The sequence below is a fragment of the Ochotona princeps genome, chromosome 2, assembly GCF_030435755.1.
Source record: "Ochotona princeps isolate mOchPri1 chromosome 2, mOchPri1.hap1, whole genome shotgun sequence".
NCBI lineage: Eukaryota > Metazoa > Chordata > Mammalia > Lagomorpha > Ochotonidae > Ochotona > Ochotona princeps.
In genome coordinates, this window is record NC_080833.1 from 163,734,203 (window position 1) to 164,310,918 (window position 576,716).

The 576,716-nt window shown below is 45.7% G+C and overlaps 5 protein-coding genes and 2 pseudogenes across 14 annotated transcripts in view; 4 read left to right on the top strand and 3 right to left on the bottom strand.

Moving 5' to 3' along the window:
- The window catches only part of LOC101530652 (quinone oxidoreductase-like protein 2), a 22,893-nt gene extending 8,012 nt beyond the window's left edge, over positions 1-14,881 (bottom strand). Inside the window, exons 1-9 of one of the 5 annotated variants that reach the window (XM_058660713.1) lie at positions 14,791-14,881; positions 14,587-14,695; positions 12,570-12,666; positions 11,259-11,317; positions 10,701-10,766; positions 9,915-10,024; positions 9,377-9,458; positions 4,510-4,691; positions 1,598-1,826 (exon numbers count right to left, since the gene is read on the bottom strand). In XM_058660713.1, coding sequence (XP_058516696.1) covers positions 1,598-1,826; positions 4,510-4,691; positions 9,377-9,458; positions 9,915-10,024; positions 10,701-10,766; positions 11,259-11,317; positions 12,570-12,666; positions 14,587-14,695; positions 14,791-14,840 — 984 coding nt within the window. In that variant the 5' untranslated portion in view covers positions 14,841-14,881. Of the gene's footprint in view, positions 1-1,597; positions 1,827-4,509; positions 4,692-9,376; positions 9,459-9,914; positions 10,025-10,700; positions 10,767-11,258; positions 11,318-12,569; positions 12,667-14,586 lie in introns of those variants that run through there. The other 4 variants (XM_058660712.1, XM_058660716.1, XM_058660714.1 and 1 more) reach the window with 4 other exon arrangements.
- A 44,862-nt stretch (positions 14,882-59,743) lies between these two features.
- RASAL2 (RAS protein activator like 2) lies at positions 59,744-404,611 on the top strand. Of its 4 annotated transcripts, none has more exons than XM_058660706.1 (18): positions 59,744-59,977; positions 222,680-222,807; positions 246,407-246,533; positions 321,034-321,140; positions 349,352-349,461; positions 365,468-365,621; positions 367,403-367,501; positions 367,944-368,498; positions 371,246-371,390; positions 377,193-377,337; positions 377,958-378,194; positions 381,806-382,007; positions 384,003-384,202; positions 384,663-385,521; positions 394,022-394,156; positions 395,992-396,194; positions 398,505-398,592; positions 403,676-404,611. In XM_058660706.1, exons 1-18 carry the CDS (start codon positions 59,776-59,778, stop codon positions 403,838-403,840), a joined length of 3,861 nt encoding a protein of 1,286 aa, XP_058516689.1. In that variant the 5' UTR covers positions 59,744-59,775; the 3' UTR covers positions 403,841-404,611. The 4 variants fall into 4 exon arrangements, with proteins under 4 accessions (XP_058516689.1, XP_058516690.1, XP_058516687.1 ...); XM_058660707.1 differs by having other exon boundaries at positions 384,024-384,202; positions 403,676-404,130; XM_058660704.1 differs by lacking the exon at positions 59,744-59,977 and adding an exon at positions 177,851-178,687.
- On the bottom strand, positions 221,994-222,452 carry LOC101523964 (small ribosomal subunit protein eS12-like; annotated as a pseudogene).
- LOC105942399 (E2F-associated phosphoprotein-like) lies at positions 385,569-388,792 on the top strand (annotated as a pseudogene).
- Positions 404,612-410,107: 5,496 nt separating the features above from the next.
- Positions 410,108-422,523, bottom strand: CLEC20A (C-type lectin domain containing 20A). The gene is made up of 4 exons (XM_058657116.1): positions 422,394-422,523; positions 419,324-419,674; positions 413,493-413,578; positions 410,108-410,188 (listed from the first exon to the last, which is right to left on the bottom strand). Exons 1-4 carry the CDS (start codon positions 422,521-422,523, stop codon positions 410,108-410,110), a joined length of 648 nt encoding a protein of 215 aa, XP_058513099.1.
- A 7,951-nt stretch (positions 422,524-430,474) lies between these two features.
- TEX35 (testis expressed 35) lies at positions 430,475-440,667 on the top strand. 3 transcript variants are annotated; one of them, XM_058660990.1, is made up of 9 exons: positions 430,475-430,633; positions 430,922-431,080; positions 431,517-431,585; positions 433,507-433,563; positions 434,116-434,175; positions 439,400-439,461; positions 439,668-439,857; positions 440,207-440,250; positions 440,517-440,667. In XM_058660990.1, the coding sequence occupies exons 1-9, from the start codon at positions 430,595-430,597 to the stop codon at positions 440,575-440,577; spliced, it is 741 nt and encodes a 246-aa protein (XP_058516973.1). In that variant the 5' UTR covers positions 430,475-430,594; the 3' UTR covers positions 440,578-440,667. The 3 variants fall into 3 exon arrangements, with proteins under 3 accessions (XP_058516973.1, XP_058516972.1, XP_058516974.1); XM_058660989.1 differs by lacking the exon at positions 440,207-440,250; XM_058660991.1 differs by lacking the exon at positions 440,207-440,250 and having other exon boundaries at positions 439,677-439,857.
- Positions 440,668-465,989: 25,322 nt separating this feature from the next.
- Positions 465,990-467,442, top strand: LOC131478345 (cytoskeleton-associated protein 2-like). Its single transcript, XM_058657124.1, has 2 exons — positions 465,990-466,048; positions 466,143-467,442. Exons 1-2 carry the CDS (start codon positions 465,990-465,992, stop codon positions 467,440-467,442), a joined length of 1,359 nt encoding a protein of 452 aa, XP_058513107.1.
- Positions 467,443-576,716: the final 109,274 nt, after the last annotated feature.

Consider the following 576,716-nt stretch of genomic DNA (forward strand, 5'->3'; position numbering starts at 1 on the left):
TGCCTCTCCTTCTGTCTGTAAATCTGCCTTTCCAGAAAAATAAAAATAAAGAAATCTTTAGAAAAGAATCCTCTCTAAAAGGATGCCAAGAGGTTAGAATCACAGTTGATCGGTGTCAAAGAGGAGAGGGGCGGGCGGCGTCAGATCCCTGCCTGGGACACCACACCACCTCTCCGAGGTCTGGCTGAGTTTCCACTATCCCACTGCCAGTGCAACTTCCTGCTCACGCATACTTGGAAGGCAGCGGGCACTGATTCATGCTCCCCATGTGTGAGAGCCGATGGAGTCCGGGGATCTGAGCCTGGCCCAGAGCCTGTTACTGCAGGCAACCAGGGAGTGAATCAGCAGGGGGAAGATCTCCATCTCTCCACTTCTCTATCTTTGAAATAAAGTTAAAATAACTTCAAATTTTTATTTTAAAAAATAACTTCAATGAGGACAACTGGGGAGTGAACCAGTGAATGGAAAATTGTTCTCTCTGTAAACCTGCCTTTCCAATAAAAATAAATGAATAAAAATAAATTTTTAAAAATAAGTCAAATAATAATAAATAAAAGCATGAAACAAATCTTCAAGAAGAAAAGGAGATACATGAACCAGAAGACTAAACACCATGCAGCCCCCGAGGCCAGAGGAGAAGCAAGGTTGCAGAGTGTCTCCTTGGCCCCGAGCAGAGCATGGCTCCTGGGCACATGTGACAGCCGCCACCGGTCCTAGCCCTTCACTGCAGACGCGTGGGAAGAGACGGCAGAGAGCTGGGGTGGCTTCTGAGAAAGCCAGCTTGGGACCAGCCAGCTCCTCCTGCCCACAGATCACCGTCCTGGGAACTCACAGGCCACAAGGCAGAGGAGCAAAGCAAACTGCGCTGGGACAAAACGCGCCTCATCACAGGAGGAAAACACACACAACCGGACAGCACGAGCGGCGTGGGCCCTCTGATCTGCACACACGCCAAAGCGCCGCCCTCCACAGCTGACTCGAGCTTTTGAACACTAAAACAACTAAAGCCAGAAGAAAAAGAAAATCTTCACAGTGACTGCTTAGCAGATTCACATTGACAATGATACTACATATGCATGCAGGCGATTACTCTGTGGAGGAAGTTGAAGCCACATTAATGAGACTGTGGGGGAGTGAATGGCCAACAAAATTAACTACAGTGACTAATGGATGAATGGCAGACCCAGGACGCCGGGCGGGCGTGATCTAGTGTTCCGCTCACAGAACTCCAGCTTAGATCATCCGGCTACGCTTGCAAGTGTCTGTACGTAAGAGCAAAGCTCAAGCCGAGCGCGTCCTTCTCAGGCTCGCGTGGCTCGTGGCAGCACATGTCACTTATTGTCTGCAGAAGCACACCTGCTCGTGACACAAGAGACGTGAGGCCTCCAGACCCCACTTCACAGATCCCATGTCACACCCAGAAGATGGGCAGAAAACGCCCTGCACCCCTCAGGGTGTGAAATGTCACCATTTTCTGTGGCCTATTCACCCACTCACCCCCCCAAAAGCAGGATGTGTCCAGAGACAAACCATCCTGCAGTCACCCACTTGTGATTCCCTGGCGTGTTCCACTCACCACCCCTCACGCACGTCTCACCTCCTCCAGCTTAAACACTCTCCCGACGTGCGGGTGCAGGCAGCCTTGCTGGCAATACTGCAGAGCCGAGCTCAGTCTTTCATAGAGGAGGGGAATGTTGCGGTCTCTGTACAGGTCCAAGGTCATGCCCATGGCTGAGACGTTCTTCAGGAGCAGAAGGTTGGTTGGCAACGAAGCAATGTTTCCTCCAGCAAATCCCAGCACCACGATCCTACCCTCCCAGGCCAGGCTGAGAGGAAAGCAGCGGAAGAAAAGAAGCGATTCAAAGTGGCGTACATGTACACACATCAGAGAGAGAGAGAGAGAGACAGAACGAGAGAGAGATCTCCGACTACTGATTCACTCCCCAAATGCCCACGGCAGCTGGGATGTGTGCAGACCAAGCCAGGAGCCAGGAACTTCACCTGGTCCTCCGGGGGAGCAGCAGGAACCCAGTACTTGGACCAGACTCTGCGGTCACTCAGGCGCACTAGCAAGAAGCTCAATCGGAAGCTGAGGGGGTGCAGCCTCAGGCACTCCAATGGGAAATGCAGGGTCCCACATTTAACCCATTGTGTCCAATGCCCACCCCAAAGGCAGAGACCTAAAAAGGTGTTTGCACAACCACATTATCATATTCACAGCAGACAAGAAGTAGAAGCAATTCAAGTGTCCGGCAATACTCAGACAAACAGCATGTGAATTATACATAGAATGGGATACTACGCAGCCTGAGGAAGGATGGAAAATCTGTCCTATACAATAATGTAGACAAAGTTTGAGGACATATATTCTGCCAAGTGAAAGAAACCAGTCATAAAAAGACAAATACTTAAGACAAAAATAATTCACTTACATGAAGCATCTAAAGTAGTCAAACGCGTGGAAAAGAACTATAGAAAGTTGGAGCAAGGAAACAGGGTTGATGGAGATGAAAGACAAACTATCTCTGGTGATCTTTGCACAACCACTGAAGTGCACACTTAAAATGGAGAAGACGGTAAATTTCATATGATGTGCCTTTAACCACAATTTTAGAAGCAGATTTTTTTCAAAAAGCCCCTCATACAGTGCAGCGCAGCGCAGGGGCCAGCAGGGCCAGAGGAGTGAGGCCATCACTGCCCGCAGGGTACGGAGCTGCTCTCAGAGATGACCACACAGCATCAGGAGCTCGTGTGACAGCTCTGGCTCGTACACGCACGCGCGGGTTAAGCATGCTCACAGCAGCTTGTCAAAAGAAACGTACAGTAACCCCACAGCTGCGAACTGAGTTTGCTATCACAAACTGTCCTTAAGAAACACACAAGGTATCGGGGAGTCCAAGGAACTGGCCAACGTGTTAACAGGGGACCCCCTGAGAACCAAGACTACTGAACGGCCTTAACCACTTTGCAGAAGGAAACTGGGTGTGAACACATAGCATTCCATACGCAGTATTTCCCAACTCACAGTTGGAAGGTTTTGAACTTGAGAAGCAGAAAGAACCAGACAGACGCGTGCATTAAGGAAGGATCATCTGCTTGAGACAGAGACTTGCTTTAGAATTCCTGTAAGTCGTTGTACATCCTTCAAGAATTCTGAATCGTCATCTACAAAACTCACAAAATGTCTGATGCCCTTTCTAAGGAACACAACACAGGCCATGCTGAGCAATGAGTTATAAGAATAACTTGATAAATATATTTGATAGAAAATACCTGTACGTGTGGCTGGGGTTTTTTTTGTTGTTGTTGTTGTTGTTTTTGTTGTTTGTTTTCTTTTACTTCATGCCTTTTTTGTTTAGAATACAAATGAGAGATGGCTGTTTTCCAAACACAATTATCAGGAAGGCAAGAGCAGGGTGAAGTCCAACACCCCTCTGGCCTGGCTGCCCGCTTGCCCCGCATCTCCCAGGCACAATGCAGCGGTGGCCAAACATCAACACCGCCTGCTGTCAGTTCAGGGTCCCTGAATGCCAAGCCCTTCTGTGGGTCAGCTGCTCTGTGCAGTGGGGCATAACCCACCAGATACCGCTAGCCAGGATACAGGGGAAATGGGCCCAGTGAAGTCAGAACATCCCAGAATCCCTGCTTAAAACACAGACTGAGCAGCGTGGGGGTTGGCCCCAGTAAGTCACACCTTGAGCTGTCTGCATGTCACTTTGGAGTGCACGGCTCATGTCCCGGCTCCTTGGTCTGACTCGGCTTCCTGCTACAGCACAGCCTGGGAAGCAGCACCCAGCACAGCTCAAGCGCGTGTGTCCCCGAGACTCGCCCCATGGGAGACCCAGAGCTCCTGACTCCCGATTTCAGCCTGGCCCAGCCCTGACTATTCAGGGTCCTGGGGGAATGAGCCAGCAGGTGACCCCTCTCTCTCGCTCCATCTCCATCTGTCTACCTTTCAAATAGAAGGAAAATAAATAGTAATTTTTTAAAAAAGCAAAATGAGGATCAGTGTGATGCAAGCGTCCCAGTAAATCACCAGTTATTTCTGTTTCAATAAGACAAATCAAGGAAGCAGCCACACAGCTGACTGCCTGAGAAGGCGGCAGATCAGAGGAGCCAGTGCCTGAGAACAGAACTGGGGAGAGGGGAACTGCCCCCCGCAATCCTGACAGCTGAACAATGATCTCCTCGTGAGGCCCCCACATCCATGTATATAAAGTAGTCACGGGGGCCGGTAGAGCCGAATTTAACACATGCATTTGACATTGCCAGCTAAAGCCGGCAGTCATTTTTTGGACATTTTCCAGTTGGGTATTTTGTTTTTGCTATATTTAAGCATTTCCTGATTTTCTCTGCTGCTGTTCCTTTTCACCCACCCACTCAGCTGTTCCCGTTGATGCTGATGCCGACAGGAGAAGTGAACAGCAGAGAAGAGAATGGAGCCAGGCCCGGGAGGCAGGCAGGCAGAGCCCCAACCACCAACCCACGCTGACCAACCACTGCACGCACCTGCGGAGGGCCTGCAGGAAGACCTCTCCCCCCACCATGTCGATGGCCGCGTGCACCCTGCGGTCCCCCACAAGTTTTTTCACTGCCTCTCTCAGGCTGCCCTCAGTGTAGTTCACACTGAACTGGGCACCTCTCTGCATCGCCAGCTTGCACTTCTCGTCACTTCCGGCTGCAGCAATGACCTGCAAAAAACACACAAGGCTTCCAAATATCTGTGTCCTGTCCCCAGAGGGCATCTCCCTGCCTTCCAGCCTGCAACCAATAGGTGTGCCTCAAAGCAACCACGTGACCTTGCTGGCTTGGTGTCAGCCCATTCCCCACACCCATTCTCTCCACGCCTCATGGGCCATGAGGCCCACCTGGACAGGACTACCAGAATCCCTAGCAGATCTAGCTAGGATGTGGTTGAAAAGGCACACAGAAAGCTTCCTCCAAATGCAACTGGAAACCAGCATCTCTCCTGCGCCTACTCCGAGTTCAACAGCGAGGACACAAGCCAGCTGGGAAGCTAAAGGTCAAGACGGCAAGATGGAACAGCATGATGGAATGAGCAAAGAGGGCTCCCGGGGCGCCAGTCCAGATGGAGAGTGCAGAACAGGCTCCCCAAAGGGAAAGCATGAGCCCGTGGCAAGAGTGTGCAGTTGGACAGGTGAGCTCACACCCTGGCTCTGTCGCTTCCTAGCTGTGTTGCCTTAGGCAGACTACTGGGTAAGAACTGGTACTTTCTAGCACTGCTTGTCGGATCCCATCCTAAATACCCAGGGTATATGAAAATCCCATGTCATCACAGCAGCCCAGTGACATACAGAGATCTGAAACACAAAATGATGGAGAAGTGGAGTGAGAGGAAGAGAGAGAAACATCACCCACCTGCTGCTTCGCTTCCCGAATCCCTACAACAGCCCAGGTTGAGCCAAGCCAAAGCCAGGGGCCAGCAACTCCTCCTGCACTCTTGTGTGGGTGGCAGGGATCCAAGAACTGGGGCCGGCACCTTCTGCTTCCCAGGTGTGCTGGCAAGCAGCTGGACTGGAAGAAGAGCTTCCAGGATTCAAACCCACACTCTGGATAGTAGGCAGGCACCCCAAATGGTGGCCTAACCCGCTGTGCCAAAGCACACTATCAACATGTACATATTATTGATAAAGAAACCAAGGCCAATCGGTCACTGCAGCCATTTGGGGAGTGAATCAGCAGATGGAAGATCGATCTGTCTCTCTCTTTCTCTCTCTTTCTGCCTGTCTCTTTCTTTGTAATTCTGCCTTTTAAATAAATAAAATAACCATTTTTAAAAGAAAGGAGAAAAAACAAGGCAGACGAAGTTAAATATCTTTCCCAAAGAAGGCCAAATAGCTAACAGGGGGCACCAGTGGCATTCAAATCCAAATAACCTACTTCCAGAGTGCACACTTCCAACAGTAGCTGCCTACTTCTCAAAGTCTCAGTCATCTCATTGGAAAAGGAAATCATTATATTTCAGAACATAAATGGAGAAGCATCACTGTGGCACAACATGTTAACTCATCAGCCGCAACACCGGCGGCACCATCCGGGCACCAGTTCATGATCCTGGCTGCTCCACTTCCGATCCAGCTTCCTGTTAACGCACCCGGGAAAGCAGCAGAGGCTAGGCCGAGAGCATGGGCCCTTGCACACACGTGGGAGACCCAGATGAAGCTCCTGGCTTCAGCCTGGCCCCGCCCTGCCTGTTGCAGCCATTTGGGGAAATGAGGCAGCAAGTGGAAGACCTCTCTACCCCACCTTTTTCCTCTGTTACTCTACCATATGTGTATGTGTGTGTGTGTGTGTATATATATATATATATAAATGTGTATATATATATATTTTGTTTGCCATATGTATATATATATAAAGTTCTTCCTGCAACCTTGGGACATTCCCTTAAGTCACAGCACTCAGAAGGAAAAATAAATAAATAAATATGCTGAAACCAGAAGAACACTGCAGAGCAGATATCCTTGTTTCCATTCTACAGGTGGACATAGACTCACAGGCCAAGTCTTCGGCCAGGGTCATCCAGAGGGTAGCTGGTAGGACAGCTATGCCAACCTCACGCTTCCTCTTTCCAAAGCCTGCTCTTTTCTGCCCCATCATCACTGCAGAAGAAAGCCATCTCTAAGACTCCACACAAATGGCCTACCTGTGGGGAAATGTGGGGTTTGGAAGGCTCAAAACCAGGTGCTGACAGCCCAGTGCCAGCTCACCACTGGGCACCCACCAGCTCCAACACTGTGGCACAAGGTGACGCTCAGAACTTCCACTCAAGTACCCCTAAGAACATCAGTGCTCTTAAAGGATTCCTCACTCACTTACAGCACTGGAAACGGAGCCACCCTCTTATGCTGCTGGGTGGACCCCTCGGTCAGCTGCAGGTTGGGGAGGACCACTCCCACATAGCACTATGGGACACCGGGCTGGGGCCAGGCCCGTGACTTCACTCCCCACACTAGGTCACAGCGCCTCGCCTTCCTAACCAGGAACTAGGGATAATAAGCACCTGTGCCCTCCATCTCCCAGGAGCAAGGGTGAAATAACTGCTGTGGGAGCACTTGGGAAAACAATAACAAATGTTATCAAAATGTCTTAAACGCCAAGTAGGTGGCATGGTAACGACACTATTTTTGTTTTTTCTCTCTCATGTTTCCATTACTGCTGCTAAAGAAAACACAACTTTTCTTTTTTTTTTAAGAGCAAGAAAGAGAGTTCTCATCCTGCTGGCTCTGCACCCCAGTGCCTACAAGGAGAAACCAGGAGCCAGGGAATCAATCCAGAGGTGGGAGGAACGCAGGAACACAGGAACCCCGAACCTGCCCCCTCTCGGAGCCTGTGCGGGAGGCTGAGGTCAGCGGCCAGAGGCTCGGACCACCGTGCGCTCCACAGCGGAATTCAGGAGTGCCGCCTGCCCTCTCCCACACTGAAATAGCCTCCACCTTCTTTCTTCCTTAATGTAACAGCCCCCAGTCCTGAACGCCCCCACTCCAGCTCAGATGACTTTATGGGAAGTGAATTATTGTCTTTAACCTCTTCTACCCATTTACAGCACATACTGTAACTATCTCCCTGGAAATGTTGGGCATTCAGTGGCTGAGGAAATGAGCCTGATTAGTTCTCACCCCCTGAGAAAAGCCCCAAGACCTCTTTTTTCACATGAAATGTGTTAGTATTCCACACGGAGCCTCCATGCCAAGAACACTGCTTTCAGAACTCACACAGCCTTCCCCGGAGGAACCTAACGTATGAACACAGCGATGCCTCCTGAAGGGGTTCCAGACTGACCCAATTATCTCCAGTAGCCTTCTCAGGGCCCCGCCACAGGTTCCCCAGAGGCTTCTGCCAGCCTGTCCTCACCTTCTCGGTGCCCCCTGCCCCCAGCAGCACCCCCAGCCTGTCCTCACCTTCTCGGTGCCCCCTGCCCCCAGCAACACCCCCAGCCTGTCCTCACCTTCCCAGGGCCCCCTGCCCCCAGCGGACCCCACCCAGCCTGTCCAGAATTGAACTCGGGGCATTTCCCCTGTGTTCCCATCATGACCAGCAACAAACAACTCCACAAGATAACCCAGTTTCCTCCTTCCTACTCCGTGTCTAATAATAACGGAATTCGTTTGTGCAGAGCTCCTCACTGACACGCCACACCCTCCAAGAGGCCCAGCTCACGTGCAGTGTCAGTATGCCCCAGCAGCTGCGGGAAGACGGCGCTCATTCGGAAATGAGAAACCCAGTGCCCTCAGGGGCACAGTCCACTCTGCAGAGTGCTGGCTGGTCACTAAGTTCCTCATTTGGGGAGTGTTTTTCACTTTTTTCCTTCATCACCTGCACTGCCTTGGCTTCCAGCCCCGTCACCCCTGGCTTGAGCCTGCCCTGCAGCCTCCAAACTTCCCCCTCCCCCTGACCCGGCCCTCCCCCTCACCCCTACAGCTACCTGGGAAGGTGTGGAAACACAAAGATGATCAGTCTCCTCCCAAACTGGAATTCTCCGCCCCCCTGTCAGCCCCAGGAGATGTCCGTGCCTTCCGCACTCGCTCTCACCTCCCTAGATTCACCTCCGGCTGTGCTGTCACAGAGATGCTGTCTGCAGCTCCAAGCTAAACACCACGCTGTCCTTACTTCTCCGCCTCCTAACCCCGTCTCCAACCTCTAGCACAGCCTTTGCACCTCCTCCTCAGTTCAGCCGCTACCAGCCTTCCCAAAGTTGCCGGAAGTGTCTACCTTCTCTAGGAAGTCAACCTTCTTCAAGAAGGCCCCCTTCTGTCACCCCCATAGCCTCAGGGTGAGAATCCTAATTCATTATCTGTTAATTCATGCAGTAGTTCTTCAGTGTCCACTATAATGGGCAACCTATATATAATGAGAACTCCTCAATGCCCGCCTTCTTGGGACATGTACCTGCCTGCATGGGGCTTCCAGGTCAGGAAGCAGAGGCACATTGACACAGGCAAAGCAGGAGCCACACACGCAGCGGTGCGGTGCAAACAGGCAGTGTGGGACTCCCTGAGATCACGCATAGGTAAAGGGAGAGAGGACTGACCTAGCCTGAAGGGTAGATGATACTTCTGAAAAAAAAAAATACCATTGGAGTTTAAACGTCAAATGCAGAGGGAAAAAATATCAAAGACAGACAGCAGCTGCTGTGGCACTGGAGTGGGCCAGACCTGTCAAACCCCGGTTGTGGAGAGCTCAAGCAAGCCACGTGCAGGTCTGCTTGCTGCTGCAAGCGCACAAAGCAAGGCTCCATCATCCACCTCGCAGCCGCAGCGCCATGCGCGTGACTGTTTCAATGACTAAATGACTGTTCTGATGTTTGAAAACCGCAGCAATGAGGTTTGAGGTAGAGACTCCCACATGCAAGTACCTTGGCCTGCAGAACATTCGTCGCCACATCGATCACCGCCAGGCCTGTGGCCCCAGCCGCCGCTGTCACCAGGACAGTCTCCCTGTGAGAAAGAGGAGAGCTGTTCCCGAAACCTCGGATCTCACCGACTCGGGACGTCAGAGGAGGAAGAGCGTCGGCCATGCAGCCTTGAGGGGTGGGCTGGCGAGGGGCTCCTCCACCAGTCCCAACAGGGTCCAGTTCATTTGTGTCGGTAGCTTGTCCTCAAGTCAGCAGCAACGGCTCCTTTCCGCCGCCAACCCACTTTAAGCTCAGAAGTTGTAATGTCATGTTCAGGCTTAGACACGGACCCGCTGTAACAGGTGACCAAGTGAGGACCCCTGGTCAGCTACACTCACAGGCTGGGCTCTCGAACGCTCAGTTCTAGGAGGGAGCAACAGGCAGCAAGGGTGGCTTGGCCCTTGCCTCGGCCAAAGTGAACATGAACTGAAGGAAATTGAGCGGTCCCTGTCAGGGAAGGAGCCGGGTCACCCCTCCTGTCCACACAGTGCTTACTGACCCAGGCTGGATCCGGGCCCGATGTTCCAGAGCCATAATAGCAGTGCCATAAGATACAGGCAAAACAGCAGCTTCTTGTAGGGAGACCTTTTCTGGAATTTTCCACACGGTCTACAAAAAGAGATGGCAGTGACTGAGGCACCAAGCACAGGAACCTGGCCACGGAGGCCGCTGAGAGGAAGATGGGCTGAGTCGCAGATCAGGAAGGGAACACCTGTCTGCAGCCAAGCCCAGGGAAAGGCAAAGCCAAGCAGGCCACAGTGGAGCTGGGGAGTTCAAAACTCGTGGCTGCTGATTCAGCTGTATGGTAAGCATGGTAAGTGAACTTGACCCCTATATAGTTGGGGGGGGAGGTGAACTGTGGACCACGAGGGGGAACCGTTCGCATCTTCCGCATCCATGCCAGTCCCCACCCCAGCTGGCTCTATTCCCAGGGCTATCTCTTTCACTAACTGTGTGGGAGAAAAGCCCATTACGTCCAGCTCAGTGCCCCCAAACCAGTTTTTCTACCAAAAGTACTGATCTATAGGCCAACTGGAAGGCCAGCTAGTTGGTCAGCGACTGAGAACAGCAAATGTCCTTCCTCATTCAGGCACTCAACAAAGCTCTGTGCGAGGCTGTCACACCAGAAAGAGAGGACTCCCACATCCAGAAGTGCATGAATGAGAAATAAGATGCAGCCAGAAAAGCACAAACAGGGAGAGAAGGAGGGATCGGGATTTGGGGGAAAGGAAGAGGATTTAAAGAGAGAGCCGCTGCAAGCGTTAACTGTGAGAGGAAGCGATACCTTCTGATCAGTGATGCATTCTTCAGCCATTGCATTAAAGTTAATCATGCCAATAACTCGATCGCCCTGGAGGAGAAACAGCATCGAAGATGCATTTAAATGCATGGTCTTGCGTTGCCCTCTTCCCAAACTAATCAAAAAAGAAAGCAAAGACACATCTCTGTCCCACCACAAGACGGATTTGGTCTTTCTTTCCATTAGGAGTCAGTGCTCAGTAAATTAAACAGCAGGGTGCCGTGCCAATCAGAGCACAGCTGAGAGGACAAGCCAGCATACGGCCGATAGGAATTAGCACCCCAGTGTTCATTTCTTTCACAAGGTGCTCAGCCTCGAGAATTCTCTGTCTTCTTGGCAACTAGGCCAAGGTGCTGTCTTGTATTCATAATAAGTAGAATGAAGCCAGGCACTTGCACCAGACCCCTCCTCCCACCCCAGTTCAGAATTCGCTTCTTCCCCTTCCACCTGGCTTGCCCTTTGGTGTCTGCTGGCCATGGCCATGAGAGGCAAGAGCTCTGGGCTGCAGGGGAGGTGAGCCGCCTTAGATCGCAGCTCACTTACCTCCTTGACGGAGCTAACATCTGGGCCTGTCTCCAACACCGTCCCAGAAAACTCCAATCCTAAAACAGATGGTTAAAAGTCAGGCTTCCGCAAAGCCCAGCCCTGTGCAGTCAAGAAGACTGGCCAGCATGCCAGCCCATCAACCTTTTGGAACTCGGATGGTTTGAGTGCCACTCACCCCCTTGCCCCCCTAATCTCTACCTCACACACATACACACAGCTCGTCAGGAGGGCGAGGGCATGCTACCCAAAGCACAGCAGCACATCCCGCAAAGCTACCGCAGACTCATCCTCAGCAACACAGCCCCAAGAAGCCCAAGGGCCCAGGGCGCCTTTGCCGCATCACTGCGACTGGGACCCCTCTGGCACCCCAGTTCCCACATGGCCACATCTCCTCTGTAGCCCCTGAGGCCCTCTGCTGTGTTGTCGGCCCTCTCCTCTTACGCCTCCCACCCTGCTGAAGGTAGCGATCATGCATTTCCTCTACAGCTGCCAGGGGCAAGAACCGAGCTGCCTATGACAGCTTCCAGCTATCCAGCATTTCAGCAAATGCAGTCAGAAAGACATGGTTCCATCCACTGAGACACAACTAAACACCCTAAGATCAAAACACAGCAATGGTTTCACGATCATTTTGTGTGTGTGTGTGTGTGTGTGTGTGTGTGTGTGTGTATGTGTATACACACACATATATACATATACACTTATATAAAATATGCTGTATACATATTTATATGAAAGGAATGTACACACTAAGCTATATTTCTATCTCATCGAGCAAATTTTGACAGTTCAAGCTAGTCGTTAGTCCGTCTAGTTGGGAACTAAAAGTCATCAGATTGAACATGATGGAAATGAGTTCTTCTGGAATCAGGGCCTCTTGTGGAATGTGTTTAGGAGGCTGGAAGCTCTAGCTGGTAACAGATGTTTGCGATCCCTCAGTGAAAAAACAAAATTGAGACAGTATCAAGGAATGTGAGCAGGTGATCAGGGCCAGCGGTGATCGCGCTGGAGAGGATTCTGGGGCACACCCAGCTGCTCAGGTATTCATCCTGAAGACTCGCCAGGCATCTCCACATCCTGCAAGCAAGCGCCAGCTGGAGGGCTTTAGAGCTCTGCAAGGCGGGCAGAGAACAGACCTCAAAGAATTCACAGTCCAGAAATTCTAATTAAGACGAGATCAACATATCAAGTAGAAACATCACGGATGGCAAGCAAATGCCACGCGTGGTGCCTGAGAGGAAGAGCACGCTTGTGGAAACTCCCAGCTCCCCTGTTCCTGCTGCAGCTCACGGGGCATCCCGTACTCACCGGGTGTGAAGGGAACAGGGGGCTTTTCCTGATACTGCCCCCGGCAGACCAAGAGGTCAACAAAGTTAACCCCGCAGAAATGGACATCCACTCTGACCTGCAAAGAAAGCACAGCATCCCAGCCGAGCGGTCCGCATCCATGGAGACAGAGCTCATCCCACGAACCCAGAACATGTACGGAGGGAGTCTGCCCTCGCGCATGGGACAGCACGCAGACGGTAGCCAAGCACTAATGCAGAGGCATGCGTTAAGCTACGACTGCAGCACGGAGTGTCAGACAGAGCTGTGCTGCAGGGGCACACCACGGGAGCACTGGACCTCCTCTTCGGAGAATTTTAAAAAGCTAAGAACCCTGTACAACATCATGACGTTTTACCAGTCTTTGTCTTACTGGGTTTTTGTTGTTTTTTTGTTCTGCACAATGGTATCTAATGTTGACAAAAGTAAACAAAAAATGTTTTTGAAGTATACAGAGTATTATAGCTTTGGGAATCTGTAGACACATTGGAAGATCGCTATTTACAAATAAAACATTTCCCATCTAGTTAAAAAAAAAAAAAAGGAAATGTAACACTTGAACTAATAGTAATTAAAAGTTCACTGTTCAAAATAGAAAGGTAAAGGTTTATGCCAACAAAAGCGATGACAGAGGCCAGGGCCATGCAGCAGGGAGTCGAAGCACAGAGAAGGTATCAGGGAGCCTGCCTGGGGGCCACAGCACCCAGCACGTGTCACATACCCAAGACCCTGGCCTGCACACGGGCAGCAAGGCGAAGCCATCAGCGGGCATCAGAGGGGAGCAGGATGGGGGCCCTGGATCCCTGCCTCTGTGTCCCACGACCGTGCTACTACTGCTCCCCCAAAGCAGCAGGTGCACAGGATCCAATCCTACAGTCCCGGCCCACCAGGATTAGTAACACCGGGCCAACCGGCCCAGATTCAAACCAGACCTGCTGAATCACCAACTCTGGGCACAGAGCCCAGAGACCAGGGAGACCAGGCCTGGGTGACGCCAGTACATCTACAGAAACTACGGTTGTAGTGGCCCGGCAGCCCCTCCGAGTGCTGGAATCACGATGAAGAGCCATATCTGTTGCTTAGCTTGAATACAGAGATTGTGTGTCACTGGGAAGACATTTTCATCTGCACAATTCATTCCTCCAAACAATTGTTGAAGCATGTGCCACATGCCAGGCGACATCCCAACTACAGGATGTAATGTCCTCAAAAAGAAATTCACAGAGCCACAGCCTTCCGGAACTCTCTCCCTGGACGGCCATGTCTGGACAAAGCAGGAAAGACACACGGCTGTGCGTGTTCTGTGTCTGGCACAGCAGTTGGTGACAAGTGTAGGGTGCACACGAGCTCTCTAGCCACGCCACCTTGACTCGAGTCCCAGCCAAGAGGAATGTCTTTCAGCAGCTCCTCACTCCCCGCTGGAGGTAGCCGCACTGCCAAGCGCTCACCTGCCACAGAGACCGCGTCCCTGCAGTTCCCGCTTCAGGACAAGCTGGGATTCTGCCTCCCACCTGTGGCCCCCAGCACCGAGGCTCCAGCTTCAGAGGTGAGGCCAAGGTGACTTTTCGGGGTGGGGGGCTCACTGGTTGCCCCAAGCTCATCCTTTCCCATGGCTGCAGGCAGGGCACCACCTGCACTTCCCGTGGAAAGAGGGCTGTCTGGAGTCAGGTGCAGGGTCCATTTGTCTGCAGGGGTTTCTGCTGAGTCACGTGCAAATAGCAGTTCCCTGTTTCTAAGGCAACAGATCTGGAGCTTTCAGAAGGAGGCCTACAAGTGTGTATGGGCGCGGGGGGGGGGGGGCACACCCGGTATTCTTAATCTTTTTGCGAACCCTAAAGGGACACTGGCTTCCCAACCTGGACCTAACGGTACCCCAATCTTCGGGTCGCCCCCTAGCTTGAGAACTGGGAACACGATTCAGCAAGGAAGTCAGCGGGCTGCGTAGGGTGAAGCCGACTTGGAGAGAAAAGTGGGGGTGCAGGGGATACAATCACCCTACCTCGTGAGGACGGACGGGGCGAGGTGCCACCTCTTTAATAGCCAGGGGCTGGTTCAGCTCGGCGCAAACCGCGGCGCGGTAGTGCCGTCCCACAGCCTGCCCGGCTGTCCTGCAACGGGAAACAGGGGCCGGAGTCACTCGGGTTGTCCTTCCCGGCGCAGGGCAGGCTGCCTTGGGGCGCTCAGGGCAGAGTGGAAGTTGCACCTGCTTAGCCATGGCCGGGAAAGGTACCGTCTGCACACCGTCGCCGCCATGGCCCTGGGTCGCCGGGGCGCGTGGTCAGTGTGGCCGGAAAGGCTGGACAGCGCGGGTCACGCCCCGGGGAGAGCGGAAAGGCCACCGGGCCCGCGCCCGGGAGTACCTGGGAGCGACGGGTCAACTCCCCGAGCCTGGCGCAGGGCCACCCTGGCTGGGCTTGGCGCAGGGCCACCCGGGCAGGGCCACCCAGGCAGGGCCTGACGCAGGGGCGTGCACCCCCGAGGTAACTGACTCCACCCCTGAGTCCCCGGACGTGGAGTCCACTGGCCCGACAAACGCTGTATGTGCTAAATCCTAGGTGAAAGGGTTCACTCCCCAGATGGCCGCAGTGGCCAGAACTGAGCTGATCCGAAGCCTGGAGCGTCCGCAAGGTCTTCCAGGTGGGTACAAGTGCCCAAAGACTTGAGCCATCCTCCATTGCTTTCCCAGACCATAAGCAGGGAGCTGGGTCGGAGGAAGTGGAGCAGAGTTAATTTGAACCGCCACTGCCCCAGCCCATACAGAAAGCTTTAATGTCTGCATGGAGACACCTTGCCGGAGTCCAGTTCGTGTCCCAGTGACCTCACATGAACAGGATCATTTACGCTAACCCTGTGCCATCACTAGTGAGGCGATGCTGAAGTACGTCACATAAAACCCCTCCCTGGAGTCAGACCAGAACCTGCTGGTTTTCATGTTCTCAATGACCCCCGCATGCCTGGCACTCAGCAGATGACTTGGGAAATGTTGACTCAACGACCACATAAGCCCTAGATGCACACGCACGCGCTGGAACGGACAACAGTAATGTCATCTGGGAGGTATTGTAGCCGACGCCTGTTGCAACAGCATTCTAAGATGTTGCCAGCATTCTAAGAGGCGGCATGATTCAGCGGACAGGTAGCATTTAAAGACAGCGTGATGTCTGAGGTTATCTCCAGCAGGGTGCTGGTCTGCAGCTCGGGCCCAGCCCTCCCACCTATCCATGTGGCTTTGAGGTGGAGTCTTGATGGCTGTTGGCCGCCTCCTAAATGAGCACTTCCCGAAAGAGAGCCCACGGGGAGGATAACCCCAGGCTACTCAATGCCACTTCTTTGGGTAAATCTATATTTATTTACGTGACAGGCAGAGTGACAGAGAGATTCATTTTCTATCTGCTCGTTTATTTTCGAAATGACAGCAACAGCCTAATGTGGCCAATGCCAGGAGCCAGGAACTGCCCCAAAACTCCTCAGCTGCCATTAGCAAGGAGTTAACCAGCCAACATTCCAAGGGACACTTTAACCCTCTGTGCCACAACACCCTCCTCTGTTTCTATATCTAAAAATAAAATTATTCTTATTGGAAAGGCAGATCAGATTTACAGAGATAAGGAGAGACAGAAAAAAAGATTTCCATCCATTGGTTCACCCCCTAAATGACCCTAACAGCCAGAGCTGAGCCTATCTGAAGCCAGGAGCCAGTAACCTTCTCCGGGTGCCTCCAGCATGTACAGGGTTCCGAGGCTTTGGGCCGTCCGCCACTGCTTTCTCAGGGGCAGCCAGGAGATGAAGCGGTGCCCATATGGCACTTGCAAGGTAGGGAGTTAGCCATTGAGCTATCCCACTGGACCCTCTGTTCTAGGACAGAGACGATATGCCAAGCTAGCAAACGACCTGGAAGGCATGACCAGAAATGGAATAAGCTAAAATGAAGTCAGCATGAGCTCCTGACATAATGCCCTAAGTGGCCTTCAGTGGGAAAGCTGAGGACCTGCTCCCCAGGCAAGGCTTTGCAGTGAGAGCAGGAACTGTGGGGGAGCCCCAGCACCTCCATAATCAGAATGAACATTCCAGCTGCCAGACACGGGCAGCCAGAGACGTCAGGTTTGACAAGTATGAAATTAGGACTGATCTAAAAGTGAAATGAGTTATTCTATAAAATACTGAGATTCTACATGATCCAAAGGTATCAGTATGAGCAAAGTAGAAACAAAACACATCTTTAACAGTTATTTATTTGAAAGGCAGAATTTCCTGGGAAGAAGGAGAGACAGATCTGCTCATTCACTCCGCAGATACCTACAATAGCCAGGCCTGAGCCAGGCCAAAGCGGGGGCAGGAACTCCACCTGGGGTCTCCCACATGGCTGGCTCAAGCACTTGGGCCCTCTTTTGCGGCTTTCCAAAATGCACTAATGGGAGCTGAATCGGAAGTGGAGCTGCTGGGACACAGCTCCTTCCTCACAGGGGATGCAGGGTTGCTGGCGGCGGCTTAGCATGCTGCACAGGCATTCAGCTCCATGAGCAGCTTTAATTGAGCTCCGCGCAAGCAGCTGCTAGCTGTTCATCTCGGCCTTTGCAGTCTGCACCGTGCATGACACTGTCAGGCAGCTAATAGCTACTTATCTAACAAAGTGTTGAATGAGCACTCAGATATGTGGTTTCAATTCTCCAGGTAATTTGAAGCATCTTTGAAGCACTAAGTCTTTTATTGTTAATTAACTGTTTTTATGGAAATTTTTCCTGTTATGATTTTCATAATATCCTTGTCATTCTCAGGAAACGTGAAAAACAGTGAGTTTGGAGAAATCTGTCATTATGGCATCCTACATTGATGGAAATACCTGAAGAAAATACTGCAAGTCCCTTTAACAAGCCTGATGGAGGCAGTTGAAAGTATTTTAGGGAACAGGGGTGATTTAAGCACTCAAATGCAAACCAATTTTCACATTTCCAGAGAGCAAAGGTGAATGACAAGACATTTAATAGTAGTTGCTATAGCAGCAAAAGAAACTTCCAGCCTCTCCATCGAATTACTGCCACCACCTTACTTCCACTTTTGGCTATTATTTCTGGTTACTTTTTAAAATAGTTAAGGTGGGTAATTCGGGATTTTTTTTGTTTTAAATAGAGAGAGATTCCGCTGGATTCACTGGTCAAAGCCAGGCCTGGACCTAGCCAAAGCCAAGAGCACAGAACCCAGTCTAGTTCTCCAACAGGGCAGCGACCCACATACGTAAGCCACCACCTGCTGCCTCCCAGGGCGCACGTTAACAGGCAGCTAGGATCGGAAAGAAAACTGGGGCTCGAACCCAGGCACACTGTGAAGGAGTGAAGGTATATACTGAGAGGTGCCTGAAGCACTTTGCAAACTTGGCTGCCGTTGTTGCTGGCGTTACTTTATCTGGGAGTGAATTGCAAGGGGGTGGGAAGACTAACAGTTGTGTCGAAGGAGCGTAAGACCAAGAAACTCCGCATGGACAGCTCAGTCCTCCAGGGAGGAGAAGGACAGCCCATAGATGCCCTGCAAAGCAACCGGAGGCTCGTTAGGCAGTGAAAGAGTAACAGATGACTTTTCCTTCTGGTAAGGCTAGCAGGAAGAGATAATATTTAACATCCAGAAGCTGCTGGAGGGCTGAGGGTGCAGAAGCAAGCCAAATGCACCGACAGCTATGTTTTCACAGAGTCCTAGACCATCTATAAACAGTGCGAGTGCCATCCAGGACTGTGCTGAACACGTCCTCCTCCACAGGGAGAACGGGCCCGTGGAGTCGCAGGTCTGTGAGGATACAGACCACGTTCCACGGGCCTCAGGGTTTAGCAGCACATCTAGCTCCTAGGAATTACCCAGGAAACACTAGAAACCCCACCGCCAAAGTCCTCCAAGCTGCGTGGGAGAGCTGCCAGCACCAGGGAACTGCCCAAAGCCCCAAGTCCAAAACAACAGCAACCAAGTTTGAAGGATGTTTGCACCTATGCCCCTGCCTGAGTGTCAGATCTGGGCATAACCGGATCTTTGTCGGACTCTTCACTGTTACCATTATAGGCCAAGATACTGTCTTCTGCCTCCGAAATTTCTGGGGTGCATAGGAGTAATTGTCATCGCATTTCTCTAGCTGGCTGTTCCTGGTGGCTGCAGTGGGGGTCGCTTTTTTCTTTGTTGAATCAGAGACGTATTTTGGCCTTTGCTCTGCATTGATGCGTTGACCTTCCACTCTGTTCCATGAACTGTGTGAGATCTGCTATGTAAGTCCTGTTTTCTCACAGTCTTGGACTCATGGGGGACAGAGCTTCCAGATTATCTAAGCCAACTGCTTCATTTACAAATAAGGAAATGGGCTCCAAAAGAGACAGGCCCAGGTCACCGGGCTGGTGAGGGCCAGAGGTAACAAGCATTCCAATCCAGTTGCCCCTCTATCCACCATGCTGCTTGGGTCACGGTCCTCAGCAGAACACATGATAATGATACAAGCGATTCCACCTGCCCCTGCAGCGTCACAGCCTTCAAAGCTCTGTCAGCTACGCTGTGGCTGAGAGTCCCAATTATCATCATAACTAGCACTTCTGGGTACTTAGGACAAACCCAAGTGACTAAGTGCTTTTTGCCTGATTTCATCGGTCTTCACAATGCTCCTGTTATTTTCACTCTTTCATAGACCAGGAATGTAGGCTTAAAGAGGTTAGGTAATGCGCCCAAGGCCACAGCACTAGGAAATGGAGCCCTTTGGATTCATCTTAATTGCCTGGTGCCAGAGCCCCTACAGCAGTATCCGGCCGCCCACTGAGCATCCCTCGCAATGCCCTCTGGAGCAGACAAAGGAGGCATTGTACAGCCCATTTTAAAGCCAGGCTCTGCTAGCACTGTTAAGCTTAATTTTACAGAATTTTACAGTTGTTCCAGCCTAACAAATAGATTAATTCCCTGAAGGAGAGAAGGTAGAGAAAGCAGACTCCAGGGATGCCTGCAGTTTGGGGACAAGAGCAAGAAAGGAAGTTAATGCATAATTAGGAGTTATTGCCCTATTATATTCCATATCACTAGAAAGTACATTAAATTTTTTTAAAAATTTCAAGTAGTTTGTATAAGGTTAAAACTGTGGTTATGTAAAGTCATTTACACACACACACACACACACACACAAATATGATTTTAATGAAACAATGTGCTGCTTGGGTTGCCTGGTTACCAGCCATCACTTAAGCAGGGAGCAGCAGGCATTTGGGCTAAATTCCTGGTACCCAGATGAACTAATCTGAAGCAGTGAAGATCTGAGAACATTTGCTGCCAAAAGCTAATTTCCACCTTGAATTGTCATTGTGGAACCAGCTAACAAATTCCTCAGCATTGTGGCAAATTGGGGAAGCCTTTCCAGCTTCCACCTCCCCCAGAAAGAACAAATTCTTCCTCTCCATATGTTTCCCCCCAAAGAGCTTTGTACAAACCTCTATTAGCTCACTAACCTCACTGTTGAGGTGCAATTTATTCATCTGTCCCCACAGCGAAGTGTGGAAGTCTGATGGTAGGATGGTGAAGAGAGAGGGCTTGTAGCAGCATTCACTTCCTGACTTAGTTATGTTAGATATGACCTTGGGAATGTTCCTGCACTTCTGGCGCCTCCATTTCCCCTTCTGTAAAGCGGGCACAGAATCCCGCGCTCAGGTGTTGGGGATGAGAATGAAGCCAGTGTGTGGAGCATGCGCTGAAGGTGCACCAGCTCTTGTTAAGAAGACCCAAACTGTGTGCTTGAGCTTCTTCACACAGATATGTATCTAAGATGTCTGGGATGGAGGACGGTAAAGGAGGCAAAGAGACAGAGAGGAAAGGCCTCCCACCTTGCCAGAGGGCACTGTCTCAGGCAAGGCTTGCAGCAGAAGGATGAAGCCAACGGAGCCAGCCAGAGGGTTACAGCTAAGTGTCTCCCAGGCAAGGGAGAGCATGAGTAAGAACTTGGTGTTTCAGAGGAATAGCAGGTGGTTGGTTAGGGTTAAGGTTAGGGTCTGAGCTGGAGAAGGATGACGATGAGGCTGGTATGGAAAGAGGTTTTGGAGTCAGGCTAGCTTCTGGTGCTGACACTGTGGCATAGCAAGCTAATTCTCCACCTGTAGTGCCAGCATCCCATATAGGCACCTATTTGAATCCCAACTACTCCACTTCCCATCCAGCTCCCTGCCTATGGCCTGAGAAAGTAGCAGAGGATGACCTACGGACTTGGGGCCCTGTACCCAAATGGAAGACCAGGAAAAAGTTCCTGGCTTCTGGCTTCAGGCTGGTCCACCTCCAACATTGTGGTCATTTAGTGGGCCAGTGAATGGAAGACCAACCACTCCCCTCTCTCTGTGCCTTTCAAATAAATAAATATATATTTTTTTTAATTCCAGTTTCATCACTTTCCAGCCTATATATACACAACAGACTTCTTTCTGAACACCAACTTTCTTATTTGCAAAATAATTGCTATTACATTAACTAATGTATGTAAAGTGCCTGTCACACAGAGAACATGCCCTTTTAAAATGATAGCAAGTACTCTTTAAAAAAAAAAGTCTGCTTATTTGCAAAGCAGTTATAGAGAGAAGGAAGCAGATAGAGAAAAATCTTCCATGTGCCAGGTCACTGCCCAAATGGCTCCAATATCGGGCAAGGCTGGACCATATGCAAACCAGGCATCCCCTCTGCGCCCTAACACCTGGTCCAAGCACTTGGGGCCATCTTCCACCGCCTTCTTAGGTGTATCTACAGGGAGCTGGATTTGAAGTGGAGCAGCCAAGACTCAAACTGACACCCACATGGGATGCTAGCATTGCAGGCAGCAGCCACCTTACCCTCTATGCCACAAAACCGACACGTCTGTTTATCTGGGATAGGTTCAGTTGTTGGCCCACTGCTTACACTCATTTCCTATTGAGCCAGTGGCAGGACAAATGGATGAATTCATTCATATAACGCACATTTGTTAGACACCACCAAGGTGCTGGGTTCTGTCCTAGACAGTACGGATAAACAGACAAGGATCAACACCCTCCTGAGCTGAGACGGAAAGGCAAGCGCAGGTGCCTGGGAAGGGTCGTCTGCCTCTTGGTTCTCCTGGAAGCAGCTGGCACTCTGGCGAAGCAGAATGGCCAGGAGAGCCGAGTGTAGCTCTCACTCCCGTCCTCCCCTTCATCAGCTCGGCCCCCTGTTGTGATCTGGGGGAACTGGTGCTTTGTTTTGTTTGGCCGGAAGACAGGTCAAGGAAGGCTCAGGTCATTCTTGGGTTCTGAGCTCTCAAGCAGGAACAAGAGGAAATAGGAAAACCAGGCGCACAAAAGGCCACAGAGAGGGTGTTGTGCCTATCTCGCCTGATAAGGGAGCTCAGATGCAGGGGAGGTTCCTAGTGGATTGCAGGATAATGTACTTCCCGTGTGTATCTCTTTACAGGCAGGGTTCACCAAGGGCTTTCATCTAATCCTTTCCTCTAATCCTAACCCCACTTAATCCCATCTTTTGCCTTTAAATTACACCCTCCCTCTCCACTGCCTCCTGCTTGGGGTCCCAAGTTTCAGGCATAAACAAAAGCTACAAGAATCTGCCTTTGTCCGGTCCCCATTTCTAGCCAACACCCTATTGTTCTGTCCTCACACTCAAGTTCACTACATGTTCAGAATCCGTGGGCTAACCCTAACCCTAACCCTTGCCTCACTCATCCCACTGTGACCGTTCCCTAAATGCCAGTGACCTTGGTCTTGCTCACATCACCAGGAGCCTCATTTATTCAGTCCAGGGGGTGCACACCAGTCGCTCAGGCAGTTGGCCTTGGTAGCATGTGAAGCCACTCTATGCCTGGTCCCCTTTTCTCGCCCTAGGCTTCTATATCTTCTTCTCTACCATCTCTCTCTCTCTTTCTCTCTCGCTTTAAATTTTTTTTAAGATTTATTTATTTGTATTAGAAAGGCAGATTCACAGAAAGAAGGAGAGACAGAGAGAAAGATCTTCCTTCTGCTGGTTCACTCCCCAAGTGGCCCCAACAGCCAGAGCTGAGCGAAACTGAAGCCATTAGCCAGGAGCTTCTTCTGGGTCTCTCACACAGTGCAGGGTCCCAAGGCTTTGGGCCGTCCTCTACTGCTTTCCCAGGCCACAAGCAGGGAGCTGGATGGGAAGTGGAGCAGCTGGGATATAAACTCGCATCCATATAGGATCCCAGGCATGCAAGGAAGGATTTAGCCACTGAGCTATCATGCTGGGCCCTCTTCCATCTCTTTACATAATTACTCACTCTGTGTGTGTGTGAGTGTGTGTGTGTGTGTGTTCCCTTCTATCTTTTCCATCTTCTATAAAATCTTACCCAGGCTTCTGATTTGCAAACCATTCTCTAACCACTAGTCTCACCATCTCTCACCTTCTCATTTTTCCGCCACCTCAAAAACATGCACAATTGGGGTTAGGCATTGTGGCACAGCAAGTCAAGCCACTGCCTGCAGCATAAGCATCCCATATGAGCACCAGTTCAACTCCCGACTTGCCCACTTTTGACTGCTCCTGGCTGATGCACCCAGAAAGCAGAAGATGGCCCAGCACAGGACCCCGCCATGGATGTGGGAGACCAGGATAAAATCCCAAGTCCCCGACCTTTGCTTGGCCCGGCCTCTGATATGGGAGCCGTTTTGGAAGCAAACCAGAAAATGGAAGCGCTCTGTCTGTCTCCCCTTTTCCATCACCTTTCTTTCAAATAAATAAATCTTAAAAAAAAAAAATACAGAATCTGGGCCCGGCTCGGTGGCCTAGCAGCTGAAGTCCTCGCCTTGAACGCACTGGGATCCCATATGGACGCTGGTCCTAATCCCCGCAGCCCTGCTTCCCAGCCAGCTCCCTGCTGTGGCCTGGGAAAGCAGTCAAGGACGGCCTAGAGCCTTGGGACCCTGCATCTGCGTGGGAGATCCGGAAAGAAGTTCCTGGCTCCTGGCTTTGGATCGGCACAGCTCTGACCATTGCAGTCACCTGGGGAGTGAATCAATGGACGGAAGTTCTTCCTCTGTGTCTCTCCTCCTCTCTATATCTAACTTTCCAATAAAAATAAAATAAATCTTTTTTTAAAAGTGCACAATCCTCTTTCTTCTGCTGCCATGAATGAATTTCCCATAGCCTCAGTGAAGCGCTCAGCATATCAGGGTATGGCTGGCCTCTCTACCAGGTCAGGGACAAGTTCAGGGTTCTGGCTGTGATTTCCATATTTTTGCATTTTCAGGGCTTTGCTCTGCCTAGCACACGGCGGCTACTGCAAATTGAAAGAGCTTGACAAATCCCTCAAGAGTCAAATAACTAGCAAATGGCAAGGGCAGGACCTAAACCAGTCTCCTGGTTTGTTAGGATGCAGTCCTTACGCTTCAGCAAAGAAAACAGCAATGGTATGAGGATTTGCCAAGATGGTGGGGAGGATTTCCTCTCCCCACGAACGCCGCCCTGGCCACCAGGTGTAGAATTGTTTGACATGGGTAGGCTTCCTCTTACCTCTTCCAGGATAAGAGAAGAAAGGAGAAAACAAAACAAAACAAGAAGACCCACTTCCAGCCGCTTCCTCCCAGGAGACAATCACCGCCATCGCTTCCTGTAACGCCAGCAGACAGGAAGCCCACCGTGATTCACGAAGCCCCCAATTTGCTGCAGGTTTCCTCCCAGCGGACAGGGTAAGGAGTGGCCTCAGGGGCTGCCCTGTTGCTGGGCCAGGGCCAGCATGGTCTCCACCATCCTGCAGGAACCCTCGTGGTGCTGGGAGAGAACCCTGGAAGGAAGGAGATGGTGCCTTCCCTTGGGGGTGAGCAAGCTTTCCAGGGAGAGACAGTGTGTGCACTCGCCAACTACAAGCTCAAATTCCACCCAAATACACACAGGCAAAGGCCATCATTACACAGGGCCCTCCTGCCGTGTGGGCAACATTTTAGTGTGGCAGCGAAGCAAGAGAAATGTCATCAAAGCTGGGAGGAAGAGACGGAGCTGCCTCTTTGTGATCTGGTGACTCCGTTCACCTTGTCATTTGTAAGCATGCCATCTGGGAGGGCGAGAAGGAAATGGAGAGGAGGAAGAGTGGAGTGTGCTGGGCATGCAAGTTGATTCACCGTTTCAGACGGCTTTGTTAATGAGCGTCCTCATTAAGGGTCCTGGGAGCCCCAGCTTTGGGATTTTCCTGCGCGCAAATCAGAGGACGAAAATATCAGTTGGCATCAGCCCAGCTTCTCATGGCTTGTTTTCAAAGTATAGTAAAAAGGGGAGGGGGAGGAGAGGATCTGAAAAGGAAGCGTTATTTGTGGGGAAAGAGATTCATAACCCTTTTGTCCAAGAAAATTTGAAGATGCTGTGATTTTAGCAAAATCAAAATAAAAATTTTAGTGAAAATATGAATCAATACTTGGAAGATTAGAGCGTGTGTGTGTGTGTGTGTGTGTGCGTGATTGCATTTCAGCCAGTTCCCCTTGAGAGCATGCGCCCCCATCCTGGGATTTCATTTCTGCTGGGCCACTCAGCACAGGGTCTGTGAGACGTGGGATCGGGGCTCAGCCTCACCCAGTCCTCCTTTCCTTCCAGGCCCAGCACAGGGTTTGTGAGAGGTGGGGTCAGGGCTCAGCCTCACCCAGTCCTCCTTTCCTTCCAGGCCCAGCACAGGGTTTGTGAGAGGTGGGATCGGGGCTCAGCCTCACCTAGTCCTCCTTTCCTTCCAGGCCCAGCACAGGGTTTGTGAGAGGTGGGATCAGGGCTCAGCCTCATCCAGTCCTCCTTTCCTTCCAGGCCCAGCACAAGGTTTGTGAGAGGTGGGATCGGGGCTCAGCCTCACCCAGTCCTCCTTTCCTTCCAGGCCCAGCACAGTGTCCAGACACACGGCAGGCTCTGGCGACTGATTTTATCATTTTCGCTGTTTTCATTGGGTGTAATTAAGACATGAAAAAGTACCTAAAAGAATTGGAATTGAGCACTAAGCTGCGCATCAGAGCAATTTATCACCTTACAAGATTCAGCAAACATCTTAAAGCACTAGCAGCCCCCAATTAAAGCAGCTGCCTTCGGTTCAAGCTGCCAAGGGGGAGGAAGAAAAGTCCGGGTGGGGATTTGCAGAGATGTAATTCCTTCGCTCTGGACGGCATTGTCTGCTGGGTTACTGCACACAAATTGGCCCTTTTTACAATGGGATGTGGTTGTTGCCTTATTTATCTTTCCAGTGAGTTTGCTTAACAGATGGTAATTACAGACACACGAAAGTAAATTCTAACTGTTGCCAATGCTTGAACTGGTGGTCTTTAATCCTTCACTCTGCTTACATGGTGCAAAAAATGCTTTGCTTGTGAGGAATCCAGAGACACCCGGAGATGAACCAATTGAAGCATCTGACACAGCGCTGGCCAGGCAGTGTGTGCTCCCAGGAAACCCGGCTCCTTCCCACCTGCATTTCTAAGGAAGGCAGCGAAAGAGGAAAGGTTGCCCTTCGTTAGTCCTCCATGGGCTTGGAGACAGGCATCAGGAGAAGGGGACACCAACAGAATGTCTCCTGAAACACTGACCCAATGTTCTAGCTCTTTGGGGGAGCTTTCGATTATCATGTGCCCTGGATTGCGCATCATGCCACAGGGCAATCATCCTCTCTCACTCTCTGCCTCCTCACTCTCTCTTTAGTCCACACTTGAGTCATCAGGGAGCAGACAATGAGCTTGCTTGAGTGTCCTTGGATTATATACCTGGAGCTATTTTTTCTCTGATAAGTATAGTCTAGTCAGTATTTCACAAGTTGCATTCCAAAGACATGCGCCTTAGATCTCTGCAGAGGAGCCTGTCTCGGAGCCCTGTGTGTCACAGCCAGGGAAGCCACTGCTTTGGACCCCAGCATCCCGTATTGGCGTGCCAGCTATGTTTCCGATCTAGCTCCCAGCTGATGCCTCTGGGGAAGCAGCAGGGGGTGGCCCGGGTGCACTGGTCCCTGCCACCACAGGAGCGACACACACAGAGCCCCAGGCTCCTGGTTTCAGGCTGCTGCAGTCATGGCCATCACAGTCATTTGAGGAGTAAAGCAGTGGATAGAAACCGTCTGTCTCCCTCTTTCTCTTGTTCCCTATCTTTGTGCCTTTCAAATGAATGAATAAATAAGCATTTGGGAAAAGAAAAAAGGACTGATCTCCCCGCTTCTTGGTTTCCTGGGGGAAACGCTGGCACCTGTAGTTTCAGCAGGTGTCCAGTGAGAGCAAGAGCCTTGGAGCTGCCCTTGGCTCATTGGCGCACACATCCCTAGGGGGAACCCTGGAACGTTTTGCCAGGTTGCAGGCTTTCTGCACCTGCCAAGCAGGCAGAAGCATGGTGCCCACCCAATTCTGGGCTATAGCTTCCAAGCCCATCCTGGAACCACAGTTTCCTTTAAGAGCTGTAGCTCAGTTGCCATATCACCAAATACATCCTCCCTACATTTCTGCCATGGCACTGTAACAACTTCAATTTCTATAGAGTAGTTAGACTAAATCATCCTGTGTTCACTCATTAAATACTGATAGCCCATGTACCCCAGAAACAGTGAACATGGAAAGAACCGTTAAAAAGAGAACATTCTTGTTACTCAAGAAAAATGTGGGAAAAATAAGGCAAAACTGTTAAGCCCTTTAAAAATAAATATGGGCCCAGCATTGTGGCCCCACGGATTAAGCCATTGCCTGTGAGGTAGGCATCCCATGGAAGCACCAGCCTGAGTCCCAGGTTCTCCATTTCCCGTGCAGCTCCCCGATAATGCACTTGGGAGAGCAGCAGAGGACGACCGAAGTGCCTGGGCCCTGGCACTCACGTGGGAGACCCAGATACAGCTCCTGGCTCCTGGTTTGGCCTGACCCAGTCCTGGCTACTGCAGGCATTTGGGAAGTGAGCCAGCAGATGGAAGACTCCCTTTACCTGTCTCTCCCTCTCTCTACAAAATGGCCTTTCAAATACATAAATAGCTCTTTTTAAAAATAAAACGAATCATAATTTTCAAATAAATCATTTTTTAAAATGAACCAATTAGTAAATCTGATACAAATAGATGCCAGTACCTACACAAGCCAGGAGTTCTGGGAGTAGCCCTAAGAGATCTGGGGTGGGCGCAGAGCAGGACCCTGAGAGGTATCCCGGGAAAGGTGGGAGGTGAGAGGTCCCTGAAATGAAACTAAAAGGGTAAGAGAGAGCCACAGAAACCAGCCACCACATGTTTTTCTAATTCAGGGACCTTCCTCATGCCTTTGCAGCTTCTGAAGCAAAATAAAGATGTGACTACGTGCCTGGGAGGCACCCTCGGACCTCAGAGGGCGTGGCAGCCCAGTCGCCATTTCTCCAACCAATACGAGCCGAGCAATGCCATCTACTGGTCACCAGTCAAGCAAGGGGAACTCTGCTGTGGACACAACTAAGCCTTAGTGCTGCCCTTGGGTGTTTCCAATGACAAGGAATGTCAAAGCCAAGTGTGCAGAGATGGGCAGGGAGAGAGGCGTGTCCCAGGGCCTCGGAAGGCACCGTAACCCTGAGCAGGAAGGTGAAGCAGTGCCCACAGTAGATGTATCCCATGGAAACACGGAAGGATGAGTTAGGAGCAACACAGAATCAGAGCGATTTTGACATCTGGGGAAGAGGAAGCAGCAAAGCATTTTTGAGGAACTGAGAAAAATGCAAGCGAGCCGGCCCAGTGGGCACGGTGTGTATTCAGCAGGGTGGGAGGCCAGAGGGCAGGCAGAGGCCAGCTCAGAGCGGTCTTGTCGAGCCCAAGGTAGACGTCTGCCCTGGGGAGCCACTGCAGGGTTAAGAGCAGGGGTGGTGCAGGTGCCAGGCTCAGAGCTGCACTTCGGAAGCACCGTTCTGTGCCAGGGCCAGTGCTACCCTGGAATATTAATAAACAAGCCGAGCCAAGGCATCAGGCTCTCTCTTTGATTGAACCTTTCCGGTTTCCTTCCCCTGTCCTCATTCATCAGCTTCCCTTGAAACCGGTTCAAAACAGAGCTCTCTTTTAAAGGTCTGTTACCAAGAGGAGCAGAGGAGACAGAAATAACCTTGAAAAGGGACTGTCACTGGCCTCACAGCGTTGCTAACTGTACCTGCAGTGCTCACCAAAGGCGACCTCTGCCCAAGCCAGGAAGCAGGCAGGACAAGAGCAGCTGCCTCCGCTTTTCCTGGGCAGGCCACCCTTAGCGGCTGGCACTGTTTTAAAAGCAATGCAGCGGCTGTGGGTGGTGGAGGGGAGGGAGGGCTTGAGAGGACCACAGCCCGCCTCAGGGATGAGCGCCCAAAACGCACGCAGGCACAGAGAGCATCTTGCTCTGCCTGGGAAATTGCTGCTTTCTTTACTGACTCGCAACTGTCCCTGGACCACGCGTGCCCATGGAAGACTGGGGAGTCTTACCCCATCCTTACCTTATCTGTGTGGCAGCCAAGAAGCAGGTGATGGCAGTAAATTTTTTTTTTAAAGATTTATTCATTTTATTACAGCCAGATATACACAGAGGAGGAGAGACAGAGAGGAAGATCCTCCGTCCGATGATCCACTCCCCAAGTGAGCCGCAACGGGCGGTGCGCGCCAATCCGAAGCCGGGAACCAGGAACCTCCTCCGGGTCTCCCACGCGGGTGCAGGGTCCCAATGCATTGGGCCGTCCTCGACTGCTTTCCCAGGCCACAAGCAGGGAGCTGGATGGGAAGTGGAGCTGCCGGGATTAGAACGGGTGCCCATATGGGATCCCGGGGCTTTCAAGGTGAGGACTTTAGCCGCTAGGCCATGCCGCCAGGCCCAATGGCAGTAAATTTTAATGACCAGAAGACATGGCCTACACCTCTCGTAGCTGTTTAAACCTCCCCATTTAATTAACGTTGGCTTCCCTGTTGGCTGGCACGGGGCAGATAACCAGAGAAGCATTTTGCACTTGTTAGGTGTTTTTAAACCAACTCCACCCTCAGGCCTGTCCCAAAGCAGTTGGCCCCATATCCTCCTGTCCTTGAGAGGGAAGCAGTGCCCAGAGCAGACCTTGGAGTGTCCCAGCTTCCTTAATTCCGGCCACTGGACCGGCCATGGGGGGCTCACGTGCCGGGCAGTCAGGAAGAGGCTGTGCAGGAGCCGGAACCTCTGGGCACAAAAATAGAAACCTTGAGCATTTGGATTCTTCTTTCCTGACAGCGAGCTTACTCCGGAAGAGGCACTTAGACAACATTTGGTGTTGTGTGTGTGTGTTGTTTTTTTTTCCTCTGTGTTTTTCAAAAATATCTCCAATGGGGAAGGCAATGAACAGGCAGCAGAGGATTTTCAGCCCCCCTATTCTTTGGGTCCCCGACAGAAGAGGCGGTCCTGCCTCTGCGACCCCTCGGGGGTCTCTTTTGCTCGCAATTCGATCCCCACCCCCAGCAAACTTGCAGGCTGCTTTGCATGTCCCTCCCACCCCCGTGGCGTCCTAAAGGCACCACCGTGTCTTCAGTTGGGAAGTCGCAACAGAGACTTCCCACACAGGGAAATGTAGAGGCATATGATTCAAGCAGCCCCATTCCAGGAATATTATTAGTCTCAGAGAAAAAAAAAAAAAGGCCTGCTTTATGTCACCTGAAATAAACCCCCCAATTCCTTCCCTCCTGCTTCCCAGCTGATCCACGCTAAAGATTTGGTGCAGCTTGTTTTTCCACCCCGAGGTCCCTAACCCCGGCGGGGCGAGCGACCGAGGACCCAGGGACGTTGGCCACCTCGGGGCGCGTGAGGCTCCTGATGGTCACGTGGAGGCACCATGTGCCGGCCTAAACCTCTGCGACTCCCCAGAGGATCCAGGGTCTGTGTTCTGTGCAGAGCTCAGAACAGCCTGTCTGTTCCCGCCCCAGTGAGCTGTCTCCGGGAAGAGCGCTTCCTGCGAAGGGCGGAGGCTCAGGGCGGCCGGCGCCGCGGGGCGCCGTCCGGGGATCACCGGCCCCGGGAGCACCGGCCCGGGAGCACCGGCCCTGGGAGCACCGTCTCCACCCTCCGGGCCACGCAGCCCTCCCTCTGCCGCGCTAGCATCAAGGGAAAGATGGAGATCGAGAAAGTAAAAATAAGTGTGTGAAATGAAGTGGGTTTTTTTTTTTTTTTTTTTTTGCTGTATTTATTCTGCAAAGTGTTGAGTTTCTATTACTAATTTCTTTCTGAGAATAACCCTCCGACAAGTTACCTTTTAACCTACTGACCTGGCAGGATTAAAGATCAAACGTTGGATTCTTTCTTTTGTTTCATTCCCTTTCAAACCACGTAACACAGAGACGTGGCACTAACTGCTAGAGTTAGTGAAGAAGCAGTGCAGGAACTCTTGGTTTCTGATCTGAAAAACACAAGAGGAACATCTTTTATGGCATTTGTAGGATTCAGCACCGCAAAGCTCTTAAAATATCCCTCAAGCTGTGATTGTGTGTCCCTCTAGAGACAAGCCCAAGTGGGCTGCACTGTGTTGAGGCAGCACCCTCCGAGCCGTGTCACCGGGCTCACGTCCATTATCAAACACTACAGATATTCATTGAGCACGTATTATATCTTGCATAGATATAGTCACAGACGAAACAATCACAAACTCTTGCCTTTCTGGAGTTTATAGTCTACGTGGGGAACATAATACAGGAAGCACAATAAACAGATACTATATCGAAAGGCGATAACTCCTTGCTGAAGCAAAGGCAACTGGGAAAGTTGTGTCTCGTTGGGATGCGATAGAGAATTTTCCAAGAGGAAGAAGAGCCTCTGCACAGCACCTGCCATGTGAAGGTCCCTGGAGCGGGGAGGCCATGTGGCTGCAGTGAAAGGAGCAGGAGGAGAGGGCAGGGAGGCAACAAGCTTTGCACCAGCAGGGCTCTCAGTGAGGACTCAGGTTTCGACCCTGAGGGAAGGACTTTTTTTTTTTAAGGATAATTATTTATTTTGAAAGGCAGAGTTAGTGTGAGAGAGAACTTTGATGTGCTAGTTCTGTCCCCAGATGGCCTTCATGGCTGGGACGGCATGGGGGGAAGCCAGCACCTGGAACTCCATCCAAGGCCCCCTCTGCTGTCCCAGGTGTCTTAGCAGGGAGCTGCACCACAAGCTGGGCTCCTGCACCTTGAACTGATGCTCACAGGCACTGCCATCTTGGCCAGCAGCTGGCCTTGCTGTGCCACAGTGCTGACCCTCCTGGAACGTTTTAGCACAAAGGAATGAAATGATCTGAGTTTTAACAGAATCACGTGGCTGCTAGGTAGATGATCCGCTGTGACAGGGATACTAGCAAAAGCGATGGAGCTTAGACGTACATATTTTGTCCCTGATGTATTTTGAAAGTGCAACCAACAAGACCTGCTGATTAACCATGGACTATGAGAGTAAGAGTGAAGTCACGGACAACTCCAGGATCTTTTTCCTGAGAAACTGAAAGCAGGGAAAAGCATAAACAGAGAAGGGAATGGTGACAGCGGGGTCATTTGGGGTCCGGTGAATCCAGGCAACTTGATCTGAGGTTCTTTGCCAAATGTGCTTATTAGAATCACCTAGCGCACACTCGCCAACTAATCCCAGAGATGGCCTCAGTAACAGCATTTTCCATGATAGGTGTGCAACCACTGGATGGTCCAATGATATCTGGTGGGATGTCCCACTTAAAATCCTCTGTGATGGAACAGGGATTTATAGATATATACACACACAAACGTACATATGTGTGCAATTTTCTGAAAATATATTCAGGATGAACTACATAGCTTGTTAAACAGTTAAGACTGAAGTGCATAGAAACGATAAACATGATAGAACAAAGCTATGGGCTCTAGCCTTGTGGCACAGTGTGTTAGGTTGCTACTTGATATGCTGGCATTCTGATTCAGAGTGCCAGTTGAAGTCACAGCTACTCCCCTACTTGTTGGTGTGCTTGGGAAAGCAGTGGAAGATGGCCCAAGTGCTTGGGTCCCAGCCACTCAGGTGGGAAACCAGGTAAAGCCACTGGCTCTTGGCTGAAATCTGCAGGCTGATCCTGTGGGTATTTGGGAAATGAACCAGTGGATGGAAGATCTCTCTCTCTTTGCCTTTCAAGTAAATAGTTTTTCCCCTAATTTCTTGTTATTACACTCAATTAACAATGCAGTGATAAGACCAAGCTTCAAAGTGTGGCATCCAAAGCCAGGGCTGCTGGCTCACAGGGCTGGCAGCACTCGCTCATCACAATTGGCTCCTTCCAGAGTGGGAATCCTTCCCTGAAAGGGTGGCATAATGAGCCAACACTCGCTGGGGACTTTCTGTTCTGGCTGGCTCCCAACCGGAGCAGTCTTTCCTTCTGGATCATTCTCACAGGCAATTTCCTTCTGTGTGGTACTGGTGGGAACATTGATGACAAAATGGCACCTACATCCTCAATCGTGCTCCCCCCACTCGTGTGTCTGACTCACACCTGCTGACAGGAACGGACCTCTCTGCTTCCTGGTTCCCCAGGAGAGCTGGAGGTGGATTTTAGCATGCCAAGACCTCCACATCGGCCCCATCAAGACTCTCAGTTAAGTTTTGATTTCAAAACAGCAGAAAAGGGGATAGAAACAAAGCCTGGCCACAAACCTTAATTACCCAGCAGGCCCCTGGAGGCCATGCCAGAGGGGCTCTGCTTTCCAGCCTCACGTGGAGGCACCAGCCCTGGCAGCTGAAAGGCCAGCTTTTGACTTGTAAAACAGCAGCCACATTGGCCTCGGAGGCTCTTACATAAGGAGGAGTGACAAGGGCCTCCCCTTTCTGTGTTCAAGTAATATACTGAAAGTACCCCACTCCAGGTGGGTGTTGGAGGACATTTACGGAGAGGACATTTATTTGGGATCTGCAGGAAATCAAGCATTCATTTGATCTATAAAATGATGCTTGCACCCAATGAGAATGTAGGACAAATTGATGTCATGGGCCATTCTTGCTGCCAGTAGACTGCTATTGTCTTCCTCATTAATGACAATAAGCCAGGACTCCTCTTTCATTTTCCCTCCTCCTTGCCCCAGCCTCTGTACAGTCCAACTCTTTCCAAGACAGCTGTCCCAGGAGGAAGGGTTGTGTTACTATTACAAAGAGCAGAAGTGTCCACTGATCTGTGGATTGGTTTGGATCCCTGACCTCACCTGCCCGAGTGCTTGCTCTAGGACACCAACTTGAGACCCTGGGGCACAGAGGTACTGCCTGTGGGATGTCCAGATTTGGCAGCTCTTGGCAAACAACCTGTTTTGGACGCAGGACTCAAGTCATGGTCTGACGAAGTATTTGACCTTGACATTCACATTCCTTGAATGGCTAGGGATTGCACCTTCCCGCCTCTCCCAAGGTTTGCTTTGGAATATTAGGGAAGGGGACACAAAGAGGAGCAGGCTGTTCTGATTCGTATTGCATTTATAGTTCAGTCTATCAAGGTCATTTCCCCAGATGTCAGCCTTTCTTTGTGAAGACAAAAATACTGTGCCAGCATCTGTCCCTGCAGGGTGCAGGAGGCCCATTCGGAAGCCAAGCAGAAGTAAGAATGGGTGCTTATTTCAACTTTTTAAAGTGTATTCTTCCATTTAAAATGTTTGATCTATAGAGAGAAATTTCATCTGCTGTTTTGTTCTTCAAGTGCTTGGACTAACAGGGGCTGGGCCAGGTGGAAATGAAGGCTCCTGAACTCCACCTCAGTTTCCCGAATAGACTTTGGGGACCCAAGTACTTGAGCCATCACCTGCATTAGCAGGAAATTAGATTAGAAGCAGAGCAGAAACTTGAACCCAGGCACTGTGATGTGGGCTCCAGATGTTCCAAACAGTACCACAAGCCCCGGACTGAATGCATGCCCCATGTATTTAGTTCAAAATGTATAGAAGTTCATTTAAAGATACATTTTGCACCTTGGACTTATAAATATGTCTGGCCCAGCTTTATTCTTTTTAATTAGAAACTTCTGGGGTCAGCTCAGTTTCTTCTGAGATTGCATCCTCAGCAGGGAATCCACAAATGTTGGGCTACTATCTCCTGCTTCTGCATCCGCCCTGACCAGAGCTACAGATCGCTGTCATGCCTGCTAAATCAGGCAAGCTTGGGAAGCTTGAACTTGGGCCTAGCGTCTCAGCTCTTGGAAAGGAAAGCAGCCACAGAGGTTGCCTCTCCCAGGACCAGATGAGAGACATGACAGGTGCTATGCTGCCGGCACAACGGAGGACCAGGTAGTTGCGGTGACTGGAAAACAAGTTGTAACAGTTACTTTCTCTCAGTTGCTTTCTTCTCAGCCTCCTCATGTGGAGAAGACATTACCTCAGCCTCAGTCAGGACGCCTGCAGGGAACTTGAGGTGTCCTGTTGGAGTGAGACTCCTTCTCTGAGTGCCTGGGTAGAAACAGGATGACCTCATTTCTCACAAGCAACAGGTGACCAGCAATGGAGCCAGTACGATGTTTGTGGAAGGCATTTGCTGCAGCCCGTTTAATGTTCACTTACAGGGTGAGGTTCAGAATTTCAGTGTCAGGTTAAACACATAAGCACCTGTTCATCCATTCATTTTATAAGCACTGAGTGAGTAACTATATGGAAATAAGCGAAGCAGTACTGGCCTTTAAACATCATAACAAAGACAAGCAGCTGGCACAGCATTTGGCATGGCGGGATGCCTGCTTCTCATCCCGGAGAGCCAGGGTTGGAGTCTCAGGTCCCGTTTCCTGCTGCTGCGCTCTCCGGGAAGCGCCAGGGCCCCTGACACTGATGCAGGAGGCCTGGAAGCAGTTCCTCACTCCAGGCTTCAAGGTGGCCCACCCTGGGTATTGCGGGTATTTGGAAAGTGATTCGGCACTTGGGATAGCTCTGTCTCTCTGTCGTTAAAATAAATTAAAATTTTTTTAAAACAAATGTTTTAATTATTTGAATGGTAGAGTTACAGAGAGAGAGGGGTCTGCCACTCACTGGCTCATTCCCCATATGGCTGTCATGGCAGGGGGTGGGTCTTTATCAGCGAGCAGGATCAGAGGTGGAACAGTTGGAACTCAAACCGGCACCCATATAAGATGTTGGCATCACCGGCGGAGGCTTAGCCTGCTCAATATCTTCAATATTTTTTAAAGAGTTCTTCATTTGACAAGGCAGAACTTCAAAAAGAGAAAAGGAAAGGGAGAAAGAGAAAGAAAGAGGACCTCCACTTATGGGCTCACTCCCCACATGTTAACAGGCCGGGTCAGGATGGGGCTGTGCCAGGCTGAAACCAGGAGCTCGGAGGTTTTTTGTGTCCCCCACGTGGGTGCAGAGGCCCAGCCATTTGAATTGTGTGGCCCAGGTGTGTCAGCAGGGAGCCAGACCAAAGTAGAGCAGCCAGGACCCTAGCTAGTGCCCACGTGGGATGCCAGTATTGGCAGGTGGTGGTTTAACCCACTCTACCACAATGTTGGCCCCCAGGTCATTTTTAAAGTGAACAGTCGAGATGCCCTGAGCATTTGTTATGTTGCAGGCACCCTTGTAAGTACTGTACTTGGTACTTCTCACTTAGCATATGGGCTAGATATTGTTATGCTTTTCATTTTGCAGATGAGAAACCTGAGGCACGATCAACAAGGCTGAGGTCACAGACTAGAATTCTGCTGGGCATGTTTTGAACTCACGTACTCTTTGTAGCCTCAGTTCTTAACCAATTGTATTTGATTGCCACAGCCTCACAGCCAGAGAACAGGATAAATGTGTTGTGAAAAAACCAAGTACAGGGAACCAGAGGCGTATTGACCTAAGCTACCCACTGTAACACGTAGCTTTTGAGACAAATTTCCTACATTGTAAGAGACCCACATGGAAAGGTTCAGGTACGTCTCTATTTAGGCACCAATCTCAGCAGGGAGATCTAACTCTGAAGTACACTTTGGGTGCCCTTGGCAGGTAGGTGGTGGTGAAAGCCGAGACAGGAGACAGGCTCTCCCAGGAAAGTGTAGACAGTGAGAAACGCAGAACTCCCAAAGTAAGGTGTGGCCACCGAAGAGGACCTTAAGAAGGAGAAATCCTTCTTTTTTAAAAGTTTTATTTATTTTTATTTGAAAGGTGGATCTACAGAGAGGAGGAGAGACAGAGATCTTCCATCTGATGATTCACTCCCCAAGTGACTGCAATGGCCAGTACTGCGCCGATCCGAACCCAGGAGCCAGGAGCTCTCCCAGGTCTCCCACATGGGTGCAAGGTCCCAAGGCTTTGAGCCGTCCTCGACCGCTTTCCCAGGCCACAAGCAGGGAGCTGGATGGGAAGGGGGGGCTGCTGGGATTAGAACCGGTGCCCATATGGGATCCCAGTGCATGCAAGGCGAGGACTTTAACCACTACACTATCATGCTTGGCCCTAGAAGGAGAAATCTTAACCAGAGAGGCAGAAAGACAATTCAGTGAGTGTCAAAGTAAGGGAGTTAAGGACCAAACGGAGTGCGCAGTGTGGCTTGGATTCTGCAACAAGGAACTTGGTGGTGTCTGTGCTGGTAATAGATTGAGACAAGTGTCTTGGCATAGGGAGGTGTGGAGAGTGAGGTGTGAGTGGGAGGTAGCAAGCCATGGCGCTGAGCACAGATGATTCCTGACGACAGTGGCTGAGAAGCTGGAGAAGGAGCGGAAAGCGAGGAGGTCCTGCAAGGCTCTCCATTGTTGTCCTTTCAATTGTTGATAGACACTTGAATGTTTTAGACATTGATGGAAGGACCTGGGCAGAGGGGAAAAAGACAGAAGGAGCAATCAAGAGAGCGAGATTTCTGCGACGGTAGGAGGTTTTCGGATGCAAAGCACAGACCTGGCTTCAGCCCCAGAAGGAGGAGGTTTCCATTGTCTGCCGGCTTTAGGATGTGGGGAAGCAGGGGTGGATACTGGCAGGTGGCTTGTACTTCCCTTGTCTGTGGGTGTTGAGTGATTTGCTGAGAGCAAAGGGGAATTGACACACGTGGGTGGGAGGGAATGGTTGAAGATTCCCCGAGAGTGGAGAATGTCTGAGAGCGTTGCTTGGAAAAGTGGCTTGGGACATGTTTGAAAGGTCCCCACTGGGGCTGGTTCGGGTGCGGAGCCTCCCTGCTGTGGTCTGCATGCTAGCCAAACCCCCTGCTCCGTGTGACAGCCAGGAGCTCTCCTGACAAAGTACTTTATTCTGCTCCACAAGTGAAACCTGTGTAGTTACGACTGGACAGGACATAAACAAGAAGTTCTTGACATTAGCATTCATGAATGATTCGTTGGGAATGCTAAGTTTACAGTGAATATGCAGTCTATACAAATCCTATCTTCTGATAAAGAGGTGCAGTTCCGTAACAGCTAACAGCACAGAGGTTCGTCAAACTGGGCGTTCATTCTGGGATGGGCTGTCTAGCAGCTCCGAGTTCTGAAGCAAGATAGCAGGAGTGGGTGTTCAGCTTAGTGGTTGAAACGGCCACGTCCCACATTGGAGTGCTGCCCGGGTTCAATACTCCACTCTTCCTCCTGGTTCTGGCTTCCTGTCAGGGCCACCCTAAGAGACAGCCCTCAAGACCTGGGCTTCTGCCACCCGCCTGGAGGACCCGCACTGTTCCCATTCTCTTGTTAAAAATGTTTAAGATGGAGACAGAGAGACAAAGAAACTGAGGTCCGTTCACTGTTCATTCCCTAAATACCAGCAAAGTGGAGTCCAGAAGCCCTCTCAGATCAAGCAGTTATTGTATTTAAGAAAGCTGATCTCCTGACTTTGTGAAATAAACAATGGGAATGACATGAAGATGATATGAGCACTGCCTCGCAAGGTTAGGAAAGGGGATAATACATTTTATGGAACAATTTTGTTTTGTTTTTAAAGATCTATATTTTTTTATTGGAAAGTCAGACTCACATAGAAGAGAGACAGAGAGAAAGACTGACTCCCCAAGTAGCCACTGCAGCCAGAGCTGAGCCGATCTGAAGCTAGGAGCCAGGAGCTTCTTCTTCATCTCCCACACAGGTGAGGATTCCAAGGCATTGGACGTTCCTCCATTACTTTCCCAGGCCACAGACAGGGAGTTGGAAGGGAAGTAGAGCAGCTGGAATACAAACCGGTGCCCATATGGGATCCTGGATCATGCAAGGTGAGAACTTTAGCCACTAGGCTACAGCGCCAGGCTCTCAAACAATGTTGTTGATACTTTTAAGTTAATCACTAATTTTCTTCCTGGAATTGTTCCTTGTAATCTATTCCTTAAAATGGAGTGTGGTGACAGGGAGATTGAAGTAACTGGGAGTAAAACAAGGAAGAGATGGAAAGGGAATTTGGCGTAATAGTTCAAGACTCCCTTGCGTGGGATGCTGCACATACAGGGAAACCTGGCTTGATTTGTAATTTCCTGTTACTGTGCTCTCTGCGAGGCAAAAGACGATGGCTCCAGGACTTGGGTAGCTTCCTTCCGGTTTAGTCTCCAGAGCTCCACGGCAGCCTGGGCTGGACTAAGCCACAGTAGGAGCCAGGAACTCAGTCCGTGAGAGTCATGTGGATGTCAGGAACCCAGAGACTTAAACCTGTTGCCTTCTGCATATGCATTAGCTGGAAGCTGGGGTTGGAAGCAGAGCTGGGACCTACAACCAGATACTCCAGACATGGTCTTGTGGGACTCCCAAGAGGCAGCTGAACTGCCAAATGTCTGCGCAAGTACAGTCATTTTGAAAGGTAAACATTAAATTTTTATTATTATTTTCTGTTACTTCCATTAACAACTTTACTTTAGGGCCTGGAGCGGTGACCTAGTGACTAAAGTCCTTGTCTTGAACATGCCGGGATCCCACATGGGCGCCGGTTCTAATCCCGGCAGCTCCACTTCCCATGCAGATCCCTGTTTGTGGCCTGGGAAAGCAGTCAAGGGTCGTCCAAAGCCTTGGGACCCTGCACCTGCGTGGGAGACCCAGAAGAGCTCCTGGCTCCTGGCTTTGCATCGGCACAGCTCTGGCCATTGCGTCCACTTGAGGAGTGAACCATTGGATGGAAACTCTTCCTCTCTGTCTCTCCTCCTCTCTATATATATCTGATACTACAATAAAAAAAATCTTTTTTTAAAAAAAGTCATATTTTAAAATGGTACCAACTGAATTATTCAGATGTGTTTCTAGGTCAATCATGACCATGTATGTTGCTTTCTGTTAATAAAATTTAACAATTAAAGCCATGCTCTCAACGTTCATGTCCTGCCTAACTCAACAGCTGACAGTTCTTCCCTGACCTCTAACACAGCCTGTACCAGGGCCCATCTTGAGGCACCTGAAAAGAGTGTGGCTTCCTATGTTTGAATACAGCTGTGTGACCTTGGGGAAATCACTTGAATTTGCTGAACCAGTGTTTCCTTCTTTATAAATGTAGCTGCTGTATCAAATGAGATAGAATTCTTTTTTTAAAGGAGGAGGCTTGTATCCTAACACCAGAAACTCCCAGCACCTCACCAAGGGCTATCAGTATGGGCACCAAGGATTATATCCCAACTGCCAAGGAGATCACAGGAAATTGGAGTGCCCTCGTAGGCCGAGAACTCTGAGGTCAACCATTCCCTATCGGATCTCCCACACGGGATGGAAGAAGCCCAGATCCTTCCTCACAGGATCTAATGTCATTGGAACAACAGCTGGGAGCTCTGAGAGGTCCTCAGAAACAGAAGAACAGTAAACTTCCTTCGGGACTCGGGAGGGGAGCTTTCTCTGGTCCTTACTTAGTTCCAACTTTGGATCCCCACCCTCTCTTGCAGTGACCATCAGAGTTGCTCCAGAGGGCCCCCCCCCCAAAAAAAATAGGTCAGATAGACAGGGACCAATAAGGAAAGCTTAGAACAGACAAGAAAAAGTCAGATTGGACTCCCATATACCTTAATAGGTAGGACACAAAGATTAGTTACTCCTCACTAAGGTATTGAAGATTTCTCTGCACACCCCTCCTAAAATTGTTCTGCTCTTCAATTGTTAACATATGGCTTGTTAGAGTTATAAGCCTGTTTGGACTATCCTAAAATTTGTGAAGCTCAGTAAAAAAATCACGCTTGAATACTATAAGCTGCTAAATATAAAAATGAAAATAGACATGAGACAGCTGAATAGTACCCTGTAACCATTTTAAGGTTTATAGCAGCCGCTTGTATATAAACTAAAATTGAGAAGTCAAAGAAGTAGTTACAGGACGTGGTTAAGAACGTGCATTTTCTAATATATTGGTCACTCAATACCAGGTTAATTAACTACATGACGTTGTTGATTTCCATATTTCTTCCTGTTGTTGAAGCTGTGTAGTGACCTCTCATTGGAGGGGATGATATTCTGCCTGCTCTACTTTCAGACCAAGGATGGTCTCCCAATGAAACTGTTGAATTTATCTGGACAATAAGATGCTGGACTCTCTGCATGGTCCATGCCCATGAAGGAATCATGACTGGTTATGAACTGTACTACTGTAACAATATGGAGGAATTCAATATGGGGGGAGGGTTTAGGGAGAGGTTGGGATAACCCCAGAGCCTATGAAACTGTGTCATCAAATGAAATTTTAAAAAATGGTAATAATAAACAAAAGTAAAATAAATAAAGACATTTATTTATTTCTATTGGAAAGGCAGAGCAGCAAATCGAAGGAGAGACACAGAGAAAGGTCTTCCATCCACTGGTTCACTCCCCAAACGGCCGCAAAGCCAGAGCAGAGCCCATCCACAGCCAGGAGCATCTTCCAGGTTCTCCATGTAACTGCTGGGCCATCCTCCACTACTTTTCCCAGACCAGTAGCAGGAAGGTGGACCTGAAATGGAATATCTGGAGTATAAACCAGCATCCATATGGCCTGCTGGAGTTGAGGTGTGGGCTTAACTTGCTACACTATAACTCTGGTCCCTATAATATCCAATATTGATTAGTTGTTATTTAAATGCAAAAGAAAAGTTCTTAATAGTTATTTGTTGTTTTGTATTTTTTAATAGTCAAGCCTATCTCCTCCAATATATTTCTTGAGGATAGGGGTTATTCCTACTTTATGTTCACATTTTTTGTACTAACAAAGTAAAGGTATACATTAGAATTGAATATGTGCTTGCAGAGCTACATTAAAACCAGCCTATTTTGAAAGGGCTGAAACTAAAATAAAATAGAAAATCCTTGTGATGGATGAGGAAATAAGTGGGTTTTGGAAGAGTGAAAATTCATATTTCCAGGAAACCAATCATGTGCACAATGTAGATTTTCATTTTCTGTTTAATTTCATACCCTCCATGAACATTTTAAAATTTAATTAAATAGCATTTCAAGTCTTTAAAGACATAATGGTGACAGAAATAGATAGTGATTCATCTTTTTGAAAATATTTAATATTGTATATCATGAGTTTAAGCGATATGAACACCCAGTACAGAAGAAATTAAGCCATTAATCATATTAATGATTTAACTGGCTTCTCAATGTAAGAGTTGCAGCTCTATTGTTCTCCAAGGGAGAATGATTACAGAGAAAAAGTATTTACTTTAGAGGAAGTTATTTTATTGTCTTCATTCAATTGCAAGAGGCAGAGGCAACAAGATCAGTCACTTCGATGCCCGACATTATGGGTAGGTCATTAATAAGGAGCCCAAGGTGTTTTACTTTCCCTGTCTTAGTGTCCCGTCTCGATGATGAAACACCAACCCTGGAGCAACCCCAAACCCAACCATCTGGTTGCTCCCTGCTTCCTTCTCAATCGGCAGCCTGCGGTTGCTGCCTCCTGTTGGGATGTACAGTGCGGTGCGGTGGCTCTTTGAATCATTTCATTTAGCAGTACCGTCCATCCATTTAAAAAGGGCCTGGCCCAGCACCACTCTTTTCAACTCTCAAGAGAGGTTCAGGAATGGGTCGCACGGTGGAGCGCCTTGGCTCCCTGTCCTTGTAGAATGGGAGTCACCTGTCTTCTTCAACGGGGTGGTGAGTGCAGGAAGAAGCAGTTTTACCTTGATCTTCCTGCAAGCTGTGTTGCTGGTCAGGTCCACTGTCCTAGCCTCCCTCCCTCATGGTGACATCTCCCTTTCAAGGGCCACACTGTCCACCTGGGTAGTCGGGCTCTTATTGCAGAAGATTAAGGATGGACTAGGGCCCAGGTAATGTGTGAGGGCCTTTGTCAAACACATTACTTGGGACTATTTTTTCCCCCTAAGTGAAAAATTTGTTGGTTTGTTTTCAGATAGAGTCAAAATGTTCCCATATCAAAACAGCCACATCAAGGCAGCCACATCAAGATGTTCCTGGCATCCAAATGACTGTGACAAAACTGTGTGTCAGCAAATTGCCTATGACAAAATAGCTGTATGTTGCATTGGCACAGGGCTTACCACCAAGGGAATTCTTCCTAAAGTGTTGTTGCAGTTTCCAGCAATATGAAAGTGAAGAGCTGTGTTCCATCAGCACTTTGACTTTCAATTGGGAAATGAACTTATGCCCAAGGAGCTGCAGGACAGAGAGGCACCACTCTCAGTATAGAATGCCTTCTGCAAAATGAATTAGGCACAAATTAACACTGCTAATCCCCTGTTTCTACCATGAAAATTGTGCAATTTCCCACACTAATTTTATAATCGTGCCTTTACACTTTGTTCTCATCACAAATATCTTTTGGAATTATCTACTAAGAACCAGCCAACAAATTTACGCCAACACAGAGGCAGCTCAAACCCACTTGTTCACTGCCTACGACTCCGTGTCGGATCACGAGCCGGGAGAAATGATAACACAGCTAGTGTCCTAATCTGCTGCCTCTCCAGATGCCCAGGCAGATTGCAAAACCTTCCCTGGAAAGCTCGATGTTAGCAGTCTTCCTCGACCTGTATGTTCATGTTAAGATGCAGGCGGAGGAACCGCGGTAGATATAGAATAGCATAGGGTGCGTATGGCTGTGTGTCACTAACTTTATGTTGATTATTTCTCCCTTGATTTCAAAGAGCTACATTTACTTGTTTCATTCTTTCTTCTTTAAAAAAAGCATTTAGTCCATTTTTGATATTGTTGACAAAGTTGAGAGGGATGCATACACACGTGGGTGTTTGATTAGGGTGGGAAGAGAGAGTCAAGGCGTGGAGGAAGGTAGGTGGGGCAAAAGTTTTATTTTTTAATTTTTCTCTTGTGTCTGCAGAGCAGGAAGGAGAGGGGGCCACTTTTTGCTGTTATAAATGACAGTGTCAGGTGTGAATGTCAACAGATTCCTGTCAGGTGAGTTCCTTCCGTGGTCCAGCCTGGCTAGGCCCACCACCACCCCAGCTCTCCATGCAATCCCACAGGGTGAGCCTATACGTCCCCTCCAGATTCTGCCTCCAAAGGCAGTTCTCTCACCTTCTGGTAGGTGCTGTGTGCCAGCCTGATGTGGCCCACTCTCTGCCCTCACACTCAGAGGCAGGTACTGAGGCCTAGCTCCACCAGGCACTTCCCCCAGCCCTGTAGCCTTGTGTGGGTCACCCAGCCACACCTCTGCATAGGCCAGTGGGCAGCAGGAGATGCTGTTTAGCACAGCCTAGTTTCCCTCCTGGGAGAGTGCCCTGGCCTCACCCAGACTTGCCCTCCAGATTCCCTCCTCTAAACCTTCCTGTGAGTGCAGTGGCCTGGTCCTGGGCAGAACCCAGAATTCACTCCTTCCCTGTCAAACATGTCCTCAGCTGCTCCTACTCTAACACGTCCCCAGACCCCCTTCCCAGGGCAATCTGCAGCCACTCCCTCCAGGGGTGGTGGGTAGTCAGTCACAGCCCAGCATTCCTGCCTTTATCCTATATCTTAAAAAAAAAAAAAAAAAAAAAAAGGAATATGAACTATGCAGCCACATGATGTGGCTAACACAAAGTTGGCATGAAGCTGACCCAGAATGCCTGCCAGCAACTGGCTGCTTTTCTCCCAGCAGTTCAACACTTGCCTAGGTACAAGGCAGCCTAGCAAGCTGCTTAGATGTCGGCTTTCTGGGGTATTTCTTGTGCCACTGGTCTCTCCCTCTCAGTCCTCTTTTGTTTCCCATTTCTCTATCCAACCTTCAAATATCGAAGTGTCTTTATGCTCAGTCTGGGGCCCTTGTCTCCAATTAGGACTTTTATTCTACAAGGGTCCCTTCAGTTCTGCAGCTTTAAGTAGTACCTAGTTGTTGACTACTCAAAATATATACATTTCTGGTAATAAGCTCTCTCTTGCACTCCAGATTCATATATTTAATATCTCCATTTTTAATATCCAGCAGGCATCTCAAAGATCATTTAAACGGGATATAAGTTTCCCTACCCGAATCTGTCCATCCTCCAGCCTTTCCAGCTCAGTGCAAATGAACTATGTAGTCTCCCAGGCTACACGCGTAGGAGTAATCCTTGGATCCGTGTTGTAGGGCAACGGTTTAAGCTGCCGCCTGCAACACTGGCATCTGGTGTGTGTACTGGCTTGAGTCCCAGCTGCTCAGCTTCTGATCCAGCTTGTAGGAAGGCAGAGGAAGATGGCCCAAGTGCTCGGGGTCCCGCCGCCCCTGCGGGCAGCCTGGATGTAGTTCTTCCTGGCCTAGTCCCAGCCTTTGCTGCCACTTGGGGAGTGAACCAGTGGCTGACCGATTTTTCTCTTTCTCTCCCTCGTCTGTCTCTGTAACTCTACCTCTAAATAAATAAATCTTTTAAAAAAAGTGTTACCTGATTTTTTTTGTTACAAAATATAGACTATACATATAATATGCACGTGTACCAAACAAAAAGAATGTGTCAAGAATATTGGTGAAGATTTAATTCGATAAAGCTTATGATTTGATTCGATTGCCCCAACCTGAACACGGGTGTGATTATCCATCTTGACTGGGAGGACCTTGTTCAGGCACCAATCATGAGCTGTAACTCAAGGTACTCTTTTGTATAAGACTTTACAACAAATATTGAAAGGAATGATAATATGGGGTTATTTTTAAGATTTATTTATTTGAAAGGCAGAGTGAAAGAGACATCTTCCTTCTGTTCATTTACAAATGGCCACAAAAGCCAGAACCGGGCCAGGCCAGAGCCAGGAATCCAGAACTCCATGCAGGTGGCCCTTGGGCTGAGGGGGCTCCTGTGCTTTGGCCATTAGCAAAGAAGCTGGATCAGCACCGTTTCAGCTGGGGCTTTTGCCAGTCCGTACTCTGATATGGGATGCTGGTGTCCCAAGTCGCAGTTTAGCCTGCTGTGCCACAACAGAAGCCCCAAGAGCATGGATTTCAATCACCAATATTGAATTTCCTAAGTGCTTCTCTTAATTGCAACCTAAACATCTATAAACTATTGGTAGAGGAGTGTTCTACTACCATGTGAACACTGCCAGAGGAGTTGCTTTTAGGCAAGGATTTTTTCTTTGCTTAGAATAAAATTTTGAGTGACGGCTACAGGGTGACAAGTAAAGTTCTATATGGGTTGGAAAAAGCAGTGGAAAGGTCACAAAATCATTATATGTAAGACGTGATTGAAGGTCTGGTGCTGTGACACAGTCGGTTAAGCTGCTGTCTGCAGTGTCAGCATCCCGTAGAAGTGCCAGTTCTGGCTTTCCATTTTTTTTCTGTTTTTTATAATTATTTTTATTTTTTATTATTTTACATAGTTGATTGGAGTGATAAGGGTCAAGGCCTACAGGAAGGTGGGTGAGACCATTATCTTTGCACTCTCTTTTTTTTCTTCCTGTATCTGAGGGAAGGGGGCAGATAAGGGGAGAAGCTACACCAGCCTCCCAAATGCCTCTGCACCCTGGGATGGAGGACAGCCACCTGATACCACCCCAGAGTCCCCGATACTTGGATGGGAGAGCTATTCCACCTCTAATCCAGCTGCTTGCTCATGAGCCTGGGCAAGCAGCAATGGATGGCCCACGTGTTTGGGCTCCTGCACCTACATGGGAAACTCGGAGGAAGCTCCTGGTTGGGCACAGCCAGCTTTGACCATTTTTTTTGCCATTAGGGAAGTGAGCTAGCAGATGGAAGACTCTTGTTTGCTCACTTGATGTCTCTGTAAATCTGCTTTTCAAACAAATAACTATGTTTTTTAAAAGAAATTTGGGAAGAAAGATGGAAGAGAGGGGGAGAGTGCAAGAGAATGCTGAGTACGGTGCTGGGAGGCTCGTGCCTGGGGTGCTGGAGTCGGAGTTTCCAGTTTAAATTGGTCATTGACGAGTGCTGTGTGTGTGTCACCTCCCCAAATAGCAGCCGTTATCTGTGATTTCCAGGAAGCGTCCACCATACACAGCTGCCTCTCATGAATTTGTAGTGGGGAATCAAGGAGGAGGGACTGTAAGCCACCCTTGGGTTAGTGCCAAAGGAAGATAAAGAAGACAGCTGCTAGATGGAGAGGGGAGAATGAGAAATCAGCAGAAAGGGGCTGCTGAGAACGGGCAGCCGGAAGAACCGTAGAGGTGTTGCCTCGCTCATAGCACACGGCATCGGGTCTCCCAGAGAGGTCAGCCCCGACTGCATGGTGAGATTTGACTTCGCAAACGATCCAGCAGCCACTGATGGTCATTTTTGTTGATGCGCATTCGTCACGCCACACAGTGGTATTCGTGGATGCTGCACCTAGACAGGTGCAATCGCCCGGATGTTTGTGTCTCCTGCCTCTCTAGTTCATAGGCTGAAATCTTGTCCTATCATGTGAGGCCATTGGGAGGGCTTGTCTTTGGGAGGTGATGAGGTCCCTGGGGGGCCCTCCTGAGTAGCATTAGTGTGACTGGACGAGACAGTGCGAGCACACTCGGCTTCACCGCTGCTCTGGTGGGTGCGGTGAGACAGCGGTCCGCAGCCCCAAGGAGGGGCATGTCTGTCCCGAACCTGACCACGCCGGGACCTGTGTCCAGGACTTCTCGCCCGAACGACTGTGAGAAACAAGTTTCTGTGCGGATGAGCCACACGGTCCACGGCGCCTCCTTACAGCGCCTAGTCGGACGGGGATGCTGGGCAGCGTGTGTTCCAGCTGTGTTGTCTTTTGCTTGTTCTGTCTTCATCTTCAGTGTTCTATCCTGCTCTATGGGTTCTCATTGTTATGAGGCCTGTGGCTCCAGATTCCAACCTAGGCTGTGTTGGTCACACCAATAATTCACTTTGTTCTTATTACTACTATAGTTGGTTAGCCAATAAATCAATAAAGCTGAATTTTTTATTACTATACAGTGAAGGTACTTCACGTATTTCACCATACAGATTTAAGGGCACATAGTACTTCCTGTTCCTCCAGTCCCTCTTGTCTACCCTGCCTGCCCACTTGCCCGCTTCCTTGGCGCTTTTTTTTTTTTTAAAGGTTTATTCCATTTGTCTTATTGCAAAGTCAGATATACAGAGAGGAGAAGAAACAGAGAGGAAGATCCCCCACCCACCAATCCACTCCCCGAGTGGCCACAATGGCCAGAGCCGAGCCAAGCCAAAGCCAGGAGTCTAGAGCCTCTTCAGGGTCTCCCACATGGGTACAGAGTCCCAAGGTTTTGGGCCGTCCTCAACTGCCTTCCCAGGCTACAAGCAGGGAGCTGGATGGGAAGTGCAGCTGCCAGGATTAGAACCGGCGCCCATAAGGGATTCCAGTGCATGCACGGCGAGGACCTTAGCCACTAGGCTACCACACCGGGCCTGCTTTTTTTTTTTTTTTTTTTTTAACAATGCCATACTTTCGGGCTTGGCAGCGTGGCCTAGTGGCTAAGGTCCTCGCCTTGATCCCATATGGCCGCTGGTTCTAATCCCGGCAGCTCCACTTCCTCTCTATCCCTCCTCCTCTCAGTATATCTGACTTTGTAATAAAAATAAAAAAAAAATAAATCAAAAAAAAAAAAATGCCATACTTTCAGTTTACTCTGTGAATACAGACTTAATACTCCATTAGGTAAAGAATTCAACAAGTAGGAAGTAGAAAAGACAAAATCCTACTGTTCTTTAAGAATGTAGACAAAGGATGTACACAATAATGAAATCTCAAAATATTAATCTCACTAATACAGATTGCATATTTGTACTCTGTACTAGTTACTACCGTTTGGGGATAACACGATATTAATCTTTTGGGGACTGGCTTATTTCACTCTTCATACTGGTGTCCAGTTGCATCTGTTTTGTTGCATAAGATAGGATTAGTTTCTTATGGCTGAGTAGTGTTCTATAGCACGTATGTGTATATACATTTTCTTTACCTTATAAAAGTTAAACTTATAAACTATGTGGTAGAAGGCCTGAAAAAGACAAAACTCAAATAACAATACAAAAATGTTTTCTACAAATAGTATATATTTTCACTTATTCATCCGAAAGACAGACTGACATAGAGTGATTTCCCTTCTGTTGCTTTTCTCCTCAAATGTCCAAAATAGCCATGACTGGGCCAGGCTGAAAACAGGATCTGGGAACCAAGATTTCGTGCAGGATCATAACTGCCTGAGCCCACCCAGGCTACCTCCCAAGCGTGCACCCGAACCAGGAGCTGGAACCGGCGGTGGTGCCAGGACTTCCAGCTGGAGGCTCTGAAATGAGAGGCAGGCACTCCCAGTGGCTCTGAACCAATGCGCTAAACACCTGACCCACAGGGACTGTACTGGAATCAACCAAATTACTTATTTGTTGAACTCAGCAAGTACTTATGTTCCAGATACTTTGCTAGGCTCTAGGACTATGAATAACTCTTGATTACTCCCTTTGATGAGTCAACAATTCAGTGGTGATACTTAAGCGAATTGATGCCGTAAGTACAAAATACAAAAATTATCATGGCTTTTATGAGATCATTTGTAGAGAGGTACTTAGTGAAACCTTCAAATGGGGTCAGGGGGAGGATGCAGGGCTTTTGAGTGAAGAGAGCTGAAGTCGTAAGGATATCAGTAGTTAGGCAGAGATGTGGAGGGGAACTGAACTGGGGCCTAGTGACAGACGAGGGGCATGGAAGTGGGAATGAGCCTTCTAGAAGGAACAGCATAAGAAAAGGAACAGAAGGAATCAGGGGCCTGGACACAGTGACGGATTGTTGGAGGTAAGATCAGGATGTAAATACAGGTGGAGAAAACGGTAAAGAGTGGGTGGAGGCAGAAAGTGAATGTTGCTTAGAAAGAATACGTCACTTATCTGTAAAGTAGATAAGTTAGCGGTTTTAAGGCAGGAAAGTGGCCTGGTGAGGTCAGATGTTTAAGTAAGTTACTCGAGCATCTAGAAGAGAACAATTAGCAAGGGGTTATCTCATGTGGTTATACCTACATCAGAGATTGACAAAACAAGGAAAGTTGTCCAGATGAAGGATTTTAAAAGTCCTGTGCGAGGCGTGGACAGGGAAGCTGGAGGGCCAAGAGCAGGCCCAGCACTGGGGAGGCAGTTAACGGGTCAGGGCACGGCCATTGGTGAGGTTGGAGTTCTACCTTAAGGACACCACAGAATTCTCTCTTGGATAAATACAGACAAGGGAATTGTAAGCTACCATTGTGTTCACAGTAGAAGTTTGTGTAATGGAGAAGATGAATTCCACTTGGAACGTGCAAAGTCCCAGGTTCCTTTGAGATAGCCAGAGTAAGCCTGAAAAATCTAGAACTGAGGAGAAATCTAGGCTACATGTACAGAATTGAGCAGTTGGAACGCTGAGGTTACTTTAGAAAGTGTAAGGGGCATCCCAAGGAGAAGGGGGATGATTAGAGCAGGCTTCAGGCTAGATTCCAGGGAAGGAAGGCCTGATAAGATCTGTGAGAGAATGAGGAAAGGTGTGGTGTCATCACAATAGACAATACATTTTAAGAAAAAGTGCTGAATCATTAAATGTAATGCAATGGCTCAATTGGCTAATCCTCTTCCTTTAAGCGTCAGGATCCGATATGGGCGCCGATTTGTGTCCTGGCTGCTTCACTTCCCATCCACCTCCCTGCTTGTGGCTCGAGAAAGCAGTAGCAGATGGCCCAAAGCCTTGGGACCCTGCACCTGCAGGGGAGACCTAGAAGAGACTTGGGGTCTAGACCTAGAAGAGACTTGGGGTCTAGACCTAGAAGAGGCTTGGGGAGTGAACCAGCAGTTGGAAAATCTTTATCTCGTCTTTCCTTCTCTCTGTAAATCTGCCTTTCCAATAAAAATAAATAAATTTTTTAAAAATGCACTGAGATTTGGCAACAGAGAACTTAGAGGAAAACACATGTATTCACTTTGATATCCTTTTGAAGTCTGCTGCTATAAAGTAGTGAATTGCAAAGTTAAGAAAGCATCTCCCTTAGATATCCAGAGAAGCTATTCAATGTAAGAAGAGAAAATTGTAGACTGGTGAGGTGGCATAACAAACGAATGCTCTACTATGGCATCAGAATCCCTGTGGGCACCGGTTTGAATACCGGCTGTTTCACTTCTGATCCAGCTCCCTGCTTAAGGCCTGGGGAAGCAGGAGGGGATAGCTGAAGTCCTGGGGTTCCCACACCCACATGGGAGACCTGGAAGAGGCTCCTGGCTCAGATTGGCTCAGCTCAGCTCCAAGGATTGAACCAGTGGGTTGAAAACCTCTCTATTTGTCTCTCCCTCTCTCTGTAAAATCTGCCTTTCAAATAAAAATAAATAAATCTAAAAAAGAAGAGAAAATTATAGGCTACTCTAACATATAAATACAAACACTACATGAAATATATAGTTGCTATTCATTGAAACCACAACATAATCTAGGAGGATTTAACTCAAAATACTAGTACTTCATTGTTATTTTTCTAAATGTTAATTTATTGGAAGTTGATGTTACAGAGACACGGTGAGGGAGATACACAGAATGAGCGATCTCCCATGTGCTGGTTCATTCCTGGAATGGTTGCAACAGCTGTGGGGGTTTCCACGTGGATCCGGGGATCCAAGCGCTTGGGTCATCTTGTGCTGCTTTCCCAGGCACGTTAGCAGGGAACTGGAACATAGCCAGGACTCAGACCTGTGTCCATATAGGCTGCAGGTACGACAGGTGGCAGCTTTACCTTCTAAGCCACAACGATGGTCCTAACACAGGCAAATTTTCTGAATGCAAACGGGAAATTCTAGGACATGTTCCAGAAATGTCCCTCTTATTTTTTAAAAGCACAAAAATTAAATAAAAAGCAATCAAGGGGTTATTTTGTGTGAGAGATTAGATGGGGTGTAGGGGAGCTTCAGTAGCATTTATGATACTCAGGGGTGGCAGGCAGCCAACTCCAGGGGATCTCTCCCGACCAGTGTTCTCACTGTGCCATAAGTGCTCACCTTTCCTTTGTTTCCTCCTGCGTTTGCTTTTGCTTCCTGCCAGGAACTGCTCTCCTGGTCTGTCTCCTCAGTCCTCCAGAGATTTTGGCACTTCACCCAGGGTTTTCTAATCTCACCTCCTAGTATCACCCTGGGTGTTCGTGTGAGCAACTTACTCAACAACTGAGCTTTCTGCTTTTGTTACGCGTTTGTAACCCTTGTGATGTTCTCCTTCAGCCAACTTCTGTGCTCCTCTTCCCAGGCCCACATTTCATATCAAATAGCACTCCGAACTCTCAAATTCCAGCAGCCTGTGTTCTGTGTACCTGGTTTTAATTGGCCAACTGCTTGCTAGTTGTCTTGCTAAGCATGTCCTGTCTGAAATCAGTGGAAAAAGAAACACCAGAAAAGCTTTCCAGGAGGGAGGGAGTTTGTGGCTCAGTGGATTAAGCCACTTGTTGCAATGCTCAAATTTTGTTTGAGTCCCAGCTTTTCTCTTTCCAGCCCAGCAGGGGCTTATGGCTCAAACACCTGGGTTCCTGCCGCCCACGCCGGCTCAAACACCTGGGTTCCTGCCGCCCACGCCGGCTCAAACACCTGGGTTCCTGCCGCCCACGCCGGCTCAAACACCTGGGTTCCTGCCGCCCACGCCGGCTCAAACACCTGGGTTCCTGCCGCCCACGCCGGCTCAAACACCTGGGTTCCTGCCGCCCACGCCGGCTCAAACACCTGGGTTCCTGCCGCCCACGCCGGCTCAAACACCTGGGTTCCTGCCGCCCACGCCGGCTCAAACACCTGGGTTCCTGCCGCCCACGCCGGCTCAAACACCTGGGTTCCTGCCGCCCACGCCGGCTCAAACACCTGGGTTCCTGCCGCCCACGCCGGCTCAAACACCTGGGTTCCTGCCGCCCACGCCGGCTCAAACACCTGGGTTCCTGCCGCCCACGCCGGCTCAAACACCTGGGTTCCTGCCGCCCACGCCGGCTCAAACACCTGGGTTCCTGCCGCCCACGCCGAGACCTATGTGCGTGGCTCTGGCTTCAGCCTGGCTGGCCCCAGCTGCTGCAGGGAGTGGATCAGCAGATGGAAAATCTCTGCTTTCCTTTCTCACTCTTTCAAACAAATAAAATACATCCACAAGGATGTATGTTTCCCATTCTCAACATTAATAAACAATGCTGCACAATATGGGGAAATCACCTCAGGAACTGCTGTGATCACCTTCATTGACGTGCGGTTGAAGTTTACAAGGGATATTTTGATTTTTAATTTTTTTTTTTTAATAAGAGTTGCAGTAAGCTCTAGCTATTAGGACTGATGTCTTGACACCTTTATTATACAAAAACCAAAATTAAAATATACCAGTAGGACCTCGAAATACTGACCAATTACTGCAATATTGCTCTCAGGCTAATAGGAGGAAATGGGCTCATTTTCTCAAAAAAGATTTATTTATTTATTTTGATTGGAAAATCAGATATACAGAGAGAAAGAGAGACAAAGAGGAAGATCTTCCGTCCGATGATTCACTCCCCAAGTGAGCCGCAACAGCCGCTGCTGCACCGATCCGAAGCCAGGAACCAGGAACCTCTTGTGGGTCTCCCACGCAGGTGCAGGGTCCCAAAGCCTTGGGCCGTCCTCGACTGCTTTCCCAGGCAGGGAGCTGGATGGGAAGTGGAGCTGCCGGGATTAGAACCGTTGCGCACATATGAGTTCCTGGTGGATTCAAGGCAAGCTTTTACCCACTAGGCCACTGTGCTAGGCCCCAATGGGATCATTTAAAAAGAATTTCTCTTCCAGAGGCATTTGGCTCTAATTTTTTATTGCATATTTTGAGGACTTACTACAATCATAATGTTATAGAAGTGATCATTTTCTTTGACTGTGTTTCAATAACTTTGGGTTTCCATAGCTCTTAGAAGAACACAAAAATTAATTTGCTAAACTGTTTGCATTTGTTAATGGATGGTTGACTTTGCATTCCAGGCAAAACTGGGTTAATCAGTAAACAATATGTGTGAAAAGCTGGCAAGAGAGGAATTAAAAGGAAAACACAAAATGTATATAGATTTGATTTTTACTGTTTCTGAAACAAGTTCTAGTGGGCCATTGGTGAAAAACAAATCAGAACTTCATTGCTTTTCCTCTTTCATTGCAATTTTAATGACATGGGGCGGGACATATTGCTATGTTCAATGCTTAGACATCTAATGGTTGTAATTAGACCTTGATGTCAGCAGCCAGTGTGGTTCCATCTGAGGGTTTTAATTCTGCACATTCCTATAGAGGTGCGTGCTGAGGTGAGGTCATGCTTTTGGAGAAGTTTTGTCGGGAACTGACCGTGCAAGCCTGTTTGTCCCTCGTCTGCCGCATTGCTCTCTCAAAGAATGTTGCAATTGGTTGCTATCGACTGTGGCTTCTTTTTGGGTATGAGGTCAAGTATGTTAAAATAAAGGACCCTCAAGACCCAAGAAGATCCCCAAGGCTTTCTTTGGTTCCGAAGCCTACTTAAAAATTGTGCCAATTTCTGATTTATAATCCGGATGGGATGCTGCTCTGATGAGAGTCAGTGCTCCTTCAGCTCTCTACACTTATCTCAGTTTCCCCATTTAAAGTTCTCATGTCCTTTCTGTTTGACCTGTTTCCAAACTTGAGTCATGCCACAGCTTTGGTTTTGTTCCAACTGCTTTCCACCCAGTGAAATGAATGACAGTCTCCCAACCCCTTGAGGTTTGCTGTCCTATACTCTTGAACAAAGAGACCAAGAAAATAGAAAAATAGCTCTTTTCAAAGACAGCCCCCTTCCAGAGGGTAGGGACTCTATTTTCTTTCACTGCATTAGCTTCTGCTTAAGACTTAGGATGCAGGATGCTCTCCTGATGAGGGACAGAGAAGGTTGAAAAGGGGAACATACTGAGCAATGAGCAACAGCTGAGAGCTACAAAGATAGGGCTGGGCTGATGTATAAATAGAAACGCTGCTCCGCTGATGAATCAGACCAGATGTTTCTCTGATGTCTCTGTTTCGTCCTTTGGTTAGGAAAAAAAAGTATAATTTTGCTAAAATTATATGTGGTACCAGGAATGTGGCACAAATGCCTTAGGCTTAAAAGATATGGAAAAAATAAAATCCCTTTGCTGAGAAAACTTTTATCAACAAGAAAAATGCCCACTTAGAGAAGGGCAGAAAAATGCAGGCAACAGTTAAACTGTAGTTGGGGTTGATGGATTGAGAAGACTGAATTCTAATCCTTTCTCTGTTGCTGGTTGCAGAATCTTGGACAAATCAAGTTCCTTTCCTGAGTCTGGGTAAGTTTAGGTATGTTTGTTTTTAAAATGCAGAGAGGCAGGAAAGAAAACTCCGTGTGTGTGTGTGTGTGTGTGTGTGAGAGAGAGAGAGAGAGAGAGAGAGAGAGAGCGAGCAAGAGAGAGAAAGACTAAACACATTACACTACTTTTTTAGTGAGTTTGGTAGCCCTTAACATTTATGAACAAGTCTATTTCTGCTTTCCTTTAGTCTAACTGGTTTCTTGGCATCCGGATTCATTGAGGGGTTGATATGTGAAAGAGATTATGAGGGATAAATGTAAATAACAGTCTGCTCTCTAGCTGTTCCTCGCCCAACAGTAGATGTTAGCAGTCATACAAAGGGCAATTCCACAACACATATGGTGTTGGCTCCAGAAAACAGACAAGGACAAATGCTCCAGGACCTCTAATAAGGCTGAGATCCTTGCCAGCTTGGAGGTGGGAAGAGACTTGCTGAAGGAGGATGATGCCATGTGACTGGGCCCTAGAAGGTTGGCCAGGTTTTAACAGGGAGGAAAGGAAGGAAGGGGATTCCAGGAAGAGGAACCAACTAGACAATGACAAGGGACAAGAAAAGTATTTGGGAGACAGTAAACTGACTAGGATGCCAGCGCACAGGCAACGAGGGAGGTTGCAATGGAGGGGGGGGGGGTTGGACCACATTTGGGGACCTTTTCCAGTTCAGTAAAACATGCATGTAAAATGCATGGGTAAACCAGCAGATATCAGGGAGTTGGATTAGTTTATTTTTCTTTGGAGATGTAATCCGGTCTGAAACATGCTTTGGGATAACTCAGCTATAGCAACCTGCAGGAGAGACAGGAAGTGCTAAGGCATGGGGAAGGAAGACAGCTAAAACTGAATGCAGTCATCCTGGTCAAAGCTAATCAGGCCTGGGGTGGGCAGGAAGGGAAGGCGGAGTTGCAGCTATGCAAATGAAGGCAGAGGAGAGGACTCCGAGATAATTCTAGATTTAAGCAGACCTGAGGTGGAATCTTAACAGTCCCACTGACATAACAAGGGGGTGCAGGGGAGGGTGTTTGGATGAGGAGCACACAGAGGTCACGGCCCTGGCAGAAGTCTGAAGTCCAAGAAGCATCTCTTGGTGGAGGTGTCTTATGTTTACAAGCTCTTGATTGGCCCTCAGTCCTATGGAGGGAACTGGAGATGGGTATCTGAACGTGGACACTACCCGAGTGAGAGCTGACACTGGAGAAGGGGCTTGGCCGCCACGCAGCTGGGAAGGGAAGCAGGTGGAAGTTACAAGAAAATCTTAGGAGAGGTTTAAAATACTCCTCCATGATGAACTGGGCATGACCACAATTACAGAATATGATCAAGAAGAGAGCTGTATCAGCATGTCTAGGGGACGGAAATACAGCCTGGGCTGGGCTGGCGAACCGCAAGGTAGCAGTTGCGTTACCTTTCTGAGGACTGACTGCTGAGACGCAGTGGCTGTGCAGCCTGGAAGGTGTGCTCTACAGGAGAAGAGTGGACAGCATTTGTGAAGAGGAGAAAATGGACAAGTACTTGGCCCTCAGGTTGGCATAATTAAGATTCTAAAGCCTTCTGTCTCCTTAACATTGGCACTCAGATCCGAAGACGCTTTTGGAAGTTTGAGATTGCTGCCAGCCTTTGTTTTCCAGACTGGCACATAGACAACTTATTTCTTCTCCTGCTCAGGGTTCACTGGTTTTTAGTCCCCTCTGGTCCTGTACGTTGGGTTGGAATTTTGGAGTTATGAGTTCCAACGACAATAAGTTGGTAGATCACTCTGAGCATGCAGAGCTCTGGAGTCAGGAAGAGCAGGAGGGGAGGGAGGAGGAGACTTAGGCTTAGATCTGCTGCTGTTCACATGTTCACACACGAGGACTGTTTGCAAACCGTAATGTAAACTAAGCCTTTATCAGTCAAGGATTTATCTTCACTTTGAAATCTTGGATTACACCAGGGAGATACCACTGGTATAAATCCAAGTAGGATTAAATGCCTCCAGAACACAAATTGGTTTATAACTTGTAAAAATGCTATTTTTCTTAAATGATAATAACTTGGAAAAGCCAAGAAATGTTTGCTTTGGGTTCCACAAAATATCATACAACTCTGCTGGCTAAAGGAAAAAGAAAAGACTCTTAAGAACTCCTGACACATTACTGAATTCTACTTATTTTTGAAAAAGATTTACTTATTGGGCCTGGCATGGTAGCCTAGCAGCTAAAGTCCTTGCCTTGCATGCACTGGAATCCCCCTGGGAAAGCAGTCAAGGACATCCCAAAGCCTTGGGACCCTGCACTCGTGTGAGAGACCTGGTAGAAGCTCCTGGCTCCTGGATTTGGATCAGCTCAGCTCCGGCCATTGCGTTCACTTGGGGAGTGAACCAGCAGACAGAAGATCTTCCTCTCTCTATCGCCTTCTCTCTGTAGATCTGCTTTCCAATAAAAATAAGTAAATCTTAGGCCCGGCGGCGTGGCCTAGCGGCTGAAGTCCTCGCCTTGAAAGCCCCGGGATCCCATATGGGCGCCGGCTCTAATCCCGGCAGCTCCACTTCCCATCCAGCTCCCTGCTTGTGGCCTGGGAAAGCAGTCGAGGACGGCCCAATGCATTGGGACACTGCACCTGTGTGGGAGACCCGGAAGAGGTTCCAGGTTCCCGGCTTCGGATCGGCGCACATCGGCCCGTTGCGGCTCACTTGGGGAGTGAATCATTGGACGAAGATCTTCCTCTTTGTCTCTCCTCCTCTCTGTATTTCCAGCTTTCCAATAATAATAAAAAAAATCTTTAAAAAAGTAAGTAAATCTTTTAAAAAATGTTGTGTTTCATTTTTCTACCCTATTGGCTAAATGGCAATACTTGTTCTGCTCATCTTATGAAGTTCTTGCTCAGGTTGTGAAAATATTTTTAACATATTATGAACATGAGACAAATTCCAGACATACAATTACTCAGGCAATTAGATAATGACTTGCAGTTAGTCTGGGACCAGGATGCGGGGTGCGGCAAGGAGCAGTGTTTGGAGGGTCTGGATGAAGAAAATAGAATTACTGCAAGGGAGGATTACTGGGGTGTGGCCCGAGGCTTCTCCAGCTGAGGGATGGATGACACCATGCAGAGAGCAGGTTTTGACAAATTCTATGGGTGTTTCATCCACTACTCCCAGAGCTGTTTTTGAAATAATTGCTAGGTGAGTGGATTCCTTCCGTATTGATTAATAAGCTGCTGCTTGAAGTGGTGCACCTGCTGCCATTATGCACGGATTTCCCGGTTAGGCTACCGTGATTCCCACACGGTCTGGTGTCAATGGGCTCCTCCTCTGCTCAGCGCCACGCCCTGTCACCTCGTGGTTCCAGCACTTTCCTTCAGCCACAAACCCCGTGCGAGGCTGACTGACCCTTAGCAAGCGGGGCCTACATCTCGCAAATGACCACTCAAGTCAAGCACCGGCCACAGAGTCCACTAACCTGAAGGAACAGCGCTGAGGTGCCCTGTTCCACGGGGACACTGGATCCAGCCCTGTTGGCTGCTGTCTGCCACCTGCCTAATCAGGCTCAACAAGAGGCAGGGCGAGATGATCTCAAAGGTTACTTCCTGCTTGGATACAGGAATGCTTCAAATAAGTGTGTTGTGTGTGTGTGTGTGTGTGTGTGTGTGTGGATAATGACATCGCGTAAACTCATGATACTCAGCTCCCAGAACACACAAGCCCCCGAACTAAACTGTCTCCTTGTAGAGCAGACTGAACGAAAGAGAAAAGAGGGACACGAACAGTGTCTCCTCCTCCCGCCCCACCCGCCAAGAAAGGCGTCTGAAAAAGTCGCACGTGACTGTGACAACTGGAACACTGCTGCAAAGCTGCTGAGAAACGCTCCCATCACGTCTTCACTGCCGCCTTGGGCGGGCAGGGAAGTGAAGCCAAGGAGAGACAACACACACAGGGAACACAAGTCAAACACTCAGTGACACCATGAGGGGGAAGTGCCAACGAACTGGCCCCGAGATGAAAGCCAGGGAGAAACCCAGTGTTTGGTTACAACCGGGCTTCGGAGCCCTCCCCTTCGCTGGCGAGGCCCCGTCCGTCCCTCACACCACACTCCGTCCTAACCTTCGGACCCTGCGCAGGCAGCCTCCGTCCCGGCAGCCGGCCAGCCCCCCGCACCATTCTTCCCCTCCGAAGGTGTGGCCAACTGCAGCAGCCTCTTGCCTCTTCTGGTCCCAAAGGAGAAACGCTGCCTCCCAAAGACACGCATAGGAAAGAGGAGCGAAGCAAGGGCAGCGCCTCTCTCCTGGCTTTTCAAATTTCCCGCATCCCTCAACATCCCCGCCTCTCCTCAGCGGCAGGCTGAGGACCGCGCGGCGCCCCGGCGTTCGTTCCAGAAGCCGGCGGTGCCGCGGGGAGGGGGCGGGTCCGGCGGGACGAATAGCTCGGCGTCCGACTGCTGCTGTCTGTGGGGGCCGAGCCTGCTCCGCCGGGCGGCTGGCTGGCGTGCCCACGCGGCCCGCCGCTCGGCCCTCGATTGCTCCGTCCTATCTCCCTGGGATGCCGCGGCGGCAGCCGGGCCGGTGGGAGCCGGCGCGGGGTCGGAGCGCGGGGTGGGAGCGCGGGGCGGCCAGCGCGGGGCGGGCCGGCAGCTTCCGGGGGTGGGCGTCCGCCAGCGCGCGCCGGCTGCCTGGCGGGCTGAGGCGGCGGGCTGAGGGGGCGTCGCCGAGCACAGCCCTGCCCGGCCCCGCTCCATCCGCAGCCCGCGGGACCTGAGCCCGGCCGGCCGGCTGCAGGTGGGCAGCGGGCGGGCGGCGGGGCCGGAGCTGAGCCTCCCCGCGCCGCCGCCGGGCCACCATGGAGCTCTCGCCGGCCTCCGGAGGAGCCGCGGAGGCGATGTCCTGGCCGGAGATGTTCCCGGGGCTCGAGTCCGAGTCGCCGCTGCCCCCGGAGGACCTGGAGGCGCTCGGCCCCGTCGGCGGGGCTGTGGCCGGCGGCGTGTTGGACCGCATCCTTCTGGAGTCGGTGTGCCAGCAGCAGAGCTGGGTTCGGGTGTACGGTAAGGACCACCGGCCGGAGGGCTCGTGTGTGTGTGTGTGTGTGTGTGTGTGTTTGCCTGCCTGGGATGAATTCCTGAGCCCCAGTCTCCTTCCCTAGTCCTTCCCGGGTCAGTTTCGCACGTCTCTTTTTGTTCCGGCCGTGTCCAGCCTAGCACGGGGCCGGCTGGGTGGGTGGGTTAGAGATGTGAGCGCTTGTGGTCTTTGGACTTCTTCGGAAACCTGCGGGAAGTTGAAGGTGGAGTTGGACTGTTGAGGTGATTGTTTCCAGGGGAACTGGCAGCTGATCCTACGGGTGCAGCCGCGGGACTGACCCGGGTCGCATCTCTTGTGGAGGCAAGACTGGAAACTAAGACGCTTAAAAAAAAAAAGGCACCAGAACTTAGTAGAGGAGACGCTAATGAATGAAATCAGTACAAATCCCAAACGCCTTTCCGCGGTGAGAACATTGTCTGTAACCTCTTCTTCCCCACCCCGAAAGACAGACACTTATTCCAAGGCGTGTGGACTGTGTCAGATTGCGCTATTGTTTCTGGTTTTCATTGTGAAGTGACTGGCTCGGCCACTCAGCAGGTTAAAAGTGATGAACACACACAAACTTTCCCTTTCTGCGTTCCTACTAACCACCTCTTTAATTAAAACTGAATGATGAGATTCTATTAGGGTAAGCTTTGTGGCAGCATTAAAACCATGATGGTTTCAAAAACTCGTAGCCCCAGGATTTAAAGTCTGGCATTTGGGGCTGAGCTGTGGCTTTCCAAAATTTTGAAATACAAGATGTTTATCCTTCAGGTCACGTGACCAGAAAGACATCAGTGATGTGACTGCGTAGAGGATGGCCATTAGGTGGATGTGAGATCAGACTCAGGGTTGAGATGCTCGTGTGCAGTTGTGTGCCTGTGTGCTGTGGGCACCGCGTGGGCTGGGGGGCCTGCCCTGGTGCTCCTGGAGCGGGCGTGCGTGCACTGATCGGAGTGAACCAGACTGGGGGATTGTCCTGGCCGGCCCCGTCCGAAAGACCATGGACCAGAAGCTCAGCCTCTGATCCTTGCCACAAACTCGTCACTGACTGGCCATGCAGTCTGGGGGCGAGTTAGGTCACTTTTTTAACCTCTGGTTCTTCATGGGTAAAATGAGTTAAATAATCTTTAATGGCTCATTCAGTGGTAGAAATCCACCATTTCTCATAAACGGTTCTTAAGAATTTGTTACATACTACTTTGGTTTTTTTTCTGGTGTTTATGTTTCTTGATATTATTCTGTTTACCTGAAAGAATTATCGCCTAAGAGTGAGAGAAGACGCAAGGTCCCCCAGTTTCTGCTTAGCAGATTAGATGAAAAACTTGGGCGCCAGTTTTGCTGTTTGCCCACTAAGCCTGTTCAGCCGTTTGCTGTGACGCAGCCTGATGGGGATCTGAACACCAGTATGAGTTAGAATATGTCCTGGCTACAGCTTTATGTTCAGTCGTCTTACCCGTGCTGTGTGTGCGTTCTCTGTTTTATGTGACATTAGAAATAGGGCCGTGTTACTAAAAGCACAGATATGTAGTTCAGGCTGTCACAGCACAGGGCTCTGAGCTGTCTGACACTGGTAGCTGCCTTTTGCACATCACCTGTTTAAATGTATGTGCTTGTTACGGTCTGTTTTAGGGCTCAATTTGTAAAACATACACACGCCTCTCTATGTGTGTGTCTCTCTCATGTTCTGAAGAAATAGAACTGTGAACACAGTCTTACAGGGTTGAGAGCATACAGTAGAAGGTTCTTTCCTGCCATCCTCCCTCCCTCCCTCCCTCCTTTCTTCTGTTCCTCTCTTTCCTTCCCTCCTCCCTCTTTCCTTCCCTCCTCCCTCTTTCCTTCCCCCACTCATCCTCCCTCCTTCCCCTCCCTCCTTCCATCCTTCCTTTCTTGGCAGAGTCACAGAGTGAGGCAGACAGAAAGAACTGCCTTGTCCTGGTTTACTTCCCAAATATCTGACTGACTGACTGACGGCAGGAGCTGAGAACTCAATCTGAGTTTCCCAGGTGGGTGGCAAAACTCAACTCCTTGAGCCGTCACAGCTGCCTTTCCTAGCCTGCGTGGCACAGAGCTGGACTCAGGGACTGCAGCTGGGAGCTGGCAATTGAGCCCCAGTGTCCAGATGGGGAGGTGGACATCCTGACTGCTAGGTCAAATGCTTGCCCCTAGAACCTGGATTTTCACTGAGGCGTTGCTGCGGCTTGGTGGTTCATCTTTGGGTGAGCAGTCCTAATTTGCTCGATTCTAGGTGTCCGCATTCAATATGGTGTCAGGAGTAGTTGGTGTACACATACATACTGTGTATTCCTGGGCCACATTACAGACTTTATTATCTTCTTTATTGATGAATCTGAAGTTGTTTTATTGACTTCCTTCCCCAGGACAGCCCATCCTGCGTGCGGTTTTGTTGTCTGTAATATGAGAAATAGCCCACAACCTGTCTGAATGACTCTCGACTCTGCTCGTTGCTTGTTTTTAAGATGCCTGTTAGGACTCTGAAAGTCTTTGAAATAATAAGAGACTCAGTTTGGATAATACTCGTATATTCTAGTTTTTATTCTGTGTGTACAGAGCTCTGATTATCTTGGGTCATCTAGCTTCTTTTACACAATTTAAAGGCACGTTGAAGGATGTGGACTACTGTATTTTAAAGAAACCCAGCACCTGAGAACTCAGTGGTGTGCAGCCTCAGCTTGAGTGGCTGAATTTGGGTGAGTGTTTTAACCTGCGTGGGTCTAGGCTTCTGCCCAGCGTGGGGTTGGGAGTCATTGTACATGTAGTCCCATCTAGCTGTAACATTGTGTGATGGCATGCGCCCCACTTTTACCTACAGTGGCCTGCAGATTCCCTTGTGACTCTCCGGCCCAGGCATCAGACGAGCCCTTAAAGTTGGTATGTTTATATCATGATTGTCAGGGGCTTCCGGGGAGCACTTTTACCAAAAGGTCAGCGGACTGAGTTTTGAAAGAAGGAATGTCCAGGGCCGATGTGCGTTTGCTTGGAACGTTTCCACAAGTTTGGGAGGGAAAGATGGAGAGCTCACTGACGTCCAGCTCAGTCCCTTCGGATACCTGATCTAAAAGGGTCTCGTGAAGAGTCACATTAAGGGCTGCGGACTGCGGTTTACCTTCTCTGTTTGAAATCATGCTGCAGACGAACAACCCGAGTAGCTCTTCCCCTGGAGGTACCTGTGCGCCGTCTGTCTACACAAGCGGTGGATTGCCTCACGGGATTCAAAGACTGAGCGCTGTCTTGGCTCACAGTTGACAGCTTTGGGCCTGTGGTTGATCGTACTTTTACTCAGAGCTGTATATTGGAAAAGTATTTTGGGATATATTTAGAGATTTTAAATAGGTAGATCTATATTCAGAACACAGATATATATGCACGTCTTTGAAACAGAGCTAAGAGAAAACATCCCTGCTGTCCTGTCCATTTTCTTTGAGTTGTAAGCTGTGTCATTGGTTTTAGCATCATAGCGTGTTGTGCCCATGCCCAGTCAGGACTGCATGGGCTTTGACATCAGGCAGTCTGTCTTGTTTCTGTCTGTATTCCTGGCTTTGCCACCCCGTCCACTGCCTGGTGGATGGATTGGTGGCTTGCAGGAAGGCCGTGTCTGTTGAATGTGGCTCCACGTGTTCTTTGACCAGCGAGGTCTGCACCTGACTGATTGTATGGGTGATGGAGTATCTTAAACAAAGGCATGCCACAAACAGCTAAAAATGGATGCAGAATCCAAGAGCATCAAATGCAGAACAGTTTTCAGATATTTATAGCCTCAAAGCAGTCAATTGGCTGAAAAAGCTCAGCAGAAGGAAAGGGGAGGGGCAAAGCCAGCCTTGCTGTCTGTGCTTTTTGGTAAACAGTGAGAGCATTAACATTAACTACTGCGAATGGGTGGCCAGTGTAGGACCCTCGGGGAGAAGTTCAAGGTAGCAGTCCCTAGAAGTGCCTGCGGTGGAACTCTGCTGGCGGGTGCACAGGTAGGCTTGCGGAGAGCCTCGGGAAGATGCAGCTGGCACTGTAAGAGATTCAGCAAGAACTCGTGCTTTGCAATGTAAATATTATCAGCAGGATTTAGCTAAAGTGCTCAGTTAACAAAGTAACAATAGTATTTCCATAAGCTGGTATACTTCTCATTGTTTATTGATGACACAGGGACTTGATGGAAATTTTCTAATGACTGGTACTATCCCAGCAAAAAAGAAGAAAGGAAATTAGCCATTCTTCATTAAGTGCTGTATAAATCCAGAAATGTGACAGTGGGAATTTGGCCGGAGTTTTCAGCAGCTAACTGTGAGCTGGTGGGGCAGAAGATGTATCTAATCGTGTTACCTCTTCTGCATTATGGATTAAGAGAATGAGATGAGATTTCACTGCATTTCTAGACCATGTCTCTCCACTAGCTGATATGTGGCAGCCGGTAACAAGCCTAGGGAGTTGTTTCGTTTTGTTTCTGAATTAAAATGGACTCACTCTCTGGCCTTACACAGAATGTCCTCAGTGCATCACTCCTTCTCACATCTTTTGAATATGTGACCTGTTTTGTAACAATATGCACATGGATGAAATTCATCGAAGACCAAGAAGATTGTGTGTTCTGGTTAGTTGATTGCTGAAGGAAAATCAGTGAGTGTGGACCTAATATATCCCAGGCACTCCTGTTAGAGTGTCTTCATTCCCTCACGCTGTTGAGCCTTTACAAACGTGCGCACGTTATGGACACTCTTGGAATCTTACACTTAATGCTTAGGATGCAGCATGGGTTTGAATGTTGACATGTTCAATACCTGTGCTATCCAAATACATTTAATACACACGAAGAGTAGAGTCCTTCATTCAAGTCAGAACTTCCTAGCGTGCCTAATGACATGTTGTAGATTTTGAAACTCCCTTTTCCTAAAGAAAACAAAACAACCCCCCCATTATTTGTTATTTGAGAGAATAATTTATAAATCTTATTTAAATTGTGTGTTCTATTAAGGTGCATAGATGATGGATAGTATAGTGTTTAAAAAAATAATATCTTATTTTTGCCCTTTATTCGTTGATTTCTTGATATTTTAATTTAAATGATGACAATATTTTTGAAGGTTAGAATTAACATTCACATTCTTTTTTTCCAGAGCTATTTGAACCAGAGTGTGAAAATTTAAGCTGTTTTGATTTTAGAAAATGAATAAGGTGTGTGTACAGTGACAGAATTCCCCTAGTGGAATGCATAACAGCCAGAAATCTGTTATATTAATATTTTTGCAATTAAACAAATGAATATTCACGCTTAGTGGCACAGAATAAATAGCCACGTGTCAGCACAGGTCAGATTGCACTCCCAGAGAAGTTAGGAGAAGAGCTTTGGTTCTTCAGACTTTTGCAGCTCCCTCTTCTTCCCTCACTCCTGAGCCCCCCATTCAGGAGAAAAGGGAGGAAAAGGAAAATCGAAAGTGTTAGTCCCACTCAGCTTCCCCCACACCTTGACCTTCCCAACCCCACTCACTGTTCTCATGGCTGAACATTCTTGTCAACTACGTAAGCAACACCAAAAAGAAAATCAACAAAATTCTTTTAGTTATTTGTAGGAAAGGTAGTTACCCTGCAGGGGGAAGAGAGAGCTCCTCCATCTGCTGGTTCACTCCACACTTGACCCAGAGCTGGCCTGGTCCAAAGGCGGCAGCCAGAAGCTTCTTCCGAGTCTCCCAGCGCCGGTGCAGCAGCCTCGCAGCTGGGCTGTTTTCTGCTGCTTTGCTAGGCTTATTATCAGGGAACTACATCCGAGGTAGAGCCTCCCCACATTGAATGCTGGTGCAGTAGGCAGCAACGTAACTTACCATGCCACAGCATTGGCGCCTGGACCTTTTTTTTTTTTTTTTTTTAATTTGGTGCTGATACAGGATTGAGAACCTGCACAGTTTTTTTTTTTCTCAAGACTTATTTTATTTTTATTTGAAAGATAGAGTTGTTACAGAGAAAGAGGCACAGAGGTCTTCTTTTGCTGGTTTATTCCCCAAATGGATGCTTTGGAGCTGGCCTGGTTCAAAGCCAGGAGCTTTTTCCAGGTCTCCAACATGGGTGTAGGGACCCAGTGACTTGGGGCTGTTTTTTGCTGCGTTTCCAGACAAATTAGCAAGGAAGCTGGATAGGAAGTAAAACATCCGGGAATTGAACCAGCACTCATTTGGGATGCCAGCACTGCAGGCAAAGGCTTAGTATGCTATACCACAGTACTGGCCCTTAATTTTTCTAACAGGTAATACAGAGTTCTAGAATGCTATTTATACGGAGAGAATAGTTTAAAGATTGCCTTGAGATTTTTTTACATAACAAAATATAGTGCATGCTGTGTTTCTTTATTGCTTAAAAGATTTATTTATTGGAAAGGCAGAGCAATGGAAAGAGAGGTTGAGAGAGAGAGAGAGAGAGATCCTCCATCTGCTGATTGACTCCTCAAGTGGCCTCAACAGCCCAATGTGTGGCAGACTGCAGCAGCGAGCCATCTAGGTGTTTCGCTTCGGTGCTGGGGACCTGAGGATTTAGGCTGTCTCCCACTGCCTTGCCAGGAGCCTTAGTGGAAAGCTGAATCAGAAATGGAATTGCTAAGACTTGAAGGGCACAGCATGTGGCTGGGCTTTAGGGAAGTGGAGGCTTAAGCAGCTGCGACACAGTGCTAGTGCGCAGCGCGCACTTCTAAAAATGACGTACAGTTGTGTCTTGGAAAATACATTTCTGTGATTTACTAAGGAAGAGAAGAGGAATTCACAGGAAGAAGAAAGTGGGCTGTGTTGAAATTACCAGAGTGGTTTCCGATGCTTTGCCATTGGAAGGAAGAACAGGTCAGGTGAAGCAGAATCTTTATTGTAATTGTTCTTTGCAGTTGCTCTCTTCAGCAGCATGAAGTGATTTGATCACCTTTTAAGTGGGTGAACCACAAAAAAGCATTCACCAAGTGACTGAGTTAATCCAGAAAAAATGCAGCTGTTGCCCCTCCCTGTTGGAAAAGCTTGTGAGTAACTGGAGAGGTGTTTGGTCTTGTTAGCCAGAGGCGGAGTCTGGAGCGTGCGGAGGGCATTGCTGAGGCTGCTTTAGCCTGGCTGGCAGAGGGGTCACTGCTCTCTGATGTTTGTAAAAACATCTTTCTTCCCAAAGGCTATCAAGTGCTTCTCAGGGCGGGTAGGTAGTGAGCCCTTGATAAATTTCATCTGGTTTGTATCCTAGTGAGAAGGAAGGCATCAGGGAGCTACCTGAAAGCAGATAGAACCCAGCAGAGGGCTCTTAGCATGAAGGAAACAAATAAACCTTGAAGGTGTGATAAGACGGCGTTGGCTAGGATGTGGTACTGAACTTACGGCTGGCGACAGTTGGTGTCAGATTCGTGGAGACTGAATTCTGTCTTCTGTAACCAAGGGTTAGTAACATTAACTAGTTGTCTTACTTTGGTAAAATCCAATTTAGATTTTCTTCCCTCCTATATTGTCTTCAGCTTTGCTCAAGTTCTGTATAACGTGTCACTTTCAGTAGGCTGGCCATCCCTGAGTCCATGGAATCCATAAATACCGTCAGGGAGAAAATGGACTTAAAGGGGAAAATATTTAACAAAAGACAAGAAAACCACATAGAATTGGGTGAAAAATTAAAAAAAAAAAGGACAGTAGCACTAAATATTTTTCGGAACAATGCTTCAGGTTTCCTCATTAAAGAAACTAGCTCAGGGAGTTTAATTTATTTCCAAAATTGGAGACAAATTCCAGTTTGTCAGGACTGGAACTCTTAACCTCAGATTCCGTGTCTTGATTTAGCCTGTGGCTCTTGACTGCTTTCCCTTAGGGAGATGGCCTTTCAAAGCCAGAGGTCAGGGAAAGTCGACAGTGAGAAATACCAGATTGTTAATTTCACAGTCTTTAAGGGAAATGCTGGAAGTACCATTACCTAGGTAACAGGAAACAAAAACGGACAAAACATCCACAAAATAGGAGGATGACAGTAATCTCAGTGAGTCCTAAGAGGTAGACCAGATGACGTATTTTTCATATCTCTTCCTTGGTTCTTTAAATGTAATTCGTTATACTGTGATTGGAAATGTTTTTTTAAGGAAATTTGAGCATCCTTAGATTTTGTAATAGCTTTCTGCCTTCTTTAATTTCTAACGTCCTATTCTTATTAAAAAGTAATACCCTATTTCTGATTATGAATATTATCTGTGCTTAAGGTAAGGAATTTTAATTTAGTGAGGTCCAAGGAAAATTAAAGCTGCCTGTAACCCCTCTTCCAGAGATAACTGTCCTTACAATATTTTATTCCTATCTCTTCTGTATATGGATTCATATTCTTGTATGTATTGGTACTATGCTTCGTGTATTTTGTTATCTGTAAAAAGTGTTGTTCATTTGAAAGGTGGAGTTAGGGAGAGACAGAGGTAGATCTCCCACCCTCTGGCTGACTTCTTAAATGGCTGCAGTGGCAGGGCTGGGCTAGGCTGGAGCCAGGAGCTCCTCTGGGTGTCTCAGGTGGGTGCGGGGCCCAAGCACCTCAACCATGTCCTCTGCTTTCTCAAGTGCTTGAACAGGAGCTGGATCAGAAGTGGAGCATCCAGGATGGGAATTGGCACCCATGGAGGCTGTGGGCATTGCAGACGACAGCCTTACACGTTAAGCCACAGTGCTGGCCCCAGGATTTTATTTTATTTGATTGTAATGTGTTTGAAAGGCTAAGAGACTGAAGGAGAGAGACAGATAAGAGATAATCTGCTATCTGTTGATGTGCTTTCCAAATTCTTGCCTCGCTGCAGTTAGGCGAGGCCAGTGTCGGGAACAGGAGTCAGCTCAGGAACTGCCGTTGGGTGGCAGAGAGCCAGGTGCTGGGGGTGTGCAGTGGCAGGGTGCTGGAGTCCACGGTGAGACACACGACAGAGACTCCCTGTGGCACGTACATCCGGAGCGGCGCCTCACCCGTGCCAGGTGCCTGCTGCTCTAAATACTTCACAGCCTGCTTTCTTCTCTAAGCGTTCTGTTTCTTCAGGTTATCAAATATATTGATTCAAAAATATCTTGAATCTATTTTTACTATTTTGTTTTATTAGAGTTTTAAGATTTATTTTAAGCCATAGGTAATTTGGAAAAATTGAGAAAATATGCAGGGATAGCATGTAAGATCTCTGTGCCCCTCCTTGCTGCTTGTTCCCCTAGCACACGACCCACTTGCTGTCTGGTGGGCAGTTATTGGCCCTTCCTCTTACGTGTGTATTGAAGCAGGTGTATAGATCTATAGGTAGATATATGTGTTTAAAAAACTGCCAGGAGTGAGATCCAGGCCATTTAGTTTAGCAAAATGTGGGGTTATATTCTGTGAGGCTAATGAAATGATTAAACTGAGCCTCACAAGGAGGCCAGCTAGGAGTTGTGGGAGTCGGGCTGGTTGATGATTGCATTGTGTCCGAGCTGGGATTGCCATAGATCCTGACTCTTCACACACTCTCCCCGTTTCTGTACATAGGCTGACTCAGTAGGAATGATTTGGTCTGTACCTGGAGTTATTCCTTCCTCTCTCTTCACTCCATAGTCCGCAGGTTTTGCTGTAACCAGTGATATTGCAGTGAATAAACATTTGCTTCTAAGTGCAGCCTCTCTTATCCAGAATGCTTGCGGCAGGCAGTCTCTCAGGTTTTAGACTTGTCTGTTAGTTGAGCCTTCTAACCTGAAAATCCAAAATTTTGAAGTTTTGAATTCAGGGACATTTTGGATTTGGGACTCGAGATGCTCAAGCTGTATATCTATGATAGAAACACCTAGAACTGGAGGTGCTGAGGCAAGGGGTACGTGTGTGTAATTTAGAAGAATATTGCCAGATTACCTCCCTTACAGGTCATACCTATTTATGTTGCTCTAGCAATATACTAATGATGATTTTTCTAAGCTTGAGGAGTTAAGACATTTCGAATTTGATAGCCTGTGACATAGAAAATAGTGTCTTAGTTTAATTTTCAATTTAAATGCCTTTTACATTAAGTATAATAGAATGTCTTTTATGCTTAAGAGCTATTTAGGCATATTTTTTTGTGTGAACTAGATTTATTTATTTCTGCCCATTTTATTGGGTTGTTGGATATCTTTCTTAGTGATTTGTAGGAACTCTTCAGTATATTAAAGCAAAAAACCCCTTATCTGCAGTGAGTGGTAATATTCGTATTTGTCTTTTGACTTTTCTTTTTGTGTTTCCTTCAAAACCCCATAAAGACATATTTCTTAGGCAGTTAAAGGTATTAGTTTTTTCTTTATTGGTTTTTGGTTTTGTTGTCATACTTAGCATGGACTTTACTGCTCTGAGGTTAGAAAATAATTCCTCGTTGTTTGTCTCGGGATTCTTTGGTTTCACTTTTTACATTTAGATGTTTGATTTGGGTCAGGCCTTTGGTTTGGTGGCTAGGCTGCCAGTTGGAGTGCCCACACTGCATGTTAGAGTGCCAGGGTCCGAGCCCCGGTTCCCTTCCTGCTCCACTTCCCTGCCCACGCTCACCCTGGCGGCAGCAGATTGGGTTCCCACTCTGCGTGGAAGTTCTGAGCTGAGGAGTAAACCAGCTGACAATCTGTATTTGTCACTTCCTCTACCTTCAGATAGTTTTTTTAAATTAGATCTTTGAACCATTGAAAATTTATCTGGTGTAAAGCAATAGGGATCCAGTTCCAGTGTTGCAGTATCTTTCCAGTTGTCCCAGTATCATTCGGTGAATAGGGTCCCCTTTCCATCTGTTGAAGATGAGTCCTATATCCTATCTAGATTACTTTGTGTTAGTTTATTTCGAAAATTTCTATCATTTTGTTAGTCTGTTTATATTCATATGTCAGTATCATACTACTTTATTTGAGCTTTATAATATGAATATTTGTTAATGACTAATTTGGCTATCATTGTATTTTAGATGTTAGCATTTGTATGTTAGCAGTTTTGTGTGCTAGTCACTGATTGTGTACAAGTCTTTCAATTGAACTTTAATAAAAAATTTATGTATTTGTAAAAGCAGAGGAACCGAGAGAGAGAAGGTAGGGAAAAAGGAAGGGTGGAGTGGGAGCGATCGAGTGAACAGAGAGAGAGAACTTTGATCTGCCAGGAACCGGGGATTCCATCTGGTATTCCCGTAGTAATATCTGTGGCTTCCAGGTGCGTTAGCAGGAAGCTGAATCAGAAGTGGGGGAGCCAGCACTGTTCTTAGGCCCTGAGCTGTGGGATATCCCAGGCAGCAACTTGTTCCACTGTGCCACAGCACACACTCCTGTTCCTTATGCTGGATTCCTAGAGGAGAATGCTGCATTTCCGAAGGCCTGAAACTTAATGCCAAATTGGTACTACTTCCCTGGAACGCAGTTCCTGCCACTATTCTATGCAGTATGGCTCATAATTTTAAGTCCTACTCATGTTGTTACTTTCAGCATGTTGAGACTTTTTGACATAAATTTCATGGCCCGCTAAATGCTCCCCCCCCCCAGTTCTAATGCTTTTAAGACTGTCAAAAACGGAGTTGTTTTTCCAGTGGTTTTCCTTTGGTTAATGCTGCTTATGCAGCGGAATGAGTGAAGGGCTGGAGTCGCGACAAGGCAGTTGGTCTGTTAAAGGTCACGTGCTTGACTGGGGCCTTATGTGTGTGTTTTGTTACACTCTACAGTTGAAGTGATCTGACACAGACATGGAATGTTTAGGGTACTCCAAGGTGCATGTCGTTTGGTGGAAAAGTTAGAAAAACAGCAAACTTAGAAAACAATAAAGTAGTTTTAACTTTTACCAAGTGGTTGAGAGCAGTTTCAGAGTGAGATAAAAAAAAATCCTGTATCCAGTCACTGCCCTGGTGGTTTATAAGAAATTTTGTTTGAGTTAAATTTGGACAGGATGTAGTGTATAAATATCTTGCTATGTAAATAAATAATGAAGATACTAAGAGTATGATATAATGGGAAACTGTAGCAAAATATTTATATTTGGTTTTAAAATGTGTGAAATTTTTAGGCACATTTTCTTTTTTGAACTCAGTGAAATTCAGTTGTAATCCTTAAATATTTTGTTGTTCATGAAAACATGAGCTCTCTGGGCCTGTAGCGTCGTTTCTGGGGCTTGACCCGCAGCAGTCAGGGTTTGAAGGAGGTACTGACAAGCTGACAATTTTATTTGTTGTATTTATTTTTCTAGCAAAAAATTTTGATTGTCATATTTTATATGACAAATGTCCAAATAAGGTTTCTAGGGCAGTGACCGACAGCATCAAGCATGGCCGTGCTGGGCCGGGGTGTTTGTGCTCCCGAGGCTGTGCTGGAGTGCCGCACTGCACAGCTCAGGTTCCCCCGGCGTGTTCCCCTCTGGCTTGACTGTGTACAGCTTGAGGTGTGTTGCTAAAAGTCACAAAGGCTTCTTCAGTAGTGAGAGCTTTTGCTTCGCACGGCCAGTAAGTAATGCTTTCCTGTTTATCTGTGAGGATATTATGGAACATTTATTTGTTGATGAAGTTGTTTTTCTTTGTTACAGTTTCAAATACCTTGTATTTTGTTTTTCTTTCAGCATACTTATGAAATAGTGATTTATTTTTACATTTTATTCAGAAAGTAATTAATAGTGAGAATAAAGCTAAAAAGTCTTGAAAAAGTGAGATTAATCAAAGTCCCAATCCAGTAATTTTCTTTTGAAAGTTTATCTAATTGTGTAACCTGAGTTCGTAGTTAGGGCTCCAATTAAATATGCGTGTGCTGAAAGCAGCCGCAAGCTGTTTACATACATGTATGCCAGAGCCACGCCCATAAAAACACACAGGGTGTTCATTGATGAGCTGTATTAAATAGGCCAACCAGTAATTTTTATATTTATGTAAGAAATATTAATAATGCCATTTATATTATCTTATATTTATATTAAGCCTGTGCCGCTGTCCCGCAGCGATGGGCTTGGTGCACGGAGCCGATAATAACACGCTTGGACTACTGACTGAGGATCAATAGCCACAATTTATTAGGGCCAACAGACTTTATATGCTGAGGGTCATACAGGATTAGGGTAGAGATACTTAGTTCATCAACAGAACCATCAACTGTTTCTATGTCTTAGTTTGGAAGTCCTTTTGCCTTGTATATTACTTGCCATTCAACTGTTCTTATACAAATGATATCTCATCAGGTATACAAAAGGTAGCCATACAGTTGTTCTCATGCAAAGGATATCCAATCAGTCACACACAAGACATCCATTCAGTTGTTTATCATACAAATATTGTCCCATCAACTGTAATCCTGTGCTCGCTGACTACGGGTCGCTGACCTACGGTCACAATGTCCTCCTGCACCTCTCTGTACCATTCTTAACAAAAAAGGTTGTTAAATTATAAGTTAAAAACAAATTTAACTTTAAAATTTATGTTTTTCATTTGGCTGGCAGGGGGACAGATAAAGCAGAAGGCACTCCCTTCTATTGGTTGGCTCCTTAAGTGCCCTCTTCAGGGGGAGCTGGGCTGGGAGCCAGGAGCTCTAGAAGGGCCTGCGTCTGCTCTAGAAGGGCCGTCGCCTGCTGCCTCCCAGGAGCCCATTAGTAGGAAACGTGTTGGGATAGAGCTGGGATCCGAATTCAGGCAGTCATCCTCTACATTGTTTTTGAAATTTATTTTTACTTGAGGGACACAGAGACAGGTGGGCCAATAGAGCTCCCACTTGCTGATTTGTTTCCCAGAGGCGTGCTGCAGCTGGCACTTGGGCCAAGGCTGGAGCTGGCAGCTGGCAGCTCAGTTCAGGTCTTCCCTGGATGCCACTGCTGCCTCTCCGGGTCTTGGTGGGAAGAAGCTGGACTAGGGAGCTGGGGCTAGGAACTGGCTCAGGCGCTCCGAGGTGGAGTATGAGTGTCTTCATGGCTAGGGTAAACAGCAGATCCAAATTTTATAGTTAATTTGCTGCATTAGCCTGAAATGGATGGAAATAGACTTATACAATGCCTAGCACTTACATAGGGCTTTAAAACTGTTCCGAACATGTTCGTGTGTAGTCCTTCATTCCCATAACATCCCTGACAATAGATACGGTAGGCGTTGTTCTTATTTTAGAGATACATGTCATGTTTTGAAGGATGTTTAAAAAAATACATTCAGGGCCCGGCGGCGTGGCCTAGCGGCTAAAGTCCTCGCCTTGAACGCCCCGGGATCCCATATGGTCGCCGGTTCTAATCCCGGCAGCTCCACTTCCCATCCGGCTCTCTGCTTGTGGCCTGGGAAAGCAGTCGAGGACTGCCCAGAGCTTTGGGACCCTGCACCCGCGTGGGAGAACCGGAAGAGGTTCCTGGTTCCCAGCTTCGGATCGGTGCGCACCGGCCCGTTGCGGCTCACTTGGGGAGTGAATCATTGCACGGAAGATCTTCCTCTCTGTCTCTCCTCCTCTGTGTATATCTGGCTGTAATAAAATAAATAAATCTTAAAAAAAATACATTCAGTTTTATTTGTTGAGAGGCAGAATGACAGGGAGACGGGGGAGATTGCCTGCCTCTGCTGGTTTTCTCCCATTCACTCCCATATGCTCTCAGGGCCGGGCCGAGTCTAACCTAAGCCAGGAACCAGGGCTCCATTTGAAGCTCTTTTGTGATGGGAGGGACACAGGCGCTTGAGGCAACTGCTGCCTGGTGTGTGTTAGCTGGAGACCGATTCAGAGGTAGGGGTACACGTGGGACTATGTGTTAGGCATTCCGGTATGGATGGTGTGTGTGCCTTGATGCACTCTGCCACAACGCCCATCCCCGGAATGAGACTGTATTTTGTGTTCCCATGTATGTCTTATATGTATGTATATGCATATTTATATAGTCTATGTTTTGGTTTTACTTTCTCTATTGGAGTTAACTGGATGCCTTCGAATAGAAAAGTAACAGTTGATGTAAATATTATTATTTTTTTTTATGATTTGATCTGAGTAGCTTTTTGGATCAGCATCTCAGTCTGACCCAAAATATCAATTTAAGAGTTCTAACTATTCTATTGAAATATTTTATGAGGTTTTAATATTTTAGTTAAGACCTTAAATTTGTCCTCCAAGTAATTAGTAGAGTTGCATTTTGAATTAGATTTACTTACATTTAAAAAATAAAACAGAACTTGAGTAAAAGACATAATACAGTACTTTAAAAAATTTTATTTATATCTATTTATTTAGTTAGTTATTGTATGATACAGTTCTATGAGCTCTGGGATTTCCCCTCCCTCTTCCCAACCCCCCAAATGATGATTTCTTCTCTATTATTACAACAGTATACTTTATAAACAGTCATTAGTCCATCTGCTATGAAGTGTATCCTGACATTGTAGGTATGTCATAACACACAATGGCAAAGACGTAATACAGTCTTATAAGTAAAACACAGTTAGGATTTGGAATATGCTGTGGTCTGCATGTTGGTGTCCTGCCTTGAGAGGGTAGTTAAGTCAAGGTGGCAGAGCCCTCAGCTGTGGGATTTGTGACCATTTGAAGAGGTTCAGGGGTGCTGTTCCTTCAGCCATCTGAGCATGCAGCAAGAAGTACCAGAAGCTGAGAGCAAACCTTCTTTAGACACTGAATCTGTTAGCATTTTAACTTTGGACTTCGCAGCCTCCAAAAATGAGAGAAATGAATTTCCGTCATTTGTAAATTGCCTAGTCTAGGGTAGTTGTTAACAGCCCAGGTGGAGCGACCAGTAATGTGGAAGAGGATTCTTTGTTCCTTTAAGGCGCGGTAGTCAGTCAGCTCACGACTCCAGTAGTCTGTGTTGCCCACAGTTTCCATCCATCACCCGTTTGCTAGTACATTTTCAGATGCCATTGGATTTGCTGATCTGCCACTAACTGCTTTGCGAAGATCAGTGTACTAGTTTGTTTCATAAGATCACCCTTTGTTGCTTTGTACGTTCTTTCTCACCTGTTGTTCGTTTGCTTTTAATTTTGTTCACCAAGGGAGTAGGAATGAATGTTTATGTGTTACTTGGACATGCATAATATGCATTTTCTTTGATATTCCTCATAGCAATCCTGTGAAATAAAGTTACTGATGAAGAAAGCTAGGCTGAAATGCCTTGGGACTAGTTTAAAATCAAACTCTAACACAGTATTTGGTCTCCTCCGTCCTAGGAGAAGTCGAGAAGTTCTGCTTCCTGTTTGTCATTTATTGTCACTGCAGTGTTTTCCTCCAGACTCTAAGCCTCTTTCTGCTCTGTACTAGTCTGCGTATAGCTCAGGACCAAAACAAGAAAACGCAGAAATACTTCCCTTACTTTGCTGCTTTGCCTCCTGTAGTGTTTCTCACCATCTCAACTCTGAATGTTTGTAGTCTTGTAAACATTGTGTGGAAGCTTTGAGATGTTCCATTAGAGCAAAGCCTGGCTCTGGGAGTAAGTCTTTGTTAGGCTGCCTTGCTCTTCTTCCTGGTGTTCTGTACCTTCAAGACAAAGGGCACCCTGAGTCTTCTCCAAGGAGCGTGGAGTGTGGAGCTGACTCCTGCTGCTACTGCTGAATCAGTGAGTGAATGTTCCACCAGAGTCATGAGAGGCTCAGTAAAACCGCTGTGGAATGTTAGGTGAAGTGTGAAGAACATCAGTGTGTTTTATCAGCAATCTGATTTTTGTCTGGCGTAAGAAAACATGAGACAAATGTGAGATTATTCATCTGTTATAAAGCCTATGTCAGAGCTGGGAAAAACTGAGTACTTTTGAAGCATAGTAAGTCAGTAAGAAAGTGTTTCTGTCTGCCTTGACTGTGCTTCAGTGAAAAATGGAACAGGTGAAATTCACGTGGCCATTTACTTAAACATTTTCAGCTCTTTAGGGGTGAAGACTAGGCTAGAAATGTAGAAATGATTGGCTATAAAAAAGGATGTGAAAAGCCGTTTATCGGCTTACACCCCAGCACGTTGTTTTAATGTGTGTCCAAAGAAGATAAATAAACAGACTGATTGATGGAGCGTTGTGATTCTAAGAGGGAAGTATGTTTGTGGTACAAGGAAAACCTTTATTAAAGAAAACCACTTAAGGGCTGTGTGTGTGTAGTGTGTTGGTATATTTTATATGAAATTGCAGCTGTATAATTTGTGAGTGAAGGAAAGGTTAACAAATATTGAATTTTTCATTTCGTAGTCTAGCCCTTCATCATAAAATAAATGTGACATTTGTTGACCTATTTTTTTTTCTCACTCAAGCCCTATTTAATCGTTCTAATTGTATGGTATTTAAAATTTACTTTTAGATATTAGGTTAGTTGACGAAAGCTAGTGTTAATACCAAGTGCAATATGTTCTATGAATGGAGAACACTAGAATTGCTGATTACATGCTGTCACACGACAACCATATTCAGCATATTGTCCAGTGTTCTCAAAATGAGGCCTTCAGCTCATCCAAGTGAAGTCAGTGGGGATACTTACTAGACATGCAGCTTCTCTGGGCTCTTCCTTTTCATCTACAGTCAATCCAGATCTCTGGGAACTGTGCCTGGGAATTTAATTTTAACGAACACCTAGTAATTTGCACATTAAAATCAAGATCTCCAGATATGGAAGACTTAACATATTTTACATGTTACTGTCCTGTTTAAATTGGTTAAGTTAGGAGACCTTTGGAAACAGGAGAAAAGATACCTATTTTTAGTGTAAGTATTAAATAGATTTTCAGAGTTTTAAAACGAAGCTAGTGTATAATTACAGCATTAATTTCAGTTAGTTTTTCTTGAGGATGAGACTTGAATTTGAGTTTAGTAGTTCAGAGCCTGAGTATCTGTTTAAGCTGACTAGAAAGTACCATATTTCTTTGTTGAAAGCAAGGGAGAGACAGGTTGGGAGGGAGTGAATTAGAGAGAGAGAGAGAAAATATCTTCCATCTGCTGGTTCACTGCCCGGATGACTGCCAACGGCTCTGGCTGTGTCAGTTTGGAGCCAGAAGCCAGGAGCTTTATCCTGGTCGCCAACATGGACCTGAGCTATCCTCTGCTGCTCTCTCAGGCACGCTACAGGGAGCTGGATCAGAAGTGGAGCAGCTGAGACTTGAACCAGTTGCCCATAAATGATGCAGGTACTGCGTGTCTTGGCTTAACCTGTGATTCCACAATGCAGGCCAATGTATTTCTTCTAGAAAAACTACATGCAGTTCTTATTGAGCTGAGAAAATACAGATAAGCCATACATTCAAATTGCCTGCTAGTCTCCACTTTTCTATCCTTTCCTTTTGTTTTCCCAATTTCAGTTTTTTTCTTTTTTTTTTTCCATTTTTTTTTTAATCTTTGATGATCTTTACATAGTTAATTAGGACACAAAGGGTCAAGGACTACAGGAACGTGGATAAGACAATTGTTTCCATATTCTCTTTTTTTCCTTCCTGTATCTGGGGAAAGGGGAGAGACAAAGAGAGAAGCCACACCCAGCCTCCCAACCATGCCAGGGTCCCCAGTGTGGGGCTTGCTCCGAGGGCTTGAGCAGTTGTGAATTGCTGCCGATCTCGCCACTCCAAGCATGATGAAATCTCTCCAGAATTCACTGGCTGACATAGTCCACTTCAGAGTTTCCGTTTTCCCAGATTTTCACTGCCAACACCTGGCTGGGGTAGTTGATCAATGTGTTTTGTCCTGTGTAGTCTGTTATGGTACCAGGTGTCCTCTGCAGGTTCTAACATGCCATCTTCTGCATGTACAACTGGCCGTGCTGTCCACTGTTTCGTCTGAGTCACTGAGGAGGCCCAGCTCTGACACAGGCACTCCACGGTTGGACCATGGAATCTGTAATTTTCTTCATGGTTGGAGTTCTCGGTCCAGCGGTTCAGTTAGGGATCCCCAAATAAACCTCATCTGAGGTGATTCCAGTTTTTCTAAAATTAACTTTGATTTAAAAAATAAAAAGAGCAAAGGTGGGAAAAATGTGCTTTCATAGTCAGTGTTATATAAAAGTTGATAGTATGTCACTTGTATCTGATCACTGTGATTTAGAAGATAAGTTCCCAGAGAAGAATTATCTTGTGGGCCCGGCGGCACAGCCTAGCGGCTAAAGTCCTCGCCTTGAACGCCCCGGGATCCCATATGGGCGCCGGTTCTAATCCCGGCAGCTCCACTTCCCATCCAGCTCCCTGCCTGTGGCCTGGGAAAGCAGTCGAGGACGGTCCAAAGCTTTGGGACCCTGCACGCACATGGGAGACCTGGAGGAGGTTCCTGGTTCCCAGCTTCGGATCGGCACAGCACTGGCCGTTGCGGCTCACTTGGGGAGTGAATCATTGCACGGAAGATCTTCCTTTCTGTCTCTCCTCCTCTCTGTATATCTGGCTATAATAAAATAAATGAATCTTAAAAAAAAAAAAGAATTATCATGTGATAACTCCTTTTTCAACTTATTGCTCATTGTTTGCTTTGGTTTCTTTGTTAGAAAGGTTTATTTGTTCGAAATACAGAGTGGTAGGGGAGACAAACTCAAAAGAAATGGTGCCCATTGCTGGTTTTCCTTCCCTAGAGCCTGCAGCAGCCAAGCCTGGTCCAAGCCACATGCAGGAGCCAAGAACTCCATCTAGGGCTCCCGTCTGGGTCCCAGGCCCCACGTGACAGCGCCGTAACCTGCTGCCTCCCAGGCACGTTAGTAGGAAGTTGGGTTGGAAGCACAGGTCTGGCTTGATCATAGGCACTGTGATGTGGGATGAGGGTTTCCCAAGCGGAGGCTTCATGTCGTTGCCCCCCAGTGTCTGCTCCTCCTGTTGGTATTCCTGTAGCATGTGAAGTGCACTTATGAGTTAATCTCGTTGTTGGAGGCAAAGTAAAAATTAATTTGGAGTGGAAAAGTGAAAACAATTTAAGCTCTGTTCTTTGTGGTGGTATATCTAAGCAGTGGTCCTCGGTTAGCTGATAATGGAACTGGCTTGTGATATGGCACAGTGGGTTACGTCGCTGCAGTTGGAAGATCTCTCTTCTCTCTAACTATCCTTCAAGTAAATAAATCTTTAAAAAAAATTAGGTGGTCAGCTGTTGGCCTACATGATGAATATGTTGTTAAGGATATTTACTGTGGAAACAAGTGTTTAAGCTGATTCTAGTGCTTTCTGATTTTCCGCATCATAATTTACGGATGGTAAATGTTATGCTTTTTATGTGTACTGGCCTATGGGTTTTGACCAGTGTGTGGACATAATGTCTTTATTTTCCTTAGGCAAATACCTGAGTGAGTATGGGATTGCTTGTTCAAGTAGTAGAGGGTGTGTTGAAAGCTATAGAAAATGCTGAACTACTTTCCAAATATTTATATCTATGTGTGTATATGTATAAATGGACTTATAAACAAACAGAATAAATGGAATACTAAATGTATAAATAATAAATTATCTGACATTTTTCAATATACTTTATAATGTACATAGGATAGAATTTTATAACTTGAAAAACAATTTATAAATGTATATAAAATTTCAAGTTGTAAGTGGTGGCAAAATAGGCAGGACATAAAATTGCCCCTTCTGAACACGTTGTGGCTGAGTTCAGTGACAGTCCGTTGAAGCGGCTGTGCAGCTCTTACACCGTATGTCTCTTGAGTTCAGTGACAGTCCGTTGAAGCGGCTGTGCAGCTCTTACACCGTCTTTCTCTGAGTTCAGTGACAGTCCGTTGAAGCGGCTGTGCAGCTCTTACACCGTCTGTCTCTGCAAGTGTTTTGTCTTTCGAAGCCTTTATGCCCAGCTCTGGTGAAGCACCATTCTGTCTTTTGTCTGCATGAGTTTACTGCTCCACAGATCTCCTATGGATGATTAGACCTATTTGTGTGTGTACACGCATGTTGGAATTGTTTTACTAAGCATAGAGTTCTGCGTTGTTCTATGTGTGTGTGTGTCAGAATTAACATCCCTTGTGAGGCCGAATACTGCCCATGAGGAGTACCGCGTTCTGTCTGCCCATTCATCTGCTGACACACACTGAGGTCACTACCTGCTGTTGGGCTGCTGTGGACATCGGCACACATGTAGTTGCTCAAGTCTGGTTTCCTTTCTTTTGAGCATTCTTGGGAGTGAAATTACTGGATCATATATTAATTGCGAGTTTAATTTGCTGAATGAACACTGTCCTGTTTTCTATGGAAGCTGCATAATTTTACATTTTATCCACAATCCACAGGGTTTAAGATGCTTCACAAACAACTGTCATTTTTTCCTTTTGATAATGGCCATTGCAGTAGCCGTGATGTTGTTTCATTGCAGTTTTAATTTCAAAGTATTTTTTACATTATGAAAAATATCTCAAAGAGCATCTTAATTTTTGCTGTTGAAATTAGGAACTTAATTGTTAAAAGAATAGAATTTTGTGTGTTGTGATCACTCCTGAGTTCTGCCCAGTTTCACTCCTGCTTTGCTAGGATGTCCTGCCACTTAGGCTTTTGAACAGGTTCAGAGCAGGTCAGGAGTTTGTTCTGTGACTGGTTTTCCTTGTTACTATTCAAGTAGGCATATATGATTTAGAAGCAATAAAATTGTTTCAAAGAATTAAGGTTTTATAGAACAGTAAAAGTTTCGTTGTTTCTGAAGCACATGGTGGGTGATGAGAGTAATTTTGTGGCTAATACAGTTAAAGAGCTTTACAGACTGGTTGACACACTTGAACATGTAGTAAAGGATCAGGGCTTGGTATCAAATATTGTAGGAACACAGATGATTATCATAATTGATATTTCATAATACTTGTGTCAGGCAATTTTTAAGTATTCAGTTTCTTTCTTCTTCCCTCCCTTCCATCATTCTTTCTTTCCTTTTTTTTTTTTTAAATTTATTTATTTGTATTGGAAAGGCAGATCTACAGAGAGAAGGAGACAGAAAGATCTTCATCTGCTGGTTCACTGCCCAGTGGCCACAACAGCCAGAGCTGAGCCAATCTGAAGCCAGGAGCCAGGAGCTCTTCCCGGTCTCCCACGCAGGTGCAGGGTCCCAAGGCTTTGGGATGTCCTTGACTGCTTTCCCAGGCCACAAGCAGGGAGCTGGATGGGAAGTGATTTTAAAGAGTAGAAAAGCCTTGAGAGTGGGTCCAGTTTACAGCCTCACTGCCTTTGTAAGGGATTCCTGCTCCTACTACCCTTTGGAAGGTGGAAGGTGTTAGGTGTTGTCCTTATCCATGTGAGGTGATGGGGAAAGGAAGAAGGGAGAAGATAGCCATTTATGGGAAGTGAGCAAACCTATTTTTTTTTTTTACATTTTTTTAGTGTTTCAGGTGTCTGCTCAGAAACAGGATGTGTTATTTGTTGCGCAGCATGCTGTCCTGTGCACGTGACAGGGTGGAAGGCCTGGCTTCCGGCACAGGGGCAGCAAGCATCATCAGGGCGGCAGCATTATTACTGTCTTAACACTGGGCGATGGGATAAGTCTTTAATATTTCATTTTACAGCTCTTTTTTTCTTGGTGGTATTATGATCCACAAATCTGTTTCCTGTTTTATGCCAGGGAGATAATAATACAAATCTACTTGTAGGCTTGTGGAGTAAACTCAACCTATCATGCCTGATTTTTTTTTTTTTATTGATTACATTGCATTATGTGACACAGTTTTATAGGCACTGGGATTCCCCCCCCCTCTCCAAACCCTCCCCCCATGGTAGATTCCTCCACCTTGTTGCATTACCACAGTTCAAATTCAGTTGAGATTCTTTCATTGCAAGCATTTACCAAGCATTAAGTCCAGCATCTTATTGTCCGGTAAGTTCAATGGTTTCTTGGGTAGACCATCTCTGGTCTGAAGGTAGAGCCAGCAGAGTATCATCCCGATCAATTAAAAGCCCTGACATAACATCAGTAACAATTTATAACGTTATGGAATTAATTGACTTGGTATTGAGTAACCAATATGTTAAAAGAAAAAAAAAGTGCAAGTTCTGAACCACATCCTGTGACTTCTTCATTGACATTTCAATTATTAGTTTATATACAACCAGGTTCTATACACATTAAAATGGCTATAGATTACTGTTCAGCTGTCTCATGTCTATTTTAATTTTAGTATTTAGCAGTTTATAGGGTTGAAGCATGATTTTGCTGAAGCTGGCTGTTTTTCAGGTAGCCTAACTCTATAACTCTAACAAGACATATGTGAACAGTTTAGGTGAACAGTTTTAGGAGGCGTGTGCAGAGAAATCTTCAGTACCCTAGTGAGGAGTAACTAATCTTTGTGTCCCACCCAGTGAGGGATAAGTGCATTCCCACGGACCGTTTCCTGTCTGGTTTTAAGCTTTCCTTGTTGTTCTCTGTCTATTCTGGATTTTTTGTTTGCTTATTTGTTTGTTTTGACGGGTTTCAGGAGCGATCCTGATGGTCATTGCAAAAGAGGGTGGGGACCCAAAGTCGGAACCAGGCAAGGACCAGAGAAAGCTCCTCTCCCTAGTCCCGAAGGAAGTTTACTGTTCTTCTGTTTCTGTGGACGGCTCAGGGCTCCTGGTTGTTGTTCCGATGACCTTGGATCCTGCAAGGCAGGGTTTGGGCTTCATCCATCCCATGTGGTAGATCCAGATGGGGGTGGGTGACCTCAGAGTTCTCGGCCTCCGAAGGCACTTCAGTTCCCCGTATCATGCCTGATTTTAGTATTTCCAGAATGTATGGGATATGCTCTTTGTGTTATGGTTCGAAGACAGAGGCTTATGTCATCTTTAGTTGTAAAGTATTCAACAGTTGTCCAGGACTTAATTTTAATCTACTTAAATATGCTTAAGTTCAGTTTTTTTTTTTAAATTTTGAATTATTCCAGAATTTTAGTGAGATCCATAGCCTCTAGAAGATTAGATAGCAGGGAAGAGAGATGCTTCCTGCGCGGAGAGGGAAGTATTTCAAGGCGGCAGGCCGCGCTCCTCACAGTCTCCTGTTTTCCTGCCCGCCAGAACAGCAAAGCAGCATTAACCTTTCCTTGCCACTTAAAAACAGGAAGCAGTCACAATGCGCATTCCTTTGCCATTAACAGCACTTTCTCTGGGTTTTAAAAATGTCCACAGATAGATTGTTTGGAAGGAACACATCATTTTTGTTTTTAGAGAATTGTCTGGTGTAAATGGAATTCAGGTTTATAGAAGAAATAAGATGAAGTTTACATTTTATAACTTTTATTTTTTGGCAGCAAATATAACTTCTATGGCAATATTTTGATCTTTCAAAGACCATATGAATGTTGATTTTTGTCTTTGCCATACTTATTCTAGAAACTGGATTTGCCAAAGATACATTTTCCTTGTTTCCTTTAATCAGGAGATTTATATGTACCATCAGTTGCATTCTATCACTGTTATTTTATTTTTTTTCTAAAGAAGGATTTATGTATTTATCTGAAATGTTACAGAGAGGAGAGAAGGGATATCTCTGTCTGCTGGTTTTACTCCCCCAGTGGCTGCAACGGCCAAGGCTGTGGCAGGTCGCAGCCAGCAGCCAGGAGTTTCATCCCATCTGCTTCCCAAGACTTATCAGCAGGGAGCTGAATTCAAAGTGGAGCAGCCGGGACTTGAACCAGCATCCCTATGGGATGTTGGCACTGCAGGCAGTGACTTAACTCTACACAACAGCAGTGTTCCTTTATTTCTGAAGAACAGAGGTTTCCTTTCAATGACTAGTAGAGAGCGGATCGCATAGAGAGCATTTCTTCTACTTTACCTGCCAAGGCAAATGAAAAAGCAGGAGGTGACAGGTGATTGCTGCAGCTGCTAAATTGCTAAAGCTGTAGAACACTGGTGGTGAAAAATGCCCCAGTTTTCTATGAAAGACATTTCATTTTGTGGAACAAGATTGAAAGGCCTTTAGAGATACTCTGGTTCCGTTTGCTCATTTTTACAGAAGGATTATCAATCAGGACTTATGACTTAATGAAGTGTTCTTCTGACATCACTCTCCAAGTATTTATGATCTTTTTGGTACTCAAAAGAATTTTTTCCCCTTGGAAACCTCAAAATTTAGAGAATTGATTCTTATATAAAAGATTTTATGAACAAATAAGCACCTTTTATTTTTTTCTGCAAGCTGGAGTTCCAATTTTGGTCTGCAGCTTACTCGGTGAATAGCAAGTTCCTTATTGCTCTGCGTCTCTTTCTGTGATAAGGAGGTAATGCTAGAAATGTGCTAGTTAGCTGACTGTGAGGACTATTTTATCATATATTCTTTCCGTTCCACTTAAAAAATAACAGTTGTAATTTAGTATTGTTACCTTATGAATGAGAATTCATATTATTAAATTCAAGACAATTAAAGTATAACTCATTAAGTGTGAAGACCTCTTTAATGGGAAGCCTTTTGGATGGGAATATTTAAATTTATTTTCTCATTCTTTTGGGAAATACATTTCAATACTTAATTTTCTTTTACTAATTGTTGGAATGTGGTGGTGGTAGTGGGTGTTTTCTCCAGAATCTGACACTAAGTGGAGCATTTCCTGTAAGTTACTTTGTTCTTTATTGAATTAGATATATTTAAAAAAATTATAGGTTTAGAGAGCTGTTGAGCGAGGGGGAGAGAGAGAGAGAAGGAGGAGGAGTGGCCTTTCATATGCTGGTTCACGTCTCAGATGCTCTTAACAGCCAGAGCCGAGCCAGGCTTAAGGCAGGGTCCTGGAGCTCCATCTGGGTCTCTTGTGTGGGAATCAGGGTCCTAGATCCCTGAACTATGGTTGTCTGCATTCAGGGCTGTTTGAACAGGAAGCTGGGTGGAAAGCAGAGAAGCTGGTAGTCAGAGGTTAGGGGAAAGTGGGTGTGAACATTGTTTCCAGTGTTTACTTTCCTTCCTCCCTGTTTGGAGCATGCTCTGAGGGTTCTGCTCAAGTGGTTTCATTAGTTCTGAAATGCTGTCGATCTCGCAGATCCAAGGATGAGAGGACCTCCTTCCAAGGTCCGTTGGCTGACATAGTCCTCCTTAGAGTCCCTGTTCACCCAGATATCTGCTGTCGACACTTGGCTAGAATACTTGACCAATTTGTTCTGCCCTCCTTTTTCTGCTATAGTACCAGATGTCCTCTGCAGGCCCCAGGGGACTGCATATCCTCCATGCACATCTGGGCATGCCGTCCATTGCTCATGTTGTCTTTTCCACTGAGGGGACCCAGTTCTGACACATGCACTCTGTAATCAGTCCACTGGTTCTGCTGTTTTCCCCATGGTTGGAGTTCTGAGTCTAGTGGTTCTCTTGAGGGAATCCCCAAAGAGAGTTTATCTGAGATGATCTCAGACCTGACCTAGTATGTGCTTGCCAGTATGGGGTCTGGCTCAGTCTGTCACCTTCATCAGCCTACACACACACTGGTAGTTGCAATTGCTAGGTCACTTATGTCTCCAGCAACATCTCTCATGCAAACCAGTGGATGCTGTGACCAAGTCCAACCCAGTCCACTACACACTTGGCCCTCATGTACACCATCAATGACTGCAGCCTAGTCAGAGCAACCCCCAGTAACCCCCACCAGGCCCACCCTCAGCCCTAGTTCCTGTGCTGGCCAGTATGTGCAGCAGACTGGTCCAGTTTGTTCCAAATCCCATTCAGCTCTCGTACATCAGTGGGCATTGGAGTCTAGTTCAACCCAGCTGCCCCCACTATCCAGCTCACACTCATACCAGCAGGTGCTATTGTGTAGCCAGGCCCACCCCCAGTCTTGGTGCTCATGTTCACCAGTGGGAGTTGCAGCCTGTCAGAGGTGCCCACGTTTTCCCCACTGAACCCACTCCCAGCCCTGGATCTTGCACTCTCCAGGTGATTCTGCAGTCTAGCTTGACAGGACTTGCTCCCAGTCCCAGCACTTACCAGCTGATGCTGTTGCAAAACTCAGCCAGCCTGCAGTTCTGGCTCATGCATGCACCAGTGGATACAGTTGGTTAGCCCAGCCTGGCTTTCCCCCAACCCAGTTCACATGCAGGCTAACAGGTGTTGTAGCTCTGCCCATCCTCATCTGCCCACAGTCCCAGTTGTTACACTCATCTGTGGAAGCAGTGGCCCAGCAGGGGAGCCCTCCTCTGACCCCCTACCAAGCCAGCATTCCCCCTGCCCTTGCTGCAAGGTCTCACATGTACTGGTGAGTGCTGTAGCAGAGCCTGGCATAGCTCGCCTCACCTCAGCATTTCCCGGTGGGTGCTGCAGCCTGGCCCAGTTCGGTCTGTACCCTATTGCAGCTCATGCTGGTAGGCCTAGCCCAGTCCCCCATCCCAGCCCTAACGTGAACTGGCTGGTGCTGCAGTGTGAACTGGCCTGTTCTGCACCCCATCCTGGTTCTCAGATCAGCCAGTGGGTGTTACAAACTGGTGCCGCCTGGCCCTCGCTCAGACTTGAACCATACGTATGCTGGTGGGTACTATAACCTGGCCTGGTCTGGCTGCTCCCAGCCTTGGTTCTGTGCTTGGGATTGTGGTGTATTAACCTTTAGGTTAATCACCCACTCCTATTTTGAGTTTCTTTCCTTTTTTTTTTTTTTTTAATTTGTGTTTACTTCTTTTTGTTTTGCTGGGAAGACAGAGACAGAATCAAAGAGAAAGACACAGGATAGGCCCTCTGTCCTCTGGCTCACGCTGCAGTGCGTGCAGCAGCTGGATCAGGCAGGAGCCAGGAGTCTGGGACTCAGTCTGGCTGTTCCACATGTGTGGAGGGACTTAGTCACTTGAGCCATCGCCTGGTGCCTCCCAGGGTGTCCATTCACAGGAAGCTGGCATTGGGAATGGAGCTGGTACTCGAACCCAGGTACTCCAATATAGGATGAGTATATTCCAAGTAGTGACTTAACTCCTGAACGAACACCATTCCCCTGTTATGAGATTTTATAGCTGCATTTAATGATTTTTGTTTCTTATTGTCTGCCTCCCCCCCCAACCCCCCAAATTTACAACTGTCAGTGTCACATACCTGTAATTCTCCATTTTGTGGGCTTGAGCAGATCATATAAGTAATGATTTGCCATATGATCCAGCTGTCCCACTTCTGGGAATATATCTGTATGAGAAAGTGACCTGTAATTCTGTATTTACAGCAGCACAATGTACAATAGCAAAGACATGGAAACAACTCAAATGTCTGTCAAAAGAGGAGTGGATAAAGAAACTGTGGTGCATCTACTGGAAGAATACTACTGAGCCATTGAAAAGAATGAAATTCTACCATTTGCAACAAAACAATCCCAACTAGAGACTGTTATGCTCAATGAAATAAGCCAGTCCCCAAAGGACAAATGTCATATGTTTTCTGTGATATAAGGCAAGCTTCATGCAAAATACGAGATAAGTATATATATAGGTAAACATGCATGTGCGTATAGTCATCTGGAGGAACTGTATAATAGTATTGTGTTGAGATGTGCAGATACGGTGCAGTAAGCATCTCTAATTCCCAATCAAGGTTGGACTTCCAATGAAACTTAAATGTAACTTGCCAGTAGGATGCTCTGCCATTGTCCATGCCTACAATGTCAGGATACACTTAGCGGGATGATGGACTTATGGCTCTTTTTGAAGGACTGTAACATAGGGTAAATCCGTGGGGCAATGGCTTTCAGGAGGAGGAGGGGGAACCCCAGAGCTATGGGACTGTGCCGTGACATAAATTTTTTTAAAAAGTAAGCTTGTCAGTATAGTTTGTAATCTAAAAGTGAGTATGATGACAGTTACATTGATTACCAGATAATTCACTTTTAGATATATGCAAATTGCTAGCTTAATCAAGATATTATGTAGGGCACTTAGTAAGGAGGATTAAGTAGTTTATTATTATTGCATTTAATTATGTAGTTTTTAAAAATTATTTATCTGAAAGGGAAAGGCAGAGGCAGAGAGAGAAGTCTTCTTGCCCCGCTGGCTCACTCCCCAAATGGCCCCAATGACCAGGGCTGGGCCAGGCTAAAGCCAGGAGCCAGGAGCTTCCTCCGGCTCTCCCTCACGCTGCAGGGGCCCAGGCACTCAGGCCGTCCGCTGCTGCTCTCCCAGGCCTGTTAGCAGGGAGCCGCATCAGGAGTGGAGCAGCCCGGACTTACCCCAGTGCTGTAGGTTAGTTGGTTTTTTTTTTTTTTTTTTTTTGGCAGAATGACATGATTTTTTTGCATTTCTTTTAGTTTATGTGAAATATTTGCAAACTTTGTTCATTGAAATTGTTAATTTTGGGAATAAATGAGCAGCAGGTTTCTTGTCATCATTTAATCAGACCCATAAGACTTATTTCCTACTACAGTGTATGCGAGGTGATGATGGGATAAACGGATGCTGTGTCACGAGCATGGCTTGTGCCTCTAGAAGGAAGCAGCACCCACGCACGTGAAAGGCAGATAATCGCAGCTGATGACCGCGCAGGAAGCCTCCTGACATTAGCAGTGGCAGTTGGGACTAGGGTCTGGGTACGGGAATGTTTAATTTTCTGTGCTTTGACGTTTTGCTTTGGGCGTGTTTATTTTCACAATATAAATAAATGCTTCAAAAAGAAAAAGTAAAGAAGAGTAGTGACCTTCAGTAGCAAGGCCACGCTAGGTAGCAGTGGCACCCGGGGGACTACATGATGATTGTATCCTCAACTCCCATTAGTTGGTTGTGAATGATACCTGTGTGGAGTTGAGGAGAAGTCCCGCGTGTTTAACTCAGAGGCCGAATTGAACAGCAAGAAGGATTGTTCCTGGGCTTGGGGGAATGTCTGTTTTGTTCATTCATTTTATAAATCAGAAATTTAGACGATACTTTTGAAAGTGCTTGGTGCGGCTGGGAATGCATGGGCCATGCGTGAATCAGGATAGCCTGAGTGTTGAAGGGCAGAGCCCTGTCTTCTGTAATCTTCCTTCTTCTGTTGCTTCCCTGTCTTCCTCCTGTCCTTTTCTGCCCCTCAGGTTGAACCTTGTCTGAGGATTGAGCTGCACCACCTCCTCCCCTTCCGGCTCTCCTTCCCCACCCCCCTTTTCCTCCCCTGCCTCCTCTTTCTCTTTTTCTTTTCTTGTTGGGGGTAGGGTCTCAATATTACCCTGACACAGAACAAAAAGCCTGTCATCTGCGTTTTTGATCACTTTGTAACGGCTTTGTGAATAGCAGGACAGGCACTGGTGTGGCCACGGCTGTTTACGTTCTTCATCTCAAGTGTGATCAGAACACACTCGGTTCCCTGTTGGTGGACGTTTATTGAAAACAATTGTGTTTGGTGACATAAGTTGTTCTTTAACTTACTGACATACTGAAATTTGTTTCATCATATGTGATCAGGCACTTTAGGTATTGGATTTTCCCTAAAGATGTGAAAGGCTTTTCGTCACAGGATGGAGGGGTCAGCGAGGGTGCAGGTGAGTCCTGCGAGTTACCAGGGCCTAGGAGAATTGAGCTGGGCTCTTGACTGTCAGTCTCTCCTTTCTCACTGCGCTCAGCATCACTCCGGTTCAGATCAGGTAGGGTGTGACAGGGTCAGGTGGGAGAATCTTTTGTAAATAAATACTTACGTTGCTCCTTCACATTCTTAGGACTATTGGGACAGGAAAAAGATTGAGGCAGATGTTCAAAGGAAGCAATATGAGTAATTTATTGGATCTCTCTCCAATTCTTTATTGTTACATGACCAGCTACCCCCAAAATTTAGTGGCTTAAAATGACCGTGAACCTCTGACTTGTTTTATTCCCTACAGTTTTGGGGTCCAGTTCACAGGAGTCAGTTCATGGGGTGTTCTGGCCCGGGCATCCTTATATCTTGCTGGTTAAGATGTGGTCTGGGCTGTACTCATCCGAAGGCTTGTGGAGCGGGAGGATGGCTCAGTCATGACTTGTCAAGGAGGCCTGACTTCCTCGTGGACTGTTGGCAGAAAGCCTTAGTCTTTAGACACCAGGACATCTCGATTAGAGCTGTGTGAGTAATCTCGGAGCGTGCTTGCAGGTTTCCCAGAGAGTGCGGAGGAGACTACCATGCCTCTCATGACATAGTCTTAGAAATGTGATGCTCTCCATTCCGCCTCATTCACCAGGGATGGGCCAGGCTGCAGCCAACAGACCCCAGGTCCCCTTGTGGGTACAAGAGTCCAAACCGCTTGGGCCGTTCTCTGCTGCTCTTCCCAGCTCATGAGCAGGAGTTGCATGGGAAGTGAACCGGGGCGCGGGGCATTTGGCATGCCAGTGTTGCACGTGGTGGCTTTATCTGCTGCAGCCACAGCCTGGGCCTTCCAGCTGCTCCCTCTCCACACATTATCCAGGAGACCTCTGAGCAGGTAATCCTTTTAGTGCCATGCTAGTCCCCAGTCTTCTTGCCCGTTTCTAGTTATTGTACTCATCAGTTGCATGTTAAAGAAAGTTGGAGAATGACCATTTGAAGTTATTTCTCCCCGTGTTGTTTTTCTGTGGCATATTGCGAAGTTTCTGCTGTTGGCTAGCAGATTTTCTGGGCTGCCTCTAAGACACATAAACTCTGGTTCCTCTATTTTGTGTTTGTGCAAACAGAATTCTGTTGCCTGTGAATCTATCTGGATTTGTGTTGGGGGCTAATTCATTGACATCTGTTAGCTTTTAGATGACTTTTTAAAAGTTTAGAAATTAATTTCACAGAACAGTGTTGTCAGTGCTTTTATAGAGACTCAGCCTCGTATGCTGACTGATGTTTTCAGAAAATCAACATGAAAAGTTAAAGGCTTTGTGAAGTGATTTATTTGTGGCCAAAAAATCAGGATAATGACATGGGTGATTTGGATAAATATGTATAAAAAAAGTATGTTTTTTATTCAGCTAAGTAAAAATATGTGTTATATCTAAAGTAGGCATTGTTTTTGTCCACCATTTCTGCTGCATACTTGATAGATAGCTTTTCAGGGGTGGAGACTAGAGGGAAGGTACTCTGGGTTGCTGCAGCCTTTGTTGAAGCGTATGTTCTGGCTTCACTTCTGCTCAGTGCTTTCCAGAAGCATTCAGGAGTCAGCTGTAGTTTCTGCCTGCCATTGGCTATGCAGAAGGAAGAACAAGACTGCTGCTATTTAATGAGGCTTCAGTGTATTACGATATTAAGTACTTAGTGATTTCATTTAATTATATAGATATTTTAATAATACATATGACTACGTCATACTCTAGAAAGAGTATCTTGTGTGCCTGGCACAGTAGCCTAGTGGCTAAAGTCCTTATCTTGCATTCGCCAGGATCCCATATAGGTACCGGTTTGTGTGTCAGCTGCTCCACTTCCCATCCAGCTCCCTGCTTGTGGCCTGGGAAAGCAGTGGAGTCCTGGGACCCTGCACCCATGTGGAAGACCCAGAAGAAGCTCCTGGCTTCGGATCGGCTCAGATTTGGCCATTGCGGTCATTTAGGGAATGAACCAGTGGATGGAAGATCTTTCTCTCTGTCTTTCCTTCTCTCTGTGTAAATCTGCCTTTCCAATTAAAAAAGAAAACTTAAGAGTTATGTTCATTAAAAAAAAAAAGAATAGAAGAAAATGCTTTAAAAAAATAGTACTTTGCTCATAGTCACGGAGCTCTTAAATAGCACAGTGAGATTTTAAGTGAGGGTGTGGCTCAGTGGAATAAGGCGCTGCTTAAGATGCCTGGAGACGAGCCTGGGCCCTGCTCTGCCGTCGGGCTTCCTGCGGCGCGCACCCTGGGAGGCAGGAAGTGCTGCTGTGGTGCTGGTGTCGGTGATGCCCGTGTGAACCACCAGCGAGGGTCTAGGCTCTGCCGGGCTCTGGTGAGCATTTATTGAATTGCTCAGTGAATTGTCAGATGGGAGAGTGCTCCATATTTTTGTTTTTCTGCATCTTTGCCTAAAACAAAACAAAAATAAAACAGATTTGCCCTCAGGTCTGTCTGATACTGCAGCTATGTCTGTCTGTATTTTTATTTTTTCTACCCTCTTAATCCTTTTTCTTTCTGCTTCCTTTTTGTAATTTACACAGTAGCTCCTATGCTGGTTAATCTAGATTTTCTGTCACTTTATATTTCAGCAGATTTTTTATCTGAATGGTAAAGTTAAGACTAAGTTTCAATATTTTTAGATACCTAAGAATTTAGATAATTATAGTAATAGAAAAATGGTGATTGATGTCTTCATTTGACTACACAGGGATCTTTCGGTTACCTTTTATAAAAAGGATAAAACTTACTAGGAATTTGATATCAATAGTTAATTTGCCTGCTGTTCCCTGATTGTCGGATGAAGAACACCCTGCACTCTGCGTCTGTGTGTGCACACAGTATTGTTCTGTGTGTAGCCGTCGTGGTGCTTCTGTGTCTCCTCCATGGAATTATGTCAGATGGGAAAGTTGAAAACAGAATGTGTTTTCCGAATACCCTCCCGAGCTAGAGCTGATCTTAATCATGCCTGCTGCCACAGAGCAGCCTGGAGACTGTTGTTGTGGTCTGGTTTTCTAACAGAGGATGTTGGTAAGGTTAGTCCATGAGCCTTCTGAGTGTGTAAGCTCTATTTTTCTGTTCTGTCATCAGAAATGCAGCAGAATGCCCCATTTGATTGGATTCTCAGCTGCAGACCTCACACTCTGTGTGCCCTGAAATGAGGATGCCTTGCTGCCATGGCTGTATGTTAGTGCTGGCCAGATGAGAGCTGACGTGGAGTCAGAGGGAAGTCTCAGTTGATTCCTCTGGGAAGATCACTGGCATGACCGTCCTCGTAGACTGAATAGTACATATGTCCGTGGGCCCTTTAGAGAGCCAGATTAGTGTGTTTGACATACACTCATTAAGATGTACATTATTTTTTAATATCTGTACTTCATGAACTTTCTGAAATATTTTAAGAGGTGTGTGTGTGTGTTTATGTTACTTACACAGTACTTTAAGAGCAGTACTTGCCATTTAGAAAAAGTCATATATATGTTAGTAGTTTTTAGTGTATATTAGAATGGTAACAGCGTTGTTCTAACTTACACGTAATTTCAAGATTATGTAATACCTTTTCTTTGTGGAACATATCTTACCTAAGGCATTTTGGAAACATTTCTTACTCTTATAGAGGGATAGTAAACATGATGAAAAGATGTTACTGGGTAGATGAGAAACAAACGAGGATAATGAAAGTATTATTAATTGGGCTACCTGATCTGTATTTTACACAAAGCTGCAAGTTTCTCCTCTGGGTTTCTGATGCTGATGCTTGGGTGTGGGTTTAAGCATGTGTCTAGTGTGTGGGATTTTTCTAAAGATTTTTCATCTTCACTGGTACTAGATTGCTTTCCCTTTCTATTGTACCTTTTTTTCTGAGAAGGTCCAATTTTTTAAAAATAGAGCACTTCAGTCTTTGTCCTAATTGTGATTTTTAAATGACCTATACTAAATCTAATAGGATAATATAAGAGTGTAGTTGGGCATTGTCTGATCACCACTTTTATATTTTTACTGACCTGTTTGCTGGTGAATACGTGTAGGCATGTGTGGGCATGTGACATGAGGGTACCCAAAATATGCATGAAAAATGGATTCCAAATGAAGTTTATTTTGGTAAGAAGAGCTTTGAAATCCATGGCTGTTGGGACTGGCGTGTTAGTATAGTGGATTAAGGCATGCCTACAGTGTCTGCATTCCGTATGGGTGCCGATTCAAATCCCGGCTGCTCTATTGTGAAAAAGCAGAGGAAGATGGTCCAGGCCCCTGTACCTTGCACTCCCATGGGAGACTGGCCGAAGCTCCCAGCCCCTGACCTGCGTCCGGCGCGGCCCTGCGTGTTGCAGCCATCTGGGCGTGGAGCAGCAGGTGGAAGGTCTGTCTGTCTGTCTTTGTCTCTCCTTCTTTTCCTGTAACTCTGCCTTTCAAATATTAAACCTTAAAAAAGAAAAAAAAAGAAATCCATGGCTACACATGATCTTCAGAAAGTTTTATGTAAGATGCGCAGTATGAAAAAGCTGTATACATTTCAGAAACTTTCACACCAAAATAAACTGTGTTCAATTGCATTTTTATAAAAATTATGAAGTACCCTCATTTAATTATTTATAATTGTATAGTTACGAAAATTCACATACTTGTATTTACAGCATACTGCTTATAACTAAAGAATAGAAAATTCTGGAGGAATAGCAGTGTTTTTGATTTTTAAAAAACTGAGTGTATATCATTATTCTTTAATTTTTTTCTAATATATGAAGAGTACTTTAAAATCTTACCTATTTAAAAGGCAAATTGAGAACAGACAGAGAGAGAGATCTTTCACCTGCTGGTTCTTGTCCCCAAATGCCGACGGACAGATCTGAGCCAGCCTGAGACCAGTAGCTGGAAACTGTCCAGTTGTCCAGTCATTCACAGGGTGATAAAGACACAACTTCATCATCAATTTTTTAGGATTTATTTATTTTTACTTTAAAGGCAGATTTACAGAGAAAAGCGGAGACAGGGCAAGAGAGAGGTTGTGAGAGAGATAGGGAGAGAGAGCTCTTCCATGCACTTGTTCACCTCCCCAGTGAACACAATGGCCAGCTGAGCCAGTCAGCAGCCAGGAACTTCTTCTGAGTGTCCCTTTTGGACGCTGGGGCCCAAGGACTTGAGCTGTGTTCCACTGCCTTCCTAGGTCATAACCTGGAAGCTGGGTTGTAAGTGGAGCAGCTGGGACACGAACGAGCACCTAGATGGGATGCCAGCGCTGTAGGCAGAGGATTAGCTTGCTAGGCCATGGCACTGGCCCTGAGATGGTAACTTCTTGAGCCATCAAAACTAGACGACAGACTCAGGTACAGGTACTCTGTTATGGGATGTGGTACCCCGAGTGGTGTGCAATCTCTGTGTCAAATGCTCATCCCTCCCCCTTTTTTCATTCTGGTTACCAATATGGACAAAATTGTTAGAGATGAAATGTTCTTCTGTTTTTAGTGAGTAGGAATGGTGCCTTATTACCTTATATGGGAATAAAAATGTACACATTTTTTGCTGTTTATGGTTGAAAGAGTGCCTTTTATTGAACTCCTGTTTCAAAATGAGACTACTTTATATGGACACTTACCTTCACTCTGATAGCTATACATTTTTGTTCTACAGGTATCCTGTGAAAGTGGTATTCTTGCTTCAGTTTACGAAACTCAAAAGGGTTAAAGAAATTATCAATTTATCAAATCATTGCTCAGGTTTGAACTTAGTTCTGCATTATTCTATAAAACTTGAGAAGGCTGAGCAAAAGTTAAAAGCTTTCAGAGTGGACTTTCAGTACAGCAGTGAAGACCCGATTTGGAATTCCCTCATCCTGCAGTTTAGTGTTGAGATTTGAATCCTACCTCCACTTCTGATGAACTTTCCTGCGGCTGCAGCCCATGGGAGGCTGTGGTGATGCCGTCAGTATTAGGTATCTGCTACCTGTATGTGAGCCCCAGATTGAGTTAGAGCTTTGTGACTTTGCCCTGGCCCAATTTCAGCTTTTGTAGGCATCTGGGAAAATGAGAAAGTGAAGGGAGATTGCTCCCACCTACTCTCCCTGTATGTGCGTACATGTATATGAGTATGCTTATGTATGTGTATTTGTATACTTTTAAAAAGATTTATTTTTCTTTTATTGGTAAGGCGGATTTACAGAGAGAAGGAGATGCAGATAGAAAGATCTTCCATCCACTGGTTCACTCCCCCAATGGCCACGATGGCCAGAGCTAAGCCCATCCACAGCCAGGAGCCAACAGCCTCTTCTGGGACTCCCACACACATGCAGGGTCCCAAGGCTTTGGGCCGTCCTCCACTGCTTTCCCAGGCCACAAGGAGGAAGCTGGAAGGGAAGTGGAGCAGCTGGGACACAAACCTGTGCCCATATGGGATCCTGGTGCTTGCAAGACGAGGACTTTAGCTACTAGGCTACTGTGCCAGGCCCATGTATATATATTTTTTTGAAAGGAAAATGACAGCTGTTTAAGTTTCAAGCTTTAAACATATATGTGTGTATATTTTTAAAAGGTATATATACATTAAGTTTCACTGTTTCATGCATTTCTTTGCTTTTTGACAAGTGCATGTTGTGTATGTCTGCCATTATGAGGTCATACTAATAGCCTCACTGATAACTTTTTTCGAAATGTCATATGATTAGAATCATATAGTATGTAACCTTTGCAGAATGTCTTCTTTCATTTAGTAATATGCATTTTTTTAAAGATTTATTTTTATTTTTATTACAAAGTCAGATATACTGAGAGGAGAGATAGAGAGGAAGTGGAGCTGCCGGGATCAGAACCAGCGGCCATATGGGATCAAGGCGAGGACCTTAGCCACTAGGCCATGCTGCTGAGCCCAGTAATATGCATTTAAGATTCCCTCATATGTCTTTGTGGGGACAACAGTGAACTGCGCATGTGATGAGCTCGAGAGAACTCACTGAGAGCCATGGATTGCACTGGTCCTGCAGGAAAATAATACCGACTGTGGCATCGTATGGGTCAAAATAGGTCCGTGTGGCACCCAGCCCTAACATCCAACAGGTTCTGGCAAGATCATCATCACCAACAACCGAACTATATAGGACACCTCGTGTCTCCCTAATCCTGGAACCTGCTCCAACTGGAAGGGGGAGAAAGGTTGCAGAGACAACGGTGCAGCCTCAGCAAGGTATCACAGGAGGTGGAGAGTGGAATTGGGGCTGTGGAGACCACGGTGGAAATGTAACATAAGAACCCAGCCCTGGAACTCACTGGAGGGAGTGGCACAAGTGGCTGCAAGCAAAGTGTTGTGTACCAACTGCAAAAAGTAAAATTGCCTTGTAGACCTGTGGGTGACACAGCTTAGACACCTGCCCCAAGGAGAAGACTCTGCTAACCAGAAGTACAATGACCAAGAGCAAAAGAAGAGACAAAGGCACAATGAATATTACTGAAAACTCCCCTGCAAAGGAGCAAAACCCTATGCCAACCTCAGAGTTAACTGAGGAAGACATCGAGAAAATGGGGTACACAGAATCCATAAGACTTATTTTAAAGCTTCTGATCAAAAATGAGAAGCTCATGCAAGAGTTCAAAGAATTTAAGGAAGCAGTAAAGCAAATCAAGGCTGATATATCAGAAATTAAGAACACAGTAGAGCACATTGAAAGTACAATGGAGAGTCTCCAAAATAGAATGAAGCAAGCAGAAGAAAGAATCTCAGAATTGGAAGATATTTCCTGTCACCAGGGGGAAGCAAATAAAAAGCTTGAAGCAGAGCTGGATCAGGCCAAAAAAGTATTCAAGAATTGAAAGACACTATTAAGAGGCCAAATCTAAGAGTTATGGGAGTCCCAGAAGGTGCAGAAAGAGAAGTTGAGTTTGCAAATGTATTGAATGAAATAATAAAGGAAAATTTCCCTAATGCAGAGAAAGAATTGGGAAACAAGATCCAGGAGGGGCACAGAGCTCCCAACAGGCTTGATCAAAAGCGATCTTCACCCAGACACGTGATCATCAAGCTCTCTTCAATTGAACATAAGGAAAAGATCCTGAAATATGCACGTGAAAAAATCAACTGACATATAAAGGAATGCCAATTAAACTCACAGGAGACCTCTCATGGGAAACTCTGCAGGCCAGAAGAGAATGGAGTGACATATTCCATATTCTACAAGCAAAAAATTGTCAGCCTAGGATAACATATCCAGCAAAGCTTTCTTTCGTCTTTGAAAATGAAATAGAATTCTTCCACAGTAAAGAAACATTAAAAGAATTTGCCTCTTCCAAACCTTCCCTACAAATGATACTTCAAGATGTTCTCTTGACAGAAAAGAGGAATAGCACCTACCAAAACCAAAGGCAAATGGGAAGAACATCCCAGTAAAATGACAACAGAAGACTAAACCAGTGAACAATCCATTCCTAAAATGACAGGACCAAAGCACCATCCATACATATTAAACTCTGAATGTAAATGGTTTAAGCTTAATCAAACCTCATTCATTAGTAGACTGGATTAAAAAACAAAACGTATCTATTTATTGTCTAGAAGAGACACATTTCACCAACAAAAATCAACGAAAGCTATATCATGGAATTTGTTGTTTTCTGTTTCATCTCTTCAAAACACTTCTGATTAAATCATGCAGTGACTCATAGATCATACAGTAGCATCATTTTCTTCAGGAAGGATCTTGATTTTCATTTCTTCAGCTATACGTTAGTCATTGAGTAGCATGTTGTTTAACTTCATGGTGTTGTTAATTTCTTTTTTCTCCCTGATGTTGAGTTTGTTTTGTGGCTTTTCATTTAAGGGGATGTATAGTAGCTGTGTAATGGAGACTGTCATATCTAGTAATATGTCATTTAACTGCATGGCATTGTAAATTTCTATTTTCTTTCTATTGTTGATTTTGTATTACGATTTTTCATTTAAGGGGATGTACAGTAGCTGTGAAATGTACACTAACATCCAGATGTTAGGATACAATGTAGTATGCATTTGTATTTCCAGACAAAGATGGACTACCAATGAAACTGTTCACTATATCTTGACAATAGGATGCTGGACTGTCATTGTCCATGCCCGCAATGATGGACATATGACTGTGTATGAAGAACTATATGTTAGTAATGATATAGAGGAACTAAGTGGGGGGGGGGAGGGAATTGGGAGGGGACACGGGAAATGCCAGGAGCCTATGGAATTGTATTATAAAATGATAATAAGAATAAAATGAAAAAAAAGATTGATTTATTTTTATTGGAAAGTCAGAAATACAGAGAGGAGGAGAGACAGAGAGGAAGATCTTCTATCAGCTGATTCATGCTTCCAGTGGCTGCGATGTCTGATGATTTATTCCCCAAGTGAGCCGCAATGGCCGGTGCTGAGCCAATCTGAAGCCGGGAACCAGGAACCTCTTCCAGGTCTCCCACCCGGGTACAGGGTCCCAAGGCTTTGGGCCATCTTCGACTGCCTTCCCAGGCCACAAACAGGGAGCTAGATGGGAAGTGGAGCTGCTGGGATAAGAACGGGCGCCCATATGGGATCCCAGCGTTCTCAAAGCAAGGACTTTAGCCGCTGGGCTCTGTATTAAGTTTTTAAAATATACCTTTTAGGGCCCGGCGGCGTGGCCTAGCGGCTAAAGTCCTCACCTTGAAATCCCCGGGATCCCATATGGGCGCCCATTCTAATCCCGGCAGCTCCACTTCCCATCCAGCTCCCTGTTTGTGGCCTGGGAAGGCAGTCGAAGATGGCCCAATGCATTGGGACCCTGCACCCGCGTGGGAGACCCGGAAGAGGTTCCTGGTTCCCGGCTTCGGATCGGCGCGCACCGGCCCGTTGCGGCTCACTTTGGGAGTGAATCATCGGACGGAAGATCTTCCTCTCTATCTGGCTGTAATAAAATGAATAAATCTTGAAAAATATATATTTTTTTTACCTTTTAATTGTTTCCCTTTCAATTTACTTGTAAATTTTAGGAAATATTATTTCTTATCATTATATGTAACAGCAGTTTATTAGCACATGGTAGGTGACTTAGGTGTGTGAGAATCGACGAAGGAGTGATTGATGCACGGCTAGTTTAGGCATTTTCATCTCATTTTGAGATTGAGGAAATATTAAAACTGAGGAAATCAGAATTTGTAGAAGACACATCTATTAATGCAATAATCAAGTTAATGGTACCAGTTTAATGAATAAAATAATTAGTACTGGCTTTTGGTGGCGAGGCCAGCATTGTGGCCACCTGGGTCAGCTCCAGCATCACCAGTGGCCGCTGGTTCAAGTCCCAGCTGCCCACATTCCCATCCAGCGCCCTGCCAATGCACCTGGCAAAGCAGTGGAGGATGGCCCTAGTTCTTGGGCTCCTGCGTCCATGTGGGAGACCCGAAAGAAGTTCCTGGCTCCTAGGAATAGGTTGGCGCAGCGCTGGCCGGTGGCAGTCGCTTGGGAGTGAACCAGCAGATAGAAGATTCTTTCTAACTTGCCTTTCAAATAAACAAATAAATCTTAAATAGGAAAAAAGAATGAAACTCAGTTTTTTTTCCTTAAAGAAAACAACTGTGTTTTAAACTTTTTTTTCTAAAATAAATGGAATAACCCTGTAGATTTACTCGTGGTCTTAACACGCAATGACTGTACTCATGTGTCTCAAAGAAGCAGCTATCCATTGTCTTAGTATCCCAGGCAGTGCCAAACAGGAGAGAAAAGGGTTACAATCCACTTTCACTTAAGCCGACCAGAGGCAACTTGACTTGAAAGTCTCACACAACATTACACTTCTGTTTTTTTTGTTTGTTTTTGTTTTTTACTCTTAATTATGTTTTGATGATTTTTACATAGTTAAATAGGGTGGTAAGGGTCGAGGCCTACAGGAAGGTGGGTGAGACCATTATTTCCACATTCTCTTTTGCTTCCTGTTTTTGGGGAAGGGGGCAGATAAGGGGAGAAGCTACACCAGCCTCTCAAATGCCTCTGCACCCTGGGATGGAGGACAGCCACCTGACACCACCCCAGGGTCCTTGCTGTGTTGCATGTTTAGAGGTTTTGGTAATTCAACAGTTCTGAATTACTAGCTCTCCACTCCAAGCACAATGAGATCTCTCCAGAATCCACTGGCTGACACAGTCCACCTTCAAGTCTCCGTTTGCCTGGATATTCACTGCTAACATTTGGCTGGGGTCGTTGATCGGTATGTTCTGTCCTCTGTCTTGTATTGTGGTACCAGGTATCTTGGCTACAACTCAAGCATGGTTATCCCTAGCTATAAGGGATATTGGAAAATTAAGCTAGGTGTATTTGGTGCTCCAAATAAAATTGGGGTTCCATTAATGAGGGAATAAGAAAAAAAATTGGTATTGGGTATGAAAGTAGCATTGCTTATCACAAGGAAGTAGTTATTTTTGTATCTACAGAGGTAGGATAGGAAAGCTGGAGAATTTTGTTGGTTCTTGCAGATTTGAAGCAAGTTTAATTATCAGCGAAATTAAACTTAAAAATTTCTTATTGAAAAAAATACAGCTGCAATGGACTTGTATTCAGAGAACTTTGGAAGGTATGTCTGGAAATAATACAGATGTTATTTTTTCCTCATTGAAAGGGATGATTTTCATATTCTCTGAGGTCACAAGGGACTCTGATATTGTCCCTTGCAAATTGATCCAGCTATAAACTTGTATATTTTATTTTACTATATAATGATTACCAATTCTAGTCAGTTTGAAGTTCTTTATTTTCTGGTGTTAAAAACAGACACCACTTGGGATGTGTAAGGTATTCCATGAAATATTAAAAAGGATTAGTTTGGTTTTGCCTGTTGTGTTGTTTTCAAAGCATTTCTGGGATTCGTTGCAGAGACACTTAGAAAACAAGACATATTCCTGTCTCATTCTGTTATTCTTGGATGATTGAGCTGAAATGTTTGTGCAGCTTTTGTAATGGTGACTTATTGGCTGAGTATGTGTGCCTGCTGCTGTCTTTGGCATTTGAATAATGAATTAACACGTAGGTGGCCCTGCCTGGGAAGAGAATGTTATGAATGGACTTTGCCTACGCTTCTTTGGAAGTAAATTGTGTTTGCTGCGGTGCTGCTGTGCCATGCCTTTGTTTTTTTCCCACTAATATAAAGCTATTAATTTTCACAGTGATGGATGGCAGGAACCTTTCCCACAGCGATCTGGTCTCAGCATGGTGTATGTCAGGCAAACCTGGGGGTGGAGATGTCTATATGAAGACTTGATACGAATGCCAAAGTTCCTTTAATAGCATACAATGCTTCCTTTAAGGAGTAGCTTTTGGCTGTTTCCTGCTGTTTTAAGATGAATTTATTTATTTCACACAATTTGGGTGGTTTATGAAGTTGCTAATTACAACTGTGATTAAGTTTTCTTTAAATTGGTTTTGCCAGAAACAAATGCTTACGGCAAACACTGTTTTGTTTAAACAGTGTTTATGTTCAAAGGTTGCTTATTTTAATTGTCTTTGCCTTTACTTTCCATTTCACCCATCGTATCCTGAGCTAGTTTATATTAGTAGTAAACTGGCTAAATGGATATGAGCAAATCATTCAAATATATGAGCACATAGTCTTCACTTGGCAAGCACATGGAATTATAGGAGGCAGGATGTTCTCGCCTTGGTGATCTGGGCTGCCTGCACTGACGAGGCTGGGTTGTACACTTACCTGCAACAGGAAACACCTCACCTTACCGAACAACTTTATTCCTGAAGGTATGTGGATTTCCGTTTCTAGCTTTCCTAGGGAATGATTGAGGTGTTAGTTGAGCCTGTTACTATGGTAACTGGCATTCCTCCAGTGTTCACTTATTTCATTATTTTTAAAGAAGTATAAAGCTGTAAATAAAGAATCAGGAATGAAGGGAAATAAAAGGATATGCTGTAATGAATGGCCTTGACTTTTAGTCTTGACCCTTTAGGAACAAGTTTTGTATATACAACATAAATTGTTTGGAGGAAAGCCATTTTGTTACTGTCTCTTAAGTGGTGAGTTTTGAACATAATATTTAATTAAAAGCATAACCAGTAGGCTTAATGTGACTCATGTATTTAATCTTTACTGTGAATTTGGTTAGTTAAAAAATTTGGAGAGGTGTCCATGGCTGCTTAAAGCTGTTACTCTCCAATTACAAAATGCCAGTGTGTAAATATGTGGGTTTGTTTAGGTAATCTTGGAGATTACTTTGTAATTTCGTAAACTCTGCTTTTGTTTAATTCCCAGTCTTTCCTCTCATCTGGAAGTAAAGCAGACCTGCTGTGACATCTGAGTTCTTGCTCATTCTTTTTTTTCCTTGCCTTTCTTTTGCCTTTCTTCCATCCTTTCTTCTGCAAATTGAAACCTTAGTGTTTGATGATGATTAAAAGTGTCTTTAATTATTAAGGAAGATTGTGCCATATGAACAATTTAAATCAGTTTAAAAATTATCCTTATAGAGCTGTATTGTTTAGGACATTTTGATACAATAAAAAGTCATCTCCATACCACTAATTTGGTTGTTAGTGGTGTGAAAATTAAGAAGGCTTTCAGAGATTCCTCTTTGATAGATAAGATAGACTTTATATTCTTTTTTTGTTTGTTTTTTTGAGTATTTGTTTCACACAGAGATTATTCTAGGTATTTACCAGAATTCTATCCTCATTATTTTTGTTGTTTTAAGAATGCCAAGAGGCAACAGACAACTAGCACTTGTATGAGGAGCAGAAAAATGGAGGAAAGCAGAGTGTGAGAGCCGGGGTGAGGAGGGGAGAGACTAAGATCCTGTGTGCTGGGTCACTCCCCAAATGCCTGCAGTAGCCAGACCAAACCCAACGCCAGTGTCCCCGTGAAGGTGGCAGGGAGCCAGGTGCTTGGGCCATCACCTGCTGCGTCCCAGGCTGGACAAAGAACAGAAACTGAAATTCAGGGTGGAGCGGGGGCTTGAACCCCAAGCACTCCAGTATGGCAGCAGTGTGGGCGTCCTCACCAGCATGTTCACAGTGTCAGACATCTGCTCTCTGCGTTTTGTGTCTTTATTTTCCCTGGAAGACATCAGTGCCACCTGCAGTTGTGTTGATGTGTACGTTTGGGATTGAATTTGAGTATTGTGATATTTGAGTAAATAGTTGTAAACTTTGTTGCTTGTATGGACATTGTAATGCACACTTGCAGTGTATATATACCGTGATCATCATCGTTATCATCATTCTTTAAAGCCATATTTTAAGATGTTTCAGTCCTTTGGTATATTCTGTTTCTCTGAGATTTTGGGAGTGGAGAAAGAAAAAGAAAATCAAGTCTGTTAAAAATCTGAGTCAGGGAGAGAGATATTTCATTTGCTGGAAATTTCTTTGGTAATCTTTGTAGAGATGGATGTGGCAGGCAACAGCTGGCTTCAAGATTCAGTTTCAGCATTTAAATGAAATCTCTGTAGGTTGAAAATTTTTGCTGCATTATAACTTATGAGGAAGTAATTATAAAATTGTAGATTTGGAAGAATTCTCATTATGGACTATTTCCCATGTTTCAAAGAGAAGGAAATTAAGGTCCAGAGAAGAAAAATAATATGATTAAAACTTGTGTAAGAAGAGCTAGTGCAGTAATTCGTGTCTCCTGAATGTAGTTTCAGTGCTCTCCTGTTAGTAGTGTAATGAACGCTTTTTGAATGAGATCAGCATTTTGAAAGATCTTTCTGATTTATTTTAAAAATGTGTTATTACGATTTCTAACTGTGAACTTTGTAAATCTGTGCTTAGGTTGTGGTGTTATTTTGGGGGAATTTATTTTAGTGCTTTTCATTTGTTTCTTTAGCTGGTTTTCAAAGTTGTGAATACTGAATAAAATGTTACCTAGAAAATTTGTACATTTTTTGTTTTACAGGTGAATCTTAATAATTTAAATGCTACTTAGAATCCTAAACAATGCGTGCGTTTAGTGCGGTGGTCGGGATGCCACGTGCGGAGCCCACGGCCACTTTTCGTTGACCATATTATCCAGTGAAGAATAAAATGAACATTCATTCAAACAAGGTGTTTACCAAGGGTTAAAAATACCAAGCTAAGTGAATGTTAATAAGAAATAGCTAGTTTGTTCTAAAATTTCAAGGGACTGAGTACAATTTGGTGAATTTTCTCTTGTTAAACAAGGGCTTATTTCATTGACCGTCATTTTAAGCATTTTCAGGATGTTACACTTTGGAGCATTCTCCTTGGAGTTCTATTATTTAGTGAACAGACTATTTCTGAAATTTTTAAATGGGTATATTATTTGATATAATTAAAAATGAAGATATTGAACGTTCCCTTCTCCTCGCATGGCTTTGCAGTGTTTAGCTCTCCCAAGTGTTTGCAGTTCTGTACTTGGGAATTTGCCTACTTGCTAAATTTCATTAATAACTCAGAATCAGTGCTTGTGTTTCTATGACCCCTCAAAAGGCAGCAGCACAGTTGAGTCACCTGTTGTGTGATTCTGAGTTGAGGCGGAAGAAGGTAACACGGAGCCTTCTTTGTTTCACTCTCATAAAGAAGCAGTGTGCAGGAGGCTGTGTTTTCTCATGCTGCTGAGACTGTTTAAAATGGCAGCCGTTGCCATGTGCAAGTGTTCTCAGGTGGGCTCGAGTGCAAGAGGACTGTGAGGGACCTTTCAGAGGAAATGCGTGTGTTAGAGAAATTGCATTCAGGTGTGTGCGGCACTGCCCGTGGCCATGGATTCAATGTTAATGAATCAGTAATATATATTTAATAAGGTGCTTAAAGCAGAAGCCCACACAAAGCATGAATCTGTATTGTTCAGTTGTACAGTGGTACCAGAGGCTCCCAGAAACATGATCTTGCATTTCCCCAAGGAGCAGTGGTTCAGTATTCACAAGTTCAATATTAAAAGTGACTTTATAGAACATAGTTACTGCAAACAGGATTCATTGTGTGTTGAGGTAGCCAACCTCCTGGTCCTACGCGATCAGTAGAATGATGTGTGCTTTCTGAGGCCAGATCGTGAAAGGAGCTACAAATTCTGGCTTGGAACTTAGATTGCTGTCTCTGGGGAGAGCACTTCTCTGGAGTTGCTTAGACAGGGAGCAAGAGGCTGTGGCTCAGGAGTGGTGAGTATGTGTACTTGGTCTTCATCTCCTGTTGCTGTCCTCGAGCTCCTAGTACCTTTGGATTTTCGTTGGAACTACTTTTAATACTCATTCACAAGTGCTGTCTGTTTCTAAATCACCATTGTATTTCTGCTGGATGGCACAACTGATGTCTTCAGGATGAGGCCGATCACTAGAAAATCAATGGCTGGAAAGTGGAAACTTTGATTTCCACGCATCAACTAATAGGAATGTTGGGGAAGAGGGACATGGGTCCCTGACGATCCTGGAGCAGCGGGACTGGGTGAAGCTCCAGACTCAACCCATGCAAGTACTGGAACAGTCCTGGAGAGGCTTGGAAGCTCAGTGCCCTCCTCTCCACCTTCCCAATTGCATCTTTTCCAGGTGACTCTTCTGCAACTGTATTTTTTTTTTTTCTTTTTTAGAATTTGTCTGTATTTATTGGTAGGGTAGATCAGATTTACAGGGAGAAAGATCTTCCATCTGCTGGTTCACTCCCCAAGTGGCCACAAAGGCCAGAGCTGAGACAGTTTAAAGCCAGGAGCCAGGAGCTTCTTCCATGTCTCCCACATGTGTGCAGGGTCCCAAGGCTTTGGGCCACAAGCAGGGAGCTGGATGGGAAGTGGAGCAGCTGGTACAGGAGCCAGCATCCGTATGGGATCGCAGTGCTTGCAATGGGAAGATTTAGCCATTGAGTCAAAAGTGCCAGGCCCTTGAATTGTTTTCTTAGTGTCATATACTGTAGTAATCACCTACCTAACAAGATCGCAGGTTTTTTTTGAGTCTACATTTGGTTTATGTTTCATCATGTTTGAAACTCAAAAAATGTTAGAAAGGATTTTTTAGAATGCCATTTCGGTTTGTATTGTTCTCAGAAAAGAGGGTTTATTAGATCTTTACGGATATGCAAGTATACCTTATTTTGTACTTTTTCTGTTAACTCATATGTGTGTATTTACATATAAAACACTATGAATTGTTTACTTTTTTCTTCATTCAGCTTATCTGTGCAAAGTACTCAACTCTGATGGATGAAAGAAAGTACAGCAAGAGCCATTTGCCTTGTTGCAAATCCAGATTGCTGGGAAGATACTTGGGGTTTTCCCGGGGCATGAGTGACCCATGAGCCTGTTTTGCCCGGGAGAACATGACTAATAGCAGTGGCTCCTGATGCCCCATCCTAGTTCCAGAGGATGAGTCAGCCGTACGTGGTTTTTTCCCCTCTGATTACCAGTCCAGTCTAGAGTTTGTGACCCTGCCGATGCTCAGCCTGAGCGACAGAATCTTCTGTTTCTGCCCCTCCAGAAGGAGCATAAAGGAGTCACATTTATGACTTGGAAAGTGTGATACTTAAGCCTCAGTCCATGGTAATTTCTGTCCTTATCTCACTTAACTTGAAGGGCAGTGTGAAAGGATGGAAGGATGGGAGGATTATCATTTTCTAAAAGCAAAAGCTAGACTTACCTGTTTTAGATTCTCTGTTATTATCCTGAATGACTGGGGTTATTGTGAAATTTAAAATGTTTAAGCTATTGGTATCTAATTAAGGAAAAAATATGTAAGTATTGTATGATTGCTTTAGAGATTATAAATATCACTGAGACATGAGCAATCACTTATTTTTTTGAGTAGGAAAATCTAGTCTTTGATAGAATGTAAGGTTAATTCTTCATTATGTTCCTGAAAAGCAGATGTGTGATTCTGGGGGTATCTGAAAATAGTGATAAAGCCAGTGGCTCTTAAACAGCAAAGATATGGCTAGAAATTTGCCTTTTGAAAAGTGTCTAGATTTATAGGAGTTATAAAAACAGACACTTGGTGTTGATACACTCCGTCCGTCTTCCCTTACTGCTAATGCTCGGGTTTGCCCAATTTCAGTCATTTGATGGGCAGTGCCAGAGGGTGTAATAACTGTTCTTTTTGTGTCCTGTTAAAGGGCACACAGTGTCCATGTTACCTGTCACTGTTGGTGTCGACTTTCGTCATTGCTGTAGTGCTGTTAGCTGTCCCCCCGAATGGTTTACTGTTTGCTCTTTGAAAGTTTGTATTTTCTCTTGCCATGCTGTTTGCCAGAAGAGTCACTCAGGCCTAACCACATTCAGAAGGGACAGGAATGCTACATAGTGTTCAAGAAGAGGAACGTCAGAGAATTTTTGAAACACATGTTAAGTCTACCATGTAATTAATCAGTATTGGGAGAGATATTTTGAGACTATTCTGTTTATCAGGAAATACTTGGTTGAAGTCTTACTAGGTTTTAATTATTACTTGTGAGGATAAAAAAAGGAAAAGGAACTTGCTAGGTAACATCACATTGTTGAAAGAAAATAATCATTCGATTTTGTCATTGACTCAGTGTTTTTCTCCACAAAAAGCTCAGTTCTCTAAAATATACAGGAGAGTTTGGGTACATCATCTAGAAATAATAGAGAGCAAGACAATGATTCTAAACTCTTCTATTGCCCAAAAGGTCATTAGAATATATAAGCATGGGCCTGGTGCTGTAGCCTAGTGGCTAAAGTCCTTTCCTTGCTTGTGCCGGGATCCCATACGGGCACTGATCCTAATCCCGGCAGCCCTGCTTCCCATCCAGCTCCCTGCCTGTGGCCTGGAAAAGCAGTTGAGGACGGCCCAATGCCTTGGGACCCTGCACCGGTGTGGGAGACCTAGAAGAGGCTCCTGGCTCCTGGCTTTGGATCGGCTCAGCTCTGGCCTCTGCAGCTACTTGGAGAGTGACTCCATAGATGCAAGATCTTCCTCTCTGTCTCTGCTCCTCTCTGTATATCTGACTTTCCAGTAAAAATAAAATAAATCTTTTTTTAAAAGAATGTATAAGCACATATTTAATATTGTGATGTAAACTGCTTGATTTTGTGCCACATTTCTTAATTTTAATCTGTGTATATTTTTGCTAATAAATTCCTTCCTCATTTTTAAAATTTAAGACAGTTTTAGCAAGTTTTTCTCCTCTCTGAGGGATGTAACTCACACAGAAAAGAAATTTTATAGTGTGGTGGTGACATCCTGTTGTAATAATTTACACATTGCTTGTAGAAAATTAATCTGTTAGTGTTGTCCAGGGATGTTGTTTTAGTCCATTCTAAAGCAGTTTCCTCCTCCTTTTGTGACTTAGGAGATAGATCTTATATCTGTGTCATTTTGCCATCATAATTCCTTTTGTTTCTCTTGTGACTATGCTGACTGGTTTGGGGTTTGTCCTTTAGTCCCCTTACAGGCCCCGTGAATGAGTCCATCTCCAGCTGACTGTGTGTGCACTTTCAAGAACTCTGCTTGGAATATTGTACCTTGTTCTAGAACAATTGAAACAGACTCCGTCCCTTGTGTGTCTTGTTACAGAAAGTCTTAGAACTAGGGTAATCCATTCTTTGCAGTAATTAGTGACCTGCCATTTCAGTTTATCCTTTCTAGAAACATTTTATAAAATAGTGTTTTCCCCTCTCAAGATACAGTTTTCTTTTCCCATATAATGATTAGTATGTTTTTAATTGTAAAGGTTATTCTAAGTCATTCTGTTTGGATAATACTGGATAGTTGGGAGTTTGCTTCTGAGAGAATGTTGTGGCTGGAAGCTGGAAGCGGATTCCAGTGACGCAGATTTCCGTGTGGGCTCCCCGGGTGTTCACCGTGCAGGCGCAAAGCAGAGCAGCTACTTAGGAATTGTAGCAATGTAATGTAACGTTTCAGAATGTTTTCTCATTATCTGATATTAATTTTTCACATTATGAAAATTATTTCTTTTTTTTTTAAGATTTATTTATTTTTATTACAAAACCAGATATACAGAGAGGAGGAGAGACAGAGAGGAAGATCTTCCGTCCGATGATTCATTCCCCAAGAGAGCCGCAACAGCCTGTAGTGCACCGATCCGAAGCCAGGAGCCAGGAACTTCCTCCAGGTCTCCACGCGGGTGCAGGATCCCAAGGATTTGGGCCGTCCTTGACTGCTTTCCCAGGCCACAAGCAGGGAGCTGGATGGGAAGTGGAGCTGCCGGGATTAGAACCGGCGCCCATATGGGATCCCAGTGCATTCAGGGGGAGGACTTTAGCTGCTAGGCCATGCTGCCGGGCCCACATACTTATTTCTAACTAATCAATAATTATTTGATTTCCATAGTGCTTAGTCATTGTATCGGGTAATTCCAGAACAGATGTAAGTAATAAGGTGACTTAGTGATTCATTATAAAACAGTAAATTTAGAGGGTCTGGTGTGGTAGCCTAGTGGCTGAAGTTATTGCCTTGCACGTGCTGGGATGTCATATGGCACCGGTTCGTGTTCTGGCTGCTCCACTTTCCATTTACATCCCTGCTTGTGGCCTGGGGAAGCAGCTGAGGATGGCCCAAAGCCTTGGGATTCTGTGCCTTGGTGGTAGACCCTGAGAGAGCTCCTGGCTCCTGGCTTCGGATTGACTTAGCTCCGTCCAGTGTGGCCACCAGGGGGGTGGATCAGAGGAGAGAAGACCTTTTTCTCTGTAATTCTGACTTTCTAATAAAAATAAATAAATAAATAAATAAAATCAATCTTAAAAAAAAATTAGGGCCTGGCATGGTAGCCAGTGGTTAAAGTCCTCACCTTGTATGCACTGGGATCGCGTATGTGCACCTGTTCCAATCCTGGCTGCTCCACTTCCTCTCCAGCTGCCTGCTTCCTGTTTGTGGCCTGGGAAAGCAGTCGAGAACTGCCCAAAGCCTTGTGATCCTGCACCCACCTGGGAGACCCAGAAGAAGCTCCTGACTCCTGGCTTTGGGTTGACTCAGCTCTGGTCGTTGTGGCCATTTGGGGAATGAATCAACAGATGGAATATCTTTCTCTCTGTCTCTCTTTCTCTTTGAAAATCTGGCTTTCTAATAAAAATAAATCGAATGTTAAAAAAAAAACCTGGTAAGCTTAGAACATGAATTGAGTATTAATACAGCAATTTAGTGGTTATGATAGTAAATTGTGAATGAAATTAGGGGAGGTTTATATTTTCCTTTAGGATGTTAGGATGTCACATGTGCTCAGATGTGTATTTTTAAAATTTGAAAATATCCGCGAGAAGAGATACACACATGGAAGAATGGCCGGTGTCAAGGTACTGGATTTGATTAGAACCACTTCAGTGTTACAGAGTGTCGAGTGATGGAGCTTTGCATGGCTGACACTGACATACTGTGGTGAGTGGCTAGAGAAGAGAAACTGAGTAAATGGCATCAAACATTAGTAAACTTCCTCATAAATGCAATTTTAAATAAAACATAATCAAAATGATGTTAAAAACCAAAGCAGTAATGTGTAGTTGGATAATACTAATATAGAAGATATGTGAGAGGGTTGAAAGGAAGATTGTTGTATTTTTATAACTGCATCTCCGAACTATATTGAATTTGCTGAAGACTGAAAAATTAGAAATAAATAACAGCGACAAAAACCAAAACAAGATGCTTGGGAGTGCCATTTCCTGAATGCCTCCATCCGTGTGTAAGTCAGCAGTTCTGTTGAGCCTGACTGGTTACTCATTTTTGTATGTTTTTTGTTAGGATTCCTAACATCATGTAGCTCTCTTATGTGCATCAAGTGAGAGTCTCTGTTTCGTAGGCTTTGACTTTGAACATGGTGTACTGATTTCCTGAATTCCCTCCTGCCCGTGGGGCCGGGTGTGTTCCTTATCCTTGTGCAGTGTGGTAGCTCATCTTCCAGATGGCTGACACAGGCAGAGGGTCTGGGAACGCCCCACGCATTGTCACTGGGCTTCCCCTATGCTGGGACACTTGCAGAAAGCCTAGCTTGCCAGTTGTGTCTGCCCAGCTGGCTTTGCCTGTTTGTTTACAGTGGTTTCCGTCTGCAGGGCTCCCCCTTGTCCTGCCGTTCTTTTTCTGTAATCCTTTGGCCATTTTACCACCCAATTTTTACTTAGGCACTTAGGCACTTAGGTAATGGAAGGGGTTTTTCCTTCCATCAAGAATGTGAGAAGGAGAGACTATCTGTTTATTTCCAAAGCCATAGCCGTGTGGTGCCTGTTAGGGTCATCTCATTGCTCCTGGGTTGCAGTTTTGCACAAGGTGACATCCACGTAATAGTTATTTCCCTTGAAGCCTGAATTATGGGCTTGATGATGTCTTTTAGCTTTCTGAGGATGTAGCTGCCACTCAGCCATGTAAGTCTGTGGAACTGCGTGGATTCAGTCTTTGCACCTTTGGAAGGTACTATAATGTAAAAGTAAGGTGCCAGTATTGAATGCTGCTTTAAAACAGAACTCACTGTTCCCGAACAAAGCAGTTTTCAGCTACCCAAGTTTTAATATTTTATTTACTATTGATGGCTACATTCAGCTCTGTATTTTTTGTTGAAAATGACTTTTAAAAATATCTTGCCGGGATTGTTCTTCATTTGCTGTTTGCATGTGGTGAAATGTGAATCCAAATATTGACGAGTGGACATATTTTGCTTGGCTGCTTTATTTGGCTTCAACATTATATATTAAGTGGACAGAATAGATAGGTAGACATATACTTGATGTTCAAAACCACCTGTTTCCTATTTATTTAATTCACGGTGCACATTTAATTGTGATGACCCTGTTGCCATTTGAGTGTGCAGCCCTATTGTACAAAGCAGAGGACAGAGCATTATGGTATAATGAACAAAAAAGTTTTGCCATTAGACCAGGGTGACTTCAGAGCCCTTTTCTTCTTCCTGCCTTGTGTATGTCCTGGGACAAAATAATTGACCAAATCTTGCTTCATTTAAAAAATTGGAGAAAATATTTTGAGAATTAAATGAGAAAATTTATATGTAGCCTACAACACATAGTAGGTGCCCCCTAATGACAGTGGTTCTTACAGTTACAGTTACTGGAAGAACCACTAGTATCAGAGAAGTTTCCTCAAAATTTTGGAAGAATCTGTTAACTCTTATGTTTTCTCCCCTGTCAAAATTCAAATCCCTAATTTGCTGTTTGGGAAATATGTACATGGCCTTACCTCTTAGAAGAAAAATAATTGTATTTAAGTTTCCTAGTAGGTATTACTTTCATTTTGATATTTCTGAGATTACAAGACATGGGACAAGGTGCAAGTAGACTTCAGTATTGTAATGGAAATGTTTCTTACGGCACCTAGATCTTAGGGTGGATAATAATTGGTTTGCAAACTTTGCATTGAAAAAATATTGTTTTGAAAGGTTTTAATCATAGTGGAACCAAGAAAGAAGATACAACATATAAGTTGAAGTTAAGAATGTATGTAACAAAAAAGTTAACTTAAGAATCATCCTTGGAAAATAAAGTTGTTTTAAAGGATTGAATGTTCATATTTGGACTTTTTGAAACATTTCAGAATAGATTGTGCTGGTTGATTGCGAACTGAATATCCTGTGCTTTCTGTTTGAGTTTCTTACCCTTGTGCTTTTTCTTACTGTTTTTGGGTAGCTGCATGTCATTGACAAGAACCATTGCTCGGGAGATGACAACACCGCTGGTGTCCATATTGGTTTCTCTGCTGCCTATCACTCATTTACATCTTCTAAGTAGGCCAGTCACACAATACAGTAGGCTGGACTCCGTGTATCTTATTTCCTTGCAGTGCCAAGACTTTGTCTCAGCTGGCCACACAATCGGCTTACTCCCTGACGGTTTCAGATGCCCTAGAAAGTAAAATAGGCGATATAGGGAAAGTGTTTCAAAACACACCGACTTACTCTCACCTGCTCTTTTCTCAGTTGTTGGACAGTAAGGAATTTTTTCAGTTTTTACTCTTGTACGTATATTTTATGCATATCTCTTTGGATATGCATATCTGAAGCAAAGATAAAAATTATTAGGATTTTTAAATGCCAATAAGTCTGGGAAAATTGTTCTGTGGTTTTGAAAAGCACAATAGAGCCTAGTGCAAAGAAAAAAAGGAGCATGATAACTTAGTAAGACAGTAAAGTAACACAATGACCACTTTATAAAATGGCCAAGAGTATAGATTTTTTAAAGCTAAACTCATGATATGATGTTAAGATCAAATTGTTAATAAAGGAGTCCCATTTATATTAAATCTGTTGCTTAACTTTTACTAAATACACATTGGAAAGCCTGGCTTCTGGAACTTGGTTGAAGAAAAGGGACTTTGATGCTTTCAGAATCATGTGCAAGATTGACCTGCCACTAGAGAAAGAGAGGGCTGCCTGGAAACCAGATGCTGTTCGTTAAGATAGAAAGCTTTGACTGTGTTGGACTCACTTTGAGATGTTCGTCATTCAGTCAGTCCCAGGATAATGTAACACTGCTTACTGCGGTGTTTTGACACTACAAACTCCACGCTCTTTCTGATGGATTCTTGAGCATCTTTGAGGTGAAGGTTCCACAAGTGTCTGTCCCACTTTTTCTTTCTCTACTCTTCCACAAGCCATTGTTCTTTCTTTTTCACAAATGCTTTGTAAAAATTGGTATATAATTCAAATAGCTTAAAATGCACTTTCAAGATGTACAATTAAGTGACGTTTAGTACAGTGCGTATTGTGCAACTATTATTTTTAAAAAATTTTTATTTTAAATGATGCTTACATAGTCAATCAAGATGGGAAGGCTCGAGGGTCAGGGCAAAGTGGGTGTGATCATTGTTTCCAAGTTTTCTATTTCTCTTTCCTGTATTTGGAGGTAGGGTAGAGACCAAGCGAAGAGCCACACCCTGAACCTCCCAACCACCCCAGTACCTGGGGATGGGGACTGGCTGCCCAATATCAACCCAGGGCCCTGATGTGGCTTATGCTCCAAGGGTTCTGCCTAGGTGGTTTTGATAGTTCTGAAATGTGATCTTGCCAATCCAAGGATGAGCGAACACGTTCAATGTCCATTGACTGACATAGTCCACTTTAGAGTCTCCATTCACCTAGATACTAGCTATCTTTGTTGGACTGGAGTAGTTGTTCAGTCTCTACTGTTGTTCTTCCTCTGCTATGGTAACAGATGTCTTCTGAAGGCCCCAGTGGGCTGCCATATCCTCTGTGTAGATCTGGGCCTGCTCTCCACTACTCTGTCGTTTCACTGAGGAGGACTAGTTCTCTCAGGTGGACCCAAGGACCCTGGCCAGGTGACCCGGGCCCTGCTAGTCTTGCTACCACCGGGGCTTACAGCCCCGGCACCCTACCACGCATGTGGGCAAAGGGACCCAGGCCAAGTGACCTGGGCCTGACTGAAACACCCACCCCCATGCCACCTCCCGGGGCTCACAGACCAGACATCCACTGAGCAGGTGGGTCCAAGAACCCAGTCAGGTGACCTGGACCCTGCCAGGCCCCCTGCTACTAGGGCTAATGGACCCAGCACCTACCGCCCCCAACTGGCATGGCTTGCCTCACCTCGGCATTGACCAGTAAGTGCTTCCGCTGGCTCCACCCGGCTCACCCCAGTTCCAGCATTTGCTGATTGTTGCTGCAGCCTGTCTATGCCCTGCCAGCCCTCTGGCCCTGGTGTGAACTGGCTGGTTGTGGCTCAACCTGGCCCCTCCTGCATACCCTCCTGGTCCTCAGATCTGCCATTGGATGTTATGAACTGACCCAGCCTTGCCTACCTCTCCTGACCTGAGCCACCTGTATGCTGGTGGATAGTGTAGCCTGATTTGGGCTGCTCCTTGCTTTTGTACTCACATGCATGGACTGCTTCCTGACAAAGGAATTACCCAAACTCCTCTATCAGGTCACTCCCCATGGCAGATCTTGTGCACACCAGTGAGTTCTTGGCCCATGTTGACTGTCTACCTCTTGTTCTGATGGGAACAGTGTCCTTGCACAACTGGCCCATACCCAATCTGGTGCTTACTGTTGGGTGTTGCAACCCAGCCACACCTGGTCCACACCCAGACACAGCCGTCATGTGGTCCCCTAGCAGATGAGGCCCAGCGCAGCCCGTTTTACACCCACCCTGGTATGCACTAGTACCGGTGGGTGCTGCATTTAGCCCAGTCTGATGCTCCCCAGACCCAGTCCCTACCTGTGCTGGTGGAGACTGCAGCCATGTCCAGCCCAGCTTGCTATCGCCATTCTGGCTCTCAGACTCACCAGTGGAAATCCCAGCTAAGCTGGGGTGTCCCCTTAGCTCCCCAGATGGACTTATTTCCAGCCAAAAATCTTGTGTGTGTCAATGGAGATTGCTGTTCCACATGGGTGAGCCCACGCACCCCGCCACAGATACTGCCCCCCGACCTGTTTCACTCTTGTGCTGGTTAGTGGCGTAGACCAGCCTCACATTTTTTTTTTCTTTTTTTGGATAATCTTTAGTCAATTAGAACACAAAGGGTCAAGGGTTACAGGGAAGTGGGTAAGACCATTGTTTCCACACTTTTTTGTGTGTGTATCTGGGGTAAGGAGGGAGATAAAGGGAGAAGCCCCACACAACCTCCCACTCCATCCTAGGGTCCCCAACATGAAGCATGCTCTAAGGGCACTGCTCAAGTGGTTTCGATAGTTCAGCAGTCCTGAATTGCTGCCAATCTCACCATTCCAAGCATGATGAAATCTCTCCAGAATCCACTCTCTGACACAGCCCACCTTGGAGTCTCCGTTTGCCCAGATCCTCATTGCTAACACATGGCTGGGGCAGATGATTGATTTGTTCTGTCCTCTGTCCTCTGTTGTGATACCAGGTGTCCTCTGCAGGCTCTGATGGACCCCCATATCCTCCATGTGCACCTGGATATGCTGTCCACTGTTCTGTCTGAGCCTCTGAGGAGGCTCAGCTTTGACACATGCATTCCATGGTCAGACCATGGAACCTGCAATTCTCTTCATGTTTGGGGTTCTGAGATCAGCAATTCAGTTGGAGGGATTCCCAAAGAAACTTCGTCTAAGGTGATCCCAGAAATGATTTTTGTGTGTGAATGCCAGTACAGGGTCCAACACAGTCTGTCGCGCCCAGTCATCTTACACATATGCTGGTGGTTGCATTTACTGGGTCATTTCTATTTCCAGACCTGTCTTCCACATGAACCAATGGGTGTTGCGTCAAGCCTGATTCTGCCCACCACACGCTCGGCGTTCACACAAACCAGTAGGAGCTGCAGCCTGGTTGGGGCAACTCCCAATAACCCCCACCAGACCTGCCCCCTACCCTGGTTCCTGTGCTTGCCATTATGTAAAGCAAATTTGTCCAGTCTGTCCCACATCCCATTCAGCTTTTATACATGTCAGTGGGCATTAAAGCCTAGTTCAACCCAACCAGCCCTACTATCCAGCCCACACACCTACTGGTGGGTACCTTTCTGTCTAGCCACCCCAGCCCCTTTCCTGGTTTTCATGCTGTCCAGTGGGAATGGTAGCCCAAGAGGGAGGTTCCCACTTTTTCCCTACTGGGCCACTCCCACTCCCAGATCATGCTCTCTGCAGGTGGTTCTGCAGTTTCACTTGACAGAATTAGCCCCCTGTGCCAGCACCTGCCAGCTGATGCTGCAGCAATGCCCAAACAACCCTCACCCACTCTAATTTATGCTTGCACCAGTTGGAAGGGTGAGCCCAGCCTGGCTTTCCCCTGATCTAGCTCATATGAGGCCCACAGGTGTTGTAGCTCTGCCTGGTCTGGTCTACCCCCATCCCAACTCATGCTGTCTAGTGGGCGTGGCTGTCCAGCAGGGAAGCCCACATTCTCCCTACTGGCTTTGTCCCCTCCCTCCCTGGTTCTCACCTGTGCTGGTTGGGTGCTGCAGCCCAGTCTAGCATGGCCCCCCTTGCCTCAGCATTTGCCAGTGGGTGTTGTAGCTTGGTCCGGCCCACCTCCAATTCCAGCTGATGCTGGTGAGGGCTACAGCCTAGCCCATCCCAGCTGGCACCCTGACCCAGCTGTAATGTGTACTGCTATGTGTTGCGTCCAAACCTGGTCGACCCATACTCTGTTCTGGTGCTCGTATTCGCCTGTGGGTGATGTGAACTGGCTCAGCCTGGTCTTCCTCTGACCTATGCCAAATGTATAACAGTGGGTATCTTTCTCTGGTTTTGTCTGGGCTGCTCCTTATCATGGTTCTTTTGCTCACCTGCAGGGACTGTGTCCTAACAGAGGAGTTGCCCAGGCTCCTCCATCAGAACCTTTCCCAGTGATAGATCTTGTGCATACTGGTGGGTCCATGAGCCAGCTCTACTTAGTGGCCTTTCTTTACTGGCCTTTAACCCATTCCAGTACTTACTGTTGGATGTTTTGGCCCAGCCAAGTCTCATCCATACCCAGACACTGCTCACACATGGCTCAGTAGGGGCAGAGACATAGCCTAGTCCGTCTTACATCTACCGTGGTCCTCCAGAGCACCAGATGTTGCTGGAGTCTAGCCTGACTCAGAGTGCCCAGCCCCAGTCCATACTGTGCCAAGGGAGACTGCAGTCATATCCAGACCAGAGTGCAGCTCCCACTCTGGCCGCCGCACACACCAGTAGGAATCCCAGCCCAGCTAGAGTGTTCTCTTAGCTCCCCAACCAGGCCTGTTCCCAGCCATAGATCTTTCGCATGCTGTGGTTGCTCTGACCCAGTTTGGCGTAGCGCCTCACCTGTCTTGGCCTTTGCCTTCAATGCTGTGTTCTGGCATCCCTGGCTCATGCAAACCAGGCAGTATAAGAGCCTAGTTCGGCATGACCTGTGCTCCAACCTGATTTCTATTCTTCCTTGTGAGTTAAGGTTTGCTCAGCCCTGCCTGGTCCGCTTCCTTCCATAACCAGTCGTTGCCGAGCTTGTCCGACCCCCAGGCCTGGACCATGTGATCATCAGTGAGAGCTGTGACCCACGAGGGGAGTTTCCCAAGTTCCCCCAGTTGACCCACTCCCGGAACCAGATCTCATGCATGCTAGTGGGTTTTAGGCCAGTGCCCGGCATAGTCTGCCCTTCCATTTTGGCCTTGTATGAACTGGTGAATGTTGCAGCCCGGCCCATCCCACACCCTGTTTTAGGACGTACATTCAAGTGCTGATGCTTTGACCTGCCCAGACTCTTGTCGGTTCCTTTGCCCATGAGTGATAGCAGGTCCTATGGTCACACATAGCTCAACCCATCACCACCCCAACCCTTGAGCTAACCAGCGGGACTTGTATTTCCACAGGGTTTTGGCTAAACATCCCCCACAGAATCTACCCCCGGGCCTGGTTCTCTTGCCTGTTGGTTGTTGTCATGACCCTGCCTAAGGTGACCCATCCTCTGATCCAGCACTCAGACAGGTACTGGTACCTAGCAATGCCAGACAGGCCCCAGCCATAGCTGTCATGTGGACTGGCATGTGGCAGAGATGCTTTACGTTAACAGCCTGTCTGAGGACTCCCATGATGGCTGGTGAATCAGTCTGGGCAAAACAATATTTTCATAACTCTTATATTTGGCTTTTTAGTAGTGTCTTTCTCAAAAATGGATCTTATGAACTCTCCCGTCCAAGCCAACAGATCTCAGTCCTCAAGCTTGTCAGCAAGCTCCGTGATTCTGTCTCTGGGAATCATCCAGAATTCATCCCTCACCTACACTCGCACTGGCCTTATCCATGGATGTGTACCTAGGCAACCCTAGAGCTTGCTGCTGGGTGGCCAGCAGGCAGAGCGTGGCGCCAAATTGGCACACTGGCCGCCCAAAGCCTAGGACTCGCTCACCGTGTGGCTGCAGTGACCACAGGCTGAGTCCCCAGCACTGGGGTCCGGCCTCACTTAGTCACCCCCCGCAGCAGCCACGCTGTTCCTTTCGCTCTAGCCCCATGGTCAAACCCTGGCCTGACTCTTCCTGTTGCAAGATGGTGGTGGCAGGGCGGAGCCAGGAGCCTAATCCCGGAGCAGCCTAATATTATCCGATCCCTGTTCAGACTGGTAGGTTCTGTTATCAAATCCTGCAAGTACAGTGGACTTCTCCGTAGAAGACCCTCAGAAGTTGTTTCTCACTTGGACATGAACTCTCAGGTCCCTGTTTGCGCCCGTGTGTGCCATCCCCCAGACCAAATGTCAGTCCATGCCCCCAAGTCCTCAGAGCACCCTGCCAGGTGGCCCAAGGACTTCCCTGGGCTCCTGAGGCACTCAGGCCTCCCAGGACCTCTCATCCTCCAGGGGGGTCACACCTCGCTGTCTGCACCTGTGCCAGTCCCTAACCTTGTTTTCTAATTTTATCTTAGATTGTCTAAAATTCTACTTTCTTCTAGTAATTACTTTTTTAAAAAAGATGTATTTTTTATCAGGAAGGCAGATTTACAAAGAGAAGGATAAGCAGAAAGATCTGTCCCGATTCACTCCCCCAGTGGCCACAACGGCTGCAGCTGAGCTATACACAGCCAGGAGCCAGGAGGCTCTTCTGGGTCTCCCACACGGGTGCAGGGTCCGGGCCATCATCGACTGCTTTCCCAGGCCACAAGCAGGGAGCTGGATGGGAAGTGGAACAGCTGGGACATGAACTGGCACCCACATTTGATCCCGGTGCATGGAAGGTGAGGACTTTAGCCATTAGGCTACCATGCCAGGTTGATTTTATTTTTTTATAGTCTTTGGTTTTCATATAAATTTCCCATAAATAATCATACAATGTCGATTCTTCCCCCTACGTTACTGATCTCAGGGTTTATTCATGTTAGAATGTGCATCAGTGCTTCATTCTATTGTATAAGCTAAAACTTTTGATATGGATGGCTCATGTTCAGTTGAAGGACATTTGGGTTGTTTCCACATTTTAACTATTAGGAATAATACTAACATAAACACTAGTGAATCTGTTGATTGACGGCATCTGTCTCTGGTTCTGTTGCGTGTATATACCTAGGAGTGAGATGTCGGGTCATATGGTAGCTTTGTGCTGAAGATATTTAGCAGCTGTCCAGATGTACCAGTTTATGTTCTCACTAGCAGTGAACGAGGACTGGTTTTTCCACATGCTCTTTAGAATGTGGTAGTGTGTGTGGTTTATCCTGGTCATCCTCGTGAGTGTGAAGTGACACCTCCTTGTGGTTTTGATTTTTCTGTTTCCTTATTGACCAGTAGTGTTGAGTATCATTCATGTGTTTATGAGACAATGTTTATATTCTTTGGAAAAATATCTATTCGTGTCCTCTGTCATTTTTAAATTGGGCTGTTTGTCTTTTGGTAGTTTGATTTGTAAGAATTATTTACATAGTCTGAATATTAGAATTTAATCAGTGCACGCTCCCATTTGATAGTTGTGCTACTTTCTTGATTTCTGTTGGAGCACACAGAGTTTCAGTGTTGTTGGAGTCCGGTTTATTCCTTTGTGCTGTGTGTGTGTGTGTGTGTGTTCACTCATTTTTTAGGGGGGTTCATGTCTAATAAACTGTCGCCTACTCCATGATTGTGTGGAATTGTGCCTTTTCCCCCTGAAAGGGTATAGGCTTATAACATGTAAGTATATTTAGGTCTTTGATTCATGAGAAGTCATTTTTTAATACATGGTGTGAGGTATGGGCTCATGGGGATACTCTGTCAGCCCATGGGTTTTTGAAAAAGATCTGCTTTCTTAGTAGAAAGGTAAAGTGACAGAGAGGGAACTGAGAAAGAAAGAGATCCTCTTCCAATGGCTTGTTCTCCTCAGAGCTCAAAGATTCAGAGTCAGCTTTCAGGTTTTTTTTTTTTTTCAAGATTTTTTACCTTTTATTTATTTGAAAGACAGGGAGTTACAGATTGAGAGAGCAGAAGAGGCAGGCATCAGAAGCTGCTCCGTGGTCTCCTGTGTCGGAGAGCTCACCTCCCCCGTGGCATCTACTTCCGTTGAAGTGATCGATATTGTGCCAGTGAGCTGATTCTTGAATGTTTAAGTCCAACTGTTGAAAAATGTGATTCATTTCAAATGTCCCAAAATATTCAGGGGGAATGTGTTGATGTTTTAGGCAGCTAGGAAAGCTGTTTACAATAAGTAGTATTATGAATTGGCTCTTCATGTGAGAAATTTTATTTTTCTGTGTTCTAAATGGTTTCCTGAAAATGAAGATCAGTGTGGTTTTTGATGTTGTTTTCCTCTGTGGTTAGAGGATTTCATGCATTGTTTCAGGGAAGGCAGAAGCGCTTGTTTCTGCTGCAGCACTGGCGTTATCATGCTTCATGTGTTTTCTCGTTTCATGAGATAAAGGTTTCTGTCTTTCCAGATTACTTGGTCTGTTTTTTAAGCATTTGTTTATGTGTGTTTCAATGTATACGTGTGTATGCATGTGTTTTTATAGAAAGACATATATATTTATATTGTTTTATTTAGTAAACATGGTGATTAAACTTTTATTGTATAGACTTTTTGAGCCAGAACTATGTTTGCTTCCTCTTTGTGTTCCTAGAAATTAATATTCTTTGAACGGATGAATTTCAGAACTAGAAGGAGCCGTGAAATTCCGGAAGCATATTTGTATCTCCATCTTCTTCCTGTCTCCACGTTACCATGTACATACATGCACACAGCGCCCCGAGCCCAGTTGCTTCACCTATGCTGCTGTGTTCATAAGCACGCTTTCACCGTATTAAGTCTCTGATTTTGGGTTCGGCACGGTAGCTTAGCAGTTGAAGTCCTTGCCTTGAATGCACCGGGATTCCATATGGGCATCAGTTTGTGTTCCAGCTGCTCCACTTCCCATCCAGCTCCCTGCTTGTGGCCTGGGAAAGCAGTGGAGGATGCCCCGAAGCCTCGGGACCTGCACCCGCGTGGGAAAGTCACAAGAGGCTCCAGGCTCCTGGGTTCAGATTGGCTCACCTCCGGTTTTTGTGCTCACTTGGGGAGTGAATCAATGGATAGAAGATCTTCCCCTCTGTCTCTCCACCTCTCCGTGTATCTGATTTTCCAATAAAAATAAATATTTTTTTTATAAAAAGAAGTCTCTGATTTCACCAAAGCCTAATTGATATGTTTCTGGTTTTCAAAAATCGAATAAGTTCTTTCTTGGGCTAGTAACAAGGAAGATAGAAGGACTCTTTCTAATGGTTTGTGTATTTGTGATCAGTCTTAGTGTTGCATAGTGTAAAACAAATGGCTCTATGACAAAATATTAGTGTAATATTTGTGCTTTTCAGCATTCTTTTCAATGACTCTGCTTTAAGAAAATCAAGGTGTATTATCTAAATGGGAGTAATTTTTTTAAAGATTTATTCATTTTTATTGCAAAGTCAAATATACAGAGAGAGGGAGAGACAGAGAGGAAGATCTTGCTTCCGATGATTCACTCCCCAAGTGACTGCAATGGCTGGAGCTGAGCCAATCCGAAGTGACGAGCCAGGACCTTCTTCTGGGTCTCCCATGCGGGTGCAGGGTCCCAAGGCTTTGGCCTGTCCTCGACTGCTTTCCCAGGCCACAAGCAGGATGCGTTGTTCCTGAGATTAGAACTGGCACCCTAATGGGATCCCGGAGCATTCAAGGTAAGGACTTGAGTTGCTAAGCTAGCGTGCTGGGCCTGGAAGTAATTTTTAAGTCAGTTTCCTATGAAATAATGGATACCCTCATTGAACTAAAATGCAGTAGGTGTCTGATATGACGGGGATTCGGTTTAGATATGCCCCAATTAATGTGCTTATTGAAAAGCAAATGAGGGCCCGGCACAGTCCTCGCCTTGAAAGCCCCGGCATCCCATATGGTCACCGGTTCTAATCCCGGCAGCTCCACTTCTCATCCAGCTCCCTGCTTGTGGCCTGGGAAAGCAGTCAAGGACGGCCCAATGTATTGGGACCCTGCACCCACATGGGAGACCTGGAAGAGGTTCCAGGTTCCCGGCATCAGATTGGCGTGCATCGGCCCGTTGCGGCTCACTTGGGGAGTGAATCATCGGACGGAAGATCTTCCCCTCTGTCTCTCCTCCTCTCTGTATATCTGGCTGTAATAAAATGAATAAATTTAAAAAAAAGAAAAAAAGCAAAGCAAATGAAAAGGGCCTAGCACATGGAGCCAATTTTTTGCTATGCAGGTGGGGTTGCTCTGGTGCCAGGCTTCAACCTGGGCCCTTTCTAGGCTGTCACTCAGTCAGTGAGGACTTTTCCATCTCTCTCTGTGTTCTGACTCTGAAATAAATAAATACAGGAAATCAAATAATGGGATTCATTTTTAAGTTTTGTAACTTTTTAGTTATGTAGATTTTCAGAGTTTTACTATGGTTCTTTCTAAACTTTTTCTGCAGAAGATGTTGTCTACTGTTACTCAAAATGAATAAACAAAAATTCTAAACTGATGTATCCAGTAGAACTTTTTCTTCCCAATTATATCTACAAAGATGTCTTCCATTTGTTGGGATTTTGTAAAAAAAAAAAAATGTGTACTACAGTGGGCTGGAGTGTGTATTAGCTGTTAGCGGTTGGGGTTTTCTACTGTGGAAACACAGCATGTGGTGGTCTTGCACTTTTTGTTTGCTCTGAAGACTTCAAGTGTAAATGGAAAGATAAAGCAATAATAGAATAAGAGAATTAAGATTGTTCTTTTGTAGTTGGCTCCTGTGAAACAGTCATATAAATGATTTTAATGTTTTTTTTCTTGTTCCTTGATCATCTATACTATACATGATGACAGTTTAAGGTACATACTTATTTTTGAGAGAAGAAAGGACATATTCAGTTTCGTTGTAGAGACTACTATTTAGAAATCAGGGATTTGCATTTACTTGATTTTCTTTTCCGTTCTTTTTGTTTATCTGAAAGGCAGAGGGAGTTACTGAGCAAGGGAGGGCGAGAGGGAAGAAGTGACAAAGGAGGGAAAGGGACAGAGTCTTCCACCCGCTGCTTCACTTCCCAAATGGCCACGGGGCTGGGACTGGTCCCTGCGAAATGTAGGAGGAAGAATTGTATGCTGTGGCTCAGTGGCTAAAGCCTCACTTTGTAACCACCAGGGTCCCATATGGGCATTGGTTCATGTCCAGCTCACTGATTGTGGCCTGGGAGAGCAGTGCGGGATGGCCAAAGCCTTGGAACCCTGCACCCACATGGGAGACCTGGAAGAAGGTCCTGGCTCCTGGCTTCAGATCGGCTCAGCTCCAGCCATTGCAGCCATTTGGGGAGTGAACCAACAAATAGAAGATCTTCCTGTCTGTCTCTCCCTCTCTCTGTATATTTGACTTTCCAATAAAAATAAATAAATCTTAAAAATAGAACAAAACTTTTTCCTAGTCCCATATGCGTGGTTGGGTACGTCTTCTGTTCTCCCAGGTGCATGAGCGTGCTTAGATGGGATGCTGACTCCTGTGGCTGAATGCCCAGGGCCACCATGCTTGTCCTGGAGTTTTCTCTTTTAAAAAACTGGGGGAGGAATGTATAGAGTAACAGTCCACTCCTTTTAAAGGGAATGTAAGATTGTAATTTTGTCTGAGAGTATTTTTAAAAAAACAACGGTTCATTTTTAATATAGAGTGTGTTTTCAGTGTTAACTAAACAAGCAGATTTTCCTGTCAACTTTTGCAAGTGCTGAGGGTTAGCTTGATTCACGATATAACCAGATGGCATTCTCTTTCTGGCACAGTGGGCCGAAAATTCCTTACGCACCCACCTGCATATGTTCTAATCTTTGTAAACTTCTGTGCACTTTTAAATACTCTTTCCATTTTTAACATACTTCTATTAAAGTTGAGAATGGAGATAATACACAGATAACTAAGATTTAGTTTTATTTTAGATCCTGTGACAAACCCAAAAGAGAAAACTTCAAACTTGAAAATATAATGGTCTGTGACTGGCAAAGCAACCGCTCTGTATATGTAGGTCATGATATATCCCCAAGGAGAAAATTTGTCAGAGATATCGTTATTGTGAACATTTATTTCTTTTCATAGCTTCAACTCAATTTCTAGAAGTTTCTTTTCTCTGAAGTACTTTATATAGGTCCCGAGTTTGTAATATAAACGTTTTCATTGGGGTTTTCTGAAAGACCCCTTCTATTTGGGTGTGATGTTCCATCCTCACACTTTCATGTCTTCCTTTGAAATCTGGAGTTATGGTGTGTTCCTTGTTTGCCGTGGCTGCAGGGTCCCTGCAGGCACCCTGGGCGCTGTGGGCCAGGTGAGGCAGAGAGGTGCTCTGTGAGAACTAGCTCTGTGGGCCAGGTGAGGCAGAGAGGTGCTCTGTGAGAACTAGCTCTGTGGGCCAGGTGAGGCAGAGAGGTGCTCTGTGAGAACTAGCTCTAGCACAGTCGGGCTCTGTGCACCATCCCGTGAGGAGTGGTAGAATTTGCTACCTAATGTTTTAACAGCTTATTTGTGGAAACCAAAGCCTCATGTTAATATGCTTTTGAACGTTTATGATAATGTTCAAATTAGTTGTAGCTGTATAAATTTACTGAGTCTGTTAGGTGTGAAATTGCTTTCTTTTTTTAAAATTTTATTTGAGAAATGCAGACAGAGACAAGCAGAGAGAGTTCCCATCTGTTGATTCACTCCTCAGATGGCTGCAGCTGCCTGGGGCTGTGCTGGGCCCCAAGGAGGAGCTGGAGGAGCTGGGCGGGAACGCCAGTTCCCTCTCCCACAGGGGTGGTGGGTACCCAATTGCTTGATGCATCCTGTGGCCTGCTAGGGTCTGTGGTAGTGGGTGGGTGGAGTCGGGAGTCAGAGGCAGGGACTGGCATCTGAAGTGCTAGGCTAAATGCCTGTTCCCTGCAGAACACTTCTTGACTTGAAAGATGTCCAAGATAGAAAATGAAAAGCTGGTTGTTTGGCTTGATTGGTTTGTGCTGTATTTATGCCGTGAAATATTGCACTGTACTCCATAAGATTGTACAAATATTATGTTAATGAAACTTATGTGCCTGATACTGTGTGGTAGCCGGTAAGCTGCTGCTGGCTATGACAGAGTTCCATGTGGGCGCCGCTGTGAGACCTGGCTGCTCTGCCACTGGTCCTGTTCCTTGCTGGTGGCCTGGGAGAGCACAGGCCAAAAGCTTGGGTGACTGCACGCACGTGGATACCTGCAAAAATCTTGTTGTGGTCATTTGGGGAGTGAACCGGTGCATGGAAACTCTGTCTCTCCCTCTGTAACTCTACCGTTCAAATAAGTAAAATAATCTTTTTTTTTTAAAAGAAATTTAAAGCATTTTAAATAATAAAAATTCTGGAAATTGGATGAAGTTCAGTGAAGTTATTTTTATCTTTTAGTGATAGGGTAATTACTATGTATGAGAGCAAGAGATGACACCATCTTTAATTAAAATTATGTTTTATTTTGATATGTGAATTCTCCTGCTTTAAAAATGTGGTTTGTCAATTTTATGACATTTTTATGACTTCCTAGCTAGCCAGTGTATATTTAAAGAAGAAATACTCAATAAATGTGACTATTTCCAAGTCTCACTTAATTGGGATGGTCACTTTTTAGTTCTCTTATGATTGACAGATCATGTTCACACAGTTAGAAAAACCCCAAGAAAACTTAGGTGACAGCTTTTATTAGATTTTATTTTGGTGAAGTGTTCATTTGTTTTATAGCTCTTAGATAAGTTGACGTTTTAGTGGGTTCATTTATTTAATTGAGTTATTTTTAAAGGGAGTCTTGTTCATCTTTACATTTGACACTAATTGCATCCCTTTGGGTGTAAAGTGAAGATGCTAACCATGGAACAGGTCCCAGAGTTCATCTTTATTTTTTTGTCTGTCAGGAATGTACAAACCGAGGGATATGCAGAAGTCTTTTTGGTCCTATTTACGCTGCATTTAGGAGTTGAAGAACTTTTGCTGTAATTCTCCAGTTTGCGCCTTTCCTGACCATCCTGTTCCTTACCGGAATTAGCCCCTCACAGTGTGACACCATAGGCTGACTTCTGAATCTAAAGAGCACTTACCATCCTTCCTGAAACCTTTCAAACAAAGGCAGTGGTGCTTACTCTGGGACTGAACGGTTTTAGAATAGAGTTAGATGGGAGGGCCTTACCATGAAGCAACTTGTGAAAGATACTAGGATTTTTATGCTTGCCAAAGAGCTGCTTTCTTAACATTCCATTTTATATTTTAAAGAAATATGTGTCATGGAAGGTTTAAAATAGATAGACAGTTTGGCTAAGTAATTATGAATGCATTTATTTCCACTTTCTAAGTTTCTTAGTGCTTGACTTTATCCTTCCCTTTTGTCTGCATTTCTGTTTATTTGAGATTTGACTCGTTTGATTTAAATTGCTCTTCGTTTCTGAATCGGGTTATCTGAGAATAGGCAATACTCCATGTTGCTTGGTTGATAAAAAATGATTCAAGAGATCAAAAAAGGTGGAGCCTTGATTTGCATTTTATGGAAAATAAATTCTGGTATAGCAAGTAAAATCACCACCTGTAGCGCCAGCGTTGTGTATAGGTGCCCGTGCTTGTCGCAGCTGCTCCACTTCTGATCCAGCTCTCCGGGAATGGCCTGGGAAAAGCAAGCGTTGGCCCTTGCCGTACATGTGGGAGACCTTTTAGAAGCTTCTGGCTGCTGAATTAGGCTAGGTCCAGCCTTGGCCATTATGGAGAGTGAACCAATGCATGGAGGATCCTTTTTCTCTGGTGGGGTATGCATTTCTCTCTGTCTCTGTTTCTCTCTTTGACATAAAAATAGATAATTTTTTTAAAAAAGATAAATTGTTGACTGGAGAATGAAACTTTTATAGAATATAGCCTGCCTTTCTCTCTCTCTTTCTCTCCCTCTTTTTAAACACTTATAAAAGATTTGGGAAGTTGTCCTAGGAGCTCACTGAATTGAGATAGAGAAATTCTGTGATCTTTCCCTAGAGGGAGTAAGTGAAAATATAGCGTATTTATGTTTTAGTAAGAGCATGGAAGGAAGCTGCTTTTGTGGGAAGAACTATGCCGTGGTTCGTTCATTCTTTATAATCAGGAAAGGGAATGTCTAACTAAAAGAAGAACTTTCAGAAGGTTTAAAATATTTTTGATATCTATTCACACTTTTATCTGTTTAGAATTGACCGCTATGACCAGAGCTTTGTTGATCTGAGGCTGGGAGCTAGGAACTTTTTCCAAGTTTCCCACATAGATGTAGGGCCTCAAGGATTTGGGCCATTCTCTGCTGCTTTCTCAGGTCATAAGCAGAGAGCTGACTTGGAAGCAGAGCAACTGATCTGCCAGACGGCTGCCCATCTGAGGTGCTGGCACCATAGGCGGAGGATTAGCTTGCCATACAGTCAAGCCAGCCCTGGCACTGGATACTGAAATCTGTTCATTCCTGCCTCGATGAAAATTGCTGCGTCCCAGCTATTCAGCAATATGGGCCTGTAGTTTTCTTTTCTTCTGGTGTTTTTGTCTGGCGTTGGTATTAGGGTAATGAGTTTGGAAGTGTCTCTTCCTCTTCAAATTTATGGGGTAGTTTGAGAAGGAATGGTATTTGTTTCTTGTGAAGTGTTGGTAGAATTTGTAATGAAGGGGCCGACAGTGGTAACATAACATGTTAAGCCACTAACTGTAATACTGGCATCCCATATAGGATACAGGTGCTGCAGGCTGTGTGCCATGGCTCTGACCCGCTTCTCATACCTTTTGTGAGACTTGTTTCAGCTCCTATGAGTGGGGGTAGTGAATTCATTTTTGTTGAATTTCTTAGAATATGCTCTTATTTTGCATATGTCTGTGGATCTTTATGTCCTCAATGAGTTGATAATTAACTATTCCTTAATCAGTAGGAAGTAATTTACACACCACTCCCATATTAGGTGTTCCTGAGAGTGCTGAGTGTTTTTATTCACATGCTTTTTAAAAAAGTTAGTTAAAAAAATGTTTCCACACTGTGGTTCCGTAGGCACAGGGGTACAGCCCTCCAGTTTCCCCCACTGTTTTCACCCGGATTATGAGAGTATAGTCCTTCAGCAACACTCACAAATTTTGCTCCATGGTGAAAATACTCACGGTCCTTTCTTCAAGGTTTTTATTATTTATTTAAATTAAAAAAAAAAACTTAGAGAAATATGCGTTATTGTTTTTTTAATTCTTCTACTCTGCAACAGAACATCAGAACATCCTGCTGATAATCTAGCTGTGATTTTACATCCTTCAATCAACTTTGCCCACCCTGGCCTCGCTCTATACTCCCCAGTGGCTGGTAACCACATTGCACCTTCAGACTCCTTGGAGATCAGCTTTCTTTGTATCCCACACGAATGAGATCATGAATTACTAGTCTTTCTTTGCTTGACTTCTTTCATTTAAAATCATGACCTCCAGGTGTACCTATGTTGAAATGACTGAGTTTTAGTAGTATGGTTTCAAAAAACCTACTTTCTCAAAAATTCTTAGTTTAATGTTTAATCTTTATTTCCTGTGATCATAAAGAAAGAAGTAGTAAAAGTAGGGTTCCTATAATCTTAGTCTGTCTCCAGGAGTGTTACTGTGCTCCAGGGCAAGCTGCCTTTGCATAAAAACATGAAGCCCAAAAGATTTATGTATTTATTTTTCAAGGTGTCTTTTCCCAGACAGAGAGAGAGAGATTGATTGAATGACTAATTGATTTTCCATCCTTTGAAAGGCTTTGTAACTTCACCCTCTCCCCTTCCAGTTTTTCCATACACGTGGCCTAGATTACTCTTGTTGTGACACTAGCAATGATTAAACTCTGTTGATGCAGCCTCTTCCTTTTGCTTACACTTATTCCCAAAAGTTTCAAGAAGATTCATTGTCCTCTGAGAGTTTAATGTTACGGAGAAAAACTAGATTACTGTCTTTCTCCCCAGGAAAGTGTCAATGGTATTCTTAGATTGTCTCTAACTGCTTGATTTTGGTAATAAATTATCTTTTTTAGATACAGTAGTCTTTTTTTTTTTTTAAAGAAAACTCATATCCCCCCATGTTTTAATTTCCTTTTATATCCTATTTGGGAATTGTTTCAGGAGTCTTTCCTCTAGCACTGTCCATTTTTCCTTCTGCCATCCATTATTAATATTTAGTTGGTAATAGATTTTGCTATATGAGTAGTAAGTTATAACATTAAGCTTTCTTCCGTTTTTCGGTGACAAAAAGTATTCCCTTCTAGCACAATGTCAATGATGGTCTCACGATGCTTCCAAGCCAGGTCATGTGGAAGAAGAGTTAATGGGGGGGGTACCCAAGATGAAATGGCTTCTGTAGGTTAGATGAAGTGAACTGTGCTTCCTGCGCACCTTCCCTGCTTGGTCTGCTTGTGCTGGAGACCAGTTAGCGTTAGGTCAGCAGGAGGGCCAAAGCAGACACTCAGAGGTCACTGAGTGTCCTGTGTGCCTATGTGAGGAGTTCAGGCCTCAGTACTTCGGCTTTGGCATCTGCTCGCCCACGACAACTGCAGGAGCAGCCAGTTCCTCTGTGAGCGCGATTCAGCTCCTTCCTGAAATGGCTTTTGAAAACAACCATCCTTGCCAGCTCTCAGCTTCGGAGTTGCCGCTTTTGAAATGCATAACAATCACTGTCAGATTTAATGGCCGTAAATTGGTTACCTAGTCACAAGAAGCTTTTGGGTAAGTCTCAGTGTTTTGTACCAAAATCACATAGAACCGAGTGGTACATGACGCATTATTGATAGGATGCTCTGGATTCTGTCACTCAGTGAAGTACTGACTTGGGAATAATAAAATTGTCTTAAGGTTCTTAGGTCCTTTTCCTTTCATGATTTTAACATGAATATTTTTTCATTTAGTTAAGTTATGGAAATGATTAACATATTAAATGAAAGTTTTATCAACTTTTTAAAAAAGATTTATTTATTTTATTACAAAGTCAGATATACAGAGAGGAGGAGAGACAGAGAGGAAGATCTTCTGTCTGATGATTCACTCCCCAAGTGAGCCGCAACGGCCGGTGCTGTGCCGATCCGATGCTGGGAGCCAGGAACCTCTTCCAGGTCTCCCACGCGGGTGCAGGGTCCCAATACATTGGGCTTTCCTCGACTGCTTTCCCAGGCCACAAAGCAGGGAGCTGGATGGGAAGTGGAGCTGCCGGGATTAGAACCGGCGCCCATATGGGATCCCGGGGCTTTCAAGGCGAGGACTTCAGCCGCTAGGCCACTGTGCTGGGCCCTATCAACTTTTTTTGTGGTGGATAGTCATCTGTGAGCTTGGAAAACACCAACAGTTTATGGGGTGTGATGGAAGGGGAGTCTACTTCTCCCTGCAAAGCCCAGCTTTCAAGGTATCTGTTCCCAAATCTAGCGACTGTTACCACTGTGTCTATCCAGGATTATTGTGTGTATACATGGATACATAGGTGTGTAATAATTATGCCTCTTTTTATTTAGACATTTGTTTTAAATATTAGTATTTAGAGCAAGATATATGTATGGATGGTATTTGTCATGCACTAACAGTAATTAGTGCTATTTATTTTGCTACAATATTATACCCTGATTTTTGTTGGAAAGTAATTTATGGGTGATTTTTTCCTCCATTTTAAGGGGTCTATGTGGTGTATCATTTTCAAGATTTTATATTTTTAAATAGTGATAATAGTGATGAGAATTTGTATTATATATTTTACATTTGGCTCATGTTTAAGAACTTGTATCAGGGCTAGCACGATGGCTTGAAAGGTTAATTTCCCACCTGTGGTGCCAACAACCCATGTGGAAGCAGGTTTGTGCCTTTGTGGCCCTATTCTGAACCAGCTCCCTGCTTATTGCCTAGAAAAGCAGTGGAGGATGGCCCAAGTCCTTGGGACCCTGAACCCTTGTGCAAGATCCAGAACTTCCTGGCTCCTGGCTTCAAAGCAGCTCAGCTCTGGCCATTGTTGCCATTTGAGAAGTGAGCCACCAAATGGAAGATCTCTCTTTCTCTCTCTCCTTCTCTCTGTAAATATGCCTTTCAAATAAAACCAAATAATTCCTTATTAATAAAAAAGCTTGTGTCAGAACTGTCAGTTCCATTTGTGTGTGGAAAGTGAGATGATTCTATTCTAGGTGGAAACACGTAACGATGTGTAAAAGGTGCCTTAAGTCCGAAGCCTTTTTTTCTGACTTGATGTAGTTGAGGTGCTTTTCATTGTAATCCATTATCTTTCTGGACATTCAGTAATATTGTCCAGCTTTACAGTACATTGGCCTTTTACATATGGTGTTTTAGCTAACAGGTATCTTAAATCTTACATATCAAATAATGCAAATCATTATTTTAATAATTTTTTTGCTGTTGTGAATAAAATAAACCCATTCTATTTAATATGAGATATTACAGGTCAGTTTATTACACGTAAGTGGTAAGCAAAAGATAATGTTCAGATTTTTGATTTCTTAAATGAAAGCATTTATGACAACCTCAAGGCAGAGGGTTCGGAAGTAAGAATTATTGTCCAAGACAGATCATTGGGCATAGTCTTTATCTCTGCTTGCGCTGTTTATTAGGGGACAGTACATTATGCATCACAGTAATATTATATTTATTCTGCTTTCACTTTTCCAGTGAGAGAGAAAAATCTAGTGGTGTATGTCAGCATAGTGTTTGAGGCTTCTTGGTTCTACTTAATTACACTTCTCCTTTCCAGTGGAAGCAAAGGTCGTGGTTTGCCGCCAGTAGACATGCCCAGTAGACCACCTCAGACACGCTGATGTACTTACAGTTCCGCTAGCTCCCTCTCGTCCCCCCAAACCTCCGCTGGGTGTCTGAAGCTGACGAGCCCCAGCCTGCCGAGCAGCGCCTGTCCGGTCCTCCCTGAGCGCCCACCGCGCACTGACCACTCTGGCAGCTCGCGGAGTGATGATGAATGTAGCACAGATTTCTACTTCCTTGCTCACAACCGCATGGATAGAAGATTCCTTCTGTAAATCTTAGCAGCATCAGTGAATGATTTTTTTCTTTCCTTATTAATTTATGTCAAGAATTTTCACCTTTATCACTTAAAAAAACATTGTATAACTCACCCTTCTTGCCCTTTCTGCTCATTATTACGTGAAATAAGGATTACCTGAACTGCAGCACTGCTGTGCCTCCCGGCAGCTGTGGTCAGTGTGGATGTGCTCAAGAGGGAATTAACTTCTGCAGCTGGGAGAGCGCAGGGCCATGCCGAGTTCATTACAACTACGCAGGATGTCACAATTGAGACATTGTGCATTGTTTATTGCTAGAAGCTTTGATTTAGTGTTTGTAAACCATGCTTTACCACCAACACTGAAACCACTGATCAGGGCGGTCTCCTGTTCTCAGTTGCCAGTCACTAGGACTTCCCGGTCGCAGCACTTGCTCTGTGTCTGTGGCTTCCTGACGCCTCTCAGGTTACTACTGAGCGAGTTGGCATTTACGCACATTCACGGTACTGGCTGGCAGTTTTCTCTCTCCCCGCCTCTCTCGCTCCCTCTTTTTTTACATATTATTTATATATTATATATGATATTATTACATTATAGATATAATTTTACAGAGAGGAAATGAGAGAGAGGGCTTGTTTCATTCCCCAGATGGTCACAGTGGCTGGAGCTGAGCTCATCTGAAGCCAGGAGCCAGGAGCTTCTTTCCAGATCTTCTACTTTGGTGCAGGGGCCCAAGGTCTTGGACTGTTCTCCACTGGCTTGCCAAGTCATAAACAGGGATTTGGATTGGAAGTGAAGCTGCCAGGACTAGAACATGTATCCATATCAGTTGCAGGCACCACAAGTTGAGGAGTAGACTTCTGTGCCACTGCATTGGCTCCAATGGATGACAGATTTAACAGGGGAGATCCTGAAAAGGGAACCAGGTAAATAGGGAAAGCAAAAACCAAAAAGTTCATGTTAGTTGAAAGTTTTGCTATAGAATGCAGCAGTCCTAGTTTTTTTGTTTGTTATAAAGGATTTATTGTGTTTGAAAGAGTTATGGAGAGAGGGAGAGATAAAGAAAGAGAAAGACCTTGCTCCCCAGTGGTTGCCACTGCGGACTCTGGGCCAGGCTGAAGCCAGGAGCCAAGGACTTCCTCCAGTTTTCCACAAGGGTGGCAGGGGCCCAGGCACCTTTTACCTTCTGCTTTTCCCAGGCCAGTTAGCAGGGAACTGAATTGGCAGTGAAGCAGCTGGGTCTCAAACCTGTTATTCATATGGGATGCTGGTGTGGCAGGTGGTGGCCCATGCTGGCCATTGTCACTTACAAATGCAGAGGAGCCAGCAACTCTAGATTGATTGTCTTTTTCCGTCATTGATTTCCTTGCCTGTTAGAGTTTTCCTGTTTGCCTTTTATGTAACCACACTGCTCCCTACCAGATACTGTCTCTTATGTATCTGATATTTTCCTAGATGTTTTACTGATATTTATAATCCTTCCAGAATTGTTAGTCCTATTTGAGAGAAGTGAAAGCTAAAGCCGTTTATGTTTTGGTGAATAATTAGGATTTGGTTCAGTGGGTAAAATAAGTCCTTAAGAGAAGTCCTTGTAGCTTTTGCTGATTCCATGTTCTGAATCCTCACATTCTGGTTCATTTCTCCTGCCAATGGACAGGTCTGTCAAGGGGACTCGGGACGAAGTGAGCTGACCCCACTGACTGAGCCCTGCGAAGTTATATTACCGTGGTAAAGCGTCCTGTTTAGCTCAGCCTAACTCCAGAGAGTGTTGTTTGGACACCAGTCATCACTCAGAGTTCTGGGGATTGGTTCCAGAATTGCTGTGGGTGTCAGAGCCCGTGGATGCTGCAGTCCTTTTTGTAGGATGATATATCAGTTTGCACGGGGCGGTGGTAGGGACATCAGACCTATGGGACATGTACAGGCCGTGACATCGTTTTCTCTGGCCCTGTCCAGGCAGTTGCAGGCAAAACTCAGAATTTAGTGAATCAATTGCAGGCTGATTTTGAAGTTGATGATTTTGTGTGACCTATAATGGTGTTATCAGTATCCAGGTGGCCATGGCAGAGGACCTGTGCGAATCCAACCATCCCGAGAACCATGTAAATGCATGCATATAGTTATATGTATGTAGTTGTAAAAAGTCTATACATGCTTGGTATAGAGCTTTCCCTGAATGTTTTTAATTCATGGGTGGTTAAATCTGTGGCTGCAGAGGCCCATTGTACTTCTTCTCTTTACTGGGCAGTAAAATAACACAGGGCTTGTCTTGAACTGGAAGGAAGATAAAGTGTGAGAAAAGTCAGGGAAGGAAGAAGATAGGAACTGTGAGCTTGAAAACTGAGCAGTGAATTCAGATGGAGAAGAAAAACATATTAAAGTAATAACTCAAGCTTAGTCAAAATAAGGAGCAATCTACTGTGCAGTTGTCACATCAAGAAGAAGCACAGTGTGTGGAAATGTTAATATTGGCCATCACGGCTGAAGGGGAAATGTGTTGAGATGCCCTGCAACTGCTGAGCTGTTCTCACCACTCCTGTTCACACAGCTTCTGATGATGACCACATCATGGCACACAAAATAGTTTAGCAAAGTAACTCTTGTAGACAATAAACAGCAATCTTTTGCTCATTTGACACAGAAAATGATCACAATTATCTGAGGGTAAAAAGGAAAATCAAATTTGCTTTCATACATTCAGCATTTACAAAATTAATCATTCCCTGAAATTTTCAGAATTCAATTTTGAAGTATTAATTCAAATGTTCTGTTCAGCGAAATCATGTGGCTTTGAGATAAATAAAGGACCATTCTAAAAAAGCTTTCCTTTGTATATTGATAACTGATCACATTATAGTAACATATTTTACTGAAATGTCTCACACGAGTCGTATCTGGCTTCCTTTGTAAGGCCTTTAAAAGTGAAGCAATTAGGCAGAAGATGCAGGAAAGACAATGTATTTTAATACTAGAAATAATTCTTTTCCATCCTTATCAAATTTTCTGCTATCAAAAAATGATAGTGGCGAGCAGGAGATGCCTGCTGCATTAGCCACAGTTGTTAATTAGCTGCTCAGCCAGGAGTCTTTAAGATATTTATGAACAAAAATGATAAAAATCTAGAAAAGAGACTTTATATAAAAAGAAATATAATTTGTTCTTTCCTAATAACCAGAGCTCTCAACCAAAGACATCAATTGATGCTGGAAAAAAGAAACTACTGAAATTTAATCCCGCTGTCTAATTTGATATCAGGCAAAAAAAAAAAAAAAGGAAAAATGGATAAAATTGCTTCTGAGTTGTAGGACTTAATGTCCTAAACTGCTCGTAAAAGTCCTTTATCCTTTTAACTGTGTAATCTGTATATTTCTGATACAGTTTTTATCTCATTTCTTTCTATAATTAATCTGACTAGAGATTTTTCAATTTTATTTATGTTTTTAAGGAACCAGCTTTTTCTGTTACTGATATTTTTGTTACTTTGTAAAAAACAGCCTTCAGTGATAAGAAAAAATATATGGGAAAATTGCCAAGATACTCAATTTCCCTGTTTTTTTTTTAAGATTTATTTTTACTTATTTGAAAGAAAGGTCCTGTGTGTGTGTGAGAGAGAGAGAGAGAATGATCTTCTGTCTGTTGATGGACTCCTGAAATGACTGCAGTGGCTGTGGCTGAGCCAGGCTGAAGCCAGTGGCCAAGAGCTTCTTCCAGCTCTGCTACCTGGGCAGAGAGGCCCCCAGGCTTGGACTCTGCCCGACTGCTTCCCAAGCACATGCGCAGGAAGCTGCATTGGAAGTGAAGCAGCCAGTACTTCTATGGGATTCTGGTGTGACAGGCAATGGTTTTATCCCCTGTGCCTCAGTGCCAGTCCCCTGTTTCCTTATTATCAGCATCTGAATCAATATGGTACATTCATCACAAGTAATGAGCCAGTATCGATAATTATTACTAAGGCAGTTTGTTCTTTATTCAGGTTTTATTACGTATCTATTTCAGGATGACATCCAGGATACCACCTTACCTTTAATTGTCATTTCATCTTAGACTCCTATTAGCTGTGACAGTCTTTCAAACTTGTGCAGAGTCTTCGATCATGCCAGTTTGAGAATACTATTAGATGTTTGATATCATGAGTCTCGATTGGGATTTGCTGTTGTTTTCTAATATACAGACTGGAGTTTTTTCATTTGTTATTTACTTCATGTATTAACAGTGTTGGTGTTGCCCTTGTTCTTCTGGTTGTGGTCATGTTTGTCCAAGTATCTCCACTGTAAAGTTAATTTCTTCACTCTTTCCATCAGTGTAGTTACTGCAATGAAGTCTCTGTTCAAGACACTTTCAGAGTCAGTTTTGCCTCACTTGCTTAACGGTGGAGTATCTACTAAGTTTTCATTCTGTAGATGTCTCTGCTCACACCCTCATGCATGTATGTGTGTGTACTGTTAGATAGATTATGATTTCACATTCTGCACTTAGTCCTGGGGTCCCCCGGGACAACTCCACATTTTTGGGCCACCTGCAAAAAGTCATTGACAAGGGGCCTATGGGGGCTGGCAGCCCAGCAAAGTGAATTGGGCCTTATTCTCTGTTATAAGGCAGACAGGTGGAGGACAGGCTGCTGCTGGGAGCTCAGCAGGTGCTTCTCCCTTGGCATGTGGCGCTCTGATCTGCGCTGGCTCAGAGTTCTGGCTCATTCTTGTTGGCACATGTTATGTACACGTGACTGGCACTCCGTGTTCTGTGCACGTGCTTTGGTTTTGCACTCAGCGTGCTGCCGGGGTGACGTTGCTCACTGTTTCCGGCTCGGGAGTGCAGTGTGTCTGTGGCATTGTCTTATTCTGAGTGTGCATCGAGTTCTTGCCAGTTCCTGGCAGAACAGTAGGGGCTCTTTGATGCTTAGAGCCCGACAGTTAACAGAGGGGTACATATCATGTGAGGAAGGGGTTAATTTAGTGAGTTCTGTTTCTGTCCTGTGTCACACCAACTTCTAAAATGAGTTATTTTGAATCTGTATGTTTTTGGGTTCCCTTTCTGTATGGCAAAGTTGTGTTAATTGTGACATGTGTACTTTCAGAATCCATCATTACAGTATTATATAAAGTATTGTCCCCAGAGTCGCCTTTACTTGATCTATTTTATACCCTTCTGGCATTTTTGTTTTTTATTATCTCCCTAGTTTTGCCTTTTCTAGAATATCTTATAATTGAAATCATGAAGTGTGAATATTCTTAAACCAGCTTATCTAACTTAATGTTAGGCCTGTCATTTATTAATACACATTTAAGATCTTTATCTTTCTGGGGTTTGACAGCTCATTCTTTTTTCATTTTTTCCACCGAATGCTGTTTACCTATTGAAGGACATTTTGGTTCCTTTGAGAATTGGCTGCTTGTGAATAAAACTGCTGTACACCTGCTTGTGCAGGTTGTTGTGTCTGCCTAAGTTTTCAGAGTTGGGAATCCCTAGGAATATGATTCTTGCACTACGTCTAACTTTGTAGACTCCGAAACAATGCTTGTAAGTCTGTAAGTTCTGCTCTTACCAGTAATGGATAAGAGATCCTCCAGGGCCCCAGTGCAGTGGCTCAATTGGCTAATCTTTCCCTTTAAAGCACTGGGGTACCATATGGGCGTGTCCTGGCTGTTCCACTTGGCATCCAGTTCCCTGCTTGTGGCCTGGAAAAGGAGTAAAGTTTGGCCCAAAGCTTGGGACTCGGCACCCATGTGGAAGACCCAGAAGAAGTTTCTGGCTCCTGGCTTTAAATTAGCTCAGCTTTGGCTGTTGCAGCCACTTGTGGAGTGAAGCAGTGGATGGAAGATCTTTTTCTCCTCTCTGTAAATCTGCCTTCCCAGTAAAAAAAGAAGAAATAAATCTTAAAAAGTGAGTTTCTATTGTTTGTTTGTATTCTCGCTAGCAATTTGTATTATTTGCTTTTTTGTACTTTAGCCATTCTAATAGGCATGCAGTATTAAAAATTACAGACATTGTTTGACTTTATATCTCCCTGGTGACGGGGAGCATTGGTTGTGTTTTCATGCCTATGCTTGCTGGCTGCATCTTTTGGTTTGGTGAGACGTGTGTTCAGATTGTTTTAAAGCTAAGTTACCTTCTCCTCATTGTTGAGCGTTAGATGTTCTTTCTGTACTTTGACTCTGAGTTCTTTACCAGATATGTGCTTTGTGTATCATTTCTTCTAATTTACACTTTGGCTTTTCATCTTACCAGTGTATTTTTGCAAAGCAGATTTTAATCTTAGTTGAGTCTTGTTTTCCAATTATGCTTGTATGGATTGTGCTTTTAATATATCTAAAAACTTGCCACCAAACTTCAGATCCCATAACTTTTTAAAATGTCTTCTTCTAGAAGTTTTATAGTTTTACAATTTAAATTTGGATCTGTTTTCCAATTTTAGTTTTTTCTGTGAAAGATCTTGCATTTTCTAAGTTCATCACTTTACATATAGACATCCAATGTTCCAACGTAATTTCTTGAAAAACTCTGATTTTTCCATTGAATTGCTTTTTTGTCTTAATTAAAAAAATTAAATTTTATATGTGTGGATTCATTTCTAGGCTGCCTGTTGTGTTTCTTTGGTTTGTCTATTCTTTACCAATACCAAGCTTTTAAAAAAAATTTTTGTTTTTAAAAATTTTGATTCTTGGGGGGACCATCTTTAATCTAGTTAGCTGTTGACATGGCGGAAATGGTTAGAGAGAGCATTGGACTGAATTATTTTTTAACATAGAATTTTTTATTCACAATAATTGTACAGATTTAGAGGCTGTAGTATAACTTTTTTTGCAGTATAACTTTTTATATAAGGAGGACAGATTTGATGTATTTCTTAAAAACATATTTAAGAGCATAATGATACTTCCTGCTGTACTCTCCTTCCCACTCATGCTTGTATCCTCTCTCCTTCATGTCTTATTTTTTTCTCTTTTAAATATGCATTTTTAAAATTTAAGATTTATTTACTTTTATCAGAAAGTCATATCTACAGAGAGTAGGAGAAACAGAGAGGAAGATCTTCTGTCTGCTGATTCATTGCCCAAATGGATACAACAGCTATAACTGAGCTGATCCGAAGCTAGGAACCAGGAGCTTCTTCCAGGTCTCCCACACTGGTACAGGGTCCCAAGGCTTTGGGCCATTGTCGATTGCTGTCCTAGGCCACAGGCAGGGAGCTGGATGGGAAGCGGGGCTGCCCGGATTAGAACCGGCGTCCATATGGGATCCTGGCGTGTGCAAGGCGAGGACTTCAGCTGCTAGACTACTATGCCTAAATGTTGCATTTCTGTATTTTCAGTTTACTTACAATTGCAAGCTTAACCCTCCAGTAAATTAAGAATTCAAGAAGCAGTAAATAGAAAAATCGTGTTCCTCAGGACTAAAGACAGGCGCTGTAAACAATAAACAGATTTCAAAGTGTTAATTTTGCTCATCTACATTGCTTTTTTTTGTACCCTCTATATTAGTTACCACAGATTCAGGAAAACATATGCTGTTTGGCTTTTAAGACCAGTTTATCATACTGAGCGTAGTAGTGTATACTTTGCATCCAGTTAGTTGCAAAATACAGGATTTCATCCTTTTTTAAAATGGTTCATTTTATTTTGTTTATTTTGTTTATTTGAAAGGTAGAGTTACAACGAGGAGGAACAGATCTTCCATCTGTTGGTTCTGTTCCCAAATAGCTCCAGTGGTTGGAGCTGAGCCAATCCACTGCCAGGAGCTTCACATGGGTGCAGAGGTCCAAGGACTTAAGCTATCCTCTATTGCTTTCCCAGAGCATAAGTGGGGCGCTATTGCCCATATGGGATATGGGTGCCACAAGTGAGTGTTTAGCTTACTATGCTATGGTGCTGACCCCAGGATTGTATTTTTTTTTTTAATCCCTGAGTGGTATTTTATAGTATATATCTAGTCATCAGTTGGTGAACATCTGTGTTGATTCCATGTCTTAGCAATTGTGGGTCGAGCTGCTGTAATCATAGGAGTACAGATGACTCTTTCTTATGCTGATTTCATTTCCTTTGAGTAAATTTCCAGCAGTGGAATGGCTGGGTCAAGTGGTAGATCTATTTTCAGATTTCTGAGGAATCTACTTACTGTCTGTCACTATGCTCATACTAGTTTGTGTTCCCAGCAATAGAGTATTGAAGTACCATTTTCCCTACATCCTTGGCAGCATTCGTTATTTTTGGAGATTGGAATGATAGCCATACCACCCTTTTTGAGGCTTACTACTTATTTTTTAACTTTAAAAATAAGCTCAGATTTATAGGATTATTTATTTTTTATGTAGTTATATCTTTCAGGGAACTTTGAGATGATCAAATTTGTGGCCAAAGTCTGATTTGCAACATTTATTTCTCCTTATCATTTCTGTGTAGTCACTTGTGCTGATCTGTTTCACTTTTTCTGATCCTGACGCACTATTTTCTATTTTAATTTTAGTCTTCCTGGGTAGTGATTTATTGATATTATTAATCTGTTTAAAGGACCAACATCAGAACTTAATATTTTTCTTTATTGTTTTTCCTGTATTCAAGTCTATTGATTTTTACTCTCAATTACTGTCTGTTTTCTTCTGCTTGTTTTAGACATAAGCAAAATCTACTGTCAATAAATTAACAAAAATGTCTGTCTTCATTTTTGAAGGATGTTGTTTACTAAATAGAAATTTGTATCCTCTATACATTGAAAGTATTATTCTATTATCTTGTTTTTAGATTTATACTTATGATTTGGAAAGCAGAGAGAGGGAAGAGACAGAGGAGGGAAAGGAGAGAGAGGAGAGAAGAGAGGAGAGAGAGAAAAGCATCTTTTTATCCAGGTGATCCACTCTCCAAGTGGCCACAGGGGCTGGGGCCGCCTTGAACCTGGGATTCCGTCATCACCTCTCACATAGTGACAGGGTAATCACTGCTTCCCCAGACTCATTAGCTGGGAACTGGGTTGTTAGCAGAACCGGCAGGACTCTGAACAGCATTGCAATATGGAATGCCTGTGTTGGGAGCAGTGGCTTAGCCTGATTTGCCAAAATGCCAGTCCCTGTTCCATCATCTTGAATCTTGATTCTTTCTGTTGAGTCATCAGTAATCATTCTACCCTGTATCTAATTCCTACCCTCTTCCAGTTTCTGTTAATAGTTTTTAGCAATTTAATTGTTGTGTCTTTCCTGTGGTTTCTTGATTTTATATTGCTTAAAATTTGTTGAGTTTCATGGATTTTTAGTTCAGCTTTCAATTTAATTCAAATCTCAACTTTATTTCTTTAACTATTCATGCACCCCTTTCTCTCTTTTTTTCCTTCAGAAATGGACAGATGAATAAACTCCAACAGATTGTTTTCAGCACCCCACCCTTTTTGATGACTGTGTTTTTATGTTCATGAACATTTCCTTTCATGGCATGTATCTGTCGTCCTGTCCATCAGGAAACTTCTTCATTGCAGATATGGTTGCAGTCACGTCTTTCGTAAGTGTCTGAAAATGTTAATCAGAGCTGTTTCATAGCCGGTTACTCCCATCATGTTGTTTTTGGTTCTGTACTTGCTCACTCATTTTCCTTCTGCTGTGGTTTACCTTCATCTCCTCCTCCTCCTTCTCCTTATTCATTTACATTTATATGAAATGTAGAATGTGGAAGAAAATCTCTCTCATACACTTGTTTACTCTTTGAAAGCTTGCAACAGCCACAGCTATGCTAGACAGAGGTCAGGAGGCCCAGCTAAGTCTCCCACTTGGCTGGCCAGGCCTCAAGGCCTTCTTCCGTTTTTGTCTCTCGTGATGCACTTTAGCAGGAAGCTGGATCAGAAGCAGAGGTTAGATTTGAACCCAGGAACTCTTACAATGGGGTGCAGGGACAGTAGTACCCCGTCCTTGATGAGGGTACTTGATGGAGTGATTTTTGAATGTGTAATGATCATTGTTAATGTTAAAATGTTGATGATTTACTACTTTTTTTAAGATTGGATTTTCTTTAATTATGCTAGAGTTTTAATTTCCTTGATTATCAGCTTACTAGTTTTGTGGTTTGATATAGAATGAATTGAAAGTAGCCATTTGTCTAGTGATAAATAATCCTGCCATCACCATGTTGAGAATGTGTACGGAATCCCATGATAGTGTGGAAGGTTTATTTCCTCTCTGATTTGCGGGATTCCACAGATTCCAGATGTTTTCAGCTCCAGCAGTTGGAAAATTTTGAGCCTTAGCTCCTCAGGTGTTTGCCTTGCCTGTAGGCAATCACAAACCATTTAGTCTTCAGCTAGTTCTAGGGGATTAACCATAATTTCTGTATCTGTTTTCTTACTCATTTTCCCCCTTTTTCTTATATTTTACCTTGAACGTGCCAAAAGCCCCCGTCTGCTTCAACTGCTATTTCTGTCTCCTCTGATTCAGTGTTCTGCATGTATTCCTTCTTCCTGGGCTAATTTTCAGGAAATTCCTCTAGTGTAAGACCTGGGATTATAACATGGTTAATCAATTTGTTTTCATTTTCTGTGGAGTACCGGTCCTGAGCTCTTTGTTGACTAAAATCTGAAAACGATGGTTTTATAGATTTTTTTCCCCCCAATTTTTAGTTGTATATAGTAGTAGCATAAGTTCAATATCAGTTACTTCCTTATGGCAAGAAATGAATGGCTGTGGTTCCAGTTTCAACATAGTATTAATTAGGCCATCAAATATACTACTAAATTAAGATTAATTCACAGATTTTTTTTTGAAGAACATGTTCGAATAAAAACAAGAAATAATAAAATATTTCTATTTACATTCCAATTCTATGTTTAATTTTGGCATTGATTGTGTCCTACTTAGAAGGCAGGTTATGCTTTTCCGGGCTTCAGTGACGTGTGAACTGATTTGTTGTTCTAGCATGGCAGATCCCAGGAGTCACTAACTTGCCTCTGCCTAGTTTTACACATCTGAAGAAGCGTCTGAGGGCCGTTTCTCAGGTGGGATCCCTTGAGTTGGTTTACTCTTGAGCCGTAGGCAGTGATAGCAATTATAACAGAGACCCATTGGATAGTTTGAAACACTCCAGCTAAAGACAGATAATCATAGTCACTCTTGTGGTGCCCTTCAAATGTGTCTTTCCAATCTGCAGTGATTACAGATAATAACCGCATTACCAACTGGGAGATACTATATGAGAATGATTCACGGTGTTCTCCCAAACCACCATTAACTGGCTCCATCATTATGGCATAAGTAAGACACTTTCCACAATAGCCATAATTAGAGCTTTTAATGTTCCCTGGGATATGTACCACAAATATTTTTAATAAAAATTGATTGCCATATGAGGCTAGAACAACCAAATCTTGCTCTAGCAGTGGGGTCAATTTGATAATAGTGTTCTAAGAATTTATGGGGACTGTAGAATGGCAGTTCTCCTTTTTTGAATACAAGTATCATGTAGGAAAAGAAAGACAAAAATCAACCAGAGAATTGACTCTCGTTCATTGGTCTGAAGATCATACCTCCTCTTCTTTTTTTTTTAAGATTCATTTTTTATTTTTATTACAAAGTCAGATATACAGAGAGGAGGAGAGACAGAGAGGAAGAACTTCCGTCCGATGATTCACTCCCCAAGTGACCACAACGGCTGGTGCTGCGCCGATCCGAAGCCGGGAACCCCGAACCTCTTCCGGGTCTCCCACGCGGGTGCAGGGTCCCAAATCTTTGGGCCGTCCTCAGCTGCTTTCCCAGGCCACAAGCAGGGAGCTGGATGGGAAGTGGAGCTGCTTGAATTAGAACCGGCGCCCATATGGGATCCTGGGGCGTTCAAGGCGAGGACTTTAGTTGCTAGGCCACGCCGCCGGGCCCTGAAGATCATACTTCTTAATAGCACCAGTAATTTAATGAATTTTTCCAGGAAGCTATAGCATTTTAAAATAATGTGTCTGATACATTGTATGTTATAATTATTGTATCTAGTTTTAATCTGTCATTTTTAAATTGACATATAAAATTGCCTTTATTTTTGGGAATATTCTGTGATGTTTATATGTATGTCATACATTGTATGTCAAATCATCTTAAACATATTTGTCTCTTCAGATATTTAGCTTCTTTGTGTTAAAAGGATTGAGGAATCTTCTATCTATTAGAAATGTATGGTACCTTATCATCATCCAAGGCAGTCTGCTGTGCCATAAAATTCCAGGACGTATTTCTCCTGGCTGTAACCTAGTACTTCTTGTTCAGCCTTTTTTTTATGCTCTCTCCGCCTTCCTCTTCCCAGTCTGTAGTTACTGTTCTACTCTTAACTTCCTTGAGATCCACCCTTTCACATTCACGTGTGAACAAGGGCATGCAGGATTTCTGTTTCAGTGTGAACGTAGTGTCCTCCAGGTACATCCGTAGTGTTGCAAAGGGCAGGGTTTCATTTTTTGCATTGAATGTTATTCCAGTGCGTGAGTGACACCCACTTCTCAGTAGATAAGGCCCTTCGATGGTTTCTGTTTCTTAGCTGCAGTGAATAATGGTGCAGTAAACCTGCGAGTCCAGATGTCTCTTCAACAAGTTAGCTTCGTTTCCTTTTGATAGGTGCCCGGTGGGGTTGCTGGCTTATATGGTAGTTCCAGGTGTAATGCTCTGGGGGACTTTGTTCTCTTTCCCATGATGGTTATGTTGATTTACCTTATGCCAACAGTGTGTCAGGCTACTGTTTCCTCAACATCTTTGCCAGCACTGCTTATCTTTTATCTTTTTGATAATAGCCTTTCTGACTGAAGTGAAAAGGCAGCTCATTTTTGATTTGCATTTTCCTCATAATTAGTGGTGTTGAGAATTTTTTCGTATGCCTATTGTCCATTTCTTTATTTTTCTTTTTGAAATGTCTATTTAGGATTGTTGATTAGATCAGATTTTGAAGTTTCTTCTTTTTTCTATTGAATTATTTGAGTTGCTCTTCTGTTCTGATTTTAACCCATCATCAGTATATACTTTGTGAATATTTGCTACCATTCTGCAGATTGTTTCTTCACAGTACAGAAGATTTTCATTTGCTATAATTCCAATTGTCTGTTTTTGTTCTATTTCCTGTACTTTTGGGATCTAATAAAAAAAAATCTTTGCCCATTTCAGTGTCTTAAATTATTTTCCCTGTTTTCTTGTGGGAGTTTCATAGTTTTGGTTCTAACATTGAAATATTTAACTCATTTTGAATTGACTTCTTTTTTTCCATTTTTTATTATATTTTTGACAATCTTTACATAGTTAATTAGGGTAAAAAGGTTCAAGGGCTACAGGAAAATGGGTAAAGCTATTAGTTCCATATTGTTTCCTTCATGTATCTGAGGTAAAGGAGGATATTAAGAGAGAAGCTCCACCCAGTCTCCCACACACTCAAGATCCCTAATGTGGGGCATGCTCTGAGGGTCTTGCTCAAGTGGTTTTGACAGTTTAGCAGTTAAGATTTGATACCAATCTCACCACTCCAAGCACGATGAGGTTGTTGAAGAATCCACTGATTGACATAGTCCATCATAGATTCTCCATTTGCCCACTTTTTCACTGCCAACATATGGCTGAGGTGGTTGATGGACTTGTTCTGTCCTCTGTCTTTTCATGGTTAGGGTTCTGAGTCTGGCATTTCAATTGGGGAGATCCCCAAAGAAACTTTGTCTGAGGTGTTCCCAGACCAGATTCTTGTGTGCACTAGCAAGTACAGGGCCTGGCACAGTCTATCACCCTGATCAGCTGGTGGTTGCAATTGCTGGGTTGGTTCTGTTTCCAGCCCTGTCTTACACTGGAATCCATGGTTGTTTCAGTCCAGCCTGGTTCTGCCCAGCACACACTCGGCCCTCACATAGACCAGTGGGAGCTGCAGCCCAGTCAGAGCGACCCACAGGAACCCCCACCAGGCCTGCCCCCTGCCCAGGTTTGCCAGTATGCGTAGCAGACTAGTCTAGTCTGTCCCACATCCCATTTGGCTCTCATAAATGTCTTGGGTATTAAAGCCTAGTTCCATCTAACCAGCTCCACTATCCAGCCCCCATGGATGTTGTTGGGTGTCTTTCTGTCTAGCCACCCCAGCCCCTGTCCTGGTTTTTGTGCCCTTCCGTGGGAGTGGTAACCCAAGAGGGAGGAGCCCACTATTTCCCTCCCAGGCCACTCCAACTTGCGGATTATGCACTCTCCAGGTGGTTCTGTGGTTTAACTTGACAGAATTAGCCCCCAGTGCCAACTTGTGCCAGCTGATGCTGCGGCTAAGCCCAACCAACCCCCACCCACTCTAATTGTAGTTTGCACCAGTAGGATCAATCAGCCCAGCCTGACTTTTCCTTGATCTAGTTTACATGAGGCCCATAGGTGTTTAATTGACTTCTGTATATGTTACATTGTTTCAATTTCATTCTGTATATATCCAGTTTATAAGTGACATAAATATAGCATAAGCAATTCAGTGGCCTCAACATCTCCAAGGAAGTCACTGAGATAAAAAGAATCGAATCTCCTCTCTGTGAATATAATCTATACCAGTTATCTCTAAAGTGCGGTGTGCACATCCTTGAGGTGATACAAGGCAGGTATCCAAGCTTCAGGAGAAAGGCAAAGTCACATCTACTTACTGTGTTTTTCTCATTTCATTTAAATCTACATTTCCACATTCTATATTTTATATGTTAGTATAACATGTCATATATTTTGTTTATAAATATATCTGTATAAAAACATATACTCACCTGTTTTTGTTGTTTTTTATTTGATAGCATGTGTTGAGAAAACAAGTATTGTCAGCTAGTGGTTCCTGGTAGGAGCCAGCGTCTGAGACGTTCTAGGTTGTCATGACTTGAAATCAGTGTATGCCACTGGCATCTTGTGAGTCAAAGCCACGTGTGGTGTTCGCCATCTGCAGTACACGACAGCCCTCCTCTTCCCCTGTTGGTGTTTATAGGACGTGTTTTTGTTGTTGTTGATTTCACTGTAGACTACATGCTTTCTCTGTGCATCTGTCTGTATATTCTAAGTTCTCCCAAAGAGCACTGAGAAAAATTGAGGGCATTTTTGCACAGAGTTCTGTGCAATGAAAAATATGCTGAGCAATTAGAGAAAAAGAACTAGTAAAATGTGTGGGACTACACACACACACAGGGAATGTCTTAAATATTTGTGTGGTTTCCCACTTCTGAGATTACCTGTGTTTATTATAGTCTACCTGCTGTGTCACATTTCTAGCAAATCTGCTGGGATTTGTGTGAATTATATTGTTCTGACTCACTGAAATCTAGAGACTAGCTCCTGTTAAGATTGACAGGAAATAGTCCATCATCAGAGCTGGAACTCGCCGGGCACAAGAAAGAACAAGCCGTGCAGGATCTGATGATTTGGGTGAAAGATTGGACTTCTGATTTGGCTTACCTTTCATACCGGTCTTACTGCATGTTACATTTTGTGCAGTGTGAACTTTGCATTTTAGAATATATTTTTAGAGAGGGAAGTCCTAATTTTACTGGGAGTTTGTGTGTGAATCAAACTCTTACTTCAGCATGTGTTTGAATTCTTTACGCAATGGTAAAAAAAACTGCTTCACAATTAGATGATAAAGCTTAATGACTTTAAGTATTAAAAAAATTCCTCTCGTATTCTGTCACTTTGTAATGACTCATCTTTTGATAACACGAGCCAGAGTGTGACCCAACTGAAGCTTTGTCCTCTGAGAGACATAAGGCTCTTTGTCAATCGGCCTGTTGCTAGCAGGCTCTGAATGGGGCTGTGCAAGGTGCTTCCTCAGGGCAATGGAGAACTCCATCAAAGCAAGCTCTAAGAAGTTACGTCTAAGGAAGGGGTGTCATAGTCACAGGTAGATTCACTTAGCACTAACATTATATTTCTCTAAAATTTCTCAGTCTGTTGTAAGCCTGTACTTTTTCAAAAATGATAAAAATGAGTAGACAAGGGAAATATTACAAGCAGGAAGACCATGTTTTTATTAGATCTAGCAGATATAATATCATTCTTGTCGAATTGTTGTAAAGGATTCTGAAAACCCACTTTCTGTTTTTGCATTCATTTTACACAGCTTGATGTCTGAGGAGGCCTGGGAACCAAACTTTGGGCAGCACCGATTTAAAGAGAAATTATTTGGAATGTAATTCCCTTCCTATGGTTTATGCATTATTCTTTGCTGAGTACAAATTCTTTCCTGCTCTTAGATCAACTACCACCTCCTCCCTGTGGTTTCTCATGAGTTCTGCAGACTGACTTGGGGTTGTGATAATTCGTCCCCCCATGTTCTTGCTGTACCTCAGAGGGGCCTCTGATATTTCAGGTTTTAGATGACTATATTTATTTCACTCAAAAAAATATTAAATAATCTTTACAGGTTAGGAGGAGGGTAGTATAATGTCTGATGCAAAATAGACAATGAATAGATTTCCATTTAATGAATGGAGTAAAAAATGAATTAATTTCTTCAAAATTCTGTGATTTAACACACATGCACGGATAAAGCAAAACCTTATTTTGTTTTTAAAGATTTATTTATTTTTTATTGGAAAGGCTAAAATACAGAGAGGAAGATCTTCCATCTGATGGTTCACTCCCCAAGCGGCTGCAGTGGCTGGAGCTAAGCCAGTCCGAAGCCAGAAGCCAGGAGCTCTTCCAAGTCTCCCACACAGATACAGGGTCCCAAGGTTTTGGGCCATCCTCAGCTGCTTTCCCAGGCCACAAGCAGGGAGCTGGGTGGGAAGCAGGGCCCCTGGGATTAGAACTGGCGCCCATATGGGATCCCGGCACGTGCAAGGCAAGGACTTCAACCACTACACTATTGCGCCAGGCCCAGCAAAGCCTTATTTTATAGAAAGAAAACTTAAAAAAAAAAAAAGATTTATTTTTATTGGAAAGATTCATGGAGAGAAGGAGAGACAGAAAGAAAGCTCTTCCAACCACTGCTTCACTCTCCAAATGGACTCAACAGCCAGAGCTAAGTAGATTTCAAGCCATGAGTTTCTGCAGGGTCCCAAGGCTTTGGGCCATGCTCCACTGCTTTCTCAGGCCACAAGCAGGGAGCTGGAGGGGAAATGGAATGGCTGGGACATGAACCAGCGCCCATATGGGATCCCGGCACATGCAGGGCAAGGGTTTGCATCTGATCCATCCTGCTGGGCCTGCATGGTGAAAAGATAGAATTATGTGAGTCACACATAAATAATTCTTGTCAGAAAGACAAATGAACTCATGCACACATTTCATGACTGTGTTACAAAGGCTGAGTAGTGAAAAGTTTGGGGATACAAATAAAACAAATAAGCAATCGAGAGATAGCAACATGGGTTTAAATAATTCTTCTTCTTGTTTTTTTTAAAGACAGTTGCCAAAAGAATGAGAGACAAAGAGACATTTTCCATCCTCTGGTTCTCTTCCCCAAATGGCTACAATGGCCAGATGTGGAACAGCGGGGACCCACTGGCAGAAACAGCCCAAGCCAGGTGCTGGTCCCTGGTTTACATAGTTTTTAACAATTAAGGAGCAGGGAGGCAGGCTGGAGAAGGGAGCTGAAACTACTGCTCCAGGAGCTTTCTGGCCCCCTGTGGTCCTGCCTCCTTTCCTCGTCTCTCTGGCTGTATGGGTTTGTACCCCAGCGCATTGTACCAAGGTAAGTTTGATGACCGTGCACTGTGTATTCTTCTAAGCATCTTGAGGACTACATACATTTTCAGAAGTGATTATAATGGTGCAAATAAGCCAGAAATACATAGAATTGGGTCCAGTGGAGTGGCCTGGTGTCTAAATCCTTACCTTGCATACACCGGGATCCCATATGGTCACTAGTTCGTGTCCTGGCTGCTGCACTTCCCTTTCAACTCCCTGCCTGTGACCTGGGAAAGCAATGGAGGATGGCCCAAAGCCTTGGGACCCTTCAGCCTCATGGGAGACCTGGAAGAAGCTCCTGGCTCTTGGCCCAGGATTGGCTCAGATCAGCTCCAGCCATTGAGACCACTTAGGAAGTGAACAACGGATGGAAGATCTTTTTGTCTCTCCTTCTTTCTGTAAATCTGCCTTTCCAAAATAAGTAAATAAATAAATAAATAAAAGCTTTCCTTTTTTAAAAAAAGAAATACATAAAATATGTGCCTGGTGTGATGGCTCATTGGCTAAATCCTTGCCTTGCCAGTGCCAGAATCACATATGGGCACAGGTTCGCGTCTTGGCTGCTTCACTTCCCATCCCTAGCCAGAAGCCTAGGGAAGTAGCAGAGGACGGCCCAAAGCTTGGGTGCAGGCACCCACGTGGGAGACCCAGAAGCAGCTCCTGGTTCCTGGCTTTGGATTGATTCAGTTCTGGCCCTTTCATTCTTTTGAGGAATGAAGCAGTGGATGGAAAATCTTTCTGTCTGTCTATCTCTCTGTGACTTTGCCTTTCCAATAAAAATAATAAATCTTTTTTAAAAAGATATACATTAAATTAGCTAAAATACAAAATGTGTCAGTTTGATAGTGTAATAGAAACATGAAAAATAAGTTTTGAAATTCTTTTAAAATTGGAAGTTTTTATGTTGAGAAAAGCAACTTGAAGGGAATGCTGATATTAATAGTTTCCGTCAGACACACTTTGCTCTTCTTAGGCAGACTTGGTAATCCTGGTCAAATGCTTGGTCGTTGATGTGGCAATGGTTGTTTCTAAGGTGCCCGGACTTTATCTGGAGGAGTCCCCAGCCGTGACAGCTTATGGATCATTTTGATTTCTGTCAACCTATTTGTATATCTATATTTATTGTTGACTTGAAATTTGTTAAAAAGAAAACAAAATGTCTGAAGATATATTTGAATTCTACTAGTCATTTCAAAAATTAATTTTCTTGGAGAATTAATACAAAGCTTATTCGTACTATAGTGTTGTGTACCTGCTGCTTGTTTGGTGTTTTGTTTTTGGACATTTTTCCCTTTAACTTCTTTCTGATTAAAGACCTCCCAAAACTGTGTAGAAACCCCAAATGTTTGCTCTTGCACACTTCCTTAGGGTACGGAAGGCCCGGAGACTGAGTTTTAATACTAACTGACTTCTGATAATCCCAACTCATGTGAATATTAATAAATGTTTTACATTGATTTTGCTTGGTTTTTTAAAAGTGTTTTTAAAAATTAGAATGTTTTTCAAATTTTTAATGGTCTTTTGGGGGACTTTTTTAGATATGCTTGGGACAGCTATTATAGATAATTCATTTGTAGCAATGAATAGTAGGTTAGTCTTTTCTTTAAATAATAAGCCAGTACTCTGTGTGTGAGAGAGAGATACTAATTTAGCTTAACCAAGACTTTAATAAATGGGTAGATTTAGCTTCCAAAGTTAGAATAAATCTGTGAGATAATAAAATGGCAAGGGATTTAGAGGTCCCATCTTGTGCCTTTAGTGCGTGTCTGAGTAATGAGCAGGTGCTCCCTGCTCCAGCTCCCAGCGGCTGCTTCAGACAGGGCAAGGGTAAGTCTTACAGCCCTAGGATGCTGGCAGTGCCCTGGGGAGAGTTCAGCTTTGGCATCACCTCTTGGGTATGTGCACATTTCCAGTTCCCACAGAGAAGCTGAACCCTGCAGAAGGCAGATAGACACGGCAGACTGAGTCGCTACTGGGGAATCAGGGAAATTCTCTTTTAAAGGAACAAAATCCATTAGTAGGGTCACATTTCTGGAGCAAAACAGGAAGTGATGAAAAGTATATTTAACTCTGGTTCCATGTCAGTAATTTCAGGTTTCTCTGCCACAACGTGTGAGTCAGTGTACATCTGTGTGTGAATTACATATGTTGATTGTTCACCACAAGCAGAGACTGTTGGTCCTCCGCTGTGTTGGAGCCCCATCTATCAGCAGTGTCGTTCCTTTCAAACATGGGTCAGGGGTAAGGACAGGCGATGTTTGTAAACAAATGTTAAGACCTCAAGAAATATTTATTTCTTATTAATGTAATTTCCTGACCATTGGCAGAAACAAATAAACAAACAAAGCAAAAACGAAAAAAGTCTACACACAATATGATTACCTTATTGGCCTACGTAAACTTTTTTCAATAGCTGTTCATTATTTATAAGGAGAAGTTCAAGTTCTTAAGTAAGAGAACCAGCAGTCCCCCATTAATCTGGCACTCTGGAATGCTCTCCCATGACCAGGAAATAGGAGGCGATCTCTCATGGTTACAGATGGGCATAACTTGAGGGAAGTTAAGTTTATTTTAAGAGCACTAATCCCATGTTTGAGAACTTGCTCCACACGTCTTAATTCCCTTGCAAAGGTCCCACCTCTGTAATGACCCCATTGGGGATTAGGCACCAACATGGGAATTTGGGGAAGGGACATAATAGTTCATTCCAGAGCACTGAAGGGTAAACTCATCTAAACCAGACTATGTGTTTTTTATGAAACCTATAGGATTTCCAAAGTGATAGAGTGAGGGCAGGGTTGCAGAGGGACCGTGTCATCAGGCTGCTCATTTTTGATGAAATACCTGTTTTGAACCTCATGAGGAGTTCTGCTTCTTGCCATTGCCTCCAGGCTGTACATCAGTAGTATCTTATCTGGTACACAGCTGTCATCGTTTTGGTTATTTGCCTAACAATAGGTTGTACTCTAAAACAGAAATGCAGGCTTGTACATCGAGTCCTTTAACTTAGTACTGCTCGTTAAAGGCTCTGAGGGTGAGGGATTACAGCACCGTGAACCAGGATGGGCAGCAGCCCTGTGTGAGTGTTTCTAGACAGCAGGTGCTGCAGCAGAAGCTGTCCCAGCCCCTTGCAGGAGCACTGCCTGGTGCCAGGATTGGTCTGCTCAAGCCTGCCTTTCCTTCCTAGAAGCCTCATGGGAGGGGTGGCTCTCTTGGCTTCTCTGCTTCCTCGAGTCGTGCTCAATATCATGTGTCTCACTTAGATGTCTATGGCTCTGAAATATAACATTGAAGGTCTTTGGGCCCGGCAAAGTAGCCTAGTGGCCAAAGTCCTCACCTTGCATGTGCCAGGGCGCTGGTTCATGTCCTGGCGGATCCACTTCCCATCCCGCTCCCTGCTTGTGGCCTGGGAAAGCAGTTGAGGACGGCCCAAAACCTTGGGACCCTGCACCTGCGAGGGAGACCCAGAAGAAGCTCCTCGCTCCTTGCTTCAGATTGGCACAGCTCTGGCTGTTGGGGCAACTTGGGGAGTGAATCAGCAGATGGAAGATCTTTCTTTCTGTCTCTCCTCCTCTCTGTACATCTGACTTTCCAGTAATAATAAAATAAAAATAAATCTTTAAAAAAATTGAAGGTCTTTGAGGTTCATTGTTGCTCATCATATTGAAAGTAATAAAGACTTATATTTAGACTTATCATTGCATAATGAGATGATTTTCCAAGAAAGGCTGTATGTACTTTGCTGATCTTTGAAAGTATGGAGCAGTTCATCTGCAACATCATTTAGTTATACATATGCCTAAGTTGGTTTAACCACTTTGGAACACTATTTAATTATGCTCACAGCAATTAAAATATGTGCCTACTCCATGAGCAGTGATTTCTTGCTTAGGATTCTGTGTTCCTATGAGAAAGGGATGTAGATGTTCATCAAAATATTATGCAATCATTTTCATAATAACTATCATAGAAAAAACTATGCAATCAAATGTCTCTCAAGGGAAATAATTGAATTTTGATATAATGAAGTGCGCAGCAAGGTGAATCAGGTACTTTTTATATACAAGGTAGCTGTCCCGTAGGCATAGCGAGGAGCAGAATAAGCGAAGGCATATAACTGGTGCCAAGCAGGTGACCTTAGGAGCCGAGAACTTGACCTGGGTGACCCGTGTGGGTGACAGGAGCCCAGTTAATTGAGCCATCATCTGATACCTTCCAGAGTGTGCATAGCTGCCAGGTGGAGCTTAGCTGTGCGTTTCTCTTGAATCTGGGCACTTTTATGTGGGATATGGCATCTTCTTTGTTTGTTTTTATTAGAAAGCCAGATCTACAGAGAGAAGGAGAGACAGAAAAGTCTTCCATCCGCAAATGGCTGTAGTGGCTGGAGCTGAGCAGATCTGAAGCCAGGAGCAGGACTCCCATGTGGGTGCAGGGTCCCAAGGCTTTGGGGAAGTGGAGCAGCTGGGACATGAACTGGTGCCCATATGGAATCCTGGTGCTTGCAAAATGAGGATTTGGTTACTGAGTCATTGCACCTTGCACAGGGATATGGCATCGTAATTGATAGATCAGTTACCCGCTTCTCTGTATGATAGAAGTGACCGTAATAGTCTGTCGGTTTTGGGGGGCATGGAATAGCAGTAGGTTGGGACCCTTTGAGATCTTCAAAATTGCGTATTGTCAATTAGGTAGTATATTCACAGATCTGAGGGTGCATTGAGCTGCATGCTTTAGTATGTAGATTTGCATATAGATTTTCTGAGAGGTCTTTAAAAAAGATAATAGAAAATTCATATTCCAGTTAAAAAAATAATCTCCATGGATTTCAAAATTCTTCTGCACCAAGATAATCCATCTTTTGGGACAGCATCCCGTCACTGCTGGAGTGCCACCATCCCGTATCAGAGCACTGGTCTGAGTCCTGGCTGCTTCGCTTCTGACTCAGCTTCCTGCTGACGTGCTCGGGGAGCTAGGGGACGTGGCCCAGGTCCTTGGAGCACTGAGAGCCTGTGGCCAGCCTACACCTGGCTGTTGTGGTCATTTGGGGATTGAACCAGTGGGTGGAAGACCTAGCCCTTCCTGCCCCCCTTTTAAAAAGAAAACTTATTTATTTTTATTGGAAAGGCAGATCAGATTTACAGAGAGGAGAGGCAGAGAGAAAGAACCCTTCTCTTCTTTGCTAAACCTCCCACCCCACTCCTGGTGCTTACTAATTGATTGATTAATTAAGCTTTAGAAATTTTATTTTTAAATGCTGTTTCTCTGAACTTTTGTATTTTGTACCTTAGGAATAACGCTCAAACTATATTTAACCTTGAAAAGATTACATTTTCATTTAAATTCAGGGAGATAAAAAGGCTGCTATCTTGTAGTAGTAGTAGCACACAAAGTACAAATTTGATTTCTTTTGCATTTAAGTGTTTGGAAATCTCACGTAACTAGATCCTAGGAAATGCTTGAAAACTGAATATGAACCAAAAGATAAAGTCAGGCACCTTTGTAGTAACCCAAAAAGTGCCTCTGCGATCTTCCATCACAAAGGAGAAGCCACCGACAGGAACTCATACATTCTAATCCTGACGTCTCCTAAAGTGGTGTGTTTTTATTTTGCAGTTGGTCTACTAAGATGATCTCACTGCAAAGTGCGTAGCATATTACACTGAACATATTAACTATTTGGGTGTGAATTTATGGGTGTCTTTCTTGTAGTGGCCACGTATTTTATTTTAGCTGTGGAACTTCCTGTTTCAAATGCTGTGCCAAATGAATCTCAGTCTGTAACAGTTTGGAGTAAAACTGCTTAGAGCGAAGGCACTTCTGTGTTCACTTCTTTCTCATTGGACAGCAGTCTTACTACTGTATAGATGAAGAACTGAAGGGAGGAAATTGACTAACTTGCTTCAAATCGCTCCACTGGCATATAGCAAAACCAGTATTTATATTCATATTCAAGTGTGGTGAACCTAATTAGGAGCTTACTAAACTCTATACATACTTCATATATATATGAACTTACAAACGTGACGTAAAATAAAGCTTGTGATTATTTGGATTTATTTTTTTTAAAGATTTATTTATTTTATTACAAAGTCAGATATACAGAGAGGAGGAGAGACAGAGAGGAAGATCTTCCATCCGATGATTCACTCCCCAAGTGAGCCGCAACGGCCAGTGTGCGCCGATCCGAAGTTGGGAACCTGGAACCTCTTCTGGGTCTCCCATGTGCGTGCAGTGTCCCAATGCATTGGGCCATCCTCGACTGCTTTCCCAGGCCACAAGCAGGGAGCTGGATGGGAAGTGGAGCTGCCTGGAGTAGAACCGGCGCCCATATGGGATCCCAGGGCGTTCAAGGCGAGGACTTTAGCTGCTAGGCCACTGTGCTGGGCTCTGGATTTATTATTAAAAAAGTATTTGGTCCAAGCAACCAGTTATAGTAAAAGAAAAATTGAACTTACTCAGCCCTCCATAAAATTGCATTGAGGGCCCAGTGTGGTAGCCTAGCCACTAAAGTCCTGCCTTGCATGTGCTAGGATCCCATATGGGTGCTGGTTCATGTCTTGGCAGGCCTGTTTCCCATCCAGCTCCAAGCTTGTGGCCTGGAAAAGCAGTCAAGGACAGCCCAAAGCCCTGAGACCCTGTACCTGCGTGGGAGACCAGGGGGAGGCTCCTGGCTTCTGGCTTCTGGCTTCAGATAGACTCAGCTCAGGCCTTTGCGGCCGCTTGAGGAGCGAATCATTAGATGGAAGATCTTCCTCTCTGTCTCTCCTTCTCTCTATATCTGACTTCCCTATACAAATAAAATAAATCTTTGGCCCAATGCAGTAGCCTAGCAGTTAAAGTCCTCACCTTGTACACTCCAGGATCCCATATTGGCGCCAGTTCATATATCGGCTACTCCACTTCCCATCCAACTCCTTGCTTGTGGTCTGGGAAAGCAGTCGAGGATGGCCCAAAACTCACCTGCATGGGAGATCTAGAAGCAGCTCCTGGCTTCAGTTCGGCTCAGCTCTGGCCGTTGTGGCCACTCGGGGAGTGAATCAATGGACTGAAGATCTTTCTGTCTCTTCTCCTTTGTATATCTGACTTCCCAATAACAATAAATCTTTAAAAAATAAATATTTTTAAAAATCTATTCAGTGTATTCTTCGTTGCCCAATTCATGATAGCTAATGTTGATAACAGTAATACACTGTTCTGAAAAAAGATTTACTTACTTATTTGACATGCAGTGTGGCAGAGGGAGAGAGGGAGAAAGATCTTCCATCCTCCGCTTCGTTTCCCATATCACGGCAGTGGCCGGGCTGCACGGGGCCGGAGCCGGAGTCTCAACTCCATCCCAGCCTCCCACACGGGCTGACAGGGCCTGAGTGCTCTAGGCATCCTCTGTGGCTCTTTAGGCATCCCCAGTGAAGTGGCTGGAGCTTGAGCCCTGTTCCAGAATGAGGTGTTAGCATCATAAGCAATGGCTTAACTCAGCACACCGCGACACTGGTACCCAGGCATCATTTTGAATTACTCTTTCGATGAGGGAGATAATATTCAAAGCTGAAGTAAGTGTGGATGGGAACCATGAAACAGCAAGAAGAAGTGGTACTCTCAGGTTTTTAAGGATAGGCTTTCCTTCTTTTATAGAGCAGTGTTTGGCTAAAAAAGTAGACAGTAGACAGAACTTCCATGTATCCCTTCCTCCCCTGCCACACCCTCCCGCAGTGCCCGTGTCTTACACTGTTGGCACATCCTCGTCGCCTGGAGTCCTAACTCACATCAGGGTTTATTCTTGGAGTTGGTTGTTGTATGAATTTTGACAAATAAATAATAGCATGTATACAGCGTTATAGTAATATGCAGAATTATTTTACTTCTCTCAAAATCTGTCAAGCTTTGCTTATACATTCCTCTTTTCTCAGCTCCAGCAAATTTGTTAAAAATTGTATCAGTCATCTTTATACTTTGCTGTTAGATACCTACACAGCAAGGATTGTTGTGGCTTCTTGGAGAGCTGACTCTTTAGTCTGTATGGAATGCTTCTCTTTAGTCCAGTCTCCTCTGGCTCAAATTAATAGAGCAACTCTAGCATTTCTTTGATTTGTATTAGCATGGTATTTATCTTTCTTTGCTTAACTATTAATCTATATGAGTTTCTTATAGACAACATATAGTTCAGTCTTGGTTTTTAAATTTTACACAATGATATGTTTAATTCTTATTTGAGAGGCAGCGTTACAGAGGAGTGATGGAGAGAGCTTACTCCTAAATGGCCGCAGTGGCCAGCACTAGGCCACTCTGAAGCCCGCGGCCAGGAGCAGCTTCTGGGTCTGACACGCGGGAGCAGAGGCCCAAGGGCTAGCCACCATCCACTGCTTTTCCAGGATAGAGGCAGAGAGCTGGATTGGAAGAGAACAGCTGGGACTTGCACCAGTGCCCACATGGGATGCTGGTGCCTCCAGCGGAGGATTAGTTTGCTGTGCCACCATCCTGGCCCATAAATTTCTAAGAAGATTTATGTATTTATTTGAAAGGCAGAGTTAGAGAGAGGCCTGAGAGGCCTCAGTGGCCCCAGTGGCTCTGGCTGGCCTGAGTAAGCCAGGAGCCCGGAACTCCATCCTGGTTTCTCACGTGGGTGGCAGGGACTCAAGCTCTTGGAACCATCCTCCACTGGGTTCCTAGGTGCATTGGCGGGGACCTGGGTCAGAGTGGAGCAGCAGGACCACAACCAGTACTCACACACGGTATGCCAGCATTGCGCGTGGCCGTGTCGTCCGGTGCACCGCAGCACGGGCCTCCATTCTTGTGTTTTGGTCTGTGTGTTGACAACCTCTATCTTTTCATTCAGATCATTGACATATAAAGTGATTATTGATATATTTGGATTAATGTATGTTGTGTTTTTTTTCTGCCTTTTGTAGTTTTATTTGATCATCTTATTTAGTTTCAGTTTGTTTAGTTTATTAGCACATTGTATCGGTATCTTTTACAATTTCTCATGAAGTAGCACTATCAGTGAAGGAATAATGCAGGTACTTGTTAATAAGATATGAACCTTCAGGTTTGTGCGCTTGGTTATACTTACCTCCAAGTCATTTACTTGATTATCACATGTCCAGTATTGGTTGATATTTTGCACAGATTGCCGTTTACTTTACAAGCGCACATTCACTAAAGACCACATAAAATTCATTGTGAGTATATAAATGTCTTGTGTTTATGTAAAATTTGCTGTAAGTTGTAATGCTTATTCTAAAAATAATAATTATAAGAAGTCTAGGCTGTTGCAGGCATCAGAGAGTGACTTTTTGTCTCTGGCCCCACCCTCTGTTCTCGATTTACCCTGTTTCAAATAGATGGAAAATAACCATTTAAAAAATTTCACATGCTTTTATTTCTCTTTTAGCATTCTATATCCTTTTAAAAACCGAAAACTACTTGATTCATGGAAAATAATTTCCTATAATGTGCTTGACAGCTTTCCCACCTCCTTATGATTGGTATTTTGATGTAGCCTTCATGATTTCAGAGATAATGTTAAAAATCAGTTGGTCGGGCCCGGCGGCGTGGCCTAGCGGCTAAGGTCCTCGCCTTGAAAGCCCCGGGATCCTATATGGGCGCCGGTTCTAATCCCAGCAGCTCCACTTCCCATCCAGCTCCCTGCTTGTGGCCTGGGAAGGCAGTTGAGGACGGTCCAGTGCCTTGGGACACTGCACGTGTGTGGGAGACCTGGTGGAGGTTCCTGGTTCCTGGCTTCGGATTGGCGCGCACCGGCCCGTTGCGGCTCACTTGGGGAGTGAATCATCGGACGGAGGATCTTCCTCTCTGTCTCTCCTCCTCTGTGTATATCTGGCTGTAATAAAATAAATAAATCTTTACAAACAAATCAGTTGGTGGTCACTGACATCGTACTACTTGTTTGATGTTTGGTGTTTTATTTCAGTTTGTGTCGATTTCTTCCCCAAGAATTTAGCACCGGAGACAGTCTGTGTAGAGTGAGGACAGGCGTGGAAATGGCAGCCTAGAGGCCAAAACAAGCTGGACTGATAACTCACACGGAGGTACAGTTACTGGCAGCACTGTAACTTGTACCTTTTAATGGGAAGATTTGAGGTAGTCAGACAGATGTTAAAAGAAAATTTCAATTTCACAAACTTTATTTGAGCAAGAGAAAAAATCTTAAAGTTGAGCAGCATACCAGTCCAGACATGGTCCTGAATTTCTTCCCTTAAAATATGGGCATTTGTGCTCTGAGGGCTTTCTCAAAGCAGGTCACAGCACCTGCCAGCAGGTGCAGGAGCCAGAGGTCAGGGTGGGGGTGGCAGGGAGACCTAGAGGGCTTCCTGGGGACAGGCTGCTGCACCCACCAATATGCATGCAAATGAGCTGAGGCAGGACCAAGCAGGGTGTGCCTAGAGAGCAGGCGCAGTGAGCCTCCCTGGGCCAGGCTGCAGCACCTGCTGTTGGGGAAAGGCCCACCAGTGGCTTTTGGGCATCTGTACCCATGTGGCAGACATGTAAATTCCTGACAGGGGTGGGAACCAGTGAAGGGAAAAATTTTCCCTTTATTTCTCCTTTTCTGTAATTTTGCCTTTCAAATAAATGAATAGATAGACAAATCCTTTTTTTTTCTTTTTGAAGATGGAATCTTGAAGGGATGGAATAGGTAGGAACCAGGTGTATTAGGAAATTTCATCTTTTTATTTTAAAGATTGATTTACTTTTATTGGAAAGGCAGAGAGGAGAGACAGAAAGATCTTCCATCCGCTGGTCCACTCCCCAAATGGCTACAACAGCTGGAGCTAAGCTGAGTTGAGCCAAACTGAAGCCAGGAGCCAGGAGCTTCTTTCGGTTCTTCCATGCAGGTGCAGGGTCCCAAGGCTTTGGACCATCGTTTCTCAGTCTGCCAGCAGGAAGCTGGATGAGGAAGTGGAACAGCTGGGACATGGATTATTGCCCATATGGGATGCTGGTGCTTACAGGAGGACTAGCCTTGTAGCCATTGAGCTGACCTCTAGAAAATTTTATTTTAATCAAAAGAGTAGTTGAAAACTATTGAAAGGTTTTAAATATGATACAGTAAAATTTTATTCTGACTGCAGTAACGTAAGTATGCAGCTGGCTCTAGTAAATGAGTGGAAGCATCTTGCCCACATGGAGATGATGGCAGCTTATTTTATGAAATATGGGGATAGTTTACGAGAGGTGGAGAGAAACCGATGAAGTAACGCTCGGGGAGAAGCTGCGATTCCGGAATTGGAGTGGTGAGAGGAGGACGACAGGTTTCGGGCTTGCTCAGCTTGTTGAATGTAGTGCCAGCTGACAGAGTGATGAATAGTGGAATGAAAGTGGATTTTAAAAGAAAGAGCGTAAGTTAGGTGCTATACATCTGAATTTGAGAGAGGCAGAAGATGTTAAGTTGACTACATGGGTGTTCTGAGTAGATGTGGTAGCTCGCATGCTGATGTGCAGGGTGGAGGGCGTCAAGGACTCTCCTTGTGGACTAGGTGGGGCAGATGAACCTCAAGGCACGCAGGGGCAGGCTGTGGAAAACTAGAAAGTGTTGGTTGGCGCTTTTTTTTTTAAATAGAAGAAGGTGTTAATTTTGTTTTTATTTTTAAGTTTGTTGCTAGGAATCATTGGTCGCAATACCTGCCTTAAATAGTTTATGTTTCTGGTGTATCTATGCCTTTCAAATGAAAAGTGGTTGTGTACGTGTCAGGTGCGCTTTCCTATTGTAATACTTAGAAGGGAGGTCGTTTTTGCCACAGGAAGTGTTTCGTCGGGAAGCAGATGTGCTCAGTGATAGGAGATGGGAAGGGGATGTTTTGTTATTAATTACTTAGCTTTGTATAAACAAAGACTGTATTTTTGAAAGATGCCTTCTTCTGGCTAATAGACACGAATCCTATTTTTAAAACTTTATGAGTTGATCTAAGAGGTATGTAACCTCTTGTTCCAAGAACAGAATTCCAGAGCTTTCTTTGTTAGTTGTAGCATATGTCATGTCTTCTAATACAAAAGAGCCAGGGAGCATGTGGAATAGGATTTCTGGTTTGAAGAGGTGTGTCACAGGATAGGAAGTCATGGCAGACTGTTTGTAAACTGAGAAAGTTCGAGTTCTGCCTTTCCGTCTCTGCCTGACGCCTGCCATTAAACAATTGATGAGGACATTTGAACGAAGGAGCTGCCATCCTATTTTTCTTTTTCAGTTGAGATTCTTTCATTGCAAGCATATACCAAGCATAGAGTCCAGCATCTCATTGCCCAGACAAATTCAACGGTTTCTTGGGGAGACCATCTCTGGTCTGAAGGTAGAGCCGGCAGAGCACCATCCCTATCAATTAAAAGCCCCGACATAACATCAGCAACAATTTATAATGTTATGGAATTAATTCACATAGTATTGAGCAACCAACATGTTAAAAAAATGCAAGCCATCCTATTTTAAACCTGAAGTAAGTTTAGCCTTTAAACTAAATAAAGCTAGACTGAGACTTCGCTGAAACAGCTGCACACTTCAAGCCTCAGTTTCTCCAACCGCGTTCTGTGAATTCTACTTTTGAAAATGCCAGTTGAAACAGATTATGAATCCTGAGCTAGAAATTAATACATACTTTGTTCTTTTTGCTGTTAATTTAGTAGCTACAAACAGGTGCCTTCTCTCTGACTTTGTTAGATTATAACTTGAAAGGCTTACTTAAGTTGATCTGTGCTGACGCCTTCAAGTTCTCTTCAGTTTGACTCTAGGTTAATGTTAAAATTTTAATTTTAGCTGTAGGTAATTTTAGGCTTGCAGATAGACTAGAAACCCATATGCCTATTGTGGAAATTCGTCTATCATAAAAAGTAATAATGTAAGATGTAAATAATGTAATAATATGAAAATTACTATAGTTTACCTTAAAAGAAAGTAACTGTAGACTTTTCTCTCGGTGCATATTCTAGTGATCATATATATATTTTTAAGATTTATCTGGATTAGGGTAAGGACACGTTTAAATGGATGGAAAAACGTTTAATCAGGATGAATCAGAGAGGACATATTCCAGGAAATAGGAAAGGACAGAACAACAGCAGAGGGGTACCTGGAGACTGACAGACACAGGAAAGCAGAGGACACCACAATGTGGTGTTGCAGTGACTGATACTCCAGTGGCATTCAGTTAACAGCCATCTGAACTTCACCAGCAGCCGGAACTCCACCAGCAACCAGGTGGGAAGGGACTTTCACTGGGAGCTTGGGAGGTGAACCCAGACAAAGAACTGTCCGTCCTGCTGGTCCGTTTGATTTGACCAGGAGCAGAGACAGAGCAGCAGACACCAGACGGAGAGTGTGAGAACAGGGTGGATTTCACAGTCCAGTCAGCCCCCTAGAGCTGAATTGGGTGCCATTTTACGTAAGGAGGCAAAGGTAAGGGAAAGGACTGAGCATATGCTGAGCTCGGGGGTGAACTCATTTCTGACTCAGTGAACAGCATCAAAGTGGCATTCTACAGTAACACCCAAGACAGGTCTGGGTAGCCCTCAGACCTGACAGCCAGCAGATCAAGAACTCTAATACTGGTAAGTCAGGCGCCATTTTGTACACTGTGGCAGTAGCTTTAGGACTATAGGGGACAACAGTAAACTGCTCATGTGATGAGCTTGAGAGAACTCACTGAGAGCCATGGATTGCACTGGTCCCGCAGGAAAATAATGCCAACTGTGGCATAGTACAGGTTGAAATAGGTCCGTGTGGCACCCAGCCCTAACATCCAACAGGTTCTGGCAAGATCATCATCACCAACAACCGAACTATATAGGACACCTGGTGTCTCTCTAATCCTGGAACCTGCTCCAACTGGAAGGGGGAGAAAGGTTGCAGAGACAACGGTGCAGCCTCAGCAAGGTATCACAGGAGGTGGAGAGTGGAATTGGGGCTGTGGAGACCACGGTGGAAATGTAACATAAGAACCCAACCCTGGAACTCACTGGAGGGAGTGGCACAAGTGGCTGCAAGCAAAGTGTTGTGTACCAACTGCAAAAAGTAAAATTGCATTGTAGACCTGTGGGTGACACAGTTTAGAAACCTGCCCCAAGGAGAAGACTCTGCTAACCAGAAGTACAATGACCAAGAGCAAAAGAAGAGACAAAGGCACAATGAATATTACTGAACACTCCCCTGCAAAGGAGCAAAACCCTATGCCAACCTCAGAGTTAACTGAGGAAGACATCGAGAAAATGGGGGACACAGAATCCATAAGACTCATTTTAAAGCTTCTGATCAACAATGAGAAGCTCATGCAAGAGTTCAAAGAATTTAAGGAAGCAGTAAAGCAAATCAAGGCTGATATATCAGAAATTAAGAACACAGTAGAGCACATTGAAAGTACAGTGGACAGTCTCCAAAATAGAATGAAGCAAGCAGAAGAAAGAATCTCAGAATTGGAAGATATTTCCTGTCATCAGGGGGAAGCAAACAAAAAGCTTGAAGCAGAGCTGGATCAGGCCAAAAAAGTATTCAAGAATCGAAAGACACTATTAAGAGGCCAAATCTAAGAGTTATGGGAGTCCCAGAAGGTGCAGAAAGAGAAGTTGAGTTTGCAAATGTATTGAATGAAATAATAAAGGAAAATTTCCCTAATCTAGAGAAAGAATTGGGAAACAAGATCCAGGAGGGGCACAGAGCTCCCAACAGGCTTGATCAAAAGCGATCTTCACCCAGACGCATGATCATCAAGCTCTCTTCAATTGAACATAAGGAAAAGATCCTGAAATATGCACGTGAAAAAATCAACTGACACATAAAGGAATGCCAATTAAACTCACAGGAGACCTCTCACGGGAAACTCTACAGGCCAGAAGAGAATGGAGTGACATATTCCATATTCTACAAGCAAAAAATTGTCGGCCTAGGATAACATATCCAGCAAAGCTTTCTTTCGACTTTGAAAATGAAATAGAATTCTTCCACAGTAAAGAAACATTAAAAGAATTTGCCTCTTCCAAACCTTCCCTACAAATGATACTTCAAGATGTTCTCTTGACAGGGAAGAGGAATAGCACCTACCAAAACCAAAGGCAAATGGGAAGAACATCCCAGTAAAATGACAACAGAAGACTAAACCAGTGAACAACCCATTCCTAAAATGACAGGACCAAAGTACCATCCATACATATTAAACTATGAATTATAAATAGTATAATAAAATATATATATAATAAAAAAACTGAATGTAAATGGTTTAAACTTATCAATGAAGCATCACAGATTAGTAGACTGGATTAAAAAACAAAACCCATCTATTTATTGTCTAGAAGAGACACACTTCACCAACAAAAATCAGTGGAAACTATATCATATGGGATTTGTTGTTTTCTGTTAGTTTCATCTCTTTAAAACACTTTGTTCTGATTAAATCATTCAATGACTTGTAGATCATACAGTAGCATCATTTTCTTTTTCTTTTTTTTTTTTTTTTTAAAGATTTATTCATTTTTTTTACAGCCAGATATTCACAGAGGAGGAGAGACAGAGAGGAAGATCTTCCGTCCGATGATTCACTCCCCAAGTGAGCCGCAACGGGCCGATGCGCGCCAATCCGAAGCCGGGAACCAGGAACCTCTTCCGGGTCTCCCACGCGGGTACAGTGTCCCAATGCTTTGGGCCATCCTCGACTGCTTTCCCAGGCCACAAGCAGGGAGCTGGATGGGAAGTGGAGCTGCTGGGATTAGAACCGGTGCCCATATGGGATCCCGGGGCTTTCAATGCGAGGACTTTAGCCGCTAGGCCATACCGCCGGGCCCCATCATTTTCTTCAAGAAGGTTCTTAATTTTCATTTCTTCAGCTATACGTTAGTCAGAGTAGCATGTTATTTAAATTCATCGTGTTGCTAATTTCTTTTTTCTCCCTGATGTTGATTTTGTTTTGTGACTTTTCATTTAAGAGGATGTGTAGTAGCTGTGTAATGGAGACTGTCATATCTAGTACTATGTCATTTAGCTGCATTACATTGTAAATTTCTGTTTTTCTTTCTATTGTTGATTTTGTATTATGACTTTTCATTTTTTTTTAAAGATTTATTTACTTTATTACAAAGTCAGATATACGGAGAGGAGGAGAGACAGAGAGGAAGATCTTCCGTCCGATGATTCACTCCCCAAGTGAGCCGCAACGGGCCGATGCGTGCCGATCCGAAGCCGGGAACCAGGAACCTCTTCCAGGTCTCCCACGTGGGTGCAGTGTCCCAATGCATTGGGCCGTCCTCAACTGCTTTCCCAGGCCACAGCAGGGAGCTGGATGGGAAGTGGAGCTGCTGGGATTAGAACCGGTGCCCATATGGGATCCTGGGGCTTTCAAGGCGAGGACTTTAGCCACTAGGCCACGCCGCCGGGCCCTATGATTTTTCATTTAAGGGGATGTACAGTAGCTGTGAAATGGAGACTAACATCCAGATGTGAGGATACAATGTAGTATGCATTTCAACTTCCAAAGATGGACTACCAATGAAACTGTTCACTATATCTTGACAATAGGATGCTGGACTCTCTGCCATTGTCCATGACCGCAGTGATGGACATATGACTGTGTATGAAGAACCATATTTTAGTAATGATACAGAGGAACTAAGTCGGGTTGAAGGGAATTGGGGAGGGGATAAGGGAAATGCCAGGAGTCTGTGGAACTATATTATAAAATAATAATGCAGTGTAAAAACAAAGAAAGGAAAAAATCGAATTAAAAAGTGAAAAAAAAAGATTGATTTATTTTTATTGGAAAGGCAGATTTACAGAGAGAAGGAGAGACAAAGAGAAAGATATTCCATCAATTGGTTCACTCCCCATGTGGCTGTGATGATCTTAAGCTAGGAGCAAGGAGCCTCCTCCCAGTCTCCTACTTGGGTGCAGGGTCCTAAGGTTTTGGGCCATGCTCGACTGCTTTCCCAGGCTGCAAGCAAGGAGTTGGATGGGAAGTGGGGCAGCCTGGATATGAAGCTGCACCCATATGGAATCTCCGCACCTACAAGGATAGGGCTTTAGCTGCTAGGCTACTGTGCCGGGCCTTCCAGTGATCCTCTTTAACAAAAGTAGGATGCTAATCTTTTATGTCGTAACTTGCTTTTTTTATTTGTATCATTGACCTTGTTTCATACAAATTTATCTTATTTATTTATTTCCATTTTTTATTTGAAAGGAGATACAGTGAGATGTAGAAATGTTTCTTGTGTTGGTCCACTCCCTGTGTGTCCAGGTGGGTCCCCCATTTGGGTGTCGGGTACATGTGCTTGGGCATCACCTGCTGTCTCGTAGCAGCACATTAGCAGCAAGCTGGCATTGAAGTGGAGCTGAGGTGTTTATTCAGGCCTCCGTTTGGGGGTTTAGGGAATGAACACATCTCGAATAACCCCTCCTTTTAAAAATACTTGCTTCTCTAGGTTTCCTGTTTTCTTTTTCTCTTTCTTTTCCTTTTCTATTCTCTTCTGTTCTTTTCGTCATGAATGAAGCATTGTTTTAAAAAGTTGGAGAGACAGGTGTTTAGCCTGTTGGTTTAGACATGGTATCTTACATTTGAACATTGGGCTCAGTTCCCAGCCCTGGCTCTCAGATCCAGTTTCCTGCCAGAGCATCCTGTGGAGGCAGAATCGATGGCTCCAGTGATTGGACTGGAGTCAGCCATGTGGAGATCTGGATTGAGTTCCTGGCTGCTAGTCTCGGTCCTGCAGGCTCAGCCCAGGCATTTGGCTGGCGAACCCACGGATGACAGCTTCTCCAGCTGTCTTTTTCTTGTGCCTTGTAAATGAAAATAGTAGTAAATGAGCTGAACTGGTCTCAGTAGAAAGAAATATTGTCAAGGTGTAAGATGATTTCTCACGTCTAGTCTCCATTGGTCATCACTCAATAAAGTTTTTGTAGCGTGTGTAAGTACATGTTTCTTATTGTATAGATATGCTGTCATTTGTGTAGTAATTTTTCTATTGATGACCATTAATGTCAGCCTCTTTTCTTTACATTTTAAAAATACTGCAACATATTTGAGGGGGCTTCTAAAAAGGTCGTGGAAATTTTACATTATCTTTTAGTTTAATTTACCATAAACTTTTTGGAAGCCCCCTCATATAATCTTTTTAAGATTTATCTAGTTGAAAGGCAGAGTTACAGAGATAGGGAGGGACACAAAATGAGATCTCCCATCTACTGTTCCACTCTCCAAATGACTACAATAGCCAGGGCTAGGTAGGCCAGGCTGAAACCAGGATCCCAGGCCTCCATACAGGTCTCCGGTGTGTGGCAGGATCCCAGGCATTGGGGCCCTTTTTTGCTGCTTTCCCATGCGCATTAGCAGGGAGCTAAGTTACAAGTGCCGTAGCAGGACTTGAGCGGATATCAACATGCGATGCCAGTGTTGCAGGCATTGGCTTACTGTGTTGTGTCAGTGCTGCCCACCTTCTGTTCCCCTAGATTCTCACATGTGTTAGAAATGCAGTTGCAGGGGCCCGGCGGCGTGGCCTAGCGGCTAAAGTCCTCGCCTTGAAAGCCCTGGGATCCCATATGGGCACCGGTTCTAATCCCGGCTGCTCCACTTCCCATCCAGCTCCCTGCTTGTGGCCGGTGCGCGCCGATCCGATGCCGGGAACCAGGAACCTCCTCCAGGTCTCCCACACGGGTGCAGGGTCCCAAAGCTTTGGGCCGTCCTCAACTGCTTTCCCAGGCCACAAGCAGGGAGCTGGATGGGAAGTGGAGCTGCCAGGATTAGAACCGGCGCCCATATGGGATCCCAGGGCTTTCAAGGCGAGGACTTTAGCCGCTAGGCCACGCCGCCGGGCCCAATTTTCATAAACTTTTATGAAAATTTTAGAGGAGAGAAAGAAATAGATCACTCTTTCTCCTACTGATTCACTGCTCAAATGGCCATAACAGGTAGAACTGAGCCAGGCTGAGATCAGGGGCCTGGCAAGCCATCGAGGTCTCCCACGTGAGTGGCCAAGGACCAGGTATCTGGGCTGTCTTCTGCTGCTTTGGGCGGCGCGTTAGCAATGAGCAGGCTTGGCAGTGGAGCCGCTGGGAGCAGAGCTGGCACTAACAGGAGTTGCTGAAATTGCAGGCAGCAGCCCGATTCCCTTGGCCACACTGCTGGCGCTCATAAAATTTTCTGTTTTGATGAACCTGATTGAATCCTACAAAAGTCTTGTGAACTCCCTTAGTCATTTTATTTGCAAATGTGTCTGTAGCTTGTAATTCACAGTTTGTTTCCTGGACCAGTAGCACAGATGCCGTACTCGTTGAAATCTGCAGTTTAATAACTTCTCCTGGTGATTCGTTCTCATGATGTGAGAAGCTCTGGTCTGGAAGCAGATCAGTTGGTTTGCTTTAGGGATCTTTTGTGTCCACATCTTGAACTTGACCCTTTGTTTCTGATCTTTCTGTGTAAGAGAGGAGGAAGAAAACGAGCATAAAGCAGCTTGGACGAATTATCCACATTTCCAAAGGATAAGAGCCAGTCTGACCCACCTCGCTTCTACTAGAAGTGTTTTTTTAATCAGCAAGGATAGAGTCTCCACTTGACTTTGGTCTTTTTACCACACAAGCTTTATGGAAGAGAAGAGGAAAATACAGTCAATTTTTCTATCATAACTTGCTTTATAATCAGAAATTTGTTTTGCACAATTGGCATTAGAGAACAATTTGAATTAATTCTGAACTTGGTGCTGAGTGCGTGACGTTTCTCTGTGGGAAACACAAGCTGAAGGCATGAGTTGGCCTAAAGGAACAGTCCAGGTGCACGCATCTCAACCCAGCAGCTGCTTCCATCTCCCGAGCGTCGGAGCCACGCTCGTCCACCTCTGGTGCGCAGCCGTTCTTCCGCTCCAGGTAGTCCCCTTCCCCACCTCACAAAGCTGTAGCCCTTCCGTTGCCCACCTCCAGAAATGCACTGCGGAGTTAATCCTGAGGTGACATGCCATGTTTACTTTAACGTGTATGTGATTCTTAACCATTTAATCGATGTAAAATGATGCCATGACTCTTGTTAGATTCCTGTCTTTTATTTTTAAGCATCGTTGTTGAAGTTTTCGTGTTACTGCTGTAACTCCATTTTTGTCACAAGTCCCTTGGTTGTATGATGCGGTTTTGCTTACTGTGGTGTGATTTTTAAGAATGTATGTCACATTATAGCAGAATTGATTATAGAACAAAGGAGTCTCAACATAATTTAGTTACATCCATAATGCTGTAGAATTCATAAAATTCACTTAAGTTTTTCTGTAACATCTGCATGTTCCTTTTCCTGACAGAAGCTCATGCTGATAACTGAAGTTCTGTAGGAAAGTGAGCACAGCATTTGTCCTGTTGGGTTTTGTTTCTCTAGTCCATACTTAGTGCATAATACCTGGAAGGTCCTTAATAACAATATGATATGTAACTTCCTGAATTTAGTGCTTGAATATTTATTAGATACTTCAAATGTTTTTAAAATTATCCATTATGATTTTTAAAATTATCCATTATTTATTAGATATTGTTAGTATGAGCCGTCTTTTAAAAGTTGTTAGTTGTTGGGCCCAGCGGCGTGGCCTAGCGGCTAAAATCCTCACCTTGAAAGCCCCGGGATCCCATATGGGTGCCGGTTCTCATCCCGGCAGCTCCACTTCCCATCCAGCTCCCTGCTTGTGGCCTGGGATTACAGAAGGATTCCTAAGAAATGTAGGAAATCCATGATTCTGTCAGTCTTTTCTTTAAAATTCACAACGTGCCCATTTCAGTATATGTTTTTAAGAACATTCAGAACATGAAATGTGAGGTTATGGTTTTAAATTCATATTAAAGATAAAACTTGGAGATAAGTAGCATCAGTGAGTGGAGTTTCATAATAGGAGGTGATTTTTAGCATTTGTCAAACCAACCCAATTAGCTGTAAAAGAGCTCTTAAAACTATACCTACCCTGAACCCTGTCACTTCCCCATCTGTGGCTCTTCCTGCTTTCCAATTTCACTTGCTGCTCTTTTATTTCATAGTTCTAGTTCCATATTCCTCAACTAAACAGGGAACCTTATTGTGGAAAAAAAATGTTTCGGAAGAGTATAGCTGGTTTTTCCCCATTTAATATTGAATCTTTCAATTTTATGTAGTTGATTTGAGGAAATTGTAGCCTTCACTTTATTTTCCATTGGACTTTTTAATAGGGTGATCTCAAATTTTTAAAAAATATGGGAAAAGTATATGATGTTTTGTTCTGATGTAATTTTTTGCATTGTTATTTGGGAGGTATGCGCGCACACACACACGCATGCACACAAACACACACATGCGCGCGTGGCGAGAAGCGTTTCCCTACCTGCTAAGACATTCTTTATATCCCTGAAACGCCAGAATGGGCTGGCCCAAAGCAGGGAGCCTGGAACTCCATCCTCTTCTGTGTCCTGGGTGGCAGAAGTCCAAGGACTGGAGCTGTGACCACTGCCATTCAGGATCTGCTGTACACCTTACGCAGGAAGCTGACATCAGAAGATCAGCCGAGTGTTGAACCAGTACTCTGATACGGATGAGAGCCTCGTAAATGTTAGATTGAACACCTATTCCTAAACTTTCGAGCCTATAGAAAATTTGCAAAACTACAAGAAACTCTAACATCCTGCATGTGGATTCAACAATAATATAAAATCTGTTCCTTCCGATGTTGAATGTTTTATCTACCTGTAAATACTGTTTATCCTCTATCCATGGTATAAATGTAGCTTTCTTTGATTATTCAAGTTGGAAAAATCTGTCATCCTTTACGCTAAATATCTCTGTGTAACATTTTTTAAGGATTATAGTATTCTTTTACATAAACACCATAAATTACTAAAATGAGGATTTTTAGCATTTGTATACTATTTATCTGTAATTTATATTCAGATTACTTCAGTTGCTTTAATGTCTTTTATGGATATTTTTTCATCAGGTGAAGAACCCGTCCAAAGCATACATTGTTCTTGGTTGTCTGTCTGTCTGTTCTTGAAACCGAAACAGTTCCAGAGTTTTTTTGGTTGTTTGTTTCTCCTGATTTTGACATTTTTGAAACAAGTTATTGCAAAATTTGCAAGTTGTTATAAAATTTGGGATTATCTTATACTGCTCCTGATTGTGCAAGTAAAGTTGTGTCCCTCGCAGTGATCACCGCAGAAGGCACACACCAGTTTGGTCTAATATAGTTGCTCATTAACTTGTACACTCATTCATGCATTCTTTTCAATATGTTAACTTTTTTCTTTAAAGTACATAGTAACTTTGCTAGCATGTAACATTGGACAAATAGTGGAGTGCATTATTGCTGATAGGTTTTTAAAGTGAAATTTAATTATGATGAAGTGTATTCATTTTAAGGAAAAAAGTGGTTGGGTGTTTTCAAGCACACACACCGCAGAGTCCACATCCTTGGGAGGACCTCCACGGGGCGTCACCCCTGCAGCAGTCTCTTCCCTTTTCTGGTTAATACTGTCTTCTACCACTGAAAGTTGCTTTCATTATTTTTTCTTGTTCTAGATTAATTTATTCAGATTCAGAGATCATATATATGGAGTCATTAAATATGTTTAACAGTTTCACTTTCATTTATTTGAAATGCACAGTTCTGGGTGCTGTGGAGAATGGAAGTTTTTCATCCATTGGTTCACTCCCCAAATGTGCACAATAGCCACAGCTGGGCTGGGCTGGGACCAAGAATCCGTTGAGATACTCTAGGTGGGTGGCAGGAACTCAAGTGTCTGAGCTGTCATCTACTTTCTCTTAAGTTCATTAGCAGGAAGCTGAATCCTGCTGAGGAATGTGAGGACTCCCAGCCGTCACTGAATGTCTCGTATCACATCAGACACAGCAATATGCAGCCTTTCATGTCCAGTTTCTTTTGTTTGGCCTGTTTGTGAGATTCACCCAAATTTTTTTGTGAATTAGTAGTTCATTGTTTTTAAGGTCGAGTAGTGTTCCATTGTATGAAAATACCATGGTTTACTCATTCTACTGTGATGTTCCTTTGGGTTATTTCCAGTTTATGGCTATTAAAAATAAAGCCACAGTGGACACTGAGCTACTGTGATTTATAGTTGATGTACCCGAACATGCGTGGGTGGAATTTCTGGGTTAACTATTTAACAACAGTATTAAACATGTTCCATGGTAATTACACGATTTTATGCTCCCATTACCAGTTTTCAGAGCTGGCTACTCCACAGCCACACCAACATGATTTGATGAGCCTGGTTACATATCATGCGGCCTGGTAGATATGAGTGACATCTCATTATGGCTTTAATTTATATTTCCATAATAACTAATGAGGTTAAGTGCTTTCTCGTGCTTATTGTACATTAATATACTTTTCTTTCTGAAGAATTATGTAACTCTTGCCTACATAAAAATTGTGGGGTTTTTTTGTACATTCTGGTACAAGTTATTTAGGATGTATGTATTGTAAATGCTGTATTTTGTGGCTTGTGTATTGGTTTTATTAATGATATTTATTTTAAAGAAAATCTATAACTTAGTAAGTCATTTATTAATGTTTTTCTAATACATTTGCTGCTGTCCTAAATTTTTTTTTTTTTTTTGCTTACCTTGAAGTCACAAAAAACTCTTCATGGTTTCCTTTACAAGTCTTATACTTTTATAATTTTTTATTTAGGTATATTTTCCATAATAGCTTAATTTTTGTGGATATTATGAAATGGTATAGAGATTGAAGTTTACTACTTTTGTTTCTTTGTACAAATTCACATTTCTGGGTCCATTTTTTCTTTTGAATAATATTTCACATTTACAAGATTTTCTGTTTAATTTTCTAACATTTATTTATTTTACTTGGAAAGTCAGAGTTACAGAGATGGAGAGGCAAAAAGAGAAATCTTCTATTTTCTGGCTTTCTCCCTAAATGGCTGCAACAGTGAGAGCTGGGCCAGTATGAATCTGAGAGCCAGGAGCAGGTCTCCTGCATGGGTGCAGGGTCCCAAGAACTAGGGCCATTCTCCACTGCATTCCCAAGTCAGAACAGGGAGCAGGATTAGGAGTGAGGCAGCTACAAGGGATGCCAGCACAGGCAGGTGGAGGATTAGTTTATTTCGCCATCTCACTGACTCCAAGATCCTCTTTTAAAAATGTATTTTTTTCCATTTTACCTAAAAGTCAGAGATAGGGGCTGGCATGTTGACTGCACAGGCTAGTCCTCCTCCTGCAAGTGCCAGCATTCCATATGAGCACCAGTTCGTGTCCTGGCTGCTTCACTTCCTTTTCAGCTTCCTGCTTTTGACCTGGGAAAGAAGTGGAGGATGGCTCAAGTCCTTGATGTGCCCCTGTGTGGGAGACCTGGAAGTTCCTGCCTCCTAGCTTTAGATCAGCTCAGCTCTGGCCCTTGGAGCCACATAGGCTGATCTGAAGCTGAGAGCCAGGAGTTCCCCCCCCCCCCCAGCTTCCCATTTGCATGCACAAGTCCTTGGACCATCCTCCACTGCTCTTCCAGGCCATAAGCAGAGAGCTGGATTGAAAGCAGAACATCTGGAACATGACCCAACAATGATATGGGCTGCCTATGGTTGGAGGAGGAGAATGAGCTTCCCACAGAACCGTACCAGCCCCAGTGACCCAACTGCTTGAGCCTAATCTGCTGCCTCCTGGAAGGAGAAGTAACGGGAAGCTGGAATTGGAAGCAGAGCCAGGGCTGGAAGCCAGCTATTTCAGTATGGGATACAGGTATCCCACCTGTGTGTTTGGGCTAACACAATTAGATTTATTGAACACGCTGTAGGATAGCAGTGGACAGGCAGGGCAGCTGGAAGCTAACTGAAATCGCTATGTGCTGCATGAGCCGCAAGTAGGAGGCTTACTGCTCAAAGTAGTGTGTCCTAACTGCTTCCTGACACCTCACCCAAGATACTTTAATCTATGTATTACACTTCGTCAACGTTTCATTAATATAAAATGTGTCTTTAAATGAACGTACAAATTTAATTACTGTATTAAACAAATAAAATGAAGTTATTGTGTTATAATAAGGAGATGAAATAATAGTTTTCGTGTTTAAAGGTGTATCTTAAATTGATTTACTGTTCCTATGCTATGAAGAGAAAAATGATGTGAGAATATACATTGGACAATTTTTAATTTGAAATGAATGATTCTTAGTTTGCCAGGAAATCAAAATAATTTTGATTGTTCTTTTTTTTTAAAGAATATATTTTTTTTATTTGAACGGCAGAGTTACAGAGAGAGGAGAAATGGAGAGAAAAATCTTCCATCTGCTGTTTTAGTCCCAGATGCCCTAACAACTGGAGCTGGGCTGGTTAGAAGCCAGGGAGCAGGAGCTTCCTCCAGGCCTCCCTTGTGCATGCAGGACTCTCCTCTGCTGCTTTCCAGGACATTAGCAGAGAGCTGGATAGGAAGTAAAGCAGCCAGGACTCCAACCCGCGCTCATATGGGCTGTTGGCACCACAGGCCGAGGCTTAGCTTGCTAGGCCATGACTCTAGGCCCCGCCCTCCAATTGCTCTTTTATGATTCTTTTATTAGTGGTGTGAAATCCGCCAAGCTTTCTGTTAGAAACCCATATTTTGAGGAGTTTGTGAGCATACAGTTGAAAAAAAAGAACAGCTTAAAAGTTGGTATTCATGATTTTGGTTCAGTATAAGGTGTTTAACACAATTTTTGGTCAGATGCTTTTCACGATGGTTAGGAATACAAAGAGAAATAAAGAAATTTCTTGGTTAAACAGAGATGTCTGTTTGGCCAACTTATCCCAATGAGATTTACATAGGAAGCTTTCCCTTCTGTAAATTCTTGAAGTATGTGTGTTCTTAATGTTCCATGTGCCACAAGAAATTGCCTCAACATTTTCCTTTTACTTTTGCAGCAGTTTGTAACAAATGCAATCTCTGCTCTTTTTGCCTCACATTTATGCTTCTTACAATTTCTCCAGTAATTGAAATTAGAAGTTGCTCTATGTTTGGACATTTTTAGGCTCCCACCCCCGCCTTCTTGTAGTACTAGCTTGTTTGGAAGAGTATTAATTTTGAGAGCTGTTGTAGCGTGAATAATATGGATTTGTTTGAAAGTGATCGTCTGAAATATCCTTGAGAATTCTTCGATGGAGATGTTACTTGAAGAGCAGACTTTTGAATTATTGTTTTTTTTTTTTCTTCTGGAAAGTGTAGATGTCAGCTTGAACTTTCAGTCTGTTTTTAACCTACTCTCATTTGCATAGTGAGCACTTAACTACAATTGGTCCCTAAAGGTGTTTGTGGGTTTTGGTTGCTTTTATTTCACTTCTTACTTTTGAAAATCATTTCCTGAAAACTTGCTACAGAAATGTTAGTTGCTCCAGGAAGTGAGGTGATCTTTTGGAAACCTTTACTTCTTATTCTAAAGAAAATTCGTTTCATAGAAGAGGTTGTTAGGTGCTGGTGCAATTTTGGAGGTCTGGGGAATGGGGTAAGAATATGACACCGGCTCTTAAGCAGCAACATCTGCTGTGGTTCAGAGCCACACGGAGAAAGCTGCTTAAGCAGTCAGATGCTTTGGACTGCACGGACAAGTGTGGGTCGACTATGAAGACTGCAGGCTGGAAGAAACTTGAAGTTTAGAGGAGCTGTTAAACAGTGGAATCGTGGACGATGAACATCTTCAAGAAACAAACAGTACCTTGTTCTCCAAGCTATCGAAGATCTTTGTCCGAACCTGCTTATGCAGATTCAGAGTTGAGAACAAGTTTAAAGATTTATGCCTGGTGTGGTCCAGTGAAAAGCAAGAGGAAGAAAAGTGGATGTGCTGTTTCCGTCCTGGAGAAGCCACTGTGCGCTTACCGGTGGCAGAAGCATCCCAGCTTTAGGTGGAAGGGCGGCAGAGGAGACGGTAAGAGAGACCTGGAGGAAGCACAGCCAGAAATCCTGCCGGAGATGGTGGATGGTCATGAGGTGCTTGGAACATCCCCAGAGAGGCTGAACCTGCTCAGCACCCAGTCGCGTCGGTCTCCATTCAGCAGATCTATTTCAGAACCCGAGCGCTGCTGCAGTGCTGGGCCTGTTAGACCAGGGCCCACATTGGAGGGACCAGTGGAGGCTGAGCAGCAGGGCTATTTCATCCGGGGCATTTTCTCCACTCTTTCTAATGGCTTCTCCAGGATGCTGAGTCTAAAAGGAGAATCAGCCAACGAGCCAGCAAGAGAAGGTATATTGTGATGAATAAAGGGGGATAATGGGTTGATTGAGATTAATTAACATTGACATTTTAATTGTGATTTATAAGCAGTTAAACCATTTTATTTGTTCATTATAAGGTATATTTATTTAATTAGCAACGTTTGAGATTATCACTGCTTTACAAGTCTTTCAATGGGTGATAGTAAGTAATACCAAAGATGAGTGGTCTTGGCTAACTTCACAAACTTTAAGATACAACTCCTTAAAATGCGTTTTGAAGCTCGTGTGCCAGCAGTTTTTGACTCTGGCTTGTTTTCTTTTATCTGCACTTGCAAGTGAAATGTATTTTAGACAGAGAAGTAATCAAATAATTTTCTTATAACGTTGGGCAGTAAAAAACATGGTTTATACTACTTTGTAAAAATATCTTAAACTTAATAAATATCATTAGGGAGAGATATAGCTGAATCTTACTGATAGTTTTTAATAAATCAGAATTTTTAACATGCTGCATGAAAATATGTAATTTGAATATGGAAACCAGGGAAGTAGATCTTGAGTATTTCTTTGGCTAACAAAATGGAAATTTTTGCTTGATTCATTTCTTGTAATAAGATCTTCATTAAAAAAACCCCTCATTTAGGATTTGTCTAAATTGTAAGAAATATTTCACTCTATTTTATTTTGATCACAGTATTATTAACCCTCCAAACACACACCCTTCAATTTCTTAATTTTTTTTCACGTGATGGGCTTAGAAATGGTTGACATCATCTGATATACTATTTCAGTTCTGACTTGGGGCCTGTGTTGTTATTAAACCTTAACACTAGAGCCTTGCTTGTAAACTTGTCTTGTGGAGATAGTTCTTAACAAGCTTTTCAGTGAGTAAACCTCGGTGTGTCATTATTAAGGAGATGGGTACATCAGCAAGACGTTTAAGTTCCTTCTAAAATTGTGGGGCTTATTGAAGAACTTTGGGGGTGGAATTCCATTCTTTTTAAAATAAAGTTGAAAAATGCCAAAGTGACATTTCAGTGAAAACGTCAGTAATTTTCCAAATTCATGTGTGCCAAACATTCTGTTTCTCCTAAACTCTAATGTTGCTTTTCTATGGTGAATTTTTATGATACTGGTGAGAGCGATATTCTGACCTTTGATGACTAGGAAACACTCAACAGGAAAATCTCTTTTCTTGATATGCTTTCATTAACATCCCTTAGAAATTTTTGAAATAGTGTTGCATTTCTTTGCAAAGTGATCACAAAGGGATCAAAATAAGGGAATTCCAAAGAAAACTAAATTCTTTGATTCCGGATTGCTCAGTAGCTAATGCATGTGCTTTTAATGGAAGCAGCTATACACTTTAAAAAAATACATTTGTATTTGCATTGGATTCTTGAGGTTTGCTTTCTGTTTGTCATAAAAATTTCAAAATATTTGCATGCATTTGTGACCCACTTCATTAAGGAGATATAAAGTGTTATGTACTGATTACCTTCTGTCTTCTCTGCCCTCAGTATAGGATAGTCGACGCATGGGACGTATATGGAATTCATGCTTAAGGCACTATTTGAAGGCATTTCCATTCTCATAGGTAACGGACATTGCTTGGTATTCTTAGTGGTCAAATCAGTAGTGTTTCTCCAGCAGTTGTCCTGCTGTCCTAGTGCGACAGGTCATTCTTAAGGCTGAAACGCACCGGTTGATACAGTGAGCAAGCGGCTGCCCACACTGTGGTCTGTTTCTCTGACAGTCGCTCCTGCCAGCCTGGGATCTGCGGCAGTTGTGAGCTCTGTTGTGGTTGTGAGCTGCTCCTTGTTCCTTGTTTCTCACAAAGGAGAGACAGCCACCAGCCTGGGAGACTGAATTCTGCTTCAAATTCTGCCAGTTACCTCTACCGTCTGGTGGGGTAGTAATTCCTTTTTTACAGTGTGATAAATGAAATTTAAAATGCCATATAAAGTATAATGCATTTTGTGAATAGAAGGCATTCTTATTTGAGTTACTGTTACAGCAGTGTGGCAGGCATGGATTTATATTCACAATGTTTAACTGCAGGGACAGATTTGAGAAGTGTATCATTTGGCAGTTTTCTGGTTGCACAGACATCAAAGGCTTGGTCTGCAGTCTGTCCCTCACCGAGGCGTCACTGTGTAATGTGTGGCTGTTGTTGCAGTGAGTGTAAAATACATGCTTAATTATGTACCAGCTTTCCACTTCATTCCCGTCTGTTGACCAGAGTGTTGGATTGTCAGGTAATCTGTCCCAGTGAAAGCTGAAAACGCTCTACTGGATGTTTTTTTTTAAATTCATCGCAGTTTCCACGATGGCAATATTTTTTGTTATTGTTGCTTTATTTATTTTGTGGTATACCATGAATTATTTCTTAGCAATTTGAATCACTTTATGTCTCATTAATATATTATAAGGCTTGTGCTGGTAAGATAGGTTTTTTTGTATTGCCTGTAATAATGTATGGGTAAAGTCCACCCCCATCTCCCTGCTGCCGGCCTGCAGAATGAGGGACAAGAAAAGATCTCTGGAGTTTTGTAAGTGAGTGACTAAGTTAAAATTTTTACCCACGATGTTATGTCATTAAAAGTTGAAATAGTTGTCTGGGATCCGAGCCTTTGTGTTTCAGGCAGTAAGAAGGTGATTGTTATTATCTAACCAGGAAAGTGTCACTAGTAAATAAGTTGCTCAGTTCCAATTAGCAGCTTAATAAAAATATTTAAGATGCTTAGTTTAGTGGTTATAGAATGTTCTTGTTTTTATTTTTATTTATCTTTTTTACTATTGAAATGATATGTTTTTGTGTTAAATGTTTGATAGTTTCTTGGTAATCTGACTTCTTGAAGTAGAATGCCTTTTTTTTAAGAGATTTATTTATTTTTATTGGAAAGATTTATGGAGAGAAGGAAAGTCAGAAAGATTTTCCAACTATTGGTTCACTCCCCAAATGGCCACAAAGGCCGGAGTTGAGCTGATCTGAAGCCGATCCAAAGCCAGGAGCTCTTCCGGGTCTCCATGCGGTGCAGCGTCCCAAGGCTTTGGGCCGTCCTTGACTGCTTTCCCAGGCCACAGGCAGGGAGCTGGATGGGAAGCAGGGCCGCCGGGATATGAACCGGTGCCCATATGGGATGCTGTGCTTTGAGGTGGATGATTACTTAGTTGAGCCAATGCACAGGCCCTCTACAATGTCTTTTTTTTCCCCTTTTTTGTTAATGTTTACTTTCTTATCTGTACAGTGTCTTTTAATTGTTTGGATTATTTATGAAGTAGAATCTGAGAAGGTATATTGCAATATTTTATTTATTCACATTGCAGCTTTTAAAGTTCTTTACCTTTATCGCAAGAAACCTTGTTTTCAAGTAAGTTTTAAGAGCCTACCTTTGGGGTCCAGCACAGTAGCCTAGCAGCTAAAGTTCTCGCCTTGCATACGCTGGGATCCCATATGGGCCCTGGTTCTAATCCTGGCAGCTCCGCTTCCCATCCAACTCCCTGTCTGTGGCCTGGGAAGGCAGTAGAGGACGGCCCAAAGCCTTGGGACTCTGTACCAGTGTGGGAGACCTGGAAGAAGCCCCTGGCTCCTGGCTTCTATCAGCTCAGCTCCAGCCGTTGTGGCCACTTGGGAGGTGAACCATCAGATGGAAGATCTTTCTCTCTGTGTCTCCTCCTCTCTGTATATCTGACTTTCCAGTAAATATAAAGTAAATTTAAACAAACAAAGAACATGCTTTTGTTTTTCAAATGTCTTTTAAGTTGATTTGAAATTTTAAATTCAGTATCATCTATTTTTAAGATTCTTGTCTCACTGGGAGTTTGTATTTATTTGTACCTGGGTTTTCTCTCTCTCTCTCTTTTTTAAGTTATTTTTTATTTATTTGATGGTGTGAGAGGGGGTGGTTAGAGAGCTAGCCCAAGCACAGTGGCTGGAGCTGGGCTGTTGCTGGGTCAGGGCTGGGGCTGAAGCTGGGTGCCAAGACCTCAGTCTAGAGCTGGTCCATGTTGGCATTGGGTAAGACAAGGCTTGAGCCGTCATGTTTGTCTCTTAGGGTCGGGGGGAGCGGGAGGGGGGCAGGTGTTGCCTCTGGCACGCTGCTGTGAGTTGAGAACAAACTGCCTTAGCAGCTGCCATGCGACCTGCCTGCTCCTTTGTTTTTTTGTTTGTTTGTTTGTTTTGTTTTGTTTGCGGGTTGGGGGGCGGTGTTTGAGCTTATGAACATGTAGCTATAAAAAAATATGTAAGTATACAAAGAAGCTACTTATAAAGTGACAGATAAATGCCAGTATAAAAAATGTCACTTCATTTGCCTCTCGATTTTAGTTAAGATAATATAAACTTAATAATTTTTTTCAAGCTGATTGTTAGATCCAGCCAGTTAAAAATTAATTGTATATTTTTCTTTACTTTAGTCATTGATTTTGTGTCAAAGGATCCAAGGAACCAGTCCTCGAAAGTAAAATTCCCTTGCCCTTTTTTGTGTCATATTTTAACTGATCAGATCTTTCCGTGTGGTTATGTAACTTCTGAGCAATGTGACGAATAAAATGAAAAAATATGTGCATTATATGCAAAGACTTTCCTTAGCAAATAAGTGCCTTGTTTAATTTTATTATATGACAGAGTAATTAAATTTGAATTAACTGGGTCAGAAAATCAAGAAATAAATTTCTGTGAGAAAACAGATATCCCAAGGAATAAAATTCCCTAGCCAATTTCTTAATTCACCTAAAATATCTTGGTCCATTTTCTAAAGATCATTAAAATATTGTCCCACTTTTTCTTGCGGCTTTTTTTTCTACTCCTACCATTTCTTCTTCTTCTTCTTCTTCTTCTTCTTTTTTTAATGCTCATTTTTCAGAAATTTTAGTTGAAGAACCCAGGATTACAAAACTCTGAGATAACCAGAAGATACTGCCTTTGTTACGTTAGGCACCAAGAGTCTGCCCTAGTGTGATTGTGGTAATGATAACCCCAGCCATATAGTTGTTCTAGACTGCGCCCGAGCCGCTTCTGGTCTAGAATAGATTTTGTGTCTTTGTAAGTGTCCAGTGTGCTCCTCCTCCTAGTGCTGTAGTGCCGCAAAATTGTACTTGTCCTTCAGCTCCACAATTTGCTATTAACCTCAGTTTCCAAAAATGAGAATTTTTTGTTTAAGGGCATAGCTTGGCCACTAAAATCCAGTAGAATCCTCATTAACCACCAAAAAGCTTATTTCGTCCACCTAACGTGGTATTTTTAAATGTATATGGCTCACTTCTTTGCTCCTCAAACTTATAATAATTGATCATTCCTTGGTTTTCAGTAGCTCATGGTTTTCCAGTGTAGTATTAAAATGCAAAGGAAAGCAAATAACAGGGTTTAGTTTCAAATAATATGATTGTTGATCTGTTTTAGTAGTTAAAACTTTAGGTGTAACTTCTTTGTTAAAGATTTATTTGTGAGCATCCTCTGAGTCACCACGTGGGTGCAGGGACCATTCCCCACTCGTCCCTGGGTGCATTAGCAGGGAGTTGCATTGGACACGGGGTGACTGGGACTTGGACTGGTGCTTCTGTGCCCTGTGGGGATGCAGACAGCGGCTTTACCCCCATATGCCACAGCACCAGGCTCCAAGGTGCAACTTGCATAAAATGTTGACCTTCTCTGGCATTTCCTTTGGAGTGAAAATTAACCTATGAGTTTTTATGTTGGACTGCTTTTTTTATGTTAAATGCATCTTAATCTTCCATTCCTTATTGGGCTCACTTCTCTTTTCCTTGAGCAGGCCATGAGGATGATTCAGAAATGAGTGTTTACAGAAGGTGGTTAAGAACTCGCATTTACTTTTAACATATTGGTTACTCATTGCTATCTCAATTAATTCCATAATGATGTAAATTTTTGCTGATGGTATGTTGGAGCTTTTAATTGATCGGGATGAAACTCTGCTGGCTCTGTCTTCAGACCAGAGAGGGTATACCTAAGAAGCCGTTGAACTTGACTGGACAATAAGATGCTGGACTCTATGTTTGGTATATGCTTGCAATGGGGGAATCTCAACTGAACTTGAAATGTGGTTATGCAACAAGGTGGAGGAATCCACCATGGTGGGAGGGTTTGGGGAGGGGTGGGGGAGAATCCCAATATCTATGAAACTGTGTCACATAATACAATGTAATTAATGAATTAAAACTAATAAATAAATTAAAAAAAGAATACAAAAAAAAAAAAAAAAGAAATGAGTGTTTACCATCCACAGTTCAGGAGTGCGCAACATAGCAAGGAGGCAGAATGCAAGCAAGTAAATTAGTAACAGTCTCGGAGAAGCTTTGAAATAGATTTGGATTTGTCAGGGTCCATTAACTCAAGGAAAGAAGTATGGCAGGTCTTTAACGGAGAGAGCCAGGTAAGGGCTGGGTGTCCGTCGGGGGACAGTCGAGTTCGTTCACATTGAGGCTGGGATATGTAGCAGCAGATGTGGCAGAACAGGAAAATGGGGTTTGGTATTTCAAGAGTTCTGTGCTGAGAACTAAGCTATAGTTTTTGGATTTTAAAACTAACAAAGGTTTTTAAATGGAGGATAAACTTTGTTTCTTCAGAAGATAATTCTATGGATGATGAATTCTTAATGGAGAGAGATGATTGTGTTGAAGTTCAAGTGAGACATGACGAAACCCACGTTAGAGCAGTATCCCTGCTGGAGAGAAACGAGGGAGATGTTTGTGAGGCAGACTGGCAAAAGCTGAAGAATCATGCAGGAAGCAGGACAGCAAACTGTGTTAATTAGATATGAAAGTTGATAGATGGGAAATATGTTAGCACCTTTACATTTCCAGGATAAAGAAGGTGTTCAGAGATGAAGGGAGGAGAAATGTGTTTAAAAATTTCTGTATGCTTGAAGTTGCAATCTCTGTACTTTACATACTTTTATGATTAAATTTTCTGCTTAACTCTATGAGACGGTTAGTGTTACTCTCATTTTCACAGTGAGGAAGCAGCGCTTCAGAAAGCCCCATGACTCTAGCACTCATAGACGTTTGGAACTCCGGTTAGCACGTGGCGTCGGAGAGGTTTTCAGGAACCTAGGCCGGCTGGTCACACGAGTGCTGAGGAACCAAGGGGATTGGGGATCGGAGTCAGCAGCACTGGACAGCGAAGCCACAGGAGTGGCCGAGTCCTTTAGGCTGGGATTTGGTGAGGGGATAATCGGGCCGTCAAGGTGGCTTCTTGGCCTTAGGCCCTCGGCCGTGAAGTGGGCACTCAGTTTGGAGAAGACTTCCTGATCAAGCTTGTGGCTGCAGACTGGCCTGATACCGCTTGGTGGCGTGCACGTATACACACACTACTGTTTTGGCTTAACAGCTTTATTGATGTAATTCACGCATCATAGCATTTATCCATTTTAAATATACAGTTAATTTTTTAATGGTGACATACATATCAAACAATGTGCTGTTTTAGCCATCTTGTGTCAAGTGCAGTGCCTAAATGCATTCACAGTGTTGTGCACCCAGCACCATCATCTCGTCAGATGGTTACATCTTGCTAAACTCAGAGTCTGTGCCCATCAGACACTGAATTCTCAGGCTCCTTTCATCTCTGTCGTTGGTGCCACCTTCCTAGTCTCTGTTTTTATGAATGTCACTCATGTAAGTGGACTCATATACTTGTCTTGTTGTATAGTTTAGTTATTTTCAAAATACTCAGTTATGTAGTCATACCATTATTTTGTTTTATTTTCATTGGAAAGTCAGTTACACAGAGAGGAGAAGAGACGGGGGGGAAGATCTTCCATCTGCTGATTCACTCCCCAAGCAGCCTCAGCGATGGTGCTGCACCAACTTGAAGCCAGGAGCCAGGAACTTCTTCTGTATCTCCCACACGGGTGCAAGGTGCCAAGGCTTTGGGCCATCCTCAACTGCTTTCCCAGGCCTCAAGCAGGGAGCTGGATGGGAAGTGGAGCTGCCAGGATTAGAACCAGGGCCCATATGGGATCCCAGGGCGTTCAAGGCGAGGACTTTAGCCGCTAGGCCACTCCCCCGGGCCCGAAGCAGTTGTTTTTATGAGGAATTAATTTTTAGTATGTAAATGTGTGGTATTTGATTTGTTCATTTGATGGGGTTTTGGGTTCCTGCTGTTCTTTGGTTTCTTTCTACTCTGTTACAATTTTGAGTGTTACTGAGTAAGTAATTAGATGGACATATGTTTTCATTACTTGTAGTTATTTAAATTTACATTTTGCAAACAATGTATCCTGCTTACAAAATAGTGATTTTATGTTTGGCAATCCTAAGTCATGTTTAATTTTGCATTTGTTATCTATACATATATGGTGTTGCTGTTTTATTGTTTTATATCTACATACTCATTCAGTAAATATTTGTGTATGAGCATATTTAGAAGATTTTAGTTTTTAAAAAATTTTCAGTAATTAGTCTGTGCTGAAAAATATAGAGATATTGTTAGTTCATTGTGACCTGGGGTTTCCCACTGGTGGCTTGATTTTCATGGAAAGGATGAGTCGTCTATCTTTCCAGGGGGACTGTCACATTTTTTTCTGCCAGAGGCAATTTGAGTCAGTTTCTCACAGTCGGGCTGGTTTGTCTTTGTTTGGAAGCAAAGCGAAGAGTTAAGATGAGTAATGGGTCTGAATCCATGATTATGAAACCTGACCCTGGTGAGTGCGCAGGTTCTTAGTGACAGATTTAGTCACTGAACCACAGACATTTTTCCGGTTATTCTCATGTGGAACTGTAATTGAGATCATTAAAATTCTCTTAATTTTGCCTTCAGTGATAATTCCTTACTTACCTACCTTTTCAAAGTAGAAATCTTGTATACTATCTCTGTTTTTTAGATATTGTTAATAAAACGTCAAAATACTTTGAGGCCTAAAGCACATCAGTTCGATTATAACTTAGCATAGTATAAACCAGAACCTTGGTCAAAATAAGTGGTATTTTGAATGCTATGTGTGTGGTTTGTTGTTCTGGAGAGAAGTGGTATCTGGTGGTTAGAACATAGGAGTTGCTGTCAGCATTTGTGGGTTTTATTCCCAGATCCAGGCTTTTTAAAAGAGACAGAATCCATGCATGGTAGATGTGTAGCTGCTGTGAGCAACTAGTGAAGATTTAAACTGTGTACAGAAGAGTTGAAATAGATCACACACCATGAGTGTAAAGTAATGGTGAGCTTTCAGGGTTACTAGGTGTTCCGTTTGCTGAGCCTTCTCCAAGCAGGTCATCAGTAGTGCCCCGGGCAGTGACTAGTGATGGCTGTTTCAACTGTTTGTGATGGTTATGGTTTTACTCTACTCGTCCAGCTGTTGCTGGCCATCCCAGGGACTGTTAAATGGCCCTCCTCTGTTTCGCAGTACTGTATGTCAGGATTTCAGGCGAGGAACGTGCTGTAGGTTGGGTGAGGCTTCTTGTCTCTGCCTATAGTAATGTGCAAGCTTTATTTGCTTCCATCCTCCCGATGGCATTCCAAACAAGGGTCGTTAGAACTCAGCTGTCTTGTAGTATTACCAGTCTTAAGATGGATGGGGATGTTCTGCCCATAAAATAGTGTTTTTTAACGTAACTATTTTTTCTAAGTTATTTCTTAGCATTTTGGTACCTTGCTATCTCTTAATGTATAATAAAGCTTAAATGTATTTAAATCCAAACTTCTATATTTTATGTATTTTTTATTTAAATATTTATCTATTTGAGAGAGAGAAAAAGAATGAGAGAGAGAGAGAAAAAGAATGAGAGAGAGAGAGAAAATGCAGTTGCATCCACTGGCTCATTTCCCAGTTGGTCTCAAAGGCCACGACTGGGCCGGGTGGAAAGCAGGAGCCAGGAGCTTCATCTGGGTCTCCATGTGGGTGGGGGGCCTGTGTGCTTGGACCGTCTTCCACTCTTTCCCCACGCGTGTTAACAGGAAGCTGAATCGGGAATGGAGCTGCCAAGGCTGGAACTGGTGCCCATATGTGATGCTACTGCTGCAGGCTGGGGTTTTGCCCACCAGCCAAGATGCTGGCTTCCTTCATGTGTTTATATAAATGTTTATGGATTTTTTCTCCTGTGACTTCACTTTAGTACATCACTTTTTAAAAAGCTTTTTACTGTTCACTGACTGAAAGGCCGAGTAAGAGATGGGCAGAGAGACCTTCCATCCACTGCTTCATACCCCTGATGGCTACAACAGTCAGATCTTGGCACCCTCCCTGGATCTCACATCCTTGGCAGGTACACAGAGCAAGGGCTGTCATCCCAGAGTTTTCGTGGCGACAGACTGCAGGCACAGGTGCTGGGACTCTAACCAGCACTCCACGTTGACGTGGGGTCCGAGGAGGCTTAACTGGCTGTGCCTGGGCTTTGTTTCGTTGATTTTTATTTTCTGGTGTTTGTTTTAGTAGTCATATAATTTGTGCTCTGAGTTTTGTTATTTCTTTCCTACTAATCCTGAATTTGATTTGTTCTTAGTGTTCTAGTTCCTCGAAGTACAGTGTTAGTTGTTTGAGTTCTGTCCTTTGGGATGTGGCATTGATTGCTGTAATCTTTCCTGCTTTTACCACATCCTGGAGGTCTGGGGAGATTATGGTTCTCATTTTCATTTATTTAAAGAAATTTAAAAATTTCCTCCTTTATTTCTTATTTGATCCATTGGTTTGTATGAGTCAGTTTAATTTTAATTTCTATTATTTTATTTTTAAAGATTTATTCATTTTTATTGCAAAGTAAGATATACAGAGAAGAGAGACAGAGAGGAAGATCTTCCGTCCATTGATTCACTCCCCAAGTTTCTGCAATGGCAGAGCTGCACTGATCCAAAGCCAGGAGATTGGAGCTTGTTCTGGGTCTCCCACACGGGTGCAGGATCCCAAGGCCTTGGGCCGTCTTCAACTGCTTTCCCAGGCCACATGCAGGGAGCTGGGTGGGAAGCGAGGCTGCCAGAAATTAGAACTGGCGCCCAAATAGGATCCCTGCACATGCAGGGCTAGGCCTTTAGCTGCTAGGCTATCATGCTGGACCCAAATTGTTTAGTGTTTGTGTGTTTATATTGCTTCAAAGAGTTTTTGTTGTTGACTTCCAGTCTTACCGTTTAATGGACAGAAGAGATATTCAATATGATATGTTCTTTTTAGACTTGTTAGACAGAGCCAGTGTTGTGGTGCAGAGTGTTACGCTGCTGCTTGCAATGCCAGCATACTATGTAAGCAGTGGTTAGAATCCTCACTGCTTCACTTCTGACCCAGCTCCCTACTAATGTGCCTGGAAAAGCAATGTGTGGACCCTGCTACCCACGTGGCTGACCTGGAGGGAATCCCAGGCACCTTTTGCATTATCCGTCTGTGGTCTGTGCAGCTCTCTCTGAAATGAACCAACTGGGGGAAGATTTCTCTTGTTTCTTATTCTTTCTCTGCAACTCCCCCTTTCAAGTGGTACATAAGTCTTTAGAAAAATAAGTTTATTGAGGTTGTTTCGTGACCTGTTGTATCTGTTGTGGAGAATGTTCCATGTGTGGTTGGAATGTTTATTCTGCAGCTGCTGGATAGAATGTTCTGTAGATTTTTGTTAGGTTTAACTAATCTAGATTACAACTTATCTCTGTGCTGTGTTGTTGTTGCTGCTTTTTAAAAATGTGAATGATCTATTCACTTCTGCTTGCAGAGTTTTAAAATCTCCTAATATTATATTGGGGTTTATCTGTTCATTTGGGTTTATTAATATTTGCATTATGTATTTGATTATTTCAATACTAGGTGTATATCTTTTTAGATGTTTAGTTTCCTTTTGCTGGTCACTGTATAATGACCTTATCTTTTTTTGACTGCTTTTGATTAAAAAATTTAAGTTTTATTTATTGAAAGGCAGAGTTTTCCGTGTTTAGGTTTATTCTTCAAATGTCACTACAGCCAGGCCCGGGCCAGTGTGGTGTGAAAAATGTGGAAACTCAGTTTTTGTGCCCTGTGTGTCCGACAGGGAGCATCGTCTCCTGTTACGTAGAAGCGTCACCTCCTGGCAGCCAGGGGGAATGTCGGCAGGAAGCTAGCTCAGGAACAAATGGAGGAGCTGGATGTGGGCACTGCCAGATGGAGTGTCAGCCCAGGGGCCTTTACTGCCCTACCAAAGACCCACCTGCTTGGAGGTGTTGGATTCAAAATCTATTTTCTCTAGTGAAAGTATTGCTTTTCTGCTTTCTTTTGTGTCCTATTTGGATAGAATGTTCTATCCTATAGCTTCCAGTCTGTAGACGTCATTACAGCTGTCGTTTCGCATAAACTGGGTGTAGTTGGGTCTTGTTAATCCATTTAGTTATTTTGCATGTTTTGATAGGAAAGTTTAATCTGTTTACATTTAAGATAATTATTGATAGATAAAAAATCCCATTATTGCAATTTTGATACTTGTTTTCTACTTCCTTGTAGTTTCTCACAGTCTTCCCATGTGAGTAAATGTATTTTCTCTAATTGTGTATGCTTTGATTCCTTGATTATTATTTTTGATAAAACTATTAAAGATTTTTGCTTTATGGCTACCAAGAGAATTACCAGAGAGAGAGAGAGGGAGAGACAGAGAGAGACAGAAACTGAGGGAGGGAGAAGGACAAAGAAAGAGAGAAAGAGATGCTAATAAGGAAATTAACACTGGGCCTCGTGGCCTAGCAGCTGAAGTCCTCACCTTGAATGTGATGAGATCCTATATGGGTCCTGGTTGTAATCCCGGCAGCCCGGCTTCCCATCCAGCTCCCTTCTTGTGGCCTGGGAAAGCAGTCAAGGACAGCCCAAAGCCTTAGGACCCTGAACGCACTTGGGAGACTTGGAAGAAGTTCTAGGCTCCTGGTTTCGAATTGGCACAGCTCCAGCTGTTGTGGTTACTTGGGGAATGAATCATTGAACGAAAGATCTCTGTCTCTCTCCTCTCCTCTGTATATATCTGACTTTGCAATAAAAAATAAATGAATCTTTTAAAAAGAAAAAGTTAACACTTTCACTGTATTCCTACCAATAGTTTGAATTTTTGATGTTTCATTTTCCTTCTAGTTTATTTCCCTCTTAATACTTGAATGAAGTATTAGTTTTAATTTTTTTGGCCTCATACTAAACATAGAATGGCTTTATGCTTCCAATATTAGACTAGTCTAAGTTTTTATACTAACCTTCTGATATATCCTTCCTACTTATTAATGTCAATGTTTCTTGAAAGACAGATTTCAGGGTGATTAAGTTCTTGAGCTTTTTTTTTGTCTAGAAAGCCTTTATCTCTTCCTCATATCGAAAGGCTAGCTTTGTTGAGTGCAGTATTCTTGGCTTGATTTTTTTTTTCTTTCTGCACTGTGAAAATCCCACTCTCTGACCTGCGAGGTTTCTGCTGAGAAGTCCCTAGTCAGATGAATTAGGGCTCTTGTGTGTGTAATGGTGTTTTTGTTTTTTTGCTCTTGCAACTTGGAGAATTCTCCCTTTATGTTTAACCCTAGAAAACTTGCTTATGAAATGTGCTGAGAGAGACCTGACCAGTAAACTTTGTCCTCATTGTATCTTGAAAGACATTTACTCCCTAGGTTTGGGAATTTTTGTTGTCTCTTTGGATATGCTTTCTTCCACTTTGGCATTCTGAAGTTGCTCCTGAACTCTGATTACGCAGGCATTTTCTGATTTCATGCTGTCTTAATGGTCCCGTAATCTTTCCTCATGCCTGCTCATCCTTTCTTTTCTTCATCTGCCTATTTTCAAATAGCTTTTCTTTTAGCTCACTGATTCGGATGTTTGATTTAGGATACTGTTGATGACGGCCACATTTTAAATTTTGTTTAGTTTATTTTTCTGTTAAAAATCTCAATTTATTTTAGTGATTTCCATCTCTGGTTAGGACATGAAATTATTCCTCTACCTTTTCTTCATGTTCACTTAATTTCCTTAAAATAGGAATTTTGAAATTGTCATTCCAGCATTTGAAAATTTCAATTTGGAGATGACTAACTTCTGGCATCTTGTTTTATTCATTTGGTGAGATCATTGATTTCTTGAAAGTTCTCATACTTGTTGCTGTGTGATTTTGTTCATTGAAGATTAATTCTACCAATTTGGCTTTCTTTGTGGTGTGTCCTTTCAGAAATGCTGTGCGGTCTTTTCCCCAAGCGTGTGGACATTTGAGTGTGTCCTAAGCTTAGGTTTGCTGAGGTGAGCCTTGTTTTCATTGTCTCTGCCCCACACTGTTCTCCACATTGAGATTTGTTCTGAATCCAAAGTTAGAATGCTGTTTATAATGTACAGGAGGGGTTTCCTAAAAAGGAGTAGCCCAAAAGTACAGCCTTTGCCTGGGGCTGAATGTGCCCAGCTGCTTTATCTTCTGGCTGAGAATTCTGCTGCACTGAAACTTACAGCATAGAGACAAGTACAGCCTGTGGCTTGGATTGCAGGCGGCCCGTTTTGGTGTGTGGTTGCTGAGGTATACTGAGTGCCTGACACTATTCCTGTCCGCCACTGGTAATGCTGGCTTAGGCTCAAAACAGTTCCCCTGTTGCCACAGAAGTTTCCTCGGTACCAAACAGGCCCATAGGTTTGGTCTACAGGTACTGGACTGGATTTTACAACCCTAACCAAGATGATATGTATATAAATAGCCAGTCTAGTTGGAGTCTGTGGGAAAATGGTTACTTGAGTATCTTATTCAGCTAGCTCCTTCCTCTGCCTTGTTCGTTAATGTTTTCATTCTGGTTTTTTTGTGTATATAGTCTATATTTTGTTTATCTATCTTCATGATTGTTCTGCCTTCTGTTATTTGTACTATTAAACCATTTCCATCAGTTTTATTTGTTATTTAGGTATCAGTTTTATAATATCCATTAGTTTCCTTTTATTACTTCTGTTGCTTTGATGAAATTTTTTTTGTTTGTTTCAAGGGAATTTTTAGTTGATTATGAGTGTTTCTTCATGGCCACTTTAAATTCCTTTTTAGATAATTTAAACATCTGATTCTTCTCAGTTGGTTCTCTTTTCTTTTTTTTCTTTTTTTTTTTTTTAAAGATTTATTTACTTTATTACAAAGTCAGATATACAGAGAGGAGGAGAGACAGAGAGGAAGATCTTCCATCTGATGTTTCACTCCCCAAGTGAGCCGCTACGGGCTGGTGCGCGCCCATCCGAAGCCGGGAACCAGGAACCTCTTCCAGGTCTCCCACGAGGGTGCAGGGTCCCAAAGCTTTGGGCCGTCCTCGACTGCTTTCCCAGGCCACAAGCAGGGAGCTGGATGGGAAGTGCAGCTGCCAGGATTAGAACCTGCGCCCATATGGGATCCCGGGGCGTTCAAGGCGAGGACTTTAGCCACTAGGCCACGCCGCCGGGCCCGGTTCTCTTTTCTTGTTCAAGATTGTGCTGATTCTTGGCATGTTAGGTGGATATTTTATCTAATTCTGTATTTTGGTTTATGTTAGGACCCTTTGGGCATTATTTAACACGTTCACTTTAGAGACAGTCATGCATTCTATGTTAGGATGTGGCTCTTAAGCATGTGGTGTGAACTATGATTTATTTTAATAGCCATTGGTGTCTGCCTGATTTATATGGGGTTCCTAATTGTCCCTGCTGAGAAAGGTCATTTAATGCCTCTTGGCAAAAAGTGAAATCTTTGGTCAGTGGGGAAAATAGGGATTCTTGTGCTTGGCCATTGGTGGAATCCGCCAGATCCCTCCTTCTGTGGGAGATTTAGACTGCTTCCTGTGCTGAGACTTTGTTTTGGAACTCCCTCCTTCTTGGTACTTCTCAGAAGGAACTCTGCAGGGCAAGGATCGTGCTTTCCTTGACTACTTAATATCTGTAGTCACCCTTTGTCTGCTGTTGCCCGATGAGGAAGCCTATCTTGGACACTGTATGGAGTCAGGCTTCCATCGCTGCCTTCTGTTGGAAAGGAAGAGAGCTGCCGTATAATGCCCTGTCGCTGTGTGATTCTTCCAGTCCTAGGGCCGCCAGAAAGTCAGCAGCTCTCTGTTTACCGCAGTCTTCTGTGACCGTTTTTCCATTATTTCAAGATGTGATGATTGTATTTAGTGGAGTGTGCAGGCCAAACAGGTCTGCATGATCCTGTGTGGCGTCAGATTGTTTTCCTTTGTAGTAACTGGTTTGTCATCTTCCTTCTCTGTCTTGGGGGTTAAATGATACAGCTCTTCTATGTCCTCACTGATGAATGGTTTCACATAAAATCTGAGAGTTTTATCAACATTGCTATCGTCAGTTCTGTGAAATGTTTTATGCAAGATTAGCAAATTTCATGCATTTGGTACTTTGTATTCGGTAGTGATCAAAAGTTTGATGCAAATGCATTTTTTTTCATAAAAAAGGAAACCTGCATTTTATTTATCTAAAGGTAGAGAGAAAGGAGAGATAGATGGATATTCCATTCACTGGTTCATTGAGCAAATGGCCTCCATGGCCAGGGTAGGGCCAGACTAAAACCAGAAACCGGGAGCTTCTTGAGTCTCCCACGTGGGTGCAGGGGCCAGGCGCTTGGACGGTCCTCCCCTACTTTCCCAGGCACTTTACCGGGGAGCTGGATGGGAAGCGGAGCAGCCAAAACTGACTCGGATTTTTTCAAATAAGTTAGTTTACTTGTAAATATACTTGTGTGACTGAAAGAAATTTCTTTATAAAAATGTACTATTGTGACACAGTGAATTCTAATATGCAAGTAAAAACTTTCTTCGTCTCTATGTTCTTCTGGTTTGTTGTTTAGTCATATTAATCTTACAACTGAAAAAAGCCATAAATTCCCTCAACCTTTTGAAAAAAAAGATAAAAACAGATATGCCTGATGCTAAAATGGCTTTATAACTTTTAACCTAAACAAAAATACTTTTAAAAACTGGAAGTGTTGGGCCCGGCGGCGTGGTCTAGCGGCTAAAGTCCTCGCCTTGAACGCCCCGGGATCCCATATGGGCGCCGGTTCTAATCCCGGCAGCTCCACTTCCCATCCAGCTCCCTGCTTGTGGCCTGGGAAAGCAGTTGAGGACGGCCCAATGCTTTGGGACACTGCACCCGCGTGGGAGACCCGGAAGAGGTTCCAGGTTCCCGGCATCGGATTGGCGCGCATCGGCCCGTTGCGGCTCACTTGGGGAGTGAATCATCAGACGGAAGATCTTCCTCTCTGTCTCTCCTCCTCTGTGTATATCTGGCTGTAATAAAATGAATAAATCTTTAAAAAAAAAAAAAAACTGGAAGTGAGCACTATCTGTCTTACAAAATGTATCATTTAGGACGCCAGGTACAATCTAGAACATCAGATACTGACCGTAAGAGTAAGAGTGAGGCAGGACACTTGGAACTCCTGGATCCGTGGATAACTGACACAGCGTAACACTGACCACGATTCTGAGCTGTCGAATCTCATCTCTCAGGTCCAGACTTTACTTCTTGCTGACAAAGTGACTGATCACTTGGATGATCTCCATGCTTCTGTTTCGTCATGTGTAGGAGAGGAGTGGCAGCACAGGCGTCCCGGGGCTCTGAGGCTTGAATGAGGCAGGGCATGCAAGCTGTTCTACTGCTCATAGCTAGCATTTACATAGAACCACCTTTGTTGCTGCTATTACTGCTCTTGCATGCTCTTGGTGGGATTGTAAGACAACAGAAACGCTCTGGAAAAAAACGTGGAATTTCTCTACAAACCCAAACAGAAACTAAACTAACAAAAGCTAAAAAGAGAAATGACATAGTCCAGTAACGTTGCTTGAACTTTGAGAGGGATTGAAGTTAGCATATCCGACTGATGGCTGTACCTCCATGCTAATTTTGGCATCGTACACAGTAGCCAAGACACAGAAAGTGGAAGTACCCATTAGTGAGTGAGCAGAGAAAATCCATACACACAGTGGAATACTATTCAGGCAACAGAAGGGAGTTACACTTCTAGGAGACTGTAGGTCAGTTCAGAAAAGACACATAGTAGTTCTAAATTTGTCAAATTAATTTTAAAAATTATTTATTTAAAAGAAAGCATTTACAGAGAGAGGGAGAAACAGAGACAACCTTTTCTATTAATCCTTAAGATCAGAACATAGACTTTTGTCCATGAAGTCTCAGTGGGAGGAGCCTCTCCTGGGGACCAGGACTCGAGGTGTGACGACCTCACTGAGAAGAATCAGGACACAGGGGATGCGAGGGCGAGATGAACCAGTGCACACTTCATTGAGTTATACTAGGCAATTTATACCATGATTTTTGTAGGGCAGGCAGGTGGATAAAGGTTATTGGTAACTAAACAGTAGCATACAAGCTACTCTAACAATAGATCACAAGGGAATTGGAATACAATCTCCAGGTCTCAGGCAACGGGATAAGTAAACATGAGTTACAGGAACCAATACCGGTAAACAAACAGATGCAACTAGAAAAGGAACCTAACAGAACTTTGTACTCAGATGTGTTGAGGCCACAATCACTGAAAGAGGAGGAAGATGGTGAGGTGCCTCATACCTCCCCAGGCACGCTTCGCCAGCAAGGCTGCCCACAACCTCAGCAGGAAGTTTGCTTCCTGCATAATTCTAAGCCTGCCCAGAACGTCTGAAATTTGGGGCCGTCAGGTCATGTGATCTGGTTTTTGGGGGACAAGCCTTCAACACCAGAAAGCTCCAAAAGGATTCTGTAGCTATAGATTAAGGATGGTATTTAACTTAGAAAAGAAGTTGATGGCACAGTCCAAAATGAGACTTTTCCATACTGTTGGATATCCTGAAAGTCATGGAGACTCCTAACACTTCTCTTCCCTCCCTGTCACCAAGTACAGGCAATCAGTTCCTGTCCCTTTTAACACTACCTGCATTTATTTCTGCGCGTACCATGGTAGTCTGGTCTGCATCCCTCCTTTCTGATTTCCTTAATGGCCTCGCCGTTTGCTGCAGTCGCTCCCTTTTGAAGGCTCTAAGGAGCGGTCTGCTCAGGTCTCTCCTTGCTGCCGGGCATTGCTGGCAGTCTTCAGTGTTTTTGACTAATTCAGTTTCTGTCTTCATCATTACTCAATGACCATATTCTTTGCATTGTCTCTTCAGTGGCTTTACATTTTCATCTCTCTTTGTTCTTTGTCATTATATTTAGATTCCAACACTGTTGCAGTCTGAGTGTGCCTGAATTTGATTACCTCTGTATTAACCCATTTCCAAATGAGGTCACGCTAGAGATACCACGGGTTAGGCTTGTAATGTACTTTAGATCAGGGTTGGGGTTCAGCCATCCCACCTATGAATGCACCTAATCAGAGCATCCCTAGGTTAGGTGCTTCCCCTGCTACCCCTTGTCAGTTTTTCACATTGCCAGAATGAGTTTACAGAAAGATCTAATTTTCTAATTCTTCTGTTCAGAACTGTTCATTGTTGGTTTGGTGTCAGCCTTGTAAGTAGGACACTGGTTAAGACGCCTGCCTGGGCTCAGAGCCTGGCTCTGACTCCTGAATCCAGCTTCCTGCTCACGTAGAAGCTGGGAGACAACAGCGATTGCTCCAAGGATTGAGTTCCAGCTGCATATGTGGGAGTCTTAGATGGCCTTACCAGCTCCTGTCTTTGGTTTTGGTTATTTCAAGTATTTGGGGAATGTGCTCACAGATGGCAACTCTGCTTTATCTGTCTATCTGCTTCTCAAATAAAGCCTGCTCTTGGAACCAGGAATAAAATTTATAAAATGGCTAGGCCCATGCATGCCTCTCCAGTTTGAGCCATTCTTTTGCCACCTGTTCCTGCTTAGCCCTTGGCTCTGTATGTTCTATGTTCCTGCTCTAGCTCTTGGTGCTGTATGTTCTATGTCCCCGCTCTAGCTCTTGGCTCTGTAGGTTCTATGTTCCTGCTCTAGCTCTTGGCTCTGTAGGTTCTATGTTCCTGCTCTAGCTCTTGGTGCTGTATGTTCTATGTCCCCGCTCTAGCTCTTGGCTCTGTAGGTTCTATGTTCCTGCTCTAGCTCTTGGCTCTGTAGGTTCTATGTTCCTGCTGTAGCTCTTGGCACTGTATGTTCTATGTTCCTGCTGTAGCTCTTGGCTCTGTATGTTCTATGTTCCTGCTCTAGCTCTTGGCTCTGTATGTTCTATGTTCCTGCTCTAGCTCTTGGCTCTGTAGGTTCTATGTTCCTGCTCTAGCTCTTGGCGCTGTAGGTTCCATGTTCCTGCTCTAGCTCTTGGCGCTGTAGGTTCCATGTTCCTGCTCTAGCTCTTGGCACTGTAGGTTCTATGTTCCTGCTGTAGCTCTTGGCACTGTAGGTTCTATGTTCCTGCTCTAGCTCTTGGCTCTGTAGGTTCTATGTTCCCGCTCTAGCTCTTGACTCCGTAGGTTCTATGTTCCTGCTCTAGCTCTTGGCTCTGTAGGTTCTATGTCCCTGCTCTAGCTCTTGGCTCTGTAGGTTCTATGTTCCTGCTCTAGTTCATGGCGCTGTAGGTTCTCCGGTAGCACTTGATCCTCCTCTCCTCGGGGCATAGGCTGTTTCTGCTGCTGCTCTTCCTCCTCAACTTACTCTTGGGGCAGTGGTTGTCCTTCAGAGATCAACTCAGTTACAGAACTAGATTGTCCCCCCATGTTCTGCATTTTTAGCATTCTATGCATTTCATGTATAATAATTGTAGTTGTGTGCATTTCCTCTTTTGAAGTTAAGGTCTGGATCAAGTTGATATTTGGCATAACAGTCTGAGGATGCCTGCTGATAGATTTGCCAGCACAAGTGGTAAATTTATAAAGAAAAGAGTCATTTAGAGCCTTTGGAAATGGACATTAGGCATTAAGTAAATGAAGAAAAAAACCTTCAAAAAGTTAAGAAAACTTACTCAAATTTGGTAAGAAAAGCAAAAATCTGTGGTGTTTGAATTCGGATTGTTCCTCCCTTGTTTCAGCTCAGTGAGACTAGGGCAGCCGGGAACACAGGGCTCCTCTTGTGTATGGAAAATTAAGTCCAGTAATAAAATTAAATATGTGGAGTCAACTGAATTGATAACAGGTGTTGTCAATAATTGGCAACAGGTCTTGTCAGTCCATTTTCTGCTGCTATAATAGAATAGTGCAGAAAGCATGAATTATAAACATTACAAGCTTGTCCAGCTAGCAGTTCTGCAGGGTGGGAAACCCAAGAGCTGCAGCATCTGGCGAGGGCCTTCTTGCTGGAAAGTAACATGGCAGGAAGACAGGTGTGTATGTGCAAGATGGAGAGAAGGGTGCATGAAGAGACCAAACTGCTCATGAGTTTATTGTTAAGATAATTAACCTGCTGCTGTGGGTAATGGTGTGAGTTAATCCCTGAGGACATAGTCCTCAAGACCTAGTCATGTCTGGTTAGGCCACACCTGCCAACATTGTTACGGTAGAGATTTAGTTACAATGCATGCATTGTGGGGACATAGTCAGCTCACAAGATTTGGACAGAAAGATCTGTTTTTTGAGGAAGTTTTACAGTGACCACTAAGCACATAAAAAGATACCGGAAGTCCTTAGTCATCAGGGAGCTGCAGTTCAAAATCACAGAATGTACTCCAAACCCAATAGGATGGCTATTATATGTTAAAAAGCCAGATAATAATAAACACGAATATGGATGTGGAGAATTTTGAAACTTTGTATATTACTGATGTGAAATGAAATAGTTATTCTTTGAAAGACTACCTAACAGTTCCTCAAACAAATTCAGGATTATCATATGACTCAGTAATTATACTGCAAGGTATGTGAGTAATAATCAAGGGAAATGAAAACATGTATTAAAATAAAAACTTATATATGAATGTTTATATGGCAGGATTATTCATAAGTGCCAAGGGCTGGAAAAAGCTGAAATGTTTATCAACTGATGAATGCACAAATAATATGTGGTGTGTCTTTGCAATGAAAAAATAGCCCTAGAAAGAATGAATTGTTAATGCATTATACACTGTGATGAATTTTAATGTATCATACTAAATGAAAGACTATTGGGGTCTCCCGTCCCACGGAAGAAATCACCCACACTCCAGGCTCTGTTTCAAGAGGCACTTTATTCTTCCAACTAGTCAGTTTCCCAGCCGGTCGACTCAACTTCTTCCTCCCGTTTTTCTTTCTGTTTCTCTCTGCTTCATTCCCCAGTCTCCTCGTCGCCCCCCAGTCCTCTTGTGTCCGTCCGTCCCAGTCGTGCCCTGTCCTCCGTCTTCGTCCGCCCATCTATCCGTCTGTCTCTCCGTCTCTCTGTCTTCTTCTTCGTCTTCCTCCTTCTAGCCCGAACCCCCACCGCTTATGTACCATCCTAATCCAATCAGCTTAAAGGTCACCAATGCACGCTGCGGGCACACCAGTCATAACTCTGATCATGCGTAGCACACGCGCCAGGCATGCGGCTACAGGCCAGTCAGAAGGCACTTCCTGAAACCTGTTTACCGCCAAGCTCCGAGAGGAGGAATGGTCTCGACGCCATCTTAGGGCAGGGCACTCGTGCAGTGCTCCCAACAAAAGACCACATATGGTGTGGTCCCAAGGTCATGAAATCCCCAGTGTTGAGGAATGTACACACAGGAAGTAGGTTAGTGATTTCCTAGGGTTGCAGGTGGTTGAGTGGATGGAGGGCAAAGGTAAAGGGTGCTGAGATAATAAAAATGTGCTAAAATTCACTGAGGCAATTCTGGCACCTGTATATGGGTGTAGTAGAAACTATGGAAATGTACCTTATAAATGGATGAGTTGTACCCGACCTGAATTTTATCTTTATGTAGCTGTTGTTAGAAAGTGCCAGTCACTCTGACCTGTGGGGATTATGTTCCAGGACTCCCAGGGGGTGCTGGCAGCTGTGGATAGGACCAAACTGTGTGTGCACTAACTTTTTTTCATATACACAGACAAAGTTAATACCTTTTTTACACTAACTACGCACATATCGTACACTGTGGATATAACTTGTACAGCTTTAGCATGGATTTATCTGTCCTTTATAATTTTACAGATTAAAGATTTGTATTCAGCATAGATCCTAGCAATCTCAGCTAAGATTTTCTTAAGAACTTTCACCTTTTCATAAAGGAAGCACTTTATGACTTCTCATTACTAAGCAGCTTACCCTTATCCCTGCTCTTGTGCTTGATGACATCACGAAGTGCAGTAAGGGTCAGCTGACTATGAGCAGTGCGTTTCTGCGACAATGAATCTGATAACTCAAAGCAATACTAAATAGCTCAACAGCAGGTAGCATATAGAGCAGGGATACGCTGCAAATAAAGATAATTCATGTGCAGTTGTAAGTCACAGCAGGACAGTGTGAGATTTGCAGCATTTTCATGTTTTGAATTTTCCACTTAATATTTAAAGACATACTTGACCATAGGTAACTGAAGCCATGGGGAGCAAAATTGTGGATAAGGAGTGGGTGGGAAGACAGTTAGCATGCTTATTTTGATATCATAGATGTTTGATTAACTGTTTCATTTAGATTTAAAAGTGTAGAATACAATGTCACACACATACAAAAACCCTTAATTATTTGAATGCTAGGAAAGTAGTCCTCTGTTTTGGGCTATATGATTTGTAATTACTTTCAAAGTGAGTTTTGGTTTTTTTTTATAGTACCTGTTAATTTTGTTCTTTTAGAATTTTTTTTGTTTGTTTGTTTTCATTGATTTGAAAGGCAGAATAAGAGAGAGGGAGAGATGGTGAGATCTTCCTTCTGCTAGTACAGCCAGCAAATGGCTGCAACAGCTAAGGTTGGGCCAGGTCAAAGCCAGGAGAGCAGAAATACAGCCAGGCCTCCACAGGGGTGCAGACGTCCAAGCACTCGGGCCCTCTTCTGCTGTTTTCCCAGATAAGACAACCGGGGCAAGGCAGAAAGCTGGGCACTTGGGGCTTGTACTGGTGCCCATATGAGATGCCCATGTCCCCTATAGCAGAGACTTCACGTGCTGTGCCACAACACTGGCCTGTTTACTCCATTGTTATTATTATTAGTAGTGGTAGCAGTAGTATTTTTTTTAGTAAAGATGTCTGTACTCATATTTATTGCAGTATTATTCTTTTTTCCTTTTATTATTAATTAATTTATAAGAGAAGACAGAGCCAAGAGACAAAGAAAGCTCATATCTTAATTCACTAACCAAATGCCTGCAGCATCTAGAGTTGGGCCAGGCCAAACTGAGTTGGGAGCTCATTGCATGCCTGCTAAGTAAGCGATAGAAACCCGAGAACTTGAACTGTCGCCACTACTTCCCGGAGGCTGTGTTCTCAGGATCTGGAGTCAAGCCAGAAGCAGGTACAAGCCTAGGTACTCTTACATGCGAGGTGCATGTCTTAACTGCCAGGCAGGACCATTTCTTAAACATTAAAATGAGAACTTGAAGTGAAGAAATAGTAGCAAACAGAATTTAAATGCCTGTCTTTGCTCAAGGATGTGAGCAGGTGCTAAGGATGAGCATTTTCATTTTCTGCATTGGAGAATTTAAGTTTGTACATATAGTTCTGAAGGGCTATTTGGCCAAATGTTTATGGCAACAGTCTAGGAAAATGGTAGCTTTTGTTCTAGTAATTACATTTGTTGAAATTAATTCTAAGAAACAAACAGAAATGTTTATAAACTTTGGATGTGACACTTCTTCAGTTATTTATAAAATTGAAATCTTGGAAACACCCTGTGTCTTCAATATCAAAGGATTCATGCGATGTATTTTGATACATCTGTGTGGTACAGTTGTTTGTTAAAAAAGCATTGTCGGGCCCGGCGGTGTGGCCTAGCGGCTAAAGTCCTGGCCTTGAAAGCCCCGGGATCCCATATGGGCCGCCGGTTCTAATCCCGGCAGCTCCACTTCCCATCCAGCTCCCTGCTTGTGGCCTGGGAAAGCAGTTGAGGACGGCCCAAAGCTTTGGGACCCTGTACCCACGTGGGAGACCCGGAAGAGGTTCCAGGTTCCCGGCTTCGGATCGGCGCGCATCGGCCCATTGCGGCTCACTTGGGGAGTGAAACATCGGATGGAAGATCTTCCTCTCTGTCTCTCCTCTTCTCTGTATATATCCGGCTTTCCAATAATAATAAAAAATCTTAAAAAACAAACAAACAAAAAAAGCATTGTCAGGGACTGATAGAGATCTTCAGGCAGTTCAAGCAGTATTTGTTAGTTTTAGCATATTCAGTTTGGCTCACTTTTCTTAATTGCTGTGGTTTTCCTGGATCCTGACTCTTCATCTTAGGTTCTGTTGTACTCGTTTCTGTGTCATGTGTGAACTATCTATGCCATTTTGTTTATCCAAGTTAGTGGAACATTGATCATTTTGTAGTAAGCCACGAGAGCTGTCTGGGCTCATGGGATGGACCGTTGTGGTCTTCCTGCGGCTGTCTCTTGGACTGGGAATGAAGGCAGTGCGATAGTGCGTCCTTAGCTTCCCGAGACTGCAGGATTCAGTCCCGTCACTGTCCTCTTTGCCTGTACTTCAGCGCACACTGCCTCTCCCTCTCACCCCGCAGTGTCGGGGTCCTACAGTTCCTCCTTGCCTCCCAGTCTTCCCTGCCACCACTCGGGGCTGATGGAAACAAGCTGTAGGAGTCACCGAGAGCTGCTTTGCTCCTCTGTACTGTTGTATTCTGCGCCTGCTTCTTCTTTCTTTCCTCCTTACTTAGTCTGATACTTGGAAAGTCGTGTCATTAGTGGCGAAGCTGGTTTGTACTTTCTGTAATTATGCACTTTTATGGAAATATGAGATCTTCCTATTTGAAGAATTCATTTAATATACACCTGTTTTAAAAATGAAATATGACTTATGAGAAACAAAATTCATGTAATGACATTTTATCCTTGTGATAGTGGTGTGTTGGATAAAGAAACATATTTGCATATACTTCGGTGTTGACTTGAGGAAGATACACATTCTGGTAGGATTCAACTTAGATGTCACAAAACCCAACATCTCGTCTTTGTTCTAAGGAATGTCATTCAGCATTGTATCTTAAGCTGTCCTTGGTTTGAAAAACGTTCATGCCTCAGTAAATTTGTTATATGGGAACAGATGCTGAACAATATATGTCTGTTTTGAGGACCGTAAAGCAGGGTAGGCGGTGGACAGCTTGAGGGCTGAATAAGGCCCTAAAACTCATTTGGCGTGACCCTGCCAGGCCATCCCTGACGGGAGAGAAGATTCAGTGAATCTCTAAGCCAGGATCACTCTTTATTGATAAGTTTGTATGATCTGCAAATGATATAAATATCCAGTGGCCCTTGATAGATACAGGGTTTCCTAACCCTCCTTAAAGGACTTTGATAAGCCTACTTGCTTTCTAAATTAAAAAAAAAAAATTCTTAAATTTATATCTCCATTACTTTTTGATGGTTTTGTACATGGGACTTTATATTCATCCCTTCCATCACTGCTGCTTGAGAGAGTTTTTAAAACTTCTGACTTCAGCTCTGTGTCGTTGTGCTGTAATGCTGGTATTGTATCAGTCTAAATGTGAGGTGCTGTGCAGAGAGCGCAGAAGCCCTGCGGTGCGGGCCGTTCTCAAAGCTCTGTTATCAGACAGCTCCTTCAGAGTCTCTGACTGTAGTCTGCACACGTCCCTTGTTCTGCTTGTCAGGTTCCAGTTTGCATTTTGACAAATGCTTGCTTAAAATGTTTATTGCTAAAAATACACATGAAAATTCCGGAGCTACTCAGAAATCTCAGCAATACTTGCAATTTTTGGAAAACACAATCCACAAATAAATTTGATGTGCCCTTAATATAATTAGGCTGACTCTGAATGAATAATAGAGAAGAATTTTTTTCTTGCAACTTAGCCCCAAATACCACCTTTTAAAAGAGACTCTTAAAAAGATGAATGAACTTTGTTTACTTTTAGCAATGTTATAGTTTATCATAGTTACAATGTCCGGTCTGTGAATTTGTATTGCAGTAGTTACTGTAGCTAGAATAAGCAAGTTAGTTCAAGGGTAGTAAAGAGAAAGGAAAACCACTTTCCTGGAAAAGCAGCATGAAAAAGCCATTATTTCCCTGTGTTACTTAGAGTACTCCGTAACACAGAGGACCGTAGGTGTGCTCAAGCCTGGGATTTTGAGAGTCTTTAGGACAGGCTGTGTGAATTCTTAATCCTCTGTTTTTAAAACCATAGTGACGTTGATGATCTGAAGAGGATTAACTGAATGAGGAATGAACTTGAGTGTATGATTGGACACATTTTTGGAGCAAACTCGCTGTCCCATCTCGGCTGAAACTAACTAAATGAAGAAAGTAGACAGGCTCCTGATACTGTTAGGAAGGTCCTGCTCTTAGGCTCTGTGTAACTGGGGTGGGGGGGATATTTAAAATTGCTGGTATCCTTGGAAACATAAACTGTTTGTGATACCAGTTGGTACTTGTGTTTCAATGATGTCATACGATTTACAGATCCACACAATGAAGCTGTTGTTTGTGTACCTACAGCGTAGTTCAGTTAATTTTGGAAAAAGCACCTGAATACCCATGGAAAATGAAGTCTTATTGTGTGTGTTTGAATGTATGCAAGTCCCACCATGAGCTTGCATTCATGCTTGATTTTTAAGGAGTGACAGTCTTATTGTTAATTCCTTAATCTTCTGAGTCTGAATTCAACTTTTTTAAAAAAGCGAAACCTAACATCCATCAGATTTTTCATTGTTTTATGTTCTTGTGACTGCATCCGAGAGCTACAAACTTTTTTATACTAATTGAAACTTGCAGAGAAATGGATGAAGACGGTTACTTACTCTTTTTGAGTTTATCCATCAGCTCTGTAGTGGGAAAGAGGTTTATAGAGCTTGAGGTATTTGAACTAATTGGTTAGATTAAAACAGTGTCATTAAAAAGATTATTTTTGAATTGAGCATTTAGCCTAGTAGTTAAAATGTCTGCATCTCACCTCGGAATGCTAAGCTTGCCTCCAGCTCGTGTGTGAGACTTGAATTGAGTTCCTGCTTTTGGCCTGGCTGGCGTGGGCAGCTGGGGAGTGGACTCTCAGTGGGTGCTCTGTCTGTCTGTCTGTCTGCATGCCTCTAAAGTAAATAAACAATTAAAATCCTCACCTTTTTTCTTTTCTTTGTCTTAAAAAAAATCTGGGAAGGAATTGGTAGATTGATTAAAATAATTAAATTGACCAGTTTAGCCTAAATAGTGTTTTTCTGCATTTTTATTTCACTTTTCCTTCTCATTTTTTCTCTAGCCACAAGGCAGCATGCTGGTTGACTCTTAGTTTGTGAAATTTACATCGAGAACGTTGTCTCTGAGCGCAGTGGGATGTTAGGATCTGTTTCATGGTGTCATATGCACGATTCTCTTCATTAGAATCAACCTATGCAGGTTTTTGGTTTTTTTTTCCCCAGAATATTTCCAAGAAAAGGTTAATTAAATTCATTGTGTAAAATACTGTAGATCATTCACCATTTGCTTTTCCTCTTACATTTTTATCACAATCTTTTTAGCACTTGAAGAGGAATAACAAATGAATCTATCACTTCATATATGTGAAACAAAGAATAAATGGCAATGTTTATTGAGGGTTTGCACTATGCTAGATATTCTTAATAGTGCTTGGCATTTTAAAACATTTTATTTTTGATGATGTTTACATGGTTGGTTAAGGTGGGAAGAATCGAGGATCAGGGGACCGTGGGTGAGAGCATTCTCTCCAGATTGTCTTTTCTGCTTCCTTTATCTGAGGGAAAGGGGGAGATTAGGGGAGAAGCCGCACCCAGCCTCCCATGCCCCTCAGTACCTGCGGATGGAGAATGGCCTCCCAGTGTCATCCCAGGGTCCCGGATGTGGAGCATGCTCCGAGGGTTCTGCTCAAGTGGTTTTGATCATTCTGAAATGCTGGCAGTCTCACAGATGCAAGGATGAGTTAATCCTTCCAGGGCCATTGACTGAGCCAGTCCAGCTAAGAGCTTCATTCGCCCAGACTTTTGCTGTCAACGCTTGGCTGGAACCAAAATTGTCTTCCTAACATAAGCTCTCTTTCTCCATTTCCTTATCCAAGAAATTCCATGAATTTTAGAATTTCACCAATGTATGAATTCATCAAGATGGCAAATAGCAGATTTAAATCCAGTCATCTGGGCAGACAAATTTGTATCTTTGTATATAAGTCAAACCTGGGTTTGTTCAAACACTGATGGAGTCATTTCCCTTTCCTTTTTGGGGCCTAGAAGTAATAATAATCAGTGCATCTTCATTGTGTGCTTATGCATGAGATACTCTATTAATCACTTGATCTCATCTGAACATAAAAATCCCTAAAAAAATAAATATTTTTATTGCCTCTATTATATTGATGCGGCAGTTGAGGCTCAATTAGGTAGAGTATTTTATACAAGGTTACACGGCCTGTAAATGTTAAAACTGAGATCTTTTTCAAGTAGATTTTTATTGGTATAATGTACAGAGAAAGGTGCACACATCCTTTAACTTGATTTGTAAATTGAATATATAAAGCAAACATGTACTGAGTAACTTAAAACCTCACTCAAGAAATGGACCATTGGGCTTGGTGCAATGGCTCAGTGCCTAAATCTTCACCTTGCAAGTGCCAGATCCCATATGGGCTGTGGTTCTAATCCCAGCTGCTCTGCTTCCCATCCAGCTCCCTGCTTGTGGCCTAGGAGGACAGTCGAAGACAGCCCAAAACCTTGGGACCATGTACCTGCATGGAAGATCTAGAAGAAGCCCCTGGCTCCTGACTTGGGATTGGCTCAGCTCTGACTGCTGCTGCCATTTGGGGAGTGACCCAGCAGATGGAAGATCTCTCTGTGTGTCTTTCTCTTTGTAAATCTGCATTTCTAATAAAAATAAATTTTAAGCTAAACCAAACCATAGCATCCCAGGTGCCCATCTTACACTGTCCCCAACACTATACATGCAAAGAGTGATTATATACTTCACTTTCCTTTAATGCTGTAGTTTTACTCAGCTCTGAGTTTATATAACCCAAATCATTAGGTTTTATGTCTTCTTTTATTCAACATTGTATTTGTAAGATTCATGTAAATTATTATGTGTAGTTATAGTTTTTCCTTATGGTTTATATGTAATATTCATCTTCTGAATTACTAGAATTCATTTATATGTTTACAATTGGTTTTCATTTTGAACTATTGCTAGTTTTAGGCTATTTTGAGTTTTGTGTTCTTATACATGCCTTTTGATGAATATATGTTTCTGTTTCTGTTGAATGTGTATGTATATATGTGTGTACATGCATATATATGTTATACGTTTGTGTGTATGTATATTCCAGTTTGGGTAAATACTATTAGAAAGTTTTCCAAAGTAATTGTAACAGTTGACACTGCCAAATCCTGATGTCCCACATTCTCACCTCTGGTTTCATATTAGCGATTTAGGGGAATATGTAGTGACATTTCACTGGAGTTTTAGTTTGCATTTCCTTGATAATTATGGAAGCTAAAAGTTTTCTATGTGTGAAGTGAACATTTGTGTATTCTTGTTTCCTGACGTGGATTTTCCTTTTCTTTATTTTTCATTTGGATTGCCTACTTTTCCATCTTCCCTCCATCCCATTTATATTTGATTGTGTTAATCTTTTCACCCCGGTCTTTTCTTTCTTAACATATTCCATTGGTTTTCCCATCCCAGTCCCCCTCTTCTGAGGCAGAAGTTTTTAAGTCTTCTAGTTTTTCATTTTGGCATTTATTAAATGTCTTCTTCACTTCCAAGTGTTTATATATGTATGTTTTATATATATATGTATTTATTCATTCATAAATTTTAGATAATTTCCTTGATTTTTCTGTTTTAATGGACAAAGATTTAGTTGTCATATAATACTATCCCAACCCCCCACCACAAATTTTTAAAAACAGCCGTTCAGTTTATATTCTTTTTTAAATTTATTAATTCTTATTGGAAAATCAGATATATATAGAGAAGGAAAGACAGAGAGGAAGATCTTCTGTCCGCTGATTCAGTTCCCAAGTGGCTGTGATGAGCGGAGCTGAGCCAGTCGGAAACCAGGAGCCTGGAGCTTCTTCTGAGTCTGCCATGCGGGTGTAGGGTCCCAAGGCTTTGATTAGTCCTCAACTGCTTTCCCATGGGAAAGCGGGGCCGCTGGGATTAGAACCAGGCCCCATCTGGGATCCTGGTGCATGCAAGGCGAGGACTTTAGCCACTAGGCTACTGTGCTGGGCCCCAGTGTTTATATTCTTATGGCTGTATTAGACATGCTTGAATATCACTACTATTTTTTCAGTTGTTTCTGGATTTAATAATTGCCTTAAAAAGATTTGGGGTTTTTTGTGTCTATTACTTTTCATACTTTCTTGTTGTACCTTTTTATTACAGATCACTAATACCCACTAACCTGTCATTTATAAATATTATTTTATTCTTCATGGAATCATTCCTCTTGGAAGCTCTCTGTTTTCTTACATTTAAACTTCCTGAATAGTCATTTTAGAATTCCTCTCACCTTCATTCTTGCAATTCTTCTCTCCTTTCTGTTACATTGGATCCTTGTATACGGGAGCTTCCTCTGTTGTGTATCTATTTCCCTGTTTTGTTCAGGCACATCCTGTAGTAGTGTCAGAAGCTGGTACAGAGGAGGGGTCTTGGCAGGACTCCCTTTGACAGTCCCAGCTCTGTCACTGCAGTGCTCCAGTCCGGAACATCTGCTTCTGCTGGGTGCTTGTCAGCTTCTTACTTCTTTCATGCAAAAACCATTGTGTTCACTTAAATCCTGCGTTAGAACATTTGGAACTTTAATGTTTTAATACTATGTGCTATTTTTTGTTTTGTTTGCCTTCTATTTTGGACCGAATGTGACTCCAAAAAGTTATTTTATGTTGATGCCTGATCTCTCTGTAATATGGCAAATATTTGGAGCTGGGCCTCTGAAGAGCTGATCAGGATAAGGTGGTAAGAGTGTTGTAGGGCCTGGCACGATGGTTCAGTGGCTAAATCCTCACCTTGCCTGTGCCAGGGCCCATATGGGCACTGGTTCATACCCTCCATGCCCGGGTGCTCCACTTCTCATTCACCTCCCCCTGCTCATGGCAGGAGAGACCTGGAAGAAGTTCCTGGCTTCAGCCTTCCAACGGCTCAGCTCAGGCCGTCATGGCCAGTTGAGGAGTGAACCAGTGGGCAGAAGATCTTTCTTCTTGTCTCTCCTTCTCTCTGTGAATCTGATCTGCCTTTCCAATTTAAAAAATAAAAAGGAAAGCGAGAAAGTGATGCAGCCGTCCAGGAGACATGATGCTCCTTAATAAATAAGAACGCAAGGTACCAGGACATTCTCTCTCCTAAGGCAGCTGCCTGCGATCCAGAGAAGAGCCCTCAGGAGGAATGAAGCTGGCATCTCATCTGGGTCTTCAGCCTTTAGAACTCTGTGAAAATCAGCGTGATTGTTTAAGCTACTCAGTTTCTGTTGTTTTATTATGGCAGTTTTAGCAGATGAATACATTCATTTTGAAGGGTGATGTTCTAAAGTGTCTTCCTGAAAAATGGTACATGGTAAGTAGCCATTTTTAGGCCTTGAGTATGAAAATAACTGTTTTCACATTTAATTAGTTTGGCTAAGTGAATAATCTAGGTTGGAAATAATTTTCTCTCAGCTGTTTAAATACGTTGTTCGATTATCTTTCAGATTCCTGTATTGCTTTCAAGAAGTCCAGATCCGTTTTGTGCTCGTTGTTGAGTGTATTACCCGGTCGTTCTCGCTGGCAGATTCTGTAAGCCCGTGCTTCCCTGAGTCCTGCTGGACACTGGCTAGGTTTCAGTTGTGACCGTCATTCCCTCTGTGTCTTCACGGATCGTGGTAGTTCTCCTCCTCTGTGAAAGTGGTCTGTGTTCTGTGTTTTCAAGCTAGAAACTTCCTTTTATTCTGTACAATTCTTGTTTGCCAGCTGAGGGGAAGAATCAGCGGTGAGAGCACTCACTGCCAGATACAAGCTTGTCCAGTGACACCTTTTCCGGTGTGTGATCTGGGTGAGCTGTTTGGGAAAAGCCTTTTGTTAACATGTTTCTTTCCCTGGACTGACCTGGTGGTCCAAGCACATTCTGATTGCCTGCCTGGATTGGGAAGTGAACTCTAGGAGAATGTCTTCTTACCATTTCTCTGAGTGCTGTCAGCCTGGAGTTTTTGGTTCACAACTGTCCTTGAGTCCTGCCTTTATTTTGTCCTTCCAAAGAGTGAATCTCTGCTGGGTTAGGAGGAACATTTGCCTGTGGGGTGGATTGGAGAGAGGATCTTTGGTCCCTTTTGGGAGAAGGGTGTATGAGTAAATAAATGTTCATCAGTTCCAATTTTTTAAAAAAATAAAGCACTGGAGAAAGCTAGCCAATCAGCGCAGCTGTTTCCGCACGAGAAAGTACTTAATTGAACTTCCATGTCTGAGAATGTATTGTTTGTGCTTTTCTACATAGGCTTCTAAAATTTACACACAGCCCATTGTTTCTTCGCTCCCATTTATGGTATAAGAATAGAGAGCCTCATTTTATTAACTTGAGAATTGAAGAAATATTATTTTCTGCCCTCTAAGATACCTTTCAACCCGACTTCCCGAAGAATGCCTTGTCTTCGTTGTAAACATTTCTTTTCCTGTTGCCCTTTATTTTTATCTTTTCTTCTTGGTGTACATACATCATTTCTTCCTTATCTTTTTGCACTTTACTTTCTGTAAAATGAATATGTCTCTCAATCCTTGCTATCCAAATATTTGCTTAAATGGCTTAAAAAATTTTAACCTGACTGTCCAAATTAAAATATCATTATCCACAAAAGTGTTCTGACAAAAATAAAGTTGTACGCAAATCTGAGTGAGAGAATAGAGCAGACTTGCCACTGTGTGTGTCAGCTGTTTTCCCATCCTGTGTTGGAGGCTGGTTAAGGCCTTGCTGCCGTGTTCTTCCAGGCCGGCTTCCTGGTAATGGGGCTGTGTGGCAGTGGATAATGGCTGCCATGCTTGGGCTCCTGCCATCCGGGCTCCTTCCGCTCAGCCTGGCCATGCTGTGTGGGCATCTGGGGGATGCGGAAATCCCTGTCTTGGACTCTGCTCTGCAAATAAACATGCAGATTGTTTTGTTTTTGTTAATGGGAGTGGGCATGCAGTTACTTGGGAAAAAAGAGATATGATAAGGCCTAATGAGAGACAAAGACATAAATTTGACTAGTGGCGTATTCCAGTGTACTGTGTGTATAATCTTCATGTGCTTGTGAAGAAAAATAAAGAATATTATGATGGTAGTGATAGTTTCAGAAAGATTCATATTTAATTTTAGTATATTTTGCATTCTGTATGTATCTTTTTACTTTTCTATTTTATTGGAAAGGCAGAGTTACAGAGAGAGGAGAGATGGAGAAAGATCTTCCATTCGCTGATTCAGTCCCCAAATGGCTGCCCTGGTTGGTGCTGAGCCACTCCAGAGCCAGAAGCCAGGAGCCTCTTCCAGGTATCCCATACAGGTACAGAGTCCCGAGGCCTTGGGCCGTCCTCAGCTGTTTTCACAATCTTTAGTAGAGAGCTGGATGGGAAGTGAAGCAGCTAGAAAATGAACCGGTGTCCATGCGGGACACTGGTGCTTACAGGTAAAGGATTAGCCTGTTGAGCCACTGTCCCTCCCCCTCACCATGTATTTTTCACCAGTTCTTTATAGTACATGCTTGCAATACAGAAGGGAATATATCATGCCTGATACCACATGTTTTGTATAAATGTATCCAGTGAGAAATAAGTGATCCTTTATTGGCATTTGTAATTTAGAATTCCTTAATGGGTTTATATAGAGATGCTTAAAATAGTTAGTAATATTTGAGGACAATAATTGGAAGTTTTGATATTTATCTCTGAAGTTTTTGTTTATATATTTGAAGAATTACAAAGAAAGAGGTAGAGGGCCCGGCGGCGTGGCCTAACGGCTAAAGTCCTCGCCTTGAAAGCCCCGGGATCCCATATGGGCGCCGGTTCTAATCCCGGCAGCTCCACTTCCCATCCAGCTCCCTGCTTGTGGCCTGGGAAAGCAGTCGAGGACGGCCCAAGACTTTGGGACCCTGCACCCGTTGTGAGACCCGGAAGAGGTTCCAGGTTCCCGGCATCGGATCGGCGCGTACCGGCCCGTTGCGGCTCACTTGGGGAGTGAAACATCGGATGGAAGATCTTCCTCTCTGTCTCTCCTCCTCTCTGTATATCCGGCTTCCCAATAAAAAAAAAAAGAAAGAAAGAGGTGGAAATCCAGAGGTCTCTTCCATATGTTAATTCCCTCTCCAAATGGCTGCAGTGGTTGGAATAGGCCGAGCGGAAGCTGGAAGCCAGGAGCTACTTCCACATCTCCTGGCTACAGGGACCCAGTTACTAGGGCCATCTACCATTGCTCTCCAGGTCCATTAGCAGGGAGCTGAATTGGAAATGGAGCAGCCCCAATACCATTTGGTGTCCATATTAGATGTCAGCATTACAGACAGTAGCATAACTTGATACGCCCCAACTGTGACCCCTAATTGGATTTTTTTGTGAGCTAAATTTTCTTTTTCCATTTAAGATCACCAGTCTGCCGTATTATTGTGCACTGTCAGGAGTGGATTAGACGTGGCTATGTGGGATGGATGGCTGTTGCGGCCATGCTGATTGTACTGCAGAGGAAAAGCTGGCTGCCCCCTTCCCTCCCTGCCTGACAGCTTCAGGGCAGAGCTGTTTGCTCCTTCCACTCACGTGAGCGCAGTGATTTTTGCCTGAAAAACAGGTTTTTCACTTCTAATGTATCAGGTCAGAATGCATTGCATAGGGTTGGAGACTTAAAGTGAGTGACTGATTGGAGCCTTTGAAGAAGTGCGTGTTCTGTCCTTGATATTTCCCTGTGCGCTCAGCATTTTGTGATTCAAATGGGTCGTGATTTAGAAAAGATGCATGTTGAGCCGTGGATTCTCTCTCATTGACATTATGGAGAGAGGTAGAGCCATTAAAGATTTGAATGCTGCCAGAATCATGACAGTTTTTATTTTTAATGCAGTCTGCCTACTTCTGGTCTGAGGTAGGCAGATAATGTCACAGTATTGGCAGTGTAACTAATTGTTAAAAGCTCAGTAACTGATCTCTCAGTAGTGGTAAACTATTTATTCTTTTTCCCCCCTCCACTAAGAATCACTTTCCTTTAAGAGCTCTGATTTTTTCCCCCCAACAGCAGCTTCCCCTAAAGGAAAGTGATGAGATACAATTCAGAGTCAAATGGAGCAATGTATTAATATCAGACAAGATACTAAATATGAAAGAAGGAATGTGCATTAAATGTTATTTGAGATCAGTTCTCTCTGTGCTTTTCTACCAGTAAGAGAAACATGAGATACGAAAATGATCTTTAAATTTGATCATTTCCTAATACAATACCAGGGTCATTTTTACAGATCAGACTGGTACAGTGCCTGCCTAAGGAAAGCATTTTTTTATTTTATAGGATTAAGTATATAAGTAAATTATTTCATTTTGAGTATATTTTTGGGGGGGTAGGAGGATTAATAATAATTATAGACGTGTCTGGAATTGGAGAACTGGCCGTAATGGACCTGGCACCTGTCATCTTGGTACTGGCATCCCCTATCACATTCCAGCCAGTCACGGAAGGCATGCAGCTGTTTAAGCTGGGCCCAGGGTGGGAGTTAGGGGACTTACTCCTGCTAACATGCCAGCTCAGAAGAGGAGGAAAACCACATGATCAGTCAGCTGCTTCCTGGCACACGTGATAAAGACCGCCCGAACCGAACTAGCTATGCAAGCAGAGCAAGGTGGAACCAACATAGCAATTCTTCCTCATCCTTGCCATTTTCTTATAATATACAGGTAGTAGCATCAAACTAAACTTCATTCTCTAAATAAAGAAGTTTGAAGTGTCAAAAATCTGATTGCCTTCCATAAATTAGTCAAAACTACCCTGTTATCACCTAACTCATTGTGTCTAGTTACGCCCTCTCTGCTCAAGTCTGGTGATGCTGTGACTGAGAGGGAACAGCAAAGGGACCTTCGCAAATAGTCAACTCCAGGAAATGACTCACCTCAAGGACGGATGTGTGCCTCCTGAGCTTTTCTTCAGAGTTACTGGCCAGGCACCAGTGGCCAGGTAGCGTGGAAGTTAAATGTCTAACTGAGCAGGGAGTGAAAATGGCTGGCTAAGATGAAATGCCACAGACAACTTCATTTTTACACATACCTGTGCTTGGATGGTGCATTTATGCCGATATAAAGAATAACATTTACATTTTCATGAAGGGAAGTATTTCTGACCTGCTTTTATGTCTTAGATGTATTGCATCTGTTATTACTCAGTATCCTTGTTTAGCAAGGAGATCACGGCCATTGATTTGCAAGAATTGTTATATATAATTTGCTATCCCAATGTGTATTGGATGGTTGTCTGTCTCAGGAAAAAGTTTGCTTATTGTTTAGGAAATGGGATGTTTGAAAGAATATGAAGGAAGAGAATATACTGAAGCGATAAAATCAGTAACATTAAACTTGATTGTCTTGACTTAAACAGGTCTACCTTTCCTTTCTGTACTTTAGTAGTGGAACAGAGTCAGCTGATGACGGGTGAACTGGAGCATTGGATTGCAGAAGGTTCTTAACAGGGGGTATTGTGGCTTAGCGCATTGAGTTGCCACCTGCAGAGCTGATATCCCAGAGGAGTGCAGTTTAGAGTCCCAGCTGCCTCTCTTGCAGTCCAGCTCCCTGACAAAGCACTTGAGAAAGCAGAAGGTGGCCCCGGTGCTTGGGCCCTTCTTAACCCAGGGGGAGACTCAGAAGCAGCTCTTGGTTCCTGGCTGCAGGCTGCTGCGTCTTTGGCCTTGGCAGCCAGTTAGGGAATGAACTTGAGGATGAAAGAACTCTTTCTCTCTCTCCCTTTGAAATAAGTTAAACGAGTCTTGTTTTTAACATTGTATTTATTTGAAAGGGAGAGTTGCAGAGAGAGGCAGGGTGTTGGATCAGAAGTGGAACACCTGGGATACAAACCAGTACCCCAGATGGTGGCTGTACCTGTTATGTCACGTGCTGGCTCCAATAAAATACATTATTTTTAAAAGCAACTTAAATAAATATCTAACGATTTGTAATATACCAAAATTGTATTTCCCTTACCAGTTGTTTTTCTTTGACATCCACCATGTTTGGGTGATCCATTTTGCTTTACCTGTGTGTTTGCTTCCGGGTAGAGTGCCCTTTGTTTGTTGTGAGTGTTTGATCTCCTTTGTTAGTGTAGAAGGTACCAGTTGTCTTACCTTCAGAGAAGAATGATCCTGATGCATCTACCTACCCATTCCCTGCCCCCTCTTCCAGATTTCACTCTGTAATGCCACTTTGGCTCTTCCCTGCGTCTCCACGTGGGAGCAACAGCACAGTATAAGTCCGTTGTTCCCTTGTCAAATAGTCATTGAACTTATACTACATCTACATGCGACCAAAATTTGGCTTTTAGAATTGCTGATAAAATAAATGATGTAGTAGTTTTTTTTTTTTTTAAGATTTATTTTTGTTGGAAAGGCATATTTATAGAGAGAAAGACTTTCATCTGCTGGTTCACTCCCCAAATGGCTACAACGACCGGAGCTGAGCCAATCTGAAGCTAGGAACCAGGAGCTTCTTCTGGGTCTCCCATGCAGATGCAGGGTCTCAAGAATTTGAGCTGTGATTGTCTGTTATTTTCCTGGCCCAGGAACTGGCACCCATATGGAATGCAGGTGCCTGTAGGTGGAGGATTGGCTAAATTGAGCCAGAGCACCAACCCCAGAGATTCAGTATTTTGAGTGTTGCAGCTAATGGATTGTACTGGATCCTTGAATTGAACTTCCCTTTTAGGTTTTCTTCCTTTTTGGGACAGTTCAATTATGTTTGGATAACCTGCTTTATGAACTTTTAAAAATATTATATTAACTCTTTTAGTCTCTTATTTCTTTGGTGCTAGTCTTCCGCTACAGACAATTAGAAAGTTCCTAAGGCAATTGATTCTTGTTTCCAATTCTGGCTCTCATAGTCAGTTTCTTAGCATTTCTGCTGTCACCAGTCTAGTGCAGACCCAAATGATCTTTCGGTGAGGTGATTCCGTTCACCTCCCATCCATTGTGCAGGCTTCTGTTTTCATCTTCTAACCTTTTGCCATACATATATATATATATATATATATATATATATTTAAAAAAAAAAACGCTTCATTAACTTCCTCTTGTCCTAAAACCCCAGGATCTTGTTAAGCTATTTTTTATAATAAGACTAAAAACTAAATGAGTTTTCAGTCTTGTTTATGTAACAGACGTTAAAGACAACCATAAATGTTTCTCACCAGAGAAAACCACTGCCAACACTCACTGCTAAGGGTGAGATTCAGGAGTAGCAAGACAAAGCCTGAGCCCCGGGTCATAGCACCAGGCCCATATTTAACTTTTAAAAAGCAAATGTTGGTTGGATTTTGGTATAGTATTAAAGAACAATGCCCATGGTTCTTTATCAATATTGAAATCCTCGTCCCTTTTCTAACTAGTGTTTGTGAATCCAGCTTTTCTCTACATGCATTGAGCAGACCAGCAGCATGGAGAATATAGACAGACGGTGGGATCCAGTCACGGTCTACTCAAAGTGGAAAGGCATTTACAAAAGTGCAAAACAATGTCACTCTATTAAGTAACTCTTTTTCTTTCAGAAAATAGATACATCTCATTATAATTGATTGATGTTAATATTGCAGTACAATTACTATGATTAAATAAATATCTGTGTTTAAAATCTATCAGTTTTAACTGACACATTTGTAAATGCTGATGTAACTCACGTAAACTCATGATTTTATTTTCTTTTAAGCTCACGATTTTAAAAAGTCTTAAAGAACTGGAGTTCAAAAAATATGAGCACTGTTGATGTGGATTAATGTCCATGGATGGAGAAGGCTTTCCAAAGAGCTCCAGTGAATTATCTTTTTTTTTTTTTTTACTGTTTCACAAATTACTCAATTTTTATAATGAGGCCAGCATTCACTGTTCTTAGTATCCTCATAGGAGTGAACAAAGCAAATCTAAATTTGTTTCCAATTTTGCTATTAAGATTCTTCTTTGTGATTCTAAGTTAGTTGTCCTTTTCTCTAGTGAATTCTGAATACTAAAAATAATTGAAACCAAGAAATTGAAGTAAGTCACTAGAGCAAAAAGCAATGATTGGTAGGATTGATACACAAAATAGGCCAGAACTCTGAGCTTATCTCGTTATAGTCACAGGTAAAAAGGCTTTGGTTATGTGCGATTGATTACCTCTTCAGTTACCATGGATAATTCAACATAACAAATCTAGATTATTTGAAAAGTTGTTTACTTATTTTAAGTAAAATGACTATAACAGAGACAATTGTTTCTTGTTTTCTTCTATGTACTTAAAATTATTATTTTTTCAAAGAATTATTTCTTTTTGAAAGGCGTATTTACAGAGAGAAAAAGAGCCAGAAGGAGAAGGCCTTCCATTTGTTGGTTCATTCCACAAATAACTCCAGGCACTGGTGCTGAGCTCACGCTAAGCCAGGAGCCTCTTCTAGGTCTCCCACATTGTGCAGGGTCTCAAGGAGTTGCTTTCCTGGGCAGTATACAGAGAGAAGGAGTGGAAGTGGAACCAGGACATATCCGGATGCCAGGACCAGCAGGTGGAGAGTCAGCCTGTTGAGCCACAGCACCGGCTGCTGATAAAATATTTTTTAATGGAATTATTGGAAAAAAATGAAACTGTAAGACCTTTAGGATGGCTAATCAATCTATTAAAGCAAACAGAATTTTTGAAAGTATAGAAAATTACTCCCTGTTTTATCTGGCTGTTAGTATTGGAGAAGGGTGCTCTTGGGTTCCAAAATGAGTATGAGCCATTACTTTATTTTCCCAATATCTAGTAAGAAACCAGAGCAAAATTTGAGTTGGACAGAATGAGATATGGATAATGAGCTTAGGAAAACCATTCAGGACCACACAGAGAAGATAATTTAAGTATTAAATTGATGCAGGTTTATATTTTTTCAGGTAGTCTGGGTTATCCTATTGATTGTAGATGGTACAGTTATTCTGCAGCAGGCAGTCTAGGTCACCCATGCTAACTTATGTAATCCAGTTAGTTACTTGAATGAAAACATGTCTAGGCCACAAACCCACCATATTTCCACATAAAGTAGGTGCATCCATTTCTTTTAAAGCCTTGAGAGCTTGCACCGATGTGGGAGACCTGGAAGAAGCTCCCTGCTCTTGGCTTTGGATTGACTCAGCTTCGGCCGTTGCAACCAGTTGGAAAGTGAATCAGAGGATGGGAGATCTTTGTCTCTTTGTCTCTGTCTAAATCTGCCTTTCCGATAAAAAATGAACATTTTAAAAAATCTATAAGGAAGTTTTTTTTTCAAATGTTTTCATGATAATTTTGAGAAAAAGATATGTTGACTTTTATCCCTTTGAGTCAATCACCCATCTGATAGTTTGTTCCCAAATGTCAGCGTCCACGAGTTCTGGGACAGGCAGGAACCAGGAGCCTGGAGTTCCCTCCAGAGCTGCCCAGTGGGTGCCAGGAGCCTGAGAGCTTGGACATCCTTGCTGGCCACCTAGGATGCATTGGCAGAAAGCTGGATCAGAAACAGTCATTAAGCCTCAACCAGCCCTGCTGTATGAGACGCAGGAGCCCCAAGAGGCTGTTTAGCCTCCTACATGTCAGTGCCCACCCAATTTTTGTGAAATCTTCAAAAACAAAAAACTTAAGATACAGTTCTTTTCTAAAGTAATTTAAATTTTATTTTTGTTTTATTTATCAGAAAGAAACAGTAGATAGTCAGGAATCTACTTGTCTCCAGCAGCTGAGATTGGGCTGAAGCAAGGAACCAGGAAATTAATACAGGTCTGTCATGTGACTTGAAAGGGCCCCAACTACTCGAGCCATCTTCTTCTGAGACAGGAGTGGAGGTGGAACTGGAAGCCAGGCCCTCAGATGGGAGTGATGTCTTTACTACTCTTCTGAACTGGTTCTGTCTTGAAGTGATTTAAGATGCTGAAAATACCGAGGGAAGGTTGCGGGCTTAGAAGGGATAGTAGGAATGGAATAGAGATGCTGTGGAGGCAGCATGTGGTCCAGCATGTGGTCCAGCATGTAGTGCAGCATGTGGTCCAGCATGTGGTCCAGCATGCGGTCCAGCATGTAGTGCAGCATGCGGTCCAGCATGCGGTCCAGCATGCGGTCCAGCATGTGGTCCAGCATATGGTCCAGCATGAGGTCCAGCATGTAGTGCAGCAGGCATAGAAACAGGAAGACAAGGAGACAAATCTAAAAACATTAGAATCAGTAACATTCCTTGCCAAGTTCCAGTAATGTTTTTTGGGGCCCTGACTTATCTTTAAGGGGTAAGTTAATAAGCTCCCTAACAGGCAAAGATGGATAAGCCTTTAAAGCATGGGAAATCAAGCCAGAAGGAATAAAGATATTATTTGCATAAATGGAATGTAAGAGAATATGCATCTGCTCTAAATAATAACTTGCTGCTTACTTTCTACAGAACTCTGGCAACAATTATGTGTATTTTGGTCATTATAATATAGGCCATCTAGGAAGTCATGGCTTTCCCTGAAGTCAGTACCAGTAATACTTATCATGCTACAAGAAGAGACACTGAGTCTTCAGGAAGTACAGATATTCAGAAGTACTCGTCTAATACCTTGGTGCTCGCTTTCTGTTTTATCTGGTCTGATTTAGTCCTTTATCCCAATAACTAGATAGTAATAAATAATGCATTTAGAATAATCACTGGAGTATATTCCTGAGAGAAATCAGTCCTTCGTGGCTAAGGAACATTTGCTATATGATGAATGTCACCAAAGTCTTTCTAAATGAATCTGATATGTTCTGATGATTTTATGCCAAGGTTTGCAACAGCATAAGTTAGAATAATATCTAACAAACACCTTTTTTTAAAGTAACAGGAGTGTTGATATTGGTATTTTGAGGAAATGAGACATTTGGGAGTTGTTGAGGCATTGTTTTTTAGTATTGTTACTCTCACCTTTAGGAAGCATGATGGTAATACATTCAGATCATTTCTTGGGCAAACTGTTTTCTATTTTTAAGATCTTACTGGCCTCTAGTGGTAACAAGATAATGTGGTGTAAGTTTTCCAGTTCTTGAGCGTTCAGAGCTACCTTGAAGACATAGTGTGCTAATAACTTGACTCTCAGTTCTGGGTCAGCAGTAACAACGTGTATATGTAACATCTATTTCTTCTGAAATACCTAATATTCTTGTCCAAGTCACCCTTTTCTTAAGAACGCCAGTGATTTAGCCCCGCAGCGGCCTGCTGTTGTTTTAGCAGGTGTTGGCTGGTGATTCCTGAGTCAAGTTAAAAGTAGAGGAATTCTAGCAGGTGTTGGCTGGTGATTAAAAGTAGAAGAATTCAGTCCCTTTGCAGATTTCTTTTTTTTTTTTATGAGCCAAACGTTTATTTATTCATTTCTTGCATTTGAAGTATTCTTCAGTGACATCTTTGGCTTGAGATTCTTTGCCATAGTCCTTAACAACTACGCAACTGCAGCCAACTACTTTACGGGGTTTCTCCTCTCGGTCAGTTTCACAGAGGCCTACCCATTCCCCAAGCTTCTTCTTGTCATCAACCTTAATGAGGTTGATCTGGTGTTCGGCACGCGGCCTCCACCAACTTGACACACATGGGCTCACCACAGTTGGATGGCAGCACACAGAGGTGGGCTTGGCGCTTGTCTAAGGCTTTGGCGGCTTCACGGATGCCACGCGCGAGGCCGTCGTGGATGAGGGTGGTCTTGAGCACCTCTTGTAGCGCAGTGTTCACGTCCATTACACCTGCAGCAGCGATGCCTCCCTCGGCCATGGCGGTGGGTTACGAGTGAGGCCGAATCGTGAGCGCACTTAGGCCTCGCTCTGTGCTGCTCGGCGGCAGGAGAGAGTGCAGATTTCTGTTGTTTATAACAGGTTTTATGTCTGAAGAGGAAATTTTCAGTTTGCCATTGAAATTTGTGTTTGGATTTAGCTCCTTATTAATCTGTTTTTGTAGAATCTTGGATTTGAAATACTGGTTTACTGAGGATGACAATTTCCCCCTTTTTCTTGTTGTGTCACACAGATGTGAAAGGGCCGCCTACCCATCGCCTGTCTTGCGGTCAGTCGCCCTACACTGAGACGACAACATGGGAGCGGAAATACTGCATCCTCACAGACAGCCAGCTGGTGCTGCTCAACAGGGAGAAAGAGGTAAGGTGCATGTTGGTGAAGAAACCTACTCTTTATAAGCAGATTTCTGAAATTATCTCATTTCTATTTTCACTTGGGTAAATTACAGTATCAAAAGAGGCTTTCTTGCGTCTTCATCAGTGGGTAGGTCTAAAGGGCTGCTGTTCTTTCCTGTTTCCCTAAAGAAATGAGTTCTAAAGCTAGGGCTGAATTTTCACTGTGGACAGTTAAGAGAGAAATCCAACTTCATTTGAGAAATTACTAGAGTAATTTGGAATAAGAATTGTTTGGATTTTATAAAAACAGCCTGCTAGTAGGATTTCAGAAGTTGTGTCCTACTCCTACCAAGTACGAATGCAGACACTCTTAGGGGATTGATTGACAAAGGTTTAATAAAGGAACAGTCTGATGAGCTATCAGTTACCAGTGTGGACCTCCGAAGCAAGGGAAAGAAGCAGTAGTTCTGGAACCTGTAGAACTGCTGTTGCATCAGGGAGCTGCGTGACTGGCTGTGGCTGCACACAGAGAACACAGCCTGTACCAGGACGCAGACGGCCCTCAGGGAGGGGGTAGACGTAATGACTCCAGCTCTCTTCTCTTGCCTGCTGATTTTGTTCAGCGGCTCCTGCTGTAGCTTGGAGGCAGGAAAGGACTGCTCTAGGGAAGTACCGGAGAGGCCAGCTGCCTGAAACGGAAAGGGAGAAGGGCAGAGGACGGCCAGCCCGAAAAGGCAAATCGAGTGTAACGAGACAGACTCAGAGTTCTAGGGACACTTTCTGTTTCTCTGAATTGGACCCAGATCAAATACTGCTTTACTCCTCAAACTTTCAAGTACACAAAATTGTCCACTTTCACATCAGTCATTTGTTGATTGATGCCTAATTACATAATTGATATTATTCTGATAGGGTGTATCTATAAATCCATGCCATTCCCAGTTTTTCACTCAGGGAGGGAAATGTGAATATAATATGGAAAAGGCAGCAAGGGCCTGACAGAGTAGCCTAGCGGCTAAACTCCTTGCCTTGCATGTGCCAAGATCCCATATGGACCCCGCTTCCCATCCAGCTTGCTGCTTGTGGCCTAAGAAGGCAGTCAAGCACGGCCCAAAGACTTGGAACCCTGCACCTGCATGGGAGACCCGGAAGAGGCTCCTGGCTCCTGGCTTCTGCTCAGCTCAGCTTCGGTCATTGCGGCTGCTTGGGGAGTGAATCAACGGATGGAAGATCTTCCTCTCTGTCTCTCCTCCATTTCTGTATATCTGACTTTCCAAGTAAAAAAAAAAAAAGAAAAAGGAAAATCAGGCAAAAAAGAGGGGGTTGGACAGGGGAGAAAAATCTGAGTAGAAAGATTAATTGCCACAATTATCTGAATAAGTAGGAAGCGATAGAATGTACAGTTAGCAGGTGTTCGCAGAAGAAGCAATGAGGACGCACAGTTCTCACCTTTGAACTTCTGCCTCCGTTTCATTCTTGCTGCTCCTCCCGTCTCTTTTCATTCATTCTCTTATTCTGTGTTTCTTTAACTTGCCGAAGACAATTGTAACACAGCATCTACAGTTTCCTCTTAGATATTAATAAATAGCACCTCCTTAAAAGGGCCCCTGTTAGTCCTTCATGAAGAACTTGTTTATTCTTGTTCTACAGCTGTTGAAAAGTAATCCTTAATTTATTATATCCCTACCCATGACCCTTTTAAAGTATTTCAAAAGTAATTTAGTTTTATTAAAATAATTTAATAAAGGTCAACCTTTTCCAGAACAGTCTCAGATGTACAACTCTATGCATTAATTAGATACCTAATAAAAACTGATAAGGGAATATTGATATGGAAGATTTAGTAATTACTCAGTTTGAATAAATATATAGCTTAAAATGCTCACTTCTAACCAAGCTACTCTGTCAACAGTCTTCTTAGTACTATCCATCAGGAGTGATAGAACCAGATGACTTGCTGTCTTTTTGCCCTTAGCTGTGTTCTGTTGGCTTTCGTACCATCAGAAATGACCTAGCCTGAGGATAGATAGCAGATAGTCAAGAGTAAGTCTTCCCAGAATCCGAACACTCCATGGAATCGTTTGCTATGACTAGTCCTGGATCCAGACAATCCATGGAATCAGTTGCCCTGGCTAGCCCAGGATTCAGCCAAGGCCTGGGTCCCCTTTTGTCTGTCTGTAGTAAATGTCTAACACACTAGCGCTACAGACCTTATCCCTCTGTGCCAGCCGTCAGCAGTTGTCTTAGGCACCTAGGAACACTCTTTGTCATCAGGGCTCTGGTTACCCTTTCTTATGACCTTGTTTTTTGCCTTCTTGAATGCGTTCTCTGATCCTGCCACAAGTCAAGTCCATCTTCAAAAAATTGGCTGTTTTTTTTTTTAACTTTTCCCATTTTTTATTATATTTTTAATAATCTTTATGTAGTTAATTAGGGTAAAAAGGTTCAAGGGCTACAGGAAAGTGGGTAAGACTATTATTTCCCTATTGTTTCCTTCATGTATCTGAGGTAAAGGGGGATATTGAGGGAGAAGCCCCACCTAGTCTCCCACCCACCCAAGATCCCTAATGTAGGGCATGCTCTGAGATTCTTGCTCAAGTGGTTTTGATAGTTTAACAGTTATGAGTTGTTACCAATCTCGCCACTCCAAGCACGATGCGGTCGTTGAAGAATCCACTGATTGACATAGTCCATCATAGAGTCTCCATTTGCCCAGTTTTTCACTGCCAACATATGGCTGAGGTGGTTGATTGACTTGTTCTGTCCTCTGTCTTTTCTTGGTTAGGGTTCTGAGTCCGGCAGTTTGATTGGGGAGATCCCCAAAGAAACTTTGAGGTGTTCCCAGACCAGAATCTTGTATGTGCTAGCAAGTACAGGGCCTGGCACAGTCCATCGCCCTGATCAGCTAGTGGTTGCAATTGCTGGGTTGGTTCTGTTTCCATCCCTGTCTTTCACTGGAACCCATGGGTGTTGCAGTCCAGCCTGGTTCTGCCCAGCACACACTCGGACCTCACATAAACCAGTGGGAACTGCAGCCTAGTCGGAGCGACCCACAGTAACCCCCACCAGGCCTGCCCCCTACCCAGGTTTGCCAGTATGTGTGGCAGACTAGTCTAGTCTGTCCCACATCCCATTCGGTTCTCATACATGTCAGTGGGTATTAAAGCCTAGTTCCATCTAACCAGCTGAACTCTCCAGCCCTCACGGATGTTGTTGGGTGTCTCTCTGTCTAGCCACCCTAGCCCCTTTCCTGGTTTTTGTGCCCTCCCGTGGGAGTGGTAACCCAAGAGGGAGAAGGCCACTATTTCCCTCCCAGGCCACTCCAACTTGCGGATTATGCACTCTCCAGGTGGTTCTGTGGTTTGACTTGACAGAATTGGCCCCCAGTGCCAGCTTGTGCCAGCTGATGCTGCGGCTAAGCCCAACCAACCCTCACCCACTCTAATTTTGTTTGCACTGGTAGGATCAATCAGCCCAACCTGACTTTTCCTTGATCTAGTCCACATGAGGCCCACAGGTGTTGTAGCCCTGCTTAGTCTGGTCTGCCCCCTTCCCAACTCATGCTCTCCAGTGTGAGTAGCTGTCCAGCAAGGGAACCCCCACCTTATTCCCCCTACCGGCTCCAACCCTCCCTTCTTGGTTCTCACGTATGCTGGTTGGGCGCTGCAGTCACATCTGGCACAGGCAACCTCACCTTGGCATTCCATATTGTGCACTGGTTTTTGTCACAACCAAACCTGGCTCGACCCACACTCTGTTCTGGTGCTCAGATTTGCAAGTGGATGACGTGAACTGATTCAGCCTTGTCTGCCCCCGACCCATGCCAAATGTATGCCAGTGGGAAACTTTCCATGGCTTGTTCTGGGCTATTTCCTATCAGACTTCTTGCGCTTACCTGCCGGGTCTGTGTCCTGCCACAGGAGTTGCCCAGGCTCCTCCATCAGAACCTCTCCCAATGCCAGAATTCGTGCATACCAGTGGGTCCATGCGCCAGCACTACTCAGTTCACCTCCTGTCCTAGCAGGAACAGTGGCTTTTGCTAACTGGCTTTCAACCCAATCTGGTTCTTGCTGTTGGATGTTTCAGCCCTGCCATGGCTTGTCCATACCCACATGCAGCTCACATATGGCTCAGTAGGGGTTGAGACCTAACCTAATCCGTCCCACATCTACCCTGGTCCTCCAGGACACCAGATGGTGTTGGAGTCAGGCCCGACTTGGTGCGTCCTGTCCCAGTCCACACTTGTGCCGAGGGAGTCTACAACCGTATCCTGACCAGAATGCAGCCCCATTCCAGCTTGTGCGCCCTTTGGTGGGAACTCAACCCAGCTAGGATGTCCCCATAGCTCCCCAACCAGTCTTGTTCCCAGCCGTAGATCACGCACATGCCAGTGGTTGCTCTGACTAAGCTTGGCATAGCCCCTCACCTGTTCTAGTCCCTGCCTTAGACACTGTAGCTTAGCGTCCCTGGCTCACTCAGACCAGTAGGGCAAGAGCCAAGCTTGGCATGACCTGTGCGCCACCCTGGTTTCTAATTTTGCTTGTGGGCTAAGGTTTGCTCAGTCCTGCCCTGTCCACCCTGTTCCATTACCAATTCACACACTGGCCAGCCATTTTAGCTACTTTGCTCAGCTTGTCCGACCCCCAGGTCTGGACCACATGTTCACCAGCGGGAGCTATGACTCACCAGCGGAGTTTCCCAAGTTCCTCCACTTGATCCACTCCCAAACCCAGTTCTCATACATGCCATCGGGTTTTAGGCCAGTGCCCAGCATAGTGTGGCCTTCCATTTGGCCTTGTATGAGCTGGTGAACGTTGCAGCCCAGCCCACTCCACACCCTATTCAGGATGCACATTCAGGTGCTGCTGCCTTGACCAGTCCAGACTGTTGTCAGTTCCTTTACCTGTGAATGATCGCAGGCTGTTTGGTCACACCTAGCTCAAGCCATCACCACCCCAACTCTTGAACTAACCCATGGGGCTAGAATTTCCACAGGGTTTGACCCACACATCCCCCACAGAAACTACCCCAGATATGGTTCTCTGAAGTGTTAGTTAATGTAATGGCCCTGCCTAATGTTACCCGTCTCCTGATCCATCGTCCTATCAGGTAATAGGATATGATCCTGCTAGACAAGCCCCGAGTCTTAGGTTTTGAATGGACTGTTGTTTGCTGGTCAGCATTGTTCAGTGATTACAAGTTCTTCAAATGAAAAGTTATTCTGTCGTTGGGAATCTTTAGGATCGATTCACATCCCAGAAGCACAGTGGGGTCAACATGGAGCTACCTAAGCAGCGATTCAAAGAACAAAAATGCCAGAGTTCACGGCCAGGTGGCAAACAAGCAGAGCCAAGTTGGCCGTCTTAGGCTGCTCTTGCTGATTGGTTTTTAAGCTAATGAGTGCAAACTTCCTGTGAGTGCTTCATGCTGCTGGGCACTCACTGTTAATTTTCCAAGTGCCATCACTCCCCCACTCTTCCGGGCTAGCACTTCTCTGAAGCATCAGTCCTCATCCCACTTCAGTGTGATCAATAAAATAAAGTGAATAATTAGGAGAAATGAGGTTTTTCTACTGACTCATTTTAGCAATTTATTTCTCATTTTACTGGAAAGACATAGGTTGGGGGGAAAAAGAAGAAGAGAGATATACAGATGGAGAGAGATCTTCTGTCTACTGGTTCACACCCTGGCTGGGTGGCAGAGCCCAGGTACGTGAGCCATGACCCACGGCCTCCTAGGATACTCTATCGTGAAGCAGAGTAAATGGAACTCGAACCAGGTAATGGCAATACAGTATACAGATGGCCCAAGCTGCAGCTTAACCACTGTAGAAAATACCCACCCCGCAAAAACAAAGTTAAAAAAAACAACTACAAGTTCGTATTTTTACTAGAGCTAACAGACATGAAATGCCAATTAAATAACCCTGCTCAGTGTCAGTCATAACGTGGAAAGGACCAGGTGGTGTGCAGTCAGACAGTTCTGATCTGACCTAGCGTGCTACTTCTCAGATTTCTATGCGACTTTGTTTTTTGTTGACTAGAAACTAGCAAAATGCAGAAAAGTGCAAGATCTTGAACCACACTGATTAGCACAGACCATGGTGATTTCTAAAATTATTTTTTTCACATCTTCTCTGGCCTCAGACCTCTAATCCCTTTTGTGTTACTGTCACTCAGCGCCGCTTGCTTTGTTTGTCACTTCGGTGAGAAACTTGAAGCACCCAGGAGAGAACTGCATAATCCTCTGCCACGTCTGTTCACCAGCAGGTGTCCTGGGATCCCAGTTCCCTCCTGTCAGCCGTGACTGCGCTGTTCCCTCTGCTGCGGGCAGCCTCACCGTTTACGCCCGCTCTTTTACTGCTTGTCTCTTCAAGCGTAGATCCCTACATGTTGACATGCCCAAGTCTCTGCTGTGTGCCAGCTTGTTCCCGCCAGCATTTTAACCCCCGCTAAGCTCCCTGTGTGCCGAGCTATCACTCTCACCCTTCTCCTTAACAGCAGCATTTCTCGCATCTTACAAATTCATTAGTTCATTCTGTCATCTCATTCTATCTTAAACCTACTGAGTCAGAATTTTGCTCACACCACATTATCAGAATTGCTCTTGTTAAGCTTGCTGAAAAACAGTACATTGTTGAATTCAGTGGTCAGTTCCCACCTTACTAAATCTGCATATCATTTAATGTGGTTGATCACTGGTTCCCTCTCTTAAGATCACGAAGATAACTAACCTTACTTTCTTCACTTGGCTTCTGTGACACCATATTCTTTTGGTTTTCCTCCTGCCTCTCGGCAGTCTCTTCTGGATCTTTCTTACAGCTATTTCTCCAACATGTTAAGATGGCCTTGTCACAGAGTTTAGTCTTTGGAAATAAATCGTCCAGTCTGGCGGCACTGAGTATCCTCTCCCACAGCAGTCCAAACAGAAGTGGAGAGGGAGGTGTTGTGCAGTTGAAAAAAGAAGAAATGGGACAGATACAAGATACAAGTTAGAAAAGCAGAATGTCCAGAGAGAAGGCCCTTCCTGGAGGAAGGAGGCCCACCCTAGAGGCTCACTGCCTGGGGAGTCCGAATTACAGGAATTTAAAAAAATTATTTATTTTTATTGGAAAGGCAGATCTTACAGAAAGAAGGAAAGACAGAGAGAAAGATCTTCCATTTTCTGGTTCACTCCCTAAGTGGCCGTAATGGCCAGATCTGAGCCAATTTGAAACTAGGAGCCAGGAAATTTTTCCAGGTCTTGCACATGGACACAGGATCCCAAGGTTTTGGGCCGCCCTTGACTACTCTCCCAAGCCACAAGCAGGGAGCTGGAAGGGAAGTAGAGCAGCTGGGATACAAATTAACGCCCATATATGATCCCTGCGCGTGCAAGGTGAGAACTTTAGCCATTAGGCTACCGTGCCGTTCTCCAAATTACAGGAATTGATGTGGCACGAGCTTTGATAGCTGTGTCCCATGTTGACATTAACAGTCAGTGCTTGATGACCAGGAAGCAGCAGTGTAGCCCAGATGCAGGTATCAGTACGGACCTGGCTGAATGGTGTCTTAAAACATGCAGTGCTCTGGCCCAGCTGCATGACCCAGCTGTGAACCTTCACCTGCAGGCCACAACTTTGGTCTCGGACTTTTACCCATTTGAGAACCATTGCTCACAGAGTTTTTGACCTAAGTCTGTGGCATCAGCAGTCTGTAAACTCAAGATTCCTGACTCCTTATCAAGTCACACTGTTATTAATAATTTTACATTGTTTCAAACTGCCTGCAGCATCCTCTGGTACTGTTGGCTCATTATCTTTTTTATCCTTAAATTCTGCACCCCTCACTTCTCTAAACTCAGACATCCACCTGCCCAAAGTGCGTCTCTACTTGGTCACGTAGGAGTCCCGTTTGTGCCCTGCACGTGGTCCTCCAGGGCTCAAATGCTCCCCCACTCCTGATCTCCATTAAAGACAGCTCCATCCTTTCAAGTTTTAGGACTAGAAACTTCCTCAGCTGACTATAATCTAGACATACTGGTTTTGTTGCTATTTCTTGGTCATGCCAGGCGTGTTTCTTTCTTGGGATCTTAGTCGTAGCCTTTCCCTCTGCTTGGAACATTCTTCATCCAGTTATTCACCTGGTGCCCTTTTCTCACCTGCCCTTGGTTTACATATCACCTGCTTGTAGGGCCAACCTCCATTATCTGTTCTAAATCGCAGCTCCTCCCTCATCTGGCTCAGTTTGGTCTTCTGTAACATTTCCTACCTTCTAACATGTAATGTAACTTATTTTGTCTCATTTGTTCATTGATGTGTGTTTCAGTACTTAAGACTAGCTCCTTAGGCATAACAGACTCAGTGGTTAGTTATTAAACAAATACTGCAAGAAAAAAGCATATATTTTGATTGCTAAATATCAGTTTCTTTCTACAAGTTTGAAAGGAGTTCGATGTTTTTTTAGGATGTTTTTCCTAAGCATGAGTATAATTCTCTATTGTTTTACATAATTAAATAATAAAAACAGGAGAAATATGGTCTACAATTTAATTTTCCATTGTTGAATATGTGAGTCCATCTTTATTCATTGAGCACCTACTATGTATATAGTATTATGGTTGCAAAGGTATAGTTCAGTGGGTGCATATTGAGTTAAGTTATAACCAAGTAGAACTACGTAGATGCGGTAATTGCTTAATCTTTTCACCATATTAAATTATTTCCTTTGTACATGTCCCAGGTCCACTTCCAGCCGCAGCTTCCTATTAAAGCATGGGGGGCAGTGCATATTGGCCCCGGGACTTGGTCCCTGTCGTGCCTGTAGGAGGCCTAGATTGAGAGCTGGGATCTGACTTCCAGCTGGTCCAATCCTGGCTGTGGCAGGGGTTTGGCAAGACTTTATCTCTGTTTCTCTCTCTGTCTCTCTGCCTTCTGGATTGATTAAATAAATGAAATAATCAGTAACTTTAAATGATTAATTATATGAATTTGCCTCAAAAAATATTTTTAATTTATGATGTAACCACAGGGGAAATGCCTGGAGCAGGTCATGATGTTGAGTGGAGAAAGCGAAAAAACAGGTTTTGTAGAGGAATTTATGATTGTTCCATGTCTTAAGGGACAACTAAGAACTCACCAAGTGGAAAAGACAGAGGGACAAGCATGCTTATATAAAGACGTAATGACCAGTAATGTGCTGCTCTGGCATGCTGGAAAGTGAGCAGAGTCCTTGACAAATAGATAGTTGGCAAGAAAGCAAAACAAAACAAAAAGCAAATGATAAAGAGCCTTGAAGACCAAGTGAGGAGTTTGAACTGTATTTGAGAAATGATTGAAACCATGGAAAAATGTTTAATCAGGCAATAAGGTCATCTTTATTGTATCCTAGAAATATTAACAGTGCTGACTATATAGAAAATTGAGTGAAAACAATTGGAAGCAAAAGATAGGAAATTATTGCATTATAAAAGGGTGCTAACAAAATAGCTCATCAACACTGTTCTATGCCCCAAATTATAACTTGGAAATAATTTCCCGATTCTACCAAATGCATCTTCACTCTGTTGATTGTTAGTACTGTGCAGAAGCGTCTAAATTTGATATCATCCTATTTGTCTAGTTTTGCTTTTGTTGCCCATACTTTTAAAAGTCTTACCTAAGAAGTTATCGCCCACACCACCGAGTTTTCCCCCATGTTTTTTTCTGGAAGTTTCATTATCTCAGGTCTTAAATACAGGCCTGAGTTGATTTTTGTCTATGGTCAGAGATCGGGATCTATTTTCCTTCTTCTTCATGTATGTTCGGTTTTCCCTGTAACAATTGTTAGAGATTGTCCTTTTCCAATGTATGTTCTGGACATTTTTGTCAGAAATCAGCCAGTTGTGTGGGTTGGTTAATTCCTGGGCTCTTTGTCCTGGTCCACTGACCTGTGTCCCTGCTGGTTTAATTACAGTAGTTTGGAGGTATGCTTTGAAAATCAGATATTTTGGTACCTCCAGATTGATGTTTTTTTCCCTTTGCTCGGGATCATTTAAGCTATTTTGAGTCTTTTGTAATTCCATATGAATTTCAGAATTGTTTTTTCTAATTACATGTTTATGCTCTACCATCATTAAACTGGAAAAATTGAACCAAGGTTCTAGGAAGGGAAGATGTGAAGTTGATTTTTTTGTGTGGAAGGATTAGATTATGCTGTCTTCTTTTTTTCCACACTTAATGGATTATAAGGAGCTTAATCTTGTTCTTGGAATTGTGTCTTGAATAATTTGGAATTATTTGACATGAAGAGTTTAAGGAATTTCTACTAAAATTATCTGAAAAGGCTGTTGTAATGTCTACTCAACTACTCATAGGGGTGTTTGTTGCTGTGCTAAAAAGATCAGTTAATTCTGAAAGGATTTAAACTCAATCCCTAGGCAGGCCCTGCTGGAGTGTGGGAGGATTATGTTAGTATAGTATCATTCATGTGTTAAATCAGTGTGGGTTTTTTTTATTGCTGTCTCTTCGGTCTGCATGTTTCTCGTCAGGTTGGGAAGAAGGCTGTTTGGGGGCTGCACATGGGAAGCGTGTTAAATATCCCAGTTACCAATTTGGGGAGATAGTGGATGGGTGAAGCAGTACAGAGTGCTGAAGGAAAAGTTTGCTAGGAGTGTCACCTTGAGAAATGACTCATGGTTTAGTAAATTGCTTCATGTAGATGGTGCCAAATAGACATTGCTTATGTGTTATGAAATATACTTCCTGCCTCGGTGCCAGGAAAGGCCCCAACTGCTTTGGCACCAACTCAGGTCAGAGGCCATTTGAGTTCCATTTTGCTTGCAAAAGATAAGACCGAGTACAAGAGATTAAAGAGTTGAGGGAAATGTTGAGAAGACAAACAGGAATTTGTGAAAATACAGAGGGACGCCGAGTCTGTGAGTTCTGGCTCGGATGGTGACAACTGGGGAGATTGGCCTCCAGTGCTCAAATGCGCATTCTGCTTTCTGGGTTGAGAACTTCAAAGTCTGAACGCTGGTGTACAGGTAGCAGCCAGTCATAATTATGACCTTAAAATATTTTAGCACATTTTTCTTACTTTTGAAAGGTAGTGTTTACACTCAGAAATATTAATGAAAATAATTGGTAGGCTTTGAGCTATTATTTATCCTGAGTAAACTAGTGATGGTACTTGGATGCTGTTCAGTAGAGGTAGACTGTACTGTGCCTCTCTGTTTCCATTCATTATGCAGGAGTGCACAACAGACTTAGTGACAGGCATAAAACAGTTTTAAAGTGACAGCTGATAGATTGCCAAGTGAAAGTAACAAATTCATTAAGTCTGAAGAACCCTAGTCTGTCTACAAATGTCTTTAATATGCTTCTGACAATACAGATTTGCTGAAGGAAGCCTAATGAAAGAAAAAATTTGGTCAGTTGATTCATTACGAATATTAAGCAATGGAACGGACATGCTGGAAGGTGAGCTAGGAGAAAGAATTGCCAGTCGGGAGACTGTCTTTTCTCAGATCTGAAAACTCAAAGTGGCTTCCCAGAGCTCTCGGAATTATGCATGGTGATAATCAGGCCTTCTCAGCATGGTCGTCCTAATATCGTTTGATGTTCATCCCACTTCTCTCACATTACAGGCTCTAGCTAAATTGGCCTACTTCCTGTCCCCACCCCCAATAACCTTTTATGTCATCAACCTGTAGGATGGTGGTTTGCTTTTTCCTTTGTCTAAAATGACCTTTGTCTCTACCTGTCTGATACTCATTCGTTTTCGGGTTGGAGCCTTTTTAAGGTTTGGGATTTGATGGCTAAAACAAAGCTTTCAAACTTCACAAGTGAATAATTAAAATTCAACATATTAAGTGTAGTGACAGGAAAAGTTATGTTTTCAGAAGAGCCTAAGGATGTGTGCCTTGATCGTCTCTTGGTGAATTGCTGAGTCGGTGGAGAAGCAAATGCCTATTTCACATGTTAGGATAAATATGACTGTTGACAGGTCTAGAATAGTAAAGAAAGTCAGGGGGACACTCTCAGCTGAGGAACGAAGCAGTGTCAGTGGATTACAACTAGAAGATAGATCAGGAAACCCAAGGGCTTTGGTGCTGCCAAGCTGCGAGACCCAGTGCTGACTGCAAAGCTGGTGGTAGATGACGTAAAGCGCAGTAACGTGCCAGGGAGTTTGCAGTTGGTAAGAGCGTAGTTAAAAGTTGTTTTTCGTATGAAACCCCTTTCTTTGTAGAAGAGGTTATGCAGAAGTCCTATATGACAGATAAACTCAGGGTCCTGTTCTGACTGAAATAGAAGGCTGTGTCTCCGCACCTCCGTACTCAAGAGGTAGACTATCGCGCAGATCCGTGAGCAGACCTATGCACAAGTCCAGATCAGAGATTAGAAGATGCTTTGGACACCAGGAGTGCCAGAGTAACAGCTTGAATACTGACCTTCCTGGCCCATCACGGTGGTCTAACAGGCCAGTCTTTGACTTGTGGCTGCTGGCATCCTGTATGGGCACTGGTTCTTGTCCCAGCTGCTCCACTTCCAGTTGAGCTCCCTGCTTAGGACCTGAGAAAGCAGCAGAGGCTGGTCAGGTCCCTGGGCCCCTGCACCCACATGGGAGACTGGGAGGAAAGTCTAGCTCGGCGCTGTCCATTGTAGCTGTTTGGGGAGTGAACCAGTGGATGGGTAGAAGAATCAATCTCTCTCTCTCTCTCTCTCTCTCTCTGTAAAAATGCCTTTCAAACAAATAAATCTTAAAAAAAAATAATATCACACTGGGCCCACTTTTTCTGTCTTGGGAATTTAAGAATCCTTTGGATAATATGGTAGCTTGAGCATTTTTGTAACGTCTTAAAAAAAAAAAAAACACTTCTGGGCTTGGCACAATGGTTCAGTGGCTAAATCCTTACCTTGCAAGTGTCACGATCCGATGTGGGTGTTGGTTCATGTCCTGTCTGCTCCACTTCCCATCCAACTCCCTGCTTGTGGCCTGGGAAAGCAGTCGAGGATGGTCCAAAGACTTGGGACCCTGCAGCCGTTTAGGAGATCTGGAAGAGCTCCTGGTTCCTAACTCAGCTCTGGCCGTTGCATCACTTGGGAAGTGAACCAGCAAATGGAAGATTTTTCTCCATCTCTCCTCTCTGTAAATCTGCCTTATCAATAAAAAACAACGCGTATTTGTTTAAGATTACTTATTTGAAAATCAGAGTCACAGAGTGAGAAGGAAAGACAGAGAGAGATTGAGAGACCTTTCATGCGCAGGTTCATTCCCCAACTGTCTGCAGTGGTTGGGCTTGGGCCAGCCTTGTGACGTAGTAGGTAAAACTGCCTGTGCCTGTGCCAGCAGCGCCCCATGTGGGCAGCGGTTTGTGTCCCAGCTGTTCTGCTTCCAGTCCAGCTCTCTGCTGATGGCCTGAGAAAAGCCAGTTGGAAGGTGGCCCAAATACTTGGGCACCTGCCGCACGAGAAACCCAAGAACTCCAGACTCCTTTTCGATCCTTCAGGAAAAGAACTGAGAAGAGATTTCTGGTGCTGGTTGATGTACTGTGGATCTTCACTGCCTGACTATATTATCTATGTGAATACAGACTGAAATTGAAACTAACTTACATCCGATTCTTTTAAAAATGAAAGGCAATTTTGCATAACCTATAAATGTGTTTGAATAGGAGTCAGACTTGTAACTTGACTGTTTCAGGTACCTGAGAAGTCATTTGCTGCTCACTGTTTGCTACTTTCTTCCTCTACAAAAGGAATGAAATTAGGGTTCTTGATATCTGTGCTTTGTATTGAGGTGGGAGACTTGCAAGTCTAGTACAGGCTGCGAAGGAAGTAAAATAGTTTTTTTCTCCTGTTATTGAACATGGAGAATATGTTTTATTTTGTGAGCGATTCTATGTAAACAGCTAAATGTGAGCTGGTAAGCTAATAAGTACAATCAGAGTGGAGAAAATTGCTCTTTTGAAAACGAGTTTTCTCTTCAGCTAAGATTTGTGAGCTCCAGTTTGACTCATTTGAAAATACTTGAACACAATCTGTCCAGTATTAAAGATCAGTATGTTTGAAAAATATTTCAGCTAAAAAGTCATCTATGGTGTTTATGTGTTCAATTCTTTTCTTTTTTTAAAGATTTATTTATTTTTATTGGAAAAGCGGATATACAGAGAGGAGGAGAGACAGAGAGGAAGATCTTCTGTCTAATGGTCCACTCCCCAAGCGCCGCAACAGCTGGAGCTGAGCCAATCCAAATCCAGGAGCCAGGAGCTCTTCTGGGTCTCCCCTGCCGGCAGGGTCCCAAGACCTTGATCTGTGCTTTACTGCTTTCCCAGGCCACAAGCAGGGAGCTGGATGGGAAGTGGAGCCGCTGGGATTAGAACCGGTGCCCATATGGGATCCCAGCACGTGTACGGCGAAGACTTTAGCCACTACGCTATCACTCCGGGCCCTATATGTACAATTCTTATGACATGCAAATTTATATTTAAAAGACAACACTATTTCTTCATATCCTGAATCAGGGATAAAACTTTCTAACCTTTAACAGCAATATTTTAATTAAAACCTTTATCATATTTTAAGTTTCAATAGCAAGGAATTGAAACCTGCATTAAAATTATGAGAAGGCAGAGCTCATGCCGTGGTTGCATGCTGATCCTCTGCCTGCAGCAATGGCTGAGCATTCCGGGCATTGGAATGGCGCTGCTTTGAGTTCCAGCTGCTCCACTTCCCATGCAGCTCCCTGCTGATGGCCTGGGAGAGCAGCGGAGGACGGCCCAAGGCCTTGGATTCCTGCACTCACATGAAAGACCTGGCAGAAGTTGCTTGTTCCCAGTTTTGAATCAGCCCCACTGTGACTGGTACAACCATTTAGGGAGGGGACCAGCACTTGGAACATCTCTCTCTGTCTCTCCCTCTCTTTCTTTGTTACCACTGACATTTAAGTAAAGTAAGAGAAATTGTAGTTATTTCCTGCAAGGCAAAGTATGTGAAATTAGAAACCATCCTTTTATTTTCCACAGGAAAAAAATAGCAGTCCCTCCTCAAACGAAGCAACTGTTAGTTTTTTCCCCAGGTAGTACAAGTGCTTGTATTTATTTAGACTCAACTGTTTGCTCAGAGGTCTGACCTGTGTTCTCTGGTCTCCTTCCTTCTACTTCGAAAGCAGGTAAAGGATATGTTTCTGCTTTTCTTATTAGAAAGGAGTCATGTAGCCTCTCCCTGCTGCTCCTTTAATTATTGAAATGCAGATAATTTCCATCCTAAAAGGGATAGGTGACTCAAGTTACTGCTCTGAAAGTTTTATGTTACAGAGTGTTTTTAGAGGAGTTCGTGCTTTTATTGATACAAATATTGTTAGAATTATGCATTTCTTAATGCTGCCCTTTGATTTTCCACTGTGCAAAGGTAAGTATTCATGGTAATGGCAAGAAAGGAAAAAAGAGAACATTTGGTTCTTAAGGAGTGTGAAAATGTCCAGTGTTCATGGCGGCTGTAGGAGTTTGCTCTTCACTGTCTCAGTGTCACAGTGAGCTTCTCTTGCGCTCAGTCCCAGGAGTTAGATTACTGTGACCAAGCAAAGGGCGTGTGTGTGTCCTCCTGCTCTGTCCCTGGTGGTGACATCCGTTGGTGTGGTAGGTGTCCACTGTTCTGTGGAGAGCCAGCTCATTCCTTACCAGAAGTGAGAGTAGATGATTCTGCCTCTCTTGCTGCGCATGACACATTCTGTAGACTGGCATGTGGAAAGAATTCAGTGTTACAATTTTTGAAATTTTAAAAGCAATTCATATTTTAAAATACTATAAAATTATGCTCATATTTAGATAAAAATGTGTTATTTCAACACATAGATTCGGAGTGTGTTCATCAAGCCAAGGAAACCCAGCATTTCTGTGTCTTTATCATTTACTTGTGTTTGAAGGCTTTGAACTCCTCTGCTAATTTTAAGCAAAATCCCTGTTTTGTGAACTGTAGTACCCACTGTGCTGGAAACCACCGGAACGTATTCCTTTGGACTAACTGGGTTCTGTACCTTACCCAGCCTTTTGCTTCCGCCCAGCGTCTAGTAATCACTGCTCTGCTTCCAGTTACCGCGTGCAGAGAACGTGCAGTGTTTGGCTTACTTTACGTAACGTAGTGCCCTCCATTTCTGACAGTTTTTCTGCAAGTGCCAAGGTTCCATTCTTTTTATGTCCTACTGTCCCGTGTGTGTCTACCACATTTCGTTGTCGTTTCATGTGCTGCTGAATGCCGAGGCTGATTCCGTATCTTGGCTGTTGTGGATAGTCAAACAGTAAATATGGGCGTACAGGCATCTCTTTGATATTTTCATTCTGATTTTTACCCAAGAATAGGACAGCTAAGTTATATGGGAAATCTGGTTTTGGGCTTTTGAGAAACTATTGCCCATAATGATTTTGCTAATATACATTCCCATTGGTGGTGGATAAGGGTTCCTTCAACAGCATATTGTTTTATCTTGTTTTTAATAACCATTCCAATTGAAGTGAGATCTCTCCTATTGTTTTGGTTTGTATTTCCCTAGAGTTCATGACATAGAGTATTTTTCATGTACTTTTTGGCCGTTTACATTTGTTCTTTCAAGAAATATCCTTTGCCCATTTTCTAGCTGAATTGTTGGTGTTGGATTTCTTGACTTCTTTTATAGAATGTGAATATCGTAATCCTTTATCAGATGCAGAGTTCGCACTTGTTTCCTCCCGTTCTGTCAGGTGTTGCTTGACTCTGTTCATTATTTCCTTTACTTTGAAGATGCTTCTTAGTTTGGTGTAATTGCATGTGTATGTTTTTGCTTTTGTTACCTGTATTTTCTGAAGTCCTATCAGAGAAGCTCTTACCTGGGCTAATGTCTTGAAATGTTCCCGCCATGTTTTCTTCTAGTACTTTACTTGTTTCGTGTCTTACATTTAGAACTTTGATCCTCTGTGGGTTTATTTTTGTTTAGGCTGAGAGGTGGGAAGCTCAGTCTTTGGCGATCTCAGCAGCATATGTTGAAAACCTATGCTTTCTCCAGAGTGTGGTTTGAACACTTTTGTTGGGCATGATTTGCATAGAGATGGGGGGAATCATTTCTAGATTGGTATTCCGTTGCATGGAACTGTGTATCCTTTTCAGATACGGTACCACACTCTGGATGGTTGTAGCTCTGTAATCTGGCGGTTGCTCGTTTTCGTCAAGATTGCTTTGGATATTCAGGGTCTTTTGTGCTTCCACATGAATGTTAACATTTTTTCCCTGGTTTATAAACAATGTCATTGGTTTTCTGATTGAGCTTGCATTGAATCTCTAAATCTCTTTGTATAATGTGGCTATGTAAACTGCTAGTTCTTCCAATCCATAAACGGAAGGTATCTTATCATTTTTTGTGTGCGTTCTTGCATTTTGTCATTGGTGTTTTATAGTTTTCATTATATAGGTACTTACATCCGTGGTTAATTTATTTTAGACTATTTTTTTTCTAGCCATTATGAATGAGATTATATTCTTATAACTTTTTCTGCAGCAAGTTCATTATTGATTTGTTAAAATTCTTGTTGATTTTGTAACATTCAACTTTATGGAATTTATGATTTCTCAAAGTTGCTTGGTGGAATCCTTGGGTTTCTCTGTGCATAGAGCCATGCCATCTGGCTTGCTTTCCATTTGTATTGTTCTTGTTTCTTTTCTTACCTAGTTGCTCGGGACAGAAGTTCCAGCACTATATAGAGGAAGTGTACTGGGAGTGGGCATCCCTGTCTGGTTTCAGCTTGACACCAGTCAGTATAATGTCGGTTGTGAGTTTGCTAAATATAGCCTTTATTGTACTAAAGTCTGTTCCTTCCACATCTCATTTGTTTACGTGACTTACCATGAATGGTTGCTGAGTTTTACAGAGAGAGAGTGTGTGTGTGTGTGTGATATGATATTGAAACTTCGTTCTGTTGATATGATGTGTTACATTTATTGGTTTGTATATGTGGATCCGCCTCAGCATCCGGGATTAAATTCCACTTGATTATGGTGAATGAGCTTTTTAATTGTGCTATTGGTTTTACTCTGTTAGTTTACTCTCTTCATAAGGGATATTGGCTCATGGGTTTTTTTGTTTTGTTTTGTTTTGTTTTTTTCTGTTGTGTCCTTGTCTGGGTTTTGGATTTGGAAAATGCTGGCCTTGAATGAGCTTGACAGGGCTACTTTCATTCCTAGTTTTTAGGATAGAGTGATGATTGGTGTTAGTTCTGGCTGACTGAATTGTTTTGTTGTGGGGAGACTTCATTACTGTTCCATTCTCATTACTAGCTGTTGGCCTTCATCATTTGATTTTGGAAGGTTACTAGATGTATCTAGACATTTGATTTATTTATTCTTTTTCTGTAGGTTTTCCAATTAGCATATAATTATTCATAATGTTCCCTAATGATCATTTCTATTTTGTTGTATCCATTTTATGGTCTCCATTTTCGTCTCTAATCTTTTGGGGAGCATTTTTTTTCTTTGTTAACTTAGGTAAAGATTTGACAATTTTGTGTATCTTCAAAAAAGCAAATGCTTCATTGATTTTTTGAATTGTTTTTGGTATATTCACTTTGCTTTTCCTCTGATCTGTTTCCTTCCTTCTACTAAGGAACCTTTTAAAATAAATATATAGAACTCTGTTGCTGCAAATGTCCTTCTTCATGCTTTGCTATATTTATAAATTTTGGTCTATTTTGTTTTCATTTTATTTGCTTTAGGATATTTTTAGATCTTTCTTGAGTTCTGTAGTGGCTCATTTTCAATAACATGTTCAGTCTTCATTTACTTTATACTTTCTAAGTTTTTTTCTTATTTCTAATTTTGTTCTGCCATCATTAGAAAAGATACATGATATGATGTTTGATTTTTTTTAATTTGTCAAGACTTGTTTTGTGGCCTAATATTTTTAGACTGCCTTATATGCTATGACAAGAATGTGTGTTCCACAGCTGCTAGGTGAAATAGTCTGTGAATGTCTGTTAGGCTCATTTGCTTTACAGTATATTTTAATGTTTCTTTGTTAATTTTTACCCCAAATATATGGTGATAAAAATGTGGTGTCGAAGCTCACCACCATTGTATCCTTTCATATCCCTCCAAGTAGCTTGAATGTTTGTTTTACAAAACTGGATGCGTATGCATTTACAATTGCTGTATCTGCTTGTTGCGTGAATACCTGATCTTTGTACTGTGAGTTTGTCCCTTCCTACATTTTCTGTCTTAACATCTGTTGTCTGATGCAAGTATAGCTACACTTGCTTGTTTTTTATTCCTTTTTGTGTGGAATGTCTTTTTCTAACCTTTCACTTTTAGTGTGTGCTTGTCTTTAATGGTGGAATAAGTTTTTGGTAGGCGTAATATTGTTAGGTCTCACTTTAAATATCTGTTCAGCCAATGTATACTTTTTATGGAAAAATTATTCCTCTTATATTCAAGATTATTACTGATAGGAAGAGGCTTATTCTTGCCATTCTCTTAGTTTTTTTCTGAGTACCTTGTGTTCTTTTTTTTCTCCCTTGTTTATTGAAATGATAAGGTTTGATTATTTTCTTTTTAAAAAAGTTTTATGTATACATTCGAAAGAGTTATAGGAAAGGGGGTTAAGACACATGGGGTGGGGAAGAGAGAGAACTTTTCCATTTACTGGTTTACTCCCCAGATGGCCACAGTGTCCAAGGCTGGGCCATGCTAAGCCAGGAATTCCATCCAGGTTTCTTGGATGGCAGCTCTCAAACACTTGCGCCAGCTTCTGCTGCCTTTTCAAGGCCATTAACAGGGAGCTGGATTGGAAACGGAGCGGATGAGACTCAAATTGTGATCCCTAGGGGATGTGGGCGTCACAGGTCACCGGTGACTTGACTCGCCGTGCCAGAAAGCTGACTCCTCATGGTTTTCTCTTTCTCTTCTGTTGTATCGCCTATTTCACATGTTTTCTTTCATTCTTTTTTCACAGAAAGATTTATTTATTCAGTTTCTTTTTTTCTTTATTTTTGATGATGTTTACATGGTTGGTTAAGGTGGGAAGAATCGAGGATCAGGGGACCGTGGGTGAGAGCATTCTCTCCAGATTGTCTTTTCTGCTTCCTTTATCTGAGGGAAAGGGGGAGATTGGGGGAGAAGCCGCACCCAGCCTCCCATGCCCCTCAGTACCTGCAGATGGAGAATGGCCTCCCAGTGTCATCCCAGGGTCCCGGATGTGGAGCATGCTCCAAGGGTTCTGCTCAAGTGGTTTTGATCATTCTGAAATGCTGGCAGTCTCACAGATGCAAGGATGAGTTAATCCTTCCAGGGCCATTGACTGAGCCAGTCCAGCTTAGAGTCTCCATTCGCCCAGACTTTTGCTGTCAACGCTTGGCTGGGGTGGTTAACCAATTTGTTCTACCTTCGTTCCTCTGCTGTGGTCCAGATGTGCTCTGCAGGCCCCAGTGGGCTGCCGTATCCTCCCTGTGCACCTGGACGTGCCGTCCACTGCTCTGTCTGAGCCACTGAGGAGGCCCAGTTCTGACACATGCCCTCCATGGTCAGAACACAGACCCTGCGATTCTCCCCATGGCTGGAGTTCTGAGTGCAGTGGTTAAGTTGAGGGAGTGTCCCTGAAGAAACCTTCTGAAGTGTTCCCAGACCTGGCTCTTGTGTGAGCTTAGTGTGAGGTTCAGCTCTGTTCATCTCACAGCAGCTTACACACACACTCACACACTGGTAATTGCAATTACTGGGTTGATTCTGTCTCCAGCCCCATCTAGAAGCTTCTTTCAAGAAATCTGTTGTTAGTCTAGTGGTGGTTGCCTTCTTTTTTTTTTTCTTGCGTGTTTTAGAATTCTTTATCTTGTGATTTCTTCAGTGTGGTTATAATGCGTTCTGCTGTCAGATTGATTCAGCATGCTTTAGCGCTGCTCTACCTGGATGTCTGGATAGTCCACAAAATCTGAGAAAGTTTCAGGTAATATTTTTCTTGGAAAGCCGCATTTACAGAGAGACAGAGAGGAAGATCTTCTTCCACTGGTTCACTCCCCAAGTGAACGCAATGACTGGAGCTGAGCCAGTCTGAAGCCAGGAGCCAGGAGCTCTTCCAGGTCTCCCCTGTGGGTGCAGGGTCCCAAGGCTTTGGGCTGTCCTTGACTGCTTTCCCAGGTCACAGGCAGGGAGCTGGATGGGAAGTGGAACTACCAGGATTAGAACCGGTGCCCATATGGGATCCTGGCACATTCAAGGCAAGAACTTGAGCCACTAGGCTATCATCCTGGCCCCTCAGCTAATATTTCGTTGACTCAACTTTCAACTCCTTTTCCCTTCCCTTTGTCTCCTGGCACCCCCAAAATTCAAAGATATGTTGTGTTACTGGTATTCCGCAAATCTGTGGGGCTCTCTGCATTCTTGTTACTGACCTATTAATCACCTGTCCAGGATATTCAGAAAGATCTGTTCTCAAGTTCATGTATTATTCTCAAATGTTATTCAGGCTTCCAAGTGTATTTCTTTTTATTATGTATTGATTTCTTCATTTCCAAGCTGTTTGACTCTTTGTGGTGATCCCTAAGGGTTTGTTCAAAGTCTCCATGTTATGAGTTGCTTTTCTAATTTTTAAGTGACTTTTGTATTCCTTTTAATCTCACTAAATTTCGCTAAGATCACTTTTAGTTTTATTAGACAATTTGCCAGTATCTATTTCTCTGAGGTCTATTTGATTAAAAGTTGCTAAGTGAGATTCAGATTAATAACTGATATTAGAGACCTCTTTAAAAAAAAAGATTTATTTATTTGAGTACCTGGCGTTTCAGTGGCTAACCCCTTGCCTTGCACGCACCACGATCCAACATGAGCAAGGAGTTGTGTCCTAGCGGCTCCACTTCCCATCCAGCTCCCTGCTTGTGGCCTGGGAAAGCAGTAAAGGATGGCCCAGAGCCTTGGGACCTGCAACAGTGTAGGAGACCTGGAAGCAGCTCCTGGCTCCTGGCTTCGGATTGGCTTAGCTCCAGCCATTGGGCCCTAACCCTAACCCTAACCCTAACCAGCGCTGAAGACTTCCTCTCTGTCTCCGCTTCTCTGTAAATCTGACTTGCCAAGAAAAATGAAGAATTCTTTAAAAATTATTTATTTGAAAGCCAGAGTTACCAAGGGAGAGAAAGAGAAAGATCTTCTATCACTGGTCATTGCCCAGATGGCCACTATGGGCAGAGCTGGCCATGCAAAACCCAGGAGTGAGGAACATCTCTTGGGTCCTGTACCCATGTCAAGGGCCAGAACACTGGGCCCGTCTGTTGTTGCCTTTCCCAGCCCATGAGCAGGGGGCTGAAGCTGAAGGGGAATCGTGGTCCTGATGTGGTAGCCTAGTGGCTAAAGTCTTTGCCTTGTGTGTCCTGGATCTCATGTGGGCACCAGTTTGTATTCCAGCTTCTCCACTTCTCTGCCTGTGGCCTGGGAAAGCAGTGGAAGATGGCCCAAAACCTTGGGACCCTGCACCCAGGTGGGAGACCTGGAAGAAGCTTCTGGTTTCCAATCAGCTCAGCTCCAGTCATTGCAGCCACTTGGGGAGTGAGCCAGCGGAAGATCTTTCTGTCTCTCCTTCTCTCTGTAAATCTTCCTTTCCAAGAAGAATAAGCAAATATTTGGAAAAAGAAGAAGAGGAGGAGGAGGAATAGCTGGGATGCCAAGCAGCAGCCATATTGGAATCTGTTGTTGCAGATGATGGCTTTACCCGCTACACTGTAACCCCAGCTCCTTAGAGATCATTTTTAACACTTGTAGTTCTTACTTCATAGATGGAAGCAACCATTTGATGTCTTAAAAGTATGCCAAAAATATTTCTAGGATCATAAAAACAATCTCACTGTTGTGAAAAACTGTGGTGCTTTATGAAGGTATCTGGACAAATATCTATACAATTTTCATTGGAAATGTATTAGATTAGCTGCCATAGTAGCTATAATCATTATCAGCTATATACATACTAACATTCATTATATCAGTTGTAAGTAGGATATGATTGATTTTGCTAATTTTTTTCTAATAAAGCCTCTCTTTAAAATTATCCTATTTTAGGAGAGGTGGAGAGGCAGGCAGGGGGCTTCTGTCCACTCGGTCGGGTCCCAGTTGCCCACAGTATCCGAATACGAAAGCCAGGAGCCAGAGCTGCAGCCAGAGCTCTCGTATGCGGCAGAGCCCATGCACCTGCTGTCTCCCAGGGGTGCACTAGCAGGAAGCTAGAATGGGAGGAGTCTGGGCATCCATCGGGGGTCTTCATCCCGGAGCCCCCGCCCGTCTCGTTTGAAAGGAGTTCTGAAGAGAAGTGTTTGTGGTGGCCTTCTCTCCCTCCTGGAGCTGGAGAGGGTGAACCAGTCTCTGATTCAGAAGGATCTTTGGTTTGTGTGGGTGTTTTGCTTTCTGGACGCCCAGAGACATACACACCTGGATATGATTTGCACATACCTCTTGTCAGCCAATTTACATACTCACTATTCCTGATCTTTCAGTTTGCTTTTTAAAGAACACTTCCTGAAAAGAAGTTGGTAAATCTTGCCATTGTGTATGCATTTTTTTCTGTTTTTACTTTGTCTATTACGGACTCTTTCTGGATTCATTAACTGAACAGTTAATCAGAAGGTAGTGAGAGTGAGTTCATTATTCGTTTTTGTCTCTTTTGGTTGTCCAGATGCCTGTGGAAGGGGGGCCAGAGCAGCAGACGGATTCCACCAAAGGGCGGTGCCTGCGGAGGACTGTCAGCGTCCCTTCCGAGGGCCAGTTTCCTGAGTACCCACAAGAGGGCGCCACCAAACTGGGTAAGTTTATGGAAAGAAAATAGAGTCCTAGCTTTTATTAGATGATTTATGGACTTGTTTCAGTAAAACAGTTACCCCGCATTTCTTCTTAAATGACTGTGTTGAAATCAGTGGTGTGTTAATGCAGAGTTGCAAGTCATTAGAGTCCAGTTATTGTAACACAGTGACAGCAGAGTGATTTGACAGATGGAATTTAGGTGAGTGCTAGTGAGTTGTTGTTTAGGTAGGATGACGTGTTGTTTATGGGTTTATGGCTTGTTTCTAGATTTTAAAAGAGCATTCAGTGATCTTGTTGAAACACAGAGATCCGTAATGGAGCCGGTACGTGTGAGAACTTAGTACTAAGTGGTTTGAACAGATCCTGTCCACATAGCTACTGCTGTTGTCTGGTGAGACGTAGTGTCAGCTCGAGCTAATTTAGCTAAGCTGAGTTTGCACCCCATATGAGTTACGTTCACGGCTGTGCTTGGAGTGGATGGCAGAAGGGAAGACTCAAAGAAATTCCACTAGTTTATTATAACTAGATATCTCACATAATGAAGATTAAATAAAATAATGAACGAATTTGAAATATAGGAAGTACTGTGGTGATTTACATTGTAGTGTTGTTTGCTTGGCAAGTCAGAGCTGAAGCCGTAGGTACTTGGCAGAGAGAAGAGAATCGCGTGCAGGCCCCTGCTGGTCACATGGATGATCTGGGATTTGAGGGGTTTTGAGACACGGATTTGGTGGTTTGGTGGTGTTTTTGGTGGTGTTTTTGGTTGTGTTTTTGGTGATGTTTTTGGTGGTGTTTTTGGTTTGCTGACTTGCTGCTTTTCGCCGTCTTCTTAATCTTCTAAATCAAACTCTTGGTCAGAATTTGAAATTTTTACTATTTTTTTAATCCTATGATGGTTATTCCTTTCATAGAATTAAGTCAAGTTAACAAATATTTCCTCCAAGGAGCCATACTTGGAGATGTGAAATTGTCTCCTCCTGTTATGGCTGTGGTGTTCTCTAGGCTGTACTGACGCGGGCCTGGCTGTGGGCCTGAGCCTGCGTGGCTGTGCGTTCTGTGGCGCTTGCGCTTCACAGGCACAGCCGGCCTCGACTCGCCGCCTCTCAAGGCCTTTGCCTTCATTTTCTCTCCTTTTATTCTCTCTCTCTTCCCTCCTTCCTTCTTTCTCTCTTCCTCCCTCGCTCCTCACCCCCAACTTCCTCCCTCTCTTTCCCTCTCTCTTTTTCTTTTCTAATATTGATGACTGTCTTTCCACTGACCTAGAAACCTTTGCTGCTTGAAGCTTCGATCCACAGAAGTCTGGATTCTGAGGAAGTGAGTGGTACTGGGAGGAACTATTCCAGTGCTGTTAAGATGCAGAACTCCCTGCAGTGTTCCAGATGCGGGGCCAGGAGGCACACTGGGCCTGGTCTCGAACCCTTGCTGCGTCCTTCCTCCTTGACAGGCTGCGTGGCAGTCCTCCTGACGCGGCACTGCCGGTGACCGTTTGCAGAGGGGCTGTCCTAAGGTAGAGCTTGAGGCCAGCCTCAGAGATGGCACTCAGAGGGAAAGCCCCCTTCCAAGGGCATTCTTCCTAACTTGCCAGTCTTGAGTTAGACCGTCATTCTCTTGGACTGTTTTTATCTCCTAGCAGTTAGTCTTTAGGAAGAATTCCCTCCAGCAAGTGTTTCCTTCAACAGCCGCCATATATGTCGTGTTGTATGCTACTTCCTAACCACGGAAAGTTGTGTGAGAGCAGACTTCTGATTTCGCAAGTTTTATTTATGTAATTAGGAAGATAAGATAAACACACAGTTAGTATACAGAAAGTTAAGTTCGTTCCTGTGCATCAGCAACAAAAAAGAAATGAACATCTTTTAAAGATTTACTTATTTATTTATTTATTTGAAAGAATTACATGGAGAGAGGAAGAAACACACACACACACAGGAGGACACACCACACACACACACACACACAGGAAGACACACCACACACAGGCACACACACGTGGCTCTGCAGACGGCCGTACTAGCATCTGGAGCTGGACCAGGCTGAACCAGGAGACGGGCAGTTCTGGTCTCCTGCCTGAATGTAGCGGCCCACCCTCTCTGCCACCTTGTACCATCCTCTGCTGCTTGCCCAGGAGCGCTGGCAGGACGCTGCATTGGGGGCGGAGCAGCGGCTCTCAGGCCAGCGCCCAGATGTGATGTGAAGGGTGTAAGCAGCTGCTTTACAGACTGCCAGACTGCCACCCCCATGTTTTATTATGTCATTTATTATAACATCACAGATAGCAATATCTACAATGGAAAACATAATGACAGACATGCAGGATATATATAAAGGGAACCGTAAAACAGAATTAAAAGAAAATTAAAAAATGTTTAAATAAATGGATGATTGTAATCGTGGTTTAAAATACTTCACTCTGTCAATTTTCTTTAAGATCAAAATCCAACCTGATGTCCCTTTCCCCCTTACACTCACACAAAATGGCAAGTTGATTCTAAAATTCCTTTTGAAACACCACTGACCAATAATAGCAAAGATAGACTAAACAGAGAGGGGATGTTAGAGTTTAAAAACCACTAGTGCTAGTACAAATAGTGGATATATGTGACTATATTACAATTAAGAACTGTTTCAGGAGACCATTAAGAAAGTGAAAAGCCCAAATTATACAGTAGGACAATATATTTGTTCCACTTGTGCTAAGCAAAGGAATTTTAGCTAGCATGGGCAAAAGCTTCCTAATAGAGAAAAGAGTGAGGTATTGCAGTCACTTCACTAAAGGGCTCACTAGAAGACAGAGGCGCGAGGTGGTCGGCAGTGCGTGAGTCCATCTGTGGGAAGCCACCAGGCAGACCTGCCCAGTGGCGGCAGATGTCGGCATGACAGTTACTTTTTGAGGAGGAGGAAGGGGGAATGTGAAGGAGATTTCTAGAATACTAGTAATGTTTTAGTAGTTACTTGAGTTGCACATGAATGGTTTGAGCACGTATCTGTGTCTGTGTTGGGGAAAGCACCAGAACCTAGGCCCTGCAGTCAGGTGAGCTAAGTGACATCTCAGGGTGGACAGAGCGAGTGACTGCTTACCCAACATGGTGCTGGAGGCGAAACTGGAACAAAGACCCAGAAAATCTGCAGTTCCGGGAAATGTGGAGACAGCGTTCAGTGGCATGTGACAGCGAGGGCCGTGCTCAAATGTGTTGGGAAGACAGTCGGAGAAGTGAGAGCTTGTGAACAGCAGAGATGAGTTGCCGATGGAAAGGACAGTAGACACCCGTAAATACTTGAGTGACTGATGGTTAAGTAAGGGAAAATGAATGGACAGATTGAGAGAAAAGAAGCGAGGTAAAAAACAAAACACGTGACTACATCGGTCAGTCCTGTCTTGGCAGTGTGGGTTTGGAACCTGCAGCTCCGTTGTCCCTTGAGCTCGCAGCAGTTGGCCCGTTAGTGCTGTGTGTCCTCTGGGGCTGAATTGGATAGGTGTACTAGGAACAGTGCCGTCGAGAACCAGTGATACCAGAGCTTGCCTTTTTGGAAGAGACGATATCCTACTAATAATTGCTTCCTGTCTTCTTTTTGTGGGAGGAAACTTAATAGTTAACCAGAGTTTCATCCATTCCCAGGACTTTGAAGAGGATATAAGTTTCAACGAGGTAATTTTTCCAATAAATCTAGGAAGCTGTTTTATTCTCCCTACAGATTAATTCTTCCGCCATGAATCTCTTCTCCCTCTTTCTGTTTTTACTGAATGGAAGTTGCAGTGCCAGTAAGGCAGGAAGCTTTTGTTGTCGGTAGGATACTAAGGTAATTTCAACACAAATATTGGATTCATATTCAGTTAGATATGTTTATGAGGTGTCAGGAAACTTGCTCTCTAGCCTACACCATCCACAGAATCAATTCCAAGTACTCATGTGTGTTGAGGTCTGCTCTGAGTCACGTACAACCCTAAAAACCACTGAGTTGATGGGGAAACAAGTGATTTGGAATAGTACTCTTAACAACTTGGTCAACGACACTTAAAAATAGTTTTCTATATAAAACAATGATAGATGGCAGATATAAAATAATATAAAAATCCTAAGGTTTACTTGTGGTAGTGGCAGCAGCATAGTTTATTTATAAGCTTATTGTTCAGTGTTTGAAGGAGGGTCATTTGAAGCTAGCCAGAGCATGACCTAGGAGTTGTGTTTGGGCATGGCTCCTGATGCACCTGTGGGAGCCCCGGCCGCTGGTGCTGCTGCAGGTGTGTGTTCAGAGTGTGTGCCCGCTGTGCTGTGTCCTCACAGACACGCGTGGCTCAGCTGTTCCTGCTGCAGGTGTGTGTTCAGAGTGTGTGCCCGCTGTGCTGTGTCCTCACAGACACGTGTGGCTCAGCTGTTCCTGCTGCAGGTGTGTGTTCAGGGTGTGTGCCCGCTGTGCTGTGTCCTCACAGACACGTGTGGCTCAGCTGTTCCTGCTGCAGGTGTGTGTTCAGGGTGTGTGCCCGCTGTGCTGTGTCCTCACAGACACGTGTGGCTCAGCTGTTCCTGCTGCAGGTGTGTGTTCAGGGTGTGTGCCCGCTGTGCTGTGTCCTCACAGACACGCGTGGCTCAACTGCACGCTCTTTTCTTCGTTTACTCAGCGCTTCTCACAAATGAAATTTTAGGTAAAAAAAAATTATGAAAGTTGTATCATGTACAAATTGTTTCCTAACATGTATCAGTTCTGGTGAAACATTTAAAAATTATTTGAATTTTTGAAAGAGGCAGAATGAGATTAATCTTTTTTTTCTTTTTTCTTTTTCTTTTATTATATTTTTGACAATCTTTACATAGTTAATTAGGGTAAAAAGGTTCAAGGGCTATAGGAAAGTGGGTAAGACTATTATTTCCCTATTGTTTCCTTCATGTATCTGAGGTAAAGGGGGATATTGAGGGAGAAGCCCCACCTAGTCTCCCACCCACCCAAGATCCCTAATGTAGGGCATGCTCTGAGATTCTTGCTCAAGTGGTTTTGATAGTTCAACAGTTATGAATCGTTGCCAATCTCACCACTCCAAACACAATGAGGTCCTTGAAGAATCCACTGATTGACATAGTCCATCATAGAGTCTCCGTTTGCCCAGTATTTCACTGCCAACATGTGGCTGAGGTGGTTGATGGACTTGTTCTGTCCTCTGTCTTTTCTTGGTTAGGGTTCTGAGTCCGGCAGTTTGATTGGGGAGATCCCCAAAGAAACTTTGAGGTGTTCCCAGACCAGAATCTTGTATGTACTAGCAAGTACAGGGCCTGGCACAGTCTATCACCCCAATCAGCTAGTGGTTGCAGTTGCTGGGTTGGTTCTGTTTCCATCCCTGTCTTCCACTGGAACCCATGGGTGTTGCAGTCCAGCCTGGTTCTGCCCAGCACATACTCGGACCTCACATAAACCAGTGGGAGCTGCAGCCTAGTCAGAGCGACCCACAGGAACCCCCACCAGGCCCGCCCCCTACCCAGGTTTGCCAGTATGTGTGGCAGACTAGTCAGTCTGTCCCACATCCCATTCGGTTCTCATACATGTCAATGGGTATTAAAGCCTAGTTCCATCTAACCAGCTCCACTATCCAGCCCCCATGGATGTTGTTGGGTGCCTCTGTCTAGCCACCCCAGCCCCTGTCCTGGTTTTTGTGCCCTCCCGTGGGAGTGGTGACCCAAGAGGGAGGAGCCCACCATTTCTCTCCCAGGCCACTCTCACTCCCGGATTATGCACTCTCCAGGTGGTTCTGTGGTTTGACTTGACAGAATTGGCCCCCAGTGCCAGCTTGTGCCAGCTGATGCTGCGGCAAAGCCCAACCAACCCCCACGCACTCTAATTTTGTTTGATTAACCTTTTAAAAACAAGTGTTGTGATAGAACTGACCTTACTTCCAACCCAATGTAATTACGTTTGCCCATTACAGAGAAGCTTGCATTCACTAGCTAAGCAAGTGCAAGCATTTCAGTTACTTTTCAACACATTCCTGATGTTCTTTTAAAAGTTATTTAAATATCAAGACTTGTGTTAATAGACAGAAACTGATACTTAAGTTCCCAATCTGATCTACAATTTTCAATTTACTCTGATGAACTAAAGTTAAATGAACAGTTATAATAGTTTGTTGTTGGAAAGCAGTTGTCGGTTGTAATTAGGTCAGGTGCCAGAGCACAGTTCCTTCACAGTGTCATTGAAAGCTTCAGTTCCTCGTCCATTCTCTTTTATCCCCTGCATCCGACATGTCTGGATTCGTTTGTGTCTGTGAAGGTGGCTACGAGGTAATATTGCAACTTAAAGTTGTGCAGAAAAACCATGTGTTGCCCAGTTCCTAGGGATGCCACTGGCGTTTGTTATTGTGCCTGTAATTATTTCACAAGCCTTCCAGTAGATGGCAATAGAGTGCCTTAAGTAAAGGATTCCCTTTCAAACTCATGCAGGTCTCTTTTATAGCTGTTCTCAGGGTTACTGTTTCCAGTGTTGTGGGGATTGATGCCCAAAAGGAACAGAATCCAGTTCTAAAATGTGTTATCCAGACTAGGCGTTCTTCTTTATCTTCAGACAATCTCAATATAAATATTCCCACTACTAATATTAATAGTAATCAGCCATTGCCTGGAGAATCAGGCAGGAAGGAAGAATGAGAGACAGAAGCAATCAGGAATAGTTCTCAGGACAGGGAAGTTGTAGATTATATGCAGGCATCCAGAAACCCCTCCAAAGCTGTAGTTAAGAGAGGTTATTAATGTACTTATTTATAATTTTTATTTATTTGAAAGGCAAACAGAGATCTTTCATCTGCTATTTCACTGCCCGAATGCCCACAAGCAGCTGAGGCATGGCCAGTCTGAAGCCGAAGGTCTGGAGTTCATCCAGGTCTCCCATGAGTGGCAGGGACGGCAGGGACGGCAGCACTGAGCCACCACCTGCTGCCTCCCGGGGTGTGCCTTAGTGGAAGGCTGGACTTAGCGTGCGGGCTGTGACTGGGGCACTCACTGGGGGAGGCCGGCTTCCCAAGCAGCATCTTAACTGCAGCCAACACAGCCCCAGGAGGCTTCAGTTTAAACATGTGCTTCTTCGGGACCCAGTGCAGTGGGCCAGTGGCTAAGTTCTCCCTTTGTGTGTGCCGAGATCCCATGTGGGCACCAATTCGTATCCCAGCTACTTCACTTCCCTTCCAACTCCCTGCTTGTGGTTGGGAAAGCAGTGGAAGATGCCCCAAAGCCTTGGGACTCTGTGTCTATGTGGGAGACCTGGAAGAAGTTCCTGGCTCCTAGCTTTGGATCATAATGGGCTCAGTTCAGGCCCATTATGACCACTTGGGGAGTGAACCAGCAGATGGAAGATCTTCCTCTCTTTCTTTCTCTCTATGCATCTGCCTTTCCAGTAAAAATAAATAAACCTTTAAAAAAAACAAATGGGCTGTGGCAAATGATGTAACTCATTTGTGAAATCCAAAGCTTAATTGAACAATAAGGAAAGCTGGGAACCCATCAGATTTTGCCAGCAGCTGGAAGCAAGTGCGTCAGGAGCCTGTGCTGGTCTCTGGTCCCTGGGTCTTCTCCACTCCTGAAGCTCCCCCATGGGGCCCAGGTGCACTGCCCAGGGAGAGAGCCCCAAGGCTCTGCGGGCTGGGCTGGAGCCACGGCACCAAGAGCACGACCTGAGCCTGAGTGGGCTGCCTTTCGCCCTTACCCTCCCAGCAGAAGGGCAGGCTTGGGGGCGTTTTACTGGCAAAAGGGAACTGGCCTCAAAATTTGAACTTTCCCAAGACTGGTACACATCTGAAGAAAAGTGTCTAACATGAAAGAGAGAGATGAAAGAGAAGTGAACAGAACAACTTAGATGAAGACTAGGCAGGGAACAGGAAACTTTAGAGAGAGTTCTTTTTAAGAAGGTATTACATATGGGAAGCAGCAACTGAATGTTAAAGCTGTAGAACTTTTTTCCCCTTACAGATTTATTGTATTTATTTGAAAGGCAGAGTTACAGAGGGAGAGGCAGAGATCAGGCCCTTTTAGCAGCTGGTTCACTCCTCAGATGGCACCAAGGCAGGCCTGGGGCAGGCCAGGGCCACCAGGCAGGAGCTTCAGCCAGCTCTCTCCCTAAGCCTAGGCACTTGGGCCTTCTGCTGCCTTCTGATGAGCGTTTCCAGGGAGCTGGGTTGAAAGTGGAGCAGCCAGCGTAAGAACTGGTGCCCATGTAGGAAGCTGGCATCACGGGGGGTCCTTTACGTGCTGTGCCACAATGCCGTTCCCTCCTGCCCCCAAGAGCTTTTGTCAAAACCATGACTGAAATGAAACTCAGTAGGAGGGTTGGAAGATGAAACTGAGGAAATTTCTCAGAAGCGAAACAGGGACCATCATTGTAGGCTACTTAAACTAAGCTGCTGCCTGCGCTGCCGGCTAGTTGGGATTCTGGTTGGCACCTGCCTCGTGTGTCTGACCCCACGCTTCACATCACTCCAGCTCTCCGCTGAGGCGCATGCTGGCAGGTAGTACTGAGAGCTTCCGTGATGTGCCTCATGCCTTCCACAGAGGAGCCCTGGACTTGATCCTGTCCTGTGATCAGCAGCCCTGCCTGGCCTTTGCGGGCGTTGAGGGCGTACACTAGCAGCTGGAAAAATGTCCTTCCTGTCTTTGTCACATAAATGGAGTCAGCCCAGGTTTCCTACGTGGGTGGCGGAAGCTTAATGCTTTGAGCCATCGCCGCGGCCTCGCAGGGTCTGCACTAGCAGGAGGTCGGAGTCAGGACAGAGCCGGAATTGAGCCCAGGAACTCAGCCGGCACCACAGCTCGAAGCCACGTGTGTGCCTGAGATGTTCTCCCGATTTCTCATGTTCTTCCACTGAATTCAAAACCCAAAAGTGAAGGTAGTAAAACAACACAGATTTCCAGTATGTGGATCTTATGGATTTATAGCCACCTTTTCTCACACAAGATCAAGCATCACATGTTTCTGTCTTTGCTAGGAATATTTTTGCTTTGTTCCGTGTAGTGTTGCATATTTAAAATTCAAAAGAAATATAGAAACCTTGTTTATAAATAAATTCTTTTGTCTCACAATTTTCTAAGTAGTATTAGTAAGTCAAAACTACCAAATGATTTTCTCCCAGTTCTTACAGTGGTGCCAGCCTTCCACTGGAGAGAACAGATTTGCCAGTTATCTTCAAGCAAGCATGAATTACATGATTATTGAGCAATACTGTTTATAAATTACAGTATTATCAGACTACTTTTTTAAAAAGATTTATTCATTTTATTACAGCCAGATATACACAGAGGAGGAGAGACAGAGAGGAAGATCTTCCGTCCGATGTTTCACTCCCCAAGTGAGCCGCAACGGACCGATGCGTGCCAATCCGATGCCTGGAACCTGGAACCTCTTCCGGGTCTCCCACACGGGTGCAGGGTCCCAAAGCTTTGGGCCGTCCTCGACTGCTTTCCCAGGCCACAAGCAGGGAGCTGGATGGGAAGTGGAGCTGCTGGGATTAGAACCGGCACCCATATGGGATCCCGGGGCATTCAAGGCGAGAACTTTAGCTGCTAGGCCACGCCGCCGGGCCCTATCAGACTACTTTTAAAAAAAAAGATGTATTTTTGTTAGAAAATAAATAGAGAGGAGGAGAGACAGAGAGGAAGATCTTCCATCTGATGATTCACTCGCCAAGTGACCACACGGCCGGAGCTGAGCCAATCCGCAGCCAGGAGCCAGGAGCTTCTTCCTGGTCTCCCTCGCAGGTGCAGGGTCTCAAGGCTTTGGGCCGTCCTCGGCTGCTTTCCCAGGCCACAATACTTTCCACTTTGTAACTGCAGATGCCTAAACGTCCTATCGCCCTTCTTTAATAATTCTTTTTTTCTGTGGTTCATGTTTCTAAGCAGTATCTCAGTGCTGGGTGCTGTAAAATCACCATTTCTGGGTCACTAAGGACACCTGCCTCCCATATGGGACTGCCTGGATTCCAGTTTCCGCTTCCTGCTGGCTTACACCTGGACAGCAGCTGGTAGTGACTCCGAGGTAGGGGCTCTGCCGCTCTGGGGAGAGCCCGGTTAGGAAGTTCAGGCCCCTGGCTCTGACCTGGGCCTGCCTTGGCTGATGGGAGCATCTGGAAGGTGAGCCTGTCTGTCTTTCTGCCTTCCAAATGCATAGATATGTTTACGTGTATTTTTAAATGTGTGAATAAATCTCTATGCTTCTGGCATCCACTTCTCAATTCCAAACCTGAATTCTCAATTTATCTTCTGAGCATCTATTCCAGAATAGTCAAAACTGAAGCTGTAATCTTTTTTTTTTAAGATTTTTTAGAGATTTGTTTTTATTGTAAAATCAGATTTACAGAGAGAGGATAGACAGAAAGAAAAAGATCTTCCATCCGATGGTTCACTCCCCCAAGTGGCCACAATGGCCAGAACTAGGCTGATTGAAAGCCTGGGGCCAGGAGCTTCTGGGTCTCCCACGCAGGTGCAGGGTCCCAAGGCTCTGGGCCATCTTCTACTGCTCTCCCAGGCCACAGGCATGCTGGAAAGGAAGTAGAGCAGCCGGGACACAGCGACAGCCCCATGGGGGACTGGCATGTGCAGGGCACGACTTTAAGCACTAGGCTATTGCACCAGGCCTGAAGCCTTTGTGTTGCTGAACTGTTTCACCCCAGCACTCTAGCTCCTGGCCTCATGGACTGCTCAGGAAGCCCAGGCGTCCTCCTCCCTCTGAACATTTGAACAGTTGCTCACAAAAACTGTTAGCTTGAAATGTCTTACACCATTTTTCCACTGTCATCCTGCCTGTCTTATGTGACAATCCATTTATCCCTGGACCCAATTAGGTTTCATCTGCTGGCTGTCTTTCCCTTCATTCCTCTAGTGAGAATTCAGCCCCACTTATGTATGATAAATCATGTTTGGGTTATGAACTTACGTTTCCAGCATGTTGATGGTGTATATGTTCTTCACTGTTTGTTACATGTTATTTCAGAGGCAGAGACAGAAGCAGAGCTTCCATCCACTGCTTGAGCCAGTGCCTGGGCTGGAGCTGGTGCTGGCAGCTCAAGCCGTCAGCTCCCACGTGGTTGGCACAGCTCAGTTGCTTGAGCCTCTCTGTGTCTGCATTGCCGGCAAGCTGGGGTGCGAGCTGAAGCTAGGTATCAAACAGGCACTTAGGATGTGGGTGAGACTCTGTTGTCAGCGATGTATGATATAAGGTTATAGGTCAAAAACGAGCTTTCGTAGTTAGATGTGTTACTCTGGTTAATGAGAATTTTATTGCTTATACATTCCCAAGTTTTATCAATGAATTTAATTGCTCTGTTTTATTTACACCTAACTAATACATGGTATACAGTTATCACTTTTAATTTGTATAGCAAATTAAAGGAAAAATTACATTTAAAATCTCCAATACTCACAGAAAAGGCTGATTCTACCCTGTTTACTTTAGAAATGGTGAACTGTAGATCAAATAAAGGCCTGCTGTATCAGGTCCCATCGGAATAAGAATAATTTCAAAATTGTATTAGCATAAACCAGCCTTTTTTTCATTGTTAAAGGGTGTAATTGAATATGTAGTTTTTCAAAAGAATATTAGATCCTGAGAATTCTTTTTAAAATTTGAGATTGGGACTGAAAGAGGGATCCGCACATTGATGCTTTGAAATGATTGAGTGCTTATGTATTTCAGAAGCAGAAATAGTGCGAGTTCCCATGTCCTGGTTCACCTCCCAGTGCCTCCCGTGGCCAGGGCTGGTGGAGCCTCGAGGCCCAGAGCCAGGAGCCCACCCACATTTCCCATGATGGGAATCTAATTATTTGAGCTGTGACCACTGCCCTCTAGGATCTTGCAATGACTGGAAGCTAGAATTGGGACCCGGAGCTGGGAACTGGACCCAGCTATCCAGTGTGGGACGCCAGTGTCTCAACTTCTAGGCTTTGTTTTTCGGGAATAGCTCCCTAGTAACAAGTAGCTGAGACCTCTCTGCTCTCCTGCTGGCTTTATCCTCTGACTGGGAACCCCTGCAGAATGACTGACTTTGCAAACTGTCGTACCTTTGAAAGTCCCGTTCTTTCACCCATCAAATTTATGTTTTTAAAATTCTAATTATGTGCCATACACTGTTCTGGCCTTATGTAAACAAAGCATTCAGAATAGTTAGCAATGCAGAAGGGCAGAAACATCCAGTTAGACGGTGTGTCAGATGGTGACAGATGCCAGGGAGGAAAACGGTGAGATCTAGTGAGGGCCTGGGGAGTGCTGTGGATCGAAAAGGAGATAAAGGGATAGTTTTAAATGAAGTGAATGAGGAGAAACTCCACTCGTTAAGGTACATCTAGTGAAGACTGAAGGAAAGTGTCATAGAACTGCAGGTTGCAAGTTTCCAGTTTGAAAGGACCTGTGACATGTTCAGAATAATGAACATAGACCCACCTCATTACATGCCTGTGGGGGATTTCAGAACATCCCGAAAACCTTCAGGAATCTAAAACAGAAACAAGTACTCTATAAAGGATTTAAGTAAGAGGAGCATCTGACTTCTTTGCCCCAAAATTGCACATAACCATCACTTCTCAGCTGAAGTTGTAATGCAGGCTGAAGCATCCGACAAGGAAACAAAGAGAAAGCGAAGAGGCTCCGGAGCAGTGCGGCAGGGAGGGCCTGCTGGCAGCTGCCGGGCTCCCAGGTGTCTGGGACAGACCAGGGCAGGAAGCAGTCTCTACGTTCCTGAATGATACACTTGCCATCAAAGGTATAGACCTCAAAAAGAGGGTGTTAGCTCGAGATGAATACCAATAGGAAATGATAAATATGAAGAGATTGCCTCTGCTAGGGTGAGTTAAACAACTGCTATTTTTTCCCTTCTTTAGGTTTGTTTGTACCAACAGCCTAGGAAGATGCTAGCTCCAGTGAACAGAAACCCGTGGGCCACCCCAGTCCTTCTGTCCTCACACTGGCAGGGACCCTTCCCCTGGAGTCCTATGGGGACCAGGGCACCTCTGGCAGTCTGAATTGTTTTGAAAATGAATCTGGTCCTGGGCCTTTGCCCTTAGTTGAAGCCTTGGCCATGGCATGTGGCCGGCAGGGGCCGAGCCCCTTGGCCGTGGCGTGTGGCCGGCAGGGGCCGAGCCCCTTGGCCGTGGCGTGTGGCCGGCAGGGACCGAGCCATGGCCATGGCATGTGGCCGGCAGGGGCAGAGCCCCTTGGCCGTGGCGTGTGGCCGGCAGGGGCGAGCCCTTTGGCCGTGGCGTGTGGCCGGCAGGGGCCGAGCCCCGTGGCCGTGGCGTGTGGCCGGCAGGGGCCGAGCCCCTGGCGGTGTGAACGTAAGAGTGCTTCCTGAGCTTAGGCTGGACAGCGCATACGAGCCAGCCGAGCTTGCAGCTCAGACACCTGTGGGATACGGGCTGAATGTGTTTGGCTCTTACAGGGATTAGATAGCCTTGGTACAAGAACTAATGTGTGTGTAGCACTGTTGGCCTGTATCTTCATGTTTAAAATGTCAAAGACAGTAAGCATTTAATGAGAAATTAAGTACATGCCAAAAAATTAATATGGGTTGATAACATTTGATACTTGTTCCCTCAGCCACTTTGAATGTGCTTGTCACTACTACCCAGACACATAACCCCGTACATAGATTGAGCAGTGTTCACACCAGCATTTCTTCTGTACTCGGGGAATCTTGGCGGACTGTACTGTCGACTAAGCCAGTTTTGGGGAGTGGAAGGAAGGTCAATGCTTGGAGTGCCAAGGTAGAAACACTAGTATGTTACAGCTTCACTTTACGACAGCTGTCAGACGACTAGTAAGCCCCACCATGTTTGTGTTCTCAGTATTATTTGATGAGGACTTTCAGAAGAACTGGCCTTCTAAACACACAGTCAAGCAATTTTGGGGGAAAAAAAATGCTGGACCATAAATTAGAAATGTAAATGACAGATTATTTTGTCTTGATTTTGCTGCCTGGAATATAAATCCAACATTCTGTAAACTACTGTCCTATATACCTGAGAAGTTATTTTGCAAAGGAATTCTGTTTGTGCTGCTCCTTGGGTGACTCATGATGTCAGCATTTTCTTACCTAGGCATCTGTGATTACAGTGTATGGGGTGTGGTATCATATCTAATATTCTGTGTGGAAGGAGCAAAAAACTGACCAGTAGAGGAATGCTTTTGACGAAAATACAGGCTTCCGTACATTGTCATAGCTGTAGCAGGCTGTGAACCTGTGCAGTGAACACCGTGTAAGGATTCCCTGGTGAAAGAACAGAAATGGGCCTGATGCTGTAGCCTAGTGGCTCGAGTGCTCACCTTGCATGCATTGGGATCCCATATAGGCACAGGAGCATATCCCAACTGCTCCACTTTCTTTCCAGCTCCCTGCTTGTGGCCTGGGCAAGCACTTGAAGCTGACCCCAAGACTGTGGGACCCTGCACCCATGTGAGAACCTGGAGGAAGCTCCTAACTTCTGGGTTTGGATCAGCCCACCTCTGGCCATTGCGGTCACTTGGGGAGTGAGCCAGTGAGGAGCTTTCTCTCTGACTCTCCTCTCTGTAAATCTGATTTTCCAATAAAAAAATAATAAGAAGAAGTCTTTTTAAAAATTTCTGTAAAAGGCAGGGAAAGAAAAACAATTCAAAGAATGTAAGGTGATAAGAAATACGTGCAGAAATGTTTAGTGAAGAAGTTGAGGGTTTTGGTTTTTAATGGAAAGGTGTAGTTACAGAGAATGAGGACAGAGAACGAAAGACCAGCTCTGCCGACTCAGTCCCCAGGTGACCCCGCTGGCCAGGCCTGGCCCAGGCAGAAGCCAGGAGCCCAGAGTTCCCTCCAGGTGTCCCGAGTGGGTCCAGGGGCCCAAGCACTGGGCCGTCTGCAGCTGCTCTTAACAGGAAGTGGCTCTAAAGTGAAGCAGCTGGGGTTGGAGTCTATACCCACATGGGGTGCCAGCACTGCAGGCGGTGGCTTAACGCACTGTGCTACGTCGCTGGCCCTGAAGATAGGTTTTTGAAGAAAAGAATAATGTGTCAAATTAAGGATAGATGACAGAAATTGTTCTCATCTCCTATCCCTTGGTCTTTTTATCGTCTCCCCACCCCAGCATCCTTTTTGCATTTTATTTTATATTAAAAAGAATAGTCTCTTATATGGTGATTTGGGCTAGGTAGTCTTCCAGCACTTGGCAAATACTTGCTCTCATAACCGTGTGGACAAGTACTGTTCTTATCCCTGTGGTTTGGTAATATTTAATCAAGTTGAGACAGTACTTGTCTCAGAGATGCTGTAAGGGTACGTGGCATAGTCGGTATTTGAACTGAGGAATTTGGTCCTAAAGTTAGTCCACTGATCACTCTGTCTGTCCTGCCAGCTAAGAGTGCTCTCGAAGCAGTCAGCAAAGCGGCGGAGTTCTGACCCCGTCACACCCCTGTACCCTGCGCCAGGAAGGAAAACCCCCCTAGCTCTGAAGGAGGACAAATGTGTGTAGTCATCTATCCAAATTCAAGGAGAATTTTTTGTTGCTACTGGCAGTCCTGGGAAAACTGACAAATGAGATGTTTATTACAGATGCAGCTCGACATCTGTACAAAGACCATATTAAACACTTAATGGTATTTAATAAATTGTGTTCAATCAAGTATTGAATGAAAATGGACAATTTGTTACAGCATTTGCTAGTTCATAATGTTCTTTTTCATTTTGTGTGACTGTAATGTAAACTTGAAAACATGCATCACACCATGGCAATTGTCACTTGCTTTGGGGACGTAAGCTTTTTAGATTTTCAATTATTTGAGAATCCAGGGACTAAAAAAAAGGAGAGTGTGAGAGAGCTAGCATTCACCGATTCCCTCCCCTTGTACCTGCAGCCGCGGGACTGGGTCAGATGGAAGCCAGTGTCTGCCCACAAGGCCTGGGGGGCCTCTGCTGGTGCAGCGGTGACCTGCCTTCCCAGTGCCCGAGTGCCCGTTAGCAGGAACCAGAACTCGCGTGGAGCTGAGACTGGAAGCTAGGCACTGTGCTACTGGAGGTGGGTCTTTTAACTGCAGGTCAAAAGCCCACCAAAGGGGGGACCCAGCAGCATGGCCTAGCAGCTAAAGTCCTCACCTTGAATGCCCCAGGATCCCATATGGGCACCGGTTCTAATCCTGGCAGCTCCACTTCCCATCCAGCTCCCTGCCTATGGCCTGGGAAAGCAGTCGAGGACGGCCCAATGCATTGAGACCCTGCACCCGTGTGGGAGACCCAGAAGAGTCTCCTGGCTCCTGGCTTTGGATCGGCTCAGCTCCGGCTGTTGTGGCCACAGGGGAGTGAACCGGCAGATGAAAGATCTGTCTCTTTCTTTCTATAAATCTGACTTTCCAAAAATGAATAAATCTTTAAAAAAATTAAAAAAAGAAAACATTAACCTGTTCTCTATCCTCTCAAATTTTGTCATCCCAATAATAGTATTCAGATATTAGACTGTGTGAAATGAACCTGTTTTTGATGTACTTTTGCTTGTGAACCATATGGCATTTTTATGACCAGCATGTTAAATAGAAGTACACTATTTGTATTTGATTGAAAATGAATTCAGAAAATTTAGACCATATCCCATGCTTAGTTTATTGGGGTGGGGTCACATTTATCTATGACTAGTGACTACTACTAACATTGTAGTATATTATGCATGCATAGTCATCATTCTTTAATGTTCTCAACATCGAATTATTTTTACATCAAATAATTTTTTTCATTTTTTTCTGTATCTGGGGTCAGGGGAGAAACAAAGAGAGAAGCCCACCCAGCCTCGCACCCATCCCAGGTCCCCCATGTGGGCACGCTCTGAGGGTCCTGCTCAAGCAGTTTTGATAGTTCAACAGTTCTGAATTGCTACCAAACTCGCCGTTCCAATCACAATGAAATCTCTTCACAATTCCCTGGCTGACATAATCTCTTCATGGTTGGGGTTCTGAGATCAGCAGTTCAGTTGGAGGGATCCCCAAAGAAATTTCATCTGAGATGATCCCAGACCTGATTCTTGTGTGAGTTTGCCAGTACCGGGTCTGGCACAGTCCATCGCCCCAATCAGCTTATGCACATGCTGGTGGTTGCACATGCTGGTCAGTTCTGTTTCCAGCCCTGTCTTCCACACAAACCAATGGTTGTTGCAGTCCAGCTCGATCCTGCCCCCTTCGTACTTGGCCCTCACGCAAACCAGTGGGAGCTGCAGCCTAGTTGGGGTGACTCCCCATAACCCCCACCAGGCCTGCCTCCTACCCTGGTTCCCATGCTTGCCAGTATGTACTGCAGACTTGTTCAGTCTGCCTCACATCCCATTTAGCTTTTATACATGTCAATGGGCATTGAAGCCTAGTTCAACCCAACCAGCCCTACTATCCAGCCCACACACCTACTGGTGGGTGCCTTTCTGTCTAGCCACCCCAGCCCCTGTCCTGGTTTTCATGCTCTTCAGTGGGAGTGGTAACCCAAGAGGGAGGTGCCCACTATTTCCCTCCCAGGCCACTCCCAATCCTGGATTATGCACTCTCCAGGTGGTTCTGGGGTTTAACATGAGGGAATTAGGCCCCAGTGCCAGCCTCTGCCAACTGATGCTGCGGCAAATCCCAACCAACCCTCACCCACTCTAATTTATGCTTGTACCATCCAGAACAGTGAGCCCAGCCTGGCTTTCCCCTGATCTAGCTCACATGAGGCCCACAGGTGTTGTAGCCCTGCCTGGTCTGGTCTGCCCCCTTCCCAACTAATGCTCTCCAGTGGGAGTGGCTGTCCAGCAGGGGAACCCTCCACATTCCCCTTACCGGCTTTGCCCCCCACACCCGTGGTGCTGTTTTGGAGCTGCGTCCACATCTGGTACAGCTCACCTACCTCATCTTGGCATTCCGTAATGTGCTCTGGTATGTGTTGCAACTAAACTGGCCTGACCCACACTCTATTCTGGTGCTCAGATTCACCAGTGGGTGATGTGAACTGGTCCAGCCTGGTCTGCCCCTGACTTATGTATGCCAAATGTATGCTGGTGGTCATCTTTCTCTGGCCTGGTCTGGGCCACTGCCTATCATGGTTCTTGCCCTTAGCTGCATGGACTGTGTCCTGACAGAGGAGTTTCCCAAGCTCCTCCATCAGAACCTCTCCCTATGCCAGATCTTGTGCATACAGTTAGGTCCATGGGCCAGCCCTACTCAGTCTACCTTCTGTCCTGACAGTAACAGGTGGCCTTTCCTTACTGGCCTTCAACCCATTCTGGTACTTACTGTTGCATGTTTCAGCCCAGCCAAGGCTCATCCATACCCAGACACGGCTCACACATTGCTCAGTAGGGGCAGAGATGTAGCCTAGTCCATCCTACATCTACCGTGGTTCTCCAGAGAACCAGATGGTGCTGGCATCTACCCTGGCTAGGTATATCCAGCCCCAGTTCACACTTGTGCCATGGGAGATTGCAGCCACATCCAGACCAGAAAGCAGCCCCCACTCCATCCCCTGCACTCAGCAGTGGGAACCCCAACCCAGCAAGGGTGTGCTCTTACATCTCCCCAACTGGGCCTGTTCCCAGCCCTAGATTACACGTGTGCCAGTGGTTGCTCTGACCCAATTGGTGTAGCCCCTCACCTGTCTCAGCCTTTGCCTAGTATCCCTGGCTCATGCAGACGAGTTGGTGTAAGAGCCTAGCTCGGCATGACCTGTGCTCCATCGTGATTTCTGTTCTTCCTTGTGAGTTGAGGTTTTCTCGGGCCTGACTGGTCTGCCCCCTTCCAGTTGCAGCTCGGCCCACCCTGCATCCTTTTTCAGGATGCACATTTGCGTGCTACTGTCTTGACCTGCCAAGTGATGGCAGGTCCCATGGTCATACCTAGCTCAGCCCATCACCACCCCAACTCATGAGTTAACCAGTGGGACTTGTATTTCCACAGGGTTCGGCCCATACTCCCCCCACAGAATCTACCCTCTGATCTGGTTCTCTCGCATGCTGGTTAGTGTTTTGACTCTGCCATGTGTGACTCATCCCCTGTGATGGTGGGAATCTGTGTGAGTGACTGGGAATGTGTGTGAGTGACAGTGGGAACGTGTGTGTGTGACAGGGAACCTGTGTGAGTGGCAGTGGGTATGCTTGTGAGTGACAGTGGGAGCGTGTGTGATGGGAACCTGTGAGTGGCAGTGGGTATGCTTGTGAGTGACAGTGGGAGCGCGTGTGATGGGAACCTGTGTGAGTGGCAGTGGATATGCTTGTGAGTGACAGTGGGAGCGTGTGTGATGGGAACCTGTGTGAGTGACAGTGGGAGCGTGTGTGATGGGAACCTGTGAATGGCAGTGGGTATGCTTGTGAGTGACAGTGGGAGCGTGTGTGATGGGAACCTGTGTGAGTGACAGTGGGAGTGTGTGTGATGGGAACCTGTGTGAGTGACAGTGGGTATGCTTGTGAGTGACAGTGGCCCAACCACTTGAGCCTCAGCTGTTGATTCTTAAGATGCATGTTATTAGGAAGCTGGGCTTGTGGGGGAAACCGGAACTTGAACTGACACATTCCTGAATGGGGAACCGGCTTCCCAAATGGTGCAAACCACTGTGTAAAAAGCCTACCCTCTGCTTGAGTTATATTTTAATCTTTCATTTCAGCAATAATAGGTTCAGGTGTGATGTTTAGTACCAAAAGAAAATATGCAATTCCTTGTGCTAGACAGAAAAACTTGCCTTGTTTTCAAAGCAGTGCTCTTTCATGTAGTGGTACTTTTGCTGAACTGTCTAGTATTTTTTTGTATGAGATAGCTTCTGGAATTGATCAGAATCGATCGTCTGCCTGTCTGATACTCCAGAGCCTTTTATGGTAATTATTATACCTTTGCTGGGAATGTTAGACCGTCATTCTTATCATATGTAACTTGTTTTTAGCAGCAGTAATTTTACTCTGCAGAAATTTAAAGAAAAGTTTTAGCTTCTTGAAAGTTATTTTTTTATTTACTGACATTTTCTAAAATTGAATATTACCAGTGAATTTGTTTGTCATGTGCACAGTATTTTATGCTTGGATTCATCAGATGGGAAGATCGTTCATTGATCATGAATTAAATTTTTTTTATTTGTTTGAAAGGCAAAGTTAGAGAGAGAGAAAGGCCATCTTCCATTCACAGGTTCACTTCCCAAATGGCCCCAACAGCCAGAACTAGCCAGACTGAAGCCAGGAGCCAGGAGTTTCATTTGGGTCTCCCGTCACGGGTGTAGGAACCCAAGCACTTGGGCCATCTGCTATGCTTTCTCAGGCTCGTTAGCAGAGAGCTGGATCAGAAGTGGAGTAACCACGACTCAAAGCACCACCCATATGAGATGCCAGCGTTACAGGTGGCAATGTAACACACTATGCCACAATGCCAGTCCAACTTGTCAACAACTTTAAAAAAGAAAAGGAACTTAGGTTATTTTAGGGTTGGGGGATCACTTAGTAATCAGGTTAACTCTAATCGTTTGATCTGGCCTTGCCGTGGAAACTAGGCAAACTCAAAATTCAATAAATCTGTAGTGTGCTAACTTCATTTGCCAACTTAGACAGTTTTGTATGGCGCATGAATGGTGTTCAAATATCCAATATCTAGATATCTAGGTGATCTGCCAGAAGAAAGGTCCCCACCCCTGCGTCACATAGAGGCATTCCAGAGTCACTCGTCCCTAAGGAAACAGAGAAGGCTGTTTTGAAATATTGGAAGTGAAAATATGTTAATAATGGTGTCATGAAATGCAACCAGATTGCCCTCTAGTAGCCTGCCAACTAACTGAAGAAAAGATTTATTTTTATTACTGTCACCCTTAAAATGTTTGAGAAATGCTGAGCAAAAATACCACAGTTTCGTTTTCCTGTCCTTAAGAACTGAAATTTTCTCATGGAGAATGGATCCTCTATTAAAAAGTAGTTCAAACTAATTTTAAAGATTTAGCTAATAGGTAACAATGTTATAAAAATGTAGAATATCTGAAAACCAAAGGCTCTGTGTTTTGTCATGATAGCTTGCCAGGTAAGATCTGAATAAACTTGTTGGCCCATTTAAAATCGAAGGAGGGAAAAAACTAGTCATTGCAGTGAGAATTGGATTTCTTCTAAGAGCGCAGTTTGGTGTGTGACGCTGAGAGTATGCCCGTTGCCTCTGCCCTGTTCAGTCTGTTCCCCGCTTCCTTCCAGGTGGCGAGCCTGCTCTGCCCAGGGCCCCAGACGGCAGGCCCAGGTGGGCAGAAGCTGCTCGCACATCAGCAGCTGCCTCCAATGCTGGGCAGGCCAGCTCTCTCCAGTTTCCGAAATAAAGGAAACAGCGCAGAAGAGGAAAATCTGGTGTTTTGTTCATCTAGATACATATTTTGTGTAGCAGCCACAATTAGCTTAATAGCAGTTATGGCTATAAAGTTATGGCCATAACTGCTATTAAGCTAAATAAGTAGTAATGTACAAGTTCCTTTGTAAAATTAATAATAATATAGAAAATTTGGAAAATACAAAAAGTTACAAAGAGGGGAAACAACCTCAAAATGCCACAGAAGATAAATTTGGGAAAATTGATTAGTTTAGTAAACGCTTGTAGTTGTTTTTTTTTTAAGATTTATTTTTATTACAAAATCAGCTATACAGAGAGGAGGAGAGACAGAGAGGAAGATCTTCCAAGTGACCACAACAACTGCGCCAATCCGATGCCGGGAACCTGGAACCTCTTCCGGTCTCCCACGCGGGTGCAGGGTCCCAATGCATTGGGCCGTCCTCGACTGCTTTCCCAGGCCACAGGGAGCTGGATGGGAAGTGGAGCTGCTGGGATTAGAACCGGCGCCCATATGGGATCCCGGGACATTCAAGGTGAGGACTTGAGCTGCTAGGCCACGCCGCCGGGCCTAACCCTTGTAGTTAAAAGGAAGCCACTCACAGCCAACTGAAATAGGAGGTGAGGATCCATCCCTTTGTGGCCCTGGCGAGTGACTCACCATGTTTGGGTCTCCATTTCCTCCTCTGTAACATAGCATAGTAGCATTCACTTCTTAGGTTCTTTATTTTAGAACTCTGTTCCTTAGGAAAGTGCTGTTGGAATTTTCTTCTTTACTTTTTCTTTTTAATTTTCTTCATGATTTGATTTGAAAGAGGAATGGTGATATCTTCTCTCACTTGGTTCACTTCCACATGCCTGCCCCGGCCAGGGCTGCTTGGGGAAACTCCTAGATCCCCGGCTTCCAATGCAGTCTCGCAGCTGGGGGTGACCACCTGCTGACTCCCTGGGTGGAGATGGGCGGGAGGCTGAGGCAGAAGTGGAGCAGCTGGAACATCCCGTCGGAGACACGCAGCACATGGTTGTGTTTTTCCTTCTCAGGAGGCTGTGCTGGCTCTTAGTGTACTTCAGTTATTTGTAAGGCAATGATAGAGACTGAGCGCTGTGGACTAACACAGTGTAGATTACTGAGCCATGTGTATGGTACTGCGTCAGTGCTGTCGGTGACTGTACCATGCGAGCTGCACTGTCTTAGATTTTATAGACGCACAGCCCACAGCTGCAAGGATTCTGTACAGTGAAGACAAAAATAAATGCCTAAGGACTCTTCTTTGTACTGAAATAGATGTTATCTGCATTGTGCAAAAAAGTTAGCTGGCACGTCAGTTGTAACAGCAGATAAGTATTTATTTATTTGTAAAGCTAATGGAGAAAATGAGTTTTTAGAAGAATTATTAAAGTATAATTTCTGCTCCCTTTAATTTTTTTAAAGATTTATTTATTTTTATTGGAAAGGCACACGTACAGAGAGGAGGAGAGACAGAGAGGAAGATCCTCCGTCTGATGATTCACTCTCCAAGTGGCCGCAATGGCCGATTCGAAGCCAGGAGCCAGGAACTTCTTTCCAGGTCTCCCACGCGGGTGCAGGGTCCCAAAGCTTTGGGCCGTCCTCGACTGCTTTCTCAGACCACAAGCAGGGAGCTGGACGGGAAGTGGAGCTGCTGGGGTTAAAACTGGCACCCATATGGGATCCCTGTGTTCAAGGCAAGGACCTTAACCATTATGCTATCGCACCTGGCCCCCCTGTAATTTTTTATTTTATTTGAAGGGAAGAGTGACATATAGGTGAAGATGGCCCCTCTGGCCCCTCTGCTAGTCTGCTCCCTGCATGAAAGCAACAGCCACTATTTAGCTAGGACCAAGCCCAGGGCTTTCATGTGGGTGGTGGGGATCTAACTGCCACCCTGCTGTTACCTATCACTTTACCATTACAGCAGGCAGGCAGGAGGCTGGAGTTAGTTTATTTATTTATTTAAGATGGAAGAGATGGTCAGGGAAAGAAAGAAAAAGTGTCTCTCCTCTTCTAGTTTTTCCCTCAGATGCCTGCAGTAGCCGGGGCTGAGCCAGGCTGAAACCCACAGCTGCCCTCCCTGCAGGTCTCACACGTAGTAGGGACACACCTGCCTCACCCACCATGTTACCATTGGGACTGGAGCCAGAACTGAAACTTCCGCACCCTAATGAGGCGACTCAAGTGGCATCTTAACATGCTGGCTGGATACTTACCTGCCCGGGCCCTCTTCAGGTTGAAGGGAACAGTGTCCCAGGCAGGCACTTCGCCTCACGGGCACATCCACAGATACTATGCACTGATGGCTGGTCCGGCTCCGATGATTCTAGAAGTATAGAAGTATTTCTCTTGTTGCAATAGTATAGTCTTAGGCATGTAATGAAATAAAACTGTAAAAAATTTCCTTGTATTTTTACACTTAGGTTTTGCTTTTGTTTCTTTGTGCTATGTCTTACCTATATGATGGCCTATGTTAACTGGCATTTCGTGTAAAAAAATACAGTCAACTAAAATTATCTGAGTTGGAGGAGCAAAATTAAGCTCAAATGCATAGCGATAAGCTTAACACACACTGTTTACTCTCGTAATTTATGTCACTTATTCATCATATCCCTTTCTAAACCCTGGTCAGTGCTCTGCTTACTACGAGATTTAAGAGCTTTTGGTCTTTATAATATCCTTTAAGTTCTCAGAATAGAAATGTGTGTATGTCTCTGTGCTGTGCTGTGATTCCATAATATACAAATAAAATTAAATAAAATTTAAATTTTAGTGACATTTTGGAATAAGTGGGTGATTTGGTATTTCTCATCCCAGCTGTGTACAATGATGTCCTTTTCCAGTATGAATTTGGAAAGGAATGCAGTGGGACGAGCTCAGTTCCAGAATGCCATTCTAGTTTATGGAAAACACCAAAAGGAACTGTGTGTGTGATTAAAAGAAGCTGTGTTTGATGATCCTCTGCTGTTCTGAAGAGGAAGCACACAGACGTTCAAGAGCCCAGCTCCCACAGTCGGCTGCACTCCTCAGCTTGGTCGCTGGTGTGCTGTGTATCTGCTTACGAGAAGAAAAGTCACTAACAGCAGTGTTTGCTTGCTTAATAAATAAAATTGATTTGCAAGTGATTTTAATATGTGCAGATAGCCTGTTAGCTTTACACCCTTTGATTTTTAGACAGCCATGCTTTATACTTTTAGAGTTTCCCATTCTCTGTCATTGAATTCTATACCTGTACCAAAGTCAGAACTCCATAAAACACTTATTTAAAGGCTTGGAGCCAAATTTACTATCTATTTCCCTTAAAATTCACAAAATATAGAACTTGGTTGGATTATAGCTAGAAAAAAAAGCTGGTAGTGTGCTAGGACAACCATTGCTTTTGATGCTTCAGGTTAGAATCTCAAGTAGAGACGACTTAAACCTGTTCTCCAGCTTTTTATTTATTCAACAACTATTTACTGAGTGATTCTTGTGTGGCAGAAAGTATCTTAGGGCACAGACATGACACCATCCCTGTCACCAAGGAACTGCTATCCATCAGTAGATGCCTAACACATGAAGACAAATTATAGTTGTAGCAGGTCGCAAGCAGGGCAAAAATCATATACACTGCGAGGACCATAGTTTGATAAGCTCGTAACCAAGCACTGAAATTGATTGATAATTTAAATTATAGCTTCAGCAAATCCCAGAACTAGAATCAGCTGTTAATATTATTCATTCCAGTGCTAAACCCAGTGTTTGAGTACTTCTTCGTGCTCATTTGATCACTGCCAAAATTTTTAACTGTCTGGACGTATAAAATTACACTTTCACGTAATTCATGGCAATGTAAACGTGTAGAATATAGTGCTTGGTAGGAATGTGTAAAAGAGATTGGTCAAGACAACCTACCTAGCTCCTTGTATAGCATAGAAATGTAACAGCAAATTACAATAATGCATATTTATACAAGGAAATGTCTCAAGTGGGTTTTGTCTCTTCTCAATGAAATGCCTGGTGCTGTTCTAACCGTGTAGCCTGACGTATCTACTCAAGACTGCACCAGTCTCTGTGAGGGATCTCCTAAACAGTGAGTGGCTTTTTGCATGGACATGGACTTCAGCCATTTTGTAGCTTGTGTTAATGTCTAAGTGGTGACACATTTCTCGTGCTTTTCCAGCTTCTGGGGGCAGCTCCCTTGTGCTGCAGAAGGCTGTAGTTTTGTTGATCTCTTTTTTATCTACTTCCAAAGCTGAGTTTCTTGTCCATATCCCGTAGCATGTAACTATGGATTCATAGAAGTGAAGGGCAAGTGAGAAAGAAGTTTTTGCTAGTCAGGATCCTACCTATCACAAGGAGCTGCTGACTGGATAAGTGAAGGAAAAATTATCTGGGCATTTAATTCTGTTGGCTTTAGTTAGCTACTTGAAACTACATACGCTGGAGAGGTCTGAAGGTCTGAACCGCACAACATATACATACATACATGGTTCTAGGGTCTGGCTTGGAAAATCAGATAAAGTTCCTGACATCACCACCGTGCCCGCCAACCCCGCACCATGCACTTCACATCTGTGGGGGGAGAGACATTAAACATCAGTATACAATACAGTGTAAAGTTCAGCAAGGTGTTGCGTGGAGAAAAAGTAGAGCTTAATAAGAAAAATGGTATACGGGGAAATGTAATTAACTCAGAATAGGAAATATGCCACACTAAAGAAAATAATTTCAAATATGGATTTTAAGTAAAACAATTTCAAGCCTGAGTTTTTGAAAGATAAATAAAAGTACCACAGACTGGGCTGGAAAATGCACTTCCGACAGAAGCAGGAACGGCAAGGTGGCAGGACGTAAAACGAGGAATCAGAACTAGTGTTGCTGCAATGGGCATTCAGGCAGTTAAAACGTTGGTTCCTGGAAACCATGGTCTGGCTCCCTGAAGCCAGCTTCCTGAAAATGCAGGCTGCCTGGGGGGCAGCAACGATGGGTCCAGTGACGCCTTGCTACACCCATGTGGGATGCTTGGGTTGAGTTCCTGCCTCCCAGCTTTACTGCAGCCCGGTGCCAGTTACTGCAGGCTTCTGGGAGTAAACCAGAAGGTGGAGTGTCTCTCTCCCTTCCCCCACTCATCCTTTGCTCTTTCCCTTTCAAATAAATAAATAGATTGAAGAAAATAGTATTGTAGGGGGTTTCATCTCCTTTGAAGAAAATTGAATAATGGTACGCTGTGTTTGGATTTAACATACTTGTTTCCTCCAACAGTGGTTGATTGATTTAGAAGGACTACAGGCAGTGAAAGTGTTTTTTGCAAAATACAGTAAAATGTTGTTTTAATAGTCTTCACATATTTAAAAATGCTGTTTGGGCTGGAGGCTGGCATCATCCTAAGCCTACTATAAGGTTAGTTAAGGATAGTGGATGCTTGCATTTTAAAAGCGGTACTTAAGAAAAATCCACACTTGAGATCATGAATTTTTCCTTCCATTTAGGAATACTGTGCTGTTGAATCTTTTACAAAAAGATTTTATTTATTTGAAAGGTAGAGTACAATGAGAGATGGAGGGACAGAGGGAGAAATCTTCCAGCTTCCACTGCAGAATAGGTGGGAGTCAAACCAGGCACTCTGCTGTGGGCTGTGGGCATCCCAAGCAGGGCTTAACCTCTTGTGCTGCAGTGCTGCTCGTTACTCTGTTGTGTCCCGGGCAGCACCCTTAGAGAACTGCGCCGTGTTCTGGTGAGCAGGTGGGTAGTCAGCCTCTGGGAAGACCTGGGGGCCGACTCTCCTACAGCCGACAGCTCCTCCTGAAAGCAAATCCAGTTTCGGATTCCACGTCATTGAATTGAAATATCTCCCTGTACCATAGATTCACTGCTCTTAGTTCTAATTCTTGAATGGAATTTTGAACATCATGGTTGTTTCTTAGACGCTAAAAAACAATGGCAATGCGTTGCGCTATTTTGAGAGCTGTTATAGAAGACAGTTAGTGATGTAACTTTGTCATATCTTCAGTAAGGAGAGAATGCAGAGACTGTTAGTGTTTTTACAGGACCAGATTGGGATCTGGCCTATCCATCTTCATAGTCAAGCCCTCCATTTGTGTATTTCTGCAGAACTTTTGTTTAAGCTTTTCTTATCCAGGATTTCTTAGTTGCATAGTAGTAAGGTTTAAAGGAAGAGTTCAATGAATTGGAAACAAAGTTGAGACAGAGAAAAGTACAATATTACAGTGGCATGATTACTGAAGAAGCAGGAAACTAGATACCTAAAACAAATTATAATAGCATTAGAAGAGCAAGTGTTTATGTCTTCAATACTCAGGGAGAAAAGTGTATGTGTTGGGGAGAGTGTCAAAGGCTTTCATTCGTCATACACAGAAATACACATGTATGCATCGAATGTGTGAGATATGTGCAAAGGCTCTTCAAAAAGCTCATGCAATTGTGTATTACGAAAAAACATGGATCTCAAAAATTTTACATGAGAATAAGCTCCTCTTTAATTACATTTTTCCATAAATTTTAAAAACCTTTACATTTTTAAAATTTTTACATAAAGAATTATAAAATGTTTAAATTTATGTGAAATGGACACATTTGGTGTGTTTTACAATACTAACTTAGGAGCACTGTGGTACTGCCCAACCATGAAAGAATCCTCCAGAGCTTCAGAACAATTGTGGAAAAGCCAAACGGAAGGATCGTGTGAGCTTGCACACTTACCAAAACCTGCTCATGTTACATACTACTCATACAAACACATTACATATACACGCATAACAATGGACAGATCCGTGTGTGTGCTTCCGGCAGCTGTTCCATAAATGTTAGGTAACAGACTGTGTCTGTCTCATGTCTGGTCTGTTCTCCTGCCTGAAATGGAGTCTACGGATTCAAATTATGGGTTTTTGGTCGATCAGCCCTGGCATGCTAAGCTCAGCAACTAAGCAGCTGCATAATGAGCTAGGTCATCTCCCACAGCGAAGATCGTGTCCTTGGCCTGCCTTGCTGTTTAGAAGGAGCTGGGGAAAGGCGTTTGATTTTAAGACAAAATAGTGATGTTCAGGAACAGTGATACTATCTAGAATTTTATCCTGGCTAGGAAAAACTAGTTCAGTAGAGTCACCGGTTTATAAAAATCATTTTTAGTATTTATTTTTCAAGTCAAGTTTTAGCGTAAGATCTAAGTGAGGGATTTTCAGGAAAGAATACATTTGTTGCTATTTTCTTTCTTTTCTAAATGTGACAGGTTAAGCTGATGTTAAAAGGGTGGATTAAGACTGTGACAGGCCTATACTATCGGCCTGCCATGCCTGCAGCAGCCTTGAGATTGCCTCAATTCTGTGCACTGAACATTTTATATTTGAATTAATCATAATACTCAAATTAAGAATCCCTGAAAGTTACTTTTATTTTTTCTATTGTCAAAATGGACAGGTTTTGAAATAGATTGTTTTGTAAAAAGCACTTTTTCTTGAAATATGCAGATATATACAGTACCCTCCCAACCTCTCAAAATAGGAAAAGGAAAAAAAAAAAGAGGAAGAATTACCTAGCTTGGTGAATCCAGTGCTGCTTCTGAAGTGGCTGCCTGCTCCAGGGCTGTGAGGGAGGTGCTGGTGTGGAAGGGGGCTATTGTTCAGTGATCTCCAGCAAAAGAATTGGGGGGGGGGAGGGGGACGGTTGCCTTTGACTGGCATTGGCTCTGGCTTTTCTGCATTCCAAACTGTCTGAGGCACCGGGTGAGAGCAAGAGAGAGAGAGAGAGAGCGCGAGCGAGCGAGCAAGCGCGGGCGCGTGAGCGAGCCGTGAGAGCCAGCGCAGGGGAGGACCCTACACAAAGTGTTTTGAGTTTCTGGCATGCGGGAAGGATCATGTTAGCAACACCCAGAAACTTCCCAGAATGCAGACTCCAGGTAAGAGTTCACTTTAAGATTGAAATGAAAAGTTTGTATTTAAGGGAGTGTGGTTTTTTGCTCACTACACAAATGTGTTGCCTATTTACCTTTGGGTTATTGGCTTTAAAAATCAGGTTGGTTTTCTTTACTGAGAGTTCAAGGAGTGCTGGGTGGAGACTGCCTGCCAGCATTCCAGTACCAACTCCAGCAGAACAGCCAGCTGAGAAGCCGGCAGGAGTTCAAAGGATACTAAACTGTAGCCCAGTGGTGGCACTGCAATGGTTACCTGGTATTTTGTTCAATAATATGGCTGCTAACGCTGGATCTGTGTCCGAATTTTTTATGTAATATGAAAAAGGAAGGAATACTGCTCATTTCTTCAAGGAAGACAGAATATTCTGGCAATGAACAAGATTGTTACAGCATTACTCCGATCCCAGTGGGACATAATAAGCCTGTGTGGGTCGGAGGGATCAACAGGTTGGAGCCACAGGCAACAGTAAAAGCGTCCAGATGCTTGGGGGGGTGTTGGCTTTTATTATTTTTTTTGATTTATTTAATTGCCCCAAGATGAGCTTTTAACATCCTCTACCAGTACTTGACCAATAAGAAACCTTTGTTGAGGGACTGCAAGAGACTGAAGCCCGAGAGGCTGTCAGAGAGGGGATCAGACGCGTGTCTGCCTGTGTTTTCAGCAAGGAGGTTCAGACCAGGGCAGCATTTCTCACGCTCAGAGTTAGCAACTGAGTGGAGATGAAAACGTGAGCTTCCTGATAATCTAGTTTAATATTTTTATTTATGATATTACGTTTAGCCTTTTATGTATTTTGTTTTACTGCATCACTGACCTCAGGAACAATGAGTTATTGTGTAAGTAGAGCCGTTGTGTTCATCAGCCCAGGTTGAGGTGCCTTGGAGAAGAGATCCTTCGAAAGGATATCATCAAATCAGCCTTGATACAAGCTCATGGCTGAAACAAAAAGTATTTAGCAAAATATTAATCAGAAGGAAAAATGGCTTTTAGTTAGGGCAAGTTTCTGTAGTTTGTATGCTGTTTTTATATGAAGGATTACATAGCTGTGGCATGTTTTAATATTTGTGTAAGTTTAATTCAAAGAATTTTTAATGTATGTGAAAGATTTTAGAACTTAGCAATTTGCTTTATCAATGCTAAAACTTTTGTATATGTAAAGATCTAGCTTTGTAACATTTCTATTTTAGTAGACGCAAAAAGTCTTTCCATATTCACTGCCTTTCCTGTTTTACTACAAAAAAAAAAAAAAGGCCAGATAACATTTTTGAAGTAAGCAAGTTGTTTGGACCAACAAAGTCCGCCTCTGTTTCTCCCATATACAAGAGCTGTTACTCCAGCTCATGAGTCGTGTGCCAGAGGACACTTCAGCAGGCTGTGGACATCCGTCTTCGTACATTTTCATCTAGTCCTTACCGTTTCTCTGCGACCTTTGTGTGGATGAGAGAGGCCGTGCTGCCCTGGTGAGCTAGAGGGTAAAGCCAGCCCCTGTGCAAAGGAGCTGTCGTGGCTCTTTGCAACTCCTGGGAACAAGTCAGCCGGACTGGCCATCAGCGCAGCGAAGTGATGCTGTCCTTTGGTATTCGAACCTGACCTGCCGTTCCAGCTTTCAGCTGGATCTGTAAAGTGTGGAACTGATTTACAAGTCTGTGGAAATGGGCAGTAAGCTATAAGGAATAGTTTCATTACCACTCTTGGCTATCACGGAAACCAACTTGTAAATTGAATTCTCCACCCTGTAGAATACAAGAGCCTGTTTGTCTTACTGGAGAATCCATTATTTGAGCACACTGTTTACAAGAAGTCTGATGACTCTGAGAATGAGGACATGCTGTTGGCGTGTGCATGTTTTATTAGATCGGGCTTAAGTGTTTCGTCTGCCCCGTGAGTACATGGATGTCACGTGGGTGTATTGTGACAGAGGCGAAGGTGGGTCTTTGACCTGGTTCTCTTTCCTGGGGCCAGCAGCAACCAGAGGCCATTGAATTGTAACTGGTGATTTACTGAGCAAAATTGAGAACATTTTAGTAATCCACTTAATCATTATAGAACTTACTGCCATGCACTAGAAATAGAAAAATACCTGAGGAAAATACACGTGTTTCTCTTGTAGATACAAAATCAGCTTATTATCCATGTTTAGTAAAAAGCAGTAGTGATGGAACCACTTTGTGATTAATGGTAACTCTTACGTGGGAGTGCAGTGGGTGGAGTGAAATGAGTAGCATGAGAAGAAACCTGTGTGTGAAGTAAGTTTCTTTCAGCTGCTGTTTCCCTAAGGGCAGTCCCGCCTTCACTGCATAGAACTCTTGGGTTGTGAATCTTTCCCCCATGAGCCAAGACACATCCATAGAAAGAAATTATGTATGTGTATACATATGACATTTTCAAAGAAGGTGTATTTTCAATTTACCTGTAGCATTTTTCTTATGATTGTTCAGTTACAGTTGATAAAATCTTTTTACTCACTCAAATAAATTATTTCTCCCTTTGGTTGAAATTTTTCTCTGTCATTTTGCTACAGTACCGTGTTTTGTGTCCCGGTTACATTTCTACAAAAATGAAGACTAAAGCCTGGCAGCAGGGCAGGACTCGAGGCTGGGGTGGAAAGTGCCCCGAGTGGCTCAGTTCATTCTTTGCTCAGACATCCTCCCATCACCGGGCAGTGTGAGTGCGTCCCCTCTCTGCTCCAGTCCTGACCGTAGGCCTTCCTCGCGTGTTTGTTACACACTTGGCGTTCTCTGCTTTCACGCTCTCTGGTGGTGGTTCGTGGATGTTGTTGTTCTCAGCTCCCTGTGAGCCAGTTTGTTGTAGTGAAAAGCAGGTGCCTGTTGTCCAGGAAGGCTCACTGAGAGGTACGCCAGCGTTGATTCAGCTGTGTTATATGCGTAATCAGAAGAACTGAAGAAAATGAGTCATGGATCAGTGATATGAATTCTCTGAGACTTGGAGCTTTTTTCAAATGCTGACGAGAATTCAGTCCATCAAAATTACACTATTAGTTGTGGTTATTATCTCTGCATATTTTAAAAAACTTAATACCATTCAGAATGCTTTCATACATATTCAGTGAGAGACTTACTGCAGTGGTGACTCAGGTTTGGCCGAGATCTTTTGTCTTCTCTGGCACCCGCCTTGCTCTCAGCTCAAACCGTGCTGTTGCGCCTAAGAGGAAGTCCTGTGTATGAACTTGAACGCAGGAAGAAGGAACCAGAGGCGAGATCCCAGCAGTAACTGCCCTCGGGAAACCTACATACTTCTGCCGTTCTCGGGCTTTCCAGCATTTAGGAGTAAAGGAGTTTCTGGAATGTCACCTTCATATATTACTTAGGTGTGTGCACTTCTTTAAAGAAAAATGACCTGGTTCTGCTTGCTATTACAAACTAAACAACTTGGGTCTGGTGCTATAGCCTAGTAGCTAATCCTGGCCTTGCCTCTGCTGGAATCCCATATGGGATGCTGGTTGATATCCCAGCTGTTCCACTTCCCTTCCAGCTTCCTGCTTGTGGCCTGGGAAAGCAGTGGAGGACGGCCCAAAGTCTTGGGACCTGCACCCATGTGGGAGACCTAGAAGGAGCTCCAGGCTCCTGGCTTTGGATTGGCTCAGCTCCTGTCTTTGAGACCACTTGGGTAGTGAACCAACAGATGAAAGATCTTTGTCTCTCCATCTCTGCATATCTGCCTTTCCAATATACGTACATACATACAGAAAATCAATCAATCTTAAAAAAAAAAAAGGAAAAGAACTAAGTGACTTGGGCTGGTGGCTCAGGCAGCTGTCGTAGGGGTCAGGGGCAGCCCCGGACAGGCAGCTGTCGTAGGGGTCAGGTGCAGCCCCGACAGGCAAGCTGTCGGGCAAGTTGCTGACTGGTGTGTTCCAGCCAGTTCCGAAGATTGTGGAGTGCCTTTGAGAAGCCTTGTAACAGCACCACCCTGTGGTTAGCCTTCTTATATGCTGTGTTTAGTTCATGAGAGTTAGTTCATAAAACTGGGTTATCTTACTTCTGATATTCTGGTTTGTAACATTTTTTGCTAAAATATTTCAAGTGGGTTATGTCTAGTTAATTTAATTTCTGATGTCTTGAGTCAGATAGAAGATAAGCTGAGTGGGACCGTACCTCAAAGGGACTCTACCCTTTCTAGAAGAACCTGGAACATTAACTGTCAACTAATAAATACAAGAAAAAGGAGTAGCCATGTGTCTGGGTGCAAGAACCACCCAAGTCTGGCCTGTTTAATCAGGTGGCAGGGAAGGTGTTTACGTCTGTCAACAGGGAAGAAGGATCTACTTTGTACTAAGAGCACATTGCTGCTTTAAAAAATGCTTGGAAAGAGGAAAACACGAACTCGCACATAGTTCCCGGAGGTCCCGTTACTGGCTCACTCCCCACAGGGATCACAAAAGCTGGGCCGGGCCAAGCCAGGACCGGGAATTCCACCCTGGCTCCGTGTGAGTGGCGGAGGCCCGAGGACTTTGTCTCGTACCTGCTGCTTCCCAGGCATGTTAGCAGGTGGCTGGGTCAGAAGTGGAGCAGCCAGCGCCCCCAAGGAGTCACTTCTCAGAGTTTGTTCAGTATGTTTATAGAATATTTCTTATCAGATTTTGCTCAAAATGTAGAAAACTAAGCATGTTGTAGAGGAATTTCACTACATAATATTTGGCCTATTTTTATAAGAATTTTTTTAGAAGATTCATCCACTTTTTATTTGAAAGACAGATTTACAGATAGAGAAACAGAGAGATCTAGCCACTGGTTTACTCCCCAGATGGCTGCAGTGGCTGGACCTGAGCCAGTCCAAATTGGCGAGCTTTGTAAAAGTTGAATCCCGGGCCCAGCGCAGTAGCCTAGCAGCTATAGTCCTTGCCTTGAATGTGCCAGGGTCCCATATGGGCACCAGTTCTAATCCCAGCAGCCCTGCTTCCCATCTAACTCCCTGCTTGTGGCCTGGGAAAGCAGTCAAGGACGGCCTGGAGGCATGGGTTCCTGTACCTGCTTGGGAGACCTGGAAGTGGCTCCTGGCTCCTGGCTCCTGGCTTCAGATTGGTGGAGCACCAGCCATTGCGGTCACTTGGGGAGTGAATCATCAGATGGAAAATCTTCCTCTCTGTCTCTTCTCCTCTCTGTATGTCTGACTTTGCAACAAAAATAAATAAATCTTTTTAAAAAGTTGAATCACATACTACACAGCTAAAATTAGAGATTTTTAATTCTTTGAAATATATATTTCATGTAAATATTTAATTTTAAAAAATTTTTATAGAAGCATTTTGTCACTGAAGTTTTTTGAAGCATCCTCATAGTCCCAGAAATCATATCACATTGTTTCGTGTTAAGCATAATTTTATGTATATTTATATAGCCATAACTTCTAAAAGTTTGAAATATGCTTGCAGTATTTTTAATTTTATTTATTCCTTATCCTGATGAAAGTAGTATCCAGTAAATGATGATGATCAACTTGTGAGGGTAAATTTTTAAAGCAGATTTACATTCTGTTTTCAACAGGTGTCAATACCATTTCATTATCCTTTCTGAGAGATGATATAGACAATTTTTATTATCCAGAACCTGGAAATGTATATAAAGAAGAAATCCCAAGAGTTAATGCTATCATTAGGAGAAATGAAAGCTACTTGCCTTTGAAAACACTTTTTAACTTATCGCATACCAAAAGTACTCTGCAGGAGGAATTTACTTTAATATAAGGAGCAGAAATTGGGGCTAGTCCATGGCATATAGGCCAAGCCTCCACCTATGGCACTGGCAGCCCATATGAGTGCCAGTTTGTGTCCTGCCTGCTCTACTGCCAGTCCAGCTCCTTGCGTATGGCCCAGGGAAGCAGCAGAGGATGGTACAAGTCTTTGAGTTCGGTACCCACATGGGAGACCTAGAAGAAGCTCCTGGCTTCAGACTGGCCCAGCGCTGGCCCTGTGGATTTGGGTGTGTACCAGGGGATGGAAGCCCTGTGGATTTGGGTGTGTACCAGGGGATGGAATGTCTCTTTGTCTCATTTTATCCTGCTGTCTCTGTAAATCTTCCTTTCAAATAAAGCGAATTATCTTTTTAAAAAAGAGGCAGAAGTCTAGTTGGGAGTGTGGCAGCGTGTCTCTCTCCTGCACCTCAGCGTAGATGTTAGGCCAGCCTTGGACAATGCTTCTTCAGTTTTGGTTTGCTTTCTTTCTTTTTTTTTCAAAATGAATGGATATTTAAAATCAGAAGCAAGACTTTTTCTGGCCTTTTTAAAAGAAATCAGCCAATTTTTTCCCAGTTTTTCCCAGAAGAGTATCTTACAGTGAATAAAGTATATGATCTATTTGAGAATTAAATTTTATAACAAGAAACAGTTAATTGAAGGTTGTGACTATTCTATTGTAAAATACTGTGATTTATAAAATTTTCCCAGTGGGTTTCTTCCAGTGTCAGAAATTACAAGCCTGTTTATTTTACTTAGTTTTTGAGTTAACTATTTAGAAATGGATTTTTTCTGCTTTTGTCTGACAACTCATGTTGCATGACAATAAAAACTGTTCCAGAATTCTGTGAATTTAGTCTAGGTGCTGCTTATGTTACAATTTCTCTTACAGTTTGAAGAAAGCTGTGTTTTCACTTTTGTACTCCATGTGGCTGCAACGCTAGGCATCACTGTGATAAAGGCAAGCCTGGAATGCCGATTTCTGGAGAAAGATCAGTGCAGAGGACCATGCGGTGTGTGGAAAGGTATTCACTCATTGTAGGATGCCTAGGGAATATAAAGTGATGTCAAGTATCTACTAAAACATCTAAAATGAGAAAACCAGAGAATACCAAATGTTGACAAGAATCTGCAACAAAAAGGCATACCATAAACTGCTGCTGAGAGCCTCAGTTTGAACGAGTACTTGGAGAGACGCTAGACAGTATCTATCAAGGCTGACAGCGCTCTAGAGCCAGGAACTCTACCTTGTTTATTCAGTATCACATACACGTAAATTCACCAAAATTCCTATTGAAAAAAGTGCTCCTACCTCTAGTTGTAACAGCTAAAAGGCAGAGACTACTCCAGTTCCCATCAGCAGAATGGGTAGGTTGTGATTTGCTGATGTAATTTGATTCTGTGCAACAATGAAGAAGAAAGAACTGTTTCATAAAACAGAATGGAGAGTTTCACCAATGCATTTTGAATAAGAAAACTTACTCTCCAAAAAATACACACTGATTTGGGCATGAAATAATTCATCCACTTTTTGGTTCAGACAATATAAGATGATAGAAATCAGTACAGTGACTTACTAGAGACACAATGGTTGCAAACTATGTGTGAAGGAAGCCACTGGGGGGTGTTAGGGTTCTGCTCTTCTGATTTTTTTTTTTTAAATCAGGCTTGCAGGATGGTGATGTTACGTTCTTTGTAAGTCCTTTTGGTTGCTTGAATTATTCAGCGAGTGGTTCAAGACACCATTTTATTGCCATATTGTTAGAATCCTCTCTGTCTCTCCTCCTCTCTGTATATCTGACTTTCCAATAAAAATAAATAAATCTTAAAAATAATTAGATGTGGAGGAGAACTGACATGGGTGTAGACTGCCCCGCTTCTGACCCACGTCCCTGCTAATGTGCCCGAGAGGCAGCAGGTGACGGATGAGTACTCGGGCCCCTGCCACTCATCTGGAAGACCTAGTGCAGTTCAGGCCTCTGGCTGCATCCTGGCCAGACCTAGTGGAGTTCAGGCCTCTGGCTGCATCTTGGCCAGCTGCAGCTGTGTGCCCACTGGGGCCTAAACCAGCACATGCAAGAGTTCTCTTTCTCTGTCTCTCCCCCAACCCTCTCTGTCATTGTTCTTGGTTACTAAATGAGTCTTTAAAATACGAGTAAAAGGTTAGATGGGGAAAGGACCTAAAAGATCAGGTTTGTACATGTAAAACTATATTATATGAATAACAACATTTCACATTCCCATGTTTTATAAGGTTTACAGTGCTGATTTTTTTCATCCATCATAACTGGAAATGATGTTTTAAGAGGTTTAGCGTTTAGAGAGACAGTTACTGATAGAAATAGGGTGGTCCCTGCACTGATCACCTCTCGGACGTCTACAATGGCCCAGACTGAAGCCAGGAGCCTGGAACACCATCAGGGTCTCCCACGTGGGTGGCAGGAGCCAAAGCACTGGGGGGCCATCTTCCTCTTTCTGTAATGTGCCTATCAAAGACGTAAAGCACGCTTATAAATACATTAAAAGAAATAATTATATCGTTGAAAGGCAGAGTTACAGATTGCGAGAGAGATCTTCCACCGGCTGTTTCAGTCCCAGTTGGCCACAGTGGCTGGAGCTGGGCTGGTCCAGGACCAGAGCTAGGAATTCCATCCTGATCTCCCCACAGGCACAGTGGCTGGAAGCTGAGTCAGAGCAGAGCAGCCAGGACTCCAACCACGACTCCCATTTGGGATGCTGACATTGCAGAAGGCAACTTAACTCATTGTTCCATAATGTTGCCCCCCCCAGAATTGTCTCTGAGCTTTGAATGAATTTTCATCACTTGTTATATTGGAAACAAAGAGAAGAAAACATTTTAAAATAATCTTTTAATCACTGTGAAACATGAAAGTGTCGAACACAGTAAATAGAAGATACTTAATTTCTTTGTTTTTTTGCAAAATTTGAAATATTCTATATTCTTGAATACATCCTTCTTTTCTCATGTTAATGTTGACCCCTCGTGCTGTTCTTACTGCCTGAGCCTTTCAAGCGTATGTGCATAGTTGTCTGGGTTCACGTACAACAGTCTCCACTTGTTCCTTCAAATCTCTTCTGTTTACTCATGCTTGGTATTTTAATGTTAGCATGCTATATATTTACTTTCTATTGTTATATAAGAAATTAACATGAAGTTTTAATGAAAACAACACCTATTTATTATTTCACAAGTCCAGGTAGATTATAGCTGGTCGTATCCAGGTGTTACCAGGTCAAAAACAGGGAATCACCCAGACTGTAGTCTCCACCTAGAATTTTTTTTTTTTTTTTTTTTTTTTTTTTTTTTTTTTAGTTTTAAAGTAAGATTTATTAGAAAAGGTAAGAAAGGAGACTCCCGTCCTAGTGACGGGAGTGGGTTCTGAGATAGGAAAGACCCTTACCCCTGCCATAGTGGCAGGAGGAAAAAGTAAAAAGACCCTAGTCCACTGCCATAGTGGCAGGAGGAAAAGCAAAAAGAGAGACCCGTATTAATGGTGGGGAAAGCATCTTTTAAAGATTTCCTTCAATGATGTTTCTCCATAAACAAAGGAAATTCCTGGTTTCCATGGTACCTGGCCTTGGGACAAAAGGCCAGAAAGGTGTCACTAGCCAACTTCCTTGGTCCCTTTCTAATGATGAAGAGGCCAGCCTGAAGCCTTCCCCCTTGGCAATGGCTGGAGACAGAATTGGGTGGAGGTTTCAGGTGGGGAATAGATATGTTAATGTCACCCTTGTCTCCTGGGGAAGCATTCCTGATAAGATATGCATTTGCTCTGGTGAATCCAAGACATGGTGGGGGAAAATACCCCTTTATATTTGAGAAAAAATGACTTGGGGACCCAGAATACCCTAACTGCCTACTACCCAGTCTAACTCCTCTCACATTCCGCCCCCTAGAAGAAGTAACCCTAACTTCTGTTAGGGGAAATGGGACGGTGACCGCTCTGTCTGCTTCCTGCTGACAGAGGGGGGCGTAGTTCAAAGGGCAGAAGTTGGGTATTCCTCTGAGGGTCGGCCTAAGGGTCCCCAGTAGAATGCAGAAGTCATCAGAGGTGCCTGGCAGAAGTCATCGGAGGTGCCTGGTGGGTTGTCTGGGCTCCGAGTGTTCCTTCTTGTTAAAGTCTAGATGACAAAACAAAGACAATTACAATCTCTCCCAACCTAGTGTGTAATGGGATCAGTTGGAAACACCAGTTTGAATACTTGAGTTTTAGAACTTAGATATGAGAAACATTTTGTTGAACATTGGACTTGAGCAGTTTAGTTTAAGGTTATGGATTAGATTTATCAGTTTGAAATAATTCCTTTTAAGCTCAAGTTTTGAAACAGTTAAACTCATTGAACACAATAGAACACATGAAACTGAGCCATATGAAAGGTTATCAAGCTGTCAAAAGAATTCATTCCCTTTCAATCACAGGACTGAGCTCCTGGTTTTTTCAATCTGTTAGAAGGTACTCCTTCCTAAATCTAACGGATTATGGTCCTGATCCTTTAACTCTCACAACAGAGCCTCTACCCAGCTGGCAAAAGGAATCTCCCTCTAGTCAGCTGTGATGAGCTCCACTAACTTGGTCCAGTCAATGGAATGTCCATCCTGTCATATCAACAAGTCATAGGCCCCACCTGCACCCAGTGGTACGGATGTCAAAATACCTACACCACAGACACCAACTTTTGCACGTAGTTCTTAATTGTACTTTCTTTCTCCTTCATGACTGTATGCAGATTACTCCATTAAAGGTAATAATAATCTCATTCTAACATAGGTAGCAAATTCTCACCTTTGTTTCAACTAAATTAGTGATCATTTTATGTAGCCATGCTTCTTTCATAGAGCGTTGGCATTTGCCATTTTCAGTCTTCTACCTACTTGCAATAAAATAATGGAAAACTTGATAAAATTTTTAATAATAGCAATATTGTGGGATAGATCCTGATGCCAAATTCACTGTTACTGAATATGTGATGCAATTTCATATTTATCATCAAGTAATGAATGACAGTCTTGAATTTTAAGAAAGTATTGATTTTAAAAGTTAAAGACTGACTGACTCTCAAATTATTTCTTTTGCTGAAGAATCTATTATCCATGGAGCGCTCTAGGCTTACATAATGGTGTTGCATTTTCTCCCCATCGTGAGTTACTGCCTTGTTTTCAATTCTGCCTTCCGATTACAGATCTGAGCAAATGCTCATCATTTAGTGGGCCACAGTTCTTGACAGCATATACCACTCCTCCTTTAACTTTTATTTATTCCCATTGATTTTATTTATTAGATGATGAAACAGTCATAAGTAAAATAATCTTTGAATTCCAATGTTAAGCATAATGTATTGCCATTTTAAATATTTCAACCAAGATAGGTGTTAGCAGAATCATGTACAACTTTGAAACTTTGGAAACACGTCTCACAAGCATTGGCACAACAAAAATACAGAATTTCTAGTGAAAGTATTTATATAAATAAAGTTAGAAAAACTAAACTATATAGAGATATCCTTATGTAAGTATTACTTTTATGGCCAAAGTCAGGAAGAAGCCAGGAGGCAATGTGGAGCAGATTTCTGTGCGTACTTCAGCAGTGAAGATGCGCACCCCACAGTGCGGTACCTGGCTCAGCTGCAGCCTGCATCTCACCTCTGGCTTCACACCCTGGGAACAGCAGTGACCGAGCTCAGGAGGTCGGTCTCCTGCCTCCCACAGAGGAACCCCCAGGCTTCTGGAGCTGTGCCTTCACTGTGGGCATCTGGACAGTGAACCGGGTCTGAGTTCAAAAGAAAAGAGTTACAGCTTTCACATTCTAAGGACAGTAGTCTTTGGATCATCTTAGGGAGGCACCATAAATAAATGAAGTTTTATTTTTCCTGAGGTCAGCTGAAGCATATTTGAAGACTACTGAACTAATTATTTCACTTCCATGTTACCCCGAGTACATATAATTTTATAATCTTTTATACTGTTCAAACTTCTTAATGAGCTTTTGAATAAATCCTGATTTTTAAAAAGTAGCAATAAGGGCCCGGCGCGATAGCATAGTGTTTAAAGTCCTCACCATGAGTGCGCCGGGATCCCCTATGGGTGCCTATTCGTGTCCCGGCAGCCCTGTTTCCCATCCAGTTCCCTGCCTGTGGCTTGGGAATGCAGTTGAGGAGACAAATCAGAAAATAAATGAACCACAAAGATAGTAGAACGGAAGAAATAATAAAGATCAGAGCAGAAATATAAATGAAATGAAATAAAAATATAAAAGATCAATGAAATAAAGAATTGTTTTTTCAAAAGATAAAACTGATAAGCCTTTAATTAGAATAAAAGTATTAAAGGAAATAAAATCAAAATGAGGCATTAACACTGACTCTACAGTGCTACAAAGGCTCACCAGAAAGTGTTATTAACCATCACATGCCAGTAAATTGGCACCTTGGTTCTGAGAGAGAACGCTCGCATCGTTGGTACCTCCTAACAAGGCCGCTTAGATGCACCCCATGTTTGCTCTTCCCAGGTAGGTCCATTCGAGAGCGGGAACTGTAGATGGAAAGAAACAAGTGGAGTGTTTATTCCTCTGGTTTTTACTCAAAATAAGAAAAACATATTTAATATTTACTATTAGATTTGAATCCATGCATATCATTTGTAAATAAACATACCTTTTACTAGAAATGTGAAGTTAATTTTTCAGTTGAAATAATTCCACTATTGGACAATCGTAGGCCTTGAGTGTCTGAAAGAAGCTGTTTGCTTTTCATCTTTATATTCCACATGTGTAGTCCATGATGTGGGGATTTATGTTACCATTTAAACTTACTTATATTCAAATGAAGTATAATTTACAATAGTTCAATGCAGCCATTTGGTTCTAACTTTTTCTTATAGAAGGCTTAAAGCCATCGTCATGGTTCACCAGCTTAAGCTGCTGCTTGCCGCTCCGGCATCTCCTGTTGGAGTGCTGAGTGGAGTCCTGGCTACCCTGTTTCCTTCCGGGCCAGCTCCCTGCTAATACACCTATGAAAGCAGCTGAATAGGACCTGAGTACTGGGGCCTCTGCTGTCCGTGTGGGAGATCTGGATGGACTTCCTGACTCCTGGCTCAGCCCTGGCTGGTGAGGGCGTTTGAGGAATGAACCAGCCTCTCTCTCTCTTTCTGTGTCAATCTGCCTTTCAAATAAGTTAATGTTTTTCTTAAATTTCATGAAGAATTTAATTTAAAGATAAGCTTATTGCATAAAAAGTTTTTGAAATCTCTGCACTTTTTTCATGATATGAATTTTCCATGAACTTTAACATTTCTTGTATGCAAAAAGTGTTTTAAACTTTCAAGCAAAATTAAGCGTATCTTTTTGAAAAAAAAATTTTTTATTTGAAAGAAAGAGCTACAGAGTGTGAGAAAAAAAGATAGTATCCATCTACCCACTCACTGCCTACTTCTCCCAATAGGCAGAAGCGCACCAGGCCAAAGGCAGAGGTGAGAACATCGAGTCTCCCATTCAGGTAGCAAGGACTCAGGTTGAGCCACGACCTGCTGCCCCCTAGGGACAGTAGCAGGTAACTGGATCAGACTCAGCTAGCCAGGATTTGAACAAATGTGGGTACCTAAAGGGGAAGCTTAACCTGCTTGCACTGCAACACCTGTCTCATAATCTAAGTTGTTTATTTTACTTTTATGAAATTTTTGAAGTATCCCTCATACTAAAGCCCCATTTGCAACAAATGTAAAGATAAAAAAAGAAAGTTGAAGAGTTCATTGTGATACTTGGTTTTTTGAATCAGCAGTGTTTTCCAAACACATCCGTAGACAGCGTAGCGATGCAAGTGAAAACAAATATGCATATTCAATGTTTTGATAGCTGTGAGTTTAATGTAATCAAAGATAGAGGACCGGCATTTATTCTAGCCACTAAGACGCTCATGTCCCATAGTAACATGCCCGCGTTTGATATTGTGCTCCAGTTTGCTGCAGGGAGCTGACAGACTTCCTACTAATGCAATGGTGAGCGCTCAGATAATTGGATCTTGCACATGGGAGACCTGAACTGAACCCCAGCTTCCGGCTTTGCTCGCTGGCTTTCATTGGTGCTTAGGGAGTCCTTAGCGGATGGGCGCTTGCCCCTGACCTGTCTGGTTGCTCTCTACTTTTCACATAGTCAGTAGAAGGTATGACAACACTGAATTTTCCCTTTGAATTGTCAAAACATTTCTGCAATACTTTTACACATTCCACAGAGCTGTTAGTGCTCATGAACATTTTTTAAAATTACAAGTAACTGAGGCCTACAACATGATGTTTTGACATATATACAAATGTATGTGAAATGATTGCTACAGTTGAGTGGCAGTCAGTGATTCCAGCATTTCAGATGACCCTGTCTCCTTGGAGTAGAAGCAGCTGTGACCCACTGTCCTGTGGAATGTGCAGTGCACAGTACAGTATTTTACCTCCAGTCCTTGTACTGCACATTAGATCTCTGGATTTGCTCATCTTACACAATTGCTACTTCTCACCGTTTGATGTGGATCCTCCCGTTTTCCTGCCACTCCTAACCAGTGTTCAACTCTGTGTGGTCACTCTTGGTGGGGATGGGCGAAGGAGGGGATGTTTGTTCAACTTCTGTGTTACTAGGTTAACTAAACAAAATGATGAACAGGTGTATTGAGCTCACAGTTTTGGCCCACGAACAGGTGAGCTTGTACTTTTGGCTTTTCAGGAGGGAGGCATGGCAGCACGGGGAACGCAGATACAGGAAGGATCACATTTTAAGCCGGGAAGCAGCAGTGCCTAGACCCTCCTTGGCTTTATAGCCAACCTTCCCATGAGAGCTGCCTTCAGAGGGCACATCCCCAGTGACCTTTGAGCCTCCTGCTAGGCCACCTTCGCAGATGCCACCCTCTCATTACTGTTAACTGAAAATCTTGGAGTTTATGCCTCCGTGAGTTTAGGAGCCGAATCATGTGAAAACCATGGCAGCCTTTTACAACTAAGCTCATGATCCAGTGTTCTTTCTGTGTCTGGCGTATTTCACTGAGCACAGGCCCTTTATGCTGATCTGTCTGGGTGCAGCCTCGGCGGCTGTGCTGCTGCAATGGCCCCTGTCCATCTTGGAGACCCATATGAGCCTCAGTAATTCCTTTTTTTCATTCCTCTGTCAACACTTGTTTCTGTGTCTTGGCTGTTGTGAATAATGCTGCAGAAAACACTAGAAAGCAGACATCTTCTCCTTGCCTGCAAGCAGGGACCTAGAAGCCAGCTGCAGGGTCATGCAGTAGCTCCAGTTTAAAGTTCCTTTGGAACTACCCTTCTGTGAGGACAGTTGCAGGGCCAAAAAACATTTCTGCCAGCACTTACCAACACGTGTTCTTTCTTTTTTCTTTTTCTTTTTCTTTTTTTTTTTTCCTTAAAAAAGGGAAACCCTTCTAATAGGTGTGAGATGATACGTCACTGAGGCTTCCATCTGCATTTCCCTGAGCACTTTCTTATATGGAACTGTAATTATTGTTGATATGTCTTTATATATAACTGTGACTATTTCTGTCTTCTTTTAAGAGCAGTCCAATTAGGTCCGTTGGCCTTGGGTTTTTTGCAGTTCTGAGTTTCTTCAGTAGTTGGTGTGTGGGCCCGTAGATATGGTGCACACGTGTCTGCTCGGATTCTGTGGGCCTTGTTTGCTGATTGTCTCCCTCAGTGACAAAAGCCCAGTAACTTTATCAGACATTACATAGCCACAGTGAGATTTTTTTACATTAATTTATTTATTTATAATCTTACATGGCTGATTACGGTACAAAGGTTCAAGGGCTACAGGAAAATCGGTAAGACCATTGTTTCCACTTTATTATTATTTTTTTCTGTATCTGAAGTAAGGTAAGAGATAAAGAGAGAAGCCCCACTCAGCCTCCCACCCATCCCAGGTCCCCCATGTGGGCACACTCTGAGGGTCCTGCTCAAGCAGTTTTGATAGTTCAACAGTTCTGAATTGCTACCAAACTCGCCGTTCCAATCACAATGAAATCTCTTCACAATTCCCTGGCTGACATAATCTCTTCATGGTTGGGGTTCTGAGATCAGCAGTTCAGTCAGCTTATGCACATGCTGGTGGTTGCACATGCTGGGTCAATTCTGATCCAGCCCTGTCTTCCACATGAACCAATGGTTGTTGCAATCCAGCACGATCCTGCCCCCTTCATACTTGGCCCTCACGCAAACCAGTGGGAGCTGCAGCCTAGTTGGGGTGACTCCCCATAACCCCCACCAGGCCTGCCTCCTACCCTGGTTCCCATGCTTGCCAGTATGTACTGCAGACTTGTTCAGTCTGCCTCACATCCCATTTAGCTTTTATACATGTCAATGGGCATTGAAGCCTAGTTCAACCCAACCAGCCCTACTATCCAGCCCACACACCTACTGGCGGGTGCCTTTCTGTCTAGCCACCCCAGCCCCTGTCCTGGTTTTCATGCTCTTCAGTGGGAGTGGTAACCCAAGAGGGAGGTGCCCACTATTTCCCTCCCAGGCCACTCCCAATCCTGGATTATGCACTCTCCAGGTGGTTCTGGGGTTTAACATGAGGGAATTAGGCCCCAGTGCCAGCCTCTGCCAGCTGATGCTGCAACAAATCCCAACCAACCCTCACCCACTCTAATTTATGCTTGTATCATCTGGAACAGTGAGCCCAGCCTGGCTTTCCCCTGATCTAGCTCACATGAGGCCCACAGGTGTTGTAGCCCTGCCTGGTCTGGTCTGCCCCCTTCCCAACTAATGCTCTCCAGTGGGAGTGGCTGTCCAGCAGGGGAACCCTCCACATTCCCCTTACCGGCTTTGCCCCCCACACCCGTGGTGCTGTTTTGGAGCTGCGTCCACATCTGGTACAGCTCACCTCATCTTGGCATTCCGTAATGTGCTCTGGTATGTGTTGCAACTAAACTGGCCTGACCCACACTCTATTCTGGTGCTCAGATTCACCAGTGGGTGATGTGAGCTGGTTCAGCCTGGTCTGCCCCTGACTTACGATGCCAAATGTATGCTGGTGGGTATCTTTCTCTGGCCTGGTCTGGGCCGCTGCCTATCATGGTTCTTGCACTTAGCTGCATGGACTGTGTCCTGACAGAGGAGTTTCCCAAGCTCCTCCATCAGAACCTCTCCCTATGCCAGATCTTGCGTGTACTGTTGGGTCCATGGGCCAGCCCACCTTGCTGGCCTTCAGTCCATTCCGGTACTTACTGTTGGATGTTTCAGCCCAGCCAAGGCTCATCCATACCCAGACACGGCTCACACATTGCTCAGTAGGGGAAGAGACGTGGCCTAGTCCGTCCTACATCTACCGTGGTTCTCCAGAGAACCAGATGGTGCTGGCGTCTACCCTGGCTAGGTATATCCAGCCCCAGTTCACACTTGTGCCATGGGAGATTGCAGCCACATCTAGACCAGAAAGCAGCCCCCACTCCATCCCCTGCACTCAGCAGTGGGAACCCCAACCCAGCAAGGGTGTGCTCTTACATCTCCCCAACTGGGCCTTTTCCCAGCCCTAGATTACGCGTGTGCCAGTGGTTGCTCTGACCCAGTTGGTGTAGCCCCTCACCTGTCTCAGCCTTTGCCTAGTATCCCTGGCTCATGCAGACCAGTATCCCTGGCTCATGCAGTATCCCTGGCTCATGCAGACGAGTTGGTGTAAGAGCCTAGCTCGGCATGACCTGTGCTCCATCGTGATTTCTGTTCTTCCTTGTGAGTTGAGGTTTTCTCGGGCCTGACTGGTCTGCCCCCTTCCAGTTGCAGCTCGGCCCACCCTGCATCCTGTTTTAGGATGCACATTTGGGTGCTACTGCCTTGACCTGCCAAGACTATTGTCGGTTCCTTTCCCTGTAAGTGATGGCAGGTCCCATGGTCATACCTAGCTCAGCCTATCACCACCCCAACTCATGAGTTAACCAGTGGGACTGCCACAAGTATTCAGATCACCGAAGCGCTGAGAGACAAATCAGAGGAGATGCTGCCTCGTGGTTTCCAACTTCCTTACAGAACAGTAAGTTTAGATGTGTTAGGTTTATCCACCCGTCTACCTATTTAGTAAATAATTCAAGAGAGGACTATATACTTTCTTCCTTTTATTCAAATAGAAACTAAGTAGCATAGCGCTATAAGATTAAGGGAGTGGAAGGAAAGCAATAATTTGGTTTTTGAAAATCAAGTTTGAAAATCAAGTAAGTTCAACAGTTTCTTGGGGAGACCCTCTCTGGTCTGAAGGTAGAGCCGGCAGAGTATCATCCCGACCAATTACAAGCCCCGACAGGACTTTATGCTTGGTACATGCCTGCAGTGAGAGAATCTCAACTGAACTTGAACTCTGGTAATGCCACAAGGTGGAGGAATCCACCATGGGGGGAGGTCTGGGGAGGGGTGGGGGAATCCCAGTGCCTATGAAAGTGTGTCACGTAATGCAGTGTAATCAATAAAAAGAAAGTATAAAAAATAAATAAATAAAATCAAATAATAAAGACAATGATGCAGTTGTCCAAATACAAATCAACCATTAATTAGCCCTAAGGCCGGGGTCGTTGAAGTATGGCCATAACCTGTTTTGATTAAGTTGAGTCAGTATTGTCTCTGGCCTCCTTCATGTTATCACAAAGGACCTAAGTAGCTGTAACAGAAGCTATAAGTCAGAGCCTGGAGTATTTACTGTGTGACCCTTGTCTAGTCTCTGTGGGATATGGGAAAGCGTGACAAGCAATCCTAGCCAAACATTCAAGAACTCAAATTTCATTTCCACAACAAACTGCTGTGTCTTGGATAGATTCAGCTCCATGATGTGCCGTGGACGCTTGCTGCGCTGGGACCCCTGCCTCCCGTGTCGGTGTGCTGAGGTCTGGGTCCTGCTCCAGGCCCAGCCTTGCGCCAGTGTGCACCGGGAGGGCAGTGTCCATGGCTCGGAAGGCAGCATGGGTGGCTGTGCAGGAGGAAGTGCTGTGACCATCTGGGAGACCCAGACTGACTTCTGAGCCTCTGGGCCAATCGGAAGATGAGCCAGCACATAGAAGGGCCAGGTCTGTGTGTTGCCTCTGTCTCTTTCAAGTAAAAAAGGTTTTAATATGTTGACAGTAATATCTAAAAAGTTCTGTGGTCTGATTTTCTCACATTCAAAATAAAAATAAATACCTTACATTGTTTAAGAACAGTAAATAACACAGTGTATGTAAAGCACTTAATGAAGTGTCTGATAAATAGTGACAGTCTGGAACGTGATGTGTATACACGGACACTCTGCGTGTGTACACACACACACACACACAGAGTGCACCGAGCATTTCCGAAATGCTTTTTACATTTTGGGACAAACAATGAATCAAATCAAATCATAATACAACCTGACGTCTTAGATAGTATGACACAATATCAATCTGGAACGTTTTCTGGAGTGCAGCTCCACAGAGTACAAGTTTACAGGAAGGGCCATTTGATGATATTTTTTACTATTCAGTCGGTCCTTTCTTTGATAAATAGAAGATTGGTTTTTCGATGCTCAGTTTTGCTGTGAAGAGTAATAGTGTGATTCCTCATAGTAGGAACATGAGAAAAGTCTTTTTCTAGAAAAATTTATTTTAAATTTATTTGGAAGGCAGAGTTAGAGAGGAAGTGGAGGTAGGGGTAGGCTCGACAGAGCTTCCGTGTGTCGGGCACTCCCGGGATGGCGTCTGGGACTGGGCCGGTGGCAGTCAGGAGCATGGGGCACCAGCCTAATCTCTCGTGTGGTGGCAGAGTCTGAGCACAAGCACCCGCTTCTGCTGTGCTCCCAGGCACTGTGGTAGGCAGTTAGGAAGTGGAGCAGCCGGAACGTGAACCACTCCCCTATGAGGTGCCAGCGTCATGATGGTAGCCGTAACCCACGCAGCACTGGGCCAACCACATGAAACTCTTTAGTTTCTGCTTCAACTGTCTTTGATACGTGGAATTAGAATCTTATTCTCAATGATATTTTATTCCATAAACATTTCTCAATCACCCACTATAGAATATGTACCCTTAAATTTTTAAAAAATTAATATACAGGGTTTTTTGCCTTCTAAAAGTATGAGTTATGGCAGAGTGCCACTGTGAAAGCAAATACTTTTAATAAGAAGTAAGAGTAATAACAGTGAAAGTACGGCTGTACCGTCTATGAAGTCTGCGTTGAGAGTCAGGGGTGACCTGAAGACGTGCCATTGGAGCTGAGTCTCGGTGAAGAAATTGATTTGATCTTGTCAGAGTGAGTCCTTTGGAGGATCCCAAAGTCATTCAGCAAAGCCCTTTGACATCTATTATGTGCCAGATAATATCTGAGACAGCGGGGACATACGAAGAAACGAAACAAACGGAATTTTTCTGCCACTCTCAGTGGGGCATGTAAAGGCCTAGGAGTAAGTGGCAGAGGTGCTGGCATTGTGAAGTAGCACATTAGATGCTGCCTGTGGCGCCAGCAGCCCGTACGGGCACTGACTCAGGGCCACCTGCTCCTGGAAGAGCAGTGGAGGATGGCCCGGGTGCTGGGGCACCTGCACCCACTCGGGAGGCCCAGATAAAGCTCCTGACCCAGCCCCAGGCATTGTAGCTATTTGGGAATGAATAAGACAGAAGAACTCTCTCTCCCTCAAACTCACTCTCTTGCTCTAACTCTGCCTTTCAAATGAATAAAATGCTTTAAAAAAACAAAGATAAATAGTAACATCACATCTAGAATTTTGACCACGATGTGCTGGGACAACAGTTTCCAACCTGGGAGTCCCAAAGATTCTGGTGTGTGAAGAAGCTATTACACAGGGTTTCTTGCTAAGCAGGTACAGACTGGACTTTGAAAAATTGTCATCTCTACATATTTACCACTGCTTTTCAATTTATGTAGCAATTTGGAATAATAAAATAGGAAGTCACTTAAACATGAATTTGTGCTACACTTTCAATATTTGCTTCTCATGCAAATGGTACTATAGCTATAAGCATTTTAAAGTAATTATTTCTCAAATGGTTAATTTTTAAAAAAAAGGTTCTAACCCATTTGACCTGATACTTCCTGTCCATGTGAAAGCTGTTGAACTTTTAGAACAGCCAAATGAACCTTCGGTAATATTTCGAGAACTTCTGTTGGTGAGAAGCACTAGTAAGCCACTGTGGGTGCGAGGCGACTATCAAGCACGGTCCGCATCTTCAGGGCGTTGCAGTGGAAGTCCACGGGAGGCCAGGGAAAGTCAGTAATGCTGAAGTTAACCTGGAGGGAAGGTGCGGCCTCACGAATAATCAGCAGATATACCTATTGAGCAATGAGAATCCCTCACTGAAGGCAGGATTGTAGAATAGAAGGGAAAACTGGATTTCTGGGAATGAGCCAGTGTCTTGCTAATGAAAGGGGAAAGCTGTCTTTTGTTAAGAATATTCTTCTAGCAACAACCCAGTCAGTCTCTAGAGAGAGGGGATGTTAGTGACTTCTGGATCCACAACATGCCTCTTTTAGCTTGTTTTTTTTTCTCTGCCTATTAATAAAAATAAATCTGGCATAATATGTGATATAAATCATATCTAAAATTCCTGTGGATCTGACTCTTTTCTTCTGGTTGACAGTATGTAAATTAGGTGTCAGGATGTCATGACAGTCATGAGTGTCAGAATGTAAATGACCGGGGGTTGAAACACACGCGTTCGCTGTGCTGATGGATCTTAGCCCAACAAGCTTGCCTCATTTACTTCTTTCCGATTTCTCTCTCTCTCTCTCTCTCTCTCTCTCTCTCTCACACACACACACACACACACACACACTTCCCTTTCTTTCTCGCAAAGACAGAGCTATTGACTGGAAGCCCAGCACTGCCCCCAAGTTCCGACCACCAGCTTGAATTCTTACGAAGTGGACTTGTAATATCCTTAATGTTGCTGTTGGCAGTCAGTTACAGATTCCATTATTGTCGATCAATGCAGTCGCCATGCGAGGTGGGGGGAGGAACGGAGGAGGAGGAGGAGAAGAAAGGAGGGTTGAGAGCCTCCTATTCACGGATGTATCCACCTGCCTTTGCAGGAAATCTCCGTAAAGGGGCTGGGAGATGCTGTTGAAATAGCTGAAGCAGGAAGAGGTTAGGGGGCTGCAGTTCTTGTGGATGACAGGGAGGAAATTTGAAAACCTTTCTCCTCAGAACAAAACAAGATGCTGAATTTGTCCTTTTGTCTTTGTTTTTGTTTGATGGTATGCTTGACTTAACTGATGAGCTATTGTGCTGTCTAGTTGCCTAAGCTGCTTCCAATGTAGGAACCTGTTTCTTTCTCCTTGAGTGTCTCTGTTCTGTATTTTCCTATGCTTTCTCCTGTCGCTAAACACAGCTCATTATTCAATTTGATCCTGACTTTCTCTTTCAGGCTGAAGCCAAGAGACAGAAGGACATCTCTCTTCCCTGCTTTTAACCCTGTCAATGTCTTTCCTTCTTCCTTTTCCCCTCAGCATCCCTGCTATCCTAGATTGATGTCACAGAGAGAATTCAGGGAGGGTCACATTTTCTCTCCCTTCCTATTGCCTAGCCAGCAGTTGAACCCTTGGACCCCCAAGAATTTAGTCTCTGAATTCTCCTTTTCCCACTTCATCATCCCGTAATTGTGCTCTGTATGGAAAAGTTTTCTGGCTGGAGAATGAGTCTCCTGTCCCCCGGTGATGTGGCGGAGTGGTTGGATAGTAGCACCGAAGAGGAGAAGAGCCTGCTGTCCTTTCTGGGTACGGTAGGGCGCCCTTGTTCTTTTAACCCTTTGTTGTCCAAACTTTCCTTACTTTGGGGAATAAGACCCCACATTTTCTAAATCCACTTTTGTAATTTTAAGGGGGGGAAGCATTAATATGTATTAGATATCTGCTTTTCAAGTTTTGTTTGTGTCTGTAGAAACAATGCCACCAGCCCTGGCTGTGAGGAATAGGAGACCGTTTGCTTTGCTTTAACAAAGAGCGCCAGCGCCATGCAAAGCTTACCACGTTATCTGGCCAGCTGTTTGGTATTTAAGCTAACTTCTGCTAGCCGAAATATAGTATTTTGCTCAAATATCAGCTGCTCAGACTTGCTGTGTGAGAGTGTGGGTAGTCTTTGTGTACATGAAGAAACAATATGTTCGTCGGGCAGGAGCTTCTTTGCAGGGTGTGAAATGTTTGTGATGCTCATGTGATTTTTGCTGAGTGTGTAAAACAAGACACATGGACCAGGCGTTACTATGACTTAGTATTTATAGATGTTTTTGAAAAATTTCTAAGAAAACAGCTGTTGACCATGGATTTAATTGGTTTAGTAAGCAAATTCCTGGAAAACATAGCTTAGAAATTCAGTAATAAGAGCATTTAGTACTTAACAAAAATAATCTACTTAAGGATACTTTTGTTACATTAATAGTACCCTTCAAATTTATCTTTTTTATTAACTTGAATATATGCCATAATATATTTACCTAATTATTAGTATACCTTTATGATGTATGGATGAAATGCAGTTAGTCTTCTAATTTATTCCTTATGAATATTGTCTTTGACCTATGAATAGTTATCTGCCAGACTAAAAGATATGTCTACTATTGGAAAATCTTTCTTGTATTTAGCATAAGTTTGTATTTGTTTTATTTAATTCAATTCTGTTGTCAGCCTTAACAGTCTATAAGTGGTTCTTTTTAAATGAAGTTTAAATGTAAAGAATCAATATAATTACATCTTTTATAGTTTGTGCTCAAGCAGTTATATTTAGATATTAATCCTACTCTTAATTTGTTTGATAGCTTCACTTACTGAGAGCATTTGAAGGACTTAGGAAATCTTTATACCTTTCAAGGCTTCCTTTCTCTGAAGCTTGCTTCCATCCCCAACACATGCATGGCTACCTGTAGGGAAACATCACTGAAGTAAAACAAATACAGAAACCGAAGTGAAGCAACCGCCTGAAGGCCATTTCATGGGAGAGGCGGCAGAGTCATTAAACACTTTCTGCTTGCACACCTTTGGGAATTCTAATTGTCTAGCCTCAAGTTTGTCTCTTTCTTCTCTTTCTCTCCCTCTTTTTTCTTTGCCACTATCCCATTATAGTTAATATGAATGCTGTCAAATATGAGGCACTCTGCTGTTGCCCCTCCCCATCCTAGTTCTTGACATCTGAGTAGGGAAGCTGGTAGCTTCCTCTTTATCTATGTACAGAAGTAAAAAAAAGACACAACATGCTAGAACTTCCTTGAAAGAATAATGCAAATTTTCCCAAATTATTATGTTGACTTCTAGATAGTCAGTATTCGGTGTTTCATCCAATGAAGGGAAACCCTCATGGATGTTGTAGCAGATAAAACAGGTGAGTCTGAGTTGTGATTCTGCTCAAGGGCTAGACCTTGCGTAGTTGCTGAGTAAATAGACTGTCTTGTGCGCTGGTGAGGCTGAGCTAAGCCCTGGTCAGCAAGTCTTATTTTTAGGATTGAAGCTGTCTCCTAACCATATGTAACAAACACCTCCATCTGTGGAAGGCAGGAATTGGGAGCACATCTCAGATACAACTTGCAGTAGTTTGAACATTAAACAAAGCCCTTGTGAAAAGTCCTTTGCTAATGCAGTCAACATAAATGAGACTATGCTTTTCCCCATGAAAGTGCCAAGAAAAAGAAAACCAAATTGATTTTCTGATGGATCTAGAATGAACAGAGCAAGAGGCAGTATGTCAAAGAGCCTGTGGAACTTTGGTTTCTTTGCCTAAGGAATTTCAAGACAGGCATCACTGTGAGGGGAGATGTGCGAGGGAGGTGCTGGCTAGCTCTGCTGCTCCACTCCTGACATCAGAATTCCACTAACCGACATCAGGCCTTACTGGTCGCTTAGTGCCTTGTCAACACTGGCTTGGTCATGATTCTATTAGAAAATCTGTTCAAAATGCCTTGCTGTTGAGCTTTGTCCTGACCCTCCTGACAGTCCACTATGCATTCAGAGGGTGGGAGAAAACCCTAGGATCTCCCAGACTGATGGAATTGTATCTCACTCAGCACTGCCCTTCATCCCTTGCTGTTCTGTGAGTCATGCCCAAACTGAGCTCTCCAGCTCTGCTCTTCTTTGAAGTCATATTCATGAAAAACATACCATGTTCAAGACACAGCTAGCTACTGTGGCTGGGTATAAAGTAGAAGCCAAGTTTGAGGTGAGAACGAGAAATACTGACTCAAGTCAGTAATGGAGAAAATAAGGCCACACCCAATTATGAAATTATTGATTCAGACAAAAATAGCTTTAAGAGTTATAGGAATGGAAACGTCCTTTTTTATTAAAAGCACTAAAGATGATCATATAGAGAGAACTTTTCAAAAGTAACTTGTTTCTGTTGGGCATTGTGGAGTTTGCATGAAAGCAGTGTTGTAAGAAATAGTGAAACGGTGAGGTGAAGAGGGGAAGGGGTGTTGGCAGGAGCAAGGGTGGATGGAAGCGTGTTAGAATTGTACCTAAGGAATGCACAAAATCTGTCTTTTACGTTCATTTTTCAAAATTTAGAAAACAAGTAAATGTGTAGAAAAAAAGATAAGTAGTAATTTATTTTCAGATCCAATGAGTAAAGTGACTTAAAGGGAATAAAATATTTGTGTAATGAAATAATGAGAGATAATATTTGAGGGTTTAATTTTTTAATTTTTATTAACATCATTTGTGGACCATAAAAAATTACCAAGTTAAAGTTAGCCTCCTCTGGCTTCACTGATTTTCAAGTCTGGCCTGCAATTGCCGTGGAACGGCCACACCAAATGGTAGCTCTGGCCCCATACAGATAGCCCACAGTCTGAATGTTCCCACACCTGGTTTGGGACACGATAAGCCAATGAGTGGCAATTTTATTTGGAAAGTCATAGATAAGAATTGAAGATTATGGGGCAAGAAAAATATATGATCAAAAATTGTTTAGGAAGACTTCAGAAAGTAACATGAGGGTTGGGATTAGACTAGAAGCAGCTAAGCCAATTTGAAAACTATTACAGTAGTATAGGTTCAGAATAAGACTTGTGTTTCAATACTTATCTTTATGTTATAATGATTGGTTTCTTTATTATTTAAACTATAGTATTATTGTGTTTACGTTGAGTAGTCTACATCCAGACAGATGTACCATCGACATTTCAAGCATCTTTAGGTGATCCACTGTTTGAGGGACTGACAAAAAAAAACCAAAGCAAAAGCTGGACCTTTAAGAACAGCAACAATTTAGCAGGTGGTAGGAAGGAAGAACAAATAGTCATACCTGTAGAGGAAGAACAGAAAGGAAAGGATGAGTAGTGTGGCCAGAAACGTCAGAGGTTACAACAGCCAAAAGAAAGTCAGAAAAGACCGCTGCATTTGACAAGATTAGGACGTTGCTGATAACCCATCGCGTGTCAGTAGTGCTTCAGTAAGCTTGTAGGGAAGAAGTCAGACTTTATACATTGAGAAAGACAGCAGGTGGTACAACAGTGAAAACCACTTAGCTAAAGAAATCTGTGACTGATGGAAAGGGTAATATGGCCTTTTTAAAACCAGGAAGATGTGTGCGTATTTTTAGGTAGTGGAAGCAGAGAGAGATTAAACCCACAAGAGAGGAAAACAATTGCAAGAACAAAATCTTATAGATTTAAAAGTGAGGGTGGGGTTAGCAACTGAGATTAAACTGGTTGGGAGAAATGAAACTCCCTCAGGAATCAGATATACACTGCAAAGAACTAGCAGTGAGAAGTAAGGAAGATGAGGAAATGCGGTGATGGACAGTAGAGTTAAAGATGAGATAAAGCAGGGAAGATGGGTATAAAATGGCATTTACTACACCAAGTTTTGCACGCAGATAGCCAGTTATGTACCCATTTATATTGCTTTTGGTGTATCCATCTAATATTCCTCTGGGTATTGCTGGGTAGGAATTGTCTTAATTTTTTGGCATATTCTAAGGTATCAATGAGTAGATGTTTAGTGAATGTTTTTGAGTGAATGAATGAATTAGTACTATCCTCTGCTATGAGATACAACCCCTTTCAGAGTTACCGGCGTTATTCTGTTAGACTGTTCTCCGTTTGTTGTACTTCTACTATGTAAATCCATATCACTTCAGGCAAATTTTAAATTCCAAATTCTAAAATAAGAAAAATATTCAGTTAACAGTTTGTGTCACTTCGTGTTTTCTAACCTGAATGTATTTTGTTTAATTATTAAGGATGTAAGTGACAGAATAATTCTTGGCAGGAAGAATGCAATTTTGATAGTCAACATTTTTAAGTTGCAAATGATTCTACTAGAATTCAGGGTTTGCTGGTAACAATTCTGACCTGATTTCTGAAGTACTTCTTATATTAGTGGCTAGGAGGATATTTAAAAATTGAAACTCATAGTATAGTAGACTAAATGTTATAATAAATGTAGGAACAACTAGAGGGAGTATTTTTAACTAAATGGATGAACTCTCAAAAAGAAAAGAAAGTCCCCAAGAAGAGAAGAAATACACCAGAGAATGTCCCAATGAGGACATTCCCCTCGCTCTTGTCTCAGTCTCAGTGGCTGTAACAAAGGAGATGGACCGAGGATCCAACAAAGTGATGAGTGAGCACTTAGAGTAAAAAATGGGTGAGCATTTTTATTTAGGAAGAACTCCAAAAGAGTTCTTCTTAGTAAAAGCGGAAGCAAGGAGCCGGTGTTGTAGTGTAATGTGTAAAGCTGTTGCTGCTGTCGGCTTCCCAGGTAGGCACCAGTTTCAAGCCCAGCTGTTGCACTTCTAACCCAGCTCCCTGCTGACGGCCTTGGATGGGCAAAGAAAAATGGCCCAATGCCACTCAGCTGCTAGACTGGAAAGAAGCACTGGCTCCTGGCTTTGGCCTGCCTCAGCCTGGCTGGTGTGGCCACCTGGGGAGTACGCCAGAAAATGGAAGAGCTCTGTGCCACTCCCTTTCTGTCTGTAACGCTGCCTTTCAAAAAATATTTTAAAATAAATAAATAAAATAAATAAATAAATAAATAAATAAAGTGAAAATGGAAAAAAAAATCTTTTTTTTTAAATTTTTTTTGTTGTTTCCTTAATATATCTGATGTAAAAGGAGATTTTAAGGGGGAAGTCCCACCCAGTCTCCCACCCCACCCTAAGTCCCAGATGTGGGGCATGCTCCAAGGGTCTTGCTCAAGTGGTTGTGATAGTTCAACAGTTATGAATCGTTGCCAATCTCACCACTCCAAACACAATGAGGTCGTTGGAGAATCCACTGATTGACATAGTCCATCATAGAGTCTCCATTTGCCCAGTGTTTTCATTGCCAACATATAGCTGAGGTGGTTGATTGAGTTGTTCTGTCCTCTGTCATTTGATAGCGTTCTGAGTCTGAAAGCTCGAGTGGGAAGATCCCCAAAGAAACTTTGTCTGAAGTGTTCCCAGACCAGATTCCTGTATGTACTAGCAAGCACAGGGCCTGGCACAGTCCATCGCCCCGATCAGCTGGTGGTTGCAATTGCTGGGTTGGTTCTGTTTCCATCCCTGTCTTCCACTGGAACCCATGGGTATTGCAGTCCAACCTGGTTCTGCCCAGCACACACTCGGCCCTCACATAGACCAGTGGGAGCTGCAGCCTAGTCGGAGCGACCCACAATAACCCCCACCAGGCCCGACCCTACCCTGGTTTGCCCGTATGTGTGGCAGACTAGTCCAGTCTGTGCCACATCCCCTTCTGCTCTGGTATGTGTCAGTGGGTATGAGAACCATGTCCCATCTAACCAGCTGAACTCTCCAGCCCTCACGGATGTTGTTGGGTGTCTCTCTGTCTAGCCACCCCAGTCCCTGTCCTGGTTTTCGTGCCCTTCTGTGGGGGGTGGTGACCCAGGAGGGAGAAGCCCACTATTTCCCTCCCAGGCCACTCCAACTTGCAGATTATGCACTCTCCAGGTGGTTCTGTGGTTTAACTTGACAGAACTAGCCCCCAATGCCAGCTTCTGCCAGCTGGTGCTGTGGCTAAGCCCAGCCAACCCTCACCCACTCTAATTGTAGCTTGCACCAGTAGGAATAATCAGCCCAGTCTGGTTTTTCCCTGATCTGGTCCACATGAGGCGCACAGGTGCTGTAGCCCTGCCTAGTCTGGTCTGTCCCCATCCCAGCTCACGCTCTCCAGTTGGAGCCACCCCTTATTCCCTTGCCGGTTCTGCCTCCTCCCTTCCTGATTCTCATGTGTGCTGGATGGGGGCTGTGGTCACATCTGGCACAGGCAACCTCACCTTGGCATTCCGTGTTGTGTACTGCTTTTGTTGCAACCAAACCTGGCTCGACCCACACTCTGTTCTGGTGCTCAGATTTGCAAGTGGATGACATGAACTGATTCAGCCTGGTCTGCCCCCGACCCATGCCAAATGTATGCCAGTGGGACACTTTCCATGGCCTGTTTTGGGCTGTTTCCTATCATGCTTCTTGCGCTTACCTGCCGGGTCTGTGTCCTGCCACAGGAGTTGCCCAGGCTCCTCCATCAGAACCCCTACGAGTGCCAGATTTTGCGCATACCATTGGGTCCATGAGCCAGCACTACTCAGTTTACCTTCTGTCCTAGCAGGAACAGTGGCTTTTGCTAACTGGCCTTCAACTCATTCTGGTTCTTGCTGTTGGATGTTTCAGCCCAGCCACGGCTCATCCATACCCACATATAGCTCATATATGGCTCAGTAGGGATTGAGACCTAGCCTAGTCCTTCCCACATCTACCCTGGTCCTCCAGAACACCTGGTGCGTCTTATCCCAGTCCACACTAGTGCCAAAGGAGACTACAACCGTATCCTGACCAGAATGCAGCCCCATTCCAGCTTGTGCGTCCCTTGGTGGGAACCTCCACCCAGCTAGGGTGTCCCTTTAGCCTTCCCAACCGGGCCTGTTCCCAGCCATAGATCGCACACATGCCAGTGGTTGCCTTGACTAAGCTTGGCACAGCCCCTCACCTGTCGCGACCCCTGCCTTAGACACTGTGGCTCAGCATCTGTGGCTTGCGCAGACCAGTTGGTGCAAACACCTAGCTGGGCATGTCCTGTGCTCCATCCTGGTTTCCAATCTTACTTGTGGGCTAAGGTTTGCTCAGTACTGCCCGGTGTGCCCATTCCATCGCCTTTTCATACATTGATGAGCCGTTGGTGCAACTTTGCCCAGCCTGTCTGACCCCCAGGCCCGGACCACCTGTTCACCAGTGGGAGCTATGACTCGCCAGAGGAGCTTCCCAAGTTTCTCCCCCGATCCCCTCCCAGACCCAGTTCTCATACATGCCACTGGGCTTTAGGCCAGTGCCCAGTGCATTCCAGCCCTCTCCTTGGCCTTGCATGAGCTGGTGAATATTGCAGTCCGGCCCACCCCACACCCCACTCAGGATGCACACTCAAGCGCCACTGCCCCGACTAGTCCATACTGCCGTCGGTTCTCCAATCTGTGATCAATGGCAGGCTCCCCGGTCACACCTAGCTTAGTCCACCACCTCTCCGTCTCTTGAAGTAACTTGTGGGGCTAGAATTTCCCTAGGGTTTGGCCCACACCTCCCCCACAGAATCTTCCCTCAGATATGGTTCTTTAGAGTGTTTGTTAATGTCATGGCCCTGCTTAATGTGACCGGTCTCCGCTGGGTCAGTTCTGTTTCCAGCCTTGTCATCCACTTGGATCAATGGGTATTGTGATTCAGCTCGAGTCTACCCACTTCATACTCGGTCCTCATGCAAACCAGTGGGAGCTGCAGCCCAGCTGGGGCGACTCCCCATAACCGCCACCAGGCCTGCCTCCTACCCTGGTTCCCATGCTTGCCAGTATGTACCGCAGCTTTGTTCAGTCTGTCCCACCTCCCATTAAGCTCTGGGGCTTGTCAATGGGCATTGAAGCCTAGTTTGACCCAACCAGCCTACTATCCAGCCCACAAACATACTGGCAGGTGCCTTTCTGTTTAGCAACCCTGCCCCTGTCCTGGTTTTTGTGCTCTCCAGCGGGAGTAGTTACCCACGAGGGAGGTGCCCACTATCTCCCTACTAGGCCACTCCAACTTCTGGATTGCGTGCTCTCCAGGTAGTTCTGGCATTTAGCTTAACAGAATTTGCCCCCGGTGCCAGTCTCTGCTATCTGATGATGTGGCAAAGCCCTACCAACACTTGCCCACTCTAATTTTGCTTGCACCATTCGGAGCAGTCAGCCCAATCAGGCCCTTCCCCGATCTAGCTCACATGAGGCCCACAGGTGTTCCCCTCATCTGTCTCAGCCTTTGTCTTCAATGCTGTGGCACAGCATCCCTGCCTCCTGCAGTCCAGTTGTTGTAAGAGCCTGGGTTGGAATGACATGTGCTCCATCCTGATTTCTATTCCTTTTATTTTGAGTTGAAATTTGTTTGGCCCTGCCCAGTCAGCCCCTTCCAGTTGCAGCTTGGCCCACTCCACATCCTATTTTAGGATGCTCCTTCGGGTGATGCTGCCTTGACCTGCCCAGAATGCCATTGATTCCTTTACCCATAAGTGATGGCAGGTTCCATGGTCACTTCTAGCTCAGCCCCTCGCCACTCCAGCCTGTGAGCTAGCCTGCGGGACTTGTATTTCCACAGTGTTAGGCCCACACTTCCCCCATAGAGTTTACTCCCAGACCAAATTCTCTCATGTGCTGGCAAGTGTCTTGACCCTGCCGAATGTGACCAGTCCACTGTTCCACCACCCAGACAAGTTATGGTGCCCAGCTAGACAGACCCCCATCCATAGCTTTGGTGTGGACCGAAGTGTGGCAGTCAGTGATCCTCTATGCTAATAGCCATTCTCAGGATTGCTTATTTGGCTGGTGTTTCAGTCTAGCTCAAATAGATCTTATGTGCGCTCCCCTTCAAACCTTCAGGTATCAGTCCCACTGTTACCCTAAAGTTTCATGTCCCTGTTACTGGAAATCACCAGGAATTCATGTCTCACCTACACTAAAGCTTGCCTTATTCATGGTGTACCTAAGCAGCTATTTCATATCATAAAAACCCCAGAGCTCGCCGTTGGGCAGCCAGCAGGCAGAGCCTGGCACCATTTGGTGCACTGGCCACTCAAAGCCAAGGACTCAGCCACTGCCTTGCAGTGGTGACTTTGGCCTGAGTCCCCAGTCTTGAAAAAATAAATCTTAAAAAAGGGGGGTGGGGAATGGGTCTGGCATGCTAGCCTAGCAGCTAAACTCCTTTCCCTGCACGTGCCAGGGTCCCATATGTGCCAGTTCTAGTCCTGGTTGCAGCCCTTCTTCCCATCCATCTCCCTGCTTAAGGCTTGGGAAAGCAGTCGAGGACAGCCCAAGGCCTTGGGACCCTGCACCCACGTGGGAGACCTGGAAGAGGCTCCTGGCTTTGGCTCCTGGCTTTGGATTTTCTTAGCTCTGGCTGTTGTGGCCATTTGGAGAGTGAATCAATGGACAGAAGATCTTCCTCTCTATTTCTTCTTCTCTCTGTATATCTGACTTTCTAATCAAAATAAAATAAATCTTTTTTTAAAAAAGTGAAAATAAGAAAAAATCTGGCAGAAATAGACGAATTTTATGCATGTAAATTTGTACTACTGAGCAGGAGTAGGTCAGGGCACTAAATCCTTTTTGGCTTTTACCTTTGAGTACGTGTGTCAAAATGTACATAACTGTCACTAAAAGTAGAAATTGAACACATTATTTTAAAAGCAGTGGAAGAGAAAATGAACTTCTTAGAACTGATCAAATTGAAGGAGAAATAAGATGCTAGAAAATCAGGAAGCAGCATCCAAAAAAGTAAATGCAAAATATAGTAAGAACTAGAGGTTTACCTAGCAGCCTGGGGTAACTGTGATCCACATTGTAATCCTCGGCCATTCCTGGACTCAGCTTCCTGGGGACGCAGCCCCGGGCTTGAAGGCAGCCCCGGCCGAGCCATTGGGTCGCTGATGGGAGGGACTGGGGCTGAGTTCCCAGCGCTTGGGTCCAGGCCCCACCCAGGCCCACCCTGGCAGTCTCTTGGGGAGTGAGCCACAATATAAGAGTTCTCTGGCTTTGCTGTGTTTCTCTCCCTCTGATGTAAATAAACATAATAAAATGGTAAGATAAAACCAAACTTTGTTAGCAAACATGATATTTGAAAATGTTCAAGGGTGAAGAATCACAGGTTGGTGTTTCTATTGTTATTTTTGAAAAAAATCTTGGAAAAAATAATGAAAACATTTCTAAAAGTTTTTTAGTTTTTGCTCTGTTAGTTCAACTGTGATACAGAGTGCACTCTGTATAATTTTCAAGTTTGTTGAGGTTTGCCCCAGTTTATTGTCAGATTTTATACTGATCCCGTATATGCTTGACAAGATTGTGTGAGTTGTTGGAGTCAGGACTGAGCAACTTAACTCGAACTTATTCTGTTTCAGTGTCTTCTATATGCTCAACTAATTCTTTGGGCAGGATTGTAATACTATCCGTTCCTGCTTACATGTATGTCACTTTTGCCATATAATATTGTTTTTAACTTTTTCCATTTTTTTATTATATTTTTGACAATCTTTACATAGTTAATTAGGGTAAAAAAGTTCAAGGGCTACAGGAAATTGGGTAAAGCTATTAGTTCCATATTGTTTCCTTCATGTATCTGAGGAAAAGGGGGATATTGAGGGAGAAGTCCCACCCAGTCTTCCACCCACCCCAGGTCCCAGATGTGGGGCATGCTCTAAGGGTCTTGCTCAGGTGGTTGTGATAGTTCACCAGTTACGAACTGCTGCCACTCTCACCACTCCAAGCACGACGAGGTTGCTGAAGAATCCACTGATTGACATCATAGAGTCTCCGTTTGCCCAGTTTTTTACTGCCAACATATGGCTGAGGTGGTTGATGGACTTACTCTGTCTTCTGTCTTTTCATGTGCCATATAATATTAGGGGCTTTGTTACTAGGTACATGTATGCTTAGTCTATCTTCCAAGTGATCTTTACGTTTTATCATTATTTAGAGAACACTTTTATTCCTTATGTTTTCATGGCTACAACAGCTCTCTTTCAAATCAGTATTTGGGTGATATAATTTTGGGTACTTAAATTTCAACTTTATTAACATAAATTTCAACCTCTAAGAAAATTTCCTAAACAAAGAATGTAGGATCAAAAACTATAGTAGAACCATGTGAGACTTGCATAGGAAATTGATATTGAAACTCACCTGCGATTTGACAGATAAACGAAAATGATTAGACTTGGGAGAATTAATGTGGCCAGTTTGAGATGTGAGGTCATTCCTGCTAGGGTAGCTTGTCAGAGGGGAAGGGTGAGTGGTAAAGCTAGGTGATTTTCTCCCCCCTCCCACGCCTAGTGCCTGACTGGCTATCTCAAGATCTCCAGGACGATCCTTCCTTCAGGAAAGCCACAGGGGGAGGAGCCTGGGAGAGCTGGATGGCTTTAAGCAGAGAAAGACACAGGTCGGTGAAATCTGTTAGGAGGTCACTGCCAACATCTTCATGAGGAGATAAAGAGCCCTAGATTAGCAGGAAAGAGGAAAGAATGAATCGGACGCATTTTTCTGATCACTTGGCAGTGATTGCTGTCGAAAAGAGGACAAATACACCGTTACTTTTACTAGTAGTGACGGTGAGTATAAACAGTTTGCATTTTCTACAGTGCCATGTGCATATTTAGTTCCCAGTAAATGAGTTTTCATCTTTCTGGTACAGACCTGCACATTTGTATTCTTTCTCTGTACATTATGTTAACTATGGCTTGAAAATAAAACCCAATCTAGTCTTCACAGATCTAGGGATAATCAGACTAAATTATTCTTTAATATCCACTAAATGCTGAATTAATATTAGGAATAAGTTTAATAGTATGTTTCCAATTATATTTAAAATAGCTTTTCAGAAAAAGTTTATAAGTTTTAGAGCATATCTGTTGAAGAGTTGACTGAAATATGATCATGGGGACTGGCGCCTTGGCGTAGTCAGCTAAGCCTCAGCCTGAGGCGCCAGCATCCCATGCAGGTGCTAGTTCATGTCCTGGCTGCTCCACCTGCAGTCAAGCTTCTTGTTTATATGGAAGGTTGGTCTGTCTCTTTCTCTCTCTCTCCTCTCCCGCTGTCTCTCCCTCCCTTTCTTTCCCATTCTCTCGGTAACACTGCTTTTCAAATAAAAATCAAATAATCTTTTATACATGTCAGTATATATGAGATCTACAAAATGAAGCTATGAGGCTAAGGAAATTAAGTAACTAGATTGAAATCCTCAAAACAGTAATACTGACAGTGCTTTGTTAGTTATTTGGAGATTGTCCTTTGCAAAATCTAAGATCTTGATTTCTTTAACCTGTGTTTGCATCATATAATTTGTGCAGTTATCTCCCTACTTAGCAATACTGGAAAGTTTAGTAGGAGTGTTGAAGGCTATGTTGTTGTTTTTAAGGGCTTTACTCACTTTTTATAAAAGCAATGTTTAATAAATATTCTTTATAGCATTTTTCCTCTATTGAAAAAATTCACCATTATACTTTTAATTATTAAGTAACTTTTCCCCTATTTGCCCCCATTGGCTTACCTTTGATTGGAAAGTCAGATAAACAGAGAGGAAAGTTTTCCATCCATTGATTCACTCCCCAAGTGGCTGCAACAGCTCGAGCTGAGCCATTCCGAAGCCAGGAGCCAGGAACCTCTTCCGGGTCTCCCACGCGGGTGCAGGGTCCCAAGGTTTTGGGCCGTCCTCGACTGCTTTCCCAGGCCACAAGCAGGGAGCTGGATGGGAAGTGAGGCAGCCAGGACATGAACTGGTACCCATATGGGATCCTGGTGCATGCAAGGCAAAGACTTTAGCCACTAGGCTAGCATGCCAGGCCCATCTCATTGTATTTCTTAGCTAGCATTTTCTTTTAAAACAAAATTAGCAGCATTGTGGCGCAGAGTTAAACAGCCACCCGCCACACCGGCATCCCATTTGAGTGCTGTTTGAATCACAGCTGCTCTGCTTCTGAGCCAGTTCCCGCTAATGATCCTGGGAAGGCATCGAACATCAAAGGCTGGTTTATGGTCCTGGGGAGAGGAAACCAGCAGAAGGAGGGTGTCTCTCTCCTTCTCTGCCTGTCTCTGTCTCCTCCCAGTAACTCTAGCTTTCAAATGAGTAAATAAATAAATCTTTTTCAAAAATTGAAAATTAATTTATTTTAAGACAAACAGAGAAGAAGAGACAGAGATCTTCTGTCTCTGGTTCAACCCTTGAAGTGTCCACGACAGCCAGGGATGAAGCCAGCAGCCAGTTTCTGAGTCAGGGTTCCCGTGTGGATGGCACGGGCCCAGGACTTGGCCCATCCCCACTGCCTCCTCGGGTCTGCATGAGCAGGAAGCTGGAGGCAGAGTAGAACGCAGACTTGAGTCACTGTGCAGTGCAGGCATCAGCTCTGTGTCACCTGGCATGGTCCTACCAGCAGCACCTTTCTGCGTCGAGTTTTTCTTGTTGGTCTTTTTGCGATAAAACCCTCAAAAGTTATGACTTTAAATCTATTAAACATACTAAAACTCATGTATATCATTAAAAAGTTCCTTGATTTATTTTTAGAAAGAAGACTAAAATGAGTCTCTATGGCTGTTCGTCTTGTTTTTCCCTCCATTGCAGTCCCCTATACAAAACACAGAACAAACAGCCCAGGAGAGCATGCGTGGTGGTTAAAAGCACAGGCTTTAAACTAGGCAGCACGAGTTCTCATCCTGATTCTGACTTTTATTGGTTATACAAGCATAGGCAGAATTTTGGAACATCTCTTTACTTTTTTATTTTTTTTGTACTTTTAGAATAAAGATTTATTTTATTTGAGAGGCCAAGTTACAGAGCGGCGGGGTGGGAGATTGGGACAGAGCAGGAGATCTTCCATTCACGGGTTCACTCACAAAATGGGCACAAAGGCTGGGGCAGGGGGTCAGTCTGAAACCAAGAGTCAAGAGCTTCTTCCCGGTTTCCCACACTGGCTGCAGGGGCTGTCCCACACTGCTTCACAGGTGCCTCAGGAGGGAGCGGAGCAGGAAGCAGAGCAGCCAGCAGATGCCGGCACTGCGGGCAGTACTTAGCCCTCTTTGCCCCAGCATCTTTGTAAAGATGCCTGGTTGGTATTCACGAGAGATGTTGGTTGAAGTACAAGAGAAAACTGAATCTGAAACTTAAAATACCAGGTACACAGGACCCAGCGCGGTGGCCTAGCAGTTTAAAGCCCTCTCCTTGAATGTGTTGGGATCCCATACGGGCGCCAGTTGTAATCCCGGCTGCTCCACTTCCCATCCAGCTCCCTGCTTGTGGCCGGGAAAGCAGTAGAGGATGGCCCAAAACCTTGGGACCCTGTACCCGTGTGGGAGACCCGGAAGAGGTTCCTGGCTCCTGGCTTCGGAATGGCTCAGCTCGAGCTGTTGCAGCCACTTGGGAGTGAATCATCAGACAGAAGATCTTCCTCTGTCTCTCCTCCTCTGTTTATCTGACCTTGTAATAAAAATTAAAACAATCTTTAAAAAAAAGATCAGATAAACAAACCTGAACAATTTCCATAGTCCTTTTAAATCAGAGTGTCTTAACATGAAAATTATTCTCTACTATCTCAGTCCACATTATTCTGTGAAGTTTCAACTCAAAGAAATGGAATACTTGTGAGTAGTGTTCAGATTCCTTGACCAAGGGGAAATTTTCTTGCTAGGGTATTAACAGGAAGATACATCTTAGAATAATAATGATGAATAAGGAAAAGATGGGAAGACCAGTTGGCTTCGCTTTCTGTGAATTCACCACGTTTTTAATACTTAGCACCAATTCGTACGTATTGGAATGTTGAGGGGTTTGCGTTTCTCTGTCAGTGACGGTCGGAGAATGGGCTTCCAAGGTGTCCAGTAGGATCCAGCCAGTGTCCTCCTGACAGCGGTGGCCTAGCGCGCCACGACGCCCGGGAGCTGTGGCTTTAGTAGCCATCTAAATGCAGTGTGGGGTCTTCTCTGCTGTCACTGCTCTGCCTCTTTAATGCTGTTCTCCGTCTGGAAGCTCCCCTTACGTTTACCAGCCCCGAAACTGCATTTTCATGGAAGCCTTTTTTGACTCACATGTTGCTATTTGTTATTAAAGGCCCTCTTTAAAGAGACAGGAACTTATTTCCCACTACGTTTCTATCTTCCTATTCTGTTTCTTAAATCTGTGAGAGAATCCTCTTAATTTAGAATTCACAGCATTAGAGAGAAATTGTTTGCTTATCTCTTTCATCAATAACTTGAGCCACTGACATATCTCATCCTATTTGATGTTTTCATTGTTTGCACAACATTAGGGACAGTAGATTAAAGTGGGCCCATTCATAGCAATGCCACGTGCAGACACACCAGTGACGTGAACGGGTACACGTTGCTTGCTCTGCATTCATTGTTTATCAGGCTTTGTTGAAATGTTATTGATTTTTAAAAAGCCTTTTTAAAAGTGTGCTAAAGAGTTGTTCTGTTCGAAATATTGTTAGGTCCTTGTTTCCTAAATACAGTGTCAAAATACTAAAGGGTCCTACGCATAATTGTAATTGGCAAAGCATTTATATTTACTCACATTTTATAAATCTGTACCCGCAATTACTATGATTGGTTTGGGTTGCTGTTAATATGAAATGTTTAGACATACATCTGCCCAAAGTGACTGTGTCTGGGAACAGGTACTAGTTTTCTGCCCGCTTCTAATTTGAGAAATTTACTATGATGTAACTGATGTGAAATGATATTATTGTCCCTAATTAAATCATTAACATCTTATACATTTTTTACCTCACTGCATCATTTCTTGAGCTCATTTACATTGCTAAGATTGTTGCCCTCTTTCTTTTGCCTCTGTCTGCATCAAGGAGAGTAATACTTGTTACCACCTTGAGTGCGGTGGGCAGAATGAAGCACAGTAGTGGCTTACACCCTGTACTCAGCCTGTAACAGACACGCCACATCAGCTGATACTGCTGTGTAAGTGGATGAATCATTCACAACAGCTCTTATAAAGCATCTTTTTAAGAATTTTTTTTAACTTGTTTACTTGAAAGGCAAAGCAAAGAGAAAGAGGCAGGAACAGAGACAGGTTTCTTCTTGTTCACTCTCTTGATGGCTGCGGTAGCCAGGGCTGAGCTAGAGGAAGCCAGGAGCCAGGAACCCTGCTGCCTTCTGATTATCTGGAAGCGAAGTTACAAATGGAGGCGCCAAGACTTGAGCTGGCCAGCCAGCACAGGATAACAGGATAGCAAGCATTGGCCGCAGTCTCCTGCACGCAGTACTAGTCTCCATGCTTTCTTCATTTTAAAAAGAAAAATATTTAGAATTATTTCTCCACCTGTTTTTAAAATGTGGTAACTAGGTCCTCGGTCCAGAAAATGGCTGAGTTGGCTAATCCTCCATCTTGCAAGCTCTGGAATCCTGTATGGCACTGGTTTGTGTCTCAGCTGCTCCGCTTCCCATCCAGCTGTCTGAGAGGGCAGCAGAGGATGCTCTGTGGTCTTAGGACCCTGCCCGCACGTAGGAGACCTGAAAGAAGCTCCTGGCTCCTGGCTTTGATCAGCTCAGCTCTGGGCGTTGTGGCCATGTGTGCAGTGAACCAGAAAACAGGAGATCTTACCTTCTGTCAATGCTTCCATCTATAGATCTGCCTTTCCAATAAAATAAATAAATCTTAAAAAAAAAGTAAAATGAAATGTGGTAACTAGTTCTAAAAATGGTAGCTATCAGAATTCATGCCATTTGGGGCTAGGTTAAGTGTATGCATACATAAGACATCTCCAAATAAAGTTCTTGAAACTGCACAACATCATTTTTAAAAAGATTTATCTTTATTGGAATGTCAGATATACAGAGAGGAGAAGAGACAGAGAGGAAGATCTTCCATCTGTTGATTCACTCCCCAAGTGTTTGCAACAGCTGGATCTGCGCTGATCCAAAGTCAGGGGCCCAGACCCTCTTCTGGGTCTCCCATGTGGGTACAGGGTCCCAAGGCTTTGGGCCATCCTCTAGTGCTTTCCCAGGCCACAAGCAGGGAGCTGGATGGGAAGAGGGGCCGCCAGGACATGAACCAGCACCCATTCACATCATAATTTAATTGACTTTTCCACAAATATTTCTGAAGTCACTTTTTTTTCTTAAAGATTTTATTATTATTGGAAAGCCGGATATACAGAGAGGAGGAGAGACAGAGAGGAAGATCTTCCATCCGATGTTTCACTCCCCAAGTGAGCCGCAACGGGCCGGTACACGCCAATCCGATGCCGGGAACCAGGAGCCTCTTCCGGGTCTCCCACGCAGGTGCAGGGTCCCAATGCATTGGGCCGTCCTCTACTGCTTTCCAGGCCACAAGCAGGGAGCTGGATGGGAAGTGGAGCTGCCGGGATTAGAACAAACACCCATATGGGATCCCGGGGCTTTAAAGGCGAGGACTTTAGCCACTAGGCCATACCGCCGGGCCCTGAAGTCACTTCTATTACATGATGGCATTTGAACAAAGATAGTTGTAATTATACATAGAGGTGTTTGTCCATAAGGACGTTATACTACAGATACTTTTCTCACTTAAGCTGTCTTCAGGGACTTTTACAATCTAACCATCAGTTAATATGATCGACACCCAGATTTATTCACAATCTCATTCAGTAATCAAACTCCTGAAAGGAAAATAATTGGAGAAAGGATCAGTGAAAGTATCTCTATGGAGTTTCTTTATCTTTTAGTGGAATTGATCTGACCAGATGAGTTTACATTTTCAAATAAGAAGCTAAAAGCATCACTTGTGGTTGGTAAGGTTCCACAGCACCCCTCTCCAGCTCCTCTCACCCTTACTCCCTCTTCCTTGTCGACCCTGTCTCCCTGCGCATCTGCCTTGCTTCCGCCCGTGGTCTTCCCTGGTAAAGCTCAAAGCTGATGTTCTCAGCCTCTTGAACACCGACCCCCTCCCCGCCCTCCCAGTGCGAGCACTTATTCACAATTGCTATATGTACTTACCTCCCTTGCGGCTTTTTATCTCCTTCCGATCGGACAGCAGTGTGGACTGTCATGACTGAAGTTCACAAAGTCAGAGACATATCCCTGTTTGTTCCTTCATCTGAACACACAGTAGACAGTAAAGATCAGGTGTATTAATGAAGTCTTACGTAATGTAAGTACACTTGTACACACCTGTATATACATGATACTTTTCATTAGCCAAGAAATGTGATTTCATAGGAACTCATTGGACAGTAACAGAATTTCAGAAGTTTATACTGAATTCCTTCACCAAAGTATCTACAAAATTCCTACACTGAAGCATCTAATGCGTATTCTAGCTGTGCGATGCTCATGTGCCATATCAAGGCGTCAGTTTGAGTCCAGGCTGCTCAGCTTCCTGCCAGTGCAGCCTGGAGGCAGCAGACAATCCCTCAAATGCTGCTGTCCTAGCCATCCACATGGAGGACCTCGGTGGAGTGCTTGGCTTTGACCTTGCCTGGTCCTGACTTTTGTGGGCATTTATGGATTGAACCAGTGCATAGGAGGGCTTTCTCAATTTCCTCTGTCACTCTGCCTTCCAAGTAGATGAAAATAAATAACAACAACAACAACAAAAAAAACCCTGCAATAAGCACTCTTCCCTCAGATGGCTATGCTCAAGTCTTGAAATGTATCAAATACAGGGTACTTCAAGAAATTTGTGAGATATGCATGTATGAAAAGTTTTACATGCATTTCACATTTTTGCACTAAAATAAGCTTCCACTTCTTCTGCAAACTTTTTAAGGTACCATATATGTTATTTTAAAAAATATTAGAAGTACATGTGTGTTTATGTATAAAAAGGCACAGTGATCTGTGTAAGTCAGGAAGAGCCATGCCAGGGCAAGTAGAGCATCAGGATAGCTTCATGTGTCAGTAATGAAACACACAAAATGCCTTGATTTACCACCAGTTTTCTGTGGGGAAAGAGGCTAAAAGCAAAACTGATTACTTCTAGCTGTTTATTTTTAAACAGTTACTGTCATGCAAGGTACGTTTGGGAATAATAATCTGTGCTCTTTTAAAAAAAGGCAACCTGCTTTTTCAAAGAAAAATACATTAGCACATTTTTATTGTAAAATTTCACCAAATTCAAAAATACTAAAAGAAAAAAATAATCGTTTAGAATCCACTGTTTCTCAGAAAACCACTTGGTAAGGTGCTGCCTAATTCATGATTATTTCCTTCCGTTACAAAACATTTGGGCTTTTTTTCTTAGATATTTGCTTTCTTCAAAGTGAGCTAAAGGCCTTAAATGTCCCAGTAGGCTTTGTGGCTGAAGTTGACTCCCGTCTATGCAACGGGCACATCCTCCACGAAAGGAACCTGTGCTTCTGGAATTACCCAGCTGTGAGGCTCTCTGCCGTTCCTTTCAGAGGGCACAGAGCCAGAGAGGGAAATGTGTGTGTTGAGGCAGTGACGGCCAAGTAGTAGTATGCTTGGGACTCTGAGAGGCTCGTTCTCACAGAGAGCTAATTTTGCATCCATGTATTGAAGCTCATTAGTCTTGTATTCATCTTTGGTTGAACTGAATCACTCAGATTTTAGTAAATGATGGAGACCAAGGCAGGAAAGGTGAAATGACTTACACAGAATCCGATAGAGCTTCTAAGAAAAGCACTAAATGTTCTCTTTGTTCAATATTTCATCCACAGTCGAGCTGTGTTGGAGATTATCTCTCATAATTACAAGTCATGTCATTTCAGTTCATACTCATGACAAAGGAAATGAAGAGATAAATTTAAAACTAAACCAGGCTTTTAATAACTTTTTTTATCTTCCAAGCTGATGATGAAATACAGTTTTAGAAGAAGGGAAGGTGAATGAAACAGCTGCAGAGCTCTGTCCACAAAAACAGTATTGTGTGTCTCTTGCCTGATCTCTGAGGGAACACTTGTAGAAATGACTGTAATTACACATTACGAATACAAAAGGAATATTAAAATTATAGCAGGTGAAAATAATAGAGCAGTATGGAGCCTAAGTAAGGGTAGGGGAAACAGCTGTCTAGTTTTGGCCTACTACAAACAGTATAGATGTTCCTCCCAGACCAGGAGAGATGTAGCTGTGAGAGCAGTCACAGCTTCCTTTCCTGTCTGCTGATGTGAAGTTAAAGGTAGCTGGGCCAGTCTAACCCAGACCTGCCATTAAGCAGTGTGGCAGTTGGTTCATTCTGCTCTCGCTCAGGCTGACCCTTTGACTCTTGGAGTGCAGTGTGAGACTGTCGAGCCCGGCTGTTCGGAAGGCGTCTTCTGCACCAGCAGCTGACTGCCTTGTTGGAGGAGGCTGGGGTGGCAGTCTAGTGTGAAGTACTTCCTTATTTTTTTGGTTGATTTCCTCTACCTAATTTCTTTCTTTTCCCTCTTTAGTCACAGTTGTTCATCCTCAAAGAATAATTTTATTTCTTTTTTCTGGATCCAGCAACATTCTATAAATGTGTGTGACTTTTTTCATGATACAAAAAGAGTATCAGAAGGACAAATTTATAATAAATGCCATGTTTATTGGAGCTTGAAATATGGTTGTTCACTTTAGCCACTGTAACTTCAAGTAGTTAAAAACTTGGAATTAAATTTATTTAATGAGTTTATATGCCTGAAAACTAAAATCAGATGTTTGGAAAAAAGGGTGGAAATAAATTTCAGTATTTTTACTTGGATCATGGCAAATGATTACTAGATGATTTTAACCTAGCTAATGAAATTTGTTTTTCTGCTAATTTGGTTTCCCCATCAATTATTCAACAATAGGCTATACTATATTGTAATATTCAGTCTCCTGCGTCTGGTAGTCGAATATCAGAGGTTTCAGTCCGTTTCTAGCTAACTGGAAGGGCGAGCTTTCCCCCTACCTTCCCCAGCCCCCCATAGCCACCCGGTAAAGTCATCTTTTCCTGTGAGTCTTGCTGTTCAGTGTGCCCCGACAAGCTGGTTTGCTTAAATTCAGTGCTTTGTGCCATTCTCATGACTCTGAGCTAATTATACTGCCACTTCTCAGACTGTGCATTCAGAGTCAGATGTGCCCAGTTCTGAAAATGGCTTTGTACATTAAGCCTCATTTCACCACTGATGGTTAGAGAGAAGTTGAGAGACAGTTCCTGGCCATCATTTTAAGATGCAGTAATATCATAGAACTCTTGTACTGCGGGAGGGTAAGACACAGTATTGTCAACCTCTCAGTCGTAAGAAATGTAGTATGACTTGTATCTTACTGGTCAAGATGTCCCAGGGAAACGGTTTGTCACGGGAATGAGAACAGGGTCTGGCACACAGACGGTAACAGGGTAAGCCCTTGCAGTTGAGTTTGCCTAGGAAGGGCTGATTTGTGTGCACTACTGGGTTTGTGTAAAATGGTGTCCTTTTGGCACTAGCTGAATATAAATTTCAATGAGTATTTTTTTCTTGCTGCAGATTGGTATAATACAGTGAGATTTTCTGTAACGGAGGGTAGACAGTGGCTGGGCGTCTGTTAATAGCCTCAGAGTAACTAATGAGGACGTGCAGTGGGAACAATTGATTGAATAGCTGCAGTCCTGTGTGTTTCTCGCTTGCTCTCCCCGCAAGCTTTAGAGAAGGAGGGGGAAGAGCAAGGGACGGGGAGGGAGCGAGAGGAAAAACGCCTGCTCCGAAGTGGAGGTAGCGCGGCTCCAGGGCCAGGAGGCCAGAAGTGGACGGTTCAGCCGCGTCTGTCTTAAAGGCAGACAGCAGGCATCAAAATGTCAGGCTCCGGAGTCACGGTTTACTCCCTATTTTTTAAGATGTGGAAGATAACACAGAATACTTTTTTCAGGATGTATTTTTTTTCTTGTCCCTGTTGAGATTATTTAATGTTATCTGAGAAGCTGGATTCCTATGTGTCTGTCAGTTGAAGTGGAGATGGGAAGCAGTTGTGATAAAGGTATAATATGTATATATTTATCATCTCTCTGTGCCTGTGTGTGTGTGTGTATATATATATAGCATGTGTATATTTATCACTCTATGGAAAATGTTAAGATGTACTCTTAATACAGCATGTAGTAATTAAGTTGGAGCTCACGTTATCTGTAAGATGCTAGGCTTGTTAGATCAGTTTGAATAGATACAGGATTCTACAGTAAGATCTCCGTAAGGTCATAATGCCTGAACAAGGAGACGCTGATCTATTTTTGTATCTGCATAGGCACATATTTTATTTTATCCTGGCAGCAGCTTACAGTCATCTCAGGGCCCTTTGCTTGCAGCCTGGTGAGTCATCTTATCTGCATGGAATTCAACTTTGACCCAATCGTCAAATCGTGTGCAACATGAGAGAAGATTTTTATCCGCAAGAATATTAGAAATTTCATTTGATTCTGTTAATTGCTACAATGCTAACAAATGGAGAAAAGCAGATTCCTACCCTGAGATGCAAATATAAAGTAAACTTAGAAATATTAAACTTAGCTTAGAGGAAAGTAGTTTTGCTGTGCACAGAGGTGAAGTTGAAGACTGTCACACCAAAGCAGGCTCTGAGCTTTGGCAAAGGGTCTCTAGCATTGGAGCTGCCGAAGCTCCACAGAGATAAAAGTTAGCTAGAGAGAATGTGGAGTACCTTTAAAGCAAAGTTTGTGTAAAAAGTCAGTAACATTACCAATTGGTGCAAGCTCTCAAATTTCAGTTCCTACTGATGCTTCAACTCTGCTCATCTTTTGCAGAGGTGCCGGCAGAGAGGTCCCCCCGCCGACGGAGTATCTCAGGGACCAGCGCGTCGGAGAAGCCCAGCTCCATGGACGCTGCCACTACCTCCCCCTTCAAAGTACCAGTAAGTGGCTCTTCGCACAAAGATCACATTGTACTTTTCTCTTGAGAAATTGACACATTTGGCTTAAGAGTTTACTAACTTTTATAAATTAGCTGTGGCTAATATCTACTAGTCTTGGTATCATTACACTGATTACGTTTAAGAGAATGTCATTTTCTACTTGTGAGGTTATTTTCAAAATATATTACTTTAATACATTAAATTCAAATCCCTCCAAACCAAAGTGCATAAATCTCAGAACTCTTCTTCCCAGGTTGCTGGCTGAGACCTGTGACTGTTCTGTAAAGATGCTCTCAGGAGGGGAGTGCGGATGTGATTCTGTTTTATTTTCACTTCTGGATCTTAGTGGTGTGACCACACTGGGAAGGCTGCAGAGCCTGTCTACACAGAATTGGCAGTTGTAAATTCCAGTCCTGACACCTAGCTTAGCTTTGTCTAAACCATCTATTATTTTATTTTACTTTAAAAAGTGTTTTTGAGAGGCAAGAGAGGGTGTTCTCTTGCCCACTGGTTCACTACCCAAATGCTCATGGTGGCCCCCCAGCTGGGGCTAAGTCAACACCCAGAAACTCAGTTCAGGCTCCCTCACAGGTGGTAGGAAACCAAATTACTCGAGCCATCACTGCCAGCTGCCATTAGCAGGAAGCACAGTCAGGACCAGAAGCAAGTGTTAAACCCAGGCATCCAAAGTGATACATGGGCAGCCTGCTGGTGCTGCAACTGCTAGTCCAAATGTCCGCCCCCAAGCCATGTTTTAGAAAAACAAGAAATGTCGTGGAAAAAGGCAGCACTGAAAATCTGCAGTAATGCTAAAGAATGACAAAATGTAGGGTTGTTGGTGATTGGCCAACCGCCAGTTGCAGGCCTACTTGGACCTTTTTGATGTAACCCTGAGCAACTTGGGTTTTTTTTCCCTCAATATCTCTTCTATTTGGTCATCAGGGAAGAATTATACTTACTTTCTACTCATTTTAAAATCTTTGGTTTTTCAGGACAGGGGCAGGGGTGGCTAGACAGAAAGGCACCTGCCAGTAGGTGTGTGGGCTTGATAGTAGGGCTGGTTGGGTTGAACTAGGCTTCAATGCCCATTGACATGTATAAAAGCTGAATGGGAGGTGGGACAGACTGAACAAATCTGCAGTACATCTTGACATGCATGGGAACCAGGGTAGGAGGCAGGCCTGGTGGGGGTTATGGGGAGTCACCCCAACTAGGGTGCAGCTCCCACTGGTTTGCGTGAGGGCTGAGTAGGAAGGGGGCAGGATCGAGCTGGACTGCAACAACCATTGGTTTATGTGGAAGACAGGGCTGGAAACAGAACTGACCAGCATGTGCAACCACCAGCATGTGCATAAGCTGATTGGGGCGATGGACTGTGCCAGACCCGGTACTGGCAAACTCACACAAGAATCAGGTCTGGGATCATCTCAGATGAAGTTTCTTTGGGGATCCCTCCAACTGAACTGCTGATCTCAGAACCCCAACCATGAAGAGATTATGTCAGCCAGTGGATTCTGAATAGATTTCATTGCGATTGGAACGGCGAGTTTGGTAGCAATTCAGACCTGTTGAACTATCAAAACTGCTTGAGCAGGACCCTCAGAGCGTGCCCACATGGGGGACCTGGGATGGTTGGGGACTTGGTGGGGCTTTTCCCTTTGTTTCTCCCCTGACCCCAGACACAGGGAAAAAATGATATTAGTGTGGAAACAATGGTATTACCCTTGACCCTTTGTACCCTACTCAACTAAGTAAGATTATTTAAAAATAAATAAATAAAAGCACTTAAAATAAATAAAACAAAATAAAATCCTTGGTTTTTACACCTGAATTGCTTTGTGGGGTTGGTGATTCTGTCTATAATGAAAATCCTTGTGAAGTAGAAGCAGACTTTTCTATTTGTGTAAAAAAATAATAAGTTTTCTTTCAACTCAGGCAAGTTAATATAGTGTCCTCTTTCTTTATTACCATGCCTTGAATTTTACATCGTCGTGACCTTTTAAAGAACTAATTTCTTAGAGCTAATATTTTATGAGCTAGCATTCATGTGTGAGTTAACCACAATGGATGTTTACTTTGCATCCACCCTAAGGAGCAAGATTTCCTCTTGTTTTATCACAGGTCCTTGTAGAATGACTTTCAGATTTTTCATTTTAATTTGAAGACTATTAGATTAATATTCCAACCAAACTATGACAGGAATTTTTTTAATGTAAGATTTAGTGTCTTTTATTAAGTGTCTTTGTTCAGTATACATTACTGCCTATTTTTAAATTTTTTTTCATGAATGGAGAAGAAACCATTGTTTTTCTTTCCGTCTTCTTCGTGATGAAGAAAGCACCACTATGCTGGAACAGCTGCCCCGTGCAGATCTGGCTGCTAAGCAGTGCTTTCGAATTTCAGGTTTGCCCACCACTGTGCTAGAAGCAAATGATGAAATCTTAAGTTTTTTTAAAAAAGCCAACGACTAAAGAATGTCTGCAGCTGAAATATGCAAACACAGAAGTATGTCCTATATTAAATCTGAAATTTGTGGCCAGAACCGTAATTTTCATTTATATTTAAACAGTAAGTTGACAGTTTAGGATTTATCTTCATCGTCAGACTAGTCATGATCGAGTGGGAGGTGCAGAACGCTGCTGGGTGGATGTACATGTCAAAGGCAGCACCACTTACAGCCCAAGCACTCAGTGACCTCATGAATTTAAAAAGGATGAGGGAAGGAAGGACAGCTAAGTAGCAGATTGCAGACCCAAACCCCACGTGCTCACAGAGACCATGTGCTTAGCTCTCTGGGTGCAGTAAACCATTCATAGGCTCCTACCCAGAAAGCTTCCTGAAGAAATAGACAGCAGAGCACACAGATCACACTTCCGTCGGCACCAGCAATGACGACAGAGAGAAGGCAGGAAGTCAGAAAAGCAGCTCGATGCGCCTGAGTTGAAGGCGGGCATCCTTCCGTATGTTAGCAGCCCGAGTGTACACTGCACTCCAGGACAGTGGAGAGTACAGAAGTGTGCACTGATAATAATGTTCTCGAATCATCAAGTGAGACTGTGTTTATCTTACTATTTTAAGTGGAACTGCATAATATTATATGAAATATAACCATTAAGAATACTTGAATCTTGAAACTATATAATGTTTATGAAATAAATGATCCAGAAAACTACCTTATTCCTTAGTCATCTTAGTAAGAATTTATATTCTTTTAAGAGACATCAAAATACATTAGTGAAAATGCTCTGTAGTATTTGGTCATCTATAGAAGTCCATTTATTTCTAAAGTTTTCATATATCAGTGGCTAATGTAGTTTGCATGACTTAAATATATTCCTGATTAAAAGGGTGTGTGGCTGATTTTCAGATCAACCCAAAATATTTATAATTAATAGCACATTGGATTATTTGGATATGGGCAAACAGTACAATAAGAGCCAATTCTGAGATACTTCAGTTTGGATTTATGCATCATCTCAAAGATGTTTCCCATGTTTACTGCATGAAGAAACAAAGTGATATTTAGCACAAGTGCTAGTGGTCCTAGGATCCAGATATTTGTACTGCAATAAATAGTAGATTCACTATGCTTCAAGTAGAATCCCACAAAAAGACAGTGGACTGTCAACAAACAGCCTTTTTCTTCCCAGTTCCATTTCAGACTTGCTGATTTTAGCAAGTCCAGATTGAAATCATTTTCAGTGACACGATTATTGAATGCTTAATGTGGGCAAAGTATTGGTGATTCACCAATTATTGATATCTTCTTGGCACATTGTATTGCTACTGTGGAAACAGAAATGACACACCAAAGTTTTCCACTCCCCAAGAGCCTATAGTCTAGTAACAAGAGACTGGAAAATGATCAGATTCATAAAGAAATCCCTGGTAAACTAAATTACTAACTGCACAATAAATAAGCTAAGGCTTTGCCAAGGAGTAGTGCTTGAGCCGAATTTCAAAGGCTGAAAGAGGAAGAATGGACGGGCAGGAAGAGTATTCCTGGCCGTTTGGAAAAGTAGACATCTTGAGATGATTGATGCTTTTTAGAAAGAATATAAGGAATGAGTGAGTGAGTAAGGCAGAAACTGAAGTATATTGAGGAAATGGCAGGTGTAAAGGCTGGAAGGATTGGGATTTGGTTAAGTCTGAATAAGGCATGCTGACTACAAAAGCAGTGGAGATACATGTGTTGTCATTGGCTCACATGCTAAGCAAGTTGTATAAATACTGGCCAATTCCTCTCCCTAAGTGATGATGCTCTCCTCTTTCTGTCGCCCTCTCAGTACAGAGTAATTGGTTGAGAGGCCAGCGTAAGGCCCCCCTTAGCCCTTCAGCTAACACTCTGCTGGTGCTAGAGTCGTTGAGAGCCTTGGGGAGATGTGGGAGAAACCCCAGCGTGAGGGCTTACCCTGCCGCATGATGTCAGGATGGCAAAAGCTAAAGCAGGGAAACTTAAACACTCTCACATCTCCCGCAGTCATAGATTTCTACAGTTAAAAAGCAAACTTTATAGTTAGCATAACAGGTTACCCATGTTTACAGAAACGTTAAATCAGAGGATAATAGCTAAGAAACCTATAACTTAAGGCAAAGTTTTGTTTGTTTTATATACCCATCGCAAAATGTAAAAGCAGGAACCTGTGGAATGTTTTGTATGTATTCCTCTCCGTGTTTCTTCAGATACTTTAATCCCAGGTACAATTATTTGTATATCTCTTGCCCTCCTTGGACAATATCTGTTCTAATAATCTTTATAGCTGCCCCATACCTGAAACATAAACATTCAACAAATAATTGCTTGATAAATAAAATATGCATAAATTATCAAAAAATCAGCATCAAATAACATTATCTCACATTTGTGCTCTGGTGTTACTCATATTAGCTCTTGTCAAAAGCCATAATGAATATTTCATTTAATAAGCATTTAATAAGAGATCATTTAAAAGAGTATGCCAATGTAGAGTGATTAGATTTTTTTCAACCAGAGACATTTTAGTTAATGTTTAGAATTCAGAGGTATGGCATTATATGCATACAAGAGAGCCTCACGGTATTTCTAGAAAGTGGAATTGAAAAAAAAATTATTTTGGTGAAAAAAAATTTTGAAATTCATGCATAGGTTTTTTTAAAAATATAAATTTTCCACGAACATTTTTGAAGACCTGTTACATAAAATGGTACTGAGTTTACTTATATTGAATATTGAAATTAGATCAAATTCTTTATTTAATAATTTGAGCATTTTAGGTGTTATATGTTTAAGTTCATAATATTTATGCAGATAAGAGTTTTGGCTGTTGGGTCCTTGGAAAGCAGTGTTGGTTACCGGGATTGTTTGTGCTTCTTTCCAAGGTCATGCTTTTTGTTTTTCCTTATTGTTGTGAGACTTCCTGGCTTTGTGTATTTGCCTTTACCTTTGCCTTTACTTTACACTTTGGTAAAACTACATTTAAATGATATCACAGCTGAGATAAGGAACACTCGAACACAGCAATGAAAAGTTAACCAAGCTACTTAAATTAAAGGGTGAAGTTGTTTCACAGCGCCAGAGTTTGGAGAACAAGCTCTTTATGCTCTGTTTATAAAGTTACTATTGATATTTATGATTTCTCTGTATCTTCTGCTTGCATGGTACCGTCAGTTTGCCTTTGACCAAGAAAGCTGCTTGTGTTCTGGGCCAGGTGCTCGACTTACTGTTCTCATTTCCATGATACAATGGTTTGATTTGGCTTTCTCTGTGAGAAGAACACAATGCAGTCGCAGCTGCTTCATTTGTATTAGCTTTGAGCCTGGCTTCAAAAGGATTCAGTTACTAAAAATTATGCCAAGACAACCAGAAGGCATGGTTGAATTAAGGCAAGAGCTGAGTATTCCTGTGCAACTTTCCATGTGCTTTTGTCACTGTGACACCTGGACAGTCCCAATCAAATAAATATACTAGATAAAAAGGACTGTCAAAAGGCAAAATTGCATGCTTTTTAGAAGAAAGTAAAGTTCCAGAAAATAAGAAGTCAGGCTATGCTAAAGTCCTGTATAACAAAATTTTTAGGCCTTTTTGTTGTTGTTGTTGTTGTTATTGTTACGGCGATGTTTGGCTTGGTTGGTGTTGGCTTTTGTGGAATCCTCTGTGAGATCCTTTGTGTTTTTCCAGGTTAAGGAGAATGTCTCATATTCACTTTAATAAAAGCAAGAAAGTGTTCATTGTTCAGCCAGTCATCTTGAAGTCTAGCTATACACAAGTTACCTACAAAACTTAAGAAAATATACTGGCGCTTAGAACATACCTTAGATCAGTTCAGTGATGATCTGTGAAGTAGGGTCCTGTGCTCTTCTGTATTTTCAAATAATTTCTCTGATGAGCCCGGCGCGATAACCTAGTAACTAGATCCTTTCCTTGCATCCACCAGGATCCCATATGGGCGCCAGTTGGTGTCCCAGCTGCTCCACTTCCCATCCAGCTCCCTGCTTGTGGCCTGGGAAAGCAGTGGAGGATGGCCCAAAGCCTTGGGACCCTGCACCCGCGTGGGAGACATGGAAGAAGCTCCTGGCTTCGGAATGCCTCGTTTCTGGCTGGTTGCAGCCGTTTGGGGAGTGAACCAGCGGATGGAGGATCTTTCTCTCTGTAAATTTGCCTTTTCAATATAAAATGCATAAATCTTTTAAACAAAAGAAAAAGCAATAGTCTTGCAACAGCACTGACCAGTTAATATTTGCTCTTTCCTGCCCGGCAGAGGAGGGCTAGCTCATTCTGCACACACTGTCACGGGCTCGTCTACTCTCACAGTGAAGATGTTTCTCTCCGACCTGCATGGTGGCATCGCACCTTGGACATCACAGTTAGAAGCCGATGTTTAAACGGATCCTGTTCGGTTAAGGCAGCATGTGCAGAACAAGCCCCTAAGGGTAACTGCTCATAGACGCTATCCTTTGTCACCAAAGCTCAGAAGCTGGAGCTGTGAGATTTACCACCTGTTTTCTTTTGCTAGAGTTAGCTGTGCAAAAGCACATTTCTCCCCTTCTTGGCTGGACTCAAACTCAGTCGCATAGGAGCATCGCTGATAAACAGTAATGCCACCCAGGGCCTTCCTGCCGTCAGGTCCTCTAACCAAGGCTAGCGTCACTCCACTTTTTTAATGCTTTGTCTGATTCATACATCTAATTTTGTTTTAGACATTATTTGATTAAAATACAGCTACAGAACTTTTTGTCAGACTATTGAATAACATTAAAGAAGAGACTACAGAAGTATTTGAATAGACACTTCTCTAAAGAAGATATATAAATAAATGGCAACATGTGCATGAAAAATGTTCAACATCATTGAGCATTAAGAAAATGGAAATCAAAATCACAGAACTACCACTGGATTCTCCCATGGATGACATAATGAAATTTGGGTATAGGGTCCAACACTGTATTACAGCTGTTTGTTTTTTTTTTTTTAAGATTTATTTTATTTTTTATTGGAAAGTCAGATATACCCAGAGGAGGAGAAACAGAGAGGAAGATCTTCTGTCCAATGGTTCACTCCCCAAATGGCCGCAGTGGCTGGAGCTGAGCCAGTCTGAAGCTAGGAGCCAGGAGCTTCCTCCAGGTCTCCCACGCAGGTACAGGGTCCCAAGACTTTGGGCCGTCCTTGACTGCATTCCCAGGCTGCAAGCAGGGAGCTGGATGGGAAGCAGGGCTGCCGGGACACGAACCAGTACCCACATGGGATCCCAGTGCGTTCAAAGCAAGAACTTTAACTACTACTCTATCGGGCCCAGTGGCATGGCCTAGCGGCTAAAGTCCTCGCCTTGAACGCCCCGGGATCCCATGTGGGCGCCGGTTCTAATCCTGGCAGCTCCACTTCCCATCCAGCTCCCTGCTTGTGACCTGAGAAAGCAGTCGAGGACGGCCCAATGCACTGGGACACTGCACCCACGTGGGAGACCTGGAGGAGGCTTCAGGTTCCCGGCTTCGGATCGGCATAGCATCGGCCCGTTGCAGCTCACTTGGGGAGTGAACTATCGGATGGAAGATCTTCCTCTCTGTCTCTCCTCCTCTCTGTATATCTGACTTTGTAATAAAAATAAATAAATCTTAAAACAAAACAAAAAAAAACTACTACTCTATCGTGCCGGACCCTGTATTACAACTGTTTAAGCCACCATGTGCTTTGTGGGCATTCTGTATCCCATATGAACACTGGTTCCAGTCTCTGCTGCTTTGCTTCGAACTCAGCTTGCTGATAATGTACTTGGGAAAGCAGCAAAAATGACGCAGTCTTGTTCCCCAGCCACACAACACGAGAGACCCAAGTGAAGTTCTGGGCTCCTGGCTTCAGCCTGGCCCAGCCTCCCACTTCCTCTTCCCAGCAGTGCCTGTACCAGCTGAGGCTGGGCCAGGCAGAAGCCAAGAGCCCAGAATGCACTCCGGGTCTCCCTTGTGAGTGACAGGAGCCCAGGTCCTAGTGCCATCACAGCTGACACTCAGTGTGCATTAGCAGTAACTCGGGTGGGAGCAGGGGGAGGCCGGACTTCAGCGCGTACATTGCTACAGGGTGTGGGTGTCCCAGCAGCATCTTAGCTACTCCAGCAAATGCCCACCCAATCCAACTGTTGTACAGTAGTGATGGTATTTCCATAGATAATTTTATTTGGGTACAAAAACTTTTGAAATTCATGCATATTTTCTTCATAATGCAAATCTTCCATGAAATCTTTGAAGACCTCTCCTATGCATGGATTTCAAACAATTTGTAAATTCTGACTTGAGGGGCCTTCACTACGGTGTAGTAGGTTATGCTTCAGTCTGTGTGGCTGGCATACCATATGGGCACAGATTCCAGTCCTGGCTGTTCCACTTCTGATCCAGCTTCCAGTTAATGTGCCCAAATCCTTGGGCATCTGCTCCCAAGGGGAGACCTGGAAGAAGCTCCAGGCTCCTGACTTTGGACCAGCCCAGTACCGGCTGTTGTGACCATGTGGAGCATGAACCAGTGGACACAACATCACCTTTTTTATCTCTTTCTCGCTTTGTAAATATGCATTTCAAATTAAAATAAATAAATCTCTTTAAAAATTAACGTGACTATACAAAATTAATGAAATATGATTGAATTTGAATTCTTAAGATGTTTGATTATAAAACATAAGAATGCACTAATGTGAAACAATGAAATACAGTAATATTTTTGGTTTGGTAACTTTTTTTAAGGACTTAGTTTTTATTTGAAAGGCAGATTTACAGAGAGAAAAGGAATCAACAGAAATCTTCTGTCTGCTGTTTTCAGCGTCCAGATAGCCACAACAACCGAAGCCAGGCTGGTCGAAAACCTGGAACCAAAGGCATCTTCCAGCTGTCCTGCCTGCGTGCAGGGGCCAAAGCACTTGCGCCCTCTGCTGCTGCTTTCCCAGGCACATCAGCAGGGAGCTGGGTCAGAAATGGGGCAGCCATGATGCCAACTGGCACCCATATGGGATTTGGACACCACAGGTGGAAGCCTAACTTACCACGATGTGGTACTGACCCCCAGTTGCATGGTGGTGGTGGTGGTGGTGGTGGTTGTTTTAGTTTATTTGTATTTATTTTAAAGGCAGAGCCACTGAGGGGAGCAAAAGGTTGAGTCATTGATCCATTTATTGATCGTCCTTGTGTTAGGTCATTTTCCAGAGACCTAAATAGCCTGGGTTGTAGCAGCTAAATCCAATAGCTTGGAGCTGGATACTGATCTACCACTTGGGTGGCAGGGCCAGGGTACTTAAACAGTCACTGTGTTTCCAGGCCTTGGCCTAACCTGCTGTGCCACTGCTTAACTGCCTGTGCCATAGCTCTCACCTCTCTGCTGAATTCTTTAAATGTAAAATTAAGAATGGAATGCAGAGAGTAAAACAAAAGGGTTTTCTTTCTACAGAAACTGTGGGCATAATGATAGAGTAACACAGGAGCTCTGGTTTTGCTTCTGATTCAAGATGCATGTGAATGTATCAGAATGCAATCGACCTCGCAAATCTTTAGAAAAGACCATCTGGCCAGCAGACAGAAAGGCAGAACTCGGATGATCTTTCGTAGCTGCCTGGGTTCCTGTCCTTTGCAGTGAGGCCACCGCTGCTAGGGAGCACTTTCCTGTTAACATCGGTGCCTGTCGCTGTGGAAGGTTCTGAACTCCTCTGACCAGGCACTTGACAGTCTGTGTCATCCTGCCTTAATTCTGTCAGCGTATCAGCAGGAAGCTTTTAAAGATTTACACCTGAAACAGGCATTTAAAACATTTAAAGATTTACACCTGAAACAGCAAAGGCGTGCTAAGGACTTCTTAGTCTAATGCTCAAACCAGCATAACATGCTATGACCAAGAGCAAGTTGTGTGACCTTTCTAACCCCCATAATTTTTTTCATAATAAAGTATTATGTAAGTATTTTAATATTTGGAAGGTTTGTACATTAAAGGATACTGTATAGTAAAGGTGAATTTGTTGATATTTTGTGCTTAAATCCATAAAAGTAAACTTGTTTGTAGCATTAGAAACAATAGTCAGAATTTATCCTCTACGAGTAATAAAAACATGCCAAACAAAATCTTTCTCTGTAATGTATTTCTTCCTTCCTTCTCATCCTTTTTTTAAGATTTATTTATTTTTATTGGAAATTCAGATTTACAGAGAGAAGAAAGTGAGAAAGATCTTCCATCTGCCGATTCACTCCCCAAATTCTGAGCTGAGCTCATCTGAAGCCAGGAGCCAGGAACATCATCCAGGTTTCCCATGTGGGTGCAGGATCCCATGGCTTTGGGCCATCCTCTGCTGCTCTCCCAGGCCACAAACAGGGAGCTGGATGGGAAGTGGAGCAGCCAGGACATGAACCGGCACCCCTGTGGGATCCCGGCGCACGCTAGGGGAGGACTTGAGCCACTAGGCTGCTGCACCAGGCCAATCACCCTTTATTTTATTCTACCCCCACCCTACCCCCAGCCCTCCCTGATGTGTATTTGTGGAGAGTAATTATGTCGTTTCACATTGTACCTCTGCTCGCTACAATCTGTAATATGGATGTTAAGTGTACTGTTTCAGAATTCTCAGAAACACTAAGAACTTTTATTTAAAAAAATAGTGTCTCCAAAGTCCTCCTCCATCTTTGATACCATTATTCTTAAAGTCCTAGAAATGGGAGTTAGAAGACTTCAATTAAATTCATCTAGGCCATCTCCGCTGATAATGAAAAACTGTCTTTGACAATGTATTAGCTAATGCTTATTCAGGCTCTTGTGATAACCTCTGGGAGACTGTCCACTAGACTAATAGATCTCTGGAGTGCTTTCTCTCTTCCTTTTGACCCACCATTTTTCATTTTATTTCTAAAAGCTGCTTTCCTTGATATTCGTAGTCTGTGAACTTGAGTAAGACGAGCGCTGTCTGTTGGTGATAAACAGAAAATCCTGCACACGCAGCTGTCAGGATCTGAAGCAGTCTACAGAAGCAAAGACTCAAGGTCAGAGAAGCTTGTTCTTTTTTTTTTTTTTTTAAGAGTTATTTATTTTTTATTGGAAAGTCAGATTTACAAAGAGAAGGACAGACAGACAGACAGAAAAATCTTCATCTGCTGGTTCACTCCCCAAGTAATTGCAACAGCCGGAGCTGAATAAATCTGAAGCCAGGAGCCATGAGGTTCCTCTGGGTCTCCCACACGGGAGGGTCCCAAGGCTTTGGTCCATCTTTGACTGCCTTCCCGGGCCACAAGCAGGGAGATGGACAAAAAGTGGAGTAGCCGGGATATGAACCAGTGCCCATTTAGGATGCCAGTGCGTGCAAGGTGAGGCCTCTAGGCTACTGTGCAGGACCCGAGGTTTGTTCTTTAAACAACTGATTTGCTTTTGTTTTAGTAAGTTTGAAGATGCTCTCCCCCAGGTTTAACTATATCTGTGAATAGATTGCACTTTTCCTAATTATTTAGATGAATCCTTATTTGTGCTGCCAATGGTATGAAGTAGCCTACTAAATATTGTAGAAACATAGAGGAGTTTCAGTTGTTTGTTTCAGGTTTGCCTTTAGGAGCCAAGATTTGTTAGAGGATATAAAATAAAAATAGAACTAATTATTGGCTAAGGTTGAAAAGAGTGGCATAAACAGCCCAGTGCGGTAGCCTGGTGGCTAAAGTCCTCACCTCACATGCACCAGGATCCCATATGGGCACCAGTTACTATTCCAGCTGCTCCACTTCCCATCCACCTCCCTGCAGTGCCTGAGAAAGCAGTAGAGGATGGCCCAAAGCCTGGGGACCCTGACCCAGTGGGAGACCCAAAAGAGGCTCCTGGCTCCTTGCTTCAGATTGGCTGAGTTCCGGCTGTTGTAGCAACTTGAGGAGTGAACCAGCGGATGAAAGATCTTTTTCTTTGCCCTTCTCTCTGTAAATCTGCCTTTCCAATGAAAATAAATATTTAAAAAAAAAAGAGAGAGAGAAGGTGGCATAAACAAAAACCTTAGATACCCAGAAGTGAAACACTATGTCCTATTAGACAAAAATGTGAATAATGCTATAGGGAAGTGATGTAAAATAAATGGTGCAAGGCAAGTGAGTAAGTATTTGGAAAAAGATAAAATCAGATATGTATACCACTGCAAATGAATTACAGATCTATGTTTATAAAAGAGAAGTTATGTACAGTTAATAGAAAATAATGGAGAATTTCTTCAGCTTTATATAGGGAAAAACTTTCTGTAATGATTACTGAAAAACCAAAAGCAATTTAAACTGAAAAAAAAAAACCTGACTATACAAAAAATACTTCAAAATCACATAGCAAGCAAGCGAAATACAACCAAATAACTAGGAAAGCATACGATATATTAGGAAAAAATAGTTAAAATTGAGAGATCAGTGACAAAAACCTTAAAGAAAAAAAAACTTAAGAAGAAAGAAGATAAAACCGGTTATTGTTTAAAAAGAATGTTCTAATGGAGCTTGATGGAGCTGGTGCCATGGTGTGACAGGTTAGGACTACCGCAGTGCCAGCATCCCATCTGGGCTCCTGTTGGAGTCCTGGCCGCTCCACTTCCCATTCAGCTGTCTGCTAATGTGCCTGAGAAAGTGGCAGACAATGGCCCCAGTCCTTGGGTCCCTGTACCCAAATGGGAGGCCTGGAAGAAGCTCCTGGCTCCTGGCTTCAGATGATCCCAACTCTGGCTATTGTGGTCATTTTGAGAGTGAACCACTGGCTGGAAGATTTCTATTGTCTCTCCTTTTCTCTAAAAATCTGCCTTTCAAATAAAAATAAGTAACTCTTGGAAAAATTGAACTAGAAATATGAAAATCATGTTCAAACGCACTTATATTCCTCATCTGTCAGCTGGCAGAAGCTGCAAAGGGGATGACTACAAACAGGTGTCCAGGTTGAGAGAAACAGACCCTGAGCCCCTGGTGGGAAGATGCCCAGGCACTTAGCATCCAGCCCGGCACTCTCACCTCCAGCATCCATGTTGAAGACTCACTTTGACTGTTGTGAAAATATGTCTGCACAAAATTACCCATTACAGCCTTGCCTGTAACTGCAAAATATGGAAAATAGCCCAAGTGTCCGCTCATAAGAGAGTAATTAAACGGATTATGTACAGAAAGCAAAGTGTCGTCCCTACTTTAGTACACGGATTCTGTGAATTGTTACCTCCCGTGACAGAAAGGACTTTTGCAGGTGTGAGTAAGGCCAAGGACAGATGGGAAAGTGGTCCTCGACTGCCCGGAGGAGCCCTTCTAGCTCAGAGCCTCACAGAGACGTGTGGCAGGGCTGAGGAGGCCGGAGGCCCTGGGGAAGGCAGGAGAGAGATTCTCCGAGCGTCAGAAAGGGAGGCGGCCCTGTTGACACCTTAGCTCTGCCAGCTACGGAACTGCGAACATGGGAAAACGTGAAAGCGCAGAATTTAGGTCAGTATGGTGTCCATGTCAGTTTACTGTTTGTCATAATTAAGCTGTGATTATGCAAGTTGTTAACATTAGGAGAAGCTGGGCAAAGGGAAAGTCAGTGCTTTTCCAAATTCTGAATCATCCGAAATTATTTCACATGTGAAGCAGAAACCGCAGAGGGCTTCCTCGCTCCCTTCACGTGCACGCTTCTCTCCACGTCATTCCCTTCGCATCTGCTCAAAGCTTCCAAATACATTTTTCATTGAATGGTTCTCACACCATTATTCCACATAAGAACATAGATTTTAAAATATATGTCACAGTTGAAAGGAAGACTTGCAATAATCTAGCAGCATAAGGATCAAAAGAAATCTGACATAGTAATATTCTACATGAAAATGAATCTATAATATAAAGAATATTGTTTATGATGGAAATAATACAGTAGATATCATCTGTTGGCCCCTCCAGTAGATCTTAATGTATCAAAACACAAATGTTTTAACATACTATAGTACATTATAATACTTATTTTAAATTTTAATAGCAATGCCGGCATGTTACCATTGGGTAGTCCTAATGTTTATTTCTGTTTTTTTGTATGCTTAAGAAACTTATAATTGAAGTTTTGCTTAATAAAAAAAAAAAGGAGTTCTGTGGGCTGCTTGGTAGAAATGGACGTCACCCAACACCTGAAGATGCTGGCTCCTCAGCTGTGAGCTGGAGAGACGCTGTGATTTACAGTAGATTTACAGTCGTACCTTCTCTCTTCCTCTTTGATGGTCTCGGAGGGGAAATTACCCAAGGGAAGATACTTGGTTATCAGTAAAGCCCAAACAACTGTGTGTGGTTTTGCTATTCCTGCCACCTGGAGTTTCTTTTCCTGTTGGGGTTTCCAATAATGGGCATATGAGCTAGTAAGATATGATGACCAGAGAGAGGAGTTTAACATTTTCAGTTTTCTTTCCTTTCCGTCTTTCCTTGTCAATTTTTTACACTTTCGTTTTAGCCAACATTTGACCGTTTAGAAGTTCTTGCGTCGTATGAAGAGTGCAAGGAACAGAAAGATCTGTATACGACATTGCTTTTCTTCTCTGGTAACCATAGTCCACGGCAAAATGAACTATGAAAATATGTAAAATACATAGAGATTGATTTACCAGTTAAACTTAAACTAAAAAAGCAAGAATGGAAACAATTCTCACCTGATCCTTTCTAGTTGACAAGGTGGTGTTTTCTTATTAGGAGTCATAGTAACCTTTTCAGAAACTGCTACTAAAATGACTTAAGCACTTGGAGTTGCTGTGCTACCTTCCCTAATCCCCGGTCCCCGGCAGAATTAGAGCGCATCCCTGTGTTTCTCAGGAAGAGAGGACAGGTTTCTCCGACTCCCCTGTGCAGCAGTGCTGGGACCGCTGGCGAGGCTCTGCCCCTTACTCCCTCCAGAGGCTCCCGGGGAAGTTGCGTAGCAGCAGTCTTATTTCAGTTACCAGTCACGCTCAGATCACCAAGTTCAGTCTTCTGGGGTTACTGCAATTTGCAGCTGCTGAACAACTTTTATTATTATCTCAACATTCACCAGTCTAGAGAAAGGCAACGTTCGGCTTTTTCTTTCACGGACAGTTGCTAATTTTAAGCCGTATTTCGAAAGAAAAATGAGTACCAACTAACTAAAGTAAGTCATTTTAGTTCTATTAATTGCTGTGAGAATGTAAATTTTTTAAAATAATGAACTTTTGCTGTTTTAGAGAATTGTAGATGATAGCAGCCATATTTTGAAGAGAAATTGGATAGGCTAGCATCTGTTTCAAGTGGTTTATCTGTGGTTTCAGATTAGAGTGGTGTCAGAAACATGAAATCAATTTAGGTAGTCTCTGTTTCAGTTTGCTGCTGGGATTTTAGAGTTGCTTGTAAGAGCAGCATTTACCCTCTTTATGTATCTGTAAGACATAGTATGGTTACTGTATGTGAAAAAGAGAGGCATTTTCCTCTTGAAATTCACCTATCTTAACATTTTGTGTTTGGATCCTTTTATACTCAGTGACCACAGAATCAGTCACATGTGAATTTCAACAGTTTCAATTTTACTTTAATTATATGGAAATCTAGGTATAAATTCTTCTAAGTCAAATATCATGCAGGTAGATTTTTTTTTAATTTTTGTTGTTGTTCCTCTCATGTTTTGAATTATTTAATGCCCTCCTGGATCTTTGTAATATTTAACTCTGTAAGATGTGTGTGGAAATTAAATACTGTGCATATACGGAGTATAAGCTAGAGTGCTTAGAGTATTTATTTGAAGAGGAATTAGAATGTAGTGAGTTAGCGTAGGACAGTGGTTAAAATGCAAGTATTCTAGAGTCAGGCTCAGTCTATGCTTAGCAGCTGCTAACCTAATGTTTTATATATACTATGTATAACATTATATATATTATTTGTTATATATAACCCATACAACATACATATATAACGTTATATATGTTAAAATTATATGTAACACACATAAACAAATATGCATATATGACATGCATAACATATATAAAACATTTTGTGTGTGTGTGTATGGCTGTTAACCTATATGGGAAGATCATACACCTTCTCTGTTCCTTAGCTATCAAAATGTGGGAGAGGAGTTCACATGTTGTACATTCATGCTGAAACCATCATATTAAAGCAGGTGTTTCTGTTTTCATAGCTGAAGTATCTCAAACAACAAATGCTTACTGATTTGTGGCTGTTTTAACCTGCCTTGTCTCTCGCTGTTGACACTCTTAGACATGTCCTCCTCCTTGTCACAGTAAGATGAGGTCCTTGCAGTGACTGGTGGCTCTGCATCTCAACGCCCAGTCCTTCTGCCAGGACCAGCATTATGGCCCTCCCTGCGGCCTTGCTGACCCCGCCCCCACGGCCCTCCTGTTTGCTCCCCATGTGTGGGATTCCACTTCTTGGCGCCATCTTGAACATGACAGCCCTGCTGCTGCCTGCAGCCCCTTACCGAGCCTGGCCCTGCTGCTTAGGGGGCTTGTCCCACTCTCTGCTGCTTAACCCTTATCCTTCGTGTCTTGACTGACTGAAACCCTTCTCCGGAAGGCTACCCCGACCGCCTCCTGTCGCCAGATCCCTTTGCCATGACTCCTTTTTTCCTGTGGCACTTTCATTTATAACGTTCTTGGCTTTGTTCATTGTTTCCTTACACTAATATACAGGACAAGGAAGACAAGCACTTTTGGTTTTGTTCTTGGGTGTACTCTCAAATCACCTCAGGTACCTGAAAACTAGTAAATGTTCAGCAGATGAATGAATGAGACTGTACATATTGGCAGTGGGTTGGACTTCAGTCTCGACTCCCTGCCTGTCAATTGAGTGACCTAAAGCAAGTTGCTAAATACCTACTTTGTGGACTTGCTACATGGATTAAATGGCATTACAGGTGTGAAAGCTAGCCATTGCGACCTCAGGAAGCCTTAAAGAAATCCATTCGGTCGACAAGTGTCCACTAAGCACTTGTGAAATACCGAGCGTCACTGCTGGCATGCTACTGAGCACAAGAGCCACAAGTCTCTGCTGACTTATCTAACTTATTTCTGATTTTCTTAACTTTTTTAGGATGTTCAGACAAAAACCAGGTTTTAATTACATCCAGGAGATGAAAGCAGAATTCCATTGTAAATTCTGCTTCCATGAAATATCACTGACCACTCTGTCCAGTCTTAAACAGCTGCTAGTCAGAATTTTTAAAAATATGTGTATTTATTTATCAGATATTTCTTGAGCATTTACTAAAGTTGGAGCACTATGTTAAGACAGATGCAGCGTTATATGGTCCTCCAAAGTGTAAAGGTGAGACGTTGGGAAATCTGAACGGTAACTGCCAACCTGCTGGAGGTTGCCTGTGGAGGAGTCCAAGAGATAAAACTCTGAGGGGACCAAGTCATGGGTGGGTTTTTATGAGATGTTCCCCCTGGAGTTGTATACTTTCTCACAGTGAATATCAGAGAAAAGTCATGTTGGATTTCACTTCTGTCAGGAGGAAGACAAGGGAAACAGACATTTTCAGATATTCCAGAGCGTGCTGTTTTTAACGTGGGCCTGCAGGAGAAGCTGTGCAGCCAGAGCCCAGTGGGCAGGGGTTGTCGGAGCCCTCCCCCTGAGGAAGGAAGAGCGCCAGCTCCAGCCCTCTGTGTGCAGCCAGAGCCCAGTGGGCAGCCAGAGCCCAGCGGGCAGCCAGAGCCCAGTGGGCAGGGGTTGTCAGAGCCCACCCCCTGAGGAAGGAAGAGCGCCAGCTCCAGCCCTCTCGAGCCACCCGTCCTGTGCAGGGTGGCTGGGCTGAGGAGTCTGGAGAAACACTTGGGACGCTCCCAGTCCAGAAGCACAGCAAAATATTCCTTTAAAACATCCTTTTTAAAAAAAAAAAAAAAAAAAAAAGGTTGATCTGAAAGGCAGATTTTACAGAGAGAGAAGAGAGAGCGCTCGAGAACTCACATCCACTGCCTCACCCCACAGTTGGCCACAGCAGCCAGAGCTGGGCTGGGCTGAAACTCAGGAGCTAGGGGATCTCCCACCTCTCCCTAGGGGATCTCCCACATCTCCCCAGGGGATCAGGCCTTGGGTCAACTTCCTCTGCTTTCAGGCACTTTAGCGTAGAATTGGATCAGAAGTGGGGCAACTGGGACTTGAACCAGCACATGTGTGGGATTCCAATGCCCCGAGCATAGGCTTAGCCTAGCACGCTGTGGGTCTGGCCTCTGTGGAGTATTTCTTCACCCACCCCTCGTCCTGCACAAGCCTTATCACCACATTACTGTAGACACCAAGTGTTTGCTGCTGCTTTCAAATGGCACATCATTTTCTGCTAACAATAGAAATACATATTAGAAAACATGCTGGAAGACGGGAAGGAAGCACAATGTGTCACTTAGATCCTGAAATCAATCACATCAGGAATTTAAAACAATTATGTTTTGCATGCCAAAGACTCTTCTGGATAAAATAGATCACATTCGGTAACAGATAGTATAAACAGAAATTTTATGGAAGAGAATCAATAAGAAGTGCTGAATAAAACTTAAAAACAAGGCCTGCCTTGGTGGCCTAGCAGCTAGTCTTCACCTTGAATGCCCGGGATCCCATATGGGTGCTGGTTCTAATCCCAGCAGCTCCACTTCCCATCCAGCTCCCTGCTTGTGGCCTGGGAAAGCAGTCGAGGATGGCCCAAAGCTTTGGGACCCTGCACCCACATGGGAGACCTGGATGATGTTCCTGGCTCCTGGCTTCAGATTGGCTCAGCACTGGCCATTGCAGTCACTTGGGGAGTGAATCATCGGATGGAAGATCTTCCTCTGTCTTTCTTCCTCTCTGTATATCTGACTTTGCAATAAAAATAAGTAAAATCTTTTTTAAAAATTAAAAAAACAGTTTAACATTTAAAAAAATGTCTGATTTGGGCTTATTTTTAGACAGTGTGGTTGAGGAAGAATCTGGGCACACCCCAAGGAAACTTACAGATGTATTGGTAAACAGAAGTAATCAGTGAGAAGGCACATCCTGTGTGATTCCAGCTGTCAGTAGTCTGGAAAAGGCAAGGCTGTAGAATGATCAGAGGTTGCCAAAATTGGGTGCAGGGGAGGGGAAGGGATGCGTAGGCAGAGCCCAGAGGGTTTCTAGGGCAGTAAAATGCTCTGCATATACTCCAAAGCATGTGATACCTGTGACAGGCCCTAATGCAGGCTCCCAAGTCTGGGCCCAGTGGTGGTGTTGAACATTCACCAACTGTAACAGACATTCATTTTAGTAGAAAATGTTGAAAATAAAGGTGATTGTACATGTTTAAGGCAAGGGGTTTATGAAAAGCTTGGTACCTCCCACTTGATATTCCTAGGAACCTAGGAGTAAATGAGGAAATATTTGTTGTTTCTGTATTTGAAGGAGGTTGTAGACAATTTGTGTGATTTTTTCCTTAGGAATTTAGTGAAGTTCAGTATTGAAGCAAGTACTTTTGTTTTTGAGATTATTGATTCAGTTTCTTGAATCAATATTGTCCTATTCGGATTGGTTGCATCTTCTTGTGTGAGTTTATTCAGTTACATCTTTCCAGAAGTTAATCTTTTATCTAGATTACCAAATTTATACACACAGAGCTGCTCTTAATACTCCTTTATTATCCTTGTTAATGTCCTTTGATTCTGTAGTGTTGTCTCTTTCACTTCTGAGATTTAGAATTGGTTTCCTCTCTTTTCTTCTGAGTCTAGCTTGATGCTTATAAGTTTTATTTTTCTTGTCAAGGAACCAGCTTTTGGTCTCATTGATTTTTTTTCTTTTAATTTCTTGTTTTTCAATTTTATTGATTTCTGCCCTAATTTTCATTGTTTCTTTTCTTGTACTTATGTTGAATTTCCTAATGCAATGCATTTAGTTCTCTCCTGTAAACCCTGTTTTCACTGCATCCCACAAACTTATGTTTTCGTTTTTATTTAATTCAAATTATTTTTAATTTGTGTTTGATTTCTTTTTGGACATAGGCCCTGTTTAGAGCTATATTCACCAGTCTCATGTGATTGGATATTTCCCAAGTATCTTTATGTTATTGAATTCTACTTTAATTATACTTTAACTTAAGTGCAGATGCTGTGTGGTTTGTATTCTTTGAGCTTGCTAAGTTTGTTTTATGGCCCAGAATGTAGTCTGTCCTAGTGAATGAGCCATCCAACATTAATGAATGTGTGTTCCACTGCTGCTACATGAACACTGGTGTCGATGGCACAATTGAGTTCAACTGTGACCTCTTGATTTTCTGCCTGCCTTGTCCATTTCTGAAAGAGAGAAGGGATACTGAAGTCTCGATTACAATCTATTCATCTATTTCTCCTAGCATTTCTATCAGTTTTGCCTCTTGTCTTTTAATACTCTATGGTGAGGCATAACTCTCGGGGGTCTTCTGTCCAGCAGGTCCTGAGACCACTCGGGGGAGGTGGAGTGGGTGCGGCAAGTGATTTTCTGCAGCAGAAACACTCAAGACAAACTGGTGGGGAGGGCTGTCCATTTATTTGAGAGAAGTCACAGGCTTATATAGGGTAGGAAAGGGGGGCAGGCAGAAGGGCAATCCACCCAACAGCAACATTGTGACTGGATAATAGATACATCTATTTCTCTGAATCCTCCAGTGATGTTAAAGGTCAGGAAGCACAAGAAGCTCTCTCAGGGCAAACTTGTTGTCTGCTCAAAAGCAGGACGAACGTAACATTTGACTTCCTAGAGTTGTTTACAGAGGAAGTCCTAGCACAGGTTGTTAAAGAGGCGGAAAAGTGGGACTGGGGTGCAGCCTGTCACTCTTGCTGCACCCCCCGAACAGGCCATGTTGGGGTCTCCCTTAGCCAAGACTCCTGTCAGAGGTTCCCCTGGGGACACAGTGGGCTGTGTACCTGCATGGGCTAGGCAGGCAGAGATCAGGGGTGATCTCCCACACGTATGCACCAGCAAGGATTGCTGTGTTTGGAGAGTTGAGCCTGTGATGGTTATATATACTGTACTTGAACCTTGATAACTTCCTTGCTCTGATGTCTGCTCTCTAAAATTCATGTTTTGTTTTGATAATTAGTACTGGTGAAATAATTCCCTTCCATTTCTTTTTTGTATAGGTGTATATATGTGTATATATGTATATAAATATATATATATATAACATACATAATCAAATGCATTGTTTTTGTTTCTATTTTGAACAGTTAGCTGCCAACAAAATTAAGAAGAAAACTAGACTCAGTGTGGTAACCTGGCAGCTAAAGTAATCACTTTGCACGTGTTGGGATCCCATATGAACACTGGTTCATATCCCAACATCCCTGCTTCCCAAATCCAGCTCCCTGCTTGTGGCCTGGGAAAGTAGTCGAGGGTGGCCCAAAGCCTTGGACTGTTACACCCGTGTTGGAGATCAGGGAAGAAGCTCCTGGCTTCAGATCAGCTGAGCTCTGGCTATTGCCGCCACTTGGGGAGTGAATCATTGGACAAAGGATCTTCCTCTGTGTCTCTCCTCCTCTCTGTATATCTGACTTTCTAGTAAAAAGTAAATATTTTTTTTAAAAAAAATAAGAAAAATAGGGGCCAGCATCATGGCCTAGTGCCTAAATCCTCACCTTGCATCGATCAAGATCCCATATAGGCACCAGTTTGTGTTCTAGCTGCTCCACTTTCCATCCAGCTCCCTTCTTACAGCTGGCAAAGCAGTTGAAGATGGCCCAAAGCCTTGGGATCCTGTACCCATGTGGGAGATCCAGAAGAAGCTCCTGGCTCCTGGTGTTCAGTTGCTTCAGCTCCCGATGTTACGGCCATTTGAGGAGTGAACCAGTAGAAGCAAAATCTTTGTTTTTCTCTCTGTAAATCTGACTTTCCAATAAAAATAATAAAAGTCAAGCATAACTAATCTGGAAATTCAGAATTCAAATGCTCTGAAATCCAAAAGTTTCTGAGTGCTGAAACATTTCGGATTCTAGAGCATTTTAGACTTAATTTTGGAGCCATTCGATTAGGGATACTCAGTCGCATTTCACATAAGGGATATTCACTCTGTATTTTGCATGTCACTCAGGAAGTTCTTCTAACATTCTTTGCAAAGATCTACTGCCAGCAAATTCTCTCAGTTTTTGTTTGAGAAAGAAAGGCTCTATTCCTAATTTACTCTCTAAGGATCATTTTTGCAGGTTACAGAATTCTGTGCTTGTGGGTTTTCTGTCCCAGTGCTTAAGTAATTCACTCCACTCTTCTCTTGCTTTCATAGTTTCTAAGAAGTCAGATGTAATTATTCCACTGTACCTAATAGCTCACCCCTGCCCTGCTTCCTTCAAGATGTTGTCTTTATCTTTGATATCCTGCAATGAGATGAAGTGCCTACATGTGGATTTGTTTGGCTTTTATGCTGCTTGCTGTACTTTGAGTCTTCCTAATCTATCTCAATCAGTTAAATTACTTCCACTATTTTTTTTTAAGAAAATATTTATTTATTAATTTGAAATGCAGAGCAATTTCAAAAGGAAAAGGCAGAGATAGATCTTCTGTCTGCTTGTTCACTCCTCGAAGGGCACAAGTTCTGGGCCAGGCTGGAAACAGGAGCTAGCAGTTACATCCGGGTCTCCTGCATGCGTGCAGGTTCTCAAGCACTTGAGCCGTCTTCTGCTGCCTTCCCAGGCACATGAGCAGGGAGCTGGATCAGAAGTGGAGTAGGCACCACTCAGCTAGCACTGAACTATCAGATACAGCATTGCAGGTGGCAGCGCCGTTCGCCTAGCCCCCAACACTGGTCGCTCTTTCTCTCGTGGCATTCGCATAATCCATGCTAGGCTGTGCCCTTTTGTAGTTGCCCCACAGTCTGGATATCCTGGTACGGTTTTGTTTTTCAGTCTTTGTACTCTTTGATTTTAAGCGTTGAAGATTTTTGTTGACACATCCTCCTATTCAAAAGTCTTTCCTCATTTGTGTTCAGTCTGCATGTATGTTTATTTACCTATAAGCTTGCGCACACATTTGTGTTTACTATCTAAATAATCAATTACAAACTCCTTGAGTTTCTTGAGTCTTTTATTCCCTTATAACTTCTGGTTTGTTCTATAGAACATGTGTTTTATATAACATAGCTTCACAAAAAAATAGAGTTAAAGTAGTAAATGAATGAGCATCTATTAATATATTCTCAGTATAACATATAATTGAAATTTTGTTAGAAAAGTACTCATATTTTATATTTAGTTAGGTCCCTGGGCTGGGTCTCAACTTAGGCCAATGGGTTTTTAACCAACCCTAACAATCTTATTAGAATTTTATGATCTTAATCTGGCTTATTGACTATAATTATGAGTCAGTGTGATGACTCATTGTGATTGAGTCATGGAAAGTGTATTGGAGTAATGATGACAGTGATTGTCTCCGATAACACCAAGGTTATATAGGATGGCCAGGAAAATACCTGTTTATAAGAAACACAATAATTTTTTTAATAAAGCAAACATTTATTAAACTATAATAAAAACATTCCATCAAATTACAAAACCTGAGCAAGAAAAACAGATGGCACGTGCTTAACTGTAGTTGACATTCCAATTAAATTTGCATTCCCAAAATATTATACAGTAGTTAGAAAATACCAGCCAAAGTAATATTAGGATACTTTTACGTGCGATCTCAACAAATTTGAACAGAAGCAAATTTTAACAAAGGTAAATTTTATAGTGAAACATAGCAGTAGATTAAGGATCTTAACATGTTTATTTTACTGCTATTTGACACTATGATACAAAAATAAGAGGATTTACTTGACATTTTTAATAAATATCTCTTGGGCTGTTGAGTGCCTTACTGGTGAAAAGATTTAACTGGCTAATCTCATCAATCCATTTTGTACATTTAGTAAGCATCATCTCTGCCCTACATAACTCTTAATGCAATTCACAGCATACAAATGGTTATCATATTAAATACATAATCAACTCGGACTTCTCAACAACAAGGAAATTAGTAAACCATCAAATGGACTGCTTACCATACACTTTCCTCATAACTAACACACAAAAAAATCAAAATAATATTTGTCATCACTCTAAACTATTGCCAGCAACTGATGGAAACTGCCAATTTGCCATATTCATGTTCACAACATGCTAAATATACTCTGCTGTTACTTCATCCATGAAATGCCAACATGCCTAGAACAGAGAATTTTCACCATCTCTTGCCGTGGGACCTGACTTGCAACGATCTATATTTAGATCAGAACTCCATGGGCACTTGATGAACTCTACCTTTCCATGTTGGCTTTCTTATATGAGAGAGAATATATGGTATTTATTCTTTTGTGATTGACTCATTTCGCTGAGCATAATAGTTTCTAGTTGGGACCACCTGGTTTTGAATAGAATAATATCGTTCTTCTTGACAGCTGAATAATATTCCATTGAATAGATGTACCACAATTTTTTTAACCATTCTTCCTTAGACGCACATCTGGTTTGTTTCCATGACATTGCTATTGTGGATTGTGCTGCTGTGAATATAGGATTACAGATCCCCTTCTCGTATGCAGATTTCACTTCTGTTGGGTATATTCCTAAGAGCGGGATTGCTGGGTCATATGGCAGGTTTATTTGCAATTTTCCAAGCACTCTCCATATGGATTTCCACAATGATTGTACTAGCCTACACTCCCACCAGCAGTGAAGGAGGGTACCTTTTTCCCCACATCCACGCCAGCATGTGTTGTTTTTCGAATTCTGAATGTAGGCCAGTTTCACAGGAGTTAGGTGGTACCTCAAGGTGGTTTTTGTTTGTATCTCTCTGATGGCTAGAGAGCCTGAGCATCCTTTCATATGTTTGTTAGCCATTTGAATCTGTTCTTTTGAGAAACGTCTGTTCATTTCCTTTGCCCATTTTGCTACAGGGTTTGTTTTTTCACTATCCTTGGGTTTCTGAAGCTCTTTGTAGATCCTAGATATTAGTCCCCTGTCACTTGTGTAGAATGCAAACATTTTTTCCCATTCTGAGGTTGTTTCTTCACTTTTTTAATTGTTTCTTTTGCTGTACAGAAACTTTTTAGTTTGATATAGTCCCATTTGTTCATTTTGGATTTGATCGCCGTTGCTTTAGGCGTCTTTTCTAAAAAGTCTTTCCCTGTTCCTATATCTTGGAGTGTGCTTCCTATGTTTTCCTTTAGTAGTTTAATGGTTTCTGGGTGTAGATTTAAGTCCTTGAGCCAGTTAGAGCTGATTTTTGTATAGTGCGACAGATACGGGTCCTGCTTCTTTATTCTGCAAGCTGTTATCCAGTTGTCCCAACAGCTTTTATTGAATAGACCAGGTTTTTTACCTGGATTGTTTTCAGTTTTCTTGTCAAAGATTAGTTGACTATACATGTGTGGATCCCCTTCTGGTGTTTCTATTCTGTTCCACTGATCTTCTTCTCTGTTTCTGTACCAGTACCAGACTGTTTTGATAACCACTGCTCTATAGTATGTCTTGAGGTCTGAAATTGTGATTCCTCCAGAAACACAATAATTTTTGAAATATCCCTTTTTTCTCTCCTATCCATGCAACCAGAAGCTATAGTAAAGAAGTATCTAGGGAAAGTCTTTGTGGTATTTTCTAGGAGTTTTGCACTTACTGTTTGGGTGGCAAGAACAAGATGTAACAAGTGTTTTTCTTCAGTGATCGCAGTAGTTTTAATTCAAATCAGCTGGTTTGTATTTTTCTCTAAGGAAGGAAATAGCAGCAGTGTTTGAGACACTGGAGCTAGAGTTGGTGAAGTGCCTAAGTAGTCCATATTGTTGGTCACCAACCGATGACAGTTCTCTTTCTAGGTACATGGTAGGATTGGATATCCTTTCCCCAACTGAAGTTAGGTGTGATGCTGTAATTTCTTGGGTCTAATGAAGAGACCAGATGTAACATGATGCTTTAAAAACCAGTCCATAAAAAGTGCATGATTATTTTCATCCTACTGCCAAAGCTGCACGGGCACAGAAGCAGCCTGAGTGAAGCCAGCCAGCCTCTCAGCTGACCTGCCCGTGGACATGGAGCATGTGGTGAGTCTCTGCGATCAGAGACTGACAGGCTGAGCGCACGCTGCTTCATCCCATGCTGTAGTCTGCGCCTCGACACAGTGGACTTAGCGGTGCCTGACGATGTGTGAAAAGATTGGATATGTGTGCCCAGTATTCATTTTTCTTTTGGAAATATTTATTGCACATACTTTTCTATGCTGATGTTCATCTCAAGAAGATTAGAGTCATCTTGCACATGTCAGAATCTTTTAACTGCGGCTTTTTCTCATGGCATTTTAGCGTGCTTCTGTAAGCTGTCCCTTTCATCTGCCAGTATTGGTATTGTAAGTTTCCTTAAAGTAGTGACTATTTTTACTGTATTTCTTCTTTTGTGGAACAGATGTTATTGAGGACTCATTCTCTGAAGGTGCTGCACCTCTGAAGGCACTCGGAGAGTTGCGGATGGATTGGAAGAGGCGGCAGAAAGCAAGAAGGCATCAAGGACCGTAAAACACTCCTTGAGCCTTAACTTTTAGCGATTTCAAAAATGATCTCTCTTGAATTTATAATAATTTGGCTATATTTAAAACTTAACTTTGTAAATAATATAGTCATAGTTACATAGATCAAATTTTAACACTCTTAAGCTTATCAGTATATCACTTTTGTTATTCAGCTAATTCTTTTTTCAGGTGTTATAATTCTAGTTCCGCCAGCATACTAAGCACCTTTTCAAAATCATTGAATGAATAGAAATCATTGATTTCTATTGAGCTATCTTCATAGAAGGGAACATATTCATCTGTATTCTGTTGTTAGGTTTTTAGAAATCTGTTATTAAATTTACATGTTTCTGTACTATAGCTGGTATACAGGTTATTTCGGAAATAAGCAAACAAACAAAAAAATGGGTGCTGGTGCTGTAGCAGCACAGATAAAGCTACCACATATAACACCAGCATCCCCTGGGTATGGGCTCATGTCTCAGTACTGCACTTCCAGTCGGCCTCCCTGTTAATGGGCCTGGGAAAGCTGGGGAGAATGGCCCAAGTGGTTGGGTCCCTCCACCCACATGGGAGGCCAACATAGAGTACCTGACCTGAACGTAAGTAGACCCCAGCCTTTGCAGCCACTTGGGGAGTGAAGCAACTGATGGAAGAGTCATTCTCTCTCTCTCTCTCTCTCTCTCTCTCTCTCTCTCTCTCACTCACTCCTTTATAACTGTCTTTCAAATATACAAAATGTGGCCTAGCAGCTAAAGTCCTCGCCTTGAATGCCCCGGGATCCCATATGGACACCGGTTCTAATCCTGGCAGCTCCACTTCCCATCCAGCTCCCTGCTTGTGGCCTGGGAAAGCAGTTGAGGACAGCCCAAAGCTTTGAGACCCTGTACCCGCAGAGGAGACCTGGAGGAGGTTCCTGGCTCCTGGCTTCGGATTGGTGTAGCTCTGGCCATTGCAATCACTTACGGAGTGAATCATTGGACAGAAGATCTTCCTCTGTCTTTCCTCCTCTCTGTATATCTGACTTTACAATAAAAATAAAAAAATCTTTAAAAATATATACAAAATAGTTTTTTTAAGAAATTACAAAATTACGCCATCAAAGAATTCAGTTATCACAGAAGAAAAAAATCCTGACATCACCATTACCAGGGTTTTTTTTTTTTTCAAGCAATTGTTACTTACTAAATAACAAACTAAGGGCTAAGCTTTATTTCTGCTCTTAGTTAGAAAAAGCCAAGCTGATGGAAAACCGCCATCTTTTTCAAGGACAGCATGGCTCTCTCCTCACCATCTCCCTTTCATTCTAGGGGTTTTTCAGCAAGCGCCTGAAAGGCTCCATCAAGAGGACCAAAAGCCAATCCAAGCTGGACAGAAACACGAGCTTCCGGCTTCCCTCCCTCCGCAACACTGATGACAGGTAGGAAGTCCCCGCGCTTGAAACAGGCAGCAGCTTTAGGGTGGATGTTGATGAGGCTGCTTGGTCTTCCCTTAATCTGGCATCAAAGACAATTGCATCCAATACATAATTTACTTTTTTATCTTATTCATATTGAGTTACAAATTATTAGCTCACATGCCCAAGCAGTTTAAGAATCTTATTTGTGAAAGAGATTGTGGGTACATGAGCACTAATTGAAAAGCCAGTTGTGCTGTTTCTAAGGCATTGAGTTCTAGTGGTTGGAGGCTTATCTTTCTGTATTTGTAGGATGAAAAAACTGTTCTCTCTGGGATGAAAATGATGATAGTCAGCATTCTGTGTGTGTTACACTGGATGCTTTTTGCACATTATCTTGTCCAGTTGTTATAATAACCTTATAAAATAAGCACTGTTGCTTTCCCTATTTTATAGATGAATAATTTGAAGCACAGAGAAGTAATCTTGCCTACAGACATAGCTAATAAATAGCCGAAGTTATATATATACATACTATATGTAAAACATATGGGATCAGTCTTGTCAATTTGCAGTTATACTCAGAAAACATAATGCAAGTGAAGCCTGCATTTCAGTAACTAGCACTGCTAGCTTGAGTAAACTTCAGTGTGTAGCTGACTAAGCAGAACATCTTTCCAAAGTTGTTCAGTGTCCTGAGACACACTTTCACTATTTCATGTTTCATAATCATCAGAATTTTGGAAGTGGTGCTTACTGTATGAGCACATTATCATGAACACTGTTTTATTTAGTACTTACTGTGTGACAGGCTCGTTAAACGTAGACTTATAATAATCCTCAATACTGTAGTTGCTTTTTGTCTTCTCCATGTTCCCACATAAATAGCTATATTAACTCTTCGTGTGTTTTCAGGCCTGTATAAAAATCTAGGAGTAAATATTTGGCAGAACAGTGATAACACCTTTTGGGATGCCAGCTTGCCATATTAGGGTTTTCTGGGTTTGAATCCCAAGTCTGCCCCCAATTCCACCTGTTACACACCCTGGAAGACAACAAGTGATGGCTCACTTACTTGGGCGCACGAGGCCTAGATTGAATTTGGAAGTTAACCAGGAGAGAGAAAATCAGTCTCTGTCTTTCTCTGCCTCTCAAACAAAAACTTAATGAGATTATTTGAGCCCTGAAACTCCGCAGTAATGGTTCAGGTGGTTGGGACCCTGCCCTCCCCGGGAGAGACTTGAACTGAATGCCTAACTCCCAGTTTCAGTCCGACTCAGCCCTGCCTCTTGTGGGCTTTGGGGGAGTGAACAAGTGGATAACATTCATCCTCGCTCACTTTTCTGCTTCTCCCTGCCTCTCTAGAAGACTAGATTGCAACAGAGGAGAACAGAGGAGTGTGTATACATGGTGTTTGCTTGGCTGGGGGAGGGAATAGCAGAATTGGGATTCTCAGAAGTCAGTGAAGCAATGTCTTGAAAATTACAAATGCAAATTATTTTCAGCTAAATATCCCATACCCAGGCCAGTTCTTGCCTTTTAGATTGAAGAGTTTGGATTTTAGCCTGTAATAAGCATAAACCCTTAAACAGTTTTTAATAAGAACATGACCTACTCAAAATTGAATGCAGACAATTTCAGATGACTTAGTTTACAGAGACTAAGTTTGGAAGTTATTAGAAAGCTATTATAAGACATAAAGAAGGTTCTTAGAAGGATGCTGGCATTGGGGGTGGGGAGGCAGAGATAAGATAGGATCATTTTGGAGAACAAATCAATAGAATGTCACAAAGTCGTCATTGTTCCAAAGTCATCTAATCAGATAAAAGCCAGTAAAGTGATTTCCTAGAATCAATATTGGCAACATTTTCACGTTAAAGGCACATCATATGGGAGGGTGCTGGACATGAGAAGACTGGATAGTTCAGTCTATGGTTCAAATGGACTGAAAACTAGAACAGTGGCCGTACTGCCTTCCAGGATGCCAAAGGCCTGTCAGCTTGCTAACCTTGCTTTGGGAATGCTACTTAGTTACCAGACTTAAGCAAAGCACAGTGTAGGTAGTAGCATTTCTCACTCCTTTTTAAGTCCCTCAAATGAAAATCTTCATAATAATATCTTCATTCCTGAGATTCACTCACAAAGGATGGTTTTAAAGTAAGGAGATACCTGAAGGTGTGGTGCTCATCTGGAAAAGGAATTTCTGGAACAATCTAATAACCCCTTGAGTTTTTCCTAATTAGAATTTTAAATTTTATTTTAACATTATGTATTCACAGGAAGTTGCAAAAAACGTGTATTAGGTCATTCAGACTCTTCTTTCAACCAATAGTAACAACTTATAATATAGAGGAAGTGGGTATTTGGGGTTGGCTTTGGACTTAGTTAAGATGCCCATTTATGGCTGTGTCAGTGTTCCTGAGTTCAAGTTCTTATTCTACTTCTGATTTCATCTTCCTGCTGATATGCACCATAAGCAGATGATGGCTCAGGTGCTTGGGGTCGGTGCCACCCATGTGGAGGGGCCATATTGAATTCCTGGCTCCCAGCTTTGGCCTGACGGAACCCTGGCTGTGGCAGGCTCTGAACAGTGAACCCAGGAACGGGAGGTATTTCTGTCTGTCTCTATCTTGGGCTCTGTTCCTCGCTGCCTCTCAAATTTACAATAAGAACAACAGTAAAACCTTAACAAAAATCTATAAAGCCAGGTAATTGACATTGGTGTAGTAATACATGCACTCATTCTCTGTGTTTTTGTATATTCAGCATTCTAGCAACCTAATCTTATGTATACATTTGTGTAACCACAGCCACAGTCAAGATAAAGAAGTGTTCTTTTACCAGAAATAATTCCCTTTGCCATCATACTTACCTCTCCACACCATTCCTAACCCTAAATGTCTTTAATTTTTCCATCTCTGTAACTTTATTGTTTAAAAAATATTTTTTAATTTTTATTTTTGATGATTACATGGTTGACCAGAGTGGGAAGTATTGAGAATTAGGAAGAAGTAGGTGAAATCATTGTTTCCAAATTCCCTGTATCTTCTTGTCTGGGGAAGGGGTGAGATAAAGGAGGAATCTACACGCAGCCTCCTAAGTGTCCCAGTACCCAGGGATGGGGAACCGCCACCCGATATCAACCCAAAACCTCGATGTAGTGCATGTCCCAAGGGTTCTGCCCAGGTGGTTTGGGTAGTTCTGAAATACTGTCAATTTCGCCAATCCCGGAGTGAGGCAGTCCTCCCAGTGTCTATTGGCTGACATAGTTGACCTCATGTCTCCGTTAACCCAGATGTTTGCCGTCGTCGTCGTTTGCTGCAGTTGTCCACTTTGCTCTGCTCACCTTCTCTGCGGCAGGACCGAGTAGGCTGCCATATTCTCCATGTGCATCAGGGTCTCCGTCCACCGCTCTACCTTTTTCACTTGCAGGCAGGTCCAAGGACAAGGGCCAGGTGAACCAAGCCCCTCTGGATCCTCCACCCCTGGACTCACAAACCTGGCACCCACCTCACAGGCAGGCCCCAGCACACAGGCCAGGTGACCCGAACCCCGCTGGATCCTCTGCACACAGGGCTCGCAAACTAAGCACCCTTCTCGCAGGCAAGCCCCAGGTTCCGGGTCCTGGATCCCCCACCGCTGGTGCTCATGAGCCAGGTGCCCACTAACCCCACGCTGGCATGGCAGCCTCACCTCAGCATCCACTATCATGTTGTGCAGCCTGACTCATTCCAGCTCCTGCTGGTGTGTGCTTGCACCCTAGCCCAGCACAGCCAGAACCCTGTCCCAGCCCTAACCTGAACAGGCTGGTGTTGCGGCCTGACCTGGCCTCTCCAGCACTGTCCTGGTTCTCCAGTCTGCCAGTGGATGTTATGAACTAGCCCAGCCTGGTTTGTCCCCAGACCTGACCTACATACATGCTGGTGGGTACTGTAACCTGGCATGGTCAGGGCTGCTCCTTAACTTGGTTCTCGTGCTCCCTGCACAGACTACATCCCCACAAAGGAGTTCCCCAAGCTCCTCTGCTGGGGCTCCTCCCAGTGCCAGATCTTGCACACACCAGTGGGTCCTTGGCCCAGGGTTGACTTTGCCCACCTCTTGTCCTGGCAGGAACAGTGGCCTTGCTCAATCAGCCCACACCCATTGTGGTTCTTACTGTTGGGAGTTGCAAACCAGCCACACCTGATCCGTGCCCAGACACAGCTCTCACATGGTTCAGCAATGTCAAGATCTAGCCCTGCCTGTTCTATACCCAGCCTGGCTCTCCTGAGTACCAGTGGGTTTGGAGTCTAGCCCAGTCTTGCGCTCCCTAGACCCAGGCCACACCTCTGCTGAAGGAAGTTGTAGCCATGTCCAGCCCAGGCTGCTGCCCTCAGTTTGACTCTGTGCTCACCTGTTGGAATCCCAGCCCAGCTGGGGCATCCCTTTAGCCTCCCCAGCCAGACCTGTTCCCAACCACAGTTCTTGGGCATGCCAGCAGACTGCAGTTCCACAGGGGTGAGCCCGCATGTCCCCCATAGATTCTGCCACCAGACCCAATTCTCTCACATGCTAGTTATTTTCTTGGTCCACCCTAACTTTACCCTTCCTCTGTTCCGACTCTCACTGGTGCTTACTGTGATCTTGCCCTGTTTGGTAGGCCCAGCCTTGGCTTTAGTGTGTGTCAGGGAGTGGTGCTCAGTGAATGTTGATGCTAACTCCCACAGCTCGGGTCCCCCATGCATGCTGGTGCTTCTCTCTGACCTTTAAAGATCTTGCTGTTCCCCACCCCCCACAAGCTGCTTGAACTCAGCACCCTCACTTACCTAAGGTGGCCTTGTTCACTGATGTCCCTCAGTAGTCATTCCTCTCCTGACCATGAACCCTGAGGTCCCCACTGAGCCTCACTTGTGCCATAGCCCATACTCCATGTATGCCCACAAATCCCTAGAGCGTGTCGCTACTGGGTGGCCCAAGGGCTTTGCCCAACATCATCTAGAGTCACCTCTGCCACTGCCACCTGGGCGGGAGCAAGAGCCCCTCAAGCAGGCCCCCTGAAGTTGCCTGCTGCCCCAGTAGAGCAAGCTAGAGCCTATTGTTTCAAAAATATTACAGAATCACATAATGTACAATCATTTGATATTGGCCCTTTTCCTACCACTAAACATATGCCCATATGATTGGTCCTATTTGTTGCATGTGTTAACAACTGGTTTTATTGCTGAGTAATAGATTTTATGAATGTAGTATGATTTGTTTACTGTTTCCCCATTGAAGAACATTTGAGTTACTCCTAGTTTGTGCTGCTATGAAGACTGCTATGGAGATCTGTGTGCAGGTTTACATGTAAACCAAAGTTTCACTTCTCCTGGATAAATGCCAAGAGTTCAGTTGTTGGGTTCTATTTGTTATACCTGTTTAGGTTTGTTAAAAACCAAAAAAGCCTACCAATTTCCAGAGTGGCTGTATCATTTGATGTTTTGACAGACTGTGTATAGGACTGTTTGTGTCTCATCTATGTATTCATCTATGTATTCTTCTAGAAGTTTTATGACTTCATCTTTTTAATTTTGATCCATGATCTACTTAAAATTAATATATAGTTACTTTAAGTAGCAGGTTTCAATTCAGAACTTTTTTTTTTTGTCTTTTAAAAGTCCTGTTTATTTTCTGGAAAAGCCGAGTGACGCAGAGAGACACACGCACGCACGGATCTTCTGTCCACTGGTTCACCCCCCAAATGGCAGCAGCTGTGCTGTTCTCCCCCCAGGTCTCCTGTGTAGGTGCAGGGCCCAAGGATTTAGATCATTCTCCACTGCTTTCCAAGGTGCATTAACAGGAGCCTGGGTCGGAAGCGGGGCAGTTGGGACTTGACCTGGTGGTGTGAGTGGTGGCTGTACTGACACTCCACAGTACTTCCCTCAGTTCAGAACTTCAGGTGTTTGGTGCAGTATATTAATCAAAACTACAAACTTAACCCCATCCAAACCGGTTTCAGGCAGCGTGCCTGCTGTCTGCCTTTGGAGAAGGGAGAACACTTATTCCTGCCTTCATCTGCTCCTTCCTCCCCGCCGGCGTACTAACCACTGTCAGGTGTCCTCCCGGTCTTGGGCAAGGAGAAAGGGAAAGGAAAGGATATAAGCATATTCTAGCACTACCGTGGCCTTCCACAGCACTCTGTGAGCTTGACAGATGTGTAAAGCTGACTTTCCCCATTTTGGGTGCTTTGGGCAGTTCTTCAAAGATTTCTCATTCTGAGGAATTCTCGTAGGTAGTTTTATTAACTTCACCTAAGTCATTTAGATTCCAGGGCCTCGCTTGCAGTTCCCTGCCAGGAAGGAGTTTTGCGCCGTTCCCATTTTCCTGCAAGAAAACGCCTTTGTCCTCAGAACCTCTCAGAGTGCAGGCTGATCCAAAGGCGTTAACATTCTGCTCTGCCACCAAGGTTTAGTTGATAATCTCTCTTTAAATTTCCCAAATGAAGTTAAACCTTTCCATTTATATAAGCCCTCCTCATATCCTTAGTAGGGTGCCAGGGATGAGCCTCGGAGCTTCCTCCACAAATTATGTCCGGCGAATTATTTTCCCATCTTCAGTCCCTGACCATCTTCTGTGGTCTAAATCCAACTGAGAGGTTCAAAGTAGTGAAACTGCTATGGAAACATTTCCTTTGTAAATGCGACTGTCTGATCGTTTCACTTTGCTACCTGTGTCTGCTTCATTGGGTGTCTGGACTGCAGCCTCAATTTACTATCTCACCTTATGGATGTAGCGCCTTTCTAACGTACGTTCTTTGGCATAGCATACGAAACGCAGAACCATGTCCCTGTCTTTCCTCTCAGCATTGCCCCCTGCCATTCCCAGCCCAAGTCTTTTGTTGACAGTATTTACCATGCTGTTGTGTGTGTCTCTGAATTTGCTCATTCTGTCTCCTCTATTCTAACACCATTCCCTACACCTGTGCCCTCTCCTTTCTCAAGCTGCTCCTAATACATATTCATGCAGCAGTACTCAAGTCAGACGTCAGTTCTCCCTAACTGTTCTGTGTTTTCCACCTGTTGTCCTAGAATGTCTACCCCGCTGGCTCACCCTTGGCTAATTGTATATATCTTTCCATGTTTCTGCTTGCTGTGGCAGAGTAGAAGCTCAAGGGTACATGCAATCCTTTATTTGCCACCACGATACCTATCCTGTTAGAGAACACGGTAAATGAAATGCTGGTTGGCATGAAACAGGCGAGAAGAGTCAAGAAATGACTCTAGTTAATGAAGAAGAACATTTTTTTTTCAAAATGGTCTACTTGGATACAATGACAACTTCTCAGAAATTATTAACTCCATCCAGACCGTTAACTACTCCATACAGTCTAGCTATAGATTGTAGTTTCCCTTACCAGGTTTGCTGCCATAATCAACTAAGGATTCCTGTTTTATGAGCTAAAATCCAATTGAAGTTTTTTATTTAATTATGATATCATTTTCAATTCATTAGTGTGTTTCATCCTAATAGAAATAAAAAATTATGGTTTCGGCCCTGCACATTAGCATAACTACTGGGGTTCTTGCCTTGCACGTGCCAGGATCCATCTGGGTGCTGGTTCATGCCCTGTGGTCCCACTTCCCATCCGGCTCCCTGCTCGTGTCCTAGAAAGCAGTCGAGGACGGCCCAAAGCCTTGAGAGACCCGGAAGAGGCTTCTGGATCCTGGCTTTGGATTGACTCAGCTCTGGACATCGCAGCCACTGGAGGCAGGAATCAGCTGATATAAGATCTTCCTCTCTGTCTGTGCTCCTCTCTGTATATCTGACTTTGCAATGAAGATAAATAAATCTTTAAAAAAAGAAAAAATATGTGGTTTCACACACTTGTCGCTTCTGTCTTGTATTCATCCAGTAAAGAATATATTTAACAATGGATTTCCTGATCTCAACCAGATGAGTAATTCACACAAAATGAACTGTGCACACAGTTGACCTCACAGTTACCTCTCTGTGATCTCCTTTTTGTCTTCATCCCCTCCCTGGAACCTACTGTTGCTAAAATCTCTAGTTACCTCCCAGTTCCTAAGTCCAGTGGCTGTGATTTATTTGTATTGGAAAGTCAGATTTCCAGAGAGAAGGGAAGACAGAGAAAGGTCTTCTATATGCTAGTTCACTCCCCAAGTGGCCACAACAGCCACAGCTGCGCCGATCCAAAGCCAGGTGCTTCTTCCGGGTCTCCCACTCGGGTGCAGGGTCCCAAGGCTTTGGGCCATCCTCTACTGTTTTCCCAGGCCACAAGCAGGGAGCTGGATGGGAAGTAGGAGAGGCTGGTACACGAACTAGCACCCATATGGGATCCCGGCGGGAAGGCCAAGAACTTCAGCCGCTAGGCTACTGCACCAAGCCCTCACTTCCCTGCATTTTTATGATTTTCCCTCTTTCTTTCAAATTCCTATCTCTGGTTGACTTTGTAGGTTTAAATGTTAACATTCCTTGGATTATTAGATATTTTTGGAGTCTTCATGTTCTATTTAAAACTTCAGTTGTACTTCCACAGGAACTTCAAGTTCAGCTTGCACTCAGCATGATTGCACTTTGAGTCTTACCTCAAGCCATGCTGCCGCACTTGCTCTCCTGTGAAGCCCATCACCATCTTTCTACCTTCTGGTTCAACCCGGAGGTGGTTTAGCCATCCTTGATGGAACCTGCTTCCTGAGGCCTCCATCATGCCAGCGTAAGGGCTGCTTACCTCCTACAGCCTTCTCAGCTCCGTGCACTCCCTCACTGCTACTGGCCCAGTTCATGATCTGCCATACTCTATGAGCTAGTCTGTCGTGCCTTCGTTGTTTTTTTCTTCCCCTTCTCTGTGTACTTCTTTCATTCCTTGGTCAAAGCAGTAGTCCTGCCACTCAACCTGTCTGCGACCGTCTACTGGTCATGATGACGTGAACCACTAGTCTTGTGATCAAATTGAAATGTACATGACTGTGTGTCCCATCATGATCTCTCTCAGGAATTGTTATTCTGTTTTCTTGTCCTCCTGTATCCTCACACACTCCCCTCCAGGCTGTACCAGAGCCCACTACCGAGTTTCTCTCAGTATCTCCAAACCCTGGCCTTGCAACTCTCCCTGTAGACCTTTTAATTTGCTATCCATTTCCTCTAGCTCTCTCAACTCCTCCACATCTGCTCCACTCAGTTCCTAAGGTCACAACTTCAACATTACTTCTTGCTCCAAGATATGTCGCTTAACCCCCACCTGAAGATTACCTGCTAAGTGTTCAGAGATCCTCTTTTGCGTCCTTTGTTTCTGAGTCTGAGAACATTGTGTTACAGTGCACGGTTCTGTAAACTGTATGAACAGAAGGACTGTGCCTTCTGCATCTTTGTATTCTTTGCGTATATCTCTACTGCAGTGCCTGACACAGGACATACGTATTAATTTTTGTATTTACTTGTTTTTAAATTCCCATTTACTTTCTTTTTTTAATTTTAATTTTTTTTTATTAATTACAATGCATTATGTGACACAGTTTCATAGGCTCTGGGATTCCCCCAACCCTTGCCATGCCCTCCCCCCGTGGTGGATTCCTCCACTTTGCCCTCCCCCCGTGGTGTATTCCTCCACTTTGCCCTCCCCCCGTGGTGGATTCCTCCACTTTGTTTCAGTATTACAGTTCAAATCCAGTCAAGATTCTTTCTTTGCAAACATATACCAAGCATAGAGTCCAACATCTTATTGTCCAGGTAAATTCAACAGTTTCTTGGGGAGACCATCTCTGGTCTGAAGGCAGAGCTGGGAGTATCATCCCGATCAATTTAAAGCCACAACATAACATCATGACAATTTACAACATTATGGAATTATTTGACATGGCATTGAGTAATCAATGTGTTAAAAAAAAATGCAAGTTCTTAACCACATCCTGTGACTACTTCATTGACATTTCAATTTTAGTTTATACACGGAACCGGCTTCTGTACACCTAAAAATGGCTATAGGGTACTATTCAGCTGTCTCATGTCTATTTTCATTTTAGTATTTAGCGGTTTATAGTGTTGAAGCATAATTTTGCTGAACTTGGCAGATTTTAGGATAGTCTAAACTAGCTTATAACTATAACAAGGCATATGTGAACAGTTGAGGTGCAGAACAGTTTTAGGAGGGGTGTGCAGAGAAATCTTCAATACCCTAGTGAGGAGTAACTAATCATTTGTGTCCTACCTAATAAGGTATATGTGAATCCACACTGACTGTTTCCTGTCTGGTTCTAAGCTTTACTTGTTGTTCTCCATCTATTCTAATTTTTTTTTCAGGGGGGTGGTGCTCGGGAGCGACTTGATGGTCACTGCAAGAGAGGGTGGGGATCCAAAGTTGGAACTAAGTAAGGATCAGAGAAAGCTCCTCTCCCTAGTCCCGAAGGAAGTTTACTGTTCTTCTGTTTCTGCCGACCGCTCAGGGCTCCTGGCTGTTGTTCAGAAGACCTTGGCTCCTGCCAGGAAGGATTTGGGCTTCTTCCATCCCATGTGATTCCCATTTACTTTCATTTCATTTGGAAAGGAAACAAAAATGGGAGGGGGAGAGAGAGCGTCCATCTACTGGTTCACTCCCCAAATGCCCAGAATAGCCTGAGCCAGGCCAGCCAGGAACCTAGAGCTGCATTTGGGTCTCCACCTGAGTCGTAGGGGCTCAGATACCGGATCCCGCATCTGCTGCCTTCCCAGACTCTATCCACAGGAGTGCCGGGCTGGAGTGGGAGCAGCAAGGGCTCCAACAGAGGATTCCAGTATGAGATGCAATCATCTCAGGTGGTGCCTTCATGGCCCTTGCCAAACACCTGCTCCATACACTCACTCTTCACCCAGCAAGTAGGTTCATTAAGTTGGATTATGAGTGTGGTTTTATTTCCATTTTTTAGATTCAGTATAATTGTTCAAATTTATGTCTTGAATGGGCATTAGCAAATTTTATTCTATTTGTAACTTAATAACAAAGATGTGTTTTCATATAATATTGTTTCTATAAGATCATTCCCTTTTGTCATACTTGAGGAAAGTTGAACATTCTTTCCCCGCCTTTGCATATATTTTAATATTAGTCTCTTCTTCCTTCCGTATCTGCCTTCATTGCTTGAATTGATGCATCAGGATACTTAAAAGCTCATGGCGGTTGAAACTAAAGATAAATATATTTTTGATGCAAAAAAAAATTGAAATCCATGCGTAGTTTTTTTCATTATATGGCTTTTCTGTGAAGCTTTGAAGATCCTCTGTATGCATGGGTATTTTTTTTCTTCAACCAAAAACACTTTAATTTTTTATTTTGAAGTACCTGCACCAGAGTAGACATGGGTGTCATTTTTGTCTGATGGTAATGTTCCTTACCATGAGCTTATTCATTTAAAATGAAACTCAGGTTGGCAGTTCCCTTTTTGTCGTCAGTGCTGGGCTCAGTAGACCACCCTAACAGGAGAGCAATGGTGTGCGGTGTACATTTCCATGACTAGCCTTTCAGTGTGAGTGGTTGTGTGTTGTGTGTTTTTCAGCTAACATAAAAACCAGAGAGTCAATATAAGCAGCAGGGACTGGCTTTCTCAGCACCCTGTAAACCAGGACAATGGGGTCATCGGGATGGGGGGGGGAACAGCGGGACTGTCAGGATGCTCGGGGGAGGACAATGGGGTCATTGGGATGGGGGGGACAGCGGGACTGTCAGGATGCTCGGGGGAGGACAATGGGGTCATCGGGATGGCGGGGGGACAGCGGGACTGTCAGGATGCTCGGGGGAGGACAATGGGGTCATCGGGATCCTGGGGGGAGAACACATTTTTAGCCCAGGAGAACTCTGATGAATGAGCTCTGACTTCTTCTGTAATCCAGGGAGGCAAACCTTTGCAACTAGAATGCAGAAAAGGATCTGTGTTTTCAAATAGAAAGTGTGACTATTTTCTGAAGCACCTGATTGGAAAACACTAAGATCTGGGGAACAGGTGGAACTACCTTTTTCCTAAAGTGCAATTTCAGATGCAATTTAAAAAAAAAGATGCTATAAGAATTCATCAGTGAAGTATTGGGTTGCTGAATTTTGTTCATTGAAACTGAAGAAGCTTTCACTCAGAGTAAGCATGTCAGTTCCAGCTTTGGTGGCTGTGCTGCGATTTGAGCGATTTGAGCACCTTAGGGATCCACGCTAGGGGATCCTGGCACAGGGGCCCGCTGCTGGCTGAGCTGTCTAAGGCTTCAGTGAGGCCATCCAGAAACCTAACTGCAAGCCAAGCAGAAACTCACCTGCACAGAAGTCTGAGATTCTGTGGGGCAAGAGACGTTTTTAATTAAAAGCTTCCCGATTCCTAAATTTGGAACTGAATCTGCAGCAGATTGAGCTAGCACATCCGGGCATCATTGACACCGTGGGCAAATGTGGCTTTAAAAAACTGAATGATTAAGCTGAGAAATTCCTGCCGAGCTTCTCTTGAAACTGCACTGACCAGAGTTCTTTTAGTCCTGTCCTTTTTTCTTTCTTTGCTATCAGCTGTTGTGTGTGTTGCTTCCCCATCTCCCAGCCCTTCCCGTTCATCTTTTAAAAGTGATTTCATCCCGGGATAAGGGCTAAAGGGAGATAATACTCTTTGTGGTGAGAAAGGGAAGCCTTTCAGCCTGGCTGCGAGCAGGGAAGTAGGTCAGGAGCTGCAGGTAGTCCTCACCCGCACAGCAATTAGGTTGTTAACCCTTTCCCCTCAGGTTGGTAAGGCTTGGATTTACACAGCAAGATTGTCTGCTGACCTTGAAACAAAAATGTAGAGAATATGATGTTCCTTCGTTACAAGTAAAATTTACCACTGGCAGGCAGTTTCCCAGCTGGATCCAGGGATAGTTGCAGTGGAGTCCTCTCGTCCTCAGGAGAGATTGGGAATGCGTCCAGCTTCAGGTGATTCACCATGTCCACTTGAAAGCCTGGGCCAGCATGTCCACCTTATGAAGGCCATTTTCAGATTGGACCTGGAAAAACTGTTTCTAAGTTGTTATGCTACCAATGAATTCACATTCTTTCCACTACAGACGTAAACTGTAGTACCACAGAGCACTGCATAGACTGCAGTTAGTGTCTCTAAGAAAACTCAGTTCAGATGAAGATACAGGAGCAAGTGACCACGCTTTAGAGAGAGCTTAGAGCTGCTAGTGGTGCCTCGAAATATGTACACATAATGCCTCCCTCATTGCCAGGCTGTTTGATCTTCCTCTCTACTGTAATCTTCTCTGGGAATTAATTCTGTCTTCTCTCTGAGATTGTCTTCCCAATACAGAAGGACTTGCTTCTTTATCCAGTAGTAATGTTGAGCAAATCATTACTTTGGTTTCCAGTTCAGGTTTTTTGAAAAAAGAAATATTTATACATACAAATGCTGGACAGTTGGCAGATCTGCATTTATATTAGTAATCCAGTTTCAATAAGTAGAATAGTGTGAAGTTGTAATTCCAGATAGCTTGGTTCGGATATTTATGGCTGCACTTGGGAGTTAAACCTGAGTATCAGTGAAATTTGGTCATGCAGAAAAAAAAAAAGATTTCATCCAGCTTTCTCCAAGAGAAAAAAGTCGGTCCACTGTGTGAGTCCATGTGCACTGATAAATACCTAGACATATTAAGCTAGAGTGCGCAACGCAAAGCAAGTAGAACCAACATGGGAAAAATGGGAAGAGGGAATGTAGAAAACGGGTTCTATCCGGAACGGGAATCGTTGATGGACAAAGCTAAAGCTTCTCAGATTTGCCTCTTGCGGGTGTTTGGTGAGAACTTCTCCATCCCCAGTTGTCTCAGTTTCTTTGCTGCAAACTTGCTCACGGGAATGGGTCTCCGATTCCCTATCTTAGTCCTGCACGTTTGCCGCTCTGGCGAAGGGTGCTGGAAGGGTGCTCGCTGAGCCCTGGGAGCCCAGCCGCAGCCTCTCCCTGCTGCCTTCCAGCTCTAATCTCCTTACAGGTGTAGCACCATGGCAACAAGCCCAGCCTAGAGCCCAGGAACCTTGTTTGTGTTACCTGAGGGAGGAGAACGCCTATTCCCTGTCCTGCAGCCTGGGTGTGGGGCAGGATGACTTCCTGTGCTGTGCTGGGTGTTTCTGTTCTGCTCCTGTTGAAGACCTGCAGTAGCACCGGGCAAGCTTCTACCCAAGATGTCAGCAGTGACGGCAGGCGGCAGCTTAAGAGCCTTCCATTGGTTGCCGTCCTCTGAGCAGTCACTCAGAAAGGGCTCACCGCACCGGCGCGTGTGGCACGGCTATGATTTGGGCTTGCACTGCCAGGTGGCTGTACAATTGCTTCATGTAGGTAGACATTTATTTTGCTTGAAATAAAATTAATTTATGTTTTTGAAAATTTTCCCAGAGAATTTCAAAAGTAAAAGCCTGTTACCATCCCTCCTCCTGTTTTACATATACTTTGATCTTTCCAGCTCCTTGGTGAGGTGGTGGTAGAGGGAGGGGACCGAAGGGTGCCATAAAAACATTGCGTTGTATCTATGAAAATTACAGTGTCCCATCACCTCAGCCAATCTTCCAGCGCCTCTTGCTGGGAAAGGTTTATGATGATGCTGAGTTCAAAAGTATTTTGTGAGTATTCATACTTGATATGCTGCATTTGCAATCTAGAACATGCTGTTGTCTTACCCAGTAGAACAAAGGAAAATAAATGGAGAAGTGACATTCTTATGTCCAAGCCATTAGGTGACATTTGCCCTTTTTGTGCGTACTTTGTGTTATTAGCAGGAAATATAAATACTGCTTTTCTTACGTTCCGAGTTAATGAACATCACAACACAGTTTTCAGCCTAACCTGGAAATGGTGGCTGCCTGTGTGTGTGCTTATGGGTAAACAGAGGGCTCAGATTCTTACGGGATTAAGATGTTTGTTTTTTGCAGCTTGATGTAACACTTTTGGAGAGGGGGCAGCTAGCAGCCTGTGGTGCCAGCTTCCTACAGCTCATCACTTTCTAATTTGGCTAAAAGAGACTCTGGCATTAAGTGTTTCAGTTCCTTTTAATGTTAAGGTGGTTATCTCAGGGAAATGAATGAGGCTGCTTATTTAATGTGATTTACAAAAACAAATGTCTTTACACAGGCGTTTCTTCTTATCCTTATTACTAAGTACTCCTACTTGAAATATATATAATTAACTCTGGTATTTGACTCAATAAAAACTATAATTATCGAGTAAAATTGTGTGGTCATCCAGTTCTGGGTTCAAGAATATTGTGCTTCGCGTTGTTGGAGGCCATTGGGTTTTTCAAGAAGAAGGCAGGTGAAGTCCTGGCTCCTGTAGTGACAAGAGTTATGATTCTAAACATTCTTTTTAAAGCAACCAAGAAACAGACCCAGCCGGGCTGCCCTAACAGTGCTAACAAAGACCTGCTCGTTGCCATGAGGCTGTGGGCAGTTTTTTCATGGTGGGAGGGCCCCTGAAGATATTCTGTTCTTTATTCACATTTATACAGTAAAGCATAGATAAAAGTAAAATCTTGCCAGGAAAGAATTCTGCATTGAGATGGAAATTAGGCCTTTTGAAAGGCAGGATCTGGTACTCAAAGTTTGGCTTTGACTCTGTGTGTGTGTATGTGTATGTTGATTCTGCCAAGACAGAAAGGCACAAAATTAGGATTCAGCAACTATAATTTTGTCAATTGTAGAATAACAGTGTATTTGCATAAAAGAGTATTTGCCAGCCTTGAGTGGTATATATTTTTCTTTTTTCCAAGACCAGAATGAGGATGTAAACAATGTCTGTGGTGGAGCTTTGAGTTCTCTTGAGACTAGTAAAATTATGGTATGTTTTTATACTGTATTAAGAAAGGTGTATATGTGTGTGTGGTTACTTTTAGGTATATATGTGTCCATATAACCTTATATAATTTATATCGCTGTATGGCTGAGTTCACAGTTATTATATATTTAACAGTTCATTTCTTCCTCTGTTTTTTCCCCTTAGATGTTGTACATTTGCTTCTAGCCTTTATTGCCTTTCTCTTTCATTTCCTTGTTAGCCAGAGCTACACCATCTGAGCTGTCTTTCCCTCCCTTTAGGTCTCGTGGGCTGCCTAAGCTGAAGGAATCGCGATCCCATGAGTCCTTGCTGAGCCCGTGCAGTGCAGTAGAATGTCTGGATCTTGGCAGAGGGGAGCCTGTGTCAGTGAAACCTCTCCACAGTAGCATCCTTGGACAAGACTTCTGCTTTGAGGTGAGAAAGAAGGACCTTAAAAACAGTAGAAGAAGAGCATTAATTGACAAGATTTTTCTATCGAGTAATTTTGTGACTTCATTACTGGGGTTATAGGTTATTCGATTATCATACGTGTTTTTTACTTGATGAAATTACCTATTTATAGGGAGGAAGTTAGAAATCTATTAACCTAATTATACTTGTAATTTAAATGATTAATTAATTATACCACCTCATTGCTTTTGGCCTTGTCTGCTTCCTGGAAAAAATAGATTGGATACCCAGTACATTCCCAGCAAAGGTCGTGAGACTAACAGTAACTTATTAGCTCAGTATATTAGTTTTTAGTATTGACAAGGATGTTACTGACTGTATTACTATTTTTCTCCTAAAATCCTGAAGTTCTCAATTTTAATTTTTTTATTAATGGAAGTTGAACAAACCATTGTTTTTCTAACTGCAATATGAATTAAAGATCTGGGACCATGTTTTATTCATTTTTGTGATATCCTGAATTTGCATCACAGGTAACCAATCACTTGAATGAATAAATTGCCCCTTGCCAGAAAATCATGACTGTAACTTTTACAGTATCTCCCTCCACAGTTAATGTATACAATTGATTATTTACAAGTTAAGTTAAAATAAGCATATATATATACAGTTTCATTCTTATAAGTATATAGATATAATTACTAGCATTAGGATTTCATAAGTTAATAAAAACAAAACAAGTGGTTAATAATAAGTCCTTTGCTAGATACTGGTGAAATTGAAAGATGTTTGGCTTTTGCCATTAAGACCAGCGCTACGCAAAAGAAATAGAGTACTTGCCGTGTCTGCAGCTTTAAGGGGTTTTTAAAAATTGAATTACTGTCATTTAAGTGTGTAATAGGAAGAGTAGCAATGAGACGTTTTACATTCTTCTAAATCTCCAGACTCTGATGTGTATGTTCTGCTTACAGCCAAGCACGTTCCAGCTTGGCCTTGGCCTACCCTAAGTGCTCGTCAGCAGCTGTGCTGGGTAGGGCGCATCATCTGGTTCCCTGGGTTACGGCCTGAGGGGGGGGCTAGGGCTGAGCAAACATCAACAACTGCGCCAGTCATTGCTTTTTTTTTTTTTTTTTTTTTTTTAATAAAAATCGGTTAAGGTTTCCCTATTTGTGGAACTTAGTTTAATAGGCTGTATCCCAAGCCCAGTGTTAGATGTTAGGCATGTAGACAAGATGTTTCATTTTAAAAGAACAGCAGCAACAGAGGTCAAGCTGACCTAATAAATGATTGGCAGTAAAGAGGCTAGTTGCCTGGTGGAGAAGAAATGGGTTCTAAAGGTAGTAGTTCTGTCCTAGTAGCACATCAGTGTCATTCTGTACCCTTCTGTAATGTTATAATAAAAGCAGAAATCTGATAAGCTATTCCAGAAACTCTCGCCCTTTGGTTATTTTTCTATTAACTCACACAAAATCAAGCATATTCGTTTGCAGGTAATTTAAGATGTAGCTGAAAGGTTTCTAACTCTGACTTTTGTGAACAATAGGCCAGTTTCATGTTGCTCAGCTGATTTCTTAATGGCTTTTGTTCTCATCTGTGGCATCAGTGTGGATGCTACTCAGACAACAAATCAAGAATCAGCTGTAGCTTTAAAAAAGAGATCTTAGGAAGCTAGCCACCATCACCAAGTTTCATGAAATATGATTTGGGTTTGTACCGTGTCCTCTTAGATAATAGAACAAGAAAGACAGACCCCCTTCCCCCCAAATTCTGCATCCTTTTCCTCATCTCTGACCTCTGTGTTGAAGGTTACCTACTTGAGTGGAAGTAAATGCTTCAGCTGTAACTCTGCTTCCGAGAGAGACAAGTGGATGGAGAACCTGCGTAGGACAGTCCAACCAAACAAGGTACATATAGTAACGATGCCTTAACTGTTACACAGCTTCAGACCTGGAAATCACAACATGTTACGCCATTTTGTAATAAACATAACCTTCTTGCAAGTATTATTATCATATTTTATCAGTATGGATAAGAAGACTCAGAGAAGATTAGTGACTCGTCCAAATCAGAAGTTAGTACCTGGTGGAAATTAGTCTAGTTGCCACTGGGCCAGCTGCGTGAAAACTTAACCTTACGAGCTAGTTTAATAACTCAAGTAAAAGAGAGTATATGTAATTCTCTAAGATTCTGATACATTCTTGTGTTGGGTTTACTGTTGTTCTAAACAGTGACACAGCAATCCCTTTGTCTGCAATTAGAATATATAATCCACGTCACCCATTTTAGGAGGAGAATGTGTCTTTTGGGATCTCATCTCTCCAACTCAGATTTATTGTCTCTTTAAAGGACAACTGTAGACGAGCTGACAATGTTCTCCGTTTGTGGATCATTGAAGCCAAGGACCTTGCCCCTAAAAAGAAATATTTCTGTGAACTGTGCCTTGATGATACCCTCTTTGCTCGTACAACTAGCAAGACCAAAGCAGACAATATTTTCTGGGGCGAACATTTTGAATTCTACAGCCTTCCACCTCTTCATAGCATCACAGTTCACATTTATAAGGATGTGGAAAAAAAGAAAAAAAAGGACAAGAATAATTACGTAGGGCTGGTCAACATTCCCACTGCCAGTGTGACTGGGCGTCAATTTGTAGAAAAGTGGTACCCAGTGAGTACACCTACCCCCAACAAAGGAAAGACAGGAGGACCTTCTATTCGGATTAAATCACGCTTCCAAACCATCACCATTCTGCCTATGGAGCAATACAAAGAATTTGCAGAATTTGTCACCAGCAACTACACCATGCTGTGCTCTGTCCTTGAGCCGGTAATCAGTGTAAGAAATAAAGAGGAGTTGGCTTGTGCCTTAGTGCACATTCTGCAGAGTACTGGCAGAGCCAAGGTAAGTAGAAAAGCAGGATTGCATTACCTGAAAGCCCTTCTCACCACCTTGTATGATGAAAGAAAAAGATGGGTGCTATGGAGATCCAAATTCAGTGTGCTTTGCTATTGACCAATAAAAGGAGGAGGATTAAGATGGCAACTTACTAGCGGTAATCGGATACAGGAGATGTGGGGAGTATAGCACTAAAGAGCATGGAGGGGCAACACGCTTTGTGCAAAGTCCCTTTGCCTGGATGACAGCTACCACAGACAGCTTCTTCTTGTCTGGTAGAGTAGATGATAGGATTGCTGTGATGAGCCCACAGGACGTTTAGGATTCTGTTGTGACTTCGGTGGTTCCTCCCTCAGCGTATTGTAGGTTTTACTGATGACCATATCCCATGAGCACACAAGGTGGTATTCAAGAGGCATACTTGGGATTAGCAACATTCCTCATGGGTTTAAATTCTATGTTTAGGATTTAAAACACCAAGTGATGTTATTTAATTGATGTTTCGTGACAGTTTTAGCTTGTTTTTCCTGCATAGAAGTAAAAATTCAGAAAGGTAGGGGGAAAAGAAAAGGATGCCATGCTACAGGTGTGTTTTAGACCTGAGAGCTCACAGCACCAAACGAGGCGCCCCTAAGATTTCCTGGCATAAATTAGGGTATATCAACATGTGTAATGATGAGTCTTAATCACCTTCTCTTGATTACAATTATTGTGCTTAATTTACTTACACTTTTAAGCTTTCTGTCTTTAAGAAAACTTAAGAGTTTGAGTCAAGGTACCATGGAAATTTTGAGTCCCATCTTCAAAATTATACGACTACGATCTGCTTTTCAGTTGCTCAACATTCAGGATATATACAGGCTTTTATTTTGTAGTCATTGACTTATATTCTACTTATATACAGTAAACTATATTCATTTAGAGTGGAAATGATCATTTAGAGTGGAAATGGTGCATTGAAGCTATCATCTAAAAGAGTTATAGAATGTTACCAAAACCCCCAAAAGTTTCCTCTGCCTCTTAGCGTAAGTTTTCACGGTGATTCCTAAGTCCACACAACTCTGTTGAGCTGCCCCAAAGTGAATCCCTTTACTGTTTATAATGCTTAATTTTACAAAGAAAAAATCATCATATTTCATCTGGTTTTGGTTTGGCAGTCCATGGAAGACCCCATAAGTATACTAATTCACATTCAAGATATAAGTTGGTATCACATTTCAATCTGAACAACAAAAAGACATTGCATTTTACATTAATTTTTCTAAAGGAGAGACAGAGAGGAAGATCTTCCATCCATCCGATGGTTTACTCCCCAAGTGATTGCAACGGCTGGAGCTGAGCCAATCCAAAGCCAGGAACCAGGAGCCTCTCCTGGGTCTCCCACACGGGTGCAGGGTCCCAAGTCTTTGGGCCATCCTCAACTGCTTTTCCAGGCCACAACCAGGAAGTTGGATGGAAAGCGGGGCTGCCGGGATTAGAACTGGGGCCTGGCGTGTTGGCCTAGTGGCTAAAGTCCTGGCCTTGAATGCACTGGGATCCCATATGGGCACCAGTTTTAATACCAGGTGCCCTGCTTCCCATCCAGATTCCTCCTGCTTGTGGCCTGGTAAAGCAGTCAAGGACGGCCAAAGACTTGGGACCCTGCACCTGTGTGGGAGACCTGGAAGAGCTCCTGGCTCCTGGCTTCGGATTGGCACAACTCTGGCTGTTGCGGCTCACTTGGGGAGTGAATCATCAGATGGAAGATCTTCCTCTCTGTCTCTCCTCCTCTCTATATATATCTGACTTTGCAATAAAAATAAATAAATCTTTAAAAAAAGAACCAGCACCCACACGGAATCCCAGTGCGTTCAGAGTGAAGACTTCAGCCACTGGGCCATCATGCCGGGCCTGGAAGCAGCTGCTTTCTTCAAGGCTGTCTCTTTATGTGTTCCTTTTCCCTGAAAGGGTGCGTAAACAATAACAGCCTAGAAATAAGTTCAAGAAATTCCAAGTGAATACCTTGGACTAACTTACAACTATAATATATTGAACACCTGACATATACCAGATGCTGATCGCTGGTGGAAATATGGTGCTGAACAAAAATCGGCACCTTCTTTTGCCCTGGAAAGTTTGCAGCTTTTTTTTTTTTTTAGGAAAATATGTGTTAGCTAGTTGCACGATTCTTGTGAGGCACACAACAAGTAAAAAGATGCATGGTGCTGTAGGTGTGCAGAAGACTGGTCCTGGCGGGTGTGCTTCTGGGCCAGGGTTGGTCATGGAAGACTTTGCTGAGGAAGTGGAGTGTGAGCTAAGACGAGAGGATCCCAGGAATTGGCTGCATGACAGTGGAGGTGAGCACAGGAAGGAGCAGCAGAACTGAGGGTAGCACTGCCAGGCAGCTTTGTGGCTAATAGAAAACGTTCCATTTAGAGAGGGCTTGGTGTGTGAACCGAAGGATCCAAACGACGGCCCTCGCGGCTGCAGCGGGTGCAGGAAGAATGGCACAAGTCAAGGCTGGGGAGACGAAATATAGAAGGCTGCATGGAGAATTATGGTCTTTATCAAAAGCACAATGGGAAGGATGGGGGGGAATTTCAAACCTAAGAGTGGTGACTCCTAAGAGTTGATTCTGATGGCTTTCTGAGCTTTCAGAGAGATCTGTAGCTTTAGTGCCGCAGCACGTGCGGGGTCTTTGGTGTCTCCTAGTCTCCTCCGATGCGTGTTATTTATTCAATCGCTTTCTGCCTGACTGAACGTTATCCTGCCAGGATTTTCTGACCGACTTGGTCATGTCTGAGGTGGATCGGTGTGGAGAACACGATGTCTTAATCTTCAGAGAGAACACCATCGCCACCAAGTCCATCGAGGAGTACCTCAAGTTGGTGGGTCAGCAATACCTGCATGATGCATTGGGTATGGAAAAGAAAATCACTTCTTTTGTTTTCTTCCTCTTACTTTTATTCCACTCCCACGAGACAAACAAACTGAGCCCAAATCCTAACTAACTAGGAGGTCCAAGTGTGAGCTTCAACCTTGAGAAGCTTCTCTACTGCTTAATGACCAGATTGGTTTGTTACAGTATGTGTGGACGGAGAAACTCACCCAAGCCCCTAACTCTTGAATACACAATAATTCATTGCTTTCATGACTAGACCTGAGGCGGCCTGTTTCCCCCAAAGAATTAGCTGTGTACCTTATGCTATGAATATTCTAGAGTACATCAAAAGACTCATTGGGAAATGGAATTAAAAGATAAGTTGATTTTGGTGTACAAATTTTTTTATAGCCTTGGCTAATTTTTTTCATATCATGCTTTTCCCACAAGACTCCTCATATGCATGGATTTTAATTTTTTTTATTTGAAGCATACTTAATTTTATTTTCCATGAATTTTTTGGAAACACTCCTATATTAACATTTGTCTTAAAAATGTTAACCCAACATTTGTCATGCATCATTCCTGTACGTAGAGCTCTGTTTCCTTTCCCACAACTCTGAATTTGTCTTCAAGGTCTCTAGAATCTTTAACGTTATATAAATAGTTTTTGTTCAGTCATTAGGTCTTGCTGAGGAAGTCCTTCAGTTAGTTCCAGGTTTCATCATGGTATTCAGAAATTAACCACAAAGTCAGGTGTCATGCCTGGTACCTTGATGTACATTGTCATACAGCAGACATAAATTCCCTGAATCAAATAGCTCATCATTTTCTCTCTCTATCCCCAGTACTTGTCACAGAATGTAGGCAGTGCTTCGAATAAAAACGTAATATAAGCGACTTGGAAATAATTTTAGATTTTCCAATGGTTATGGTATAAAAAGGTTAAAGAGAAACATCAGAGTTAATGACCTATTTTATTTTATCCAATAAATGCAGATGCTATTTACTGATAATGTAAAAATATAATGTTTGATTTTAATCTACTAACTCTTTTTAAAAACTCAGTGTTTGACGTTATACTAGCCGTGTTAATGTGCCTTAGCTACATTTCTAGCGCTCAACAGTGACACATGATCATTAAAAGTAGACTATCAGTAAGATGTCACTGAATGATTGTAGAGGTCTTTGCACTTAAGGAGCTTACAATATAGAGACAAAGACAGCCCTTTTATCAAAAAGAAATCCTATTTTTAAAAACAATTACATTATGTATTCCAGCCAATTGTAAAATTTCCTGTGGGAACAACACATATGTTGTATGTGTTTCATGAAGGCTAGAAGGCTTCCATGAGAAAAGACATTGGACAAAGGCCACGGTGGGGATTACCATGCAGCAGAGAACCCCGTGGACAGAAAGGCGTGGCTCTGGGGGAGAAAACAGGCCTGTATGGAGTAAGATCTCTCACCTGAAAAACAAGGCACAAAGAGGACAAACAGCCGCAACAACAGCAATGAGCATGAAACTTTAGAAGTAGAGCCAGTTTGTTGAAAGCCTTGAATGCCTGGCTGAGGATTTATTTTACAATAGTCAAGAGCCACTGAATTTCGAGCAGGGTGTTTTAGTATAATTCATTAGCAGATTGGCGAAGATGTGTTGGGGAAGAAATCCAGACAGAGATGAGCTAGAAGCTGTTGTGATAAGGAGGCAGGAAATCAGGAGGCTGTGAAGACTGAGTGTGGATTGAGAGAAAGGTGGCTATTGCAGCATCAAAGAAATAACTGGTAGGAATTGGCACCTTTTCCAGTTTGTGGGAAGGGTAGAAGGATCAACTAGTACAAGGGTACAGGCATCAAACAGTACAGAGAGTTTTGGTCTCTGGGTTACTAGAAGGGCAATGAGATTCTTAACAGAAATGGAAGTCATGTAGGTAGTAAGCCTAAAAGAGGGAAAATCATATTTCCACCTCAGGTATACTTTGTTTAAAGTTCTAATTGGAAATCTCAGGGGTGAGAGGTAGAAAAGCTCTAAGGAAACCAGCTTACCCATGTGGAGGGCTTCAGTAAAGCTGTACGATTATTAAAACATTGAGAAAATAGAGCTGAAGGTTTATGGTATAGCAGGAAGAAAAGGAATCAGGAGTGATCCAAAAAACCAGAAAAACACTGAATCCTAGAAAACAGTAGAGAAGATCAAAAAACACTGCAGAAGATGAAGTGCTGCAGCAGCAGCAATGGCTGTCGCCCTGGACAAGTTAGACGTCACTAGTGACAGCTCGAGCTGGCGTGAGGAGGCAGGCAGCCAAGGAAAAACCGAACGATGGTCAGGAAACAGGACTGCTGTGCTCATATCCAATAGACTCACCAGTTTAAGATCTAATAGTTGTCGGGCGTTTTGCCTGCTGGTTAAATTCCTGTGCGGGACGCGCCCTGGTGTGTGGTCTGACTCCTCACCTTCCAGTCCAGCTTCCTGCCTTGCACATCTGGAAGGTGATGGCGCAGGTGCTTGGATCTCTGCCACACCACACACAGGAAAAACCTGCATTGAGCTCCAGGCTCCTGGCTTCTGCTTGGCCCAGCCCTGGCGCTGGAGTGCACCTGGGGAGTGCACCTGCAGATGGAAGATCTCTCTTCCCTGCTTCTTTTCCTTTCAAATAAAATGGAAATAAATTTATTAGAGATATTTAATATCGAATGGTAATTTTTGAGAAAATAGTGAAAGCAGATCTCCATTGACATCAGGAAAGCTGCAGGGATATTCGGAGTTTCATTTACATGAAGGAACTTTTTACAGTCGAAAATCGTGATTTGCTTTACTGGTTTGTATTATCTGTAAATGCCAGCAGTGAAGGGCGCAGCGACGGCTCTGTCCTGTGATGAAGAGATCTGTTCTGTGTGAGGGGATGAGTACGTACTGATCACCTAATTCCCTAACATCTATCAGTCATATTCTAAAATTCAGAGTGCTAGATGAAATCACTTCCAAAATGAACAGCATTTCATAGACCAGCAAATAAATAGCTGATTGGCATGAAAACTTAGTTCCACAAGCCTGGAATGAAATTCCAGAACTCTGCGATCGTATCTGTAATCCGAGAGCAAGGTGACGAGAAAGGCTACTGCTTTAAGACCATGAGCTCTGCTCACTGATGAGCTTCTTCCCATTAAGATGTCACGATGTTTCAAATATTTTGGGCAAAAAAATGGATGCTATTCCCAAACGACCTGTAGAATTTTCCAAAAGAATTGGTTTTAAAAATTGCCAGTCTGAATGTATTTTGATGAAAGCTTCACTTCTTTCAGTACCAGCATTAGCTCAAATTTAGATTGAAGTCTTTCATCTGTTAACTCCTTTAACCTATCAGATGGAGAGCGGGTCGCATTTTGATGTCTGTGACACACAGGAAATACCATCTGTAAGATACAGAAAGCAAGTCCCAGAACAGACCTCATTTGCACCCACCCTTGGTGGGCACCAACACCTGGCAGGAGTGCGTCAGTGCTGGGGAACTTAGTTCTACTCATGAAGTTTTAATGTAAGATGGTAATCACTAATGATTTACAGAGAGCACATCAGAACACTCTGGCTACAGACTGCATCGAACAGCTCCCTGAGCACCTCCTTTGGGTCGACTGTTTTTCAAAGGCAAGAGAACTACCAGAATGAGTTTTGAATCAGAGTCAGTAATTTTGATCAGATAAGCCCCCCCATACACATTTATAAACATTTCATTTCTTGATAATGATGCATTCTCTATTGTCAGATATAAGTTATTGTAGTTTCAAAAGTGAAAATAATTTTCTCTGTTTTGGAGAATTTAAAATATAATCAGGGACAAACAATTTTAGTTGACACCACAGACAACTGCTTTACTTCTGAGCCCTACAAATGTTTATTTGGCTCTTTTCTTGAAAGAAAAAAGTTTCTAAAAGAAAAATATTGTTAATATCCATGTTATTCATTAATATTTTGTTGTTTCCTAAAATAGATATAACTTAAGTCACTGAACAGAATTGTTTTATTTCTTAATTTTTTATTTTATGTTAAATATTGTTTGCATCAGATTATTTCTTATATTTTTTGGTTAGTTTTATACGAAAAGCACAATGCCAGAGACGAAGTGACAGAGTGAAAGATCTTACATCCACTGGTCAACTCCCCAACCGTCCCCCACAGTCAGAGCTGACCTAGGCCAAGACCAGGAGCCTGGAATGCTGTCCAGGTCTCCCCTGTGGGTGACCGGAGACAGCACGTGGGCCGTGCTCAGCTGCTTCCTGGGTGCGTAGCAGGAAGCTGGGTGGAAACAGATCAGTGAGGACTCCATTCGACAACTGTGATACATAAGGCGTCGCCCCAAGTGGAGGCTTAAAGGACTGTGCCACAGAGATGTTTATTACTGTTTGGCCGGTTTTACATGGGACTTTTGACACTGATTGGTTTGTTTTGAATTTAAGTGCTTTTTAAATGTAGATTTTGTAGAGCCACATAGGATGGAAGATATGGAGAACATCTTGAAGATAAGTGTCTTGGAAGAATTGATAACGTTGTTTAAAGTATCCTAGTTTTGGCCATTTCATTTCATGAAAAATATTTTAAAGTTGCTTAGCTTGTGTGAAACCATACTTTTTTTTCTGTGGAGTCCTTGGTAAATGCCTAGCACAATATTTGATGCTTTTCATGTGTAATTTCCAGTCATCACCACAACAGTGCCAGTTGGGTCTTATTAGCACTATTTTACAAATAAAACAGCTGAAGCTTGAACATTAGCACATTAGCACATTAGCAGGAGCGCAGTCCGAAATGCAGCAGCTGAGACTTGAAGCAACGCCCGTGTCAATGCTGGGACCCCAGATGGTGGCTTTACTCGCTTAACCGTGCTACTGGCCCCAAGAGGGGAGCTTTCCAGACTTCAATGGGCAAGCATGTGCGGTTTGTAAGAAGAGACTTTCTGAAACAGTTTTGGACTTGATTGGATGCATGTCTGCATCATGAGAAAGAAGTCCAGAGACATTCACTTGGTTCTAGTTTTGGCACCAACATTAGCAACCAACTGAAAACCCTACGTGTCAAGTCAGGTGCAATGGCTCAAGGGCTAAATCCCCACCTTGCAGGCGCTAGGATCCCATGGGTACCTGTTCATGGCCTGCTGCTCCACTTCCCATCCAGCTCCCTGCTGTGGCCTGGGAAAGCAGCAGGGGACAGCCCAAAGCCTTGGGACACTTGTACCTGCATGGGAGACCAAGAAGCTCCTGGCTCCTGGCTTCAGGTCAGCTCAATTTTGGCAGTTGCTACCATTTTGGGGTGTGAGTCAGTAGATAGAAGATCTTTCTCTCTGTCTCTCCTTTTCTCCATAAATCTGATCTGCCTTTCCAATAAAAATAAATAATTCTTTAGAAAAAAAAAAGCTTAGGTGTCAGTTCATTTGGGCCTGGGTACATGTTCTAGAATAATGAAAACATTAGTCACTCTGGAGGAGAAATCCCTATAACTAATAGCAAGTTTGTGATAATTAAACATGTTTATAAGTTTCATATAAACAGTACTGCATTGCTTAAAGTCATATTGTTGAAGCTTTTTTTTAACTACTGTGATGATCATTTTAATGGAGACCATTATTCCTCTTCCAGGATAAGGATAATAAACCTATTGATATGTGAGATGGCCTTAACCTTGGGTTCTGCAGCAATGGCCTTTCATGGGCAGTCTTTTCTGCCCTCCATGTTATTCTGTGAAAAGAATTCCCCAATATACATTTTGGACAGAAATCCTAAATCTCTGTCTTCTTTCTGGAAAACATTGTAATTATAGTTGTACCATTTCTCATCTTCTCCTTTAACAGGGGAGTTCATCAAAGCGCTGTATGAGTCCGATGAGAACTGTGAAGTGGATCCCAGCAAGTGCTCCTCCAGCGAGCTGATCGACCATCAGAGCAACCTGAAAATGTGCTGTGAGCTGGCTTTCTGCAAGATCATCAACTCCTACTGGTGGGCTGGCCCCTGCGCTGCGTCCCTTGCTTAAACCAACTGCACTTTTTCCACATAAGCATCATTGCAGTGTTAGCTGTTCTTTCTCAACCAAAAGCTGAAAGTTCCCCTAGCACAGTTCTGTTTAAAATCTAGATCTCCATTAAAAAAAAAAGAATTGCTGATATGTATATATTAATCTTTCCAAGAATATTGGAACTGTGTCCCCTAATTGCAAAATCATTTTTCTGGCTTTCTAAAATGTTGACTGGTGTTCAACAGATATGTCATGAATTTTGGTCATTTCTTATTCCAGCAATTGGTGAGGTTTTAGGAGATTTTTTGATGAAGAATGTTTAGAGACTGTAGTGAGCTATATTAAACCAGATTGTTTAGTCAGGAGCCTCGTGTTTTTTACAGTGACGCAGAGTTTTATAGCTTTGGGCTCTCGGTCTCCATCTGGCCTCTGTGAACTTCCTCCCACCTCCTAGGCGTGGACCAGGCAGAGTCGCCCGCCTGGGTCTGCTGGGTCCTCAGAGTTTGGCTCCAGGGCAGAGGTGGGTGGGTCGGGTGGCATCCCTTGTGCTGCTGGGGTTTGGTACTTTATGCTTATGGGGTTGGGTATTTTTTCCCTTCGCCAGTGTTTTCCCCCGAGAATTGAAAGAAGTGTTTGCGTCATGGAAGCAGCAGTGCCTGAACCGTGGCAAGCAGGACATCAGCGAGCGGCTCATCAGTGCCTCGTTGTTCCTGCGCTTCCTGTGCCCGGCCATCATGTCTCCCAGCCTCTTCAACCTGATGCAGGAGTATCCTGACGACCGCACCTCTCGGACGCTTACACTGATTGCCAAGGTCATCCAGAACCTGGCCAACTTTGCCAAGTAGGTGATGTTACCATAGCCACTGTAAAAGTGCGTTATTTAAGTAATATATAGGGGCTAAAATTTAGATTAGGAGGGAGTCTTACCACTCATATTTTCATTGTGGTATAAATAAAAATAGCCAAAAATCAAGAACATCTTATGTGTTAAGTAATCTGTTGTACATAAAGGGAATATTGGCAGCCATTGCAGTATCTACAAAGAATATTTGATAATATGTAAAGGGTTGAAGATGTAATATTGAGTGAAGAGTGCTAATGAGAATATTCTGGCCCAAAGAAAAAGGGAGTGGATAAGAAATGGTTTGTGTGCTGCTCCCCGGCATTGCTGCAACGCAGGCGTCAAAGTGTGACCGAGTGTGAAGGAGCAGTCACGCGCATTCCGTGCGTGCATTCTGGCCACTCACAGAGGACAGCGTTGAGGAAAATGCAAAAGATGGGAAGGGGACTGGCTGTTTCATATTTAAAGAGTCTAAATACAATTCTCACAACTTAATTTGGATCTTAAATGTGTGTGCCTCCGTGCAGACATGGAGTGCAGGCCGACTTGGCAGCAGTAGTAGCAGGAGGATTTCACATCTGAGTGGCATGTGGGTGTTCATTGCCTATTCTTTAACTTGTATATAGGTTGAAAGTTTTTTTTGTAATTAGGAGAAATGTACTAAAAATGCAAACAATAGATAATGTCTGTGTAGCTAGGATCAGAACACCCACAATTTCGTTTTTCTTTCCACTTTTCATTGTTTTCAGATCTTTTAATCCATAAATTTTATTAATTTTGTCATTTAGAGCAAATTATTCTAAGAAATGACCATAAATGAGTTAGCACTTGCAAAACTCATCACAGATTAACTCAATATTGCATCTTAAAGACAAGTTTGCATTAGAATATATTGAAGAGAAAAAGGAATTTCAGAGCCCAGCACAGTAGCCTACTGGTTAAATCCTTGCCTTGCAACTGCCAGGATCCCATATGGGTGCCAGTTCGTATTCCGGCTGCTCCACTTCCCGTCCAGCTCCCTGCTTGTGGCCTGGGAAAGCAGTCAAGAACGGCCCAAAGCCTTGGGACCTGCACACATGTGGGAGACCTGGAAGCTCTTGACTCCTAGCTTCGGATTGGTTCAGCTCCTGCTGTTGGGGCTACCTGGGGAGTAAACCAACAGACAGAAGATCTTTTTCTCTGAATCTCCTTCTGTCTGTAGATCTCACTTTCCAATTAAAATAAGTAAAAAAAAAAAACTTCAATGAAACAGACAACAGATAGTTCTCTAGTAAACAGTGGCTTTCTAGAAGAGCAGTTTTAAGTTTATGTGTCCTGTGCAGAAACCCATATAGACATACTTATTTACCTGCATTTGGGCTATTCTGGTAAAAATTAATTCTTGTCAGTTGTGGGACAGGTTTTACAGACTTATGGTCGGCTCGAAAGAGAGCTGGAGACCAGTCAGGCTGGGAGTTCTTCCATGGCAGAAACAAGCAACAAGAGCAAAGCTTGGAGAAGAATACAGCACTGTTCCCTCCCCTTAGTCGGTTGCATTTTCTACTGCAGTTACCTGTGATCAAGCGCAACCTGCAAATACCAAATTTCTTTTTTTTTTTTAATTTCATTGCATTATGTGACACATTTTTTTATGCACTGGTATTCCCCCCCCTCCCCAAACCCTCTCCCCCACCACGATGGATTGCGCCACCTTGTTGCATTTCCATAGTTCAAATTCAGTTGAGATTCTTTCATTGGAGATTTTGACCAAGCATAAAGTCCAGCATCTTATTGTCCTGGTAAGTTCATTGGTTTCTTGGTGAGACCATCTCTGGTCTGAAGGTAGAGGCAGCAGAGTATCATCCCAATCAAGTAAAAAACCCAACATAATATTTACAACCATTTACAACATTATGGCATTAATTGACATGGTATTGATTAACCAATATGTTACTAGGGAAATGCAGGTTCTCAACCACAACCTGTGACTTCCTCATAGACATTTCAATTTTGGTTTATATTCAACCATGTTCTATATACCTTAAAATGGCTATAGATTGCTATTCAGCTGTCTCTTGTCTATTTTCATGTTAGTATTTAGCATTTTATAGCATTGAAGCATGATTTTGCTGAACCTGGTTGTTTTTCGGGTAGTCTAACTCTACAGCTTTAACAGGACATATGTCAACAGTTTAGGTGAACATTTTTGGGAGGGGTGTGCAGAGAAATCCTCAACACCCCAGTGAGGAGTAACTGATCTTTGTGTCCCACCCAGTGAGGTATAAGTGCATCCCCGCTGACTGTTTCCTGTCTGTTTCTAAGCTTTCCTAGTTGTTCTCTGTCTGTCTATTCTAGTTTGTTTGTTCATTTGTTTGTTTTGAGGGGTTTCTGGAGCGCTCCTGATGGTCATTACGAAAGAGGGTAGGGACCCAAAGTTGGAAGCAGGCAAGGGCCAGAGAAAACTCCTCTCCCTAGTCCCGAAGGAAGTTTACTGTTCTTCTGTTTCTGCGGACGGCTCAGGGCTCCTGGTTGTTGTTCTGATGACCTTGGATCCTGCAAGGCAGGGTTTGGGCTTCATCCATCCCATGTGCTAGATCCAAATGGGGGTGGGTGACCTCAGTTCTTGGCCTCCGAAGGCACTCCATTTCCCCCGTGGTCTCCTTGGCAGTAGGGATGTAGTCCTCGGTGCTCGTACTGATAGTCCTTGGTGAGGCTCTGGGAGTCTTCAGGGTTGGGATACAAGCCTCCTTCTGTCCCCCTGCTCCACTCTGGGGTCCCCCCAGCTCTATGCGTATGACCTCCTGTTAAGAGGTTGTTAGGATTGCTCCTGATTCCCCCCACATGCCTTTGTAGTTTTGCTATTGTCTAATGCTGACTCAAGTCTGTTGTCTACTGCAGTTACCTGTGATCAAGCGCAACCTGCAAATACCAAATTTCAAAAAAATAAATAATTTTCAAGTTACGTGTAGCATTCTGAGCCTCCGCCAGGGTGTGCAGTGTTCTTTGTCTGGTGTACCCAGGCTGTGTGTGTTATTCGCCAGTAGTCCCTTATCAGCTGGGTTGATTATCAGGTCAACTGTGGCAGTATCACATAATTAGGTGCAAGTAGCCCCAGCCTTGCTACAAAGCACAAGAGTGCTAGCGAGTCACATCTGCCCAAGAGAGGTCATATAGTGCTTTCCTTGTGTGAGAAGGCCAGAGTCTGTCATTTAGATGTAGGTGGGAAAAACATAGTGTAGGTAGGGTTCAGTACTGTGCTGGGAAGGCTAGCAGATAAGAGGGACTGCTGTGTGATACATTTGGAAGAGTTTGAAGAGACCAGCGATGTTGAAGGTTTTGTACTGGTGAGCCTTTGAGTGGTAAGTAAGGGCTATATTTGAAAGATCTTCAAATATCAGGAAAAAAGAACAAACTGTTTTGGCTTCGTATTATAGAAGGGGAAAGCTCTTCAAAGTCCTTGAGTTGCATTAAAGTATTACTAAGGAAATGTGTTTTAGTATTTCTTACTTACAGATAGTACAGTCATTATTTCTATAAATATAAAAGTTTTACAGCCATGTGTGAAATCAACTCAGTGATCAGTACCTTTGCTTGAGCGTGCCCTTTCTCATTTTCTCACTCTCTCCTTTTAGGTTTGGTAACAAAGAGGAATACATGGCATTCATGAATGATTTTTTGGAACATGAATGGGGAGGAATGAAGCGCTTTCTTTTGGAGATCTCTAATCCAGACACCATCTCAAACACCCCAGGCTTTGATGGCTACATAGACCTGGGCCGAGAGCTTTCGGTTTTACATTCCTTACTGTGGGAAGTAGTTTCCCAACTTGATAAGGTAAAGTAGGCTGGTTGCGTCATGAGAGATGACAGAGCAAGCTGTGATGCCCTGACTCTGGGCATGTCTGTTCTCACCCTTCCGCTGCTGGAGCACAGCCTGCTTGCCCTGGAAGGCAAGGCCTAAACGGCTGTCACTTCTGAATAAAATAGGCAGTATGCAACCACGAAATTCTAGAAAGCCATGAAGTTAAATTTATGTATAACACATATCTGAAAACTTGCCTAGGAGCTAACATTAAATACTGGTAAAGTAGCCTGATTCTTATACAATTGATGAACCCTGATGTACTGATTTCTTACTAAAGTTTAGAATTAGGGAAATACTGAGTTTATCATGTTTGCATAACTTTACCCAGGAAAAAACATTTTTATTATTCAAGTCTTGATATAATTATTAATGCTAAATGTTCTACTATTGAATAAAACACTTTATTATTTCCAGATTTGATATAATTATTAGTGCTAAAAATCATGTGTGGTCTGAAAAATCCTGATTATTTTTCTCCGCAGTTATAAATGAAGAACACAGAATTTTGTCAATTTTAGTCATTTATTTGATGACCAACACCCAAGTATTTTGTTATGTACCATATTTATAAGTTAATGTGTAACATGCCAATCATTTTCTTGAACTCCACAAAAAGAAGTCGATTTTGTAGTGGGAAATCCCCTCGTGAGCTGTGGCTAGCTTTATCCCAAGCGTTTGTTGGTATTTGTATTTGATGCACATATGTTTTGAACATGTATATTGGTGTGTCAGAGTAACTCAAAAGGCAAAGCTATTTTTCCATAATAAGGATACATACATGCCTGTATTTTTTCCCCATTTTTCTATTGTCCATTAGAATCTGTAAGGAATTAAATTCCATGAGCGAAGACCGCCTTCCTAAAGAAACGCAAGCACAGTGTGTGCCCCAGTGTTGAGAACATTCCAACAGTCAGCTGTCCTGTATTCCCCCATACTGCTTGCACTTGAAATGACCACGAGATGTAAAGTCAGAGCTCTGCTGAGGGAGATGTCTTTACTATGAAACATGACGCAACACTGTAGAGCAAGCACAGGCCTTCTTCAGACGGCGTTTGTGCTCGCTGGAGGAGTCTTGATTGTTCAGAAGACAAAGAGCGCCATAGGCAGCCATTAAAACTTCCCAACAGATGAGGGGCGCTGTAAGACCCACAGGAGTAAGAATTTCCAGAAGAAAAAGAAGTATGAGAGTAATAAAGGAAGCACTGAAGTGTTTCTCTTGTTTGAACAACTGCAATGGACTCTACAGTTATCTTTATGAAACAAGCCCGGTTTATCCAGAGTAATCATGCTTTCCTCAAACGTCAGTATTTAGTCCTGAAAACCTAGAAATGCATCTACAGTTTATCTGATTTTACTGTTTCAAAGAAAAAAGAAATGAAAGTGGTTTACTGGCAGAAACTCAGTTGGCAGGCCAGGGTTCGCAGGACTTGACTGGGACAGTGAATGGCAGCTTTGGCCGTGCCCTGTAGTGCGCTGGGGTCCCGAATGCAGCACCTCCCCGCATGCTGGCATGCAACTCTTACTCACATGACCCCTTTTTCTTTGGAAGTTTAATCACACCGGACACTCCCGTGGTCTTGAAGCTGCCTTTGTTTTGAAGGTGTTTGGCTCTTCCAGTACCCTATCCCCACCTTGGTCTGCTAGCCTTCCACAGATTCAGTTTGCTTTGCATGCCTGTTTTAGTTGGAATGGCAATAGTTTGGTTGTTTTGAGCATGTCTTTTAATTTTTATTTGCATAATCCTAATTTCTATTTCCTTTCTTTCCTCAATGTCCGCTGCACCTTGTCTCGCCTCCTCCATTTCATCGACGCCATGGTTCTGCTGCTCCGTAACAATGCATTATGAACCTGCCACCCCCATGCGCAATCACCCACCCTTCCCTCCAACCACACCCCTCCATCAACGCGCACCATGGCCGCCACAACAATCTGTGGTGGATGTCGCAATGCTTGTTGTCCAATTAGGGTGAAAATTCCTTCCTACAGGCGACCGTGGCAAAGCTGGGGCCTCTCCCTCGTGTTCTTTCTGATATTACCAAGTCTCTGACTAACCCTACGCCAATACAACAGCAGCTGAGACGTTTCACTGAGCATAACTCGAGTCCAAATGTCAGCGGAAGCCTCTCCTCCGGGCTGCAGAAAATATTTGAAGACCCCACTGACAGGTACGAGAGAAATGTTGACATTTGGCAGAAACCTGTTTAACTTATATGTTGGATTTACAACTTGAAAAGTTTTCAGCAATTATAAATAATTGTCTGACCTGAAACAAACCAAGTAGTTTGTCATAATACACAGAATCAGGATAATTTATTTTCTGGGATGATAGCGTAGAGTTATATTCATTGAGTGTGAATTGCAATCCCTTGGTAGGATTTTAGATCTCACTCTATAATTATTGGGATTCTGGTAAAAGTTGAAGGCAGTGATGGGATGGTCTACACAGTGTTATTTAAAAAGGCCGGATTGTATTCTAAGAACTGTAGTGATGGAGTCATAATTTGTAGAGAAATGGAAGTGTCCTTGCTGGGCCCAGCGACTCTTCAGAAGAGTTTGTACACCTGAGTTCAAATGTTTAACTGTCGAATTGACCTCACGAGTTACTAGTTCTTTCCTTTTCTGCAGTGATCTGCATAAGCTGAAGTCTCCCAGCCAGGACCCCACGGACAGCTATTTCCGAGGAAGAACGTTGCTGCTGGTGCAGCAAGCCTCCTCCCAGAGCATGACTTACTCTGAGAAGGATGAAAAGGAAAGCAGCCTTCCAAACGGCCGGAGCATCTCCCTCATGGACCTGCAGGACACTCACTCTGCCCAGGGCGAGCGTGCGTCCATCATGCTTGACGTGCCCGTGCGCCTGACCGGAAGCCAGCTTTCCATCACCCAGGTGGCCAGCATCAAACAGCTGCGGGAATCCCAGAGCACCCCGCAGAGTGCACCCCAAGTGAGAAGGCCCCTGCACCCAGCCTTGAACCAGCCAGGCAGCCTCCAGCCCCTGTCCTTCCAAAACCCCGTCTACCACCTCAGTAACCCGATTCCGTCCATGCCAAAGGCCTCTGTGGATTCCAGCCTGGAGAACCTCAGCACCGCCAGTTCCAGAAGCCAAAGCAACAGTGAGGACTTCAAACTCAGTGGGCCCAGCAACAGCAGCATGGAGGACTTCACCAGGCGCAGCACGCAGAGCGAGGACTTCAGGCGGCACACCGTGCCGGACAGACACATACCCCTGGCTCTGCCGCGACAGAACAGCACCGGGCAGACCCAGATCCGAAAGCTGGACCAGGCTGGGCTGGGCGCCCGAGCCAAAGCGCCGGCCTCCCTGCCGCACAGCGCCTCGCTGCGGAGCGCGGGGGGCATGTCGGTGACATCCGCGGCGCTGGTGGCCGAACCTGCGCAGAACGGGAGCCGCTCCAGGCAGCAGTCCTCTTCCTCCCGAGAGAGCCCTGTGCCCAAGGTGAGGGCAATCCAGAGGCAGCAGACCCAGCAGGTAAGGGGCGCCCTCAGGGGCTGGCCTCTGTCGGTCCGCCTGCGCCCATGGTTCTTCTGTGTAAATCATTGAAAATCCGACTGTTGCTAGGCTTTCCAACTCCCTGTCTTGTTCTGAAGGAAGGAGTGGCCCCCGAGGCTCCTTGCGCAGGGAGGCAGCAGGTGCTTGAGCTCAGTACCCTCTGGCCCTGACTCACTGAGGCCTTCACTTCTCTGAGGCCCCACCTGCCTCAGCCAGTACCTGGCACAGATCTGTGCTGGGTTAAATACTTACAAAGAGATCTGTAGGCAAAGGCGACCACAGCATATTTTAACACTGTGGAAATTAATCCTATTTTTTTGTTAAGCTTCCAGAATAAAGTTTTGTGTTCTAAGTTAAGAATGTAAAGTCACTGCTCCCATTCTATTCCCCAACTCCCTGTGGAAATCACCAGTCCCATCCAGGTCTTCCCTGAACGCCTAAAGGGACAGGTAATAAAGTATAGCCCTGTCTATAGGATACGTGTCAACACTCATGAGTCTGTCCTGAGCATTTGCACACACACAGCACAAGCTGGTGTCCCACCAGTCTGTACACATTAAGATTTCCAAACAGATTCATGGCAAATAGAAATGTTAGTCCAGTCATTTCCACCTTACATGTTAGATTTTGAGGTGCCAGTCTATACTTTATTCTTTGAAATGAAATAACCTTAAGAACATACACACACATAAGTGAGGGTACTTCGAAAGGTTTTAAAAAATGAAAAACCATGGTTGGCTGTAAAAATAAATTCTTTCGTGCTGAAATCAGTTTACCTATTACTTCCATGTCTCCACAAACTTTGTGAAATACCTCCATGTGTATCCGTCATCTACAGATATTTTCCCCTAAAAAGTTTTTGCTGAATTCATTGAATTTTGGGAAGCCTGATTGTGCTTTGTAAGTACTAGGGGGTTTTGTGACTGGCAGCCTCAGTGCCAGATCGTTGTACACATCACACCCAGTGTTTGTCTTTAGTAGGTTTGCCCAGATCGTTGTACACATCACACCCAGTGTTTGTCTTTAGTAGGTTTGCCCAGATCGTTGTACACATCACACCCAGTGTTTAGTAGGTTTGCCCAGATCGTTGTACACATCACACCCAGTGTTTGTCTTTAGTAGGTTTGCCCAGATCGTTGTACACATCACACCCAGTGTTTAGTAGGTTTGCCCAGATCGTTGTACACATCACACCCAGTGTCACACCCAGTGTTTGTCTTTAGTAGGTTTGAAGATTTTCATTTAACTGCTCCTGCCTCACTCTAATGAGATCCTTTTCCCCCTACTTTGTTGTCTTTTAAAAAGAGTGAAACATTTACAGAATCCAGGATACAGAAGTTAAAGAAGGAATAAAAACCGTAACAAAGTTAAGCAGCTTCTGAGAGCAAACTTTTGGGCAGAACTGCTATCTGGTCATTCTTAATTTTTAAGTTTTCGTTTTGTTACATTTTCTAAAATGTCACCAATCCTGTTGATTTACTAATTATTTTCAGTAAAAGAAAAGGGTAAAATATGCCTTTTATACACATTTTATATGTATACATATACATATATGTGTGTGTATATATATATTTATATTCCATGTATGTAATCTGTAGATGTGTAAATATATGGGAATACTCCAATACAAGGGTGGAATTAGCCAAACCTCTGCCACAATTTCATCCTGTATGGGCACTGGTTCAAATCCTGGCTGCTGCTTTTCTGATCCAGATCCCTGCTATTGTACCTGGGAAATCTGTGGAGGACGGCTCAAATCCCTGGGACCCTGCACCCACATGGGAGACCAGCTGGAAGTTCCTGGCTCCTGGCTTCAGAGAGTTCCAGCTCTGGCTTTTACAGCCATTTGGGGAGTGAACCAGTGGATGGAAGATCCTTCTGTCTCTCCTTTTCTCTCTGTAACTGTGCCTTTCCAATAAAAACAAAATCAGTCTTAGGGACCGGCATGGTGACTTATCAGGGTGATCCTCAGCCTACACTGCCAGCATCGTGTCCCAGCTGCTGCATTTCAGTCCCTGCCTATGGCCTGGGAGACAGCAGAGGGTGGCTCAACTCCCTGGGTCCCTGCACCGCAGCAGGAAACCAGGAGGAAACTCCTGGCTCCTGACCTCTGATCAGCTCAGCTGCAGCCATTGAAGTCATTTAGGGAGTGAACCAGCGGATCGAAGATCTTTCTCTGTCTCTCCTCTCTGTAAATGTGCCTCTGAGCAAATATTTAAAAATAAACAAATAAAAATAAAAAGCAGAGACTCTTTCGGAGAGGCTCCGTGGAGTGAAGGCGACGCCACCGAGGGTGTGTGTGGCCTGAGGAGGCCACTCCCGGCCGCCACGAACCGGCTGTCGGGTGACAGCGACCCTGATGTGGTGCAAGAGGCCAGCGCCGAGGACCCGGCCTTGAGCAGTTCTGAAGATGAAGTGGGTGTGCTTTCACATGGAACTCCAGACAGAAGCAAAAACTGCTCAGGGAATGTCTCACTGGACAAAGTGAATTGTCTAGTGAAGATGGATTTGGAAAAGAAATGGAAGCTGGGTTAAACCCTGCTGTAGAAACAGTGGAAGACACGGGATCCTCTCTGGGAGCGGGGTCTCCCTCAGCAAGTGGGAAAGGTGCTACGATTGTGACGAAGTACTGTGATGACGTAGATTTTGGTTCTGATTCTAAGGAAGAAGACAGAGCAGCAAGGGAGACCAAGAAAAAAAAAGAAGAAATGATACAGGATTCCAACAAATGATGAATTACTGTGTGATCCTGAAAAGACAACAGAGACAGGCTGGGTTGATGCACAGAGGGGGTTGCCATGGGTTTGGCCTACAGAGACCACGCCGCGACAGCAGCCGGCTCCAGGCAGTGACGCTGTGCTGCGCTGCCCTGCCTGCATGGCCACCCTGTGCCTGGACTGCCAGATGTGTAAATCTTACAGAACTCAGCGTAGAGCGATGTTTGTGATGAACTGCTCTGTCAACAAGGAGGAGGCTCTAAGATACGAAGCCGGAGAACAGGAAGAAAGGGTGAGGCCGGAAGAAGATGAGGTCTAGCCAGGAACACGCTGTGCAGCAGGTGGACACGGGCGTGGAGGAAACCTACCACCCCGTGCTGTGCTCCGAATGTTCCGTGGAGGTGGCCATCTTTGACAAGGGTGGAGTCTCACTTCTTCGTTTTAGCAAGCTCACTGCCCGATGCTGCGTCTGCGGCAGGTGTGGCCAGCTCCCTTGCCGCATGTCCGTTGCTGTAATAGGAGTTGTTACCTGAGGAAGTGTCTCCATGCATGAGAACAGTTATCAGCCTTCATCATTTCTCCCTCTTTTTTATCCTTTAATTTTTTTTTCATTGGAAAGGCAGACATACAGAGAGGAGGAGAGAAAGAGGAAGATCATCCGTCCGATGGTTCACTCCCCAAGCGGCCGTAAAGGCTGGAGCTGAGCCAATCCTAAACCAGGAGCCAGGAGCTCCTCCATGTCTCCCACATGGGTGCAGGGTCCCAAGGCTTTGGGCCATCTTCAACTGCTTTCCCAGGCCACAGGCAGGGAGCTGGATGGGAAGTGGGGCTGCCGGGATTAGAACCAGCACCCATATGGGATCCCAGTGTGTGCAAGGCGTGGGCTTTAACCACTACACTATCACGCCAGGCCCTTTATCCTTTAATTTTATTTCTTCCTAATACCAACAGAACTAATATTCGTTCCCTCTTTTTGATGGACATTTGGAAACTGTGAGGCTTTTCTCTTGTTAAAGTTCTTTAGAACTGAAAAAATAATAAAATAAAAAGCAAACAACCAAAAAAAAGCTGATGGAAAGTTAAATTATAAGGAAATATTTTGATAGAGAAATTTTTAAATCCAAGCATTTTTGGATGTTGTTGTTGTTGTTTTGTTGAGAGGCAGAAATAGGGACGGAGAAGGACCCCACTGTGGGGCTCTCCTCAGTGACGGGGTCTGGGCCAGCAGCCCAGCAGGGTCTCTCGGGTGGGGAGCAGGAATTCCGGTACAGGAGCCATGGCTGGCAGGAGCTGCAGGCGGGGCTAGATCTCAGCTGCTCCCTGGAGTGGAGGGGTCTTAGCTGCCAAGCTGGAAACCCACTCCTCCACACAGTCTTGGAAGACACCCTCACATGTATGATTCAAGAAACACCTTTATACCAAAATGAATTTGTCTATTAATTCTGTTCTCTTGCATGGCTTTGACCCACCAGCCTCTAGGTATATCAAGTACTTTCAAAAAATTAAATGTGTTTATTGGGAAGAAAATGAGAACTAATTTTAAAGATAGAATATTGTGTTGAAAAAGACACATACGTCGGGGTGCTAAGGGTAGCTGGAGGGTGCCGCAGGTGAGGCCAGCGTAGACAGCACGGACAGACAGGGCCAAATGGAGGAAAAGCCTCCTCCTCCTCCTTTTCAGAAGTTAACTTAGATCTATCCCTGGGGAAAAAAGGAAAATTAAAAAGAAAAATTCTGCTTACCCAGTCCTCCAATACCTTTTTTTTTAATTTCATTTTATGACACAGTTTGATAGGTTCAGAGATTCCCAAACCCTCCCCCATATTGATTTCCTCCATATTGTTACCTCCAATATCCTCTGGCCCTCTATTCCCAGTGCCCCATGATGCAAGCTAATTGTTGCTAGGTACTATAAATGAAATAACAGTTTTTTGCTTGCCTGGAAGCCATCATCATAACATTTTCCCTGTGGAAGAGAACGATGCCTCTCACACAGGCACACAGTACATGCTTCTGGGTGCCAGTAAAGGCAGCCTCTATGCACAGGAGATCAAAAATCCTGCCTTCTGACAACCAATTTAAGTATTAATTTTTGTCCCACAACCATTGGTGGACGGGAGAATGTATTACATTGGCATGGCGTGGGGCGGAGCCACAGAGGGGCATCCCAACATGGCTCGAAATGTTTGTCTTTGTGCCTTTGTGGGTGCTGGCACTGTCATACCATTAAATACGACTCCCTGTCTTACCTGCTCAAGTTTCTGGTTTTCTATCCTTGCTCTGTGTACCCAAGATGGTTCATCTTTTTGACCCAGACCGTTAGCTGTATTATTCCTTGCTTTTGTTTCTTGTGTGAGATTCTCATTCCATGAAATTTCTGTACAATCAGCACATTTTTTAGGCAAATTCCTCTGAATGCTTTAATTGCAGATTGTGTCGGGGAATTCTCTCCCAAATGCTAGAGGATTTCTTTGTGGGGATTGTTCCGTAGGCGTCTGTGATTACCAGTGGCTTTGTCCCATGCAAATTCCATTTGCATCCTAGCACAAAGGAGCAGCCATTGCTGGCAGTGTGACGAGCTTCAGAGCTCTCCATGGAGCAAGTGGAAAGGAAATCAAATAAAACAGAGATAGATTTTTTTCGGGGACCCATCATTTGCATTTTTTTTATCCTTTGTGTACTCTACTTGGACTTCTCATATTCCTGTCTGTTTTGTCTCTCATGACTGTGTGCTCTCTGCATAAATAATACACTTTATTTACAAGATATGAGTTGTTCAGGTTTTACCATGCCACCCGACCTTAGGAACTCAGTTTTGAAAAGGCCTTCTAAAATCAGCTTATGCCATGGCCTCTGATAACGATGCTGCAGTTGGCAAACTGAGGGTTGCTGACCCCTCTGCTAGCCAACCTTCCCAAGAACTCGTGGAGTTCGCCCATTAGTTTAGTCAGCCCTTTCTTCAGACTTGGCGGCAGAAGCATTATTCTTGTGCAGGAGCCTGTACCGACTGAAATCAACAAGTCTTGTCTATGTGTAGTAAATACTAACAAGGGACAGGAAATGGGCCTGGCACTATACACTAGAGTCTAAAGTCTTTGCCTTGCAGGCACCAGGATCCCACTTGGGCGCGGGTTTGTGTCCTGTGTCCCGGCTGCTCCACTTCCCATCCAGCTCCCTGCCTGTGGCCCAGGAAAGCAGTCGAGGACGGCCCAAAGCCTTGGGATGCTGCACCCAAGCTCCTAGCTCCTGACAGCTCAGCTCTGGCAGTTGTGGCCAGTTGGGGAGTAAACCAACAGATGGAAAATCTTTGTCTCTGTCTCTCCTTTTCTTTGTAAGTCTGACTTTCCAATTAAAATAAATAGATCTTTTAAAAAAAAAGGCGGGGGTAGGACAGGAAACTAACCTGTTCTTTGTCCTCAAAATCAGGTTCTGAGTGACTAGGATCAAGGAATGCACTGTCAGGCCCTTTTGTCCTAAGGCATTGAAGTTCTCCCCAGAGAAATCTGACTGCCTTTTTCATTTTTATTGTTATAATTATTATTAGACTTATTGGATTGATTTTGAAAGGCAGAAAGAGGGAGAGACAGACACAGATCTGTCCATTTTAAGGAACTGGAGCGGTCATGGAGGAGCCGTTGATGCGCTTCCCAAGGACTAGTGGTAAAACAGAGTATCCTCGACTTGGGGTTAGACTTCAGTGATGAATTCTCCGAGAATCTAAGAACATTGAGCAGCTAATACGCACTTAACTAGGCACTGTTGTTTGAAAGAACTACAGGATATAGTGCCGTTGACAGCCTAATTCAGAAGTAATATTAGGATACATAATACCCAAAACAATTAGTTGCTATGTTTGTGTAGTTGATAATGGAAAACACACTGCAACAAAATATAACTTTGAAATGAAATCACTTCTGTTTTCTTCCAACCTAGTAAAATAAGTATTTCTGATTTAGTATTAGTTTTTCAGGGGCTAGCATTGTGGTGCAGTGGGCTAAGCCAACATGTACAGTGCCAGTGCCATGGCCTGGCTGCTCCGCTTCTGATCCGGTTCCCTGTTAATGTGCTTAGGAAAGCAGTAAAGGGCTCACGTGCTTGTGCCCCTGCTACATGTGGGAGACCTCAGTGAAGCTCCTGGCTCCTGGCTCCAGCCGGGTTAGCCCTGACTATTGTAGCCACTGGGGGAGTGAACCAGCAGATGGAAGATCGAGCTGTAGCTCAGTCTCTCTCCCTCTCCCTTTCCCCCTCTCTCTCCCCGCTTTCTCTCCCCTGGAACTCTGTCTTTCAAATAAACAATCACATCTTTGTAGTAAAAGCATATTTGTTTTTCATATCTTTATGGTTTTGTCAAAACTTTAGTACAAATAGAAGGAATAATTAAGGTTGGTCTGATACTTTTATCAATTTTATTTTGTTATTTTAACCTGTTAAACAAGATGCTATTGTATATTAGAAAGTGGCTGAAAATAAGAGGCAATGAATTAAATAGACCAAAATGATGAATTCTTACTGAGTGATTTCCCATCATTCATTAAACATTATATTAGTTCTTCTGAAATTTAGTAGCTGCCACTCTCATAGAATGAATAAACTTTTGTTTTTGCATCTTATTTAATGTCTTTATAATTATTCTTAATATGATTTTGAGAGCTAAGATTGTTTCTTTACGTATTCCTAAGAATACCTTTATTTATAGACGATTGATAAATTTGTAACAAATCACAGAGCAAGTTCATCTGAGCAACATAAACAGAAGGCTGTTGCGATGGGGGCCTTGAAGTAATACATTCTAAAGAGCAGGTATTCCTTTTAGCAGCTGCTCTACCTCAGAGCGCTGATGAAGAGAAAGCCCTGGTTTCACAGCTTCGCTGTGCTCTTTGTGCGCAGGATCAGTGATAAGAATATAAGACTAAAATGTCGTTTTAAACTGTCTCCTTTAAAAATTGATTGTCGGCTGATTTTTAAGACTCGGTGTTACTGCCTTCCAGGTGCTTATTACTGTCTTTCTTTACCAAGAGTACAGCAAAGTTTTATGCTCTGCTCTTCAAGTCCAACAAGGGGAGGGTGTGGTGTGTGTGTGTAAAGAGATGTGTACTTTAAAAAGTGCCCTTGGGGCCAATTTTGTTTTTTCCTGATCAATTTAGATGTGGATAGTTATCTTTATTATGTGTCCCATACATTAATACACGCAAAGTATGATTTTCAGAATTACTTAAGTGTATGCAGAAAAATGATTTAATTAATGTAGTTACATATTAAATAGTACATATTAGAAAAATACAACCATTTATTTATAAACATACATATGTGTATATATATATATATGCAAACATCAAACTCATTGTGTGATTTTAACATTAATCAGGTCTTTGGCTTGTATTCATCCCTGAATAGATGTTTTCCAGCACGAGCAATCAGCTGTCATTTTTTCATTCATTCTGTCATCATCAGTAAGAAATTTAGTACCTAATAGCATTTGGGCCACTGAGCAAAAGAAATTACTAGTTAACAATTGTAAGGCCTTGGCTTCCTATCAAAAGTGAAAAAGCATGACTCTCGAATGTGATGTATACAGATTTCTGTGTAGAGCTGTTCTTACACAAATGGATATTCTCCGTCCCCACCCCATCGCTGGCGTTACTCATGTATCACCTCAAGCCGAGAACGTGTATTAGAAAGGGTGTATCGTCCAAGAATCACTCTCCTTTTAAAACCTAACATGTGAGCATTTGGAGAAAAGTTACTAATGATTTCTGCTGCAGGTGCAGTCCCCTGTGGACTCCGCCACGATGTCCCCGGTGGAGCGGACAGCAGCCTGGGTTCTGAACAATGGCCAGTATGAGGAGGATGTGGAAGAAGCGGAGCAAAACCAAGATGAAGCGAAGCATGCTGAGAAGGTAAAACTGTCTCCACTGACAGTGCCCACAGTGAGACTGTTGGAAAGTGCTTAGACTTGGTGTCCTCTGCTGCCCACACCTGTGATCCCTTGACCCGTGTTAACCCTTAGTTGCTTATTTGTGTGTGGGAGGCCAGTGCTGGTGTCTGCATGTGAATATGTGGAGAGTGCCACCACTGTATGTTGTGGGGCAGCTGTTGGCCATTACTGTTTTATCTTATATTATAGACTGCCTTAATTTGGGAGACACTGTTATTCATTTCTAGTCATTTTAGGTGAATATTCAATGTCTGTTTAACTTGGTGGTTAGTCTTCAACCACGGCCAAAATAGTTTAAGACTAGACTTGTTCTTTGTATCTCGGTAACAGTTTGGATTTGGTTTTGGTATTTGCTTTGTTTTTGCCTTTTCTGGTTAAAGTTAGAGTATCTAGCTGTATACATAAATCCTAAGAGAGGATATTACTGTTGCCTAGGTTTTGTTTTTCATTTTTTTAAAAGAAAAGTTGACAGAGGAGGAAAAGGGTTGTCAGACGAGGACCTTGGCGTCTTACAAAGTGTTAGCATCTTTAGTTGACAGGTAGTTCACTTCTCCTGGCCAGCAGAATCCTAATCTGCGCCTACTGGTGTGGTCTGCCTCTTCAAACCTGTCATAAAAACTCTTACCTTTGACCTTCCGGGTTAAGACGCACACAGCGATGGGGAAAGCCCACAGGAGGCCCACGGAATCATATGGTCTGTCAACCAACAGCAGGCAGAACTCAACATTGAACGAATCTATAGCAGATTAGTTTTTAAGTTGGTAATCTCGTATGACCTGCATATGGTATTATAAATATCAGATGGCCTTTGGCAGAAAAAGGTTCTATCCCTTGGTTACAGCAGTAACATTTGGGTGGGCAGTAACTGATTATCTGCTTATCAATTATATGTAAAAATAGATTTCATTGTGCAATATATACAAATCTATCCGAAATTGTGGATGAATTTGACCATTCACATAAACTCTGCTCCTCACTTCATTAGGAAGTGCAACATTCCAGAATACCCACACCTCAACAACAGCCCTGTCAGGACAAGGAAGGGCCGTGTAGCCGATTGAATTTTTGAACTTATGAAAAGCTCCTTAGTGAGAACTCAGACAAATACCCTCCAACAAGAACAGTCCAACATGAGCCGCGAAGACATGGCATGGGAGTGGCCCAAGAAGTAGTGGCGCTCTGTTCTCGAGAACACGAAGCTTTGCTCGGTGCTGGTGAGCTGAAGACTTTATGCAGGCCTAGTTGCGGATAAAGCAGCAGTAGCCTCACGACTTTAATATTCTCTGTATTGATTTAGTGGGTTAACATTGTAGAAATCTTGTTCACTGGTAGCGTGAAGGAATGCTACTCCTGGAACCAGGAAATGTCAGCCATCCTGTTACTGTAGGAGGCATGGCGATAACACAGAAATCATGTTTCTCACAGACACAGGCTCCTGGACTATTTTGAGAGATTTCTCAGTCTTCTAAGTACCTGGGTTTTGTTTGTTTGTTTGTTTGTTTTTCTTGCCTCATTTATACCATCACAAATTGGATATGGCTGGTAGCAACTGGTGATTTAATGTGGAGGGAGGCACGTTTTGTGGAAATCCAAATGCCAGGCTCAGCTTGAGGACGATGTAGCTCCACTGCCATCTCTGCCAGCTGATAGTGTCCGTGAGCAGACAGCAGTGGGCAGTGCAGCTCGGGTAGCATCGGGGCGACGCGGCCCAGGGCTTTTTCAGTGCGAGTCACTAAGTTCTAGAACAGTAGTAACTGGTGTCTGTCTTGTCTTTGGTGCACTCCTTCTCTGCTTTAGTACGAACAAGAAATCAGTAAGCTGAAGGAGCGCCTGCGCGTGTCCAGCCGGCGGCTGGAGGAGTACGAGCGCCGCTTGCTGGTGCAGGAGCGGCAGATGCAGAAGCTGCTGCTGGAGTACAAGGCGCGCCTGGAGGACAGCGAGGAGCGGCTGCGCAGGCAGCAGGAGGAGAAGGACAGCCAGATGAAAAGCATCATCAGCAGGTGGGCAGGGAAGCCGGGACGCGGGCAGGTGCTCAGAACAGCAACACGCGTGTCCCCTGCGGGGTGCAGTCCACGGGTGGGCACCGCCAGTGAAGAGAAGATTGTTTTTCCTTAACCGTGACAGTTTAAAAAATAGAGATACAGGGGCTCACTTGACATTTCAGAAGAAAGCTCTGTTTAAAGAAATCTAAATAGCCTGGGCATTGGGCCTAGAGGTTAAAACACCACCAGTTTAGGAGGCCTGCTTCCCTTGCCGGGATGCCTGGGCTGGATTTCTAGGAAGTTCCTTAGCCTGCTTCCCACTGAAGTGCAGAGAACTGAGTACAGCCGCCCCTGCGGGAGGCCTGCTTTGGATAATCTAACTCCAGCCCTTGATCGGGTGTGTGTATGTGTGTGTGTGTCACATTCTCTCCCTGCCTCTCAAATGTAGTAATATATATTTTTTTTAAAAATTCAAGTATACAAAGTCCAAGATTAACATCATTTTTAAAAACAGTCCAAAGACAAAGCAAGGAGTTGCATTGGTTATCTTAAGGGCCAGAGGGCCAAGAATACCACAGATGCCGTGGCAGAATAAGTGAGAAGTTAGCATTTACATGTTTTTCACTGTACACCAGGAACTTTCCTAGGCACTTTAAAAATGAGAGGCTGGCATCGGGGCAGAGTGGGTAATCCCATATGGGCCCCAGGTCGAGCCCAGCTTCTCCATTTCCCAGGCAGCTCCTTGCTGGTGTGCCCAGGAAGGCAACAGAAGAGGGGTCCAAGTGCTTGCGCCCCTCCACACATGTGGGCCACCCCGAAGAAGCTCCTGGTTGCTGGTTCCAGCCTGGCTCAGCCCTGGCTGCTCTGGGCATTTGGAGAAGTAAACCAGCAGAGTAGAAGAGTTCTGGTCTGGTCCGTTCTGTCTCTCTCTCTTCCTTTCTCCCATGCCCCTTTCTTTCCTTCCCTCTCTTCTCTCTCCTTCTCTGTAGTTCTCCGTATCAAATACATACATCTTTTTTTTAAAAATAATTTTAATTTGTTTAATTTTCATGCAATCTCAGAGTTAGGCATTATTGTTTTTTAAAGATTTATTTATTTTTCTTGCCAAGTCAGATATACAGAGAGGAGGAGAAATAGAGAGGAAGATCTTCCATCGGATGGTTCACTCCCTAAGTGGCTACAATGGCCGGAGCTGAGCCGAACTGAAGCCAGGAGCTTCTTCCAGGTCTCCCACACAGGTGCAGGTCCCAAGGCCTTAGGCTGTCCTCTGCTGCTTTCCCAGGCCACAAGCAGGGAAGAAGGGCTGCCAGGATTATAACCGGCATATGGGATATTAGAACCTATATGGGATTCCCAGTGTGTGCAAGACAAGGACTTTAGCCGCTAGGCTATCATGCTAGGCCCTGAGTTAAGCATTATTATTCTAATTTTACAAATGAACAGGCAGTAGATGAATAAAGCCACTTGTCCCAAGCCACGGAGCAGTACAGCAGGAGGGAAAGCAGCAGTGGCCGGGCTGCCGAGTCTGCTCGTGAACAGGAGGCCTCCGTGGTGTCGGTTGCTGTGCGCAGGTCAAGGCAGTGGAGAGAGCAAAGGTTTAATATTATAGAAGTAATTGGCAGTCTTACTGAAGCTAGTGTATTGGAGTGAGACTTCACTGGATTACAAAATGGTGAATGAGAAAGACTCGGGAGTGCTCAGGAAACTTAGTTCTGCACGTGAAGAAAGGAAGAGAGCTTTTCCATGGCTAGTTGAAGTATTTATTTGAAAGATAAACCTCCATAGAGAGAGGAAGAGCTCAGGAGAGACAGCTTCCATCTCCTGGTTCATTCCCTGACTGGCTACAATAACCACAGCTGAGCAATTCCCAAGCCAGGAGCTTCTTCTGAGTCTCCCATGTGGGTACAGGAATCCAAAGACTTGGAACATCTGCTGCTGCTTCCCAGGTACATTTGTTGAAATCTAGAAGTGGAGTAGCCATGACTCAAACCAGTGCTCATAAGGGTTGCCAGCACCACAGACTGCAGCTTTACTCACTGTGCCACAACACCAGACCCTTGGTTTGATATTTTAAGATGAAATAAGTTGTGCTGGGGTGATAGGTGATGCCTGATTGAGGAGAAAGAAGAAATGAAGAGATTAAATGCATGGGAGCCAATCACGGACACAAGTCAGCCTCAGATGTCTTCTCAGGAGAGAGCCAAGACAGAACGGTTACAGGCCTTGAATAGCAGAGAGAGTAACAGTGACAGGTTTTGAGTTTCTTGTTCTGTACAGTGCCTAGCCCTCTCTCTGGAAATGTTAACATTTCCTCCTGCCGCATTCTAGGCTAATGGCTGTGGAGGAAGAGCTGAAGAAGGACCATGCTGAGATGCAAGCAGTTATTGACGCAAAGCAGAAAATAATCGATGCGCAGGTGAGCGGGCTACGAGTCCAGCAGAAGGCACTTGTTCATAGTAACTGTCCCCCCCGCCGCTTGCTCACCCTTGCAAATGCCAAGACAGGGCCTGGAGAATAGGTCATTGAAACGTTCTTGGCATTTCCTTTCCAAGATTAATTCAGTTTCCATGTGACCTCCATCATTTTTCTTGCTTTCACTGGTAACAACTCTGTTAACCCAGCCAAGTGTTAGCGTGCTTAGTGCGGTTGCTTGACACATCTCAGCCTAGTGCATGATGGGGCTTGCTCCTTGCCTTACTGGAAGGAAGACTTCCTCTAAGAGGGTAACCGCAAAGTGCACTGCATGTGTCTGGCTTGTGAGCTGCACCAACCACTGCTTGGCTGTGCCGTTCATGTTCTGTCAGTCAACGCCCACTGCCTTAAGCCTCAAGCCCCCAACAGTAATGGAATTGTAGAGGAAAGATAAGAGTCGTTCCCTCATTATCCTTTGGATGGTGGATGTGGCATTGCTACTTGGAATGTGCTTTTCTGCCCGTTTTTGCTGGCACTGTGCTAGAGAGCCTCTTTTGATGACAAAGGTTGATGGATCAGAACGTATCCCTGTTCTCAATGAGCTTGTGCCTGTGCTGCCCCTGGGATGGGGACTGCCAACAAGAGCTCACAGGGACACACCCTGGTCAGAGGAAAGGCCAGGAGGCAGACAATGGTATTTAACTCCTTTTCTCTTTATCAGTGTATTGCTTAAAGTGAAACAAATAGCAAACATCAGGTGCAGCTTGATAGCCGGTATTCTGGAATGTACTACCTCCTTGAAGACAACTCAGCCAGATTTTCATTTCTCACCCTTAAGCTGTGGGAGAAAAAGAGAGAGGAAGAGAGAGAAATTTTGTTCATCAATGTTCTGTTCTCTTCCCTGCAGAATAGCCCGTGGTCAGGCTAGAGCCTCCGGTGTTCTTAAACATGCACTTACCAGGCTAGATTCAATGTGGTATGGGATCAATGTAGGATGGGGTTTAATTTTCAGAGGAATTAGGAGCCAGGCTGAAAACATGACTGAGATAGGTACTGTGTCATAGCTTGGAGTCGGGTGTGAGTTGGAACACTGAGCCGTGTAGTTCCCCAAAGTATTTTGGATTTTTACAGTTTTTGGATATTTAGATCTGCAAAGGATCAGAAGAAAGTCTTACTGCAATTATCCTACTGATGCTTTCAGTTTTTTAACCTTTCTAGGTGTCCCCAAGGTAGATGAGGGTGGAGACCAGGCCGTCCTACTAACCATACCATAGAAATTCACCCCAAAAGTACAGGAGAAACAGCTTGGGTAAGAAAGGCAATTTAGTTAGGAAAACTGCTGTTGACAAGTTTTCACTTTTGGAGTTTCAGTGTAACAGTATAAAGAACTTTTGGAAAGTTCTACTAATCTTACCATGAAGAGAAGTTCCTAAGGTGATAAAACAGGCCTTTGTAATCATGCCAGCTGGTCTTCTGTGTGCCAGTGTGGCACAGAGGGTCTTGGGTATGCCGGGGCTGTGGCTCTGTGCACATGGGCTCACAAGACCTAATGAGCGTCTGAGCTCCCCACCTTCATTCTGCCCCGATGTTAACATCCACAGTGAAGTAACTAGGTACGGAGCAGAGTCATGGACCCAGAGCCAGTGAAGGAATATGATTTATCAGGGTTCAAACGTTCAGACAGTAAGGACTTTCTCTCCATTAACTGGGAAGATATCTCAGAGCAGGGAGGGGAGAAAAGCACACATCACCGACGGACTTGGGATTGGGCTAATCCAGTCAACGTGTTAAGTCCTTAAGGCAGGGCTTCCCATATGGTTTGGTTCCCTGGCCTGGTTTTTGGAACCAAGGTGCCTTTGAAGGCACGATGCTGTGCCAGTGGGTCAGATCGTAGCAGGGTGGCCAGATACAGAGAGTTAGCACTCAAAGACAGGGTTTATTGTTTGATTAATTATTCTACCAGAGTCACCCAGAGCCCTAAAGAATATCTGGCGTATCTACTAGACTGCATTTTGAAAACCACTGCCTGTACCATGTACAAACTATAAACATGGAAAGGCAGTTAGAAAAATTATGATCTCCTTAAAAAGGAAGCATTCTGAATTCCAAGTGTTGGCTTACTAACACAATAAAACCTTATTATAACAACGCCAAACAACAGCCTTTAGCATCCTTTGTGGTAAATGACTTTTTATAGTAGATCCCTTCTCTTGTATGGTTAAATCGTATGTCGTTAAGTGTTTTATGGGGAAGAGCAGCCCTTCTGGCATCATTTAATAGAATGAAGACATGTTTGGGGGTGAAAACTTCCCAGAGAGGTGACCTATACTTTGTGTCCCTGACGTGTTCCTTAGTGCAATGGTAGCAAAATATTTATACAATAATAATATTACTGTGTCTGCATGAATCAGTTGGCTTCCTTTTGCTAGAGTGAAACCCCACGCTTGCCCGAAACACGAGCACTGGGGTGCCCCCTGAGCTGGTCTTCAGCTCCCACAGGAGAGCCTTGTGCTCCTTGAGTCACCTCGTGCCGCGAGGCACAGGCCTCTGACTAGGAGGTGGAGCCCTGCGCGGGTGAGTGTCGTCACCTGTGCATGTGGAACTCCTCGTGGAACGCTAAAGGTGCCACCCAGGAACCTAACAGAGCAGAGCAGGGCACGAGGAGACCTTCCAGCCCCAAGCATGAGGAGGCCTCGCCTGCAGGGTGTCTCCCAGTGACTCAGAGGGAGAACCTGGAAGGGCTTCCTCCTGGAGAAGCAAAGCAGCCACCTAGGTACTGTTGCAAGTGATATCTCCGCTGTGTTAAATTACAGGTCATAGATGGAGATGAGATTGTTCACACAGGCAAGTAAACCCGTCTGTGCTCTAGCTGAGCAGTTCCCAGCCCTGGCCAGGCACGGCCTCCTACACATTCCAGCTCCTGCCACTTCCTGTCAGACACGGGTTACGTCACTCAAACCTCTAGTCCGGACGAGTCAAAATATCAGAGCTTCGTTGCCTATGGAATTTCACTTTCCAAGATACCTGTCTTGTTTTTTTCTTACTTAGTGAGAGTGTAGTGGGGGAACTGAAGAAGAGCTTCTCTCCCCAGAATTACTGTTGGGTGTTCAGCAAGGGAGTTGCTTGGCTTTGCTTCTTACCTTTATGGTCAGTTAGTGTCACAGTCTTAGATTACAATTCTTGGTCTTTTTTACCCAGTAGGAGTTAAACAATTTTCCATGAACACATGGGGTTTTTTTTAGATGAACCTTGAAGAAGTCTGCTTTCCTTAATATTGGGTCCTTGCAATTTAGCCCAATGCTGAAATATCTTTCTTCTTTAATCATTGCAAGAGATGACTGTTTTGCTTAGAGATCATTTCTAACCATGGAGCAGAGGGCAGGGATGTAATGATTGGCTCGTATCTATTTCCTGGTACCCACTGGCCAGTCCTAACCTATCAAAAAGAAAGAAAATGTATGAATTATCCCAGCAAATTCAATTGGCTCTAATTTTTGTAATGATTTTCCTTGAAAAGCCTTATAGCTCTTTGAGGTTTGCCAGCCTTTAAATCAAGTTACCTTCCCCAAATCCCACGCTGGATTCGTGGCTGGGTAATATTGCTTGGTGTATGTTTGCTTATGACCTCAGTACTCCCTGAGGGAAGGACCATTTTTTTAAGTGTTAACAAGCACAAACTAGTTTGTTGTTGCTGCTGTTTCTGTGCGTTTGGAACTCTGGCCACCACCTGCACTTGCTGCGGTGCAGATCCCGCCCGGCCCAGCATGGTCGCATAGCTAGCGACCAGAGGGAGGCATCTGTGGGTGCCACGGTCCCACCTGGCCTTCTTCCTGCCCTCTGCTCCCAGCAGCACGGCTCCAGCCTGCAGTACACCTCAGTGCCGTGTGGCCACTGCTTTACAGAACAGAGCAGCAGTGCCCTTCAGCCCTCCTGCCCTCGAACCTTGGCAGGTGCTGAGTCTTCCCTTGCTCTCCCCCCGGGTGAAACAGAACAGCTTGCAGAGCAGGGAGACTCTGTCAGGCTCTGGGGTTCTTCCTCGTATGCTGTTTGTTCTTTAATTTAGTGAGCATGAGTAAAGACTTGATTAAATTTGTTTTCTGAAGCATATGGGCTTTATATTGGAATGTTCTGGAGTAAATTACCTAGATGCTGAAGCTAAGATCAAGAGATCTCTCCTAATCTTTCTGAAGATAATAATGTTTTGCTGAGGTGGTTTTATTTTGATTGCCTTTTTTTTCCCTTTTAATTCACCCCCCCACCAACCACAGACACACACCTTGGGAATTTTTAATATGTGTATTCAACAAACCTTAGTATGAAAATAATGGTTCCACAGGAATTTTGTTCAGATACTCAGAATTGAAATGCAAGCACTCTCCTTAGCAGGCAGCTTTCCTGGAGTGACCATGAGCTGGAATGGGTCTCGGAGCCTGTGTTCTCTGTCTGTCCTCATGTCCTGTCTCTGGCATCCCCTTTCAGCCACACCTCCCTCCCTATGGTCAATAACTCCTTGGTCTGAGCTTTTGGCTGCCTTCCTTCTTGCTATTGCATCCTCACCTTGTTGGTGACTCTGAACTGCCACTATGTATTGTTTTAATTTTGAGCACAATGTGAATTCTTGCCAAGCCTGAGTAGTATGCCCCTTGGGGGCTCAGAACCCATAGATCACATGCACTTCTCCTCTGTGAAATGAAACCTCTGGTGCTTCTTTCTTTGCCTTCTAATTTCCATGTTTCGGTGTTGACCAGAGAGCCCTTCAAGCAGTAAGGTGCCTGACACCTGTGTTGCATAATTGGAATGTATACATGGTGTCATTTGTATATGGTGGCCTAGGGTCCCAGGAGATTGTTCAGAACAAGTCCTTCTTGCTGAAAGGAAACAAACAACAACATAAAATACCTGGAGACTGTGGGCTCAGGGAAAGCCGAGCTTGGTGAATGTGCAGAAAGAGGCAGAGACGTTCCATTTGTGTGGGAAGCTCCCTGTACTGCTGTTTGAGAAAGCATCAAGCTAGTTGTCAGTAAACTACCCAAACCGTGCTACTTCCTGCCGTGAGCCCGAATAAAGCCTTGCTTGGTGTGTTACAGGAAAAACGGATCGTATCGCTGGATTCGGCCAACACCAGACTGATGAGCGCGCTGACGCAAGTGAAGGAGCGGTACAGCACGCAGGTCCGCAACGGCCTCTCGCCCACCAACCCCACCAAGCTTTCCATTACGGAGAATGGTGAATTCAAGAACAGCAGCTGCTGATGGGCTTTGTGAACGTGCAGACTGAGCGGGGAGGCAGAAGGAAGCTGACCCACCCTCCCGTACCCAGCCCCTCCAGTTTACAGAACGCTGCCCCTTCAAAATGGCAGTGTGGCAAGGAGCTCTTGAGTGAAGAAAGGAATCTTGTCTTCCAGGGATGAGACGAAGACTTCCAAGGTCGATGCTTTCGCGCCGTGTCTCTGTGTACATAGGGAACTTAGTTCTGGGCCATGTACAGAAAATACCACTGTAAAATACCAGATGGAAGTTAATAATGTAGAATACCTTTTTAATTATTGCTATTTTATTATTGTTTTTCCTCTTGTTGAAAGCACTGCAGTTGTTAGAGGAAACGTAGGAAGCGTGTTTGGGGGAGCCAGGAGCCTTGGGGTGCAGTAGGTGGAGACCAAGCGTCCAACAGAAGCTCGTGGAGTACAGTAGGACCTTGACAATGAATTTCAGGGATTCGTCTGCCAGTTTAGAAACCCCACTTTGACCCCCGTGCCCTTTAGGAGAACATGTGAATACCAAGAGACAAAGCGATGATGTATCCCAGGAGGAAGCAGTTCTAGTCTGGTGAGACAGCCAGTGGCCTGGGGAGTCACTGTGTCGGAGGACACGAGCAGAGCTGGACTTCAGGAGCGACTTGTGCTCAGCTCCCGCCACTGTACCTGTTTCTCCCATCTGGAGCAGCTAGGAATTTTCTGTTTTAGATAGGGGGTTTTGTTTACCCCAGCTGTAATAAAGGATGGGTTTTTTTTTTTCCTCTTTAGAGTTTACAAAGCTATAAATATATGTGACTCCAACCATCCTCATCTTCACTCATCCACTGCCCTTCCCTCTGCGTGGTGGGAGCAGTTTTCACCAACAGGGTCCACTCTCCCTTGGAGAGGTTGTTTAAGTGTGCTGCCCCTAAGCCATCCAAACTACACACCCTTTCTTCACATAGAAAAGGGCTAACCGTACCATCACAGCAGTCTCGGAGTGTTTCCTATGAAAACCCATTTCCTATTTGTAAGTGATAATTCTTATTTGGGATAAAGTTCTTATCCATTATAACTAGTAAATCTATGGGCAGGGTAATTTTTGTGTGCACCTTTAACTTTTCAATCATGTCTTCTTCCTCCCATCCCCTTGGTAAAACTCAGAAAGGACATGCCAATCCGAAACATCGTTCTCTTGTAAGTGATGGTGCCTCTGGTAAGAAAGCAGCACGCATTGCCATGCTACGCTGGCAGGGACAGCCCAGTCTCAACGTTGGTCATCCATGGCTGTATTAAAGTACAGAAAAGCCATGGCAACCAATGTGTCCTTTTTTTTCTGGAAAAGCTGCAAAAGATCATCTTGAATGCGACCCTGATGCCCGTAGTGTGGGATGTTACATGTTACACAGAAATTATAGAAGTAGATACATACATATATATTCATGCATATGTACATAGAACTGCACAGATAGGGACAGTTCCTGCCTTCTGAGCTGTCACATATGTTTAGGGTCTTTTACCTCTCTGAGCAAGTGTAAGCAGTTTTACATTGAGAAAACAACAGCATTTCTCAAGTTAATGATGCTTGTTTTAAATTATAGACTTTAAGCACTTTTTTTTTTAAAAAAAAAGAAAAGGGTTGGGGAGAAATAAAAGACCCAAGGAGGTCAGCTGCGTGGAGCAGAGTCCTTCCACGGAACGAAGTGTGTGTAAGGGACGCGAGGACATTGGCTAGCACCCTCCTTGGAGGGCAGCCCTGACAGCCCCCACCCTGCTTTCGCCAAGTCCCAGGCCTGTGTTTCAGCAATGACCCCGAGGCCCCTGCACCCTCAGCCTTTCCAAACACTTTACCCCATCATAGCCTCTTTGCTGACAGAACTGAAGCCGGGGCCCTTCAGTGTGCCTCTGATCAGCACACTGTTTTGGCACTTGCTGTTTCCTTGGCCCTCGACAGTTATTTACAAATTCTTATCTCTTCCTTTCAAGCTGGGGGACAGCTCAGCCAAAAAAAAGGCAACCTGCTGGGGAAGGGCGTGTGAACACTGCTGTGTTCTTGCAGGTGGCACTTCTCAGCTCTAGCCATGTACAGTTCATTCTTAGTGCAAACCTCCAGCTGTACTGCTGAACACCTGGTAAAAGAATTGTTCATTTCAGTGGCCTTAAGTATGTACTGTGGGTGGTTTTACAAGTCTAGAACGTTGGTAATGGAACACGTGTGCTGATACAAATTACCTAGATTGGGAGTTGAGCGGAGACCCAAAAACAGCAAGTGTGGTTTTGATGGTGTGCAACATACCTTGTTAACATTGTGGGAGCTTTTTAGGGGGCGCTCCACATTGGAGGCTCAGGTGCCCCAAACATTTGTACAGATAATGTAGCCCTCTAAAATCAAGTTATCTTAAAGGAACAAGAAAGAGTGGGAAAAAAAATAAGACGGTTAGAAGTAAGCAGAAAGTTCAGTTATTACCAGATGTTAAATTTTAGATTCTCCTTTGAGCCTGCTCCTTTGTGAGTGTGTTTGTGAGTGTATCATTAGGAGGAGGTAGTGTTGTATGCAGCGGGTTCAGCTGCTTCCAGCCGTCCCAGCATCGCGTAAGGGTACTTCATGTCCCAGTTGCTCCACTTTGGTCCAGCTCCCTGCTGCTGTGCCAGGGAAGGTGGTGGAAGGTGGCCCGAGTGCTTGGGCCCCTGCACCCACCTGGGAGATCTGGGTGACGCTCCAGGCCACGTGCTGTCACTTATGGCCATTTGGGGAGTGAATTAGCAGATGGAAGCTCGTGGTCGCTCTCATTCTCAGTCCGCCTTGCTCTCCCTGCTCTCGGTATAACTCTGCCTTCAAATAAAGAAAGAAATCTTGTTTTAAAAGCAAAGACAATGAAGGCAGCAAGCAACAGGTAATGATTTTTACAGAGGAGTTGCTTCATTGGCTCTTCAGCCCAGCCATGCCTTCTACTTCATGTTGCCCTCAGCACCTCGCCATCCTATGGGGTGAAGTGTTAGAACAGGGTTGGATAGAATCTGAAATGAAGGTGAAGTGCTTGCAAGGTGCTTGTGCCAGCCAGACATGGCCTTCAACAGGGACAGTGATTTGGAGGATTCCGGGGCAGAGCTCCCTAGTCCTCTTGCCATCCCCCAGCAATAAGCTTTCGGAGCTGCAGCAGCAGAAAGCGTTCCGTTGCCACCGGGCCATCATGTTCCCTGCGCCTCAGCAATAAAGCCCAAGACAGATGCTGACTGGAGAACTGTTCCTACAAGCCCTGGAGCGCATCCTGTGTTCCGGGTGCGACGAACTGGGTAACCGTCACAGCATGAGCAGATGCTGTGTTCAGGCAGTAACACCAAGCTACTGTAAGGGTCTAGGGAAAGCTGTTGATTTGGAAAATGTGCTAAAGTGATCTTGTCATGCTGCTATAGTTGTTCATTTAGTTTCAAGTTAGAATGAGCTTTTTCTGATTGATCTTCTTCCTTTCTCTGTGCTGGTGTTGGGTAGTGAGAGAAAGATTTCCTGTCGAAGAATATTAGAAGCATTTAACCCTTAGGAATGAGGTCGACGTTAGGTGTCAGTGTACCTGTGGCCTTTGTTGATGGAGCTGTAGCTTCCTGAAGCCCTGGGTGTCACTGCACTCAGAATGCATGGATTCTGGAGCAGAGTGCTTTCTGGAAAGTCCCAGAGCAAAACAGCTGCCAGCAAGTGAATTTGTGTTTGTAGTTGTTTGGTTGTGTTGTGGTCACCTCCAGTTCTCAGTGTGTGAGCCAGCTCGTTTTGGCACTGCACCTCTCAGGCTGGTCTGTCCACTCGGTTGGGGCAGGCTGGACCCCAGCCCAGACTTGCCGCCCAGCCAGCCCAGCAGCTCCATGGGCCCTCGCACACTGCCCCTGCCTTCCCAGCCATACCTCTGGGGGCTTTCTTCTCTAGTCTTTTTTGCTTTTTCATGTCAAATAATGAAACTCTTTGCTTGCCCCAGCAACAGTTGCCTTCCTCCCCCTTACGTGACAGTCAAACATTTACAGTAGTTTGTTTTTATCAATATGTCAGTTGAAAGGACTTACCAGTTTCTTAAGAGCAAGAATCATTGGGGTGTTTAATTTTTGCATAAAATCCTTTTATCTTTAATGTTTGAATGATTGTTTCTGTTTCTAGAAGCGTTCTCTTGTTGGTTGTCAGGATCTAGTTATGAATGCTCTTGAGAAGAGACGGAGTGAATACTTACGAGGAGTGAAAGACCCCGAGAGGGAGAGCGGAGATGGAGGCCTCAGGGTCTTCCTGCAGCCCAGAAGTTCAAGGCTCAGGAGGGTTTGTATCCCTTGCAACACCCTTAAATACACAGGGCTGTGGAGGGTTGGGTTTTGCAGACCTGTGCATCCTCACACAGAACACCCAATCCCTAGGGCTTCTCTTTTCTGAATGTTGATCCTGTTTATAGAAAACTGGTTCCCAAACTTTCCTTTGTTATATATATGTTTTATGCACCCATTTGTTAGGTGTTACAACACTCAGTCTCCTCTTTACAATGTACCATATGTGTTATATGTATATAAAAGTTAAAGTAACTGAATTGGTTTGTGTGAATTTGTCTCAGAAGCCCTAGGTATCTGTATTGATACCACGGGGAGTCACAGAAGGAAACCTGAGTTTCAGTGGCCTGCGGGTAAGATGCGAGAATGAGCCGCTCTGGCTCCTGAGCAGTCGGTCCTCAGGTGTTTGCGTAACCAGCTGAGCAAGATCTGGCCAATGCGGCAAGCCACCCAAGGAAGGTCGTGTTGGCCCATGTTTCAGCATGCCTTGTGGCTTCCCACCCAGTCATTTTTTCATTCAAGTGCCCTCATTTTTACTTTAGGTAATCTTAATTTGGGGCTTAAAACCAGACTTATCCTGTTGGTACAGACATCCCCACAGAAGCTGTGTTTTGAGGGGCTTCCATCATCTGTGTGGGGGTGCAAATATTTGTGTACGTACAAGTATCACCTTTATGTGATGTCCAAACTACCAAGGGAAAAAATGCAGCTCCCAGTTCACCAACAGATTAAATGGTAATTGACTCAATGACCATTATCCTGAGGCCAGGGTTCAGTTAACAGTAAAGTGAAGTTTTGACTGGTGCTTCCACATTTCCTATCTATTGAACGTCAGCTGGAGCAAGGCAGGTCTCTCCCCAAGGTGCATTTGGTTTTCATCCCCAGGGCCTTAATAAGAGTGTGTTAATACACATGACTATTTTACAATGATAGCTCTAAATAATTTATTTTTTATTTCAAGAGAGAGAGAGACACCTTAGAAAACAAAACCCGAGATTTGATTTTATTTTTAAAGCCATATTTTTGTGCTAGTAGCATTTCGAGTGTTCCACATGTGAGATCCATACCTGCATTTCATTACCTGGGTTTGTTCTAAAGATGATTTATTTTTGTTCTGTGAATAATTTTTGACGGTTCTTGTACATGTACAGATATAGATACGTTTGAGGTCTTTTACTGATATTCCTACAAAGACTACAAATAAACTTTAACTTTAAACATTTCAGGCTCAAGTTGCTACCGTACTTGACATACGACTGTCTTAGAGCATGCATCTAGGTGCTAGGGACGCCTGAGCGGAACAAGCTTGTGTGCAGGAGCCTTACTCCAAAGAGCCATGTTCACGTTAGGAGCCCTGTGGCTCACTCGGAATTCTCCAGCTTAAGCCGTTGTGGGACAAAGCAGAAGCAGTCACAAACTGTGTTGTGACACCACCACCCCAGAGAGCTCCTCCCTGTCCTCCCTGCATTCTCCAGAAGGATTAATGGGGTTTTTTTTTCAAGATTTTTGCTGTTTGGTTCAGGTGTTTGGATCTTGTGTGTCAACATTATGAAGGTATTTTCTCCAGACGTGCCATCGTGCCCGCTTCCTTCCCGCAGGTATGCAGCCAGCACGTGCAGCTGTCAGGTGGCATTTGCTTTTCTCCTGATTGAAGGTCGGTGTCTGTGGCATATCTTAAGTTATTTCTGATCCTCTTTTAGAACTTCACAGCTGAAATGTAGGCCAGACGGCTGGTACAGGAGCCAAGCCAGCCCTCCCCGCAGGGTCCAGCCCCTGCTGAGGCATGCCCCGGGAGGCAGCCTGAAGGCAGAAAGTGCAACTGCGCTGAGCTCTTTGCTCCCAGGCATTTGGGGACTGAACCAGGGATGGGAATTCACTCCCTCCCTCTCTCCCTGGCAAATAAATAAAAATCATTAAAACATGGAAACTAGAATTCACTCCCAGTCCAAAGAAAACGGTGTAGAAAGCAAACTGGGTTCCTGGAATGGCGCTATCTTTTCTTCACCTCGAAGCCAACCCATTTCAGGCTGAACTGCTCGTGACCTAATATCTGCTTTAAGACTTCTTGGACCTGAAACATCGAAAAGAAAAACTGTTAATGCTATCTTGTGACTTCATGGTTTTATTTTTTAAAGATTTACTTATTTTTATTTGCAAGGCAGACTTTACAGAGAGAAGGTCTTCCATCCACTGGTTCACTCCTCAAACGCCTGCAACAGGAGAGTCCTCCAAGATCCCAGTGTGGGTGCAGGGTCCCACGGATTTGGGCCGTATTCCACTGCTTCTCCAGGCCACAAACAGCTGAATCCAAAGTAGAGCAGCCAGGACATGAACTGGCGCCCATATAGAATTCCAGGGCCATGGGGCTGAGGATTAGCGTGCTACGCCACCATGCTGGCCCCAACCTCACAGGGTTTTTTTTTTTTTTAAAGATTTATTCATTTTTTTATTGGAAAGGCAAATGTTACAGAGAGGAGGAGATACTGAGACAAAGATTTTCCACCTGCTGGTTCACTCCCCAAGTGGCCGCAATGGCTAGAGCTGGACTGATCTAAAGCCACGGGTGCAGGGTCCCAAGGCTTTGGGCCGTCCTCTACTGCTTTCCCAGGCCATAAGCAGGGAGCTGGATGGGAAGTGGAGCAGCCAAGACATGAACTGGTCCCCCATATGGGATCCCTGCACGCACAAGGCAAGGATTTAGCCATTGGGCCACTGCACTGAGTCCCCAAACTCAGTCTGTTGGCCTCCTTGTCCAGCTCTGCATTTTGTCATTAGCACTTTCACCAATAGTTTTGTTAGCCAAACAAGCAAACAACAACAACAACAAAGTCTAATGACAACAGAAACTACAACTTACTAATTCGGTGGTTTTCAGTCCTGTCCGTTAAGACTCACTGGACACTGCGAAGTCTATGTGAGGACAGGGGAGAGAAACACTGTGGGGTAGCGGGCATCCTGTATCAGAATGCCGGTGCCAGTCGCAGCTACTCTCCCTCTGATCCAGTCCCTCCTAATGCCCGTGGCAAAGCAACAGAGGATGCCAGTACTGGGCCCCTGCCGACCCACGGGAGAGACTAGATGGCACTCTGGCTCCTGATTTCACCCTAGCCCAGCTGCACAACTGTTTGGGGATGATCTCTCCATCTCTCTCTCTCCCGTTTCCTTCCTCCCTCCCTGCCACTTTGCCCTTTAAATAAATTAATTTTTTAAAGTCTTTTAAAGAATTGGAATGCCTCCTGAGCTCCCTGCGGAGCAGTGAAAGCACCTCTGTCAGGACTGGGCCGGGCGTTTGGGCCTCGCCGGGAGACTGCAAATCCAGGCTCTGCTTACTCTGTCCATGTCCCCATTCCTGAGCCTGGGATAAGCTGGCGACCAGTGTTGCCCTGCTCTCTGTGCATTTTTAAATGATACTAAACATGACAATATACATTCCACCTCCCCCAACCTGGCCACACGTGTTACCCTTTGTCTGCACCAATTTCAGCTTCTAAATCTGTAATGGGGAAGTGTTTGCATTAATGTGGTCGTCCCGTTTGTGGGGTAAGTATATCTCTACAGAACTGACCAAAAAGATAGGCTCCTTCATTTTAATCTCAATTTTCCTGCTGTGTCTAATTTTAAAACAGAAGGTAGGTGGTTTCTGATTTGGCACCAGAAACTTTAATAAGCATATCCCCAGAGTGATAAAGGGCCTCAACCAGGAGCAAATATAGCACATTTGATCTTAAGGAATTAACTAAGTAGAGAACTCAAAATTCCCTCACTTTGCTTACTACACACACACACACACACACTCACTCCCTCCTTAACTTGTAGACCTAACACATGACATTTTACTAAGAAATCTTTCAGCTTGGGCCCGGCGGCGTGGCCTAGCGGCTAAAGTCCTCGCCTTGAAAGCCCCGGGATCCCATATGGGCGCCAGTTCTAGTCCCGGCAGCTCCACTTCCCATCCAGCTCCCTGCTTGTGGCCTGGGAAAGCAGTCAAGGTTGGCTCAAATCCTTGGGACCCTGCACCTGCATGGGATACACAGAGGAAGCTCCTGGCTCCTGGCTTCAGATCAGCTCAGCTGTAGCCATTGCGGCCACTTGGGGAGTGAACCAGTGGACGGAAGATCTTTCTGTCTCTCCTCTCTCTGTAAGTCTGACTTTCCAATAAAAATAATTTCTTTTTTTTTTAATTTATCAGCTGCTGAACTGTGCTTTTGTCTTGTTGTCATTAGCAAGGTGAGCAGAAAGCCCCCAGCCCTGCCTCGTTCCTTGCCGGCACATGTTCACACATACACCTGTGTATACACTCACAACACTGTACTGGTCTTTTTAGAAACGTGATGTTGTGAGATTTGAGAACGAATGAATTGCCTGGGTATCTGTCTCACTCCGGCTTGTGAGTAAATGGTAGTGGGCGCCTGGATTAGTGCCCTTCTGTTTCCTTGTGTGGGAGATCCAGGCTCTTGGCGAGATCTCTGGACTGCTCCAGCTCCCGTATCCTGTGATCCTACCTGCCAGAACTGAGGAGTGTGCTCCTAGGCCGTGCACAGAAACCCGTCTGCGGCTTTCCTCTCTGTCTAGGAGCGTGCCTGCACTCCAGTCTCTCACCCCGTAGTACTGTAAAAGAACTAAAAAGAGGACTGGCATGGCAGCATAGCAGGCTAATCTTCCATGTGTTAGAGCCAATATCCCAAAGGGCTCTTCTTCATGTCCCGGCTTCTCCACTTCCCATCCAGCTCCCTGCTTGTAGCCTGGGAAAGCAGTGGAGGACGGCCCAAGGCCTTGGGTCCCTGCACCCAAGAAACTCCTGGCTCCTAGATGTGGATCAACTCAACTCTGGCTGCTGCAGCCATTCGGGGAATGAACCAGAGATAGAAGATCGTTCTCTTTCTCTCTTTCTCTCTGGCTATCTTTTTTAAAAATCTCCCTTTCAAATAAAAATAAATTTTTAAAGAATCTGAAACATGCATATCAAACTGCTATAAAAACCGTGCTAACAATAACTATGATACTTAATATTATTGAGTACCTACTGGGTGCAAGACAGTTTCCTAGGCACTGGATATGGAACGAACATGTGACACTCTGGTTTTGTCTCGCACGGAAACTAAAGTTGAGAATGAGTTTGTTGTTCGAGGTTATACAGCAAATAGCTACAAACCAACAAGCCAAGACCCAAAGTCGGGTCGTTCTGACTCTGCTGCCTTGATTAAAATAAAAAGATTCAGGGAGAGCGAGGGAGAGGGAGGCACCAAGATCCTGGCACGCTCCAGCCGGCCTGTCAAGGCAGCCCGGCGGGGCACTGAGAACATGCCGAGCTCCTGCCGCCTTGCATTGGCAGGTCCATGCAGCTGGGCACACTTAGAAGTGGGCTCAAGTCTCACCTCACTCAGAAACTGGTCTTTCATCTCTTCCGGGTTCGTCAGAGAGGAGACGACAAAATCTGCTCTCAGGATTCCAAAGGTGTGCCCTGGAAAAGGAAGTTTTGCGGTTCAGGCAGGAAGGATCCTAGCACATTATAGCACTGGGGCTTTTCACGGTCAGGAGTGCCCAGTGGACACTGGAGCAGCTGCCTGGGGACTTGCACTTTCAAAGATTTCAACAAGGATGGAGCTGTTGAACAAAAGAATGCTGGGTCACAATTAGAACCAAGAAGGGCTCTGTCTCATGCTTAGGGGCTGTGCTGGCCCCCCTCCCACAGCCTACCTGCTACTGACATGTGCTTTTCCATATTCTTCTCTGTCCTTTTAATTGATTAGTTATTAATGAAGTACATTGTCTTACTAGTTAAATACATGTGTTAATGTACTGGGTAGGTGCTGCGCATCCTGCAAGGAGCATTCACCTCTCTTTGAACTCTCCCACCCAGGATGCTCTACAGAGAGTTCTCTGGGCCCATAAAGACCTGCTTTGGGCTGTCCGCCTCCGTCAGCATCCAGGACCGCCTCCCTTACAGCAGGACTGCTTTAAGATGTAGGCGCTCACGAGGCTGCGGTGCAGGCCGTCGCGTCTGTACCTCTTCAGAGAGGCTCACACAGACTTAGTCCTGAAGCCTCCGCAGCAGCTGCAGAGCTTCAGCCAGAATTCGCGTGCTCGCTCCGCTCCCGCCTGTGCCCATGACGCCATACCGAGTTCATACCATCTTTCACAGAATGACCTGGAGCGCCCCAGGCAAAGAGCTGCTGGGCCAGCTTGAACACTGAGCCGTCAGAGCGGGAAGCTGGAAGGGGCAGTTACCTGAGGCTGGTGCCGCTGCTGTTTGTCTAGTGTCTGGGTAGTAGGGTGTGCTGGTGGTTAGATGTGGGACCCGAGTGCTACCCTCTGTACTCGTCACAGCTTCAAGAGGAAAAAATAAAGGAGTTACTGTAGCTCAAGCCGGGAATCAGGAGGCCTGATAGCCACTATCGGGCACCCTGCCGGGCTCACAGTTGCTGCAGAAGGCATCCGAGTGGGAAACCCTGCCAATCCTTGACTTACCCCTGTAGGCTCTTGTACCCAGTTCCTGGGTCTCTACATCATGGTCTTCCCCCAAACTCCCAGACCTCAGGATTGGTCCGACTTCAGCGATGTTAATCTTCCAGTACGCCTCAAGGCCCAGTGCCCTTATGTTACCTACGACCTACGTGGCACCTCTGGCATGGCACACAGGGACCCTCAGCATCTCCTTCAACAGGTAGGACCTCAGGTCAAACTCGGCCCTTTCCCGGCCACCTCCCACCCTGCTGGGCTGGCCTGGTCGGAGACTCTGCAGCCAGAGCCCCAGGTGGCCTCGGCTGCTCCCTCCCTCCCTATCCCCTGTCCCCATGTCCAGTCACCCACATCCGCTCAGGACCTTCATACATGGAAGTGCCATGTAATTTTTACATTGCATTATTGTGAAATACTTAAAATTACCCCAACAACCAGACCAGGGCCAATCGGCTTGCTAGAGAATCTCACTCACCCATTTGCATTTTTTGTTTGAACACAGAAAGAATCTACCGTATTCTCTTTAACGGTGGCATAACAGCTCACTGCCTACCCCAAGACTTAACAAGTCTGTTTTCAAGGGACATTGGCTTGCTTCTAGTGTAACAGAGACCACGCCTGCTGGGGCGGGGCTGCGTCTGCATACGACCTGCTCACTGCTCTCCAGGAGAGACCTTGAGGTCAGAAGCACGTGCCAACACGTGCACACATCGCCAGAATCGGGGTGCCAGTGTCCTGCGCCCAAGTCATGGCTCCGCCTACATTTTCATCAGTGTGATCTCACCCTTCCAGATGTTTACCAAATTGGCACATGAAAAAAGGATACTTAAAGGTTAGTAATTTTCCCCATTCATGCGAATAAAGCTGTGCGTTTTCCAAAATGTGTTAGTGTTGGGGAGCTGGTGCTGTGGCACAGTAGCCTAACCCTTTGCCTGCAGTGCCAACACCCCATATGGCCGCTGCTTTGAACCCCCGCTGCTCCACTCCTGATGCAGTTCCCTGATTAAGCGCCTGGGAAAGCAGGATGGCCTGAATGCTTGTCTCCTTTTCGGTAAATCTGCCTTTCCAAAAATAAATAAATCTTTTTAGAAAGTAAATGAATACAATAAATCATTTTTTAGAAGTGTTATCCAGGGACCAGTGCTGTGGCTCAATAGACTAATCTTCCACCCTCAAGTGCTAGCATCCCATATGGGCACTGGTTCATGTCCCAGCTTCTCCTGATCCAGCTCCCTGCTTATGGCCTGGGAAAGCACCGGAGGATCGACCAGGTCCTTGGGACCCTGCGTACCCACATGGGAGATGCAGAAGAGGCTCCTGGCTCCTGGCTCCCAGCTCATGGTTCATGGCTCCTGGCTCCTGGCTCCTGGCCCATGGTTCCTGGCTTCTGGCTCCCAGCTCCTGGCTTTGATTTGATCTGCCCATGGCTGTTCTGCCATGTAGGAGTCAGCCAGAGGATGAAAGTCGGAGCCTCCCCCATCTTTTCTCTCTCTCAGACAGATAACTCTTTTAAAAAATAAAAAAACAAATTAAGTTCTGCCCTTCTTGATGTGTGCAGTGTAACACCTTGTTTCAAACAGGAAATGACTGTAACTAGGTCACATCCTGGCATACATCAACACTGTGCTGGGCCTGGGAGAGCTCAGTGTAGAATGGTTCCTGGGAGAGCCTGCAGGCTCTGCAGTTCAGAACTGTGGTCACTCACACTCATGTCTAACTAATAAAACGGAAAGGCCAATCCCAGACCGGGGTGTGACGAAACGAACAGGTTGCTGCAACCCTCACGCGGGAATTGGTATTAAAATGGTGCAGCTACCACTGGCTGCTGGCACCAAGAGGGATCTTTATGATATTGGCATCTCATAAGAAAATGAGGTTCAGAGAGGTTAGGAAACTTGCCTGTGGCCACAGAGTAGGTGATACAACATTCCAACTCCTGGCCCTTAGAACCTGCACATAACACACCAAATCTTCTCGATGCTCCATGAGGATGCAGGGAGGATGGGAGGGAGACGTGGCCGAGGCCGTGTGATCACCTGCCACCAAGCACTAAAACCTGCCCTCTACTCCCAGGCTTTGTGATTTGAGCTTGGGAAGCCCTGGAAAAGAGTCCCGTGCCAGGGCCAGCCCCACGTTCCAGTCCCCAGCCACCATCACAGGTACCTGTCGCAGTGGTCTCCTGAGCTGCCGCCTGGCCCTGGGCTGCAGACTCCGGCCACGCAGTTGTTCTCTGGGCCACAGCTGGGTTCCCTGACCCAGGAAACCCCGAGGGGCTTTCTTCTGTCCAGGGAGAGCTGCCCAATGTCTCGGAGCTGTGGGGCCAGCCAGGTGCTGAGGACACACCGGCCGTGGCTGTCCTGGGAGTAGCTGAAGCCAGGTTAGTGGAGTCCAGCAAGGAGCTCGCTGCTCCTCCCCACCGAGTCACGGCCCTGCCTGAAGGAACAGGCTCTCGCAGGGAAGCAGAGCTCAAAGCCAAGGCCACAGGGTTCTCGGTCCCCTCTTCGGGGGCAGAGAGGCTCCCTGGAGGAACAGATGGTGGCGACAAGGGCAGGAGATGGACAGGCCTGCCCTGGACAGTGGCCCGCAGCGTCCTGGCTCCTGCTGTGGGAACCAGGCTCCCCAGTGAGGGTGTGAGACCAACAGACCCACTCTGGGAAGCAGCTGGCAGGGTCGTGGGCCCTTTTCCAGGAACTGGGGTTGTGAGATCTAGGGGGTACCTGCCCTGGGAAGTGGTTGGTGGAGTGACACTCTGGGAAGATGCAAACTCAAGAGACATACCATGGGCAGTGACCTGCTGGGTCCTTGAGGTCTCCACTGGGGACAGGAGACTGACAGGCCCACCCTTTGCAGTGCTTCCAGAGTGTTCTCCGTGAATGGGGGTCCCACTTTGGGATGTAAGCCCTAGGGAGGCACCGTGGGTAGAGGCCGGTGGGGTCCTGGGATCTCCCTCAGTCACCCACAGGGTACTCTGTGGGGGCGAGGGGTCAGCAAGAGGGCTTGTTGAAGTGACCCCTTGGGGCTGGGGAGTTGCAGAGGCTGAAGCGCAAAGGGCTTGGGTACCAAGGCAGGCCTCAGGCGGCTCGGGGATCCCTGGCCGTGGGAGCCCTGGCCGTGGGAGCCCTGTGGTCGAAGCCAGGCCAGATGAGATGCTCATGGGGCCAATGTTAATCCCTAGGGCAGGGCAGAGAAAATGACATCTGTGGGACCACTGTCCCAGGGTGGCTCTCCAGGTCCCCCCTGAAGGGCAACCCTTGCAACCTTTGCACAGGATCCCTGCTCAACTCTCATCTCCTCAGCCAGGGACTGCACACCCCATGGTGGCCTCAAGGAGGAGGGGTGGCCAAGTCGAGGGCAGGACCAACAGAAACCCTTCCCTGCACAAGCAGCCCTTGCCCAGCTGGCCAACCCCTGGCCCAGGTCCAGTGGTGCCCACCCATGCGGTGCTGCTGCCCGGAAGTCCCTCCCTCTGTAGGTAAGCCACCCAGGGGCTTGGGGTACCTGTACTTGGCCTGGAGGTAGTCTTTGCCAGGACAGAGTTGGGGTCTGCAAAAAAAAAAAAAAAAAATACCCTGGGTGAGTGAGGTTGGAGGGACAGTGTGTGCAGGCACAGAAGTCCGGCCAACTCTGTCAGCCACGGGGGTGTGAACTCGCACCACTTCAGCCCTTCCAGCGCCTCAGGCTGGGAGCGGGGCGATCATTCTTGCCCTACAGCTCAGGATGGTGGCTCTCATCAGATCCCAAACACACAGAGAAATGGCAGGAGGGGGCAGAGGCGGGAGGAAGAAGAAGTCACCGGGAGAGGAGGGACTGCTGGTGGGGGAAGACTTGGGGCAGGGATTCCAAAGCCATGTGATGGCGGTAAGGGTTGGACCAATCAGGAGCCACTCACACCAGCCCCTGCGCTGTGCAAGCCGTGTCTTCCACAGCGTGTGTTATGCACCAACAAAACTGACAGTACAGAAAGAGCAGGAGGAAGAGGAGGGAGGAAGGGAGGACAGAGAGAAAGCTGGGACCACAGGAAGAGGCCCGCTCCTCATAGGACCGAGGGGAGTGGGTGCCCGGCACGGTGGCCAAGGGGCCCTTAGGACACCTGTACCCCCATCCAAGGGCCTGGGGTCGAGTCCCATGCCCTTCTGATCCATGCCCTCGGAGACAGCCGGTGATGGCAGCAGCTCTTGAGTTCCTGCCACCCTCTGCCCCCACCTGAACAAGTCCCTGGCTCCTGGCCACAGGCTGGCCCAGCCCTGGCTGGTCAGGAAGTGCACTCTGTCACTCGCTCGCTCTCTCCACTCCCTTTCAAATTAAAACTAAGATAAGTAAATAATTTTTTTTTTAAAAAAAGGCCACCCGGCGTCCCTCTGGTTCTTGGCCATTGGTAGTGGCCATGATCTGTCGGGTTCCGTTCTCTGCCAGCTCTCCGCTCAGTCCCTCACACTCACCCTCTCAGCCACTCCCCAGGCGTCCTCAGAGGAGGCTGGCAGGCAGCGGCCCAGCTGGGTGAGTACATTCTCCAGACGAGGAGAGGCTGCCCACAGTGTTTCTAGAAAGTGCCCTCTCTGTCCATTTCCCCCCGTCCACTGATGATTTGCAGCACAACTCTGAATGAAAGCAGCACAACTTCCTTGCAAAGTCCTACTACAAGGAGACTGCTCTGGGATGCTGTTGGTCCCTGAGTCTAGGAACTGGTCCATCTCTCCTCCTGCCCCTGGCCCATGGACTGGCACAGCGGGGGAGGGCTAGCACGCACCAGAGAAGCAGATGAAGGGCTGCAAGCAGGAGCAGTTCAAGGCCGAAGCGGCAAGGTAGTAGGCATTGCGGAGTCCAACACACTTGCTTTGCTCCAGCATGGGTACAATCAGCCACGGAGGGATGCTGGTGCCCAGGTTGCTGGACCACATCTTGGATCTGGTACTGGTGTCGTAGTAGAGGCCGATCCAGGCCTCCGTCCCGCTGGTGATGGGCCTCAGTAGATCGCCGTCAGCCACCATCTGCAGGTTGGCCAGGTCCATGTAGCGTCGGCGGCAGAAGAGCAGGGCCGACGACCAGTTCAGTGTTTCCTCGTACCTTATGAAGGTCTGCCCACCAATCTGGACAAAAGCTGGGAGCAAAGAACATGGAGACATCAGCCAGCCAGCCATCAGCCTCCACTGAGCTGAGCCCAGGGCTCTGTCCAACCCTGAGGTATTAGTATTGACAAAAAGCACAATGTTATAGACAAACAAAACGCCAGGTTGGAAGGATAGCTTCATTATGAGGCAGCCTGGAAGAGAAGGCAGGAAGAAGGCCAGGGTTCAGAGCTCTCTAGCCTTACAACTGACATCTTGATTTCTTCTATTTATTTATTTGTTTGTTAGTTTGTTTTTTATTGGAAAGGCAGATTTTCAGAGAGAAGGAGAGACGGCGAAAAAGATCTTCAATCCACTGGTTCATTCCCCAAATGGCTGCCATGGCCAGAGCTGAGCCGATCCAAAGCCAGGAGCCAGGAGCTTCTTCTGGGTCCTCCATGCAAGCACAGGGTCCCAGTGGGTCTTCCTCCACTGCGTTCCCAGGCCACAAGCAGGGACTGGATGGGAAGTGGAGCAGTCCGGACATGAACCAGTGCCCACAGGGATGCTGTTCTTACAGGTAGAGGATTAGCCAATTGACCAATCACACTGGTCCCTTCTTGATTTTTGTTATTCAGAAAAACAGTTCCTAGGCCAGGATGCGAGAGACCAAATCAATAAATGCCCTGGGCCGGCGCGTGTAAATAGAAAGCATCGAGTGACAAGATGGTTAGAATTTGGGGGCTCTGGGGAAGACAGGGCAGCTCTGGTTCGTCCCCCACTTCATTTATGATTTCCAGGGACCATGGTTGCCCTGTGGGCTGTCAGAAGAGACAAGTGTGTGATGTTCCCAGGGGAGTCGGTACAGAGAGGGTTGAAGCGGTGCACAGTGCAAGAGCCACGTACCCAGGCCAAGAAGCCTGCGCCCTGCCTGGGGTGGGCCGTGCTGCCCGCCGCCTGCCCCCTGCCTGGGGGTGGTGGGGTTGTGCCTCCTGCCGCCTGCCGCCTGCCCCCTGCCCCCTACTTGGTGTGGGGGGCTGTGCTGCCTGCCCCACCACTGCCTCCCCGCCCTGCCCTGAAAGTGAGCCCCGGGCCTCCCCCTTCCCCGGGGGTGGCGTATGTCAGGCTGCCCTCCACAAACCTGTGTCCCTCGCTGCACAGGCACACCCGTGGCCCGGATAAAGGCTGTTGAGCAAAGCTGTGAGCTGCTGGCACGGCCTGAGCGACTGCCTGCCGAGGCCCTCTCAACCTTAGAGGCAAACAGCACACCTCATCTGCGGTGTGTGCCTGCTCACCTAGGTCTGCCAAGCTCTGCCTGCAGCTTTCCTTATTGGACTGATCTGTCACAGCCCTGGTGGACCTTGCCAGCTCTCCCCGCTTCTCGGTCCCACCTCTTCCACCCCGAGGTCTCTCTCAAGCCGCACCAGCTTCTCCCTCCTCCTGTCCTGGGCAGTGCCCCGCATCCACACCACAAGGCCCCTTCCTTGGCGAGCTCACAGTGGCCGTGTGCTGAGCCTCTGTTGGCCACTGGCTTCCCAAAGCCCCCCAGCAACTCCCTAGGACATTACTGGGCTTGTTTTACGGTTGGGGACACCAAGTCACAGAGAGTCATGGGACATGGCCAAGATCACCCAGTGGGTAGCGGGCACAGTCAGGCCCCAAGAATCCTGAGTGAGGCTCCTGCAACCAGGCCCTAAATCACACATGGAAAATCCTCTATGCTGGTGGCCTCCCCGTGCTACACTCAGCAGGAAGGGAGCTCCCCAACTATGCCAACGTCAGGGTCCACCCCAGGCAAGAATCTACATCAGAAGGGTTGTTTTACTGCTTGTTTGTCTGAAAGACAGAGAAAGGGAAGAGAGAATGATCTCAGTCTGTTGGCTCACTCTCCAAGAGGCCTGCTGCCTCCCAGGATGGGCCTTGGTGAGGGCAGTACTGGAAGGGGAGGTAAGACTCTAGCTATCCCAACGGGGATACAGCCATCCCAACGGGGTCTCCATTACCAAGCCAAACACTTGCCTCAGCATCAGAATGGTTAAGTAGTGTCAGCATGGTGGCATTGTAGGATAAGCCTCTACCTGCAGTGCCAGCATCCCATATGGGCATTAGTTCAAGTCCTGCCTGCTCCACTTCCAATCCAGTTTCCTGCTAATGTGCCTCAGAAGCGAAAGACGATGGTTCAAGTCTTTGGAACCCTGTACCCACATGGAAACCTTGGAGAAGCTCCAGGCCCCTGGCTCTGGGCCAGCCCAGTTCGAGCCACTGTGCTCATTTGGGGAGTGAACCAGCAGACAGAAGATCTCTCTCTCTCTCTCTCTCTCTCTCTCTCTCTCTCTCCTCTTCCTTACAAAATCTGCCTTTCCAATAAAAATAAATAAATCTTATTTTAAAAATGAAGTCTTCCTGAGAAAAGGGCCTTTTTGTTGGTCTCTGTCACCAGGTCAACCTGGGCCATTTGAGAACCAAAGCTTTCTAAACCTCATTCTTGGCAGTTTCTGCAAAGTTCCCACACACCCCAGGACCACGACCTGGCCAGCTCCCCCTCACTCCCCGACCTGTGCCAGGCCCTGGCTCACTGGGGAGGCGTGGACGAGGGCCTTGCTGCTGGCTCCACAGAGAAGCAGCTGTCAGGCCAGAAGCCCCAAAAGCACTCAGCTCAGGCTGGGAGCTCGTGCGCCCCGAGGGAGCTGGGGCAAGGCTGGGGAGCCCGCGCCAATGCTGGAGCTACTCACACTTTTCAGCGCTGCCCAGGAAGCTGGGAAAGCCGCCCACCGCCAGGGACGTGCAGAGGAGCCCTGGATGGAGGAGGAAACGGGCGTTGGTTATCTGCCTTGCCGTGTGGGTGGTGCGCTGTCCGTTTTTCTGCTATGACTGAAGAGCTAACGGTCACCAGGGCTACCATCGACAGCACACAAGGCTGTGTATTTGACCCCTCTGCATTTGACCTTTGACTGCCTACCGTGCCCCGAATGCCTACGAACTTCCTCCTCCTTCTCTGCCCCCTCTGTCTACAGCCGCCGCAGTCTCTGGCCTCAGTGTGCAGGTTGGGCACTTTGCCGTGCTGTCCACTCTAGATCTTGCCCACAGCCCCTGGCTGCAAGCCGTCGGTCTGTTGCAGGAGGGAAGCTGCCCTCCCTCCCGGACACCTCTGTCACAGCTGCCGGCACGGTGCAGACAATGGACAGTGAGCTCCATCCTGCGCCATGCTCAGCACCTGTATTCCAGGGCCGTGCTGTCTGTCTGCAGTTCCTTGCTCCCAACCCTTCCCGCTGGCCTGACCTGGAGACTCCCCCAGAGGCCCCTTGCCTGGGACACTCGGCATAGACACCCAGGTGGCTGCCTGCACTGCCTGTGTCACAACACTGTAGAAGCTATAGTGCCTTGCTTCTTATCTGCTCCGGAGGTCTTCTAACTCCGTAAGCGCAGGACCAGCAGGCACCAATAGGAGCCTAGGGTACCCACCTGGCATGTGCACCGTGAAGACAGACTGCACAAGTGTGAACCCCAGAACCTCATCCTGGGCCGTGAACTTGAGGGAGGAGAGGGAGAAGGGTGAGGGTGGAGCCCAGGAGGATGGAGCTGCAAGCTGGCCAGACAGGAAGAGAAACTTCCCCACCGTTGCTGCCCTGGGGAAGGAAGGATCACCACTCGCTCCCTCTTCGCCTCTCTAAGCCCGGAATCTGGGGCCCTCAGAGGAGAGGGACGCTTCACCAGCCCTAAGCTCAGGAGGCACAGTGTCCCGGGGCCCTACCTGCCATGCAGAGGGACAGCAGCGGCCTCACGGACAGCATGATCACAGCACAGGATGAGTCCCGCGTCGGCTCTGGCAGAGGCGGCCCCTGGTCTCTACTCACTTCTCTCCCCTCCCCTCTGATTTGCCACCCAAATGATAGGGTTTACTAAATCAATATCACTCGGCATCGGCTGCCTGCCAGCCACTGGGAGAGGAGCTGAGGCTGCAGCCTGGACAATCAGGGAAGACCCCTGTCCTTGTGCCACTTAGAAGGAGGACAACGTGGACCAGGCTTTCACAAGCAGAGAAGTGGCCAGTGGCACAGCCTTGGGGCTGGCTGTGACAGGAGAGGCAGCAGGGTGATGGAGGCCGAGCTGTAACTCCCTGAGCTCCCGGCGGGTTGGGGACAGAGGAACAAAGACAAACAGAAAACGGAAAGGTCTCTGAGCCAGGCTATGCTGGATCTTCCCCCCACTCACCCACAAGCCACCGCCACCGTCAGCTCATTGTACAGGGGAGAAAACTCTGGCTCCCAGAGGCCAAGTGCCTTACTCACGCTGCCTGGCAGGAGGTAGCAGGGTGGCGATGGCCCCTAGCAAGATTGCTTCGCTATGCGGAGGGTCCCCCTCCCCTGGCCAGGCCTGGCTTCCCAGTGAAGCACACAGCACTTGCTCTGGGCCCCCAAATCTGGCTCGTTCTGCCGCTCGCCAGCACCCTGTGTGTGCCGGGTACCCCCTCCGCTGCCCTGGTGGCTGCACTTTGGGAATCCAAAGACTATTTCCCATCCCTCACCCCCTTCCCTCTGGGAAGGGCACACAGCTCCTCTGAATGAATGGGCAAAAGAAAAAGAGGAAAAGAAATTCACGGTTTAACACTGAGGTCCTGCCCAGGCGGGGTGCTGTGCAGTGAGAGCCTTGGGTCACTCCAGCCCAGGGACAAAGACCCTTCTGCGCCCTGGCCTCTGACCCAGAAAGCTCCACTGTGCCAGTGACAGGTGGCCTCATGAGCAGGGGCTGTGCCCAGGCACAAAGCCCTCACCCATCACATGTTCAGCAAAGGCGCTCAAGAGCAGCCGGCACCACGGGCCTTGGGGGCAGTCCCTGCTGCTGGGATTCTTGCAGGTGTTGGTGCCTTCACCGAGGCTTGGATATGCCCTGGCATGCCCTGAGCAGAGGGCTGCTGATGGGACAGTGGGTGGGACACCTGTGTCTTCCCAGGGCATGGCCTGCCTGGCTGGTTGCTCCAGGGTATCCAGAGTGAGGTCTCAGCCAGCTTCCTACGCCAGCCAGGCACACTCTTGCTTTGCATGAGCTGCAGGAAGCACTGCGCTTCCAGCAAGCACCCTGCGGCGTCTGTCTGCAGCGGGCCAAGATGGGGACGCCATTTCTATCCAGTCTCGCACACCCTTGCCAACAACTTCACTTTGTCTTCTGGAACGAGTAGACCTGCAAGCTGACTCGGATGCGGCACTTGCTCTAAGACTTCAGCAAGCTCTCAGGGCTCCCCTGGGGAGAGACGGGCAGGCAGGGTGCTGACAAAGTGAACTAACAGCTTTCTGGAGCTTCTGCTGGAGTTGTGCGACCTGTGCCCCAACCCCAGGCACGGGCGCACGCCCCCAAGCAGGCGCCGTGGAGGGACCCCACAGCCAGCTGGCTGGAGGCATTTTCTCAGAATCTGCACCATGAAGGGTATAATAACTACTGCAGAATGAGCTTCTGAGGGTGCCGTGACCCAACTTTTGGCCCCAAAGTCGGAGAGCGCAAGAAGCTGTGCCTGCTGGGTGAGCTCTCTGTGGCTTCAGCGTGGTGTTTTAAGGATGCAGTCTGGCTTGCTCTGCCAATGTCCGTGCTTATGTAGCTACCCACCGTGCGGTTAGGAAGGTCGCTGACGCCCAGAAAGGTTCTCTCCTTGCCTTCACTGTCCATTCCTCCCTTGGCCCTGGCCTCAGGCAAGCACGGGTCTGCTTTCCAAACTCTCATTTGCATAGAATTTCACTCAGGAAATGTCTGAGTTTGTTGCATGCATCAGGAGTTCCGTTTCACTAACAAGTATATGCAATTGTAAAGCAAAATGCTACAATTTGTTTCTTCATTTGCCTGTTGGCGGACTTGACACTGTTTCCAGGTGAGGCTGTTCCAAGGCAAGTCACCATGACATTTGTGGAAGAGTCTCTGTGGACCCCACAGGCTCCCCTTGCGCTGGGAAACGCCTGCGGTAGGGATTGCTGGGTCACGTGGTAAGATACATACAGGGGTTCCTCAAAAATGTGGGGGAAACTGGGTTATAAGGATAGATTGGGAGTGGGCATTTGTCCAAGGCTGTGAGACTCTCAGCTCTCACCTCCCGGTGCCTAGGTCTGGTGTCTACTTTGATGCCAGCTGCTGACTCCAGCCGCCGCCCGTGCAGCCCTGGGCAGCAGCTGGGACAACTCGAGTGACTTGTGTAGTGGGCTTGGACTGGAGTTCCCAGCTCCTGACCTTGGCTTTGGCCCAGTCCCAGCCGTTGAAGGTATATGGGAGTGCACTGGCGAATGGAGGCCGTGAGGCTCTAGGTCTCTGCGTCTCAAATAAACGAATATGGGCAAGGCACCTGCCAGATGAATTCTCCCTCTGAGCTCCTACTTCCTATGTGAGCAACAACCTGACCTGTCTTCAGGGCGATGCCCACAGCACATGCAGGTGCTAAAGGAAGCGCCCAGGGCCCAGCTCGGCCCCGCCCCCTCTCTCCTGCTCACCACCAAGCTGCCCATCTCCCCCCACCAGGGCTTTCATCAGGCCTGCCAGGTCCACCTGGGCTGGGCTCTGAAGAGTCTGGGACACCCAGAGGTTCCTCTCTGGGGTCCTGCCTAGGGCTCTGCAGTCGGCCTGCCTCATCAGCGCATGAAGCATTTAGCCCAACTCTGATCCATAGGGCATGCTTGGTTAACACACTTCTGGGGCCCGGCATGATAGCGTAGTTGTTAAGGTTCTTGCCTTGCACGCACCCAGATCCCATATGGGCACCGGTTCTAATCCTGGCTGCTCCACTTTCCACGCAACTCCATACTTGTGGCCCGGGAAAGCAGTTGAGGATGGCCCAGGGCATTGGGACCCTGCACCCATGTGGGAACCCGGAAAGAAGCTCCTGGCTTCGGATCAGCGCAGCAGCGGCCGTTGCGGCCACTTGGGGAGTGAATCACTGGATGGAAGATCTCCTCCTCTCTGTACATCTGCCTTTCCAATAAAAATAAATAAATATTTAAAAAAACACTTCTGAACCTATTGGCAAATGAAGGGTCCTGTCACCCCTGATGGGAGCTGGAGCCCAGCACTGTGGGCCGGGGTCCCAGCCAAGGCTGTCCCACCACCATTTTAATCCCAAGCTCCTGCTGCGCACACTGCACAACCTCAAACCCCATCCTATTTAGGAAAGGGACAGCCCTCAGGTGCACCTGCCCATACCTAGCACATCCTCCTGAAAGTCGGGGTTACAGGAGTCTCCCACATGGGTGCAGGGTCCCAAGGGCCATTCTCTGTTGCTGTCCCAGGCCACGGGTAGGGAGCTGGATGGGAACTGGCTCAGCCAGGACAGAAGCCGGTGCCTATACAGGATCCCGTTGCATGCAGGGTAAGGACTTTAGCCACTTGGCTACCACATTGGACTCAATGGGAGATCTTTCTCTGTTTCCTTCCTTGTAAACCTTTCAAATAAAATAAATAAATCTTCTTAAAAACCAAAAACTGTGCATCACCTGTGAGCCAGCAATGAAAGAATTCAGGCTCTGCAGAGGAAATGCTTCCTGAAGTCCCACACCAGGCAAGTAGGACAGCACAGCTCCTACCCTGAGGGCCTCTTTATAAATGTGCATAAGGAGTTCCCTGGGCCCAGGAATCAGGGTGCTGCTGGAGGACAGGGTGCCAGGTGGCATGCGTAGGTAGATTGCCCAGGTCAGCAGTGCTCACCCACGGCAGCTGGAGGCAGGCTGGCAACTGCAGCCCTGCGGGTCCTGGCCCCTCGAGGAGAAATTCCACCCTTATCAAAGGGCACAGCACACAGTGCCCTTCAGCAGTCACACAGGGCATGCATTCGCACATACACAGACGCGCTCTGCCTGCCCCTGGGCCTCTGCTGGTGGCCCTGGGCTCACCCTGGCCTAGGCCTTGGCCTGGCACCCCTTCAATCTCAGGCGATCACATGCAGGGGGAGCCTAAACCTGTTTTCTAAATCCCCTGCCAAGGAGTCCCCTACACAATGTCATCTTAAAAAATTATTTTTTTTTTTTGGAAAAGCAGATCTACAGAGAGAAGGCGAGCCAGAGAGAAAGATCTTCTGTCTGTTGATTCACTCCCGAAGTGGCTGCAAAGGCCAGAACTGAGCTAATCTGAAGCCAGGAGCCTCTCCTGGGTCTCCCACATGGGTGCAGGATCCCAAGGCTTTGGGCCTTCCGCTATTGCTTTCCCAGGCCACAAGCAGGGAGCTGGATGGGAAGTGGAGCAGCTGGGAACCAGCATCCACATGGAATGCTGATGAGTGCAAGGCGAGGATCTAGCTCTTGACTATCGTGCCAGTCCCCACAATGTTACATTTATGAAAAGGAAGACCACAACTTTGCGAAGAAAAGCCAAGTCCTCATGATGTTAACTTGGAGACATACTGAGCGCTGCTTCCTGTGTGTTGGGAATCTCTTTTCCCCGGGGTTGGTGGGCTCTGTGGCCCTCGCCCTGGAGGTGTTAGGTGGGTCATGCCGTGAGAGGGTCAAGAGAAGAGTGCCTGGCATTCTTCAGCCTACACTCTGATACCACTTCCGTCCCCAGCACCGCAGGGCTGCACCTAAAAAGTCTTAAAGGAGAAGCACACACATATTCAGGTTCACCACTTGCATGTTCCTCGCCCTTCCAGAAAGTTCAGAGAACTATGCATACAGCATCATGGATAGTAAACTTTACAAGAAGGGGCAAATCCTGGGAGGTGCTGGGTCGGGTATGATAATACTCTGCACGTGTGTGTGCGCACGTGTGTACACATTGAACCCACTTCCCCAACATGTAGGTAGGCCTGCAGGTTCGTACCCTCCTTGGCATGGACACGTTCACATAACGGCTGCCCAGCTGAGCAAAGCAGAGTTTGCTGCAGGTGCCTGCGGCTCTCACGCGAACATGAGGGCAGGGGCTGGAGTCCGTTTGCGCATGGCTGGCAACGGTGGGGAGAAATTAGTCCTTTCTGCCTTAGTTCCTTGCTCAACCTGGCCGGAGGCCAATGGAAACCTACAGGGAAAGGCTCCCCGCAACCACATGGTCAGTGGGCCTGGGAGTGCTGACCTAGGAGCTCAAAGGAATCTTGAAGTCCCAAGCCCTCTTTTCCATGGGGGTGGGTGGAGGTGGGGGAAGCCTGGGAGACTCTCCACCATCTCTAGTTGAACAGTCAAAGGCATTTTCTCCCTTGGCTGCGATGGAGCAAGACCCACAGTCCTCACCAGGCTGGGAGCTGGGAAGCACCCACCACCATCACCCTCACTGCTTCAGGAGTTGTACCAGAAATGCTACAAGTAGCTCCAGAGGAAGGAGAGACCTCTGACTCTGGGAAGGACAGATCCAGCAGGTGAATCTGTGCAGAAGGACATTGTGACCCTAGAAGGTCAGCGAGCATAAGATTACAACTGATAGGATAATATTTGTATGGAAACAACTGAGTGGGTACCATTCGTATAACTATTGCATATTGGATATAACTATTGGATATTGTTTGTATGAGAACAGCTGAGTGGATATCATGCGAATGAAAACACTTGATGGGATATACAAAACAAGAGTTCCAAACAAGAGTCTAGAAACAACTGATGGGTCCCATTGAAAAGCTCAATACCTCCTCCTTAACCTACGTGACCCTCAGTCTATAAAAATCTGATGCCACTAATAAACTTCGGCTATTGAGCATCAATCAGAGTCCACGCGTGTTAATCTCAGGCTCCGTGCACCAAGTCCATCGCTGAAGGACAGTCAACACCGCTGAGTGTGACAGGCAATTACAGGTGTGGGTATGACGCTCCCTCCATCAGCTCCTGCCAGCCCATGCTACCTGTTCTCACAACACCCAGGTTGGCCTTTCCTGGGGCCACCGGTCACTGGGAAGAGAAACAAGAAGAGAGAGCAGCAGTGACCCGAGGGAGGAGGTGAGGCTCACGGCTTGCTGTCCGGATGCTCTGAGCTGTCGTGGGTGTCAGGAGCCACCCATGACTGTCTTACACACAGGTAATGCCGACACGCATGGGTTTTTCATTAGTGCTTTCTCCTGCCCTGCCCACCCCAAAGGCTTCTCACCTCTAGCAATCAGGATGCTACTTCCTGCTGTGGCCCTCTTCCAGGGTGACAGAGGAAGAGGGACGGAGACAGTGTGAGGCCAGAGGATCAGCATGACCCCCTGAGACCAGCACTGTAGCATGGCAAGTTAATCCACTGCCCATGACAACTGTCTCCCACATGAGCGCCAGTTTGAGTCCCAGCTGCTCCACTTCTGATCTAGCTGCTTGCTAGTGCACCTGGGCAAGCAGCAGATGCTCCAAGTCCTTGAGCTGCCCCACCCACATGGGAGACCTGTCAGGAGCTCCTGGCTTTGGAGCTCTCCAGCCCTGGCTGCAGCAGCCATTTGGGAAGTGAACCCGTAGATAATGGCATTTCTCTTTCTCCCCCAGCTCCCATTTCAAGTAAACGTATTCATTTATTTAAAAAAAAAGGTGGGGGGGAAGAAACTACCCCCAGGAGCCAGGCATGCCACATCCTACACACAGCAGAGAACCCTGGGGGAGGATGGTGTGTACCCCCATTGAACCGGAGAGGCCAGATGGGGGCTGGGTTCTCCCAGGAGAGCAGCGCAGAAGCTGCAGAGGGAACAGGAGCGGCTGTCAGCCACGCCCGGACTCAGTCCTGCCACAGGATGAGCCGCTGCTTCTCCCAGGCTTGCGACTCCCCTGCAACCGCCCCAACAGCGACAGCCCCAACCCTGCCAGGAGGACCTCACAGACATGCTCCTGGGCCCTGCAGGAGGAGCCCTGGTGCCCTCGGAGCCTGCCCCAGCCTCCAGCCCAGTGGCCGTGGCACCTAGGCCAGATGTGGGACTGGGGCATTGTGACCTCAGCTGTTCCGCCCATAAAGAGGCAGCCAGCCTGCCCTCAGCTGGGCCTGTAAGTGCAATTGCAGGGCAGTGGCCTGGCCCGGGGCCCTTTGGGGAGGTCGGGAAGTTGAAGAACACTCTGGCCTCCTCCATCATGTCGGCCAAGAGGGCTGAACTGAAGAAAACAAGCCCGGTAAAGGAGGACCATGGCTGGGCACTGTGGGGCCTTGCTGTGCTCCCACTGTGCGATGGGGCGGGGGCGGGTGGCGCCCAGAGACCTCTGCTCCGCGCCCCCTAGCACAGGTGGCCTCTGCTAGCAGTCCCTGGCCTCCGGGCAGGAGGGAGCGCGGCATTTGCCAAGGTCCACATGTGACCAGCAGCACCGTGCAGGATTGGACGAGGTTCCTGTTCAAGGCCCACACCCTGTGTTCTGTCGGACCTGACACCCAAGCAGCTAAACCCCAGCCTCCTCTCTCCACAGAGCAAGAACTACAAAGGAGTTTGCCTAGATCTGAAACCAGAGCCGACCAAAATAAGAAGTTACCTTGAGGCCATGTCAACAGCGAGGCCTGACATCCGTGGGGAGGCCACTTGGAGTCAGGGGTCTTTCACTGCACCTGGTGGCCAAGACCTGTCCCAGGTGCTGTGGGACACAGTGAGAGAAACAGGCTCTTTGCTCTCGTGGCAGCTCATGGCAGTAACCAATGAGATACACCGATAGGCGGGGAGAAGCCGGGTGGTGCAAGAGGCTAAAGCTGGGAATGCGTGGCTGGGTGGCTGAGCAAGGACTGCACCTGAGCCAACATCTGGCCAGGCAAAGGCTGGGGCACACAGCAGGCTCAAAGGCCCACAGCCGGAGTGAGGTTTGGCTGTTTGGGGGGCACCCGTGCGTTGGATAGGAGGAGCAGAAGGCACTGTGCCCCAGGACGGGGGAGAGGATTTGGAAGTGCCCAGTGCTCAGCTCTGTGCCCTGGGCCCCCGAGGAGGGAGGGCCCCCAGGGAGCTGAGGCCCCGCCCCTGTGACGCAGCCCCCATCTGCAGCAGCCGATGGTCTGTGTTTCTGCTTCAATCCACAGACATATGATTACAAAGGAGTGAAGCAGGAAGGACCATTTGCCAAGACCGAAGTGACCCGGGAGCTGAAGGTCAGCAGGTGCCCCGAGGGAGCTGGCTGGTGGGCCACACTGCTGGCACCTGGGGCTTTACTTCCTTAAAGGTTTTAATAAATAAAAAATCCTTGATTTTGAAATCATTTTGAACTTGCAGGAAAGTTGTAAGCAATGGTATTGAATTCTAATAGTCTGTTTATCCAAATTCCCCAAGTGTCATAGTGTCACCAAGGTTACCTTCTTTTCTCTATTCCCACTTAAAAAAAACAAAGAGTTATTTTTATTGAAGAAAGAAGGAGAGGGGCCCGGCACAGTAGCCTAGTAGCTAAAGTCCTCGCCTTGCACGCTCCAGGATCCCATATGGGTACCAATTAGTGTCCCGACAGTCCTGCTTCCCATCCAGCTCCCTGCTTGTGGCCTGGGAAAGCAGTTGAGGACAGCCCAAAGCTCTGGGACCCTGCACCTGCATCAGAGATCGGAAAGAGGCTCTTGGCTTCGGATCAGCTCAGCTCCAGCCATTGAGACCACTTGGGGTGTGGATTAAAGGATGGAAGATCTTCCTCTTTGTCTCTCCTCCTCTCTGTATATCTGACTTTCCAATAAAAATTAAAAATCTTCAAAAAAAAAAGAAGAAGGAAAAACAGATCTTCCATCCACTAGTTCACTCCCCAAATGGCCACAACGGCCAGAGCTGAGCTGATGCAAAGCCAGGAGCCAGGATTTTCTTCTGGATGTCCCATGTGGGTGCAGGGTCCCAAGGCTTTGGACCATCCTCAACTTCTTTCCCAGGCCATGAGTAGGGAGTTGGATTGGAGCAGCAGCGGCTGGGAGGTGGGCTAATGGCCATGTGGGATGCTGGTGCTTGCAGGTGGAGGATTAACCATTTGATGCGGTGTGCCCCCCATTTGGAGTCTCTTAGGGGATCAGATCTAGAACTGAAAACATGGATGTACTTGGGGTTCTCATATCAAATGATGCAGTATTCACCCATTAACTATGCCCAGCCTTCTGTAGGCTCTAGATGGCTTCTAGCTTACATGTGACACCTAATACAACAGATGTATTATGTAAGTAGTTGCTCTACCATATTCTTCAGGGACCAAGGACCTGGAAAACCTTATGTAGACAAATATTAATACAGAAAATAAATATGGGGTCCGTAAAACTTTATGGAGAGTCAATGATGTATGGATTTCAAAAAATTGCACACCATAGGAAATTTTTATACTTATGCACAAATACGTATGCAAATAAATATATATGCAAAGAGAGAGAGAGTCCCTCCCCACGTTCACTGGTTCTCAGTGCCCACTACAACCAGTGCCAGGCCAGGCTGACGGCAGGAGCTCAGAACCCAATCTGATCTCCCATGTGGATGGCAGGGGCTCCAGCGCTTGGGCCAGCACCCAGTGCCTCCCAGGGTGCCCACTAGCCAAGCTGGAGTCAGAGCAGAGTCCAACACGGACCTGGGTGTCTGAAAGGCTGAGCTAAACACCTGCCTCCTTTTTCTAAGAACTTTTCAGGTGACCTCATGGGTCTGTGTTTTTCTGAACACTAGCAATGTGTTCTCTTACACACTCACAATAAAATGATCAGTGTCAGGAAGTTCACGCAAGGGTCCAGTCTGCAGCCCCTCTTCTTATCTACTGGCTCATCCATGTGGCTCAGTAAAAAAAGAGCAACACTCCCCAGGCCTGGCAGACTCCGGAGTCCCAGGGTATCCCCCTCGCTGCCCTGCCTCCCATTTGGAGCCGTGTGAAGTGTGAAGTGACCTTCCTTGGGCTTTCTGATGCCTCCTTGTGATTGGGTCTGGCGGACCTGCCTAACACGTGATGGGGCCCTCGTTCCTGAGCACCCCGCCAGGAGGACGATCCCATGGTCCCAGCCCACTTCTCCTCCCCGGCACCCGTCCCAAGAGGATTCTTGACATTTTCCCTTCCCTATTGTGTTTCCTCAGAATGAACTCAGGGAGGTGAGGGAACAGCTCAAGGAGAAAATGGAGGAGATCCAGCAGGTAACAGGAGAAGCGGAACATGCGGCTCCAAGCAAGAGCGCAGCGAAGAGCAGTGCCAGCTCTGTTCTGAGCCCGGCCATGCCGCCCTGGGCAGCTGGGCGCAGTCACTTGCCGCTTGCAGGATGCCAAACTCCTGGAGTTGGGCAATGGAGCTTTGCTGATGCAGCTGAGCTGGGGGTGGGGGCCCTGGAGTCTGGGACCTGTTCACCTCCGCTGGGTGATCTGCGGGGTAAGGGGGCTCCTCTGGTTTCCATGAGGCATTTGCCTGCAGTGGGCCTGGCTGGAAGCAGTGAGCAAACCAGCAGGTATAACTGAAGCTGTGGTCTGTGCTCCACCGGAAACCTTGCAGCAGCTCCATCTAAGCTATGCCACAGCTGCAAGGGTGGTGGGCTGGTGGCACATGTGCGCTAGGCCCTCAGGGACTCCTTGGTGGAGAAAGAGCCATTCTCAGTCCATTCCGGCGGCCTTTTGCTGGCAGGACGCAGAGATACCACAGTGGACTCTAACAATGCTGTTTGTGCGCTGTCCAGCCATGCTTTGCTTTCTCTTTAGATAAAGGATATAATGGACAAGGATTTTGACAAACTTCATGAATTCGTGGAAATTATGAAGGTAAGCATCTTCTAAGTGCCATGGTGGAAACTTGGGAGGAAGTGGTACAACTTGCCTCTCCAGCTGCCTGCAGCCAAGCGGGAGGAGACCCACACTCCCGGCAGGAGAGAGTCTTAGGTGGAACAGTGGTGTGTGAACTGCACACTTAGAGAGGCCAGCAATGAGTGTGACTGGCGGAGCCAGAGAGGCCCTCACAGCAGAAATGAGCCCTGGGTTGAGCTTTAAAGCATGCGTCACAAGCTCCGTGTAAGTCTAACCGAACCTCTGTAACATTCCTATTCACCAAAACAAGCAAAAATCCCTAGAATAATCTAGATTCAGGGACAATGGTTCAAACACTCTGGTGTGTTTTAGAATTACTCAGAACACCAAGAAAAACAGCAGGATCCAGTGTCACGTTCAGACGGCATGGGGATCCTTGGCCTTCAGCCAGGCTCACCAGGTCCAAGCTTGAGAACCAGTGGTGCAGACACACAATCAGGCACAAGAAGACATCTAAAGATTCGCTCCAAAGCGCCAAGGAAGCACTGGATTTAGAGATACTAAAATGCAGAATAAAATCAGTGTCGCCAAGCCCGAGGCTAGCTGGATAAAGGAATGTGGTGGGATGACTCTAAGGGAGGATTTTAAAAATCCTGCCTGGAGAGACTGAATGAAGATCTTTTGGGAGGTGGGTGGACTTTCCCAAACTCCCTGAGTGACTCCCAGAGCCCAGGCCCTGCACACTAGGGAGCGGTGCCCAGCTCTGGCCACACATTAGGGTCATTACGCCCGGGCGGCTCCCCGTAGCGGGTCAGAAACCGTAGGGCATCAGTAGCTTTAAGAGTTTTGCCTGACACACGCAGGTGGAGCCCTGTCAGATCCAAAGATGACTAAGGAGATTTCCAAGTATTAAGGAATAATATGAAGAGGATTGCTTGACTGCATGAGCCAAAAGACTTCATTCAGCTAACACTATAAATTGAAACAGTCTATAAAGTGAATTTAAATAATGAAAAGCAATAAGTAATGGTTTGTATTTGCATAATGATTTCTACATACAAAGGAAATACAGATTTATTGAGCACATTATAAAAAAGATTTCTTTATTTGAAGGCTAGAGTGACAGACACGCAGAGGCCCTTCGTCTGCGGGTGCTCTTGCCAAATGTTGGCGACAGTCGGTCCTATGCGAGGCTGAAGCCAGACATCAGGACCTCCATCCAGGTCCCCCTGGGGGTGGCAGGGTCCCCAGTACACGGACCATCACCTACGTCTTTCCCAGGCACATTGGAGGGAGCTGGACGGTGCTCAGCACTCTGACCCAGGATGCAGGCACCCCAGGCAGCAGCTTAGCGGCCTGTGCCACAGTGCCTGCCCCTAGAGGATCACCTTTTTAAAAGAAGTTTTGACTCCCTGACCCTCAAAGCAAATTAGGACAGAAAAGCACCATATGCAGAACTTCAAAACAAGCATGAGTTTGGGGGAAAGAATTTTTGCCCCGAGTATGATATGCAACCAGAAAACAGTAGACATATTTACAAAGTTTTACCTCATGAATAATACAGAGCATATAAATGAATAATACCTCACTGTCGCATCACAAGAAGCAGATGTTTAACTAATACAGTTGCAGGACAAGGAATGTTTTTATGCTGAACAGAGTGCAAATGTGTACAAAAATGGGATGCCATTAGACGCTTGGTATAAATCATATCCCATTTATCAACTGCACTTCTCTTTTTATTAAAAAGAAATAAAATGAAAGGACAATGCCTTTATAAGATTTATTTATTTTACATGAAAGTCAGAGTTGCATAGAGAGGGACAGAGATCTTCCATCCACTAGTTCATTCCCAAATAGCTGCCAGAGCTGGGCTAGTCTGCAGCTAGGAGCCAGGAGTTTACTCTGGGTTTCCTACGTTGGCCTTGGGCCAATCGCTTTCCCAGGCCATCAGCAGGGAGAGACACTGGGAGTGCAACAGCCAGGATCACCATCACAGGTGGAAGATTAGTGCACTGTGCCACCGTGCCAGCCTCAGGTTCAGTTCTCAGAATTAACTTGTAAGAAGAATCAGAACAGCCAGTGTAAGTGGATGTCTACACATGCTCATCATAGGATTATTCATAATAACAAAAATGTGGAGACAAGCTGTGTTTTTCAACAGTGAGGTCATGGCCAAAGGAATGGTGGGGAATCCATGTAGTGAGAATTAAGAACTGTTAAGGATAATGTTTAGGAGGAATGTTTGCAACAACTGAGAAAGGAAGGTACAAAAAAGAGACGGGTATTCTTCAAATAGTCCATGGAAATTGGAAGTGAAAGACAACGTGGTGGCATGGGCATTTGGCCTCTGGGCTGCAGTCCCTTGCCGCCGGAGGGGTGGCTTCTGTTCCTGGCTGTGACTCCAGATGCCAGTGTCCTGCTGGTGCGGCCCCGGGAGAGCTGGGGTCCTGGCATGCAGGTGGGAGACCTGGCCCGAGCTCCCAGCTCCTGGCTTCAGCCCTGGCCCTGCTGGCATTTGCAGAGTGAGCCACGGATGGGGGCTTGCTCTTGGCCTCTCTGCTTCTCAGATTGAAAAAGAAAAGCCCCATATTGGTGAACTTTTTCAAGTACTCTGTATAAAGGTTGACCTCCAGTAGTTTTTTTGTAATAAGTAAATACACAGAAAAAAAAAGACCCGAGAGAAATAGATGAAAAGGCCTGATGGAAGCAGTTCCTGGATGAGGTGGCGCTTTCCCCATTCGCTTCTGTATTACCCAAGTTTCCTGCAGAGGGCTTGCATTATTCTCTGCTACAATGTAAACACCGGAGGGGTTTGTTTGAGGTGGCACTGCATCTGCAGACACAAAGCAGGCTATTTCAGGCCAGGGCCAGCTTGTACCCAGCGGAAGGCACGATGGATGTGCTGTGCTTTGCAGTCAGCGGGGAGATCAGCCATGGAGTTGAGGCTGCTTGGGTACTGAGGCGCACAAAGGCGGTGGGTAATGAGGGTTCCGGAGACAGCAGGCCAGCTGCGAGCTGTGGCTGAAGTCTGTAAGCAGGAAGCGGCCCCTGGAGACCCAGAGAACATGCTGCGAGCAGCACTTGAGGAAGCTCGATGGGCAGCTGCTTGCAAGGTGCCTGGGCTGAGGAGGCGGGGCAGGGAGCAGGTGAGGACTGTCTGGCAGCTGGAAAAGCAGACAGGAAGGCGACCCCTCTCCAGGTGAAAGACCTGGAGCAGGTGCAGCAATAGAGGACAGGTGCCAGGAAGGGAAACCGCAGTCCCCCAAGAGAGTGAAAACAGAGCGGCGTCTCCAGAGGCAGCCTCCATGGCGACCCCGCATGCCCGTCTGGGTGATCAGCAAGATGGGGTGGTGGTGACACCCCCTTGGGAAACAGCTGGCTGGGAAGGAAGGAGACGCATTTGGAACCTGAGGAGTTGGATGTGCTGGTGAGATGTGCACCAAGATGGAGCATTTTGACCTTGTTTTGTCCCCAGACGACCTTTGACTTCTGGGATATTCTGATTCTATTTATCAATAAGTTGTTTTTATCAAAATCTTTTTCTGGGGCAGGCGTTGTGGAATAGTGGGTTAAGCTGCCCCTTGGGGCACCCGCTAGATTCTTATCTCTGCTTCGCATTGAGGTCCCTGCGGAGAACGGCTCAAGTCCTGGGGCCCCTGCTATCCCCTGGGGACCTGGATGGAGGTCCTGGCTCCTGGCTTGGGCCTGGTCTGGCCCTGGGTATTGGCAAGTGGCAAGTGAGCTCTCTCTCTTTACTGTCTCTCACTTTCGTTCTCTGTCACTCTGCCTTTCAAAAAAGTAAATAGAATAATTTGTAAAATATTTGTACTAGTAATTAAAATACTTTTCAAGAAGGTCTTTTTAAAGAAAGGGCTTTCCTAAACCGTCTCCAACCATACAGGGTAACTCCTTGATCAGATTCCTAATCAATCAAACTGTTAGCAAATGTTTCCTTTTCTAAAAGTCTGGTTTATCTCTTTGAAAGGCAGAGTCACGGAGAGACAGAGCGAGCTCGTATCTGCTCCTCTCCTCTGAATCGGGACAGTGGCCAGCATCGAGTCCTGCTGAGCCGGCCACCGGAAACTCCACCTGGGTCTTGCACGTGGCTGACAAAGGCTCACGCACGTGGGTTCTTCCACTGCTTTCCTAAGGGAATTAGGCAGGAGTTGCATCCGGAACAACCCAGAACTCCACACCTGTGCCCTGTTACGCGGTGCCGGCGTTACAAGCAGCAGTTTAACCTGCTTCCTCAGATGGTTCCTTTTTCATAATTTTTTTATTGGGGTAAATTGTTTTCATTTCTGTTTACAATGATTACTTCAAATCTTTTTGATCCTTAAGCAGAACGGTCAGTGACAGCGTCTGCTGTCTCAGAGGGTCATTTATTTCTGCACGGTTTTCTCAGGACAAATTTTATAAATCTGAATTTTGCCAAGAAGATACTAACGATATTCCAGTGCCAGCATGTAATGTCATATGCCACTCGAGCTACATCAGTTCTGTTTTGTGTTGGCCATTTCTGCTGGGCATTGTTTTAAAGCTAGGGCAGTCCCGGACACAGGACCCGGGTGGCTGGCAGGGGTCAGAGTGTCCTGGGAGTTACAAGACGTGTTTCTCGGTTCCATCTTTATGGGCCTCTAATGAACACAAATGTAAGTTTCATCCAAAACATGGCATCAGGCAAAACAGGCCCCTGGAGGCGTGGCGCAGGCCCCTGGAGGCGTGGCGCAGGCCCCTTTGACCCCGCCCAGACACTGGTCTCATCAGGAGCTGGGGAAGGAAGGTTCAGATGAAGTGTGTGATGGATGCCCCATGAGCCACCTCGCTCCAGCCGAGTGGATTCTCAGGGAAGCAGGTGGCATGCAAAGTGAGAGCAAGGGCTTTCTAGCACCCTGACATAGGGTGGGCATCGGTGCTGCCCGGGGCACCCACACCCCACATCAGAGAGCCCAAGCCCCACTCCACTCCCACCGTTCACCCTGGGAGGCAGTAGGTGACGGCCCAAGGGCTTGGGGCCCTGCCACCTGGTACCAAAGACCCAGATTGAGTCCTGGGCTCCTGGCTCCAGCCTGGCCCAGCGCAAGTTTGAGAGGCCATTTGGGGCTTGAAGCAAATGGGAGACCACTCTCTGTCTCTTGCCTCTTAGCCTTCCGGTAAAATCAATCCACGTAAATCCATACATTGGAAAACAGAAAAGCCATCCCATAGGAAGATTCCAGTGTGGGATTTTCTCCCGCAGGAGATGCAGGAGGCCATGGATGAGAAGATGGACATTCTGATGAACATCCGGAAGAACAAGCTGTAAGTGTCACCTGCTCTGGTCACGCTCACCCCAAAAGAAGCCCCTTCACTTCGCTGAAGGCTATCAGGGCTCAGGGGACCCCCAACCTCTTCAAGGAGTCGCCCTGACTGCTGTCCCACCCCCAGCCACGGCTTGTGGTCAAGGCCTTCCACAGCCCCCCTTGTTCTGGTCTCCCCGACTCTGCCCCTCCCCGACTCTCCCCCAGTCCCCTTAGAAGAGGACTCCAGGAACAGCAGGACCCCGGGCTGATGGCAAAGACTGACACCGAGCCCCAGTTGAGGCTCAGGAAACCCGAGGGAGCCGACAGGGTGCCACCGGCTCTCCCCAAGACAATGGCACCACAAAAACCGAAGAAGGACTCGCTGGCTGCCCCTCACCAGTGTAGCAGCTGCTGCGTAAGTGGGGGCCCGCCCAGTCCCAGCGCTGCCGGAGCTCCGCCCCGTCTCCCACTCTCCCATTCCCGCCCGACCTCCCAGCACTCTCATGGTCAAGGCTGGTGCCACCACGGCCACTGGCCCAGGATGCCCAGCCCGCCCTGGCCCTGCCCGTCTGGAGCCTGCCCTCACCTGCCTTGCCTTCCAGGCCTTGGATCCCCCTAAGCCGTGATCATGTAGGTGCCAGCACCTGAGTTCCCAACTTCTCTGTCCATTCCCACTGCAAGGCCTGATGACGTGCCCAGCAGGCTGGCCAGCCAGGGCCTGCGGGTGGAAATGATCTTTTTTGTGTCATTTCTGTCCTCTGCAGGAGAAATGTTTGTTGTGTGCCCTAAAGACCAACTACAATCAGGGGTAGGTAGTTCCTTCCGAGAAGGGCTTCCTCTCAGCCGGGGGCTCGCTGTCCCGGTGGGCTGTCACTGGGGCCTTGGCCTCGGCCCCACTCGTGGGTGTGCAGGGAGCAGGGCCTGTCAGGAGAGGCTGTGGTAGCAGGAAGGGGCCCCGGGGGCAGCCGTGCCCAAGGCTGCTGCCGGGGGACTCCCAAGTCGGGGACTGGCATGCCATCAACTCTGACCTGACCTTGACCCCCTTAGCTTCCTGTCTTTCTCCCTGTCTACTAGAAAACATCCACACCAGGCCTGGGCACCCTTTTCACCCTTGGCATCTGGAGCTGCTTTCTGATTTATGTGTACCTCAGCCTCAGTGACATGGAGTTTGTGCATCCGACCTAGTGCAGCCACGCCACCTGCTGTAGCTCCGCTCCGTCCCCCCCACCCGTTCCCCGAGCTGCACACAGAAAGGGCTCGCTGCCCTCTCCCCACCCCCACCCAGGCCTCCACCCAAGATTAAAGGTCTTGTAAAAGCCAGAAGGGATGTCGCTGTTTTTGAATGCCAGACCAAAACGCAAGTGTGCAGACTCCGCTCAGTATATCTGAGACCTTCGCCCTCTTCCTGGTTTCTGATGGATTCATGGGAAACTCTACAGTCGTGCACTTGGGTGCTCCTCCTCTGTAACCATGACACCTCCCTGCCATCTAGCTAGTTGGCCAAGGTGTGGGAGACCCTGGAGGGCCAAGGCGCGGGAGAGCCAACTCACTCAAGGGCAGAGGCACTCCACCTCCTAAGTGCACCCCCTGGGGTGAGCTTGCAACATCTGAGTTTGGGGAGATACAATCAGCCAGTGCCCCTCATCTGCCTGCACCCGCCACAAGGACAAGCTGCAGGCTTCTCCCCAGGTCCCCACTTTCCAGGGGCCTTCCTGGCTCCCCTCCTGGAGACTGAGGGCCAAAGGCAAGTGTGTCCTGAGCTCTAGCACTGTAGCCCCAGAAGGAGAGCACTGTTCCACCCATAACAATGTGGCGTTCCAGCAGCAGCAGGTCAAACCCCAAATGACAAACCTTGGAGGCAAAGGTCTGGCTCGGGAGTGCCGGTTAATGAAAGAGGGGGAAGAAAACCACCTGAAACAAAGGCAGAAAGTTCATGGGTCTCAAACCCAGTCCCTGCTGTCCTGCAGGTGCAGTGACAACCACTTCCCCCTCCCGCTTAACTAGGTGTCTGTCATCCTAAGTTAATGAATAAAATGCCTTCTCTCATCAGCGTTGCTGCTGGAGCCTGGGACTCCCACAGAGGAGCTGGCCGAGATGAGGACGTGAATTTGTTTGGGAGGAGTCAGTGACAGCACTGTCCAAGCAAGGATGAACTTGAGCAGGGCTCTCAGGTCCTATTTTCTGGCAGGAGCTTCTCTGCCCAGATTCCTGATGGAAAGTCACGGCCCTCGCTCAGCCTTCCGCCGCCAGCCCGAGCCAGGGCAGTGCTGTCCCTCTCCACCAGAGTGCCCATCAGTCCATCTGTCGGCCTGCGCCTGGGTGCCCCAGGTGCTCGCGTGTGCAGAGCTAGGAGACACAGCCTTCCTGAGTAGCCAGGTCCCTTGCCTTATACTTTGGAGACCCTGAGCACAGCGCCCTCTCCTGGGCTGGCAGGGAAGCTTGTTCCATTGTGTCCTCCATGATAGACTCTGGGTGACTCTTACCGACTTTTCCAGCAGAGCCCAAGGGCCAGAGAAGACTGGCACTGGCTGCCCCCACCCCTGCCACCTGAGGACACCCGTGAATGTGTCCCCATTCCTGACATGAGTGCAACAAAGTCACCCAGACTTAACCCATTCTGTCTGCCTCCTTTGGCAGAAGAGCACCGAGTCCCGTGGAATCTCTGGAACATTGCAGTTACCTGTTCTTGAACCTCCCCTGCCGTCCTGAGCACGTTGGCATCTGACTCCTGAGCCATCCACACCAGCCTTCCAGCCCCTGCTGGTGCCCAGCCGACTGTGCTGGCACCTGGAATCTGTCGGTGCGCCTCTTGCAGGTCCTTCGCCCCTCATCAGAGCTCTCCTCCCCTGAAAACTCTTTGCCAGAGCCCATTACTCTCAGGGTGCTTTCTATCCCACTAACACGCCGTCCAGACCCTGTATTTCTCCTCCCACTCCTGTCTGTGAGCCGTACACTTTAGTCCCAGGTGTCCTTTGCCTGGCATGTCCATACCTTGGCTCACTTCTACTAACCCTCCAGTGTCCTGCTGGGCTGCCTCGGCCACCTGCTGGCAGCAGGGTCAGTGGGTCTCAGGACCAGGCCCCTGCTATGCCAGCAGATGCCCTCATGTGGGGGTTTCTCAGTTCTGGAGATTGATATTCCTCAAGTGGCACTTTGTTTTGATACAGAAGTACCCCACGGTGCCCTTGACAACAGGTGCAGGAGACAGCGAAGAGGGCCTGCGGGGAGGCAGCGGGGCCGTGGGGAGGGGGGAAAGATGCCCATTGCATGGGAGGGTGGTACAGCCAGACCAGTTACATCTAAGAGGGGTTGGCTTGGGCCCCTCCTCACCCCACCTCTGGGACTGTCCTGTGGCCTGAGCTGGAGGGAGCAGTGCTGGGAGGGAGCGCTCTGTCAGGGAATGGCTAACAGCCTGGCCCCCTCTGAGCACAGGCCTCCTCCCTCAGGCTGCCCCAGATGACTCACTCGCCTGCTGGTCTGAGGCTGTGGGGCCAGGGCCACAGCACCTGCTGTCTGTAGGCCGGTCAACATGAGTCACAACACAGCACTCCTTGTCACTGGTCACTGAGATTACAGGCCTGAGGCGCTGTGACACAAGGCTGTCCCCAGCTGCTAAAGCACCGGGTACCACCTCCAGGACAAGGTCCCTTCTGTGACATCCTCCTCCTTTCCAAACAGCCGGACTGGAGCAAGTCAGCGTGTCAGAAAACACCGTCTGACCTCATTGTCGTTGCCACCACAGTGTTTTAAAACTGAAGCCTCTCCTGGCTGCTCTACTTCAGTGGTCCAACTCCTTGCTTGTGACCTGGGAAGGCAACAGAAGGTGGCTGGAGTATGTGGGGCCCTGCACCAATGTGGGAGACTTAGAAGAAGCCCCTGGCTCCTGGCTTTGGGCCATCCGAAACACAGCCATTGTGGCCACCTGCAGAATTAACCAGTGGATGAAAGACCTCTCTGTACAACTCTGTTTTTTAAGAGTTATTTTAAAAAGCAAACACAGAAATGGGCTGTGTGGACCAAGAACCCACACACCCCACAGACCTGAGGCAGGGGCTGATGGCAGCCCAGAGGAACCAGGACATGCAGAGGGCCTGTGCGGTGACACAGTAGGCTAATCCTCTGCCTATAGCACCAGCATCCCATATAAGCACAGCCTGTTGTCCCAGCTGCTGTACTTCTGATCCCGATCCCTGCTAATGGACTGGGAAAGCAGCAGAGGACGGCTCAAGGCCATGGGTCCCTTGTCCTCATGTAGAAAACCTGGAGAAAGCTCTTGGCTCCTCGCTTCAGATTCCAGCTCTGACAGTTGGAGCCAGTGGACAGATGGTGTCTCCCTTCTCACTGTCCTTCTCTTTAACTGACTTTCCACTACAATACATAGATCTTTTTTAAAGGCACTGTCATAATCAAATGAGATTTATCCTCAGGATTCTAGGATGGTTTGACATACATAAATCAAGAAATACGAATCACCGTATGAAGAGAATGAAGGAAGAACCCCAGTAATGATTTCAATAGATGCAGAGAAAGCATTTAGTGAAATTGATCTTTTCATAATGCATTCTCAATGAGTCAGGTACAGAAAGAAAGCATCCCAGCTCAGCACAGGGACAGGTGACCGCATCCCAGCCCAGCCCAGCACAGCACAGGGACAGGAGGTGACCGCATCCCACCCCAGCCTAGCACAGGGACAGGCAACAGGTGAGCGCAGCCCAGCCCAGCACAGGGACAGGTGACTGCAGCCCAGCCCAGCCCAGCATAGGGACAGGCGACAGGTGAGCGCAGCCCAGCCCAGCACAGGGACAGGTGACTGCAGCCCAGCACAGGGACAGGTGAGCACAGCCCAGCCCAGCATAGGGACAGGCGACAGGTGAGCACAGCCCAGCCCAGCATAGGGACAGGTGACTGCAGCCCAGCACAGGGACAGGTAAGCACAGCCCAGCACAGCCCAGCACAGGGACAGGTTACTGCAGCCCAGCACAGCCCAGGCGACAGGTGTCGCCATGCTTGACAGAGAGAAGCTTTGCATCTACCATCATGAATGAGGCAAGGACTGCCACCCTCCCTCCTGCGGAGTTAATACAATGGCCTTGGAGTCAGTTAGGAGTCCCCTACAGACCATTCTCAAGTAGAGCCAACCACAGTAAGCACAGAACTTTCCAGAAGGTTTCCTTGGCCCTCAGAGCCTGACCCAAACTTCTCAAGCCCTGTGAGGGCTGCTCCGCCACCTCTACTCAGTGTGTTACTCCCCCCACCCTCTGAACACCAGCCATACTGGATCCCCCTCCCGCCTTAAACCACCGGCCACAGGACCTTTGCACTCACACCCTCTCCCTCCTGCTCCCTCAGCAACAGGGCCACGGCGGGCCCTCCCTGGCATGCTGGATTTTCCATTCCGCACGTGGAGTCACCCGCTCACTTCCTGCAGTCCACTCCCTTTTTAATTGTCCGCTAGGGCACCAACGCAAGCCTCTTGACAGCTTATGTCACTGCTGTATTCCAGGACCCAGGATGGTGGCAGGCGCAGAGCAGGGATCAATGAGCACTCGCGACAGGACTTAAGGGGACCCCATGCTAAGTATGTGACCTGCATTGTTTCCTTGCATTCTCACAGTGGCCCTTGGCACTCACTCCGTCACTCTGAATTCAACCAAACCGTCATGGTGTCCGTTTTCCACAGGGACGAGATGGACGGTGACAAAGGAGGGTACACCGGGTCACAGAACACGTGGCAGGGTTGGCACCCGAGCAGATGGAGAGCCACTTCCTCTCCAGTCTTGCTTCTCAGCTCGTCACGTGGGGCCTGGCATGATGGCTCAAATGGTTAATCCTCACCTTGTAAGCACTGGGATTCCATAGAGGTACCAGAATCCCATGTGGGCGCCGGTTCTAACCCGGTGGCCCCACCTCCCATCCAGCTCCCTGCTTGTGGCCTGGGAAAGCAGTCGAGGACGGCCCAAAACCTTGGGACCCTGCACCCGCGTGGGAGACCTGGAAGCAGCTCTGGCTCCCCATTTGTTCTCAGAAGACCTTCCCCTCTGAAAACCTGACTTGCCAATTAAAAATAAATAAATAAAGCTTTAAAAATAAATGCAGAGTCTCAAGCTATGGCCCTGACTGAGTCAGGGTCTGCCCCAAGTTTGAGAAGGGACAGGCTATGTGACCTGGTGCTGGGACACTAGGGTCCTGTGCCACTCACCATCTTGGGGTTAGTCTGCCTGGTCCCCAGGCCCAGCAGCTCCCCAGAACCTGCTGCTGCAACCCTGGAGTGTCCCCTGGGCCTCAGCTGTTTCATAGGCCATGGGTAGCTAGAGTCCGGTGTCACCAGAGTGTCCCTTGCCTCTGCTCTTGTGGCAGGTGGTCTCTCTTGGCCTTCAGTGCACATGGGCCCAAGTGTGGGAGAGGGTCCAGCGGACATCCCTCACATGGCCCTGAGCCTGCAGTAGGGACCATTTCCACCTGACATACCTTAGGCACACAGGGAGGCTGGTCTGACAAAAACCAAAGCTCTCATCTGGGTTGTGAATGTCTGCGGGCTCACTCTGGCATTCATTTTATGAACAGGAGCCAACAGGTTTGCCACCCACCGCACAGTGGGTTTGGATTTAATCAGAAACGCTTCCTCCTCCTCGCCCTTCCCAAGTCTGTAGCAGAAAATCCCAACCGGCCGAAGGCCACTATGAAAGTCAACCAGCAGAGGGCGCTGGGCCCTCACCAGTCCCTACCCGCTGACGGCTGGACAAGGAGGCCAAAAGCAACCTTGAGGTCCAGCTCCCAGCTCCCGGCTCCCGGCTTGGCTTCCCCTTGGGGATCTTGTGGGGGGTCTCAGGATAACTGTCACCACCGATCTGTACATTCAGGACAGCCAGTGGTCATCCATGTGAGGGTCAGTTCCAAGGACCAGCCCCCAAACTAGTGTTGGGCACGCACGGTGGGGTGCTGGCCACTCACTGTCTTACCCAGGTTGCTGCCAGCAGCACACAGCACCGCAGGTGGCGCTGTGCCCACGGATGGTCACTAAGGCCTTGGAAGTGTCTGACAAGACCAAGACTCGGGGGGTTGTTTTCTGTCCTTGGGTCAGAGAAAAGGAAGCGGGTGCCGAGTGGAGGAGAAAGGAGGCAAGGAGAGACGGGGAGGGGCACCAGGTGCTGGATTTCAGTCCCTTTCTGGGATGTGCAGAGTCCTGAGCCACAGAAAGCTTGGTTTTATCCTTGCCCACCCACACCCCATTTCTCCCAGCAACCTGGACCCGGGACTCCCGCAGCACGCCCAGGCTGCCTGCTGGTCCACTCCGCATCCCACCGCCAGCCTGCAGCCACCTGTCACAGCTCAGCGCCGGTGGGAGAGCAGCCCAGGAAGCGAATGCACTCAGTCATGGCATAGACCCACTCTCCCGGGATGCTTGCAGCTTCAACAATAATAATTTATGTTCATTTCATGTAAACAATAAGAGAAAAAGAAGATTGACTCATCCTTGAGTCTACTCCTCAAACGACTACACAGCAGGTCCCGTGTGGGTGGCAGGGCCCATGATACAGCTCCACAGTCTAAGGGGCGCTCCTGTCCACTCTCCCCATTTCCCTTCCTCCCCTACCGATTCCCCCACATTATCACCATAGTATAGTCCTTAACCGAAAGTCCCAAGCCCATCACTCTGCTATTTAAGTGTATCGTGACATTGCAGATATAGACAGTGGCAGAAAGTTCAGCATTCTATTTTCAAGATGTATTTAACAGTTTCATTGGGAGTGCATCTTTTATTTACTTTTTTGAGATTATTTATTAAAGATTTATTTTTATTGTTATTGTTAAGTCAGATATACAGAAAGGAGGAGAGAGAGAGGAAGATCTTCTGTCTGGTGATTCACTCCCCAAGTGGCCACAGTGGCCTGGTCAGAACCAATCTGAAGCCAGAAGCCAGGAACCTCCTTCAGGTCTCCCATGCAGGTGCAGGGTCCCAAGGTTTTGGGCCATCCTCGACTGCTTTCCCAGGCCACAAGCAGGGAGCTGGATGGGAAGTGGAACAGGGCTGCTGGGATTAGAACTGGCACCCATATGGAATCCCGGGGCATCCAAGGTGAGGGTTTTAGCTGCTAGGCCACCACACCAGGCCCAGGAGTAGAGATGCGTACTGTATTTTCACTTCTTGGTATGCCAGTCTCCATCTTACATTTTCTGTAGGTGAATATATGTATGCGCATGTTTGCCTACATATCTGTTGATCCTGTATTTTCCATAAAGGTTGCCTTATAGGAGAGAAAACATATTTGTGCTTTTTTGGGGGGGTTGGCTGGTTTCACTGAGCATAATGGTCTCCAGTTGGTACTACTCTTTTTAGTGACTGAGTAGTGTTCCGTAAAGTAGATGTACCACTATGTCTTTACCCATTCCTTTTTCAGCAGACATCTGGATTGTTTCCATGTCTTTGGCTGCTGCAGATACAGGCTTACAGATCACTCACTCATATGCAGAGGTCATGTCCTTGGACTATATCCCAGCAGTGGGACAGCAGGGGCCCTAGGTATGTGAACTGTCACTCACGCTCCCTCACAGTTCACAGCAGGAAGAAGCTGCGATCAAAAGCAGAGCAGGGACCAACCAAAGGATGTGGGCACCAAGCACCTGCCCCACTTGCATCGCTCTCTTTTTAGGATTAGTTTTTATTGGAAATGTGGATTTACAGAGAGGAGATACAGAAAGATCTTTCATCTACTGGCTCACTCCCCAAGTGGCCACAATAGCCAGAGCTGAGCCGATCTGAAGCCAGGAGCTTCTTTCAGGTCTCCCATGCGGGTGCAAGGCCCCAAGATTTTGGGCCGTCCTTGACTGCTTTCCCAGGCCACCAGGAGGAAGCTGGATGGGAAGTGGAGCAGCCGGGACATGAACTGGTGCCCATATGGGATCCTGGCTCCTGCAAGGAGAGTATTTAACTTGCAACTCTTAAGGGATGCTCAGGGTAATTGCTAACAGATCCATGCCCAGGATGGGGTTGTTGCTGGTGCCATTCCCCTTAATGAGAGCCAAACAGAACAACTCCTGAGGGCTGGGGACTCAGCCGGAGAGAGCATTGGCAAGGCAGGGATTTGCAAGTTAAGAGTGAACGTCTCTGAGCACATTTGAGCACATGGTGGTGACTTCTGTATAATTCTATGTGCGTACTTGAGCTAGGAACCATCTCAGTCCGGGGAAAGGGTGGGCCGCAGGCCTGGCCTGGGAGAACCACTGAGCTGCGAGGATGGGCCTGTTGCCCACTGGCCCAGCTTTCCGGGGGCCACCGCCTGGGATCAGCTGCCCAGATCAGCTCGCTGGCACTCTAGGCTGCAGTAAGGTGGCAGTGTTGCCAGATAGGAGGCTGGGTGGTTTGCAATGAGAAGGCACGGAGACTAGGTGGCAGAGGAGGACAGGGACCGCAGGGCCACCACAAAGATGAGTTCCTGGTGGCAGCCACCCTGCAGCAAAGCTGGCGACTAACTGAGGGTGCACTGGGCTTCTCCTCCCTACCGCTGCCTCCCAAAGAGCGCCCAGGAGAAGCCCAGCAGTGTGCTTCTGTCCTACAAGGAGCCGCTCACTGTGCAAAGGAACAAAGAAACCTGCTTTTGTACCAAGCCGCGGTGGGACAACGGGAAGATCTGGCTCCCTCCGTGTCATGTAGGGTCTAAAGCTGGGGGTGCCCTGCCTCATGCCCTGTACTTCTGTGGATGCTGGGCTCAGCTCTGCGGGTGTAATCCCAGCCACCCCTGTGGAAGCCTCAGCCGTCCCAAGCAGTCTGAGTGTTAGCATTGATCCTGGATGCCGTTGGGGGCAGGCGGCTGGTGTTGCAGCACAGCACACTAAGCTGCTGGCTGCTCCGCCGTTTCTGTTAATGTGCCTGCAAAGGCAGCAGCGATGGCTCCAGTGATTGGGCACCTGCCATTGGTGCAGCAGACCTGGATAGAGTTCCTGGCTGCTGGGCCCAGATGGGGCTGTTACAGCGGAGTAGACCAGCAGGCAAAATCAATCTTTCTCTCCCGAATTCTCTCTCTCTCTCTCTCTCTCTCTCTCACTTCTCTCTCTCTTTCAAACTCTCTCCAGTTTCCTGCCAAGACCCTGGGAGGCGGTGGGGACAGCTAAGTCCTGGAGACGCCTGGACTGCTTTCCCAGTGCTCAGCTGGTGCTCCCCCTGATCTGAGACTTCAAACATGGAGAATGAGCCGGCGGAGAGAAACTCTGTCCGCCTCTTTCATTCTCTAGCCTCCTTTTGTCTCAAATAAATTAATCCCACTTTCTTGACGAGGCTGCAGGAATGTTCCTCCTCCTCCACCCTGACAGCCCAGTGGTGGACCGAGCAGGTGGCCAGGAGGTGATGGTAAATGAGGAAGCACACGGGCTCTCTCCACACAGTGGAATAGGATTCTTCTAGGGAATAAATGAAAGCTGGTAGAGCCACAGCATGAACGGACGCTGAAGACAGCTGCCATGGAAGACCATGTGTCCTCTGACTCTCTTCATATAGAGTCCAGAACGTGGGTTTGTAACTGCCAACGACTGACTGGGGAAACTGGGAACGCTTGCTAATGAACGCAGAATTTCTCTTGGAGTTGATGAAGTGTTCTTGAATAAACTCGTGGTCATGGTCGTCAATTCTGTGAATATTCCAACACCACTTTCAAGGGGTGGAGTGGATGCTGTGTAATTTACATTTCAAAGCGTCACCAGGTTGCACGGGTCTGGTGTGCCTGTGCCCGGGGCTGTGTATGCTGTGCCACAGGGATCATTCTTAAAGCTCTGTGCTGAGAGTAAAGCGTCATGCTGCTGCTGTTCTGGCTTCTCTTTTTGAAAAACATAGAACGAAGACTTACACTCCCAGCCACCGTCCTAGCAGAAGTGTCACCTGCTCCCGAAGCCTCCGTGGCTCTGCTCAGAGGTCCTTGAGCAATTAGCGTCAACACCCTGTGACCATGTTTGTCCATAGCTGGCCCCTCAGAGGGCGGGCTGTGGGCCACTGGCGGGTGTGTCCCACATCCCTCGGGAGCTTGCAGAGCGCCCAGCACTCAGGGTCCCAGACCTGCCCAGTCAGACCCTGTGTGTGTGTTTTTTTAACTTACAAAGAAGTCATGCCAATCTTAAACTTTCTTTATAGCTGGCAAGAGCTTTATTTTTTTAATTTTATATGTATATATATATATTTATTTTGATGATGTTTACATAGTTGATAAGGGCACAAAGGGTCAAGGAATACAGGAAAGTAGGTGAGACCATTGTTTCCATATTCTCTTTTTTCCTTCCTGTATCTGGGGGAAAGGGAGAGACAAAGGGAGAAGCCCCACCCGGCCTCCCAACCATCCCAGGGTTCCCAGCGTGGGGCATGCTCCGAGGGCATTACTCAAGTGGTTTTGATAGTTCAGCTATTCTGTATTGCTGCCAATCTTGCCATTCCAAGCATGATGAAATCTCTTCAGAATCCACTGGTTGACACAGTCCACATCAGTATCTCTACTCGCCCAGATTTTCACTGCCAACACCCGGCTGGGGTAGCTTATCAACTTGTTCTGACCTCTGCTGTGGTAGCAGGTGTCCTCTGCAGGCTCCAATGGACGGACGTGTCCTCCGTGTGCACCTGGGTGTCTCAGACCCTGCATTTTAACAAGATCCCCAGGCAGCTCGGATGCACGTGCAGGTTTGAGAAGCACGATTCTAGAGGTCACCCTGCCCACCTGCTCCCCACAGAGGATAAATGTCAGACGTGGAGGGGGTCTGAACACCCTGATGGGACCAGGACACATGGCACAGGTGTTTGGGAGTGTCACACAGCAGGCCATCTACATGTACGGTTACTGCCTGTGAATTTTATATACTTATACATAATGTCCATTTTCTTGAAAATTACTGAAAGCGTCTCCAGGTCACTCACTAGGTGTTCATCAATTCAGTGTTAACCCACGTTTACCGTGGAAGGATGCTTGCCGCACCAAAGCCAATAGCTATTCTAAGTCCAGGACATGGGGATAAAAATTGGAGGACACTTTGATCGGATAAGCACCTGGGGAATCCTGACATCGGAGTGAGGTCTCCAGGTATCATTTCCTGTTTAAAGGCTCAGGGCTCGCCTGGGGGAAATGACCAGGCCAGCTGCAGGTGGGAACTGTGTGTGATTAGGGACATGCCAAGTGTGACTTCCTGGGTCATGTCTAATGGATTGGGAGTCAGTGGCGCATCAACAAGGCAAGCCATTGAAACACACTAGATGTGCTAAAGTAATGAAACAAAATTCTAACTGGTTACTGTTGGAGGGTGTTAAAAAATCCAATTCATTATTTTGAAAGTGGTAGATGAAGGGGCGGGGGAAATTGATTTTCCTGATGTCAGTAGTAGATCAGGAGTGCAATTAGACAGATGGTTCCTCCGTTCACAAGCTGTGCTGCTTTGGAGCAAGAGGAATGACACCTCAGACAGCACTGCTCTGAAATGGGCGAGGAACCCGAGATTCAGGCATCGTCATTGGTACCATCTAGACATCCCTCATCGGCTGCTCAGAGCCCATCCACGGCTCTCACGCGTGAATCCAACCAAGCCCTCCAGCCAGCTGACAGTGAACAGGAAAGGAAGGGACAGGGACCACGGTAGGCAGCGCCACCAAGAGATCATCAGTAAAATCCAGACTGTGGAATGATCAACCCAGTGTCTTCAACAAATACATTGCAAAGAGGAGGGCAGTAAGAGAGGGAGGAATAGGGCCCGGCACCATAGCATAGCAGCTGAAGTCCTCGCCTTGAAAATGCTGGGATCCCGTGTGGGCCCTGGTTCTGATCCTAGCAGCCCAGCTTCCCATCCAGCTCCCTGCTTGTGGCATGGGAAAGCAGTTGAGGACGGCCCAAAGCCTTGGGACCCTTTGGATCAGCACAGCTCTGGCCGTTGCGGTCACTTTGGGGATGAATCATCGGACAGAGGGTCTTCCTCTCTGTCTCTCCTCCTCTTGCAATAAAAATAAATGAATCTTTTTTAAAAAGGCAGAGAGAGATTGTGCGTGTGTGCTCTCATCCACTGCTTATTCAAAGGCTAGAGCAGCCAGGGGCTGGACCAGGCCGAAGCTGAGAGCCAGGAGCACCATCTAATCTTTGACACAGTGATGGGGTGCAGCCAGTTGATAGCTGGCACCCACTTGCTGGGTTAATTGACAGCGTGGAAACAGATTCTGTGCCCCGCCCTTCCTACCTTCTCTGGCACCATTCAGGTTAACTGACAGCGCAGAAATGGCACCGACCCCTCCTGCCTCCTACTGGGCTGCTTCAGAATAATCAACTACATGGAAACTTGGGGCTCCAGGCAGTCCCTGCCTCCTGCAACTTAGTTAACTGAATGTGTGGAAACTTCTTTCTGTGCTCTCAACCTGACGGATGCGAGTGTAAAAAGCCCTGCTTTGCGCCTCACAGCGCAGTGGTTCTGGCATGTAACGGGGGCTGCTGCTGCCACACTTGGGCAATAAAGGCTCCTCGTATGATCTCTCTCACACTGCAACAGTATGCAGTGTGCATGTGCCACAGCAGCCACGCCAAAGGCCAAAGCAGAGAGCAAACCGAGTCATCTGCCGCTGCCTGCCAGGGTGAGCACTGGCATGAAGCCAGGACTGGGGGCACAGCCAGGGCTCCAGTGTAAGACGTGGGCAACCCAAGTGGTTTCCTAACCAATATACCAAATGCCGCCCCCCAGAGGTGTTTTATAAACTGAGATGCTCAGCTCACAGTCCAGGAAGTTAAGGAGAAACTCAGTTTCTTCAACCCAAGGTATAAGAGTTGGATGCAAATAAACCAATAGAGGGCAGACCTGAGCCAGGCTGCAGGGCACTGGAACAAGTTGAGCATGCCCCTGACTCCTGGCTCTGGCTGGCATCTCTGGGCATCTCAGAAGACAGGACCCGCCCTGACCCACTCCACCCAGACCTCAGGGGCCTGGGACTTCTGTGGTTCCAGAGTTCCTCCATGTGACTCCAACAAGCCACCAAAGTTCTGTCACAAAGGGCCAGGGCCGGAGGACAAAGCGGGGATTGGAGTCAGGGTGTTCATTCTTAAACACGGCTGGGTAGCCAAGCTGGGGCAGGGTGGCAGGCACTGCCAGGTGCGGGATGGCCTGAGTCGGCAGGTGCGACCCTGGGCGTCACCATCACTGTGTTTACTGTGAGTCACTTGAGGTCATTTGCAGCTGTCGTGTCCACCCTGAGTCACTGCCCTGGGGGATGTGGCTGTGACTCAGGTGGGCCAAAGGTCAGTGTCCTTAGCCTGAGCTGTGGGCTGCTGGGGCTGCAAGCACATAGCACGTACCAGCTGGTCAACAGAAGACAGCCTGGCTGAAGCTGGGTGGCTGGGGATGGGGAGGCAGGTGATGCGGGAGGACTGGCCGCAAGCTGGGCGCAGGGTGGAGAGGCACTGTTGACTTCCCCCTGCCCGGCAGCTGGCAGAAGCCCCAAGCCCGGAGTCCATCAGCCAGGCAGTAAAGTCTGTCCAGCGGGGCGCTTCTGGCACTGAATTGTGGGGAAAGTGGAACTTGCTGAATGACAGGCCGGAGGCATTTCAGGCAGGCCTGGCAGGAGCCCTGGGTCCCTGGCAATGGGTGCAGTGTCCAAAATGATCACGGTACGGTACAGGAAAATGTGACTGAAGCTCAGAGTAAAGCTGGGAAGAAGGCTGCTTGGGGGCCCTGACTTGACAGTGGCCAACTGCATGGACCCAGCTTGGCCCAGGAGGGAAGCACCCGCCCCACACGGGTGTCTGACTCAGCGGGCCTGGCGCAGGCAGTCCTGCCCTACCTCCAGTGTGTGCTTGAGGGTGATCCCACCCTTTGCCCTTCTCTTGGCGTTTGCCACACCTGGCTCCACTGCCCACCCAGCCTTGCTCAGGGCTTCCCCCCCCAGGGGGCAGGAGAGGGTCTCTGGCTTGGCCTCTTTTTTTTAATTTTTAAGATTTGTTTTATTTTTATTGCAAAGTCAGATTTACAGAGAAGAGGAGAGACAGAGAGGAAGATCTTCCATTCGGTGATTCACTCCCCAAGTGAGCCGCAACAGCCGGTACTGGGTCAATCCTAAGCCAGGAGCCAGGAACTTCTTCCAGCTCTCCCACACGGGTGCAGGGTCCCAAGGCTCTGGGCCATCCTCGACTGCTTCCCCAGGCCACAAGCAGGGAGCTGGATGAGAAGCTGGGCTGCTGGGATTAGAACCGGCACCCAAATGGGATCCTGGCTCTTTCAAGGTGAGGACTTTAGTCACTAGGCCATCATGCCGGGCCCTGGCTTGGCGTCTTACAGGAATTTCCCTTCTCAGGCAACCTTGGCAGGTGTGACCCAGGCCGTGTCTCTCCTGGTCCAGGTCCTGGAGCTCCTGGCATTGTGTATCTGCCACCAGAAAACAATAAGGCCAAGATCTGAAACCAATCAATCAGCAATGACAAGCACAAGATCCCCATGGAGCTTTAAGGGAGAGGTTTAGTGATGCAGGGTCCATGAGAGGTGGGGCGACACAAGTGGGAGAATGACAGACATCCTGGTGGAAACAGGCCCTGGGCCAGATCAGAAGGGCAGGCTGAAGGTGGGCTCGGTGGGCAGAAGTGGTGGGAACAGGCCGCGGTGGGGAAGGGAAAAGGAAGACTGCGGGGCACCCGGTGGGTGACAGCCCCAATGACCACCAGAGCCACCATGGTGAGTCACAAAGCCCGACTGTGCCGGGTGTGACTCCAGGCTGCTGGACTGTCGGGACAAGCTCAGGGCAGCGAGTCAGGTGGCTGTGGCGTGATGGGGTGGGTGCTAAGGGGAGCCGCTTCTCAGTTACCAGCACGGAAGCCATTCACTGGACCATTAATACAAAGGTAGCTCAAAAGTCGGTGGGAAAAAGAATTACAAGAGCTCATGTTGATACAACAGGTATCCAGAAAGCTCCTGGGGGAGGGTGCGGCAGTGCAGTATGGGAGGCTGGCACCCCACATGGGGCAGGGGGAGGCTTGGGATGATTGCTCACTGCCGTGCCCCATCTCGCTCCCTAACACACCTGAGAAGCAGCTGGTGCTGGTCCAGTGCTTGGAGACCTGCCGCCCCCTGGGAGATCAAGACCCTCAGGTTCCTGCCTGGTCCAGCCCAGCTGTGGTGACCATCTGGGGAGTGAACCAACAAAGGGAAGATATCTCTTCCTCCTCCCCACGGGAGGACTTCATCCTGAGTGGAGACAGCATGGACAGTACATCAAAAATTAAGCAGAGTGCCCGGGTCAGCAGATTTGGCGATAGAGGCACCCGCGTGGCACCTGTCACTGCGCAATGCTTTGCCGGCCGGAGCCCGAGACCAAGCTTCCCGAAAGCCGTCACTGCCACCCACAGCCCAGATAGCCCCTCACAGGAGAGTGCAGGGGCGTGGGTCGGGGGCGCGCAACAGCTGGAGTGGTGGCACACACACGGGGCCTGCGGGGGCGCAGGTGACCACCGCTTGGCTGACCGCGGGCATCGTGAATCCAGCCTGGTCCAACCGCAGCGGTCAAACCCGCGGGCCCGGTACATGCGCCTTTGCAGGCCAGAACCTCCACCTGGCCCACCCGGTGCAGGAAGCTGTGCTGCGGTAGTGGAAATGTTCACCGCCAGGCTCTGGCATCTTTGCAATGGGCTAGAAGCTCCCACAGCGCCAGCAGTGGTTAACCCAGATCCCCAGGGCCCGCCCAGCGACTATGATGAGACCCCTGAACGCGCAACTGGCTGGGGACTTGGACCCCTTGTAATACTGTCGCCAGCATTACTAGCATGATGAACATTTGTTGTTGTCACTGTTTGAGAGCGAGGAGGCCTGAGAGCCGCTTAACGCTGGGCCAGGCCTTGCTGCCAGGCCTCGGGGTGCAGTCCTGAGCGGCGGCCTGGATGGCGCTGGTGCTGCGCTCTGTGCCAGCCGGGGAAGCTGGCCTGGCCAGCACGCCGCCGCCACAGCCTCCCTTGCTCCAGGGCCTGGCCAAAGTCCTCCCTAGGCTTCCCAGCCACTTTCTTCCCTGGCGATTCTGGCGCCGTGGGCTGGGCCGCGAAAGGCCTGGAAGGGGGTAAGGAGAGGGGGGCAGAGGCGCGTCAAGGGGACTCCTCTGGCGATCCGCGGCCGGGGTCGCGGGGATCTGCCAACGTGGAGGGACCAAGGGGGCATGGGTGGGGTGGGAGCCTCAGGCGGCGGTGGGAGCATGTTCTCTCTGCGGCAGCGCCTGCTGAGGCCCAGGCTTCCTGCCGCCCTGGTCCTGTCCTCCGTTCCTGGCTAGACCCTTCCTTCTTGCAACCACACGGACGATGAGCAGCTTGGCCTGCTTGGGTCTGGTTTTGCGCGGGTGAGGAGGCTGACATGGGAGGTCTAGGCCTGGGAATAAGTGTTAGAAAACATATGGGTATCTTGGCATGCACGTGCTAGGGCACAAAACCGCACCTGCTTCTGTCTGGCCCACCTGTCTGCGGGTCCCCAGAGCTGAGTTTGCACACAGTAGGAGTTTGCACACAGTAGGGAACAGCATCAGTGCAGATACAGCTGCCCGGAACGCAGATTACACCTTCTCATTCCTAAGGGTTCTGAAACAAGACCAGGATGTTCGTTTTTAATAAAGCTGCCTGGAGATACCAAGGCAGGGGTGGCCACCAGCCACATAGCAGCCCCAGTCTTTCTTCCTTTTCAGATTGACCAGTAAAAATCACTTACGTGTGTGTGCGTTCTGTAAGGTGATGCTGTGTGTATGTACTGTGGAATGGTTAAACCAAGCTATCATGTGTTACTGGCTGTACTATTTCCTATGGTTGGAACACTTAAAACCTACCCCTTCCCCTAGCAATCAAGTATGCAACATTGTAATGAGTTTGCCCTTCCATGTTTGGCATGCCTGGTGCAGCTGTGGGTTCCAGGACCCCCCAGACATCCAAATTCCAGGATGTGCAACTCCCCATTTTTAAAAAGTGCTTTTTGTTTTTTGTTTTTTTAAAACGTGGAAATTAGAATTCCGAAGAGATTAATGTGCTGGTTCATTTCCCTGATAGCTGCAATAGCCAGAGCTGGGCTGGTCCAAAGCTAGGAGCCAGGAGCTTCTTCTGGATCTCCCACGTGGGTGTAGGGGCCCAAGGCTTTGAGTTATCCTCTTCTGTTTCACATGTCATTAGCAGGGAGCTGGATGGGAAGTGGGGCAGCCAGGACAGGAACCAGCCCCTGTGGGAATGCCACTGCTGCAGTCTGAGGATTAGTTTGCTAAACCACCACCCTGGCCCCTTAACATGGTGTCATCTTTGCACATAACCCCAAAACATGCCCCCCTACATTTCATCTCTAAATCAGATATAATCCATAACACGATGCAAATGCTATGTAAGTAGCTATTACACTGTATTGCATAGGGAATAAAGAAAGCCAGGATGTGTTTAGTGAATTTATGCCACTTGTTACAATATTCTCAACTCAGGGTTGGCTGAACCCAAGGACACAGAGCCCACACTGGGGACACAGCAGCTGGCTCCTGTGACCTGCCATGGTTATCGCAGTGCCCCAAACCCCTGGAACCTGCCAGTGACCTGTGCTGTCAGGCTCCTCTGGGGGTGCTGTGGCCGCTGCCCCCAGCCTCTTCAGTGTCCCTGGAGAGGACTTTGGTAATGACAGTAATTTTTTTTCTTGGCCTCTGGAAGGTGGAGTGCAGTTCCCTCCACGGGGACGCCAGCGGCAGCGTTCAGCGTTCACCCAGCGCAGCAGGACCCCGTCTGCACGCCCCGCGATTCTCGCTTGCCAGCTGCTCTTACGGAAGCTGTGCTTTGCAACCCCTTCCGCTTCTTAGGTGCAGGAGCTGGGAACCCAGCCTGCCCCATCCCACCACACCCACTGCCAGCCTCCTGAACTGGCTTGTCAATCAGAATTTTTTCATTCTTTATATCCCTCAGGAAATTAAATGGAGAGACTTTTTTTAAAAAATAGAAGAGGACTATCTACTGGAAGAAGTGCAAATGCACTTTTCTTGGGTTTATTCCCTCCCCCCTTGCAAGCCAACCTCCCAGCATAAAAATAGAAGGCAGACAAATTACAGCGAGCGGCCTCGGCAGGCTGTCTTGTCACGGCATTTTGCAGAGCAGTGCTTTATAGTCACCCCGACAATACAAGGAATGTATTTGTGCGGATGACTCACCGCCACCTTGCCTGCTGCTGTCTGCCTGCTAATGGCCCCGTGGGATGCATCCCAGCACAGGGAGGAATCATTACAGAGGAGGGCTGAAGGCTGGCGCCCGGAACGCCTCAGCCTCGGAGAGCAGTGAGCGGGCCAGACAAGCCTGTTGGCATCATGCTTTGAAGAAGTGATAAGTGGACAACAGTCTCTTCCTTAGCCCAGCAAATGCAAATGCTCCCTGTGCCTTGGCATCCCCGACAGTCATCGGCCACACAGGCGGTTACGGGGATGGGAGAGACGTACTCTCTCAACTCTGTGCGGGCAGGTGGGTTCTGACAGACCTGCACGCTGCGGGGTTGCTGGCAGGGGAGCGGGGAGCCCCAGAAGCACCTTCGGGAGGCAGAGGAGGTGTGCACTCTAGCCCCTTTCTAACAGTTGGGTCAGGGGAGTGAGTATTAGGGACATGGTTTAGGATGCCCATGTCCCAGGTCAGAGAGCCTGGGTTTGAGTCCCAGCTCTGCTTCTGAGTGCAGTTTCCTGCTAATACCCACCCTAGGAGGCAGCAAATGAGGGCTTAGTGGCTGACCCTTGCCTCCCTTGAGGAAGACCCAGATTGAGGGCTGAGAGGACTTTCCTGGGTTGACCCGGCCCAACCCTGAGCACTGCAGGTGTTTGGGAGTGAACCAGCATATGGAAGATGGTCTTTTTCTTTCTCTCCCCCTCCCCCCCGCCTTTCAAATCAACAAACTTATATTTTGAAGTTGAACCTGGTGTGGTGTTCCTGTGTGGAATGGGCTTTGGGAGAGAGGATGTGTTTCCTTCTAGGTTCAGCAAGCTCTGGCTGTCTACAGCCATACCACCCTGAACGCGCCCGATCTCGGCTGATCTAGGAAGCTAAGCAGGGTCGGGCCTGGTTAGTACTTGGATGGGAGCAAGCTCTGGCTGCTCCGTGGCTCCAAAGGATTTGTCAACAGCAGACACCTGTCTCTGCAGCAACCCTGCCCTGGGACGCACAGGCTGGGCAGACCCCGCCCAGGGACCCACAGGCTGGGCAGACCCCGCCCTGGGACGCACAGGCTGGGCAGACCCCGCCCTGGGACCCACAGGCTGGGCAGACCCCGCCCTGGGACCCACAGGCTGGGCAGACCCCGCCCTGGGACCCACAGGCTGGGCAGACCCCGCCCTGGGACCCACAGGCTGGGCAGACCCCGCCCTGGGACCCACAGGCTGGGCAGACCCCGCCCTGGGACCCACAGGCTGGGCAGACCCCGTCCTGGGACCACACTTGCAGGCTAGAGAGCAGCCAGCCAAAGCCTTCAGACCCTGGGCTTGGGTGGGGAAGGAAAGCTGTCCAAAGAACCCAAACATCAGTTCTTCAGGCTCTGCTCTGACCACTTACTAAGTGTGCTGAACTGCTTCTCCTTCTTAGAGCTCCTGTCGTCCCTGCGAGGTGTCTGCCATGACCTGCTTGCAGACGGGGGAAGCCAGGCTGAGGAAGCTGAACCTCAGATCCCACGTCCCAGTCCCACTGCTGGCTGTGGGCTGGGTCCTCTGGGTATCCTAGGTGTCCAGTACGGCCAGGGACCCCTGTACGCAAGTGCACAGCAGACAGAAGAGAGGCCTCGGAGAGGCAGCCCCACTGTCTGACCCACAGTCCTGACCCTTTCCACACCTCTGGCTCCTGAGCTGGAAGAGCTGGGGCAGTGACCTCCAGTTTTGTCCTTAAAGATCTGAAAAATCTACATCCCGCTCTGCCGCCCTGCTTTAATCCAGAGCTGCCAAGCCCGTTGCGCTTTCACTCCCTGAACCCAGGAATACAGTGTAGATACACACAAACCCCACAGCAGACAGGCGCAGCCCACGGGGGAGGCGAGTGTCTCCAGGACAGCCGCATGGAGCCTCAGGATTTATGTCCCAAGTCACTCTGGACTGTTCCTTTTCATAACACCATGCAAATGGAGGAGAGGACACTTCTGGGCCAAGTTTGGAAGGCCAGACGGGAAGCGCCTGCAGTCAAATGCAGGCAGCCTGTCTGGGAAGAGCTGTCCGGCACTGGCTGAGGTAGAGCAGGCGTGAAGATGTCACAGCTGATGGAGCACCCACAGTGGAGACCAGAGGTGGGAGTGGGGCAGGAGGGGATCTCTAAGGGGCTTCCCTTCCTCTTGAGGGACATGCAAAGATGAGATAAACAGAAAGCTGAGGTCTTCCCGAACAAAGAAAAATAAATAGCCAGTATGACACACATTAGGGTTGACCATGTCAGAAAGGGAAACAACCATCATAAATTCTAACATAACATGTAATGGGGCACACCTCAGGGTCTTCTAGACAGAGCCTCCACCTGCAGAGCAGGGATCCCGTGTGGACATTGTCTCTTATCCCGGCTGCTCCACTTCTGATCCAGCCTATGGCCTGGGAAAGCAGCAAAGCACAGTTCAAGTCCTTTGGTGCCTGTACTCATGTGGGAAACCCAGAGGAGGCTCCTGGCTTCAGATTGGCTCAGCTCTGGCCATTGTGGCCATTTAGGGAGTGAACCAGCGGATGGAAGACTCTCTCTCTCCTTCACGTAATTCTACGTTTTTTAAAAAAGTGACATAATGAATGGTGTTCCTCCTTCATTTGAGACGCCGTTGAAGTCACACCTCCCCTGGGGAGGCTTTGTAGGCACACCAACGTCTAAGCCCTTTCCCTTCTCTGAACTCGGCAGAAGTTGTACTGGAGAGAAAGCATGAGAGTGCCCTGGTTTTTGAAGACACATTGTGTTTATTTGAAAGGCGGACTAACAAAAATGGAGACACACACACACAGGCTTTCATCTGCTGGCTCGCTTCCCAGATGCCTGCCGCAGTGGGAGCTGGTCCAGGCTGAGGCTCTTGCTCACAGGGGGCAAGGGACCTGCATTTCCAGGCGTGTCGGTGGCAGCTGGATCAGAAGTGGACCAACTGGAACTCAAAGTAGCACTCTGATGTGGTCTGCTGATGACTAGCCGACTGCACCACGATGCTGGTCCCCACCACGGTGTTCCAGATCACCTACTCTGACGTCTGAGCTCCTTTCTCCAATAAATACAGTTTGGAGTTGGGAACTGAAGCTGCAATAAGGAGAATGAGGGACCTGGTAAGCCCAGCTTTTAGAACCAGAGAGGAGAAACCCTAGTCCTCATGTAGCACTTTTAAGAGCTAAGCCTCAAGCCACCCTTCTAGAATATTCTCCAGGTCCCAGGGTTCTGTAGGTGCCATTGCAGTCTTTTTCCAGGACAGTGCCTGTCACTAGTGTGCACACCCATGTTGGCGTGGAGTGGCATCTTAGTGCCCTGGTGCCACGGTCAGGGAATACACAGGAATGGGAGCTTCATGAACAGCCAACCTCACTTGGTCATGTGCTGGAGTCTGGGGGTCTAAGGTCAAGGCCCAGGAGTGCTCGGTGTGCACCAAGGGCTGCTCTCTGCTGAGTCCTCCTCCAGGGGATAACACGCCTGTGGTAGGAGGGAAGGCTGAGCCCAGAGTGTGCAGACTCACTCCCTGGAGCCTTTTACTGGGTTACTCATCGTCTCCTGAGGATGGGGCCTCACAACCTCCCCACCCACAGAGGCTCCACCTGCCACACCCCACCAAGGAGCGAGCTTCCAGGGGAAGTGTGCACTGGACACAGCCGTGCGCATCCAGGCAGCGTGCGCCTCCCTGTTTCCCAGGTGGCCACAGGCAGTGATCTGCAAGGGCTCTCACAGGGCTTGCGCAAGGAGCTGCTATGTCCACACACATGCAGGGAAGCACTCACACAGCCCTGGAGCTTCGTGGAAAGGAGGGTGGCTGCAGGCTGGGCACCAGGGGCCATCACCCTCTGCCCCGGAGCCATCACCCTCTGCCAGCATGCAGGTGTAGTGCTCCTAGGAAGCCACAGGCACCCCAGTTTCCTGTCCCTCCGCTGAACTTCACAGGCAACGCAGCGGACGGTGGCAGTATGGAGCTACCATAGGGGCCAGGGATGCCCGACTTGGGTGCCGAGCAGGTGAGCAGAGGCCTGCCAGCACCAAGGGCATGGGCGCCCACTGGGTCTCTTGTTCTAGACCACACAAAGGTCTGAAGAAGGGTGCTATGTCTCAGCCAGTCCACGCTCTTCTTCCTTCTCATCTGGTTGTTTGATCACCTGTTGGAGCCAAGAACTCAGTCACAGAGTCCATCATCTTATTGTCAAGATATATTTAACAGTTTCATTGGGAATTTATTTTTGATACGGAAGTAGAAATACATACTGCATTGTATCCTCACATCTGGATATGATGGTCTCTATTACAGTTACTACACATCCTCTTAAATGAAAAGCCACAAAACAAAATCAGCAACAGGAAGAAAAAAGAAATTAACACCATGAAGTTAAATACCATGCTACTGAATGACTAATGTGTCGCTAAAGAAAGGAATGAAAAAGAAAATCAAGAACCTTCTTGAAGAAAACGATGCTTCTGTATGATCTGAGTCATTGAAGAATTTAGTCAGAAGAAAGTATTTTGAAGAGTTCAGCGGAACTATATCATGGATTTTGAATTTTTTGTTAATTTCATCTTTTCGATATATATTATTTATATACACAGATAGGCAAGTTTGAGAGCATTTTTTTCTTTTTGCGATGAGCAGGGCTGCACCGTGGGCCTGCAGGGCAGCGCCTGCTTGCTCCTTGCACATCTAGGGCAGAGGTCCTGGGCACCCTTCCCTCTGGCTGGCTCCACTGCCTCTGCTCCCCCGGGACAAGCCAGAGCCACTGCCCAGGACGCTCAGGCTACAGCTGTGCCCCGACCTCAAACGCAGCCTCCCTGCAGCACAGCCTGATAGAGTCGCCACACAGGAGGTGTGGCAGATTCCTGGAGCAGGACCAAGTGGCCAGTCCCACAGGACTGTCCTTGAAACCCCAGGCCAGCCTAGTGACATCAGAGTCACTCCTCTTCCAGGAACATAAATATGCTGACAATCCTACTGCTCCTCCCAGCCGCGGGGACTCGGCCTCCCTGCCCCCTCCTGACTTAGTTATTGTCACAGCATGAAGATTGTTTACCTCTTCATCTGCTCCTTGCATATGAGAGCATCCATTTTGCCTTATAATTAGGTATTTTCTAAATAAGAATGGTTTTCTATTTCAATTTTAAGACACATTAAGGGCCCGATGCAGTAGCCTAGTGGCTAAAGACCTTTCCTTGCATGTGTCGGAATCCCATATGGGTGCCAGTTCGTGTCCTTGGCTAATCCACTTCTCATCAAGCTCCCTGCTTGTGGCCCGGGAAGGTAGTGGAGAATGGCCCAAAACCTTGGGACCCTGCAACCGCATGGGAGATTTGGAAGAGACTCCGGGCTCCTGGTCCTGGATTCAGATCGGCTCAGCTCCGGCCATTGCAGTTTCTTGGGGAGTGAATCAGTGGACAGAAGAGCTTCCCCTCTGTCTCTTCTCTCTGAAATCTGACTTTCCATTGAAAACAAAATAAATCTTTTTAAAAAAGACATTAAAAATTGTACACATTTATGGGGTTCCACAGGAAGTTATGTTGTTTCTTTATTTTTACTACCTTTCAAAGATTTGTTTTATTTTTATTTGAAAGGTGAGGTTGCGCAGACCCAGAGAGAGAGGTATTCTGTCTGCCGATTCACTCCCCCAAACGCATTTAACAGCCAGAAGCCAGCAACTCCATGTGGACCCAAATACTCCGGCCACCGTCATCTGTCCCTCCCAGGCCCATTAGCAGGGAGCTGGGTTGGAAACAGAGCAGCTGAGACTCAGAGCTGGCTCCAACATGGGATGCTGGCACCGGAAGAGGCCATTCAACTTGCATGTTGAGTTACCCAGGCAGGTCCTGACCCCCACCGTACATTCATTCAGGCCTAACCTGGATCCAACACGACCAAAGCAGAGAAGCCTGGTGTCCAGCTGAGCCCGTCGGGAGCTGAGCTGATGGTAGCATTGGCCAAGCTCGACAGAGGACAGGTGAGGCACAGCAGATGTGGGAGACACACCAGCCGGAGTTGGTTCCTGATGAACCAGGAGTTGGGCTGGAAAGGCAGCTCGCTCTTTCTTCGCCACCCCCTGCACCTTGAGCCCCACTAGACTTGTGACACCTGTCACCCGTGTGATGCAGTCACGACTTCCTGCTTTAGAGGCTATGTTTTGTGCGGCACAGCACTGCAAGTGGGAAAGCACTGGAGAGGCTGTGCGCCCCTTGTGGCTGACTCCACCTGTCAGGCCCTGTGACATGCTGTGCAACACGGAAGTCACCCAGCCTCTCTGAGCCATGTGGCAATCATGTGAGGTTAGCACAAGAATCAAATGAAAGCACCCAAGCAAAGCGCTGCTGGGCCCTCTGCTCCCAGGCAGTGCCCTCCCTCCCTCCCTCCCTCCCTGCCCTGGGCTCTCCACAGCTCCCGGAGAGAAGCTTCTGGCTCCTTTCTCAGGCCCTCTTGGGAGTGTGCCCAGGCAGTGTCCCCGGCTCAGCCACCCTTTGGCCTGCCTTGTCCCCGCGGCCAGGCCTCTTGTGGGGGGGACCTCTGACCGGTCAGCGAACCCTGTCCTTGTAGCCCAATGGCTTGCTGCAGCAAAGCTCTCCCAGGCTCACAACAAAAACAGCATTCTTTCGAAACAACGGCCAAGCGCTCGGCGAGTACCCACATGTCGGCGGCCACACTGACCTGAGTAGGGAAGCGGGTCTGCCCTGTGTCTACAGTCCGTGTATTCAGGCTGAAGGAGGAGGCCAGCGTGTGCGTGTCCCTGCTGGGCCACCTTCCTACAAGACCCACTTGAACCCCACAAAGATCACCGCTGTTACAGCGGAAACAGAATCACTAATCGCTGCTCCAGCCAGACACAGCCAGTCTGGGGGTCAACCAGTCTTGAAAACCAATAACAGCGCAGTGTGAGGCCCGCGCCGAGTCTCCGATGAGCACTCTGTCTGTGCCCCGAGACCTGCAGCTGCCCGAGTCGGAGGGCCCAGTCCGAGTTCAGGGAACAAAGAACATACAAACTCAAGGAACATTTATTAAGAAGAAAAACCTTTTTTTCATTGAAGCAGGAAAATCGAATATTATCCAGTAGTGGAAACCAAACAGTGATGATATCTGAGGACCAGATCCAGAAAGGAACTAAAGTTCCGAATCCTGAAGTGAAAATGGCTGATAAAGAAAATATCAATACACCTATAAGGAACATAAATAATGCAGCAGAGAACAAGAATGCATTCCGTTAAAGCCGTCTAATGAGTTGAACAGTTCAGCTGCAGCAATGGGTGGGAAGCCTTTACATGATGAAAGTCAGGCTACCAGTTAAGGACGACTGCCAAAGTCAGCATATGACATTGAGCCAGGCATTCCGCCTTAAAAACAACAATAAAAAGAAGCCAGTGACTGTGGAAAAGCCAAAACAAGATTCTAACATGCCCAAAAAGCCCGTGCTTGGAGCTTACCATGGCCAAATCGTCCAGTCTAAAGTTAATTCATTCTGGAAATCACCTCCTGGCAAAGGTGTGAGTTCAACAACAAAAAAACCGCTCGTGACTGCTGTCTCCAAAGTCCAAGAGCCGCAGCCTGTAAACACTAGCAATGCTTCACACACGACAGCCCAGGGCACGCAGCTCGTGCACCCTCCTATCGGAAGTCACCAGGTCAATATCCACCACACCAGGGAACCAGGTGTCGCCAGAGCCTCTGCCAATGTTACCATCCGCAAAGGGCCTCGGGAGAAAGAATCATTACAGTCCAAAGCAGCCTTCCCAGCATTAAAGCCAGCGCTTCTCAGGACATAAGGCGAAGCCAGGCACTGTCCTGCGGCGTGGCGCCTGCGCTGGGGGCGAAGCCTGCTGCAGCTTCCTCTACCAAGTTGGTGAAGCCCAAGCCCACGGGCCAGCAGAGACCTGCTGCAAGTGCAAAAGCAGCTGTTAGCAGCAAGGTAGGTCAGCCCAAAGAAACTGCAGAACAGAGAAAATCTGGTCTGAGTGAGTGGAAAGCTGCCAAAGAGAGGGTGCTGAAAAGGCCTCCTAACCCTGGGGTCAAGCAGCCTGAGCCCAAAGAGCAGGAGGAAACCCCGGTCGGGTCCTTCTGGACCACCATGGCAGAAGAGGATGAACAAAGATTATTTACTGAAAAAGTGAACAAGACCATTTCTGAGTGCCTCAACCTCATCAATGCGGGATGCCCAAAAGAAGAAATATTGGCCACATTGAATGACTTGATTAAAAATATTCCAGATGCCAAACAACTCGTTAAATATTGGATTTGTATTGCAAAAGTGGAAGCAGACACAAGCGCTCTCGAAGCCATTATTGCGATCTATGAGCAGGCCATGCTGGCAGGGGCTCAGCCTATGCAAGAGTTGCGGCACATAATCGCGGACAGTCTAGCCAGGAAATGTCAAGAGGCTAATCTTGGAGAAAAAACTGAAGAGGCTTATGGAACCAAGGAAGAAACCCAAGAAGACAACACTGAAGAGAAAGGCCTTAATCAGACACCAGTGAAACAGGAGGCGGAGAGCAGTGTGGCATTTGCAGATTGTGAAAAAGAACAAGAGGACAAAACGAAGGATTCAGCCAGTGGTGTCCTAACCCCCAGTACAGAGGCTGGATCAAGCAGCATAATTAAATACAATGTATCTACCACACCATGCTTGCAAAGTGCAAAAAAGATGCAATTTGATGAAACAAATTCTGTGTTTAAAGAACTCAAATTTCTGACACCAGTGAGACGTTCGCGGCGCATTCAAGAGAAGACATCAAGATTGCCAGACATGTTCAAAGACCACTATCCTTGTGTGTCTTCCCTGGAACAGCTGTCAGAGTTGGGATATGAAGCCGACGCTTTTGTCCGCCGCCCCAATGCAGCACTCTGGCCCATGTGCTCAGATGAATGCAGCAGAAGGGAATAAAGGAAACATGGGGTTTGCAGAGTTCCCGAGTATCGGTGGCTTTGTATTTGCTTGGTCTGGAGATGGCTAAGTTCAGAAGATCCGAAGTATTCATGACAACTCCTTGACTAACATATTATAGCAGGCATTGCCTTTATACAGTGGAGACATGATCTTACCTTGGCAGTCTCAACACGTTGTCTTTAAAATAAAGTCTTGTCAGCCAGTTTACTGTGCTCTTTGGACAAATAGAGATTTTATTGTGTTTGATTCTTTACTAAATCTAAATATGGTCGAAATTCATCAGAAAATAAAATGTTTTTGAGAAAAAAAGAAAACCAATAACATTTGTTGTGGCTTATCTTCATTCTTCAGAAAATTCATTTATGCTTTTATGTTAGACAAAGAGAGAAAGCTTCCATCCGCTGGTTCCCTTCTCTGCACCCCGCAATCTCCACACCCCTACACCCTCACCCTCCTCTCAGCTCCAGGTGCCCGCAACAACTAGGGCTGGGCCAGACCCAAACCCAGAGCCAGGAAACCAATCTGAATCTCCCTCCTGGGTAGCAGGGACTCAAGTACCTGCGCCATCATCTCCCAGGGTGGGCATCAGCAGGAAGCTAGAATCAAAATAGGGACTCGATTCCAGGGCATGGTCATGATGAAGTCACGTCTCCAAGGAAGGTGTCCTGCCATAGGCTTGCATTTGGGGGCTTGTTGATTTCATTCGCAAGGAAAGTCCGTCCTGCAACCACACAGCAATTAGGAATGGCCTGAGGCCACTAGGCCACCACCTTCCCTGGGGAGCCCAGTGGAGACCTAAACTCAGGCTTAACCTGGCTGAAGCAGGCTTGTGTGCCACGGACTGGCTCCAGAGTTCAGAGCAGGAGAAAGGCCAGGGTAGGCCCTGGTCAGTCTCAGGCCCTACAGCCCGTGTGTCGTGGCACCCAAGCTGTGCCCTCCACCTCCGTCTGCAGAGGCAGGATGGGCTCAGGACGCCGTGCAGCTGGCTGCTGTTTCTTGGATGGGCTGTGCGATTTGATGGGAATTTGAGAGCAGCTCTGGGAATTGAAGTGGAATGAGCGGAGGCTGAAGGGGAAGAGCAGGGATAAGTAAGGGGCCTGCCAGGGGTGGCTGTGCACTGCGCCTTTAAGCTCCCTAGCCTTCGTCTCCGCTTCTAGGACCGCTGCTGATCTCCCAATGGGAAGATAAATGTTCATCAAAAAAACTCCGTTTCCATCCATTCCCTGTCATCGTTCTTCCAATTCCAATCCATTTTGTCCACTTTGCATCACATGGAGTCTTGGCCATGTCCCCAAATCCTGAGTCGTAGACGAAAGAGTCACTTTCACGTGATGTGACCAGAATCAGAGCAAAGGCTGCACCCAGCAGGTGCGGGAAGTGAATGTCCAGTCCCTAAGGCTGGGCGACAGCCACAGGAAGGAGCTGTTCCTCAGACACGATGGCGAGTAGTTCTCACCTGGCAAAATCGATTACAGGGAAAGACAAAGTACCAAGACACTCCAAGGGTATAAATTCCCATCATCCACACCCATCTGAAGCACCCACATGGCGGTGGCAATGGGCTGTGGCCATGGCAGGTGCTACCCGTGCACATGCTTCCTGAAGAGGCTGGCACCATTGGTGTTAAGCCCGGACAGTCTCACACTTCAGCCATGTGTTTCCATGTGTGCCGAGCAGCACCCCCACCTCTGCTGGGGAGACCTGAGCCGCTGCCTGTTCATTCAGCGGAGATCTTCCTACGTGGGTCCAGTCTAGCCCATGCTGTTCCACTGAGAGCGTTTTGCATAGAAACTCATGAAGCATCACCATCTATAATGCTGACTCATGTCTGCTCCCTTCCACAGATCTGTAACAACCAGGTGCTGTAAAGAAAAGGCACTATTAAACCTTTATTATGATTAGTGACCATTTAGATTTCAGGCCATGCTTTATTTTTCATTTCATCTGACACCTGAGAAAACGGTTGCGTGCCAGTTCAGCTGTAAGGTGAACTTGAGTGGGAGCATAGGACACAGCTCAACAAAGACAGCAGAGTCAGCCGACAGGTGCTCTGACTCATGCGCTACAGACACCGTCTTGGCTCAAGATCATCTCTCTGTCCTTTAGTGGACTAGCAGATTGTTGCCACAGGGGTCTGGGAGCCTCGTGATACAATTAGCCCATAAGGACACCAGCAAGAATATGTGGAGTGAACGGATTCAGAGGTAGAGTCACGTTTGTCATGAATCCCAGAAAGCCAGCTTGACATTGAACTCTCAGCCTAAACATACGTATTTCTTCCTTTTCCTGGTTGGGTCTAGAAATCCTTGGATAGGTGGGAAATATGCTTGCCACAGAAAATGCCTGCTACAGAGACAGCATCAGTGAGTATGTGCTAGGGAATAGCAAATAGTCACCCAAATCTCAGATTTACTGATGGCTTACACCGTGTCACTGGGATTTGGGCGACTGTCCAGGACAACTGTCCTGGCATGTTGACTCAGCAGCCCATTCAATCTTACAGCTCGTCTTAATCAACTCATGCTTCTGACTGTCACAAACGGGAAAGAATGACTCAGTATTTTCACTTGGAAGTGACAGATGTCATATGTAATTTACAAAAGCAAGTCCCATAGTCACATTAAACTCCACGTAAGCAGCTATACCAGTTATTAGTTTGTAGTAAAACAAACCACCACAACAAAGCTTATTAAATACATCTCCTGACACTGGGAGTCAACCGGGCAGCTCCCACTGGTTGTACCTGGGCTGACTCAGCCAGTGCGTCTGGTGGGGGATTGGCTGGGTTGGTACATTAGCCATCTTTTGATTTCCACAACAACTTCATTGTAGCACTAACTTCACTAAGAGAACAGGTACATCTAACTCACAGTCTTGAAGGCTCCAGGTCAGGTACTCTTCTTAATAGGATGTCTTGTAAGAGTGGCAGATGGCAGAGCACGTGGGTTGAATGGTGGGTCACGTGGGAGGCAGCAAGCAGAGGTTGGGCCCAACTCAGGCTTCCTGTGAGAACTATCTCCCGGGACATGCCTCCAGTGACCTCAAACTCCACTAGCCCCTTCCTCCAGAAAGTTCCATCACCACCTAATCACTCCACCTTAGAGACTTACTTACTATTATTGGAAAGGCAGATATATGGAGAGGAGACACGCAGAGGAAGATCTTCTGTTTGATGGTTTGCTCCCCAAGTGACTGCAGCAGCTGGAGCTGACCCATCTGAACCCAGGAGCCAAGAGCTTCTTCCAGGTCTCGCTGGCACTCCACAGCAATACACTGCAGTGTGTATCTCTACTTCCAAATAAAAGCGAACCCCAATTAAATTGTTGAATGTATCTTGACAATAGGATGCTAGACTGTCTGCCATTGTCCATGCCTACAATGTTAGGATACACTTAAAATAGCAGAATGATGCACTTAGTACTCATTGTGAAGGACTATTTTAATGACTTGGGAGAAATTAGCAGGGGGCAGGATTTGGGGAGGAGGAAAGGAAATCCAGAGCCTACGGAACTGTATCATGAAATAAATACATTTTTTAAAAAAGAAAATGCAAAACATGAAAAATAAATTTTTGAAAGTCCTCGTGAATGCTGAGTTGAACCATTGCTTCTAGAAGTACAGGATCGGGTCTCTGAGCCTTGGGACACGTCATTTTCATCCACTGGTCGGTATACAGGTGTGTATTTAAAGACCTCTTGTCTAATGTGTACTGGTGATTCCTTTCCATTGAATTCCTGGCCAATTGCACTGATACACATATCTGTATTTAATATCTTCCCAGCATTACATTTGAAAAACAGTGAAATCACCAATAGAAAACACTCGAATTCTTAAACAGAACCCCGAAAAGGGTACTTGCTTACAATGAGACCAGAAACAAGAAAAATGAAACTTTGCTTCACTTACAGCTGGTGTGTCCATTAAAACATTCGCTTTGCTCTGTACAAGTCCATGAATGGAGTTACAAACACATTTTAATAAGTGGGTGAATTAGAAAATGCAAACTCCATTAATAATGAGGATCAATTTCACCACAATCATACATATATTCTATAATTTATTCGTATGATGTTTATATGTTGCTGGATTAATTACCCAGCATTTTGTTGGAAATCATTGCCTTTGCATCAGAAGTGACACTGGTTCTGTGTGACAAGTTATTACCCGCATCAAGTTAGGAAGCGTTCCCTTTTCTTTGTTTTTACTTATTTTTTTTTTCATTTTGTTTGAAAAGTAAAATGACAGAGATGGACAGAAAGGTGACCAGACAGATGAGAGAGATCTTCCATCTGATGGCTCATTTCCCAGCCAGCCACCGTAGCTGGGGCTGGACCACGTTAAAGCCACGAGGCCACGGTGCCGTGAATTTGACATGAAAGATGAGAGCAACCCTGTTTGTTGTCTCACACAAAAGGAGAATTTTCATGCGGACCACTGCAGTGCGCAAAGCAAGAGTTACTTAAGATTTAGTGAGAATGGGGGAGAATCCCAGATTCTATGTAATTACAACACAATGTAATTAATGAATAAATTTAATAAAAAAAAAAGAAAAAAAGATTTAGTGAGAGTAAGAGAGCAGTGTCCTGCCATGGTGACATGAGGGGGCTTTGAGGGAGGAAAGACCGAGAGAACACGCTGGGAATGGGGTCTGCTTTGTGCCGTCTCAGGAGGCAGAACACATGAGTTACCCGAGGAGCAGAAAAGAGAACTCCCTGAGAACGGGCAGCAATGGCCAGCACCCTGTGCAGAGCAGAAAGGCCATCAGCAGGGCAGGGCTGGCGGCTCCTCCCCATTCTGATGCTGAGTGAGGACTCTGCCCCATCTCTTGGACAGTAACACAGAGCTGGGTTAGTAGGGCTGTGTCTCCTTGCTTTTGTCATAACAACTCTAAGAATGGGAACTGATCTCCGATGTTGTTTCTTTGTTCTCCCTCGAGGGGCTGGGGGAGGAAGCTAAGGAGAATGTGTTCTTGGAAGATTTTATATCTTAAAAGGTGACACCACTGGGGACCAGAGGCCCTAACTGACTATTCGCCCATCTGACTCCTCATAGTGGGAACTGAGTCCAGCCCTTACATGTGAGTAGCAGGAACCCAGGTACTTGAGCCATCATATATATATATTTTCTCCTGGGAGTTGCACTGGCAGGAAGCTGGATTGGAAGCAAAGTGACCTGAACTTGAAGCAGGTGTTATGGGGTGTGAGCGAGATCATGCCAGACATGTCTAAGGTTTAATAAGGAGTCTTTATTAACCAAGCTTGGTGATCATAGTCCACTAAAAATAGCAAATCACAAGTCTAAATGGCAATCCAAGCAATCATAATCCAATCAATCGTAACCCCAAGAACAACAAATGGTCATTAGCCTCAAGTCCATCCATTAAGCTGAAGACCTATGTCCCAGTTTCCCCAACATAAGTTATCCTTAGAGACATGCAACGAATAACCTGGACACACTTACAAAGCTGCAGACATTCACCTTTCCCTGGCTTCTCTGCCCACATTCTACTACTTATTGCCAGGCCTCCCCTCTCCTGGAACTCCCAACAGTACACACATTAGAAATAGAAAGCATCTTAGCATTAACATCTTCACTGTCCCGCCCCAGCAGTGAAGAGAGGGTGAGGAGTACAGACACACAGGGCCATGCTCAGGGATCCCTGTCCTAAGTCTGTCCTTGGGAAGCCAGAGCAAGCAGGTGCTGGGGAGGCCAAGAGTCCAGTGCCAGAGTGATTGGAAGCATGTGACCAAGAGAGAGAGCCCCTCTCTCATGGTCCTTTATGGGGGCTTGTGAGGGGAGTGGTTACACAATGATGCAATACTACCCCCTCTCAGGTTCAAGGTGGCGGGGGAGTGGCTCCAGGATTGTGACCCTAACTGGCTGCCTGCCTCACCAGTGTGACTTCAGGGATGCCGGGAGGAGTGTTCTAGACACAGGTTAGGCCTGATTGGCTTATCCTGTTCAGACCATTTGCTTTTTATTCTGCCTAAGTTTTATTTCATTATTGAGAAAACAGTGTTGATGTCTACAGCTGCTACCGTTGACTTGTCTATGCTTTCGATTGTCCTTTCTTTGCCTCACATTTTAAGATGCTGTTGAGAGATGCGTGTGTTAATTCATCCTTTAGCAAAGGTGACTGTTTCATCATAAAATTTCCATTTCTATAATTCATTTGTCATTTTCTAGCATAATATAGTATAATCGATTAGAACAATGTTCTGCCTGTATTAGCACAGATGTCCAGTTCCCTGGGGTTCATTTATATGGTATGTCTTTTTTACTGTTCTGCTGTCAACTTCTGTGTGTCTTTAGAGCTAAACTGTATGTCTTATAAAAGCATATGGTTGTATTACTATAACTTTTAAGATTTGTTTTTATTGGAAAGACATTTACAGAGTGAAGGAGACAGAAAGATCTTCCATTCACTGGTTCAATCCTCAAGTGGCTGCTATGGCCAGAGCTATACTGTTCTGAAACCAGGAACCAGGAACCTCCTCCAGGTCTCCCACATAGGGGCAGTGTCCCAAGGCCTCGGGCTCTCCTCTACTGCTTTCCCAGGCCACAAGCAGGGAGCTGGATGGGAAGTGGAGTAACCGGGACATGAACTGGCACCCATTGGGATCCCAGAGCACTTGCAAAGCAAGGATTTAGCCACTAGATCATAATTTTTTTTAATTCATTTGAAAGACAACCAGAGGAAGCGAGACAAATCTTCTCTCTCTGGTTTCCTTGCCAAAGGAAGCAGCCAGAGGTGGGCCAGGCCAGGCCAGGCGCCCTGAGCACAATCCAGACTTCCCAGTGCTTGGACAGGGCACATCCCATGCTACTTCCTAGAGAGTGCATTAACAGGAAGCTGGAACCTGAAACAGAGCCAGGAATCCAACTCGAGCACTACGATATGGGAGGCACTCATCCCTCATACTCTTGTTGGGGTTGTTTTAATTTATTTTGCCAATAATTATCTTTAATTGAAATGTTTGAGTGCTAATCTACTAAGCATCCTTTGTGCCTGATGAGCTACTTTATCATTTGCAAAATTGTTATTGGACAGATTGGTTTTGAAATGTCAGGATATGGCCATTTTGGAACATTGAAGGTTGAGCTTCTTAGTTTTTCATCACATTTGGGAGGTTTTCAGACATCCTTCACATTTTTTAGTAATGATTACATGGTTGATCAGAGTGGGAAGGACTGAGGTTTAGGGAAAATTGGATGAACTCATTGTTTTCAAATTTGCTATTTTTTCTTGTTTCTGGGGGAAGGGGAGAGACAAAGGGGGAACCACTCATGACTTTCCAAACATCCCAGCACCCAGGGAGGAGGAACTGCCCCCTCACATCAATCCAGGGACTCAATGTGTACATATTCCGAGGCTTCTGTCCAAGTGGTTTGGATAGTTCTGGAATGCTGTCAGTTTCACGGATCCAAGGATGATGCCACCCTCCCAATGTCCATTGGCTGGCGTAGTAAGCCTCAAGTCTCTGTTCACTGAGATTTTTTGCCGTCATCATCTGACTGGGAGTTGTCCAGTTTCTGTCCTCCAGATGACGGGACCAAATGAGCTGCCTCATTCTCCTTTTACAACAGGGCCTGTGTCCACTGCTCTGCCTTTTTCACTAAGTAGGACATGTTCTTGCAGGTGAGCCCAAGAACCCGGGCCAGGCATCCCAAGCCCGGCTAGATCCCCTGGCCCTGGGGCTCATGAACCTGGCACCCACCTCGTAGGCAGGCCTCAAGACCCAGGCTAGGCGACCTGAGCTCTGCCGGGTCCCTCAGACATTATTTCTTTAAGTATACTTTGCCCCTTCCTCTTTCTCTTTTCCTTCTGGAATTCTAATTACATGTGTTAGCTTACTTGGTATGTGTCCAACATGTACCTTTGAGGCTGTCCATTTTTCTTCATTCTCTTCCTTATTGTCCTTGAGACTAGATAACTTGGTAGGTAGATCTGTCTGCAAGCCTGCTAGTCCTTTCTTCTGCCTGTCCACATTTGTTGGATTCCTCCAGTGAATATTTCATTACAATACCAGGATTTCTATTTAAACGGTTTTAAAAGTAATTTCTATCTCTTTACTAAGATTTTCTGACAGAACACGACTTTCTTCTATGAAGATTTTTTTTTTTTAGCTGAAAAGTAGTTAAAGACAGAGAAACTGAAAAAGAAAGCTGACATTTGCTGTGTCGCTTCCCGGATGGTCGCAGTGGCTAGGGCTGGTCAGGCAAAAGCCAGGAGCCAGGGGCTTCATCCGGGTCTGCCACATGGGTGCAGGGGCTATCAAAGCACTGGGAAGACCAACACTTGAACTTCCATAGGGATGGTTTCTTCTGATTGCTTCTTTCCTGTGTTTGAGTCACACTTCCTTGTAGGCTTGCTCAGCAATCTTTCGTTAGAAATTAGACATCCGACGTAACAACGAACTGCAGCTCTCCAAGTCGATAGCCTGCACTCACCGGCTTGGCTCGGATTTGGCTGTTCGCTCGGTGAGCTGATGAGTGGGCAGAGCGCCCTGCATACTTGGGAACTGCTGAGACTCCGGGTCTCAGCTGTGGGCCCGTGTGCAGGTGTCGGGCCATGTCTTTAGCACTGGAGCAGGTGGTGGAGGACTCTGCCTTGGCCTCTTGCTTCTGCCTTTCAGGGAGGGGGGGAAAGGGGCCCTTTATTTAGGAGGCCAAAGCCAAAGTTTATTCCTAGAGGAGGCTGGAAATTACCCATCGTTGTCATGTCCATTTCACACAGAAAAAACCCTAAGTTTAACCAACTTGGTGACTTTGAGCACACCCAGTGTACAGTGCTAGGAATCACATTGGATGAGCCGCGTCTGAAGCTTCAGGCTTGCACACCAGGACACAGAGGCCCAGATAAATGAAGTAACCCTTTTCAAAAAAAGACTTTTATTTTTGTTTGGGAAGCATACTTATATAGAAGGAGTACACAGGAGAGAGAGAAAGCCCATCCATTGTTTCACTCCTCAAATGGTTGTGATGGCCAGTGTTGATCCAAAGTTGGGAACCAGGAGCTTCTTCCAGGTCTCCCACATAGATGCAGGGTCCCAAGGTCTTGAGCTACTGATTTCCCAGACCATAAATAAGGAGCTGGATAGGAGGAGGAACAGCTAGGACTCAAATCAGTACCCATATGGGATGCTGGCACTGCAAGTAGAGGCTTAGCCTATTGAGCCACCACACCAGCCCTAAATTCAATAACTTGGTGAAGTCACACAGCCAGCAAGCACACACTCCCTGTCGGACCTGAAGCTCATCTTCTTCCCCATGATTACTCCAGGCCATCTGTCTTACTCTGTCAGGCTACCAGGTGGAGTGACTATCCCTCCTGAAGGTACCTGCTGGAGGTCCCTTGGGCACCTCCCTAAGTGTTCTCCAGCCATAAATGTCTGAACATTAGCAGGTAAGCCAGGACAGTGATCAGAATGAGATCTAAGGAGGAACAAACACTCGGGAAATTATTTATTAGTAGAGTGGGATTCAGAAACCTGTTGGATTTAGGACTGGCCTGAGGACTGATACTAAGAAATCACTATTATAAATTGCAGCCAGGGGCCCAGCACGATAGCGTAGTGGTTCAAGTCCTCACCTTGCACGCGCCGGGATCCCATATGGGCGCTGGTTCTAATTCCAGCAGCCCCGCTTCCCAGCAAGCTTCCTGCTTGTGGCCTGGGAAAGCAGCAGAGGGCGGCCCAAAGCCTTGGGACCCTGTACCCGCATGGGAGATCTGGAAGAGGCTCCTGACTTTGGATTGGCTCAGCTCCAGCCATTGAGGTCACTTAGGGAGTGAATAATCAGACGGAAGATCTTCCTGTCTCTCCTCTCTGTATATCTGCCTTTCCAATAAAAATAAATTTTAAAAAATTAAACACTTGATCTTGAGGTGGTTTGTGATTCACATTGAGCTGTAGGAATTAGTGGAAAGGGAGACTGTGCCCCTTGCTCAGTGACTCCCACGGGAACAGCTTGCTGCAGTATGTGCAATTCCGTAACCAGGACACTGACATTGGTACAACCTTCAGATCCAATCAGGTCTCCCTGTCTTCTGTGTATCTGTGTATGTTTCCATGCCATTTCGTAACAGAGACCTGTGTGTCGGTTACCACCTCTTATGCAGTTCGGGTTTGGTTTGGTTTTTGAGAGGCTGCGGTGAGGTAGGGACAGGGACGAGGAAAAAGAGGAGAGCGAACATCCCCACCCACTCCCATTAACTTCCCAACACCGGGGTGAGTCAGACCGAGGCTGGCAGCCAGGAACCCAGTGTCAGCATCCCGCATGGGAGAAAGGAAGCCAGCCGCTTGACGGACCAGCTGCTTCCTCCCAAGGTGCCAATAGCAGGACGCTAGAACTGGGAGCAGAGCAGGACTGGGAAGCACACGTTCCTGCCAGAGGCTCTCCCACGAGGCTAAGCACCCACTCGTCCCTCTCGCTCCCTCCCGATCCTGCTGCTGAGGATGTTATGTAAATGAAATCCTAAGCTAGATAACCCATGGGGGGTTGCTTTTGTTTCTAACTGCTCTCTTGAGATCCATCCATCTTTGCAGGTGTCAAAAGCGAGTTCTTTCCTTGCTTGCTGGGTAGTATTCTAAGGTGTGGAGGCACCTGCGTCTGTTTAATTACTCGCTACCTGCCCTGCAGGGCATCCGGCTCCCTTCCCGCAGTGAATAGTGCTGCCAGAACTTTCACACACAGGCTTTGGTGTGACCACAGAGGATGATTCTATGTGACTGGAAGAGTGCAATGGCTGGCTCGTGTGATGTTTGCATTTTTCTTTCATTAAAACCCAGCAAAATGCTCCCAGTGGGCTATGCCCACCAGCTGTAAGGTGTGACCAGTCCATATTCTTTACATCCTTGCTAACAGTTTAAGTTTTGCTAATAGTTTTTCAATTCCACCATGGTTTTTGAATTTTTTGAAAACTATTTCTGCATCTTTCAATTTTCTTACTGAATTATCGTCTGTGGTTATTAAAATATTTCTTTCCAGAAACTTTACTTCTGAGTATTTATGACACATTGGAAGAATCCAAATACCATGTCCCCTAATTGCATTCCGTGTGTCAGTTCACACTTCCTTCAGTGTGCTGAGGGGTCTCTATGCCTGCTTCGGATGCGTGACTTGATGTCAGGTTTACCCGAGTGAAACCTTCGTGGTAATTATCAACTCACAAGTTCCTACTCACTGCATGCATGATGAATTGGCAATGTGGCAATGTCAGCCTTGCTGGCCTCTTACAAAGGCAGCCTGCTCTGTCCACATGCCAGTTATATTCTTAGAGTCCTAAGCAATGTTCAATAAAAAAAGAAACCATTGAAAAAATAGATACCCAGATCTTTCTTTTCCAGCCCTTCCAGAAGGAGAATTTATTTAGGTCACCTGCCCTGCCCTGAACTCTGAGCTGCCTCCTTGCACCCAGGGCCACCCAGCTTTGAGGTCATCTGAGGGAAAGCAGAGGGATATAGTAAGGGTATAGGAAGGTTCAGAGTACCAGGCTCCTCTGTAGAAAAATTCAATATCTTAACAGGAAATAAATGATCCTCTCTGAAAAATGTAGACCCAGATACTTTGATGCAGTTGGGAATAGACTTTGTAAAACCTGGGATTTAAGGGGGGGAAATGGGACAGATGTAACAAATAACTCACACCTGCTCAGGCTGTCTCCACCGTGCTGTGTGCGGCTGTGGGATGCGCACCTGTGCCTGAAACAATTGGCTTAATAAAAACCTTGCCACAAACATCAATTCTTACACATTACAATGGAGTTCTAGTTGGGTTTGCTAGCAAAGTCACTTCCATAAAAGCTACAAATAGCAGGCATGTACCTCTGTAAGCAGGGCAACTATATACTTTTTCCATAGGGGATCTTCAAGTTGCAAGGACATAACGCTAGAGTACGCAGTAGTTCTTTGTCAATGAGCTCATACCCAAATGTCTCAAGGAGGTAAGGCGAGCAAAAGCAGGGGCTCACACTTCGGTAAGCTTTTTATTTACTTGTACCAGATGTACACATTCGTGGCATGTAACACAGCATTGATGAACACAGAACAGAATAACCTTATTCACACACAATGATTTTCACAATGGACTGTGACAGAGACATGTTCTCCATGTACAAGGAAAAAGGGAGAATTCCATAAAAGGATAGAGTTGAAAAACAGATAAAAAATGGCCGGGCCTGGCATGGTGGCCTAATGGTTAAGGTCCTCGCCTTGAACACACTGGGATCCCATCTGGGCACTGGTTCTAATCCTGGCTGCTCCACTTCCCATCCAGCTCCCTGCTTGTGGCCTGGGAAAGCAGTCAAGGATGGCCCAAGACTTTGAGACCCTGTACCCACATGGGAGACCTGGAGAAATTCCTGGTTCCTGGCTTCGGATCGGAGCAGCACCGGCCGTTGTGGTCACTTGGGGAGTGAATCATCGGATGGAAGATCTTTCTTTGCGTCTCTCCTCCTCTCTGTGTATCTGACTTTGCAATAATAAAAATATTTTTAAAAAATGACCTAGAAAGGTATTTTCCTGTATTACATTTTCAATGATTTGGAGTAAAGCACAATGATTTGGTGCATGCGTGCGCACACACAGTCACTTTTCAGCATACAGACCTTGGGATGGAGCCTGTCACTGTATCTTTCTCAGGGCACAGAGGAACCTTCAGAATTGGTCACATGCTTGTCAAATGTAGTTTTAATGAAGATGAAATCTATTTAAAGAAAGGATCTAAATTTGGCTATAGAATGATACAGTCTTGAAAAGACATCATGTGAGGGGAAATTCATGTGAACAGAAACTAGCAGAAGATGCTTGATTTTATTCAGTAATCGGGGAGTTGCAAATCCAATCTTCCAGGAGGTGTTATTGCACCTCATCAGTTGAAATTCTGAAGTTTGACAATAACAAATAAGGCTGGACCTTTCTCTGCACCTGTTAGCCCGACAGAGCAAAATGGACAAGCACACAGGTGTGGACAGATGAGTTCACCACCAGCTTGATTTAAGAGGGCATGTCTGGGGCCCGGTGGCGTGGTCTAGCGGCTAAAGTGCTCGCCTTGAACGTGCCAGGATCCCATATGGGCGCCAGTTGGTGTCCCAGCAGCTCCACTTCCCAGCCAGCTCCCTGCTTGTGGCCTGGGAAAGCAGTCAAGGATGGCCCAAAGCCTTGGGACCCTGCACCCGCGTGGGAGACCTGGAGGAGGTTCCTGGCTCCTGGCTTCGGATCAGCACAGCACTGACCATTGCGCTCACTTGGGGAGTGAATCATTGGATGGAAGATCTTCCTCTGTGTCTCTCCTCCTCTCTGTATATCTGACTTTCCAATAAAAACACGTCTTTAAAAAAGAGAGAAATAGAGAGCGAGCGTGCACGCATGTCTGGGCCTGAGGAGGGAGTCAGTAATTTTAGCAGTGTTTTGAGGTGGCTTCCAGCTTCGCCTGCTACACAGTGCCTTTCATCTCCTTGCCTGCTCAGGTCTATAGCCAGCTGATCCTTGGAGACAGTGTCCTGAGTACTTTCCTAGTGTCCAACACCCCTCTTCCAGAATAAACCACGGGAGACAATCTTGACAGAAATGCCAACAAGTGCTTCCGAGAGATCACAGTGGAACCCCTGAGAGGCTCGGATCACGCCCCACGGCTGATGTGAGGATCCTCACAGCTGTGTTTGGCCATGCACCCGGGGGCAGCTGGGGGCAGCTTCCCTTGGCGTCTGGTGACTACGAGACCGCACATTTTCCTCCTACAGGCTCCTCTCATTCCTGCACCCCGTGAGAGTGCAAGCTGCCATGCTGTGTCACCAGCAAGCCTGCCGCGTGCGGTCAGCACTGTCAGCGAATACCGCCCAGTTGCAAACAGCCCAGAGAGGACGGTGGAGGCAGTTTCTTAGCCAGTCCCCGCGTGCACATCAAGCCTTCCCCTCTATTCTGTTACTCTAGTGTCAGAATCCAGGCACAACCAGCCTCCCTCTCCGCTTCTTCCTGATGGCTGCAGGGCTAAGCAGCTGCCACGTGCTCACTTGCGCCTCTGCAGGCCGCCTGGGGTAAATGCGGGGAGGGAATCAGAGCTCCTCCGCCCACCTTTCTCCATCACACTTGCACAAGTTGTCGGTGACAGCTACTAACAAGCCTTCCCCCTTGGCTGCCAATCGCTGACCCACAGCAGTGGCAAGTCCTGTCACCTCCTCCACGGCTCACGTAGAATTCCCTTTTCAGACAGAAAGCGGGCACTAGGCCTTGGGCACAGCACAGATGTCCTGGGATGTGCAAGTCGGCCCCCTCGCTCTCCTTTGGATTTGAGAACTGCTTGGAACCCCCAGCGTCCCATCAGAGAGGAGGCTGGAGTTGTATAGTACAGGCCACAAGTCACCCCTCACGGCCAGCTCTGCGTCACCCCTTCCTCCTCCTCGTCTAGGGGTGAGCCGGTGGCTCAGGGCAGCTCACTGGGATAGGAACTCAAACTGAAGGATGGAGGGACAGAGAGGCTGAGCATCAGGCGTCCAGGGTGCGGGCGGCCAGGCCACAGAAGGGAAGCCCTTGATGGGTCAGGGGCTGGGAGGTAACGAGCGCAGCAAGAATCATGCAGTGGGTCAGTGGCAATGGTTAGGTGCAGTCCCGGGTCCCAGAGATGCCAGCCTGGGTCTGCTGTGAGCCTGCAGTGTCTCGGGGTCTAGGGTGGAGCAGAGCTGAAGGGAAGCTTCACCCACCAGGCAGTTCGGGGCGATCCTTCCAGCCCAGGCTTGGGGTTTCAGTCCATGATGTTCAAGACTTGGTTGGGGGCAGGGAAGGAGCAACTGATTTTTTTCTGACCTTTGCCCAACACAGCAATGGCCTGGGTCCAGCAAGGGATTTGGGAACACAAGCACAATCTCATCCTAGCCAAAGCTTCAGGCACACCCCTTGCTGGGTGGCGGGAGCAGCTAAGGCTACAGCTGGAGTGAGCCCGCACTGAACTTTCACTTCCCGTGAGCATATGCAAAAGGCGCTTCTCTTACAGCTTGCACCTGCGGGGATGTGAATATCTGGCCCCTGAATGACCAACCCTGAGGCCAAGAAAGTCCTAAACTTGTCCAACAGGGCTCTGTTTCTACTGCTGCCCCGCCCTCCTACCCTGGAGGGTGGCACCTGGGAGGACCATGGAGGAATGCTGTTTTGAGCACAGGGTGCTGAGACTTTGCCTACAGGATAGGGCCATTGGGAGGTGCAGGACTCGCTCCTCCCTGGCTGCCGGCGTTTGGTTCTTGTGCTGGTTCATTAACCTCCTAAACAGCAGCTGAACAGAGAAAATGAAAGCAGAAACATGGGGAAATGAACGGCTCTGGTCAGAGGTCTGGTGGGGAAGGGCTTCAAACCAGTGACATTGTAAGATTTTAATTATCCCATTTGTTCTCTGGCTGCTTGACGGTACACAACCAGGGACCAGATTTCAGTGTTGGGGGTAGACACAAAACCCATGTCATGCCCATTTATCCATGAGTTCCATGGTCTGCAGCCTGAAAACTTGAAACCCAGGGGTCAGGATGACTCCTCCTGGGATGGTGCTACCAAATGATGCCAGCACATGCAGAGTGGAGGTGGAGGCCCTATCTGAGTCCAACCGGACCACGAGTGGTGAGGGGCGTGCGACAGGAGCAAAGAATGTAAGAGGCGACGAAGTAACACTTCCTGGGCCACTCCCTGGAAGGACACCAGCGCTTGGCTGGTTGGCTCGGAAGGGTGACTGAGCAGTGGGAGGAGACCCAACTGATGCTTCCCCAGGGCAGTGGAGGGGAGGAGTGGGTCTGCTCCAGACCCGGCACCTCGCCCAGGCTTCAGCCAGGAACAGGAGGAGCCATAGGAGCCAGTTACGTCATGGCCTGGCGGGATTCCAGCCGACCAATGACACACCTGAATGGACATTCCTTACCTAGTTAGGGCATAGACAGCCCCTTTGCCAGCCCACATGCCCAGAAGAGTATAAAACTCAACACGTATGTCAGCTGCCCTTTTCTCCTCCTTCCTCACTTCCCTCTGTGCTGCGCAAAGGGGGCCCAGGAGTGGATTTTCCAATAAAGCTTCGATTCCAACTATGGACAGCTTGCTGATACTAGTCCACCAGTGGGCCATCTAACACCAACAGCAAAGCCCCGGCACCCCTAGGGCAACAAAAATAGATCTTGTTGGTAGTGGCTGCTCTCCTCGCAGTGCGTTTACTTCTCCTAGTCACTGTGCTATGTCAAAGAAATGTAAAGCTAGGCCACACACTTCCCAAATGCCTCCAGCATGGCTCCAAGCTGGGGTCCGTGCAGTAGGTGTGAATAACACGAAGGTGTGAAGAGAACAGCTCCCCTGTTTGGCAGGGCCCGGGGGAGCTTCCAGCTGTTTGGCAGGGCCTGGCAGATTTCTCTCTGACCGCCTTGGCACAGTTTCACCCCCTTTTGCATGGTCACTCAACCACCCCACCAAGAATTCCGTGATCTATTGAGGCATTGTTTGTCCCTGTGACATGGCTTTTGCAACCAACATGAGCTTGAGAGTTAACGTTATTGATTGTGTCTTGGTGAGTGGGTCTTTAACTGCACACAGGAATACAATTAAGCCTAGACTGTTTCTAGACACCTAATTGTGTGCCTACCCATTGCCATGAAATCTGGCCCAGACATTTAGCATGCCTTCTGGGAGATGGCTTGATAAGAATTTTACAAGCTAATGGAAGTGATGAAAGTATGGGCTGAAACTGCTATGACAAAAATATAGCTACTGGGACCCTAAAAGCTATCCTGTTATAGCTACTGTGACCCTAAAGGCCATCCTGCTATGACAAAGAACATAGCTAGTGTGACCCTAAAGGCTATCCTGCTATGGCAAAAAATAGTTACTGTGACCTTAAAGGTTAGCCTTCCTTGCAACTCTTTAGAACATAGAAAATGTAGTTTAGCTTTCATAATTTTTTTAGCTAAAGTATAGGGCGATTTTACTATCATAAAAATGATTGTTTGATCACTTGAGGTTGTAGAGCCTGCAGTTGTAGAGGGATTTAATGTTTAAAACTTTCTTAGATCTTTGTTTTTTCTCTTTTGATGTATTTCTCCCATTAAGTGATGGATAAGTTGCAGAACAAGAATTGTAGGAGTGTATTACTGATTAATATGTGTTGTCAGAAATTCTTGGCTGCAATGTCAGAATGGATAATGCCCTGTCTTAAGGTGAAAATTTGCAGAATTCTCTTTGGAAACATTCACTTGTCCGTTGTAGAGTTGGAACTTAAATGGAGTAAACATGGCCCATTGCTAATTGCGATTCTTTCCACCATTAATACTCTTGCTTTACTTGTTTAGGTAACAAACTGTGAGCTTGCAGGCCTAATGGCCAGCATGACCTTTAGTGCCAGTGGCCCCCAAGCCCCATAAACCAAGGCCCCAGACTTACTAACCCATACGTAATTCAAGGTAGGGGTCTGGTTGTCACAGGTGTGCCAAGGATAGAACCCAGACTTGAGGAGAGCAGGTGGGGGCTGGCAAGCCGAGATAAACAAGGAATGTGGAATCCTTCCTCACTCAGCTCAAGCTGCTGTAAATTGTGCCCCCCTTGAAGCTATGTCAAACTGCCCCTAAAGAAAACTTCGTAGTTGTACTGTGTTGCTGACCCACAGCAACACTAACGACGAGGCACACTCTTGAAGGTCTGGGGAAAGCCGGAACCGCAACCGGACCCTCACTGCCAAAACTGGCTGCGTTTAAACCCTTCTCAGCTGCCCCTTTCCCCATTGGTCTTAGCTTTCCTCCCCGCTTCTCCAGCCCGCTCTCCGCCACCCTTCCTCCTGTTCCTCTCCCCGTAGGTCTGCATTGCTTTTGTGACCCTCTGCCGCTTTTCCGTTCTTGTCCCTGTTCGTAGGCCTTACTGCTTCTTTCCCCTCTGCCGCTTTTCCCGTTCTTGTCCCCGTTCGTAGGCCTCTCTGCTTCTTTCCCCTCTGCCGCTTTTCCCGTTCTTGTCCCGTATGTAGGCCTCTCTGCTTCTTTCCCCTCTGCCGCTTTTCCGTTCTTGTCCCTGTTCGTAGGCCTTACTGCTTCTTTCCCCTCTGCCGCTTTTCCCGTTCTTGTCCCCGTATGTAGGCCTTATTGCTTCTGTACCGCTTTTTTACGCCCCCTGCCGCTTTTCCCGTTCTTGTCCCTGTTCGTAGGCCTCTCTGCTTCTTTCCCCTCTGCCGCTTTTCCGTTCTTGTCCCTGTTCGTAGGCCTTACTGCTTCTTTCCCCTCTGCCGCTTTTCCGTTCTTGTCCCTGTTCGTAGGCCTCTCTGCTTCTTTCCCCTCTGCCGCTTTTCCCGTTCTTGTCCCCGTATGTAGGCCTCTCTGCTGCTTTCCCCTCTCCGCCGCTTTTCCGTTCTTGTCCCCGTACGTAGGCCTTATTGGTTCTGTACCGCTTTTTTACCCCCTCTGCCGCTTTTCTCTGCTCTTGTCCCCCCCTCTGCCGCTTTTCCCGTTCTTGTCCCCGTACGTAGGCCTCTCTGCTTCTTTCCCCTCTGCTGCTTTTCTCTGCTCTTGTCCCCGTTCATAGGCCTTACTGCTTCTTTCCCCTCTGCCGCTTTTCTCCGTTCTTGTCCCCGTTCGTAGGCCTCTCTGCTTCTTTCCCCTCTGCCGCTTTTCCAGTTCTTGTCCCCCCCTCTGCTGCTTTCCCCGTTCTTGTCCCCGTTCGTAGGCCTCTCTGCTGCGTTTCCTCCCCATACACGTTAACTTTTCCACCCGAAGATCTCAGCCCCTCTTCCCCCTCCGATGCCCTCTTCTTCCCGTTCTGTCCGTCGTTCTTCCCCCAGTCTTTCTCCTCGTTGTCCCCCTCCTTAGCTTTTTACTGGCTGCTTTTATACTGCTCTCCACCAATCACTTCTCCCCGTGGGTCCACTTGGCGCTACCTGACAGGCCAAGACATAATTGCAGCGAGGGCGTCAGCCTATCCCTGTGACTTCCTGTTTACCTGCTGGCGAGACCAACCCCGCCTCCTGGCCCTGGGCCAGCCGCCATCTTGTGACGGCCTCTCCCAGTCCCAGGAGCGGCTTCTGCACCCCGCTCCCCACAGTGCTGCTTAGTGCCGCACTCTGCGGTCGAGTGGACGCAGCACCATGACATAAAACGCCTGTGCCAGAGCTTGTGACTGCTTCTGTATAAATAAAGCGGACAGCTTTCATGCATTGTCCACAATGATCTTGGAATTGTAGTGGTCAGTTCTTCTTTCTACGCCTATTTCACACACTCTTCCTGAGCTCCGATCTCAGCTGGAGCTAGACTCCAGCAGCTCCACTCTGAACTCAAAGGAAATACCAAGCCAGATGCAGAGGAAGAACTAACTCCCTTCTGGGCAAGCAGCTGCCCAGTCAGGTTCTATTAGTCTGGCAGAACGATGGCCTCCATTCGAGGTCTAATTCGTATCCTGCTCAGCACGGTCATCCAAGCCACGGCCCTCCAGGACAGCCCTCCAGCTCTGTCTCAAAGAACAACCACGGGAAAAAGTGATGGGCCTGCAGCCAGGCTACCCGTGGAAATCACAGGACACCTGTGCTCCATTTAAACACAACCCCACAGCCGTATGCCTTTGGACCGTAACATTAGCTTCCTGGGAGTGTGGAAATAGAACTCAAGCCAGCTGGGTTAGTTTCAGAGCCCTACCTGAGCATCAGGCTAGAGAAGGGAAACCCTCGTGAGCACTGTGAGCCTCTGGGAGAGCAGCTGGGACAGCGCAGATGGAGGGGTTACTACATCACTGTAGATCAGCCGGTGACTTGGAGGACCTGGCATAGTTCTCTCTCTGGAACTCCACCAATAAACCACTTGTGCCACTGCCGCAGCTGGGTGCTCTGGCTTTGCTGGGGGAGGGTGCAGGAGGCAAGGCCTCCTAGCTCTGATCAGGGCAGATGTTGTGTGTGAAGCGAGGAGTGACAGCAGATCCACGAGAAACAACCCAGGGCGAAAAAAGTGGAGGAAGTACCCTTGTGATAGGCTTGTAAACTGGCTTTCCCAGGGACATAAATCTAACTGGCTCAATGGACTGGCACACATGGAGCACCTGTCTGGAAGACACTGAGCAGGTGTGTGTCCCTGAGGACGGCGGACTTGGGACGGCTGTCCTCGATACGGAGGACAGAGATCCAGAAGTGAGTCTGTCTCTGTCAGAGAGATCTGGAAAGGGCCTTCCAAGAACAGCAATAACATAGTGACATAGTGGAAGGAAAACCTAGGACACCAATCTGGGCTCGGCTGTTTCCCTTCGGATCACTCGGGCTGGGGGAGGGCAGAGTGGCGCTGCCCCCCAACCCGCGCATGCGGAGAAGCCAAGGCAAGGAAGGTTTCACATTTACAGGGCGGTTTATGCTGCTCTTCCCACATGGCTGCACTGCGAAGTTGGCAAGAATTCTTCGCTTCAGTTCACAGATGAAAACAGATTCTAAATGATTTCTCGAAAGCCGCCCCCGTTCTCAGTGCAGAGCAGCAATTACAGCCTGGAGCTGTGAGGCGACAGTCCCAGTTCTTCTGGCCAACCCCTAACACCTAGGGGCGTTAGTCTGTGTCCCCAACAGCACATTTGCAGAGAGAGTACTGGGGGCAATGCCTTCTCCCACTCCCACGCAGATCAGAGCAGCTGCAGTTTAATGGCGTTGAAAAGCAGGAGGCGTACAATTCATTGGAAAGTCACTGCACCCTGCCATGAGCCTGGTCAGTTGCTGCAAACTCCGGAAATGCGCATGCTCCGTACTCCACCTTTCCACTTAGCGAGAGGGACCAAGCAGTGGTAGAAGTTCCTCCTGGACCAATGTTTCAGGGCCCCGCCTGGTCAGCTCCGTGGATCTCGTCCAGATGATTCTAAGGCGCTCGGCAGACTCTGACTTAGAAACCAGCCACGCTCAGCCAGCTGCTGCAGCCCGGCCTGGTAAGCAATGCTCCAGGTCCCTGACTGCCTGGTCTCACTGCAGTGCCCGGTTAGGCCCAGGCATCAGCTGGTGTGGGAGCGAGGCCATGAGGTGTCAGCCTGGCAGCCTGTAGCCTGAGAGTGCTCTTCTCTCACAGATGCCTGCCTGTTCTCCACTGCTCTACTGGCCTTTCCAGGAACCCTGCATTACACCTGCTGCCTTCGGCTTCCCTGTAGCTGTTTAGAAACAGCCTCCCACACTCTCTGGGTTTCCGAGCTGGAAATATCCTGGTGTTCTGAGGGCTTCCTGGAGCTGTAAGGAATCAGAGCAAATCATTCCAGTTTCACTTTGTCTCTTTAGCCAGATCTGTTAAAAACTCTGCCGTAAACCTAGTGTTGTGGCAGAGCCAGGAATATAATCATCCCATATGGGTCTTGGTTCGAGTCCTGGCTGCTCCGTTTCCGATTCAGCTCCCTGCTGATGGCCTGGGGAAAGTGCTTAAGCCCCTGCCATCCCCATGGAAGAAGCTATTAGGTTGGGTCTGGCAAGGTCCTGGGTGTTATGGTCACTTGGGGAAATGAATTACTCTTTCTCTCCCTCCCTCTTTAACTTTGCCTTGCAAATAAATAGGGTCCAGAAGAATGGCTTACTTGGCCAGCCCTCCCTTGCAAAATGCCAGCATGCTATAGGGGCACCAGTTTGTGACCTGGATGCTCCATTTCCCATCCAGCTCCCTGTTTGTGGCCTGGGAAAGCAATGGAGGATGGCCCAAAACCTGAAACCCTGCAGGTGTGTGGGAGACCTGGAAGGCAGCTCCTGGCTCCTGGCTTCAGATCAACTTAGGTTTGGCAGTTGTGGCAATTTGGGGAGTGAACCAGTGGATGGAAGATCTTTCTGTCTCTTCTCTCTCTGTAAATCTGCTTTTCCAATATTATCAATAGATTTGCAAATAATTCTTTATTTTCTTTGATTTCATTTCATTTCATTTGAAAGACAGAGTTACAAGGGATGGGGTAAAACAAAGAAAACAATTTTTTTCTTCTGCTGATTGACTCTCCAAATGGCTGGAAAGTGCCGGGCTGGAACAGACCAAAGCCAGGAGCTTCTTCTGGCTCCTCCACATGGGTGCAAGAACTCAAGCACTTGGTCCATTCTACACTGTTTTTCCAAGTATACCAGCATGGAGTTGGATCAGAAGTGGAACAGGTGTGTCTCAAACCAGTGACCACATGGACACTGGTGTCACCAGGGGCAGCATTACCAGCTACACCACAGCGCTGGTCCCAGTAAATAATCTTTTTAAAGGCTTTCTGTTACAAAGATCTGAGGTCTGCCTCTGTGGAGCATCCTGAGCTCCAACACAGACACATAACGGGCACTGTGCTCCGTGCCCTGGCTCACACATTTCAAGAGCACTGTACTGGGTCCCACGCAACACCTTCCCCAGTCACCGCAGCAGGGGCAGCTAAGATTTGTGACTGGCTGCTTCATGGTCCAAGTCTACCATTAGGGCCAATCTTCTGGCCCAGGAGGCAGGATCATACAGGAAGAGCTTCATTTATGGGCTGAGGAAGAACTGTCCACTTGGAGACGAGGAAGAGAAGTCAGTTTGGAGCCCTTGCACTTAGTTTCCATCTTCAGAGGAAGTTGGGTAACTGCAGGTGGAGGGAATGGAAGTGATGATGAGCTCCGCTGACAGGCTCCATGCGGTGTAAAGTCGATTCACGTGAGGCGTCTAGAGTTGGGCTCCAGCCAAGGCCTGATGCTGGGTGGAAGGAGGCAGCCTGTGGTGCTCCCCGTTTACTCTGAGCCTGGAGGGAGCACGCATCCTCTAGATGATTACAAACTCCCGAGGGTGTGTTGCAGGAAACAACCCAGGGCTCAATCAAATATCCAGTGGTTTCTGTCACTTTGAGAAGTCCCTGCTGCATTAACTTGCTTATGAAATGGTAACTTTTTTTGTTTTTGCCTGACCACTGCTTCACTTTCCAAATGGCCACAACAACCAGAGCTGAGCCTATTTGAAGACAGATGCCAGGCACTTCTTCCTGGTCTCCCATTGTGGGTGCAGGGTCCTAAGCACTTGAGCCAATCCCTGCTGCTTTAAGTAGAGAGCCACATGAGAAGTGGAGCAGCTGGGACGTGAGCCAGTGCCCATATGGGATGCTGGCACCTCAGACAGAGAATTAACCTGTTGAGTCACAGTGTTGGTCCCAAAAGGGTAACTTCACCCCCGCCCCCACCCAGTGAATGACTGTGTGTAGAAGAGCAACACTTTTCACCACAATAGGACCCCATGATGTGGTAGCTTGCTGTTAGAATTCAGTTTGAAATACCTCATTAGGTTTGGACTCCACTGTGAGCCACCCCCTGCCCCGCAGCCCTGGTGGTCAGGAGCTGCGCTGGAGCCATCTGGAAGCCTCAAGTTAAGGGCTCTCAAGTTCTGTGGGTGATCGACACAGAATTTCGTTGGGTTTCTGTGCACTCTTCCCTCCTCTGCCTATGTTTGACTCATAGGGGAAGCCTACACATTTCTGTAAACCTCTGGTTCCCGCAATAAATCATGTTCTTCGGAGCATGATTCCTTTCCCTTGATCGATAGCGTTTCTCCTGCTTAATTTATTCTTGACCACTTTACAGTCCTCAACCAAGGTAGGAGCTTATCTTCTGCCCACAGAAACTGTTTGCCCTGCCTAGGGTTCAGCTGGCTTGGGGTTGGAGGCTTTCCCAGGGAACGAGACTTCCAGGGCTAAAGTGAGGACAATCCCAGGTGAACCAGTTGATCACCCTGGGTAATTAGCAACAGGTAAGGAGAATGGGGGAGGGGGCAGGAAAGACCTGGGAGATCACTTTTTAAATTTGAAATTTATTTATTTCTGTTAGAAAGGAAGATTTACAAAGAGAAGGAGAGACAGAAAGATCTTTCATCCGCTGGCTCACTCCCCAGGTGGCAGCAGCAGCTGGAGCTGAGCCCATCCAAACCCAGGAGCCAAGAGTTTCTTCCGGGTCTCCCACACGGGTGTGGGGCCCCAAGGTTCACGGCCCTCCTCCACTGCTTTCCCAGATCATAAGTAGGGAGCTGGATGGGAACTGGGGCAGCTGGGATATGAACTGGCACCCATATGAGATCCCAGCACTTGAAGGGGGAGGATTAACCAATCAGACCATTGTGTCAGCCCAAGTTGAATTCTATGACTTTCCTTCCCATTTTAACAACTTGCCTTCCTGCATATAATTTTACCAAGGATATTGGAATTCATCCCTTCTTCAGGTTAATTATTCTTGCAACCTTGCGTGACCGCCCACTTTTCACCCTGGCGTAAATACACTCTCAGTTCCCACGCTTTGCCTACCTGTTTTCATGGCATCACAGTGAACACTTTGAACCCTCTTCTACACCGGCGTAGAGCTGTAACAGGATAGCATATAACCTGCGAAAGAAAGTCTGAAAGGAATACCCATCTCCAAAGCAGGATACATGTGTGTCTGAGAACCCGGAACAAGATCCACGTGCCAGGCAGTGAGGACAGTGATCCAGGGGCCCACGGAGCAGTGGAGTTAGAAGTGGTTAGGAGCAGCTCTGACCTTCAACAGGTGACAGCTCGTGGCAGGAGGCTGGCACACCTGCTACTGACCACTGCCTGAGGGCAATCCGGAGCCTGCAGAGTAACACTGTGGCTCACCCCTGGAGGGCAGTGCGCTTAGAGCAAGCAGAGGGGACCTCCTGCACAGGACGATCCTGGAAACCCAGCTTTAAAATCCAGGATGAAGGAATTTTACACCAAGGCAGAAAGCTAGCCAGTCATTGAATTATGTGGGTTTTTTTTTTTTCAGAAAGAAAAAAATATGTATTTTTAAAACACCAAAAATCACTTCAAAATTCATACTCTAGAATTCTTACAGAAATAAATTGCACCCATACAAAGAATATATATCTCCAATATATCATGCTACCAAAACAGGCATCAATGATTCAATGTAGATGGATCTAAAATAAAGGAATTATGAAGAAGAAAAAATAGCCAATGGCAGAGGATGAGGGCACACGACAGGGTAGATTCAAGACTAAACATAGCTGAAGAAAGAATTAACAGACTGCAAAAAAGAAATACCTCCAGAAAGCGACATTACAAAAAGGTTATTCAAATAAGGCACACTGTGTGTGTGTGTGTGTGTGTGTGTGTGTTAAATGCTGAGACGGTTACAGGGGAACGTGGTCAGGAAGGGTTTGTCAAAGGAGACAAGTGAGCAGCAACCCTCCTAGGAACACATTCATGTGAGTGTAAACATAGATTGGTCTGGACTGGTGACATGGTGTAGCAGACTAACCCTCCATCTGCAGCACCACATCCTACATGGGCACTGTTTCAAGGCCTCACTGCTCCACTTCAAATCCAGCTCCCTGCTATGGTCTGGAAGAGCAGGGATAAGGGAGGAGCTATTGAGCTTATCAACAGAATACATCAAGTGTTTCTATACTTTTGTTTGGAACTCTTTTTGTTTTGTATATTCTACCAAGTGTTCTCACACACATGCTGTCCATTCAGCTGTTCTCATACAAATGATGTCCAGTTATACAAAAGGTATCCATCCAGTTGTTCTCATACAGATGTTATCCAATCAATTGCAATCCTGTGTTCACTGACCTTCTAGGGTCACAATGTCCTTCCTATAGGAGAATAGGAAGAAACTTCTGGCTCCCGGCTTTGGATCAGTTCAGCTTAGACCATTGCAGCCTCTGGGGGAGTGAACCAATGGATGGATGATCTCTCTGTCTCTTCTTTCTCCATAACTCTGACTTTCCAAGTAAAAATAAATCTTTTAAAAAATACAGATTGGGGGCCTGGTGCAATAGCTTAGTGTCTTAGTGTCTTAGTGTACCAATATCCCATATGGGCGCCAATTCTAATCCCAGCAGCCCCACTTCCCATCCAGCTCCCTGCTTGTGGCCTGGGAAAGCAGTCGAGGATGGCCCAAAGCCTTGGGACCCTGCACCTGCATGGGGGACCTGGAAGAACTTCCTGGCTTCTAGCTTTGGATCAGCTCAGCTCTGGCTGTTGTGGTGTCAATCGGGGAGTGAATCATTAGACGGAAGATCTTCTCTGTCTCTCCTCCTCTCGATATATCTGACTTTGCAATAAAAGTAAATATTTTTTTAAAAAGAAAAAAATTAATATAGGTTAATCTAAGCAGTTCTTGATGCACAATATTTATAATACCTGTTTTCTAAATTGTTATGAGGAATAAGTTAAAATAAAAGCACAAGGTCAAAGCCTACCATACAATGAATGCATTTTTAGAGGCTCTACTTCAAACTGATGATTCGGAGCAAAATTTGTTGACTGTACAATAGAAGCAAATGTAAAGGCACAGTTTGGTTATGTAGCCTGTTAGTCCATGGGAAAGTTAACGACCATTTCAATCACATCAAGGACACCTGGATAGCTCTGTCACATGGTGGAACACTCTGGGCCACCTCTGTGGGAGCCTGGCATCACGCCACGGGCCTGCCATCGGCTGGCAGTCTCTGGTCTAATAGCGACGACTTAGCCACATGGGACAAAGCGGTTATAACGTTGTCAGTTGCCCATATGCCCGTTTTCTGCTTCTGTTTCTCTCACTAGAGAACAAACTCTTTTTTTCCCATTAACATTACCAACAAGCTGGTCAGGTGCAAAAAAGAGATGACCTTTTGATAGACCCAGACAGGCTGGCAGGGGGCTGTGCTGCAAATCCCCGGATCCCAGGCAGGCAGCTCTCTGCACGTCTCCTCAGGATGGCTTGTCAGTGGCATCAAACGCCCGCCTGGCAGAGGTCACGAGAGGCTGGGGACAAAGCCACCCCCTCTCTGAGCATGGACCCTTTTCAACTCAACAGCTCTTCATAAACAGAAGAAAGTAAGGCTGGGCGAACAGCAACAGAATGTCCCACTGGACAGACAGCAGCTTCTTGGGATGTGGGAATTCCAGGCTACTGGATTGCGTTCAAAGAAAATACCCCCAGAGCGACAAAGAGCAAGTCCTGGGGGGCTCAGCAACAAGCCAAGTGGGAGAGGGGCCGTTCTGGCCTGCCTGCATGGGGGCTGGGCATCCTGGAAACTGGGTTAGGAGGCGCTGGCAGTCAAGGTCATCCAGCTTTGTCTCTCCCGTGAGCCTGGCAGATAAGGGCAGCTGTGATGCACCAGGAAGGCTGTGGGGAGGCCAGGAGCTGGTGTTTGTTTTTCTAACCAGAAGGAAGCACGCACGCTCTCCCGCCCTGGGTCCTGGGTCCGGAAAAAGCTGTTAAGCAGAAAGGAGGAACGAAGCGGCAGGACATCCTTCTGCTGCAGGAGGGAGAGGCAGGCTGCCGGCTCCTCTTTCCTTCCCTGGATCTGCAGACAGCCCCTGGCTTCAGGCCAAGGCAGTTTCACTCTAGCAAATCAGGAGACAATGCAAATAAATATCACCTTCAGTGACTCTGTTTCTCCCACGCTCTCTGCAAAGTAGGACTGATTTAAAAGAAAACAAAGAATTGAGCATTTCCCTGGGGCTCACTCAGAGATGATGCTCATCCCTGAAATGGGGAGAAATAACTGGAATCATAGGGAAAAACAAAAAGAACACTACATCTCCTGTATTCCTTGGGGAAGATCTCCTCCAACATCTTAAAGGAGAAGGGGGCGGACCTGGAGTGGTGGGCTAATGGCATATGAAGTTCTTGCTTCATATGTGTCGGGATCACATATGGGCGCCACTTAATATCTCACTGCTCCACTGCCCATCCAGCTTCCTGCTTGTGGCCTGGGAAGACAGTCAAGGACGGCCCAAAGCCTTGGGACCCTGTACCTGCATGGGAGACCTGGAAGAGGCTCCTGGCTCCTGGCTTCAGATTGGCTCAGCACGGGTAGTTGTGACCACTGGGGGAGCGAACCAACACACAGAAGATCTTTCTGTCTTTCCTTCTCTTTGTAAATACGCCTTTCCAATAAAAATAAAACAAATCTTTTTTTTAAAAAAGAGAGAGGAGCAGAAGAATGGGGAAAACTCCACTTATGTTCTGAAAACTTAAAAAAAAAAGAAGAAAAACACACACACACAAAGAACCCCTTCCCCCCCCAAAAAAACCTGAAAACTAATCTAAAAGCCCAAGTGCTTCGGATGGTAGAGAGGAAACACTCACAGCAAAATGAGGGCGTGACGTAAGCAGAGGTTTTCTTCACGCATGCACGGACAGCTTCTCACTTTATTAGTGCTTCTCCCACACAGGTGCAACTTCAAACACAGTCTTGATAGAATTCCAGTCTCTGGGCTTGGCAGGTAGGAGAGACATTAAACTGACTTGTAACTGAGAGTGGCACATTGTTGAGTTATCAGGGTTCGTCAGGTGGCGCCCCTGCATTGTGAGGGCCGATTAAACGGAGGCAAGGCACTCTGATGGCAGGCCAGTGCTGGAGGCCTGTCAGTTTGTGGGCACCCCTTCCCCAAGCCCTGTAAGAAGTTTGCCTACCCACAGGGACTGCCAGAGAGTGTTTGTATAATAAAGGGAGGTGTTGCTTTACAGTTAAATTTTTTCTTAACTTGGCACCCCATCCTGAATAGAAATACTGTATTGGCTATGTTGTGTGATCTGTGTCTTGATCCATCTGTGCCCGGAACACCAGCCTCCCTTGGTTTGAGCCCCCATTGTGGTAAGGTAGGCAGCTAGTTCAGGGTCAAGAGCTGGAAACCCACTCCCCCACCACCACCTAAGTGTCCCTTCCTGCCCACCTGTGACGCTCACCTATCATCACCTGGAACCTGAGAAGAGCTGATAATGCATCCTTGTGTAACCACTCCCCTCACAAGCCCCCATGAAGGCCCATGAGAGAGGGGCTCTCTCTTGGTCATGTGCCTCCATTGCTCTGGCGTTCTCGACTCTTGGACAGGGATCCCTGAGCATGGCCCTGTGTGTCTGTTCCTCACCCTCTCTTCACTGCTGGGGCGGGACAGTGAAGATGTTAATGCTAAGATGCTTTGTATTTCTAATGTGTGTACTGTTGGGAGTTCCAGGAGAGGTGAGGCCTGGTAGTAGTGGAATGTGGGCAGAGAAGCCAGGGAAAGATGAATGTCTGCAGCTTTGTAAGTGTGTCCAGGTTGCTGGTTGCATGTCTCTTAGGATAACTTATGATGTTGGGGAAGCGGGGACATAGGTCTTCAGCTTAACGGATGGACTTGAGGCTAATGACCGTTTGTTCCTCTTGGGGTTTCGATGCAGACTGGATTGCCATATGGACTTGTGATTTGCTATTTCCAGTGGGCCTGTTATCACCAAGCTCGGTTGGTAAAGACTCCTTACTAAACCTTAGACATGTCTGGCGTGATCTCGCTCGCATCCTGTAACAGCAGGAGTAAACAGCCCAACTCACCTACTGAATTTAGCTGAGGACGTATGCTGGCAGAACTAACGCTGTGACAGTTGACGGGCCAGCCACTGAATAGTGCCTCCTGCACGAGATTCCAAGGAAGCATCCCACTGCCTGCATCCCTGGGAGCTGGGCACTGAGCTCAGCAGGTGCGCACTTGTCAGACCTCAGCGACTCTCCTGCTGCTTCCACCAGGGCAGATTGCTGTGGACCAAAGCAGCATGCGCAGCATATGACTTCTTCCGGTGAATGACGAATGGTTCCTTCTGTTCATGTCTGCTCGGCTAATCGATTGTGTCCAAGACTGTTATGCTAATTGTATAGGTGCAGGGAGCTCGTGATGGCCATTGCTGTCATGGGAGTTCCTGAAAGTGCAGCCCAGAGAGTCAACGGAAACAGACGCACAATTAGAGAGATTATGAAAATCCTTTCCCGGGCGTACACCACACAGTGTAGGTACAGGGCAGACAAGGTAAGTGAGAACAGGTGGCATTCGAGTCTTCAGGCATCACAGTGTAAGGGAGGACGGTGGTAAGCTGGCCCCTTGGGAGGCTCTGCCTCAGCACCAGCCTCATACCGGAACAAGACCCAGTGTGCTCAGAAACCTGGGCTTAGTTAAGAATCCTGATGTTTAGTTATCTTGCTTTTATGACAGTCCTAGTTCAGAGACTTGATCCCTAAGTGACTTCAATCTTTTTCCAGTTTGCCTAAAACGATGGAGTGGGGCTGGGAGCGGGTGATGGACATGTGGTGGTGCTGTGGGTGGTGTACTTCGATACAGCAACAACAGCAAAAAAAGCAAATGTTTTCTCTATTCTTACCAACCGACACAGAAGACTTGGGACCCTCGCCTGGGGGAGAGGAGTCCCCACCTCCCACACGCCCCTTGACCTCACTGCACATGCCAGTCCCACTCCCCAGCCCAGCTCACTCCAAGTCCGCACCCGCTCTGCTTCCGGCTTCACCAGAGTTCATCACAGCCTGTGCCCTCCTGCTCCTGTATACCCTGCTTCCGGGGCCGTGCTCTCCCTCAGCCACCTCCACCTCCTCCATAGACAGCAAGTACACGGCACGCTTAGATGACCCGGGCATGTGTGTCTCGTGTTGGAGTGCCCAGGTTCATGTCCAGGCTCCGCTTCAGATCCTGTTTCCTGCTCCTCTGCATCCTGGAAGGCAGCAGGTGAAGGCTCAGCTGTTCCGGTTCCTGCCGCCTGCATGGCAGACTCGGATGGGGTCCTTGGCGCCTGGCTTTGGCCTGACTCAGCCCTGGCTGTTATAGAAATTTGGAAAGTGAACCAGTGACTGAGAGATCTCCTTGTCTTTGTTTCCTTTGCCTTTCAAATAAATCAATCAGAATTTAAAAAGAGGTCAGGGAACTCCAGCCCTCAGGAGCCAGGGGCCTGGCTTCTAGTTTGGGAGCTCAGATAAAGTACCAAGGCTTTCCCGGTCTCCACAGCTCACTGAAATGAGGCAGCGGATGGGAAGTCCTCAGCAGCCACAAGAACCTGAAAGCTGGCCCGAAGCATGGGCTTGGACCTGCCTGGGCCGGGAGTCCAGACCGACTGCACTAAGCCCCTGGCTGGGGACCTCTCCGGAGCCACCGCCTCCCTAGATGTCAGCTGGCACACTTCAGGGCCCAGCCCTGCGAGGAGCCACGTTGCTGCTCACTGAGTGGCTCTCACCAGCGCTCAGCCCTGTCTGAGTGTAGACTCAGAGTCTCCGTGGGAATGAGGCCTTCAATGCCTTGTTGGCTGTTGGCCAGAAGCCCTGCCTGGCTGATGGGGTCTCCCCAAAAGGCATCCTCATCGGAGTAAGGGAGACTTTAGTCTCCAGTTCTGGCAAATAAATCAAAGCTGAACAAATGGAAAATCAGCTCTCCCTGGAGTTGTGGCAGATGAGAGGTGATGGGAGCCCACGGTCCTGCAGAGTGAAGACAAGCGGTGGGTGTGAGGGTCACCAACCCCCTTGGGAAGGAAGTCTGAACCCTGCTGCAAGGATGGTTGCAGATGTGTAGGGAAACTTTTAGCTGCAGGGCAGTCTCCCACACTTTCATGAGACTTACCTCTAGGACCTCGGCCAGTTTCTCAGAATGCGTATCAGAAAATTTCGTCCTGCTGCCAGCAGAGTAGGGGTAAGGTGCGGGGAGATCATTTTTTTTTTTTATTATTACATTGCATTATGTGACACAGTTTTATAGGCACTGGGATTGCCCCCCACCCCTCCCTAAACCCTCCCCCCATGGTGGATTCCTCCACCTTGCTGCGTTACCACAGTTCAAATTCAGTTGAGGTTCTTTCATTGCAAGCATATACCAAGCATTAAGTCCAGCATCTTACTGTCCGGATAAGTTCGACGGCTTCTTGGGGAGACCATCTCTGATCTGAAGGTAGAGCCAGCAGAGTATCATCCCAATCAATTAAAAGCCCCAACATAACATCAGTAACAATTTATAACGTTATGGAATTAATTGACATAGTATTGAGTAACCAATGTGTTAAAAGAAGAAGAAAAAAAAAATGCAAGTTCTTAACTACATCCTGTGTCTTCTTCATTGACATTTCAATTTTAGTTTATATACAACCGAGTTCTATACACCTTAAAAAGTTATAGATTATTATTCAGCTGTCTCGTGTCTATTTTCATTATAATATTTAGCATTTTATAGCGCTGAAGCATAATTTTGCTGAAACTGGCTGTTTTTCGGGTAGTCTAGACTGGCTTATAACTCTAACGAGACATATGTCAACAGTTTAGATGCAGACCAGTTTTAGGAGGGGTGTGCAGAGAAATCTTCATTGCCCTGGTGAGGAGTAACTAATCTTTGTGTCCCACCTAGTAAGGTATAAGAGAATCCACACTGACCGTTTCCTATCTGATTCTAAGCTTTCCTTGTTGTTCTCTATCTAGTCTAGATTTTTTTGTTTGTTTGTTTTAAGGGGTTTCAGGAGCGATCCTGATGGTCATTGCTAGAGAGGGTGGGGACCCAAAGTCAGAACCAAGCAAAGACCAGAGAAAGCTCCCCTCCCTAGTCCCGAAGGAAGTTTACTGTTCTTCTGTTTCTGCAGACGGCTCAGGGCTCCTGGCTGTTGTTCCGATGTCCTTGGATCCTACAAGGAAGGATTTGAAGCCTTGAAAAACTATTGAACCAGAGCCTAACCTGCTGGGGTGTTACGATAGCCTAACTGATCTGTGGCAGGGAACTACTGAATTCCTGCCACTCTAGCCATCCTGACACCTGATGATGTGGGAGGGCAGGGCTGAGAAACAGTTGTGAAATGCATAGCCCAGAGGCACAGGCTCAGAAATCAACACTGGCTCTCCCCTCACACCTTATCACTACATAGCCTGGGGCTTGCTTACAGCATACAGAGTGTTCGGGAAAACATGATAATGCAAGCCAAGATACAAACATCACACCTTTGAGACAGAAAAAACTCCAGAACTGGATACAGAGAATATTGGAAATAAAAGAAAAGGAATTTAAGATACAAGAGCAGGGGTTGACATTGTTTCAGAGCAGGTGAAGTTACCACCTACAACAGCCAGTATTGCGCTTGGGCGCTGCTGTGTGTCCCAACAGCTCCACTGCTAATAATCTGGGAAAAGCAACAGAAGATGAAACCAGTATTTAGGCCCTTTGCCAGCACGTGAGAGACCCAGCTGCAGCTCCTGGCTCCGGGCTTTGGCCAGGCCCACTCGGCTGTGCAGCCACTAAGGGAGTGAACCCGTCGAAGTGTGAGAATCATATGGGTTACTAGGTAGTTAGGGTCCCCAGCGGTGTCACCTTTTAAGATATAAAATCTTCCAAGAACACATTCTCCTTAGCTTCCTCCCCCAGCCCCTCGAGGGAGAACAAAGAAACAACATCGGAGATCAGTTCCCATTCTTAGAGTTGTTATGACAAAAGCAAGGAGACACAGCCCTACTAACCCGGCTCTGTGTTACTGTCCAAGAGATGATGCCTGAGATGGTGCCTAAAAATGTGTTTGCCGGGTTTATTAGCAGACAGGATATGGCTGTGTTGCAGGATGCAAGCAAGATCACGCCAGACATGTCTAAGGTTTAGTAAGGAGTCTTTACCAACCGAGTTTGGTGGTAACAGGCCCACTGGAAATAGCAAATCACAAGTCCATATGGCAATCCAGTCTGCATCGAAACCCCAAGAGGAACAAACGGTCATTAGCCTCAAGTCCATCCGTTAAGCTGAAGACCAATGTCCCCGCTTCCCCAACATCATAAGTTATCCTAAGAGACATGCAACCAGCAACCTGGACACACTTACAAAGCTGCAGACATTCATCTTTCCCTGGCTTCTCTGCCCATGTTCCACTACTGCCAGGCCTCACAACAATATCTGGGGAAGGGTGGAGATATGAGGAAATGCCACACCCAGCCTCCCAACATCCTCAGTACATGGGGATGGGGACTGGCCACCTGATATCATCCCAGGGTCCCCAATGTGGGAACCTCTGAGGATTCTGCTTGAGGGTTTCGATAGTTCTACATGCTGTTGATCTTGCAGATTGAAGCATGAGGAAGTATTTCCAAGGTCCATTGGCTGACGTTGTCCACCTTAGAGCCCATTTGCCCAAATATTTGCTGTCAACATTTGGCTGTGTAGTTGTCCAATTTGTTCTGCCCTCCTTCCTCTGTTATGATACCAGATGTCCTCTGCAGGTCCCAATGGACTGATATATCTTCCATGTGCATCCGGATATGCTGCCCTCTGTTCCATCTTTTCCACTGAGGAGATCCAATGTTGACACATGCCCTCCACTGTCACACCACAGGTCCTGCAATTCTCCCCAAGGTTGGAGTTCTGAGTCCAGCAGATCAGTTGTGGGAACCCCCAGGTGTGTGTGCTTACCAGCACTAGGTCCGGCTAGGTCCACCACCCACATCAGCCTACTCATATACTGGTAATTGCAATTGCTGGGTCCCCCATCTCTTGGATGCTGTAGCCCAGCCCAAACTTACCCACCACACACTTGGCCTTCACATACAACAGCAGGAGCTGCAACCTAGTCAAGGTAACTCCCAATAACCCCCACTAAACTCACCCAACCCTGGTTCCTGTGCTTGCCACTACGTGCGGTGGACTGGTCCAGTCTGTTTCTCATCTCATTCACGTAATGGGCACGAAAGCCTAGCTCAACCCAACTGACCCTCACTATCCAGCCCATACTTATGCCAGTGGGTGCCACTGCCTTTCTAGCCAGGCCCACCCACAGCTCTGATTCTCATGCTCACCAGTTGGAGTTGCAATCCATCAGAAAGATGCGCACAGTTTCCCTACAGGGCCCACTCCCATTCCCAGATCTTGCACTGTCCAGGTGGTTCTGCAGTCTAGCTTGACAGGATTTGCCACCCTCCACTAGTCCCAGCTCTTGCCAGCTGATACCGTAGAGAAGCCCACTCTGGCTCATGCATGCGCTTGTGGGTATAGTCAATTAGCTCATCCTGGTTCTCCCCTTAGCCCACTTCACATGCAGGCCAACAGGTGTTGTACCCTGCCCTACCTGGCCTGGTCTGCTCCCGATCCAGATCTCACACTCACCAGTGGGAACAGTGGCCTAGCAAGAGAACTCCTCGCAGCCCCTCTACCACGTTCACACCTCCACAGCCCCCGGGGTTTCATGTGTGCTAGTGGGTACTGTGGAACATTCTGGCATAACTCTCCTTACCTCAGCATTTGCTGGCAGGTTTTGTTACCTGGCCCAACCCAGTGTGCCTCTGGTTTGAGCTCATGCTGGTGGGTGCTGCAGCCTAGCCCAGCGCAGCCAGCCCCAAGTCCTGGCCCTAAAGTGAACTGGCTGGTGTTGTAGCCTGACCTGGCCTGGCCCACACACTGTCCTGGTTCTTGGATCCGCCAGTGGGTGTTACAAACTACTGCAGCCTGGCTCACCCCAAACCTGACCCACACGTATACTAGCAGGTACCATAACCTGGCCTGCTCTGTGCTGCTCCCAGCCTTGGTTCTTGAACTTACCTGCAAGTTCCTCAATCAGCTCTCTTGCCAGTGGCAGATCTTGCATACACTGATGGGTTCCTGGCCCAGACTGACTTAGTCTACTTCCTGTCCTGGCAGGAACAGTGGCCTTGCCCAACCAGCACACCCATTCTGGTACTTACTGTTAGGTGCTACAGCCCAGGCACACCTGGTCCACGCCCAGACACAGCTCTTGTGTGGTTCACCAGGGGCAGAGATCTAGCCCAGCCCATCTTACACCCTCCCTGGCACTCATAAGCACCAGTGGGTGCTAGAGTCTAGCCCAGTGTGGTACATCCCGACCCAGTCCACACCTACACCGAGAGAGACTTCAGCCATGTCTAGCCCAGATTGTCACCTCCTATTCCGGTCTTTGCACTTACCGGTGAGAACCACAACTTGGCTGGAGCTTCCTCTTGGCTCCCCAACCAAGTCTGTTCCCAGCGACTGATCTTGTGTGTGTCAGTGGTTGCTCTGAGTCAGCTCAACATCTTGGCCTTCGCCATTGGATGTTGCAGCCTGGCCAGTCTCTACCTGCCCCCAGTTCCAACTTTTGCTGGTGGGTGCTGTAGCCTAGCCCTACTCAATCTGCTCCCATCCCTGGCTCGTGCAAACCGTAGGTGTGATAGCCTAGCTTGCTATATGACTTGCACTCCAACCTGGCTCCTGCACATGCCAGTGAGCTAAGGTTGCCGCAGTCCTGCATGGTCTGCCTGGTCCACTCCTCTCCAGAACCAACCCACACACTTGCTAACTGTTGGAGATATCCTGCCTGGCCTGACCAACATCCAGGCCTGAATCCCATGCTCACCAGAGGGAGCTACGGTCCACCCGGGGAGTTTCCTAAGTTCCCCCACCAAACTGACTCCCAGACCCAGATCTCATATGTGCATGCTCTAGTGAGTGCATGGTCTGCCCTCTCCTTCCTGGCCTGCCCCACACCCTATTATTGGGTGTGCCTGCAGGTGCTGCGGCTTGGACTATCCCAGCCTGTTCCCAACCCAAGTAACCATGAGTGTTGGAGGATTCCATGGTCGTGCCTAGCTCAGCCCATCACCACTCCCAGCTCTTAAGCAAACCAGTAATGGCCCAATGTGGTAGCCTACTGGTTAAAATCCTCAACTTGCAAGTGCTGGGATCCCTTATAGATGCTGGTTCGTATCCTGGCTGCTCCACTTGCCTTTTAGATCCCTATTTGTGGCCTGGGAACAAGCCCAAAGCCTTGGAACCCTGCAGCTGTGTAGGAGACCTGAAGAAGCTCCTGGCTCCTGGCTTTGGATCAGCTCAGCTCTGGCCATTGCGGCCACTTAGAGAGTAAGCCAGCGCATGAAGATTTTTCTCTCTGTCGCTCCTTCTCTTTGTAAATCTGTCTTTCCAATAAAAATAAACTTATCTTTGGGGAAAAAAAAAAAAAAAACAGTGGAAATTGCTCTTCCACAAAGGTGGACCTACACATCTGCCACAGAATCCACCCCCAGACCCAGTTCCCTCATGTGCTGGTAGTGTCTTCCCCAGCCCAACATGATCTGTCCCCTGTTCCAGCTCTCACTGGCAGGTACTATGATCTAGACCTGTCAGGAAGGTCCCCAGCCCTAGCTTTTGTGTGCGCCAGTGGGTGGTGGTCAGTGGTGGTCAATGCTAACTAGCCCAACTCGGGTTTTCTACTTGGGCATCACCAGTCTGACCCAGAAAGGTCCCCCAGCTCCCACCCCAACCTCTTAGGCTCAGCCCCCTCAGTTACCTGCAGATACAATGGCCTTGTCTGTGCAAATCCCCCAGAAGTCATTCCTCACCTGCAGCATACCTCCTCCTTCACATCTCCATACACGCAGTCCCCCATTGCTCAAACTCTTCCTTCTCCAGTCCTTAGCTGCCCTGTCACCACCATGTGCTCAGCCTGTGCTAGCTGCTCCAGCCTCCTTGCTAACACCCACTGATTACAAACATGGCTAGGAGAATGGGAATTCCTGTGAGAAAGTGGAACATTAAGCTGAAGGGCATGTCAAGATTAGATTTTTAATAGCTCTCTAAATATTTTCTTGTATCATCTCGGATTGCAGTGGAATTTTGTAGGAAGACATATCCACCACTAAATGCCACAAAATGTGACATTTCTGGCTTTACGCTTCTCCTAAAGCCCGTTAGTGATTCCCTTTTCTGTTAAATAGTGCACCCCGTGCCTTGCCACTTCAAATGTTTTCCCCACAGCACTTTTTCTGCTCGTATGATGCTCTGGACAAAACTCAAGAAGGGGCTGCTGCTGTGGTATTACAGCATGTTAACCCACGGCTTGTGGCACTTGCATCAGATACCAGCATCCAGGTTCATATGCCAGTGGCTTTGTAATGTGCCTGGGAAAGCAGCAGAGGAAGGCCCAGAGACTTGGATGGACTTCCTGTTTTGGCCCAGCCCTGGCTGTTAGGGGCACTGGGAGAGTGGGTCGGTGGATGGATGCCTCACTCAGTCTCTCTGTCACTCTGCCTTTCAAATACTTCAATGAGAAAAAGCTCCAGGAGGGGAGAAGGCAACAGAAGGAAACCTTGAAAAGACATTGGCCTGTGCAACTCCCTGTCCTGTATCTCCTCCAGCCCTGTTTCATACAAAAACATCAAAGTGCATTTTAACATATTATATCTATCCATACATACATACCTGTCCTTTGCGTAAAGAAATGCACTGTAGGGCCCAGTGTGATAGCCTAACGCCTAAAGTCCTCACCTTGAACGCCCCGGGATCCCATATGGGCGCTAGTTCTAATCCCGGCAGCCCCACTTCCCATCCAGCTCCCTGCTAGTGGCCTGGGAAAGCAGTAGAGGACGGCCCAAAAGCCTTGGGACCCAGAAGAAGCTCCTGGCTCCTGGCTTTGGATTGGCGCAGCTCTGGCCATTGCGGTCACCTGGGGAGTGAATCATCAGATGGGAGATCTTTCTCTTTGTCTCTCCTCTCCTTGTATCTGACTTTGTAATAAAAATAAATAAATCTTTAAAATAAAAAAAAAAAGAAACGCACTGAAAAGACCCCTCCTCTTCTAATTCCATTGACCTGTCAGTCACCCCTCCCCAAGCCCATTTAGTCGGTGGAGCAGGCAGCAGGGCCTGAACCTGGGTCCAGGTTAAAGCACTTGGGCATGGAAAGTCACGGGAAAACACCTGCACTTCTTTTACTCCTCTGAGCAAATCCTAGCCCGTGACAGGTGTCTGTGGGAGGCCCCGGCTGACTCTCCCCAGGCCGGCCCCGCCTCACCTGTCTTGCAGGGGGTCACTGTACAGCCAGCTTCTTACAAGCCAGCCCAGCCACTCAGGGCCTGAGACTGGCAGCTCTATTTTTGTGTCCTCCTGAGCACACGGGCATGACACAGGGCATCTCCGGCCTTCTCAGCCAGGCCGGCCACGGTGGGTGGCCCGGTTCTCAGCTGAGGGAGCCGTGCCGTCGCCACCCACCACGCACAGCTGCTGGGCTAATTTTAGAGCTCTCTGAGCAGCCACCTGCTTCAAGGCTCGGTGGAGACACACCTCACACCCTGTCTCTGGAGGGCATCTGGCGCAGGCCCACCCCCGACTTTTATCATCCACCACGCTTGGGAAAGTTACAGCAGTGACTGTTTCGATGGTAAAAAGAAACAGCATCGCTCAAACAGCCAGCCAACTTCACATTTCTTCCCACCTGAAGCAGCCTCGCAGCGTTAGGCTCATCTGCCCAGCTGTGTGCCTTCTCTCTGTATACCCAGACCCCACCTCTCACTCCACACAGCGCACCCCAGGCCCTGTCCTCCTGTCTGTCCTCGTCCATTTGGAGACATTTGAAGATATTCAAGCTAGGAGCTAGGAGCCTCTCCCTTCAACCCCAGCCACTGAATCCTGTCTGTAAATGTCTTCCTCACGCCCACAGCGTTTGGCCTAGTGCAGCCCTCCACTGGCACCGGGCACCTTGCTGACAGCCACCTTGCCTGTCTCGCACATGCTCTGTAAGCTTCTAGAATGTGCTTACCTACAGCCCCACCCAACCAGCTGGGGGCCCTGGAAGGTTTTTCTCCCTCACCGCACAATGTCACCTGAGTAACTTTGTAATTTTTCTGTTTTTTTTAAGATTCAATTTATTTATTTGAAAAACAGAGTTACAGACACAGAAAGAGAGAGAGAGAGAAAGAGATCTTCTGTCCACTGATTCACTCCCCAAATGACTGCGCTGACCAAGCTGCATGGGGTCAAGACATAGCCAGAAGCCACGCGCTCCATCCGGGTCTCCCCCGTGGGTACAAGGGTCCAAGTCTTCGAGCCATTGTTTGCTGCTTTCCTAGGTACGTGATCAGGGAGCTGGATCAGAGACAGAGCAGCTGGGTGTCAAACCACCCAGGTGGGAGGCCAGCACTGCAGGTAAGAGTTTAACTGGCTACAGCACGCCACCAGCCCCTGAGGGGCCCGGCTAAGGCTAGGCGCTCATTCCAGACCGCTCATGTGGGTGAGCGCCACCACACCTGCAGTCTGTAGTGATGTGTACGACCCAGGCATTCATCTTTGCCTCTAGGCGAAACATCACACATGAGCAGGTGCACACAAGCAAGTATCCCATCGCTACCTCAACAGAGTCGGATTCGCTGGGATGGAATGGGAAGAGGCAGCCACGTTCTTTTTTTTTTTTTTTTTTTCTTTAAGATTTCCTAGGACAGACTAGTGCGCAACCAGGGGGAGAGGCGCCGAGCTGAGGGATGAAGTTCGAGCCCCTTCCCATGGCACTCCACCTGCTCCTCTGCCAACCTCACTCCGGCCACTCCTCACGTTTAACGCCAGCTTAGAGCCCCCACTGCCACGTCTCCTGCTATGCTGGTTTCAGTGCATGGAATACCCTCTCAACTGGCCCAACTGCATCTACAGGAAACTTCCTGGCCAGCCTGCCTCCCTGGCGCTCTGGGAACTTTCACTCTGTCTCTGTTACTGCACATTCGAATTGTTCTATGGTTTTCTTAACGTAAACCCTTTCCATAAGCAGGAGGGAGTGAGTTCCTCAATTTATTACTTATTTATTTATTTGTTTTTTAAAAGATTTATTTATTTTTATTGGAAAGGCAGATGTACAGAGAGGAGAGACAGAAAGGAATATCTTTCGTCCAATGGTTCACTGCCTAAGCGGCCGCAACAATCAGAGCTAAGTCAATCCGAAACCAGGAGCCAGGAGGTTCTTCTGGGTCTCCCACATGGGTGCTGTGTCCCAGGACTTTGCACCGTCCTTGACTGTTTCTTCAGACCATAGGCAGGGAGCTGGATGGGAAGCGGGGCTGCCGGGATTAGAACTGGTGCCCATATGGGATCCTGGTGCATTCAAGGCTAGGACTTTAACCACCACGCTATCGCACCAGGCCCTATTCATTTATTTTTTAAGATGTATTTGCTTTTATTGGAAAGTCAAATTTACTGAGAGAAGGAGATACAGAGAAAAAGATCTTCTATCTGCTGGTTCACTCCCGAAGTGGAGTGCCCATATGGGATCCTGATGCATTCAAGATGAAGACTTGAGCTGCGAGGCCACCGCGCCAGGCCCTTAACTTTTAAAAAAGATTTATTTTATTTATTTGAAAGAAAGAGGGGCAGAGAAAGGGAAACAGAGGGATCTTCCATCCACTGGTTGCTCCCTAAGCTGACATACTGGGTCAGGGCTGGGCCAGGCTGAAGCCAAAGCAGCAGCGAGGGCGTGAACTGATGCCCATATGGGATCCCAGGGGGAGCAAGGTGAGAACTTTACCCACTAGTCTATGGTCCAGGCTCAATCTGCTTATTTTTATTTAAAAGGCAGAGTTACAGAGAGAGAGAGGAGGAGAGATGAAAGATCTTCCATATGCTGGTTCACTCCTCACATTGCTGTAACATCCTGAGCTGAGCTGATCTAGGGCCAGGAGCCAAGAGCTGCTTAGGGCCCAGTCATGTGTGCCATTTGTCACTGCTTTCTGGTACATGAGCAGGGAGCTGCCTAGGAAGTGGAGCCACCAGGACTTGAATTAGGGTCCATAAGGAATGCCAATACCACACACAGAGGTTTAACCTGATACTCCACAACGCCAGGTCTATTATTTTTTTTTTCTTAAGTTAAAATAGAAAGTTTTATTTTTATGTGAAAGGCAGAGTTACAGGGAGAGAAGGAGAGACAGAGAAAAATCCTCCATCTGCTAGTTTATTCCCGAAATGGCTCCAACAGCTGGAGCCAGGCCAATTCAAACTCAGGAACCAGGAGCTTCTTCAGGGTTTCCCAAACAGGTGCAGGGACAGGGCCGTCCTTCACTGTTCTCCCAGGCTGTGGGCAGAGTGCTAGATTGGAAGTGGAGAAGCTGGAATTCAAACTGGCTCCAGTTTGTGGTATGCCAATGCCATAGGCAGAGGTTTAACCTACAGTGCCATAGCGCTGGCCCCCAAATTGTATTACTTTTAAGTGAGAGCAGAAACTGTTTTTTAATTACGAAAATGATCTATTCTCATGGAAAAATAGCCAAGCAGGGGTCAGCATGCTGTGTAGTGGGTAAAGCCACCACCTGTGGTATCGGAATTCCGTACGGGCACCGCTTCATGTCCTGGTTGCACCCCTTCCAATCCAGCTTCCTGCTAACTGGCCTGGCAAAAGCAGCAGGACATGTCCCAAATGTCTGGGCCCTGTCACTCGTGTGGAAGGCTTGCGTGGCGCCCCTGGCTCCTGGCTCACTGTTGGCCATTGGGTCAGCTGGGGGATGAACCGCAGGTGCAAGATTAATCTCTCATTTTCTCTCTCTCTAATGCTGAATTTCAAATAATTAAATATATATTTTAAAGATAGCTAAATAATGCCCTGGGATTCTTTCTATGCATATAAGACATAATTCTACTATTTTTTAAGGATTTCTTTATTTTTATTGGAAAGTCAGATATACAGAGAGAAGGAGAGACAGAGAGGAAGAGCTTCCTTCCGATGATTCACTCCCCAAGTGACCATAACAGCCAGTGCTGCACTGATCTGAAGCCAGGAGCCAGGAACCTCCTCAGGGTCTCCTACACGGGTGCAGTGTCCCAAGGCATTGGGCCACCCTCGACTGCTTTTCCAGGCCACAAGCAAGGAGCTGGATGGGAAGCAGGGCCGGTAAGATTAGAACTGGTGCCTATGTGGGATCCCGGTGCATGCAAGACAAGGACTTTAGCCACTAGGCTGCCACACTGGGGCCTTAAGTAATTTTTTTTTTAATTAGAAAGTTTTATGGACCTACTGCTTTGAGAGGAAAAGAGAGCTCTCACCAACCAATCATTCACCAGGTGCCCCTACCAGCCTGGGCCAGGCCAGCCTGAATCTGGACATCAGGAACTTAATGCAGGGACCCAGTACTCCAGCTGTTGCCGCTGGCTCTCTTGGAGTGCCAAAACAGGGAGCTGGAGCTGCAAGCTGAAACCCAGCACCAAGTGTGGGCATGTGTGCTAACTGCCGCGCCAAATGCCCCTACCATCTGGATGGATGTTGCCAAATTTTGCACTAGTCTCCACAAAGTATAACTAAAGGTCGAAATCTTTACCAATTTGACATGTGTGAAAAAAAAAGGAGAATATTATTTTACTACTTACAAAGGAAAAAATCCTGTTGTTGACCACAGTCCAACATACATGGGTAACTATGCAATTCTTCGACCCAAGCGTGTGTGACTCAGGGCTTTACTATTTTCCCGTGGAATCCACTCATGACAAACCACTGTGTTGTTCATTGTCAGTTTGCATCTAGTGAGAAAGGCCCAACCCTGCTTATGACAGGACATGGAAATTACAGCACCGAATTGCCCTGGCTCCTAGTGCAAGGCAGGCCCTGACACTTGACCTGTGACCATAAACACGCACCCTAACTTGCAGTGCTTAGAGGAAAATGAGAATTCTCAGAGGGAGCTGTTTGCAGGGCTGGGCTCAGGCCTGACCCTCGTCGGAGCGGCAGTCACAGCCAGCAGGCAGGACCAAGAAACAGCCTGGACAAACAGCCAAGCGAGTCCCAGCAGACTGCCAGGGAGAAATGGAACAATTCCAAGAAGCTGTGTCACCAAGTGGCGCAGGCTTTTCCCAGCCACTGCGGGGGTTGATTTGTTTACTTGCTTGCTGCTTTGTTTCCTGGCTTTGAGTTATGGGCCAGATCTCCATATGACCTCAGTGCCCAGGGATCCATTCGAGTGACAGGTTTCAAATTGTCAAGCTCATGAACAAGCTGTGAAATGACTTTAGTATCTCAATAGATGCCGAGAAGTAATTCAGATCAATTCAATATTTATTGCTTTTGCAAACTGTAAATATATGAGTTAGGAGTTTTGAATTACAGTTAATAACTAAGAAGCAAGAACAGCCAGTAAGAGGATTCTTGGAAAAGCTCATAAAAATATCATACAGGCACCTTGTATGAATTTGAAGGTTTTTGCACCAAAACAAGCTTTTCTTTTAATTCTATTTTCTATTTTATTTATTATTTTTAGAAGATTTTATTCTACTTATTCTAGAGGCAGAGTGGAGAGAGCAGGCTTGGAATACCAGCCTTTTTGTGGCTTATGGTTTTGCGGAGGTTTTGATGCTGTTGTAAGGGAAGTCTCCTGCCTGTCTGGGAGAGGGCTGGCCGCCCGTGTCCCTCTGTGCGGGCTCCTGAGGGAGTGAGTGCTCACAGTGGCCACGGTGTGATGGGACTGTCACAGAGGGTGGCTACGTGGATGTGGGCCACGCCCGACATCAAGCGCTTTGGCCCTCGGCATGGGCAAGGCTGCCCTGTGTCTGACCTTGACAAGGCACGGGCTGGTGCGGGGTGTCGGGGGTTCCTGTGCTCAGGCGAGAACCACTTTCGGCATCGTGCCCTCCACACTGAGTGGGGTCCTGAGGCAGCCCAAGCGAAGAGTGGGGGAGACAGAGGACCTCCCCGACCACCCTCGGCAGATGGTCACAACTGGGCACATGGAACTGGATGCAACGGGCTAGAGAAACAGCTGATACTGTTGTAGCTCAGGTGTAGTGGAACACTGGGTAGCTATCACATATGTCCTATTTTTCAGTACGTCCATGTGATCGAAGACTAATTAAACAGCCACACATTAACTAGGAAATAAACCATGATTTATCTCAGTGGTAAAAGAAAGATACACTTTTTTAAATATAAAAAAAATTCAAAAAACAGAGAAACCATTGGAGGGGTGATGGACAAACACAGGTCCTGATCAGCACTTAGAGAAATGCAGACTGTCCCAGTGGCCCGGATGCTTCTAATTCAGTATAAACTGTGATCAGCACAAAGCTGACGACTCACCAGGTGCTTTAAATGCAAGAGAGTAAGCTGGGAGTGGCACCTGTATTACCAAGAGCAGAGCAGAACCTCATGCAGGGCCTAAGTTCCCACAGGGCTTACTCAGCTAACACAGGGCTTACTTCCTGCACCCTGCCGAGTGGTGGGACCCATGTAATCCTTGAGAAGCAGAGCCGTGTGCCCCCAAGGTACCAGCTTGCTGCCCATGAAGCAAAGCCATAGGGACCCAACACGTAGCCTGGCCCTGCAGAGCAGGATGGTACAAGCCGAGGGCTGAGGGGGACTCAGGGGACCTCACAGTGTGGTTGCTGAGATTTTGTGGGGAAAAACAGGCTGACACTCTTCGTAAGAGCTTCCTCTCTCCAAAGAAGCTACTCACCTCCCTGACACTGGGGCTGCGGGGCTTGGGTCTTCCACAGCCTTGGATTGGCTAATGATGAACTGGAACCAAACCAAATGGTGATTCATGAGATAATTTTTTGAGTTGCTCAGATTTGACTCCACTGAGATTGAGAACACACCCTGGGCATCACACACTGCTGACTAAAGGAAAGTGGGTGTCATTCCACCTGCTATTGCTCAGGTTCAAGTCACAAGGATTCCCATTCAACCCTATGTGACTCAATGGCATTCACGTCATCAAAGCTCTGGTCATGTCACTCACTGTTGTAAAATCTTGACCATCGCCTCTCAAAATGCTGCCCGAGTTAGCCAGTTCACTTCTAAATACTCAATAGAAAAATGATCCTTTTTTAATACTTGCAATTTGATCAAACTCAGCATTACTATTATCCCACCAGTGGTAGCAAGTGCATTGCCAATTGACTTCTTCCACATTTTTACCGTTTTATTTTCTTTTTCCACATAAAATACCCTTACTGGGGCTTCGTTATGTCTGATTTCTTCCCCTTTGCACAGCAACCCACGCTTAAATTCCTTATGGAGTAAATTGGAACAATGTTGCTGTCCAAATCCCACACCCCAAGACCTTGAGTTGCAGGCCAGGCTACAGTGTTCAGTAGTGTGTAATCTCACACAAGGCACTTGGTATCCCAGAACCAGGTCTCCTTTTTAAAGTGAAAATGATACCACCTGCTCAGCCATGACAAGGTCCTACAAATGCTAAGATACTATGATTGGCACGCTCTAGGAATCATTGAGCTCAACCCCTCCGGTGGATCCCAATCACGGGACTTGCTGGAAAACAATGCCCGTTTTGAGGTTGTACATCCAGAGTCTAATTCAGCTGATTGCAGCTGGAGTCCAGGGACCTCTGTCTTTACAATTCTACATCCCACCGGCCAGTCCCACCTCGAAGTCCCCTCCACCCCTCACCCCTGCCTGATGTGTGATTTACATGCAGATGGTCCAGGCGTGACATTTGGACAAACACTTGCATAAATGTGAATTAAACCCACAAGAAAGCACTTCAGAAATGGTCCTTCAGGAGACTAAATGGGATCCTGATGGTTTCAGATGAAACATTCAAACATATCTCAATGATAAAATGAAACAAGCTAATGAACAGAGGGCCTATTCAAAGAGGCAGCCCAAATACATTTACCACAAAGATGCTGCTACACAATGGCCAGAACTGGATGAAAGCAAGGAAGGTTGTTTACTTTCCACTCCAGCTTAGCTCCCTCTAATCCTGTTTCAGGCCAGTGTGTCTGGCTTGCTCCTTCTCCGACAAGCTTTCTGCACTGAATGATCGCTCTTCTCCTGCTTGCTGAGGCCCATTGTGGAGAGACTGACTCACTCAGTCTGTCATCTTAACGAGGCTGTGTCCTGAGCCACATGGGCACTGAGAACACTCAGGTCCAACAGAGAGCGCAGCAAGCTCACCATGACCCCAGGTCAAGAATGATCAGGGCTGGGTAGTTGGTGCCGCACTTTATATTCCACCCCGGATAATCACAGCCTGAATCTGAGTTCCGGGTTTGAATCCCACTCCACTCCCAATTCCAGTCTCCTGCCATGCACCCCTTGGAGGTAGTGTTGAAGGCTCAAGTAGCTTGGTCTCTGCCACCCACCTCGTCCCTGAGGGGCTTGAGGAGGTAAGAGAAAGGACTCCAATGAACCTAATGAAGAAATCAGTGTAGGGGTTTGATGTGGACTCCCTGAGGCGTATCAATGTGAGGAAGAAGGCGGCTCCCGGAGCCCTGGCGTGGAGGGCAGCGACTGAAACGTAGTGCCCAAGTGTTAGCCCTCCCTACCCACGTCAGCCTGGGGAGGCTCTGGCCACTCCCAGGAGATCTACCTGAGAGCCAGTCTGGACTTCCCTCTAGGGCAATGACCTCTAGCCCACTAAATCTAGTTTCAGAAATCACAGAGGCAGCATATTTCAGTGAATCCTTCAAACAACCACTCAAGGAAGATGCTATGCTGCCCCTTACTTAGTGTGGGTCAGTGAAGTCTTACACAAACAGAGATGATTGAATTCATCAATGCCAAGGATTAATTGTACTAATCTTAAAACAGTCTGTTAACCCTAAGTTGTTTGTTTTTAAGGATTTATTTTATTTGAAAGGCAGAATTGTGGAACCAAGACAGATCCTCCATGTGCTGATTCAGTCCCCGAATGGCAGCTATAGTCGGGGTTACACCAGGTGGCTTAGCCCGTCATACCACAACACTAGAGTTCGTTATGCCTAACTTTAAGGCTGGAGATGACATTTGGCCCAGCAGGTAGAATCTCAGAATGCCTGCATTCCACGTCAGAGTTATTGAGTTTGAGTCCCAGCTCTGGCTCCCAATTCCAGCCTCTTTCTTAACGGAAACCTTAGGAGGCAACGGGCGATGGCTTGAGTACGTTGGTTGCTTCTACCCAAGGGAGAGACCTGGGCTGAACTTGCAGCTTCTGGCTTCAGCCTGGCTCAGTCCTGGATGTTATGGGCATTTGAGTGGTAAACCAGTACATGGGCACTCTCTCACTTTCTGGCTGTATGTATGCCTCTTAAAACACCTGAGGAAAGAAGGCCACGTTCCAATGAGAGAACTTGATTAGTCCAAGTCAGGTAGTGAAAGCCTGGTGCCCATCCTGCAGTGACTGGTCCTGTCGTAACTAAGCACCCAGTCGTATCAAGTCCCTGGCTGCGTGTGACTGAATTTTGGGCAATGAGAAGCAAGATGTCACCCAGCTTCTGGGAAAGAGGCTCATCATGCTTACAGAGAGTCGAGCTGTGCCTTTGCCTTTTGCTCTTTCTCTGAAAAGCGCTAAGGAAGCATGTACCATCTTTTTTTTTTTTTTTTAAGATTTTGTTTTTATTGGGAAGTCAGATTTACAAAGAGAAGGAGATACAGAAAAAGAGTTTCGATCCACTGGTTCACTACCCCAGCGGCCACAATGGCCAGAGCTGAGCAAATCTGAAGCCAGGAAAGCCAGGAGTTGCCTTCGGGCCTCCCACGCAGGTGCAGGGTCCCAAAGCTTTGGACCGTCCTCCACTGCTTTCCCAGGGCACAAGTAGGGAGCTGGATGGGAAGTGGGGTTGCCGGGGTACAAATTGGCATCCACATGGGATCCTGATGCATGCAAAAGGTGAGGACTTCAGCCACTAGGCTACCGCACCAGTCCCAGCATTTTCTATCTTTATGTTGACCACCAACCAGCCCCCGAAAGAGAAGAAAGAACATCAGTGAGCTGCCAACCAAGCCAGCACAGAAATCCTGGACTCCCACCTAGGTGAGCACATGCGTTAGGACTTGGTTCAGTGACAAGGAGCCAAACCCCCCAAACAGCCATGCCTCAAGGTTCAAGTTTATATATTTCTTATGTTAAAAAATAAAGTCCAGGGCCTGACACTGTAGCCTAGTGGTTAAAGTCCTTGCACGCCCCGGGATCCCATGTGGGTGCTGGTTCTAATCCCCGGCAGCCCTGTTTCCCATCCAGCTCCCTGCTTGTGGCCTGGGAAAGCAGTGAAGGACGGCCAAAGCCTTGGGACCCTGCACCCATGTGGGAGACCCAGAAGAAACTCCTGGCTCCTGAGTCCGGATTGGCTTAGCTCCTGCCATTGCAGCTGCTTGGGGAGAGAATCATCAGATGGAAGCTCTTCCTCTCTGTCTCTCTTCCTGTCTTTATATCTGACTTTGTAATAAAAATAAATAATTCTTTAAAAAAAAATAAAGTCCAGCTGAGAATGGACTGGTGTTTGCCAAAGGCTGAGCAGGGAGATGAGGAAAGGTTGATTGTAACAGTTATGCTTAGACAAGAGAGAGGATAAGAAGTGTGTTCTCCTGCCCAACAGGTAATAGAGATCATGATAAGGTGCTGTAGATTTTTCTTTGACAAAGCTGCAAAACAGATTTTTGATGTTTTTACCATAAACAAATGATAAATGTTCTAGGAGATAGAACATGCATATCTCAAAAATCACATGGTACCCCAAAATATGTGCAAATTTTATCAGTTAAAAGCTGAAACTTAAGGAAAGTGCAGGCGCGCAGGCCAGGCCAGGTCCAGCTTCCCTCTGGCTGCTCTGTAGATGTCCTTCCAGCTCCAGCCGTCAGAGCTCAGGGAAGAGGCAGGTGTGCTCCTGGGAGATGCACACTGCGGTGTGTTTCTCTGCCCACGCCAAGTCCATGGTCATGCCTCGCTTCAGGTGAGGCTGAGGAATGCTGCGTTTGTGCTGGGAGGACTTATGCTTGGTTAAAAACCAGAGATTCCGCTTTGACTAGGAGGAGGACATGGCTATCAGGGAAGTAACCAATAGTCTCCCCACCACGGGGCCTCCTTGTTATTTCGATCAGGTTGGTTTGGGGTCTTGGCAATCAAGCGCAGTCTAACGGAACTGCCCTGCCTGGCCATCTCCTAGCGCATCCTGAAGGGCAAACAGAAGAGGCCTTTGAGACGGAGCATCCGCAGGAGTTTCCCTGTCTTTCTCCCAGGCTGCCACAGCATCTGGAGGTAGAGGACTCACATAGACACTTCAATAGAATCCTGGCTGTGACATTTGTCAGTTTTGGCCCTAGGCAAGTCATAAAACTTTCTGAATCTCAGCTTCTTGATTATACAGGAAAGACTATTTTTGAATATTGTTTAAATCGTTAGTACCATACAAAGTGCCTAACACAATAGCTGGCTGATAACCACATAATTCACACACACACACACACACACACACACACACACACACACACGAGGGTGTAAATATATTTTCTTAACTTTCTGACTGTTGTTTAAAAGGAATGCTGACATTGAGAAAACAGGGACTTGGACCATATTTCAAATGCATGTAAACTCTATAAGCCATTATGAATTCTTAGGAAAACATGACTGCTGGGTTCAAAGAAAGAAGTACTTTGAAGAGATTTTTCACTAAAATTCTAAAGCCTTTTTAGTTATCAAACCGCTATTCAGCAAGTAAAGTGCAAATGAATCAGAACATGTGTCTTGCATTTATCTTGGAGCCCGACGGGTGTAGAATTTAACTAAAAATGTGTTTCACATTCTCTTGGTTGTTCAAGGGCTGGAAAAACAGCATGGTGCTCAATGAACCCAAAATGACCTTGGACTTAGTTTCCAGACCAAATGCTAAAAGACCCTAGGCCACGCTTGAGTTTTCACCACATGAAGAGATTCACAGGTTGCCTTACACTCTCATCTCGTTGCTTGTTTTCTTTGGTTTGGCTCGGAAACTTGAAAGAGAAAACAGAACCACCCCGCTTAGTCCACTGTCAAGGCCTAAACACAGGGACATGTCCCGTGGCCTCTGTGAAGATGCCCCGGTAAGGAACAAGACCTCACGTGTGTAAAGGATTCGGAGTTAGCTTTCAAGTCAAAGCACCCAGAAGGCTTTCTGTAAGAGGAGCTAAAAGGAGAGAAGGTTTGCTCTTGTATCATCTGTAGCTAATGAGCAGGGCTGAGAGAGAAGCTGCTTTCCAAGGAGGCGCGAACAGGTGACAGGTGCCCTGCCTGGCCTTTGAGGCCTGGTGAAAATGCCTTGGTTGGCTAGTCCCACACCTTTCCCTGGTGTAGCTGACCCCCACACTGGTGGACATCAGCGGAGACCTCCCCTGACCCTTTCAGCCACAGCACTTACAACAGGGAACTGACTCCTGCATGAAGTGTGAGACTCAAATTTGAGATCAGAGTGTCAAACCATTTGTTGCCAAATGTGCCAACCTTTGCCAAAAGCCTCCGCTCACCACAGGGATTCAAAGGAGAATTTCAAATCCTCTCCTCTTGAAATTGTTGATCCACTCAGCTGGCTGGGTTGTCCTGCCAAACATCAAGCTCTTTCCCCCAACATGGTCGCGCTCGGCCTCTGTGCACTTCTGGCTCTGTGGCGTGGACCACGTCTGGTGCTTTCCATGCTCATGGATATAATGACCTCTCCTTAACCGTCAGTGGCAAGGATCTGATCTAGGGGCACGCTGGACTCTGTTCATATCAACTCATGAGGGCTAAGCTTGAAACTTCCAGGCATTTTGCAGATTGATTGCTATAACAATCACTATCGCAGATTAAATTATGTAAAAACGAATAGATTACATGGAAAATTGTGATAAATACAAAGTTACACGTATACATATGAAAAACAAGTATAACAAATACAAAAAATATGTTTTTAATTTTGCTAATGATTTTATTCACAGGGCTGGCACTGTAGTGCGGTGGGCAAAGCTACCGTTTGTACCACCTACATTGCATGTGGATGCCGGTCCCATTCTTGTCTGTCCCACTTCTGATCCAGCTCTCTGCCAGTGTACCTTGGAATGCAGCAGGAAACGGCCCGAATCCTTGGGTCCAGGAACCCACATGGGAGATCCAGAAGAAGCTCCTGGCCTCTGGCTTTGGGCCAGCCCAGCTCTGACCTTTGCAATCAGTTGGGGAGTGAACCAACGGATGAAAGAGCTCTCTATTCTTCTGACTCTTCCTTCAAATAAAGTAAATCAGTTTTTACATTTAAATATTTGATTTAAATAGTCCATTGCATGCCTTTAAACCCTTCTGTAGTTCCTTTGCGTTAATCTAGCCCAGCACGCAGGAATACACTGTTCTGACAGCCCAGGGAAAGGAGCAGTGACTCATCTGACTGTTCAATACTTTGGAAGGTGAAACTAGAGTGGCTCGGCCCCTTTCTCTCTCCCTCCCCTCCCCCGTCCTTCCTGCTAGGGGCCGTCCTTCACTCATCCATGTCTGAGCCCTGAAGGAGCCATAAAGAGCAGGTCTCATCTCAGGTGGGGTGGAAATGGCTGGTGCTCCCTGGGGCTCAGGCCATCAGACTTAGGTGCCTGCAGACACAAGAGTCACCACCCCTAGCAGATGCGTGTTTGCGCCAATCTGCCTTTCCACTTGGGCTAATCCTGCACCTGTTCGGAATCCAGCTTGCATGGGAGTGCTAATTGCAGTCTCTCCAACCCTCCCACAGGCAGGTCTGCGATTCGGGATTCCAGCTACACCACTAAGAAAAGGCAGTGGCTGGGGCCACGGCGGCGGTGTAGTAACCTAATCCTCCACCTGCAGCACTGGCGTCTCAGATAGGCTCTGATTCATGTCCTTGCCGTTCCACTTCAAATCCAGCTCCTTATTTATGGCCTGGGAAAGCAACAGAGGTTGATGGCTCAATGCTTTGGGCCCCTGCATCCATATGGGAAACTTGGAAGAAGTTCTTGGCTCCTGGTTTTGGATTAGCTCAGTGCCAGCCATTGTGACCGTTTGGGGAGTGAACTATCTCTCCTTCTGTCTGTAATTTTGCCTTTCAAATAAGAAAGAAGGAAGAAGGAAGAAGAAAGGAAGGAAGGAAGGAAGGAAGGAAGGAAGGAAGAGAAAGAAAGCATTTGGGTGGCAGTAGGAGCTGTCAGCACTTGCCCATGATGCATGTCCTGTGCTAAGTGTTTCTTCTGCTGCTGGCCTGTGTGGAAACTTGGCACCTGCACAGGCCCTGGCTCCTGCCGGCCTGATTCCAAAGCTGGCTCCTGAGGAAATCCTTGGCTTCTCCTCAGACATTTCCCCACCCCCACAGCCGTGCTCTGGGCAGGAGAGGGCAGCCTTTGATGTACACAGGGATCTTGTCCAGTGGCTGATCATTAGCCCTGCCACCTGCCCACCTGGCTTTCAAAACAAATACCTCTCTGCCCAAAGAGGATGCCGGTCCTGCATTCCCGATCTCTCCGGGGAAGACCGTTGGGAATCAGTTAACTCTCACTGCTCTGCAGAGCCCAGCTGAGAGCATCTCATGGAGCGGGGGGTGGGAATACTGCAATCTTGGCCCCAGGAATGTTTATGGAAGACTGGACAAGTCCAAACAGGGAGCATTCCTGCTGCATTTGCTCTGAGGTGGCCTCCCGGGACATCTCCACAGCCTTCTGCTGACATGCGTGACAAAGCCTGGTACTGCTGTCGCCCTCGAAGGAGTGAAAGACTTCTTCTCCCAGATATCATTTAAGTCCCCCCGAGGCTGGCATGGTGGTACACAGGTCAACCTCCTGCCTGCGACTCCAGCCCCCCTTATGGGCACTGGTTCATGTCCCAGCTGCTCCACTTCTGATACATCTCCCTGCCAACGCGCCTGGAAATCAGCGGAGATGGGCTCAAGTGCTTGGGCCCTGCACCCATGTGGGAGACCTGGAAGAAGCTCCTGGCTCTCAGCTGTAGATTGGCTCAGCTCTCTGCCCTTGTGGCCATCTAGGAAGTGAGTCAGCAAGTGAAAGAACTTCTGTAACTCTGCCTTTCAAGTAAAAATAAATGAATCTTTTTTTAAAAGTAACATATTGAGAGTATTTTATACAAAAATAAATTAAATAAAAATAATTAGGCACTCTTGGCCCACTCTTGGCTGCAAGGAGGGTACAGCCACCCTGTGGGCTTCAAGCGCAGCCACAGCTGCCCCCTGACTCTTTACAAGCAGGCATTCCTGCCTCGCTCCTTTGAGTCTTGCTTTCTTTCCTTTTAATAACTTTTAATATATTTATTCACCTTTAAGAACCACTTTAAAATTCTGTTGGAAAGAGATGAGATATAACAAACCAAATGATCCCATGGTTGCTTAAAGCCAGTGTGAGGCCCTGTGGATAGTCTCCAGCTGTGAAAACACGTGACCTTAGTTTAGGGGCAATGGAATGCCTACATCTTGAACAATTAGGGCAGTGGTTACTTGCACACATGCAAGTCATTTGTCAGAATCCATTGAATGGAACCGTTAAAATGAAGCATTTTTGTCATTAGTAAATTGCACCCCAAGAAAGTTAGCTTGTTCATCTCATGCATACTGCTCCCTGTTTTTGGCTCCTCTCGCACAGTGCTGAGCGGAAGAGAGTCGTGTGCAGGGTTGTGTGGCTTGGCCAAGGGGCAAGGAGACAATGATCCTGCCCCCGGCCAGGTCACCACACCAGTGCCCGGGAGGAGCTGGGTCTTCTCAGAGGAAGAAGCAGGCAGTTCCCTCCGACAAGGCCTTAGATGGACTCCTGGCAGCCTGGCCCTGCAGGCAATGAGCTATAGCCTAGAGAGACGGGGCGTGGTGAGAAGCCACTCAACATAGGAGACACAGTTACACATCGCAAGAAGAGTGGTGGAGAGATGCATACGATGACATAATGGAAATTACTGGACTAGGGGAGATGCTCACCATACACAAGTCAGGGAAGACATTTCCAGGGCCAGTGTGGTGGCTCAGTGGGTAAGCCGAGGCGCACAATGCCAGCATCCCACATAGCACTCCAGTGCGAGTTTTGGCTGCTCTGCTTCCTAGCCAGTTCCCTGTTGATGTTCCTGGAAAGGTGGTGGAAAATACCTCCAAGTACTTGGATCCCTGCCACCCATGTAGGAGATCAGGATGAAGTTTCAGGCTTGGAGTCTTGGCCTAGCCCAGCTCTGGCGTAGCAGTCATGTGGACAGTAAACTAGCAGATGGAAGTGTGTGTGTGTGTGTGTGTGCCTGCTCTCTCTGTAACCCCAGCTTTCTAATAAATCAACCTTTTGGGGCCTGGCACGATGGCTCAGTGGCTGAATCCTTGCCTTGTACGCTCAGGGATCCCATATGGGTGCTGATTCCTGTCCCGGCTGCTCCACTTCCCATCCAGCTCCCTGCTTGTGGCCTGGGAAAGCAGTCGAGGACGGCCCAGAGCCTTGGGACCCTTCACCCGCATGGGAGACCTGGAAGAAGCTCCAGATGGAAGATCTTTCTGTCCCTGTCTCTCCTCTCTGCAAATCTGCCTTTCTGGTAAAAAAAAAAAAAAAAATAATGAAAATCTTAAAAATAAACCTTTTTTAAAACCAAGAGAGAAAGAGAAGACAATGCAGCTGGGCCCCCACAACGAGAAGCAACTGATGCTGCAGAGAGAGGCAGCGGGCGCACCAACATGGCAGCATGGGCACTCCTCTCGGGTGGGCCACTTCGGGCCCTGCCAGGGCCATCAGGAAGGTCGCTGTGGTGGGTACTGAGTGAAGTGCTGGAACCACTGAGCTGGCTTAGGGCTCAGTGGTTTTTTTTTTTTTTTTTTTTTTTTTTTTTTTTTTAAAGATTTATTTTATTTCCATTACAAAGTCAGATATACTGAGAGGAGGAGAGAGAGAGAGGAAGTGGAGCTGCCGGGATCAGAACCAGCGGCCACATGGGATCAAGGCGAGAACCTTAGCCACTAGGCCACACCGCCGAGCCCCAGGGCTCAGTGGTTTGACTGATCCCCAGGAAGTTCAACATAAGCCCACCGTGTGTTGTGTGTCAGGTACTATTCCCTTCCTGGCAGCCTAGAGCTAGTTAGGCACAGTGGAGTTGAAAAACAAGAAAGTCTGAATGGATGGAATCCCATCACTGGAGACTTAATATGAGAAATGGCTGCCCCCAGGTTGCTTTCGGGGAGTCTCAATCTTTTGTCTTATTATTATCAGTCCTAAGATAAAGATCCATTTTCTTAAAAAGTATTCCTATTAAAAGCAGCCAAGCTCACATTCAGACAGGCACAGATGACAGGGCTCTGTCCCTCTGTTAAGAAGACAATGGTTGCACAAGCAGCAACGGCAGGATCGTTGCTAGAAAATTCTAGCAATCAATAATACAGAACCCAGCATCCCTCTATGAATTTTTTTTTTTAAAAAAAGCAAGATTGGGATGCAGTCTTGGAGCAACAAACCCAACTCGCACACTCTGAGCATGCCAGAATCGTGTCCATCCACCACTCCCTCCACCTGTCCTACTCGCTGCCTGTGAATGACAGCTGGGAACGGCAATTGCCTGTATTGAAGCCCTTAACTGTGGCTAGCTGATTTGCTGGCTGGCAAAACCAAAGGTATTTGGAATTAGATTTTTGCCCTCTGAACTCCTGTTTTGGTTTAAGACAGTACAGTCAGGCAATTAAGCAGCAGCCACAGACATAAACCACTAAACCACGGCTCCAGGTCATCCAATTACTACAGGAGACCGAGCCAAGTGCCATCAGGACAAATCTGAGGATTTGGCAGGTGAGGAAGGGAATGGGGAACGGAAGATGGATATTACCAGAGATCGTTTCCCTTGAACGTGCGTGGGCTTTTGATTTTGGTTTCCCCTTGAAAGAAAATTTTTTTCCCATGCTCACTTCACAGATATGAATTTTGTGAGGCTGATCCATAGAGTCGTCCATGCAGTCAGTGCTACGCTGAGAGAGAGGGACTGAACTGGGCTGTCGTTTCAGACTCAGGCTGACAGAGGGTTTTTGTGTGTTTGTTCATTTGTTTGTGCTTTTCAGATTTATTTATTTTTATAGGATAGGCAGATTTAGAGAATGAAGAAGAGACAAAGATCTTCCATCTGCTAGCTCATTCCCCAAGTGACCACACTCAGCCAGAGCTGAGCAAACCCGAATCCAGGAGCCAGGAGAGGAGCTTCTTCCGGGTCTCCCCCATGAGTACAGGGTCCCAAGGCTTTAGGCCTCCCCTGCTGCTTTCCAAGGCCACAAGCAGGGAACTAGCAGGGAGGTGGAGCAGCTGGGACATGAACCAGAACCCATATGGGAGCTTGGTGTGGCAGACAATGCAGGCTGCCGGAGGTACAAGGCAGGCCAACTGAGGCGCGCTGCAGGTGCAATTCTACACCCCTGGGCGACCCTGGATTGTCTCTCTGTGGGACACAGCGCGTTGGGAGCGAGGTGAGCCTGTGTTACATGAGACTCTTCTACGTGTGGCAGGATGTTTAACATCAGTATGAGAGCCAGTGGCTCTCCACTCCACTATGAGGCCACTTTCGATAGTCCATGGAAAATGGGTTTAAAGGGAAAAGTTTGCTTTGGTGCAGATAAATTTGAAGCCCATGTATAGTTTTGCTTTTTGGTTTTCGTTTGGTTTTCGTTTGTTTACATGATTGACATTTTGTGGGTCAGGTATGATGACTCAGTTGGCTAACTCCTCCATCTGCAAGTGCCAGGATCCCACAAGGATGCCAGTTCATGTCCCAGCTGCTCCATTTCCCATCCAGCTCCCTGCTAATGGACTGGCAATGCAGTAGAGGATGACCCAAAGTCTTGGGACCCTGCCCCCATGTGGGATACCTGGAAGAAGTTCCTGGCTCCTGGCTGCAGATTGGCTCAGCTCCGGCCATTGCAGCCATTTAGGGAGTGAACCACTGGATGGAAGATCTTTTTCTGTGTCTCTCTTTCTTTCCTTAAATCTGATCTCCCTACCAAAAGAAAATAATAATAAATAATAAATTATAAATAATAATAAATAATAAATAATAATAAATAAATACATAAATAAATCTTTTTGTAAAAATGGACATTTTCTGTGAATTTTTAAAGAATCCTTCATATGCATGGATTTCAATTTTTGTTTTACATCAAATTAAACTTACATTTTGATTCCACTTTCCATGGGCTTTTTGAAGCAGTTCCATATAAAAGCCAGCCACCCTCCGCCGAGCCTGGCCGCGGCAGGCCTTCTCCCGTGGGTCACCTGCTGGCCATGGTGTCTTACCCCTGGAGAATTCTGATACGAGCCGCAAAGGGCTCTTCGCCAGAGGAGTTTCCCTCGGGGACACGCCTCACAAAGCAAAGGTGAGTGTCCACTTCTGTCTGACTCAGGAAATGCCTTTGTTTGCTTGTAGAAAGAGCCTGTGATTTACAAAACAGAACCGCTGGCAAGTCACCTCTCGCTCCCACCAAACCGCTGCTGCCACACTACACTTGCACAATGGCAGGTAAGGAGACCCAGAATGTGGCAAATGTTTCCTTGTCTTCTTTTTAAATCAGATGGTGGAATTACTAGTCAGGTTGGCAGATATTGACAGATGAGCTGGCGCTCTCTGTAGCCCGAAACCAGTGCCAGGCCTATGCCCCTCCTCCAGGCATGCCAAGGAGCGTGGAGTCTGAGGCTGCTTCCAGCCAAGGCAATGGGGCTCTTTTCAAGGTGGCTCGGACTGCACATCGCTGGCCCTGCCCCTTCTTCTGTCATCTGAGCTGGAGATGGGAGCCTCCCTTAGCTCCAGGACTGTGACCTGAGCAGGGATAGCCTCCACACGCGCCGGCCTCCCAGAAATCAAGGTGAGCACAAACCGATGAGCACACTGGCTTCAGTCAGGTTTTATAAAGTTGTTCCTGCGATCCTGGGAAGCGTGAGCAAGCAGTGACGCTGGCCCCTCGAGGGACGGCTGCTACTCCACGGCTCTGACTTGGGACCTGCACCAGGCAGAAAGAGACAACCATCAAGAAGTTTACAGGATGAAAAAAACTGTTTGGAGTTGATTTTTTTAAATAAAGAATACTTGTTTGCTTGAAAGGCAGGGTGGTAGGGAGTTAGATCTTCCAACTGCCTGAATGGCCGCAATGGCTGGACCTTGACCAGATCAAAGCCAGGGGTCTAGGCTTGCACCTGTTCTCCCATGTGTGTGGCGAGGGGACCATCTGCTGTCTTTCCAGGTGCCTTGGTGGGGAATGGATCAGAAAGCAGGGATGCTGAGACTCGCCCCCGTGGTCCAGTATGGGATGCCGGTGTCACAGGCTCCTGTCCAGCCTGAAGGCTACACCACAATGCTGACCCCTCTCTTTTCCTTCTGCCTTTTAAAACATGGCAAGCAAAACCCAGAACTACTCACATGGCTCTCATTTATAACTTGTATATTAGATATTTCTGCTGCACTTTTAAAAGATTTATTTATTTTTATTGGAAAGGCAGATTTACAGACAGAATGAGACAGAGAGAAGAACATCTTCTGTCTGCTGATTAACTCCCTAGGTGGCCACAATGGCCAGAGCTGAACCGATCCGAATCCAGGGTCACGAGCTTCCTCCAGGTCTCCCACGTGGGTGCAGGATCCCAGGGATCTGAGCCATCGTCTATTGCTGTCCCAGGCCACAAGCAGGGATCTGGAAGGCAAGTGGAGCAGCCAGGACACATATGGCCCATATGGGCACATGCAAGGTGAGGACTTTAGCCATTGAGCCATCGCGCCAGGCCCTGTACATTTTTCTTAGCTGACAAATAAAAAAAAATCTGCATGTAAATTTATGGTGCATAACATGAAGTTTTGGAAAATATCCACTTTTAAAGAATATGATAGGGTCGCTTCTCAGCCTTTTGACTACGATCAAATATAAAGAACATGATAGGGCCTGGCACAGTGGCCTAGTGGCTAAAGTCCTTGCCTTAAATGTGCCGGGATCCCATACGGGCACTGATTCTAATCCCAACAGTTCTGCTTCCTATCCAGTTCCCTGCTTGTGGCCTGGGAAAGCAGTCGAGGACGGTCCAAAGCCTTCAATAAGTTCCTGGCTTCTGGTTTCAGACTGGCTCAGCACCGGCCACTGCAGCTGCTTGGGGAGTGAATCATTGGACGGGATCTTCCCTTCTGACTCTCCTCCTCTCTGTGTTTCTGATTTTGCAATAAAAATAAATAAATCTTTGAAACAAACAAAAACAAAAAGAATATGATAAGCTAATGAAACACCATGGAAATAAAGGTTTTAGAAGCCGCAGGGCTACTCCCATGCTAGACTGCAACTCCCACGGGCAAGCACCAGAGTCGGGGTTGGGGCAGGCCGTGCTGGGCAAGGCAGGAGCAGCTGTCAGGATATGTGTGGGCTTGGGTTGGGGGGCAAGTTGGACTGAGGGAAACCTGGATCAGCCGTTTGGGGAGTGAACCAACAGTTGGGAGATCTTACCCTCTATCTCTGCCTTTTAAATCAGAATTTTCTTAAATTTTATTTTTGATTTTTACATAGTTGATTAGGGTGCAAAGGGTCAAGGGCTACAGGAAGGCGGGTGAGAACATTATTCCACATTATCTTTCTCCTTCCTGTATCTGGGGAAGGGGGGAGATAAGGAGAGAAGCCACACCCAGCCTCCCAACCGCCTCCGTACCCTGGGATGGGGAACAGCCACCTGATGCCATGCCAGGGACCCCGCTGTGGGGCATGCTCTGAGGGTCCTGCTTAAGAGGTGCTGATAATTCAACAGTTAATGAATTGCCGATCTTGCCACTCTAGGCACAATGAAATCTCTCCAGAATCCGCTGGTTGACATAGTCCACCTTAGAGTCTCCATTTACCCAAATATTCACTGCCAACACTTGGCTGGGGTAGTTGATCGATTTGTTCTGTCCTCCGTCGTCTGTTGTGGTACCAAGTGTTCTCTGCAGACTCCAATGTACTGCCATATCCTCCATGTGCACCTGGATAAGCTGTCCACTGCTCCATGTAAGTCACTAAGGAGGTCCAGCTCTGACACATGTACTCCACGGTCAGACCATGAAACTTGGGATTTTCTCCGTGGTTGGGGTTCGGATTTCAGGTATTTAGCTGGGGGGAATCCCCAAAGAAACATTATCTGAGGTGATCCCAGACCTGAATCTCATGTGTGCTTGTCAATACCGGATCCTGCACAGTTCATCTCTCAAATCAGCCTGTGCACATGCTGGTGGTTACAGTTGCTGGGTCAGTTCTGCCTCCAGCCCTATCTTCTACCAATGTGTGTTGCAGCCCAGCCCAATCCTGCCCACCACACACTCGGCCTTCATTGACACTAGTGGGAGCTGTAGCCTAGTCAGAGTGACCACCAATAACCTCCACCGGGCTTCCCCACTGCCCTGGTTCCTGTGCTTGCCAGTATGTGCAGCAGACTGGTCTCGTCTGTCCCACATCCCATTCAGCTCTTGCACATGTCAATGGGCATTGAAGCCTAGTTCAGCCCAACTAGCCCCACTATCCAGCCCACACACGTGCTGGCGGGTGCCACTCTCTGTTCCCCTACTAGGCCCACTCCCACTCCCGGATCTTCCACTCTCCAGGTAGTTCTGCAGTTTGGCTTGACAGAATTTGTCCCCTGTGCCAGCATCTGCCAGCTGATGCTGTGACAAAGCCCAACCAACCACCACCCACTCTGGCTTATGTGTGCACTAGTAGGAACAACCAACCCAGCCTGGTTTTCCCACATGGAGTGCTTGACTAGGACTTAAGTTATCCACTGCCTTCCCAGGCCATGAGCAGGGAGCTGATCAGAAAGCAAGCTGGGCCTGGCACGGTAGCCTAGGGGCTAAAGTACTCACCTTGTATGCGTCAGGATCCCATATGGGTACTGGTTTGTACCCCAGGAGTTCTACTTGCCATCTAGCTCCCTGCTTATTGCCTGTGAAAGCAGTTGAGGATGGCCCAAAGCCTTGGGACCCTACATCTGCGTGGGAGACCTGGAATAAGCTCCTGGCTTTGGATCATTTCAGCTCTGGCCATTGCAGCCACTTGGGGATGGAAGATTTTTCTATCTCTCCTCTGTAAATCTGACTTTCCAAGAAAAATAAATAAATTTTAAGAAAGAAAAGGAAGAAGTGGAGCCAACAGGACACAAACTTGCACTCACATGGAATGCTGGCGCTGAAGATGGAAGCTTGAGCTACTACGCCATGTTGCCAGCCCTTTGGGTAGGATTCTTCCTCTTCTTAAGATTTGTTTCTTTTTATTGGAAAGCCAGATGTACAGAGAGAGGGAGATACAGAGAGAAAGAGCTTCCATATACTGATTTACTCCCCAAATGCCTACAATAGCCAGAGCTGAGTTGATCCGAACCCAGGCGCTTCTTCCAGGTCTCCCAGGTGGATGCGGCGTCCTCCACTGCTTTTCTAGATTACAAGCAGGGAGCTGGATGGGAAGCGGAGCAGCTGAGATACAAACTGGTGCCCTATGGAATCCCGGCACCTGCAAGGCGAGGATTAGCCAATGAAGCCAACATGCCGGGCCCACCAGCTAGGATTCTTAAACAACAGCTGGGTTCTGGGAAGACAAGCCCCCATATACAAGAACCTGCCACAGCAGGTTACCTTGTTCCCTCCGTGTCCTAGGACAAGTGTCTCCTAATCTGTGATCAAGCCCTGGGTTTGTTCCCTATGAATTTATTAGGATCTTAAGCATGTCTCAGCCACTTTCCTTGGGTTGACTTTCGCTTTGCTCACCACAGAGACCTTCAACAGTCATTTAGGATGTCAACACTCAGCACATACCCATGTCATTATTTATTTAGAACAGTTCCTTGGGCTGGCTCTAATAACCATTTAGTCTTTGGCCATCTCAAGGGACGGACATGCAAAAGTACTTACACAAACTTGGAGGCAAACAACATAATCACAGCTCGGAAGATTCATCAAAAAACCAGCTTCACAAATGCAGGTGTGCCTGTAGTTCAACCCGCTGGTATTCTCTGTGTGAGTGCAATGTGTCTGCACAGACTCTTCCAGATGGGAAGGCAGTGTGCAGGACACACGTGTGAGCCCAGACAGCGTAGGGAGGAGCTGGGGCGTAGGGTCAGGGAAGGCTGTGCACCAACAAATCACATTGTTTTTTTCTTGTGCAACTATCATCAATCTATGGGCAGAAATTCCAACTTTTCAAAAATCCTTTGGCACTGTTTCCACACAACAGCAAGAATATGCACCACAACGGGCGTTGCCTAGTGAAAAAAATATTGAGAATCAGAAATGAAACCCAAGACAAGTAGAGTTGAGAATGGCCACTGAGGCTTTACTGAAACTGCATGCATTAAACCCCAAGGGAGGAAGGTGGGTGAGGCCCCAGCTGCAACCTATTTACATAAGAGTTCCGGGTACCTGGAATAGCAAAAGGTGTCAGAACCGCTAGTTCTAATGCTGAGAACAGGATGCAATGAACAAGCGGACCGTTGGAGTAACTGAGGGAGTTTCTTGGCGGGACCCTGATCGTGGCACTGTTTCTCGTGTGCTGGGCTTTTTTTTTTTTTTTTAAAGATTTTATTATTATTAGAAAGCCGGATATACAGAGAGGAGGAGAGACAGAGAGGAAGATCTTCCATCCGATGTTTCACTCCCCAAGTGAGCCGCAACGGGCCGGTGTGCCGATCCGAAGCTGGGAACCAGGAACTTCTTCCGGGTCTCCCACGCGGGTGCAGTGTCCCAAGGCTTTGGGCTGTCCTCTCCTGCTTCCCAGGCCACAAACAGGGAGCTGGATGGGAAGTAGAGCTGCCGGGATTAGAACCAGTGCCTATATGGGATCCTGGCGCATTCAAGGTGAGGACTTTAGCCACTAGGCCATCGCACTGAGCCCCTTTTATATATTTTTAAAAGATTTATTTATTTATTTATTTATTTATTTATTTATTTATTTATTTATTTATATTGGAAAGGCCAATTTGCAGAGAGAAGGAGAGACAGAGACAAATCTTTCATCCACTGGTTCACTCTGCAAATGACTGCAATGGCTGGAGCTGAGCCGATCCGAAGCCAAGAACCAGGAACTTCTTCTGGGTCTCCCATGCAGGTGCAGGGTCCCAAGGCTTTGAGCAGTCCTTGACTGCTTTCTCAGGCCACAGGCAGGGAGCTAGATGGGAAGTGGAGTAGCTGGGAAACGAACTGGCACTCAAATGGGATCCCAGCACATGCAAGGCGAGTATTTAACCATTACGCTATTACATTGGGCCCAAGTGATTTTTTTTTATAAGATGGTCATATTTTTCCACAAAATACTCCTGAATATTTCTTCATGCTTTTATTCTTTTATTACACCAGTTTAAAACACACACGCACACACACACACACACACAATTTCCTAGAACTCATCTTGTCAGATATGGAAAGATAACTTGGTGATGTCACCTGAGAGACTTCATTCTAGGGGAATGGCTCACTTCTGCTTACTACAGGTGCCCCCGGTCAGGAGCCAGCAGCCCTGGGAGAGCGGTGTGTGGGTGGGTGTGCTTCCCCCATGTAATAGCTCAGCAAACTGAATGAAAGGAAAGCTAAAAACTTACCGAGGTCACATTGTCCACCATTGTGGAGCCACACAGGAAAGCCACCCCTGCTGGCCTTCCCTCACCCCAGGATGTAGTTGTCCTTGTCCTTCAAGCTCTGCTGGCCAGTGCTTCCCACCCACGGTCATGCCCACCCCCCTCCTCCGCTTCTTGGACAGGCCCGCCCACCCCACCTTGTCACCGCTAGAGTGTTATCTGACTCAGGGTTCAGCAAACCCTTGCTGCAGAAGACCAGAGTAGTTATTTTAGATTTGTGGCCCATATGGCTTCTGTCACAACTGCTCAGCTTTGCTGCCCACCGTAGCGTGAACTCTTCGGTCCATACGCTGGGAGTGAGCTGGTGGAGTGGGGCTGTGCTCTAATGGAATATTATTTATGGAGACGCAAACGTGGATTTCATATGCTTTTCACATGTCACAAAATATTGTTATTTTACATTTTTCTCCCCTAAACATTTAAAGATACCACGAATCAGGAAGGTCTGACCTATGGCGCAAGGTTTGCCCATAATATTCAGACAGCTTCCTACATTCACAATCTCCACAATTGGGTAGAAAACCACTGACCTTGGAAACTGTTTCTTATTCTCCAGAGAATCTGTATGCAGAGCTGGACTTGTAATTAAATGTTCCAAAATACTCGATTAGTCATCTTGATGCTTCCCACTCTGAGAGACACATCCAAGTGAGTCCATCTCAAAATACGTGGCGCTTTTGTTTTCTTCACGCGTTTCGCTCCCTCTTGGAATTCTCTGCCTCTGAAATACCACACAGCAGCTTTTCAGTTCTGAGTGCTGGTAAGAAATAGCCAAGTGCTTTGGCGGGCTTAAAGGTCAGATGGCATCCCGGCTGGGGGGGGGGGGCAAGTCCAGCTGGTAAAAATTCAAGCTGTCACACACTTGTTGAGAGCCCTGGTTTTCTAGATCTTTCACCATGAACTATTAGATTGTTTATCATAACGATGTGCTACATGCGCAATCATTTTAAAAGCCATAATCCCCGACGAGGAGCCATGTCGTGACTCCACGGGCTAAATTTAGGAGCCTGAGAACCAGTGGCTGTTAGGCATTGTCTCTTAGTCTTCACTTCCTCATCTGTATGGGAAGGGTAATACCAGGATGTTTCAAAAAGTTCATGGGAAAGCAGACTTTACCGATAAGTTTACTTTGGTGCAAAAAAATGTTTGAAATTCATGCACATGAGGGGTTCTCAACAAATTCATGGAATATGTGTGTAAAAAATATAAAGGAATCTCAAAAAGATTGAGAAACAAAAACCTATCATTTAAAAAATATATAGCTCTTTATAAAAACATATATTTACCTATCCTCTTGCTTATCTATTCAACAGGCTGAGCGATCCAGAGAGACTTCCCTCCCCGGGCTCATCCCCATTGTCCACAGGCACTGGGAGGGAGGCAGCTCAAAGCTTGGAATCTGGAACTCCGTCTGAATGTCCCTCTTAGGCAGGCGGGACTCCAGCACTTGAGCCAGCCTCGGCTGCCTCCCGGGTGCACCTTGTCAGGGAGCCAGGCTGGGAAGGGGAGCTGGGGCTCGAACGCAGGCACTTGAGCGGGAACACGAGCACGCCCTTAACTGCCCTGCCACGTGCCTGTCCCTGAATTTACCTCCCACATTCTTCCCTGTCCCATGTCTTACGGCCTTTGGGAGGCACCGACAGACAGCAGGGTAACAGCTGTCAGCATCTGTTGACTCTGGTTCAGCAATAGGAAGTGGGGTGCGTGCGTGGTATAGTGGACAGATGTGCTGAGCTCGGCTGCGTGCAGCTAGCAAGCTTCATTGTTTTGCATTTGCTTTCAGACCATATCAACAAGCTATGGAAACCAAGCTGATATTTACCACTAAGTACACACTGGGAAAATGTGGAACATGTGCCAATGAGCCTTTTTGTTTTACCATTGCAGTGTGAACTCACTGAAACCAGAAACTGTAATTACAGCAATCTGTGTGGTCCCGCTGCTGGTCACATGTCACTCTGCCAAATGACACGTGAACAGGAGATTCGAGTCACGCTCCTGTGATGTGGTTTTCAGAACACCATCTTGCACGTGGGCTTTCAGACACCTGGAGAATTCTAGGTGCTAGAGGGGCTGACAGTTCTATAGGGTTGGAATGTTTTATTTCTCAAAGTCGTTTTGAAATAACTTTCCACTAGAGTTGGTTCCCACGTACTACAAAGGTCTTTTAAAATAACCGTGGGGTTGAGAAGGCTTCCAGCAGCTGCCATCTTGTCTAAGAGGTGAGGAACCAGTGTTGAAAACTAAGGAATGTGGAAGACAACGAAAGCTTGGCCACGTCTTTGTTAACTGAAGCAAGAAACAACTCCACCTAAAACTCTCTGGGCATTCTGCAGCAGACCGAGCACTCGCTGCTCCCAGGCAGATAGGAATCTCGTATTTGGTGTGTGGTTAGAGGTGGAAAAGAAATTGATTCATAAACCTCAAGCTGCAATCACTGAGGAGAGGAGGCTTCTGGGTGTGTGGTGGGAGCCTCGGTCCCTGGCGTCTACTCCCTAGCGCTGCCTTCTTCCCCCGCAGCTCGTGTGGCGCCCACGTACACAGTGTATGACACTTGCTGAGTGCTTACCACACTGGATGAAAGCTGCTGATAGGAATGTTGGTAAGGATGGCTAATTATTATTATGACAATACTGTAGCTAGATGGCTGATGTGTCCCATATAAACACCATGCTTTAATGTTAAGGAAGCCCCAAGCACCAGTGGTTAGCATAATTTTGGTTGCTCTTCCATCAGCTGTGGTCATTATGGTAGCTCCCTTCACCCGAGGGAGTAGCTCGCATATTTCCATGTGGGTTAGTCACTGAATCATCAGTCAACCAAGAATCCAAGCCACCTGTGTGGAAGGCATTGTTGCTACGGCTAGCATGCTAGACACACTCTTCCATCTGCTGCCCCAAATGTGGCTCCAAACTAATCAAAATCGAGGAGCCCATGTACTATCTTCATTGGATAAGGAAAGTCAATAGTTAGCCTAGGAACAAACATGGAGAAAAAAAGAAGACACACAGCTTGGAGAATTAGATCCTTGAGATTATGTGAATGATGACGAAGCCCCTGCTGTGACTAGATTCTGGAGCTAAAGACAGGAAGCTGCCAGCGAGGCTGGGTGGGAGGCAGAGACTAACGGACAAGAGCCACCCAGAGTGCCGTGCGCAGCACACGCGCTACGCACAGCAGAGGCACCAAGGAGAAAAAAGCCCTTTCGGTCTGGTCAGGAAAAGTCCAAGAAAGAGACATGAGCTAAGTCCTGAAAAATGGACGTGATAGATGTTCCAGGCAGAAGCGAGCAGGCAGGGGGATGAAGACTTGCCCACGTGTGAGCGGAGGGGACGCAGAAGCAGAGCGTGTCGAGGGGCGCTCTAACACCAACAGCATCACCAGTCTGAAGCCCACCAGGCCTGCCTCCTCGGGACCTCCTCTGCCTGGGAATTCCGGGAGCAGTTCCTCGCTGCCTGTCTGTCATTAACCCAGGGTCTGCTCCCACCCTCCCTCAGAGCTCTGTGGCTCCCCCAGGGAGCCTCCTGGGGGGCTGGGTGTCTGCCGCAAGCCTGCCTGCTGGTCCTCAGACACTGGACCTGGCTTGTATCATCCTGCCCAGTCTGGTTCACTCTGGCGTGCGGACAGAAGGGACCCCGTGCGAGGTGAGCTTTCCTTTCCTCTCACTCTCCATCTTTCTTTCTTTTTTTTTTTTTTAAAGAAATTTAAACTTACAGAAAAGTTATAATACAACTTGAAGTTCCAAGAATTCCAAGTATTGGCAATCACTGATTATCTTATCACATGGGACTTATCCTCACTGTATCCACAAATTCACACTTTCAGATTGTCTCCTGAACTGTTTGAGAAACAGTTGCAAGCATGATGTCCCCTGGTCCCTTAACCCTTCAGAGTGTGTTTCCTAGCAACAAAGACATTCTCTTAAACACGACAGCCATGAACTAAGATTGACGATAACCAAATCAGACAACAGACATGGATCCATTGGTAACTCAGAGTACATTCCAGTGTCCCCAGGTGTCCAGGTGTGTCCCCACGTGTGGCTGGGGAACCTTACTAGTTGCCATCGTTGGTTGATCTTAGCTTGGAAACTCTTGGGTTTTTCCGTATTTCATGACCCTGACGCTCTTGGAAGCACACGCCTTGTGTTATGTCGTGCAGCTTGGGTTTATTGGACGCATCTTCACAACCTGTGAGCTTGTCCAGAGACTGTGGGGCCTTGTCCTCCCTCCTTGCAGCCCCTGGGGAGGCACAGGGTGCTGATTCGTCTCTGCTGCCGATTTTCCTGGCTGTTCCTGTTGCTCACCTGGGCCTCCCAGTCGTCTCCACTGAGCCCTTCCTACACCCTTTGTGAAGAAACATCCTAAGGTCTCCACTGCGAGACAGAGAGCTTTTCTTTGTCCTCCACGCATCCACCTGTTTTGTTGTGGTTGTTGTTGTTAACAGATTAGACTATGGAGTCCTACTTTATTGAAAGGGTTAAAATCAGTAACTCATTTATGATAACACTCAGCTTGTCCTGAGCTGCACAGTGGGAGCTGCGTGGAGGCAGTTTTCATGCCCATTTGAAATATCCCCATCACACATGTCCTTACGTTGTAGATCAAAATGATACCCCTGTCTCGCTTGTTAATCTTCCTGCTCCAGCCCGAGTCAGCCATTTCCCCAAGGGACCCTCACTGGCTCCTTTAAAGGAAGCCACGCGCTGGCAGCTGGCTGTGCCAGTGGCTGCTGCACCTGCCTCGCCTTTGTCCTCTCAGCAGACAGTAGTGGATAGCTGAGGGGACGGCAGGAAGCGTGCAGAAAGACAGGGCTTTCTTTGTAAGGTTTTTAAAAGGGCTTTGTTTTATTTGTTTAAAAGATTTATTTTTATTGAAAGACAGATTTACAGAGAGAAGCAGAGACAAAGATCTTCGTCCACTGGTTCACTCCTCAAGTGGGTGCAACAGCTAGAGCTAAGCCAATCCAAAACCAGGAGCCAGGAACCCCTTCTGGGTCTCCCACGTGGGTGCAGGGTCCCAAGGCTTTGGGCCATCCACCACTGCTTTCCCAGGCCACAGGCAGGGAGCTGGAAGGGAAGCAGAACAGCCAGGACACGACCAATGCTCCTATGGGATCCTGGGTGTGCAAGACAAGGATTTTAGCCACTAGGCCATTGTGCTGGGCCTGTTTTGTTTTTTATTTGAAAGGCAGATTTACACACACAGAGGTAAAGAGACGCAGAGAGCTTCCATTTGCAGATTCACTCTTCACTGGCTGCAACAGCCCGTGCTGGGTTAGTCCTGTTCGGTCCGGTTTTGTCCACCACCCCCCACCAGAAACGACAAAAGAGTCCCGCTGGCAATGCAAAAGCAAGCAGAGTTTATTGTGCCAGCATGCTGGGGTCAGACTGTTCTTGGGGCTCGCAGGCCAGCCAAGGAGGGGTCGGACCCTGAACCAGAGCAAGGCTTCTGAGTCTATAGGCCTCTCTTGGGCATTACATACATCATAGCCCGCACAAATCCAAACCAATTTAAAGAGTAACACATTATCCAATCAAAGTTACACACTTCAAACACATCATGGCCATGGGTTCTGGGTATCAATAGCTCATCCCGTTTCCTGGAACCGGACAACTGCCCTACTACCCGGGTGGATTCTATAGATAGGGCTCGTGGCACTGGTCACTGTAGATAGGGCTTATGACACTGGTCAGTAGCCCTGACTCATCCTGACTAGGGTGGCATCTCCCAATGGCCCTGGCTTATCCTAACTAAGCAAAGCAGCGGTTTCTTGCACCAAGGGGCCTGGCAGCCTGGCCTAACAGTCTATTATTCTAACACTCTAACATTATACTGACACTCTAACAGTCCAAACCTGGGAGTCAGGAACTTCTGGGTCTCCCATGTGGGTGCAGGGTCCCAAGGACTTAGGCCGTCCTCTGCTGGTTTCCCAAGCCATTAGCAGAGGGCTGGATAGAAAGGTGGGGCAGCCGGGATTCAAACCGGTGCCCACTTGGGTTACCGGCACTGGAGGGAGACGCTTAACTCACTACACAGTGCCAACCTCAGAAAGATAATTAGAAGTTAAATTTATTTGGATGCAAAAAAATTTTTTTTTAGTATCTATAGTTTTTCTAATGTATTCATTTTGCATGAGCTTTTTGGAGAATCATCCATACTCATATGTCTCTACCTATACCTTAGTGTATTTTCATGCGTGAATTTTTTTTTTTCTAAGATTTATTTATTTATTTTTCTTGGAAAGTCAGATATACAGAGAGGAGAAGAGACAGAGAGGAAGATCTTCTGTCCGATGATTCACTCCCCAAGCGGCTGCAACAGCTGGAGCTGAGACGATCCGAAACCAGGAAACCAGGAACCTGGTCTCCCACGTGGGTGCAGGGTCCCAAGGTTTTGGGCTGTCCTTGACTGCTTTCCCAAGCCACAAACAGGGAGCTGGATGGGAAGTTGGGCTGCTGGGATTAGAACTGGTACCCATATGGGATCCTGGTGGGTGCAAGGCGAGGACTTTCAGCCGCCAGGCTAGCGCACGAGGCCCTCCCTGTAGGGATTTACGGTCTCCTTGTGTATGTTTGTGTACACATGTCATTGACACATTTACACCGATTTCAGTGTCTGTGTCTGCAGCTGTGAGTTCCCATTGCTGCACTTCTCACCTAACACCAACAGGGTCTACCCCTGCCTTTGGCCTGTCTAGATTTGCCACTGTCTCTTACAGCAAGAAGGCTGACCCATCTCCCCACTGTATTTACCTGCTTACTGCCTCACCTCTTCTATCTACAGCGGCCCAACTGCTGATCCCCTCCTCTTGGGCTCCCCAGAAATGCCCTCCGGCTACCTTGGGGGAACGTCTCGACCGGAACGAGCCTCCCTGAGGGAACCCCGCCCACTTCCGCCTCCGCCCAGCCGACTGAACGATATTTTCTGCTTTACCATGGCAATGAGCCCTTCAAACACGGGAGGGTTTTTTTTTTTTCCTGTTTGCTCTTCTCGGCTTCTCTGATTACTCCTAGGACAGTAAAAGGATTAACGAGATCCATTCAAAGATGTGTCATGCTCCCAGCTTCTCCCAGGCAGAGCGCATTATAAAAACATTATGTAGCGATAAACCCCTCCCAGCAGGAGGCCAGGGGCAGCTGATCCCTCGGCACAGCTGTGAGCCCTGCAGCCCTTCTGGCACATTCTCTGAGCCACAAGCTCACTTCCTAGATAACCAGCTTTAAGTTATCTTTGGCTCCTCCCCCTCCTCGGTCTCACCACCAACCACCCTCGCCCCCACCCCATTAAACAGTAACCTTGGCGGCAGCTGCTGCGTGGGTTTCTCCTCGTGGAATTCACAGTGGCCTTGAACGACTGTCCCCTCCCCTCCATATCCCAACTGCTCTCTTTTTTCCACCTAGTAATTATGCTCCCCAAGGAGAAAAAAAAAAAGGTACGAGAGACACAAGGCTGCTCTTAAGGGCCGCATTCATTCAGAGGCTTCCCTTAGAGGCTTTCCGGAACAAAGGAGTTTTGTCACAGCAGGGTGACAGAATGTAGCTGGACACCGTGTTTCTCACATCGACCTTGAACTCTCACAATGTACACTGTTGAGAACACGAATGAAAAGGAAACCCACCGGGCTCACCGCAGAGCCAGAGCCCACTGCTGGCGGGCGGAGCCACAGGCTGCCTGGCAACCACAACGCGTCCCCTGCACAAACTTTGTTTACAGCCCTGGCTGGAGTAAAGAAGCAGATGGGAAGAAAATCGGATTTCAAGAAGGGACAGATGCGCCTGCCTGGGGAAGCGCAGTAAATCTCTCGGCTTCTCGTGCGCTTGCAAGGGTGCAGTCTGCTCCCCGGGGCCCACGCACCCCAGTCGGCTGTGGCTTTGGACTATTTGCGTCTCTGTTAGTACATCCCATTACAGGCATTTAGCTCATCTCTTCCACGGGGAATGCTTTTCCAGGGTTTTGTACATTCCCTCTCCTTTTATGGAAACTGGATTCTTGATTAGCCCCAGCACTTGTAGATCTCCAATTTCAACAAAATTTAAGCTGTTTGCCCTACTTGTCTCTCAAGGATGGGATTATACTTTATGATCTTGGAAACCCTGACAAAGAGCGTATGCAACACGCAAAAAATAAACAGCAACATTTATGCCTGGTACATTTAAGCACACACACACACACACACACACACACACACACCCTGTGTGGGTCAGTATCGCTGCTCAGGATTTTTCTCAGGGAAGGGAAAGTAATTTTAAGATGTTCATTGTAGAAGCACATTGTGATTTGTAGGACAGCGAACACAGGATGACAATTGATAGGATATCATTTGTATGAAAACAACTGATTGAATATTATTTGTATGAGGACACTTGATTGGATATACAAAACAAAAAGATAGTTTCAAACAAGAGTATGGAAACAATTGATAGGTTCCGTAGAAGGGTTTATAGGAACTAAGCTCAATACCTCCTGCCTTACCCTATGCGAGTCTCAGTCTGTGTGCTACTAACAAACTTTGGCTATCTCACCGACACGGTAGTCCACGCGTGTTCTTACAGGCTCCGTGTACCAAGTCCATAGCTACAGGACAGCAAGCAGCTCATACCCTTGGTTGTTGAAGTAGCTATTGTAAAAGCTGACGTTAGAGACAAGTGTCTGACACAGCAATTAAGACACTCCTTGGAACACTGGTGGCTCATGTTGGCAAGTCCTGTCTCCTCCCCCAATTCCAACTTCCTGCCATGCACACCCTGGACACCAGGTGACGGCGCCAGGACTCGGACCTCTGTCTTCCATGTGGGAGATCTGGTTTGAGGGCCAGGATCCTGGTTTTATGCTGATGCTGGCTCAGCCCTGGACTTTGCACACAGTTTGGGTATGAACTAGTGAATGGGAGATCCACTTTCTTTTTCTCTGGGTGTGTGCGTGTTTCTCTGTCTCCCTCTCTCTGCCTTTACCTTTCAAATTAAATAAATGAGCAATCGTAAAATCTATTTTAAATGCTTATTTTCATTTTTATCTGCAAGACAAAGAGATGTTCCATCCACTAGTTCACTCCCACAAATGCCCGCAAGCATTCGGGCTGGGTAGGGTGAAAGCTGGGATCCCAGGACTCTGACCCCGTCTGCTGCATGCGTCGCAGGGACACAAGCACCTGAGCCACCACCCTCTGCCTCCCAAGGGTATGTGGTGATAGAAAGTTGGACCAGGGGCTCGGCAGCGTGGCCTAGTGGCTAAGGTCCTCTCCTTGATCCCATGTGGCCGCTGGTTCTAATCCCGGCAGCTCCACTTCCTCTCTTTCTCTCCTCCTCTCAGTATATCTGACTTTGTAATGAAAATAAAATAAATCTTTAAAAAAAAAAAAAAAAAGTTGGATCAGAAACTGAGTAGCTGGGACCTGAACCAGGCACTTCAACATGGCATGCAGATATCCTAAGAGGCAATTTAGCCATGCCAAACACCTGCCCAGAGATGATTTTAAAGCTGCTAGACTTACTTTTCCTTCTCTCCTAAAGGAATGTATGTTACTTGTCAAGTATGCTTTACATGTGCTATCTGGGGGAGGGGCAGGCCGGAGATGGACACACACACTCTGCCTCGGGGATGTACTGCTGCCCTTGACCCTGACCCTCCATGCTGGCCCAACTTAGAAACACTTTTATTCCAAAACAACTACAGGTTCATGCAGGATGGGTTGCAGAGGAGGACTCTACTCCAGGGGCCATCTGGATATTTGCAACCTCATTTATTAGCCATACAAAATCATCAGTTTAAACAGTAGCCTGAACTGCTTCAGGTGGCACCACCATTAGGACTAATGTGACTCAACACCTTGCTTCCTGGACCGGCAGTGGCTCTTGGGCAGAATGGCTCTTTCGGATGGCACACAGACTGTCCTCTTCAAGCAGACCCCCGGGTGTGTTCAGACAGGCCAGGGGAGCACACCGAGTCGGCAGGTGCTACAAGAAAACCATGCCTTCCACCAGTCTCCGGCAATGCAGTGCTGGGACCGGAGGCCCATGGCCTGTGGGACCTTGAATCTGGCCCAGTGCTTGGGTTCTGGTCTACACTGCTCTGACTTCCCCATCCCACTGGCAGAGGGCACAAAGCAGCCTGGATCTGACAGTGTGGAGGCCAAATTCAGCTGGGGGCACCTGGGTGACAGTTTGCCACCTCTGACCCTCTCCCTGCAGGCATGCAATAACCTAGTCCTGAATGAAGTGCGGTACACCTGCACACACAGGATCCCTGTACACCCCAGGGAGTGCAGGATGCGGTAACGGAAGAGCTCCGCACACAAACACTAAGACCATAACCAATCTCATCTAAGGATCTTTAACTTTTGATGTTTGGAGGTCACGCTGACTTATAATGTCACAGTTCTGGAATCTCCTTCCCTTTGCATAAGGATCACCTGGAACACTTTCTAAATACAGACTTGCAGGGTCCCCTCCGCCACTGAGGTTCATCAGGGCCAGCCTGGAGCCCAGCAACAGGTGGTGTGATGGCACTGGGTTTGGGGGAAACATTTCTAGAGATTCACTTAGCTCCTCTTTTTACCTTACACAATCCCCCTTGCTTTGATTAGCCTAGTGCCTCCATGGTCGCCTCTATCCCAATGGCTTCCAAGTCGATGTGCTTGCAGTCCTAACTTCTCTCTTGAATGCTGGTCTCTGTTTCCATCAGCCAGCAGATAGTCCTCCCTTCCTCTATGGTAGGTACTCCCAAAGGACTATGAAACTGCACCTGTGGAAAGTTATTTCCTCCAAAACACTTGGAAGTGAAAACCGTTCTTTTGAGATTCACCTGGATGATGAGAGGCACTGTTGGCCTAAGTCTAGAATCCATTCAGGGTAAAGAAAAACTGGCTTACGGCATTTTTCGCATATCTGGTGACCAGCGGCATCTCCTCTGCTGAGGACGGGACCAGATACTCGCATTCTATTGCATGTCAACAGCTCTGCCTTGCTTCCAAGTCACCTGCCACCTCTGAAAGGGCAGAGTTTGATGACCCCGAGGAGTTTCTGTCTGTGGAGTCTTTGCTGCTTCTAAGACCAGGGTGGTGATGTGGCTCTGTGCACCTGACATACCAAGCCCGTAGTGGTCAGATTCATTTTGTGTGAGCAGCAGAAACCCATTTAGTCTCAGGAGACTGACTTATTGCAAAGGGAACAGGATCTATGGCCAGGGCACCTGGAGGCCACGGTGAAGGCTTTAGTAGCAGGGCTATGGCACAGAGGGCTGCCGGCACTGCTGAACTCATTCATTTGGTCTTTACGATGGGCTTACACAAGAGGCATTCTCCCCACCCCTGCTTTGCAGGCCGGAAAACTGAGGCGGGGACCCATACAGGTGCACATGGGGACCCCATGTCCCTGCCCTGATGCTATGCGGAGGTGCCCTGTGTTGGCTCAGCAGCTCCCTGATTGATTTCTCCAACTCCTGCTAACAAACCTGTGGGGCTCAGGGGCAAAGAGGTCACTAACACGGCGACTAACAGTCCAGGACACTGGCGGGCAAGATGGTGGCCAAGGACAGAGCCCTGGGCGTGAACCAGGGCAGGAGTCACGTAGCTCCAAGGAAATACTGATTGACCAGGGCCATCTTGCTCACCTACCCCTGGCCTATGGGAGGTGGCTTCCGCAGTCATTGTCCTAGTAACTGGCTCCTAGTTTCTCCCCTCCTGGAATTCCCGAAATTCCCGGCCTGAGGCTACCCCTTACCCTATATAAGAAATTGAATTTCCCCAATAAATCGGAACTGCTTAGACAGAACCCCTGTCCGTTTGTTTGTTCCTCACGGGCCGGGAGGCTGGGTGGCAGGCAGTAGGCTCATCCCCTCCAGCAACGGGGTATTAAAGGAATCTGTGGGGGAGACCCCGCACAAGCCCAGGCCCTCTCCCTGAAGACAAGCGCCCTTTGCCCACAGCGTGAGATGGTGGATGCCAATAGCAGCACTGGTGGCTCATTTTGTATGTCAACTAGACTGAGACTGAAGGCAGCCCAGAGAGCTGGCAAAACCTGATTTCTACGCCTCTCTAGGAGGAAGAGATTAGCCATTCGAATCCTCAAGCCGAATGAAGAGTAGCTTTCCTTGCCAGACCTGGTGGACATCATATAATCTATAATAGAACTGGAAGAATGAATTTGTTCCATCTGTGCTAGCAACAGGCATCTTCTCCTGCCATTGGGCATTCCGGTTTGGGCTGCAGCTGCACCATGGGCTTTCCTGGAGTTCCAGCATGCGAGCGGCAGCCAGAGGAACACCCCAGTTTTTACAGCTGCACAAACTCCTATCTCCCAAGGCATCTCTGTCTGCATATCTAGATCCCTCCTCTAGGTACTGCTTCTCTGGAGAATCTGTGCTCATTCAGTGCCGCTGGAAGGCTATGGAAGTAAGCCAACAGACACTACGGCCACTCCCCACGGCCTGACAGCCAGGAGAGACATCGCCAGCTGAGCCGAGCAAGGCGGCAGACGTCAGCATTCTCCATAGTCACTGCTTAAGGAGCCGGGAGGGCTGTCCCCTGGAGCTCCCAGAGGCTGCTGGGAAGACATTTGAAGGAGCTGACAGCACTGCATTGAGGGCAATGTGGTGTAACTGGTCAAAGCTTGAGTGAAATGGAACTCTCAAATCCCTACAAAGCTGAGTTCTCTAGTGATCGGTGCGATGCACCCAGCTTCCCAGGATGCTGCGCAAGCTCGGACCCCTCCCGGGGGTCTACCCAGTTGGGCACCCCCCGCTCCTTAGGGCTCCCCACCCTGCAGCGCACTGGGCAGTGCTCTGCCAGCTGTGCTTCCTCCGCCGTCTCGGAGTCTGTGCTCGTTCGGAGCAATCCTTCCGTTCTCTTCTCTCGTGTACCGGCTACTCTTCGGCCCAGTCGTGATGGGCATTTCTCCGTGGAGGGCGGTCCGCACTCACTCGTGCAGGCATTCATTGCCTCACCACTAAGTCAATTTGCACACATTATTAGTCTGTCTAGTGTTTTTACTCTGTGGGAGAAAAGAACCTAGATTGGGAATTAATGTATTTCTTATTTATACCACGGGAAACAGAAGAACCAAAGAAGTGCTGCTTTTACTAAGTTTTGTAAGGTTTTTTTTTTTTTTTTTTTTTTATTACTAGAGGTCAACAACATTACATGGAAGACTGATCTTCAGCCTGTGGCACCGAAATCCCATATGAGCGCCTATGCGAGTCCTGTTCCCCTTCTAATCCAGCTTCCTGTTAATGGCCTGGGAAGGCAGTGGAGAGGGCCCGGATCCTTGGGACCCTGTGCCCACGCCGAGGACCCAGAGGAGACTCCTGGCTTGTGGCCATTTGCCGAGTGAATCTGAAGATAGAAGATCCCTCTCTCTGTGTCTCTCCTCCATGTAAATCTGCCTTTCGAATAAAAATAAATAAACCTTTGAAAAATAATTATTACTTGAGCCTAATGTAATATCAGAGTGGCTAACTCCTCACCTTTCAAGCTTTGTAATAAAAATAAATCTTTTAAAACAAAATAAGAAGATATATTTTATTTTTATTGGAAAGTCAGATAGACAGAGAGGAGGAAAGACAGAGAGGAAGATCTTCCATCCGATGATTCACTCCCCAAGTAGCCGCAACAGCCAGAGCTGAGTTGATCCGAAGTCAGGAGCCAGGAGCCTAGTCCTGGTCTCCCACGCAGGTGCAGGGTCCCAAAGCTTTGGGCTGTCCTCGACTGCTTTCCCAGGCCACAAGCAGGGAGCTGGATGGGAAGTGGAGCTGCTGGGATTAGAACTGGTGCCCATATGGGATCCCGGTGCACGCAAGACAAGGACTTTAGCCACTAGGCTATTGTGCTGGGCCCTTTACTTGTATTTTTAAGTTCACAAATAAGAACTGTGTACCTTTTTTTTTTTTTAAGATTAATTTATTTTTTGAAAGGTTTTTTTGGAAAGAGTTTACAAAGAGAGAGAGGGAGGGATAGAGAGAGATCATCCCTCTACTGGTTCACTCCTCAGATAACCAAAACAGCCTGGGCGTGGCTGAGGCCGGGAGCTAGGAGCTTCATGTGGGTTTCTCCTGTGGTTTCAGGAGCCCAAGCACTTGGGTCATCTTCTTCAACTTTCCCAGTTGCATTATCAGGGAGCTGGACTGGAAGTAGAACAACCAGGACTTGAACCAGTGCCCAATTGGAATGCTCACGTTTCAGGTGGCAGCTTAACTTGCTGTGCCTCACAGCTAGCTTCACAGCTGTACGATTGCTACTATTATTTTATTCTTTTTCTTCCAAGAGTAGGAATGATTGGACAAGCATGACTTCTACATTTGTAGCTCACCAACTATGAAGGTATTTCCAGAAAGTTCATGAGAAATGCAAAGAATGTGTGGGCTTCATGAAACATATATACCCATATGCACCACAGAAACTGACGTTTTAGTTCAATGTTTCTGTGAATTTTCTTCTTATATTTTGAAAGCAGAGAGACATAGATCTCTCCCGTTCACTCAGTCATTCCCCAAATTCTCACAAGGCCAGGCCAGAGGCAGGAGTCCTGAACCCAGCACAGGTCCCACACGTGGCTGGCAGAGACCAGAGGCAGGAGTCCTGAACCCAGCACAGGTCCCACACGTGGCTGGCAGAGACCAGAGGCAGGAGTCCTGAACCCAGCACAGGTCCCACACGTGGCTGGCAGAGACCAGAGGCAGGAGTCCTGAACCCAACACAGGTCCCACACGTGGCTGGCAGAGACCAGCCACTCAAACCATCCCCACTGCCTCCCCGTGCACACGAGCAGGCAGCTGGACTCAGAAGTAGCCAGGCACTTCAGTACGGGACACAGGTGCCCCAAATGATACCTTATGTGCTGTGCCTGACCCCTTGGCCCACAGACTTCTTGAATAGTTTTGTAGCCTTGAGAAGCTGCCCACACTCCATGTACATGCTCACTGTGTGTTCATTTCATCTATGCCTGTTTTTCTTTAGTACATGAAGAGCAAGGCCCCAAATAGCCCCACTGCCTACACAGAGCACTCCCTTTATGCCCCAGCTCATTTCTCAGGACCCTACTGCGGGCCATGCACCATTTCTAGCACTGAAGACAGACAGAACAGCCAATGGGCCCAGTCCATGCTGTACTTTCAGGTGGAGACATACACCTCGAGTAGGAAGTCTTCAGAGCACCGAGGTGAGTCCTCAGCAGAGGCAATGTCTTCACCCTGCTGCCCAGCCCCCGATCTCCATTCCCAGCCATGGCCTGTTCCAGCTTTAGCCAACTTTAAGACTCAGAAATCACTTGCCTAAATGGTGTCAAAATCTGCTCCCCTGTGCTACTTATTGACCTTGGACTTGTCCTCTAGAGCTAGGTAAGTTAAATTCCCTTCCATCTGACAATCCGTCAAATATTGGTCCTCCTGCACACTCGCATCCACGCACCTGCTTAGCTCTGCCTGCCCCGCAGCTCTCCCGAGCAGCAGCAGTGCGGGGCGGCCCTGTGTTCCTGCCAGGCCTTCCCTCAGCCTGAACTCAGCCCGTTAGGACCTCTTAGCCGTCATGGCTTCTCACACTGTGTCTCCTCTTCCTTCCAGGGCCAGCTTAGCACCCCTGTGTGTTTGTCGCTGTCCTTGATGAATTCAAATTGGATGGGTTGCTGTCAGTGGTAGTCGCAAGGAACTCTCAAGGCAGCTTTGTCTTTGAGGATTGGTTTGGTCTTTGACTAGTCCAATAAGAAACTGTATCAGGGAGTCTGTATATGATTCTTTTGATTATTAAAATAAAGATTACTGAAATAGATCTACTAGTAGGCCTTCTAGGGAGAAAAAGCAATACACGTAAGAAAATGAATGGATAGAGATCTTCATGTCCCAAAGTCTTAGGATCAGTGTTCCATTTTTACTTTATTTTTAGTTGTGCCAAATAGACAAAATAGATGGCTTCCCAAGTCACAATAGGTGTGTTTCAGTCACCGCTCTGGCTAGTTTATTTATGTTTAATAAATATATAATTCATCACACTGTGCAATGTAATTAGCAAGTATTTATGCTGCTGAATTCATGACCCAATTTCCTGAAGGCATCTGTTTTCTGGAAGGATCTTTTTCACTGACTTTAAAAGGCACCACTGAAGTAGGCTTGCCAAATAAAATACAGGGTCCTTATCTACAATTAAATTTCAGATAACAGCAAATATTATTTTGGTATAGGCATGTCTCAGACACTGCATGGGACATAATTACTTATGCTAAGAAATCATTTGCGGTTCACCTAAAGTTCAAACTGGTTTTGGCATCTTGTGGGCTCCTTCCTTTCCGCCCCCTTCTCTTTTTCTGTTTCCCAGCCTCCCTGTTCTTTATCATTTCTAAAGAAAATGTAGCAACGTGTGCCCAGGACAGAGGCCTTCGACGGCCATGCCAGTTCTCACCCTTGCACCACTCACCTCTCATCTCCAGCCCTTTCATTTTTCCCTTCCTTCTCTCTCTTTTTTTCCACAGAAAAGACCTGGATTTCAGCTCTCCCTCCCGTGAGTATGCAGTTCTTCCTAGGCCTAGTGAATGACTTCATTTCTATTCCAAAGGATTTTCAGCTTTTTTCTCCCATCTTGTAGCAACATAGAACAGGTGCGTAGCCTTTGTTGCTTTCAGTTGCAGGATTTAAAAGAAACGTGAAAAGGGTAGACTGCTGGGGAAATCTGCTGAAGCGGCCTCAGAGCTGATGACTAACAGTTAAACAGTCGCAAACAGGTGAAACCAGTCTCCCTGAGCCAAGACACAAAGGCCAGGTCACCTGGGCGGAGCTCCGACAGTAAAACACCAGTGCACGTCAACAGAAAGGAGTTGACTGAATCTCAACTCCTGGGTCTCAAGGCTTTGTATACACAACTTGTTCCTTTTGTCACCTGAGAACTGGATTTGGTTCTCTTTTAAGGAAAAAAAAAAAAAAACACCCCATGACTCCACTTGCCTTTCCCCCACAAGCTCTGAAGGCCAATCCAGGAAGGCCAGATACTAATCCCTGGATTGCTCTCTCTGAAGGCACTGGGTCATCCTGCACATCAAAGGCTTAGCTTCAGCAGCCAAAGGAATACAGAGCTGAAACGTGCCCAGCACCCATCCGTTCTCAGCCAGCCAGGCAGACAACCACCAGGCAGGCAGTCACTGGTTGCAGTGGGCTGGCCACAGGGCCCATGGGCGTCATGATGTTTACGGACGTAGACAGGCAAGTGTGTCACATCATGAAAAGTGGACTGCATCAGTGTCTGTGGTATGAGCCTTTAAACTGGCTGGTAATTATTGCCAATATGTTAGACAATGCCACCTGGTTCACTGGACAATTACATGCTCTACCTCTCTGGAATGATAAACATAGGGGCAATTTATTGGATAGTTGAACAAAACTTTACTAAGAATAGTTTTGGAGTCTAATGAACATGGATGCATAGAGATGTTCAAAGGAAGAAGTTTGGTAGAGTAAGTACTAAGATGCCTTGGAGCCTCAGAGAATAAACTTGAGACTGGTGACTCTTTAGCTCTCATAAATTTGATTTTGTTTGGGTTTTGATTTTGGTTTTCAAAAATCTTAGTGATTTTTTTTTCTCTAAATCCTAGCTGTTCATGTGCCCATTCCCAGAGTCTGCAGAATTCTATGTGATACCCTGAACTCAAGAGCCGGGTTCAGCTACCCCTTTATCGCCAGTGGACAGTCTCCCTGGTCTTAGTTTGATCGCGTGTGGAATGGGGACAGCACTGCTGCTGAGCAGTGTTGTTGGGAGGAAATCAGAGTCACCACTTGTGAAGCGAACTTACGTTGGCCGTTTTCCTTCTAAAACCACAGTACTCCGGTGACCGAGGAGCTGTCCACCCTTGCTTAACGTCCGCTTTCATAAACACTGCATCATAGCCTCAGGGTGACTGCTGACCCTGTTTGGAACGGGCACAAATCAGCTAATCTCCCTGTGCGTCAGTTTACTGCCAGTAAACTAAGTGTTAGAGTTCGTAACCCACTCGTAGAACCAGCCTTTGAGAAAAGCAGTCATGTGCCTCCCACAGCCGGGCAAGGTGTGCCCTCGGTGAGAAAGTTTAGATCACTGAGAAGTGTGTGGTAAGCGGAGACCATGAGCCCTGGAAACACCGCTTGGGAGCCTACCTGCTGCTCTCGGGGAGAACCAGGAGTGGCCACAAGAGGTTACAGTGCGGTAGCCAAGTGACTAAAGTCCTTGCCTAGAATGCACCAGGATCCCATATGGGCTCCAGTTCATATCCCAGCTGCCCCACTTCCAACTCCCTGCTTGTAGCCTGGGAAAGCAGTCAAGTACAGCCCAAAGCCTTGGGATTTTGCTCCTGCGTGGGAGACCCAGAAGAGGGTCCGGGCTTCTGGCTTTGGATCAGCTCAGCTCTAGCCATTGCAGCCACCTGGGGAGTAAACCAGCAAATGAAAGATGTTTTTCTCTGTCTCTCCTCCTCTTTGTAGATCTGATTTTACAATAAAAATAAATAAATCTTTTTAAAAAAAAGTTTGTAGTCTTGGTTGTCAGTACACGTGTAGCAAACAGGACACTAGCAGGTCATGCATACAGCAGCATGGACATTCTCAAATCTATGGGATATCTTGGGCCTGGCATGATGGCTCAATGGCTAAATCCTCACCTTGAATGTACCAGGATCCCATATAGGTGCCAGTTCATGTCCCAGCCGTTCCACTTGCCATCCAGCTCCCTGCTTGTGGTCTGGGAAAGCAAAGGACAGCCCAAAGCCTCGAGACCCTGTACCTCCATATGGAGACCTGGAAGATGCTCCTGGCTCCTGGCTTTGGATTGGTTCAGCTCTGGCCATCGCAGCCATTTGGGGAGTGAACAAGCACATGGAAGATCTTCCTCTTGTCTCTCCATCTCTCTGCAAATTTCATCTGCCTTCCAATAAAAATAAACAAGTCTTAAGAGAGAGAGAAATATGGGATACCTCAATAATCAGGGGCTATTCCTTATAGCTCCTCCTTCCCCACCTGTAAATGTCGGTGGTCCCAGAACTCCAGCCTCTTCTCTCAGCCTACATTCTCCTCCTTGGCAATCTCATCGTGGCCTTTGACTTCAGCTGAGCTCATGATGTGTGTCCCCAGCCTGACCTCTTGCTAGGTTTCACACCATTGTAAAGTCTCTTAACACCTGTACTAGGACATATAAAAGGCTCTCAGATTCAACATGTACTTTTGCACTCAGTTCCAACAATCCTGCCCTCTGCACAAATCCACCTGCACTTCCTCTCTTAAACTTGCTCTTCCAGATAATCCCATGTCTATACAGATACTCGATACTCAGACTTGACGCGACTTGCTTTCTCAGGAGCCTGCCTCCTCCCCATCCTCAGCTTTAGGCTCCTTGCCACATTGGCCTTCTTCCTGATCTAGAATAACTCTCATCTTTCTAGAGCATTCCTGCCTTGAGGATTGGCTTCCTGTTCCCTTACCTGTTTTCTTCACTTGGCTCTTCACTGAGTTCCTCTCATAATTTAGGTCTGTGGTCAAGTGTCAACTATCTATCTCCCTGCAAGGAATCCTTCCCTGGTCTCTATGTGGAAAACAACCTTCATACCATGGTTACACTCTAGCCCTTTTCCCACGTCTGCATTTTTCTCTCAGAGCACAATCTGAAGACGTATGGCTTCCTTGTTTACTAACTCATTTATCATGTATCCTCCACACTAACACAAAATCTCTAAGAGGGCAAAGACTTTATCTCTTCATGGTGTCCTAAGTTCTAAAATAGTGATGATTCATAGTGATTCCTATTTGTTGCAAGAACAAATGGAGTAGTCATGAATAAATATTAATGCTTCGTAATAAAGAGAATTGAGGAACCAAGATAAAAACTAGTATTAGTACAAATGAAAAGATTCTCTCTGGACTTAGAAAACAGGGAAGGTTTGGAGAAGTGAAAGAAAGGAGGAAGGGTGTGGGATGGTGAACATTATCAGGTGGAAATGCTGCTTGGGATACCCACAGGCCACATCAGAACGCCTAGGGTTGAGTCTTGTCTCTGCTCAAATTTCCTGCTCAGGCACTGGGAGGCAGCAGATAATGGCCTGGTATTTTGGGCCCTTGGTCCCTAACTGGAAACCTGAACAGAGTTCCTGTCTCCTAATTTTGGTCTGGGCCAGATCTGGCTATTATATAGGCATTTGGGGAGTGCACCAGCTGATGGAAGACATTTGTCTTTCCCTCATTCTCTGTCTTTCTGAATGAAAATAGAGATGGTCAAAAGAAGAGGAAAAACAAAGAGGCCGGAGCAAGGGGAGGAAAATAGGAGAGATAAAGTGGGGAATTGGCCCCAGCAAAGCCCTGAGGTGGCTACTGGTTGATCTGACCGAGGAAGGGAGCAAATGGCAGACGCACAAAGAGCTGAGATTAGCCAGGCAGGGAAGAGTTAGATCAAAGCCAGTGCTGTCTGTGGCATTTAAAGCAACGTACGAAAAACCCAACGCCAGCATCACACTCGATGGGGAAAGACTGGAAGGTTTTCCACTAAGATCTGGAGCTAGACAAGGATGTCCACTATTCAGTATAGTATTGGAAGTTCTTGCCAGAACTATTAGGCAAGAAAAACAAATTAAAGGAATTCATACTCGACACAAGGAATTGAAATCCCTGTTTACAGAGGACATGATTCTCTACACAGGAACGACAAAAGACCCAATTAAGAGACTGTTGGGACTCACAAGAGAATTTGGGAGGGCAGCAGATACAAAATTAATGAACACAAGTCAATGGTGCTACTGTACACAAGTAACTCCTTGACTGAGAAAGAAAATGTAAGTACAGTCCCCTTTAAAACAGTGGAGAGGAATCTCACATACCTTGGAATTAATCTAACCAAATATATGGAAGACCTCTATGACGAAAACTTTAAGACATTAAAAAAAATAAAGGGCATTAAAAGATGGAGAAACTTACCAGGATCAACGTCATCAAAATGTCCATGTCACCAAAAGTAATACACAGATTAATTGTGATCCCAATCAAAATCCCAACAACAATCTTCTCAGAAATAGAAAAAAACAATACAAATGTTCATCTGGAAACACAAAAGACCATGAATAGCCAAAGCTATCCTGAAGAATAAAAATTAAGCTGGAGGAATCACAATTCCAGACCTCAGGATCATACTACAGAGCAGTGGTCATCAAAACAGTCTGGTACTGGTACAGAAACAGAGAAGAAGATCAGTGGAACAGAATAGAAACAGCAGAAGGGAGCCCACACATGTATAGTCAACTAATCTTTGACAAGAAAACTGAAAATAACCCAGGAAAAAAGCCTGGTCTTTTCAACAAATGCAGTTGGGATAACTGGATAGCATTCTGCTGAGGTTAGAAGCAAGACCCAGGTAGGGACACCTTATACAAGAAATCAGCTCTAAATGGATCAAGGACCTAAATCTGCACCCAGAAACCATCAAACTATTAGATAAAAACAAAGGAAGCACTCTCTAAGATATGTGAATGGGGAGAGACCTCTTGAAAAAAGACACCAAAAGCACAGATAGTCAAAGTCAAAATAAGCAAATGGGGCTTTGCACACTATGCAACAATAGGGGACTAGTGTCCAGGAGCCAGAGCTTCAGAACCTCGATGACAGCAAAGCGAACAACCCTGTGAAGAATAAATAGCTGAAGCATATGAACAGATATTTTCCAAGAGAACAAATTCAAATGGTTAATAGACAAATGAAAAAAAAATGCTCAGGTTCCATAGCTGTCAGGGAGATACAAATGAAAGCCACATTGAGGTTCCGCCCAACTCCAGTGAGATTGGCCTACATTCAGAGCTCTGCTAACACCTGGGGGCGTGAATGTGGGGAGAAAGGTACCCTCCTTCACTGTTGGTGGAAGTGTAGGCTCGTACAATCTTTATGGAAGTCAGAATGGGGAGTGCCAACTGAACTGAAAATACATCTGCTGTATGCCCCAGCTATCTGGCTCCTAGGAATATGTCCAAATGAAATGGAAACTGAATGTAAGAAAGGATCTATAATCCTGTATTTACAGAAGCACAATCTACGATAGCAAAGACATGCAGACAGCCCAAATGCTCTTCATAATAGGATTGGATAAAGAAACTGTGGAACATCTACTCCATGAAATACTACTCTGCCATTAAAAAGAATGAAATTATACCATTTACAACCAAATAGAAACAAGTCAATCCCAAAAGGACAAATATCATATGCTCTCTCTCATGTAAAGCAGCCTTCATGCAAAATGGGAGATCAGTAACCCTTTCAGTTCTGTTTTTGCTACATCTCAGGGGTTTTGATATTTTTGTTTTTATTTTCATTTCTGCAATATAGTTTCTTTTCTCTTATTAAATTCTTCACTGACTCAGAGGTCGTATAGTAGCATCATTTTCTCCAAGACAGTTTTTTACATTCTTTTTCATTTCTTCAGCAACACATTGGTCATTTAGTAGAATGTTGTTTAACTTCACGGCATGGTAAAATTTTTAACTTCCCTCCTGTTGTTGTTGATTTTTTGATGGCTTTTAATTTAAGGATATGTGTGATAACTGTATAATAGATGCTATCATATCCAAATGTGAAGCTATAATGCAGTATGCATCTGTACTTCCAAATCAAAAATAGGCTCCCAGTGAAACTGTTAAATATATCTTGACAATAGGCTGTTGGACTCTCTGCAATTGTCTGTGCCTGCAATGTCAGGATACACTTAAACAGCATGACGAGACAGGACTTATGACTACTTGGGACTATTTTATTGCAATAATATAGGGGATATCAGTGGACGAGGGGGAAGATTTGGGGAGGAGGTAAAGGAAATCCCAGAGCCTATAGATTTGTATCATAAAATCAAAAAAAGAAAAAAAAAGAATGACATGATGGGGATGTGACTTCTTCCAGTAGAGCGGTAGGGTGTCCACACGTGTATGGTGTCTCGCAGTGATTGAAGCTGGGAGTAGAGGGGTGTTCTACCAGCCAGTACAAGACTCAGGCAAGCCCTGGGAAAGGATAAAGGGTTGTACCATTAGGGGCAGCATCAGCATCCCAGGCAAGTGTCACTTCATGTTCTGGATGCCTGGGAAAGCAGTGGAGTCCTGGTCCCTTGGGCCCCTGCATCCACTTAGAAGATCTGGAAGAAGCTCCTGGCTCCCAGCTTCAGATTAGCTCAACTCTGGCCATTGCAGCCATTTGGAGAATGAACCAGTAGATGGAAGAAGTGTCTCTCCCTCTCTTTATAACTCTGACTTTCCAAGTAAAATAAATTTTTTTAAAGGGAGGGGGCGGTGGGAGAGGAGGTTACACCATTGGATTTCCCACACACACCAAGTAGCGAGTCCAGCAAGCAGTCTGGGCTCAGGCTTGGCATGGTGGCCTGGTGGATAAATCCTCACCTTGTAACCACTGAGATTACATGTGGGCACCAGCTCATGTCATGGCTGTTTCACTTCCCATCCAGGTCCCTGCCTGAGAAAGCAGCAGGGGACAGGCCAAAGCTCAGGGGAAGAAGCTTGGATGAGCTCAGCTCCAGCCGTTGTGGCTATTTGAGAAGTGAACCTGTGGATAGAAGATCTTTTTCTCTGTCTCTCTTTCTCTCTGAAAATTTAATTTCCCTTTCTAATAAAAATAAAGAAATGTTTTAGGAAAAAAGGAGAAGAGGAACGAGGAAGAGGAGGGAGGATTAGGAGGAGGAGGAGGGGAAGAATTGCAGCGGCCGCGGTAGGCATCCTCATCTGGGCTCAAGGGATGTTTTACAAAACTTGGAGGTCATGGCAGAAAACGAACTGTTCATTGCTAGAATCTGCTAAGAACTGGTTATTGTATGACCGTGTGGGAATAGGAAGCTTCCTGAACATGCATTGGTAATATCTGGGCAAAATGTTGGGATCACACTTAAATTTCCAGTTGGATCAATCTCCGCATTTGCTACCGTTGATTTAAAAACATCATTGCTTTCGCAAGTGGGATGTTTATTTTGAATCTTAGCAGTACTTTTGTAACCTTGATCTTCTGGTGCACACGTGGCCTTTGGAGAAACCTCATGGATTCCAGATGCTGTGGAGTTGATGCTCTGTGAGAAAGAGCTGGAAGTGACCTCGATAAGTGCAGAAGAACCCAAAGGACCCACTCACTTCTCCTGAAAAGATCAAGTAACTCGATGAATAATAAAACCCACTACAGTTCCTGACTTTCACCTCCCGTCAGAGATGAGAGGCATCACTTAGCTAGTCCTGAGATGACATTTCAGAAACTGCCTAAGCCTCCATGTTATCCTCAAGCCTGTAACGGGGCTATTGATTGCACTGCCTCCCCCGTACCTCCTGCTACATCAGACGCCATAGCATCGTCACGGGGCTGGGAACACTGCCCTTTGGCTCCCTTCTCCCAGGTTTGCTGTTAGTGTCACCTGGTTTTCACCCACTGGGAACAAGAATTACAAGTAGTAAGTAGGTGCTACATCACTGGGTCCCTGTCTCTGTGCTGGATGCTATACAAATTTTAGCTTAACAAATCTCCACATGGGAAGAAGATAACACCGCACTTTGTCGCTTGTGAACAGTCAACCCCAGAGCACACTTGCCCTGCTCACCTTGTCTATTTCAGATGAGGAATGCATTGACACTTGCAGCACCCATTTCTGGGCTTCAAGACTTTGCAGTAAGAATAGCTCTGCCTACTCACATAGAGGTGGAACCGGCTGAGATGCAATGTGCCTCTTTCCAGGGCTCAGTTGCTACGGGTTTCAGCCACTCTGCTGCTTCGGCAGCTGCTTCAGTCTCTGTCGGTTTGTTTCTCCTTCCTGCCATCTCTTCCTCCAGTCTTCAGCTTGCTCAAAGCTTCCGTTTTCTCACAGCTCCCACTTCCCCATCTTTACAGGAGTGTGTAGCCTGCTACTGCCATCTTCCTCTTGCCTGGGCAGCTGGCATGGGGTCATGTGGTACAGAACTGGAGACTCTATGCACAGAAGGGGTTCCTGCCATGTAAAATAAATGCTTTGCTTGGCCAGGCAGGACCAGCTCAAAAAACTGTCACCTGTATGCTAGGTGTATGGAGCTTATATTGGGGTTGAACTAACCACCAAATCTCACCTCAGGCAGTGTGATACATGCTTGATCTACCTTGAAAAATACATGGAAAACAGTGTTTAGAAGCTCAAAAGGATGCCTTTCTTTCTCCCTTTCTTCTACAGAAAGTCGGTATGTTCAAGCCATTGTGATGAGTGTGTGGGGAATCTAGGTTGTCTAAGATATGGTCTCTGATGGGTGTGTGGGGAATCCAGATTGTCTAAGATTTGGTCTCTGTCACAAGAAGCTCCCACCTAGGACAGTGCATTTTATGAAATCTATTTCTACTATGGAATTGTGGAAACACTAGAGAAAAGCTACTGATCTAGCATATAAATCTCTATAGGCTCAGTGATTGTCCATGTGCAAGTTCACATCCCCAGCCTTGAACTTGGTCTTGAGTTCCAGACTTGGCTTTCAAAAAATTGAGTGGACATATCAGTGGTTTTTGTCCTCCCCACGAAGTTCCCTTCTACTGGTGTTTTCTGTTAGTTGACTAATCAGCATCCTTCTGGTAGCCCAGGCTGGAAGCCTCAGGGTCATCCAAGGTGTCTCCTTCTCCAAGATTCTTCATGTGCCATGAGCCACCCCTCCTCCAGCCTCCTGAGTGCTCTAGGGTGTGGGCCTATATCATTTCTCACTTGCTTCCTTCTGATATTTTCCCTTTCTCCCATCTTATGTTCTCATCCCTCCCCCACAAGTTTGTGCATGTTACTTTACAAATTATCTTCCAAACAGGAAACATGATAGATATTTCAAAAATTTATTTGAGAGGAAGACAGATAGTCAGAGGGTTGTCACCCATTGATCCAACTCTCAAGTGCTTACGGTGGCTGGGGTTAGGCCAGGCTCAAAGACGGAGCTGGGAACTCAACTCAGGCCTCCCGTGCTGTTGCAGGAATACAACAGCTGGAGCTATTGCTGCTGCTACAAACTTTGTTGATGCCCCCTGCTGCCTTCTCCCAGCTTGCCCCAAGCCTCTCAGTCTCAGCCACATCTGAGTGACTCTCAGCTGTTCCACTATTTCAGGGACTGCCACTTTTGCCTTGAAGCAGGACACTCCTCGCACAGCAGAGGCTCCTGCCAAGCGCTGTGAGTGCCTCACTTGACCAGGCCAACTGAAAACACTACGGCTGGAGTGCTGGCTGGTTCAGAAAGATAGTGTTGGGACTTTGCTAAAGGGACAAAGAAAACCACCAAATCAGGCCTGGCATGGCAGCCTAGTGGCTAAAGTCCCTGCCCAGCATCTGCCGGGATCCCATATGGGCGCCAGTTCATACCCTAGCTGCTCCATCTCATCCAGCTCCATGTTTGCAGCCTGAGAAAGCAGTTGAGGATGGCCCAAAGCCTTGGGACCCTGCACCTGTGTGGGGCACCCAGAAGAGGCTCCCGGCTCCTGGTTTCGAATCAGCTCAGCCCTGGCTTTTGAGGCCACTTGGGGAGTGACACAGCAGACTGAAGATCTTCCTCTCTGACTCTCCTATTCTCTATAAAATCTGACTTTCCAATAAAAATAAATTTAAAACAGAATAAAAGGAAAGAAAACCATTAAATCTCACTGCAGGCAATGTGATCCATGCTTGATCCATCTTGAAGATGGGTGGGAAAATGAAACTGTATAAAACGTGCTCATGGGAATTCTTGCTGCGTTCCCCTGCCTGCACCTAATTCCTGCACCCCTCTCCCAAGTTCAGTGTCACCTGGTCTTGCGACCCTTTCAGAGTTTCTCTCGGTGCAAAACTGGGCAGTCTCCCAGTGCCTGACACGCCAGGCACTGAGCCGACTTTTGTTGAAAGAATGAATGAAGGTGGAATCTCTCACGGCTGTAGTGATGCTGTAATGATGTTATTAAGTACTTCTTGCAAAGACTCTTTCTTTCAAAAGGCATTGAAACTAGAAGACCACCAACTGACCAGGTTTGCTTTATCTGATGCTTTCCTATCATTCCCTTTTCCATTGTGCCCTTCTCGGTCTACTTCCTGAAACACGAGAGTAAGAGAACATTGCCATCTGCTTGTGGGAAACATCCAGGAATTCTCCTACTAATACATCCACGTTTGAAACAAAACCAAGCAAAACCAGCCAGAAAGGACTAGGAAGGAAGCAAGAACATAATGTGGAGCATGTTATTTTAACACCGCTGCTTAACGTCTGTGTGCATTGTTTCCTAGGCCTGGGGGAGGTAGACAGATTCTTTCATTGCTTGCCTTGGACACGAGTCTTCCCCGGAGCAGGGCACTGCGGATACAGAGATAAAAAAGACAGGAACTCTGTCTTAAAGGCGAAACAATCATTTTTCTTTGTTCCTTTGCGTGTTCCTTCATTATTCTTGGCTCTTTTTTTAAATCCATTTTTGCCCGCAATCAGTGACATGTAGCTAATTCTAGCCCAATTTTTTGGAAAGTGGATAATATGTCAGGCTGTTTTTTTTCTGTTGTTATTATTGTTGTTGTTTTTACTTTTAAAGTTTGACTTAGTTTGAAAGTCAATTTATGGGGCTGGTGTGATGGACCAACTAGTTAATCCTGCACCAGCAAGCAATGGGATCCCATGTGGGTGCCAATTCAAGTCCCAGCTACTCCACTTCCCATCCAGCTCCCTACCTGTGGCCTGGAAAGCAGTCGAGGATGGCCCAAAGCCTTGGGATCCTGCACCTACGTGGCAGAGCCAGAGGAAGCTCCTGGCTTCAGAACATCCCAGCTCCAGGTATTGCAGTCATTTGGGGAGTGAGCCACTGGATAGAAGATCTCTCTCTCTCTCTCTCTCTGCAATGCTGCCTTTCAAATAAAATAAATAAGCCTTTTCTGAAGCAGATAAAAGTGCTCTGGAGCTAGATAGTCGTGACAGTTGCCACATTGTGAAGGTAGTTAATACCACTAAACTGTGCAAATTGAAACAGGATGGCACACTTCATTCCATGTATAGACATACACATCTACATACAGCACATGTTGATCCCACATGTATGCACATACAGATCACATGTTTTTTAAAGGCAGTGTTCCAATCCCAATAATGTCTTTCACAGCATTTTCTCCTGTGGTCCAGGATCTGGCTCAGGATCACACATTTTATAGACGCCTTCATTTTTGTGTCTCCTTTGCAAGCTGCTCCACTCACCCGGAGTTTCTTGGACTTTGTCAGTTTTGCCACTGAAATTCCTGCATGCTGGGAGGCCCCTCAGCCCCGGGCAAAGGGGGCAGGGTGTGAGCCCACCCTAGTTTCCTTTTATCTAGAATACTTCCTTAGTCTTTCTTTGTCTCTCATAATACTGCCATCATTTAAAAAGTAAATCAACTACTTTTTAAAATGTCCCTCAGCTGGATCTTACCTAATATTTCTCCAAGTTGTACATTTTTGGTTGGAACACTACATTTAGAATGTTATATTTTTTCAGAAACATAACAGGAAGCACAGATGTCCATCCAACTTACGAGGGGAATGTTAATTTTGGTCACAGTAGAGCTATGGCCCAGTCTCATCGCCATGGACTCGCTATTCCCCTCCTGTATATTCTTAAAATAATCTATCACAGCGTATGTGCTCAACGCCTTACAGGAAACCTCTGAGCGTACTCATGACCTTGACGAATGGAATATCAGAATCTCTTTCCCATTATCACTGCAAAGTATAATAGTCCATTTTACTCCATGTCCCTTCTCTCATTGGCCACTTCAAGTCTGTCAAGGTATAGAACTTTTGAAATACAAATGTTTCTACACAATCTCTCCTTTAAAAACAGCCATGATACGACTGGTGAAGAAAGCGTGTCTTTCCCTCTGAATTCTGGGGCTCGACACTTGCACTCGCAGTGAGGGACTGCTTGTTTGGGAAAAGCACACAACTTAGGTGCAGCAGACACCTACACTTGTTGCTGACAACCACGACTGCCGTCAGACCACCCTGTGTACTTGGCAAACGGTCAGCTCAGGTAAGCAGTGACCTTTGCAAATTCACCAGGAGTCACTCAAGGTGGGCTTCGAGGTGGAGCAGACAGGAGAGGAGCCAAGGCGGAGCGGCTGTTTGAAGGATACAGCTGCTTTTGGACATGGGGCTCCCTGTAGCCCGATTTGAGCCCAGCCTTCACTGCCTGCTAGCACGCTCTGCAGTTGTTTGCTATGTCTGTGCCTTCTCCATGCTGGTCTCTGCCAGAGGGAAGGCAGCGCCATGAAGCCAAGGATCAGTTTTGTTCACAGGCAACAGTGCCTGCCCTTTGGTGGGCACACAACTGAGTTTGATTAAATAGAAAAACAAGCTTGCTCCTGAATGTGTGTGATGTAATAGATGCCACTGGTTTATGCCCTTCAAATGGTTAGGACAGTGCCTTCGACTTTACGTGTGTTTTACCACACACAGAGAAGTTGAAAGCACAAACCAGTAGTCATCTGACATCAGCTGATTGCAGATTGCTGCTCTAAGGAGATGACCTCAGGAGCTGGCCCACATCAAGTCAGCTTCAAAGCCCCAGTGACTGATGTTTTGTTCAAGTTCTTCTGTGTAGGCGTGCGAGAAAGATGCTGCTGTGTTTTGAGCTTTTACCACCCCACTATCGTCTATGACTTTTCTTATGTTCTTGGAGAGCAGAGTCCTCAAATTCTAAAATTAGTGGTATAACAGCTTTGTTTTCTCCTAGGCAAAAAGCATGGAAGAAAACCTTCATTTTCTGCCATATTCCTGGTCAACCATCTGCAGCTCAGCCCCTGGGGACTACAATGCCAGGGAACACGGTGTCCCCCGTGACCATCACAGCTGCTGCTTCTCCTGTGGCAGAGAGGGAGCCTCCTCCCTTGGCAGGGGAGAGGCCATTCCAGCCAGGGAGAGGCAGCAAGAATCGCAGCTCAAGGAGACGATGGGAGGTGGAGCTACTAGAGGAAGAGTTGTGTTATCTACCCCAAGAGTCTTCTGCTTTGGTGTCCACATAACCTTTTATGATGTGCAGCCATGCAGAGTGGAGTATGTGCAGCAAGTGGCTCCTGGCTAAATCACTAGAGATTAAAGCAATTTCTTAGCCCTTCAAATAATCTAGCTTGCTTCTTAAACATTTGAGCATTTTTTTGTCCAACTGCGACAATGACATGAGTTTAAACATATCAAGCCCTTTTTGAATAGATCCTTACCTGGAATAACCTTTACTCTGGCTTTGACCTGACTCTAAATTTAAAAGAGACATGGAGGGTTGTTAATTAATGCAATGCTTTAAAATATGGATGAAGTGAAGCATACGTGGGGTGCTCAATTGAAAACCAATGTTCTAGGGAACTTAACAGTCAAGCCAATGAGCCAGTAGTGGTTGAGGCATTAGTAACAGAAGGGATTTTTTTGCAAAAGTTTGCAGAGTTGAGGAGTGCTTTTGCTCACAGATTTTCTGCCATTTTCTAGATCTTGGGCTCAGATGCAGGTCCAGTAAACAGGCACTGGACAGCACGATCCCACTGGACGCGCTTGTACACGTTTTACTTTATCCTCACACCTACATAGATAAAAACAGTATAGACTTCTTGAAGCAAGTGATTTGGGTTTTAGTTAAGAAATTTTTCTGTCTCCCTTTCTCTTATTAGTCATTTCTTTCTTTTTAAAAAAAACATATATATATGTTAAAAAACATATATATATATATATATATATATATATATATATATATATATATATATATATTATGATACAGTTCCATAGGCTCGGTGAATACCCTTTCCCCCTTCTTTTCTGCTGTTCTTGTTGAATTGTAGGAGCAGAAGTCATTTTTATTTGATTTCATTACCACTGGGGCCAGACTCCTACATGTACTGATTTCAACCAATGGAAAAATATGCTTTTGTTGTAAAACTACAGGTTAAGCCTATCAACTCTGAGTCAATTATTCCTTATGGTCATATTTTATTATGGCTATACATTTCATTTTGAATGTCTACCCTGTATGTTTGATTTCTGAGTTGCTATAAAAACATTGAGTTTGAGCTGTAGCCATCATAGAGTGCGCACAAAGGCTGTAAAGAAAGTCAGCATGAAAAAGGAAAAAAGTAAAAGGCACTCAAATCGGAAAGGAACAGTTCAATTGTCTCTATTTGATCTGATATATAGAAAACTCTAGAAACTCAACCCAAACTGTTGGAAATAATGAACAAATTCAGTAAAACTTCAACAAATCAACAAATTCAGTTGCGTTTCTATACACTGAAAATGAATTATCTAAAATATAAACTGGGAAAACATCAAGAAATATAAAATACTTAGGAATAATTTTAACCTAGAACATGAAAAATACATATACTGAAAGCTATAAAACCCGACCAAAGACAACAAAGGAGGTATAAATAAGTGAGACGGTAACTTGTGACCATAGAACGAAAGAGTTAATATCTTTAAATCCTCAAACTATACATTGATCTATAGTTTCAATGTAATTCTTCTCGAAAATTCTAATGGCTGGAGCAGCAATGTGGCACAGGGGGTTGAGTTACTGCTTGTGACATGGGCATCTCGAATTGCAGGGCCAGTTCATGTCCTGGCTGTTGTGTTTCCTAGCCAGTCCACTGCTGACGCACATGGAAAAGCGGCAGATGCCCCAAGTGCTGGGCAACCCACGTGGGAGAGCAGCAAGGAGCTGCAGGCTCCTGACTTCAGTGTGGCCCAGCCCTGGCTGTTTCACCCATCTGGGCAATGAACTGACAAATGGATGATCTCTCTCTCTCTGTTCCATTCTGTCACTCTGCCTTTCAGATGGATAAGTAAATATTGTTATATGCATTCTAATGGTAAGGGTGTTTGGCATAGTGATTAAGATGTTGGTTGACACTACCTTATCCCATATCAGAATATCAAAGTGTGAGGTAAACCCCCGCTTCCAGTCCCAGCTGACCTACACCTGAGCAAGCGACAGGTGATGGATCAAGCATGTGGGAGACTGGGATGAAGATCTGGACCCCTGGCTTTGGCTGTGGCGGGCATTTGAAGAATAAACCTGTGGAGGGAAAAATCTCTTTTCTTCTATCTGTCTGTGTCTTTCAAAATAAAAATAAATAAATATCTGGGCTGGAAATATTACATCATTCTCCAAAACAGATGAAAAAGTTTCTAAATGCCTACTTTAGAAATCAGAAAAAAAGATTAAAAAAAAAAGAGGAAAATTCTGTGTAATCCTACAATTCTTCTGACAGCACTTCTAGGGCTTGTGCAATTGCACAACAGCACACACACAGGGCGCCCCATCTACACTGCTTTGGGATGTGCAAAATACCACTTATTCCCTTATTTTCTACATTTGGTCCCTGTGTTGTTTACTGTCATATTCCTGATGCCTATGCATGTACATTGTCAGCCTGTCAGCTTCCGATAAATGCCTGTTGGATGAATTCAACCACGAACAGGGCTGACATTTACATGTGTGCTTCTCTTAGTGCTTTAAAGCTTTTAATACAACGGACTTTTTAACTTTAACAACAGGAAAAATTGATATGCATTAAATGCCAGGCATTGGGCTACAGATTTTATAGGCTACATCTCTTTTTAAAAAGTATGCTTGTGTGTCCACTCCTTGGAGATACACAGAGCTCTCTTTCCCTGACCCACTCCCCAAATGCCCACAGTGGCCAGAGGACCGAAGCTGGAAGCCTGAAACTCGGTCTGTCTCCACGGCTGGTAGAAACTCAACGCAAACTCTCACCACTGCTCCCTGCAGCGGGATCCGTGTCCTCGGAGCGGGCATCAAGCATCACAAACTGCGTTAAGCAACAGGCTGGATGACACCCCCTCCACACACACACATACTTCATTTTCTCTCTCAACAACCCTGAGTGATGCAATCACTGATTTACAGATGGGGACACCCGAAGTTCAAAGACATTAAGCCTTGAGTTTAAGGTCACGACTCAGGGAAACTGAAACTGAACTGAAATCAGTGCTTGATTCCAAAGCCTGTGCAGTTTCATGGCATCGCTGTCCTCCATGGTTGTGTCCTAACTTCTCCTGTTGTCACATTTTCATTTCACACTTTAATGACGAAGCTACCTGCGCAATAATGAGGATTATAGTAGAGAAAGCAGTAACACGAAGATCATAAATGTCTATCATTTAAGTGTTTCGTCATGAACTTTCCAGAAAGTCATATTTAATCTGCCCTCCGTGCCTGGAAGCCCCACCCTGCTCTTGTTCACCTACCCATATTTGTGTCAGTTGGGATTCTCCGGCTCAAGCTAGCTGTTCAAGTTTTTTGGTTTGCGGGGAGTTTATTTATGACAGTATACTAGATCGACTCAGATTTGAAGCTGAACAGTTAAGCCTTGAGGAGGATGGGCCATTGGCCCGAGGCCATGGGGGATCTCTTGTCATCCCTTGCCTTTGAACCGTTGGCATCATCCTCGTACTGGTTTTCTCCGTGGGAGACCTTGCAGCTCTCAAGCCAGGGGAAGAAAAAGCATGAAAAGTACTCGTACAAAGACTTGGCTGGGACCTTGTGCCCAGGGACCGAAGAACGGCGTGGACCCTGTGCTTACTTGCAAAGAACTCATCATCCGTAGACCCTACATGGTGTTTAGGAACAGTTGGCACAAAAATGTCTGTTCTGTGCAGTGAATGCCCCACTACAGAACCAGATCGGAACCCGCCCCTTCCCTTGACCCCTACCAGTGACATTCACCTAGTGAATGAAAAGTCACAAAGCCCCCACCCTGTGGTAGGCGTCTGGGGAACATTCGTGTATTCACTCGGTCAACAAATGTTGATTCAGAACCTCCTATGCCAGGCACCATGCCAGGTTGCTGGGGACACAGCAGCAAAGAGAACAGATGAGATGTCTACCCCTCGGAATGTGGATTTTATGGGCACAGCAGTCAGCAAGTCAGCAGATGAAGCAATCAGGCCTGGGAGAAATGGGAGGGGCCTGAAAGGAGAGAGTGACGAGGGTGGGACAGGGAAGGGTTTCCCATTAGACCCACATAGGCCAGGCAGCCCATCTGAAGAGCGTGCCCTGCCTCTCTCTCCCTCTCAGGTCCCAGCAAAGAGGCTGAGCATGGGATAACTCACTGCGCCTAAAAGGAAACCAGGAAAGTGAAAAGAAACAGCTAATTTCACACAGCGATCAAGAGAATTCTACACCTGTGGACTCAGGGCGGTCATACTGTCTTACAAGTTTTGGAAAAAGCACATCATGTAGCCATCAACAAGAAAATAAGTGTGACTATAGAAATGGCCAAGTTCACAGGGCTCCAACCCGTATGTCAAAGCAAGCCTCCGAAATCACAAGCAAATGTGTCACTTTGTACCTCACTTAAAAGCAAAGCGACAGCGAAAGGGAAGAAAGAAGGCTACTCACGGCATTCATACCTGAATTCCAAAGATGTCAAAAGCTCCTCTAAACGTTCAATAAGTGTGTTTGTCTCTGAATGGCAATCTTACCCCCAGATTGTGAGCAACAAACAAGTACAGAAAAAAAAAGTCTATGCTGAGATTGCTCTGTAGACATGACTAAATGGGGTCCCAATTCTTATTTAACTACTTTGTCAGCTGTGTAATTTTGGACAAGTTGCTTAACTTTTCCCTAACTTATTTTTCATCCAAAAAAGAAATAGAGGTAACACTGTCAACTTCATGGAGCTTTCTGGAATTTTCATGAAATGAGATGCGTTCTAAGCTAGCTAGGATGTGAACTAGAATAAGCATTCAATGAATGGCACTCGTTTATTGAAGATCCGGTGTATTGCTAGACCTGGAAAAGACATAATCTCCTTTAACTACTACTAAAGCAGAGAAAATGTAAGATCTCATGTGCCTGGGAACCTAGACTGCACTAGAAACATCAAGTCACAGTCAGTCTTAGCAACATCTCAGAAATACATTGAAATAGGTACACATGTAAAACTATTTGGGAAGGTTAACAGTGCCTTTTTTTTTTAAGAAAGTTAAGGGGTATGTTTAATTCTTCAGGTGTAAGCAGGGGACCCCAAATAGCATTCACGCAAGCCAGCCTGTGTGCAGGTCAGGAGCACCGGGACCATGTCTGAATTCTGTTGCCTTCCCCATGTGTCCTGCTGCTCCCCAACTCCTGTTCTTATCTAGGTGCCCAGTGCATCAGGGTTAAGGAAGGGCAGATTTACAGTTCACTTGTTCCTTCAATAAACACTTACTCTTGAATGTCTTTGCCTTTTGACAAGTATGCCTCAAACATACAGAATAGCTGTCTTCCATTGACCTACTGCATGCCTTGTGTAAAGTGGAGGTTCTCTTTAAGATATCCTGTTTGAGGAGCTGGGACACCAATTCTTTAGGACATTAGGTAGCTCTAATCTTGGGAAAGGATTTTTAAAAAAGATTTATTTATTTTTATTGGAAAGGCAGATATACAGAGAAGAAGAGAGAAAGGAAGATCTTCAAGCCAATGGTTTACAAGTGACCGCAACGACGGGAGCTGAGTCAATCAGAAGCCAGGAGCCTCTTCCTGGTCTCACACGCCGGTGCAGGGTCCAAAGGCCTTGGGCCATGCTCGACTGCATTCCTAGGCCACCAGCAGGGAGCTGGATGGGAGGTGGGGCAGCCGGGATTAGAACCAGTGCCCATATTGTATCCTGGCACATTCAAAGCAAGGACTCTAACCGCTACACTATCATTTTGGGCCTGGGAAAGCAGTGAATGACAGACAGTTCAAGTGGTTGGGCCCCTGACGTGCATATGGGAGACCTGGATGGAATTCCTGGCTCCTCGCTTTGATGGAACTCTAGCCACATGGAGCAAGAAGCAGTGATGGAAGATCTTGCTTCTCCCTCTCTCTCTCCTTCTCTCTGTGTCACTCTGCCTTCTAATAAAGACTCCAGCCTTTGGAAGGAAGTAAGGAAAAAAGGGAGAGTCGCCTGTTTTAGAGACTGCTTCACTCAGACCCATAATGAGGCCCAGACGAAATACATCCTCCTGCGCGGATGATCACACCTATGCAGAGTCAAAGGGGTTGTGGCAAGGTCTGTGCTGCCCAGGCTTTCCTTTGCTGCGTGACAACAGTGAGCACTTACAGAAGTGTGTCGTCAGTCATCATTCTACTACTGACTCATTAAATGCACTATTTAATACTCATTAAATTGACTATTAAATCTTTTCAATGGATCGCTGCTATTGGTACTACTCTTGGCCCCATCGTACAGATGACGGCACTGCTACAAAAAGCGAACAGAACTTGCTAAAAGTTAAAGCATTCATGAGATGGGGAGGCTGGGGTCATAGGTGGCCTGGGTCCAGATCATCACGCTCTCCCACCCCGAATGCTGTGCTGTCCTGAGCTGCATACCAGTCTCCGTTGTGACCTCCTACATAATGGAGTTATTGCTTCATGTCCTCTAGGGATCTGATGCGTTATAATGCTGTTCTTCTAATATACTTTTCCCAAAATGGTGTACTTATGGATTGGCATTGTGGCCTAGCAGGGAAAGCCACTGCTTTACTGTGATGCTGGCATGCCATATAGATGTTGTTGAGTCATATTATGGCTGCTCCACTTCCAACCCAGCTCCTTGCTCATGGCCTGGGAAAAGCAATGGAAGATGGCCCAAGAGTGTGGGCCTCTGCGGCCCACATGGAAGACCTGGAAGAAGCTCTCAGCTTCTGCCCGACCCAGCTCTAGCCTTTGTGGCCGTGTGGGGAATGAACCAGCAGGCTAGAGATCTCTTTCCCACTGACTCTCGCTCTCTGTGCGTAACTCATGCCTTTCAAAATAAATAAACGTTTAAACTTTTAGATGTTTATATAATATAAATCGACATACATATGCATGCATACTTTGAAACAAAATATAATGTATACATATGTGAGTGCATGTGCGCATAGATCTACTACCAGGCTGGCATTGTGGAATAGCAGGTTAAAGCGGCAGGTGCAATGTCAGTGTCTCAGATTAGAGCACAGCTTCTGGTTGTGGCAGCTACACTTTGAATCCGGCTTCCTGCTAATGCTTCCGGGAGACAGCAAAGATGACCCAAGTCCTTGCGTCCCTACCACCCACATTAGAGACCCAGTTGGGGTGCCTGGTCCCTGGCTTTAAACTTTGGGGCGTAAACCAGGAGATGTCAGATTTTTCTCTCTCTCAGATCTGTCTTTCAAATAAATAAATACATCTTTAACAAAATCTGCTTTTGCCTCCACATACACCAGGAAATATGAGCAAATCCGTGCTGGGAGTGGGCTGGGGTCAGGTGAGAAACTGTTGTATTCAACTGGACAGTACACTGAGAGTTGCTAAAATAGGTTTCTGCCTCTACTCAATCTCTCTCCAAATAAGGAAACACTTTGTTCCAAGAGAGGTATTCAGGAGTTACAGCAAGAAATACTGGAGGAGAGCGCGGAGTGCGTGTTGGCCTGATGTCAACGCCGCTCGCAGCCGTCAGAGCAGCTGCGCCCGCTCAGCCTGGGGCAGCATGCTCTTGGTCGGGCTGTCACTGAGGCCCGGCCAAAGGCCTGGAGCAGCTGGGCGTGCTAGGGGACCATCACATCCTTGTTTCCATAGAACTGTTTTTAAACCACTATCATCATAACGAAGAGTCTCTTATTTTCCTGTTGAAAATGTAAATTAAGAAAGAAAAGACTAAACACTGATGTGAGTCAAAAACCAAAATACACAAAATGTTGTATGGTTCGGTGAAGTCTCTCCCAGCCCTAACTTGGCTCCCCTCTGGAGAGGCAATCACCAGCTCCTTATTTATCTTTCCAGAAAGATTCTATTATGGTGTTCTTTCACTGTCATTATTCCCTCCCAACCCACAAGATCGCCTTCAGATCTTTCTTTCTCATTTTTCCATACTGTTCTTTTTTTTATCCCTTAAAAAAAAAAGATAAGATCAGCTTTTCCTGTGGGAATTTTCCTCTGAATGTCAACTTCCTATGGAGTGACACTGGATTTCTCTCCGTTCCAACTTGCAGTGTCTATTCTAGTGGGGACAGCAGGTGGTCCCAGTCACCTTCTAGAGAATGATGGATGGGACCAGGGGGCACTGCCATTCCCTAATATCATTAATTGTAAGATTTTTGCAAGCTCAAAATCCTAACAACCGACAGTTGCTTCCAACTGTTCCCAGCTGCTAACTTGGCTGAGGCATCAGGGATCCAAATGCCCTCCTGCAAGCAGTCTGAAACAGCGGCTGGCTCATGCTGTATCTTCTTTATGGCCGTCGTGACATTTAATTCTGATTTTTTTTTTTATTAGCCCATCCTGGAGTCCGCATGTCTATGACTAACCATGTGACCGCGCAGGATCGACTCACCCTTGGCGTTGAGTCTGCAAGTGGGGGTAGGAGGAGGCAGAAGGAGGAGACGAATGTGATGCTCTCTTGGCTACTGGCCCTAAAAATTTCCACAAGAGCTGGCTCAGTGGTTAAAGGATGGGTATTTAGCCTCGTGGTTAGAACACCAGTTGGGATGTCCCACATTCCACGTCTGTGTTCCTGAGTTCAATACTCAACCTCACTCCCAGCATCAGCTTCCTGCTACTGCAGATGAGGGAAGGCAACAGAGTATGCCCGGGCCACCCACACGGGAGACCCAGGTTCAATTCCTGGCTGTTAAATCCAAGCATTGTGGGCATTTGAGGAGTATGTAGCAGCTCTGTCTGTTTATCTCAAATTAACAGATAGAAGCAATATGGAAATAAAATGGTTAAGAGGTACATGGAATACGCGTCCTTTCCTCCTGCCACAAAAAGCTCCTTAAACTTGAAGCAGTGACGAGTCTGTGATGTGACCCTATCCAGCTCAGAGTCATTGCTCTAAAGCACACCCAAGCCAGGAAGAGGGAATTCCACCCCACTCCCATGTGGATGGCAGGGGCCCTGGTACCGGCGGCACATCCACTGTCATCCCAGGAACATGAGCAAGAAGCTGGACTGGAAGAAGAGAATCCAGGATTGGATGAATGTTAGGGTGTTTTGAACACCTGGCAATATCTTTACAAAATATTGAGTACATTGAACAGAATAACAGCTATATAGAAAGGATAGATAGCAAGATGAAGGAAACAGAAAAGAGAAGAAGGAAAAAAGAAAGACGATCACTTAAGCACAGGACCTTCAAGTTGAACAAAATCAATTAGCCTGTGACCTTGTCGCTACGCTATCTTCTCTCTCCTGAGAGGTAAGGGCTATCTTCAATTTGAGAAATAATATCCCTTTGCCTTCCTTCCAAGTTTTACTATATACATTTCCCCTAAACATGCTAGTTTTGCACATTTGAACTCTGAGTGGAATCACAGTATAAGCTGGGACATATTTTTCTGTCAAACTTATGTTCCTAAGATTTGGTTACACGCACTGGCTTTCACCCCCATGTGTTGCTTTAGTGAATGAGATGAACCCGTGGATGGATGTGCTTTGCTATTGCTGCATATTTAGATCGTTACCACTTCAGGTCTTTGCAAATCATGCCCCTTCGATGCCTCTTGTCTCCTGATGCAAGCGACTGCACGTGTCTGAGGCATTTTCTGGGCAGTTGATTGCCGTATTGTAGGCCATGTGCCTTTTCAACTTGTAATACTAGTAGCCTTCAAAAGTGGCTGCACCAATTTGAATGCCTCGTCGTTTGTACCTGAAAGCTTCATCCCATTGCCCCTGTCAATGCAATGATGTCGATGATAATGTCAGAGTTTTTTTTTTTTTTTTAGCAAACTAGTTGTATAGCAATGTCAAAGATCTTGATTTTTATTTTCCTGAATATTAACAATGGTGAGTATTTTTTTTGCATCTTTATTGAACATTCAAGTTTCTTCTGAGAAGTACCTGTTGCAATGTTTTCCATGTTTTCTACTGAACTGTGCTGTTTCTTTTTTCATGGTATTTCTGACTCTAACTTATTTAACAGCTTCTTCCTCCTCCTTTTTCTTCTTTTCGAAGATTTATATGAAAGGAAGACTAACAGGTAGGCCAAATGTCCACTTCTGGATGTAAATTCTTTGCCTGCCACATTTTATGAATATGTTTTTCAAATATGTGGCTTGTATTTACTGGTCAGAGGTTTTAGAAAAAATTAAATGTATTAATCCTTTGAGGAGGGATTCACGTGTCACAATTCTTGGTCAAGAAGTATCTGTCCGCCCTGAGCTTGCGAAGGATGTTCCTGTATTATTTCCCAGAAGTTTTACAGCTGTTGTGCCTTTTCCTTTTAAATACTTATTTGATTTGGAACTGTTTCCAGAGACACGGCAGAAACTAGAAGTTCAAACGAATTGTTCACTCACAGAAAACCGTTTTCACAGCAACACTTTTTGACTCCTAGTGATTTGCACCGACACTGCTAACGTCACTCAACTTTTCAAATCTGTGTGCTACTGTGTACAGCCCCTTTATTCTGTTTTATCAATTAATTTATCTGTTCCAAACTGACACCACATGTTTTTAAAGTTTGATTTTACTTATTTGAAAGGCAGAGTTACAGAGAGGGAGAGATAGAGACAGAGATCTTCCATCTACTGGTTTATTCCCTTTCAAATGGTTGCAATGGTGTGAGGGCCTAGGCCAAACTAAAGTCAGGAGCCAGGATCTTCCACACGAGTCCTTAGGCTATCATCTGTAGCTTTCCCAGGCACATTAGCAAGGAGGTGGATGCAAAGTGGAGCAGCCGAAACTTGCCCAGACATTCATTACTGATGCTGATGATGTAGGCTACCTCACTGCAGGAAGCCTCGTTATTTTAAACTTCGTCAGCTAGCTTGAAAACAGACAGAACTCCTTATCTGCTAGTTTGCTCCCCAGTTGCCCATAATGGCAATGACAGTGCTAGGAAACAGGGAGCTGGAGACCGTAGTCTGTACATCTGTCCTACTCACCTTCCTGCATAGCTCTACTCTCCCAACGCTAACCTGAGGCCCAACATGGGCATGCATCCCTCTCAGCTATGTAAATAATATTAACAATAAAAAAATAATTTTTAAAAAGTCGGGCCCAGAGTGGTGGCCTAGCGACTAAGGTCCTCGACTTGGACGCACTGGGATCCCATATGGGCGCCAGTTCATCCCGATAGCCTTGCTTCCCATCCAGCTCCCTGCTTGTGGCCTGGGAAGGCAGTCGGGGATGGCCCAAAGCCTTGGGACCCTGCACCCACATGGGAGACCTGGAGGAGGCTCCTGGCTCCTGGCTTCGGATCGGTGCATCTCCGGTTGTTGTGGTCACTTGTGAATCATCGGATGGAGGAACCTCCTTTCTGTCTCTCCTCCCCTCTGTATGTCTGACTTTGCAATAAAAGTAAATAAATCTTTAAAAAAAAAAAACTCATTGGTATCAGTGTTGCATCACTGCATGCTAAGTTGCTGTTTGGGACATCAGCATCCAATACTGGAGTGCAGGTTCAAGCTCTAGCTGTTCTGCATCTGATCAAGCTTCCTGCTGTGACGTGCCAGGAAAGCAGCAGAGATGGCACAAGTACTTGGGCCCCTGCCACCTACATGGGACAGCAGGATGGAGTTCCTGACTCCTCCCTGGCTTCTCCTATGTACATATTTTTAAAAGATTTATTTATTTTTATTGGAAAGGCAGATCAGATTTATGGAGGGAAGGAGAGACAGCAAGAGCGTCCATCTGCTGGTTCACTCCATAAGTGGCCGCAACGGGCAGAGCTGAGCCGATCCGAAGCCAGGAGTCAAGAGCCTCTTCCAGGTCTCTCACACGGGTGCAGGATCCCAAAGCTTTGGGCCATTCTTGACTGCTTTCCCAGGCAATAAGCAGGTACCCATAAAGGTTCCTGGTGCTTGCAAGATGAATATTTGAACCATTTTGCCAGGCCCTCATCCCTGGCTTCTGCCTGACCCAGATCTAGCTGTTACTAAGAGTGAAGCAGTGGATAGAAGAGCGCTTTCTCTCTTTCTCTCTCTCTCTCTCTCTCTCTCTCTCTCACCATGCCTTTTAAACAGAGAAATCCTTAAAAGATAAATAAGAAAAGATGTCAGAAGAACGTATCAACATTCTATGTCCTATTATTCCAACATCATGAAATTGGTCATTTTGAGAAAAACACTTACAGATCATGATGGATTTTGCTTGACAATAATAATTAAGAGCTGCTATTAGTTGTTTCCACTTTTTCTTCCTATAAAGAACAAAATAGGGGACAGAGTTGTGACATACTGGGTTAAGCAGCCACGTGCAACACCAGCATTCCATATGGGCTCCACTTCTGTTCCAGCCCCTTGCTAGTATGCCTGGGAAAGCAAGTCCTTAGGCCCTGCACACATGTGGGAGATGAGGCTCCTGGCTCCAGCCTGGAGCTCTGGTGGTTATTTAGGGAGCAAAACAGTGAATAAAAGATCTCTGTCTCTCACAATCTCCTCTTTCTCTGTAACTCTTCCTTTTATATAAATCAAGAAGAAGAAGGAGGAGGAGGAGGAGGAGAAAAGAAAGAAAGAAAGAAAGACAAGTTAGAGCTTTCGATCTATGCAAGAGAATTTGATCAAAGTGTCCCAGATAAGCTATAATACATATTTCTGTGTTAAGCATTAACTACCATCACGTGCGCATTCGTGTATCTGGTCATATACTAACCACTCAGCAGTTAGGAGAGGCAGAGAATAATGACTATGAATGTAAGGAAGAAGGCTCAAGTGCTTGGGTGCTCGCCAGCCGCGTGAGTTCCCGGCTCTTGGCTTCAGCCTGGCCCAGCCCTAGCCATTACAGACATCTGGGGAGTGAAACATGGCATGAAGATCTCTTTCTCCATCTCTGTCTTCTCTCTTTGTTGCTTTACCTTTCAAGCAGATGATTAAAAGAAAATAAACAACCACTTAAAAAGAACATAAACAGAAGAAAGTTGAAGATCCTGTTTTACCCCCTGTTCATAATCGGCCTCGGCTTCAGTTTTCTCATTAGATTCAGAAAATTAGGGGCGGGTGCTGTTCTAGCAACTTAAGCTGCTGTCTGCAATACCAGCACATGGATGGGTGCCAGTTCAACTCTTAGTTGTTCTGTTTCCAATTTAACTCCCTGCTATTGCGCCTAGCAAAGCAGCAAAAGCTGGCCCAAGTAGTTGGGCCCTGCACCCTTGTTGGAGACCAGAAAAAGCTCCTGACCCTCCTCTTCCTCTTAGTTCCTCCCTGGCCATTGCAACCATTTGGGGAGTGAACCATTGAACGGAAGGTCTCTATTTTTCTCTCTGTTTCTTTCTTCCTCTTGCTCCTTCTCTGTAATTCTAGGTGTCACATAAATAAACAAATAAATCTTTTAAGAAGTGAAGTAAAATGTTATGACCCTTAGGTGATTATACTGAGGGTGAACTGAATGCCTCAGTTTCCTCTCTTGTCAAACGGTCTCTTTCTCCTAACACTGTGGTGAGGATTAGCTCCTCGACACAAAAGCCTCATGGTAGAACTTTGCTCAATTCGTTTTATTTATCAAGTGAGGAAATAAATCTGCTTTAAGCAAGTGAAATTAAATGCTTATTTTGATTACATTATAACTGAGAATTTAGGGATTTAGCATGCTATAGCGATACCCTAAAGGAGGAACTGATCCGGAACCAGATGGAAATTTCCCCTGACATCTTGTGTTTCATTGCACAATTTACCAGCTGAACAGAGTGGAAAATGATAGCAAAGACTTATAGAGACTTATTGATTTTCAGATTTTTAAATGAAACACGTTTTGATTTCAGTTCTCTGTTCGATGCTATTGTGAAAACACAACGGCCATGCGGCCTCTCCATGTTCTCCTGCACTGGTTATCTGCTTTTGCTATAGCTTGCTGGCAGCGAACATGACATGGCAAGGCAGTAAATTGCTTATTAAAATCCAATGGCTCTGTAAATCATTAATCATGATTCAGGGTTACATATTCTAGATTCTAAATGGCATTAAATTGGATTTATAAAGCATTAAAGCATCCAGATAAGAAAATGCAGGAAGGAGTCAATTAAGTTTTCATGAGTCAACAAAGTAGCTTTATTCGACTGAATCGAGTTTTTCACTTTTTCTGTAGACATTTGTTATATCCGTGAAGACATACACAGTGCACAACAAGCATCCATCCCAACACTGATTCTGATCTTTTTTGAAGGTATCTAATGTCAGCCATTTCTGCCCCTTTAACTTCTCTCATCTTGCAGAAAGATAACATTACACATTCAGTTGACAGCTACACGTCTGATCGCTCAGAGTCACCCTTTATTGAAGCAGTTTTTCCTTCCCCTTTATCACAGCATGAATGGACTGTCAGTCACAGCTCTGCTACTGATGTCTCCCATCATCGTGACGAGTAAATAACGCAGGCTTGCCTGATCAGGACAATCCACCTCCCCTGGTAACACAGCCCCCAAGTCTTCGGGACTGCTCAGCTACCGAGAGGGCAGGTGGCTGCCCTCAGGGAAACCCACAGGCCAGAGCATGTGCACCTGCGGTGCTGGCGTCTCCTGTGGGGACACAGACCAGGTTGACACACTGTTGGGAGGGGAACCTGAGAGATGGAAGAGGGGGCCTGATGACGCGGCTTGGACCCTTCGATTTGGTTTCTGGCTGGTGCTGTGTCTACACACCTCAACACACCTGTGTACGTTGTCAGGATCATTTCTGGTTGGATATTTGTGAGTCCTGAGGAATACAGGCATCTTTCTAATTACCTTTCACTTTGTAAGCATATAATACTACAGTAAAGTGTGAGTCAAGAGTCGCTTGATCTCACTACCAACCTGGGCTGAAGCAGATCCCTGCCACCCACCTGGATGATTATAATGCGCTCCGAACTTCCTGACTTTAGCCTGACCAGACCCACAGCGATTGGGGTCACTTGGGGAATTAACCAGCAAATGGAAGGGCATGCATTCTCTCTCTTTCAAATAAAAATAAATAAATTTATAGAAGCATGGATTGAGTGTTACTTCAACCCAGGCAGTCAGCAGAACTTGACAGTTAAGAAAGAGCCTGGGCACCGGAGTCAAACTGTCTGTGTGCCTGCATACCAAGGGTCACCTGGGGCTGCGAAGGAGCTGCCTGTGGGGGACATGCACCTGTTCCACATGTGCCATGGGGAGGACCTCTGCATACCACACCCCAGGGCCAACCGGCACTGATCACAGCCATGGCCCAGTGGCTGCCCATTCCGGAGTATCTTCCTATTTTATGCATGTATGGTATGTATTCATTCATTTGTTTATGTGAAGTGGAAAGAAAGAAAGAAGAAAGAGAGCTCGATCTTCTACCCATTGGTTTATTCCACAACAGCCAAAGCTGGCCTAGGCCGAAGACAACAGTCCAAATTGCCTTCCAGGTCTGCCACTCGGGTGGCAGGTGCCCAGGTACTTGGGCCACCCTCTGCTGCCTTTCTAGGCACGTTATCAGGACGCCTGCTGTGCTGGAAACAGCAGCCGTGGCTCAAGCCAGCACTCTGTTATCAAGGCCAGCGCACTGTGCAGCAATACCACCCTCACCCCTCACCCCCAAAATAGTGTCTTCTGTGACTCTATTCGAACTGTTCTCATTCTGCATTATATGTTGTCTGAAGGGCAGAGATTCATTCATGTTGAGAAGCATTCCATCCAACATCCTCCGTGAAAGTCAGTCGTAGAGCGCACAGGGTCACTCCCAACTCTACCGCTCACTTT

Bases quoted from the DNA above. Each gene is read 5' to 3' on its own strand.
- LOC131478345 (XM_058657124.1), top strand. From the start codon at position 465,990: ATGGCCAAATCGTCCAGTCTAAAGTTAATTCATTCTGGAAATCACCTC. The intron at 466,049-466,142 runs GTGAGTTCAACA...CACACACGACAG, and splicing joins AATCACCTCCTGGCAAAGGT to CCCAGGGCACGCAGCTCGTG.
- RASAL2 (XM_058660704.1), top strand. From the start codon at position 178,135: ATGAACATCTTCAAGAAACAAACAGTACCTTGTTCTCCAAGCTATCGA. The intron at 222,808-246,406 runs GTAAGGTGCATG...TTGGTTGTCCAG, and splicing joins TGCTCAACAGGGAGAAAGAG to ATGCCTGTGGAAGGGGGGCC. The intron at 396,195-398,504 runs GTGGGCAGGGAA...GCCGCATTCTAG, and splicing joins ATGAAAAGCATCATCAGCAG to GCTAATGGCTGTGGAGGAAG.
- TEX35 (XM_058660989.1), top strand. From the start codon at position 430,595: ATGTCGGCCAAGAGGGCTGAACTGAAGAAAACAAGCCCG. The intron at 430,634-430,921 runs GTAAAGGAGGAC...CTCTCTCCACAG, and splicing joins AACTGAAGAAAACAAGCCCG to AGCAAGAACTACAAAGGAGT. The intron at 439,858-440,516 runs GTAAGTGGGGGC...CCTGTCTACTAG, and splicing joins ACCAGTGTAGCAGCTGCTGC to AAAACATCCACACCAGGCCT.
- CLEC20A (XM_058657116.1), bottom strand. From the start codon at position 422,523: ATGGTAGCCCTGGTGACCGTTAGCTCTTCAGTCATAGCAGAAAAACGG. The intron at 419,675-422,393 runs GTGGGCGGCTTT...CTTTGCTCCCAG, and splicing joins TCCTCTGCACGTCCCTGGCG to CTTTTGTCCAGATTGGTGGG. The intron at 410,189-413,492 runs GTGAGACTTGAG...TCGATGTTTCAG, and splicing joins AAGACCAGTTTCTGAGTGAG to GTCCAAGAAGTCTTAAAGCA.